The sequence below is a fragment of the Falco peregrinus genome, chromosome 11 (assembly GCF_023634155.1).
Source record: "Falco peregrinus isolate bFalPer1 chromosome 11, bFalPer1.pri, whole genome shotgun sequence".
Classification (NCBI taxonomy): Eukaryota; Metazoa; Chordata; class Aves; order Falconiformes; family Falconidae; genus Falco; species Falco peregrinus.
In genome coordinates, this window is record NC_073731.1 from 23,909,492 (window position 1) to 24,461,351 (window position 551,860).

At 40.6% G+C, this 551,860-nt stretch overlaps 2 protein-coding genes and 4 long non-coding RNA genes across 47 annotated transcripts in view; 4 read left to right on the forward strand and 2 right to left on the reverse strand.

The window, feature by feature from the left end:
* USH2A (usherin) overlaps window positions 1-2,554 on the reverse strand; it is a 390,454-nt gene extending 387,900 nt beyond the window's left edge. Inside the window, 1 exon segment of the mRNA XM_027788579.2 lies at window positions 1,885-2,554. Coding sequence (XP_027644380.2) covers window positions 1,885-2,405 — 521 coding nt within the window. The 5' untranslated portion in view covers window positions 2,406-2,554.
* Window positions 2,555-32,286: 29,732 nt separating this feature from the next.
* Window positions 32,287-438,950, reverse strand: ESRRG (estrogen related receptor gamma). Of its 33 annotated transcripts, none has more exons than XM_027788557.2 (9): window positions 437,591-437,626; window positions 385,038-385,083; window positions 267,122-267,180; window positions 160,593-161,008; window positions 148,113-148,229; window positions 85,406-85,516; window positions 80,765-80,926; window positions 46,494-46,763; window positions 32,287-35,990 (listed from the first exon to the last, which is right to left on the reverse strand). In XM_027788557.2, exons 4-9 carry the CDS (start codon window positions 160,993-160,995, stop codon window positions 35,746-35,748), a joined length of 1,308 nt encoding a protein of 435 aa, XP_027644358.1. In that variant the 5' UTR covers window positions 160,996-161,008; window positions 267,122-267,180; window positions 385,038-385,083; window positions 437,591-437,626; the 3' UTR covers window positions 32,287-35,745. The 33 variants fall into 33 exon arrangements, with proteins under 33 accessions (XP_027644358.1, XP_027644359.1, XP_055672274.1 ...); XM_027788558.2 differs by lacking the exon at window positions 267,122-267,180 and adding an exon at window positions 384,758-384,792 and having other exon boundaries at window positions 437,591-437,620; XM_055816299.1 differs by lacking the exon at window positions 437,591-437,626 and adding an exon at window positions 418,111-418,251.
* Window positions 418,375-418,916, forward strand: LOC129785314 (uncharacterized). The gene is made up of 2 exons (XR_008749220.1): window positions 418,375-418,575; window positions 418,800-418,916. It is a non-coding gene; the product is annotated as an uncharacterized LOC129785314 (long non-coding RNA).
* On the forward strand, window positions 419,209-423,572 carry LOC129785315 (uncharacterized). The gene is made up of 2 exons (XR_008749221.1): window positions 419,209-419,527; window positions 419,647-423,572. It is a non-coding gene; the product is annotated as an uncharacterized LOC129785315 (long non-coding RNA).
* Window positions 438,912-453,869, forward strand: LOC114012536 (uncharacterized). 10 transcript variants are annotated; one of them, XR_008749214.1, is made up of 5 exons: window positions 438,912-439,000; window positions 444,839-444,976; window positions 447,611-447,750; window positions 449,725-449,861; window positions 453,123-453,869. It is a non-coding gene; the product is annotated as an uncharacterized LOC114012536 (long non-coding RNA). The 10 variants fall into 10 exon arrangements; XR_008749210.1 differs by lacking the exon at window positions 438,912-439,000 and adding an exon at window positions 439,029-439,344; XR_008749213.1 differs by lacking the exon at window positions 438,912-439,000 and adding an exon at window positions 439,884-440,054.
* Window positions 453,870-457,420: 3,551 nt separating this feature from the next.
* Window positions 457,421-460,335, forward strand: LOC129785324 (uncharacterized). The gene is made up of 3 exons (XR_008749247.1): window positions 457,421-457,912; window positions 459,423-459,533; window positions 460,148-460,335. It is a non-coding gene; the product is annotated as an uncharacterized LOC129785324 (long non-coding RNA).
* The last annotated feature ends 91,525 nt before the right edge of the window (window positions 460,336-551,860 follow it).

Sequence of the window (551,860 nt, forward strand, 5' to 3'; positions counted from 1 at the left end):
TGCTTCTTTCTGTTAACAATAAAACAAAACAAAAAAAAAAACCCAACCAACCAACCAAACAAAAAACCCAAAAAAAAAGAGTCTGGACAGTGGCATATTATCCTGACCACTGGAATAACTGTTGTCCAATTTTCAGGACTGGGCTCTACCATTGTAATTCCTACATGTTGAGTAGCAACAATTTCGTAAGGCAGAAGAATGAAGTGATCTATTACTAAAACTGAATAGAAAACATTTAGATTTTAAAGTGATCTATAAAACCCACTGAACAGGAATATGTACATTGTGTAGTTATTAACAAAGTAGCAATTGGAGGCTAATGTTTTACACTAGTCCATGGATAATCAAACATCCGCAGAGTCTAGTTTCTGCACAGCACTTAATGTTTTGAAGCTAAGGGCATACATTTAATTGTTTTAGTCTCCATGCAAGCAAAAGCTTATCCCATCGACAAAGGAGTTTCACCGACCTCACTCAACACATCACTGCAACAGCTTGCTTGGAAATTAGCAGGACATTTCTGCTTCAAGTTAGGCATATGCTCTGCTGAACAAGGCTGATATGCCCACGTGTGTGGACATGAACTCATGGCATAGGGCAACCCCACGAACGGACTCACTGTATTCAAGATTCAAACGTTACCTAGAAAATGCTGTCTATAAAAGACTCTAGGCCTAAGCTCCAGAGACATTTTTACACATACCTTCAACCGAGCTGATTTAACTTAAGCTCAAACTAAAGTCACTTTTGCTTTGCAGATCTCATTGATTTCCCCTCCATAACCACAATTTCTACAGCTAGGTTGAATTTTGAAAGGTAGCTAGCCTTGCATAAAGCAGACTATAAATATTTAAATATATTATAATAATTTTAGACATTTCTATTGTTTCTGATGAGTTTCACACCTCTAAACAATTCACTATTTCACAGCAGCATGCAAAACAATTATCAAGAATGCTACAACTGAGCAGATCATTAGTATAGTTTTAAATGTAAGTGATGAGCACAAGCATAAAAACGTTTGTGACATATACTTTGAAAGAACATACTATACTTCTTGTGTGCTTCACTTTAAAAAGGATCTGCACAACGACGGTAATAAAGAGTAGGAGGCTCTGCATTTTATGTTGGATGAAGGGAACTTTCTTCGCAGGATTTGTGATGCATTTTTCAAAAAAGCCAATTTTTCATTATGGTAGGGCCCAGTCAAGCTGAAGGGTCGTTTCAGCGGCAACTTGCTACAAACATGACACGAGGGCAAGTAAGAGAGGGCACAGGCTTAGCCACATCTATTTTGTGAACGCCTAGTGAAATTTCACTAGCAGTTTGAATAGTGGAATCTTTTGTTAAAGTAGCAACACAATCTCTTGTTCAAGTCAACGCACGCCAGGTCTCCCCAAAGAACTATAAACACTCTTCTATAACTCTGAGATACTAATTTTTGAAGATCTGGAAGTTTTCCTTGTTTGCTTTTAACCAGTGAACTTGTCTTAGGGGATTCCTAAAATTTTAGATAATTTTTTTCCATCATGAAAGCAGCAATAGCATAAACCCCTGATAACATGTTTTTCTAACAACTTCCAGAAGAAGGAATATGAATTAGAAATATAAATTTAGATTTTTAAGAACAAACATACATGTTATGTATGAATAGTTCTCACCGAAAGCAATTGGACTATCATTTGAGTCAATGCCATCAAAACTGACGAATACTTGTCAGTTGTCTTGATACTTGCAAAGACCCCAAGCTAAATACGGCTTTAAAATGTCAGTTTCTCACTGTACCTTTTTAAAACTTTAAATAGCTTGCTAATAATGACTGTGACTACAATGATCAATTTTTTTAAGAGCACCAGGAAAGTAAACACCTTCAATACTACTTACATTACACCTTCTTGCTCAGGTTTCAACCATACAGTTAACGTAAATGAAGCTGCAAGCCTCAGAGAACGGGGAGTAGAGAAGCAATCCTTGTGATTATGAAAAATAAAACTGGAAGCGTTGCTGAAGGACCCTGGACGCAAGTCCCTTTTGTCCTCTGTGATACAGGTACCAAGGCCTTCTGCAAGAAGCAGTTTGTAGGAAGAAGGTGATGACCTGTATGGACATTCCTGAACACAAAACCTCTGGGTGCAGGACATAATACTTTCAACAGCTACTGAGCTATGACAGAAAGTACTTCGGTCTGGCAGCCCACAAGTGGCTTGAGTTGGCACAATTGACACATTCTTGAAAGCTCCCACATTTTCAAGCCTAGGGAAATGTCCCTGAGAGCTGACCAACACAAAGGAGTCATAATAAGTTAAGATTAACGTTTCAATAGCATGAAACAAGAAACGACACCTCAAGGAAAGAGCCCAGCAATTCATGTTTACAAAAAAGCTCCTCCTGATTAAAGCATCCATAAATAAATAATGATGTCCATGTCGGTAGCAATGTCCTCAGGTGGTACGCTTTAAGAGTTTACGTAGCGTTTCATCTTCAAAACACTCATGCAAGGACTCAGTCACAGGGGGCATCTACATCTTCTGGCCAGCGAAACGCACGTGGGTGACAGCTGGTATCTGCGAACAACAAAACAGACACAGATCACGGGAGGAACATGCCTTTTTACACCAACAGAGGCAATGCCCCCGTAGGGATTGCAAGGGTTTGAGTTCTTCCACGTTTCAGGCAGCAGGCCCACCCGCGCTGGCCACAGCCAAGGTGTGCCTCTAGGCGAGGGCCAGGGGCCCAAGGCCACCCGCGCCCGAGCCCGCTCACAGCCCAGCGGGATTTATCCCAGATCCATCGCGTGACATGAGGCCGACGCTCAGCTCCGCGCATGAAGGCAGTGGAGCCAGGGGGCAAACCGGGACACCAGCTCCAGCGTCCCAACGTCCTTCCCGAGGGTTTCAAGCCGGCGGGTTGAGCCTCAGGTCCACGGTCCCGCGGGGCTTCCCCCAGCGCCGCTGCCCGCCGTGCGGGGGACGCGGAGGGGCACCCCCTGCCACCGCGGGGCCACGCCGGCCAAGCCCCCGACACGGACCTACCCGTCCCTCAGGCGGCGGCGCGCCCGTGCCTCACCCCCGCTGCCCGGCTCACGCCGCTCCTGCCAGCGCTCGGCAAAGCCGATTAACACCCCGCTCCCCATCTGTCCCCTGGGGATGTGTCTCACGGCGGCCGCCCGCGCCGGGGCTCACCGGCAGGCTGGCTGGGCCGGGCGGCGGACCGCGCGATGGCAGCCGATAAAAAAGTTGATTTACCGTCCTGCGCTCCGCCCGGGAGCGGCGCGGCCAGCGGCGGAGAGCGGCGCGGCGCCCGGCGGCCCCCCCGCGGCAACGCCGCCCGCCGTCTCCCGGCAACGCCGCGCCCCCCCCGCCCGCACCTGCCGCGCGTTAAAGCGGCCGCAGCGCAGCGGCACGGCACGGCCCCGCGCTCCCCCGGCGCAGCCCGGGCCGGGTTTTCCACGCAGCCGGCCCTCCCGCGGGACGAGGCCGTTCCGCTGCCACGCGTGTGCGCGGGGTGGGATGTCAGCACAGCCCTGGGCAGCGGCGGGCAGGCCCCGGGCTGCGGGAACGGGCCGCCCGCCCCCGGGGTGCGGGGCCTTCCGAGGGCACCTCCGGCCCGGGCTGCTTGGGCATTTGGGGAAACGAGGAGGCACTTCGCTCAGCGTTGGGTTTTCTCAGGTTGTAGGGTCAGAGAAACAGGAATGGGTTGCTTGTACACACTGAAACGAGCGAGGGTGGGAGGTTGGAGCCAGGGGACCGGGAGAGCAGACCAGGAGAAGGGAAGCGTCGTAGTCGCCCTTCCCGCAGCCAAACAAGTGCAAACATGAAACCGTGGGGACCTTCAGATGTTTTTGACGCAGCCCTCATTTCTCTCTCTGCTAGCTACGCAGAGCTAGCACAAACACGCGGCAGAGTTGCCATCAAAGCTAGCACAAACACACTGCAAAGTTGCCATCGGTGCACTAAGCATGAGCTACAATAGGTTGTTTGTAAGTATTTCTGGATGGAGAAGCACCAATTAATATGTCCCCTGAGGATATATAAAGCATCTATAAATTTTATCTTTATTATGGAAGTTGCATGAGCTGCAACCTGGCTGGTATCTTTCCCAACAATTTTGTTGAAATAGCCTCCAGTAACTTGTCACCTTAGTGTGTTTGGACTTCTATTAGCTACATAGTTACAAAATTCTGTGGCAACATACACAAGTGTTAAGAAATCATCCTCTGTCATAACTCTCCATGCATTTTAAAAGCCCTTCATCCTGCATCAAACAAGCTCCTCAACCATTCCTGCAACATCTCCATTTTAATACAGATCTTTTTCCTAAGGTCATAAAAGATAAATAGTAATTCCAGCTAACGTTATCAGTCACTTTGCAGTGTTTTAATGTCCTGGTAGTCATTAAACATCCTAACGCTATTGTCAGAATGACGTTCCCTATTCAAATGTAAAGAACTTTGTTTACCACAGAAGGGATGGGGGGTAAACCTTGGTCTGAGGCATGGTGCAACACCCCAGCACACACAGCATGTCTAGATAAATAGTTAGACCACAGGCAACCACCATACCATCAACGGTGGGACAGTAAGAGTGTTTGCACATCAAAAGTAAGCCCGGTCTTACAGAACATGGCGGGGAGAGAACAGACAGGAAACAAGAGAGTAAAACTCCCAGGCATTGGCTACCATCTCAGGACAGCAAACAAGGTGGGAACAGGTATGAGTCACGGATCATGCACCTGACAGCAGCTGGAACTTACCAAGTGGCCAAAGATACCAGACGTGACTTATTTCTTGGCATTCCTGAAATACTAAAAAAAAAAAACCAAAAACCACCCAAACACACACACAACAGGTTTTGCTCTGTTCCACCTCTTTCTAGCAACCAGCAAGGCCTGCTCCAAGAATCATTGCAGGTTTAACAGGTATCTGAAAGAAGTTTGGAGTACATCCATCACCAAATGCACTTTCTGTTATATTCTGCAAATACTTGACAGCCCCACCACCTCCCAACTATACCACAGCATCTTTCATAGTCAGTGCTCAGACTGGGAAAATGGCCCTTACTCATGTTATACCCTCTATCCCCAAAGATAACCAGCCCAGCAGGGATCATGATTTTTTCCCTTTACATATTACATCCAAATATGCAAGACAATAGTGCAAACCTTGCCAACAGCATGATTACCCAGGTCAAGGATAACTACGTTTTTGTCAAGGACACCATTGCTCGTAAGGAGTATAATGAATAAACTACCTGCAGGAGGTTAAAAGATGAGAAAGTATCCAAAGGCCTTCACAATCAGGAACAGGCATGTGATATAAACTGTACCACAAACAAAAAATTTAAGAGTGGTTTTGCAGAAAGTGTTATGGATCCTGTTCATGGCAGTGTTTTGAAGGTTTTCGATATACATACATGAAAATAGGGAGTTCCACCAAGCAAGAAAGCATGCTAGCATTATGCAATGAATTCTCGTGAAGAATTCAGTATGCCCATTTAACAGATTTAGAATTGCAGCACAAGGAAATTCAAATGCTTGAAACTTTTAGTTACGACTGTTCATCTTATCAGGAAAGCCTTCAATAGCCACTGGGTACTCTGAGCCACACAGGTGCCATTGGAGAATCTGACCTGCATCAGAAAGTTGTCACATAAGCGGGAAGAGCCTGATCCTAATGATTCAACATCCTAATGATTCATCTATGGCAGATAGCATCATCCAAAAAAAGCTTTCCATACCAGCTGTTTTCTTAACCTATGGTTAACAGTCTCAGGACCCACTGACCGCTCTAAGAGGTTGGGGCAGGTTACTAAGAAGAAGAAACCATAAAGCCTAATTTGTTATATAGCAGGGTGGGCCTTGACTGGAAAATTTTGAAGACCACATGTCTAAAATCTGTGTGCTCTGAAGCAGAGGTTTGATATGAGAAGTCATCTTTCTAGAATCAAGTTATAAGCCCTCAAAAATACCAATTTGCACATGCTCAGTGGAGCATCTTGTTGGAGATGGTAAAACCACAGAGATTAATTAAGTTTGCATACAGGCCAAATTTACCACCACCATTTCCAGACTTCAATGTGCTCAAATTCATAGCAGTGATAATCTGGTAGAAAAAAAAAACCAAAAAAAACCCCACACCAAAGCGAAGAAAGGATGAAGTGAGACAGAGAATGCAGCAATACACTTACTCAAAACTCCAATAATACAAAACTAGTCTGCACAAACAGTGTACAATTGCATGTGTGTGTTTTATACTTAGTTCAATGCCAATTTAAAATAATTCACTAGAATCAAAATTACTGGAACTACTGAGGCAGAATTTCAGGTAATCCATTTCTTTCCCCAAAACACCATGGGTATTCTGCACCATCGCAATTGCTTTTAAATAATATTAGCAGTGAGCAAAGTCTTGGCAACTAATTTCTTCACCAATTTTGCCTTGTCTTCTGTTCATAAATTCTGAAAAACTGAAGAATTTTTCAGTGTATTGAAAGCTTCCATTTGTATCATATTCTGCAAATGTATCATTTAAACACCTTATATCAATATCAGCTTGTATTTGCACAGTGTTGACTAGTTGCATGCTACTATTTTTGCTGTTGTGTGCAATGACCTATGTAGACTAACCGATGCAGCATGACTTTCAAAGATTAGGCTCAAGCGTACAATTCAAAATTCACTTTCAGTGAATATTCATAAAGACTTTTTTTTATGAGTGCTTTTTCTTGTAAAACTACACCATTTGAATATTTGCAGGAAATTAACATAAAAGAACCATTTGCATAGCTGAGTCAATATTTATTTCAAATTTAACTGTCTAGCAAAATTATTTTTTCCAGTATTTTGCAGGTAATAATAAAACTACAATGCAAGCACGTTTTAATAGCTGGAGGGGAGTTGATCACGACAACCCAGAAATAATTAACAACTTATGTTTTAAAGGGGAGGGAATTCTGTGTAAGCCAGTGAAATAAATATTGGAGTAAAGTTTTCTGAAAGCACAGGAGGAGGTGGCAAGTATTTTATAGAGCTGTTAAGAGCCTTTTAACAGCTGTAGAAGTACAGTACATCACATTGCTTATTTTAGCACCAAAAACTTTCTTTGTTACTAGAAAGGCAGAAATGAAAGACTTAGGCAACAAGTTTTACAACAGGCGAAGGCTTCCTTCACTTGAAAACAATGAGCTAGACTGTACTTCACATGGTAAATCTAGCGAAAGGAAACCTCCTCTGCAAGGATGCCTCTACACATTTGCTTTTGCATGACAACGGTAGGCTGTAATAATGGCCTGTCCAAGCAGGAAGGGCCATCCTATACAGCTGGAGCACTTGAGCTGTCATCATTGACCTTTTCTTTCCCCACAGCATCTGTTGTTCCTCCACACCTCCCCCTACCCCAATCCATCATATGCTTTCCTGCCAGTTCCCAGCATAGGACATGTCCAAAGAGCAGCTTCATTTTTCCCCTTCTCCAAAGGAAAAAGCCCATTCCCCAAAAAACATTCTCTAGTACATCTGCTGGCCTTTGACTCTTTCAATACATTATCTGTACTTAATTAATCAATTCTGTTTCATCAGCTGATTATCAACACCTTCTCCAGGCTCTCAGTCAAATCCCTGCCCCTACTCTTCAGTTTCCTTTAGACCTTCTCCTTTAATCCCCTATTTCATGGCTGCTTAATCCATAGCTGCTTTACCAGGCAGCCCCTTCCATCCTCTTCTGCTTCCTCATCATTAAGCAACAAGCTTCCTGCTCAACCTCAAGCACTCCAGCTGATCTCACCTTCCTTGCCCCAAGCCTTCTTTCAGCAAAACATGATTCCACATCTTCTTCCAACTTTTCATTACATCCCAAAGGAGGATCTTCCAGTTCTGCAGATGCTTCCCATTTTCTGGGCTCAGCTACAGTCAAGTGCATCTTGAGCACAGACCTCAGGTAATGGCAGAGCAGGGGGGACTGCTTCCCCCCCTGCCAGAAGGGGCAGTCAGCAACCAGCCAGCAGAAATTCTGTGAAGAGACTTACACTTGAGACATTACAGAAAAAAAAAAAGACAATCCTGATTTCAAGTATCAGGCTCACTCACCAAAGACAGCATTTTTTCTAAAAATCCTTCCCTTGATTTCAAAGAAAGGTAAAAATTAATTCTGTGCTTTCTTAAAACAAATAAACAAAAAAGAAAAAAGAAAGAAAAAACAGCGAAACTTTGGGCATATACATGTTGTCCTAGAAAATTACATTAGGGTTTGTCCAAGTTTCATATAATGAGGCAATTTTCTGAAGACAGATGAACTGGGTATTCAATTGAGGACTGCACCATACAACATGAGCAAAATTGTTTCCTCCTGTAACTTATGCTTTTTCTTCCCAAAAAATTCTGATTTCACAGTTCCCAAAATACTTCACTGATCCTTGTCATCTTTCTGGCCAAAAACCTTGCATGTGTATCCTGTTACTTCTAAATTAACTTTTATTTCACAGCCCCTCTTGTCGCTTCCTGCAGATCACTAAATACAGTCAGATTTATCATTCCCAAGGACATACTCCTTCCCCAAACATCTTCCTCCTGTAAGGATCTCATTGCTTTCTATTCAGACCAACTCTTCAACTTAGCATCAGGTCCCTCAAACCTTTCTCTTCTGCCCTCAGAATCCTTATTCCCGCCAGTTTCTTCTGCTTTTCAACATATCCTTCTCCTTCACAGCACACTGTCTTCACTAATTCTCACATGTTTACTTTTCCCTCTGTCTTCCTATTAACATCCCTTCCCTCTGAAAGTTTCCACCCTGAACTCACCTCAGTTCAAAGATCTCCAAAGTTGGTGGTAAATCCTTTCTCAGGTCCTCTGTCTTCTATATGTCCCAAGGAAGAGACCTAGAGGAGAAACTCCAGAGCCATAAAACTGTTACTGCTGTGCTTTCCCTAGCTGCAGGGATAGCAGGCACAGTAACGGTGAGGTAGGACCTTCATCTCCACAGGGGAGTCACACTGCCCTTCTTTCCTGTCTAGGACACATTCAAGGTCACCCCATGCCAGGAGGAGCAATTAAACCCTTCCTGCTGCACCACCAAGATCCCTGATGGGCAGCAAGAGCAAGACATATGGGGGGAGCTGCTGCTGCCTCCCCATCTGCTCCCCTCCATGAGGAACTAAGAAGAAACCAAGTTGGGTGTAGGGCTGTTTTCTTCCCACCTCGTTACAGCTCACCTGTGCCAGCGCAGCATGGTATTGCCTTTTCAAGTAACAGTTATGTCTCCAAATAATTTCCAGCAACCGGGACAAATTCACTCAGCCCTGAAAGGATGCAGCTGCCTTGGCAGCATAGTTCAGCTGATTTCATGTCCTCTCTCCACTCAGACTGATATGGAGCAAGAACTTTACCATCAGTACTATTTTACTCCAAAGTTCCCCTGTTGTATTATGTGCCATCTTTCAAATGCATGCAGTGCCTGTAGAGGCCACATGCTTTTCTTTAAAGCAGCAATTCCTCTGCTCCTGGCACCACTTTTCTTCAAGATTCATTTAAGAAGTGTCGCATTTAAAGAGACAGCAGTCTCCCTGGAGCCACTGAGTTAAGCTCGATATACTTCCACCTGTAAGTGAAACACATTAACATTATTCATCATCCTAACTTTCAGATGCTCATTATTCCCAGTTACCTTCAACAAGTGTTCTATCTGCTGCAACTGCATACACATTTTTGCATACAGTCATTTTGTGCGTCTTATTCTATACTGTAAATTCTGAGGAGCATTAGCATGCACTGTAGGATTTTGTACTGTTCTAGAATTGTAGGATAAGTATAGGCAAATTTAAATAAAATAAATGGACACCCTTCTTGTAATAAAATTCAGATGCTAGATTAAGAGAGGCTATCTGAAGAGGAAACACTAAGAAAACCCAAATTCTCATTAGAGCCCAGAAATGAGTGACTGTGCACGTCTGTTTCTTAGTTTCCTTATCTACAAGTGGAGAAGGTTGATACTCACTTTAGCAAGGCATTATGAGATGTGCAGAAAGGAACAAAATACAAAAGAATTATCAAGTGTAGTAGAATTCCTGAGTTTAACTGTCAAATGTCAAAACCAACCCTTTTTTCTTAAAGTTCAAGAAAGTGCTTAACGTAGCAGTAAATTTAGTTTCAGCTACTAACAAAAAGATGTACTCTTAAAAGGCAAAAACTGGAAGTATATGACGCCTGAATGCTCCAACAAACTCGTCCTGTAGAATGCTAGAGGGCAGTCAAGAATTAATACCCCATGGCAAAGGAAAATTGACAGTAGGACCCTGCATCTTTATAAATCTTTTCTATATGATCAACTAAAATAGAAATAGTATCAATAACATGCAAATACAGTCTAACAGTCACAGCAAGGAATCATGGATTTGCATCTCTACTGGTGAAGACCTTCTAAAGGGGAAAAACTAGGAAGCCCTTCAAAGTGCTGGGCAACAGCACAGGGAGGCAGAGGAGCCTCCCACAGTAAGAGAAGTGGCTGCTGAGGAAACAATCCTTTTGTTTTTCTCCACATAACTCCCAGTGGAGTAGCTGTTTGAGGAAAGGTTGATTTAACTGCATTCTAGTTTAATAAATGCAAATCTAGAAAACACGATAAGCAAGCCCAGTGGGAAACAGGGACACAGCATAGGAAGTACGTCAGGCAATCAGGGGGAAAGGGTGTTGCTAGAGGATGTAGTAGAACCAATCTGACAGCTGACTGCTGCCCAGGCAGGGAGTCCCACTCTGCCCGGAGGATTTAGCAGATTGAATCCACTCACCAAGGAGCCAAGTGAGTGCCAAAACTGGGTGCAAGGCTATTGTATTAGCAAGAGCAGGATCACCTGTTCTAAACGCAGCAAACTTTTAAATGGTCTCAGTCTGCTTTGAGGAAACATATCCCAGGTTGTGTGTTTATTTGATCCTTAAAGTCTCCTTCCAAGGCCAGAAATAGTGGCAGTTTTTGAACCAGTGACGTAGACTGAGGCACGACTTTCTAGGACATTATGCCTCCCGGTGTCTTTCTCCTTCCCAGGAGCTTTAGAAGGGATCAGGCCCCAGAGAACTCAAAAACTATTAGCTAAGTCAAAAAGGGATATCTACATTAGTTATACCACTGACGGAAAAGGAGGCAAAACTCAGTCACAATATATTCTCCTTGGCTGGACTCAGCCCACCTCTAATTACACATACCTCCTTGATAAGGCACAGAACACGATGCCCAGGGTCATAACAGGTACATCAGAAAACAGAGAAGAGGGACAGGGTGCATAAGAGAATCAGGACATCACTAAATAGACAAAACCATTGGAAAATATCTTCCATTTGTTTTGTGAGAGGCAGAACTACGTTCCACCATTATCATTACATTTTCATGACCATCCTAATGAATATGCACAAATGTTGAGGCAATTTTCATCAGGAGTACACAAAAAATGCAATTTAGTACAGCCACAGTTCAACTGACTCCTTTAAAAATCTCTGAGGAAAGGTAAATCCTAATATCCCAGTTTCCCTAAGGGAAGAGAAATAAACTGTATGTACATCAATATGCCTATACTGATATAGTTAAAGACCAGGGAATGCACCGCTTTAGCTTTATGGATATTGCCCAAACAATGCAGCCTATGCATATAGACAAGGTTTAAATAGCAGCCAACGATCCCCTTGCACTTTGCATATAATTTATATTAAATATATGTGTATATTTTTAATCAAGCTTATTTGCTTAATACATATTTTATAATTCTTATAATTAAGAGATTTTTCTTGTAGAGTTGGACTCAGAGCAATGAAAAACCATTACCCTCAAGTGAGAGGTGCTAAACAGCTAGGGGTTCCTATAGCCTCAGCTATACATCCACAGTCTTAGCCAGGGACTGGACAGAGAAATCCCAGCCCATTCGGATACGCGGCAAAGGAGAGCGACAGCTGCATTCACGGGAAAAGCCTCAAGACCAATGAGGACACACGACTTGGCTTGGGCCCAGGCAACAGTGTCGAGGTTTAAATCCTCTCATTCAAGGACACCTTGACTGAAAAAAAAAAAAAAAAAAAAAAAAAATCACACAAACATCTCTGTCTGTGCCTTTCAGCACTCAGATATTTGGGACAGAGAGAAGTAATTATCATCGTTGTTCACACGCTTGATGTTCATTCATTATATAAATTTTTACCAACTATCCAACAGATCGGCATAACATGAGGATAACTGAGTATAAATGAGCAAGTAAGTGGTCTTATATTAGAGCCCAGTTTTCAGGGCTAAAATGACTGTTAATGAATCATCTTATTTGCATATTTTAAAGGTGCAATTTACTTCCTAGTCACTAAAATAAGATTCCAGAAGCCCTTTGAATACACACTGCTTTTGTTGAAACTAATTTCCAGAGGAATGCAATTATTTTTCAATTAGTCTTTACAAATCATTCAAGAAGTAGTTGTCTACCAAAAAAACTAGAAACGTTAACTTTAAACTTTTTTAAAACTTACTAAGAATTAACTCAGTCATATAAATATGTCTGATGTATACTTCATGGTTTGTATTCTAAGCATTTCACTGCACATCCAGCCTTTTGACACTTCCTATTGTCTACTCCAAAAGTTTTCAATGATTGAAATGATTTCCAGTTTTAAAATTATTTTTAATTCTGAAATTTATCCAGTTATCTCCATAGCAATCTAGTGTACCTACAGCTGGAAAAATTAACAAGTGTTCGAAAGTTTCACACATTAAGTATTGTATTTAGAAAAGCAAAACCTACCACCTCCAGTAGTCCACCCTAGAAATAAATCTGTTTTGAATGACACATGATTTGTGATATTCCTTCCTGGTTTCAGTTAATTAGAAGTAACAGAGTCTTCAAAGACCAGAATATGATGTTCTGTAAACTTTTCTGGATACATTTCAGCTTATAAGCTTGTTCACAAAGCTCCATTCCAGCTATAGCTCTGATCTGCCAGCCATCCTGTGATGAGCTGAGCTTTCGTCTTCTCTTGAGGTTTATTAACTTTTCAGGAGAGCTAGTAACGACATCAGGGTTCAGATGAAGAGATGACAGGTTGCTGTCATTTTTTTACCTTTAACAGTTCATGATTTGTGGGCAGTGTGGACCACCTATTTTGCACCATTCCTATTCTGCTGTGAATTTTTTTTCCTCTTTAAATAAAAAGGAGAAACATAACTGATTTCAAAACAGACATATGTTTCCATGATTACTCTTGCAGCCAAAACCCCTGTCTACTTCAGATAAATGCTTTAAAAGTTTCTAAGGCCATCAAAATTTGTTCCTGACTTTAATCCTTGTGAACCTGTTCAGTTCTACATAGTTTCAAGCTTGGTTTTACCTAAAATCAAAGTATAAAGCAACTTGAAGTTATTTTTTCCTGTTTTTTAGTGAATGAAAATGACAAAAATGTTTTGGGGCTACAAAAATATTGATGTTTAGTCATATTTGAGAAAGTACTTGTAGCTACTACAGTTTCTCTGAGGCCCAGCAAAACTGGAACCTCACTATCGTCAAGAGCAGAGCATTAGATTCCTCTCTATGGGACAGACTAAGGCCACCCCATTTGTAGTTATGGCAAGTACATTTTGAAATCACATTTCGCCATCATGAAATGTGTCCGTAACCTTCTGGACAGGTTGAAGAAGATATCCTGTCGATCCATTCCCTGTCAATCCATTCTAATTTAGCATATTAAAAGAAAGTTCATAGTTAGGATTCATCCTTCTTAGTTTATTTTACACAAGAAGGCACTGTTTGCCTGGATATTGAAAAAAAATTTGTATTTAACACTGAAAGTTTTGTCCTTCACAAATCAGTATTACAGAAGTGTGTCCCATCTTTCAGCCTTATATATGAAAAACTTGACTAAAATCCACAAGAAAACTTACTCAGAAGAGCTGAGGGACATAAAATTGGTATGAATATCTGTAGCAGCTCTAAAGAGATTTTAACGTGGAAGTCATGATCCAGAAAGATATGGCTGAACTCAAAGCAGTTGTACAACAGAAGGGAAATCTGGGAAGCCCTGAAGTTGAGTCAAGACCTCAAGGTGTTTGGAGGTAGCCCAGGTTATTGACTCAGGACCTCCAGTGCGACTGAAAACAAGATAGCTCCGGTTACCACCCAGCTGAAGTCTTATTTCTGTTTTGCTTTCTCATTTCAGCTGCTGAAATGAAATGTTCAGTGTCAAAGTAAAAAATTATGTGCACTGTCTGGGAGATGTATTCTTTCTCTTTTGACAGATTCTCAAATTAGTGTGACTCAGCCCCTGACAGCAGAACTGGCCAGACAACAAAGACTGCAGTCAACTGCTGACAAGAGTTTCAGCTTTTTTCCTGGTCAAAATGTAGGACTCTCTCCACCTACCCTATGATGATTTATAGGAGACATTGTTCTGCTTAGAATATTTCAAATAGGATTTTAGGAATTCTTCTCATATTCCTTGCTTCTAAAATATTTTTGTGATATTTTACCCTATGTAAAGATCATACACATTTGCAGGACAATTAAAGCAAAAAAACCCCAAAAGAACAGTCTTCCAAGGCTTTACTTCCACAAAGAAAATCAATCATGAATAAGTCCAGAAATTAACAAGAAGGGGGAGAAAACAAATCTGCAATTTGAAATGTATTCCTGCTTTGTAATGCTGAAGCAAAGCCTGCTTCTACAAAGCTGATCCATAATCTTCCCTGGATATCTGTGTAAGGAAAGGGTACCTGAAACTGAAGTGGGGTGAGGTCTTTGCTCCCCATAACCCGTGCATTGTCATACACATCCTCTTCCAGTATCAGGCTTGGCCTCTTCCCTTTGCCAGCACTTCTTCCTACTCAGAGGAGTTGAAATCTCCTGGTAGGCAAACAGAATAATAAGGGAGCTGACAAGACAGCATCTTTCTTCCCCTGCTCCAGATCCCAACTCCCAGTCTTTTTATTTTGAGCATTTTCTATAAAGGTTTTTGTGTAGAAAGTGCCTGCTAGTCTTCAGCATTCATGACCAATATGTCAGTCTCTGATAATCAAGAACTGGGATACTTCTCCCTGCCACGTACAGCTCCTGAGGGTGTCCACTGATACGTTAGGAAAGCCTGAACTAAACCACCAACAGCAAGACATCAAGAGAGCTGAAACAGCTTCAGGAGCAAGGACTTGAGGGTGTTTGTTTCACATGATGCCATGAAGCCAGATACGCTCTGGCTATAAAAAGCTTATGTGAAACACTACTAGTCTGAAAAGTAGGACACATTTTTACAATTTTAAATAAAACACTGAGCATCACTGAAAGCATCTGGAACCTGTTTGATGTGTTAGTCCACAATGACGGCTGGACAGCAGTGATAGGGAACTTCAAAGGTGCTGAAAACCTTCCTGTTGAATCCGCCAGGCTGAAAACTAGCTTTTTATTATAGAAACTTCCCACGCGCACCCCCCACCCCAGTGGAACTATTGTGGGCTTCTTTAACTGTCTTGCAGATGAATATAGAAATAAAATATTCATGGACAGGTTCCCGACATACTTTAGCCTGTATGTGACAGACTGATCTCAATAGAAGTCATTAAGTCCATGTTTTCTCAGCCTTTTACTTCTCTTTAGAGAGCCAACAAGGGGAACAAATTCTGTGATGAGTAGATCAGCTCAGTGGAAATTACTTTATTTGGATACTTACATTGTCTCCCTCTTGACCGAGTCAAATTTACCCTTGTACAAGCACCACACAGTAACATCATTGTCACCAAATCAAGCTAGATCAAGTTGAACCAGCAGACAAGGAATGAAGTATTTCCATCACCTAGTATTAAATCCCAAAAATATATACATAAGACTGAAGTAATACCCATGTATATTCCTTTTCCACCTGAGCCTTGCTCCAGGTATTATGCAACTTGATAATATTTACCAGTACCCTAATTCATGAGGGCAGAATGTTAAGAACTGTGGAATAAGCCTCAACTAAGCGATTGCAAGTGGGTTAAGGTTGTAAGAGTTTTAAATACATGGTGAGTAGGCTGATAGGCCTTTTGCACTGAGTGCAGAGAGGCTTTTCTGAGGGGTAGTTTAGTCCACTTATATTAGGTTCCTTTGGAAAATAGGAGCCAAGCCACTGCTTCTGGTCCTGTCTGACTCTCCAAGGTTTCTATCTTGATTTCCTCGTAGGAATACTCATATGTCAGAGGTATATCTACCTATCTTAGATACAAGAAATGTTCTAAGACCTTATGGCTGTATGAGACCTCCAGGTTCTCTGAATCAACTGCAAAATTCTTCAGTGCATTTCATATTGAAATGTTTACTACCGTAATAAATATTCAATAACTTTCAGCCAGCTCTCCCAGATCAAAATAGCAAGCAGCTCATTTATGTGGACTTTGGACTATGCTGAAGTGGTACTTGGCTACATTCAGCATTTTTGGTTCCGTAGTTGAGTAACTTATTTGTTTTAAAAGTTGTTAATAGTCATAATTTGAAACAGCTTATTTTGACTAGTTACAGCTTAGCTCTTCAACTAGCATGAAGACAACATACTGCTGCTGTCCTCGCCCCATCACATAAACCATATCCCTAGGCTTTGAAGACTCCTACTGACTCAAATCACAGCTGAAGATGTAGCCCACAATTTAAAATTCACTGAAAAACATTTAAGCCTTCAAACTTAATATTTGCTTGTGTTCATGCTATAAAGCTCAATGACTATAATAGTCATGGAAAATTAACGCTGAAGGGGCACAGACTAATTTAGAATGAATTTGTTTTAAACATGGATGAAGACAATTCATTTGCCTGATTGCCTAGAGAAATGAAGTTTTGGATGATGAAATTGAGGCCAGCTGTTGAGAGAAGAGGAAACTGAGAAAAACCTGGAAGGATGAGGGTGAAGACAGAAGTCAGCAATGAGAAGAAAACTGTCCAGTTTGGGGCAGGGGGGAATCAAGGAAGCAGACAATCTGAATGCAAACTAAAACATCAATTCTTATGAAGAATTGTAAATTAAGTTATATTTTTTTAGCATATAAAGGGGTGAATAAATTACTTTTAAATCCAGTTTACGCTTCTGCTTTGTAACTACTTGGGAGCCTTTCAAATAGACTACCACAACATATTTTTCTGGTTTGTTGGTTTTGTTTTTTTTTTTTTTTTTTTTTTTTTTTTCTGGCACTTTTTTAATTTGCTGCTAGAGCCAGACCTACTCTACTGCTGTGTGGTCACAACTATGTCATAAGGAGACTCAGTCTCAGCATCCTTACTAGGAGGATGTCATTTGCAGGTAGGCTGGTCCTGTCATCACTTCTCTTCTAGGAGTCTACCACACATGGAGGGGTTCAGACACTCTGTCAGGGATCTTAGAAATTGGAGTTAACTGGCTAGCTATCTGCAGCAACAGGAGTTCTTAGGAACTCAGCTCTCCTTTTGCAGTCTGCATTTACACAAACCCTGTTAAGTTGGCCGTGGGCATTATGAGCTTCTAATTAAACCTCTCTGAAGACAAAGTCATAGACAATTAGAAGGAGGGGAAAAAAGGTTAGCAAAAGAGTAACAGCTCAAACTATAGCAACTTTGCTTTTGAAAGCCCTCAAATACCACAGAGCTTTTAAAACAAAAGGAGATGCAAGATGCATTGTGCCTTGGGGTGGTCTCTTCCATCTTGGCATAGAAAATACACAGCTTAAGGTCTGTTTTTCTCAAAACAAAAAGCTTACAAGAGCCTATAGCTTTGACAGACATGTTAAGTCAATTACATTTTGGTTAATATAGCTTTGAAAGAATATCCTTCCCTTAATGCAGCCAGAATCATGAGGCAGTTGCTTTACACTGTGACATTCTCATAGGGCAAATAGTTTGGCTGCAATTAGAGAAGAAAACACTTAATACTTTGGTTTGCAAGCAACCTGAAAATACAAAGCCTGACTAATGTATGAAACGGTCCCTGAAATCCTTAACAATGACTTGAGGAATAAAATAATAGAATAAAACTACGTGGAGGTTAATGCAGATACCAGATGGAGACTTAGAGAAATATCTGCGGTTAGCAACACCAGGAAATCTGAAGGCCAATATGTGCAGACATTATGGCAGATAAGGTAGTGGAAAGTAATCCTCACAATGTGATAATATAGCTTTTTCATACAATTATGATATTTGAAAAATGTAGTAACTTCATTTGAAATACTAACATCTAGTCAGCATAAGCTATAACATTAATAGGCTGAGTAAAAAGAATAGTTTTATCCTATTTAATCATAAATTTGGTTTAATGACCTTTATCTGATTATGTGAGCAGCCCAAGCAACAATATTAAATAAATAAATAGAATATTAAAAGATGGTTAGCAGATAAGCTGCTTGACAATTTCCAAATTAAATGTATTTGGGGGAGGGAGCTCGGTCATTTAACAGTATATACATTTTCAAAATTAAGATGACTGCACAGGTGCCCCAGCTGAGCTCTGAGCCTGTTGCAGCCCCTGTCTGTTGCTGTGGAAAAACTCTCCTTGGCACCCTAGTGAGAGCCAAAGGATTTTTCAGGAATGATGCTGGCTTGACCCTTAGTCATGTAGAGTTAATCTGAAAAAGCTTCATAACTAAGAAGTATTCTCTTCCTTTTGTTTCACACAAATTATAGATATTGCAGAGTTTTCTATAGTGCTTAACCTGAATAATTAAAAAAAAAAAATCCAAGTTGTGCTTTTAAGCTTGTATTGACAGTTTCTGTTCCCAGGTGGACACCACACTACTTCACACAATTTGTTCCACTTTGCCTGAACATTTCTTGCACGAAAGAAATCAGAGTTCCTCCCTTCCACAGGTTTTCTCCCCTCTCTGAGTTTGTTTTCACCCTACATTTTCTTAGCTTTTTCTGCAGCCAAACCTTGGCCTTAATTGGAGAACAGATTCACTTAAAGCAGAATTTTTTTGCCACATTTGGGTTTCTTTTTGTTTTATTTGGTTGCAGGTTTGGGGGTTTTTTTGTTGTTTTGTTTGTTGATTTTTTTCAAAAGCAAGATCAGTTCCCTAGCCTTGTTTCCAGCATCATCACACAAAGTTCTGCTGACATACCAGAGCAGGCAAAAGATTTAAATCTGTACTTCTGCCAGAGACAGACCTTCACCATAAGTCAAGGTGCCTGCTAACTTTCTAAACAGGCTTGATTAGTAAAGCAAAAATAATATAGTATAAAGAAGTTCTCAAATGCAGGTGTTATCCCAAAATGACACTGGCTGTATGATCAGGACAGATAGTTTTATCCTGGCTTATGGATATATTTGCATCTAGAGATCAAAATGAGAATTTTATCCTATCGGCAAGTGTAGAATCCATTTTTTAATGGGAAAAGAAAGTTACAACATAGGGTCTATCTTTGTAAAAGATTTATATACATATATATCTCAGATACAGCAGAAAAATAAAGTATTGAAGGCAAATAAATGTGCCTTAAATGGGTTAAACCAACACTTTTGTGACCGACATTTTATCCTTGCAAGTTTTTCAAGTCTAAAATACTCTACAGGTGAGTCCTCTACCTTGCAATTTTCTCTAGTCCCCTGAACTTAAATTTCCACTCTTTCAAAGCTACCTACTCAGATCAAACAGGGAAAGCAACAGCTTTCCTCAGGGGCTGGTGATTCTTTAAAAGAGCACCACTAAGCACTGCTGAGAGGTACCTGCTGGCAGAGCTGGGCTGGGTATGCTCAGCAGCAGCTAATCTGTTGCCAAGGTCCATAACCCCTACACACCCAGCCCCAGCGCAGCACCCATCCTGCCCTGCACCACAAAAAGAGCTCAGCTGAGGTCTGTCTTTTTCTCAATACATTTGATTTTTGGTCTTAAATTACATATTTAAGGCTGTAGAACAGAGTACATGACAGACACGTGGTATTTTGCTAAAGAATTTTCATTTTAATTGTAGCAACAGGTTTCTCCTAGTGAAACAACTATATTGACAATTCAACGTACGTACATGCCTCAAATTATGTATGCAATAGGAACCAGAAAACATTATATATTTCATTATTTTTATCTTTAAATCATATTAAAACTTACACGTATTTGTGTTTGCATACTGTAATGAAAAAATTAGTCCTGATATTCACAGGACAATGAAATCCAGATGTCTATAGAATTGCATCCCCTACCTTCCTTTCTCATCATCATCAGTATCCCTGGTTTTCCCTTTCATATCTTCCAGGTCACCCTGACCATACCTTCAGCATCTTTCCTTGACTTTAATAAGAAGCTTCTCTAAAACTTCTCATGCCAGTCAAACAGCCAAAGTAACACTGAGCTTCAAGCTTTCTGTCAGACAAGACTTTAGTTTGAGCTTCTCCATCTTGCTGTTACCTTTCATGAAACTTGTCAGAAGAACTGAACATCCCCAAGATTTTTTACCCTCTCTTCCTCCTCCTGCCAGTTCAGGATGGAACAGGACAGTGGGTTGTAGAAGAGCGTAGATGGAAATTGCTACAGCCTAAGCCTTAGGGTTTAAGGAAGCAGAGTTTCTTCCTTACACAGCCTGCAAGAACAGATGCTGAATGCTTTCTAGCCACCTTTGCAGCCTACTGAATGTATTTGTTTGGGAAAATATAAATGACAAATTGACTTTTAGATTAATGGCTTCCATATTGGTAATGTACAAATCACTTTTAACAGCCACTATTAACTTGGTAAAGAGAAGCTTGCTAACTGCTCTTTAATTAAGTACACTTAATGACCTTAAGGGGATTAGTAGTCTTGTCTGATAATCAATAAGCATGGCAAGATTGCTGCCCCATAGACAGGGGCGAGAGAACAAAATTAATCTGTACAGATTAGTTCTACCTAGTTTGGTTTGTTTGCTAAGACTGTTTCAAAATTACTTCAGTTTAATGTATTTATTAAAAAAAAGCCAAATGGAAGATGTTTTACACAAGATTTTTCCTCATTTAGCCAGTTTTAAAATAGCATATGTGCTTGTTAAGAAAATCCTGTATTCTGAGCAGGAGCTAGTGCAGATCTGTTAAGAAGAACTTTTTTTAAAAAAAAAAGAATACCCATGTTGCAGTCTCCAGAGAAAGCTGGAGGCTGAGGGAAAGGACACCAAACACTATGCCTGGAAGACCTAGAGTGAGGCGTTGTCCCCAAAACCTGACCCCCAACAGCAGCAGGATTCCTGCCTGCCCCTGCCTGCATGGGGCTTCCCTCCCCCTCGCCACCACCACCCCAGCAGCTACAAACAGCTGTGGGAGCACCTGACCTCAGTGCCTTCATTCCCACCATGGTCCCTATTCAATAGTTTTCAGGTGAAATGATTCTGTGTTCGCTGCGCCCCCTCCACCCATCCATAAACACACAGCCCCTCCACGACCTGGCTGTCCTCAGCTCCTGGGAGACACACAGAGCCTTCTCCTCTTCCCCCCTTCACTGCGCTGCCTCCCCTCTTCTGCCCTCCACAAAATAATCACAATTCAGGCTCTAGCAACACCAGTTCTGCCCAACTTAAGCTATTAAATGCGATTAATTACTCTGTCCAGCAGCTCACCCTCCCACAGCCAGAACCCCCCTCCACAAAAAGGATGCGAAGGACTCACAGAACCAGGAACATTCCCCCCCCCCCCCCCGACACCCCTGCTCTTCTGCTTGGGGCTGCTTAGAGGCCACGTTGCCCCCACTCACATGGGTGCTGCTCCTCAGTGAGCGACTTGGGCTCCTTGGAGGGACCTGCAAGTCTTGCGCCCTTCCTTCCCATAACATGAAGTACTTTGGTGTTGCAGCACAATCAAACTAGTAGGCTGCAACAAGGCTTTACCATTGGCCAGATTCTCCTGTCCATGCCGTATCTCCTTCCTCCAGAGGCCAAACCACCCTGCTCCTCCTCCATCCAGCCACTCCCACCATCCTCAGGGCTATTTAACTATTTAGTGGAATGAGCTACAGCTGCACATCATCCATGTCGATCAACCCACTGCCTTCGAGGCAAGGTCACAGCTGCATGTTATCAGTGCTCATCAACCCACTGCCTTCACTCCTCTACACTTCGGTTGTTCTTGGTATAGGAGTTTGTCTTAAACTCTGAGTAAGGACAGAGAGGAGGTGTTAGTACTGATTTGTGTGCAGGGCATGCTACAATACAAGACAAATTTTGGTCCACTGGGTAAAGCATAGCAATTTTATTCTTTTCATATGCTTGACAATAGCAGGGAGCTTTTTGCAAAAGACAGACATGGAAGTAGATATTTTATTGTTAAGGTCTCTGTGTCCACATCAAGATACATGCCTCGCCTCAGCACAAAGGTTTATCACTTTAGTTTGAGGGCTGTTGTTCTAAAGGTTCGGAAGAGACATCAGCAAGCTCCACATGGCAGTAACACTGCGAGCGTAAAATACAGACAAAAGTCCCACCTAGTGAAAATACTCTCCCTTCCAAATGACAGTCTTTCAGACACAAATATATACTTACAATTTGATAAGAATTCATATGATAGCTTCAGAGAAATAAGCAGTTACGCTTAGGAGTAGTTTATGAACATTATCATTGGTTCTTCCCTTTCCACTGAAAATAAAACTCCTCCCTAGCTCTTTCAGTTCAAGTGTCATGCCTGCAGTAAATCAAACGGCTTAATTGTAAAAGAGAAGCCTCTGTAGGACATGTATATGGTATATTGACACTTATGCTACCAGAGCCATAGGGATATTAAAATTGATTTCCAGCAAGCTGAGGCCTTCTGCTTTCTAAACCTGTGTCCCACAAATATATATTAATCTTACTCCCTAAACAGGGGTAATTAGCTTCCAAAAATAGCTGTTCATACAGGAGGTAGGACATGAGAAGTTCAGCTTGCTTTCATATAGCTCAACTTCAGCTGCCAAAGTGCACAGAACAGTTTACATGCCGACCAGGATGGCACTTTATTGCTCTCAGCTTATAGGAAAGCACTCACACTTGATCAAGCACTGGGTACATAGTGACCTGATCAGGATCCTCTCACTGTTAGTTGTGCCCACCCACCATTTTCTTCTTAATTACATTTTACCTTCCACATAATACTTTAGCTTCTAAGGCCTTCAGGTCAGAGGCACTTTCACTGTACGTGCTGATAAAGTGCTTCATCACCCACTCAGTCCAAACAGCGATAATCCACACAGGCTTCAGTATGCCCAGGCTTTTAATCACAGTCAAAACAAACCACCAACCTGATGTATTTGAAGTAGCTCCTACTGATGCCAGCATTCCTCTTTGATACTGCCTGGCAAGGCAGGACATAGAGGAAGCCATTTCATCCCAGGCTAGGTCTTGTACCCAAGCTCTAAACCACACCTGAATCAGTCTAGCAAAAAGAGCAGCTCGTCTCATTCTGCCTTAAATACAGAGGTATTAGGACCACGTGTTCCTCAGACTTAATTGTCCCAGGTCATCAACTAAACTCATGCCAGCTGAGAGCAAATTAGGCCAGAGCACCTGGAAGCCTCGTGCTGGATGCAGGTGTGAGCAAAGACCAAAGAGCCCCACCAGCTGCAGAGGGGAGCCCAGCTCAGAGCAGGCTTTGGTCAGGGCATTGTCAAGGGGGCGGATGGGACCAGGACACCACAGCTCTCCATGCTCCCTGAGCTGTTCTGCTGCTTAAGCAAAATACAGGATAGATCTATCAAGCTATCACAAATTCGAAGAGCAATGTTAGGATTTTTCTGTTAAGATGACTCTTTATCCCAGTATCTGCCTGCTACCTCATCAGCCTTATGGGCCAAATTCGTACTCTGCACTGACTTTAATAATAATATATAATATGAATATGAATACGACTGTATTGACTCCAAGCGGGGTAGGCTGTTATGAAATGGACATAATAAAAAAGCAAGCCAGAGTTTTTATCCTCTTCTGTGATACATACTCCATTTCTACATATGTCCTTTCTCTCTTTCTGTCCCTATTCGGCTCGCTCTCCCTTCCCTAGCTGCATTTTCTTTCATATATATAGGTCTCTTTTCCTTTCTGCAGATTTTGCTTCCTTCTTCTAACCTGGACATGACCCTTTCATCTTTGGATTCTTCCAAATCCATGGGCATGCTGGATGATTGCCGTTTGCTACCACTCCTGGCCACTGTTAATCTATTTATATTAACCAACCTCTGCTCCAGACGCCCCTTGCTGTTGGCATGGTCTATAAATTTTAAATAGATTGGTTTATGCGTTTGGTACAGCCTTCCTGATACTCGTTGCTTTGCCAAAATGAAGTCTACTGAAAGAAGTGCAATTTGGCTGGACCACAGTGCCAAATGCAAATAATTTCTCTTTAAGCTGGAACATCTGTTAAGATCATTTGACTTTATGAATGGCACTTCTAAACTGCTTCAGTCCAAGGAGCGTGTTGTACTTCTCAGTTACTGAGCCACATAGCTTCTGCCAGCCGCCTATAGACACTGATGGAGTAAACAGAGGAGTAAAGCCTCAGAGCCCCACCTTGCAGGGATTTGGTTACCATTCACTGCAGTGTGACCCAGTATGATCCCAAATGTGATACATTTTCTATGAATCAAACATGCTGCAGATGTTCTCCCCATAAAAAAAAAAAACAAAACCAAACAAAAAACCACAAACAAACAAACAAAAAACAAACAAAAAAAACCCCAACAAACAAAAAAACCAAACAGAAAATAAATGGAAGTAGGGAGACAAGTTAGCTTTTCTTCTTGTTTAATATCCCCTTCCTCTGCCCAGCTGATTCTGTTGTAAGTCTATAAAGAAGTGGTACGGTCCTAAAAGGCCATCATAGACACTCTTGTTTTTCTTGGAGCTATAAACCGTGTTGCGGATAGGCTTGTGGATCCTTTTGTTGTGCTGCTCTTGTGAAAGGTTTTGTAGTGTAAAGCGACCGGCCTTAATCTTTTCACAGTGGAAGCTGAAAATTTTTTTCCCCCGAATCTTCTGGTTGTAAGACAGGGTCCATTTATATGTAACATATAAGAATAGCCTGGCTCAGCAAGTCATTTAGAAAGACATTTGGTCAATGTAAAGTAGCAAGGGAAGGAGGGGGAAGGGATCCCCCTCTCCATTGTGCACTTTTGTCATGGTCACCTTGCGAGTGGGTCACCGTGTCGAGGTGACAAAGGAGCAAGAGAATCAATGTAGGAACTGCGTAAAACCTCATATATTGCAAGTATAGTCACGTTTACATCTTACAGCATTATCAAGGCCCATCTTAACAATTTGCCTGAAATCCATCAACGTACCACAATCTCAAATATATCAAAGACAAAATTTTTTTGTTGCTGTAGTCAGAGAATAAGATATAAATGGGAGAGGACAAAGAGTCATGGAAAGAAATTGAAGGACTTGTTCCTTTTACTCCAATCTGAGATGCAAAGCAAAACCAGCATGGTGCTGTAGTTATCTGCATCCTTTGTTGCTGCCTTACAACATGCAGAATTGGCCTCAAGAAGCAACCTATTCCATGCTGCAACAGTTTGTTTTATCCATCTGTCAGGAGTGGAATACGTAGACAGTATCTGTCCTTGCCTACATACACGGACTGTTACATTATTTCCCATGGTATTAGTGGGATGTGGGAGCTTATTTCCACCGTAGCGATGGAGAAGAGCTAGTAAACAGATGTCCAGGTTCACATAAGCAAGACAGAAACTTGTTATGAATTTGTATTCCTTTGCCCCACTGCTACTCATTAGGAAACACTCCCAGGCAGGTCGCGGGCGCTGCCGTGAGCTGTGCGTGTGGCACCCTGCAGGTTTACACCCCGCAGGGCCACGCACTGTTGCACAAGGGTCTTGCCACAGCTCTTAGGGTACCTTGAGGGGAGAAAATGAACCAACCCAGGATGCTCCAGAATATGGCTGATCTCAGTTGTCTGGGTGCCGCGTCAGTCACCTGGGAATGGGGAAAGCCCAGGGGTGTCTTTAAACCACAGCAGCACAGCATGGGGAGAGGGGAGAGTGCCACCCTTTATGGGAAAGAGCCCTTGCAGAGAAAGCTGATGGCACAGAAGTCACATGAAGATGGCAGCGACAGCCAGACAGAAAGGATGAAAACATGTCTAGTGAGACCATAATACGGTGTTCTTTTTCTCTTCCTTTTCCTTCCCAGGGAGGGGGAATTTGGTAATGCAGCCTTTAGATTTTTGCATAATACGAGAAGCAGGTTGTGTCAGGCCCCCGCCTTTGTCTTTATGAACAAGCAGGGCTGCTTTCTGCATTGCTAGAGGCTGCTCTAGATTGTAACGCCTGGTCTCATGCCTCAGCTTAGAGCATCTGTAGTGTCCACTGAGCACCACGCACACGAATCCTGCCATCATGGGTCAGCTCTATTCCGTGGCATCCCCAGGGCCAGCCCCAACAAACTTTACGCTGCCACTGTAGATATTTCTTTCTGATGAAAACAACGGCGTGGGCCGGGGCTGTGCTGGGCAGCAGGGTGGGGAAAGCACACTTTCCGGAAGGAGAGTTCACCCCCACATTCACCCCCACAACCTTAAATCCAGCATTTGGGGCCAGCATTGGTACCGCAGCACTGGTCCGCCAGGGAGGAGGAGGGTGAGGATCCTGCAGGGGAAGGAGGAGTGAAGAGCCTGGCGGGGGTGGGGGGTGGGATTTTCTTATCACTTCTTTCCTGACCATGGAAACCTGCTGCATGATTACGCTGAGGTTTCACAGTGGAGTGGGAACAAACTGCCAGGAGTTAGCTGAGGCGGAAACCAAGAGCATGATGTGGGATTCAGCCCCTGCTTGAGGAGGTTATTCCATGTCTGTGACTAAGCTGTACAGCTCGGCCTCGATAGCCTATAGACATCTGAATCATTAAGAGGTTTTTGTTATGTAGGAACGGACAAAATATTCCGTGAAGGCTTAGCTGTGGGTAAGGAAAGCGATGTGTACACGGCAGCCTGCGGGGCCGTAAGCTTGCAGGCCCTAGGGGAGACTGAAGCACTTCTGTCTCAGATCACAGAGGTGCTCACTGGGATTCAGACCCAGGTAATTTTTTAAAAAATTTATATTGGAGTAGCAGTGAAGAAGGAAACTACTGAGGATGTTACAGAGTTTTCCATTCAGTATCATCAAGGAGCCCTCTAGACCCTGAGTTAACCTCTGGCAAGTAATACTGGCACTTCTGTGACTCCTTCTCAGCCTGGTATGAGAATTGTGTCCTTATTGACTTCCTCGTACTGCCAGTCCCTCACCTTGTGGACATTCCCAATGAAGCTGTGAAATTAGATAGAGCATGGTAGATTGAACTGGAGAGTGTTAGGAGTGCGATTTGTAAAGCACTTGTGATTTTAAAATATTTTTTTCTTTTAACCCCTTTCACCAGCATTTAACCTCGAACTCTTTCCCTGAAGAGCATACTAGGGGGGTACTGCAGAGGGTTCCCCAGCACCAGCCAGGCAAACGCCCCCGGTTTGCAGACCTTGCCTGCGGGAAGCCTGCGAAGGCTGCAGCCCCACCGCGGCAGCCCGTGGCTCTGGCCGCAGTCCCCGCTCTGCCGGACGGACCGTGGCTGGTGTGAGGGGCTGGCAGTGTGGGCGAGGGGCTGGGAAGTGCAGCTGGGAGGGTCACTGCAGGAGAAGCGTACCTGGCAGCCCTGTCCTCCCCTGTGAATGTTCCTCCCTCTCCAGGAGCGTGGCAGCTGCACTAAGAGATGGCAGCATCTTGATAACCCGCCCTCGCACCGGCACCTTACAGGCATCGCCATGCCTGGCTGAGCCGCCTGCCCTGCGCTGCTCGGGTGCCTCTCTGGGCAAAGCACCTTCCAGGAAAGCAGGGTACAAAACCCACCCATCCTGAGATGGAGCAGCTTTGCACTGGCATGAGCACTCGGGAGTCGGAAAAAGGCAAAGAGCAAGCGCGCAGCCAGGCCCCACGCGCGAGCAGTGCAGGGCTAGAGCCTGGTTTTAGCCGGACAGAGGCACGACGCTGCAGCACATCTCCTGCCCCGCTCCCGGCTCCCGGTGCCGGGTTGAACGTGGCAGTTGTGACCCTGCCCGGCAGCTCCTCTGTCCCCGGGACCAGCCGCTCGGCAGCGGGCAGCAGCGGTGGCACCGGCTGACGGGTGAGGAGAGGCCACGAGGCAGCACAGAAGTAGAGGATTTGTGTTAAGGCTTCAGGACTGTCTTAAATCTCCAACATCTGCCGATTTAAGTACAGCTGAATTGCTGGATAATTCTGCTGGTGGCGCTCCTGGGAACACCCAGCCCGAGCAGAACAATTTTGAAGGAAATTACATGAGCTGGGATTTAGTGTTGTCTCTTTAGCTTGTGGAAGAGATAATCTGGCCCATTTAATGTGGAGCAAAATTTGCTCTCTTTCACAGGCGTAAGGAGATAGTTTTGCCTTGAGAAAGCAGCAGTAAATGACTCTGAAGTCCTGCTGTCACCCGTTCGCCGAGCTGCTGTAATACGGAGTGGCAAGGGCTGTTTTCTTGGGCCGCTTTGTACATAGAGGTAACGCTCTTTATAAAGAACCACTTAGTCTTATGACAAAATTCCTCTAGTGTGACACAGAAGAGCATTGACATAATTTTTGAAGGCTGGAGAATTTATGGCCCAGTTAATTATTAATTTGGCTGGCATTTGTAAAGTAGAAGGGAGTTCTTGTGCTTTTAGGCCATGGTCTCAGTGAGTAAATCTCTTGTATGGCTGCCATAATAATATTCCTGCAGCTATGTTGTCACCTATTGTAATTTTTCTGCTAATAAGAAAATTTAAACTAACCAGGAATCCTAAATTTGGAGACTAGTTGTTTATCTCAAATATACTCTAGAGAAATAATAATGCAGTTCTGCTCTGAATTTAATTTAAACAGGAACAGGCAAAACAAATCTCTGCGGAGGGCATTTGACAATAATAAAATATTTCTCCCAGCGGGTGAGCTGGTAGCAATTGTATTGTTGCCATCAAAGCTCACGTTTCAGCAGGTCATTACCATCATAACAAGCCCTTGGACCAACTGGCATGGACATGCAACATTGAGCTCCTGATGGGCACATTATTTCAGACCTTTAACTTCATGGAGAACAAGACAAATACACCTGGGAATGGAGGATTATATTTTGAAATTCCTTTCTTTTCTGTTCTGCTTAATAGTAAAAGCCTGCGTGTAATCAATCTACCGCCGCTTGCTTTTTTTATATTAACAGAGGTTATAAGGAGCTAGGCTTGGGAATCTGAACGCTGAGGAAGAGCAGCCTTTCATCTTAACAAAATACTAATGATTAGCATGGCCGGGATGTGGCAACACAAACACTTTGGAACACTTGTGAATAAAAATGTTAAAAGCAAATAAATGCACCTACATTCTTTTCTATAGTTGCTTTTCTTTTTTTCTTCAATAGCAACCACAAGGAGGAAGTTTGTGAAATACATGTTAGAGACAACCTATATGCACAGAACCTGCATCTTATCAGACAGGAAAAACCCACTCCTTATGAGGCAGCTACAGCAGGCAGGCTGTATAACGAAAGATATAGTAATTAGCAAAGTGCCATGTGAAATCAGAGACCTACATTACACAAGAGAGATGAAATGCAAAGTAAAGAAAGGTGCAAGTAAAAAATGCTGTTCAGGAAAATAACAAAGGCTGTCGAAAAAAAATCAGAAAACAGATGGAAGCTGTCCCATTCTTGATTTAGTGCAGGAGCCAGGACAGGTAATGTTAAAAACAAACAGAAGAGGTGTTTTCTGCTTTTTTTTTTTTTTTTTTTTTAAGAAGAGGTGGTTTCTGCCTTTTTTTTTTTTTTTTTATCCCAGTAGGGCATTACCAGGTGATGCTGCAGGAGGACACTTAAAAGATGGACAGCATGAGGGCTTGTCCTACTAAAGACAGTACACTTCCACCTCTGTTATCATTCAGAATCTATCTTTCATTTTGGTTTTGGTAGTTCGGGTGGTCTGGGGTTTTTTTCATATTTCAGCAGTCAGTATTTCAGCAGCACTGGCACTGTGCATTAAGAACCACATGTAACCGCATGTGTGACAGAATTGCCTGGTGCATGATTTTCATGCCATTTCTTTCTCTAAGCTGCAGGGACCACGCCGGACTACTTTTCATCGGTGTTTGCCAGACCTTTTCACACTGTGAACTCACAAGGTCAAAAAAACCCGCCAACCAAACAACAAGTCCAAGTGACATCAATTTAAGACAACTACGTGGATGCAAAGCTCCAAAGACAACTCGGAGCCCATCAGAAATCCCATGCCATTCAGTAGCCAGCTCAGCAAGTGGCACGTTTTCCTTTTTCATCGATACTGGGAGCACTGGCCAGCAGAGCAGAATGCCCCACGGCCAGGCTGGTGTGCTGGCAGGGGGACAGGGCTGTCAAACCAGCACCTACGGTGGCAAAACCATGCTCTTTCGGTCTTGGGTGGCTTCTTTTATTGGGGAGGTGGGGAGTAGGGGAGGGGAAGGGCGATGTAAACCATGTCAGTCAGAAACTGATGTCACTGAGCAAAGCCATATCCACAACAGCAAGACTGCCTGTCCGCCGGCTCCGTCTTTCAGCCAAGTGCTGTTGCTGCAGCGGCTGAGAGCTGTAGCAGGATGCGTAGGTCGAGCTGTGAAGGCCAGCACCCCAAGCCCTTTTTTTATTTTCTTCAAAGATTTAGTAGCCATTTTCATAGTTTAGAGAGGTTTGTGCTCCTAGCCAACCTCCCCACAGGTACCTACTGAAACATTCCTGCCTACCGAAACGCTTCCAATGGATTTCTGTGCCTGTCCTGGCTTTACTGCAGAGGCAGCGTGAGGAAAAGATGGAATGAATGAAACCAAAACACTTCTGCAGAGTTGCACCTCTAGGAGTGGCTTTGTGTCAGTGTTCCCTGTATTTGCTTTTCTGTGATGCTAGATTTATGACTGTATGATGCTTCATGATCCTCTCCTGAACAATGGTACAGAAATATTAATTACAACTTTTTAATTGTACGTGAAAATGTTAACCAATGACTAGTAGCAATCACACGCTGACGCAGACTAGGAGTAGCACTGTTCAGATTTTTTTTTTTCCCTCCCCTTTGTGTGGGAAAATCTGTAACACTACTTTTTTTCACTTTTAAGTTACAGTGCAGTACTACGTTTTCCTTTGAAGAGGTACTACTTTGCAGGCACTGAAAACCAGAACAGTAAAAAAGGGGGTGGAAAACCACTTCTGTGCATGCATACACAGGTGTGCATGTATGTACGCCTGTGTACGCAGCCACGCCGACACCAAGCACCAATTCTGACCTCCTTCCAAGAGTCCACACAGGATTCATCTCTCTATTGTTCTGCTGCTCCTTTTACTCAACCCCCCCGGTTTCCCAGGACAGTTAAATCACAGAAGGTACTGGTAGCAGGGAAGAGGTGCCCTCCCATCTCACGGTGTGCTGCTACTGAAGCACCGCGAAGCACAGAAAGCCCCTGGCGCTGCCCCGGTACCTTGGCTGAAACAATTCCTGTCCCTGAGCATCACCGTTCTGTCCAGCAGCCTTTGTGCCATCAGCCAGAACCTCCAGAGAACGGCCAGCAGCGAAGGTGAGAAATACGTTGGCAAAGACAACGACAAAATACTTATCAAGATAGGCTAAAAAGCAAGAAAAGCACACATTAGCACTTCTGTGATGGTTCCAGAAGGGTCCACAGGAAAGAGGGGCTGACCCCGAGCCGGGGCTGCAGCGTTTGGGAGGTGCAAGGCTGAGGCCACTGCCTGCCGGTTTGCAGCTGTGCCTTCAACCCCCTGGATCCTGAGGACTTACCAGCGCTCTTCATTAACACCGATCTAGATTAGGGCTCCCAGGGCTATTTACTTCCATTCAGCAAAGCTGGATCAAATAACACAGATTTTAAATGTATTTCTTTTCACCCAGAACACACACAAGGAGGCTCCTGCAGTAGGAAATGAATGATAGACTCGGTTGTTGATGGAGAAAGCAGGTAAGTACTTCTAGATGGTATTAATGTGATCTTAAAATAGTGGGAAAGTTTTCTTTTATGACATTGACAGAGAGGCAATGATTTTGAGTAATGCAGGTTGATGTGAAGATGCTTTAAGATTAAATAAGTGCTATATAAAGGCCTGCCAGCCTGAATTCTAATGTGCTATGAGACATTTTGCATATTTAAGAGTATGCAAAATGTCTTGTACCACACCGGAATTCATTCTGACAAGGCTTTATATAGCATTTATTTACACTCATATTGTACTTTAAGGGAGAAGTGATAACGCTGGCTCTTCTTCGAATGGAAGTAACAAAAGGTAATGCTAATCGCTCTGTTTCCTCCTCCAAAAAAGAAAATAAAACCAAAAAAACCCCCACAACACAAAAAATAAAATAAAAGCAATCAAAAGTGGAAGCTTGTTTAATATTGCTCTACCATCATCCTGAAAGGCATAATAATTTGAGTTACACATCTGAACTGATTGGAGTTACAGAATCATATCTCCTTTTTGCATTTAACAATATATACAATATAAAATAAATACATTTACACAAATGGACATTGGTTGGAGCACACGGTATGATACACATCACAAAAATATACAGTTGATTGCTATACAGATGTGAAGCCCATCTACAGCTATAGACATGTTTGTTTTTATTTGTTGTTTTGTTTCGTTTTTTAACTACTGGCTATTATGCAACTCCTGGATTATTATAAGCAGTTTAATTTTTTTTTGTCCTTTTGCGATCTTTGCACGATAAGACTGCCATAAAATGTTTTCCTAGGCAGGTAAACAGAGACGCTTAAATAATTAAAATACAATCACCAACACCCATTTTCTCTTCTATAAGAAAAATAGCAGTTTTAATTTTTTATATCTTTTTATGTTATCATTTAAATGCAAAATAGTGGAATAAATACAACAATCTGATCTGATTGAAACAAATGTGTAACTTCTGGGAGTTACACAATCATATTGCTTTAAATAAGAAAAAATTAAAAAATGAAGCAAAAATAGAAATTAAATTGTTATGGCTAAAACATACACCCTTTGAAATTTTCCCAACACTTCACATTAAGTAAGTGGTCTTGAAAGAACTCTTCTCCAGCAAGGTTTAAGATGAACAACATTATAAAGCCCGTGCAGTTCTTTTAGCTATGTTTCAGGTAATGATTTTACAGTCTTGAGATACTTGTTCTTTTGCAGCTCCAAAAAATTATGGAAAATGAAAACTAAAGTTTGCACCGTGTGCCTTTCACACATCTCCATTTTCTGTGTGGTTTTTGTATACTTCTAGTCGATTGGCTTTTGACCCTGAAGCCCAAGTTCTTTAATGTGATACAGCAAAAACAATATTTATATTATATATTTATATATATATAGTGTACTTGAACAGTAGCAACTTAAACCCTGCACAAACTTTCTGGAAAATAAACTTTTTTTTTTTTTTTTGCACTCTTACATATATAAATAATCTTATAGAATCAGCACCTTTTTCCCAGGAGTTGTATTTTTTTTTTTGACATTTTTCAAAAGGGATGTGCCAATTTCTGAACTCCTATCACAGCTATAAATTTCAAGTTATTGACCATCTGAATGAATTGCTAATGATGATTTACCTAGAATCACACTACAGTCACTTCTCTACTGAGAAAACACAATCTACAATATAGTCCCATATAGCTAATGATAGATACACAGTTTTTTTTTCCTAGCACGAGGCCGATGGAGCATCAGCCCATTGTTATTTTGTTTAAAGCACACAACGTAGCAATAGTTTTGGAAACTTGTCCGCACCAAAAAAGTTTTGCAACAACACAGAGCAAGTTAATAACAACATCTGAGAGATGATTGAATAAAAGCTATATTTACAGCGTTTAAAAATTAGACTTATCTATAATCTTGAAATATTCAAAGTTTTATTTCTAAGCTATACATTGGTATTCTATAATAAACTGTTACAGAAATTATCCCTTGTTTTGAAAATATTATGATTTCAGTGTGTATCTGTTCATAACGAGTATTTGTTTGGAGTTTCGATCTCTTAATTATTACTAGGAAGAACCTTATTACCGGTAAGGAATAGAATATACTACTGTAATCTCCTGAGGAATTGTACATCCAATATTGTCTCTAATTCTACCCTGTGTCTATAAGCACACACCACAAGAATCCAAACACCACAAGAAGAACAAGACAACAGTCTTTGAATGCAACATAAAAATTTAGAAAAGCACAGCAAACATGAAACATTGAAAAGCTGAACTACATTTCTTTTGTTTGTTAGGATTACAATTTTAATTACATCTGTGTACATAGAATAAGGATGTTCACATAGTACAGGGAGCAGCTACTAACACTGGTACATTGGTATAGCATTTGATGGAGGTTATTGTTTATTGGTTATTTAGCGACTGTAGTTTTCAGGGGGCATCTAATCGGTTTATACATTAGATTACACCTCGTAACAGTCTTGAAACTGACTGACTTTCATGCTGTGACAATACTGGTTGAAAAGCACATATACTGGTTTAGCTACTTGTTAAAGATTGCCATTTACAAAATAAAATCTAAATCAATAAATAAGGTATAGAAGTGTTAAATTCTTCAATTTGGTCAGAAATCTACTACTCTGATTTCTTAATTTTGCAGACGTCGGCATTTGCCTTATTGCCTCTAAGCTACTATTGGTTCATAGGGTTTTTCTGCATGTGAGGTTATAATTTTGCAAACAGGCAGTATCTCGTTCATTTGCAACTGAAGCAGTTAGAAATCACGTAGCAACTATACCTTTGTACAGTTGCTGTCTCCTAACACCGTTACAGATTGGTATTTGACATGGAGTATTTATATGTTAGACTACTCAGATATACTGCAGGTGTAATCTAATCCTTTGAGTCAGTGAACATTTAGTTATAAACTGGAGCTCATGTTAAGAAACTGGATGTTTTGGACCAGACTGGCACACAACATAAATTGCATCCGTGATAATATGCACCTTCCCTTCAACTATTGCTTTAGTAAGATAAATTCCCACATTAATAAATGGCTGAAAACTGGTAAAGCTGGTACAAAAAAATCTCCGTTAGTAAGAAGAAACAAAACATTTAAAAAAATCTTCCTTCAGGATTCATTTGTCCTTCATTATTGTTCATCATTGTTCAAGCCAGCACAAAAATGCAGTATTTCTTTCTCTTTAGTATTGCATGAATGAATAAAGCTTAAACTATTCCCTGAAAAAGTTACATTGTAGCTAACCTAAGAAATATCTGGAAGACTTGAAAAAACAATTAAGGAATCAAATGGCTGTAACTGATCTAGATGGAAAATGCAATGATAAGAAGCAGCCGATGCATCGTCGCTTAGTCGTCTAATTAGAGACTGCTCCTATGAAATCTAATACTGCATTCAGTCAGTTCATCGTGTTGTACTGTACTGCTAGGTACGGTGGTTCTCTCTTTGATTCCTTTGTCATTGGGGACATTATGGTTCATAATAAGTTCACTGGCATCCATATTATGGATTTCCATCCTTTGGCAGGCCTGGCTTCCATCTCTCTTCAATTAGAGACCTCTTTTAAAAAGTTCAGCAGCAAAGAAAAAAGAGAAAAGGAAAAAGGAAAGGAAAGAACAGAAAAGAAAAGAGAGAAAAGGAAAAGAAAAACTGCATCAGAAAGACACAGAAGAAAAAGTTGAAAGCTGCTTCACAGTCTTGCTGCTAAATATCAGTGCAGTCATTTTTTCCTTAATTAAACACTAAGTTTCTTTGCCATTATTATCCTGTTTATTTTCCCCTTTTTTTTTTTTTTTTTTTTTTTTTTTTTAAAACGTGCATGATGGGGAAGCCCATGATGCTTTAGTCAGACCTTGGCCTCCAGCATTTCCAAAAAAAGTTTGTGCATGGGGACTTTGCCTTCCAGTTTGATGTTGTAGAAATGCTGCACAGCCTTGGTGGAGGTTTGCCTCAGAAGCGGGAGGGTCATCAACATCTTGCCTGCGCGACGTGGGTCTTCCATGTGCTGCCCGGCCTCGTAATCCTGCAGAGCCTCATGTAAGACGTCCTGAAGTTTCTGCACTGCCTCAACATCCTCTATGTGCATTGAGTCTGCAAAACAAAGGAGCAACAGGAGGTTTCAGCCCAGGGTGCCAAAAGTCAAATAACGCTACGGCTGCACAACACTTTCACTGGTTCTGTCCATCCTCTTTCACAAAGCAGGAAGATAATTACCTACTCATTTCTATAGTGACCTTCAGGAAAATATCTGGAACACTGCTGTGGAACTACAAATGTATAATTAACTTTTGTGTAAGTAATCCTTCTCCTCATCCTCCTCAAACAAGTAAAACAGTCACTCTCACTGCTCCATAAACCATCTTTTACTGTTACTGCTTTGAAGAAATGATAGCGCCAAAGGGCTGCATGAATTGAGGTCTGTGTTTTATCAGGGAAGCAAGAGTGACTGCCCTACTGTGGAAAAGCTCAGTAAAATTCTGTGTCGGGCTCCAAGGCTGCAGAGCTGGAAGCCATGGTCGTTACCCACTGCTCAGAGACGCTAATCGTGGGATCAGGACCACTGCACTGATGCAAGGGAAAAGCGGGTTTGATTTGATTTCCTGATAGGTTTAGCAAATTTTTTTCTCCCTCAGGCATATTCAGACAGCCAGGCAACACTTCTGTGAAGCTAACATCTCCTACAAGGTATAATCCCCTCTCCCACCCACTCGAGAGGGTGGTTTATCTTGTTATTGTTGGGGGTTGCATTTTTTCTAAATCACTCAAAGCAAACACCTCACCCTGTGCCTTTTCAGGTGAGATGTTTCGGAGGTGTAAGTACTGAGTGACAAGCATAGACACAACGCACAGCAGGAACTAAACGAAACTACTACACAACCTGGAAAGATTAAAGCAATGGAAGTGTGAAATGAAAAGAAAAGATCTAACTGAAGTAACTGTAAAACCCTCAACAGCATAGACACAGAAAGGGAAGATGTCCCTGAGAACACGCAGTTACCGGACCAGGCCGAGATGACTTTGGACAAGTGGCCCTAATTCTCTGACTTTCACGTCAGAGGTGACGATGTGGTCCAAAGTGAAGTGAATGCAAGTAAGGAAGAATGGTCACAGGCTAGAGAGGCCACCAAAGAGCCCCTGTCAGCTACCAAAATTTGGATGGTTGGCAGACACAGAGCCAATAAAACACCATATGAAAATACAACTGCTGCAAGGGGGTACAAGCCCTAGGGATAGGCTGTGCAAGCCTAATTCAGGGTGCAACTGGATTATTAAGATATATCCTTGAAAACTCTAGTTAGTACAACACAGCTTTGCATCTTAATTTTTGGTTTTGGAATAAAGCTCCTGTTCCCAGACAAAATAATGACTGAGGAGTTGGGTGACAAGGAATCCGCTTCTCTCACCGTTTCCAAGCCCTGTATTAAGCAGTTTGATGCCCTGGATCAGTATTTTGACAGAGCCTCATGTTTTACCCTGTTGATGATAACAACATCAAATTTTGCACGTGCTTCAAATACCTGAATTACCTTCAGAGAATTAAGATGCATCTAAGATTCATTTCCTCAAAGCTGATGTGCAACTATTTCCTCAGATAATTAGGCCAGATAGTAAATACCTCTCTCTTTTCAAACACAAACATGTAAACTAAAACACAAACCAGTAAGTAACAGGTTAACAAAAACGTTCCAGCTTCTATTGTCAAAACAAATGTGCAAATTGAAAAGAAAAAAAAATAAAAGTTACAGCTCCAGCTCTAAAACAGACACTTAATTATATACAAGTTTGGATCATTTAGCACGTTTTATTGATTCTGATGACAGTTTATCTGTTAATTACACATAATGGAGTCCTATGGGAATTTTACATGTTTAATAATTCTGAGTCTTAGCGAATACATGCTCTAAGAAGCATGCAGTTAAGACATACACTGCAGGGATATGATACTGCACATTAAGGTGCACTGCACTGAAAGCAGAAAGACACAAAAATACCTCTCCTAGGGAAAAAGAAGGCTACGACATTTTAAAAAAGATGACAAAGAAATATTACCTCTAGCAAAATTTAGTCCTAATTAATGTGAGGTTGTTCCCCAAATCCATACATTTTTCATAGTTTTCTAACACGGCAATTCTATTAAATAATTCTGTGTCAATAAGACAAAATCCCTGAATTCTGTCTGCTACACACAGATGTAATGGATACAGACAGGTTAACACACACACACGAATTTGCCTGATGTCTCAAGCATAGCATCCAGCCACCGAGTTTAAATTGGAATGCAAACGCCAAACAAATTGCCATCTTTACTCCCTGATTCTTTACCAAGTCTTTGGACATTCACCGTTGTGCTACAGCACACACAATGTGCTACTCCAAATAATTTATCCATAAACCACACTCAGTTCACCCAGAAATTCCCCATCTTTTCCTCCTCTCCTCTGACCCACAGTGCCAGGGCCACATTTGCTGGGAAACAAAGAGGAGCGTCTTATCAGCAAGAAATGTTTGGTGAGTCAAGGACTGACTGTTCTTGTGAATATTTTTTTTTTCCACACCACACTGCACCGAGAGACAGGTCTTTCCGGAGAACCTGACTATAAATGTCTGGTTCTCAATTCTGTACAAAACTGGTCTGATTCTTCCCAGAATCAGTATTTGTAACCACGACCATGTCTGAGTTTGAAAATAGATGGAGGGAGTCCAAACTAACACATTTTTTGCACAGAGGTGAAACTTCCCCAAGATCTTTAGCTCTGCAGTTTGGATAGCAATTTGGCCTGCAGCGGTACAAATATCTACACTCCGCGTATTTCTTACACAGAAACTGAGTGAGGAGGGAAAAGAGGATGAGAACACCCCCAGAAAACACAAGAATGGAAGGTGAATCAAAACCTGCCCTCTGATACAGCTATTACACTCCATGCCCTCAAACTCCTCCATTTTAAGATGTCTGGACATCTTCAAAGAAGGGATATTACCCTCTTCTGCAGGGGTGCTTGTGTCCCGTCACCCCTGTAAACAGAGCAATTGCCCGCGTGGAAAAGCAACAGGAGTAAAGCATTTAATTTTTTAAAAAAATAATATTTTTTTTAATTAAAAAAGCGTTGTTGCCATCTTTGAAATCTGTTCAGCAGCTGGGAAGAACGCTGACCAGTCTAATGCAAGCACTGCACGGCCAAGCCGTGGTCCATGGAGCAGTTCAGGAAGCTGTGCTGTGGGAAACGGGATTTCTCACAGGAGACGGGGCAAGAAAAGAGAGCAGCGAGAGGGGCGCTTCCAGATGGAGTGATGAAGGCTTCAATCTGCTCTTTTAAAATAGTGATTTAGCTTGAAAGATTTAAAAATTATTTAATCAAATTACTATGATAATTTAACTTCCCATTTACAGAAAAGATTCAAACTCATTTCAGCTTTACCCGTTCGAGGATCTGCTAATGTTTAAATGCAAACTCCCTAAACCGATGCTATTTAATTAGACCATGATTCAGCTCACAGATTGCTCAGGAAAATATTAATCTCTACAAAGATCTGTCTTCAAGTTTTAGCCTTGCAGTCTGGAACTTCCACTTTATTCCCAATATTAAACGAATGTAGATCTTAATCCCTCAGGTGTAAGTCTTTGAAAATAAGGAAAATGGTTGAAAACGCTGAACTAGCCAAGGGGAAAAGAGGAGGAAAAAGAAAAGAGAAATCTTTTCAGTAACTACAGACTGGCAGATGTAGAAGTGAATTCAGAGCAGGTTAACTTACTGCTGATCAGCCCAATCCTCGCTAGTAAGAGAGGGCAATGTCAACAAGAACCACTACAATTTAAGAAAACGCAGAGTCTGTGTGACATTTGAGAAATAAAGAAATAATTCCACAGACAACATGAAATTGAATTATAAGTTAGAGACAAAGATACTGAATGCTCTTCCTATACCAAGAAACATCCTTTTGTTTTTGTAGACAGTCTGCATAAATCACAATTACATCCTACACAGATACAATCCAAAGGTAATGCACACCCAGATGCAATACACTTAAAAATCAGTGCTTATATAAACAATGACATTCAACAGTGTAATTTGAAAGTGTTTTCATTTGAAAGCAAGCAGGATTTGATCCTAAATACCCTGCAAAAAAAGGATCCCAGGGTGGTGAAGATCTCAACAGACAAACACAAGCCTTGCTGATACAAGGCACTGCTGAGAACATGGGATTGCAGCCCAGAGGGGGAAAAGTTGTTACCGATCAGTGCTGCGATGGGAGAGAGTGAGATCAACAAATGAGGACACCGACTCATTGAGTTTTGCTCGGAGAATCTCAATCTATCCTTGCAAAAGCTTTCTTTCACCACCACAGGATGGGAAAATAGAATTGTACCTCTTCTGATCAGCCGATTGATCGTATCATTGTGCAGAAATGGGAGAAAACCAGAGTTCTCATCCAAGAAAAACACCCAAGGTCCAGACAGAAATTCAGATTACAATCTACCTTGTTTAAAATTCAAGCTTCATCTCAGATGCAGCAAACAAACATCCAGCCACCCGGGAATCATTTAGAACACGCCACAAAGGGTGACACCTAGCTAAAGACTGGAAAACACCTGAACTGAGGGCAAGGAGACCTCTCAAAACACCGCTCCGAGGAAAGTTTAAGCCTGGTATGTATGTGTTTTGTATATAACATTGCTAAGCGGTAGAAACCCAGGGGTCTCAAAGAAGTTCTTCAGGTCAGAAAATTCAGGCAGCATAAAGGAAGAAATCATTACAGTGAATGAAGCAGCGAGGAGTATGCAGCAGCAAACGCAGACATTAAGGCGCTGATCAAATGTATCAGAGTGACAAACATCAGCAAGTACTTGAAAGACAGCAATCGCTGTGACGTTTGTGGTCCCATACAGCTGAGCAGTTCACAACCCCAAACCGGATAAATCAGTTTAGAAAGTTGTAGGATCGATCCTGCAAGAAATGGACGGGATGAAGGGTAAGAAGAGCATGCAAAATGTTTTTTGCTTTATATAAAGAAAATGAAATCCTAATCTGGATTATGTCTCAAATAAGAGGAATTTATTACCTAGATTGTGTCGCCAATCCAAAAACCACCGCAGTGTTTATTGTTGGGTGAGCTGTTCTCAGAATTACAGAACCCCTTCATCTCCTGCCTGAAAAGTATTCCAGATTTACACAGGGAAACTTGCATTTTTGCACAGTGCTTTGCCCACATTGTGTTTCTGTATAATCTTTTATGAGAAACACAACACGATGACATTTTGAAAAGCATACTTCTTAAGACAGAAGCAACCCATGGAAATTGTCGGTAGCAAATCAAACTTGTATGACTGATTTTAGTGAACAAGGTCTTAGTCTGGATTGTACTGGTTTGGCCTACTTTTAAGAAAAGACATGAAAACTGAAGCCTGAAAACAGTTTTTAAAACACAGTAGGAAATGAAGATGTAGTAAGAAAAGAAATTATTTCACAGAACACACCTGTTTATTTCAAGGGCTAACTGAATTAACAGTGAACTAAACCCACAGGCGTAAGGAAAAACATAGTAAACCACCTATTTTTTATTCGTGAAATAGCTTACTTTCCACTAGGATAGGTAGTGAGGGCAATAAATAGATGAATATTTCTGCAATGCAGAACAAATGGCATACTATGAACTGGTTCAAGTACCTACTCAATAAGGCTGCTAAAACTCTGGAAAAGGGGAATTCAAATGATAGACCAGGGGGGTAAGATACCAACTAAAAGAAGGTTTTGAATGAATGCTTCAAAATCCTTTTTCTCCACTACAAGATATAAGCAATTGCCATAAGGATCATTGAGAGCCACTAGTTGAGCGCTGTGGAACAGCAGGGTGAGTAACAGTGAAGACTAGCGATCGCACTGGTGATGCAGCAGTTCGTATCCTTGCTTTCCCACCCAGGCAATCCGCCCACCGGCACAGAGCCGGCCCCGGGCTGGCCTCGCTCCTCGCCCTTCGTCAGCCTCAACTACTAGAAAAAGAAAAAAAATAAAATTAAACCATCAGTTAACTCTGCTGCCATTCGCTTAATGCTATCATTAAGCAAATGGTAGCAGACAGTTCTCTCAGACCTGTGGGTGCTGTCTATTTGATTACGTACAATGGAATCCAAGGAAGAAACTGTTCGAGTAACATGAATACTCTGCCTAGTGGCAACTTCCTTTTCTAAAAATTTGTTTCCATGCTGTACCACTCTCTATACAAAACTCCATGAACGAGTTAACAGACCTTGCTATTTATATTTGGCAAAATAAACGTTGGTAACACACCAATAACACAGAGATGTACATGCATATTTTAATATATGCCTAGTCAAGATAGATACCTTTTAATCATGAATTCTAACACTAACAAGATGATTAAATCAAACAAAATGAAAAAACTGCTATTATTAGAAACTAAATGTAGTATGTTTTGACATAAGATAAGGCACAATCTATACTGGGAATAAAGATGATGTCCTGTGGAATAAGTGATTTATAGGGTCCTACTATTTTTTATTATGATAATATTATTTAATGGTGATAGCCTCGTGCTCTGGATACACTCTTTTGGTGGCTGGAAAGCTAAGTAAGTTGTAAGAATGAACAAATTATTATTTTTTTTTACCAGGACAGATGATCGTGGAACTTCAATGGCACCAATGTTGATCTGCGCTTTGTTGTGCTAAAATGCACAAGATACTTCTTGGTCCTCTAAATTTTCAATAGTGCATAGGGTTATACTTTTAAGTGCCTAGCACCCACATTTGGGTCAGATTTTTCAAGATGCCAGCAGCCTATTAGGCAGATGCACACAGATCAGATTTTCAAACGTGCTAATGCATTTTGACACTCCAGTTCCTTATGTTAGGTCTTAGATGGAAACTGAGCTTCTCTTAAAAATCTGGTCTCGGTTGCGACTCCTAAGCTCTTCTGCAGCATTTGGCCTGAAGGCACAGTTTAGACCTTACTGATTAGGCAATTTCAAAAAACTGCTCACCTGCAACTCCCTGTTTAGTACTACCTAATCGATACATGGAAGCATTTTCTAACACAAAAGAGACGGGCAGGTCATCTTTTCTGTGTCAGCGTCCACGTGTGCGTGGGTGCACTTGTGTACACTTCCAACACTGGCTGTAAATATTTCACCTTCCCTTACACACGAGGAAGTAATTGGTACATGCATGTTTTGGAAACCATTCAAAGTTGATTTTCTGCGTGGGTAAACAAAGTGCTCATTGGTGCCAGCTTGCTTCATTTGGGCAGTATGAGGTGGAATGCGGGGCTGCTGCGTTCTGCAGCTTCAAGGTACCTGCTTGCTTTTGTTAGAGAAGGCAGGGAAAGGAGGAAGGAACTCAGGATACTGACAGGATAAGGGCAATGCTGCTGTGAGAGGGACTTCTCTGGATTTCAAGCATAAAGGCTGTATTAATTACTATGGCATCAATGCAGATGTTTAAAACTAACCTGGTAAATTCCATATGAAGCACTACATATTAAACATACCTGTTGGAAACGTGCCTCTATAAACGTTAAGGCACATAGGACTGAAATGCCTATACATTTCAGTACTGTGCCCTTATATACGAATTTAAACTCTTCAGGTGCTATATGCACTCCATTGGAAATCAGTGACAATCTGCAAGGTTGATATATCTTGCATTTCTGGAAATTTGGGGAAGCAGCGTGGCACTGGCCAACCCTACAAAGGGAACATCTGATAACAGCTGGCAGAGAATCTCCCTGACAAACGGCTCCTCCTCCCCACCCTTCAGAAACCCAACGGCAGGATTAGCTCAGACCGACTCCCGCACAAGCAGACTGTGCAGGTCTAAAGAAAAGTTAGCAGCTGGGCTGTTTTAATGCTCACAGCACCGAGATTTGTTGGCCAAAAGAAAGCTTGTGGTATTTATTCAAACAAAATACAATCAATATGAAGACAACCTACAATTTCTTTTTCCTGCTTCTATAGACCAGCCGGGAAAGTACCGTGACACTGTATCATAAATCACTAACACAGATACAGAGCTATAAAACCATCTTTGTCTACTGTTTGAAGTGGAGTCAACCTGGGAATCTTTCTAGGCAGTGCAGATAGGGCAAGAATGTCTGAAACACCTAAGATTTCTTATTATACTTCACCCATTCTCTCTACAGCTATAAAAAAGCTAATATATTTTAAACCCCAAAAATAAATACTCGAAGTTTTGTAAGAAAACAGATTTAGCAAGAAAATATATTAAAATGTGAACTGCTAACCGATTGATTTTATAATAGCACTTTTTTTTTCAGCTATAGCTGCATTTATGTCAATCAAGTTCATAGTTATGGAGAAATAAGCTATTTCTTTTTTTGTGTATGAAAAAATATTAGAACTCCAATTTTACTTTAATTTTAGCCAGCAATTGTAAATTAAAACACTAAGGGCCTGATATTGTTTGATGGGCTGTAATTCTGCAGGTGCTATTTTACACCTACTGGTCAGTGCAGCTACAGCTGGTACAAGTTTGGTATCTGCTGCATGTACAACCTGAAGCTGAAATGCTGAACCTGAACACCCAAAACATGCTGTTGAAAGGGAAGCTGAATGGCTGGGCTGCTTTTTAACTCCTCCTCGCAACAGTTTCATTTCAGAATAGCAATTTTATTGCTTTCACTTACATGTGCCCTGAATTTTAGCGTGCTGAATTGCATTTATCTCTGACATCATCCTGGTTGTAATTCAGAATGAAATTAATGAAGCTACAGATTATTTTGATACACTCTATGCACAACGTACGACTCAACTTTTTTTGGCAGCGGTATCTTTTATTATAACTTAAACACTGCATGTCTTTTTTTGGGGGGTGTGGGTTGGGTGGAAGGTGTGAGTGGTATTTAACAACACATCCCTATATTCTAGCCCCTCATTCTTTTTACCAAGTAAACTATAGAAATATTTCTAATTCAGTCTTCGAATTACAGAATCAAAATAATACAAAAAACCTTCTCAATTTAGACTCCTAATTCCAGATCCCTTTCTTGTCCTGTTCATTAAACATGACCGATTTTGAGAAAAAAAATCTTCCTGTAGTTGCAAAGCATCCTCAAGTGTCTATTTACAATGGTCAAAAATTATAAATATATCTGCAATTAAAAATGATTTTGACCTTTGAGAGGCATTTCAGCTTTTTTTTAATTTTTATTCTGGAAATAAGATAATATTCTAAAACTAAGGGGAGAGTTAGTGGGGTGGAGAATATTTTACAAATAAACTAATAAGCATTTTGGCTTTGCATGCTTTGAATTATATTTCCAATTAAAAATGCAGGGTGCTAAATCACATTACAAAGACAAATAGGAAAGTACAACTTCATTGTTGAAAACAATTTCCCTCCTATCAATCTGAGGATTCATGCATCAATATTGTAGATGAACTGTTAATTACAAAATCAATTAAAAAATTATTTCTAAAAACAGTCACGCGTCCTGGCTCTCAGGGGGGCAATTTGGGCAGAAGGTCTCATCTCACTAGGACCGCGCCAAATCACAAGTCGTCATCCACAAGTAAGCAAAAGCAATCTGGTTTTTCATTTTTCAGCGCGGCTGAGCCCAGCCTGAGATTGATCGTCACATATGGCCCCAGAAAACAAACTGTCAATACCTTGAATGCTGCAGAATTTGAACAAATAGCCGTCCGCCCATTCAAGCCACTCATTGCATCCCATTTAACAGATTTTATTGACAGTTTCCTTCTTGTAATTAAAGGGAAAACTACTGGCCAGCAACCAAGATAAAGTTCAAAGATAGGGTCAAAACAAAAGCAGATGGAGGGGCACGGTGTGACTGTCAATGGAACATAGCATCAGAGCGTGTTATTGACACACAGGTATCTAATGATCGGCACGTCATTAAAGAAGGATCTATCGTGAACTTTATGCAAATGCTAAAAGGGACTTAAGACCACAATAAAGCTTTAAGGAGACACAAAAGGAAAAACAACAAAGCACAAACGATTTTTACTTATCTGACAGTATTCACTGCTTCAGCACTTTTAAATTCAAATGCAGAAAAAAAAAAAATCTGAGATTTTTAACCCTTGCTGCAGAGGTACATAATTTTTCCAGAAGCATTCTCATAAATGCAGAGGATCCGTAAGGTAAGGTGTGGTCCTTGTGAGATTAAAGGGGAATGTCCTCCCTCCTCCCACACCCTGAATTCACCCTATCAAATAAATCACTAACTGCCTTTAAAGAGAATGTATACAGCATATTCTCACGCACCCTTTCTGTTTCCTTTAATTGCAATGATTAGACTTGTCTGGATTATGGAATGGATTTCGGAGAACACCACCTATATTCATTTGAAGGGATCTTTGCCTGTAAAATACTCTCCAAATCATACAGCACAGTATTCTCTACTCCCTTACCAACACAATTACTTAGAACCAGAAAGTTCTTAGTTTGAACTGCTCTGCTGCCTTTTAGACTAGGATCTGATTAGCAGTTTCTTATTCTACACCCGTGTTTAAAACAAGCATGCAGAAAGCTTTATGGAGAAGGAAAAAAAAAAAAGTGACATATTAAAAATGTAGCAACTGTCATGCCACTCTGCCAACCTGAATTAGCAAGTGCTATAGCTTTGAGGGTGACAAACTCTTCTTTCTCCAGCTTCATGCTCTTGTATTTCTTTACCAGCTGCAGTATGGCATTGTTAAGGTCAAGAAGGCCTGCCAATTTGGACTGGTCTTCATCCATAATATAATCTTCAGCGTATACGAGCTCATCCTCAAAAGAAAGTGACCGGTATACAACACCAAGGATCAGAATCTCCATCCAAGCACTTTGCAGAAGGCTCATCTGGTCAGCTAGAGACAAAGTGGAGAAACCTGAATAGGAAAAAAAATACAGGAAAAATATTAAGCACTTCTGGGTTTCTCAGAAATCTGCTCCTCTTTCTGATTTCATTTTAAATACATGGTGATAAAACATGTACATCATCTATTATTCTCCCTTCTGCTTTTGTGCCTCTCCTCCCCATCCTACTACAGGAAAGTGAATCAATATAAAATCAAACATTTCCTAGTCAACATACAAAGTTATTAAACAAGTTGGAATCTGCAGGCTCCTTTTGTAAGAATCCTATTAATTTGGGGAGTATTGCACTGACAGTCTGTGATTTGTATCATGTCTTCTTTGTTCTGAAATACATAAAACCTGATGCTGTGAAACAGGGATCTGAGGACTCCATTTCATCATTACCATAAACCAAGAAGGATAATTTTGGAGAGAAAAAAAAAAAACCAACCAAAAAACCACAGCTTTTTTAAAAGGGAAGATTTGCTGTTTTAATAGAATTAAGGTGATTATCACAAAGAGGAAAATTCTCTTTGAACTTTAACCTCAGGGGAAAGAGAAGTGACACCTGCCCTTCGAAGAAAAGATGCTAATTACTTCCGTGATGGCCCCCACCTCCGCTACACTTGTTGAAGTAACAGGGTGGCATATTTGAAGCGCCAACTAAAGAGCAGTCACACCATCCTTTTTCTGAGGGCAACCAAAAATTTAATAAATGCCTCTTAATGAATCTAACATTTGCTTTTTTTTTTCTCCCCTGCTGTCTTTCCTAATAGGATCACTGAGGGCAAGCATCTTTTCTGTCTTACCTTTTCAGACTCTTGTTTACAGTACCTGTTAATTTATTATATCAAACTGCTAATATTCCAATCACATTAGGAGCTACACAACAATATGGGAGAGGAAGCAATTTTCCTGGCCTGTTGGTGAAATGCAGTAATTTGCCAGTTGGCACCATCAACCACAAGTACTTAATAAAATCATCAAAGGGGATTAGTCAAGCTTTTCTTAAAGGGTCTTAAGACATGTCTGAAGCTTTCATTTAGTTGTTTGTGGAGCTGCTTACATGTCCTTTGACAGGGTTCCCACTGTAAGAACATTCTTTTTGGCGTTCAATTATGCTTAAATGCATTTTTCTGTTTTGAAAGTCGAGAGTCACAGTCAAGCAGGAATATATCATCAACTAGCAAATCTGCAAGGCATCCACTCCAAACAAGATTTTCTTTATAAGCATTAAGCAGCAAAACTAATACAATAAAAAAGAAAACCCCACATCCAAACCACCAGGCATCCATAAAAAATGAAACATAAAACTGGCTGCATGCTCTCTCTCCCCCTCTCATTTTTCTCTCCCTCCTTATTTGTTTTCATTTTCTCTTACTGTCTTTTGAGTCTTGTGATAGAACTGTAGCTCTCTGCCTTCAAAAAAACCAAAACCAACAAAAACAAACAACCCAACAAAACCTGAGCCAACAACAAGGAAACCCTTGAAGAGGTGACAATGGAAAATAACACATCTGCGATTAAAATAAAGAAGAGGGAAATGGAGAAGAAATAATCATTTGAAAGGTTATAGGGATGAATTCATGATTTCAATTAGCTTCAACATTTCTGTTCCTTCCCGTCTTTCAAGAACCAGTTTTTCTGCAGTAGCAGATGGACAGCGAATGTAGCCTGCAGCACCGTCCTGTGACAGCCCCATTCTCCCTCCCAGACACTGCTGTTAGTAAATAGATTTACACATTCTCCAATCTCCACACATCTTTCTGCCGAATAATTAAAAGCAGGATGATTAGTTTATTGAGTGGAAGGAGGAACTTTTTTATTGAGGTCCATCCACGATTTTATCAGGGCCAGCACTTTTACGGTTGTCATGAGGGTGCAGGCATCCAATTTTTCTTATCTGCCTGATTAATACAAACGCTGTTTCAGGACGCATTAATTAACAGATACAAATCTACGTTCTCATGGAAGGATCAATACAGAGAAGAAAAGAGGCATCAATGTGAATTTAGTGCTGATGATGGAGAAGGCACTCTATTGACATTTACGTGCATAGAAACTTTAAAGTTGCAGTGGAGCCCTTTTGTCCCTGTGATTTACAAATTAACAATTTTTCAGGTATAACAATGTTGCACACTCTTCTGAAGAGTTTAATTAAGCAAAAAGCAATAAAATCAGTTTTGATTTAAAAAAGTTTAACCTGCAATTTTTCTCTGTATTTTTTTTCCCCTGAAAACTCTCAACATCCTTCTTTTATTTACTTATCTATTTTAGTATAGGTTTATTGGCCTTGGTTTTGGTGTTTGGGTTTTTTTTAAGTAATGCTATGTTTCAATAACATTTATTGTGTGCCACAGTCAAAGGAAATTACATATGCCCCATGAGGGGGAAAAATGGGATGCTGGTGATAACTTACTGTACTGCACTCTTGAAAAATCTGCATTCTGGTGCAGGAAATATACTAATTGTTTTTACATGACATAAAAAAATTCAAAATACATTTTTTACGTTATAGAAAAGCTAGCCAATATAAACCCCACTGTTCTTCTCTGCAATAATAAATCAAATAAATATGATTATTTTCTTCCTGATCGAAGTAAATTTCCCTTGAAAGCCTGCTCAGTGAAAGCATGTTTTAACTTTTAAGGGCATCCCTCATGGGAATATAAAGCTGCATCAAGTTGTAATTAATCTGTTTTTGTTTTGTTTTGATTTTTCAGAAAATGTAAAAGCATCCAGCGTGGTTTTTGTATCAGACCAATGCCCTTTTAATAGCTGTTCAGCAAGTCACAGTTAAAAGAACTGATTACACAGGCATGTGTATTTACATACAGAGATTTATTTTTAATTGTTTGCAGGAGGTTATACTTACTTCGTGCCAACCTGTGCTCTGATTCTCTGAGCTTTTGTTATATGAATCCCCTAGGTCAACCACATTTTGTGACAAGTGGGCATTTTCTATTTTAAAATGTAAGTTATTTTTTAAGGACCCTCCAGACCAGACAAAATACACTTCCAGCAGCCTGGACTGGTGTTAGCCTCCCCAGTCGTAACTCCAAGCTCTTTCCAGGCTGCCCTGAGACACTGCATGATGATGTGGTTTGGAACTTTGTCATGCATGGTGTGGGTCCTTAATCCTTACGAGTCTTGCAGGTCAGCGTTTTAAATGTAGAATTGCATAAGGGCTTTGTAAAATACCATGTTGTGTACCTTCTCCTCCCTTAGCATGTACCATATTGGTGACAACTTTGATCTCTCTCCATCTCCCTCCCCAAGTCAATGCCATTTAATGTATCTCAGGCGCTTGCTGGCAGGATGACTCTGTACCTTGACCTGCAGTTAAATAGCATGTTTATCTGCGACAGAGTGCACTCCAAATAAACCAGATGACAGTTTGCAATAACGTCATTTGGAAGGATTGAAAGGCTTCTCAAGAGTCAGGTACCCCTGAGGTAAGAAGCTTGAAGGAAGCATGTTTTGTGCCAACCCTCCTGCCATCTTCTACTAGACACTCATGTGCTTGACAATGATGCCATGGGCACTTGTCAAGATTTTTTTTTTTTTCCTTTTTGCCTAGCAAACTGATGCACTTTGCAGTCAACTTACAAAAAAGGCTAAGCATTTGAAAGTGTGAAGGGCAAAAAATATCTGACGGCTAGTCTTCAAAAATACACTTTCATTTCAGAAAGCATAAATGTTTATTTCCTGAGCTGAGTGTTGACAGAAATAGGCTGCAGCGCAGGCATATGAATTTAACCCCTTGTAGGCATTCCTTTCAGTGCGGGTTTTATGTGGCTGAATGCAAGCATTGTAAATCTACAGGGTGTCTCGTAATATCAGTTAACAATAGCATTGATTTGCTGGTTACAGATTTCTTCCTTCCTGTTTTTTCCTTCTTTCTCCTCCTTTCAGGGACTGTAGTGTTTCTCCAGCTAAAAATAGATACTTTTCTACAAACAGCGCATCACACTCAAATTGTAATTATGCTGTAATGACTCACTGAGAACACCGAGTGTGGATTGAGAAAAGGTTGATTGAGCAACTGAACATATGCTTGGTTGTGGGGTTTTTTTTCCCTTTCTCATACCAGTAAACCCAAAGCTCAAAGGAAGCAGCAATAAATAGGTAAAAAGGCCTTAGCATTTTTAATATAGAACAATCAGCAGCGAGCTGGCTGCGCTCCACAGCGCCCAGCACTCGAAGCCAGCTCCAAACACAGTTCATGGTCTCTTAGCCAGAGCTGTTTAAACCACAGATCTTTTCAAATATCGGCACATGCACCGCTTGCTCTCTATTTCACATTGCACACAGCTCCATGCTAAACAGGGTAAATCTTTTATATTCCTGAAGACCCTTTCCTCTACTTCATTAAGATGGACTTCATGGACACTAACTCACTAGGGGCTAGAGTGAAGCAGCTGCAGATGGTCAAGTGCCAAGGTAAGATCTGTGCCTTGCACACAGCACTCCGAGAACTACTGGACACAAAAAAAAAAAAAAAAAAAAAAAAAAACAAAAGAAAAGACAGTGGCTGGACTTACCCCTACCGTTATTTTCAGCCTTAAACATTTGACACGATGCCTAAATCACGTTACTTGGACTCACATTGTTGGGGTATTTTGGGTTTGGTTTTTTTTTTACTTTGCAGGGAATGAACTTCCCTTCCTCTCTGTTACACGTTTAGAAATCCAAATATTTGATCAAACCAAGTATGAAATTTCTGGCAAATCTGCGAGTCGCATGTTTTTTCTGATAATCGCCTCCCATTTATTTTACCAGTTGTTTTTGTGATTGTCAGTTTTATGAGTAAAATATTCCACTTGCTGCCCTGGTTTGTACTTCAAATATCTTAATTTACATTTTTTATAATCAAAGCTGTGCTTGAAAAAGACATGTTCACTAGTGTGTTGCAGATTCAATATATTTATACAGTCGAAATACCACAGTTGGATTTTAAAATTATTTATGCTTAATTTTGATAGATTAACTTCCTTCTAAATGTTTTATGGGTACTGATGTTCCCAGTGCAATTTCCTTATTTCAAAAATGATCTACAGTCACCACTGTCAAAAGAACAAACTAATACTGTAAACACTTTTTTAAAAAACCTTTTCTTTCAGCCCAGATTACTTTATTTGGGGAGCGTGTGGCCTCACGGTCAAATGACAAACAGTGGGCCAAGGGCTCATCCCAGCAGCACGGACGTGAACGTACAGAAAAACTCCGTTTCGAGGCCAGACTTGGGCCCCGCGCACTCTCGGACACGCAGCTGTGGCTGCGGCCTCCTCTCCCCTCCCTGGCACACACTCCGCGCTCGCCCGGACCCATCCTACAACTTCAGCTGGCTTCCAGGGATGTAAACAAAGGCCAGAGACATTTCAGCAGTGAAATTTCTGCTGGGGCTATGTACTATTTTCTAGATGTGATCACGGTATTTACTGAGGGAAGCCTTTATAGCCTGACTGCCCCTTGCCATTATTCTCTCAGAAATCCCAGGAAGAAGATGGCATGATTCATTTTTCTCGGGTATATCTAGAGCTGAATGTCCCACATAGATCTGAATTAAGAGACCTTTTTCTTACTTTTTTAATTATTTTTTATTTTATATAAAAATATATATTTCTATAAAAAAACCTTACTTTTACTCTTTAAAGTAAAAAGAATCCTTTTTACTGCATTAATCCAAGAAAACCCAGATTTAACTGTATTTCAAAATACTCTGTAGTCTAAAAATACATATCAAGACCCACAAACATTTCAGCGGTTAGGAAAACCATTAACCAGAAGGAGAGCGCTCTCACTAATCACCAAACATATTTTGCAGATTATGGATGAAATTTTGTGAAAGCTGGAACAGAAACGGATACAACTCATCATGCCAGGGTGAACCCACTATTCCAGTTTTTTTCTTTTTCATACCCATTGGCTCATGGAGCCCCTGACCAGAGGGCTAGTAAGTGCATGTGATGCCATAACAAGCTGAAATTTAAGTACGACTCAGAATTTTCATGTGAAGGGTGTCAGCTCACAAAACAAAAACCACAGGTATTTGCCCAAACTTGAAAATCACAAATCAAGTTTCAAAGCACAAACTACAACTAACCAGAAATACAGCCAAAGGCTCAACTTACGCTGCTTGCTGGATTCAGCTTCCAAGCTATTTAGAACTGATGTGCTACAGTTAAAGTCATGTTTAGAAATTAGTTTCATCCAGTAACTTTTGCACAGTAAACCCACCGCCTGTTCCGAGCGATGCTTTGCTATCTAGCATCTCCTTCTGCCCCTGTAGCAGAGCGCTGCGAAAGCAGCACCAGGGCTGTGTTGTGAGTGGCGTGCTCTGCGCTACGAGTTGTGACTGCCATCTGTTAGCTGGGCGGCTGTGGGAGAGGGAAGATCAGACTGCACACACAGAGGTGCCCAAGAATTACTCTGACTCGAATACGAAAAGCAAAACGCATGTGGAGAGTGCTGGGATGTCTTCAGCCAAGCCTGTGCACTTTCTCGGGTTTTATTTAAGTGTGTTTGCATTCCTAACTCTTGCTGTTCTTATAAAATATACATTATTTTTTATATAATTTATAATACACAGAAAATGCCTATGATAAGCACTTTTTCACTAACACCTACCAGTAAGATGGGAAATGCCGCACAGAGCACTACGAAACCCCAGGCTTTTATCACAACGCTACTTTCATCTCACTGAAACAACGGCAGAGAGATGGCATGGCAATAAAAATGCATTCACACTGTATGTCCCTCTCAATCCATTATGAACAATGGATTCTCACTAAGCAAATATTCACTTGTCAGAAGTATTTGCGACACTGGATTCATTCAGCAGGACTAAGTAGTCAAGTTCACAGCAATTTAAAAGCAGCAAATTAGACATTTACAAACAGTGAAGATGCTGCTTGTCTAGCGTGACCTTTTACTCAAGCTATACAAAAAAGTGTTAATGTAATTTAAATACCAGTTAAAGAGATTTCTGGTTTGTCTTTTACCCCGAGAAACCTTACATGATAACACTGAACAGGAGCTATTCAAGCTTGTCATTTCTTCCCCGGGTAAGATGCATATAGTGAGGTGCAACTCACTATAGTTCAAATTGATTTCAGTACTTAAATCAGAGACACCCCTCTCTAACCACCCAAGTATTTCTAGGCAGCTACTTTTACATTTCTTATTTCTAGTTACAGCACAAGTTCTTGTGAGCTGCTGCTTTAGCAACGGTAATGGAAAGGAGCTGGAAAACATGACTGTTTAAGCATGTCTCCCTGACTTCACATAACCAGCTTCAGTTGCTAATACTCTGCAGTGAAACATTAAAGATGAAAAAACCTGGTGAGTCACCTCTTGCTTTAGGACAGATTTGGTAAGGCCCCCACATACGGAGTACTTTACAAAGGCATTGCTGGAAACCTGTCGTTTGAAGTAGTGTACTCTTTATTTCCATTAATTTTCATTTCACACCTTACTATTTCAGTATTTACTGAGAAAAAGGAAAATATAAGACAACAGATTTAAACAGATTAATATTTGCTTCCCTTTGGGCTGGTTTTACCACTGGAACTTCCACAATTTTAAATAGTTTTCCTGCAAATTCACACCAATCTTCTATTAAAAAGAAGCCAGGCCAAACACTTATATTTTGATTTATGATTAGATGCTCTGAGAACAGAGGAAGACCTGGTAAGTAGTAAGCTGCTTCCCCCCATATGTTAAGACATTGGCACTCCTTGGGCATTACCTTCTCTGCCGTTAGGTTCTGAATTCCAAGATATGGACAATGGGAGAAGCTTTAAAATTCAGACTAGCACTCCAGTATGGCCCAAGGTAGCTGTACGTCTCCTTAAGGTCAGCAAAATGAACTTGCAGATTCCTGAGGATGATCTTTCTATTGCACTACATACGTGATCTGATCTGTTTTATTTAAAGTTAACTCTTGCAGTTCTTTAAATAGCAACCTTCGAACATGGTTTGGTTAGACTACAGAGGATTTTTACTGAACTCTTATTGAAGACAGCAGAGGCAGATGACATGGCATGGTATGCTCCTAAAACCATCTCTGCCCCTAGGCTTGAAAAGTCTGCAGCTGGGGTACAGCATTTTATATGAAATCTGCTTTTTAAAATCTCTACAGTGTTTTGAGGTATCACCTGCATGCCCAGACTTTTGCATGGGAGAAAATGGAGTGGGATTGTATTTATGACCCTGATTGTTTTCTTTCACTGACCTTATATATATATAAAAAAAGGAAAATCATATTTTCAACATAAATCTTGATTTCACACAAATTTTCCTTCGGTCTGTTGTGACGTATTTATTTGAGTATGGGTACACTAAAGCCAGATCGTGGGTGAAAAAATAAAAACTACATTCTGTCATTAGTAAAGTGACTGTAGAAGAAAAACAAGCCTCATCCACAGAGCCGAATGTCTCTCAAAATCCCATCCAGAAAACGGTAACACAGTTCATCTTAGAACTGCCAGCACTATATGCACATACCCTATGTGCAGTATGCCTTATCGAGATCCTTCAAAGAGTCCAGCTAGCAGAAATGAAGCTGCAATCACACATAATTAAACAAAAAGTGTCAACACTTTTCTCTTTTTTTTTTATTATTTTACTTATTTATTTAACCAAACTGAACAAAACTAAAAATAAACCAAACCCACAAACTTGAGAGAGGAACCTAACTCAACTAATAACAACAGTCAGCGTTAGTCTGGGTGCTGCTCGCTTCAACCTTTGTGCTCCCAACACTGCACACAGACTGGGAATATCAAGAAATTCAGATTCCAGCTTCTTCAGCCTGGTGCACATTAGGCTTCAAACCCAAGTTTGCTGGATTATAAAATAGCAGGGTAGTTTGGGTTTGGTTGGTTTTTTCACAGAAAGGAGAAACTTTCTGTGCATTTAATACAGCTGCCTTTTATTAATACCCTCTGTGGGTCTGCTTTGAGAGCGCTTTTCCTCAGGGAAGGCCGGGTCACTGCTGTTTGCCTTTTGCTCCCCTGGGGAAGCCACCAGTCATCTCCTCACTGAGAGCGGTGGCGATCCCTGCTCCCTCCGTCTTTCCATCAGGCAAAGTCAGGTTTCCAGGAATTCCCCAATCAGGTTAATAATATGAATCCAATACTGGCATGTATTAGCATACGGAGACAACCATGCTTACGATCCAATCAACGTATCCCTGTTAACCCTGTAGGAGACAGCTAAAATCTCTTCCCACAGCCAAAGCAAAAACTTCAGGTTGCAGAATTTGGGGTAAATATATCCTTTTGCCCTCTGGCAGGAAAACGACAGCTCAGAACACTGTCTCAACACATCTTCCTTCTTCCCAGTTTTTAAAACTTTTCTGTAAGTTAGTTGGTTTTCTTAATGTGCTGCTGATGCCAAAAAATTCAAATGATGTTTAAAGTCTCCCTGGTTTGGGGGAAGAGAGTCACGCACATTCTCCTACACGAATGTGAAATTTCTAGTTTACCTAGTTGAGTGTATATGTACCATTAAGATCATCTCTGGAGGCTGTGTCTTAAGTCTACAACAGTCCACACACAGAAAAAAAAAAAAAAAGAGAGAAAAAAGAAAGAAAAAAAAAAAAGGAAGCTGCCTGATTCTAATACACCTAATTAGCCATCGGCAGACTCTTAATTGCATACATTAGGATGATTCCATAGTGGAGATTAATTCTAAATATACCCAAGCAGCTGGTTAAGATGCCATGGATTACAGTGTGGACTGTACTTTTCCACTTAATTAGATATCAAAATTAAGCAGCAACAAGCATTTTGACATAACGGGGATCAAGCCGCCGCTTGGCATCCCAGAGCTGCACTAAAGTGACCGCTAAACAGAGCCGCACAGATGGAGAGATATTAAATGCCGCACTGGAAAGTAATTTCAAATAATAAAATATCAATATTTACATTTTAATTACCCCTACTGAGAGCCGCTCTGTCATTTTCACTATTGCCGACGCAGCAAGGGGTAGTGGAATGACATTGCGGCTCTGACTGCAATGACTATTTTGTTTCCATTAAAGAATGACAAGTGTTTTAGAGGCAGTGACACCCAGTGTGTGAACAAGAATGACAGCAGATCAGAAAATTCCTATTAGGGGAATAAATGACTCAACAAGAGAATTTACTTCAAGCAGCCGGCTCCTCCTTGAAACACATAATCCTTTCTAGATTTTCTGCAGAAAGTTTATTATTAGAGGTGCCTTGGAGAAACCTTAGCTTCTCATGAAATATTTAGAACGACAGGACCTTACATGATGACCAGTCAATTTTAAACCTCCAATATTTAATGCTCATCCTACCTAAGAGTTATATCAAGAGTTTATATGAATCAGAATATTTTGAAGGGGGAAAAAAGGCATGTAGTGCAAGGGAGACTCCTTCCTCTAAGAGCTGAAAGTTTTGATGGTGCATGGAGAACAACTGGGTTATTTTTGCTGTCTTTTCATCAGTTTTACTATCATCGGCACAGTGAGCACTCCACACCCCACAAGGACCACAATTTGCTGGCTTCAGAATTATACCCAGCGATCGACCACAACAGGTAACGTGTACACATACAGGCTCCAGCCTCGTGTTTCTCCCTGCGTATTCCTTGCACATATATAAACACTTCTTCTTTCAGTATGTACAACAGAAACCTGGGAGACACCTTTGCAGAACCTTAGGAATCTAATTACTTCTGATCAGGTCTGAGGCCAATCTCATGGAAAATATTATATTACATCTGACATGCTGCATTTACGAAGGAGAAAAGTAAGGAAGAAAAGTATCAAAACAGTAAAGAAAAAAAAAAAGTCTTCCTTGGGGATGTCTGTCAAACTGCAGAGATCTTAAAGGAATTTCAATGGCCTCAGACATGAAAAAGTGCGTAAGAGAAAATCCTTGGTCAGTACACCCCAATACGCAGCTAAGTGACCCTCCTCCTAAGTCATGGCATGCATTTATTTAATAATGTGCAGAGCTCAACTTCTATAAATGTGACAAATGGGTAGAACGGAACAGGAGGGGAAAAAAGGCATGAAAATTTTTACAGAATAGAAAAGGAACAGCTTTATGGCAGTGACTATCGTAGGAGTTTTAGAACCAGCTTTGACATTAAGAATTACCAGTAAAGTACAAAAACGTTACTCCAACATTAGCTGCCTAACTGGTTGATCTTCTTTTTCTTGTCTTTTTTCTTCCCTTCCCCCCCCCCCCCCCCCCCCTTTTTTTAAGTACCCAGGAAGTACTTCTTAAGCATCCCTAATGCTTTTAGGACAAGACGGTTCCCCATTTCTCAGCCACTAGCACCTTTTAATTTCTGAAAGAGCCACGGTTGAAAATCTTAATTAATTGTTCCATACTGCTTCAGGATCATTATGCAATGTAATAAAGGCCGTGTAATTATGAAATTTTACAGCCATTACCAAGGCTGATGGCTCGTATTTCATCCTCAGCTGGACCCAATGGCTTTTAGCCACTCAGCTCCCCTTTGATGAACTACAGACAGATCTATCAGGCCCAAACAATATCCAGGCAAGGCGGCTATAATAGCTACCTACAGATGAAGCCATAGATAAAGATAAACTATAAATCTACACACAAATGCAGCCACATTGCCTCAGGATGACAGAGGGGAGAGGATGAGACACTTGGGAAAGCTGGCGGCTTCTCTCTCTGTCTCTCTTATTCAGTTTGGAATTTGTTTGGTTTCTTAAAGATGTAAAACCCTCTCACGCTTCTCAAAAAAAATGATGTGGTTTTTAAGGACTATGCATTTTCCTATGGAAGGCAAGGGGTCACTTTATCCATCTATTAAATTTGACAAAGGGGATTTATATGGACAAATCAACTCATCCTCCAAATGAAGAATCCTAGTCAACAAGTTTGCAAATCATATTCTTAAAAGTGAATCCAGGTCACTTGCTTCTGAGACTAAAAAAGCAAAACATCACTGATTTCTAAATGCATTATCCTGAGCAGATGCACAGAGGTGAAGTTAGATGATAGGCTTTCACTGGAGGCAGCATGGGAGATGCAATTTCATGCAACATTGTCCTACATTATTTTATTTTCAGTTTGAAAATGAAAATACTTCTCAAAATTCAGTGCAAGTTAAAGAAACATGGGCTTTATATATGATCTTGGTACCTGCATCATCCGAATGTACTTTATGGAGGTGACCTCCACCAGTGCCCTCTTCAATTTAAGACAGAAGGCCTTCCAAGTATGTATTGTTAGTCCCTCCAGAGTGAGACGAGGCTGACTAAATGATCTCTAGGTGAGAAAAAAGAATGGAGAACTGTAGCATTGTGACCAGCTGAAAGAGTCCAGGGAAAAGTGTGAAAACGTTAGCTTGAAAACTGCATCTATTAGTACCTCTTCCAGTAGCCCAAGGTTAGTTGTGAAGCTGGTGTCATGCTCATGGCTGAAGCTAAAAACACTTCAGAAGACAGGAAAAGTTAAAAGGAAAATATCAAGAGTACTCTCTGATTTCCAGTATTAACGACAGAATGGCTCAGCCCTTTCCAAAGAAAATACGACAGATTTAGAGACAGTTCAGAGAAAGTAAAGCAGAACAATGTACCTGGGAACACTCATGAAAACATAGACAGAAAGGAGGAGTTGTTTTCCTCAAAATAGTGATGTACGAGAGAATGCAGTAAAAGTATATATAAAATAATAGTATAAGGAAAAGGTCTAAAGCTTTTATTCTCCCTGTCTCATAACACAGACCAAGCGCCATGACACTGAAATTCAAGAAATTCAAAACTGAAGGAAGGAGGGAAACTATTCATTCACAGAGCAGCTGGACTACGGAACTCCTTACCAAAGGATGTCACTGAAGCCAAGAACTCAGAGAGTGAGCCGATGTTTACATGGAGAGCCAGAACAGCACCAGGTATAATACTCCAAATCCAAAATAAAAGGACAAGGACATTTTTCTTCTTTATTTAGTCTAACCTCTAAGCATAAGGAATTAGAAAAAGGTTTCCTGAGGCTTCTGCCTACTGTGGGGTCCATGTCTCTTCCCCCGAGGCTGATCATTGCTGAAGACAGTAGAGTATATGTTGATGACCTATAGGGTTCAGTTCCTAGTTTCCTAAAAACTGAAGCCTCAGAATTAGGGCTGCCTTTCTTTGAGGTGGTTGGAGCCTACTTCTACAATTAGAGTTCAGAACAGAAGAGCTGAGAGAGATGTGCCCCAGGCAAAGAATTTCAAAATCACAGCAACTGAGCTCTCACTCTGGAGCTGTTACTGTAGAAAGACAAAAATAATGGATACAGAACAGCCCCAATGTTATCATATACATAAAAGAAGCCAAGTGTATGTGTAACTGTGTTTGCATAAGCCTGTGTACGCACGCATTTGCACTAAAGAAACTCAGAGTATTCTACAAGCTACCTAAATGAGTAAGGATCACCTGCTCATTAACTAGTATTCTTTCCTTATTAAATGTGTATTTTTTTTAATATAAAATAGTGTCTTGCTGAAGGACAAAATAATAATGTAATCACCCAGGTCAGATCAGAGGAGTACTTCCTGAAATAGGGAACAGAGTCATAAAGGGTCAACAAAGCTGCAACTGAAGACAGGCAAGGGAATGTGTGATTTGGGTTCTTCCAGCATAATGCTGAGGGTGCCTGATATATGGTCTTTTAAGGACCAGTATCTGCTGTTAACATGCTTTATTGAAACTGCATGTACGGCTGGTATTCACTGTCCACAGTGTGAATTGATCTATCCCTTGCACTGTATGTGGAAGCACCATAAACATTCTTGATGGGGGGGTGGGGGGAAAAACCCAAACCCAAACTGAAAGGTTTAAGCATATACAGTACATTAGAACATCTAAAATACTAGACTATACAGACACCACTAGACTCTTGATTCCTGGAGAGCATTTTAAATTGCCTTCTTATGCTCTAGTAAGTTACCAGAATTCAGTGAAGACCTCAGCTAAAGCATGGACTATGAAAACTGAGAAGACTGTATTAGCCAAAAATCTGACGGATCTTTTACCTCCTCCACTTTCCATCCACTTGACTCATGTTTAGCCAAATTGGCATCAACCTCATGGATAAGGTCTGCAGCTTTACCTCTTTTTATCCTCTCAATCACTCGTATCAGTAGTGTGAAAAGCAGATATAAATATATCCAGCAGCAACATTTTTCAGAGCAAAGGCTTCAAGAAGTAAATGCAAAGATGTTATTTCTGTCAGAGGCAGTAATACCAGCTTGCTACATCAGTCTAATAAACCCAATGATAATAATGTGAGGTAACACCCTGCATTTCTTATTCTACAAAAGAACTGCATGAATTTTTACTCTCTTTGGTAAATGTCCAGTCTGTCAGAGAATGCATCAGTATTCCATAATGTACGATTACTGCAATAATTTTAATAAAGAACAGGAAAGAATTATGTGCCAGTTAGAAAGTTAGGCTGTTAATTTGTGATTTACTGCAAACTGCCTTGAAATGGAACTGGCTCAGGTATAGTGAGACAAAGTTTATTTTTGCCAGATACTGATTACTGCAATGGAAAAGGGAATCAGCATTACATATTTTGTGAAAGACTTTCACTTCCATATTGGGCTTTAAACATTTTCCTTCTTCAAGTGATCCTTCCACCCCATTTAAAAAACAGTTACAGGCAGCTTACATATCAGTATACAAGAAACCTGGTTTAGAGACCAAATAAAGGAGAGTTTTTGCTAAGTCTCTAAAAACCAAACTGCAGTAAGACCACACTCGGACATAAAGAAAAATATTAGCATGAGTACAAACCAAAAATGGAAGGGAAATGGGGATATAACTGTATGTTTTCTCCTCCAAGATTCACCAAACATGGCTGAAATCTTAGCTGTTATAATGCATGCCATGCTTTACACTGATTTTCTACACTTGGTATTCCCCAGCCAAATTGTTTCGGAAGTCTATGGTGATTTTTTTTTCCACAGCAAATCAGCAGTTTTTCAAGAGGTCTCTGTGCAACCCAGGAGTATGACATTTACTAATGTGTTGAGATTCAGGGATTCTCCTTTGTAGAAGCCAACACTAATAAGAAAGATATGGTTCAGTGTCCTGGGTATTCTTCCCAGTTTTATTAATTAGATGGAAAGCTTCTCCCTCTGGAATACTGCAAGGTATTTATTAACACTTCAGCCCACAAACTAGAGTAAATTTACAGTACTGGAGGTAATTGTTACATACACAGGCTCTTGTTATCAACATGGCAGAGATAACCAAAAAAAACCCAGAGGTTTAGATTATGATCTTATTCCTGATATTTTAATTGTGCTTCTTAATCTGCTAAATTAAAAACTATAGCACAATCTTATTCAGATCACTGTCAAAAAAGATTGTATCAATTTGCAACAAAATGTATGAATGCTCCTATCTTTTAATTATACAGAGAATTTAACAGTCATATTCAATATGGCCATAGAGCGACTAAGATACAAACTCTTCCTTTTACAGCTGTGCCACCTTATCCCTCAGCACCTTCACATTTTATTTCAAGTCACCCATCTTTTAATGCACAGATACCCTTCCCTAGGTGATCTTTAATACCTTCTTTCTCATCCTTCACGTTTGATATGATGAGCTACTCCCACTGCCACGTCTTAGCAAACTGGTGACTTATAACGACCAGGCAGGCAGGCAATCTCCGCTACTCACGTGCTTTTACAAGCATTAGGTATGCTCAGAGCTACTTTACGTGACCACGTTTCTCTCACCATTGCTTTTGGCCTTCCCTTTATCTGCATTCTTCTCCTGTCAGACCCTCTTTATTCCTTCTGGGCACCCATAGGACAATTTAAAGCATCACCAGTGATGCCCAGTTCTTAACTGGTGCACACTAATTCACCTACACGTTTTTTTCGTGATGCAGCTCTCGGCGCTCTGGAAAGCTTTACTTTGACTATGACATGAGAATTGGGCTTCGCTTTGCATTCCTTACCCTGTGTTCTACATACCAGCAACCACAACATGTTGGGCTCTACCATCTGGTATTTGGACACATTTGTCGGTAGTTTTAGAAATTACACAGAAACCGTTGTGTTTTGTTGTGGATGTGCCATTAGAGAGGTCTGAAACAAAATACTAATACCGCTGGATCTTCTTTTGTTTCTTTGGCTTTCTTCTCGTCCCACGATTTGCTTTCAAATGCCCGTTTCTTGCTCATCCTGTCTTACAGTGACCAGCCACTCACTATGGCTTGCCTTATGGACTTTATCTGCTCTGTCAGTGATCTGAGAAGGAAGAAGGTGAACATTTCCTCACATGTTCTCTCAAACCATCATGTCTGCTGGGCTCTTAGGCAATATTGGGTATCAAGACCAAATCAGCAGCCGACTCGGGGACACTTGCGCAAGAACCGCCATGAAGGATGGCTTCAAAAGCTTTTGTGATAATTCACTGCTGCTGTGATTGGTTTTGTAATAGAGCTCCAGTTCAAACATTCTCACTATGTATTTATATTTTCATTCTTTCAGTATCAAAGTAACAATTAGATTGACAATGGATCCCAGCTTCACTATCCTGACTGCACAGGGCACACATCATTTATAACTGACACTTGCCGAATACACCCTTGTCAAACAGCTGACTAACTTACTAAAAGCAGCAGTTTTCAGGAGCCTATCACAGATGCTGTTGGAGGCAGAGATGAAGTGTGAGGTAAATGTACACAGGAAGAAGAGGAGAAAGACCATTTAGCCTCCCAAATCTACCACTGGCTTTCTCTGTGATTCTGTTGGAATCATTTAATCCCCCTGTCCCACAGCCTTTCTGTGAAAGCTACAATTATATGTATTAATTCATAGGGCTGCTGTGCTGTTCTGTTTGCTTAATGCTTGAAAACCACAATTAATATTTTCATGAAAAAAACACCTAACAAAGTATATTTGGCTTTCAGAAGAAGTATATGAAATGAATGAAGGGATAACTGGCTAAAATGTTTAGAAAAGAATGGATAAGTTCTAGCCTATGGTATGTAAAAGAAATAAACCAGTGATGCATTCATTGTGCTCGCATCTTTCAATCCTAGCATGCTGTGAATCATACTTAATGTTTTAAATCTATAGCTCTCAAAGGACTGCTAAAATTAGAGGTATAAATCACAGTTTCAACATAAGGAAGTTAAATGATTTGCCCAAGGTCACACGGTAAGTCAGTGTCAGAGTCAAGGAAGAGATTTAGCCTTCAGCTCCTTGTGTTGGGCTGCCTCTATGGATTATGGCAGATCTTTATGTCTGGCTTGAACTAAAGCCCTCTGAGGCCAGTGGAAAGAGTCCTGCTCACATCAACAGGCCCTGCATCAAGCCCACATAAGGAAACCGTTCTTCGTTTTCTCATACTTTGCCCACCAGCCAATCGTCAGAAAAAGACCAGGACACCACAAAGAGGAAGTCTAAGCCGAGCAGTACGACGGTCTGAGGTGGCTGCCACTCAGGTGACTATGGGTTTTGTCATGTCTATCTTACGGATACAGGACTACGCCCACAGAATTAATGCATTTTGCATTGTATTAAGATGAACACAAACTAAAACTAGGATCTTAGCCACATAGTGTTGACTTTATAACACGGAGTAAGAGGTTCAAGTGCACTAGTGTTATAAAACTGTAAACAGACATTGATATTTTACTGTATGTATGAAAATACATTTAATTAACTCCAGGTTGTGACACAGACTGACAATTCAGAACAGAAATTTCAAAGCTATGCCTGACACCTTTCGAGTCATTTTGATCTCTCAGGAAGATACACATTTAGGCCAGATTTCTATACATTTGTATGTATTTTTTTAACATTTGAGAAATGAATACTGTTTACCCAATTGCCTGGAATGTCTATTGAGGAAATACATATTTATTTTTAAAAGCAATCCATATATTATTTACTCAGTGGATGAGAATGACTTCAAAAAAACGTTCTGGTCCATCAAATAAATACATATTTATAAATGGTTTTTAAAATGCATATTATTTACCCAATGGACTGTAATAGCTCTGCTAGTGCCATTACATGTAAATATGTAATTAGCCACATAATAAAAAATCCCTACAAAATTTCTCCGAAAAGCATTAAATTTCCATGTGTCAATGTGCAATACCTTTTCTGTTGTTATTATTTTGGTTTTAAACAGCAAAGGTGATTACCCTATGCTAATGACTTAGGCTTTGCCATATTTTAAAATCCTGCTAGCTCTGCAATTATACAGAACATAAAAGTTGAAATCTGCACTTCTTTCTTTTAAAATTAATATTTTATAATTCTCATCCTGCAGTTGGTGCACCTGGCCTGAATCTTTCTGCCAGCCCCACGGACATTAAGCAGCCCCCGCAGAAAGCACAGCTCCGTTCGCAGCGGCAGGGCTATCTGAGCGCTCGCGCCACTGGCGGAACTGAGAGCACGTGCTACAATTTTGTGTAGTTCTCACACAAGCTTCTCCACACTGCTAGCCAATGCACCTGCAACACTGCTGGACCATCTTGGTGAAGGCCTGCCAATCTTGCCCGGTGCCAAACTTTACTTATTTATCTTCACACGGGTTATTTTCCATGGAGCACTAGAGATCCTCAAAAATCTCTTTTTCTTGAGAAGAAAGTGAGGGCAGGATTTTAGACACATAACTCCAGGGACAAAATCCATTTTATTGCACAGTCCTGCAAGAGTTCATCTTTGAAAGGACATAACTTAATAGCAGCAGCCATCCCAAGTGTTTGGGAATTTACTAAGAATGAGAATTGCTAGACTTTGCCTACAAAAATAGATGCACACTTACCAGCAGGAGTGAACAGTACCATTTTTAGTAGTGCATGTATGTGCTGGAATAAGTGTCATACATTAAGATGTAAATTTTATTCTCTGAGCTGAATACCAGGTGATTAATTCTGATAGCATAGTGATCAATTGGTACAGATGCTGCACCTGAGCAACGTTTGTTTCTGTACACATTTGTAACAGAGGTGCACTGCTAACACAGGTGTCACTTGCATAGCTGCGCAACATCTCCGATTTCCTCAAAACACTGACATTGGTAGTTACGGTTTATGTAGTTCTGCCAATTTTTTCAATTAGACCCATTATTGATTTGATGAAAAAGCAAATTAAACATACCATGGTAGTATGTGCATTGGTTAGACAGAACATAAGGTTCTGGTACTGAGCCTCTTAGGCACACAGCCTCTGCGCGCAGCTTTTACTCACCAAAGTCTCTGGAGATTACAGAAACAGGGGAGACTTTTGCAAGAGACCTAGGCAGCCTTAGTCTAGGCAACTGAGGTATGCAACATCCAGGAACACGTTAATGTAAAGAAATCTTGGGGGAAAAAAGTGCCAGGAAACTCAAACTTTGTTAAAACAACAGAGCTAACGTTGCTTAGTTGCTTCATTTTAAATCTGGAATAAACCTCTTGCTTTCACAAAGCTGCTACAAATTTACACCAGTTTGAGGATCAAAGTAGGTAAAACCAGGTAATAACATCTTTTGTTTCAAAATAGCAAGAAGTAGTAGTTGTTAATTGACGGTAGGTTTTTAAGTTGCCTAAATCTCTGGCATGTGTCATTAATACTGTGTGCAGCTCACAAGTATTTCTTTGCAGTGTTCCCTCACCAAAGAACAAGATTTTTGATGCCGAGAATCAGGAACATGTAGCAACTATCCTGGAGTTTACATGTTCACGTTTGCAAAATCACTCTCCCCACCCTTTGCCCCTTAACAGCAGCTCAACGCCTGGGGGAGCCCAAAGCAAGTAGGTGTACTCACAAGCAAGCCTCTTCCCTAATTTCCATTTAATTCATTTACCAAATCAAATCAAACTACTACTGTGAAAATTATTTTCTCACGGAGGGGGCTAAAAGATCTCTCCCAAAGTCACTCCAAAGCACCTGAGGTTCAGCTTCTCCAAGCACGTTAGCTGAGACAAACACAAGTGACAGGTCCGCTCAGGGCACGCCGCTGACGGCAAGAAGCTTCTTAAGGTCAAACACAGTAAGCCCACTGTCTGGCTTTGGTGCGCTGGAAACCTACATAAGTCAGCACAAGCCTGCAAAATCCTCTTTTCTTATTTCCGCAGAGTCGCTGGCGTCATAGCAGAGGGACCGTATTTTGCACCCTTTCTCTCTCATGCCACTCCGTACTGCAAGAAGGGCCAGCAATGTAATTTCCAACAGGCACAAATTCTTCTCGAAATTAGCGGCCTGCCTGCAGGTCTGCACTTTTAGGGTCTGTATCCTGTAATATTAAACCAGTCTGAAATATCTGGGTAAAAGCTATGCTGTTTAAGACAAGATTGGGGTTTCTTTTGCCACTAGTGCTGCCAGCATATAAGCTGATGTCTTTTTCTCTCTTGAAAAGCATGTAAATTGTATACAAATAGAGCCACTAATGGAAAGGAAAACACTGCGAATCAGACGAAGAACATATCAATTAATCCCTGGGATGCACATGAGGCGATCAATTTTCCCAAATCCCAAATCAATTTAAAAAAAAAAAAAAAGATAAAGAAAAAACATTTAAATTTCCATTCCTTTAGAAAGATGGGAATGGGAGGATGAGAGGGGAGCTGGTGTGCCAATCCTTCTCACTGTCTGTCTTCACTCTGCTCCTAAACTACTAAATGTGTGCTAACTGGCAAAAATTATGAAAAATGTATTCCGTGTCAGGGCAAAACCTGAAGTTTCAGATTAAAATGTCTAAAAAAATAAAAGAAGAGAAAAAGAGAGGAAGAATGTAGAAAGGATTAGGAAACTTTTGGGTTTCAGTCTTACACATGCACGAGGTGCCTGCGCTGGGAAAAGAGGCAATGTTTCTCTTTCTGTGCCTTTTTGTGCACTGATGGAAGTGATGTCCTACAGCATTTCAAGTCATTTATTGAAGTTGGTGGTGGTAGTGGGAATGTTGTTAAGGGAAGTAAAAAAAGCAATGTCCATTCGAAGCTTGTCTGTGAACTTTGCATGAACCGCCAGGAATAATGTAGTGTGATGACAAGCCAGTTATACCTTCCACTAAATTTGCTGTCTGGAATGAACTGAAATAGTGTTTGGTTTGTGTAATTACGTCCATCTATCTTTATATTCCAGCGGCATATCGCAAATTGAAAATACTAAAAATTGACTGTTGGTTCTGATATTTAATGATTGCCAAAGACAAGACGATGATTTATTGGTTACTTACCGATGTGACACATTTGCATCTTATTAGACGGAGATTACTATTCCTTAAAATGCGGACGAGGCCTGATCATGTCTGATGGATTGATTTGATTTGCAAATGTAATCAAACTAATAAGAGGGAAAAAATGAGCAATAATGCCTTGTTTTTCAACTGGCAATCACTCCCCTGCCAACAACGCTGATATCCCTGACTAAGCAGCCTTCACACAGTCTTCCTGTCTCCTCAAATAAACAAAGGGATGCAAAGAGCTTGATAAGAGGATAACGAGCCAAGTATGGATGTAACATGGAGCCTGTACCTCAGCACTGTACAAATGTATCAATGGGAGTACCAGGACAGGACTTGCTGTGCCTTCAATCCTTGAAAAGCAGTGAGCAAAAAGCCGAAGAGCAAAACTCAATGAGAAGGAAAAGCCTTTAGTGACTGAGGGGGGAAAAAAAACTTCCTAAGAAAATAAAAGTGGTTTGCATTTAGGGAACCCCAGGAGAACACTCTTCACCAATAGAAAAGTTACAGGATAAATACCTGGAATTCCTCAACCTGACAGGAAGTTAATTGGGAAGTGTATTTTAGACAATATGATTCAAGCAATTGGAATCACTGTCTGCAGCCACAGCATCAGAGAACCTATTTCCAGAGGCATGCTCGATAGTCTTTTAAAATCCTCCCAAGCATTAAATGCAGGCTTTCTGTAGATTTTTATCTGCGCCATATTGATAACATAAACAGTTAAATAATATATTCCACGATAAACATTCTATCATTCTGCCCAGATGCTGATGTTTCCATAAGGGCTGAAATATGGTTCCAGATAAGAGCAGACTCTGATTCTGCGTACAGGAAATGACCCTAATTTTCCACAGTAGGATTCTCTTCCTTGCTAATAATAATAATAATGATAATAATAAAAGAAAACAACAGACCATTTGTGCAAGGAATTGCACTAAGTCCCCCTCCTCCATTCAAACAAAAGTGGTAAGTCAAGCAGAAGGTAAGTAATAAAGCTGTGAGGTCCACACAGGTTTCAGATTCTGACCTGTATATTTAGGGACTGATCCAAAGGCCGGTGAAATCAAGGCAAGCCTTTCTATTGGCCTAAATGGATTTTCATATAGAGCTCTACGAAAGAGGGAGGTTCAAGTGTGAGCACTGACAGCTGAGGATGCGAACCTACAAATATTTGGGAACACAGAGAACTCTGCACAATGGAAGTGTCTGTGTAAATAATCTGATTGTACCACTTAAATATTTTCCAGACTGAGTGCTAATTTGCCTCACTAAGAGATATCCGATAATGTAAAAATAAAAAACCCCAGCCAAACTTGCTTTAGGGAACAGCTATTACGAAGCGTCAGGTTAAAACCAAAGTTGAATATATAGCTCCAATTACCATGCTCAAAGACCTCAAAATATTTTCATAATTTAAAGTTTTACAGCTCATGTAATTTATACTTATTTTAACAGTGGAAAAGCATCCCGGTCAAATTCCAATTAAATAATTACATTTTGCCTACCTAAAATTCTCACTGCATTTTTAATTGGATAGGACACACTTCACTGCTTCTTCTAAATTGTTTAGTGTTGCCATTCAGTATATAAATAGCTACCACTTTCTGCCACGCAGACGGTACACTTGTCCAGAGCAACTGATGGCAAATTCTCGCTCACCTGTGTTGGCTGCAGCAGTGGAACTCGGGAGACCCACAGCAGCCTGTGTTCCGATCTCCCCCTGTCATAAGGTCTTTCTTGGCGTATTTTTTGCCACCATGCAGGTTCTCTGAAAGACTGTATGTTCATCACCGATGCTGGCTGATGATGGTTATGAGTATGCAAATACTCCCTTGTCAACACCCTCTTCGTCTCCTGAAATGCCCACCGAAGCCTCTTGTCAGACACTGCCCTCTGTGGGTCTATGATACTAATGGGATTACCCTGCACAGCGTGTGCACTACTCATCCCCAACTCCACCTGCCTTCCCTGCCTAACACCTTTCTGAAGCACCCTGTTTCCCAGTGGACTTTTGATTACACTGACCACAGTGTGCTTCACATACGAGGATTACAGTACACAGTAAGTTACTCATCATCATTGAAGTGCTTAGGTGCAACCCTGTGATCACTGTGAACTCCAAATTTGTGTTGAATATATTACACAAAGCGTTCAGCACAAGTCATTAACAGTGTCTGGGAAACGTTCCGTAACTCAAAAGACAAAAAACCTCTTCGAAATAGATGCCTACCAATTTCACTGAATGAAGATCATCTGGAACTCACAATCATATTGCATATTAAATCTGTAGCTGAAGATTCACTGACACTAAGCAATGGGCTCCTGAATCTACACAACAGTTAACATTATCTTGGGGAAACTTTAAAGTAGCAAAAAAGCGAAGAATGGATCACCGAGTAGAATGGCTTTCTACCAGAGAGTGATATGGGGAAGGACTCAAAAGTTCTTCTCAGTGCAAGTGCAGTTAATTCATGAAAGACACAAGGGTCACGGTAACTTCCATATGCTTGAATCATAGCAAGTTCGGAGTCTAATGCCTTTTCATTAAGGCAGGCACAATGCTGTAGCATGGTTACAAGAAAATCTCTGGCTAGAAATACACCCTGCACGCTGCAAATGTCATGATATATTTATGCCTGTAAGTGCAGCTTCTTCTTTGAACAAACATATGAAGAGCAGCCGTTACATTAGCTGAACTGTTCCCTCTTATCTCTCCAACAGCTAGATGCACACGTACTGCAGATTTGCCCCCACCTCTTCTCCACCCTCATCACAACTCTCTGCCATTGCGTTCTCATGCGTAACATGTCGGCACCTGTAAGTTAGCTGACTCTACTTTTCAAGTGCCATTTCCACTGAACTTGCAGCCTTCTGTGTCTGTAGTTGGATGTCATTTCAATATTTGATTTCATCTCAACTGTTAATGCAGCTGATTAAAACTGATGGTGCACAACATGGCAGATAAAAACATCTTGGGGAAAAGGTTCAGTGCTATACTGTGAAATTTCCACTTGTCTATAATATGTTCCTCAGGAGTTTGGACTGGAAAATCCCTTGGGCAGACCAACATACTGTCAGAGAACTTTATCTTTATAGAACATCTTTTCAAATGAAAGGAAGGTTCCATGTTTTTTTCTCGCAAGGAAAATTACCCAAGAATTCCTGCTTGCTATACAGTATTAAACTTGGAGACAATTAATTAAAATAACATGGAAAACCAACCTAAAAGTTACAGCCAAGTAAGTGTTCAATCTAAGTAATTAAATACAGGAGCATTCAGTATCTGCTTTCTTTTGATTCTGTCTCCCCAGTGTTTCCTGGGATTCGATCTCTACACATATGTGTGTATGTATATATATGCATGTGTGTGCACATAGATTCAGCATTGCGCAATAAAAAAGGCTTACTAGCTGTGAAAACATGAGTTTCATAAAGCTCTTGTATGACCCAGCTGATGCAGAAGGCGATTACTGCAGACTCATTTTTAAAAACTGCTGATTCTGTTAGCAGGCTGGATCGAGCCTTGCCATTACAATCCAGGTGCTCCTCTGCTATCCCTATACTATATATAACCAGGCTCAGGTCACCATGTGCCCTGCCAGAAACGTGCTGACTGGCTAAGGGGGCCTTGCAATTCAGGTAATTAATCCTATTCTAATGTAGGTTAAGCAGGTGTGAAGCCAAACTCATCCAGAGAGAAAGTAGAGGCATCCTTAGAATTATAGGATTTAACTGGTCTCAGCTGACTTTAGGAAACTAGACCATCCTGTGTCGCCGACCCAGCCATACAGGTGGAGACCTGTCTGCTCTAAATCCAGTCTGAGCAACTGGCTCTTCCCCGCACGCCCCCACCTCCCCTGGGACTCACAGTGTCAACAGATTCGACTGAAAAGCTGTTCTGGGTGGGGAAGAAAAGAGCAAAGTAAATATATTTTTGCTGGAGGCTAAGTTAGATGAGTGAGTCACCTGTTGTAGTTCAAATGGACTGAAATGGTTACCATAAGAGGGCTATGTCGTTCTCATTTCACTTCTGCACGCCCAGCATCTGCTATGGTCCTTTCACAAGCCAATTTAAATGACATGTAACATTCATGATCTTATTTCCAACAAAGCCTTCAGGAATTTTAAAACTGCCAAAAAAATCTCTTTGTTTGGATGTTCTTTACATTCTGAATCTGGTTGAAAAAAAGCCTTATTCTTCTAGAGGAGTCCTGTAAATACAGAAGTGATACGCAAATGAACATAAATGATAGGCTCAATTCTGCAGCATTTGTCTTTTCTGCAAATTCTTCACCGAAGGAATAATGTCAAGATTTGTTCCAACTTTCTTACTGCGCTTGTGAGCAAGGCACCTTCCTTGGTCCTGGCCATGCATTACCTGTAGAAGTTGGTCATCCTTCAGCTATCAGTTGTACAGTCAGGGAAAGTTTGCAAAAAGACACCCTCTCAAGGCGTATTTCGGAAGTTTACATTCTTGCATACAGTACGCTCTTAACTGGCACTCTTTTAATATGGCTGTCAGTTGAACTAAATGATACGGGGTGGCAGTGGAATGACTTTAAAGAGGACACGCCTGAAAATCTGATGCGCCCAGCTATCTCCTGCATGGCACTCCAGATGCTGTCCCGCTTGCAAAAGGCCATTATTGCTGAAGTCTCAGATTCAGCTTGCTTACAAAAAAAAAAAAAAAAAAAAAAAGAATGAACACTACAGTAAAATTAAAAAGGTTAAGATACATTTAGACTTCCCACCCTCTGGTAATAAGATTCATTCCTTGTTGGCTCAGAAGAAGGAAAACTGTTACTGAGTCATCTGCAATTTACACAGACCTAATCTAGTAAACCCGTTTGTCACACAAGAAGGGGGTACAAAGGTGAGTATTGTTGTCCTCTAAGTAGAAATGCTCGCTTAAAGCTCAATTCTGCACATTGCTGCAGAGTCCTGTGCTGGTGAGTACACGCAGGGGACAAAGAAAACCCTCAGCTCCCACTGAGATACTGACGGCTGACGGGGGTTTATCCCTCTGGGGCCAGATCCTTACACAACAGAGGCTGGCACAGCACATTTGACTTGTACACCCATGACAACTCATCCTACCAAAGGCTCTTGGTCTGTCTCTATAGATTAACAGGGTAACTACCACATATATATATTTTTTTTATGAATTCTCATTGTAATGTCTGATCACTGAATAAAACCAATCTCCTATGTTTTTATATTGTGTCTTCTTACACCCCCCCTCAAAAATCTCCTTATGTGCTAATGGAACAGATTTATTCTTTCTTTCTTTCTCCTCTCCTTTATTCTATTGAGCATCACATTCAAACGCTTTTAAATATGCAACAGTACATTTTTGGCCTCATGGTTCTCCAGTAATACCATGTTTGCAAGGAAGGAAGCAGGCTGTATCTGCCAGTCTACAAGTCGTCCAAGGTAATACAACACTCCTAATTTTGCTAGAAGAATAACAGGGAATTGCTGCTACATCTTTTTATACTCTTGCATTTAAGAATCAAATAATAGCCATTTTTGTTTACAGAAAGAAAATGAAAAGCACTGGCATTCATTACTGTTGATTTGCTCTCTTTTTATTAATCATTTCTTATTTTAAAGGGCCACAGGAGTGAACAACATAATGCAATGGTAGGAAGATATTTACCAATTTAGCACCTCATTATAAAACTACTCAGAAACCTCTTTGTCTCTCGTTTAACATAATAATTATTAGTGGCAACAAAAGTGGATCCCACACTTGCACCATGATTAGCAAGTGATGAATTTGGGTTGAATATATTGCATTTTGCTAAGTAAACCCTATTATATCCCAGATCCTTAGTCTAAAAAACATCTAATTTTAAGAAAATAATTTCCACTCCTGTTTAAATGCGTGTTTCCAAATTAACCAGCGATATTCTATAGAAAACTGCCTCTTTTATGCTTGAAGTCTCCAGCTGCCACACAATTTATATCTCTTTCCTCCCCTCTTTGTTTTTCAGCCATTTTCCCTGAATGTCAAAGTCAATTTAGTGCATTTCACTTTGCTGAATAAATCAGAGGCGAAATCCTTGCTAAAAGTGAAAATTTGATTTGCTAAAAGGAGCTTAGGGCAACTATTAATCAATATATCCAGAGTGTCAAAGCTAAGGCCATGATAGACATGCATTCATTTGGAGATTGGTTGAGGCAGATAAAGGGGGACACTAGGAAAAAAAAAAAAAAAAAAGTGCAACAGCCAGACAGTGTAGTGTGTATGTTGGGGGCATGGGCGGAGGGAGAGAACTGTTTAAAAAACAAAAAACCAAACCAAAACAGGAGATGGTCACTTGGAAGGAAGAGGCAAGTACTTGTACATGAATGACAGGTGAACTTAATAGAGACATAAACTCAATGTTTAATTCTAATCTTCAGAGAAGGGGATGTTAATGGAGGATTTATATTTTTTGAAACCAAAACATAAGAATTTAGCCAAGTTCTTTTGCTACCTGTTAATTCCATTTTTTGGTTTTGTTTTGCTTTGGGTGCTGATTAATCTTAAACAAGTTTTTTCAACAAATGGCCAGGGATTTTAAAGTCAAAACTAGCAAGATTTCCAGGTGCTTTTTTTTCAGAGTCTTACTGTACATTTATTTTATATTCAAGTATAATTAACACGTGATCAAGATGTTTACATGCCTGGGATTATATTCTGCTTTTCCCCTCAGTTAATTTAAAGCTAGTAAAAAATGCCAGAAGTTACTATCCCGGAAACTTAAGTGCTCTTTTTACCCCAGGACATCTGTGTCTACCAGTACTAGAAACCTCCTCACCTCTGAACTGGAACCAGTCTGTTCTGATTAGCAGACATCTCTAGCTGCACATAAAGTCTACATTTTTGTACTGAAATCAGCTCAAGTTTTGCCACTGACTTCAGTAACAGATCCATCAAGAACAGTCTGCCATCATATCTCACATGGATATATTAAATAATTTTAAAATAAACAGACCTTTTACCACATGGCAGGTCCCTGTTTTGTTCTGAAAATGCTGAGAGACTGTGGACGTGTTTATCCATGCATTATCTTGGAAATCCTACCTCTTCCTCCCTGCCTTGCAAAATCCAGCTAACCTTCTCTGTCATACTATTTTCAAAAAATGAGAAGTAGTACAAAATGCCACCATTCCTAGCACTTCAAATGACAGACAGATGAACTGCTGGCATTTCAGGCACACTTCTACTCACAGAAGCTGGAATCAACACTGTGATCTAAACACTGGCAGTGTCGGGTCCATCCATGCTAATGCTCAAAAATAAAACCAACAGTCAGTTGCTGATTTCCCGTATCGTACCATTTAGTGACTGAGGCCAAGGAAGTCAGTAGTTTTTGAGAAACCTTTTGGCTGGAACTTGTAAGACCCAGGGAATGGTCTGCCTCAAATCATGTATGTCCCACAAGCTGTGCGTTCAAGAACATTTCCATCATAGGAAGAGCATGTCTGATTTCCCTAATTAAGTGCGTGTTTGTAGAAGGAGTTAAAAGAAGAGCAGATAGCAGGCTTTTGATAACCAGAAGGCAAAGAGAGCTTGCGAAGTGTCCAAGATAGCACACTGATAAAAGGCAGGACGCCCTGATTCCCCAGGAGGCTCAAGTTATTATTACTACAAACCTCTTAGCACAGCGCAATGCACACCCCATGCCATGTTACTTACATGAGCAGTAAACACCACATTTACAGGTCCACCTGCCTGTGGAGTGACAGGCACCCTGTGACAGGGGGCTCTAAGATAGCTGCAGGAACCCTCATGTTGTCTGAAATGGTCCTGAATTCAGCCAGCAGCGTAAGAGACTAGAGAAGGCCTCAAGCTCAGCAGAAACAACAAATTTTACAGCAGCAAGCGGCACGGTACAGACATACAGGAAGACATCTACTCCCCTTGCAAAGGGGGATAACAATCCAGAGAAGGATTTGGTCATGAACAGGATGCTGGCTGTAGCTACAACGTATGTGATTATACACAACAGGTAGTTGCAACATATGACTTCAGTCCATCTTCAAAGACCTACTGACATGAATACTACCACGAAGAATTTTTTCTCTGTCATTTAAACACATGCTGTATGTCCACTAAGATGTAGAAAACATAGACAACTACATGCATGAGAACAGGTACATATATACCTAATTCCTATCTACATGGACATACCATATATGTACGCTCTTATGGCTTCTTGAACAGCAGCTTTCCAAAACTGATTACGGTCAACTTTTTCTCTGTACTTTTACCTATGCGGGGTGGTATTTCTGAGACAGATGATGAGAAAAGGGCGTTTTAGAAATGACAGCTCTGCAGCAAATCACGTTCTTGTACAGTATTAGAATGTTAAACTACACCCCTGAGAGCTGCTTTGGAAAGGAAAGCTTAAATATTGTCCTCCACAAAGAGTATGCAGGAACAATAATGTTTCATAAAACATTAACACTAAAATATTCAAAACATTCTTGGATTGGTGCCTTCAAATCATGCTTGTTTTTTTTTAAAAAAAAACAGTACTAGCACTAGTGGTGGTATCAATTTCTAACTATTCCCTTTCTTGAAGACAGTTGCTGCTAGCAAAACGGAGACACAGCCAAAGACAAGCAGGCTTATTTTACTAAATAATGTAACTAGTTATTTTTGATGTATTAGTCTGATTTACTGTTTCCAAACAAATTTTTCATTTTAAGTGCAAAAAGTTGATTTCTATGGTCTGGATGATGTTTTTTCATGCATGCAAATTCTTTAGAGAACATTTTGTCTTCAGCTTCCTGTTATGCACATTTTTAAGAGCTTAATGTTTGCTGCCTCCACTTAATATGAAAGAACATTGCACATTTTTGCTGAATGTCAATGAGATAGTTACATTACAGCAATTGTGCCTAAACGACTCTGATTCTGTGACTAGGTATCAGCAGAATTCCACCTCGTACTGGAAAAGAGTTTAATAAATATAATGCAACCAATACAAAATGGAATCTGCCCAAAATAAAATGCAAAGGATAGGAAACTCCATCACCAATAAACACTGATTTAAGCAGGGCTCTCTTATTTAAAAGAGAAATAAAATAGAAAACTCTTGAGGGGGCTTCACAAATTTATTTAGAACTTATTTAGGTCAGTTAATTGGGGTTTTGTCTCATCAGGCAGGAGACAAAACAGGGTTTGGCCTCTCCCTAAGCACCTTCAGTATTTTACTAACGAAGTTACAGTACATCGGAATATTTTAATCTGACACAAAGAACAACAATAGATCTGACTGCTGGGTTGATAATCTTCTTATCACACCCTGTGAAACCTAGCTCTAATATTTGACTGAGCCTCCATTACTCGGCAACACATTCTAAAAGGCCAACAATGGAGAGAGAATGAAGTGGAGTGTGGAAGTACCTCCATATCTACATAAAAGAGATTAGAGGCGACAGCGTTCCATTTTACAGCTCAATCATATTGTGTTAGCATGCGCTTATCCGAGCGCGGATGAAATTGAAAGAGAAATAAAAAAGAGTCAGGCAGATAGGAACCAGAAAAGCGAGGCATGAGCAATTTCCAAGGATATAAAAGAATGCTAATGGCGGGGCCCTGTCATTCTTAAAAAGGGCTATTAGGGCACCATCATCTGTTCTTGTGCCCTTACGCTCCTCTAACTAAAGTCAAGCATTTCCTAATGCCATTGTGATCTTTTTCTTCTTCAGATAAGACATGGTCATGTTTCATAACAACACACTTTCCATTTATTTGATTTATAAATGCAAGGAGACTAATTCTATTTACTGATAAAGGCTTTCCATATATATTTTTCTTTCAATATTTCCTTTTGTAGACGGCATAGACTTTTTGTTCAATAAAAGCAACTATTGAAATATTTCCAATAGCACAAAAATACTAATGAATTTATAAAAGCAACTGAACTTTATATAATTTGAAAACATTTTTTAATCTATGACTGCAGTGGGAAATGGTTGGCCAGGGCAGAATGCTTATTGCATTGTTACCTTTTTATAGATAATTTCATTAAAAGACTGTCAGAATAGCCAAAACATTATTTTGGTTTCTTCCACAAAGACAAATTTAACTTTGAATTGCAACACTTTACAGGCAAGATCTTTATTAGTTATTAAGCACCTAATATATAAGGGCCTTTAATTATACTGAACCTTAAGAAATCACTATAGAAAAGAAAGATTTGCTGATTGCTGCTTTGCTGTGCTAGGCACAAATTCACTACTGGTATAATTAATCGATTCCAAGAGATTTACACCGAGGATTTACTTAGTCCGCTAAGCTACACTGAACTTTTATGCAATTTGCACCCTTTTTCTAACTCATCCTTTTTCCAATTCTGTTATGTTTCTGCCTACAGTAACATTTGTTAGCTTAGAAAACAGTCGGCTAGCACCAATCCAGGCTCTTCACCAAGCTGTTTTGTGCCAGACATCAGCTGAGCGTAGGCAGTCCAAGTTCAGCAATACTCCATCATTCAAAACCAAGATAGGAAAGCTCATCTCATTTGCCCTTTAGCATGTCAAGCCCTTTTGCATTTTGTTTTTTGTGATCAAATGCCTGACAATAAGCACAGATTTTATCAATGCCCTCTGTTACCAGAAGGCTTATAAAAAGATTGTCTCTATTTCCTGGTTTGGTTAGGGGTTTTCTTCTCACTCCTAAACACAGCCAGGTGAGTAAACTTACCTTAGTGTGGCTTTACCACGGCAGGTGTGTTTTGGAGTTTACCTTGTATAAAAGACTGCCTCATGGCAGGAATGTTCCTTTACTGGTTCAGATCGCAGACTCTAAATTTTCAAGGCCAGTTTACAGCATCCAATACCTTTCCCATGCTAACCAAAGCCATCATTTTAAAGGCTGCTCAGTCTCATCGCTCTGCTCTTCCTATCCCTCCAGCCAAATCAAAGGTACACAACATGATTCACAAATCAAACTGATAAAAGTTCCTCTGCAACTACTAAGAAGCATGACTTGACTTCTTTGAGAGCTACTCTGTTTTGGTTAAAGTGATCCAGGTATCTTCCAAAGATGAAACTCAAACTCACCTACTTAACTCCTTTTGACTTAATTTGGGGTGCTTTATTAGCAACCAGTGTAAGACAAAGTAGCTACTATAATATAGAGTGATGTTTAAATTAGTTTACAATTTGCTTGGGCTCATCTAGAACTGCTCTGAACAAAGCCATTCAGAAATGTCAGCTGTGTTCCTAACCACTGTAACAAATTGTTGCCTGAACGCTGCACACCTAATGACTTCAAATTAGCTTCACTGCAATATTGCCTGACAGTTCGTTACGACTGTTAGCAACATAGCTGGCGTATCATGACCAATAAATTGGTTTCAGTGTGGGCTGGGAAAGGGACTTCCATCAATTTGATTAAAGAAATTACTGTAGCATTCAAAGCATAAAGACAAACTAGTTTAAGGAGACAGAAATAAGTTAACTGTACCAGAAAAACATTGCTTGTGATACAAAAGCTTGTTTATAGACCATTTGTGGTGCAGAGAATGACTCAATTTCAAACACCTCACATACTCACTATTTTAGTCTGTAGGTTGTTGTCTCTCATCTGAAGCAAAATAATGCTCCATAAATGTACAAATTATTTTATTATTATTATTCTTTGTTAGCGTTCATATTTATCAAAGATGATCCAGAAGCATGTCCCAGTAGAACTGAAGCCTTGTGCACAAGGGAAAAAAAACCAAGACGACTCTTTCTATTTCTTTGCAATTTTTGTTGATACTAGAAATGGAATATATTTAACTTTGATCAACAAACAACTGACTGGACTGTTCATTCTACTAAAAGATATCCCAAAATCACATCTAAAACAAAGGTGATGTATTACTCAGAGAAATTAAAGGTTATCTGTTCTTATGCTCAGTAAGGTTCCACTATCAAAATTAGAAAACAAATGAGCTGGAGCTGATGAAAACACACCAACATGCTCATTCATCTGCTGGACTAGAAAAATACCTTAAGAAAGAAGAAAAAAAGCTGACCTTTTTTGTATGACTTTACCATTTGTGAAAGGTGACAGACTGAGAACCCTGGAGACTCTCTCTAAGTTTGTCTGCTAGCTCACAGAGTGAGGACAAATACCTCAGCGCTGGGCGGAAATGTTATCTGAACAAGTCACTAATGTTCTGAGAAACCACTTTTGCTGACCCCCACTTTTTTTGCTAACAAGAGTGCGTCAGCTTTTATAATATGAACACATTTATATGGTGTAGACCGCAATCCATGTCACGCAGAACAAGGAACTACTAAGCTGTAAGAAGAGATCTTTTGGTACAATTTAGTTCTTTCTACTGAATTGCTGGTACAATTCAGTTCTCACACTGGTTCACTCAATGAAGAGAACAATTCCTCTGTGCCATGCCAAAATATAACTGAATTTTTGCACCTCCTGTGGTCAGTATAAGATAGTGCTGCATTTATGTAATAGAGGAACCAGACTTACATTCAGCTGCCGCTGAATCAGATGAGTACAGAAGGGAGGACTTACACTACCAGGCTAATGCTGTAGATAGCAAGGTATGTTCATCTTAATAATACATGAAACAAATTCATTCACTAAGCAGCATGTAAAACTTATTAACACAGTAACAGTCATAGCAACAATACCACTATTTCCAAGGTAAGATATATTATCATCTAACCTATGTCCTTTGTGAATAATCTGGAGCCATAAGAAAACTTTATGCCTTGTAGTGAGAGAACAAATTGTATTTTTTACCAGAACAGAAGAAGCCATGCAATGATTTCTGCATGTCATCTATTTGCAATAAATACTGTATGTACCTGGAATATGCTTAGCCCATCCAATGATCACCACCAGTTCTCTGTCTGCCAGGTCACAAAGAGTGGTAAGTGCTTTGATGTCACTGTCTGGAACAGTGGGGTCAGGCATAGCATAGATCTTCTCTGGTTCAGCCACGAGCAAATGGGAGACAATCTTGTTATCTGTAAAAATGGTCCAGAACAGTACAAGATCACCAGTAGCATCATTCTACTTTTCAAACACATGGCTCATATTTCAAAGTGTACAAGAATTTTTCTTAAGAATTTGTCTTAAGATAGTAGACCTAATTAAACCCTATTGCAGCTTCATTGGCTTCTACAAGTGGTTACAGCACAAACAAATCTGATCCGTTAACAATGTTTATCAAGCTAGACAACAATGTTTATCAAGCTAGACATGTATGCTTTTAAGACAGTAAATTTAATGGAATGTAGGAATACACACATGATCACCTCTCTAAAACTGGAATATAAACACTGTAGAAAAAAATTCATTCATTATGATGTATTTTGGACTGTACAAATAGAAAAGTTTTGCCTTCCTTTGCTTACCTGCAACCCCTGCCTTGTCCCCAATAGCAGGTGTATTTTTTGAGCAAGGAACTACCACAAGCAATTAGTCAGTCAATGAAATCTTTGACTTCTGCTATTGATTCCAGCTACTGTTCTTTATTTTAGATGTCACTGTTGTCACAAAAATAGTCTCAGGACTTTCTCAGTGCTCATTATCCCACATATCTTACATTATGGGTATCCTGCCTGTACTCCTTGGGGCCCATGCTGTAAAAAAAGTGGGGTGTTGTCTTGTATTTGCTTTTCAGTGAAACACACAAATTCAGAATCATGTATAAGATTAGCTTCTTTAAGTATAAAAATAATGACCTCCTCTCATTTCCAGCTAGGAATAGTATTAAAATCAATGAGAATAAAGAGTGTAATACTAAGGAAAGTGTCAATAGATGCAGACTCTATCTCAGAAAACTGTTTTTGTGCAACGAATGATACTTTATCGTATTCACACACTGGTTATTTTTATCTATATAGCTTTCTCATTCATGTGTTTAATATTAACTTTTTCATCCAGATGACTTGTGAAATCTATTTGGAATAATCAGTTAAGTTATAAGGAAAAGTGAAGAGAAAAAAAAAAGTGTAGAAAAGCCTGGAATATGTACAATACAGTGTTGCTATTTTATATTCCCTAAGTAGGATAAACATAAAATGAACATTACATCCATGTGGAGGCACAATGGAAGTATCTCATCTCTATACAGGAACATGATTTGTTACTCTGAGAAGGCAGAAGTGAAAAATGGGAAAACAACTAATTCATTAAGCCTCCTAATACAGGATACATTAATATAGTTCTCAATATATTTACATTTTACTTTTCATGGTAGGTAAACCTTGTGACCTCAAATGCACCACCAGAATTTAAAGCCCAAATGGCACCCTTTGGTGAATTTACAAAAATCTGTTCCCCTCATTAGGATAAAGAGTTATGGGGCTTGATATAAAGGGGATTCCACTGCAAGAAGGTGCAAAGTGTTTCCCAACTGCAAATAAAACTGCCAGAATTAGTACCATTTTCCCCTTCCACATATAAGTCACAGGATGGACCACACTGTCCCCCTGTGGGGGAGCTGCAATGGAAGCTGATGGGGATGTGACTTGCCCAGGAGTACCAGAAAGGCTCCCTACCAGCCCATGACAGATTTCCATAAAATACTCACTTGATTCAGATTTCTGATACTTTACTGCTCTTTTGTGGCACAGACTCCTTGATTCTGATCTACTGTCTCTACAATTTTTGCCTTATTCCAAATTTCTGTGTCAGAAATTGTGATGTATGTTAGCCCTTCATAAAATAAGTGCAAGAGCCAACTGGAAACCATCACATCAAGTATGTTTTATTACAAGGGGATATATTCATGCTTTATATGAACTGCAGGAACTATGCCAACTGAGTAATTCTTGATCTCAATATTCTACTGATTATCAAACTGATTAATGAGGAATTCTATTCTTATTTAAAGATGACAGATGGTAGTTTTAACTTACGTTCAAAAACAGCCTTTGCACATAATTTCTTTTTGAAACAATCTTTTCATATCCTGTTTAATTTCACACAGAAAACAATCTTTTTGAGTGGGAAAAGATAACATTGCTTCTTTCCAAATCCCAATATTTTTACATGTATTGAAAAGCAGGACAAATAAATCAGGACTTCAATTTTCTGGTTTTTTAACCAGTGATAAATGAATTAAAAAGCACTCACACCCTCACGTTCTGGTTTTCCCCCTGCAAACAGAAGGAATGGCCAAAAAACCTCTTTCATTTTTTTATTAGGTTCCTCACCAATGGCTTTCTGTAGATGATTCAGGAATATTGTACATTGTGATCAGGATTCACAAAATCTCAAATCCTTTTTATTTTTGCAATCAACAAGATCTACAGGCAGGCCATTGGATTCCATGGTGAAGCTGGACAACACAGCAGAGACCAGAAGCAGGTGTAGGAAATATTCTCCAAACACCTGTTCTTTCCCTATAGGGGGAAAAAGCTACATGTAATGGAGCATGCATTAGTACAGACCATAGGAAAATTTTGAATGTACTCAGAAAGCTCCATCACTCAGGAAATTGGATAGCCATGAGCGCTGTTTCTAGGTAAATCTTATTTAATGTTTCCCTAATTAGAATCAATAGAACCCAATTTTCATTCCTGTGCCTCTGTTATGCACAAACTATCAGTCAGGCTCCAGAAAATCTCCCAGGCTACTTCCACACAAAACCGATTCAACTGTTTCGAGTCTTGACACTTATCTGGCAGGATCTGAAAATTAAGTTTTATAAATGTTTGTTACAAAAATGTTTGTAATTAGACGAGCTAAGGAAAACGAAGTGAGGCACTTAGATAATGAGTAATGATTTATAAGGAGGTTAGTTTATCTCAGACAAATGGAGCTTACAGAAACTGGTGTAGTTATCATCTTAAAGGTAACATAATGCACTGCTTTGCAGTAATCTTGGGTTTACACAGAGATTCTTATGCTTCACCTCTGTGCACCAACCTCTGTTCATATTAAAGGGCTTGGGGGTTGTGGGTTGGATTTTTTTTTTTGCCTCTTTGGTCTTGCATTTTTCGGTATGCTAGGCTATCAACATTTCTACTCAATGACAATATCAAGTAAATGAAAAACAGACAATCTGTGCACCCAGGAAAACTAAACCTCTAATGAAATTAAGCATTAGAGTTTATTAAATTTTATTGTATTATCAGAAAGTTTTTATTATAATGTGCAAAATCTGCTTAGTGCAGCCCTAGATTGTATTTACAGAACAGTGGGACAGCTTATGGAGGCTGAGTAGAAGATGCCAGATTGGACAATTGAAGGAATATAATCAGCATAATGTTTTTTGGAAAGGCAAAAGGAAACTATGCCATATGTTCACTTAAGCCTTAATTTTATGTAAAACTGGCTGTTTTTTCTTTGACACAGCTAAAATGCCCTTTCACTTACAGTTCAAAGACTGTTTATTTGCTCTCCAGATCCCCATATGCTCAAACGTGTTGTACACAGCACTGTCCCCTACTGGGGAACAGGAAAGGAAACAAATTTCATTTCCCATACAGCCAGGTATTTTCAAGAACCTAAAACTGACACATGTGTTCTCAGAGGCACAGGGGCAGACGTAAAGAGGAGAAAAGGAAGAGTCTGCCCTCCTTATTTCTCTGGCTTCTTTCTCTATTTTAGGAGCAAATTAACCTTTTCGGCAGGAGCAACTGGATGCGTGTATTCTCATTTGAATTCGTATGAGTTTACAGTGCTTGATACAGCATGTACGCCTTTGCAGGGTAATACACCAGCCTCTTGCACTACAGCTATAATGCTATTAAATTTACTTCATGGAATTAGTACAGTCGCTGCTTGAGTTTATATAAGCTGCAAAGCAAAACCCCTAACTATTTTTAGTTAATCGCAAAGAGGATGGAACTTGTATTTTAGCAATGAGATGATCATCTCTCGCTCTCTCTCTCTCTCTCTCTCTTAATTTCAGTCTGGCGAGATACAATCAAGGACATTATTAAAACATAACAAAACAAAGCAAAAAAATGCATGAGGGTACTAGAGCCCAAACTACCAATTTATGCTTGTTATTAGTGTGGCATATTGCTATTTTAATCTAATGCTAGGTAGTGTATTAATCTATAGATATAAATTAATGAGGCTCTTAATATATTTTCATTGGGAGGTTGAGCAGTCAAACTCATTTAGTTAGTGAAAACTACAAAAATCACCTTCTTGTGAAATCTGAAACTAGAAGCTTCAATGAACTAATGATCACAGTATGAACATTTTATGTACCACTGAAAATAAAGATAACCTGTAAATGTAAAATTTGCACTGCATAAACCATCCTTTTATACACTTCCACCTGTGAAAATATTCTTTGTTCAACTCCACTTGAGAAAGATGAGCATATTTAAAACAAAATATGTTAACAGATAAATGGATACAGTGTTCACCGTAATATCTTCTGACCAAACCCTCGTCCCAGTCAGAAGGAGCTTAGTAACAGGGCTAGGAGTCAATACCTTGTGTTCAAAGAGAAATTTTGTGTTATCTGGTGTACTCACATGGCTTTTTTGCTGGCTGAACTAGCTGAGGGTTCAGGTATGGGCTATTCTCTGCATCTATTCTGCGCTTGTACTTCTGGCGACCACCACGTACTCTGTCTAGGCGGACACCTGTATTGGGAAAAATAAGCAAACTTGTAATTAAATACATTAGGAGTATGCCTTTCAAATAACAATCTTCTATCTCGCACCATCCAATATTTATTTAAAATGCATGTTTATTTCAAAAAGATTGATTTTAGAAAGCAAGGGAAATCAGCGCTACAAGTATTTGCAAGCCATTCCAACTTTCACAACATAATTTCCTGTTCATTTAAAACCACTTGTTCCTTTTTACATATTATTAAAAACAGCTAACAAGTTCAGCTTCCATTTGAAAGAGTCTGATCGTAAGTAGTCTCTGCCAGAAGCCAAAGTTCAAAGCTGTAATAACCATCACGGATACACAAGGCTAACGTTACGAGCGGAGAAGTACAAAGGACAAGAAGTTTAGAAACAATGACTGCTGTATGTAGTTGAGATAGTCAAAACCAGTACTTTTAATTAACATGGATTAACACGGTCAGAGGATATAAGTATCCTTAGAAAAATAAGAACATATATGGGGCTTAGAGCCCTGAAATGGCTCATGAGGTTTTGAAAGAAATTGTATGGCTGTGCATTTAAGTGTCATCAATGTTGAATTAACATTTGTGTTCTACACCCATATTTTCATTGCTCCAGTAAAGCATTCTGCTATCTGTTTTGTACAGAGATACAGGAGTTTACCTTCCTGAAACAAGCTATAGCTGCTTTCATGGACAAAATGAAAAAAGGAGGGGGGAAAACAGGTCCTATAAAACAATGAAGTATTTTTATTTCCTTCTGAGTCACCCAGGCAGATTTCCAGACAACCAGGATGAATGTCAGTATAACCAAGTAGTAACATAACACTGAAGTTGAAAAACTTGGCACATATGCAGGGCAACAGGACAAGTAATACCAAGTGTAAAATTTGTCCCTGATGACATGGATTTAACTAGACAAGAATGCAAGGACACATTACATATCAATGATTCCTGTGAGCGATGTAATAAAGCACAGCTCACTTTATCACTTTTCTTTTCATTGTCTATTTTAGCTCTTCTCCTTCTATTTATCTTTTCTATTGCCATTATTGTGCCCTACTCTACTACTTCCCATCTCCCTGGTCTCTCCCTTGCAGGAAATACCTCCAGAACTGGCTTCTGGACAGCAGAGAAGCCACCACCAAAGAAGTTACAGTTTATGTGCACAGCAAGAATATAGCACAGAGCTCACGCGCTGCCCATGGACCTGCACCAGTAGCACAGTCTAGTTACCAGGAAACATCTGTCAGTCCTCTTTCATCCTCAAAAACCAGAGAGGATTGGTTGGGTTTTGGTGAAGCAAAGCCATTTTGCCAACTAGCCAGAAATCCAAAGCCAACTCCTGTAGCGTTGGGTTTTTTTCTTCTTCTGTTATATTTATTGGTTTTTTTTCCTTTTATTTTCCTGTTCTGTTTCCTGCTCTCCAAGCTGGCACTAAGCTAACACACCAAAACACTCACTAGCTGACCCAAGGAAGACATTTAGAGCGTTTAGAGATCCAGTTCTGTGCTCCTCTACCAGCAGGGAGGGCTTTGCGTGCATGGGGTTCTCATTCGCCCAGACGGACTGTTGGTATCTATAAATGTTAGTAACACAGGAGATACTTGGCTTAAGGACACAACCAATGTCTGCAACTCTAATGCAGTAAATTGTTTACAACAGTGCCCAATAATTTTTGCTCACCAGGAAAGTGGGTAATGATCACCTCTAACAGTGAAATTTCATTTGGTTTCCTGCAGAAGGCTGTATTTCACTCCCTCAAACTCAAGAAGTATATTTATCATTGTATGTTACAGATTATATTTTTTGTGAATCACATTATATAAATAATAAACCAAATCAACCACATATCCAAAAAGGTCAGTGAATAACTAAGAATGAAATCTTATTTATGGTATTTACCTTTATCACTGCCAAACTTGTGACTGATCTGTGGTCTAAGCTATTTGATAAAATTCATGGTGATTCAATCAACAAAACATGGTTGTTTTTTGTTTTTAAAATTATACTTAGAAATGCATGAACTACAAAACCACTTAAAAAATTTATAGTCCAAAGCTTTTCAAAGCTAATGATAACTCAGTGTTCTCCACCCTTGAATCAAGAGTTTGTGCTACACCTGAAACAAATGACATCCAGGACAATACTTTGCCTTAAAAATAAATAGCAAAAGATCAACATTTGACAGTTAAACATTCAGAAATAGGGAAAGGATTAGAACAAGCCACATGCAATATTGGTGGGATTATGAAAAAGACTGCCCAACATTTGAAGAAAAATAGATAGAAAAGGATTTCTGCATAATTCAGATGCCATCCTTCTTTCTGCTTGGGAGCAGATTTCATAGTGATAAAAGATGGATAGCACCAGACAGAAGTATGTTTAATCAAAAAGTAATGGAACTGAAGCTTAAATTAAAATAATATAAATCTACCAAGATGAACAATTTTTTTTACCTCCTTTGCAATTGCTGAGGTACACATTCAAGCCATTCCCACACTCAGTGGAAGGAAATACAGACAAATGTCAAAACAGTAAAATTATATATATATACCCATGCACTCATCTATTATAAATAGCTGTACCTGTAAATATGGCTACTTAAATTTTTTTATTAGAAAAACATTATAGTTCTAAATAACTGGAAAGTAAGAGTACTGCATATTCTAGAATCACACAAAACTATAGCTAATTTAAATTCTAATGTAAAAGCATTTTACATAATACCAATTTTAATGTAAAAGCATAACATAATACCAACAGAATACAAATTAGAGGTTTATAACCCTTTCATTAAAACTGATACAGAGTTTAGGTCTGAAGCTTTCCTCACTCCAAGTACCACCCCAAAGTAGCTACTTTATAATCGATTTCTGATAATCTAACACACCCTAAGCAGTATTTTACTTTCCAGAGTATTTACAGAAGTAAACACAATGCAGGACACCGTTAAGAAAGTATACCCATCTCACATTCCATCGGAGCGTTGGACTGTGGTGGGCAGCCAGCTGAAACCCAGAGGTTCCTGTGTCTATGCATGCATTTCCCCACAACTCTGATAGCTTGTAGGAGAGAATTTATTACATAAAGATATATTCATCTGCTCTCAAGACAGTAATCACTGATGCCTTCTTCATCAGAAAAACAAAGGGAAGAAAGAAAAACAACGTTGTCCACAAAGATCTTCATTTGGGGTGGAAGGAGATTAACATCTCGATCAGAAGAAATCGCTACAATTCAACACACAGTCTATACTCCGGGCTATTAAGGGGGATACTGTGGTGTCTAGCTAGCGTACAGGGAGACGTCAGGCAGACCTCTGCTTTAGCTCTGCTGTGCCTGTGGCTTGCCAGCGTCTTCAGCAACTTGGTTCATTCACCCTATATTCCTCAACCATAAAGTGAAAAGAAAGATATCCACTCCACCTATATAAACTCATGTCACATGTACAATGAATTGCACTGTACGTATTATCATTGCAGTTATTTAGGATGAAAACATCCATTAATGTCACCGAACAAAGCTCCACTGAAGACAAGCAAGTTCATTCTCCACATTCCCCAACACTTAATTTCATTTCAAAATTTAACAAAAAAACAAAAACAAAAGACCTTGTAAGAAAAATAGGGATGACCGTAGAGTACAAATAAAAAGAATAACACTGCTACCAGTGACGGTATTAACTACTGTCAACAGCCAGGTGCAACACATTCACTTTACACCTTAGGAGAAGCACACGTTGTGAACGGATCTGGTCAGGATTGATGGGTAGTCACACATTTTTACATGAATTGCAAAGCTCAGAAGACAAGGATTAGAGTAGAACTGTAATGAACAGAGAGACAGAAACTATGTAAATCAATGCAATAACTACTTTTTTAAAAGAAAGCAATTACACATACTAATACAACATAAGAATTTCTCCAGTTGGCCTTACAGGAAAAGAAATGTCATAGTCATTATACAAGCTTCTACAAAAAAAGTTCACCTCCTAGTTCCTCACACAATCTTCATGTGATTTCTATCAAATACTTACCAACAACAAAATTATATTGGGCAATTACTCTAAAGTGAAAGCATCCACAGTCTTGAACAAAAATAACTGAAGACTAGAGATGATGTACAAAATGAGCTACTCATCAGGTACTTCAATCTAAACAAACCTAGTATCAGCAAACCTGAACTCTGTTTCCTCTGTATTTCCTCATCTGTTCCTCTCTCACAAGAGATGCAAATCATTATTCCTATTCTGTAGTCCTTTTCTCACACTACCTTGAAGCCCTCACATGGGACAGGTACCCACTGTGACTGGTGCTATATAATCAAAAGATTGCCCTTACCCCAATATATCATTCTTTTTGCAGTTCAGCTCCTCAGTACGATAATCCTGTTTAACCATGTCATCCCATTTTCCATACCGATCCAAGCCACACCCAATGTATACTATTTACTCCTTTACAACCTACTTCTTTTCCATCCCCTCCTTCTTACCTTGGCTACAAGCCCCCAGTGTTCTTCTGTCCACTTATCCCACAAACATTCTTGTCCTTTCACAGAGTTCTATACTCACAGGGAATTCTCAGGCTACACTGGAACACATCAGCCCAGTCCTTCAAATCAAGGCCTACCAACACCAGGACTGCCTTTAAGAAATCCATCACTACCTATCGTTGGGGAGAGCTTTATGTGTTGGAAAAAATAAATCTAGTTCACTTAAATATGAACTAATATCTGAATAACTCAAAATAAATATATATTTTAAAAATAAAATAAATAAATAAAAACTCTCTCTCTACCTTCCAGTACACCAGTAAAGAACCAGTTTGAGATCAGAACCACATCTGCACAATTTCCTAGGGAAATTCCAAATTATGCTCCCTTTCCACATGCCCTACTTATGAGAGACTTATGGCAAGCAGTTATGTTATGTTGTCCACAGATGCCATTTTCGCAAACTCCACCTCTAAAACGGCATTCAGTATGTACTAAATATATTCCTATCTAATTTTTTGAGACATGTGTATTACCCATTTTCTGCAGGTGTAAGATTTCCAGCATTGCCTTAAATTTTACAGTGAGACCAGGAAGAATTGATACCTACGTAACCGCATCTTGCTGAGCTTTAGAAGAACATCAGTAGCAGAGGCCAAATAAACAGATTCACAGCACAACTAGAAAAAGGGAAAAAAACAATGGCAGGTTCTGATGTGGTTCTCCTTTGGGACACGGTCTTGGTAACAGTGTTTCAGTTCACTTGAACATACCGTGATTATTTGTAAGTTTGCTGAGTAAGCTTGAGTGAATATCATGAACTCTGGGTTTTGCTTTCATTCACATACAACAGGAAAATCAGTTCATTTTTCCACCATGAACACAGACAGAATGTACTTTTAAGAATGCACGGTCATCTGGTTACTCTTTAGACAATTCAGTCATCTCTGTAGTTTGCAATTAGAGCAGTGTGAGGCCAGTGCCTTAGTCCTACAGTCTGAAAGATCTGTCGTGGAAAAAATACTTCCACTTCAAACCCCAAAAGAGTGCTCTCAATGAAGTAACGCAGCATGAAGAAAAAATATAACACAAGCTATCTTTTCTTCTGGATCTACATATTTGGTTTATGTACTGAATTATAAGGATGCCAGACAGCTTCTGAAATCAGTTTACAAAGTATTTGGATGATAACATATGCAGGAAAAAATTCAGCTAGAGATGTAAAATATGTGTCCATTAGGCAGGTAGTATTCTGAAAACAGAGCCCTAAGTCATCAAAGAAGGTAAAAGCTATGACTCACATTAAAGCTTTCCTGATCTACAGCTGAATTAACAATTAGCAGGGGAAGGCTTTAGCGTTTTGTCTTCTGATAGCTATCTGCACTATTAAACACATTACTTAGTGTAGCATAGAAAGTCTAAAAATCATCCTCCTACTTTGCATTCAGCCAGTACCAAAAAGTATTTGTTAATATGGGATAAAATTGGCTGTCCTCAAGAGATGCCTATAAAACAACTTAGTTCATGAAGCAGCCCATATAATGGACTGAAGGAAAAAACAGTGTTTATTACTATAATACCTGACTTGCTCTGTGACTGTAAGTTGCTTAATTTATCTGTTCCCCTGACAAAGATTAGCAAAAAACAGTTTATTATACAAGGGGGGGGGGGGGGGGGGAGAGAGAAAAATATTGCTTTTGTAAAACAATTGTTTTGAACCAATGTTTCACTGAAGATTTTGCTTATGTTTAATAATCAAAAATGTTTCTAGGCAACCAAATGTAAGCAACAATTTGGAAAATTCATTTATTCCTGAGAGGAGGGGATGAGAAGGCTGGATTTTGGCAAAGGAACTGAAAGAAAAAAAATTCTCTTTGGTTAAAGCCCAGAGGTTTTTTCTTTCTCCGTTTGACAAAAGAACTGATAAATGTGTTACTTACACAGCTCAGTACTCAACCTCTCTTGAAAGGAACATTAACTTTGCATGAACTAATCATCTACACGCTGAATTTTTGTGCACTGTCATTTATGCATTAAAACATAAAAGAACATGCAAAAAATCCACTTAGTTTTCCCATGCAAATGAGATTTTGTGTAAATAAATTCTATTATTTCTTAGCGCAAGTGATTTTCATTGAAGAACAGTCCATAAACAAAGATGTTCACACGAAGAAAATGTGGCATAGAATGTTTAAGAGTATTACCGTTGCTTTACAATTTTTAATGGTTCCACATGAAGCTAAGTATCCTAATCTTGTGACACTCACAAATACAAATTAGGTCACACGCAACAGGTGACAAGTTTTAATTGAATGTCTTCTGTCTGCAATTCTGACAAAAGGTGAATGGAAATAAATGAGTCTGGCAAGACAGCCCTGAGCCTTACAATACCCAATATCTCATTATTTTTAAACAGCTATCTATAAACTGATGCTGACAAGCCTTGAACCTTTTATTTCTGTTCAAGAAGAGGTGAATGTGCAGAAAGAAAAGAGGAAAAAAAAAACAAAAAACAAAACAGGACAGCTACTGTTGCATTAAGCTTGCAATACTCATTATTAGCTTTCAAATATTATAAAAGAATACCTTTTACACTTCATGTAAGAACTTATAGAAAAACCTTTTTCTTTTCTGGAAGAGATACACTCTATGCACTCAGTTCCTAGTGCCTAAATTTGAACTTTTCTGAGCGTTATACTACCAGAACTTCATCAGAATTATGCTAGACTCATGCCGATTTTAAAAAGACTGAAATTAGGCCACTAAATACAGGCTACAAAAATTCCCCTTCTTCTCCTTTACTTTTCCAAAGTGAGCCTATGTTGCAGCAAAGCGTGCGCATTTGCAAACTGTGAAGGGAAGCAATGCAGAACTAAGATTATGAATATATAAAACCCCTGACGTTTCTGAAATGAAACCCAGACCATCACATAATACTTCTCTCCTCATCACGTGGGCTACTAATACACTAATAACTAGGTTGCAGTGTGAAATACTGCAAAAGCTTTTATGAATAACACAGAAAATACTGTTGCTAATTTCACCATTAAATTTCATGCCAACATGCCTATGTATCATAAGCATACTATATGACAGTATATGTTTGGGGTTTTTTTAAATTATGCAAACATTATCCTGGGACAAAGTATAAGAATAAATAATGGCAACCGATCACTAACTAAATACCACAGTTCTTACCTTAATTTATTTAAATATAGTTACACAAGATGCTATCTTGTTTCAGAGTTCAAATTACGACCAATTTAATGAAGTGGAGCTTGCTGGGCTGTAAAGTCATTACTGCATCAATACACTTGTAACCATTACTTTAAGGTGACAAGTGCAGACTTGGGAAAGTCAGCTTGGCTGACGATCCAAGGAGAGGGCATGGAACGCGAGCAGACAGAAAGGTCAAAAAGTAAGTTTGAGCAAGGCCACTCCAATGACTGAAGGTCAAAAGCAGGCCTTTATTCTAGATCACATCACCAGAGCTTATAAAGAATTCAAGAGCTATGCTAGTGACAACTCTAATAGAAAAGAAGTCTGACTGAAGTTCTGGACCATTTGCTGGTGACTCTCAAGAGAGATGGGAAGATCAAAATGAAATGCATTGTAATAATTGGACTGTGAAGTACCAGTAGCATGAATCAAGATCTCAATACCCTTTTCAGATACAATAATGTGCAGTTTCACAGTATTTCAGTTAGTGACTTGGATGATGTGGGATTCTGGAATTAATCTGAGATCCAGAAGTCACAGGAAAGTTCTTAATAGTGTGAGTTGAAACAGTTATATAAAATCTTATCGGTCCTACTGGGACAGCTTGCTTAGAATTAGGATGTCTGTCTAAAGGAAGTGATTTCGTTTTGCTGGAACAGAACCAGAGAAAATAAAAGGATCACTCTCATCATACTAGAGCTTTAAAACAGATGTACAACTCACTGAAATATAAAGTTTTTACCCTAACAAACATGTTTCCCTAAGTTTGGGTTTTGTTCTCTCCTATTGTCCTGTACTTTTTTTCTTCTTTTTTTTTCTTTTTGTTTGGGGGGGGGGGGGGACGACACAACAAAATCTTTCTCATCTTCAACCAGTAGCCAGTCTGTGCTGAACTCTACAAGAGTAAGACAAGCAAAATTAGTTTCCAAATTGCACTCACCTGGCAAAGAAAGAAAGACTTACTCTTGCAGTTAAGGTGGCCTTATATTGCCAGTTGAATCTTAATTGGCCTTAGTGCAAAAATCTGTGTTCTCACAAAATTTTGGACTTCTCCAAGGCTTTTTCATGAAAAAAGCATTTCAACTTTGTGTTTTCTCTTAGCACACCCATAACGATGCTAAGTATCTCTGCAAACTTTCTCATATTTATGTATTGAGTAATTACGAACTGTACTTTTGCGGGTGAAGAACTATGCAATTCTTCCCTGCTTCTTTTATTCTTTAGAAGAGTAAGACAATGATCTGTGGAACCTCATCAGTTTCATACATCATCCTTCAAGCCTTCTCAAAAGGTATGGCAGAATTCTGAATTTATTCCCTCTTTCTTCCGCATGCTATTTTATGGCACTGCAAAATCTAGACCAGGTGGCACAATGGGAAAACAGCCCAAGAAGCTTGCATTATGTCTCAGCCTCTGACTAGGGATAGCACATTTTTAGGAACATTATATCTTAGAATTATTTATATTCTTAAGTATACTTCACCAATTTTAGCTCTACAAAAGACTGTATTGGAAACTAGAGTATCTAAAGTAATTTAGTGAACGCACGCCAGCCTGATGCTAAAAAGAACAGGGTATTTTTAAACACAAGCATCAACTTTATATACAATGTGGGCTTGAAAAATGTGATAGATATTCTTACATTTTGGCTTTACTTTTTGCAGCTAAAATATGAACATTTTGTCTTCTGTATTGTTATTTTTGCAAATATGCTCAGGATTAGATATAAGCTACCCAACAGGGTTTCATTTGGAGTCTCAGAGTACTCTTGCAATACAATTACAGGATAATTCTAACTTCAAGATAAAAGAAGATCTTGTATTACTAGTTTCAGGTGTCTTTGACAAATGATACAGCTTTTCTGTACTTTGCTCTTCCTGTCTATGTACCGTAACTTTCTGTTCCTTAAATTTCTACCTGGTACAAGAGTAAGGTTCAACAGTGACTTATATGAGCTCATAGTGCAGACAGGCACATTTTATGACAGTGAGGAATTCAAAATTCCTGGTCTCTAGTCCCTTTCTGACTTCTCTGAGCAGTTGCTTATTTTAAAAAAGGGAAACCTTATCTACTACTTAAGACACGAAAAATACAATGATCCAGGTTAATGTGTTCAGACTGGAAGGTACCAACATACCACATGACAGCATCTTCCTGTGCAGCGCTGCCTCTGCCAGAAAATCTCAGAGTTAATGCGGAAGAATAAATTCAAGGTTTTTTTGTTTCACTATTTGCAGTGGGTTAAAATGATAATTGTTCAACCACAAAACTAAAACTTCAAAATTAAGTGGCTAGATGGACATCAAATCAAGACACAGCATAGTAAAATAACAAAAATAATGTAAAAAGCTGATGTGGTGGAATTGCTTCCTATTACTGTTATCTTGTGGCATTACGTTGGAAGGTGGAAACAAAGGGAGAAACGTTCTCTGCATATATTATAGTTTCTGGAGGTGGCAGGTAAACACATTCCAATGTGTGCAGCTTAATGAACACTGGGAAAAAAAGCACTCCGGAAGAAAGTATTTGTCTCTTCCTCAAAAAAAGTTGGGCAGTAGTGTATCTAATGAGTATAAAGGTAGAGTCTGTAAAAGACCCTGATAATTTATTCACAAAACTGTATTAAGTAAGCAACAGAAAAATAAATTAATTAGACTAACACCTTATAAATAGTGTTCTATAATTTCTGGTCGTGACAGTAACATCTTCAGGAAGTCCTGCAAGAGCATTAGCGCAGAATATTTTTGTGTACAATGTGCTACAATGAATCTGAAACTCCCCCCTGTATTAAGGAATGTAATTGATGTGTCCTTAATATTACTTTCAAATATTTATTCAGAGGCTAAAACCAGCAAAATAATTTTTAGTTCAGAATTAAAAATCTGTCTGCAAAGTTTCTTACAGCAGAGAGAAATGAGGGTACTATAGTACTTTATCATAGCTACTCATTGTGCAAATGTATTTGTCTGCATATACATTCTTACATATGTGAGAAGTATTCAAAGTCACAGACCAAACCGGTATATAAAATCAAAATGTTGTAACATTAAATCCCCATTGTGTTTGACTAAAAATCACCTGATACTGAACTCGTGAGTGATCCACCCAAAATGGCCTAGCCAGAAAGGGATTTTATAAATGGCCTTTACTGAGGCTCACAATGCCATCCACAGAACTCTGCTCAAGAAATAAATATTTGTATTTTATACAGAATGCACAAACGTTTGTCCCAGTATTTTCCAGAGTACTGGGAATACTGCAGGTGTCAGTGGAAGACCTGACTGAAGGGATGCTGTCAACACAATTAAAGTGTTTATATTTAAATATATACTTGTGTATTTACATAACATTATTGAAAAAAAAGTTTTAAAAATGCCTTTTTCTTTTGTCTTTTACACAACCTTTTCCCCTGTTGTTTCATGAATATCAGTATTAAAGAATTGTGTATATATGAGAATCAAAGAGTGAAACTGAGGAGAAAAGCCCAAAACTAATTAATCCAGTTTTAATGCTAAAATTTAGTGACAAGCAAAACAGAAAAATTTAAATAATGTTAAAATTATTTAATTTACAAAAGAACACTCTGGTCCCTCAAATGAATTATATGGACAGATCTATATAGTATATAAAAGTATCAGATCTGGTGAAACATTGTTAAGATTAAAAAATGCACAGTATTTTTTTTTAACCTCTCATGTTCACTTCTTTTTTCCCTTAACACAAAAAAGACTGTAAAACTCCTGTACATATATATTTATAAAAATCCTAAGATAATATCTGGCTTTACCAGATAAAGCCTGAAAAGAACACCAGATTAAATTTTTACAATTCCTATAACAAGTGTATACATTCCGTGTTTCGCCTGGGTAAAGCAATGGAAAAGAAAATGAAACACAAGGAGTTAACAGGTACAGGCAAAGTTCTGTGGACATAAATTAAAAAAATGTAAGGAACTCTTCCTTTTGAATTTTAAGTATTCTCCTGAATGTATTTAACACTTCATTCATGCCCAGAATGTAGCTGATTTATACATTAGCTCATATATCCTGCCAGCCTCATGACCTGACATACTGCCTAGTGTGCTGGAGTGGCAGGTTATCCTGTTTGTGGCCTCTGCAACTCCTCTTGAGGCAATACTTGAGCAATTAATGGAAAGTTTATTAATTAAACTACTTTATTGATACTACCGCTAGAAGCTTTCCATAAAAAAGCATAATGGTTAGCCTGCATATCAACTATTCTTTCATAGTTAGCACTAGGAGAGGATCAGAGACAATGCAGAAAATCCAGACTTTTTGATTGTCCATAATGTTGTGCAAAATTAATAAAAGGTAAATTGATTTCACTTTAATAAAAGACAATTCATTTTGAAAAAATTAGACACTATACTCAGATTATAAAATGCCCCAACTCTAAAACAGCAACAATTTTCATCTAATCTCATAGGCAACGTTGGGACTTTGGGAAATGGGTTAATAAATTCTAGTTTTCTAAACCAGGCAGACTGATTTACTGCAAACTTCCCCCATTACAGTTACAGTAGGTGTCTATCAAATTGCTTATGAGAACAAATTTATGGAAAATATCCAAGAGTAATGCTTTGTTCTTATTAAAATACATGAATATGTATGTAATTTCAGCCAGACTAAATGAACGAAACAAAACAAAAAGAAAGAGAAAAAAGGTCAACAATTGTTGTCATGAAAACTATTCTTTTCCACAAGAAAAAATTCCTCCCTGTTAAAAATGCATTTATATAGAAGATGTTTGTCTGAGGAAGATATTTTTGCTTAAATTGTAATGGCAACTGCTATGCAGGAAAACCATACAAAGTGTACAAGGGTATGTTAATATAAGTAATTGAGGCTACATAATTACATAAACATTATTTAAAAGAGGAAATAAAGCATAAAATTTCCTCATCCCCAGGATTTATTTTCATGCAGAACTTTAACAGATGCAGAATTAAAAAAAAAAAAAAAAAGATTTAGTTTTAAGTCAATAATTCCTGACAAGCACAGTCTATTTAAATTGGCACACGCTTACCCTTTTGAATGCAGATCTCAATGGGAGCATTCACTGTGTGCAATGCTAAACAAACACATATTTTATTTTTCTAGGGGCCATAAAAAGAATATCCACCAAACAGGAGACTAAGATCTCACTCAATGCACTGCATATCTTGCATAATTCTACTGAAGGCTGTACATTTCTCCACAAACATCCTACTTCTAAGGGCAGGAAGAGCAAGCAATGTATTTTCATAGACTTTGTGTTTTTTCCAAATACTGTGTTCCTTTCGAAGTTTTCTGCTTTCTCTATTTCTCTCCCAAAGTTCTCCCCGCCACCCCCACCCCCCATTAGAACACATACATCAGACTCATTCTTTCTTTCTTTCTTTTTTCTTTGAAACATATAACTATACATTTTTATCTGCTTCTCATTCCTATGGGCCATGACATCCAGTTTGAAAGACATTAAGGCTAAAACAAAAGCAGAATTTACTGGGTAAAAATATGAGAGGTTATATAGCCTAATGAAACAAACCCACAAACAGAAAACTAGAGAAATAATTCAGCATATTTATAACTAGCATCCACAAAACACATGTGTATAATCCTCTCACCAAGGATAGTTTTTGAGCAACTTAACCATGAAGGGTACATACCAGTCATTCCGAAACTGTGTTTGTGACACCTGCTGCAACATCCAAGTCTCTTATTGTCATCATACTCTCAGTATGAGAAGAGACTTACCATACTATTTCACCATAAAATTCACTAACAATTGAATTATATTTCACTTTCATCAGAAACCTAAAATTTCTAGTAGAAAGAAACTTGGGACATATTATGAAGCACCTTTCCCAATGACAAATACTGTTCTTTCACCTATTACTGTGTATGTTCCTCCTGCCGTATTTTAACAGGGGATTCCTTTGGCCGTTCTTTTTTTTGTTTGTTTGGGGGTTTTTTAATTGAAATATTAATAGTTTTGAATTAGTACGGATTGCCTTCAGAAGCAATCATTTCAATAGAAGTTTTCCTAACACTGTTTTGCAATTTTAAGTTTACTTTCTGCTTTTTAAAGTATTCTCCTGTCCATATAGTCAAAGTATACAGGCTAGTTCATGTAAGATTTTACTTGAAACATTCATATACATTTGCTATGATATTAAAGACATTAAAATTCTTAGGTCAAGAGCGGACAATCACAGCTCAAAATATTCATGCAAAGTAGAAATAAACCACATGAAAAATATTTACTTGATACAATTGCCAAGAGTATGCAAAATGCTCTTAGCATAATCATCACTTAGTTTTAAGGCTTCTTTAGTTCCTTTGAAAGTCAGATTATGAAACTATAATCTATATCTAAAAAGAAGGTATGTATGATTTGTTTTTATTACTAATCCATGCTTCTTGATCTGACCAAAGAAAGCACAAAAGAAACAGATGCACATATATGTAAGTTCTAACTTCTTAACTGGATATAAAGGGCAGTCAAATCGTTCTTGAATATAAATGAGTTCCCTGGGTCCTGTGAGTTCTCCATTAAAAATGTAATTGCTGACACCTCTGTGATCGGGGAAACAGACACAGGCTTACAGAAAAAGGAGATGACATGATCCCCAATGTGCTGCAGTGGGTACGCTTCTGGTTCTCCAGCAGGAACTCTTCAGAGAAAGATCACCAACGGCTGCGTGTAGTTTGCACATTGCAGTGTAACTCAAATTACACTGCATTGCTTTATGATTAATAAAAGCTAAGAGTTGAAATTCCTTACTCATTCTTTTATCGTGCCTTACGCAGGTGATCCTTCAATACCAATACAGGAGACTGAACACAAAGAGGTAAACGTCTTGAAAGCTGGTGGCAAACAAAGTCTCCGTGTGGTTTAGTTTTCAGCGTTTAGATTCTGCCCACCCCTGCACCTCCAGATTACTCCCGTAAGAGCCAGCGTTACCGCTAGGACTGCCCCTTAAACAAAACAAGCCAGTTTTCCTCTTTTCCCTCTCTCTTTGGATCAGAACCTCTCTCTACAATGTGCTGTGTTTGTTCCAGAAGGTATTTTGATCCCGTCAGCAAATTTGGATCCATTTTTAGATGTTCAGATTTTTTTCTACTAATTTTAATCTGGACTAGATATATTCAGAAGAATGGTATAAAAACATGCAGAGTTTTCTGAACAAGACAGCAGTGCTTACCACACTACTATAATGACCTAACAGGAATGAGATCCTGCTTGTATTTTCAGAGGAAACCGATTCAAACATTTTTCTTTGAAGCTTTAACTTAAATAACCTGCAGAAAACAACTGACCACTGAAAAACATACCTCTAAGTATGCTTATAACCAGCAAAACTGTGCCCATTATAGGAGACCTCAGTATGTTTTCTGGGAACAGTCAGCCACTTCGTTTAACGAGAGAAAATCAAAATAGACGGCACTGAGGATGGATCCTATGAGGAAGGCCTTTGGAACTGACGATGGGACCTTTTTTAATCAGTGATCTCAATGGTCTTAAATCTGATAATTTCTGATACTATTTCTTAAGGTTTTACATGTTTCCCATTTGCTGACATGGGAGATTTATGTGAACATCGTACACCTTGGCAATGCTCAGGAGCATTTGTTTCTTGAATTGAGGCAGGTTTTAGAAACTGTAACACAATTCATTTTTTACTGCCTTTTCCCCATTTTACAGAGTTAAGTTATTTTCCACTTGTCATGCCATTGTGTCAGAGATGGTGTGGTGCAGTGGATTGATACCTTTTTATTATTCTCTCCAGCGTGTGCCTTTTCTTTTGGATTGCTCAGTGATCTTCTTTTCAAACTACCCACAAATAGTGGAAGTACAGCAAACTTCTCTATTTTGTGCCAGGTTTGTGTGTGGTCTGTTTTCTCTCAGTAATGGTACTTAGTTCTTGAAAGTAGGTTAACTTGGGGTTAAGCACCAGATCAATAGGCAACTTGGCCAGATATCCCAAATACATCAAGCCAGCAGAGTATCAGTGATAAACGGGACCTTTAAATTAAGATTATGAGGAAAAACCAAAAATGAGACTGTACTGCAAAATTTAAATTGAGAACCTTAACTTTGTCCAGTCCTTTTGACATTCAGAGTGAATTTTACTAAAACTGCCACAGACCAATGAGTACTCAAATTCCACATCAAAAACTTCCTAAAGTTCAAATAAATTCAGAGCCAGAGTTCTGTGATATTTATTGGTACATTCCCTACATCCAGGATGGGGTGGTTCATTTTTTTATTCAAAGCCATTTCCACCAAACCGCATTAAAATACAGGTAAAAATCTTCTACACTGACTTCTTCATTTTTACAATGATCTAATTAGAATATGGGTAAATTCTGCTCCTAGGTACATAAATATGTAGAAGAGTAATAAAGCTTTTCATATTCTTGGTTTTTCATTTATCCCATTCTATTCTATGCTTCTACCTGAGGACTGCACTTTAATCTTCGTACTAAAGAAATGCACTCTATACTTTAAATTTCTAAAGACACTGAGTACTCCATGCCACCGAAGTATACAATCCTTGTCGAAACTCCATGCAGTTGGCAACTGTCACAGTGAACTAAACAGACTGGGATTTCAAGTGCTGGATACTATATACTTAACAGCTGGAGAAGCTCTTAAATCTTGTTTTAGAAAGAGAGGGCATAATTTATCTAGGGAAAATACTCCTTTGGCAGCATATGCATAAGAAAAAAAAAAGGTTCTATGTTCTGAGCTTTAAAGGGAAACTGAAAGAAAAGTTTCTATCATAAATGTTCGTCACAACATTAAAAACCAAACAGGTTAACTATTATGTACATGAAGTCTGAAGTATCAGTAAAGAAATTTTGCCTGTGCTGGCAGAGATAGAAAAGGGTTCAACTTCAGTTATGAGGACTGCCACAACTCATAGTGAAGTGAACAGACAGTTACCTGTTCATCTCAGACTTGTTACTGAACTGGGCCATGATCAGGTATCTTCTAGGCAGCTCTCACATGTCATGCATCATAAAATTAATGGCAATTCCAAAAGTATAATGATTGATGCAACTGGTTGATGCATATTATTTGATTTTAAGATGTGTAAAACTAAGTCAGTTTAGAAATTAGAACAGAAAACCTATTACATGCAATTGCAACATGGTCCATCTGCAAACGGCAAAGATCAATGGCTAGGCTAGTCACTTCTCCGCTAAGAATAGGTAGGGGGAGACAATTCCTTTACATCCTTCCATTCATCAATACATACCACACAAAACATGGGTGAATTATTTAATGCTAGTTTCAGTTTACATTATTAGTGTAAGGAAACTGACTAAATACTGTTTTGCAAGAAAATAAGCATTGCAGAGGAACAGAACTATTGTAAAGGTGCAAAAACTTCATTTAAATTAGTTGGTCTGCTTGTGGACATGTACTCCCCCTCTCTCAGTTTTGACATACAACTAGTAACAAAAGTGTAAAAAACAAATTTGCATGTGGAATCAATGAAAATCGGTGCTTTTTTCCACCCAAATATGGAATCTTGACACAGCCCATGAAAAAACAGGCAAGTTCTCTTTCAAGATAAGGTTTTCCATTGCACTTTACCCTTTATTAAGGAGCAGTTTACCTGAGGACACACTTAAAGATCAGTGGTATGTTCCACTGCACAAAGATCTGTTATTAAAATCAGGTGATTTTATACAGTTTTCTTGATTAACAAATGCCTAAAGTCCTTACTCAGAGAAAACCGCAACTGAAAGTCCCATGCCACTAAAATCCCAACTGCAGACCTTTTCCAGCATGAATAATATTCCACATACCCTCCTAATTAATGTAAGCAGTATTACTGCCATTTATCTTTCTTTTTCACTGTTTTTTCTCAGTTACTTCTCCAGCAAAATGCACTGCGTTTTATTGTTAATTGTGATAAAAAAAATAAATGAGCCAAATCAATTACAGTCCTCTGTCAATCTGTATGGTTGAGGCACAACTTTTACTGTTTTAATTAAATGAAGAAATGGGTCTATTGTTTAAAGGCATTAAAGAAGGCAATTCAAAACTTGAAATAAGCCTTTTTGTTTTTACTGAGGGGCAGAGATGCCTATAAAAGCAATGCAGGTCTCTATTTGATTTTCACAGCAGCTGTGAAATTTATAAGAACCACAGAAACAATTACCTATCCATTTTTTCTTTTAGCTAAAGTACCACTGATTCTAATGAGCTTGGGTTGTGAAGACATTGTTACCTACAAAACGTTGCTGTGACTTCAATCCTGGGCTAGCAAGAAGAAAGAATCCTTAACAAAGAAGTAAACGTAACAAAAGAACAGGCAAAAATCTGAAAACAACAAAAAGCCATAAAGACTGTCAATGACAGGGGGAAGATTAGTGGAATTATACCTTTTATTATCAGTTAAAAGCTGATCTTTTATATGATGGCAGCAAGCTCCAGTCCTATTGCCATTAAAAGTCAGCAGAAGTTTTGCCGCTGCATTCAGCTGGAAGAGCCCTCTGCATTGACAAAGCCCATCAGACCAAATTCAGATCATTTGCTTCACATCGGTAAAATAAACACACTAAGAGGAAAGATCTCTGCACAAGTTAAAACTCCTTAAGCCCTTGAAATAGTACCAACACAACCTTTTGAAGTCATAGGAATAATTCTCAGAAGGGCAAGACCAGCCCCAGCCATAGACCCATGTTTCCAAACTGCAATCGGTAGTTGCTGAGTGAAGTGGCTTTCAGGGAATCCTGCCTCTGTTCATGGATAGATGTACATATAGCTATGAACATACACCCAAGTAACAAGCCGTTTCCCAGGCACGCAGTGGTTTTTGCAGGTATCGGTCATACCTGCCATTTCACCCTTCTCAGTCCTAGTGAACCAGAGCACAAGGTGGGCTAAATTACACTCACAGAATACAAGTCCATGCAATGCTACCGCCCGCTACGCTGAACAGGATGCTGCACACATCCTTGGCAAAGACTGGAAATGAGATTTGGGAAATTCACAGTCTTGCTCACTATACGGTAAAATGGCATCAGAGGGCGCATCTGCTGGTTGCACAATACACATCACTTGTTAACACTCCCAATCCACACAAAGAAAAGCGAATGACAAAAATTTCACTAACTTCAGTAGGCTTAAGTGATCAGTTATTTGTTGTACAAAGTTCTTTTACCTACTACAAACAGAACTTGAAACAACAATATAGATTTTTTGTGGGGACTAGTAGAGAAGTGCCACCCTTCTTTGAAAGAAGAAATAACTCACTGGAGCAAGCTGGAAAAAATCAAAAGGTTTAGTCTCATGTTAATTTCATTTTATATAGATTATATATATATTATGTACATAAAAGTATTACTTTAATATAATTATACATTTAGCATCTTTATTATATAAAAAACAATTTCCTGAAAAACCTGAATTTCAACAACAGAAGTATTTATTGTAAATGGGATTTGACATCTGCGTGAAACTGGATAAAGGGATTTTCAATCAAAGTCTGTCTCCCAGCAAGCTCTATAGCAGAAGGCTGGCACAACAGGGAATGCTGAGTAATTATGAAACTAAATAATGACTCATCGTTACTTTCCCTTTTCCTGACTCACTCTTTTTTGTGATCAGCAGAGGCTCAGACACCAAGCAAAGCTGAGACAGTATGCTGTTAACATAGACCCCTTTTTCACTCCACACATCCCTGGGCCACAGGAATCACCGAAGAAGCCAGTCTAAGAACAACATAAAACATTATTACTCTTCTGGTTTTCCCTAAATGCTCTAGGTAGCCATCACTTTATCCCATGTACACCACGTTCCATTACTGCCCAACCTAATAAAGACTTCTGTCACAGCGATAGCTTTTCATCTTCAGAGCCCTTGTCTCCTCTCCTGATAAGGCTGCCAACCCTACTCTCTGTAAATGAGCTCATGCGAACACTTTATTTTCAGCTTGTGGAAACAAAAAGGGCCACTGCTCAGCTTCAGAGCTTGAGGGGGTGGGTTTCTATCTTCAAAGCATGACCAAGGCATTTGAAAGGGATTAAAATTAAACTGGTAAGCTTAGCTTGAAATAAGAAACTTGAAACAGGACTATTGCACTCACAAACCCGTTTTTTTCTTTAAAAGCTTCAATAGTCCCTTAAAAAATGGTCCTTTAAGTCATTTTTATTTGTGTACTCTTAAACCTTTGGCAACTGCTTAGATAACACTGCTAGCCAGTAACCCATGTTACTATCAATAGCCACACATAGCTGAGCATCTCACTTACAGGACAGATGGTTATCCCATCCTTGTGCACTCAGTTCAAAAACATGTGAATCACAGCTTCAGCTTCCTTAGCCAAACAGCAAATAAATTAAAATTTTTTGCAATCAGTGGCATATGTTTGCATCTGTGTACGGAATGACTTGGGCCAAACCTGAATTGCCGTGTTTCATTCAGTGACATCCTAAGCATTGTGTAAACGCCCAATCCCTAGCAATGTTTGCTGTGCAACAAGGAGCTGTGAAAGAAAGCAAAACTCACAAAGACTTCCACTGCTGTTAAGATTTTGTATGTGGAATTTGTTTCACCAGCTAGCTACTTACCATCTAGTGGCTACAAAAAATTGTTGTATTTTTAAATGCTTACAGTAAGTGTGTCCTTAGGAACAAACCAAATTAACTATCCACCTCATAAAATACTTTGCTTCCCTATCAGCTGTAGTTAGCCAGGTAGGGAACCAAGTGAGCCGTGGCTCAGGGCACAGATATTCCTACTGTATAACATCTGGTTCATTATCCACTCAAATAAAAATTATTTGCTGGTCTCATATTACTAATCTGTCCACATCAGGAATGTACAAAAAAAGCAGAACATCTTGTTCTGCTCAAGATGAAGGTCCAACTAATATAAATGTCTGCAGTTAAAACTTACCAGAAGCATGGGTTTGAAGGAAAGATATGTGGGAGTAAGGAGTGGTCTTTTGCAAAAATCCTTGAGGAGTTTTACACATGGAGGCTTTTCTCATGCTCTCTACATGGCATCATTCTTCAGGACATCGGAAATCTGCTCTTACCACCTTTTACCACTGCTATTACTATTCCTAGATTCATCATCTTCAGAGGCCCAATATTGCTGCCCACTGCTGTTCAGCACAAGCTTTGAGCAGTTCTAGATAGCAAGTTCCTCATTGTTAAAGATGCACAATGGCATCTTGACTTTTTTAACACTGCCATAACATAACACTGAAGGTTACCCAGAAACTGCAAATGACCATTGGAGGGCAGAACCTCCAGGCTGAAATGACAGCAAATTTCTGTTAATGAATTTTTAAATAAGCAATGCAACCTTTCCTCTAAGAAACTTCTTAAAGAAAGAAAGGATTAGAAATGGCTGTGTCCAAAGACACCACAAAACACTACACTGGCCAGGACCGAACACCAAAGAAAACATGAAAAAGAAGCTGGACAGAGAAGCGCTTCCTAAACCAGAGAAAAAGAAAAGGGGGGTTGGGAGATGGTTTGATTGGGTTCAAAAGAACCAGCTTCTGAAATCATAACCAGTAGCCAAGCCATGTGTTAGAAACTGCCTGCAAAGCTCTGTTTAGTAACCATGCCATACACACTCAGCTTTACAAATGGGACCTCCTCTACACGCCCAAGTAGGCAATCCTTGCCATCTTTTTGCCCTGATCCCATCTTCATGCTCCCTGATGCCTTCCGCCACCACAAGCTAATTGATATTTGTGAGTATCAAATATAGCAAAGTCCTGGAAACAGGCTGACTAGGAAACAACATTATGTAAATATTTGAGATGTTCTCGGGAACATTACTCACTTACAAGCATAAGAGTCTGATGTAGCTCTGACCATGGAAGGGACCACGACTCTGCAAACCTTTTGTAGCTGTGAGAAAAGCAGCCATTGTTATAACCAAATCAAAAATCAAAACTGAAAGGCGTGTAGAAACAACATATGTTTTCTCAATGTGAACATTTTAAGACCTAATTTGAAATTTGAGTGATTTTGCAAAGTTCTGTAAACATACCCAACGAGAAATAGCTTCTGCATACCAAAATATACTGTATGTTGAAAACAATACCATTAAACCCAAAAGTGTGTACACAGGAAAAGTTCATGGCACAGCATTGGCCTCATCCTGCTTCTGCTACTTACAGCAGTTTTAAAAGCCTATTAACATCAAAGGCACAGGACTACGTTAATGAGATTTAGCAGACCCCCTTTGTACTCGCGCAGCATCTACATAATACTACCATAAACTTACTATTCTTAATAATAAATTATATTATTAAGAACTAGGGCTTCTGGCCTCCCTGGCTGAGCCATTAATCTGTTCCTATTAGCATGTAGGGTCTATAATGCAAGCTGGATACAAAAACCAATAATAGTAACTAATTGCAATTGACTAATTGATGACAAGTGACTGATCTTAATCATGCGCAGGGACTTCGGGACCTTCTCTTATTCCAGAAGATAGGTACTTTTGCTACTTCTAGAAGAGGTACTTGCTTCATGTAACTCAAAACCAGTTAGCATTGCCCAAGAATATTCATACCATGCAGCTGCCATTTTGGATTAACATGCTATACCCTATTCACCTGAGGCCATTACATGACTGTGATGCATTACATCGTAATCATGTAACTGAAAATGAAACTGTAAATCAACATTTGTTCTGCTCTGTCTCAAAATAACCATCTTTCAAATACTGTTTTGGACATTTAAAAGCCTGTAGTTATCATCTCTTTCGTTAACACCGTTAGCCCAGAGGATGTACAAACTCAACGTTATGTTGGCCAGGGTTCAGATTTGGCTGCTGCTGTTTGCCCCTTTTGAAAGCAAAAGGAAAACTGAACTCATGTGGGCCCTGAGGTTTAATTTTTTAAAACAGAAGTATTTCAAACTTAATCCACATTAGATTATTACTATCTCTCTTATCAGGCAAAGGTATATTACAAAAGGAAAGTGACTACGGTCCAGAATAATTTCCATTTCCATGTGACTTTCTGCTCCACCGCAGAAACTTTTCCACCCTTTCCCATTTGAGGATTCTTCTTTTTAATGTGGCACACACTCTTGTTTCCCTCTGCAGCTAAAGGCAGTTGAGAGTATTTAATATCTTGTTGGACAGGACAGTTAAAAAACACCTACAGGGAAACATCTTGTTGGGTGAGACACCTACAATTTCTACCATTCATTCACAGTAATGGACTTTGAAATGGTCCTTAATGAGCACACCGGCATTAAGGGAAACCTAAACAGAGCTGTAGTGCTCCATCAAAAATTTTGACCTAAGGCCACTAAGTGCTTAGTGTTATGATAACTGTTGAGCAAAGACTGGAACACTTGAAGGGAAAAAATTCTTTCCTATCAGAACAGGGAAGGCAGTCCTATCTTTGGGGGTGGGGGGTGTGATGGGGGGAAAGCACTGTTTTAAATAGATTAGCAGAAAGTAGATGACATTTGGAAAGAGCACAAAACAAATTTTGTAGTTAACTGAAATAAACTTGAATGGTAAATCTAGGATATTGCCGGTTTAGTCCAATCCATTCTTCTTTGGTTTATGTTTGTAAGAGATTTTGCTGGTTATCTTCATCACTTTGTATCATGCGTAAACTCCCGAGAATAAGCAAACAGAACCCTCTCAGGGCCAGTAGCTAAAAAATTGGGTCAGGCTAAAAAAATGGTGTAGCGGCCTGCACTCCCTGTCTGCTGATGCTTCCTACCTGGATGGCTGTACCTCTACTGCATTACTAAGAATAATGTTTCTCTGTCTCAAAAATCCAAGTGGGCATTGCTTGGAATAGCGAATACTGAGCTCTAGAAGAAACATATTGTTTGTAAAAATACAAGAGCATTTTTAAAAATCACTATATCCTGGCTCTGTAGTGTTTTAAATCACATATATATTTAGTAAGACTATTTACTCTATAACTCTTACTTTAATAATGATAGTTCTGAATATCCCTCCTATGCCTAGCTTCCTTTAAAAAATTACTGCACTTAACTAGAAAAAAAACCTTTCTGTTTTTTATCCCTCAACTGCTATAGTTCTCAAAGTCCTCCATATTTTCAGCTATTATCCCTTTCTTGCAGAGCCCACTTAATAACGTTCCCTCTAACAACCTCATTTATTTTCCAGAAAATTAACTCAGTTTCAACCCTGATTAATGATTTCATCTAAATGAATCAAATTAAAAATTGAAAATTATATTTCAAAAGCCAAAGAAAAAAAAATTGACCATTTCCAGTTAACAAATGATCCTTTCAAATATTAAAAGATGACCATGAAGAGTGCGTGATAGTAATGAAATCTAACCGGGGCCTACTGCTTATCTGGAGTTCATGAAGGGGGAGAAAAGGGAAAAAAAAAAACCTTTCCGCATTGTTAACACTGAAGTCTCTTGGGATGCCAAACTGACTTCCACTTAGTCTTTGCCTGTAATCAGCATACCAAAATAATATGAGAATTTCAATGTTAATTAAACTGGTAGGGTTGGAGATGCACCAATACTGAAGAGGGATTAGGAAAGCACACAGTACCAATAACCACATCTGTTAACAAATCCCCATCTATGAAAGAGCAATTTAACCTTTCCAAAACTGCTAATACCTAGTTACAGGTCGTCTTCTAGGAAAGCGAAAGATCTCAGGCTTTAAAAAAAAAAAGGAAAGTCAGCTACATTAACTGAAGAAAAACCAGTTATTCAGATGACATACACTGTCTTGTAAGAGAAGACAGGTACAACCCATCAGACCCTTCCTTTGCTTACAAAAGGAAACTCAAAAGTTTTCTTTTTCCTTCCTTCTAGTACCCCTACAATTAACTTTGGTCTAACAAAAATGCATTTTAAAAACTGTGATTACATATCTTCCAAGTTATGGTGCTTATCAACTAGTAAAAAGTAATCAACATTTGTGTTGATAAATGAATAACATTGCATTTTAATTACAATTTTACTGATGCCATATGAAATGCTCAATGAAAAACTGTAACATGTAACGTTCGCCTTGGCAATGGGCCAAAGCACAGAGACTGATACTACTGCACTTTGCCATGGCAAGGAAGCTAGAAAACTTTCTGCTTATCACTTCAGATTTACTGAAGGTTCAACACTTGCATCAAGGTTGTTTCACAGTTGTCTTTGTAACTGTATGAAGTAACCATATAGAAGCCGTAAAGCGGTACGGGGGGGGGGGGGTTGTGGATCAAGCCTCGGTGTGTATCTATGTGACACTGATCTGTCTTATTTTTCTGACCCTCGGGAAACAACTATCCCATTCCACTGCTTTAAGTCAGGGACAGCTCCAGTAGCAAGGCCAAATGCATAGATGTTTCTGAAAATTTAGGAGTTACCCTGACGAGAGAAACTGGAGGCCAGTGCAGACAGACATTTCACAAGCTTTCCAAACAATCCTGACATACATTTGTAACCAACCTGTAACACACTGGATAATGAAATCCTGGCACAGATAATGCCAGCATTTCAAGCTACGCTGATCTGGATGCTGGTTTGGTGATGTGCACAGACTCCAAATGGGCTGGGCAAGAACTGCAATATTTAATTTCTATTATGTAAACCACTGCTGAACCTAGGTTTCCACTTAAAACAACACCTAATTAACCTGGAGTGCAACTAGTCCCTCCTAATGCAAAGACCTACGTTAAATGAATACCAACAGCTGTGCTGAAAATACACCAAAACAAGCACAATCATTACAAAATTGAATATTTACACTGATGAAACTTTACTGAAGCATTTCTCCTACAAGCTCTAGAATTGTTCTGGTAGCTCTCTTTTGTAAATACCAAGAAAACTGTGATGGAAAATATATTTCAGTATTACTAATCCTTACTGAGAAGTTGGAAATGATTCTGGTTTTGTATGAAACAGTGTTCTAATCAACTTTGGCTTTTCTAGATCGGAATATTTCATGTCAGGTCACTCTCAATTCATGATGCTTTTTACCCCTCCAAATTCTAGCCATTCAGAAACTTGGCTTTCATTAATTCTCAAGAAATGAATACTCACCTTGGCTCTCCCTGGTAGTTTCATCCTTCAGTTACAGTAAATGCAACCTCTCCTTGGTCCCTGCAGATCTCACTAGTATAGAGATCTCTGCCCAACATTACCAGTGTGCACTAGAGATACACTGTATCCATGTATAGAGGTGATTTACATATTTTTTTTTTCTACAAAAGGAAGAGGTCTTTCTAAAGGCATGGTAACATCTTGAAATTGTGTCTACTGCTATCAATTTTATAGCCCAGTATGTATGCACATACTGGTTTTTGCAGTCTAATCACGACCTTTGACTTTGTTTTTATCAACTGGTAGCTCTTCCCCCTTCGCAGTTTTCCTACCTGCCATCTCCTTTAGCCATTTTCTCCTTCTTACATCTATCTTTGGCTAAATAAAGCTTCACTCTTACATTATGTGTACCTTTAACACTATGAGCAGATGCGCTAGCCTGCCATGTTAGCCATACCTTTGATGCTCACTATATCAGAAACAATAAAGCCCATCACTGTGATCTTACAAACGTGAATGAACACCAGCTTTACAAATAATCCGCAGTACAAACCAAAGAATCTTGCAATAATTGCAAGCACTTTCTTTTAAAGCAAGAGGAGAGAAAAAGCTGTAATACCACATACCTTTAATTTTTCAGTGACCAGGAAAAGGCTTTTCTACTTTTTGTTTCCTACTACAAATGAGTCCTTCGTATCCCTTCAGTCCTGCAGGATATGTATTACTGCAGCTGTCCCCCCACCGCGGATGAGTACATGCCATTCCTTCAAAGGCCCATCAGCTGACACTCCCCAATCATACAGACCAGTTCAAGAGTGCCTTTTAATTGCAGTCGGGTGAACACAAAAAGGATTCAAGCTTACGTAGAAAGTTAAGAACAGCCTTAAATTTGCTGGATTTATGCTAAATCTCAGTTACATAGAGTGCCACGACAGATTTGTTACCAGGAACTCTGCTACTTGCTGTCAAAGAGACGAGATGCTGAATGCTTAATCAGATCTGGGTTTCCCACAGCAGAAAAGAGTATTAACTTCCTTCAGAACCTGCATCTACATAATGTACCGCAATGCCTCGGTTCAAAAGAGAGAAGTGACTCTTCGCATTTTCTTTCTTTGGGTTTTGCGTTTACTAGGGATCTTGCCAAGGGTTTTGGGGTTATTTTGATCTTTGGGGCATTTCCTTTAGGAACTTTCTTTATGTAGCATCAAGTAGTAAACTGAACTTTATGCAGTTATCACTGACATGGCAGAAGAAATAAAACTTGGTTATAACTGAGGGCTCTGACAAAACAAACTCATGTAAGCTACTTCAAGAAATACAGCTGTAATTCAACATGCGTGTACAACAAAAGAAGCCTTAGGAAATAAGGATGAATGTTTGCAAAGCTACAAACTTTCCATTGCAAAGTTACCAAACAATTAATTATAGCCTCTCAAGAATGTATCAAGCCAGAACCAAACCTATAAAATCACCAATGAATTCAGAATATCAACTACATTAACTGTAGTATAAAATAGGCATATTTCTACAAGACAGAAACAATGGGAAACTATCTGCCATGACACTTCAGGATCAGAACTGCTGCATTTTAAATATATTATAGCTTATGAGTAAATAAATATAAATGTTACATAATAGATATTGATACGATCTATATAGATGCTCTCTATTATACATAGACTTGCTGTGTGCATATATCCTTGGTGTATTAATAATGAGATACTACCATATATATGCTGTAGGAAGTAAGGTATATGAGTTTATACTCACTGAACAATATATTATCGTTCAAAGTCACATTAAACTGGCCAGCAGTGTTGGCCAAAGTTGAACCTGTTTCTCTGGGGAAAGCAAGAGGCACATGCTTTGACAACCATGAGTCCCTCCATAATCCTGGCTCTTTGCACTATAGCATGAGGTTCTACAAAAAATGTTTTACTTTTTAAATTTTATTTTATCTTTTATTATTTTTTCACTAAGCCTCATTCCTGATAACAGCCAAAACTTACAGGAAAAAAAAAATTAGCTTGAGGGGGCTGATTTAGGCAGAGGAAACTTCATCCTAAACACCTAAAGTCTGCCAAAATTATACAACTAAAAAGACATTGTTAAATTGAGAAACAAAGGACTCTGAAAGATGATCACTACCAATCCCATATTTATCTGCAGTGCCTTTCTGTATGCAACATACTCTGGACATGCCACCGTAGTACTTCTATCTGTGATGATACCTGCTGATAGAACTTGCTTATTATTTTCTTTCAAGCCCAAGGGCTCTACAAAAAGATCACAAAAATGCCTCATTTTTTGTCTATTAAAACATTGCAGAAGTCTAACCCCAAAATCCATCATGGCCAAATGCACACTTCCTCTAGAGCAGCTGCATTTCTGAAGTGACATCACTGAAATTCCTTTAATTCAAAAGGAACAAAATGGTGAAAGACTAAACAAAAGCCTCTGTTTCATCCTTTAGAGATTAAAGCAGTGAGACGTTCTTAAAGCACTAGAAAGTGCTAAAGTTATTGCTATCTGTGTAATACCATGAAAGTTGATTTTGGTTTACTTGTTTTCCCTTACTGTTTCCAGATAGAGGTCTTAAGTTGGAAATAAGAGATATAAAGCACCTGAAACCAAATTCACATCAGTAGTATAAAACAAATCAGGGAGTAGTAATAAATGTCAGAGCTGTAGAAGCAAAGGCGAGTCACTGTTTTTTTCTCATACTTAAAGTGAAATACCTAGCTGTTATCTTTGTGCCTGCAGAGCCTCCCTATTGTAGATTCAATAATACAAGAGGCTTCTTATCAGCAGCCCGGGTGACTGATTGGAGCTGTGATATGTTTAGACAATGCACTGTATTTAACTGAATTTACAGATGCCCCAACTCAGACCGGAGTAGTAAACGCCAGAGACTAATAGGAAATTAAACATGTACAATGGACTAACTCCATTTGCTCTCACACACTGTAATGTGTTTAGTTAACTTACTCATAGTCACACTTTATCTTTTTCTCCATGGATTCTCTAGGATATGTTTCAAATTGGTCAAAGATTAAATCTTCCTTTCAATTTTTTTCCCCACTATTTTATTTCTGCTTTCCCTTATTATTTGCCACTCTTTCTCTTGCGCAGATAAGCTAAACAAGATGACCCCAGGTATACTCTGCCAACCCAATTATCACGTAGTCAGGGTATAAAGCAAGGGTACAGCAGACTCCATAATACTAATATTAATATAACATGAGAGGAACAAAATCAGCTATTTATCTGAAAGAAGTGGTTTATTTAGCTCATTTGAAATTTAAATGTGATTTTTAATGTTCCCGGTAAGTAACAAGCAGCAAGTGAGGCAGAGAGTGTATGGTGAACACACACAGGTACCTAGGTCACTAAAGACGTGGTTTAAACTAACAGTTATTCAGTAGTTTCATTAATGAAAACATTATCAAATGAGTATACTCTAAATAAACCATTCAGAGAAGCAGAGGCTTTACGTAACTTCTGAATCTTCTTCCTCCTAACAGAAACAAGTGAATTGTTTTTAGATACATTCCAGCACTGATCCGTGTATCTACTTTGGTGTCCTGAAGGAAAAAAAAGATTTCACAGTATGGCTGCATTGCACTTATTAAAACTAAAGAATTTTTACTAATACAGAAAAAGAAAAAAATATTGAAAACAAAGCATATTCTCACAGCCATAAACACCTTTGGCCATTGTATTTCCTATTTTAGCTCTAAAATCAAAATTCAACTCAAGTTTATATAAAAAAATCTTAGGTCTGAGCCAGAAAAACAGGACATACAAAAAGATTCCAGACACACACACAAGGAGACAGAAACAGCATTTGCAGCTTTTTTCCAAGCTACTATCTGACCTCCGTATTTTTGGGGCCAAATCCTGCAGTCATGTAGCCTGGCAGATTTAGACCACTTGCAGAAGAAAGGAGCAGAATTAATACTAGGTCGGGTAAAACAGTGGAATATGCCTTACCAGCTTGCCAGAGAATCAAAGAACATTTGGAAAAAATATCACCCACTCTCCAAATATTATCTGCATAACAAAGTTAATTACTTGAATGCTTGTCTTGAAAGAATCAGTTATTAGGTCTCCAATGGAAACAACATATGAGAATGACAGATTTTTTCAACCTGATCAAATAAGGGAAATCCCAGGTTTCTAATTTAGAAAGTGTCACTACAAAAATGTATTTCTAGGCTCTGGTGGTTTTGTGTTGGTTTTTTTTATCGGATGTTATAAAAAAAGACATAAGATATTACCATTAGGCTTTGCTTAATTTTTGCCTGTCCTATTGAGATCTTTATCTATTTCCATTCCTTAGTGTATATCCATTATCCACATGAAAATTAATTAGTAAGATGGTAGCTCTCTAACAGCTTACCCCGATACAATATTTGCTAGTGTAAAGACATGCCTTTTAAAAAATGAATTCTTACTGATTTTTTCTACCAGAAACTAGCTTCCTGAATTCTCGACTTCTTCTCAGTAAACAAAGGCTAATAAAACAATCATTATCTGGTAAAGTGGGCTTCACAGAAAATTATTTTTTTAAGTAGTGGGCAGTACTACAAATGTTACTTTTCCTAATCAGGTCTGATAGGTATTTGCAGTACAAGACATGGATAAATCTTTGACCAATCTTTAATTAGTATCACTGATGAAATATTTACTCTTTTAATATGAATCTAGAAACCCAGTGAAGCCATGTTTGCATCTTTTATCAATTTAAATAATACCTCGCTTTATTGCTTTTGTCTTAAGATCAGACAGACTGAAAAATTATTTGTACCCACAATAAATTTCTGGCTGCCATGTTCTATATAGTTATGGTAAATATTTTATACTGCCATTTAGATCATGGAGATCTCCTGAATATGTAATTCACAATATTCTGTCACAGACGTGTCCAAACGTGTGTGTCCACTTCACAAACTGTTAAGAAAAGTATTAGTAAAGTTGTTAAGGGTTTCTTTAATTCTCCAGCTATAAAACAACTGACCTTTTACACATATGACTGAACTACTTGAGTCATTGAGTCCTGTCCTCCATAAGGGTAAGCAACCATAGAAATAAATTCCTGGTTTAAGTGGGTCCACAGAGTATCTGTTCTCTGCTCCAGCTCATCCAATGGAATAAAACAGGTTTCCCGATACTATATAACACAGTTCTAAAAGATCAAAATCTACAGCTGTAAGCATGCCACAAGTAGACGGCAGGTGGGTTTGACCTGCGTATGTCTACACGTACGTACAGAATTCAGTATATAAAATGGTGCCACAATAACTCACGACATCCACTGAACTACACCCATGCTGAAGAACACTATGTTAATGGACAACAAACCATACACCTCAAACTGTAAACAAAACACAAAAACATATAAAGAAAAACGAAGACAGAAGTGCTAACTATCATCTATGCATCATCACCATATTGCCAGCAGGGTATAATGGCCATATCCTTCTATTATCGCTTCTGCTTTCTGCAACAGAGGGGATTCCTGGAGACTGCTGTCAGAAGTGACGCTGACACAGAAGAATGGAGAGTACGAATGAATGCAAGAACACACTCTGGCAAAAGTAATACAAACATCACAAATGCAACACAAATGAGTGGACTAGTGAGAGCCTATAAATAACCAGCAATGCTCTTGGATGGTTTTCTCCCTACTCATGAGTTGTTGCTGCACTTTCCACAAACCTATCGTATGTTGTATACCGTTTGTGTCTTTGCCTTCACTTTCATTACACTACTTAGTCTAAGTAGATACAAGGACGTTATCAGGAGGGAGTTATCTGTGTTTGTTGTACACGCTGGAGTTTTAAGAGAGGACTGCATTGATAGCAGCATGGTGTGGTTTATATTTGTACTTATCTGACTGCAGCGTAATGGAGTTCAGAATTCCAATAGAAAAGCTAATAAAAAAATACCCAAAATAATAAGAGGGAAAAGGACTGGATGTATGAAAAGATTCAACATAGACTGACATCAGCTTTCATAAAGCTGGAATTAAAAACTCGGGCTTGCTGGAAATATCTTTCAGGACATTATGATTCAGTACCAAGATGTTCATCCTGTAACCAGTAGCTCCATGACAGTGTTGCCAGTTACTGCAATGGGATTAGAAAACATGCCTTTTGTTAATCAGTACTCAAAAATGAAGAGCTAATTTATTAGCTCAATTATAAATTCAGTGGAGCAATGCCCCATGCACATTAAGCATCATCATGAAGACTAACATTTGGTAGAAATCTTTTATATTTAGGGAAAATAAGCTGTTCAAACTTGCAAAATAATTTTATCTCATAAAAATTTAGTATGAAAATTAATTTTTCATCTTTTGCTAGTTTAGACTGCTTTTATTTAAATACATCTAAATAAACCTTCCTGGGACTGATTAGATGATAGTTCAATATAAGGCTCTATGACATTTATTGCTGTTTGTGTTATCATTACCTGCACACGACTGAAGATAACTGTCACCATCATTTACACTACGCAGGGTGGATGCATCTACGTGCTTCCTTACACCACCTAAAACTCCTTACAGTTACATTGTTATAGCCATGCCCAGGTTTGGTCTGCAAAAGCAAGAAGTCAGAAAACATCTGACCTGATAATAGTTCATGCAACCTTAACTTCTGCTTTCTCTTATATCAGACTTTATATAGAAAATTAGGCAAATAATGCTAAACTCTGCAAATTAATACCCTTTTGCTATGTGCTATTACTAGCTTGTACACATATGATAGTCCAGATGCATTTTTGAAACTGAGAAAGATAAAATATTTTGTAATACCTGTAAGTACAGAAGTCTTCCACATGCTTTGTTAGCAACCTTTCAACACTTAAATTTTGGAACAGCACCACTGATTGCTACCGGATGATCCTGACCACCTTAGCTTGTAGCAGAAGCAAGACAACTCAGAGACAAGACAAGGGTTGGCCAGTAGGGCTAGGAATAGCCTGGCCCATTCATCTTCCCTTGGTCCCAAGCTGCATGGGTCAGTCCCAGAGGTCAACTTTGGGAATCAAGTAAGTTTTTTCTCTATTCTCTTTCTTCTTATTTCCCTGAGGAAATGCACTTGTGTGTTTTGGACCAAACCAATGCTCTCAAAGCAGACAGTGCCCAGTTGGTCCATAAGCTGAATCCGAGTTGGGAGACAGCAGCCTTGTTCTCTCTCCTGCCCTGCTCCAGGGCCACAGCAACTCCACAGCAACAATATTGTCAGCCTGACAACATTTTCATGAGGAATGCAAGCAAAAGAAGGACAAAGGCAATTTTTCACTATTTATATTCCAACATAGGTTGAATGGAATTTTACAAGAGAAAGCATAAACGTTTCTTTACCCAAGACAGAATCCTTTGCCAAATAATAAAGTCCTGCTACAAATAATGGAGATGGAAAACCTTCTCAAATGAAACGTTGCAAGATTGTTCGGTAAATAAAAAATGTTTAGTCACTCAAAAAGCGTGGATTCTTACAAGCTGTGGCTTGTGTTCTCTGCTCTCTGAGAAAGCAGGAGAACACACGGCATCTATTACTAGGAAAGGAAATTCCCAGTTTTGACATCTGACCGCAAAAAAAAATTCTCTTCCAATAGGGAAATCACAGCCGAGTCTCAGCACTAATGGAAAGGTATTCAGAGATCTCGCTGGGCAGTTCATAGCTCCAATCCCAGTCAGAAAAATAACACTACAGAGAATACATGCAACTCTTCAGGCGTGCCTGAATTTTGGGGAGGGTTTGAGAGATTTTGATTTTCATACTGGCGATTGAGAATCTGAACTGGGAGTAGAGCCCCTAGAGCTGCCATAAGAAAGGGAGAGGAGACAGGGCATTTAAAGGTTTAGGGGGTCAGTCAAAACTCCCCCAGTTGAGGGGTGAGCCTTCCACTCCTGTGTATCTTCAGATTTAGCCTGAAGCACTGGAAGACCCAGCTTGGATTGACAATGAGCTAAAGGAGATGGTTCTCATCACAAATGGATAACATCAAAATTACAAACGACATACCTCATGAGAGAGGCCAAGTGCGAAAACTAAGAAAGCACAAGCCTGGAAAAGGAAGCCATAAATGGCTGGGGGAAGGGGCTGAGAGGGGAAAGTGCAATGTAGAAAACAGGATGATTTGCTCACTAGCTACTCGGTAAGAAAACATAATAATGAGAAAGATTTTGTCCAAATGTTACCATTTTACTTTCAGTTGTATTCATACTGGTTCTTTCCATGGAAGGGCGTAAGATTTCAATTAGTACAGCCAAAAGCAGGGTTTGGCTTACCGACCATATCTGATGTACAAATAAAGTTTTGGCCTTAAACAAAACTTAAAACAATTCCAGGAAAAGGCAACATCTAAAATTTTCCACCGGAGAAGGGAGATACTTTTTTTTTTAAAGATCCTCTCTTTTCCATTTTCATGCAATAATATGACTAAATAACATGCCCAGTATACAGCTGACAGTTCACAGAATTACCCAGTGTTACCGCCATATAATTTTTCTTATCCCCCCCGCTTTGAAAACAAGGTGATTTCTTCAGTTTTAAAGATGCTTAAGTTATTTAAGGGTAGAGGTTGGCCCTTCAAACTTGAATAATTAATACATTGTGAAGCAATAACCTCCCCTATGACCATTTTTTTAAAAAAACTTAGGCTATTTCACATCACTTTATAAAAGGAGCAACTTCTCGCTTTGCTACTACAGTGAAATATCACTTACAAGCTTTTCAAGCCCATGTTGTCTATGTTGCACTAAATGTGAAAACTGTCTCCCTGATTCTGCACCATGCTTTACAAAAAAACCACACCGTTTGCAGATCAAAGGGAGACGATTTATGCTTTCATCCCAGCTGACGGACGATTAAATTAAAACAGATCAGCAGTACAGTGCATGGGCAGGTGGCTTTAGCTGCCACTGTCGGCCTCAGAGCGATTAAATTGCGGTGGAGATGGAGGGCCTTCCGCTCTCATTCCCGCACTTACAGATCAAACGGTGACAAATGAGATGTTACTGCTCTTGTAAAGCAAGGCTACAATCTGTCAAAATCCAACATAATTTGTGACCCTATGTGACATCCTCTTTCTCTTTTTTTTGACATTTGAATACAGTGATTGTACTAGAGTCAAGTCCATTTAAGTGAATATAGTCAATTCTATCTAAAGGAATATAGCCTGTTAGCTCCAACATGGTAGCTGAATATATATCTGGTTAGTACTCCAGCGACCCTTTGTGTTAAGTGCATACCATTAACAATGAATTCTGATTTTTGCAAGTTATATAATTTGATATCTTGACAGCTCAGACACTTAAAGCACCACTATTTGTTTTAAATGGCTTTATTTTATTGTTTAAATGTCAGTATCAAAATAAAGTAATGCATACAGTCTTGTCAGTTCCAGTGCAGTGGGAAGTGTTCCTGTGAGGAAAAAAAAAAAAAAAGGCCTTGGGAGAGTTTGTTCTAAAAACGGACTAAAAAGTCAATTATGTCTTATACCGCATCCTCAAATGACTTGCAAAATTTTATTTACACTGGGTCTTTTGTTTAATGGGTGAGCTTCTCAAGGTGGTGAAGAAGGAAACACAAAGGGACGGTGGCATCTTTAAAGAAACTGTCACACTAATAAATAAAACTTTCAAGTAAACATAAAGAAAAAAGTAACTGCATGTGTTTAAATTTTTAAACGTTTGTACAAACTGTCAGGTATCACTCAGAAGATCAAAGGTACAAACTCTGTCCCGAACTGCAAATTACCACAGTCAATGAGGATGTGATTTGGAGAATACTTGCAAGAACTGACTAAACTCCTGCATTCTTGTTTTTCTTTTAAGGAATAAATACAGTTTACAACACCGCAATGTTGTTAGATTTTGACCGTATCTATTTCCAGTAACTTTGGGGTTAACAAGTTGTTCTTCACCACAGCCAAGAATTTACAGCATTTATCGTTCTCTTAACATTTTAAGGTGGGCAGTTTAGCTATCTACCACAAAGCAGTCAAAGATCTGATCTAGAGGCCCTTTATATTTTCTGTTGACCATTGATCTTTGGGCTGGATAACTACACCCTCCAGGGAATTAAGTTAGAAACAGCTTTATTTATGAAGAATGAAGATGCATACAAAATCTCTCAAGTGAAAAGCTTAGGGGAAAAACCGATACAGTACACGGAAAAGTATTCATACTTCAGACATATACAGCACACTCCGGTTTTATTCTTCAGTCAAAACGTAAACCAAAACTTCTTTCATCACATTTGTGTACGCTCCGTGTTCAGCATATAGTCCTTACGCTGGAAGCGGCAGTAAATTTGCTAATAAATGCAGCCAGCAGCTAAGGTGCATGCCACAAAGCTCCTGTAGATAATCTGCCATGTGCAGAAAAACCCAGCTTGTGGCTGGCCCCATATTTGGCAAATTATATACACTAATCCTTCCTTATCGTGATGACCCTCGTAGCCCGTCTAGGCTTCAAGGCCTGTCAACACCCTATTGTTACCGATTTATAAAAAGGAAGACTCAGTCCATGTGCCACACTCTGTCCTTCTAACCTTGCCTATTAAAGGCAGGGTCTCTGCAGCTGTCTGACATGGAGAGGGGGGAGCGGTCATGTATATAGTTTACGTAGGCAGCAAAACGGCACTTCACCCTAAACAGAGCACTGCAAGGCCCCAGGGTCACCAGGTCTATTATGTCAGGAGTGCATCAGAGGCATCTGCAATAGCTTATGCCTACAGCTGTGCTGGGCAATAATGCACGCTGCCGGTAAGGAAGCGCACAATATAGCATGCCAGCAGGGATGCAATATGCAGAACAAAACCTGTAAGATGTAAGACAGTGGGCTCAGAAATAAAGCTGTAACGCAACAAAGCAAGAGCAGTTTCTGCTTACTACACCACTTTCCTTGCTATTAATTACCACGGGGAACTACTTCAAATTCGGTATTAGGGTTAAGACTGCATTACCGTGACGAACAAGGTAAATGCTGGAGGTCCTTGAGCAGAAGAGGTGCTTCCCAGGCTGCAGCGAGGGGGAAGCGCAACCAAACAGCCATCAATACCCTCAACTTCTCTGCATTAGAATCTGCACTTTCTTTCAAACTGCAAGACCACTGGGCCAGGGATTGTCACATGGTGATAAATTCAGTCCACAAGGCTTGAAAGAAAACAGCAGCACATGTTTCTCTACCGTTTGTATATGCAACTGTATTAGAAATCATCTGTTGATTTGCAGCAAGATACCCTATTGTAATGACAAACCACCACAGCACAGGATTGCCAACCGGCCCATGTTTAGAGGAGATTACTGGCTTTTTATGAGTCCTATCTGCCTCCAGTTTTTGTAAAGGCTTTTCTAGTTTTATAGGCTGTCGCAAACCACAGAGCTGATCTCATTCTACTCTTCTTCCTTCCCTCATCTCTCTGCTTCTGATGTAGATTCTGTACCAGTCACAGGGGATGTAGGATAGGCTTTCACCTTTGACTGTAAGCATGAGAGGAGGGGAGAGAAAGGTGGCAGAAACATTATTAACTTTAAAATATTTCCTGTTCCTCCAAGATGAGAATAAATTGTCCCCACATGACTATGTAGGATAAAGATAAACTGTTCTCTGCACTTTAGGAATCCTCCGCCACCCCAGGGTTTTCCTTCCACCTCCCTAAATAAAATCCTGCATTGCTTCCCATGAATAACATTTTTTAATAATTTAAAATACATTCAGTTTGTTGGGGCTGGGGTTTTTTTCCCTTCACTGCTTATTACGTTTTCCAGTGACTCCTTCAGATCTGCACCCAACCCATACCTATTGTTTCATTAATGAGGCCAGCTAAGAGTCATATATTTCTATTTAGCTTCCCAGGCAACAAAATGGAAGCACGTGCGTGGGTAATGCTAACACAACCAAAGGCCTCCTAGGAATACAGCGAGAACACAGTGCCTTTGATTTATAAATAGATATCACTATTTATAATGCATAAACAAAATGTTTCATGATTTGTAACACTAAGCCCAGGCAGTTATATTGTTTAAAAAAACCCAAATGCCTACTGTCTACAGAAATAGAAACACTTACTTACGCAGGCATCATGAGGGCACGGACTGGTATTATATGAACTCCTGCCAATTATATGAGGCACTTGCTAATTACTGTCCCGTATCTTCAAGGACCAACGGGGTAGAACAGTGCCATGTGAGGCAACATGGTATCATGTAGCAGAGCTGAACCCAATCCAGGTTAGATTTAATGTTCAGAAATGATCACATACTGTATTACTCATGTCCAGCAACAACATTTTGATTACAGGAATGCTAAGCTCCTGGTCTTAACCACAGCCAGCACTTGTTGCTACTGAAAGATTAATGTTATCTCTGTATTTAAGTAACCCTCATATATGGCCAAAATTAGACTGTGAAAAATCCAACGGTCTTGGAGCGAAATTGTTTTTAGCAACAGTCTACAAATGTACTGCTTGGGCAACTGCTTGGGTCTCAACTGAATGATGCCTTTACAGCGAAGTTTAATAATGATTGTCATAAGCAGTGGCAGAATTAGTACCTCGCACATCACCACAGAAATAATTCAGGACAAGATAAAACACTTTCTTCACTTCTGCTGGGCAAGGTGAAGCCTTATTATCAAAAGCAATGTGGGGGAATGAAAGGGGTAAATTGAATTTAAGGAGATAATGTCCAATTAGAACATAAGGGTTTGCTTTTTATGCATTTTAAATGCAAGCAATGCTATTTCTGTCAAGGTTCGTGTAACTAGTATTTTCTATTCCTACTGAAATATCAGTATTTGTCACTTATTTTATCAAGTATACTGCTAGCTTACTGCTCACTCCTTCTAGCTGTGGAATGAAGAGATACATTTCTTTCATTTCTAGTTCTCACGTTGCTGGAGCAGCCTATGCTTTCTGATGCTAAAGTCAACAAAACCAAACGAAACCAAATCAAATCAAAAAATATCACAGCTCTCTGTGAAAATGCCACTACCTATATGTCAACAAAACTGACAGAAGTTAAAATTAATCAAAAGAAAAATGTGAGAAAATTTCCCTCTCATTTACCAGGTCTAGCCACAGAAGTCTCACTATTTTAGCCAGTGTGCAATGGATTATGCATCAGGCCTAATTTATAAGTAAGTTTGCATAGTAAATCAATACTGATGGTTAATGGCCTTGATAATTCACTATTGTGATTTTAATCCTAAAATTCACATTGTTAAAATATGATGCAGAAGTTAATGTACGTATTGTACTGCACTACAAAATAATTCAAACATACAATTACTGTTGTACAAGAGACAACAGCCACCAACATTTGATGGCCAAGTCAGGGTATTAGAGTAACGATTAAAAAAAAAAAAAAAAAAAAAAAAAAAAAAAATGACCTACTACTGTTCTTTTGCCTTTTAACCCATCATATAATATGTGTAGCATAGTAAAACTGAACTTGCATTTAAAAAGGGACTAAAATTGATCATTGAAATCAAGCCTTGGGGTTTTGTTTATCAGTTTACACTGACAATAACATAGATTAAGTACTTATGCTTATGAAAAATTTAACATCTTAAGAAATACTCATGGAGTTTTACTTCTGCAAAACAGCTTTCTAAGCACAGGACTCTCAACCATGCTGCACAGGGTAGCCTATTTGCCACATATATTTGATTTTTAATTCTTCTTCCGTTGCTTGCACATAACCATGAATATGCAAATAAATATCTACCTGGAAATGTTTCTTTTGAACACTTCTCTTTTACCACTGACTGTCCCTTTGAGAGCAAGTAAGCTTTTATTTAAGACCTACTTCTTCTATGGGGTCTATTAGTTTTGCAACGTAAAACTAAATCCCGTCTTCTAACAAGATAACCCTGAGCAGGACTTCCTACCACTGCAGAGCTAATGAAGCACATGCAACCAACCACACACATAAAATCACAAAACAATACTACAGAATTCAATGTGCGATGGCATACTTCTACAAAACATCTTTCAAATTAGACAGTTTCCATTCTATTAGGACAATCCCACCAGAACATTCAGTCTTATAATCTTTGAAAGTTTTTTATTTTCTTCTATTTAACATCGTTTCTATTTGGACTTGTTGGGTTTTTTTAATACCGGTTAAAACTGTTCTTTCACAAAATTTTTAACTACTTAAAAAAATACACCTCTCCTGAGAACTGAATAGAAATGTTTAGGAAATATTTCTCTATATAATTGTACGGAAACAAGTTCACAGCCTGTACTCCTAAAAATTAAAATTGCTTCAACGTATAGCTCTGATATTTTTTTTTCTTTTTTTGTCACTGCTTGCTCATTCCTGATGCTCTATGCAAAAAGGAGAAAGAGCCACCTTCATCTTCCTATCTGGCTACTTTCAACAAAAGTTACTTCATGAGCGCTTGTACATGAAGGACACCAGACTGAACCTTTTCTGTACTCCAGTGTATACGTTGCCACTAGATTAAAACATATTCCCCAGTATCGCAGAATTATGTGCTTAAGCTCCATGTCTTCCTCCGCATACTGTAGCAAATGTGTACACTTGCAAAGAGCTGAATCCGCCTTATATCATCGGTTATGACTGAATTCACAACTTTGTTCTGGAAACTGAGGACAAGACACAAATTAATATTACTGAAATTCATTTGCTCTTTCCCAAGCCTGGGTGTGACAAAGCCATCTGCAACCTACTTTATCACACAGTAGAGAATGGGTAAAACTCCACAGTTCAGCAATAAACACTTCAAACTAATAACATAAAAGTGACTAACTGGTTATTGCCCTGTTGTTCTTTAGACAAAGAATTCTCTCATCTTCCCTGAATACAGACACAAACTTTTCTTCCTCCCCAACACAGAGGTAAGAAGAGAGATGAGAGGACTTCATGCCCTTTCCACCCTCTACCCCCTTCACAAAACCAGGGGTTTACTTGGCGCCCAAGCCTGCTGCAGCGGATGATCTTGTAATTATCTTCAGCCTGGCCCCAGTAACACCCAGAAGAACTTTCCACTGATGGATATTAGCCCTTTGTGAGCATCGAAACTGCCGAACAGGGAAAGGATAAAACTGAGATTAAAATTATTTCCTTCAGATATGCTGAGCATGGACACCTTCTGTATTTCAGTAACATGAGACCAGTCCATGGGCATTCATGGGTTCTGAAAAACAGTGTTCCAGAACAGATGTCCTTGGGAACAGAGAGAAGGGAAAAGGAATATTATGAAGGAAAGAGTTCAGGCTCACATACGCATTTTTGTAACGTGAAGGGTAAGGGAAAATGCCAGTTGAATAGAAATAAGATTACTTATAGTCTAATGTGACAACCAATGTGCACCAAGATGGCACTTGTTTTTTAAAAGTACTTGGACAACTCTCCTGCTCAGCTCCTGGCTCATTTGGAGATCCTGTCCCAACACGACCTCTGAAGGTTCTCGGGGTCTGGTCAACATAGGGAACAAGAAAGAGAGAAGCACTAACTCAAGCTTGTATTACACAGACTTTCGCGGACTGTAATCCATGAGCTCACGATGATGCATTGGTTCAAACACGCTAAAGCAGAACAGCTTTACAGATTTAAGAAAAAATTGACAATTATCAGCCATACTGACTAAAACTGACATTTCAGAGAAAACGTATTCATTCTATACATATTGTACTGATTTAAATTAAATGTGTATGTGAATGCTTGGCAGAAATAAAGAAAAAAATCATCTGTTGATGGACAAACCTAATACTTGTTTTGTAAGAGGAAAGGGAGAAGGAGAAGAGGAGAGAGAAAAGACATCTTGTAATGCAAGAAGTTCAGGCTATTCTTTTCCCAAACTGCATGCATGACTACAAATGTTAACACCTACTATTTTTGTAGCAACAGCAAATCCCAAAGTATTTCACAAATCAATCATACCTTGAAAAAAAAGAGAATAAGCATGGGGAGAAATCCAGCAGACAGCTCACAGTGATGTTGTTCAGCAGTTTAGGACAGGAAGTAACAGGAATATTTCACATCTTCAAAACTAAAATTTCATATAAGAATCCTTTCCAGAGAATGAAAACACTTCAAATTGTGCTGCCATAACACACCGAAACACTGGGGGGGCAGTTAGAGCTGAGCATGGGAAGCTTATAATTGTTATGAAAGCCTATTTAAAAAAAAGAAAGAAAAAAAAAAAAGGAAAATAGATTCTCCAAATCTCCATTTTTAATCTCTGGAAGCCTATCTGTTGTAATTTGAAGAATGCTGCTTTAGATACAGAGAAATATGGAGAAGATACTATGGAACTGGACAACTTTCAAATTAATTTATCAAAGTTCCTACAAATCTTTGTTCAAAGGCGGCAAAGCAATTGACATTAAGCAAATAAAGTTCACCTGCATCTACCTGAAGCATTTTATTAAACACAAAGCTGAGGGTAAGACACTACAACCGGTTAATGCCCAAGGCTTTCACCTCTGGAGATCGGGGTTCAAAGCCTTGCTTAGACAACAAAGCAGCACATTTACTGATGTCAGCAAACCAAATCTGAGAGCCGTTTCTCTGAAATACTGACTATAACCATCCTTGTGTTTGCAAAATACCTAACTCCAGCACCAAGAGCAATCTTTCCCATACATGTTTCCATCAAACCACCACTTCGTGTTGGCGTCATCGGCCACCCCTTTTCATAGGAGACCTAGGACAGAATAAGCAGACTTTAGGTATACTGGCAGTAGAAACTGGCTAAATCGTGCTGATAGGAGCATTTTCTGCCATCTTCATCAATCTACTTGCTGATACGATTGCCACCAACATCGTATCACCCACACATCTTTTAAGGAGATACTAATGTAAGGATCATTTATATGTAAAAGGTTGTGATTTTACACCCAAAATCTCCACGTTTGTGATAATTCAGCCTATCCAGGAAATAATGAGTAATGACTTCTGGAAAATAACCACTAGACATAGATGTTTGCTGCTGGCAAAAGCAGTTTCAAAGAGTATAAAACTTCAGGGACTCTCAGCTGACCAAACACCTAAATGAAAATCCTGATTGTCTACAAATACACATGCAGTGCTTGGACTTTTCATATACTGTACAACTTTAAAGACATTATTCCTGTAGACTTGTTTACTCAGAAGACAGACTCATCCTTCTTTTCACTTCTCCCTCTTCCTTCTAAACAAAAACACATCAAATCCTAAACCCGCAGTTTGCATCTCTTTCTTTTCAGCCTGCAACCTGCAGGTTTCAGTAAAATCTGCAATTTGACTTTGCTATAGATGGGTAGAGAGGAATAACGGAATGTGACTAATTAAAAAATACAGCAAGTTATGTTAACAATAATGCTTTGTTTTCTGTAGGGATCGTGACTTCAGAATACTGCAGAAACTTCTAAAAAAACCGAAGCACTGCTATCCACATTTCACATATTCACCAATACCAAACCATAAAAGCAGAAAACCTGATCAATTTTTTACATATTTTTATAGACCATTATCTGCATGCAATGCTGAATTTTCCATGGTTCTTTCATAAAAAGACTCATTTTGACAACCAGGCTGGAAGTGATAGCACAGCTAGAAATGCTCACCTTACTATTTTCCAATATCTAATGGGCTTTCAAATCCTATTTTAAATGTTCAAGAAATTCAAAACAAAAGACATGAACTTCAGGATGTTTGAAGAACTTCTTTTCCCTTCTTTCACTTACCAGATTCCCAACCTTATGATTCCTTTTACTGTTTGTCTTCTACTTCAATTTTTTTTCTCCATGAAAAAAATTGCTTTTGGTTTTGGAAAGGAAAAAAAAAAAATCATTCTCTTTCCAAGAAAGATCTTTGTTCCCTCAAATTTTCTCATCATCTTTTCTAGAGCAGAGATTAATCCTTAATTGCTTACAGGAAAACAGAAACCACCAAAGGAGGACTGTAACGTTAATCCATGAATGACTAAAGCTGGTTGATTTGCTAGAACTGCACACTGCAAAAATGCTACTGTTGCATTTTTCTGCTGTTTCATCTGAGTCCTGCCACTCTGATACTCAATTCTGTTTCTTAAAATACCAGACTTAACTCAGTTTTTACACTTCTATTCTGCTCCATCTAGTGGATTATTGATTTTTGCAATGAATGCTTCAACAATAGTATTCTAATATACCACGCTGGGTTAGCTAATAGGGCAAGGGACCATGTTCAAATGATTATTTTTTTGGCTTTAGATGAAACAAATTAAGCCACATTCCTGGGTACCTGGATAAGACTATAGGATTCTGGCAGCATGTTCATGCTACATAAATGGGAAAATGGTGTCATTTAATTATATCACTGAAATGAGACTAAGTAAGGGACAGGCCTTGATTATAAGGGACAGGTGGCAAAATTTCTCCTGGTGCTTGCACAATTTACTAGGTCAGTCCTGGGGAAAAAGAATATTCCATGCCTGTGCTGTTTTGCTAAAACATCGATATCCTCCAGGCTTCATAGCCTAGATTTCAGTTTTCTTCCTGCACTTGGTGATAGGCAAAATTAAGTTACACGCTTAATAAGCTGCTTTGTTTGCACAATATGAATAATTTTATTCAACCAATGTCCCTTCAGTACGTACACTTTTTTGGGTGGTTTTTCCTCTGTGCAGCGTTGTTTATAATACTCTCTTTAATGACTGCTATTCAGGACTTTCTGCTAACTTTTCAGAGGGATATTTAAGGTAATAAGAGTTTGATTGATGCAAGGAAAAATTAGGTCATTAGTCCACCTTCATGTGTAGCTCGTTTCAAATCAATGCTGCTTTTAATGGTAAGAATATTTGTTCTATTTTCAAAAGCAAATATAAAAACACTTTGCCAACAAAATGCCCCACATCAATGAATCAATAATACTTGTTCATACAAAGAATCATTGGAACCAATGATTCAAAGACAATGCTATTTACTTGTCTACTAGGCTAGGTATAGGATGTGTGTTCTGTGAAGCAATTTACAGCATAAGAAGAAAATATTAACTTACTCTCTCAAACCACATAAAGTTACTCTGTTATGCTTGGTTTCAACTATGAAACTAGCTGAGAAAGTATTTAAGAAAGGCCTATCACCATAAAAACTAAAAGTCAATTGAAATATTAAGCCCAGAGTTTTCCAAATAATTGCAGGATTTTAAAATACTTAAAAATTGTTTCTAGTTTTGTGGGGTTTTTTCCCTGTAACATGATAGGCAGCTGATAGTTAGTTATGACTGGATGAGATAAGGCTAACTCCAGATTGATTTGCTTTTCAGGATTTTATTGTAATAGTATGCAGCTATATAGCACTTTCTATCAAAGAATCTTGAAGTGTTCCATAAATATTAATTCAATAAGCCTCACAACATGCCAGTGAGATAGCTCCGTATTATTTTATCTATTATGTTTTTGCTGGAGACATACAAAGTAGAAGCAACTTGCTCTAGAATAGAAATTGGTCTTGATTCCAATCCTCTGATGTAACCACTAGAACTACCCTCTCCATGAAAACCTGCCTGCCCCCAGATCAACGGCAGCTTTGTCACTGACTTCAACGGAGCCACTATTTTATGAAAAGACAAAAAATTCTTCCTGAATATTTTGCAGCTGAATGCTGCATTTTAGGTTCAACATCCTGCATTAGTTGATGTATCTTCAATAAGTTTCTTCCTAGAAACTGATGACTGACTTCATCAGAGAAGCAGTAAACGTTTTAAAGATTTTACATATGCATACAATTGATCTGATATATTATAATAGCTCTGGCAATATGACAATATAGTCCTCTGCTCTGTAGTGCTGTAATTCATGAGAGTCACAGTTCTGACTTTCCAAATTGGACTGCAGACTTAATTTTCAGAAGTGACTTCCATTTTTACATTCACAATTTTGCAATCACCGTAGTTGTGAGAACAGTGATATGCATTAAGGTAATTGATTGTGCTTTGAAATCAAGTAATCAAATGAGTGTCAATTAAGCCTGCAAGTGTTTGAAGCCACAGAACTGCAAGTAAAATTATTTTTCCTTGCTAAGCTCTCTGCAAAATACACTAGGCAAAGCCATGTCTTCTTTCTAGATCAGCCTCACACCAAATATTTAGTGAATATATTAAAGACTGTGTGATAAATGAATTTAAGGGGGTTTACATGAGGTCGCCTTCTATTTCAATATCTTACTTTACACTTCACAGCTGAATCCAACAAAAGGGTATGTACCTCCTACATACCACAGTGCCTAGCTTCTTCCATCTGATCCACCAAGTGGAGCTGGAACCTGAACTGAGATCCAGGCTTCCTGTGCAGAGCATGGGGGAAGTTAGCCACCTCAGGGCTGAATATACATGAGCCAACATACACACATTGCTGCCACCTACATCTAGGTTATATGGCCAACTTATATGGAACTTTCAGATCTGTCCTTCTAGGCTTCCTGGAAGTGTCTTGCTCCATCCATTCAGGATTCATAGCCTCCTATTCCTGCAGGAAGGTAGGTCACTATGCCTTTTCTCCAGCAAACTTGGACTTCTTCTCTCAGAAAATGTAACATCAGTTCCTTCAGGTTTAGAGCACTTACACAGTTTTAACACCCTCTGAAGGAATGAAGAGGTATGCCAGCTCCAGGGGAAAAGCCCACTCTCTGTTACGGCAAGGCTGTTAGACAAAACAGAGGAATCCTCCTGGATGCACAAACAACATCTCTCCCTCCCCACAACGTGGGGGCCTGCCTTAAGCTGCTGAGGCATAACAGTGGGATCACCGGCATATTACAGAAGAAAGCAACTGAGGACACTGTATTTTGTACCAGTGTGAGGTATGAAGGTGTGCTCCAAGAACACCTGCCAGACTGAGCTCTCAGGGCCTCAGAAGAACATCTTTGGTTCTAGAGTTAAAGAGAAGATAACCAGTAAGCTGTTCAGACCTGTCAAAACACAGACATTTCTGTGTTTGCACAGAAGTACACCACTGTAAATGGCTACAGATATTTTAAGGTCACTACAGAAACTCCAGCAGCATGAACTCCCGCACCTGGGTACAACAGCAAATTCCACGGTTAGAAGATGAGTAGGATCTCCCAAGACTGCCACTTTGCATTAAAGCAGATAAATGCCACCTAACTCCCCACTTCACGTAACTAGAGTACCTTGACGGAATCTTAGCATCATTTCAAATTGGATTATTATTATATATATGCAAAATTTCCTGCTGATTCCCTACTTATATATGCAAAATTCCCTTAATCTCAGGTTATCATTTAACTTTCTAGATTAATATTAAAACAAAACAACAAAGATCCCAGCCACTTTTAAGTTACAAGAAAAGGAAAAAAACCTGTTCAAGATTATTTGACTACTCAACCTGAATCTGCAAATACCAACTACTGTGGATAACGTTTAATGCTTTACTAATTCCAATGAAACTACCAGGAAAATCCCACACCATAATAAGTGTTGGCAGTACTGCATCCTGAAATTGTTAACTCCTGAGGCACAAACCTGTCTATAAAACTCTTGGACATCTAAGGTGCTATAAAAATAATAATGCATTCAGCTTTATGTAATTTTCAGCTAAAAATCAGTCAATCCCTCTTTTCTCTGCCCTCCCTCCTCCACACAGTTACCACAAAAATTTTGTTCTGTTAGGGTAATATATATTTTTAAATGCAAAATTTCAACAGGAACCATTTTTTATGGTCTACTAATAAACCCTTGAAAACAGGGATTTATAATGGAAACAGTGACGGACCCTTAACTACAGTGTATGCAACTATAATAAAAAGAATTAATGTAGTCAATTTGTACTACTGTTCTCAGAACAAAAAAAACCTCTATTTCAACTGCAATCCTTTCAACAGCTGATTGGCAAGCCTGTCCATTTCTAGTCTGCAGTGTTGTCAGTTGTCTTCAACATGATAATGAGCCTGTCACCATATTCAAATAGCCCTGTGACAGCATGTTTTGTGAGCATGACGTCCACTGCAAAGGGTCTGTCAAAAAGCACCTTTCAGAAAATGAAAAGAGAATGCTTTTCTGATGATAAATCTAATTTCTTCTTAGCTAAAAGAGTGAAATTTTTCATCTGATTTTGCCAATGTTGTGTTGCATTTGTGTCTTCAGATAATCCTACGTTCAGATGCATGAAATTTTTAAGTTATCTGTAAAGACAAAGTGAGAAATAATAATCTTTCTGGAGTTCACTGGAGGCTTTGCATAAACTGCAGTACTGCTGGCTTTCCATCAAATTAAAACTGGAGGGGGGAGGGAATGGCATAGGAGGTTAGCTTGTTACCAGAAGCAAATAAGGCTCACAGTAAAGAACTCAAAAGTCTACACACTTCATTCGTTAGGCTCTTCACTCCTTCCCAAACAGCCTATTAAAAAATCTCCCTTGCCCTGTGTGGTCCTAGTTAAGTATGACCAGGTTGCATGAAATTCTCCAGCTTTCAGACCAAGGGGGGGAAAACGTAGGCACAGGCAGAGCTCTCAAGTACTGTTACGATTCAAGACTGTGGCACAGACTGAAGCACTACGTATTCCACATTCAACTGCCACCATGGTACTAATCAGCTGGGGAAATCTTCACCGAGAGAAAAATTTGAAATATTTTGGCAATACGGATTCCTTTGCATGGGTGTAAGCACCTTCCATTAATATCAACAGGAAACACGTGGGTGCATTGAAACAGCGCTTTTTTTCCGCCCCCCCCCACCCCCCCCACCCCGTTGAAAAAAGCTGGCCTTAGTTTGACTTCACCTTTTCGGATTTTTTTCGTCAGTAGCTGATTGAGGAATCCCCCTATAAAGGCAAGTGTTATAGAAAGAAATATAAAGCCCCAAACCAACAAGCAACAAAGCTTTCTCTCTTTCAGTCACTGGGTGAGAAAGGGGTGGCAACAACTGGACTTTGAACTCTCAGGCTGAATGAGACATTAACCTCAGAGCAGAAGTTCCACTTTTAGCTGTGCCTCTAACAACACGTGCCATTTTTACCAAGCAACTCTTGTTCTCTTTGTCTTAGGTTAAACACTGTAAAATGGGGATACTACCGTCTGCATCAAAGGAATGCTCTAAAACTTACAACAAATATTCGCTGAAAAAACCGTTACCGAGCTCCTGACACATTCACTACAGAAAAAATCACGTTGCACAAGCACAATATTTTTCAAGGTTATTAAACGAGTTTGTTTCCTTAAATATCTGAAAACAGTGGACCTGTAGTGCTAAGTTACCAAATGTGGATCTCCTCTACTAACTACTGACTAGTATTAAAAGTAAGTATTTCATTATTAGTACTACCTAGTGTTTTCAGGCGTGTAACATCAGTGACGGTCATATAAGACTACAGTCTAAAGGCTGTACCTGCAAGGATCTGGTGGAATTTCTTTTGAAGTTAGGGACAGATTACTACAGGTGTGAAGGTGCAACTTACCTTTATCGCTTCTGAAAGGATCTGCACTGCTTTTCTCTTACAACCTCCATTTTTTTCTTCTTTTTATACATATGAACAAATATAATACCCATATTTTTTCTGCCTACAATTCATGATTAAAATTATGAATGAATAAGAATTTGATTAATTCAGGTCTAGCAAGCTGAAACAGGACAATTTTACTGACAGGCAATTTTATTATTTTTTTTTTCTTGTTAGTAAGAGGAGAACTTTATATACAGGAGCTGTATTTTAAATTTGGGATATGCAACATGGTATTCCACACTTGATAATCCAACTGTAATCCAATATAACTGTAACAGAACAAATTGCAAAGGTAGGATTTTTAAGTGAAGCAACTAAGCATTACGCAGCTTTAGACAGCACAAATGGACAATCAACATTAAACAAGACTGATTTTTAAATTCTTCATTGCTCAGCTGGAGGGAAGTATTACAAGGCCAAAAAACAGAGCTGTGGACAGCTGGCTTTGTGCAGTACCAGTTCTCTGCCTCGATTTTCAAGCCATTCATTTCTTGGAGGGGGCGGGGAAGAAAAAAGGGGAAAAAAGCAAAAAAAAATATATCTAAACTAGGCTATACAAATGTACAAAGCAAACTGGGGTCTCTAGGACTTTCATTGTCTCAGGGAGTCGTCACCACCCTGAACCCTCATTAAAGCTGAAGAGATGCTGGAACAACATTAAAATGAATGCAAACCATTTGCCGCAATCTTCTGCTCACACCATCTCCAAATGAAGGCAGGCATTGCATAATCCAGGCAGCTAGAGCTCCTGACAGGTGGATGATTTATGCTCATAGTCGGAAGAATCGGAGAGCCTGCAGAGGACACAGCGTGAGCAAGGTGGTGGCGAGACAGATGCTCTCAGTGGGCTTGCAGAGGCTGGCAGGCTCCAGCTAGCTCAGGTGCAACTTGAACACTTTAGTACTGAACTCATATTGCCTAGATTCCAGCACAGCAAGATACCATTTACAATATTATGTACAGTAGATATACTATCAAACCTATCTGTGTGCTGTTTATCTCCCTCTATTTGAGTACACACACACCACATATATATTTTACTGTTTTTTTCTATTTGCAGTTCAACTTACTGCGTTCGTGTTCAGTTTGCACGTGCATATTCTCCATCAGAAAAGAAAGGGCAGATTAGGACAAATCCTGCATTGTTACAGCCACGCAGCGTAAGTGAAACCACCAGAGCTGAACAGATGTAAGTGGGGGAAGAATTTGGCTCTAGCTTTCAGAGAACAGGGATAGATCTGGGATACTGAAAATCATTTCAGTGTTTTAAGAGTATTTGAAAGTTAGGAAAGAAAATGAAGAAAGATGAAAACAACTGCAGGTCCAAATGCATTAGAGTATTCTAGTCACCTATGTTATATGTCTGTAAAGCACAGGAAATGTCACAATCACACTGTACTGCAGAAAATGCATAATATTAGCAAAATATAATGAAAATGACACTCATGTCATCTACTTTTTTAATCTTTCAGTGGAATAAGTTCTTCTTTATTATTCAGGGTTATCTAAAAATCTCAGCCAAAATTGCAACATCATTTCCAACCATGTATCTCAGCGTCCTACTCATAAACAGAGTATACGTAACACAAATGAGGGTTTGAACTTTCCCTCCAGTTTTGTTAAGCAAGACCGGTCTGTTTAAAAAAAAAAAAAAAAAAAAAAAAGGGAAAAAAAATTACACATGCACAAACAAGACGTTATACTTGTTTGTGTCACCCAACTGTATGTTCATTCGTTCTTTAATATAAAAGGTGAAGCCAGAACTAAATTATCCTACCTTAAGCATATCAACAAGTTAAAACAATTCACCTGCCTCGTATCAGACCTGCCACATTTTCCTATCAAATCTGTCACTAATTAAGTATGTAGTTTTCAAGCACAACCAAAGAGTTAAAGCACTCACATGTGCACACTGCAGGTTATCTGGGTTGAATCTGGGATGCTAACTCTCAACTCCTTTCCACTTTAACAGATGGGGTTAAAGGTGGAACTGCAGATGAGAATTAAAGACACATACATCCCTTTAATCAGATAACACATTCAACTACTTGCAAATTCCCAAGAAGCCACTTTACAGGCATGTGTCACGGGCTACTCCATAAAGGGAGAGGGAACCATGGAGAGGAGGGAAAGACAACTTATTTCAGCTAACCAGCATTAAAAAAAGGCAGGAAATTAGAGAAAACAAATGGGAACAAAATGGGATGGATTGCTGGCGTTCAGAATGCTTTCTGATTGCAGACATCTCCCTAGAGAGGAACTCCAGCGTTTGAAGCCTTCACACTCTGCATCCAAATGCTTTTTCTAACTTCATTAAGCAGCCGTGTTTAAGAATACTTCATAACAAGTATTTTAATTAGAGATGAGCTGAAGTATCTTGCCAGCATGGGTATCTCCAGCAATACCAGGATGCCCAGGAGGAAATACAGTCATTCAGCCTGACTAATACTCACAAAATAGTGCAGGTCAGGTAACGAGAACCTCAAGAAATTAATGATTCTCTCTCCCACCTGGCCAGAAAAAAACTGCCTGGAGGATATGTGCTTGCAGCAACTGTTTTCTCATCAGCATTCTTGGGATACAACTGTGGTGCGAAGAGGAAAAAGAATAGAAAATCATGAAAATGAGAGAAGATAAAAAGGGAAGACAGAAGAATCTTATGTCATCTTAGCTAGCCTGTGGCTTTGTTCTCTGATTACTGCATTCCTTTACATTTCACACAAGACCAAGCAACGGGGCGTGTGGCGTGCTCTGTCAGATGAAAAGCATCAGCAAAGGCAACACCTGTATACACCAGACTGAAAGGTGTTCCAACTTCTCTTTTTCTCTGGCATACAGTCAACAGATTTGTGGTTTGGGGTGATGCTCTTGAGGGCTGTTGCAAAGGAGGAGCCTATTCAGTCCCTTCATAGCAAGATCATTACATTTAAAAGTTTCCCTTCTCAGCCTGATCCTTCATCAGAGGTATAGATTAGCAGAAACTTTTCCAGTACATCTTTGAGTGAGAATTCACAAAAGAAATACATTTAAACCTGTATTTTAAAACAGCTTTCTGCTTTCTAAGGAAAACATTCATTTTCTTATTTCCATATTTAGCAGTCTAATCTGTCTTGAAAGTGGAAGCTTAAGAGCTTTCATTAAAAGTTTGACAGAGAAACCAGCGGGTGGCTTGTGAACGTAAAAATCAGTTCAGAGCAAAACCTCTTCTAACATTCAACAATCATGGGCGCATACCCTCAATCCAAATCCCAAGTATATTTATGCCATCTCTTAAGTCATCTTACCTTAACCGATTCCACAAACTATATGCAGAAATGCAGTAGCTCCGGTGACTTATATCCTTTTCTTGTATTTCAGTGGATAAACCTCGGGACTGACCACACAACGAAATCTAAGGTGCCCATTTCTTAAGCTTTCATTGAATTACAGAAAATATGAAAATGAGATAGAACTTAGGAAATGTAGACACCGGGCACCATTGTAAACCCAATCTGGCAGTTATCATGAAAAGCAACGTGTGGCTGTACAACTGTTTAACAAATGATATAAGACTGATCTGTTGTTTGATTCAGACCGGAACAAAAGACATGGCCCGTCTGGAAAGCCTTTCTTCAGTCAGCTACCCACGCTGAAAAGGAGGACTGAAAAGGAGTATTAGAAAGAGACAAAAGGTAATGGTGATGTAATAAATAATTTTGACGTGGCTGACCAAAAATGACAAGAACAGCATTGCTGTATGGACTACCTCTTGGCTAGAAAAAGGAAAGAAAAGGAGACAAAGGATGAGAATGATAGTCTTGTATTAGTTATTGATTCCTAGGGTCTGCATGTGCTCAGCATGCAGCAAGCTACCAACATTCTCTTGTTAGTCAAGCAGTTTTGCTGCAAAACATTTACAGCACACCAACAATTCTGCCACTGAGGGCACAGACTGGAGTTGTCAATTATAAAATAGTATCACATGGACTTTCTTTCAGAAAGTAAGTATTTCAATTTTTCTAAATTAACTATTTTAATAATTGTTGTAACATGGACTGCAGTAAGATCCTACGCAAGCAAGTTGTAGAGAGGGTTCATTTTTGGATCTGCTGCATTAAAACTGTAAATCAAATAGACATCTGATCTTACACCTGATGATCCTCAGAACTAAACCCAGATGCTTCAGAAGAGAAAAACAGATAAACATATTAACTTTGTTGGAACAATAAAAGACAAACAGGAAAATATTGATATTGTCTAGTAAGTGAATATATTTAACGTATCTTGTGTTTGACTTTGTCCAGAATCATTAATCTAATAGAAGACTATTGAGGCTTAAAATAAAGCTATGTTTTTAATTTATAAAGATTAATAGCTATATTAAGTCACTATTATAAGGAAAACAGACTCCACCCCCCACTTTAGTTTCCCTTTTCTGTCACATAAATACCCAAAGAAAATAAAAAGTAGAAAAAAAAAGAAAAAAGAAAAGGCTGGTTAGATGAGTCCTATTACTAGAACAGCTAGTAAGCATGGCAAAGTTTGACATAATGACAATTCACTGCTGAAGATGACATTTATTTCAGTTTTCAGACTGTTGGCTTTCAACCACAAAAGCCACATTACAAACTGCAAATGAAATAATATTCCAGCTTCACATAGTGACTCAGTGAGTAGAAGTGACAAAGACTGGTAAAAACACCGCCAGCTTAAAAAAGGACAATGACTGACCAGAAGGAAGGCTGTGATTCAGTTACATCACCATCCCAATAAATCATCCTGATTCAAACCTTTTTTTTTTTGTAGGACAGCAGAGATTTAGAAGTGTGAAATATTTGAGGGATAGTACCATATGAGGTCAGAAGTAACAACTGCTGATAGTAATTTCAGTGCTCCTCGACGTGTCCATTGCTTTGGCTGGGTAAGAGGACAAGAGAGTTCTCAAACTTCAGGCTTTTGGTGCCAATCCACCCCCAAGCACCAAAGCTGCCTGTACATCCACCACATGGGTTCTATTTAGCAGCACCTACACAATTTCAGCACTTCATGCCAAATAATCCTACCGTAATACATCCTGTTGTTTCTACTAAGGTTTTACACAGTGAAAGTCTTATTAAGGAGATATGAGTGCCACCCAAGTAAGGGCTAAGTAAAATACAAAAAGGGCTTGGCTCCAAAGCGGCATTTCAGAGCTATGCATACGCATCACTGCCAAATGCTAAACCTATTCCACTCAAATAGGGGATGTGCAAAATTCTGCACAGCAGAAACAAAGAATACAAATAATACTAATGACACTCTATAAAATAACCTCTATTTAATACAGGTCAGGACCCAAGTATAAGAATTCAAGCATTATGCAATAAATGGCAGTGCCATGTTGATGTATGTGTTTATGGGTGGCTGACACCAAGAACGAAAGGCTGCTGTTTGTCTGGGAGCCCACGGGAAAAGACGCCGTGTCATACACAGTCCTACATCCTTCAAGGTTTGTCTCTGCCTTCCCTTATCACTTACATCGCTGTCACTGTACATTCAGTGCAAATGTTCACAGGGGCCAAATCCTCTGAGTATCTTTTAAAAATGGAATTATGATTTCTGGAAAATTAAAAAAAATACTGCTTCCTTATTTTAGGATCAAAAGAAGAAATTTGACAAGTGAGGTTGTTCAGTTAACCACAGGTTGTACTAATATTTTCTCATCATATGGTGATTAATTTTTAACGGTGTTCCAATTTAAGTAGAGTTTTGAACCTGTGGAACCTACTCTTCCTAATTCTGAGGAAGTAACAGGTAAAGTATGTGCACTAAGAAAAAGACCACAGATTTTCATTTCATTCAAAATCTTTCAAACTCACTATTTTTAATAACAAAACTACAAAGTAACTATAGGCTGAATTCATTCTTCATTGATGCTTGCCTAAAACTGCAAACAACTGCAGTCACTGAGATTCTTGCCAGTGGTGACTGTGGGAGCAGAACTAAGCCTACCATCTAATCTCAAGGAAAGTGCAGATGATAACACCAGCAAAGAGCTCTGACCCTGAATCTGCAGATGCTAACGTCAAAAAAAGTACACTCGCAAATCTGTGGAAAGCCAAGAAATCTAAATAGTTCTTACATACAGACACATAAATGATCCAGCTTTCTCTACATTCACTTTGTACTGCCTTTCTTATCGAAGTGGTTTATTTGTATAAAAAGACAACTGCAAAACAAAAATATATCTAAAAAGAGAGAAAATTTGTTTGAAGACTGAGTTCAGTGAATTGCTGGGACTTTCCTGTTTCATTCCCGATGAGATTATGGGCACCAAAAATGCTCAGAAGCAGAACATAAACCAGACTGGCACAACACTGCAACACAAGCACAGCGAGAGCCTCTCAGGAGGCTGACAGCTGGTCTGAGCTGTAGGCACTTCCATGATTTCTAAACCCAGGAAGAATACCCACATCACCAATATTTGCTTTTTCTTCAGCATTTTTGTAATGGATGAATAGAAATGCTAGTTGCTTGAGCTCACTATAAACACTAACCTGCAGTCGAATAGTTTGTCCTTCCTCATCAGTTACAGAGAGTGGATAGTCATGAGCTGTGTTTTAGGGCAGACAAATTGGGCTGTCAGTTCTAATGTGGGAACTGGGCTATCAGGCCACATTTTGGTTAGGAGGAAAGAGGTCTACTTAGGAACACCAACACCACTTAGAGATTAGTTTCTATTGTTTCCAAGGAGATTTAACAGGTCCCAGTATATATTAAACCAAGCACAGGTTGAATGAAAGAAAGAAAAGGAAAGTAAGGGGGAAGAGGGAAAGAAAAGAAGGGAAGGGAGGAAGAAAACGGGAGAAGGGGAGAAGAAAAGGGGGAAAGGGATCGAACGGGAAAAGGGGGAGGGGTAGAAAAGGGGGGAAGAAAGGAGGAAAGGGGGGGAAGGAGGGAAAAGAAGGGGAAAAAGAACACTTTCAAAAAATATCTGCACTAGTAAGCAAACTCCTTCATAATACATTGAAACACAGAGAAGGGTCGATACTCAGAAGAGACTTCAACAGAAGACGCACCGTGCTATCTCTTGATGTTATGACACAGAAGCTTTGTTTAATATCCTGCATTAATGAAGGAGCTCCTTAAGTGTAATATCACAATAGAGAGCATAAGAAATATCACTGAGGTCAACGCCGCTCTATTAACTGTCATCCTGTACAGAAATATTTTCTCTGAATACCATTAATGCTTTCTCCTTCCCTTTGTTCTAATTTCTGAAGGCAGCAGAAACTAAAACTTCCTCCACAATAATTTCTGCTTTCTTCTTGGCAGACTAACGGTATTAGACTTGCAAGAGAAATTTACCTTGCCAACGTCTTATGCGCAGGTCTTTTCATAAGAGGAAACCTATTAAGCAGGTTTTTTTGGCTAGCCTAAAACACAGGTGGTTACACATCCTTAGTTAATAAAGAAGATTGCTTAGTTTTATTTATTATTTTGAGAGTGAATCCATTAATCTGCCCCTGTGCATATCACCCACCTCTTTATGTAAGAAGAAACTCAAGCTGCCTGTTCTCCTTGCTGTAGTGGATTCATTTGCATAGACTGTCAAACCCAGAAAAGATCAATAAAATAATTTAATCTGATCTGCTGCTTAACACAAGCCAAAGATGTTCATACGGTAACCTCTGCATAATAAACTCACTAATTTATACTTTAAAATACACACATCTTTAAAATACAGACATCTTTAAAAAAAAAGTATCCTTATATTTGAATGAATGAAATCTCTCAAAGCGTGAAGCAGAAATACTTTAGAAAAAAGCAATTCTAGCATTTAAAAAAAAGTTTAACTAATTTGTAATAATCTAGTTCATTGCAGTACTGTGACCATCTGAAATGTTCAAGCATCTTAAAAACTGTCAATAACTGCTTTTATTCAGATCAGGGCTCAAGAAAAACTTAAAATACAGAATTTCCTTGCACACAAGGCAGATTCTGACTACTGCCTTAACACCACCCTAGGGATGATGAAGCCACTTTGAGGGACTGCATGAATCCTTTTTCAAAAACCCAAGCAAACAAACAAATGAGAAGTGTTAAGAGCTACTCAGTGAGGAGTGCGAATACAACACGCTAACTGTGAGGGAAGAGTTACACTGAAGTCAGCATTGCCAGATGATGAGCTTGGAGAGTTGCTATTCATTTTTAGAACCTGAATGACGGCTAATATACTATCAACAGAAAAGATTCACAGACACAAAAAGGTATATTACCGATTTCCCCATAGCATAGATTGCTAAACCCGCCAAATGAACAGCAATCTAATGTAGCTCCACCAGCTTCCATTAATACTAGGTGAGGATCTGGCCTCCCATTTTTAATAGCTGGACTAATTAAGCTGGAATTCTGTCACTGTCTATTCTAACTGGGTACAAAGTGAACGATAATCATTTGTAAAGCCACATATTCCACTATTTCCACACAAAGGAAAATACAACATACATACATGAAGCAACCCAGATTTTCTGCCATTTCATTATAATTTGCTTTTCAAATAAATTTGATTCCCTATATATCACCCACTTATGAGCTACACTTTCTGAAACAACAAGCAATGCAGATCAGCCACTGCAAACAACCCATAAAAAATTCTGAAAATGTCCAGATACCAGATATGAGAGATACATAGGAGATGTTTTGGTGTCAACAGTCCTGTAAGAAGTACGAAGTCCTGTAAGAAGTTTCAGAACTGAGAGTGCCAAGAGAGGATACAGTATTTCAGATGGTCTGAAAGCTGCGTTAGTGCCACTCAACAGGTTCCCCTCTGAACCATAATTTTTAACCTTGCTACAATATAGGGACAGAAAAAATTGAGGCTATGACTTTGCCTCCATGGAGAAAACTGAAACATATGGAATAACCTCTTGAAAAAACAAACTCTGCACCTGAAACAAGAAGGAATTTTATTTTGGAATAATTACTCCAGTGGAATTATTTCACATGGACAGCTATTCTGAGCAAGATCTGTAGTATACTAGGAATAATACCTTCTATCATAGCCACATGGTACTATACTTAGTCCCACAGACAGTATTAAAAGGCACACAGTACTAATGGAGGATTAAAAGCAGAATTCAGCCAGACTGACTAGCAATAGAAAAAAATAAGAAACAGACATCTACCCATGATTTCCCGTATCAACTTTGGCAGTTTTACATCCAATTTTCCTTCTTAGAAAAGAAAAAAACAAAACAAAACCCTTTTCTCACTCTAACTAGCTTTATAAAAAGGAAAATAGCTAAAACACCCAATCTTACACGTGAATGCAGATTTAATTCTACCACCTGAAGCAAACTAATCACCAGCTTCCAAGGAGTCTGAAAGGCCAAACTTTAAAGACTGGTTATAAACAAAACCAACTAGAAAATATCTTAAACGTGTTCTTTTTCAAAAAGGGCAAATTGTTGCCTGTCCACACCCCCATACCCCCTTTTAGCACTTGCAATATTATTTAAAGAAATCACTAGGGATACATTTGAAAAGTTTTTCCGTAAACTACACTAGAATCTTTATGTTGTTTCATCTGTTCTTGTAAATCTGAAAGAATCCACCAAAACATAAGCACAGTCAAAGAAACTATATTTCAGGAGAACCAATTGTGATCCTTGAAAATCTGGTTTTTCATAACACCAAGACACAAAATTAAAAACAGAAAAATGCAACGTTTCTTCCTTGAGTAAAGTGTACGCTGCTGTACTGCTAATAACCATTATGCAGGAAAGCAAATGAAAAGACGATACCTATTTGTTGTGTGCTTAAAAGCTCATCAGTGTCTGCTGAAAGCTTCAGTATAAAGCGTAACACATACTCAAAAATACCCATATACCTAGACTTGTTTTCAAGTAACAGTCCATGGGTGGCCTTATACCAAAATGAAGTGCTCCTCTGAATCAGTCTGCAGAAACTTTCTTGTGCTACTCAACAGGAGATGCAGACAGGACCCAGCACTTCAATCCCACCCCAGCTCAGCCCAGTATGACATTGCTTCACCCTTCCTTCTCTAGCTTCTGGCCTGTGACTTGTTAAGAACCTTGATCTAGGTGTTGCTGGCTATGCCTCACTGACATGCTTGAGAATGTGTACAGAAATTCCCCGTTCAACCTGTATTGTGTGTGACCAGAAACCCAACTGACCCCAAGACACAACTCCAAAACCCTAACACTAGGTCTCTCTCAGAAACACTGGATGCTAGATGAAAAGCACCATTATCTTCCCACAATAAATGATTTAACATCTAGCTGTCGTAAGAGAAGCCACTCTATATATTTTCTGTAAGTGGGTTTCGGACCTTGCCCCAAAAGCTAAAATAAAACTCAGGATCTTCTTCCAGGCACTGTGATTTCTATCATGAATTTTATATGACAATTCACAAAATGACAATGTAATAAAGTCCTTCCAAATGGGAAGGAAAGCAAAATGCCTGATCAATGTTTCACTTAGGATTACTTTTAACAACTGTTTGTTAAGGAAAATTTCTAGAAGAAAACTCCCCACTAACAGGATAAGATTTCTGGAGAAGATGCACACTGGCAGATGTGCAGAAGTTCTTGTAAGGAATATGATGCTTCTCTCAAAGCTGCTTAAACTTGATTTTATTTCAGGTCTGCAGCTAAATTTTTTTTGTAAATAGATTTAGGCTGTCAATTTCCAGGCATGCTGTGCCATCAGCATGTAGAGACTGCTGTGACAAACGTGGAGGCTGCAGCAGCAAATTTTATTACAAACTGGTAATTGAATTGAACAGGTTTACATTTGAATAGATTTACTGCAGCATGATCTCTGACATGCTGCATGGGACTGAAACCCTTGTCTGTACATAAAGAAACATTTAAGATACAGAGGCAATTATTTCAGCTCCGTGTAAGTCCATGCTAATCAATAAATTTACATCACTTTACTACACCTGCAAGAAGTAAAGCACATCATCACTCTTCACTCAGTGCATAAAGGATGTGGTCAAAGACAAAAACTCATCTCCAGACTTTCCCATAGGTAAAAACAACACCTGCCTCCAAAACCACCTTCCAAGAACAACAAAAGAAAAAAGTATCTCTAATCCAAGTACAACCGTAAAAGTGTACTATGAATCAGTATGGTTTCAAAAATAAATGTGGCCACTAAAGTCGGAAAGAAAACAAAGCGCCCTTGTAAGTTCTTTTAGGTTGTCCTATAAGGTGGCAGATAAGCAATACCTGAAAAGAACATAAGCTAACTCTTCCTTAAATGAAAAGACTCGGTAATTAAAAATACATAGAAATCTTACTGTGTTTTGACAGAAAAACTCACACAGTAAGAGTGGAAAAACTATGGTGTGCCCAGCAGCGGGCCTAGCAAAGGAACCTTCTTTACAAAGGAGTTAGCTATTTTGTCATTGTAGAACATTCAGAAAAAGGTATGTACTTTTAGGGTAAACAATTTATGAATTCCTGATCAAAAAAAACCAACAAACTGTGGGATTGATTTGCATCCATGGATAATAATTTGTGCAAAAAATCTGATTCACAACGTGCATCTGATTTGCCCAACTAAATTATCTGTTAGCAAAACTGTACGCAGAAACATAGTAAAGCCGCACACAATTTTGGTAACAGATAATTACTCATTTGTAGAAGAGTCACTTCATTTCCTCATGCAGTCCCAGAAGCTGCACACGGACAAGATTTTTAAATACATATGTTAATGCATGTGCAATGGTGCCCTCAAAATTTAAAAGGAAGGTCTAATTAACCTGTATGTACTCTTGGTAGCACTGTTTTGTTTCCAATCAAGTTGCTCAACATAACTGTAAATTAGGTTACTAGTGATACAGGGTCTTAACTTACTAAAAAAAGATGTTAAGCAGCACAGCCCCTTTCAAAAGGTGCCATACTCACACATTTATTTCTTTCTACAGTTTATCTAAGCATCACAATTTAACCTTTAAGTTAACTGCTCCTAGTGGTCAGTTATATGAGGATTTTGGCAAATAAAGAACTGTCCCACCATCACTGGAAGGGAGGGTCAAATCCTGCCGTTCTTACTGAGGCAAAATCCCCATTGAATCTGACAGGAGTTTTGCTCAAGTAAGACTAAGGACAGCAGGATTTGGCTCACAGGATCATAGCATCTGCCAAAGCAGTTGCACAGAACTGGGTTTATTCTTAGTAAGTATAATCCAATAAGAATATGTCTGTAGGTGCGTGATAGGCCTAATTTGTCCATCATCTCTCCACTGGTCTGTATTGTTCTTGGATTTTACTGATAGCTGTATATCAAACCTGTTCTAAATTACCATCAAACGATCTGCAAAAATCGGCCATCTATTAGAGCTGACTTTTTAAGCATTGACAAAGAAAAATTGCATGGGACTATTTTAAACTGGTTGCTTAACACCAAGTACTCTCCAGTGAAGACAGTATTTAGAAAACATTATGTTGATTCCATTTTGAAAGGTTATCTAGCTCAGAAGTCCATGACATCTTCTGTTATTCTTTCTTGGTGGTAATAATGCACTACAACAATAATGTATACAATACATGCACATAAAAGTATATTTTTGCATATACATTAACAGCAACAGAAGTGCATAGCACGTGACCAAGGTTTAAGAAACTGTTCTTTCTGTAACATTGATGAATCAAGTTCCAGGCAAGATAGTACTGTTTCTTGGAAACGTTTTCTTCTATTTACAAGTTATTCAAGATCTTCAAAATGTAACTGATTAATTGAAACACTCAACATATACTTACACTGAGGGGCAGAGGTTCTCACATGCTTTTTAGAAAAAAAGGGAAAAAAGAAAAGAAAAAAAAAAAAAGAAAAAAAAAAAAAAAAGAGGGGTGGATATTACTCTTCTGTATGCCATTATTTGCTCCAGTGTTGCTACAGTAACTTCAGTAGACACACTCAATATTTATACTTGCTTAATTGAGAAGTAACCCTTTCGTTTGTCCTGATGAAATGACAACAGAGTAAAAATAGGGGAAAAGAAGGCACAGCGTGTGTTTCTGCCAGAAACAGTGGATAAGGACTGGAGGAAAGAAATCTTTGAGAATTCATGGTGTTAAAGCATTTAAGGAAAATGAGAGGATATACTCTGATGATTCTTCTATTAGTTACCTGCTGAAGGAGAACAAATGCTGGGGTACTCTTGCTATACTACATGCAGTTTGAAATATTCCAGAGAAGATGAACTCTATGTACATACACCGTGATTCCATAGCTTAGAAACAGATGGTCAGGAAGAGCAAGTATACATGAAAACTGCCTTTACAGTAACTGGTTAGAACACTCACCTATCTGTCTTCTTTACCAGTTGCCCTACAACTGTTGCACATGTTCGCAGAGAGATACATATTGACTTGACCAGTCTTACCTTCTTTCAGCATGCCAACTTTTAGACACTTCATGAAGCGGCAGGCTTGGCAGGACTTGCGTCTGCGCTTTGTGATTTCACATTCATTCGTTGCTGGGCAGCTGTATTCTATGTTACCTGTAACAGAAATTATAGGAAAAGAGAGGTATTCAGAATCGCTGACTAATCAACACAATGGATATACAAAGTACTCATACAATTGCTGTTGTGTTTAATTTTGGAATATAACAAGAGTAAACTGTGCTATAGAAAGGAAACACCTTTCAAGTAAAACCAAAAAGCCAAGTCAGAGGATGAACTTTTTTTTTTTACTTTTTTTTTTTTTTTTTTTTTTTTTTAATCTAGACAGCTGTATGGGGGAAGAAAAAACCCAACCCCAAACCTCCACAATGTGAGTCTGTGTCTGGCTCCATACATGGTCCCTAGCAAAATCCTTCACATAGGTTATTCTTGCTGGTAGGATGAGGAAATTCTGTCATTGACTACACCAAGCAAGCCACATGCTCAGGCTCCTTGCCAGAACACTCTTCATTTCTTTTTTTTCCACCAATTTAATCAGTCTTTGTCTACAATACAAAAAAAAGACTGTTGTGCTTTATTGCACAATCAACTGTAACAGGTACTATGAGAGAGCTTTGCCCTTCCCCTTCCACAACAGCAGGCACAGTGTATCAGGCAGGGCTCACCAGCATTGTTACCACCACACCTAACACATTCTACAGCTGCCAGGTCAGATCTCTCAGCCAGGACATCTCTCCTTCTCTCTACAGAGTTCTTGTACCAAGAAGCATCAGAAATAGGATCATTCCTACCAAATTGTCAGAATAACAACATGGGGGAGATGTTTGCCTCTGCCTCTCCCAGCTTTCCTTAACGCTTAGAACAAGCTAGACCCTTAAATGTGAGCCCTCCTGGGCAAAGCAGTACCTCCATTTTTTTTTGTTACTGCTTAGTTCATATTACTTACCCTAAAAAACATGGGGGGGGGGGGGGGGGAGCCTAAAAAAAAGCCTGAAACTGAATGGGTAAAATACATATGAGTAACTTCCTTTACACTTCTTAAAAATCACATCTTTGGGTATTCAAGTCCAAATGGGAGAACATCTGTTCTCTTTTGCCCTAGTACCACTGCATTTTCCATAAAACAGCTTAGCTCAGCTTATTCAGCTGCCCAGCCATGCATCCTATTGCCCATGACTACATTCAGTATGACAGACTTTGCAGCAGTCAGAAGTTTCACCAGGAAACTGACTTTTAAATAAAGTATCTTCCCCATCAGCCTGTCACATCTTGCTTTAAAGGTATTTCTTTATTTTCTAACCCTTTCCCCCTGTGATTAAGTGCATTAGTATCTTAATGAAAATGCATTCTGTTTATTGCCCTCTTGGGAAGCAAGAGGTCATCACACCAAATGCATAAATTGTCATCAGAGGCAGTCCGAGCATAATTGCAATTTTGCTGCTCCATGTTTGCTGCACTCAGGGTCCATCAAAGTCCCCTGAAACATGCACAGGTTCTAATAATTAGCATAGAGTCTGCCTGGGACCACAGCATTGATGAAATATTTCAGAGTTAATCACACTTTGTAAACACTGATTTATATTGACTACCTTTCTCCAGACTGATGTGTCCTCATTAAATATCACATTAGTGGATTGCAGGATTGCACAAAGACCAAATGCTCAGCAACTGCTAATTCAACAGGAAATTATACTTAAACCACTTATACCTATTGAAAATTGGTTAAGTATTTATGATAAAGGAGGTCTGCATGGTACAATGTATATACTAACAATATAACCAGCATACTCTGCATGCCCTTTTCAGGCCTGTGCAGGCTTTCTTCCTCCTGAACACTGCTGCATCACTGACTTAGCAATGCCAGTGGGTAAAACAGATTTTGCTGTGTCTGAACACTACTGGCTCTTGTTAACAAAACTCAAAACTTCAGTTTAGTCCTCTTCCCCTTTCTTAGCTCCTGAGAAAAAAGCTATTTAAGAAACTGAAGGATACAGCAGGCAGGAAATTCAGCGCAACAGCTCCTGCAAAACTTCTTTCCAATACACATTAGCCGAGTTAGGAGATAACACTTCTGTAAGGATACATAGGAAAGGGTGGTAAAGGCAAGCTTTAAAAAAAGATTCATATTATCCTCTCACACTCTAACAAGGCATTTTTAGTGAGGTACAACCACTACACAGGGAGACCTTCAAAGCTTTCCACAAACTGTATTTCATTAACTTCATCATATTGTAGTCATAAATATATTGCCAACCCTATTTAAAACAAAAAAACAAAAAAAAGAAGAAAAGAAAAGAAACAGGGAATCAAAAATACTTTGCAGAACAAAGACATCTTTACGCAAGGTCAGAAATGATCTTGATCAAAATCAAGATTGAGATTACAACACAGAACTTCAAGCAGCAAAGCTCTGGTCCAAGGCAAGTGAAGCACTCCCACTGCAGCCAGAGCCCTTGTGCACAGATGACAACAGTTCAGATGCCAACGCCAAAGCTAGTATTCAAAATCAGAAAAATATAAGCAAGATTGCTTATTTCCCTAAATAGAGACTTCTAATCCATACCCTGACCTTTCAAGTTTGTGCAAAATCCTGTGAAACATGGCCAGGGTCTGTGGCCTGCAACACATTATGCACCGACAACCTAACATTTTTCCTGCAAATTCTTGCCACCTGAAAAGCTCTAGAATGAGCTGTTATTCTAGTCACTTAGTTTCCAGTTCTTTATCTTAGAAGGGGAATCTTCTCCTATCTATTTAGAGTACTTTAATGAATTATACTCTACAACTGATATTAAATCTTAATTTTTGATGTTAGTAAATAAACTTGGAAGATGGCAGCAAGAGTTCCTCCAATGAACTCAGCAGAATTACAGCAACTGGATTTATTGTTGCAGCAAAGAGCCACACCTTACCAATGGCCATAGATGGTTCCCCTAAAATGTTTCAGCTTTCTAGAATATGGCTAGACTGCAGTAAGGGTTCAAGAAAACTAGTATTTTGTCACCACTCCATACATGAATGCAGTACTTTATCAAATATTCTCATGGATAGACTTCATTTCTGACAGCGAGCTTTCCTTAAAAAAAACCAAAAACAAAAAAACCAACCAAAAAATAAAAAAAAAAAACCACCACAACCTCATGAATTTTGCAATGGACACTCAAAATGCATTTTACCTAGCACTCAAAAGTATTAGTGGATATATTTTTACTAAAGATCTACATCTACTGTATACTGCAGGTCATAAGAGTTCTCACAATTTCTTATTTATTTCTAGAGTTCTCACAATTTCTTATTTATTTCTATACACTAAAAAAATAAAGAAAGAAATTATTTTAAGAAGTGTTTGGGAATCTGTACAATTTCATAGGTGCACTACATCCATTCAGGATGCTCAGATCCACATTTGATTTCAACGAGGAAGATTCAGGAGGCCTGACCTTTAGTTGTCTACTACATGATGCTAGTGGCTGAAAGTGAGCAGCTAGTAAGAGTATGTAAGTTGAGTTTGCCCAGTCCTGTCAACAGCTGGAGAGGTGGCTGTGTTACACAGTGAACAAAATCAGCATGGCAGCTCTGAGTCTTTAAACTGGACTGACAAGAGCGATCGAGCAATTCATAATATCTCCTGGCTGGTTTACAGAAAGGACTGGGCTCTGATTACTTATTTCAGAGTCTTTTGTACAATTAGTTTGCAGGCAATATAATTTTCTCACTTACTCCTTAATAGAATTGTGCAGCTAGCTGGCTGATAGAGTAACAGCGTATATGTAAAACTCCTGCCTGAAGTGCCAGGGAATAATTTGTATATTCCTTTCAGCAGTGTAATGGACTTTTACAGTTTGGCAGTTAAAGGGCTGAGTAATGTAAACTAGTATGACGTTTGAAAATAAAAATATATGTCAAATCTTCACTCCCCAAACACACTGCCAGGTGCTATAATAATACAACAGGATTTATGCCAGCCCGAGTCCCTTTTTTCTCCTCACGCACTGAGGAATGTTCATTTAAAAACATTCCTTTTTTCTACTAATTTGTTAAATTTTATGATCTCGGTCAAAAAAATGAGAAAATACTACGAACACATGGTGCCTATCAAGTGCAACTGACTCACTAAAAATATGATGGCCTTTGATCATGAGAGAGCAGGTGAACTGCTAAAACTTACACTGCGCAACCGGCTCTGGGGTTTTAGATGCTTCAGACTGTCAGATCTTTACAGCTCCAGGTTAAACGGGCCAAGATATTAATTTTTCCATCTCACAGATGAGGTTTGAAGGTTACCTGTATGAGATATGGAGTCACTGTACAATTGTAATGGTACAGGGACTTACTCGATGGCTTTACAAGCTAGGCAATCAACTGGACTCAGCCAAGATGCTTGAGACCATTTTGGCCATTTCTCGCACAGAATTGACAGTAACACTCAAGGTAACAGAAGAGCAGTGAAAACAATGACAAAGAAGAGGCCACTGAGATGACTGGACCTTACGCCTTGACATCTGATCCCAAACGAAGGCGCTGTCATCAACAGTTACAAGTTTAGAACCTCACAGATATCAAGGGGGCGAAGCTGGCTCTAGAAAGTGGCTCCAGCCTGTGGGACAGGCTGAAATAGGGATCTCTCTTCCAGAAATACAAGAATAGAAGCTGCAAATAGCAATTGTCCACAGAAGCTTTATTTCCCTTTTCCCACTGTGACGTTAGATATTCTGACACTAAGATGTAAAAGGATTGCTATGAGCTACTGGAATATGCTCAGGACATCTTTGGAGAAGTAAAAGACATGAGGAGGACTGAGACACAGGGTGAAAATGTGCTTGGGAAGAGCAGCCATGAACCACTCACAGAAGCAGAAGGAATGCTGAAGACACCAGTGTTGAAACTTCTACTGTGTGAGAATGTAGATCCAGAAGTGGGGGGAAGGTAAAAAAGGCAAAAAAATAGAGAGGAATTAATTATTCCTTCAATGTAGTAATTTTATGCTACTATCAGCTCATGGAACTGTATTTCAGTATCTCTTTATTTATATTCAATAATGCCCCATTTTTCTCCCAAACTTTCTCTTTCAGCTTCTGTAACCTAATACCTTTTTTTCAAAAGCTTGTATTTAAAAATCAAGTGTTCTCATTATTCTTAATAGAGGCCTCTGCATCACTGGATTTAAGCCTTTCTGCAGTAAGGTTGACCCCAGGCACCACCTTCATGCTCTGTCTTCCTGGGTGACAGACCCAAAGGAATACACCTGCTTCTCTGTGGACTGGCACGCATGAAAACTCTGGAAAATGAAAAGTAGCCAGGATTACAGCCATAGATCGTCTGGGAATTAATAAAACGCAAGTCTTAGAAAGAGACAGAGGAATCTAAGCCAACACAGAGAGCGAATTACAGTACATCAGGTCACACCTTGATATGTAATCCAACCAGAACAGAAACAAGCAGCTCCTGAGAAACCGAGGAGAAATAGGTGCTATCGGAAATAAAAAGCAACAACAGGCTAACTTAGGAAAAGAAGAATAAAGAAAAAGTCCCAGATGGGCTTGTATTTGATGTTTATAGAACTTAGCAAAGCTAAACTGAGAAAAGTAAAAATATTTTCTCTGAGGTTAAAAATTTCAGTTCCTGCAGACTCTGCTCCCTACTTTGCAGTCAGAACTCAACTGAATTTGAGTAAATATTTTCACAAGTAAAAGTACTCTTATCAATAAGGTTTCAGAAATGGGGTCAGGTTGGAATGAGGTTGGACTTGAACCTAGCTGAATCCAGTTTGGGCTGACAAATCCTTAGATGGATTCACCTGATACTGTAGATAGCTCTATGAATTATAGACCTATGAATTCTGCTACTTGTCATCTGGAGCTGATTAAGCCTGAAGTTGACTGTATTCACAATTTTTCACCCAGATGACTTCAGAAACAATATTGCGCACACAGAGTTACAGAATGTTTTAAAATGTGGTTCTTAAATGCCTCAAATATTTTTTTAAGATTACAGGACTCTATATGAAGGATTATGCTTACGTGTCTGTTGCTTGTGTTGCCTTTTCTGTCACAATAAGAAACTAATGAGAAACGGCTGGTTTTTAAATTACTCTACAGTGTAAGATGGTGTTTGACAGAGGGAAACAGCCAGCTTAAAAGTGGATTTTAAAGGAAACCACTATGTTGAGTCACCTAAAAGAAGCCGGTTTACTATGTTACTGAATTGTAATATGCTTATAACTTCTAAAATGCATTTCCTAATTTCTTTTTCTTTTACTCCTAGAAAACAACATGAATGCAGAATTGAAACAAAAATGTAAAGGTGATGCTGGTTGCTCTGACTGCACGACATTTTTGCACCAGCCTCTAACTTTAGGTAGATGGGTTTCCAGCATCATAAAAACCACTATAATTTTCAGTATAAGGCTGATATTAGGGGGTGTTGAATGACACCTGTTAGGGCCCAGCTACCTTTGATTCCCACTGGAGTCAACTTCTTTGTCTTCAACAGAAATGAAGGGCATTTAGGTCATCGTAACAGAGAATCAGTGCTTTGAAGACACAAATAGAACTGAACCCCTGCTGCCTGGCAGTCACCAAAGAGCTATCCAAGTCAGAAAGACCAAACCATCTACATTTTATCCTTACTGGTATTTATCTGGGTCTGGTTTGATACATCCTACCAAGGTAGCACGGAAAATTGTCATTGTTTGTTTATGGGTACACAGAACATTTCAGTCTGTAAAGCCACAAACCAAATTACTTTCACAGCAGAGAAAAAAAAAAATCATTTAAAAAGTTATAGAAAGATTAAAATAAATCACTGGCTAGCTGAGATTTCATGTGTCTCTAGTTTCAAACTACACAGAGCTTCGTAAGTGGGCTGGAAGCTTTCAGTTTATAGGAAATAGAGACCCAGACCCAATTATAATGGCATTGCTACATACGCACTGTTCCAGTACTACTTGCAAACCACATCTCTTTCTGAGTGATTCTGATGAGTTCAAAATAGCTATGCACAAATCGGGATGCTCATTCTTATTCTCTAATAATCTAAATGCAGCATATAATTAACAAGGCTGTAAGGAAAGCAGTGGTAGTAAAAAGGATAGAACCACCTGTATACCTTTAAACTTCTCTCTGGTTCTCAGATTTCAGTGTATTTATATTTTATTGCCTCATCTTGTTTGGCTGCCATAGTTACACAATGACATTATGACAGAATAAAAGACGTGTTGGAAGGAATGAAAAAATACTCAGTCACTAGTTTAATTGGCCCAAAGGTACAGAGAAATCGGGGAAAAGGGAAGATATCTATCATTGCTTGCTTAAAATATTCTTTGAAAGAAATGCTGATGCACAGACTTTCACTTATATAAGGAAGGTGAATGATTTAATCAGGTAATGATGGATTCAGGTGACATTTAGTGTTAGGTTCACTGGAGGGCTGCCATCTTTGCGCCAGAGCCAAGGTCCACAGACTACTGCACCAAGACGCAAGCCTCCACACTATCTTTCCATAAAAACGATAATCTTAGCTACCAGTAAGGATGCTGAAAAGCCATAAAATCTTACTTAATTTGCTTTCACTTCCTCCACAAAAATGATGTACCGTATTATAGGAGTCAGCTTTGAGAGATGCAAATTAACCTTTGGAAGCCACTTCTGTCATGTGCAACTTCAAATCAAACTTTATGTTGCCCATTTTAAATGTCACCTTTCTGAATTTACATAGATAGTTCTAACTTGCCTAATTTAAACGTCCTGATTTTTTTTATATATTTATTTATTTATTTATTTACTTATTTACTGTAAAGCATTTGTACATTTACAGGTCAAATTAGCTCAGTAATGGGTAACCGCTCTAGAGAGGGCTGAAGAACCTGAACACTAAAGGGATTAAAAACAACTCTGGGTAACCAAAAAAGGCGAACAAAGTACAAAGCACTGCCATCTATCTCCTAATTTAGGCAGGCTTTGAAGACCATAGGAACTACATTACTGCAGAACTGTAGAGCTGAAGGCTCTTAGATGATCAGCATAAAATGAGATAGCAGACTTGGTCTAGTTCACATAATGACCAAAAAGACAACAGAATTCCCAAGATGGAATATTTCTTGTTGTGTTAGGAGACATGGATAAGCAACAAATCTCAGGAATAAAGCTCTTAAATGAGAGCGAAAGTATGATTGCAGGGCTCCTTACTACCAATTGCTTTACTCACCCTGTGTATAAACAGAAGATTGCCTCAATACTGCTCATCCAACAGTTTTTCCTTAAAAACTAAACATATAAACAAAAAACCCAAAGCCTAGGAACTACAAGGAATATTAAATGCAAAACGTTTTAGCTTTTGTGGGGAAAATTCAAACACTGTCCAAGGAAATAATAAGTAAGGTAACACATTTGCAACAAGCCTTACCAGGAAGGCAACATATCAATACCTACACATTTCACACTGCCTTTTCATGCTACTCTAAGGAGTGCAAGGACAACAGTCCTCAAGATTTGGAGGGAGGAAGTTGTCTAGATGCAGGCCATTATTTTACAGAGATGAAGGCTAAAATAAAACAAAATAGTAAACTATCTTTGAATCTGTAAGTCCTATCATCCTCTACTGAAAGCAAGAATATAACTTCAATCCCCTTGCAGAAACATTTAAGTTACAGGCACTGAGTAATTACATGTTATTAATGAAAAATGTGTACTCACTAGTCTTTACAATAACTGAGCAAATAAAAATTATGAGAAAAGTATTTACACTAAATATTCACTACAAAATACCTGGTAAGTACGAGGTCTCTGTGCTGAACATGAGACTTTGCATGCAGCTGACAACTGCAAAGTCTATTTTTTCTCCTTTTTCTTTTAATGAAAGCTCAGAGTTTTCAAAATAATACAGTGCACAGCAAAAACTGTGGAGAGACCCTAAAATCAATGGACCTGTAACTATTTTTAGACATTGCTATTTTCTACTATCCCTGATGTTAAGCCAATTTTGGGAAGATTTGGCTGTGTGTGTTTCTGTGAGACATTCGCAATCAGCCACCACGTAAACTATCCCAGAAGCAAACTAAGAGCTGCAGCTGAATGAGTCCTAGGCTGAGCAGAGAGAACATCCAGTTCTCCCATCCCTTATATGTCACAAAAGGGGCAGAATATCATTAGATTCTATTGTGACCTAAGATTATGCTGATTTTATATATTGAACAGGGTTTTTTTGGTGGGTTTCAGTTTCTTAGAAGTAATTTCTTGTTTCTATTTTTTTTAATATTGTTGATTTTTATCATAATCTATGCATATGTTGCCACACTCCCAAATGTATTTATGTGCTATGTTAAAACTATATATTCAAAAAAGCAAAATCACTCCTCCTTGTAATTCAAAACAGGGTCCATTTCATTTCTTTACTTTTAAGAAAATTAGCAGGGATTGCAAGAGGCAGGAAGAAGAGAAGAAATCAGTCAGCCAGGAACGGACTGTTTTAGACTACATTGCTGTCATCTGAAAGGGATTGATGATCTCCATTACTCTTAAAAACAGGTGTATACATTAGAGCAACACCTGCCTCACGGAAGTGGCTACTAGGTATCCTGTGATATTCACTCCTGTCTTATACAAGATGCTGGTGTACAGATACCGTGCTGGCTTTCTGAACAGCTGCCTCTGGCTTTCACCTACTGAGATTTCAAAAGACTCCTTTGAAATGGCAAGAATGGAAAGACTCCCATTGACTTAGCCGAAAGGACACCAGGCCTGACACGAACACAAGATGTGCTTCATAATCTAACTTTATCAGCTCAGCCTTGCTCTTACTGAAGTCAGGGCAGTTTTGCCCATGATTTCAACAAGAGTAGCACTTCGGTTTTACAAGTCTGAGCTAATTTATTAACTGATGAATGACAAACACAAAAAGTTTTGAAAGTCAAATGTTCTTTTTCACTGAAACTATAAATTAAGTACCCATCACAATTAAATTACTAGCGTTTAAAATAAGCAGTTCTTTGAGCCAAGATATATTATCCTTACATATGCACAGTTACAGTATTTGACTCTTTATAAACAGTCTGGTTTACTACTCTGTATTTATAAATTTCTTGGGGGTTTCATGTTTGCAGTTATGTAGTAATCAACTTATTTTAAAAGCAAGCAGAGAAACGATGTGATATGAACCAGGAAGTGAAATGGTACAGGGAAGAATGACCTCTAGGAAACACTGGGACCAAATTCAATCATTTAGAGCAAAAAATCCTCCAAGGAATTATCCTTCATGCAAGCCTAAAGGCAGAATTTGCCCATTCAGAACATGAGCAGTACCTTTTTCTTATATATTTCTTGTCACCTACCACAATCCATGGTTCGATTCACCAAAGTACATTGTTTCCATTATTCTGGATGGTATCTGAAAACTCCTAGTAGGTGTGTCAGTTCAGTCAGCACCATCACTGAAGATGCTACCATGACATTATGATGGTAACATACTTGCTATTCTTAGTTTCTTCATTGTCGCTTTTCCATTGGATGGTTGGGTTTGCCTTACTGGCTTTTTTTTCCTTTTTTTTTTCTTTTTCTTTTTTTTTTTTTTTTTTGTCTTCACCTCTTCACTGCACTGTCACCTGCTAATGCAGCTAGCGCTCTAACCATACTGAGACATTTTGCACAGCTGCCAGTTCTAACTTGAGCTGTGTAGCCAAGCCCAGGTTGCTAATCTGGAGAATGACGTCCCTGTCTTGTGCTTCCATGCCCAGAAACTTGCTGTCAGTGGTGTGGTGTAAAATTGCAGTCTACCTATTACTGCCAGGAGTCAACACTTGAATCAGTTGTTTCTGTGGCATTTTTCAATGCTCAAAATACAACTAAAATACTCTTGCATCATTTCAGTTCTGTAGGACAGCTATTACATAGCAAGTAAATACTATTTATAAAAAGAGACTTGCCAGCTGAAGTTGGTGCTTGAACCTTAGCAATCACAAAATACAAGCTGCTTCAGTGGAAAACCTTTTTGAGCTTTTCTGAAAATGTTCTTGAAAGTGAAGTGAAATCACCTACCTCTTTTTTTTTTTTTTTTACTTTTTCCAAAACAAAGACTTGAAATGTACATACTGTTTCTGCATATGAGCTCATTTTACATAGGAACCTCCACAGGAATGTTTGTTTACTGGTTGGAAACATTGTATCAGTCAGCTCCATTAGAACAAACGAAGTACAATGTTTCTTTTTAGTGGCTACATGGCCATAATAAAATGGGAACTTCCTGCAGGGAGAAGGACCACATCATCCCCCAGTAACAGCATGCGTAAGAGCAGAATAAAACGGCCATTGCCTCAGCAATGGAGAAATTAAAACATTCATTATTTTTCTTATTAAGTTTACATTAAATATGGAAGAATGATATTTCAGAGATCTTGAAGAAATGTTTCAAATTTGGGGTTACATGAAATTACAACCTGAAACTAACTTTATATTCCTTATCATCACTCATTTTTAAAAAGAAAAGTATACCATCAGATTGCCTGGTCTTTCCTGACAATTTCAGGTGCTCAACATCTATGAAAATCAAGCAGGTTTATTGAGGAGCTTAAATTTGGACTTAGCAACCCAATTTTAGTCTCTGAAGTTTGAATTTAATTTAATGTGACACTATATTCCTGTACAGGCCAAGCTTGGCCTCATGTTCTTTAAATAAAGCACCTTCAATTTTATGTGGAAGGATGATATCTAAATCAAAGTAGAAGGTTATTTTGTCTCCACTGGTTCTGAAGCTAGAACAAGTGGTCATGCAAATTACTCCATTCATTCTAATTTATGCCAAAATATGTGGCATATTTGTAACAGGTATCAAGAGTAGATTAGTACAAAGTACTGGGCAGAGACCAAAAGCTGCCAACTTACTGTCCTTACAATGTGGTCTTACAGAGATATTTGTTGAACCTGTGTTCAGGAACAGTTAGGGCCACTGTGTATTGTATGGGTGAAACACCAGTTATTAATACACTGATATGCACAAAGCACGTCATCATTGCATTTTGTTCCAATTTTAAATGCACTGGTGCTTTAGCAAAAATAAACTGGATTTCTGCCACAATTTAAGTATGGCAGTGGTGTAACTAGGAGCAAAAACCCAAGCACAATCCCTGTGTGCCAGCCACAAAGTGTGTTCAAGAGGCATCCACGACAGCCTTCAGAAAATAGTTTTCTTCACAACAATCATTTAAGGGAACCCATGAGAAACTCATACACTGTAGACAAATCTGAACGTGCACCGGATGGCTCTAGTATTTTTCTGTTTTTCATAATCAAAATAAATGTAGCAGTGGGCTTAACAGAACAGACAGATCTCCTCAAAGAAGCCCAAAGGGGTTTTTCCATGAGTAATGTGTGTAGGACCAAACACAGCGACAAATGAAAAGGTACAGTCAAGGACCATACTATTTCACTTTGAGGAAAAGGAATAAAAGAAATTCAAAGAACAACCAACCTTGAATTGTCCTCTTGAAGAAAGCCTTGCAGGCCTCACAGGAAGCCACTCCATAGTGGTACCCCGATGCAATGTCACCGCACACCAAACACAGTCTTTTGGGCATCGAGTTCAGCATATATTCACACTTGGTCTGTGAATCTTCAGCGATGGTACTGGAGCAGTCGTCATACCGTTTCCTGACCGGCCCATTGCCCCCAAGCCCTGTGGCCGAAGGGTAGAGGGGAGGTGAGTCCAGCCCGTTCTGATGTCCATTCATGGTGGAACTGTAGCTCCCGCTGGCGTCTGAGGAGCCACCGGGGCTGTGGTGGTTGATGCTGTCCGTCAGAGAGGCAGGGCTCGACGGTTCCGTCTTGATGTACGACGAACAGCTAGAATCAATGTGTCGATCTTTGCTTGACATTCTGCAGAGAAGCCTGTAGTGGAGAGAGAGAAAGAAGAATCTGTGTATTAAAGGCAGTGCTCTTTAAGGCTGCTCTGGAAGGGTTAGGGACTGCACATCATTCATTCATTAGTCAATACCTCTTGTTCTACATGAAGGTAATCAGCATAAGGGCATGACAGAGCTTTGTCAAAGCTCCAGACAGGCAGTAAACAAAAACTTTAAAGAGACCAAATCCGTCTGTTGTCCCCTCCACCTGCCCTCTAGGCTATGTGTCAACTTCACATCAATTCTAAATTCTGAACTTGTCATCTAGCCAGTCAAAAAACTTTAAAAATCTTCTTAGATGACTTGGCTATCAAATGCCTTCCTTTTTCACTAGTACTTCCTTTCTGTAAATTCTGTCGCTATCAGGAACAAATATTTCCAAGTTTGATCACATAAATGTTCTGCTCTGTAATTAATATTTGTCAAGTCACTTGGCAGAAACATGTATCCATCCACTATTGATCTGATCCCAGAATTGAAGAGCAAGTCTCCCACAGTCTTTTCTTTTTTTTCCCTTTATTAATAATGCTTTATTATAGATACAGCTATTTAGTAACAGAGTAGCACATCAGCTGGGAACCCTAACAAATAATTAAGTCTGGAATCCGTTTTCACAAAAATCTAAGTGAATTGATCATCAGCTCTGTCTGCAATTACTTTCTAGCCATCATCCTCAGACTAACCAGTAATAACTACGCCACTATCCCATACATCTGCAGCTCTATAGGATCTGACATTTCATGCGTTCCATTCTTGGATTTAAAAATACTTATTTATTAGAGGAAATCTTAGATAGAAGTTCTGTCTTTCAGAACGTGAGATTCTGTCTTACTTCTCAGTGCTTATGTTTTGAGAATTAAGCATCTGAAATAAAACCACGTAACATCTGATCTGACAAATCAGTATTTTCTATCAGGGAAAAAATGAGTCTTCTTTGTCTATTCCATTCCCAAGTTTTTTTATGATTTTAATATGTATTTTAGGGAGAACAAGGGAAAAAATAATAATTAGAAAGCTCCAAATCAGATACTATCTTCATTTTCTACAGCTGTGATTATGAGACCACAGTAGCAAATGGCCTACCCAGCATTTTCCTGACAGTACTCTCAGAAGCTGCCAAAGCACAGATGACAGTTACGAGCGTTTCTCTAGAAACGTTATCAGCCAAAAAGCAACTATCCCAAAAGGCCACCCACCTGAAACTATAGATTCAGGCTTTCAAAGCAAACCCATGACTCCAGACAATATGACTGACTCAAATTTCTGAAGTAATTTTTTAAATCTTTCTTGTCTTCGCTTCTTCATCTTTTCATGTTAAAAAAAACCTAAATAAATAAAATCAATTTCCATCTCAAGATCTGGAATCAAATTCACCAATGGAAAACAGACATAAAGCCAGACAGTTGCCTTCCTTTCTAGTGAGAGTAACCGAGATCAGAACCTGACCCCCTTCAATAAAAATAACTTCTTAGGATGATATTTACCCTAAAATCAGTGCTCATGGATCTTATTTAAGACCTCTCAATTGTTGTGATTTTTACTGTAAAATTCTACTGCAAACAAACAATACGTGAATTTTGGAAATCAGCTAGATTGATGTGCAGAAACGTTACCCTCCACACTTAAAATCAGTACTTCTTTGGGGAGGTGGAAGGAGCAAGATATCTGGTGTCAGCAAATAAGCCAAGGAAATGGGAAGGTTAAAGCCGTGAAAATATCTTATTACATGGACCACCTGCTTGTGTTGTCCTTTCCTCAAGAACTGGAGGGGGGGAAATCCCCTTGCCAGCCTGCAGTAGTGTGTGCCTTTTCTTCTGCATCTGCTGCCTTGTAGCCGTCACTGTTAATGAGTGCTGTAATTAATAGATAGCTCTCTCTTGTCTCTCTACTTGCACTCTGGGCTAAGCACTTTTCTCAAGTCAACGTTTGAAAGAAAGCGGGTCGGCACTGACTTACAGCAGCTCTGCGAATTCCTTTTAATTTAGAGCACTTACACCACCACTCCACTTATTACCTTATAATTACTGGACCGCTCTCACATACATTACGATCTTAGACTAGAGTTAGAAGTTATTAGGGTACTAAAACATGGTGTCGCTCTGTCTCTCTCCTCTTTCTTTGACACTGAATTTTATACAGCTATGATTAAAAGTATCAAATTAACTTACACATTCTACCAACTTATTCTTTATGTTAATTTTCTATATACTAACACTAAGGTCCTTTTATTGACTAAACAGGTACTTGGGCTTCTTTTCACCTTCCTTCTGCTAAGACTCCGTAGATAAAATCTCAAAGTACAGCAACAGGAGTCACTGCCTACAGTCTGTCATAACCAGCTTGATGGCATGTTCTCGTCTAAGACTCCCACAGCTTATTTTTTTTCTTCTCTAATTTGCGCCATAATGAGCTCGAATGTCACCCCTTCCCAGAAAAAACATTTGCAATTAATTAGTCGTCCAAATGCATGTAGTTTTAGTCAGTGCAGAAGTGGCTATCTCCCACTCCAAGCAGTCAGAACCAAAACATAATCACAGTTCCACGAGCATTAAAATCTGATCACCAGCGTTGCTTAGGCTAAAGCCAGTCCGCTGATGCTTCTGAAGTAGCAGACTCAGGTACTAACCAAGACAGAGCTGCTTTCAGCTACAGCTTAAACAGTACAGACCGGATTGGTCCCCGCTGGCAAAGCAGAAATGCAGTTAAAACATTAACCATACCAAGGAAAAGCAAAAACAACAGTGCCTGACTCGGAGAACAAAACTTTCTCAATCCCCCAAAGGCAAACCAGCGACAAGGCTGGGTACCAGCTGTGGGTGGGCAACAGACACCTACTGCTTTCACTCCTTTCTTTACTGTACCGCATCTGAACGAAAGTAATTCAAGAGCCATCTTATACGGATGGCAGGTGTGACCACCATCAAATTATCATGCTGAACATTTGGAATAATGCCTAAGCTAGATCTCTGTAAAATCCCTCCCTCAGTTCCCTCCTAATTACTACTTAGCTCGTTACACTGAAGAATTCCTAGACACCACTGCATTATAGTCTAAAACTACAGTTGGAGCTTAATTCTCTCTTCCTCTCTGTGTCTGAAATTCTACAGCTCTATTATTCAAGCCTGAAATATTCACAACTATCTATAAATTCAATTGTCAGCCAGTGGGTTTTATTCTAGACCTCACTTCAATCTAAAATTAGAGGCACTAAAATTCACATTAACTCTAAGAGGAATGTAGTGAATAAGACTTTATTTCAAAAGAACACCTTTTTGTCAGAAAGAGCTATTTTCAAGATGATGGCTTTATCTGCATTCAAAGAGAATAAGCCCAATTCCACATTGTGCTGTTAATGCAAAAATTTTAGGTCACATTGGATTAATAAAAATCTAAATTTAGTTAAGGTTTATGAATAGAAATAACATGTGTCATATAAAAACGTACAGTATTTATTTTAAAGCGTTGGTGGGGTTGTGGGTTTTTTGGTGGTTTGTTGTGGGTTTTTTTACTAGATTTTAAGTCAAATAAATGGCATCTCTATTTGTGGTGGGCTGCTCTCACGTAAGTTTTCTAACAACGGGTCGCTCTCAGGTAAACTTCCCTTTCAGTAACTTTAGGGAAAGTAACTCGCTAGCTCTAGAAGCATTTCCATGCCCACATACAAGAGAAACTACATAGGGTGCTGCAAGCCTCAAATAACATGCAACATATAGCATGACTCCTCACATCTCTACTAAATTTACTTTGTAACTTCCTCATTTAAATAAGACCTGAAGTCAGTCACTGCTGGCAGGAAAGTGTAACGACAGAGCACTTCAATATGCAACTCCTGCTTTAAAATGGTCTTAAACAATAATGAATAAATTGTAATGCTATGTGCTTGTAAAAGTTGAATATATTAAGAATTTATTAATGCAATCACATTTATATTTCCATCTGCCTGCCACATTACTAATGATATTGACAGTGCTGACACTGGCTAGATCAGTATCAATATACAAGTGGAGTACAAAAATTAACTGCATCTGATTACAGTATATCGCCTTAAAAAAGAAAGCCTTGCCATTTGAGCCACTGGGAACTCTTCATATTCCATCCATACATCCAACTGGCTCAGAAGGTGACTTTTCCCTCGTTTCCTTTATTACCAATACCTAAAGGAGGTCAAAACAACACACCACTACTTCAAAATCCACGAACACACCTCATGTTCACTTTTCAAGTAGGAAAAGCTCTGCTTACAGCATCATTCGCTATTTCATAGTTGCACTGGTGGTTTCAGTGACAGTAATAATTAGTCATAATAATTAGAGTAAGCATCTTTATTATAGACTAACACTTTTATTTGCACATGAAGTTTTTCTTTTCCCGAAGAGAGAATTACACTATTTCCATAAATGTCAGAATAGGCTGTTAGCAGTTGACATTTTTAATGACAGCTACTACATAGGAGCATCAGCAAGGCAAGTGTTATTATGCACACCTAGGTATTTTTTACGCTAACAGTGCAATCCATCTGATTTTCCTCCGATACATTCCTCTAACTCACATGGATGTCAACCAAAAAGGTCGTAACTTGTTGTCCTCATATTTTAACTACGAAAACCAACGTGTCAAAGTCAGTCATGGTCTAGGTGACACACTAAGTCTATAGCTGAGCCAGGAATGGAAGCCAGCTCCTTGCTTTGACCATAAAGGCCACATTTCTTCTCAAATACCATGCTTACTTTTGGTATCATTTCACAGGTCCACAGCAAAAGCAGTAGACGGAAAACAGTGCAGCATGTTCCAGTGATTTCCCACACTCTGCTTCTCTGAATGTAAGAGGGAGAAAAACTGTTTCTGTGGAAAGAAATGAAAATGTTGCTTCTCGCACCCACGCCCACGACAACACCTCAACACTTTCACCAGGTCCTGTTAAAGAGCTGAGTAACAATTTCAGGGGAGCTGCTTTACATGGAGCATTTTTTTCTGCTTCAGCTAATTGCACTCAAGTAAAGTGGCAAAATGTGAATCACTTAGTAGGAAAATGGGCACCAGCTGCTATTGTCAGAGAATGGAGATGCCGAAGAAAAGGAAAGTGACTGAATGAAGTGTCATGTCAGAAATCAATGGTGCAACGTGTGATTTGAGAAAACATGACTGCTTTACAGAGACAGGGTGTCATTATGGCATCACAGTAATACGATGCTTTGACAACTGCTGGGTCTAACATATCATCATTGCATTAAGGTGCACTGGCTTAGTTGGGGGAAGGAAAAGAAAGGATTTCTGCTTTTAATAAGAAATATCGTAAGGCCTGCTTGGTTAACCTAGTGGATGAGAACATTAATTGCAAAGTATTCTGAATCTTGTCCCATGCACACACAAACAAAACTGTTATTAAGCATTAGGTCTTTATTAGTGAACACACGTGCACAATCATGTAAAGAATACCCTGTGCAAAACAGAATGGCTGCGGTGGGGAGGCTTGGGTTTGTTTGGGTTTTTTTCTTGGATGTGGGGAACTTAAATAAATTTTGAATGTTTCATTGGTTTTTTGTAATTTCTTCTTTCTTTTCTGTTTTCTTGACACTTTCACCATTTCACCTTGATAAGGGAAAGCAAAGCAAGCCAATGACTTCTTCTAGAACACTGTCATAGCCACCAGCAGCCAGAACAGAAGAAGCAAGGCTTGAAGCCATCATGTTGTTACCAGCAGTGGCCTGAGTTAGCTGACGATTGCTGACAGAGGATCCAGCTTCCCGAACAGTTATTGCTGCCCTGTGTGCGATCTACCCAGCTCTGCTAAAGCACTTCCTACATACAAGACAGTGGAAGCCTACACTACTGTGTGGTCATTTTTAGTGTAACAAAAAAAAACATTATCTGAGGCCCTTCACATTTGCACTTAATCTGTTAGGCTGCACTTCATCTGTTTTCCTCGCTGCCTTCAAAAAAGCAAAATTTTACCGTGGCTGACTTGCAGCTACTGCAGACCCTCCAAAATGAGGGTGAATTATTTTAACCACCCACCACCACCACCACACATAAATGAATTCATTATTGCTTCCCTTTCTATTTCAAGTTGATTCCCTGTGCTTCCTGGTTGATAAACTTTGTTAACAAGAAGGAAATGATCCTGAGATACCCCAACGTGTTGCAAATTATCACTGTTGACAGCTTCTGCATTTAAGGATTACATGTGATGCAACAATGCATACTAGTGTCATTTATCTTTAGCTCATTTCCTTGGACCTATTTCAACTGACGATGAGCATCTCTTGTTTATAGCTCTAAATACTGTAAGTGAGCAACTGGCAAATCAATAAAACTGTTAAATGCATAATAATACAGTGTAATTACTTACATGATATTTTGCATAATTAACTGTCTGAGGTGTTCCTTGATATAATGGATACTCAGAGTATGGAATAACCGATAAGCCTATAAAACACACCCTGTTTATATGAACAGAAATTATGTTTAAAACTCTCATTCTAATAATCCAAATCGGGCTTTGGCACTATATGACAGAAAGCCTTCATCTCCTGCCAAGTCTAAATCAATTCTCATAGCATTACTTCATAACTAACGTGATATTTCACTGATGATGACTATTACCCTGATTACTTGGAAGTAATGTAGCAATAGCAAAAATACACTTAAACAAACTACTGCTATTTAATCAATATTATTGAGACAAACTAAGTGTTTTAATAAGTCTGCATAGATGCACTAATGCTGGTTTAATTAAATGTATCCTTAGACATGCACAAGCTCTGTAGCATACAGATCCTATGGTTTGACAGACTATAACATTACTCTTCTGAATTTAAAAGCTGAAGCACTTACAGCCAACAGCATTTAAATCTTTTCAAACTGCAAAATAATTACTCCTTACATCGGGTCCTCTTTTGGGAACAAAAAGTAAATAGGGAAGAATACTCAAAAGACTTTGCACCTTTGAGCCAAGACACCAGACATCTGAAGAGGTGCCAGCCCTCAGTGACACAGTTGTCCAATGCATCTAATGTATGTCACCACAACATGCTTACAAAAACAAACAAACAAACAAAAAACAACTGAAAGGCAAAAAATGAAGCTGATCTAAAAATCACAAACCTGGCTTTTAGTTTTGCACGTGTGCATGCAACAAATATCCCATCAGCTGTATTATGCCATCACCACAGGAAGTTTCCAGCAGAAAAGACCTGCCTATGTCCACAGATTTCATGTATTTTAAGTAGAAATAGATACTTTTTTGGTATGTCATGATGAACAAAAAAAAAGGGGCGGGGGGGGGAGCAAATACTGAAGAGAACACAAGAAGTAGATGTCACTTTAAATAAAAATCGTTCTGGAATGCCTGAAAGTTATAGAAAGAAGGAATATATTGATTTTGTATTTTGTGTATATTTTATGGTTCTGATACAACTTAAAACTTCAGTAAATACTTCATACACCTACTTAATTTTTAGGTTTCTCTTTTTCTCCTGTGTTTCTAACATTTTTACAGTTTGAAGTTGCAATCGTCTCATTAGAATACCTTAAACTTACCTTCTCTTGTTTACTAACTTTTAGCCTAATGTTAAGTATTTTTTGTTGCTACAGTATGCAACATGCCTCGAACAAGCTCTGCAGCAAGAGAAGAGTGGAAGGCGGCACAAACTCCCACTAAGAGATTTCCCATGCCTAAACAGTTTCAGCCAAAAGGCTGTGATGTGGCTACTAGAATGATGGTGAAGCCTCGTCATATGAAAATCAGCATATTGATCAGGAAGAGTAAGATTTTGTTACTCTATTTTCGAACGGCAGACTAATACTAATTCATGTCATATGTTGGAGGAAAGCAAAAACTCTGATTAAGAAGTTAGGTGTTTTTCTGTGATGGAACATCATTTCACTTGTGGTTGTACTCTAGTGGTATCAGGTGGAGTCCACCTGGTATCTCTAGCCCCCAGAGGACACGGGGAGGTGTCAAGGAATCATCTAATTATTAATTGTGAGGGTCCTTTTTATTAAGAGAAATCAACTGAAAGAGCAGAAGAAAATGAAATGCTACATTGAGCTACTTCAAGGGAGAAAAATATAAAACTACAAAAATAAGTCAAGATTTATTCAAGAACATAACAGGCTTTCTAAAGAGGGATTATTTTGAAATGATTACAGCATCAAAAGCAGTTACTTGCACCAGTCAGAAAGCCAGTACTACAGATCAGAGAGAGGTAGCTGTCAGTCATCACTTTCCAAAAGGAAAAAGAAGACAAAAAAATGCCTTCAGTCTCAGGAAGGAGTCAAAGTTTGCATCACCAGATTTTTCACAATTTCTAGCAGCAATTTCCTTCCATCGCTGAAAGGCAGAGTGTAGGTGTGTGCACACCATGTACCTGTCTCCCCACCCAGCTCCCTCACTGATTTTCTGCAAATTTATAACCGAAGAATTATAATTTGTCAGCCAAGCTCTGTTAAATCGGAGAAGCGATTAGAAAGAACATACGAGAAACAGTATCCGAGAGCGAGCGTCTTAAAAGACTCAGGACTAAAACTTACAAAGCAAATGATCCTTCTCCCACCCCCTCACTCAGCTGGCTCCCAAGTATGTCCCATCCTCCTCCCAGCCGCACGCCACTGATTTTAAATCCCCCCTACACATACACGTGCGCATGCACAAGCAACTAAAAAGCTACTTTTGTGAGTTGGAAAATGACGTTTTCCTGCAATCAGTGTTTAAGTGAATGTTTGTCCCAGTGTGTTACACCATGCTGTCAGCTAGCAGCAGGGAGTCGTTGAGTTGTTACTACATTTGATTTGACTGCCAGTAGGAAGCTTTATTTCTACCAACTGTTAGTTGCCAGCTCAAAGGATCTTCTCTTACTTCGAGAGGTTTTTGGGTTTTTTTAGTTCTAGTCTATTATTTTTCTCTTTCACTCTGAGGACTTTTAGTGTACAGCAGAAGCATCTCCACATCTCCATGCATCACAGCACTCTCGTCATTTATACTTGCTGCCTTAAACACAAAAAAGTAATTGTATTAAGGCAACTTTAAGACAATCCAGACACGCATCAGAAAAGTGATTTTTGTATCTGGATACCTTAATGAGAGGTGCAAAGATGAATATTTGCATAAGCAAACTGAAGCAGGGGCATTCTACTCTGATCTTTTCCAAAAAATGTGGGATTAGACTGGAGGAATAGGTAGGGAAACATAACCTGGGTGGATCTTCCTTCCAAGGAGAGCATTTGCTACCCAGACCTTTATATGCTTCCCTGACAGAGGTTTTAGTAGGACTTTTTGTTTGCTTGTTTACTATTCATGTATATCCCAAAAGGTTTCTCCTCTGTCAAACAAGATCCTATAACTTTAACAGTTGTTTACAATGCTTCCTCTTCCTACACAATAATGATGATTTTGATAATTAGGATCTAATTATAATGGATCTGACAACAACTTCCAACAACGAAAAGCATCTTTAGAAAAACGAAAGCATATGCGTGAATAGTGCAGGGAGGTGGGGTGGGGGAGAGAAATACATTCCTATGAGACAGCCTGAGAACTCAGGCTGAATGGAAAAGTAATTAACACTAAAGAGCTAAAACTGTAATTAAAGAAAATTTCATTAAAGGGAGGCAGGTGATTCCACTTTCCTAAATATGACAAGGTGCTGTATAAAAATAAAACAGCAGCCGGTTTCAGTGAGTGGAGTAGGAAAGCCATGTCTTTAACCAGATCAAATTCTCGAAATTGGCTGTCAAGACGGGATTGTTGTGATTTATACCCGTCTATCAAGCGCATGAAAGAGAGAGACAGGAGAGGAAAAGAGGCAAGCTGCTGTCGCTTCCATTCGCAAAGCACCTTTAATTTCCACGGCACCATCTGTTACCAAATCTAATTCACATTCCTTCCTAATCTGGTTTAGTTCTGTAATACTAATTCTTCCACTACTCTTATGAACATCACTCTCAAGAAAAAGCTTTGGTTCTGGGTTGGTAAAAAATTGAGTATTATACAGTTTAGGTTCTGGTGACTTAAGTGAAGCATGCTGCCCATTAAAATGCACCCCTGGTAAAAGGATTTGTTTCCAGTCAGTGCAGAGATACAGAACTGCTCATATTTGAAAAAAAAAATCATGGGGGAGGAGGGTAGAGGAAAAGGGGAGAAAAAGAAGAGGAAAAAATAATAATAATAATAATAAAAAAAACCCACAACACAAAATGCAGCTGATGATAGGAAAGTAGGCACTGAACATGAAAGCAGAGGTTGTCATAAAATACAATTGTTGTCAAGTTTAGTCACTTACAGTACTGGCTATAAAATCACTTTGTCACGGTCTCATATCAAGGGCTTGAAACTGTATTTTTGCTAAGGAAACTAAAATGAGTGAAATGTAAGATTCTACAAGGGAGAATATATTTCTTTCAAATTATGAGATGCAGACGGCCGTAAGAAACCAAAAAAGGTAGGGACAAAAATTCAAAGTGGTTTACAACAGTCTCCTGAGTGCCACGGTCTTACGCTTAGCTGCGTGATGATGACAAAAATCCCAGTCACTTTTGTGGGACTTGGAAACAAAGTAAAGGACCAGCCCTTTCCCGTGGCTGACTGCTCCCAGTCCGGCAGCCCCTCATCCGCTGGCCCTAGGGGTGACTTAGCTTTCTTCCCAGTTGCCACACAGAGCTCCTTGACAGGTCCTCTTGAAGTCAACATAAAAAGGAAAAAAGGGACCTAGATAAGTATTACTAATAAGAGTATTGTGGTACTATTTATTAATAATGCTCGTCCTTCACTTAATGATTTTAACACAGATCTTCAACTGCATATCCCAGTACCACTATCTCCCTCTTACAGATGGGCAAAACCAGACACAGAAAGCTGAAGAGTTGCCCAACACTGCTCAGCTGGCCAACGACACAACATGGAACGGAATCAAGGTCCTGGGGAATCCCAATCCAGTATAGTTTGCATTATTTCTTTTTTTTTTTTTTTCCTTTTTATTTCCCCCCCCTCCCCCCCCCATGGCTTTGATGAAAAAACACCTTGGAAGTCTGAGTATTTATTTCTAAGAAGGGAACTTGCCTTGAACTTCCAAAATGGGACCTTTGTTACTTTTATAGTTTTCTTCTAAATAGGAAACTTATTGTAAGGTTAAACTAAATATCTTCTTATTCCTACATTAAAATGTTTATTTTTTGTGTTCGAGTAATCCCAATTTCTTTGGTGTAGCCTTCCTAAAAATAAAGCCTATGGCAAGAACAGCTTTAGCCAGCACACAGGGTGATGTGTGAGCAATGTGTAATTGTGAATAGTGCAAGGTTTTTATGGTTTTGGGTGGGGTTTTTTAAGAATTTGAAATGGAAGAGGCAGACAACACCAGGAAAATAAATTGCTTTGATAGAACAGTAATATATTACAAAATGCAAAAAAGTGTGCCAGTTTGCATTATATGCAAGAGTAATGCATAAACAAATTCCTGGCAAAAGAAATTACAAGTTTGTAACTGCTGTGAAACATCCATGAACAGAGATGTCAGTTCTAAAGACAAACATGAATTCTGAAGAAGTCTCCTCCCATATCACTGCTTGATTCACAAATTGCTTAAATCATCTGGGTAATTTTATGAGCAGTGTTGGGTTTGTTATTTTTATGGGAAGAGTAGGCAAAAAAAGTAAGATCAAATTTGTTCCAAACACAGCACATCTGCCATTTACCATGGGTCAAAACCTTGGGTACAGGGGAATAGATCAGCAACTCTGAAGCTTTGCAAATTTATACTAGCTAATGGTGTTATCCTCCAACCCAGCCTGTGATTTCAGAGGGTCCAAGGTCCTGATACTCCGATATGCGAGATGCAGGTGGATTACCATAACCTAGTACACCAAAAGAAAACCACACTAACATCAAAGGATATTTTTTTTTTTTTTTAAACTAAAGCATTTAAGTGATATGAGCCCTGGCTGCTAATGCACAACATTTTTATTTCTACACTGGGAAGATCCTTAATACTTTAAAATGAAAAAAAAAAAAAAGAACCTCTTCCTTTGCATTTTTACTCATTGTTTGTTTGTCTATCTTGATTCTGGAAGCACTAGAAATTAAAAATAGCCAAACCAAATAGCTGAGTATGTTATTTGGGTATGATACTGACGACCGAATTTATCATATGCCAAGATAAATCAGATAATTTACAGAAGTAAAACCTATGCAGCTTAAGTCTTTTCTAGTCTGTCTTGTATTTTAATGTGTGATTACAGATTTTTCCAAAAATAAAAATACACAAACTTCTGCCTTTTCACAGTTTCTTGTTCTTCACATATTACTATGTGTAATTCAAACCTAGTCATGCCACTGGGTTTACATGTCAGAGATTTGCCTCTGGATATAAGCAGCAAAGGTCAGGAAGTAATGACTTACACTTTTAAAATGTTTGCATGACTCCAGCAAGTTTGTAGGATGAGCTTTTCACAAATTCCTGATACGGTTTCTACTGTTTTATCTTTCGCCTTCTTTTTTGGTGGGAGTCACAAAGAGAAAAGAAGGAAATCCGGCATATTCTAGAAAAAATGTCTAAAGTAACAAAGGTGAACCAGCCCAATTGTTACATTCAGAACAAGGAAGTTACTACTTGCAATGCTAAAGCAATTGTATCAATATGCTGCAATTATTACATGCTGAACCCATGGTCACCTCTTCTTCTGTAAGAGGTCTCTGAGAGACTTACCCGTGCATAGCTTTACATGAACAGAGCAGCATCTCCATACTGCACACTGCAAATTGCAAGTGTGTTTTAATGACAGATTCGCTTCAATTATTCCAACAGTATAAAGTCTGGATCAAATATTTATTTCTTGCAGGTCTAAAAGTTCTGATTAAGTCGACTGTCCTTGGGTAAGCAACCAAAGAAAGACTGGCCTGAAGAGAGCACTGCACTGCACTCCACCGTTAAACTGAATTAACACACAAGTTTGATCCTGAGAAGTTTTGTGTCTTGCTAGTTTCAGTACAAGCGCAGGCTTCTCTGCAAACTGAGTTATCAGACCTGATCAATTAATGAGAATGCATTAACTGATAATTTTACCAGACTGGGCTTTACATTTTTTCTATCATGATAGGACTAAGGCCTAGCATAAAAATCCACCTGCATTCTGCTAAGCACCTGCCTAGAATATACATCAAAGCTGCCCCAGCTCCTTCACTGGTTCTTTACATAGTAGAGGGTCTGACAGTAACGGAGTCTTTGTATCACTGCTGCTTCATGGAATAGCCTGGAGTTCTAAAAAATAAATTATGAGCAACCAAGATAACACCAATACACTCAAAACTTGAACTGCCTACAGTTGGAAGCTTAATAAACTGAGGGTGTTTGTGGAGATCAGCATGAACATCTAAAGGAGGCCACTCTCATCTACCCCTGGATGGCTGCATCAAACATACTGTCAAATCCCAAACAGGACATCAATGAAACATCCATCATAGGACAACAAATAATGATAGCCAAATGATGATGCAGGATTGGCTGACTGTACATTATACGGGCACAGTGATCCTACGCATTGTATTAAATATGAGAGCCTAAGATTTATGTTATGGGTGATAAGGCCAAGAATGCTGTAAAAGTGAAAAAATATGGCAACTGTATGCAGTACATCACTACTAGGATAATTATTTATATAAAAACTTCCCATTCTTACACTTCCAACATGTAGGGATAAAATTCATATATTCAAAGAAGACATAATAATAACCTGTCAGCTTGTGGTGATAGATACGTTTTTAATCCAAATGACCACAGTCTCCAGTCTACCTGTCATAAAAGGACACCAAAAAATGAATTTTCCTTTCATAATTCTTTAAATTGAAAGGGAAAAACACAGAAGCATGATAAGTGGCTCATTCCAGTGGACAGATGGACAGGCAGTAGCAAAATGTATGAACAAAAGGCACTGTTCCTTCACTAATGCTGTTTTCACTTGTTACACGCCACAACTCAGAGACAGGGAAAGTGCTCCTCCTTCCTTTGACTTTTCAAGTACATCCCCATATAATCTAAGTTATATTCCACACAATAAGAGATTGCTCTAAAGACTAAGGTGTATTACACTATTTAGCTGTCATTTGAAAGCAAACCTGCAAAACCTAGCACGAAACCACTATTTCGTGTACATCTTACTGACTCGAGGCACTTGCCAACAAAGGTCCCCTATTCTTAAATTCTCTGCTACTAGGGAGGAGTATCCAACCTGTATATTTTAATTTCTAAAAATTCACTCAATCAAGGAAGCTTCAGAGAAATTTAATAAATCTGTCTCTTCAGATGCAGAAGGAAAACTACACAGTCCATTCCTGTCCTCTCCACCTACCACACATACAAATCCACACCACACTTTTGCCACGCATCTTCCCCAGCCTGCTTTTTTCCAGGGGTAAAAATCACAAAGAAATTTAACTAAGTTAATTTTAAGTGCTGAAAATGTAGGCAGACTCCTCAGTTATTTCATTTTAAAAGATCTTCCTTTTCCCATCTGTGTTATGGCAATTTTATTACACATTCGGCAAATTTACAGTAACAAGATGTTCCCCTGACAAATTAATCACTTTCCAAGCATTTTATCATATAAATAAAATATCACCTCAAGAGAGAAAATCAGCTCAATCAGTTGATTTAACCCATCTTTCAGGGAACTCGTCTGAAACAGATTGAGCGCATTTTTTCTGAAGAGGGACTGCACACACATCCTCCTGTACTCCCAGCTCATATGGTGAGGTTTTTCCAAAAGAAAATGTTTAAGACTAGCTGATAGGCTGCAGCATTCATACTGTAAGGAGTAGCTTGCTGCAATGACAGCTCTCCATCAGGAACAGAGATTTGTTTAGAAGTTGGTATGGGTTTTAACCAAGGACCTACATTTCTCCTTTGATCACTGCCAACTATTTCTGCAACATTGCTCTGGTATTTTGCAACAACCATAATGTAAAACATATATGGTTTTTAATAATCAGCTCTAATGTTTTAACAATCTCACCATGAAATAACACAGGTAAAACTCCAACCGGTTTTGCAGCTGATGAAATTTATGGCTTTTTGCTTGGCTTTTTAAAATTCCCCCAGTGCTCTCTACTCATTTTAGAAAGTAAATTCTGCTTTTATGAAACATAAGAGACTGGCAACATTAGCAATGCAATGTATGAACAGTAGAGAAGTGGGTTCAATTCAAGTTTTCCCAAACTAATCCTTAAAACAACTCAATGCCTTTCCGGAGAGAATCTGTCACTGAAGCAATTTAACATTTCTGCCATTTAACCTTTCTCCCTCTGCCCTGCTTTCTGCATTCTACTTTCCATTCAGAGGCTGCCAACAAGTATAAACAAGAACAGTAAAGGACTACCTCTGTTTATGTTATTAGAATCTAAAGTTGTTTAAGCCAAAAAAATTTAGCCAGATTTGTTATTTTTTACCTGGACTTAGTAGTATCAATAGAGGCTTTTTGCATTTATTCCAACATTTTAAAAAAATACAGTATCAAATCACCATTTTGCCAGAAGAACGACCCTGCCAGACAACACAGATACCCAATTCTTGCAACATGACTATACTCTTCAATGAGATATTTACAATATTCTCAACCACAGAGTTGTAGGTGCCAAAGAAAAGAGAATCCACACATCTGGACAGCCTTTTCACCCCCTCAGCAAAATACTAACTTTACTTCCACAAATACTAACGCACGAAAAACACACATAACAACACAATTCACTAACCTACAAGCAGGAGAACAATGTGCTTTATGGAATGCTATCAAATAGCAACATAGATGCTAGTATTTGCTCCTTAGCCCATATAATTAATAATGCTGAAAAGAGCCATATTAATACTACAAGGCATCAGTATTAAAAGCTGCAGGCTCTGCAAAAGCTTGAATGCCTTAGGTGTTATCAATAATGTTCAGATGAACAATTATGCATTCACACACAAATACAAAATTCCATATCCTATATATATCTTTTACCTGTTAAAGCATTCCTGGTTTAGGTAGTTAAAAAAATTACTCTCAGAAGTCATGAAACACACTGAAGAATTCTGACCATAGGCCAGAGCAATTCCAGTTCTTTAAATGCATGTTGAAAACTTAGAAAAAAAAAAAAAAAAAAAAAAAAAGCCAAACAAGCCAAACACAAGACAATTACTTATAGTACTTCTTAATCGTATTCTTTTCTATACTGGGAAAATATAAGTATTTGTTGCAAAAGATGCAAGTGAACCAAGCCAACTGGAAAGGTTTATTATACATTAAACACTTCTTCCAACTACTTAGCCAGGAAATTTACATGTATTAAGTGACTTATGCATACAAGCTTTGCAGGATCAAGTCTCAAAAATCAGTTTAATTCAAGGAGCAGCTTCTTTAGCTTTCGCTAGGAAAAAAGGGCATTCTAAACATGAAGTACGCACCATGGGATGTTTGCTTCTTTCCCTGAAATGTAAACAGTGAAAATAAATACTTTTTCCTGTTCTAATTAATGTATGTTTTTAAAAGACTTGAAGCAGCTGGAACCTTAAAGTCAATGGAAGATACTCTGTTCTCAACCAGTATGCACAAATCAACCATTTTTTATCTAAGCATAACCAAAAGCAGTACTCTGCTTGACCAAGAAGCATGAAGCTCAAATGCTGCAATGAGAAAAAGCAGAAGAAGATGCTTTCTCCTCACATCTTTAAAATTGAGCAAAATTCAGTGTTTAAGTGACATCAGAATACAACTTTGAATCCAGAATCCTGCCAGATACTGAAAACCCAGGTGTCAGTGCAGCCACTGTGGGACCTGACGAATCTGATCCCATGCCGTAAGCAAACAATTGCTTTCAAGATTCAGTTTACCTGGTTGAAGGATTTGGCCAGCGTTTTAGAAAAAGTTACACAATGTTCAAACCAAAGCATAAGAATACATAACCATTCACATAATGAAGAGCAAATCTTGCAGACCTCATGTAGGGTGGAAAGCTTCAGCTTGAGAAACAACCTCAGAGAACATTGGGTGTTCTCTATTTAATGCAAATTCCTACTAACATCCATTTATACTGACAATATCTAATTGAGGCAAAGTGTCTTTGTTTGGTACTCCCTTCACAGCCTGCTAGTGGACTTCAAAAATGCTGCACATGGCACTTAGATGCTTTGGCCTAAATGTCTGAGATGCATAGACCTCCTTCATTTGGCTTTTGAATTAAAAATTGAACTCCCTTTTCAAAGTCATGTCCTTGCAGTTTGAAAGTGGCCACTAATCCTTTTATACACTATAGAATATTTTCATCATTTTTTTTCGTCTGCAATTGTTTCCTAATTCACCACAGAACATATACTGCAGTCCTAAAATCATTTAACAGTGGAGTCGATCCACAGGAAGAATGAGAACTCAAAGACGTGGGAACTTAAGAACATAGAGTTTAAGTTACTTTCAAAGGTTAAATGAATCTACATTTAGTGGGGGGATTATGTAACTTTGGGGATCACATTTTAGATAGAAAATGGATATTCACAATGACTCAGATACTTTAAAATAGTCTCCAGGAACTCAACTTTTGCAAACAAGACCTCTCCCATCTGAAGAAGATACAAGACACAGAACCTTTTAATTTGAAAGATGACAAAGTGGATTATCAGTTAGTTACACGTGCCAGTAGGGTGATCCATTACCATGGACGTTCTACTGCAAGTACATGATGTCGCCTTAATAGTAGCTAGAGCCTTATTGGCTTTAAAAAAAAAAACGTGAAAAGGGTTTTGCATGTGAATTGAACTTAATAGGTTTGACATGGACTAACCTTAAAGAATCCAATCCACTCAAATCCCTTTGAAGGCTGCAGCTGAATTTCATGCAAATCTTAGAGAAGTAGCCAAGCTGCTGGGATTTCAAGATGCTCTGTCCCCTTCTTCTGCAGATCTAAACCCAGGCAAAACAATGGCACAAAACCCTCCCACAATTTCAAGGATTCCTCTTAAGGTGATCCTGGTTCTATTCTTTGGCCCAGGGAAGTCTGACATTTAAAATTTGAAAGTAAAAAGATTCTGACATCAGGAAGCATATCAAAATATGAAGCCAATCTTTTTTTTTTTTTTTTTTTAATACAGCATTGGACTAATGCTTCATGGATTTTAAAAATAAAATTTGACGTGACACCACTATTACTAAAACGCTTAGAACAGAATGATGCAAATGAGTTTCCTATGCTCAAATCTAGCACTAATGATTTTTATCTTTTTAAAAAATAATTATTTTAGCAACAAATAATCCGTCATAATCTGAACCTTCTGGTGGTCATTTTGAAATTCAAGCAAGCAACTTTGAAATAAATCTATTCATTTCTTCAAGGCCACTGTAACAATATGAAATTCTGTTTGCTCACACCCTTCAAAAATATCTAAAAAGATCTAAGTGTTCTATGTACATTTATGCAGGCAGAAAAGCCTATATATGTATTTGTCTGTGTAACAATATATACATTGACAGCTGCAAAATTATTTGTTTGATGGCTGGATTTAATCTTCACCTGATAAACAGGAGAGGAAAAGGGAAAGGAAAAGCATTTGTCAATTGCTTTTTCTCTTAGAATAAAGTACAGATGACTACAAATGTAACTAACTATAACCAAATCAAAACCACACAGTGTGTATAAAGCACCGACTATGCAAAGCAGTTATAAATTCTTGGTTAACAAAGGGCACAGAAAGCCCTTAAAGGAAATATTTTATTTCTGCTAAATTAATACCTAAAAGCATTACATTTCATCAGTTTCACTTAGGTTTAAAGTCCCCAAAGATTCTCCTCCTGAAACTGGCTATATTTTATGTGCAAACCAGGCTGAGAGCTATCTAAATCTAGATAAAACTCATTGGCTTGTAATCTTCACAATGATCTATACATCTAAATCTATATGCAAATCAAATGCTCTCATGCATTAACACATTCCAAAGCATCTAGGAGTAAGAGAGTGCTTTCTCCCTCTCACAACCCCCCTCCTTTGCTCCTCTCCCCCTCTTTATTTACACTAGCTACCTAAATAATTCACACTGCCTTCTTTTCAGCCTGCATGTTCTTCTGTTGAAGCCTGCAATGAGCTATTGCAGTAACCAGATGGACACATGAATGCAGCAGGTGGGACAGATGGCAGACCGCCCTGTCTGACGCTGGCTGCCTCAGCTTGGACTGCCTTTTCCTTCCAGGTACATTATCATCAGCGTAGCAGAAAGCAGCACACAGAGGGAAAAAACCTTTTACATACAATACTATACGAATTAGTTAAATAAATGACCAGATGCTTATTTGCTTTTTAAACCAAAATGTAATTTACTCAGAGCGTGCAAGAAGCATTTCCCCTCCTCCCTTACAGAAGAGAAGTCCACCTCTATTCTCCAGAAAGTCCCCCGAGTGGTGCACATAAAACAAAATATGCCTGAAATCTTACAAAGATCTTAAACTAGTGACTTCACAAAAATTTTGATTCAGCTTCAGCTTCCAAATACCTCTACCCTTTCACAGGTAAATGTTCTCCTTTTTTCCTATAAATCTATGTATCTTCTCATACATAGTCGTAGGTTTTAGATGAAGTCTTCACAGCTATTATACATACAGTAAAAAGCATCAGCTTCAATCTGAGTAGCATGTTCCTTGAATGAATTTCTTCTGCTTGCCTTTTCAGGAGATATATAAAACTAATAGTTTATTACAAAAGATTTGATGCTTCTAAGGAAAATTCAAACAAAACCTGAGGCAGTAAGTGTTTCTTTGACCGCAAAAATTAATGTTTTAATATATTGCTTTCCTCTCTGGAATGCTGGGCAAAACACAGTGAAGATGAGAGCAAGAAAAAACTGTAATACACGTTTTGAGCAAGATCACATGAAACTGAAAGGGGAAAAAAAAAGAAATTAGGAGAGTTTGACTAGCATCAGTATCATTGTAGGGCAGAAGTTACTCCTTTTTTATACAAAATATATTGCTGTCCAAATAAGCATAACTGATTAACTTCATACTCTTTTCAAAGCAGCAGGCAACTGATCCAGTGTATTAATTGAAATCACTGTTTCAAGGACAACTTTTAAAAAATCATATTGAAAAAAAGGTATTAAACGTAAGCAGTCGGTCAGGCGCTCTATGCAATCCTGTACTATCCAGATTTGTCTCTCTAACCTCTTCCCCCACCCCTTGTGCTATGTCAATGACAGCAGCCTGTCTGCCTGTCTCCCTCTCACAGTGCTTTTCACTCTCCCCCCTTTCCCTTACGTGCACCTTCCCTGAACTGACATCTAGAAAACCACCCACCTCTCCCTCAAATATTTCTGCTGATCTATAATAAAACAGTACGTGCTTCCCTATTAGCCTGAAGTTCATGCTTATTTTAAATTTAAAATACAAAATAAAAACAAAATACAAAAAATATTTTTTTTGCAACTATATATGCATACATGGAGTATGGTTGCACTTGCCAGATTAAAAAGTACATTGTGCCCTTTTCTACAGCTTTCATGAATTGCTTGTATTTGTAGTCATCAAAGCTCCTGAATAGGAACTACCTATATATTTATGCACAGCACAGCACAGTAGCATGACAGGGGTCTCTATGTACTACCATACCAAAAATATGAAATGATAACAGGGTAAACCATACAGAACTAACTTACAATTACATTCCACTACTGAGTCAAAATACCTTTTTTTAAAAAATCAGAATAAGCGATTACACAATGTTGAAAGGTAGAAGAAAAAGCGTAAATCAAGACACGTTCAATGTTAAGTCTGCTCCCTCTGAGTGTACTGGTGTAACTGGAAAAAGAAACTGACTGTAAATAAACCTGGATAAGTAAACGAGCACTGGCCCAAACTGGCAACTGAAGCCTGAAACAAACAGAAACTTATCTCTTCAGAGATTTAAACACACTCAGTAGGGACTCAAATAACAATAAACACAATAATATTATATCTGGTTTCATCTGGCCCAGGGAGAAGACATAGAAGTATTATCAAAAAGTTTACTCTTGTTTATTTCTGACCTGGCAGAAGCCAGGAATTACAGAGAACCTCAAGGGACAGACTGCTTTCATGGGATGCCAACTGATTTTGAGGCCAAAGCGGTTAAACACTTCAGATAAACTTTGGATAAGCAGCACAACTTCTGGACACTTATGTGTCCTAACTGAAAATCCTGAACTTTAAGGTTTTGTATCACCACCTCTCAGAAAAAACGGGGGGGGGGCGGGGAAGGGGAAAAAAAAAAAAAAAAAGGTGAAAGAATCCAGGGTTCATACAAGGAAACTGACAAAATTATGCAATAGATTTTGGTACCAGCAACTTCTAGAAATGGTGAATTATGCGCTACCAGCTTCAGAAAAGCATTTCAAGTTACAGAAACGTGTTTACAAGATCGCAGAGACACACTAAAAGCAGTGCACTTCACAGTCAGTTTACAAATGCTGTCACACAAGCCATGATTTCACTGTGATGATATAAGCTGTTTTCTCAACAACAATATATGAACAGCACTCTGAACATGCAGGAACACCCTCTTTAAAAATAAACCTCTGAGCCACTGCCAGGTTGTCACAACAGGAACACATACACTATTGGAGCAGCAAACAGAACCAAATTTGGCTTCAGAAAGTATTATATTGGTAAGCTTGCTTCACTACTGATGGAAAAGTTCAGGCAATGAAAAATTAAGATGCCCCAAGCCTTCTGTTTTCATCAGCAAAACTCATGCTTGAAACTGACCGTGTTTATTTTTAGAGTTGAAGCTGTTTGTGTATTTAACTGTATGTGGGGAAAAAACATTGGGGAAGAAAGAATGAAACAATTCCTATTGTAAGGTCACAAGACTGATACTAAGTTCCTTCTGGTTTGAACATATTTTCACATTAGGTATTATTTTAAAACAATTGCTTTTAATGGATTTATTAAATCCACTAATTAATAAGGTGATGTGACTATTTAAGGTATTTTAGAAAATACATAAATTCTTGACCTATTTTTTGTTCTCAAATCTACACAATTCTCTTTAACTTCAAATTTAAACTTCAAATGCAATCTTCCTGTTTGTGTAATGCTTGCCATTGCTTTGTGGACAACATGTGTAGAGCCAAGCCCTCACTATCTGAAGCCTGATGTATCCCCTTAAAAAAATCAGACCTGTACCTATGAAGAAGCGTATCTTGACAGCCAAAGGAGCTGAGTTGCACAGGTGTCCGCAAAGACAGAACTTGCACCCTATAAAAGCAGCTATTGCTCATACAGGCATTTCAGTAAAAAAAAAAATAAAAAAAATCACTGCTACATATGTATCTATAATCTGGTAATGTGAAAGGAGTTACTGCTGATGAGAAAACACTGAATGATAATAAAAAAAACCCACCAAAACTTCATTCTGTTCTAGACGGAAAGTAATTGCCAATCCCGATCCCATGAGAGAACATCACAGGAAAAAAGACATAATTATACTTAAACTGCACTTGATACAAATACCATGAAGTTGATTTTCAAAAGGATCAAATTTTCATTAGAGCTCTGCAACAGAAGATCTGATGAGTTTTCCAAGGGCTGAGGTTATAGGACTTCTGAAAATGTTAACCACTTCAGGAAAAATGAGTTGTGTTTTTGGGCGGTTGGGTTTGTGGGGGTAGGGTTGGATGTTTTGGGGAAAGAAAAAAAAAACAAAACACCAAAACACCAAAAAAACCCACAACAAAACAAACCCTCACATCAGTAAAACTGCATACAATATTTATGAAAAATTGTCACCTTAAACACATCTTTACCTAAAACATGACTATTTCTTTGGTCAGGTGATACACTGATAGAAGCAGAGAAATGGGAGCAGCTTATAAACAATCCTAATATACAAGTAAATTCTGCTTCCACCGCAAATATATCCCCCTTATTTTAATACAGAGCATAAGTGAGGGCAGACTTTGATGCTGAATGTAATAGATACAATAAATACATAGCTTTAAATGCTCCCAAATATGCAAATGCACAAACGCAAAGAGAAGGAAAAGCTGGCTTTTTAAAGAAAACGTGTACAGAAGAAATAAGCAGACATTAAACCCTAAATCATAAAGGTGTAATTTCAAAAAGACAATAAAATCTACTTGCTCTCCTGTGTCAACAACCAAAAAAAATTAAATGCTGAATGCTGACTTTCCATCTTCCCTTCCCTCTGCTGCAAAAACTGAAGCGCTAACTTTGAACACCTTGACATTTGCCTCTACGCCTCTGGTTTAACACTAACAGAGGTCTACTCTTAAAGGACAAAAAAGTGTCTTTAAAAATCTCAAATACATAATAATTCTTGCACTTACTTCTCTGCAGCTGAGCAGAGCCCATTTACATAGTCCACTGAACACTGTTTAGTAAACAGGACAAGAGTGCTTCTATCTTACTGCCCTTGTAAAACCAAGGCAGGGGTTGTTTTTAGTGCACACTCTGGTTCAGCATTAATCCTGTTTTATGTTGTTCACACCTGCTGCTGACTAGCAGCCTGCTGATGGGTTGTGGTTTGTGCTGCTCCGAGACAATCCTCACCAGCTTCAACAAAAAACTAATCACTAAAGTGGAAACAAAACCTCAACTGCTCTGCAAAAACCGTAAAAGGGAAGAACTGACATGCATGCCTAGTTCTCCTTACTCTGCTACTCCGGACTGTTCAGAATTTAAAATGGGGTTTGAAGTGCGCATGCTTATATTTAGCCCTCATGCCTAGCTTTCCTAGGAGTTCTTCTCCAGATAGCGAATCTTAGAGACAAATGTCACAGACACAACCTTTATAAATATATGCTGTGTAACTCACCTTTTCCTTTATGCCTAATAAAATAATAGGCTTTGCTCTAACAGAAGTACTACAAGTTGACGAAGCATCCTCTTGTGAACCTTTACAGAAACAGGCTTCTTTTGCAGATTTGCAAAGAAACTCCCTTTGACACACTTTCACATGAAATTCAAACATTACTGTCCTAGAAAACAGGTTGTTTGGTGGTTTGTTTTTTTTTAATCACAGCACTGATCTGCACATTTACAAAAAAAAAAAACAAAAAAAAAAAAAAACAAAAAAAAACCCCGCGCCATAAAGTCAGATCTTCCTCCCACTGATTCCAATAGTAAAACACACCGATGGCTTCATTTGTACAGAAGCCTGAATACTTTATCAGATACAAAGAGGTGATCTGTGATTAAAGGAATAGTTCTGGAATTACATACTGCTCATATCCAGAGAGAAGAAAATCAAGGAAAGGAAAACCAATGACAATAGAAACCCTTTGTTAGGCAAACACAGCAATGCAAATTGTGCAGTGACCAGCCATAGAAATCACATGCAACTTCACTGACTGAGAGACTCAAATGCAAGCACCATTATCAACAACAAAGTTTGCACTAGAAAAGTCTCTACAATGGAGGGCAGGACATAGTACTTCACATCTACTTTAAGGTACACTTAGTATAACTAGAACAACATAAAGGAGCATCAGAATATTTGGAGAGTGAACTCTCTATGTTTCCTTTATCCTCTTATGCCATCTTGGCCTATTTCTACAAAAAGGAAAGCAGAAAAATGCTTTTTGTCCAAGAGCCAAGTTCCTATATCTTTTAAACACTGTATGAACCTTTTCATAAATAAAATGCTGGTTGGAGGCCAATCAAGGCAATTCTTCATCTATTAAAATTTATTTTGCCTCTCATCGGGAAAGATGTGCTGAATGACCATGACCATCCTTTGTGACTTCTCAACCCTTCATAGGAACACCAATGTGCTTCTGCCCATATAGGAAGACAGTGAGCATCAAGCAAACATATGTATTCCATGTTACAGCTTTTCATCCAAAATTCATCAGCAGAAACAAACCAAGATCAATCAATCTTTACGTAAATTCAGCATTTCAACCCCTCTTGCATTCAGATGTAAAACCAAGGAAAAAAGGGGTCAGTGTCACTTTGTCTTACCATACCCATCTGAAGGATTTTCTACCTCCTCTTTAGTCAACACGAGACTGAAGATACTGGCATAATGCCAACACTGCTTTTAAGCTCACACAGAAAATATTATGGGGTAATCTTAGTATTTCCTGGTCACACTCCCTTAGGCATCTCTATACTGGTGCAAATGTCACATCCTGGCAGTGAATCCTTGGACACAGGCTCCCTTTTTCCATTGATTTCTTTTAAAATACTACCAAATCATTCATTTTTTAAATCAATTATAGAGCCTGATCCAAAATCTACTAAAATGAATGGCATTCTTTCCATTTAGTCTTGAATTGGGCCACTACCAGTAAATGCAAAAGATTTCTTAAGACGGATGCAGGAGCTTGGCAGTAGGCTGTCCTTCATACCTTGGAAAAATCTCAAATAACTCATGAAACAATGGTACAAAAAACCCTACAGTAATTGTGTTAAACAGCTGCATCTGCATTATTTCTGTTCCAGCATTACCTAATGTGTGAGTATCTAATATGTTTTTCAACTCAGAAAAAAAAAAAAAAAAGGGGGGAAAAAGGAGGGGTGGGAGGAAGCCCTGACTCCGTCATCCATCAAGTGTACATCCAGGCCACTGCTCCCAAGAAATTTAGTATATGCTAAAAAGACATAAAAAGCTTTCAGAAATAACAGTCCTTCAGAAGCTGGATTATAATTTTGCCAGGTGGAGTTTTTGCCAGATTATAAAATTGACTTAAATGCCAGGATACCACATTTCACAAGCAGCAGCAGCTTACATATTATCTAGTATGCGCGGCTGAGGTGCACTGCAAAGCTAGACTATCATCATCTGTGGAGGAGAGTAAATAAATAAATAAATACATAAAAATTGGCATTCCCTGTCAACCTCGCTACCTGCTGCCTTCAAGCGCTCTTTTCAAGTATGGCCTCCACAGAATAAAAAAAAAAAGTTAAGACTACTTTATTTTGATTATAGTGCTTTCCCCCAGGCAGGAATTTTTATTTCAGTTTGAATCTTTAAACCATTACATTTTCAGTGATGCATTTTTATATTTACAGTTGACATCTTCATAGAAGAATGAAACCTTTGAGCAACAGCTCTAAAGCATGAAGGTTGCCTGCAGTAAGTACTTAAATTATTTTACACCCAAATGGAGCCAGTTGTTTTTTGCTAAAATTTAATAAACCTTAAATCAATGACCTTTCTTTTACTGAAAGCCTGCACATGGGAAAACTAACTTTCCCAAGAAACATATTTTGATGAGTAAATGCCAAACAAAGGGCTATTTAAATCTGAACATTTTCTCAATTTATAGCTTGTGAACATTCCCTAATGTTCCTAAACTGCCTAATGTATAGAACAGTGGTGCCTTGGTTTAATCACATACCATTGATTTCAGTGTCACAGTGATCTCATTGACAGTAATCAATAATAATCCAAAATCAATCAAATCTGCTCTTGTACTATCATTCATCCAATTTGAATATCCCAAAATTAATTGTAGGCACGTGAAAAAAAAAAAAAACAAACCAACAACCCTGGAAATAAATAAAAAGAAAGCTACAAAAATAAAAAACAGTAAACTTTGAGAAGATAATAGCGCATCCAAGCATGCTTCATGCCTGCTGGGTTAAGTTAATGATGAATCATACCTTGCCTTGCCAGCAAAGACTCTGAGATATATTTTTTTTCGAACACAAAAATACACAGCAACTGAAGACAGAGGACATACTAGTAAATGATCAAGCATTATTTTATGAACAGCCGTGTTACACACTGAATATCAAATCTGTTGCCAGTATATTACAAAATGCACAAGTATGTTACACTATGAAGAACTGTACATTGTAAGATAGCCACTGCACTTGATAGAGCAAGAGAGGATAAAATGACTGAATTTCAGTACCAAAAGCATGAATAGATGTAGCCACTTATCAAAAGAGCTGTTATTGTTGCCGAGGACTCCTCTCTCAACATATTCACCTGTAATTTTGTCAAGGTAATAAATCCTTCCATTCATTACAGCACACTCAAAAGCACCCTGTTATTTAATTTAAATGGAAAAGAGGCCCAAAGCGTCTAAAACATTTACTTTTGCTAATGTAAAAAGTGCTGGCATTTTACTTCATTCCTGATAAGCTGGTGCCAATGGATGTGATTATTCTTTTCTTATTCAAAGCGTATCAGTAGTTCGAAAGCACTCTCAATCTTATCAGGTGTATGAACAGCACAGTTACTGAAAACAGTTTGTACTGCTCCTCTCTCTTTCTGCCAGGCTATCAGATAAACCCAACTAACTAACTGTATTTACACACAATCAAACATAAGCTGTGTCTTCAATATATTGTAGCCTGTTTCTGGCATGCTACACATTTGCTGCTTGACATAAGTGGTAACAAAACCAGCAGCAGTGATTTAGCTTACAACAAAAATACAGCCACTCTACAGTGCATTACAAAAAAGGGATGTGGGGAGGGGAAAAAAAAAAAAAAAAGGAGGGAAAGAAGACAAAAAAATTTGTAAGTAAGAATGCTCACTTCCGCCTCAGTGTTGCATAGGTATTTATCTGGTGCTACTTGGAAAAGAGCATGGAAGCAGCAGGATTCAAATGCATTCAAAATATACCTGACACAGGACTTTAAAAAGCAAATAGAAATTATTTATCTGCTCTAGTTTATTTTAGTTTCCTGTACTCTAGGAATAGAAGGAGGGGGGGGGAGGGAGGGAAGGATGGAGGGAAGGAAGGAAGGAGGGAGGGAAGGAAAATGGTTACAATGCCTGAAAGCACTTAAATGCCTTCACTGTTTTTGTCCAGAACAAGACTCTGACTTCTCATGATGCAACCTTCATCTGGCATTAAAAGACCCGCCACAAAAAGAAAGAACAACACTCGCTCCCCTCCCTCCATCAAGCCTCTGAGCACCCCTCCTTTCTATTCAGTGTCTCAGATACTGATTTTCAGTGCTAACTACTGAGGAATAATAAAAGATCTACTACTTCAGAAGGGCCACAGCTTTGAGGATTTTGCTTACTGCACAGCCACAGGAAATACGTGCAGAATCTCTCTCATTCTTCTCCAAATGACAGCTACGATGTAGTATTTGAAGAGTTAAACGTTAACCTGGCTGTGTGCTGGGCGCTTTCCGCTAGCTAAATGAAAAGTTCTGGAATGCCGGGAGAAATCCTGAGTTTTAGCTCTTGATTAATTACAGTCTTCTTCAGAAGCTGAAGCTTCAGTCCCAGCGTGGAGCGCTCCTTCCCACCACCCCCACCCAGTGACAGCCTCTTGCCGAGTACCTCTGATGGAGCAGCAAAGGGCAGACACGTGCCACCACCTGAGCCCATCTCGCGCTTCTGTCTGGACTCCCGGCGCAGAACGAGCCATCCTCGAGATTTGTAGGAGAACAATGAGCTGAATTAAGCCAAGTGTGCAGCGCCGGGTAATTCAGCCGGATTGTTGTTTCTCCATCTGTGACACCACGGCCCGGTGATTGATGGGACAGGTGTCATTCATACTAATGTCAGCCACCGACAGTGGCTGTCCAGCTCTTTAAATATCACCCAGCACCAACTGGGCCCAAGCAGCTCAGGCGAGAAGAACGATGGGGTACCCGTGGAGCTTTACTCGTTATTGGGAATCCGATTCTCACCCCTTTCACACTCACAGGAACAGCTGGTTAAAGACATGGCATTTCATGCCACTTCAAAACATCTAATCTGTCCCACTACAGTAACGGCTGCTACGAGAACATTGCCAGGGAATTCTTTCACTGCTGGAAAAGTGAATATAATTTAGTAGAGGAAATCTTGCATTCATGGAACATTAAAGTACCACGGGGGGGGGGGGGGGGGGGGGGGGGAATCCATTTTTTTCTGTAGGAGTTTTAGCATTCTCCAAAGACAATTTTGCTAGCAATCCATGTGCATTTGCTTTCAGAAACACACTCTAAACCTGTTTGTACTTAAGACAGCACATGAGTTTTAGGGTCTTATTTATACCATAAGTTTCTCCTTTTTTTAAAAAAAAAAAAGTGTAAAATAATTATGCTAAAGAAAACCTCACAGACTTTCTGAAATTAATTCCTCTGAAAACTGTTTTAGCATTAATACTTGTCAACTGAGCATATAACAGTCCATCTAAGCAAGAAAATACCAACTTAAACATAAAAGGACACTGACATTCATCTTCCAAAAAGACAGAGGCCAAATCCTGCAGCCAACATGAAAACAGAAAAAAAATATTAAAAAGTAAATAAAGAATACATAGAAAATTGCTTGATCCTTTCTCTCTATTGCCTTTTCAATATATGGAGAATTACACAAACTACCAGTAGCTGGCTATATTAAGAGCACAGCTAAGAGTACTTAAAGGAGTATGATTTCACCATTTTGTTGACTACTGTTCTTTATTAGATTTTCCTGTCCTTTATTTCCTTAAAAATATTCATGTGTGAGATTTAAAAAGTGTTTCTTCCAAGTATAGATCTAGAAACAAACACAGAAAATTGGGGAAAGGGGAAAAAGAAGAAGAGTAACACAGATAAAGATGGACTGAATAAAACAAGCCATCTCCTCCTCTCGCCACCCGTCCTGGCACCTTTATATGGGAGAGAATTTCATAAATGCTCAGGAACAAGTTGGCATTACATTTTAGACAGACTTTTTCATTACACTTACCAGCATCTCTACATCTGCAGGCCTTTAGACTGGCAGGGGGGAAGCTTATAATTTTTAATTATATTTTTCCCTTTTTTAATTCCCCCCCCCCCCTTTTTTTTTTTTGCTTTTGTTTCTTTGGGGTTTTTCCAAGGCCATACAAAACAAGCAACAGCAACTCCACATCATCTTCTCATTCTAACTTGCCAAACCCATCAATCTCTGATCACACCTATTAGAATCTCGTTGTAGCCAACACTACATTTTGCGACAGCTTGACCAGTTGTTTAAGGAAAGAGTGTGATGGAGCAAAGCTAAATCGACACATCTGTGATACTTCTGACACCCCTCAGCATGGCTAATATTAATTTGTTTTCTTTGGCTAGGTAAGTGCTGCCAAAACACATTACATATGGTATGTAGTTCCAATCAAAATGATGAAAAGGAGGTGTGCAGGTTTTTTCACTTACAGCAACATGAAAAGATACAGAAGAATAAGAGACATCCATGCTAATCTGCAAAATAATAACCTAAAAAACCTCAAATCACCTTATCTTAAAAGTTTGGTTCAGAACACAACCCTTTAAGAGAATCTGCCCTCCCACATAAAGACTACAATTCAAATCTGTAAAGAGGTTTGTAGCCAGGGAAAGGGAATATAATTTTCAATATATGATAGAAGGATACATTTAGATTATTCTCACATGCATAAAGTAACTAATCATATTTCAGTAGGTTATCATATAAATAAATGTGCACAGTTCTGTACAAGGTTATTATAAATGGCTTGATTAGACTGAGGACAAGGAACCTTCATTTCATACACCTCGATACACTAACTTTCTGCAGTATATGGACACCCTTCTCCAATTTCATGCTTAATGTTCTGTGTTAGTGTCATGAAAAACATGAATTTATATTTCTAATACTATTTTTTGTTTTGCCTTGTAAATTATTTTGATCTAAATCAGAATGTTCCATCTAGACTTCATATAAACTCAGAATGGTGACACACGGTAAGAAATAGGCATTCAGCAGTAAAGAAAAACAGCATATGCTTGTCTTACACTATGTAGAAGTACCTATATCACTCTAACTTTCATTAGAATGTTAACATAGATTTCTCCTAGCAAATGTACGAAGTTGAAGCAAAAAAATAATTTTTATTTCAATTTTAAAAGATTTGGAAACAATGCTCTCATTAAAAGCTATGCTCCTTAGAGGAAAGTAACTGGAAATTAGAGAAGATTCCCTTTCATGCAAACCTGCTATATGAAGGAAGAGCAAAGAGAAAAGCCTTTCTCTCTTTGAAGGAAATACAAATTAATTGAAAAACATTACAAGCATTATGTAAATAAACCCAAGAGATTTAAAGCTTCTGTAACATAGCAAATACATAAATTGTTTCACAAGACACAGATGTCAAAAGGCACTGTTCTACCATATCTATCGATGTTACTCTCCAAACTGCTACTGAAAAGGCAAAACAAAATCCTTTAGAAATAATTAAATAATAATATTTGAAATAGCAGTACATAATTCAGTTTAATATTTTTCTTCAATGTTTCAAAGTATTTTTACTTCTGAACAAGCAAACCATACCAAAAAAAAAAAAAAACTATAGGATTTTTGGTGAGGACTAAGGACCGTTAAAATGGAATGTGTATTTTATATTTTTTTCTGAGAACAATATGATCTATATTAACGGCCATATGTAGGAGGCTTCCTCCCCTAAAAACAATTATATTCTTTAGGTGTAAACATAACCATGTGTCCAAGGACACAGGTAGCTGAAAAAACAGTTCTCTGATTGGCAGACAAAACTTACAGGAATATGAATAATATTAGTCATGTAAATTACTTGGAGGACGAGATTTTTATTAAAAAATACAGCATCTTTTAAAAGCAAAACTGTAAGTATAAATACAGAAAATGCTAGGTTACGTAAAGAAGCTGATATAAAATCAGGTGCACACACTTTACATTGCTGGCCAGCTCTCTTTTCATGGATAAGAAACAACCACATAAAAGCAGCAAGATTCTTGACAAGCAACTGCATAGAAGGAAGTTAAATAGCTCTGCATAGACTTAGTGTATACATGTCTGTGTGCATACATACAACAACAGATGTACCTTGCACAAATTGCATCAGGAATACACTATACACCTGGAACACACACACAGACATGCATAGATAGGTACGTATTTGAACTTGAAACTTGCTGTGCATTGACAGGATTTCCACGTAAAATGCAAATACATAAAACAAAACCACACATACAGATATGACTGAATGCATGTATGATTACCTAACCGAAGTCTAAAAGTAAAAGAGGATACACAAAATGTAAAAGAACATGTAATAAGTGGAATGTCAAGCAGCTGCGACTGTTGGTGTCATCCCTGCGCTATCAAACATACATATGAGTATGACTGGAGACAGAGAGGCTAAATATTTCACTGTCAGAGCATGTCGAGAAATGCAATTCATTTCTCTCTCATGTGCTTTAGGACAATGACAATTTAATACAAGGCCAGTGGATGTAAAAGAGATAAAAACTGAACAAACTGGCCTGGCATAATCACAGATTTCCTCTAGAGAGCTTGGTAGCATGAGGCTCATATGCACTTGTAACAGATCAACATTTTATTGTTTCTTCCCTCCATGAATTTGCTATGAAGAAGAATTCATAGAAAAGCTTATCTTCTAGACAGAGGCTACTTTAAGCTTCAATAGAAGCAAGAGTTCCTCCCTTTTTTCTTCCCCCCCTACTTCTCCTATGCATTTCACTTAGGTTAAGTAAAAAAATAATTATTTCAGATACTTCCTTGAAAGGTTCAAGTAAGTATCTTTTTTATTCCTACTAACACTTCCACAGGGGTGCAAGCAACCTCCCTGCAGGTCAAGGGTCAGTCCTTTAAAAACATTCTGTAACATGAATAATCATGTCACTTATAAATAATTCATATTTTTATGCCATAATCTTTCTATCATAATTTTGCTCTGTAACATCCAGAACTAGCAGCATAGCATATGGACTGACATATCTGTGAGAATAGACATATCATACTTTCTAGCTACTCTAGCAAAGTAGGCTTCAAGTATTGTTAAATATTATCATAGACAAGTTACCTTCTGTATTTGATGAATAGCACCATGTATTTGAAATTAATTGCAAAAGTAGGGTTGGCTAATGAGGCGGCCCTTATCTTTTCTCAGCAGTGCAAGCACAAGTATTTTTCTGCTGGCTCAATATTTTTTAAATGCCCAAAGTGCTATTAACTAAGTTGAAATCTGATTAAAATACGAACGCTAAAATATTCACAACAGCTAATGCAGCTACACACACACACAAAAAAAAAAGGGAAAAGATGAAGCAAATTCTTATCTCTTTTCTTATCATTAAGCATGTGTTTTGAAAAATAATAATTAAATAAATTGTTCCCTACAGATTCTCCCAGTTGTTTTGCTTCCCATTAGCATCTTTGAAAACAGTTTGTTAAGACAATAGTTATTCTTTGTTATGGAACTATGGGGATGGTGCCCTTCTCTCTGCCTCTGTTTAAAAACAAATTTGTGGGAAATGTTAAAGCTTAAAGAATGTTAGAAAAAGGACAGCGTGCCTTCAGAAAAAAAAAAAGGGGGGGGGGGGGGAAGTACAGGAAAAATGATCAGCCATTCAAAAGAATTAATGGATATCCACAAGGGCTTTGCTAATAACACGGGTTAATTACCGCTGCAACGCACCAGGCTCAGTAAATAAAAGAACACAACCATAAACACATTAAAATGAGCAACCATCGCTAGAAGAGGGGCAAACCCCAGTAAATGAAAAGCTGTCAGACGGACATTTCAGCACAAAACCTTTATACTTTCTGCAGGATTTCAAAACTTGCCAGCAGTCTATCAAAACCCAAAAAAGCAAAGAACTACAACCAGAAAAGGAGAAGGAAGAACGGCCCAAGGCCTGCCTGCTGCCCAAGGGGAGCACACAGGCAGGGTCGGTTCGCTCACCCACACTTGGGGGCTGGCTTCACGACACAGAGCTGAGTGCCACGTTACACGCCGGGGACGCGTACACAGGCCTGGAGACTTTTGACTTTAATATTATCTTTGGGTTTTACTTCTTAATAACAACTGTAAATAGCTATCTAATAAGATGAATGCATGAGGTTAAAGATCTCCACAGCCTGAAGAGACCGTGGAGTGGAATCAAGTGCTGCTTCCCACTTCACAAAGAAGCGTTCTGCAGTCCACCCCTTTCCTCCCTTTACAAATGAAAGACGCTTCTGAAAAAATCTTCAGGCATTATAAGCTATGCCAAAACGTTTTAAAGAAGAGTGAAACTGACGAACTCTTTCACATGCTTAGCCTATAATCACCGTGCGCACACACACAAATACATATATTTACATGCTGCTGCATGCGAGCATACACACACACACACTCATATTCATCCTTACACAAACAACCCAGACAGACTCACTGGGTAACTCCGCAGCCCCTTCCCACATTGCAACATGAGAACGGTTAGGAAAATACAAGTATGTATACTGACCATCATCATCGCACCGAACTATCCACATGATGTGACGCTTATGTCCACTTTTTAAATGTTACAGCCATTCTACACAATCTTTTTTTCTGGTCATCTGCGTATTTTATCAGTTGCACTGTAAGATGAAAATCTGTGTGCACTCTAACAGCTGAATTTGTTTCACATTTAAACGCTGTTGCATGTTTTTAAATGTTCAAAGTAGGGAAACTGCTGAGGGTTCAAATTAATGAAACACACTGAGCCACAAAGGGCAAATGCACATAGTGCACAGAAGCTTTCTGGAGTTACAAATCTCCTCAGTTTTCTATGTTTGGCATTCAGAGATCATGTTTAAATTTACTAAACTAGTCTGGTTCTCCCCACCCCACCCCCCCCGCAGCCTTTTTTGGAGTGTTTCAATTGCCTTTCCTTCTTCCAACAGCTGTGACAACTGTTAAAACAGTCAGTAAAATTAAGTCCGCTCTATAATCCTTTAGTCAACGTTACATTTTAATCAGAGGTTGAAGGAGATTTCACGTTATGAACACACTGATTCATTTAGAATGATTAAACTGACACATATGTCAAAATGAGCAGCTATATTTATTGCATCTGTTAGCTTATTAACTATTAGTAATTATTAGTGTTATTGTTAGTGCTGAAAAAGCAAAAAGCCAAGGTTGCAGCTGGCTTTTAAGTTATTGCATTCTTTAACATGCTCTGCCTTAAAATCAAAGCATACCTAGTGGTGCACTCCCAAAATGTTCGGACAATTTTTAGCTTGAATCCTCTCTGCCCTCATCCATAACGTAAGAACTGTAGAAATTACTACATTTATTTTGCATATCCTTATGTGCACATGCATGTTACAAAATATAGTCAAAACACAATTACTATGAATATTAATTACATGTAAAACTCCGGGGTTTATTAATTGAGACAGAGAAGCAGATATGTTTCTGAACGTTACTTGTGTCCACTCAATCACACACGCCTCAAACCCCACGCTCAGACAATATATTGGGAGTGTTTTAAGATCACTTTTAATTGAGCCAAAGCGGAAGAAAAAAATTAGTTTGAATCTTGCACCAGAGCCAAAAAGACATGTGCCCCGATTTCATTTAAATGCATCTACTCTAAGAGGCTTATCTAAACTAATCATTCAAATTAGCTGTAAGAAGGTAAATTCAAGAAAGCTCCTTTGGGGGAGGGGGAGCAGGGGGGGAGCATACACACACACAAAAAGAAAAAGGAAAATCTCTTATCTTTGTATGTATTTTATAAAAAACACACCACTTAGTAGAAGCTGTGGAAACTGCGTTCTTACGTTTATGAAGCTATCTTACACTGTACAGCAGCTCACAGTGCACTGACCTATAAAGCACATCTGAGAGGACATCCTTACCTCTGTTTATTTTCTTTTTATTTCTCTCCAAACGTTACAGCGGGTTTCCCCTGCCTCCCCTTCCCCAAACTGTATTTCTGGGAGCCAGGCGATTTGTTACCGCCCGTATTATTTCACCAATACGCAATCACTGCAATTCACTTCGTCTCTGGCTTAATTACAAATAGCAGTGCAATATGCAGACAGTAAGGACAGCTAGTGGGCATCCACCTATAATACACTGTCACCTCTCAATACAGCCGTTCCACAGGCTGCGTCTAGGGCGATGCTGGCTGTGAGCTGGGTTTTTTTCGTCGGTGGTACCGTCTCGGCGTAATACGAAGGCACGGCTACGTAACGGCTCGACATAAAGAAAAACGAAGCGGTGACAGCTCCCGAGATATACTAATATTTAATCCCGGCTGCGGGCTGAAAGCAAGTTCGGGAGCCCCCCGCCAGCCCCAGAGCGCCGGGGCGCCGCGCTGGGCGCCGGGGCCGCTCCGCCAGGTAGCGGGGAAGTGCCAACCAAGAACTGCGGCTCCTTAAAAAGTATTTTGCTGCCTTTTGTGAGGAAAAGCCGGCGCCGAGGGCCACGCCGGGCGCCTGCAAAGTACAAAACGCCCCCTCCCCGGGTGGCTCAGGCTGCCCGTCCGGAGCGGCGCCCCCCGGCCGGGCGGCCGCCACCTCAGGGAGCGCGGCGGGCGGCCGCTGCCGGCCGTCGCCCCAGCGCCCCGCGGGGTCCCCCCCCGGCGCCGCCGGAGGGCCGGGGAGCCCGGCGCACCTGTCAGACTGCGAGCGCCGGGGCAGGCGGCGGGGCCGGGTGCTCCCCCGCCGACGGCACCGCTCCTCCGCCCCGCGGCCGGCCACCTCCCGCCCGCCCCCCCCCGGCGCGCAGCCGCCGCGCAGTGCCCCGCGCCGGGCCGGGCCCGCCGCGCCCGCACCGGCTGCCGCCCGCGGCCCCGGCACAGCGTTACCTGCAGCGGCGTCTAGGCGCCTGTCATGGTTTGGGGCAGGCGGCGGCGGTGGGGTGGGGGCGGGGAGCGGTACCTACTCTTCCTCGTAGTGCAGGGAGAGCGGCTCCGGCAGGCAAAGTTCTACCGAATCCATGTGCGCCCGGCGACCATTCTTCGTGCGCCCCCGCGGTAAATCAAAGTTTCCGTGGCCGAGCGCCGCGCACTTGGCACAGTGCTCTCCGGGCGCGGCGGCGGCGGCAGGCGCGGCCAGTTGGGACCAAAAGCTCGCCCCGCGCGCCTAATCAAGGACTTAAAGCCCCGCTCGGCGCTCATGAATATGAAGTAGGGCTTTACATATGCAGTCCCCCCGGCCCGGGGGCACGGCGGATTGGTGGGGCGGCGGCCAATCAGGCGCCGGGGGCGCCGGGGCGGCCCGGCGCGCGGGCCGCGCGGCAGGTAGAGGGGTGGGGACGGGGGAGCGGCCTGAGGCGGCGGCGGCGGCTGGGGCAGAGCCCGCGGACATGTCCGCGCTGCCGGCGGGCGGCCCGCTGGGGGCTGCCCGGCCCGGCCCGGCCCGAACTTCAGGGGCAGGCGCCCGGTGAAGGTGCCGAAGGACTGCGCCTAAGGGTCGAGGATGAAGTTCGCGCCGCCGTTGCCGGTTGCGGCGTTTTCGCCGGGCTCCCGGCGCGCGCGCCTGCCCGCCGCTTCCCTAACCCTTGGAACTGCTCGGCGCCGGGGGAAAAATAAATAATAATAACGCCAAGTGCAGCCTGCCGAAGCTTCTGGGTAACTCAACTTTTCATTGTCATCCGAGTTGCTGGGGGGGGGGGGTGGGGTGGAGGGGGTGAAGCTGGGATTTCATTACGTCTAATCTATAGCAATATATATGGATTACATAAATATATAAAATCTATATAAATACTTAGTTATCTATTTAACCATGAAAAGCCTTATTTCATATTTACTGAAAAAGGGCATGCGTTAGCGAACGAGCACTCAGCCCCATTCGGTAACCGCGTTGGGTGCAGCGGGGAGCGTGCGCAGGTATAGGGGTCACATACAGCTTAGCCACATCTACATATGGCCGTAGGTAAGGGGGGTGCCCCTGTCCCAGTGTTTAGATGTGTATATGTAGATACAGTAAAGAGAAACAAAAGCTCCAGAACTGATCACTTCCATCTGTAACTGTGGAGGGACTGTAGTGGGCTGGCTCACCCTGCCTCATTCGAGCAGGATAAGGGCTGCATCGGGAAATCGGGGAGCGTGCACAGACCTGCACAGTGTTGGGAGGGTTGGGTTTTTGTAAAGTAAATCTTACCGAACTAAAAGGGGGATAAACACATAGCCCGTATGTATGCTGCATAGGAAACGTCACCAAGCCCAATTCTAGCAAACCGCTGCTTAGAGCCAGCTCAGTTGCTCGTCACTGTCATATGAAAGGTCCCTGATTAAACTTGTTCCAAGAAAATGACCATACTCAAATTTAGAGAGACAGTTTGCACTGAAACACACACAAACACCCCATCGTGAAAGAATCAGTAATGCGTTAGTGAGCATTTTTTTCTCTCAAAAGCTACTATTTTTCCTTAATACCATAACTAATACGCCGTACTCTTTTTCCAGGTTCAAAGTGTTCCTACCCCTACCAGTGAATTCAAGCGTAGGCAATATTTCTGGCAAGAAAACAAAAAACCCCCAACAAACAAAACTGGAAAGCCCATAATTTTTTATAATTCAGCTCAGCTCTTACAAAATCTTTTGTGACTAGAGCCCTAACATGATGCAAATAGCAATCTTTTAGGATCAAAAAAAAAAAAAGTGCACACCCTCAGAATGCATTAATACCATTCAAAAAAATGAGAACGCAAATGCCCTCTCCAGATCTGTTTCACAGCATTTTAGCAAATAAATACAGCAACAGAACCTAGTTCCACAGTATCTACGTGCAATAGACATGTTTGTACATGTTTACAGCAGAGAGATTGTGGTGTTATGTATGTAACCTTATATGAAGACTGGGCCTCCTTCCTACAAACCCAGTATAAATACATGCAAGTTTAGGAATCAAAACTCACACAGCAAAACTATAGCTCAGACTACTGTATGAAAGCAGGTAGTAAAAGCTTAATTACCAATAAGCATTGTGCTGTCTGTATTGTTAGATGTGAACTCTGTAATTAAGATGTAAATTCACTTGTAAGCGGTGAATTAAAAAGCTCTGAAATGGAGAGTAAAATCCAAGTACTCTGCAGAAACATCAGAGACACACAAAAAAAAATAATTCAGTTTTTATCAAATTTTAAAATGAGAGGCATTTAATCACGTTACTGTATTAGAACGTCCTCTTTAAGTAGCCATTTGATAAATGTGGATTTTGGAATCAAATCAGAACTTGAATATGATGTCTTTATGTATAGGTATCTGTATTACTGTATAAACCCAAAATAGAGTTCCAACAAACTGATTTACATGTGCACATTGGCAAAACATGAAAATACAAATATATTGTTTGTACTGGATGTCTGAGTGTCTGTTTATAAACTTATACCCCAAATTGCTATTTTTCAATATTTTTATGGTAAAATGCCTTCAAATCTTTTCATGTGTATGTGTTTTCTTATTTGAAAATCGCCCATAATGAATCCCTATACACGAGTAATTCGATAAGGTCACTTTTCTGTATTAAGCACCCTGGAATACACCCTCCTTAAAATATGACAGCTAATCCATTTTGCAACTTGCCACAGCACAGGTTAGGCTTGATTTCTACTTTCATTCATTATCTCCTAAGATTATATAATTATATTCAGGGGCTGAAGCATGATAGTCTCTTTCCTTCTGTCATGGTCTGTCTTCCTGTAAGCCCTCCTTTTCACTTTCACATAGTTTCCGCTGCCTTGTTGGTTTGTCGTCCCCCACCCTCCTCTACACCCCCAAACACCACATTTTTCCTCTCCTTCTATGAACCATCACTCCCTTTCTATCAACCATCTTTCATCCAAGCAAGCGGCTCTCTTCCCTGCCGGTGCTGCTTCTCAGAGAACCAGAAATACACCGTGCTGTACTTTGCATGTTGATAAACAAAGCAGTTGGCTTCTTCCCCTGGGACTGAAAGTGTCACCTCCACCAGACTGGGGCCTGGAATTCCAACTACATTCTTGAACTTGGGTTTCACAGTTACTGATCAGTTTGGGGAAGGGGAAAAAAAGATAAGGAAGAGATTACAGCAGTAAATAACCTGGGGCTAAGCATATCTTCATTTTCTCAAGCTTTTCTGTAGAAACAAATACAAATAGCAGTAGTGGAAAGAAAAAAAAAAAGCAAAACAGGTATCAGTTTACTGAATTTTATCAGAGGGTATAGAATAAGAACATGCATGCAAGCACACATCTGTGCTAACTTATCAAAACGTACAGTGCAAAATCTTACCACAAGGAGTCTATACAAAACAGTGGCAATGGAATCCAAGGGGAAGGAAAAAGTCATCATGAGTGCCTGTACCAGTCAAGGGGCATTACTGAGCAGCACCTCCATTTCCACCATCTCTCTGTGCATGTAATTTTTCCTGTGTGCCGAACAGCGAGTACATCTTTAAGCATCTTCACATTTAAATCCTATAGACATTTCAAGGCATCCAAACAGCCAGATTCTTAAAACACAACTACCTCAGGGCAACTGAAGAAGTAAGATTCAGTGGCACTTCACAGAAGCTGCACAGTGCATTGTGTCAAATGTGTATTTACCAAAAGCAGCAACAGGATCAAGCCATCTGGGAAAGAGCAAGCATATGAAAGAGTCTGTTAGCCGCTGAGAATTTATTTGAAAATAAGTATACGGCTACTTTAGACAGAAATTTGCCATACACCATGGCACCTTGTTCATAGTCTAGCCAAAAAGTATATTGTTACAAGTTTGAAATAAATATCAAAGTCTCATCAAATACGTGATTTTCTCTTTATTCACAGTTGCTCTTTAAAGAAACACAAGAAACAGATGTGTTTATGCTACAGTGAGATCAACATTAGAACAATATTGTCGCTGTCTACTGGTCTTTTGCCTTTTGTGCTTTTCACCAGAAGGCACGTGGTGCATCCCTGGATATACCGCTAATGAGTTACAAAACCGAACGGTACGAAACTTCCAAATTCTGCTCACCTGTTTGTACATAGTTGGACAAACTGTAGCAGGTTATTACTTTAAAGCCATCTGCTATTTCAATTTGTATTTAGCATTAATTACTCCTCGCTTTGATCGTAGGAAAAAAAGCTCACATAACACAATCTCCGAATCCTCCTTAGAACTTTTCCACAGTGCATTTACAAATACACAGGGCAGGGCTTTTCGCTTTTGCTGCTACACTCTGTTCCAGCATATAAAAAATGTCCCCGTGAAATAACAGCAATTGCCTTACCATGTTACTGAACTACATTCAATTCATCTGGTCTCAAATAAATACTCCATATTTTCTCCTCGTTTTATTTTCAAGGGCATGGGCATGGGTATTTAAATGACTGCCTCCACTGATACAGAATAGAAACTGTTCACGTTGCTATAAATGAAAATTACTCTCTTGACGAAACACCTTTTCCAAAGCCGCTGACAAAAAGAGAAGAAAAAAAAAGAAAGGGAGCTGCACGCACATTGCCTGTCACCCACCAAAAAAGGTCTACTCCCTGAAGATAATTCAGGCACACGCTTCAATCTGGATATCTCGCTATTACCCCAAGCTCTTTTTTTAGTGTAAGTTTCTTCAGAGAAGCTGAAGTGCATTACTGTCTCAGACAGCCAAGGATAAGATGACTGAGGGAATTCAGTTGCTCTGTTTAATTAATACAGGATTATTTCACTTTCATTTTGTGAAGCTAATAATATGACTGGTGGAATGTCAGTAAAAATTAAATCATAAACTAGTGCAGTACCAAAGGGAAAACTTACTTTAGTTATGGAGTATTCCCAGCAGAAATCTTGAAAATCTTATACATATTTACACTGATAAAATACCACATGTACTTCGTGGGATACTGCAAGCTTTCTAGAATCCTTGTGGCATGTATTTACAGAGCAAGAGTTAACATTTTGAGATTATACATTAATAAATGAGTTGCAGTTATATTGTTTCTTGAATGTTAAGCACCACATACTAAACGCAGGAACACATTCAAGGTCAATGTCCTATTTTAGACCTTTTCAGCAGCTGTGATATTATGATAATCGTCCTTAAAATATTCCTATAGAAAGAGTAAATTAGCCATTTTCACTAGAAGGATTACGATAAACAACAAACCTGAAAAAGAACAAATTCAGATTCCCTGCCCCACCCCACACCCCACACCCCCAATACACATTGTTGTCCATTACTGTGATGGCTTACCCATCCAGGAATTTAAAGGCGGGGGGGAGGGGGGGCAATATCCACATTCTGCATTTACATTACTCTTTTTTTTTGAGGCCTCACCTATACAAAAGCACTTTCCTTAAAGAGCGCTTGTGCTTTCTGTTAGAACCATAACATCCCAGTTGACATCCCATTCTATCACCTATACTGCAGTGAAATGTAATATCCCACTAAATGAGAAGGGAAAGAAGAAAACTTCGCATCAGCAGCTATTCCTAAGCAAGGTTAGGGGTTTAGCTCCATCTAATTGAGGGATGAAACGTGTCCCTCAGTGGGTCTTTTCCCACTCTCCCACCAGCCAGTCTACCTGACTGCAAGCTCAAAATGCTAAAAACAGAAGAAGATGGAGCATCAATATTTCCCCAGTGAAAACACCAATAATCTTTACTGTGAGCTGACATGAACTGCTTGTTACACTGCCCTAGGATATCATGGCTCGAAGCGAGAGCGCGCACACACGCACAGAGCCACCAGCCATCCTCAAAGCTTTTGTGAAGTGTATTTGTGCATGTGCATGTCGCAGAGGCTCCTACGACATCTGACGTGGAGCTGGTACACCTGCTGTACAAGGCGCATCCTCCCTAGCCTGCCTTCCCCCCCTGCCCCGACTGTCCCAGCCTGTCTTCCATCACTCTTCTTCCTTTTGCTCCCCCTGCACTCCCTTCGCTCTGGCATTTTTATTATTAATGTTATTGCTATTATTACTGTCCAAGCATAAGCTGATCCACAGGGGAGCCTGTGTAATTTAACCCCTCAAGCACTAAATTCCTTCACATGTGCCAAAGACACAGGTTTGTTGTTGCCTCCAGCAATATCCCAGGAAGACGAGTGATGGCGGTGTCATATCATCACACAGCGACTTAATCTATTGCGACACCCAGGGAACGGGTAACTGAAGAGATTTACAGAACATGCTCTCTGACTGAATACAAAATGTTATCCCCTTTACCAACAAACTCAAGTCACACGAAACAATATGAAACAAATTTTGCCCTCTTACAGCTCATTGTTTCCATGACTGCTTTATCCATTCCTACGACTGCATCACTTGTCCCACTGTACGTCTTCCAGCTATACAACACTTTTTTCAACATTTTTGTTCTCCCTCCTTTGTTCTTCGTGTGTTCTCTGATTAACAAACAGTCAGATCATGTTGAACTGCCAAGTAACATAGCCTCAGAAATCTTTTATCCATACGCTAGATGATGAACCATCACTCACATCAGGGTTATCTCTACATGCTGTCTTTATGTTGTCTGACATCGAATGCATGCTTTCTAAACCAATAGATTAAAGGAGGTGCACTTTGTAAAGGTGCAAGTAACACTGAATTAAACACAGTTTACCTACAACAAATACCAACAAGCAGGGAAACATCTATTTTAAGTACTGAAAACCAAAAAAACCAACCTGCTTGTCAAGCAGGGACTTTCCACTAGGGTGTCCTACTTTTGTTATCCATAACTTTTAAGGAAGAATTCAATGTAATATAGAAATATCTAACTGTTCTCTCCAAAATCGAGGTGAGATTCTCCATTGCCTAACATTTCACTGACCTGGGAAGCAAGAATGTGGTGCAGAATTAATACTGGAGACAAACGAGACTACTGAAATGTCCTCAGTTCAAAATAACCTGACTATGCTGGTGAATCAGAGCTTTCACCACTGAAACAGTAAGAAGAAACTGGTAACAAAGGTTGAAGAGAGTTCACCTGTTCAAGAGTAAACAAATGCTCCCTCCCCATAAGGTACTAGCTACCCGAAGCTCATCTCTAGACATCCCAGATTGAAAGCAGGTCGAGATACCATAATGAAGGCCACAGAAATCTGCCCCTGTAGTATCAGAACTCTCATTTTTCTTTCTGTATACATGCCTTCTTTTAAATCCGTATGTCAGCTGACTAACTGCGCCCTTAGTATAGTAAGCTTTGTACAGAGGCATATTTAGACTCCAGGTCAAATCATTTCTTGGACGCATAAGTATGCATGTAAACCAAGCACAGGAATATGTTAAGCTCACCTTGTACTTTTCCCCAATCATCAATATGAAGAGACATAAAATAAAGGTTTTCATGGATATATAGCTCCCAGATGTACAACTGTACAGCTCCAGAAGTTTCAAAGAAACATGGAATTCACCAGCAAATGCTCTCTTCCCAGTTCCTACAGCTCCATCCACCTGAAAGTTAAAGATCTGGCGCCCTTAAAGCAAGCCTTTACAGAACGTACCAGGGTGCACCGAGATGCTGTTCACCACTCCCATACTCATTCCCCACTTAGCGGTAGGTGGACGGTCTAGACTACCAGTCAAAAGTATGTCAGTATACACCAATACAAGTGCAATGATCCTGCTATCTCTAGTAGACTCATACGCTAACATCTAACAGGATCATATTAATCTATTTCATACAATTCATAAGAATCACACATTAACAAAAATGCTCAGGTTACATTATTACAATGAATTATTTTTTTTTCTGGCTGTATTAGTACATATGATTAAATGAGACAATATAATTGTAACGACATCCTTCTGCAGCTGAAGCCTTCTATTGTCACCTATGTTTCTGTCCTACAACAGCTTCACTCCTATTGACCAGACAGTTAGCCCTATGCATTTATTCAATCTCAAATCAATAGAATTTAGCTCCGTGTATAACGGTTAAGATGTAAACATTATGCATACACTTTCTCGGTTTAATTCGCATACTTGCAAATTTGGATTTATATTCTAATTTACTTTTTAAGAAATGTGCAAATCTGTGTTCATATTATTATTTTTTCTCCCATAATTTCAAGTGTTGCATTTCCAGAAACTGAGCTTCACTTGCCTATGACAGAATTTTTCTGTCTTTCACAGATAAAAAAGGAAAAGCAAGAATTGTAATTATTTGATTCAAGTATGCTGAATAAAGCAATAAAACAGCAGTATGACTTTTAAGCAGATCCAGTCAGTATTTTCCTGCTAAAGTACTCACTCAAGGTGTGAATTGATCCAGAAAGTACAGCCTTTAGATTTTTTGACACTTGTATCACAAACAATTTGGTTCAATTACTATAGATGCATGTGTGTGCGCACCTATACTTAACAAACACACATACACACGTATTATATTATAGGCGGTTGGTTATCTACATATATCGACACACAAAAATTTGCAGTAAAAAAGTAAGCTGAATCAACACATGTATGCAGAAGTTAATGGCTCAGTCTTTCATGATAGTTGAAAGCGACTTCATGAATTTTGTCCCTCCAAAGTCCCCGCTTCTCTGCTTAAGGAGCTTCAGGTGAGCTGATTGGAAAGCACTTTAAAGTGCAGCGTTACATGCCTTACTACTTCTCACCTGCACCACACCAGATTTCATGTTCCTTTCTCAGACAAACACATTGAGTTGCACACACACACCCTTAAAGCATTGTAGAACAGATTCCTCATTACCCGCTTCCTGAAAGCACATCCACTTTTGTGCATCTAGAAAACAGATCTAATACTAGCACCATAATACGGTATCTTTACCGACCAGATAACCCAGAAAAATACAGTCACAACTTATCTGAGCACAAGTTCAAACAATACTACCCAACGAAATACTGATTTCCTAGGGAACACCCTCAACGTTACCTGCCTTGAACCCATCCAGGACTATGTCCAAAGCAGATGAAGTTTATAAGCATGAGGATGATGGCAGGGAGCTGTTACAGTGAGAAAATCTAAAGCAGTTTCTGCATGCAACCACGGCAATGTGACTGTTAAGAGACAGGCAAGAATTTCTCTAATATTGTCAGGGAAACAATAGGCTTAAAAAAAAATCGGAAAGGCTTTTAGAAATAAAATATCAAAAGGGAAAGTTGCAACTCTGTCTTCCTACTGACCTGTTTACTCTAACTTCAGATTATCTGCTCCTAAGGCATTAACATAAACTGCTCTATTCTTATTAAAGGCCGTATCTGTATTCTTTAGCACTGTTTGCATTTGGTACACATCTTTGCAGAATGCTAACTGTCTTTATTCAATAATGAATCTGGCAGAAAAACAAGAATCAGTTCTCTTTTAATGTTATTCTTCTAAATAAATTCTTTAAACCTGATTGAGTTAGATCCTCGAATCATGCTTTGGAAGATGCAACTCAGAGTTTCTGAATAAAGTGGAACACTTAAGCAAATCACACTTTTATTCTTCATCCACTGAGAAGCCTGAGATTTAAGATGAAAGAGCTGGGCTGCCTTTCTCTTTCCTTACCCTGCAAGGTCCCTTCATTTTCCCTGTTTTCCCAGTAGATTTACTTGTAAATCTGGTGACAGCCACATTTGAAGTCCTGAGGTCTGACTCCTGACCTCAGTTATGTTAGCCCTTCCCTGCTGAAGAACTACCCCTTGGATCACTGACTTGCTATTATTCTATGGTTAATAGACCTGAGCTGTGCAATATTTTTTTATCTGGCTACAGTCCTATCTCTAAATTCTCTATTTTGAATGAATACCGATTTTGTGACATGAAGTCTGCTATATAATGAAATGCAAACAATGAAAAGGCTAAATCAGTTTACAAAAAATCTATTTGTCAAACAGTGTGGAGATGCTCCCAATTTAGTCTGGGCAGTGCATGCAGCTCTTGATAAGGGAGTTAAAACCAAGCCGTTCCACTGCATAAAAATAAAAGCATCTGCAGGAGAGATGCATTTTCTTTCGGAGAATCTTCCCTATAACCTGTAGCTAATTATATTTAAAAAAATAAAAAATAAATAACCCCTCCTTGGATTCTGCAGGAATTTTCCAACAGCCAGGAGCACTGTTAGAGTAGGTAACAGCAAAAGCTTCCCCAGCGCAGTCCCCTTATGTCACATTTGCATTTCTATTCAGCTACATTGCCTGACAATGAAGCAAATGGGTCTGCCTTATCTGTACAATTCTGGACAACAGAGATTTCTAAGCCATACAAAGGAACGAGCTTAACATTCAGCACTCAACACCTCGCCATGCCCCCCCCCCCCCCCCCCCCCCCCAGCCCTGTGGGGAATGCAGGCACACAAACACCTGTCCACACCAAAACCTGAGACCCTCACATGCCACCTGAAAAGGAACCGGTTACACAAACACAAATAAAATAAAATAAAAAGCTATCGAGACTTTTAAGGAGCGTGCCAGCCTCGAGGAAGAAAATAGTCCCGACTCTGAAGATTTCCAGGCTTTGTTTGGACTATAACAGGGAAGTAAAGGAGTGTCCCTGGAATGTAAAAGTAGATAGTATCTACCCAACCAGCTGTGAGTCCTGCTGTCCCTTTTAGGCTGGTATTTAATACAGCAGATGAAATCTAGAGATCCCTTTATCAGGCAACTTTCATATCACCCTAGTTTTCATTAGAAAACCTTTAGCAGCTAGGCTGGCTAACTCGTGCCATTTCATCACAGTATGAGGAAATTTCCTGCTAATTCCTTCAAAATTAATATTGTCTCATTTAAAAGTTAGAAATGACACAAAAAACCCTGCACGAGCTGAAACCTCCAGATCAAACTTGTGTTATGACAGGACTTAAGCCAGTTATAATACAGGCTAGGGCTTTAAAAGCAAGAAAAAAAATTACAGTGACACAGTTCTATAGACACTTTGGCTTTAGTCTGGCTTTCCGGGAGAGAGATAGATATAGATGTATGTACACCTATCTGTCATCTTGGCCTTCTCCCTTGCTCTCAGATGCTCGGGGTAACAAAACAGGCTTTGTGCTCACAACCTGGAGTTCAAGAAACTTCACTGCAGAGGGATTTATCCACGTGGGGTTTGTACATACAGCAGTAATCCGGGGTAGCAAGCATGGAGAGGGGCGTGGGAGGCTGTCCGTCTTCTGTCCTGCTTCGTATATCCTAAAGCACAATCCACGTTTTACATAGCGCACTGCATTTTACATTGCTAGCTTCTACTTTAATTGTCCTGAACTTCCAGGTAAGGTTATTCTTTGCTGCTGAACAAATGCTGAATTTCTCCCTAGAGGTGGTTGCAATGAGTAGTGATTCTCTATCTTTTTCTCACTCACACAGTTTTGAAGATTTACAGGCATGAATATCATCACGTTAACATAAAATGATATTATTATTGCCAAAAAACAAGGCAGTTAAGCACAGAGACAGTGAGGAATGCAAAACGCTTACTTGGATTCAAAGGAAAAACAAAGCTTCTTAAAGCGGCCCATTGTTTTTAATTTTACGAATACCTATGCTTCAAAAGCTGCTGTTGTTGTTGCCTTTGTGTGAGTTGGAGCAAGAGGTTAGAGTACATTCTGCCTCACCAAGTGCTAGTAAGAGAACATTTTATTATTCTTAGCACTGAAAATGGCCTTATTGCCGAGAAGGCATGAAACTACCAATTGCCCTGGTATAGTACCTCCTAAAGCACTGCAGATCCCTCAAATGCTGTCAAGGTGACAGACTACCTTTACCCTAAACCATGCAGGCAAATGAGCAAACTTCATACAAGGAACATGCATGTGGTGCAGTACAGGGCAAAATTTAGTCCTTAAACTTGCTGCGATAAAAATAAAAAACACAGACGAAATTAAATAATTGCTACTAATGTGTCAATATTTTAAAGAAAAAATTCTAGACTGTAGTGAGTGTTAGAGATATTACGAGATATCACACACTACTACACTGTTGGAACTACTTCTGTCTGTTGATTTTATTAAAAAGAACCCCAACTAGTACAGATGGAAGAGAGATATGGTAGGTGGATAGTTAAGAAGAAAAGTAACCAAGGAAAACATTTTCCACAGATTGGTCCAAGGTCTGCTTTAATCTCAAGTCAGGTCATCTAATAGGCTTACGTAGCTATCCAAATGAAAATAACCCCTTACCTCTGCCCTCGCGTTTACACGCGAGGACAGAAGTTGTAGAGTACACCTTGCTGACTGCACACCTGCTTTGTGCCCGTGTACTGCATGTTGAAAATACCCATCATGACAATTTTTACAAGCCTGTCCCTTCTGGAGTAGCGTAAGCAACACAGCTGACCCAGAAGGATTAGAGGAGAAATTCAGCTAATTAATGAGCCCTTGCAAGCAAAACATCCTTTCTTCTGCTCTTTGGGGTATTTACAAGGTCAGCTGTTTTGGGGTTCCCCCCCCCGCCCCCAGCATCAGGTCAGACTCACTCACCTGTGAACATACACAGGATTTGCACGACAATAGTGGCCACACAAATTTCAGTTGTCCCCACTCTCACGACAAACAACACGGGATATTTTTGTCTGATTCCCGAAGTAAAGGAAGAACTAGTCAGGCCAATTCAGCTTTCTCAAAACACACTTCTCTAATGTTACTCTGCTCTTGCATGGGTATCAGTTTAGAATTACAAACACTATTATTTCCCATTTAAGAAAATATTCTGGAACACAACTTCAACTATTCTGGAAGGCAGCACCGTTCCCCATCCTGCCCTGCTGTCTTTCTGATGATCGCTTTTCTGAGCGTCACATGGCACAGTTTTCTTCCATCTGCCAGGGAAGTTTCTCAAAAAGTATACCAACTTCAGGAAATGAGGAATCTGAATAGGAGGCATGTTCAGATAGAATTCAGAAAAACGATCCGCTCACCTCATCTGTTTCTCTAGCAGTATGTGCACTGTTACTATCCAATGGCCTCTTTGGTAATAAACTTGTCCCACCTCCCATCTGCTCTTCTTGCTGGCCTCCTGCCACTTCAGCCTCAGTCCTTTCCTGTCTTCAAGATGTCATTCAACTTCGCTTGCTCCCCTACCCATTTGTTTCTCTTTCCAAGTGAGATCAAGCATACATCTTTCTATGTCTCCCGCTCCAGCCTTTAACTTCTGCTCCATCTTTTTAGTAAGTGTCTATGTTTCTGCTCCATTTATCATAGTTGGCAGTATGCACTATGCAGGTGTCAAGGAAACCAAGAGAGAGTTCACTATTCATGATATTGCCTTTTCAGCCTTCTTGTGGCTTGCCATTGAGTGTCAGCTCCTTAACACTAAGCTATATGTTGAGAAGAATGTGTATCAGTTAAAAGACAAATTACTTTAAGCCAATACAAGGGCATATAAAGAAACAAGGCTGCTTTAAAGTTAGATTTTTTCAGCCTCACTCTGATCCTCTTGCTAGATTGTTTTTCTTTTTATTTGCTCATTACCTGAGTTTATATGTCACCTCTGCAGCATTTTTCCTTCCTGGCTAAAAATAAGCATACAAGACATTGCATCATGTTGGACGTAACATGCACGCAGACCTCTGCAAACACGAATGCCTGATGCTTGACCTCAGTAAGTGCTTCCTTTTCACATCGATACAGACTTGTGTTTCACCAAATATAATCCAGCTCACAAAAAGAGACGTCTTTGGCTCAGCAGGCCAGAAGTCACGACTAAACCAGACATACCTAGCTGCCTTCCTGCAAGGACTGAGCAAAAGCCCACCCATCCCCTCTGCTGCCTTGAGCGGGGAGGAGGCACAGCCTCCCCTGAGGCTGGGTGCCACAGACCTGCGTGCCTGCTACCCGGCAAGGCCTATTGTTTTTAAGGACAACACTAAACTCCACAAACATACAATAAACGGCAAGCCACATTCATATCCTGGAAAACTGGTTTAATTGACCGTTGACACCTGAAACTTCCCCATACCTATAATACTTCAATGCAACGCAGGCAATTAAAAGCAACTGCAGCATTAAATGCTCAAGTCCACTTGCAGCTACTGCTTCAAAATTTGAGACAGAGGGGGGTGGGAGCGTGTTTTGTTTTGTTTTCTTTGAAAATACCTTTTATTCCAGCATTTCAAGTACAATGAAATGTCACTTCATAAACAGCAGAGTAGGAATAACTTCACTATTAGATGAATCCAGTTTAGCAGAGACAGAGAGCTGACTTCATTAGAATTCACAAAATGCACATATGACAAGGGGTTTCAGGACAGACAGTTCTTTAGACACGCACAGTTTAGAGATATGATGAAAGAAGGGAAAGAACTGACCACTGAGGCAACTAGGAGTTGTAGTTGTTTCTGCATTACTTAGTGGTTTTTATTGTTCTAGCGCTTTTTGAAATATATGATGTAGCTTCAATTATTTTGCAAAAAGCCAAGTACAAAAGTTTCCATACAAAGATTTTTTTACTCATGATACACAGTCAAGCTTGACTGTATTGGATTTATATTGTAATATACAGTCCAGTTTAAGTTCAAACTTGACAAATTACTTCTACGGTAGAAGTGCACACATCCAACATGAACACAATTTACTACTTTTTATTTTATGTGGCAAAGAGAAGAGGATAGACACCCCTTATTATCCTTCATTTCTGAACACTTCTGTCCAGGCCACCTTCCTGTTTTTACCCATCATTAGTGTGACAACAGAGGTAGAATTTTGCTTACAGTAAAACAGACGGTCTCCAGTTTCTGGCCCAGAGAAGCATCATCTAATGCATAGTTCAAAAATTTCTTTTTTCATTATCAGTGCCATGCATTCTTTAAAACAAGCCTGCAAAATGGTTCTGTGACTGGCAGAGCCCCATCTCACAACTTCTCACATCTTTCACGTTAATTGCTGCGGAAGCACAAAGGACTATTCACGTAAATACAAATATAAAACTAAAATTAAGGGCCTAACAAAAAAATTAGTTTATCGCCTGCAAACTTTCTCAGGGCAGTAAAGTTTCATACTTCTGCAACACAGTAAATATTATGTTGCAATTTGAAATTCAAATCTGAACATTTAGACAAACCATTTGCTGGCATTTCCCTCTTTTGCTAGAAGGCAATAAAACATATTCTAGTCCTGTGATCAACTGTATCCTTTCATGTTATTCAGAGACCACTACACAAAGTCCTCATGTAAAGAAAACAGTAGAATATAAAATTGCTTTAAAACCCGTAACCTATTTTCTGTTATTGTTATACCACCTGAAAAAAAAAATCCACGCCTACAGAAGGTCAACAGCATGCAGTGGGTCAAGGTTATGGCTGGAAAGGCAGAAGAACTGCAGGATAACTACACACTGGGAATGGGTAACACAACTTAGTGGGCCACACACATGGTGTATTACAAGCAACCGCAGATTACAATGATATAATGAAGGGATGCCTCTCGTACCCTGAAAGACAAGGACAGCACAAGACAATGACCCATCCAATTATCTCTACTCTTATTTTATTCCTCATCCTTCAGTCAACTATCTCAAGCATGGGAAGCACCCTCTTAAATCAATCCTACGCTCATTCCATTTATCCCTTCATAGGTATGCTGATTTCATTCCGGTCCACTCGGTGTCTGGCATGACAGAGAAGAACAAATTAATGTGAGCATAAAAGTCTAGTAGGCTCCATCTGTAAGGAGCTACCATGTATTTTCCTTGTTGCATCCCCTCCCCTTCACCAAAGTGCCGTTAACAAGCCTCTGTGGCAAAAAAAAAAAACCAACACAAAACCACCAACCAAACACAAAAAGCCCAAGCCTATTTAGTGCCACCACCCGCAATGGGGCAATCCACACCCTGTTGACCACCACTCCATCCTTGTTTGCCTTGTCTCTCTGGTTCGACAAGTCTGTGCTGATGGCACCTGTTAAAGCTGCTTCAACTAAGCTGTTCTGCATTTGTCTGGCTGGATTTGGACTTCCCGGATCCCTGACTGAATACAAAGTGATTTGAAAAAAACAGTGTTTGGCAACAAGCACAGTGGGGAGTACACTGTGTGTTGGTATACAAGAGCACAATGTGTTCTTCATAACATCACTGAGGGAGCATGCTGCTCGAATCTCTCTGCTGTCGAGATCAAAATGGTCTCCTTTGTTGTCAGCTGTTTAATAGCAGCTGTTTAATGTAATTCCAAATGATCTGCTTGAATGAAGTTGTCATTCTTGCAGTTCACTTTAATGTAGTAAAAAAACCCCAACACCAAACGCACGGCTTGGCCATGTTATTCTTCTATTGTTCTTCTGAAAAGTTGCACCCTCTTACATTTCTGCTAGCCTATCAAAATAATAAAAGTCTCGTTTCTCAAAATAAAATACGAATTTGAGAAAAATAAGGCGAAGGATCAAATACATATTTCAAAACACTTTCAGACACTTGAGAACAGTTTGATTAAAAATGTCTTTGCTACTAAAAAATTACACACAGAAAGAAGTGAACTTGTCCACAAACACGTGAGCAAAAAGAATATCTATTTCTATAGGTAATTTCAAGACATTTTCCCCTAGTGAGGGTTACAATTTATTTTATTGCATTTCATAAAGCAAAAAAAGTTGTAGCAGAACGTTGACATAATGAAAAAAACATATGTACTCTTCTGCTGAAGCAGTTTAGCTTATAGGAATAGGCGTTTATAACGTGCGTGGGTTTTGTTAAAAATCTGTTTGATACCGAGAGTGATAATAAGGACCATAATCTGTAAAAATATTTGCAGTTCTCTGATGAACAATAGAGGGCACTAATGCTTCTAATCTGGCAAACGCATCACGCGCCAGACAGACAAAATAGCCGTGGTACTCGTAGCACACAAACACATCATCTATGCTAAATACGTAGATAGTAGAGAGAGGATTTCTGTCTCTCAGAAAAGTTCTTTTTGTCCTTTAAACTTCCTTTTTTTTTTTTTTTTTGCCTGCAGAAAGTAGGATGTGATAATAACACGCTAATACTCGCAGCCTTTCAAAGTGTTATTTTCTTTTGTTCATTGAACAAAGCAGACGCAACTTTTCCTCATACAAATCCCTCTTCTGTGTACTTTCTCACCACATTCTTCTCTGTTTACCTATAGCTCTGCACAGTAGTTCAAGGTAAAGCAATTCCACCGATAAATGCAGAAGCCAAAGGATGCTTAACATGTGCATTACCTATGTTCCCAGCAAGCTAACGTAGAAATACTGGCTATAAGCATCAGCAATTGAGCGATACGGGGTACCACCTGAAAGCTCCGAGTCAGAAGGGCTTACCGGGGCATCTCATCCCACTAGAGCATTTCAAGCAGTTTCACCTCGCTCTGAAAAGATGCAGTTACTGAAGGTGGTACTTTCAATACACCTCAAGAAGATAAAAACTTTGTTAGAACTGCTAGCAGCTGAACACTACCTTATTTAAATGCTCACCAGTGTCCCTCATTGCTATTCAAAGAAACGTTTATTTCTCAGCCTCCGAGATTGAAACTTTGGCAAGAGCGACTTAAATACCAAACACCAACCAACAGATTGTTGCTAACGTTGTGAAAAATTGGTAAATGCTCTTTGATTAATTCAGAGTAAGTGTTATCTGGAGAAACATAACCAATACTAATATTCTGGTGCACCAATTTCAGCACATATTTTAAATGAAAAATGAAATATGTCCCTGTATGCACTGCAGACAGCAAAGTCTTTGGTGAATTGTATGGCTTAATTTCTGACTCCTCAATTTCAGAAGTGATGAAACACTTCAGAAGTGATGAAAAACATCAGCTTTTCAAAGATATCAAACTCTAGCAGCTCTTATGATATTAGCATCTTGTCTGAGTCAAGTGATACTGCTTTAAGGCCAGGTTAGTAGTAGCTAGGCTCAAACCTGAAGGCTGGACTCAAGTTACTTCCACCACAAAGGCAAGATACACACAATTAGAGAAAATAAAGTCCTGTCCTGATCAGTACAAAATACAGTGAAATATGAAATACCCTCCAATCTGGAACTTTTAAAGACTTCTTGGCCGCAGATCCAAGATAGTCAATGCAAGTACTAGACATTCTTTATTTGACTATACTGAAAAGGTCAAAAGCCCAGACACTATTAATCCAACCCTCATTGGAGTTTTCTGACATCAGATTATTCCCTAACTTCAAAGTGGTTTGTGCTGTTTGGTTCGTTTCTTTTTTGTTTTCTAAATATGAACCCAAGACAAGCATTCTGCCTTTTGTATCTTTATTTTTTGTGCCATGAACAGACTGGCCTTTGCATGTTTCTCCATTTCTTTCAAGCAGCCACAACAGCCATTGCAAACTAACAGGTAAAATACAAACCCTGCTATGAGAGATTATCATTCCAATTCAGCATATTATATGAAGTGCTATCACACTGATGACACTCAATTGTGTCCTGTTGACTATCTTGAGAGGCAGGTAACAGCCAGACACAAACAGTGTCTGTGATCCTGCCCAACACAAAAGGAAACATTCTGGCCGTGGAGACAGACATATACTTGCTTATTCTTATGCTAAAAGTGTAAACAGGAGACAGAGCCATGGATACTAAGACATTTTGTATACAACAAAACTGCAGTAGGCCAACAGGCACAGAAATACAGACAGATAACACTTATGTGGAGCACGTGAAAAAGAAGAAACATTTTAAAATAGAATGAAGACAGGAGCCTTTGATGGGCTATATTTTAAAGAATTATTTTGAGCAACTCATTGCTGTTTTATCATAGAAGCTCTATATGAACATTAAACCTATAGACAAAAAAAAAAAGAGAAAAATTATTGCATACAAATTCAAGTTTCTACCACCTGTCCATAGATGATAAATTTTCCTTGCCTAGCCTTCAGCAGCTCAGCAATGACCACTACCTCTGCTCTCACCCTTACGTCAGACTCTGCTGTCTTGCAGTCATTGCTTGGAGCCCTTACCTAGGTCAAAAGCTCTGCTGGCTTTTGCGTTCCTCTTTCCCCCTAAGTCATAACTATTCTTCAAAAGTAAGTTTATCACAGAACTGCTGGATATGTAAAACTGTAGACTCCCAAGATTTTGAAGGACACATGGTATGACTTGTCCCTGCTACCTGACCCCACCTCTGAATTTTTCCCAAGGTGCTGGCCACCATATTAAAATACTGATTGCCCTGCCTGGCTGCCATCTCAGTGACTGTCTCAACATGATTTTCCTGTCATTGTCCACGTTAGACAATACTGTATGCAAAGTGATCCACATCGCATCTCAACACAGGTATTAGAATTTATTCGTTCCCAAACCACAGTTTTTATTTGAGGGATACTTATAATGACAGTGGGCCAGATTTTGTTACTAGTTACATCACTAAATCTGGACTCGAAAGGGTTTACTGCAATAGAGTTAGAATGGACTCATACCAGCACAAAACTAATCTAGAGACTAATGAAATAAGAAAGGATCTTTATCATACAATGATTCCAGCAAGGTCATTTTTATTCTTTTCCTTTTATTATTGACCTGCCTGGAACAATAACCAACATAGCTTGGAAATGCATTAGGCAGTATTTGAACTATGGTTATGCACAACTGCTTAGACACTAGCAACTTCCAGGAAACATCTACAGTCCTAGAAAATGTACATATATCACCCACAAAATGATTTTTACAGAACTTTTAGACCATCTTTATTACTGCAGGAAATACTATAGATGCTGTTTCTTGCACTTTCTTCACACTCATCCTTCAAATTTTTCTGCAACTAATTATTTGATCTCTGTCCTGGGTCTTTAATGAAAGGGACTACGTTAATAGCCCACTAGAGATTTGGAAAAACAAAAATTTGAAGATGATGGAAACAGAAGTAAACCCAACAAAACTTCTCTAGCCTTAAAATTAGGTGAACACTGGACTCCTCAGAGAATGAGGGGTAGTTAGTAAACCCGAGATTACTAATCCTCACCAAGGATTTTTCCTTCAAAAGGGAAAAGGAGCAGCAAAGCAGGTACATGTTTCCATCCCAAAGGTGCGCCATTACCGACACTTGGTGGTTGCTCTCTGTACCAGTGAGACTCGAAGTCCACATTTCAGGAATCCCTAAAGCAATAGTTTTCAAAACAAGAGGCAAGTTAATCAGCAAATTGCAGTGCATAGTGTCAGAGCCAAAAGTATTCTCCTACTCACTCTCCCAGCCCTTCATGTCAATAATGCAGAATTACTGTTTTAAAAATAATTACGTACTCCTGATGCCTAAGCACAAACACAGAAAGGCCGCTTCAGCTTCAAAAAATTATGAATATCCTTCCTTTTAAGCAGGAACCTATTTCCTAATGGGAGGGCATGACTTTGAAGTGGTTTTTCTTTTTTCTTTTCCATAAGCAATATACAGAAGTTCAATTATTCATAAGGGGGACTAGTCATGTAAATAAGGTCTGGAAGACTGAGTACCATGTTGCCAAAACACATCTTAAAACACAAAAGACAATTTTAGCCTAGTCCTTGCTAGGAGGGTGCGATCTCAGGAACCCTGGCTGGAGAAGGCAGGGCTTGTAAATCAGAATTTACACCGTGTGTGGGGGAGACCACTCGCAGCAAGTTAGAACATACAGTGCCAAGTTTTACAACAGGAGATTTACAACAGCCAGAGTCAATAATGCAAAAACAAAACCACTGAGCACCTGTCTATTAAATGACAGCCTGAAAAACAAAGCATAACTCCCAAAAACCTACTCTATGTGAAACTGATGCCTTGGTTCCTCCAGAAAGGCTAAGGTTTGATGTGCAAGTGTATTCAGGGGCTTCGCTAATTCTTTCGGTATGTCTTCATAAGGAGCATCCCCTGCTCTTTAAAGCAGCAATTCTGCCTGCTTCAATCAGAAACAGGGAATGATTTAGTATTTTTTTGGCTGGTTATTTATAAGAGATCTACTCTAGATTAGTCCTGCTTGAGTGGCATCATAAATGGCTCCATTCCCCAGCAGTAGTCTACTTCAGATGGGAACCTGACAACCTCTACTTAGTGTGTCTTTCACAGTACACAATGAAGTGTAAAAACTGCTGTGAAAAAGCCTGTGTTTCAAAACAAACCATCTCAGTAATAAGCACTTAAAAACACTTTTTATTAATATATTTCTTTGTGTACAAAACAACAGCTTAATGCTACAACAGGCCTTTGACAATGTTTTTGTTTGTTCCGTTGGGTTTTTCTTTCTCTAAATCAAGTACTACAGCAGCTTTTCGAAGGTCCAAAATAAATGATCTGAAATAGTGTGTTAAAGTGAGGCTTATGAAAGGGTTGGTTTTTCCCTCATCACAGCTTAATAACATGGGGGTTTCAACCAAAAAGCTTAATCAAAATCCAAAGTGGAAATCCTAAATTAGTAAATATTGAATTTAACCACTTTTATATCTCAGGTATTAGCAAATACCTTTGGTCTACAGAGATACAGCCCCTTCTAATCCTTATCTGAATTTGCAATTAAGACTTCAGAGCTACAGATATCTGTACACAGCTCTGTACACAGCTCTGCTCTCTTATTTTTAAATGACTGGACCCAAATCAAATCAGTCTTCAAATACATTGAAAAGTAAATGTCTGATGTCTAATTGAACTAATAGATAACACTTTTTTTAATACTGTTAATGCTTAGTGTGGGCTTCACACAGACAGGAGCAAGGGGAGGGAGAGAGTTAGAAAAAAAAAAATCTGCACAGAAAACCTTGTCATTATATTATTACCGTGCAGCTCCTTGGTATAAAGATAGAATAAAGCTAATATTTACAAATTATTTGCCAAAAAAAAAAAATTCTAAATGTGTTAGGTGTTAGATGATTCTTCTCTTTCACTAATTGTCACCTCCAATAGGACATTGTAAGAGCCTGAAAATGAAGCACTTATGAGTTTTCTTTTCCAATCTCTTGTGGGCTTCTCTCAGTTTATCGCAAATGAACAATCGTGTTGGAAGGGGCACCGTCTGTTTAATGTCATTAGTGATTGTTTCATAAAACAAACAGCCGCTCCGCCATTCTGCTGCAGTTAATCTTAAATCTAAACGCGGCGGCACTTGGGGAGAGTCTCAAACATGGTTTGTTCTAACCAATGCAGGGCTCTTAATCTATTGCAAGTCAAGGCGCTTATCTCTCTGCTCAGCTCAGAGCAGTGATTTCTTTGTCCAAATATCAAACCAAACCCAGTTAATATCATGCTTCCAGCCTTCTTCCAAAGATTTTTCCTCCTTAAATTGTGGCCAAAGCCTAAGGCATATTTATTTATTGCTTATACCATTTCATGCTTATTTTTCAATATTAGCAAAGTCAAACTATTTTCAAGTTAGTGCACAAGGGTATTTCAATGAGCTTAATCAGCCAGGTGAACTGATAACTTGGAGATTTACCTAATTGTGCTGGAAAATCAGTCATTCTGGATTAAGCCTATAATGGCACATGTGCTTATAACAATTGAGGATTTTTATACAAAGTCCCAATCTGAAGGGGTATTAATCACCTTAAACTTTCATTAATGTTCATGGAAGCAAAGGTTGCCCATCACTTCATGGGATCAAGTTCACAGCAGCAGCAGCCATTAAGAAAAAAAAAAAAAAACAACAACAACAACAAAAAAACCCAAAAAACCACAAAAAACTATCAACAACCAAACCCAGTGCTGAAGAAAATTTTATAATAGCTTTTCGCAAGTGCCTCATACTATATTCCTCCTAAAGAAAAACAAGAACAAGTTCATCCCATATGCTTTTCAGTGCTACCACAACCTTAGCTGGTACACAAGGGTAGGCATATTTTGGCAGCTTACATATATAGGAAAATTACAACATGCATTTAACAAGGGTATTTGTGAAAATGCAGAGATAATATCTATGATGTAAGTGTATACAGTAGATTTTAACTCTCTTCTCACTTCTTTTAAATCTGCTCCAGTCTAGCATGAATTTCCAAGTCCTGAATTTGGAACACATGCATATGCATGCTCTTGCAAAGTCAGAAGCAAAAAAAATTTCTTTTGAACTGATGGTAATCCAAATGAGCGGGTCTGAGTAACAGGACAGATATGTCTAATGGCAAGTGCTCACGTGGTGGGAGGATGGAAAAAAGTTTTGCTGCTCTAGGAAACCCTAAAGCAGTTTTTGGCCTTACTGTTACCAAGGTATCATCCCCTAGGCCCTGAGAAGAAAAAGCCTTGACAGCAGAATTATCCTGAGCATCTGTTCATCAAGAAGAAAGAATAAAAAAAGTAGGATTAGCATTCACCTTTTTGAAAATCCTTAGAAGTGAGCAAAAGTTGTGGCAGGCAAATGCTGGTGGGCAGGTATACCAAAACCATCTCACAGAATGCCACAATACTAACGCTTATAACGTCTATGTATACATATTCGCTGGTTAAATTTAGCAAGCTGAGCTACAGATACATGTCAATACGGTGAAAGTATGCACATTTTTTTCTCCTCTCTATTTAGAAAACACAAAAGAAAACTAAACCAGTGATAGACGTGAGCCCCCACTATTGTGGTCTATCCCTCAGCACTTATATTAAACCCCCCTAATAAACATGAACAATTGTCTTTTTCTCCTCTCTTTAAATAAATAAAAAAAGGGGGTGGGTTGGGGGAGAGGGAGGGAAAAATCAATTCAACTCAGGTTTTTCCACATCTTCATATCACTTCCCATCTCAACTGGCTGGAGTAGAATTTCAATTAACTGGTAGGAGTCCAAGAGAAGCCCGGCTGCCTCTGTTCCTCCCAGTCATGCCCCATAATTGTAGAGGGACCTGCATTTTTCAGCCAATGACACGGCTTACAAAAATAGATACAGTGAGTTATTTGATAAAGGAACCAAAGCCTGTCACTCCTGTTCAAGTGCCAAACAACATGAGAGTGAGTGAGATTGTGTTCAGATCCCAAACTGGCCAGGCTTATTATTTTACAGAACCATCTCGTGTTGGGGGGAGAAAAGAAAAAAAAGGAAAAAGAAAAAAAAAAAAAAAAGGGGGGGGGGGGCGGGGGGAGCGCAACACTACATGCAAGCCAGTCAGTTCCAAAACCTCCTTTTTTGGAGGAAAATTAACTGCCGTGCTTCCAGCCTGTCACCCCTCCAGAAAGCTCTCCTGTGCAAGGCAGAAGTGGTATCTTTATGCATCTCCCACACATCTTTTTCAGAGCAGAAATGTTGGCAGGTATACGTCCCCTCTTGTGTTCAAAAATAATCCTGATTCCCGAGTAAAATTCTTCTGAAAAATCAATTGTCAAAGCACTGCTAAGAAGAGAAAATAACTGCTAACAGCTCTCTGTACCAAAATTTTTGGTTAGAGGCATATAACAGGGTATAGTTACAAAACCCAATCTCTACTACATTTTACTGGACAATTAATTGAGCTTTTAAGAAAAAGTACTTTCATCAAAGAGAAGGAAGCATGTCCATAATGAAGTGGCTGATAGAACATATTTGGCTTATAAGAAACAGTTAAATAAATGTTTGTACTCCTATTTACTCTTAGTACCAGCCACCAACATTGATCCCAGCATTTTTCTTCTTTTCTTCATCAGATTTATTTCTGAGCATCAGGGGTATTCAAGTCTATAGCAATTCAAACACAAATACCAAGCGCTCCATAATGTTCAATATTTCCTGATTATATGAGTCATATAATATTACAAACCATATTTTCACAGAAATGTATTGTGGTGCCTGTCTATATAGTCCCATAAGTGAACCACACGAGTGCAGTGAATGCTGTTGTAGCGGCCTTTTATGCTTACCATGCTACAGGTGTGCCTCATACTTTACAGATTAAAAAATAAAAATAGGTCACTGTTTGAAGGTGCCTCTCCTAATGCACCAGTCTATTAGGTCAGTATTTTCTGCTTTATAACCGAGAACACATACCCAGTTTTAAAGCTCAATTATCGAAAGACCCAGTAAAAATAAAGCCATAATTATCAAGTGCAGAATTTCCACTTTCAATGGCCAATGGAGGTCAGATAAAATATATTCTGGTAAGAATAAACTCAACCAATAACTCTCTGCAGATCTTGCAGACCTACTCCCAAACTCAGAGCTTATTTAGAGTCTGATCAGAAACAAGGTCTATTCCCTTCTTTTTTGAGATGTCACACACTGTCATCCAGACTAACCCCACACACCTGTCAGCTGCCTTTCCCACCACAGGCTCTGATTCATCTTTTGCAGCAGGTATAAATGCAGGGCAGCAGCCCTGCTACTCAAGCTGGTAACAAAACTTGAGCTGACTACAGCAGGGTGATGCTGTTATTCCCCTCTCTCAGCAACGTAAAGACATCCAGGAAGACCTCATTCATTTGGGAACTACAACAAGGAACAGAAGGACAATCCCCAGCAGAAGCAACACAAAAAATTCCTTGGTCACCACAAACTTCAGATTTATTTGTATTTGGATAACAAATCAAATCCTTGCATCCATCCTGGAAAACTTAAGCCGTGCTCTTCCTTCTCAATAAAAATGCCACTACACTGCCAGACAAGTAACAACTTAAGAGCACTGGGATTAGTAACTTTGCAAATAAAATAATCTCTGCAAATATCCACCTCCTAGTTTCTCACATCTTCCTTTTCTCAGTTCTCGCTCTTCCTCCTCTTAGTTTCTTTTCTTATTATCTTACTGACATATTAATTTCCCCTACTTCACTCTACTCTCCCTTTTTGTCCTTTTTTTCTCTCTACCTTTATGACTTCCTCTCTACCCGACCAATAATTTTAATTCAAGATGAATTACAGAGGTGTAACTTAAAAAACCTTCACCAAATACTCTATTCAGCAACTATTTCCCTTTAAAAAGGAACACAACCCCAAACCAAAATGCCACACACAGGCATGAACACATGATCCCACGCATACACACACACAGGCGCTTGTACCGGTTGGAAGTTCAAAGACCTGTGTGCTTTGTTTATTAATAATACAGGTACAAAGCAAAAAGAAAGACTCGGGACTACAGCCTAAAAGGCCATCCTGATAGGATAATCTGAAGGCAATCACCAGCACTATTATATTGTTACTTATCAAAAGGCTATTTAAACAATGAGATACAAGCCCTTTAAACAACGTAGACACTTGGACTTTGTAACAGAGGTTGCCATACAGATCAGGCTGGCTTTGATTTCTGAGTACTGTAAATATGGAAAATTTAAGTAAAGTCTACCCTTTCAATTGTCACTCTGGGCAGTTTACTTAATCAGTTGAACACCTTCAATGAATGAAATTCCCATAGGAAAGAAGGTTTCGTAACCTGTTCACTGGAGTCCCAATTATTATTATTACAAGAAATATTGTTATAAGTATTTTAAGAAATGTTCCCCCTTCCTGACTACTACCTTGTCACTATACACCACCACCACCCACAAAAAAACCCAAAACCAACCACCAACAAACAAAACAAAACCCAAACCTGTCTCTGCTTAGTCTCAGTATGTTTTAAACTGTCCACTTTTCGGACTCTGAATTTAATGGGGTTCTGTCCAAAGACTGGAAGACTCACCCCATAAACCACAATGCTCTATCTCTTAATGGCTATTTAAAAAAAATATATATATGTAGGTTGAATCAGAATGAGACTTAACATCTTTTCTTATTTTTACACTGCTCTACTTACACCTGCTACAGAGCATCTTTGTGGCATGTTCTGCCCATTAGTGTGCAATTATCCTCCTGTGTCAAATTTTACATTAAAGATGCTTTTCAGGTAGAAATACAGACTGATAACTGAGAAAAGAAAAAAACTACCTAATTTTGCCCGAGTTTGCCAAACGCCACAGCATGCTCCAAGGCATCTCTACCTGACCACCTCAAAAGCCTCAACAGAGTATTAGTAGCAGCAGAAAACCAGAACTTTTTTTATCCCAGTAATGCAAAGGGTCAAGAGGAACTTTAATTTGTGGTTTATTAAAAAAGATAGAGTTTTATTTAGAATGCTCATGGATCCACAGAAAAACCTGGTGGGAGAGAGTGGGGACTCTCTGAGAAATGAACACAAACTAGCGTGGCTTGAATAGCAGCAGTGCAATAAACTGAGTACTTCAGAGGAACAAATTTAATTACCTTGAATTTTCAGCAGCCCATAAATGCAACAGTCTGGCAGAACAGTCGCCCCGCATTGTGAACAGAGCAGGCAGGTAAATCCATTGCACAGCCGTTATTGCAAACTCAAAACCAGTTGGCTGAGCAATAGTTGCAGGCCAGGAGAAACCTTCTGTGGCACCCAAACTTTTAATAATAATTATCACTGTTGTTATTATTAACAACATCAATGCAAGCAAGTAGCACTGGGAGGCAATATCCACGATTCCATTGCATTACCGTACACAGTTTTCTCAAGGGCACATTTGTTGTCAGCTGCTACCACAGCTCCAGATAAGATCATGGTGGAGGTTTTTCAAATTCATAAATATGAATATAGAAGTCTAAACCTGACTTTTATGCTGATTTTACTTTCATGAGATTCTGCTTTCAAACTGTATAGCTGTAGAGCAGTTTCACAGCAAGCATGCAGACAGCAACAATATGGATTTGTCTGCACACAGTAGTTTCATCTCCAACTTCCTAGTGCAATCTACTAGGGAGTAGCACTGTAACAAAAAAATCTGCCAGTACTTAGAACCTGTAATACTATTATATTTTTAATAATAGTCTGATGACAAACCACAGTTTCTCTGCAATGTTAAATATCTATGGAAAGCTCCACATATTCCTTATCAAAGGAGGAAAAAAGAAAAAAAATCCTTTGGCTGTGTTGTGCATCCATTTCTGGAACACTGCAGAAACCTCTTATACTGTTTGCAGAAAACAACAAAAAAAGAGGTTTATGTCAGAAAGACGGAAAGTTTGATGGCTTCTTATAGGTTGTGTTAACAACCCAAGTTTGATGGCTTCTTATAGGTTGTGTTAACAACCCCATTTGATTCTCTCTTGTATATGTGTAGGAATCAAAAACAGTGCAGCAAACTTGCTTGTCAATGCAGATAACTACCTGGACAAAGGAGGGGGGCTTGATGGTCAGTATCTCATTAGTTTGCCAGAAGGATTGAATAGGCTGAACAAACGTTCTCCGATTTTTATCCTCCTTTTTTCTTGGAAGAGTTAAGAGGAAAGAATACAAAAAAAAAATAGTTCAGACAATAAATGTTATGTATAATACCACAAGTAACTTCTTATATCATAGAGTACTTTCATCTGAGTTCAAAGCACCGAATGCAATAACCAACTTGCAATAGGCCTAATGTATTTTGCATCCCAAACGTGCTCCTGAACCTGGCTAGCTGGCTTTTTAGTTTTAAACACAAATTTAATTTCCACTAGAGATGCAGTGAATTACACTGATCTAATTAAAGCAACAGTGAACTTTATTAACCTCATAGGATTGCCGAAATTTTCAGTGCTGTATTTCAGGACTGCACACTGGTGCACCAAGCTCCCTTGAAGAAGTTTCAACAGCAGGAGGTGGTCATCTCCTTTGAAAATTTTTCAGATGTATATAGATGTTTGTCTATATATATATATATGTGTGTGTGTGTGTGTGTGTGCATATACACACAGACTTGTACGTACATAAAGCTGTGTGTGCATGCCTGGAGTCTACAGGCAGCTTTTCTGTAATTGAGCAATCACTAGAAGAACAGTGAAGGGACAAATATTGTAAGGACTATATTCGCCTCTCTAGGGCACGCTGTAGTAGTATGGTTAACCACTACACACGCATCGTGGGAAGAATATAGCCCCAAGAGTCTCTGAAGGCCAAAGGTAGTTCATTTTCCTTGACTAACTCACATACCGAGCCGAGATTATAAAGCGGGTCTTGTGATGCTTTCGCAATATGAAGTCCTGCCAGCTGGGGATTAGGCAAAAATAACAAAACATTATTTTAGTGAGGACCTCAAGGTGGAGTTGGACATTGGTTTCCAAGGGGAAACGTTTTCCTCACTAGTATCTTCTCTCCTGCTATAAACTCTTTCCTGCATAGAGAGAAGTAAGCGAAACAATCGCAATAATAAACAATTCCCATATATGATGCTTAACTGCTACTACCAGTAGTAATTTATTTTTGTAGCTGGAGATGTTTTCTAGATGTTCACATGCACAATTACTATTTGTTGTTTGTATTACCACTGTGCCTATAACTGTGCTCATAGACCATGACCCACTGTCTTGTAAATGCTGAAGAAGTTCCAAACAAAAGGACAGTTCATGCTACAAGTAGCTTGCACAATGTAATATGGCTGTAAATTTGGGCTGGCACCAACAGCCATTGAAATAGCCTGACAATGAAACCACCAGGAACACAGAAATTGCCACATGGGCTCAAATCTAGTTTCATCTAGAACTATAAAGCTGAACCTGATGCGTCAGCGGAAAATGCAAAAAAAACCCCTGCACTACAGAGATCTGGGATAACCCAGCCCTCAAGAAAGCGTCCTTGCAATGTCTCCTAGCAATTAGAGTGCAAACCTAAAGCATATCATTTCAGATCCCTTTTAGTAGTCTTTTTTTAATAGATAATAGCAACACAGAGTATTCTCATTCATCTAAATCGCCAGAACTTTCCCTAAAGCAAATTCAATTCCTTAGCATCTTCCCAGAGTAAAGTCCATTACCTAATTGCACATCAGGTGAAAAATTATTATTTATCAGCTGCCTTTCTATAACGTTCCCTTGTTCTTATATCATGAGATCGAAAGAAAAGCTCTTCCAAAACTGCCTTCTATATGCAAAATAATGAATGTTAGAATCTTATCATGTTCTTTTATTCATCTCCTCTCAAAGGTAGCAATCCTAGTCTTTTCAATCTCCCCTCATATGAGAGTTTCCCCATGCACCAGATCATTCTTCTTGCCTCACTCTGAACTCCTGGTAAATCTGTAATACACTTTTTTGAGATGGTGTCACCTGCTTGATGAACTGGCATTATTTGCATAATGGAATTACTGTATTTTCCATATTATTCTTTATTCTTTCCTCATGCACCTAAACCTCTCTATTGACAAAAGCTGCGCACTGAGGAGATGTCTTCAAGGAACTGCCGGTATTGATGGCTGGGTTTCTTTCCTGCACCGACACAGCTATTTTATAGTCCAGTTAGACAAATAGTAAAATTTTTAGGCAGCCAATTAGTAACATTTTTCCATCCCAGTGGTCATTACTTTGCATTTATCTATCATCAATGAATTTCATGTATCATTATGCAGCCAGTTAAGTCCTTTAGAAGTTCCCTACACTTTCTCACCTAGATTTGACTAATTAATTTTACATCTGCCACTTTTCCTAGAGCTCATTCTTACAGATAAAAAACAAAACAAAACCCCACACATGCAACAGCTTCCTTACATTATCAACATGGCTTAACACCTGTATAGAAATAAAGTCTTACAGAGGTGAGAAGGTACAGGGGCTTTTGCCAGTTTCTCTTAAGAAACTACCAACTAGGTGGGAAAAGTTTATTCCATAGGAAAGGACTATATGTATACACAACTGAGCCCTTCACATAAGCATCCATCTAAGGCTCCATCAGATGGAAGTCATATTCGGTTACTAAAAACTGGAGCTGAATTAAAACTGATTAGAGGTAAATGCTGCCATATTGTGCGAGAGACTACACTCTACCAAAATCAGCATGCTGAAATTCTTAAAAATAAAAGTACTCTGAATCTCTTCTAGTGGAGGAACATCTCTGATCACAAACCACAGCACCACGTGTTCTCCAGCTTATTCTAGTTTCAGTCAAAAAGCTATGCTCTCAACCGATACATTACAGAACAAGAATAAACCATAGCCAGCAATCCAGGGATCAAGTAGATAGAATGACTTAATCCAAGTCGCACCATCAGCGTATGCCGCCAAAAAGCATCAGACTAAGTTACATCAGCGTCTGAGCTATGAAGTAGTCATGAAAGAGCAATACTGAATATTAGTTACATTGTATTCACGTAACTCCTTATGACTAAAACCCTGAATCAAATAATTTTTGCCATTTTTTTCAATGCTCTTCTTCTCAGATAGCTCTTCTTTTTGATACATATGATCCCCAAAAATTACTTCCTTGAAACAGGCTCACTTAATTTATTTAAAAGCATGAAAGAATGATTTTTTTTAAAAAAAGGGGGGGGGGGGGGGGGGAAGAAAAGTTTCCTACTTCTTAGGATGACTAGTTATGCTGCATTACTCAGTCACTAGCTCCATAGGCCTTTGCACTATGGAACTGTTAAATCAGCCTGAAAGAACTAGCCTAGTCTACAACCAAATTCCTAACATTTTTCATTTAAAAGATCCCCAAAACCTTCATTCATAATTGTCAGAATAGACTAACAAGTTGCTTTGACCTGGTGCCCCAAAAGCTTCTTCCAAGAAATCAGATGAAGTTTAGGGCACACATTCTCCAAGCACCAGAGGAGAGTGCATACATACTCCACGGCACAATTGCATTTGAATATAAATTACCAAGGGCTTGCCAGATTGGGAGGAGCTCAGATCTTTATTTATAATTATTTTTTTAGAATCTTCACTGGGCCTAGAACTTTGGATAGATTATTCTGAAACAGGGCATTTTAGGTATAAAAATAATTGGAATTATTCTTACTGCTACCAGCTCTGCAGACCTCTCAGCATTCACGTATCAGTGCTTTGGATGGAGCCTTTGCCACCTCAGCACTTCCATATCTAAATACACTATCAGCATACCTACTATAGCTGAAATATTTCCTTTTTGGGGGACAAATCCTGTACATCTTACTCATACAAACCCCCCACAGAAATTAAAAAATTAATGATATATGAATGTGCAGCAGTTACGTTATGGATAGGAAAGTCCTCTGGACCCAATATCATAGATATCTAGGTTAGGGGAGATTCAGATCCGCTACAGACAGGAGTCAGAGATCCAAACATAGTCAATGGATGATGGGGAGCTCCTCCAGAAGGATATTCACGCACTCTAACTGGACATCTAAAGCTGCATGCAAAAATCCCCCTTTGCAGCATGCCTTTACAAACATACAAAAGCACAAGTGTTCCTGAAGTTCAGGTGAGCTACTACAGCAAGGCGCTGTAAGGAATCATAATTCACCAGCATCCTGCCTACAGAAAAAGGAAACCAGAACAATGCTGGTAGATTATGCGTTAATCTTACCGGGCCTACTGAGAAATAATTTGTACTTCTCTCGAGTTACGTCTAAAATATCCCCCTGCACCCAGAAAGCTTATTTTAGACATCTTTGCTACTTAAAGCTGAGGTGAAGGCACAGAAAATAGGGTTGCCTTTAAAAGAGGCATATTTAGATACCAAAATGCACTGACATTTTGCTCTGATTTACAGTGAAAGCATTCACGTACCCTTAGCAATAGCTTTCAATCCTCAACAACACCTGTGCAAGTGATTAAAAGTAAATTTATTTAATATTCTAAAACCAAGAACATTTGCACTTGCTACAAGATGACTTATTTAGTAACTCAGAGCTATGCCACTTAAAAGTAATGGCACGGTTGCCTCACTCTTTGACCATTAAGTCTCTTTGTGTGTCTGTGGCTCCCTGAACTTATTAACACATGAGCTCCACCACCATCAAATTGCAGGCAAAAAAACCCTAGTATTGGTCTGAAAAGAAGATGATGGTTTTAAATAGCTATGGAAAAAATTAACTTTCCGATCAAGATTTCAACTTGTTGACTTACATGAATCAATGCGTATCATTTCCAATCTTTACGTTACTGTGTGTTAGAAAAGTTAGTGCTGAGCTGCAGAATTAGGTCACTTGCATTAGATCTTCTAATTAACCAGTTCTTCCTTTAAAAGAGCACTTGCTCAGCTTTCAAGACTCTCCAGCATTTTGTCAATAGAGTTCAGAACAGGGCTAATGATTACCATTAAAGAAAGCCTGGAGTGATTTTAAGAACTTATCTTTCTGTATTTTGTTCTTTTTATCCAGCTGTGGGATCCTGGAGCGAAGTCACTTCAGACAACTGTTCAAGTTTATAAAATAAAATAAAATAAAATAAAGAGGTCAGGGAGGGAGTGAGAGGAAAGTTTTTCGTTTAGTGGAAAAGACGAGCTACTTCAACACAAAATACTCCCCTCCAATAGAAAAACAACACATCCTTCAACACGCTATTATTTTTTTTATTTTTTTTTTTGTAATGGACTAGTAGTCTTTGCAGGTGAAGTGTCAGGAGAACATCAATACATAGACAGTAATATTTTTCCTTATACTGTTCTCTTGCTCCTATTCCTGACTGCTGTAGTTTATTCCACTGTAAAGGAACTCCTGCCTAAATTCTTTGAATGCCTGACCTGTGCTGTAAGATGTGCTTCCCTGTGCCTGTGCACATCTGGAGCTCCCAGGGCCTTCAGTGGCTGCCTCACCTGCTCCTTACAGAAGTATCTTTAGCTAAACCAATGCCTCCTTCGCCGACCTACATTGATACTTATCTTAAACTCTTGTGCAGACTTTCTAGCCAAATTTCATCTTTCCAGTCAAGAAACTGCTGAAATTGAAATTTAAGAAAATGCTCCTGACAGGTGTTCAAACACAATCCTGACTGATTTCAGAGAAACTGGATGTGGCTGTATGCTCTGTACACACTGGTGTTTTGCATGAGATGCTATTCTTACTTGCAGCATCCCTTTTTCATTACTGCTATACTTTTTTTTTTTTTTTTTTTTTTTAATACCTAGGTGAGAAAAATACTAGCCCAAGCCACTTCTAAAGAAACCTGCATTGCTTAGCCATGCACACAACCACAGGAGCAGCAGAGGCTCTAATATAGTTATATACTACTTTTCCTCCACAAGACTCATCAGGAGCTACACCTGGCAGCCACCAAGCAAGGACTCCTGCATGTGCTCGGGTTCTACCCTGTCAGAGCCCCGAGGACCACAGGGCAGCTACGAGCTGCAAGGGCAAGGTCTGGGCAGCAGGATCCCCAGCACTGTGCATTTCCCTGCTGGGAAGCCCAGCTTTGGTGTATATTCCAAGCCCACCTCTCTACTGAAGGATCAGAGATCCTTCGTCCTATCACCAGTGTATGGTGGTAAAGGTTTCCATTCTGCCAGTGTTTTTCACACCCGTTCACAGTATGAACGAGGCCTTCGAGTCAAACACAGGACCAGCATGTCCAAAAATACATTGCTTCAGCTTACTGCTCCACTCAGTGTGCTCTGTTTGTTCCAGCAGTTGAATTCTCCCGTTCACCACTTTGCTTTTTTAATAAATCTTTTTGAATTCTGTTATCTCTTCCTAGTGCTATCTCCATTACTGCGAGTTTTCCCTTTACATTTATATAAGGCTACTCCTCCTCCCTGCTGCCTTCCTCTTTGATCTCCTCTCAGGAGTTAGAAAATTACTGACCGCACATGCTGTGTTGATTTTCCTGCTTGCCATCTGAAGGAGTTATCACTGTTACGCAATTCCTCTAGAAACAGTGAAGTTAGAGGGTGAAGTTTGTCTGGAAGGCTAAAGAGCCCAGTGGCCCGTTTTCACGGCTAGGCACCCATTAATCAAATTTTGCACGCGATGGAAAGGCAAATTCCACAAAACTCCAAGGCTGATGATCTAGAATACAATAAGACATTGGGAAAAAGCTTACCTGAGCTCAACTCCTGCTGGTTTTAACCCTAACCCTTTTCTGCACTCGGTGAGGAATTCCTATATGACTTGGCATTCAAGTTATGTTAGAAAAAGAAGTATTGCTTGATGTACTATAAATTAGTAATGGGGGAAAAGTAGCCAGCTGGGCAACTTCCATTGATTTCAATGAGTAGGATTCCTCTAAGTATCTGTTTCCATGTAAGCCCTTTGCTTTTCATAAGACTGAGAACAAAATTTAAAGGAAATTATGTTATCAATATTTTAGTAGATATACTGCATTTTAATGAGATTTGTAAAATACAATTTTGGCCCTAGATTAAAAATAAAACATGTCAGTTTGTTATTCCCATTGCTTTTTTGGCTAGTGTTATTTTAATAATAATAAAAAAAAAATCACAGTAAAGTATATCTTGGACAATTAATTAATCTGATTTTACATCATGTTGGCTTTTTTCTTTTCATTTTTTTTTTTCTTCCATACGGACATGGCTGTTTCTGTCAACAAACAGCAATCCTCAACTACTTTCCCCTTGGATTCCTGTGGATAAGTAGATTATAATTTTCAAAACGTGGTTACTGGGACAGTGTTCTGAGAGGATTTACAAACAAGGATGACCAAACTTTGCAAAAGAGGAACCCAGAGAAAGACCTCAGCCAGAATTTAATAGTTACATGTTTTAAAATGATGAGGTTCCTTAAGCATATATTTTTAACCCAGTTTTACGTCAACAATTTGACAGCAGCAGAGTACAAGAGCAGCAGCACAGCTTATAGCATGGACATTGTCACGCTGTATTCAATCTGAAGGCAAGGAGCCGTGCTACCCTTTAAGATACAATTAAAACAGAAAATACAATTTGATTTATTAAAAGCTACTAATAAGCAAAGCTAGCCAGCTGGGCTCAATCGACAAGGGAGAGAATGATGAATGAATGGATAGATTCATAGTTCACCTGACAACTAATCCGCACAGCAGCCATGGTGGCACTTCTGTGGGAAGTGGCACGATTGGGCACAAATCATCATCATCATCGTCATAGTCATTTGTATGTCTACAGCAGCTCTCAGTCCTGTATCTCACAGATCTTTGCAGACACTTAATTAAGCCTTGTGATATCCCCTCAAGGGAAGTCAATATTAGTTTACCTATAGGTAAACTGAGATACAGCAATGCGCAACTTGCTCAAGGTCATGGAGTGGGCCAGTGGCAAAGCCATGAATAAAACCCTCTAAATTTGACCCCAGCAGCCTGATTTAATTACAAAATGATGCTCCCCTTCTGTTTCCAGTTCCACGCTGGAAATAGCAGTGGCAGATGCTTTTGGGAAGGAAGCAAAACATGTCAAAAGCAAGAGGTAACAAAGTAGTTAAAAAAACCCCCAACAATAAAGAACCCATGCTCAAAAATTTCCATTTGAAAAACTCTTTCTAAATGTGGAAACAGGTCTACTGGGCATCTTTTGTTGAATAAATAAAATAGTTTCCTTTACTGAGGGGGGAATTTCATCATTTTACTTGCTCCCTAAACTACCACTCTCAACAACTAATTAATGTTAGTGGCTAGATAAGTAAACTAAACCATTGTGGTAGCATTTCTCAGATGTTTTGCATGTATGCAGACAGTGAAAAAAAACAGATGGAGAATACTATAATGAATTGAAATGTTCTATTTAAAAACTGTTTGTCAGCTGTAGTTAAGTTGACACTGTCATCATGGCAACAAATCACAACACTTCACATGTGCCTCTGTGCTCAAGTTTGCTCCTCAGAGCTGAGCTGTTGGAAATTGGAAGTTCTTGAGCAGCCCAGTGCGTGGAACAACAAACAAGCAATGGCTTCCTCAGGTTTCTACTGCACTCGGACTGGAAGGAGAAAGGTCAACGGAGCACTTGGGTTTATAACAAACTGATGGCTAACTCTACTACGCTGCACCAGATTAAAAAAATAAACAAACCAATCTACATAAGCAAAAACACTCAAAACCATATAAAGTGACTTGGTGGTTCAGGGCGCCGATAACGGGCTAATGTTTTTCAGCTCAAGGTCACTGGCTGAAGTTTGCTCTTGATGTAACTCAAAGTCTTTACAAAGTGCTGCTCAAGTCCCAGCCTATGCAAAAGGCACTTCTGGTCTCTCTGCAGTCCCCAGTGGGCCGGAGCCCACAGGTATTTAAAAAGCAAAAAATGTCATTTCAGCTGGCGCTGCTTAGCACCTTTGTTGATATTCTCAGTGGAGGAGCAAGTGGGCACCAACAGGGCGCTCCTCAGCACCGCTGGGACAGCTTGCCCAGTCTGGGAGATGCCCTGGCTGGGCTCTGCTTCTGGACACGGTGCACTCCTACGGCAAGGGCACCAGCCCCCAGAGCTGCCACTTTGGTACTCCTCACCGCTTTGCTTTGAAATTTGTTTTTTTCCTTTCTATACATGAAAAGGAAAAAAAAAAAATACACATTTTCCTACTTATAATTTGTTGCCCAAATCCAAAGCCAGTGAACCTGTAGTAAAGAGCAAAGCATCTTAAAGGTGACAAAGAATCAGACCCTTGATTCTTTTGCCTGATCAAACTCCAACCCCAGCTGAAGCTCAAATGGGGGTCTTAGCATCATCCATCCACAATTATGATTACACCACTATACATTGTAGACTGTAATAACATTTGCCAGGACTGACATTTCTGTCATCTTCTCACAGGGCTTTTGAAACTAAGTCATGCTGCTAAAGTAGCCTGCAATTCTGAGCTACTCCAGATTAATTTAAATGGATTTGCATTTGCATTTCCTTTACTTGTATTAGTTATGGCTACGCACAGTCAGAAGAAGTAATTAATAAAGAGTAAAAATGCAAAAGCCTGTTTTTTCTTTACATCACCAGTAACTGGTTTGAATCTAACAGAACTGATACTTGTGTAAAAGAGTATAAAACAATAAGCAAAGAAGTCTCAAACACTCTACTTGGTAGTAATTATTCCACTTTTTTAGGAGAGGTGAGAAAAATGTCTGCAGACCTGCCTACTCAGTAGAGCATGAATAATGAAAATATCTCTACGCAGCTTGCAACCTTCCATAATGATGGTTGCAGAAGAAGAGTACATTATTAAACACTGTGGCAAATGTGTAGGACATTTATATCTCAGTTCTTTATTTTGCTAGATTTATGTGTTTAGTTAGTTGGGGTCAAAATTATTTGCCATACTTGCGGGTGCAGAATTGCTCTTGCTATTGTCTCAGTTTTTACACACGGGAAGATAGAGATTGTCACGAGGGAAAATCAGACACAGGTTTTAGCAGCAAGGACTTGATTTATTATTGCTTCAAACAAGTTTCATGCATTAAAGATCCCTGTACAGAACATGACATGTTCTTTCTTTAAAAACAGCTACACACTTTAGGACAAGTGACATGATCCAAATGGTCTCGACTGACGTTGATGGCTATTCTAATGCAGCACAGGAATGTCTCCCTGACTCAACATGTTTAACATTTTTTCAAACAGAAAGGAAAAGAATAAAGGGAAAAAACACTTTGGTAAAATGAAATCTCCATTCTGCAAAAATTCAGTTTTCATCTCACTTTCTGTATTGACTGCTATCCCTTTGGCTAAAGAAAGCATTTCTACATACCTACACACACAGACCCCTCCCTGCTCAGATGTGAATTTCAGCATTTGATAATCATCTGTGGAGGGTCACATCTGAAATCCACTGATCTGGAGGGAATATTTTCCCTCATCTTCACTTGCCTTTAGATCAGGTACATACAGATGTGTTAATTACAGGAAACAAATTGCTAAGTAACACCACTGAAGCAAACCCAGACATTTTTACTGGGAGGAAAACTGACAGAGCTGAAGGGACACAATGATATCTATCACCCAGGGTACTGGTAACAGTGTTTTAAATTGCTATAACAGAATTCATCTGGAGAAAATCCTAAAGCACTTCGTACAGAACAGGTAAGCGCATTTTTAGATGTTAATATAGCTGAAATATTTTTACAGTTAAGTACCCCAAAAAGGCAATTAATTATGTAAAGTTGAAAAGCTAGTTATAAAGCTAGTTTATTATTTTATTCCCTTGCAAACACACGGAACACATGATGGAACACATGAACCTGTCATTTTCACCAAGGTTTTCTTGTTGTTTCTTGTTTGGGGTTTTTTTTTCCTCCTCTATATGGAAGACTCTTGTTCTTTATAAGACATGTTATTGTCCCATTATTACAAGAAAGATTTGGTGAAGTTTCTTTTGGATCCCACCAAAACAACATGAAAGGTGACTACAAAAACAGATGAAGAGCGATCTGAAGTGTTCCTTTTTCAAAGGACAAAACATCAGCCACAATGTCACCAATTCTGCTCACACATCAGAATGACATGAGGACAGCAGCAATTATGTAATTCTGAATTTATATCTACGCAAATGGACAGAACACTCTCCATCCCTGAGGTTCCGAGGAGCTACAGACAGCTTAAATACTCTTTCTTCCTTCATCATTTGCCAGCCTAACTTCTCTTCTGCTTTCCTCTTACAGTCCCAGTCTTGTTATGACCCTCTCGTGGCTCTGATTTCCTCTTTCCCACCCACACATCAAACCCTTCCACGGACATGACAAGCTCCCCTGGTCTGCTTCCACACATGCACTTCAGCTACAACAACTGCTCCTTTAAGTCAACCGTCTCCGCTTCTTCAGATCCAGGAAAAGCAAACTATTTCAAAAAAACAGGAGGCCAGACTGTCACCGGTCACGTAAGAACTGCAACCAGCCAAGCTACGCTGACCTGTGCACACCAAACCAAGGAGGTGGCCTGTTGACCAAAGCAGGTGTTTTCAGTGCTACCCTCAGCTCTTTGGTGCCCAGGTGACCACCACGGCAGGAGAGCACCACCAGCCTCCACACAGCTACCTGGCCAGCAAGGGCTGAAGGGAACAACAGGCTCTGAAACGTACCTGCTACCTGGTGAAGAAAGCCCAGTGCTGTAAGCCGTGGTGCCACCAGTCCCCTCACCGTATTCATCACCAAGTCACAACACACCAGACCATTTTAAACCACAGGAGATTTTTACCTTGCTTTTATTCTATCCCTGTACACATAACCTTTGCTAAGGAACTTATCCTAAAAAAGGGCTAACGCATGAAGTGAAAGCACCTGAGCAGCACCTTCAGTATTATCCCAGGGTGTTTCTTTTTTGTTTTTAAGTGGGAAAAAGAAAACGCAGACTGCTATTTCCCATTTTAAGTCATCAAATGTGTTTCACAAGACACTATGATAAAGCTCAACTGAAGAGCTGCTACATACTGACTGCCGCTTAGCATGCTTTCAGTGTCATTCTTAATCTCCATATAGCAATTGCACGTGATTTCCTAAATCTTCCATTTTGCATTATGGCCCACACCTATTTCTCCTTTGGTTCATCTCTATCTTAAGCTAGGAATGGAAAGAATACTCGTACAAGGGAAGAGATACCAGAACAACTTTTTTCTTTAGCATTCCTCCAAATGGATTCTTAAAGTTTTCCCAGAACATTTTGGTGTGCACAAGCAAGTTGACAGGTTCACAGCATTTACCTGCTGTTTTAGGAAGAGGAATGAAGACGTCGTAGGTACAGAAGAGCAGTACCTTTGGGAGTAAGCTTAAACACTCTGTATACAACTCCAGCAGATTTTCTTAATGTATTTTCACACAATGAGACCACAGGTAGAGGTGTAAGAGCCACTGAGAGCGTAACGAAAACGTACTGCCGATCTGCAAGAACCTCAGCTTTTCCCACATACAGTCAGTGATTGTCTTCCCATGTAAAAATATGGGTGTCCAAATCCCCTCTGAGGTCACAACAGGTGGGATTCTTCTGAGCATGATGTCACCGAAGTTGCTCATCTAGCATCTCCTTAAAGCTGACAGAGAGAGCCAGGTACTTACAGTGTTGCATGTCTCTCTTCTCAAGTAGCCATCTGAAACAAAGATGATGAATTGTGCCCTAGAAAGCCCCGTTCCTCTCCACCAACTAGAAAAATTCAGGGATGGAGAGCTCAGATACAGAAGTTTACACCAGAGTTCTCTAAAGTTAGGCGAAATGAATCCCATCGTAGGAGTTTTTCCAAGGACTTGAAAGAGGAGAGGATTTCATCAAAGCGCTATTTCAAGATAACTGTCATAGTTAAAAAAAGAAATAATTCACTTAGCCATGGCTGGCTTTAAGTTGGGCTCGCTTCTCCTTAGGAAAATTGGTTTAAACCTCACATTCAGAATTATTTCACTCTATCTGTTTGCAACAACACAGTAAGTGGGTCAGAACAGAAGATGAATATGAGGATTTTTCCTCTTTGTTCTTGATTTTACAAGTGAGTGACTCTAGGGTCCCATCCACAGCCCCTTAATCTGTCTGTCTCCAGTGGTCTCTCTGTAAAAGCAAAGGGACTCCACTGGGACTTCACCAATCACACATTTTAAAATTATTTAGATTCCTTGATACAAGGACTATGAATATCATATATTAATTTTTCTTCTCACTTAATTTTTCCTTCTGCAGCTCCCTGACATACTTCTAACAAGGTTCTAGCTGGACAAACCACCTTTTTGCTTTTCCTGTTTTTGCAAAGGAAGGCAAAGGCAAAGGCAACTCCCCAATTTATATTTGTCGTTGAGCCTCATTAAGGTTTAAGAAAACCTTTTTGTTAACCATAACATGTCCCCTTGTTTGGTGAACCTCACTGTGAACAATAAGTAGAAGGTCTCACACAAAACTCTCCAGGTGCTATTGGTAATTGCATAAACCACAGAGACTGAGGACCTTCAAAAAAAAAAAAAAAAAGGCACAGAGCAAGGCAAAGTGCTTCAATAAAAACGCAAAGGGTGGGGTTTTTCTTGTAAGAAATGGATTAGACATAGCTGAACATATTCATACAGGTGTGGTTAGACTCTAACTGCACTGGATTACACCGACATTTATTCACACAATTTAAAACCTTCAGTTAATAAGCTTGAACTCTCCTGGCTTTACTCAGAGTGTATAAGAGATTGACGTACCAACAAAATAAATACTCTCAACATTTCCTTTCTTGATGCTTCTCTTTGACCACTGTCAGGCTACCATTTGCATCTTGAGAGAACAAAATTAAAATCTCTCATACACAGAGGAGGATCCTCCACTTACTTCTCTCTTTTTATTCTCTTACTGTTATCCTCCCCCCGTCATTGTAACGTGATGGCCAAAGAGGCCAGGCAGGCGCATCCCTCTCTGCAGCCGAAATGCCTCTTCATGCGGCTAACAAGTTATTCCCATGATGATGGTCCATACAGTCTAAGCTAGAAGACAGAGACCAGACAGACAAACCGAGCAACATGCTCTCTCACACCTTCTCATCTATCGTTATCCTCTTCCACCCCACTTCTCATCTCTCTCTGGCAGGTAAATATTAACACACCTAACAACGTATGTATTTATGAAGGAAGAAGAACTAGTTATCTGGCATACATGTAAGAAAACAGAAATTAAACCAGACCTGAGAACAGAATGGCAGAAGAGAGGCATTAAAAGAAATGTAAGAAATAGCCAAGACAAGGAAAGAGCTTATGTGTTAAAAGCAGTTCGAATTCATTTTGCCAAAGTTACAGGCACACTTCAATAGCTTAGCGTTGTTCTGACAATGTAAGACAAACGTACACAGGCACATAACCAGTCAAAATAGGTATAGGTTCTTCTGTATCAGAATGACGCAGAGTAACTGGAGAAACCAGAAAATCTGCCACATCAATTTGATGCAGGGAAAGAAAAAAGTTAATATACAGTAATACCGTCTGAAAAAAATGGTCCAAAGCGTAATTCAAGGATCACTCCTTGCCTGAGTAGCTGTTTTGTTTCCTGTATACAGCAGGCCATTTTTAATGACACCCTTTATTAAAGTCCTAGTTTGAGAAATCAGCAGAGGTCCAGATTTCACTTGTCTTTGCAAAAATGCAAACCAGCTCACTAACATAAAAAATAATTTTAAAAAGCCTGCAATTTTAACTGAGAGCCAAGTCCAGTCCTCTGTTCCAAACATGAGTGAAATGGGATTGAAAAATCAACAACAGTGAATTATATTCAGCATTTATATCAGCATCCAACAGGATTTAAAAGTATTCCACTTCTTTGGCAGCAACAAACCTGGTTTAGATGCATCAGTAGGCTGGGCTACTTCACCTAATGTCCAGTACTATAGGTGTGAATACTCATGGAAAAGAACATCTGCTTATTCGCAATATAAAAATTATATAATCACGCCACTGACCTTGGTGGATTCACCTCCCTTCAGGTTTCCAGTGAACTCAGATAAGTTGTTCTGTGGCCAAGAATATTGCATCAGCCTTAGCATAAAGTTTTTTCTGATAACTTAGAAACTGTGAAGTCATGGCAGAACAACATCTAGGTGATTTTTTTTTTTTAAAAGCAATTTTAAAAAAAGTGTAATTGAATCTCTGCATCTCGCTTGCAGACTGCTTACTTGTGAAAATTACAACCACTGACAGAGATAAAAACTAATACCATAACACAGCTAAGTTTTAAGATAGCCAAACCTCTTTAGGAAAATAAGTTGGAGCACTCCTTGGTCCTTAGGAGTGAATTTCCTACTCCATGTCTTTATGATATCTTTGAAGTATTCGATGCTTGGGGGCAAGAAAGAAAAAAAAAAAAAAGAAAAAAAACCCCACACAGAAAACCCCCGATTAAAAATATTGAAGCATTCTGTGAAGATATCACCCTTTCATTCCTTTTGGCCAGCTACAAATTGTCAGGCTGTTCAAACCCCTGACACTATACCAATCCCCAATGCCTGAATGACATTCATCAAATAATTTCCTAATGAAATGTATTAGAAACCACTTAGAAAAAAACATATCTGTCTAATTTCCCAGAACAGACTAGAGGCTTAATTTTATTCTAGAATTACTCCAGTGTAGCTGAGAACAACTTAATTAATGACACTGAATTACTGAAATTCTCATAGCAGCATATCTGGAAGGTGAATTTGGTTGTGGGGACAATGGATTATGAAGACTCAAGGTGCAAGATTCAAGCTCCAAATATCCAGCTGATGTAGAGCTGCTGTCTTTCTTCCTTAGCACAGGGCTGGGGTTTGGGCAGAGGCCATTAAAACAGGTTCTTTCCTGTCATTTGATGGTTCTGTATCACATACAGATACCAAGTTACAAACACAAAGTAACCCTGAAGTTGCTCCAAAGGACAGCACTGTTGGGATGGAGGACAAGTCAGTCCAAAGAGTCTCAAAAGCCTCCTTGGCAGCTGCTCTCCCAGCGGCACGAGCAGGGCACAGCTTGCAGTCCAGCCCACGTGTTAAAAATCATCATTATCATTAGCCAGGGGTAGACGGAAGGCTTCTAAGCAGACAAGCTTTATCATACACTGCTGAATTATAAGACCAATCACCAATGAAATAACATTTGCAAAAAAAAAAAAAAAAAAAAAAAAATCAAACCCACAGGGACAGAAAATTCCAAGAAAAATTATCTCTCTTTTTCCTTGTCCAGAGGAAAAAAAGCCTCCATACATCATCACCAGATCAGCAGTGGTCATATACACATTGGGTTTTTTTAAGGTATCAGGATATTTTCCTTTTAGGAAAAATGGTTATAGATCAGTTAAAACAAAATCATGGAAGATGTCTTATCAACTGGAAAGGCTAAACACATACAGTATTGTTGCTGCTAATCTGCCTGGAAAAGGGAGTGAAAACTAATAGATAGGTTTAAATTTATATAGGCTTATACACAATCATTTTTTTGTAGCATGATATAGTCTTTGTCTTTGGAGCATAATGGAAAATATTGTAAGTCTCATGTTAAAGGCAGCTTCTACAATAGGGAACTGACTTTGAATCCAGCCTGTCCTACATTTCCTGTGCACATTTGGGTCATAAAAATCTCATTTATATATCCTGTTCCTCTATTCTTGGCCATGCCTTTCTTATAACATGACTGTATAAGCTAATATACAAAAACTATCTGTAAGGCCTACACCAGGATGCACTCTATGGGTCTCGAGAGACCCTTTACTGTTCGTGTCTCGTCCTATAGATTTGGAAGTTAAGGTCTTTGTTGTATTCATATAGGTTTTCAGTTTCAGAAGGTTTGTTAATGAAACACATTTCTAAAATGTATTCTACTTCTATTTTTAGTGAACCCCAAACCTGCCATACCTTGTTTTTTCCCCACCTAGAAGTCCATCAGCTAGATCTTTAACTTTGGAAATCCGCAGAGGGCAAAACGATGTCCAAGAGTAAACTAGGAAGCATAAAAAAAGTCTGATAATTTTCCATCCAAAGAGCCGATGACAGCCATGTTATGGCAACTGCTCCTTAGAACAAGGGACAGCATACAGTGTAACAGTCACAGACCATATTTACTTGCGGTAGTGCTAAAACGGCCACAAACTGCAACAAAAATTGTCCACATGTGGACTGGAATAAAACGCTAAATTATTGCGTAGACATAAGACAAGAAACCAATATTATCGCCCAGAACACATCAGGTCACCGATAAATAACTTGTATTAGAGGAAACACCAGCAAAACAAGCAAGAAAAGTTAGTCTTTTTCTTCTTTTTCAGGAGCAGAAGATATTCATCGCTGCAGCTAGCACAGGGGTTTAGACACGATATCCTGAGGGGAGTTAAGGTCTCCTTCCTCATGCAGATTACAGTCTAGTACAGAGATCACCTTGTGGATGCTTTGCCTCTCTTTTAAAGCCGCAGACACCGTTTCTCTTCACTTTCACAATCATAAGGCTGGAGCAGCAACAAGAGTTCATTTGGAAGCACTTTATTAGAAAACCACGTCGGGTACTGTTATCTACCGTTCCGTGTAGCCTAACAGTTGGAAATGAGATTTTTCCAGCAGCATGATACCTACCAGCTACCCACAGCCCACCTCACAGAACTTCTCAGATCATAAGATGAAAATCCCTGGACAGATCAGTGGTCCAACTTGTTTCTTTATGTCCTAGATTTCTGGCGTCTCAGACTCCCGTACGAGCAGAGCTCTCATTTGAAAATCCCATTTTCTCTCTGTATTAAGAGTAATGGTTTCTCTTGCACATGAGAAGAATAGCTTCCTTTGTACATGCAGATTATATGTTCACAAAAAAACCCCACAAACAAAAGTCCATCAGGGGGTTGCAATAAAGGTATACGTGCAAGCTAATAGAAGCAGTCAGAGCTGGAAAAATAAGGGACACAATGAAACACTTTCTGACACAGGTGCTTGCCCAGCCAGGAACCCATTAGCACCTTGTCAAAAAAGCCCCTAAGCACACAAAAATATGAATTTGGAAGTCATAAAATCCAATGGACATACACAATTAAGTGACCAATGAAAACCTGTCATCATCTCTCCCTGTTTGGAACATAGCCAGAAATGACTGGTGGGAAGGAAAAGATAATTTGGAAATATCTCAACCTCAACTCCTAGTGTGTACTGGCAAGGAAAAAAAAAAAAAAAAGAAAAAAAAAAGATGTCACACAGCAAAGGGTAAGAGAGAGGAAAAAAAGAGTGGTTTGTGGCAATATCTCCATTAATTTTACGAGACTTATGAAACCTGAAGCTGGGCAGTGACTGTTGATTTAGCAGGATCTAGGGGCAAACTTATTGAGTATCTCCCACAGTTTCCATACGGAGCAAGATACAAAGCATCTGCCAAAGACCCAACATCCCTACCTTCACAGTCTCCCACATCAGTTGTCCCCAGTTCCCCTAGGTCACTTCGTCTGCTGCGGCTACAGCTACTGTTGTCTATGTTTTCTGTACCTCGGTTTTCCTAGTCCTCCAGTGTCAGTCACTCCTCGACAAATCCAGTCTCACACCTTCCAATCCAAAGCTTCACCACAGCATGAAAACTACTTACATCTTGGCTGTCAAACTTGACACATAGCGAGCTTAAAGCTTTAGTCTAACTAAAAACATGTTTTGCTGGGCTTCTGGAGTCAAACCTCTCTGGTCACAGCTCATCATCTTTGTCTTCTTCCATTCAAAAGTCTGTTTAAAACTTGTTTATCCTTTCTAGGATTCTACCAGGAATCCACCCATGTGTAACTTCATAACATAAGCCTTTAATTATGGAAAAAGAAAAGAGCCCGCATGAGAAATCAACACACCCACTCTTAGCAGCACACCTCTCCCCACCCTGTTCGTCTTGATTATACATACTTAGGTGGGAAACTGTTTATTATCACCAATTATGGAGCAACTCTATCCTCGCTGCAGAACCCTGTCATATTGCAGATTGCACAAGTACTGTAAAATAAGACAGTCCTTGATGTAAAGAGCTTTTGGCAAGGCTGCCACGGAGAGGACTCCTGGTATTCACTGCCCAGGACACCTCTCTGGAACCCCTTTGCTGTTCACCATACAAGAAAAAGAGGGGGGAAAACTTCAAGAGAAAACATGCTTCTAAAAGTAAGTATCAGACATAGTTAGAAACACTGCTGGATGTAGATTTTAAAGTAAAAGTTGGAACATCTCAGTGATTTTCACAGGATCAATACCTTCCTTCCCTATGTTGTTCATTACATAGTCACTGCAAAGCACAAAGAGACTCGGAAAACTGATCTGACAGGCACTTGGAAATACCCCTGTTTTCAAGGCTTAAGAGAATTAAGGGCCTAACTCTTCCACCAGCACGATTCAGAAATAAATGCAAAGAGTCACCTGCCATTATGCTGCTGTAAAACACGGATGCAGCCGAGATGTTGTGCTTGCTCCAGTGAAATAACTTCAGTAACACGTGCAGATTGACATGCAAATAAACCTCTTGAAATTGCACCAAGAGAGGTGGAGAAAGACAATCTTGATTAAAATTTTTTGAAGGACACTACTATGAGGTGCTTAGTTATGATCAGCTCAACATAAATTATCATATAACCCATTTCCAATGAGAATGCAATATGAGCTAAATTTTACATTGATTTATAGCTTATGAAGGCTTCACTGAAAACCCTGGTTGTTTCAAAAGTCCAGGTCAGTGCAGAATTAAGGTTTGTTTTCTTTCATTAAACAGCTACAATTGTGCATTAGGGGTGGAAGGTCATAGAAATAACAAGAAAAGGACTTAAAAAATTATCATCCCATGTAAGGAAAAAATTATTCCCCTGTGCAAAGTCCTAAACCTGTGTTCAGTTTGGCCTGAATTGACTGCAATGATTGATAAAATGTAAAAGATGATGTCATTGATTTTTGAAAAGAAATACAGTAATACAAGTTATATCTGAAGTCTTTCTCTTTTATTCACAGATTCTAGATGCCTTTTTTCAGACAAAAAGCCTCCACCTGCATCAAGTCCCCATTTAGTCTGGAAGTCTGCAAAGAGCAAGCAGTGGCCTACCTTAAACAGCAATGAAAAATGCGTTTCCCTCTTCTGCTTCAGAGACGCTGTGAAATCTGCTAAAAACCACACAGACTCTAGCAGAGTCTGTGTTCTGGTCACAGCTGTGACATATAGCCAGAGAAAAGGCAGAAATTTGGATTTATTTGCATGGTGTAAATGGATCAGAGTCAAAGCTCAGGGCTGAGACTGTGTGACAAGACGAGCAACTTGCAAAACTGATTATTAAAAGGCTGTCCCACACGAAACAACAGTCACACGTGGGGATTTGGATTTTTCAAGGTACTTGGGTTTTGTCTGTAGGTTTTTTTTTTTTTTAAAAAAATTATTATTACATGTCATTAATCTGTTCAGGCATTATCTCCCTTTAATTCTGCTCATTGCTTTTAATAGTGTATTTCAAGATATCGGCAAAGTATCTCGCTTTTTTCGTATTAGCTCCACTCATGCAACCCTTAGAGCTCAAAGACTTGTGTGATTAATAGCTCTGCCAGCAATTCCTATTTAAAAACTACGCCTATTTTACCTCTTTCTACCCTGCCTCTGATTTTCCTCTACTCCGTGTGCAGAATCCCCATTGCCAGTGTCTTCATGCAACCCAAAACTTTGCAACTTCATTTCTCGGTATTCTTTTTCCACTTGAAGGTGGCCCTGTCGATTTTGTTTGACTGGATAATAATCAAACCACTTAAAAGCACAATCCTACAAGTAGCTGAGTGCCCGCTACAGATGTACGCTGAAAGCAGTAATTCAGTGCCTTTGAAAAAGCTCAGCACCTTGCAGGATGGTATCAGTATGTTTCAGCTTGCTAAGCTATGATTTGCCTGCACCCCTTTTTCTTGCCAAGAAGTCGGCATTACCTCTACTCTTGGATTTCAAGAAAATAAGGTATTTAAACAAGATCACACAGGATCTGCCACCAAGCAGGCAATGCAGGCACCTCATTGCAAGCCTCCTAAGAGGGAACTAGAAGTGTGAGTTAGGTATTATTCTGTCACTCCCTGACAATTTTTTTTTTAATTTTTATGTATGCGTATGTATATATATGGTGCTTCTTGACTCTTTTTAGGTAGCCACGTCTCCTCAATATCTCATTCAGGTGTAGCACGGAAAAGTCTAACAACCCTGGGCTGGCAGCCAAGCTTGCCAGTGACTGACGCTCGTTTAACTGAGCAAAGATTTGCTCTGCTCCAAGCAGGAACCTGACTGCACAAGGACCGGCAGTGACAGCGAGGGTGCAGGCTTGCATCCTAACAACACCGCTTCCAGCTTGTGTTCAGGCAAGTGGAACCAGCACTTAAGCTGAATGCTAAAAGGCTTCAATCTTCTGCTTCTTTCCAATTCACCTCCTGTATAAACCCAGGACTTTCTAGTGAGAGTGCCACATTAGGGTAGTTACATCGCTAATCCGGGCATAATTTTAAGCTCAATGAAAGGTGATTTAAATGTTGAAGGAGGAGAAAAGCAAAGGGAGGCACAGAAGAGAGGAGGTAGAGAGGAATGAATTGCTTAGAATACATTTTAAAAAATGTATTCTTGCCAGTAAATGATAGAAATAAATCAGCAGCATGAAGTCACTGGTAGCTGGATTTAAAACAGAGTTTATGACCATTTGCTAAGGGGCCAACATAAAGCATAAGCAAAACTAATAAAAATACAGCTTCCACGAGCAATGATAATGTTAAGCTTTTGGAACAAATTCTTTGATTTAAATGAAATTACACTTCTCCAAACACAGACTACAGGAAAATTCAACAAAATCTCCGCCCCAAAGGTTTTACTGTCTAACTAGTCAATGACCTGGAAGGGGGGGGGGGGTGTGCGTGCACAGCGGGGTGGGTGCAGTAACAGAAATAAAACCATGTAGAGTGAAGTCTCTGCCCAGGAGGAATATATGGATACCTAAATCTCCTTGCCTCACTTGGTGACAAAAAAACCCCCCACAAAACCAAACAAAAAAGAACACAACACACACCTCATTTTCCATGGAGAACAACTGAAGAATTACAGCATTTGCGTAAGCAATTTCATGGTTATTAAACAATTGGCCCCCCAATCTCTCTCTGTCTCTTTTTTTTTTTTTTTTTTAAGAGAGGATACTTTTTCTTTAAGAGAAGTAATTAAAAGAGGCAAAATGCTCTGGTCGTACTTCGTTTTGAACCCAGGTGGACTAGTAAGCTGCAGAAGAGTTGTTCTTGTGCACCTGATTTCATCAACATTCCCACAGTTTTGGAATCTAGTCTCTGGTGCTTTTCAGTCTTGGAGAAGTTGCTAACTATGACCCCATTTATCAAACAGACTAGCAATGTACTGGTCAAAGAATGCATCCTTTACATATCCAGTGGCCTGACGTTGGGTTTGATGTGCAAGAAACACTGTACCAAGCTGCGAACAGTAATGACGTTAGCCTATCCTGTGGACTGAGATAACCTCTTAAACTTTTCATCTCTTAAAACTTCGGTTTACATTTCAATTAGGTCACAAGCAAAATCCATTTGGTCATGTCAGTCTACAGATAATATAGCTTGATCATAAAAATCATCACAGAGCTAAGTACAATTGGTAATCTCTTAGCAGGCAAAGATGCTCTAAATTAGAAACGTGTGGGTGGGTTATGCATCTCTACTATCTGTCTGCAGTAATCCATCCGCTAAGTACCTTTTTTCGTATGTTATTCTTAAAGTGAATATAAAAGTGAAAATAAAAATGAAAATAGAAATAGCCCAACTAAAGTATACTAAGAAATAAACATCAGTGGGAATGGGCAGGAAAAGCAAGAGTGGAAGCGAAGCCTTCTCAAAGAAAGCCCTTACAGTCCACACACACCCGAGAGATCCTGTGGCCAGATTTCTGCCTCATCTTTCACAAGACAGAAAACCAAAGATCACCAAAAACCTTGGCACCTTTAATACTGAAATGGCTTCTGCCTCCTCCTTTCTCTCTCCGGGATTTTTTGAAGCTGGATCTTATAATTGAAAGCCAGTGGATTAAGCATAACACATCAAACCACTGTTAACACCCAGTCTCCCGCAAGGCTGAATCCTAACAACTCTGTTTTCTGCCTACAGTATGTGCAAGCAAGTGGAACCACCACATGCACTGCATGCTAAAGGCCACAGCCTTTGTCTTCTCCAAGTTCTGTCTATTTCAGAGGCTAACATGCTGCAATTAGTCTAATTAATGTGAAACAATGAGCTGTGTTACCACTTATCAAATTGATTGTTCCCCTATCAAAACAAAACAGGCTGGCTTTTTGATGTAATTTCAAGAGATGATTTGAAATGTCATGTTGCTGCAAGCCAATTACCTTATGACTGGAGTCACGGTCAACAGAATACATAATTAGCACGAGTTTGGGAAGGCTGCTTACTGCTAGTATGCTAATTAACTGTCTTTTGTCATAAAACAAAAAGGTTGTAGCTAGGGTTGTGAAATAGGTCTTTTTTATTTACATTTCTTTGTGCTTATCAATGTGAGGCATGACAATGCAAAAGAATGGAAAATTTTAATTCCACTACTTCAAATTAAAACTGAGCCGCAAGGTCAGGTACAGCGTTGGGCTACAAGCAACGCTCAGCTCTCCCTTGCGTGACACGCAAGCTGCACCCTCTGCCCAAAGCGCAGCAAAATTAAGCACCGAGTGAATCTCACACCAAAGAGCCACCACGTAGCACCTACGAAAGGAGGAACGGGCACTCCATGGGTACCAGATGCTCCTTTCCAGGAAGGAGGAGGGTGCCTGCGAGAGCACAAGCGCCACCCTGCCAGCCCCAGGCTGCTCACCGCACCTTTACAAAAGCACCCTCCAGAAAGCTGAAAAAACTACACTACACACAAATGACGCTATTATTTCTGCTTGAGCGTGGTGCTCAAAGAGTGCTTAACGAGGGCGCGTGGGATAGCAAATGAACCCTGCCTGTAAGTAAAAAGCTTCATAACTCAGCTGCTGGCACCTCCTCTCTGTCGCCTCATTTGTGTGATAAATGTTGTATTCCTCAGGCATTCGTTACAGGGCTCATCCTGCACGGTGCTGGGTGCCCTCTACAGCTCTAGGTTTCAGGGAAAGCAGAGGAGCTCATTACTTTGCAGGACAGAAATCTACCAGAAAGAATCCAAACTTAAACGCCGGCGATCAGCAGCTCCCGACCTGCCTTCTCCCATCCCGCTCATCACTGCTCCACACACAGCCACGCTGTCACGCCAGGGAGACGGAGGGCAGGAATTAGCTTAGTGAATCATTGTTAATTCCTACCAAATTAAACGCTGGTTTTCTTTCTCCTGCCTATAATTCAGCACTTTATCTAAGGTTTTGCTTGGCCTGAGCAACTCCCGAGAGCAAGGTCTGGAATCACTGGAAGTTTTAATGATGTTGTTTTTCTAACAGCTGCTGACTTACGAATCCTCCTATTTGTCGTAAAAACGATTTTGTTTCTCCGTGCATGCTTGGTTTGAACCACTACAGAGATAACTCTCTTGCTTCTTGATAGCCCTTAAAAGCGAGAGAGATGTGTAAATCACTCTCTTACAGAGAAGAGAAATTAAGTGTTAAAAAACTTGATCAAGAAGTTGTCAAGCTTGCCTTTTCTGAAGACTTTGTTTAGATTCAAACCCAGTCTACTCCAGGTTCGTATGAAAAATTGCAAAGTTTCAAGTACAGGAATGGCATAGAGTGGATCATCTTTAAAATTACAATATGGAATCAGTAGGCATTGCTAAGTTATTTTCCTAATTTCTCTCTTCTAATCCGAACTGAACTCAAATTGTAATAAAATTAGGTATGCGTGCAGGAAGGATAAATTTTTATCTTAAATGATGAAACCTATAACGAATAGGAAAACACTCATTTCTTCTGGTGCTGTCATTTACTAGAATCAACATCATCCTTCCTGTCTTTATTCAGCAGAGAAAACAAAGCTAATCCCAATTTCTAAAGAGCTGGCTAATAAAGGAGTCAAGGGATCATTAGTCTAATTAACTCATTCCTGTTTTCAGTTTACATTTCATTATGCTATTACACTCTTTGAAATGTCAATTTTTAAATACCATAGAAAACTGTTTAACACATTATGTCCAACATTTAAGATATTATGTTCAACAAATCTAAGGACATATAGAACAGTTACTCAATATTAGTAAATTAATAGTATCCAGGTACACAACTAAACATCTCCCAGCTAGACATTTCCGTAAACTTTATTGATAGAAAAATCAGGGAAATATTTCAGTGACACTTGGCCCCTTGCTTTAAAGTGGTGCTTTTGCTACCCGAGTATTTCATAATAGTCAGGTAGATGTCCTTTCATCCACTTCTGGTAATCAGACAATTTTATTCTGAACAAAAAAAAAAAAATAAAAATCAATTGGGACACCAAGCTACAATTTCCTGACGGTTGTTTCTTCTTCTTTTTACTGGGTGTCTTTCTATAGCCTAATATAATGAGTCACTTAATGTCTTTTAAGTCAATTTTTAAATTGATTGAATGAGTCATTGAGTCATTGACTGTCTTTTAAGTCAATTTTTAAATAAATGCAACTTCTGTTAAATTGATGGTAACTTCTATAACCAGCTGTTTGCAAACAATCAACCTGAGTTAACAGTGCAGGCTTGTACTGCTACACTTGTCCGGAGAAGTGCAAGTTTCATTAAAAGAAATAATAGAATAGTTCAAGAAATTAATAATACGTGTGTGCACACAAAAGAAAATAGGAAGAGAGAAACTCACACGCTCCCATTTGCCCGTGGGCGCCTCTGAACATCTCACGTGTACTGGCTACCTACTTGCTGGGGAGAAAAGAGCTTTTGCTTGGCATTTAATCCAGTAAGTCACTAAACGCGTGTAACACTACACATGACTTGTCCCCGAGCATCTCTTGGATTATTCACATGTTTAAAGTAGACATACATTGCAAACTGCTGGACCGCAGCCTGAAGTACAGAGATGTTTTGCCCATGTGCTGCTTCGTAGTGAAACGTCTCCAGGAGGCTGGGATACCTGAGCAATTCAGATGGGCATGACTGGCACTACCTCCTTGGTATCCTCCTTTCCAAATGCCCCGTGATGAGATGCCCCCACCACCTGCCCGAGACTCCTCCAAAGAACTCCTTCCTCCTATGAATTTGCACAGTACCTACACCAACCATCATCTCAGTAGCTGACAGAATCAGGCTATACGTGCCAGGGTACACCCATAATGTTCTCCCAGTGAAAATGTCAGACATCGTGATTCCTTTGTATGTATTTTAAGGGATGCTAATGACTGCTTGCACCGACTCCAACTCATAGGCAAAATGAAGACAGACACATTGAAATGGGAATGAAGCATGACAGCAACTCTTACATAAATACAATCCAGGCATCAATTATATCTGCTACAGCATGGGCCCAGTTATTAGTCATGCTGGATAATAGGTAAAGAGATCTGATCCTTACATATGTGTGAATCCTCTGTTGAGCATCCAAGATTCACCAAGACGCTATTTTAAAACTTTCTGATGTTATCTGGCCCTTACCTACAGCAAAAAGCTTACTAGTTAATTCCCGGGTTATTTTAATTTCTGAGAACTGGAATTTAGTCTTCTGAACAGCCTGGACCCTCATGAGACCAGTACAGCATCTCTACGACATCCTCTAATTGTGACAGTGCACTAACACAGGTTTAGCTCTTCTATGCTACAGATGCTACAGAAATCAAGTTTGTTTTAGTATCCACCTGTTCAGCCTATTGCAGGAAAAGAAATCCTTGCTGATCCTTAGCAAACAGAATGCGTGGCTAGATATTTCACTGTTTGAAGGAAACCACGCTGCTGCTCGTGATCAGTGTTTTTGTGTAGCTGTCCTTGCATTCTTGGAGGGAGGAGCATTCAGCTTTAGGCACCCAAGTTTGAAAAGTTTGAGAACGCAAGCTTACCTTAGAAACCTCTTACCTGGCAAGACACAAAACTCCACCTCAGGATGAGAAGCCAATTAAGATATATTTATTCAAAATTTGAAATTGAGGGGCAATTTGAACAGCGGCAACCATTCACAATGAACCCTATGTTATGGAATCCATGCAATGCATTTCTGGGATAATAGTACAGGAACCCCATATCTGCAGGAAGCAGAGAGGATGCTACCATTCTGCTTTCTGTCACCAGGAATAACACTAGAGGAAAAGAAGTGCCTTTAAAAAGATGTAAAGGAGGACTGCAAGTGCAGTGCACGGATTATTTTTAATGGCTTAACAAGATTAAACCACATCCATTAATTAATGTATTTTGAGAAGGCTAATGAAAAACAACATATCTATCTTTTAAAAACATAATACACATATCTTAAGTATCAGCTTTGCTTCAGGAGGACTGAATCCAGATAGGAACTGTGGCTAACAAGGTACCTGATAATGCTGCCGCAGTAGGCTGGGAGCATTAGCTCTCATTAATTCATGTTCTTAGTGTTATTCAGCATCACCGCCTGACCCGAATGTGATATAACAGGATGTGGCATGCCAGAATGCATCACAACATGTTCAGAATCGGAAAAAGCAAACAAACCCTCAACAACTAAACTTCCCTGCAGCCCCAGTATGGAGTTCAGCATTCCCAACTGGACACAGTCTTAGCTTTATTATCCATGTCTTATACCTCCCGTTGGCTGTTCAATTACTATTTTCTCTCACCTGTTTTCTAAAGCAGCCAAAGCAGGTCAATGCATTTTCACTTAAGAACAAAAGCACAGGATGCCGCTTAAAAGCTTTGACTGTCTGGGGTCTTTTAATTTCTTTCCCTCCGTGTGTGTCTAACCTGGTGCCACCCAAATCTAGCACTGTCAAGTGAAGACCAAGGTGATTAGGAGATACACACTGTTATTTTAGTAAATGCCTTAAAAAAATATTAAAAAAATATTTGGACCTGAAACAAGCCTGAAACATTAGAGCAAAGGCAAGTACAAAAGCAGGAGCTACAGCACCGTACGCCCCGTCTAACAAGGTGTTGAGCACCAAAGCCCAGGGGACTCTTGGTGCTCTCGCTGTGAAGATTAGACAAGAGCACTCGCGCAGGACACAGCAGGAATATGAAGGGACATGAAGTGAGCAATCCCAGCAGACAGCCTGTTGAAATGTCAGTCAGGCACTCTGCCTCCACCACCTTTCACAGAGCTAAACATCTCTTTATGTCAGAACAAATTGGGCAATCCTCAAATCTTTTTTTCCTCTCCCCTGACTTCAATGCAACAACGAGCGCCAGGAAGGAGAGCGGGAGGGAGCGCTCACAGACAGTTCAGTTCACTTCACATGAAAGCGCCCTGACACGCTACAAGACTGAATACTGATATTGGCAACTCTTACAATCTTATCAGAGAGGCAGGAGCAGCAGCAGGCAGCGTGCTACAGACCTTCCCCTTTCCAATTACACTGGATGGCTGTTCCTTTCCCAGGCATCCCACAATGTCCTTTGAAAATAAACTCCTGGGCTTGATCAAAGGCCACAAAAGCAAACATGTCATTTCCTTATTTACGAGCATATTTACTTTTGTCATCTTTTTCTTGTTTCCACTCCTACCTTCCCTCGTTAGTCCGTTAAGGAGGTCTAATTTAAGTGGCGTCTAGCACAGTGCTCAAATGGAGACTGGTGAGCGACCGCAATCTTATTTTAAACTATTTGCTTTCACTTGCAAAATTCTGTACAGGGTGTTTGGTTGGGGTTTTTTGACCACAAAAACATACGCAGAAGTTATTTTTGCAGTATAGCAGTAAAGAAATGTTCCAACTGACTTCTGTGAATGTTAGAGAGGTCTTAGTTTGACTGTATAGAGGTACAAGAATTACTGTGATTTATTTTTTAATTTGATTCAACGCATAAAACATTGCCTTAAAAATCATCAATTTTCATTCTTAAAAAATAAAAAGAAGGAAAAAAAATAGCAGCACCAAAGGAAAACAGAAAACTTAACCCAGCCAAGATGAAGGACTCTGAAATCACTGGAGCATCAGCCTCCAAGAACAGCAAGACTAAGCTGCTAGTTCACCTTTAGGTTATAAAGGTGTCACATAATAAAATCTATTATAAAATACATATCTATCTAAAAAAAACCCCCAATGCCATAAAACACACCACCAAAAAAAAAAAATATCTGTGGTTTTAAAAAAAAATGCAAAGTGAGTATCGATAATAAAATATAATTAATTGGTCACTGTCATGCCTAGCCACCTATTCTTTAGATCACAGGCTTATTGCAAGCATGATCATTTGTACAGAATGATCAATTCCTAGGACGTTAATCTGGATAATAATTTCTAAAAGTTGCCTAAAAGTTCTAATGTTAATTGATCACAGTTAAAGATCAGATGCATTACATCACAATTTCAAGTTCCTATTTATGACATTCTGGTAAGCAAATGTCTTGTGTATGGTACAGACATCACCAGACCATTTACTGCCCATTACTGCCAAGAAATGAAGCCCATGCTAGAGTAAACTGTGCAGTTTTCTGGCATTCATTAAAGGAAGAAAGCTTTGTAAGAAAAAAGAAATACCACTGATTTTTACAGGTGTTTAATAAAGATAAGCTGAAAAAAGGGTTCCTATTTTAAGCTTGGTGATAGCTAAAAATGCATTCAAATATGTTCAAAAGCAATCTGAAGTCTCCTAAAAATGGGTGTTTAAAAGTATTCAAGAAAACAGTAAAAATGCAAATAATATTTGTCACATTATTGTAGGATATGGGACAAAAATGCTCATAAATTCAAAGAACCCTGCTGAGCCAAACTGCATTTCATTTAAATATGACATTATTTGGGAGTCATTAAAACAGGAGTAACGTTTATCAGTTGCATTGTAAAGGTTAGTATGAGAAAACAGCAAAAGTTTGCCCATAGCAGAAGGAGTGGTGCAAAGGACTATGAGCATAACACCCTTAATTTTAGTTGTTGTAGCTGTGCCACGGCAATAAAAAGACTTAATGTAATTGATAATTCACTACTGTAAAAATACAGCAGTAAAAATAATGAGGAAGAACCAGTATTTTCAAGAATCTCTGTTCAATGTTCTAATATCCTTCATATACATTATAATGAGACAGATTTAAAAAAAAAAATAATGAAAAAAGAAAAGAGTGCCAATAGCAACTGCTGACTTTCCATTCAGGAATGTGTTCAATCCTGAAAAAGAAGAAAGCATACAGTGCCTTGTGATTGCTACAAAATATATACAACTGCTCTCGCTCTTCCATTCCAACATGTTTCCCCGATTATTACTTTTTTTAATATGGAAATATAAACCCACTTAATGGGACCCTTAGGCTACACAGAAGTGGGCTAATACGTTGGTTTTAATATAAAGAGCCTAACTCTCACAATTAAAAGTGTCTAACCTTGCTGAAGAGACATGCTTTCTAGCTACAGCCACGAAGAACCTTGCGCAATTGGAGACGAAACGCTTCTGTTTATATAGACTTGCAGAAGTCTGCCTGTACTCACTTCTGAAAACACACTGAAATGATGCTAAGACCCCCCAAAACTCCGGAGCTGCCATTTTGAGCCTCAAACTGTTCCCTGCAGTCAATCAGCAGCATTAATTGCTGCTTATTTGTACCTGGAAATCAAGATGTAGATGCACACAGAGGCCTTGATTACGCAGACATTTAGTCAGTGGCTTGACTATTGCGAGTAGTTTTTGGAGAAGCAATCAAATTAAGCATCCCATTAAACATCTGATGTAGGTAAATCAGTTCCCAGGTCTTAAAATTTGATCCATCTTGCTTTCCTCCATCTATTAGATTCATTTGTATTTGTAAAAATCAATCACACGCTTGCCTTAGTCTTGCCTTAATTCTGTCAATGAATTTAAACACATCACATACAGCACTTTAATGTAGTTTAGATTCAGCTATGAAGACGCATAACGGTTCTGAGTTAAGATAATTCTGTGGTAAATGGTGGCTCCCCTGGAAGTGATGCCAGTCACCTGGACTGTCCGTGAACCGGTCTCTGGTCTCTCAGCTCACTTTGTGTCTGTTCCCTTCCAATGCGTAGTGAGTCATGGGGTCCGAGGGGACGGGGAAAGGAGCTGGGGTGTTAGACTGCCTTAGTAACGGGGCAGAAGTCCCTCAGGCACGCACATGTTGCCCCCGAGCCAGCGCTGCTGGCACCAACTTTGTCACAGCGATGGCCGGGCAGCGTTTTGGGGAGGACCCAGCTGAACGCTCACCAGCCAGGCACAGTTCTCACCTGGCGCCTGCGGGCAGAGCTCAACACCACCACTACTCACAATATTTTTCTACTAAATGTCTTTTCCCCCCACCCCACCTGGTGGTAGTACAGTCTGTACCACTCCATTTTCCTACCTCAGGCAAAACGTGCAGCCTTTCCTGAAGCTGTTCCGAACAGAAACTGGAGTAACGCCAGGAGGCTTTTGCTCAAGACCTCCACAACCAGCCTGATCTGCATTACACCACATGGTATGCTTTCTCCCAAAATCTCCATGTGACCTGTGCCAATTTGTATTCGCGTTATTTTCTTTGAGCTTGAAATTGATTTGCAATGTTCTCTCTGAAGGCTCACCATTTACATAATTTGCCATTATTCCTGCATCACACACTACTCCACGTCACAGGCGAAGTTCTTCACCACAGAAGCGGTCAGGCGTGGGCTTAACTTTAAGCACAAGAGGTCCCCGGAGACATCTCTGCTACTGCTCGCATGCTACACTTCACCATACGCCTATTTACTTTGTCGTGCCACAGACCATACGTATCGTAGCTTCTTGGAGCTATTAAAAGTGGACACACGGCAATCGCAAGCAGAATTGGGCTTATTGTCTCCACAGACTCGTGCTAATATACCAGCGTCTCAAGACATCACTTCATTTTCATAACAAGGAGGAGATTTAATTTCAGCGGATTTGTGCAAAAAGCAATTTGGAAACTTTGCAACAATGATATTGCTTCCCATAAATGCCAAATTGGTAAAAACATCATAAGAGGCAAACACAGCACATTCACAATATCATTTCTTCTATCTTAAGTACCAGCATTATTCAAAGACATTATACTGCTAAGTATCCAAATAATTCATTCATTTTAAGGATCGAAAGCATAATATTATTTTGTTAAATTAAGCTCTCTCTTTTCCAAATCCCTCTTTTGCACTTAAACTGAGGGAATAAAGGCATCTGAAAAATGCATCTGCATGCAAGGCTTTTATTTTCAGTTTTCAGGGTCTGCTCTGCTCCAGTTGGGGTGTGCCCTTGCATTCTCACTGAGTACCAAAACACAAACCTAAGTGCAGTAATAACTGTAAACCCCTGCTTTGGATCACAAAGCGAGCCACAGGTAGCATCTCATCCCTGTCTTCCACCGCTAGCAGGAAGGAGGCAGCTGGCAAGGGAAAACATCGCTCACCTTTACCTTACTGGCACCGCCATAACACAAAATCTCCGCTTAAAAAGAAATCATAATAACGGAAAATGACTGTTTAAAATGATAGCAAAGACCAAAAGTTCTGACTACGGCAGGTTGAGGGAGGCAGACAGCCCGGTTTTAAGCATACCCTATTAACTGATGAACATCAGGACTTTGTGGTCATTTAACACTCCCTATAAATGAAGACTTGATAACAGTTATTGATCTCAGTTTTCCTGGAAGAGGATCCCTGGGCTCAGCAGTGAGCAGTTTTGCTTCTCTCAGTTCATAAATACAAGAATAGAGCTATTGCTCAAATGCCACCCTCGCTGCTGAAAATGAAATAAAAGTAAAATTTCAGTGCAGCACGGAAGCAATACAGGTGTATTTCCACAGGGTTTTTTTGGTAGATAGCCCAAGGTTAATATAATCTCAAATTTCCTTATGGGAAATAGAGAATCGCCACAGCTGAGCCCTGCTATCATTCAAAAATATTTCCTTAGTGAATGTCTACTCAAACCATAGAAGTATACAAGTTACTGTTCTTATTTAATTATTGATCTTCCTTGTGTTACCATGGTATCTGAATACCTCCGAACATCAAAGAATCCAGCCTAACTACACAGAAGACAGGACTATGAGCATCTCTGCTGCCCAGGCAAGAAGCTGAAGCAGGGAATGGGAAGTGTTGGGTTGGTGCATCCCCAGCACAACTACATCACAAGACACAGCTGGCAACAGCTATTGTCTCTCCTATCTTATTCTTTTGTCATTCAAAACTTTTCCCCATTTTCCTTCTTTCTAGCTTTTTCTCCCTAGAACTCTGCTATTGACTGGTCAAATCAAAAGCTGCTTTCTAAAACTTTCTGTGATGCCACCGAAAGCGCCTACATCACTGATAATATATTCTCACACGACTTAAACAGAGAAAATTAATCTCCTCTCTTTCCATCTCCCCTTCCCCAAAAACCTGAAAAACAATCTCTGCACCTCCTGACCCCCAGTTCAGATTAAACCTGGATATCGAAGAAGAGACCTAGAAAGAGGTGCACGTCCCTTCCAATGTGGATTTAAGGAGAAGCTACACAAGTAGATGAACTGTTGAACTCGGTCCTCTGTCTTAAAAATACATTTCGGTGGGATTGTTAATGCACGATATAAGTACCCGAAAGATGTAACAGACTTCTGAAAAATGAATTAAGGACGTATTGCCATCTCCAGCAAAATAATAAAAGTAGAGAGATTAAGAGGCAAGCATATCTTTTTGAATTGTAAAATAGGTTTATAGGTCTTCTAATAACAACTTTTACTCAAACCTTACATAAATAGGCTTATATGATACAAATATTATGTGGGCTATGTGGAAACTACAAGGTCCCTAATCATGTTTAGGGATTACTTGACAGAACAGAGACATTTCATTCCTACTGGACCTAGGGATTACAGCAAAGAAACATCTAATATTCCATTTTTTAATTTCATGCATTTTTTATTTACCTTTAATGATGCTGTATATATTCATCATCCTGAAATATTAAAACAGTATGAAAAAAGTAATAAATTGGTGGAAAATTTAGGGAATGGGAATGCAACAGCACGCAAATCATACACTATCAAGTGCTTGATACACATTTAAAATTACTGTCTAGTACAGCAAAGCCAAATTCCTGGCAGATTTCTGAAGCGCAAAGTCACAATAAGAAGATCAGCAGAACAGACTGAAATAATAGAATATTCATCCCCCTAATCCATATGCAATTCTTTAGGGCTTTTTTTTAACAATGCATATGAGGTCTGACTGTATTCAGGATTTAAATAAGTTGTCTCTCTCTCTCTCTCACACACACACACTCACTCTGTATTTTTGTTTTTTAAAAAAAGTATATACAGTTATCATTTCTGCTCTACTGCACCCACATTGACAAGGTTAGCACATCTCCTCACACCCCAGATGAAACAATAGCATTTTAAACAACAAAAGTGTTAAAAGAAATACATTTATTCATACCATTGAAACCTCCTGCAACAGCTTTGTTGGAACGAGGGGGTCCAGTTTGCCTGGGAAAGGGATTTATTTTTAAAAAAAATTTTTAACTCTTTCCTACTTCATTCTAAATAATTACTGGTTAATTTAAAGCAATTTCACATTTAGTTATTGGCAATAAAATTTTGAGACCAGTATTAAATCTTGGAGAGCATGCCTTTCTCTCTAGACAGATGTAATTTGAGATCTGGTATTGTATAAATGGACAGAGACCTAGAGAGAAATAAATCATCTCTCAAAAGACAGATGCTGATGATAATAATGATACATGTAGAAAATGTGCGTGAGGATGGGTGACTGGGAGGTGCAGTATAAAACTTCCATTGCCATGCATGAGATTACTGAATTAATTTCAAGTAGCGCAACGCCACAACTGAGTTGTAAGATGTTCCTCCAAACAGGAGCATAAAAACATTCATCCCTTATTGTACAGACATACAAAGCCTGGTCTTGAGATCAGGCAGGTTTTACACAGGTTTAACTCTCTGATCAGGCTGCAGAACATCAACACCACAGATGGGTGATATTAACTGAACACAACCAAATATAAGACATTTGCAACGGTAATATGGACATGGACTTGCTAAATAAAGGTGCCTACATGTGATAATTATGGTGGCCACATGCAGAAAGCAGCTTTTGCAACGAACATGACAGTGCTTGTCACAACTCTTAGTGAGGTGAAGGAGCACTAGGACAGGTGATGGTACATGGAAAGCCATCTGGTAAGTGGAAAAGAGCCACCACGTCCTACCAAAACCTGACTACCCAAACACAGCTATTTGTAGTAGCAGGTCTCATGAGAAATGGCCTGGGGTGCAGAGTCCTGCCCAGCATTTACCAGGACTTCGGGGTTCTACCTGGTGAGGGACATGCTGACCCAGCCCCCTTTAAATCATGCTTGTGTGTTATCAGCCAAACTGGGATATCAGTTGACATTGCTATTCAAATTGCACAGTTACAGTTTTAATTTGATACAGACTAAACAAGCAATGTAAAACACACTTAATGGAAGATTCTTTTTTTGGCATGGAACCTGCTTTTCTTTGGCAAGAACCTGCTGTGATTTATGCAGCTGTGATGCCACTACCTGCCCATACCACGATGCTCGTCTGCTGACAGCGTTCAAACTTATTGGTGCTTATTGCTTACAGGTATCTAATTAATCTTGATAGATTGGGGAAACAAAATCACAACCACACTGAAATCAGCAGGAACAGTCCAGCAACAACAGGGCAAGAACACATCCATCCCACTTGCATATTTTGCAGGCACATAAGCGAAAGAAGCAGCATTCTTAGAAAGGATTTGATCTGTACTAGCGAGAAAGGTGTTAAGTTGTATAAGGAAATAAAAGAAAAACAAATATCAAAATTATGCTAGAAAATATGATGAATAAAGAGGGTCTATTAATGCACAGTGAACTTTGGGGGGAAAACCTGACAGATGCCCTGCAGAGCTACATTGGAGCTAATCTGAACCTGAAAGGCACCAGTGGCAGCAGCTTTGCTGCAAACATGCCATGGTTTTAAAAGACAGGGCAGTTAAGCAGAAGCACAAAGTACCATTTCAATTTTTTTTGGTGAATTTTCTCAGTGCAAATTAGAGTATGCCTGAAATAGATTAGTGCTACTCTTCCTTCTGCTATCCTGCGTTTTACAGGACATAACACATACCTATATGAGCTTATTTTAGGGAAGACCACAACTGTTTGTGACAGAGGAGGCTAGAAAAGAAGAGGAAAGCTTTTGCCCAAATTTCAAAACTTTGTTCCAAACCACAGAGCTACTAAAGCTTTTTTACAAGTGCTTGTAAATACTTTTTATGTGCATAAAGAATATTTTGTTTCCTCATACTCATTCAGAGAAGTGGTTCAACCACCTAACCACCTTCTTTAGAAAGTTTCTAAGCAAGCAACGCAAGGCATATATTTGGAATATGAAAGTTTAATCCTGCTCATTAAAACATGACAAACTTATAATTAATTGAGAATGGAGTCAATAATGAGAACATCCTTCAATGTAATGATGTTGGTACTATCAACTTGCAATATGGGAATATGTTACAGAAAGTGAAGTATAATATGAAAAATTGTAAGTCAATTTAAAAAAGAACAGTTCAACGTTTTCCCTTGGGTCCAATCTTTAAAATGCAAATTTTAAATCCTCAAAAGTTATATTTTCCTAGTCATCACATAAGATAATACATTACGTTGTTTTCCTGCAATGAGGAATAATTCAAGGTCTTATATTGCCGGATTAATCTCACAGCCAATATTTAGGAAAGGTTTCTTTTGGAGCTAATCAAACAACAAAAGCAATCTTCAAACTGTGCCATATTCATTGATTTGTAAGGTATCTTAAACTTCTGTTTTATTAAATGCAGCTTAAATTAGCAACAGCTTTAAATCCACCTGCTCATGACACCCCTTGAATTTCACAGACATTATGGGAGATAGGTAAAAAGAAAATGCATTCAGATCAAAATTATTAGGACAAACTTTTTTTTTTTTTTTTTTTGAATGAAAGATGACATTTCAGTTTTAAGATAGCACCAAGCTACATCCCTATTCCCTACCTGATGTCGCATATCTGGAGGTTGTTGCCGATGGTATTCAGTTTACTTTTTCTTATGGAGCTAACCGCCTTGACCTTACTGGATAAGGTATGTCCACTGATTCCTCCAAATAATGCTTATTTCTTTGCACATATGAGAAGGATAAGTGTCAATGTACAAATTTATGACATTCTTAGGCTTTCAGTATCACAACAGTATCATTAGGTTAAAGGACATTACTCCACAGAGGAGTAATGTTGTGATGGTACATCTGTTACCATAGGGACAAGCGGTAGGGAACACTGTGTGGAAGCATGTAATACCATCCCAATCTTCACCTTCACTACTAGTTAGCGTTGGTAGTTTCTTTTCTTTCTGTGAGCGGTCATACACGTGTGAACAGGATTTTGCCATGGTTTGAGAACATGTTTCAATGTAAAAATTGAAATGCCTGACTGTCGGCACTAAGAGATTCCTGAGTTAGCATGGCCGAGCTTTGAGCTCTGGATAAAGAAGTTTTAGAGCCGACTCACCTCCCTCCGTGTCCTCAATGACTGTGTGCAACAGAGAAACCATGTTTCAACACAGGTGATGCCTACGATCAAATAATATAATATAACACAATACTCCATTAACTCACATGTGTTAGAAGCTGCCAGCGCAAATCTTTTTCAGACCCAAGGAAGGATATCCAAATATTGGGTAATGCACTCTGACTGGGAAGACTATCAGTGAGTTTCTCTGTTTGTTTATATAAATGGGCCAATACTTTTTAAAGCACTTCAGAGCACTTAACTAAATCAAACAAGCACTTGAACTTTAAATATCTAGCAAGAGAAGCTATTGACAAGTATGACTTTACTTAGTAAATCCTAATATCTTTGCGACCTTTCATTCATGCAGTCTCTTCACGAAGAGAAGCACCAGGCTCTCACCTCCACTCTGCTCTGCTGTAAGACAGAGGGAAGAGCAACTGCCTAGCCCCCTTTTCGCTAAAGCAAACCGCTTTATTTATTTCCTATATGGGGATCCTGGGCCCACAGTAACCTTTAGAAAGCAGTTTCTAATTTCGAAATCCTATTCTCTCTCTTACTTGGCCTTTAAAGTAGGATTTCTCCATCTTATGAACCTCCTTTTCAACTCTTTGCTATCCACAGGTTGCTAAACCTTGATTTGGGAATATAATGTTTACCAATCATCCTTTTAATTCCCATCAGGTCAAAAATGCTGTGGGAACAGCTTGCTATGCTCAGGAGAAGGGTGCTTTTGGTAAGTAGTCTTAAAATGGCATTAGTGTCACATGCACCTTTTTAGGTCTTCATACCTGTAATACACTCCCTAGCTGCTGCGTTATATACAATTACACTGGTCATTTCCTCATCTAGATTGGTGTGACCTAACTAACATGTGATGAATCAGCATCCAAATGAATAATCTGAAAGATTATTCTATAGCTCTGGACAGTATGTTTTTTTGGAAACATTATGATTTCATATGGGTCAAGTAACATACAACTCCATAGCTGGACTCTGTCAAATCAAGTTTGCTGTATGCTCTGAAAAACAGGATGGGTTTATGCATTTTGAGGAAAGACAGTTTTCAGAAGGAGAAAGCCACTGATGAAGGCCAGTCCAGCCTCAAGCATTAAGCTGGCCCTGAGAACCAAGAAGGAAGGAACGTTTCCATTCCGGAGCTGGTACATCACATTCCCTAAAAATCCCACACCACATTTTGATTTTTATTTCTCTCTCAATGTGTTTTGCCCACAGTCTGCATAATGTGGCAGAAGGGAGGTGATAAAATAAGCCTTTACTTTAACCTGGTCATTTGGTTTTTAGAGAAAGTAAGTGTTTTTAAGCTATATTCTGGAGCTCATTAACCACATCGGGATTTCAGTTTGCCAGTTTTAGGAGACATGTCATATGTCCTGAAAGCGGTACTGGCTGTTTGGGATTTGTACTCACCAGTTGGCTAACGAACATTCTCAACACCCTATTTTGTTAGAAAAAAACCCAACAGATGCAGTGGAAAATATGAACTACCCTGTGCTAAAGCTTCAGTCTACGTACAGTTCCTAAAAGAAACAGCTTTGAAAATTCTTCGAAATACCCTGTAAGTTATAATTGGGTTTTAATGTATAAAACGGCTGAGTAATTTAAATGTTTGGAAAAGAAAACAGTCTTTCCTAGAGTTTATGAAGTGATAAGTCTATCTCTTAGAATGATTAACCATGAATCCTGATTTCAAACACAAGCGTTTACTAGCATATGCTCTCCACAGCTGACATGGTAAGATCATACAGTTTTATCAAATTAATATTCCAGGGCCCAACTCTGATATTAAATCCCCATTCCCCACCTCCCCCTTGAGTAAGTGCCTTGGTTTCTATGCAAGTAATTTTACTTCCTACACTTAAACAACAAGCGAAATCAGGATTAAGCTCTGCTCATGATGCATTTTGGTCTACTGAATGACACAAGGTAGATTTGTATGTACAGGATGCATACCATGACATTCCCACTGGAAACTGAAAAAAACCCCAAAGCATCCAAACGCAAAGCCCAAAAACTAGTGATATTCAAGGATAATACAATAATCATTCACTTAAAGAAAAATTTTTAGTATTGAATGCATATTGGAGAGACAAATGAAGTACAGCCAGAACAGCAGAAAGCATGCTTTTGGGTAAGAATGCCCCAAATAACATCCCATTTTAGAACAGTGCTAAGACAAGACTGACAAAAGAAAGTGCAATTCAGCTTTGAACAAACTGCAAACAAGTAACAAGAACTAATTATTTAGAAAGCCCTTCAAGATCTCATGGCTTTGATAAAAATGAATTAAAGGGTGAAATTAAAAAAATACAATTAAAACTTAGACAAGATGAGCTGAAAGAGAAAGAGAGACAAAAGCAGTGAAAAGAAACAGATCCAGCAAAAGTACTGGTCTACTTTATTCTAATAATAGAGTCATCAACAGAGTATCTGTATGCACTAACACCTAATTTGAGCATCCTGAATTCTGATCCTGATTTCTAGAGATGGCAACTACATATTAAAAAAAAAATAACACTTAAATTGCTCATTACTAGAAATAGATTGATTTGCATGAGAAAGGTTCAGAGTTACATTCCCATTTCATTTACAAATATTAAGATCATGAAATGAAGTCTCAAAGTCCTAACTCCCGGGCTAACACTTCCCCCCCGTAGGTAACAGCATCATTGCCCCGGGACCTGGGAAATAACACATCCAGTGGCCACAGGGAAGAGGCAGTGTGAGTGAGCCTGGCAAAAACTGGAAAAGATCTTTGGAGATGAGCATGAGAACTTGCAGTTCTGTTTGGTATTCTAAGACAAACAAATAGAGAAACATCCAAATGGCAAACACCATCAGCAGCGAAGGCCTGACTTTATTTACGTCCATCTGAGTACCTGACCACACATGTCAGGGGCAAATCGCTCAACCAAGTCAAAACCATGGGACTGTTCAGTAGAAGCAGAAAGATCTGCTCATGCAGAGCAACCTCCAAAGCCGTGGTCGTGCTCAACCTTTCTATTTCTCATTAGTTTTCCTCCCTTCAGCAAAACTTGCTGGTATACGAGGTCAGCTACTTTATTCTTAAGTTTGTGAATGTAAAATGACCAAAGAAACATGAGTTTACTGCGCCACAGAAGATAATTGCCAGAGCAATGCAACACGGTGTATGTCGGGCACAAGAGAAGATGGCTGATACTCTATGGTCAGCACAGTTTGAACCGCTTGCTGAATTTGTTTACCAAATACCAGTTTAAGCCGTGGTTTGGGTTTTTTTGGGGGGTGGGGATGAGTGGGTGATGTTAAAGTTAATATGAGCAAATCACCAAGGTATTAGAAAAACAGCAGCTGATGAACCTGCTGCTTTAGACAATAGCTCAGGGATCTAGATTACTGTTTTGCCATACTTCCAGCTCTATGCTAAACATCAGGTTGTCAGAATTGTCTTCGCCCCCTGAATGCTACATGTGAAAACTCTTATTTTTGTGTTCTAACACTTATACCTAAGTATATAGTTAAGTATACAGTTAAGAGCCACCTTAGCGTTCTTCAAAACCATCCCGAAGTATCAGATCTCCCTTTGTTTTGAAGGTAAGAGTTTGTTTTACCCAAGGGAGCAGCTTGTCAACTTCTAGGACCTTCAGCCACTAATCTCTCTCTCACCTTTAAGTGTCTAACATGCGTTTCCTCATTTTACCTTACTGAACATTCACCGCTGCCAAAATGCATGTATTGAACGTAACGAGAGCGCTGTCTCTGATCACCCTGGACTCTCAGAAAGTTCAGGAGCAGGGCCAAAACTGCAAGGTTGGCTTCAAGATTACGCGTGAGCCACTGCCACGACTGAAGCTGTACGCATCAGGGGGCACACACACACACCCACCCCACCGCGCTGCTGGCTGCAGTCTCCCACCCCCCCGGCAGCTCCTGCGTGCTTGTTCCACCAGACAAACGGCAGAGGAGAGGGAGCGAACCCCCTTCGTGGACTCACCATCCTTTTCTAGTCACATTCACTACGCATTGCATTAGAAAATCGTAACGGTGTTAAAATATTTTGGCAGGATTTGTTATGGCCAGATCACTCACTTCCTTTGGGACACACAAAGCCTCCTCTGGCAATGAAACAGCCCAAATGTCAGCAAATCCTATAGAACAGAAAACGGTCTGTCAATGTAAAGCCTAAATGAATCTCCAATTAAACAAACAAAAATATAACATAAAAAATGCACATACAGAGAAGAGAAACAACCTAGAGATGCTCACTTTCTATTAAGGGTTGGTTGTGGGGTTTTTTTCTCCCGTCCCCCCAACCCCGCCACCCTCCAGAAACTTCTAAACAGCATCCCAGTGTATTCATCACAAGGTGCTATTAGAGCACAAGCTCACTCCAAGTGTTACCAATTCACGGACAGATTAGAGGGCACATTAATAACGTAGTTAATATGAAGTGTTTAGAGCCTTTACTTCGGTGACAAATACGACTCAGCCAAATTTCCTGACCATTGAGGCCACGGAGGAACAATTTGGTAGATTTCATCAACAGTTCTAATTATGTTCCTGTCAAGTCGAGAACAAAGTAATCCATAACTGGGGGGCTGCTCGGAGACAGTGCCACGTGAGAGTAATTTATGCCCAGGGCCCTCGCTGTAGTTAGTGTGCACAACGCTTGACTAACAAGTGGGTTCAAAACCTGGAATTTATTAGGGAAAACGCAGCCCTCCAGCTCCGAGCAGCTCGTCGGGTGCAGGCTTAGGAGGAGTTACGAGGCAAAGTCTCCTTGTTTATACAAGCATCCGAAGCCCACGCTGGCCTCAGCGGGTTTTAAAAGGCAAGATTTCAGCCCAAAGCGTGGCACGGGCTTCTGCCAGAGCTGGGGAGCCCACTGTGGAGAGCAGGGCGGACCCAGCACTCTGAAAAAACGTTCCAGTCCTTGGGACACCGGCACCACCACCTCGCAGGCTGAGCAGCACCGATGCCCTTTCGTGATCCTATAAATAACACGCTAATGAAAGATGCAAAGGGATTATTAGTAACAGTAAACTAAAATGCCACAATACACGACGCATTTCTTACCGCAGCCCAACTGGGAAACAGGCTGAGAAAGGGAAGGAGGAGGGGGGGGGTAAACGGGGGAGAAGCTGTCATGTAATTTTGAGTCATTTTCCACTGTGATCTATATTGGGATGTGGCTTCTATCCTTTCAAACGGGATCATTTTATGTATGACACTCTTGATGCATTTCACAAAAAGGTAGGAACGTCTCCCGATCACTAGGAGAGGTGCAAAGCCTGGCAGCGGTCACTCAGGACCAGCTACTTGCGTTAAGTAGTAAGATGTTAGGGAAAGCAAAATGATGCATTTCAAATGTAATTAAGAATAGTATCTGTAAACACAGGGCAAAATAGCATTAGCAAAAATTAGATTAATGTGATAAATACAAAATGCCTAATGGGTTTTAAAGCTTAGTTTTCTGAAGGTAGCTGTGGGCATAGGCTGCTGTCAGCAGTTTTAGATTTTTATTTAACAGGACAAAAATCATAGGACTTGACAAAAAAAGTCATTTCACAGCGAAGACACAAGCTTACAAAAGCGTCACCAGCTAACCACAGCAGCAGCCTGCTTTAGTGGACAAAACATCAGCTCCGATAAGGGGAATGCGCCCACCCAGGACCCCTCCTGGAGACTGACATGGCGTGTGGTCCCGGGATGGTCACCTTCTTCACCCATGTTCCCCACCGGTAAGATGGGTGCAGGCATGTGAAGACAAGGTCGTTGTCCCCACATCGCGTATCTTACCAGTGGATTTTTGGCTGTACAAAAACTTTACGAGCTTTGCTAAACTGCTGGTTTTACTTCACCTATTAAATAGTAGTTGAACACCGGCACAGAGCGAACGCAGAGCACAGTTGTGGGGCACTACAGCAAAACCCTGAGCTTCTGCTGTCACACTCTGCTGGGGTTACTTATTCAAATGTGCTTGAACCTGTAAGTTATTTGACGTCAAATGCAGGGAATTTCCCAGCCCTACTGAGTGGGACAGTATCAGTCTTGTGCAACTGAAGCTTCGCAGAATTGTGATTACTTGCACCCTTTGCATCCAAGGATTAAAAAAAAAAAAAAAAGAACCAAAAAGAAACCCCACAAAACCCCCAACCAAACCACTTACAAGGACTGGTGGCTTAAGCTTCACAAGAAGGCGAAGTGAAAATGGAAGGACACAGTCCCATTCTGCAGATGTGAAAAGAGAAACCACTCTGGTAAATCAGACGGACGGTGATTTGGAAGCCGAGTGATGCCTGGACATTATAATTCCCAGACTCGTGATTCAGTCACAAGACACGCTTCCTTTCCTGGTGAAATGTCATGCTGCCTCATGCTTCTGTTACAGAACACATCTTAACCAAGTGTAGCAAAAGCATGATGATCCCATTAAGTATCTAACATCTAATACCTTGTGAAAACTAATTTAGTGCTTTATCAAATCTCTAGTTTGTATGTAGAGCATAAACTGGCTACATTTGCTAATAGGGCAGATTGACCCATCCCATATATTATCAAACCACATCAAAGTCTGCTGGAGGACATAGCCTTAGCTACTTATTATCCCTTGCATTAACTCTCTCACTAGCTACTCGACCAATACATTTTCCTGTAATACATCTGTCATGATTTTGCAGAGAAATCAGCAATTCTGAACAGTGCAGCAGTTAGGGACAGATAACAGGACTAAACCCATCATGGTCGCCTGGCTTTCCAATCTACTGTTAATTGGCGCAGACGAAAGCCCCGAGAGCTGGGCTCGCACAACAGCACACCGCTGCTGCGCCCCAGAGAGCCGGCCTCTTAGATTTGTATTTTTAGAGCTTTAGCCATTCACATGATTTCTTCACAATTTATTAAATACAAGAGAGAAATAAAGAAATCGTTGGATGCCAACACCTACAAATTTACAAGATTTATGTATTAAAAAAAAATTTGTATTAAAAAAAAGGGTTTTTTTTCTTTAGCAGAAAAAGGGCATCTTATGCAAGAGAAATAATGACTTAGTAATAAGGGAAAAATGCTAAAATATTACTCCTAATAATGTTAGCAATAGTGGATGAAATAAGAACGTCTTTCTTGGCTTGGATGCTATACAATTGTATTCCCACATATTATATTTAAGGTCTCATTTGTGACACTGTATAATGACTTGTATATCTGAAGCCATGCTTCCAACTGTCTGGCAACTTGCATGTATGGCTTACAGAGGGTTTGGGTTTAGCTGGTTGGTTGGTTTGCGTTTAAGCCACAGTTGCTACTATTTTCTGTTAGACAGTGTTTGTCTTTGGACTTGGAAATCCTGAACCATTGTACATGGGGGTCTTACTGACCTTTTCTGACCATTTGACTACCTATCATCACCGTAACCCAGAAGCTAGTGCTAGTATATATTAAAAAAGAAAAAAGGCAAGGCAAAACACAAAACATACTCTCTCTCTCTCCAAAAAGAAACCAAACTCAGTCAGTGGAAATAAAAATTGCCTCTCTCACTTTGCATATGTGATTGTATATAGTTCTGAACTCATCTCCCTTGTACAACCCTAGTCATTCACATTTAATTCTATGGCTTCATTTGTTTTCTCTTTGTACAGTTTCTCAAGCACTATCATAATCTTTTCCATTATAAATTCTGGCCCTTCATATCTTCAAACAGTAATATAAACAAGTAAAAGGCATTTTTGGGGGGCATGTGTGCATATCAGTAGAAGTGTAGTTTCTTGGTGATCCCAGATCCCATTAGTGATGGGTCATATTTAATCCAGAAAATATTAAACACTGCTTACAGCCCAGCTGTGGTTTAGCATCACCAATTCAGCCAGGCCAATACAGAGAGTCTTCTACTGGGTAAACCTTCCAAAAAGTTACTTTTAGCTAGGGGGGAATAAATTAGATTAAAAAGAAAAAAACACCACACCAAGAAACCCAAAACAAAAAAAAGTGGCTGGTGAGTTAAAACATCACGATTCCACGTTACTGAATTGAACTGCAAGTCTCTGGAGCCTTATTCCCCCCCTTCCTTCCCCTCTGTATTTTTCTTCTTCTGTTTTTATGTTGAAATCACAGGAACTACGCAGCCTAGCAAGGCTGTAATCACTCAGCAGGAGCCTGGCACAAGCACAATGCAACCACCAGCCAGGCAGCAGGAAAATGAAGGAAATCTCTCTCTCCCTCCCCCCTAGGTTTCTTAAAAGGGGCTCTCGTGAATGAATCTTCCCGGTAGCCACCAACAATTTCTTATTCCTTCCGAGCAATCATCAATTTCAGCATCAAGTGGTTTAGTGGCTCTACAACTGGTAGTGGCAGCAGAGTAAGCCCAGCATGCAAACGTTTTGGCTAATTTAAAACCCTTGTGCTGCCGAATCAAACATGACAAGACAACAGTAAAAAGAGAGGCTATTATCCCAAATGAGAGTCGGCGGATGGCTGAAATTGGCTTGAGTGGCAGAGACAAAAGAGGTGGAAGGAGCAGGGACAACCAGGCATGATAATACCAGATGCAGCCTACTCTTTCTCCCCCACTCCCCAGCCCAGTCACACATACCGCTACCTGGAGGAGAAAAAGCAGCATTTCTGAGTTTCATGGCCAGGCAGAGAAAAATACACTTTAAGAAGATTCAAGATAAATTAGTACTTGGTAAAGCATCTGCCCCATGGGCATAGAGAAACTTAACTTCCAAGAGACATCGCCCTTTCAATAGAAACCCTAACACTCCGAAGACTAAAAACTGTCATTTCCTACCTGAATTCATGTCCTGCTGCCCAGAGTTCACGGCCATGAGTGAGGATTGGAAGCACTGATTTAGGATAGAGTAACCTTAAAATAAGAATAATCTGTGGCGTGGCTACTGGTGAATAGCTGCTACCCACACACTGCTCACCAAGCGCCCAGAATTCAAAGAGCTGCTGGGGAGGAAAAGTGGAGGGCAGAGGAATTAATTTTGCAAGGCGTTTGGGAGACCACAAGCAGACTGATGATGTTCAGAGCCATGAACCCTGGTGATGGCTTGCAGCTCACAGAATGATGACCTGTGGGATCACTGGAGAGCAAGCAAGTTGTCTTTTGCAAGATTAACAATTTAAAAGTGCTGAAATTAATTTTGTTTAATAGCTGTGGGTGCAGACTCCTTACAAAGTAGGTTGCAAGGTCAGCAAGCTTCCTAAAGCCTTTTAAAATGCAGCTTTTTATAGGGACAGTAGATTTAGGGTGGCTTAGGGCTTAAAGATCTAAAAAGCAAAAGAAGTGTAAGAGGTCATTTCCTACCACTTCCAAATCTTGGGTGAAGACACGTGCCCTGTCTCACTTCTCCCTCTGTAACATACACTTACTGGTACCTCCAAAGCTACCTGACGCAGTGTGGGTTTTTGGGGGTAGGCAAGGTGAAAAAAGGCATTTAAATCAAACACAAGAACCAGATTAACCACTACGTAGCAGGTTTAGAGACCCATTGGAACATGCCTACCTGTGTGGTAGGAGAAAAGAAAAAAAAATTAATAAAAGATATATAGGAAAATGAGAGACTGGGAGGGGAAAGGCAAAGGCAGGGAGAGTACTCACACCATTGTCGTCGTTCCAAAGTAGCTCACCTGTGATTCACATCTGCTTCCTTATACAAGACCATACCCTGCAATTACTGTACCGTACAGAGTGTTTCAAGGAACAGCTTGGCACACCACTGAAATCCAGATCAACCATTTAAAACACTTGCTCAGCTTCACACCCTAGTACGTGTGAGCTATCACTCCCATCCTACCAGCACATGCTGGCTAGCACTCCCTAACAGGACGCTTTTGTTCTACATTTTTAGCAACAGCATCCAACTAATTGGACAGGTAAAATACTTGTACTCATAGCCAGCGCAAGTTTGGGGAATAGAAACAGGGCATTTGTTTTACACCACTGCGTATGATGGTCTGAATTTGCTGAATTAATCCGCAGGGCTTTGAAAAGTATTCACAATTTGTGCAGTTGGGCCTGTATGAACAGTGGACTCATGATTTCAGGCAGGATTCTAACCCCCAAAAAGGCTGCAACCCAATGCAAAAAAAATTCAGTGTTTATACACATCCACCACATCTTGCAAGCACATCTTCCCAGGGAACAGAGAAGCCCAGGTGAGGATATGATCACAATAGTTACAGCGCGTGCTTCATCCCGCCCACTTCTTTTAAACTTTCCCCCTCTTCCACCAAGTGAAGGAAACACAGGGTTTACTTTCCAGACAAAACCCAAACCCAGTAAGATGCCAAGCGTGGACACACAAGCGTCGCCACACAGCCTGACCCTAGGACAAGCGAGCGTCACCGAGCAGGGAGACCTGCACTGGCCACGGAAACGCTCCAGCCTTTGTGGGCAGCCCAGAGGAGAGAAGCATGTTGTCCCGTGTAACAAAACTTAGCTGCTACTGTCCTGCAGGTGGAGGGTGCCGTTCCCCTGGCAATGAGGTAATTGACAGTCATTAGAGAGGGCAGAATTAATTCTGCTGTGAGCCCACCACTGACAGCAGCCAAAGCAAACGCACCAGCCATTTTTCTCTGCCCCTTTCACAGGGAGTTAGAACAAAGAAAGGGGCCCCTGGGAAATACTAAGACACCACAAGAAAATAATTTTAGATGCATATTAATATTGCCACCGAATAGCGTATGCTTTCAGGCTGACACATGCTGCTGCTGTGGTGGTTGTTCCCTTTTCCCCCACCCCCCCTCAAAGTTGAATTCATATCCTCATGCAGCACTCCATGAAAAGCCCAGTTCACAGTTCAGCAAGGCACTGCTTGAAAGGCAAGCCGGATACAGGTCCTTAGGGCATCTCATCCATCCTGCACTTGGATGGCATTCTCCACCAAGGGACCCCATTAGGAAGGAAGGGCAAGCTGAAATCCTAACCCAAAGCAGGCTGAAACAGCAACGGCATACTGGTATAGCAGCGATGGATGAGACTCCATTTGTCTTCAAAGCATGGGAAGCCAATATATCTGCTTCACTGCAAACTCAACTTTACTTTCCAACCTTGTAGTGTACTTAAAGCTAAAACGTGGATCAGCTTTCTATCCGGGGATAAGGCAGCAGAGAAGTGTCACCCAAGACTCCAATTAAACAGATGAGGAGTGACGCACTTCCAATGCAACTCCATACAGCAAAACACCCCGAGATACACTCTCTGTGCTTAAAATCAATCGCCCAGGAAGGTATTGCCACAAGCTACAGAAGGTTTCCTTTCCCTTCCCTACAGTGGGATAACTCAGAAGCATCTTACGCTAGTACAAAGCTTGCTGGAAAATGCAGTGGCTGTAGGAATGCTATCAATACCAGAGGTACCGCAGATGCTGCTCTCCCTACAGGCCCTTCCAAGCAGGAAGAAACAATACGCTCCTTCTGCAGCCCAAGTAATTATAGACTTGCCAATATTGCTTTATATTTCCCTCTTCATAAAAGAGCTTTGTATCAGTGTTGAACAAGTTGAGCTGTGAGACTAGTGCTTATCTGGAAGTCTCTGAGCTAAACTTGGGCCTGGCAGAAGTAGGTGAAGCTTCACTCACATCAGGAAAGGCGATTCTGTTTATACCAGGCCTGAACACGGCCAAACCAGCTTCCTTCAACACTGCTTGTGAAAATATTTAAGCTTAAGTAGGTGTAATTCCCTCATGGATAATATATAAGTATACATCTCCGGACTTCTCGATCTCTTTACATGTTCGTATAGCCAGTATGTAACGTTACAGCACAAACTCACATTCTTCATCCGTGGGGCCAATTTCAAGGAGAACATAGACATTCAAGTACTGTAAGGTAAAAAAAAAAATAAAAAAAATTACACTTTTGAAAGCTAGTCACCTGCTTATAGGAAGCTCTAGCCAGGGCTCTTATTTACAGTTCAGTGGTATCTACTGTTGCAGGTGAGAACCTCCTGCGCCAGGAGCCATACAAGTGCAAAGAGAGAAGACTGCCATGACCGATACATCATGCAATTCAAAGAGACCAGCAAGAGAACTGCTGGGAATTGAATGCACGTGTCCTGTGCTCCAGCCAGGAGCCTAAACCTAAAGGTTATCCTGTCCTAGCGTAGCACCATATCACCTCTAGCGCCAATTAGGCTGACCAGAACTGTATATATCTACCTGTCTATTCAATTCATATCGAGAAGGAAGGAGAAAGGGGGGCGGGGGGAAGAGAGAGAGAAGAAAAAAAAAAAGGCAAGGTCAAGCACTTAAGTATGAGCCACGCACCTTGTATCAGTAAGAAACACCTCACACAGCCCCAAACCCCCAGCCCAACACCAGAAACTGCTGCCTCCTGCTAAGTTGTAAGTCAGCTCACTCCAATCGCCAGACCAGTTCTCTTCTTATCTGTGTTCAAGACCACAAAAACGTCTCCCACCACAAGCCTTTTTATGCATCTCTGTTTATTGTTCTCTGTAAATCCAATGAGAAGGCTAACGTAGGTGTTCTGCTAATCTACAAAACCTGATTAGCGTGCACCAAAGACAAGGACAACTATGTGCTCCGACATGCTGAGAAACCTCACAGAGTGGCATCCTAAGCGACTGCAAGAGCCGTACAGATGAGATGTCTAACAAGGCTGTCCCAAAACTCTGATTTACACTCCCTGCCTCAAAGTTTTGACTTTTTCCCTACACAGCAGACTTTGAATTGGTCCTGGCCAGCAGGAGAGAGGGACAAATGCAAGAACTACCCTCTTCAGTCCAATTCTCCGTGGGATTGAACATTTCTCATGAAACAAAGATGCTGCCTCAAAAGCCTGTTTTTCCTCAACCTGTAAAGTTCTGAAGACCTCTCCAGAAGTCTCCATAGCCTAGAAGACGGCAGTGAGCCATGAAGCCCATCCACACCTCACCAATGCTGTGCCTCAGCAGATCTCCCTGCCCACAGTACAGCACCGGTTTTGAATGACTCACAAAAGAGGAGAGTTGGAAAAATAAATCCAGGATCCCGGCAGAAAACAAGAGAAAGGAAACCCAAGTCAGCCAGCCTGAGCTCCAAAATTATTTGTATAAACATCTGCCTTCATGTGACACAGGTGAAAAGAGCTTGGTCTTTCTCTGAAAGACCAAAAAAGTTAGATTCTGCCAGTGATTTCTGATGTAAATGTATGTAGATAGCAGGTACTAACTTTACTGAAGTCATTGCCATACCCAGGATTATTAAGCGCTGGATGTGGCTTTGAGCAACCTGGTCTAGTGGAAGGTGTCCCTGCCCATGGCAGGGCATTGGAACTAGGTGGTCTTCAAGGTCCCTTCCAACCCAAACCATTCTGTGATTCTATGATCAGTTCCAGGAGAAACAATACCAAGCCTTGGTCATGAAACCTAATGTGATTCTATTCACCTCACCATCCTTATCCTTACAACCATGAGGCCAAGAGATACCATACCATATAATGGTTCTCCCAAGCCCAGAAAATTGGAAAGCTTACTATTTTCGTTTAAAAATAAATAAATAAATCTTGCAGTCACTTTTGAACTCCTGTCTGTACCACTGGGACAAATGCATTCAGCATCAGGAAGAGAAGCACTAGGAGGGCTTTTATGATTCAGTACAACAAAAAGAAAAAAAAAAAAAAAAGAAAAAAAAAAGAGATAAAGGTGTTGCAAAATGTCCTGTTCCTATTCTGGTAATAATCTCAAAAAAAAAAAAAATAATTAAGACTCATATCAGAAAGCATGTCCCCTATTTTTATCAGGATTTTAGGTTTAATCCATGTAGAGGATTTCCAAACTAGCTTTTATTATAGCACCAAAACATGCTAAGAATACTGAGTGAATTAATCAAAGCACCTTGATTCACAACCAAAAAAAAAAAAACAAACACCAATATCAAGAAAACCTGAAGCCCCAAAAGAAAACGGGGTAGTAAACACTGAATTAATTTTTTTGTCTCTTTTCCCTCAGGCATGTGGAGCAGTCCCATTACCAATACAAGATGGTCAGGGGGCTGTTTGGTGGGGTTTTGTGGGTTGGTTGGGTTTTTTTGTGGTTTGTTGTTGGGGGGTTTTTTGGTTTTGTTTTTTTTTTTTTTACTATCTTACTTTTTCATACAGAGACAAAGTATAAAGAGACTTTTGGGAACTGACCGTGGTATGGAGTGGGAACAAGATGCCTTCAGCCCTTCTCCATAAACCATTCCATCAGCAGAAGTCTCCGGCAGGTCGGAGACGGACTAACTTCTCCAAGGTATTAAATTAAAAGATGTTGAATTAAGTTAAATGCCCCACATTGAATTGACATTTCCCTTTTTTAATGCAAGCTAAGATTGATGAAAAATACCACTTATCTACATTAAGGGTCAAAATATCCAGCAAAAGAAGCCTCTGGTTCAGCGCGTCAGAGCAAAGTCAGTCTTACATAATCCGGGGACCAGAACGCGGATCACATTCTGATGATCCAATTAATGGTGGGATACTTTGCAATCAGCCAGGAAGCAAGGCCCCTAACAGATTGTGGGGCTGTAACATCAATTTCTTAAGTGCATTTAAAGGATTACAAATGTTAGTCCTGGCTTGAGATTGAAACACCTATTGAGGTGCTCTGAACCACATTACAGTAATTGGGTACCTGAATTAATGCCATTTCTTCTGATGGGCGAGTTGAACACACTGGAATTACGGATTTCTTTTGCTGTTTCACTTTCAGCGGGTTTTTTTTTTTTTCTTCCCCTCCTCAGAACATAAATCTAAGGCAGAATATCTCTTTTTATCTAGATAGCTTTAATTACAGCCCTGAGGCACCCAAGTACTGTCCTAATTTTACCTCCTACATTGTTTGGGTGCATTTCTTTTTTTTTTTTTTCTTTTTTTTTTTTCTTATTATTTTACCATGCAGTGACATTAAGAAGGGAATAAAATAATTTTCTTGAAGCTTCAGGGGGAAGGGGGGAATAGGCTGCTGAGAGATGGAGAAAGAAGATTCTTTCTTTTCCTTCTCATATCCCTCTTCCACTATGTAAACCTTTTTATGCATGCACCAGATACCATTTGCAGTGTTTTACACCTCTAGAGAGCTAGAACTAGGGCTGCCTCAATTAGTCTTCTATTCCTTCTGAGGTCAGTTCAAGTAAAGGTCTCAATCATATCAAATTGGCAGGAATGCTAACTACTTGGGTATTTCAAACCATACAGGGTTTAGCCAAAGAGCTTAAAAAACATGTAGCTGATTTCAAGAGCATCTAGAGAGCATACAGCGTAAAGCCGTACATGTGTGCCAGAGACTAAACTCACTCACCTGGTGCATGAAATGTTTAAAAATATGAAATAGGTTAGGGCATAGGTTTGTTTGTAGGGCCTTTCAGCCAGGCAGTGTCTCTGTTAGACTGCGGTACGCAGCATATAGGACACACGCATTTTCCTCTTGTATCTTATGAGTTTTGATAATTAGAGTTATAACAGGGAATTCCATCCATTTTTGTCCTCTGCGTATGTGGCGCTGACATTTCAGCGACCTCAGCAGTGATTTCTCACTTGCAGCTAACTGGAATGTACACAACCATGATATAATGCTCACACTGTGAAAAAAGAGGTGGGAAACAGAGCGTGGTATTCTAAATATTCCAGTCCACTCTGTACATTTCTTTTATCTGGTTACAGCACATCAAGCTTAGATATTCTTTTAATTACTAATAGACCTCAAAAAAAAAAAAGTAATTGAAGTTATAAAGCATGCATGCAAGTATATACACACACACACACTTTATAATTCATGTATTATACATTCTTTCAGAGGTATTACCAACTTTTTGTTCTATATGCAGGATTCTGTAAGAAACTGCGATGCCACAGTGATTCTGCTATAATTTTGGTTTTGCTTAAGATACCTGTAAACAGCAGACAGAGGAGCTATTTATCTTCTTTGCTGGTTAAGAGGAAACCTTAGCGTATACCTTAGGGGAGCTAAGGAAGCACAATGATTTAATAGGCATATGAAGGGAAGAGACAGCTTCTAGTTCCGTAATAGAACTTTCTGATGCTCAGGAAAAAGTGGTTTGCATGGTTTGGTCGGATAGCCTTTTACAGTTAACTATTTTTATTTTATTAATTTATTTCCTACCACATAAGAAACATCAGATTTAGGAGGGGTCACTGGGGACCATTCAGCTGTGCTTCTTGTTTCTCTTGAATGGTTTTGAATGTTCCTTTATTTTCCATTCCCACTAAGGCAGGGTATTCCTAGAGTTTAGAAATAACCCTTCTGAAACACAATGAAACCTACAAACTATCTCCACATAAGAGGTAATTAATCAGAGGATAGACGTAGCTTCATTGTAAGGTCCAAATGATGAAGCAGGGCATAAGGATTTTCAAGAAGTGCCTCAAATTTCAGAGCAGTTTTTGACTCATTAGATCATGCTAGCTGAAATGATTTACATACAGATAATGAAAACGCAAACCCCAAGGACTAGTTAGCTGTTTAGCAGTGTATACATTTTATATAAGCATTTCCATACATCTAGTTTTAAATTCATTAAAAAATTAATTGCTACCCAGCGCTCTACATTGCACAGCACGCAGCTCCAATGCACTTTCTAAATGACTGACTTCTATCACTCCTCCAGTGAGCCTGCAGACAAGTCAGACTTTGCTGTCTTGAAAGCCTTGACTACCAATTTGCAGCAAAGCTCACGTTTATTATAGTTAGTAAGAATCAAGAACTGAACTTCAGGAAACATTTGGTTTTGTTTTTTTTTTTAGTATTTCGGTAATGTTTTGGAATAACAGAAAAACTTTCTCCCTCTCCCCCTTTGGCAAAGGCAGCGTGATGCCCTTAGGAGTCCACCACAGAGACACCAGCAATAACAGCTCCAACATGCTCAGAAAGCACTGACCTCACTAACTCTCATTTTGGACCCGATCCAAAGTTTATTGAAGTCATATGGAGACTTTGCATTAGCTTCAGTATTTTGCAGTTCAGGCCTTCCAGTCCCATTCCCCCCTCAAAACCCTAATGGAGCTTTGCTGTGCGAGCGTTAACTATGTTGTTATTGCCGTGGCACATTCAGCATGAAGTGCCCAGTGATAACGTCGTCCCAATGTCTGTCTGCTTTTTTATGGCTTGGGTAAGAAGAAAAAAAAAAGTTATTTTCCATAAGTAATTAACAAAAATTAGTCTTGGATTTTTACAGATGGGTAATGATTTGGGACCCAAGGGGGCCTAAGGTTCACTTTTTAGTAATAACATTTAATGGATAAAAATTTAAAAAAGTCTTTCCACACTCCTTCCATCATATTTCCCAAATATTTACAGTGTACACCTCGGGTTTGAAATAAACCAGGGAGAACTAATGCATTGTTTACACTTGGAATCCGAGGTGGCCCCGTCCCAGCAGGGCAGTACAATGCGCTGTATCTTTCCCTTCTCAGTACTTATCTTAATCTTAATAACTAGCCAGACAACTGACTCCAGAGTCCTGCGCTTATCGACTGGAATTCGTCACATGCACACAAGAGAAGACAAGAAATGCATTATATAACAATGCCATACAAATCATTATCTTTTAATATTTAAAAGTATGTATTCAAAGTCTGATATGAAACCATTTTGGTTGAACTCAATTCCACTGGTTGTTATTAAATTTGATAGCAAGTGAACAAAAATACACTTGTAACGTATTTATCTGCAGAAACGTTTATTTGCAACAGATCAAAAGGCTGCTTCTTACTGCATTTTAGTTACTGCTATCAAATGCAATCTGCTTTTTAAACATGCTTTGATATAGGAAGACTATTTTCAAAACAGGTTAATAGGAAATACATAATGTTGGTGGGTTGTTTTTTTTTTCCAGGTATCCTAAGCAGCAAGAAATACCCAGAGAGCGAACAGAAAGTCTATTGCGCCCTCACTGCAGGCCTATGACATGATTTCTTTGGAACAAGTTTCTGTAAGCTACAGCAAAACCTGCATCCACCAGGCACTTAGACTGTGCTTTCAAAACTGTCACATGGATCTGAATTTTGGTTCTGGTGTCTCTAAATGGCTGCCTTTTTTTTTTTTTTTGTTGCCAGGAAGCAGACACATGTGCGAACCACAGCAGCAGGGGCGCTTTTAGTTGCAAGGTTTTTGCTGCGAGGCTTTTCACGTCTTTCTCTGTACCTCCATGGTAAGAGCTGCTCGAGTATATATGCACCATGATGGGGCAGGGGGGGGCAGGTAGGGGCACACAGAGAATAAGGATTAGGAGCCCACTCCTGCAGAACGAGGGAAGGGACAATGGTTTTGAACACAGATCCTGTCAATAGCCCCTCTCCCTTTGCCTGCAGAAGGATAATGGAGAAGATGGATACCTCACACACTGACATTATTTTACCATGCACTTCAACTGGGCTTATACAAAATAAAGATGAGTTAAGAAAGATGCTGTAAATTTACTTCTCTGCTTACTTTGCTCTAACCCAGCCTATAAAGCGTTGCTCATGGCAAGTATTCACACCCTCACGTTCAAACATACAAGCACTGCTAGTGCCAGCTTTTCCCAAATTTCTCTTCCACATCAAAAATTTTTGAAGCACACCCTAGGCCAATCCTAGTGTTAAATCACAAACCACAGTAAATCAATTAGTTAATCAATCCCATCAGGCAATCAATTAACATGAACTAAGAAATCCCTGAGCAGACATATTCTCATGCGAACAAAGGTCACCCACTGGGGCCTTTATATGTCTGTTCATATTAGTTTAAGCCCAGGTTTAGAAGGAGAAATTTTCCTGTGATAACAGTTCTTTGTATTGATGTGTCAGCACAGACACCTAGTCTCCGTGTGTGTCTGGCAGAGATCGTCTGTATTTTTACTCATGTAATAACCAGAGGCCACTTTCAGAAGAGGGAATCTGAGATCTGTGCTCTGATGCAGCGAGAGACGAGACCTCTTTCAGTGCCACCGAAATGACTTTGCGCCAGGCTTTGTAACCGTACCCGAACAAAAGAATGGACTGGCCTTTTTCAAGCACACACGTCAAAAATGGCAAGTGCAAGTGGACTCGCCATCACCCCCAAACACTTCATCCACATTGCAAAGGTGATTATTGCATCCATTTACTGCGGTCAGGTTCAGTCTTTGTAAGAGCTAGGGAAAAAACATTTTGAACACCTAAATAAACACCTCCTCTGTGACACCTGAGATTCCCCTTTCTACTCAGAACTATTAAATAATTACATTAATTACCAGAATTTTATAGTCACGTGGTAGTTGCCACAAGGATAATCCACAGTTCAGTGATGAATCCATTCAGTCAGATTTACAACAGACTTGCAACCTAAGGAGATGAGGTTACCTCCACGTATCAGCTGGAAGAAACTGAATTTTTGGGGTGGGAGGAAGAAAAATCCATGCACACAAGGGTCCACATAAAGTTCATAGCAAAGCAGAAGTTCCAGCAGGGCCAAATGTGGATGGTAACTTTAATTGCGTGATATGAAATGTTATGGGTCAGGCCTGCTGACTTCTGCTTGATCACCATCACTACTTGTTATTTGGGTATGGTTGTGCTATGAGGTGGCTCATCAGCATAACTCTTATAGCAGATAATCAAGCTGTGTAGCACCTGGTCTTCATTTACCTCCAAAATCCATCGCAAGTGCAGTGTCCGTTCTGCATCACTCCTTTTCCACTAAATAAATTGTACATTTAGCAGCAAACATGGTATCAAATAAAGTCTGGAATGGCTCTTCTAATCCCAGCCAAAGTCAGGGAAAGAAAGATGCCTAGAACAGTGCAGAATTGGCCTAACTTCGGACAGGGGGGAAAAAAATGCAAAGGTATGAAAATGTATTCAGCAATGCTCTCGGTGCTCAGATCCAGCGGTGACAGGACTATAAGCAGATGCATTAGGTTGGAAATATATCAAGGTTAGATTAAGCTGCAGAGTTTCCATTTTATTAATGGTCTTCAATCTGACTCCTTAATAAAATGGAAACCATTTGTAAAATTTTGATCAGAATCCACACTTAGCTTTCAAATGCTTGCAACCTTTGGGTATATTCGGGAACAGATTTCAGAGAGCCCATGCCTAAAAATGAAGGAGAGAAGGAGAAAATGACTCGAGGTGAGTCAGACCTTGAAGTGAATTATTATGTAAACTGTGAGTTAGGCTAAATGAAGAAACCGTTGGGACAGCATGGTGGGTTTTTTTGCATGGATCGCAGAGATGCTGCACTGGACCACTGCAGCATCTGCCACAGCAGTGTAACTAGAAGAGTAAATATCTGAGATGTCTATATTTAAATGTTATCCTCAATGGCATAGCAGAGCCACTGGAGTGCTGCTTGAAACTGGAAAGCCCAGGTGGCCGGCAGGCTGAAGAAGGAGCGGGAGCTGCAATTAATGCAATGCTCTATCATTATCAATTCATTCAAGTTTACTCTCTCCTGTTGGCAGGGAACAGAAGAGAGAACTGTTTTACCTAACAGTTACTGGAGAAAGAAGTGTTGTTGAATAAAATAAACGTGACGGGAAAAGAAAGTTCCTAGAAAAATCACCCCTCAGCTGCCTCTCTCATGCAGAAGGTAGCCTGCATAGAAAGAAACTAAAGTTTAGGTTTCTAATGTAAAAAGAAGCTGAAACCCATGTTCAGAGCTACGCAAAAATTTCATTTAGTAGTAAGCCTGCCAGAAGGGGAAGGAAAAAAAGAAAAAAAACCTAAAAAAAAATCTCACAAGTATGTACACTGTGCTGCTGCACTGCTGGTATCTGAAACCTGAAGAAGAAGAAATCTTAGAGGCATTATTATTCATATGTGGCAGTCTGTGGATTAATTGACTATAGGCTTACACAGATTGCTGAAATGACTTTAACTGGGCTTTTTGTCTGGTAAGTGGTTGGATCCAAAGCAAAAGGAACACATGGAAAACAGAGGACTGAAGTTCTCCTTCAGAGAAGGAGAATCACATCATATGATCTCCAAGCAGGATCAGAGTGTTAAAAAAAAAATACAAGGAGAACAGTAGAGCATCATCCACACTGACTTACAACCTTCAGTAAGAACAGTTGAATTATCCAAGGCCATGGCCTTTGTTAGCAAGCAGAGGCTTTTCCTAACACTTGAACCCGATGACGTCTATACTAATAAAGCTTACATCCATAATGAAGCATGAGCACTTCCTCTGGGAAAGGCCTGGAGCTATCAGGAAGGACAACATGGTACTGTAACAAATTAAAAGTCTGCTCTCTCCCTTTGACTTTGATATCTACTTGGATGACATTTGCAGCACTGATAGGGACAATGCTACAGAAGGAAGAACGTTGATTAGTCTAGCCACTAGAAAGTCATCTATTATCCTAGGAGACAAACCTGGAAATTTTTAATAAAACTCAACACTGTCACTTCACCTTACACCTATGGCCAAGACATCCTCCATACACCACATCACTCACCAGTCCTTCCCTGTTGGTAGACTACTTGAAGTTATGTTGAGTAGTGGCACAGCAAAGATTATAAACTCAGGTGAAGTTCACCACAAAAAACAACAAGATGACGACAGTACCCATCTCCAAACTAAACTAGCAAAGTGAGTCAATGTCTTGCAGCTTTTTGGGGGACTCCAGCAAGACTTAAACAAAATGCTTTGTAGTGTCCATCTCATAATGAAAGAGAAGGTACTCAGCAAGGTGCTAATCCAATGCAACACACAAACTAGCAGTTTATTTAAAACAAAACTTGATCCTTATTGGGAGCCGAGATATTTGAAGCACACACAAGTAAAACTAATTTAACCTTTGAAAAGTTATCTCCGGAGGGAAGAACAGAAATCCCTTTATAAGATTTTTAAGCACTGCAATTATTGACGAGGACTATATTACTTCAGTTTTCTCTGATCAGAAAAAAAAGCAAAGCCACAGGAGACATCAGCAGCTGTCAGGCTGTTTTCCAACTGCAATGAGGTAGTTTACAGTGGGCTTGTGCCAGTCTCTTAAGACCCAGTTAAGAAGCCTTTTTAAAATGCCTTAAAAAGCCAACTCATACATTAATCAAGTTGAGCCCTCATCCATACTTACTGCAATACATCAATTACCATGTCTTTTTTTTTATATTTTAATAAATTCCAGTTGACAGCAGACACCTTATTAAGGCTCACTAAAATGATACAATAAGTAAAAGGCTATTAATATTGCTTTTTTTCCCTGCTGCTATTGTCTTGCCGCACTGGTCTGCAAACAAATTCAGGCTGCATTACAATTAATGCCAATGGAACTCCTTCTAACGACTTCCAGCTTGCTAATTTTTTACGCTAATAATAAAAAAAAGGCATTGCTATGCAAGAACGGCCCCCTTTTATCATGCTCGCATGGCACACTAGAGAGCTCCTGCCATTGTTCACATGAAAGACAATTAAACCCAGGAACATCAAACCCAAAAATGACAATCTGCTAACCAGCACTGGGTATTGCTGAATTCTTTTCTCTATTTTCTGAACTGATAGAAAACAATTCTCCAAAGACATTTCCCTCCCCCATGCCCACCCTTTGGAAAAAAAAAAAGTTTGAAAAATACCCTCGCTGATTTATGCATCTCTGCCTAGAATTTATTAACTGTCTAGGGCCAATTTCTCTCTCACATGTCTATTGCCTCCAGGTTTGAATTCTGGACACATTTCAAGAAATGCAACAATAATATTGTCCATGTAGTTTCATATTTAAAAATAAACAATTTTTTTTCCATGGTTCGTGTTTTCTGAAACACAACATAAAATGCTAAAGGCAGGAGCATGAAGTTGGTGTGCTGACAAGTTTATTTCTCCAGTCTTCTGGGGAGAAGCATGGAGAGCAAAAGGGGTCATATGGTTTGTTGAAAATTAAACACTTTCACAATGTTAATTTAGCGTAAAAGTAACTTCTATTAAAGGTTTTTTCATCTATGCCCTTTGTTATGGAGCTTAAGACCCAGTTTTATAGCAGTATTTTCAAATTTGCACCTGGAATATATAGGTATTTTTATTTTTTACTTTTTTTTTAAATGAACTGTAGTTTTGAACTACATGCATTTACAGAGGCACAATATTATAAACATGGCCAATTATACTACTTTGTACCTCTGTAAATGACTTTTCACCAAGAGTTTCAAGGCACTTCAGTATTTGTTAATTCTTATAAGATCTTTGAGAAGTAGATGTTTTTATATCTGTTTCACAGGTATATAAACTAGGTGACAGAAAGGTTAAGTGATGTTTTTAAGACCACGATGCAATCCTGGTAGTAATACAAGTACAACCCCAAAAACCCAACCGTCACCATGAAGATGCCTCAGAAATTTTGACAGCTCTTCAGCTCAACATAACACTGAAGCACATACTTAAGATGCATTCTTACCCAGGACCTCACTTGCCTAACTTCAAGGACACCCCAAAGTCCTGCTTGGCTCTCACCCAACTCCAGCTGCCTTGATCACGAGGTACTTCCTGAGCCAAAGCCCACGCACCTCCCAGCAGCTTGCGCCCCAGCCCCGTCACTTTATCTTACCCCTAGTAAATGCATATTTATCACAAGAAATTCAGGAAGTTAGAACCACAGCAAATAACTGGTTGATATTCTGAAATATTCATGTTACTAGTAAGTCAGCGAGTGTATGGATGTCCACGTTAAATACATGACATTAAGATGTAATTGATAACTTGCTGATTGCTACACACTTGACACGAGTAACAAGAGGCAAAGCTTTGGCTGAAGGATACAAGTCTTACGAAAAGAGTCCAAATTATATTAAGTATCAAATCGTAGAACTATGTGTAAGCATCAGACCTTATAAACATGCAGCGGTAGAAGAAATTTATGTTTTTAGTGAGAAACTGGGAAATTCCCATGTACCTTTTGCCATATATAAATGACTTCCTACCCGCTTTAGGCTGAAGGACATCAGGCCTTAAACCCATCACCTGAGAAGCGCTGAGTATTTCCAGGCCTCTGCTTCAGACCAAAGTAGTTGCGGTAAAATCTACATTTGGGAGAAACGAACATTTTTGTGTTGTTGTTTAACAGCCACCAAGAGCTGTGGAGTGTTAAGAACATACCCCAGGAAAGATGGATTAGTAGGAAGTGGCCAAAAGAGGCCATAAAATGTGCATTATAAATGCAATTCATCACATAACTGTGCAATTTGTCAAATGGATATTGTACCTTGCATAGTGTCTTTTGGGACAGAAGCAGAAGAAAAAGGCCTGGGAGATAACAGTTCTATTCCTGGCTCTGCTACTGGTTCTCTTTTTGACCTTGGAGAAGGCTTTTTAGCCAAAATACATAGACTGTTTTCTACTCCTGTTATTGCACATCCAACTTCATTTTGATCAGGTCACAGTTGCACTTCTAAAACTGTGGTGTCCTGAATCCAGAGAACTAGGAGACACCTAACAAATCTGATTTTTCAGGTGTCCGTTAGCCTATGGGCCGAGACTACAGAATTTTATGCATAAACCAGGAAAGATAAAGCTAACATCTTAAAGATATTTCACAAGAATTAACTTGATATACTCGCAGATGTGGTTAAATAGGTATGGAAGTATTTCATTGTTAGACTAAGATGCCGCTAAAATAATTGCAACTGAATAGCACAAAGCAGAACCTTATATAAGTGGTGCAACACTGGAGTCATTGAAATCTGTAACTGCCAGCCATCACCCAGCCTGCTAAAACACAGCCTTGCACTCTCCATCAGCTGACCAGTCAATGGGCTGGGTATTTGCTGGATATGAAAAATCTCTTTAGCCATTAACCAGTGAGTCGGACTACGTGAGCATGGAGCATGTGATCCTTACCTGTTACTCCTGGGAAAGGAAACTTTCTGTTGGGGAAACAAAAGGAATTAGGCCTGCGGTGCTTCCCAAACTGGATGAGCCTGGGTAGTTGTGGGAAGAAGGACAGAGAAACCTGCTGGGAGCAGCTCTGCTGCTTTATGGTGGTGTTGCCCTCCACTGTTGACCAGCAGTCTCTCAAGGCAGCCTCACCAGCTGCTCACAAAAGCACTCCAGTCTGCTCCAGTACAGCCTTCAGCAGCTTCACTCACTGTACCCACTCCCAGAGTAGGAAAACTCACGTTCTCTCTCTCTCTCTGAGCACTAACCTCTCTCACTGAACCAGTTAGAACCACAATGGCTTGTTTGGTTACATTCCATCCAAACATGCACTACTTTGGCCCCAGTAAACAGTTAGTCTTCATCCATCTCCAACATACACTACTTTTCTGAGGTACCAGCTGGGATGTCCCTTCAGCTCGGCATATGTGATAAGGATAAACACACTTGCACTGAGTACACCAAAAGTTCTTTTGGCATCTCAGTAAGACCCATGGAGCAGCTGTGTGCATCAGCAGCGGTGAAGCAGCCAAGAATCACTGGCAGCATCCTCACCTATGAAAATCACTGATTTTTGTAGATAAGGAGGCTGCGGTGCTGATCTGGCCCACTGTGCGCATAGTGGACAGCTTGATCCAGGAGGCAGCTACCTGCACCTACCCTGTCTGCCACCTGTGTAGTCCAAGGCCTGCCTTCTTTTCTCTGTAATGGAGACTTCAGCTCTACAGCAGAGTGCAGGCTTTCACTCCACATGAGCCAGCTGCTTTACAAGTGGCAATTGCATGCAGGGGCTGCACATAAACCACTGCCATTCCTCAGCACAACTCACTGGGATTTAAAAAAAAAAAAGAGAGAGAGAAAGAAAAAAAAAAAATCTCAATTTTGCTGATTTGGGGGGACAGGGTTGTGGGTTTGGTTTGGGTTTGTTTTTTTTTTCCCCCCTCCTGAAAAGACAAAACAAATTAAAAGTACTAAAAAAATCCACTTCTGTTTTCAACAGTCACACATGCACTGGGTTTGGCTCATTTAGACACTGTATTGGAAACAATTACACAACTCCCCATGTCTACAATAAAAATCAAAGGCAAACTTTTCCCCCCCACCACAACATACCATTTTTGCAGCTCATTTTAGCCCTATAGAAAGTATGAAAAAACCCACCCCCAAATTCATACTGTTGAAATCAGAAGCCAAGTTTCAATTCATGGGATCACAAAAGAAAAATAAAGAAAGAAAATTAACAGGTCTGACATCACAGCCAAATTTTAGCATCGCTTATATCTGTGTCAATCAATAATAAACCCATGCAGTTACTCTGAATTAATGCAGATGGAAAATGAAAGTAGACAAAACCCATACTGACTGTAATGAAATTGCTTATTGATAGTGCTTCACTTACTGTCCAAATAAAAGCAAAGTATATGACCAAATTGTTTTATACACATTCCCTTCCTTTTAATTACAGTGTAAGAGCAGCAATCGTTATCTCTTCTATCAACTTACTTAGATTTATAATATGGCCTGCTCCCCACACTTAAGACAATATAACCTTACACCACGGCAATATTATAGTGCCACATCCTGTATCCTAGCAACGGTTTAGGGCTTGCATTTGATGTCAAAATAATGGGTCCTGCTTAATCTCTTGGTTTCTTGAAGTAGGGGGTCAAACACTGAAATCTAGGAGTTGAGGGAAAAAGAATTACTGAAGAGCATTCTAAAAGCACACCTATGGGGTACATGTTTATTATATACACATGTGCACACATTGATGCCTACAGGTAAACAGATAACCACACATGCACACAAAAAAAGATAGTCCTGTCTAAACAATTTAAAGACAAAAACCAGACCGAAAGCTGAGAAATGGAATGATGTACGTAATTTTCAAGATATCAGAGGCTTTTAACAAATACAATCTTCCTCCTGCTTTTATAAGTTCACTGTCTTCTGTAAGTTCGATAAAACATCTGACTTATGGTCCCAGTTCTTCCTCATCTACATTTGGTCCTGTCACCACATCAAAAGAGGAAAAAAAAAAAAATATTCCTGCCCCTAATTTATTGTGCCGTGCCTTTTCTTTTCAAAGATTTGGTTAAAACATACTGATTAAGTGATCTGCTTCCTCGTGACATTCACCAAGCTATGACATAGCTAAGACTTATCAGCATTTAACTAAAAAAGTAATTGTGATGGAAAAATCTGAATGGCTTGGTTTGTATCAGCACCAGGATTGCTGGTGGTACCCAGCAATAGTGACCAAGTCACAGGATATTATTGGGTATCTCTGATTCAGTTCAGAGACTGGAAAGCCCTTGGAAAGAGCAGGAATCACGTCTGGGTGGCTGTCAGAAATACACGTATGTATGTACGTCTGTAAAGGCGTATGTGTATACTGCCTTCGCAGGAGAAAAGACACAAGGCTGAATCTACAATTTTAAGAGCTGAGGAAAAGTGAAGAACTGACAGCCACGCTATTGGAATCTTCCCAGGTAATCCAATCCCCATCATTTCTGTATGTACAGGTTTGTAACTCTTACTTTTAATGCCCCTGGGAACACTGCAGACCAGGTAGGGGAACGGAGCATCAGCTGTCCCGTGAGCAACAAGTAAACAGGGCTTTGTTGAAACAGCGGGTTTCTAAACAGGGCTGGTACTCAAACACACCGGGTAGGCTTGTGGCTATTTGCTCTTCTTTGCCCCCGAGGCCTCGACAGAACAGAAGAAACAAAGATTGTTTCAAATTGTGTTTAATTTTCTCTGCACATCAGTTAAAAATACACAAGGAAAAAAAAAACGTTCCCCTTGAAAACTTGCAGTGAGCGTTCAAACCAGCAGAAGGTTTTGTGTGGCAGTCACTGTTCATCCAACAGCTACATTAACAAACCTTCAAACGCCCGCAGTACCACAGCTTTGCCTTCCCTCGCTGCACCCCACCAATGCAGCCCCTTGGGAAGAGCCAGATAAAACAGGCAGCCCCTGGAGCATGCCCCCAACGTCAACTAACCCCGGCTCCGTGGGACCCGCGGAGACCGGAGAAATCAGAGGAGCCACACTTGGGTGCCTGGTACAAAGAGAGATCCCCAGCACAAGAAGAAAAACACTGCTCTTAGGCGAGCGATTTCTTTGTTATCCACAATATTTTACTTCTAGCTGCAAACCCAGAGCTTGAAAGGATCCTTGCTAGCTCTGTTTATTTATTTAAACCAATTCCTGGAGCCCTTCTTCTTTCTAAACAATACTGAGGTGAAGAGTTTACAGGAGCACGTTGCCCAGAGTTCAACCGTTCAGCAAGCGCTTTGCTGCAGCCCTAAGGAGAGGCAGCACCCAGCCCGGGAGCCTGCCCCATCCTTCTCTCCGTAAGGAAACTGTTCACTGCGTGGGCACACGCACACGGCAATTCACCCCTCTCTGCAATTGTCATGGCAGTCATTCCCTGACGGATATTATTATCCCCTGAAGACGGTGCGTGGACAACCCTACCCCCTGCTAGGCTGTCCCAGTTTTATATAAATGGCAAATCTGGTCAGCTTACTCTATGGGAGGGAAATAAATAAAGCAAGCTCCTTAAAAAGGGCAGCTGCTGCCACACTGCTGCATTAATGCAGCCCCCGCAGAGGGAAGGCACCCTCCCTTTTTCACTGCAGGTCCTTCCTTCCCCCCTGCAACGACACCACCACCAGTGAGGCACTGGGAGCCCTGCCATTGGCTTTACTGGGCAATCAAGTCTTCCACAATCTCCGGCAGCAAACAGGGTGTAGGCTGGCAAAGAGGGTCAGGTCCCTCCATGCCCCACTTTCCCTCCCAGCCAGCGCTGTTGCAAGAAAATGCTTTGAATTTAGGCAATGCTTCAACTTGTGCTGAGTAGCGTTAGAGATGAGCACAGCTTTGTGCACCCACCTGAACCCAGGTCAGCCTAAGCACAAACCTAAGTACCCTCTTGAACTCAAAGTCAAAACAAGAGAAGAGACAAAAATGCAAAGCAAAGTTTCAATTAAAGTATTTTTTCTTCTCCAGAGTTCTGTAATCCAACACAGGTTGGCAGTAAATAAAAACCAAAAAAAGAGGCACTTATAATACATCTTTCAGAGGAGACTGTTGCAACAGAAACTGCGACCAAATCACAATTGTTGTATGAACTTGGTCTCTCATAAAAAAGCATTTGTGTGCTTGTTTGTTCAGAAGAATAAAGAAAAAAAACCAACGACACACACAGAAAACCCACTAAAAAATGAAGCCACACATCTTGCATAGCACTCATTTTTGACACCAGAAAATTCCCTTTACATTCCTGGCACTGGAAGCCAAAGCCTTGATCCACGTGCAAGGGAAGACTTGCAGACTGGGGAATTCCGCAGCTTTTCCACCCTGGTGTTACAGAAGCTCATTTTACATTTCCATTGGACAGGTAAAATTAAAGTCAGAGGCAGGTAAGGAGAAAACAACCATTATAAACTAGTCTAACGCATAGGTAGAAGGTTTGCCAGCCAGCTTCTAAACAGATAGTTTGTATAATACCCCAACACACACCTGCCTCAAGTAATTTTCCCCTTTTTGGGTTTTTGGTGGGTTTTTTTCTTCTTTATTTTTTTTTCTTCTTTAGTTTTAGCTGGTTTTATTTTTAATCACGTAAAATAAATTTTATTGACCCTGAAACAAACCTATTCCAAGTTTTGTTGGTTAATTGCCATTAGCCACACAAAACACACCGAGGGGTTTCTCTTCCTTGGGCAGATGAATAAAACTCTGCAGACACGGTAAGGGTATTCTAGAGGCAGTGAAAACTGAAACCTTTAAAAGAAGAAACAACAGAGCAGCAAACTACAGGAACTTCAGAAAACCTTTCAGAAAACCAGTCTCAGCTGAGTCACTGCATGGTAGAAACTGTCATTTTGATACATGCCTGCTTTTTGCTTAGAACAAAGGGACAGAAGTCTCTAGTTGCTACCACACTACAAACAATAACACTTCAACATCCTTTTAAAAAAATTAAAAAAAAAAATATCTCAGGCTGCTGTCAGATGGTCAGTTCAATAGACATTTTGTTTTTTCCAGTTTTAACATTTACAGTCACAGAAAAAAAAAAAAATGTATGTTGTGCTCATAGCCAGATCCCACATCATCCTCCTTGATTTGCTTCTTTCCCAAGAATTCTGTTCTGGTTTTTTAAAACAGCGTCCCACCACATAAATCATACACCAACACCGCAGGCATACGGCCAGCACAGGACTTCTGCAGCAGCTCATCAGGTAAAATTCAAGCTCACGTTTACAGCTTAAGTGATTACAAAAGAGATGAGTAATAGAAGTTTGGGGTTTAAGTCTCTGGTTGTAGTTTATGCTACACCAGGAAACTGAGTTTTCAGGATGTAAATTTCCTCACTCATTATCATCTGAAAATAGCAGAGAGCAGCCCCAGTGGCACCCTCATCTACAGCCTTCCACTGACTTGGAATTTAAACGTCAATACCAGAACACTGGCACCAAGTAACTTTCTAAAATGAAGTTAAATATCATGTTTAAAAAATATAGTGTCCAAGACAAATTTCAGCACATCGGCTAAATCAAAAAGTTTAGAGTTTTGGTCAGTTCATATCATTATTCAGATCATCACCAGCTGCCTCTCTAAAAGTGACTCTGATCCAACTGGGACTAAAAAGCCAAATGCAAATCTTACTAGCCTAGTCTTTCCTCTAAGGCTTTAGGCTCTTCTGGTTTTAGTCATAGATATAAAACCCATGAGAAGTCCCTTTCCCATTACGTTGCTGGTAAGATGCTAGCAGTGAAGAGATATCTGAGAATACTACAGAATGTTAAAAAGAAAGTGTGGTTTTATTTCTTATCTAGGAACATAGGTACTCATAAACGAGTGGTAGATTGCTTAACTGTGTTACACAGACACTTTTTATGTTTTGTTTGCAATTATTTGAAACGGATTATTGAAACCAACAGTCACGCTGACATTACGCCTTGCTACCACACTCTTACTTTAGCTACTCATTATAAGCAAAAAGAGGAAAAAACCCTGTGATAGTGATTTGTGACCTTAGGGGAGACCAGGTGCAGAAAAGACTTTGTGAAAAAACACGAATAAAGTTTTTGCCAGTCTTTTCAAGGGAACACATCTGTGTTATATCAGGTACAGGTACCACCAGCCTATGAAACGTCAGGTAACAGTGAGCAATGCAAACATTTGTGATCATCTACTGGAATTCTTTCCATGGACTGCAAACTCCAGAATGCTAATTTCAGTTGATGTGTGGACATATAACTTATCTGGTAGCATTCACTTTAGTACTTACATATAACCATCACATTTTGTAAATGATTAACAATGCAAATACTCAGCATGTGCCTTTCCAAGTGTTCTCTGCCAGTAAAACGTTTGAAAATGTTTTGATCTCAACATGCTGAACTGCTGAGCATAGTAGTTTTGCACTTATGCCAGTGTAAATTAGCAGCAAGTCAATGGAGTTAAACTGGAACCAAAGAAAAAAAAGGTGCGAAAGCGAAATCAGATTCTGATAGTCACATTTTAATTATCACAGAAAGAAGACTTGAAATGCACTGCAGTGAAGTCAAGAAAAATGCTGTTGCTTGGTAAAAGTAATATTTATAAAATAAACTGAATGTAGTGAACATTAATAATGTTGACTTTGCTTTTTTAAATTGTGCCAAGAGTTGCTTGACCATTCATAGCAGCTTTTTCTTTTACTCTTTACATGTGCTTGACACAGTGTAGTACTGAACTAGATGGACATACTTCTAGGTGTTTTCAAAAGGGTTTCCAAAATCATGAGAAGTAAGTAAATAGTTGCATGTAATGGTGAATTTTAGTTATTGAGTTTAAACAAAGACACTGGAAAATATTTCACAGAGAACAACTCATCCTTAAAGCACATCACTCAGCTTGGTTAACCCTAACACACATGCTTCGATTTGCCAGGTTCAAATATGAAGTATCAGCTGCTAAATAAGAGGCAAGCTCCTCTCCTAGGACAGATAAATAACCCCTGAGGTGAACCTTTAGTCAAGCAATGGACCAGCTGGAGGGAGTTCACCTTCTCTTGGAGCTGGGTTACCATTCATTAGACATGTCTTGCTGCTTATCTGCGAACTCGCTGTAAGACAAGACTTCATTTAACATGTAGGCAGAACAACTAATTAGCAGCTTTTTTCCTCTGACTAATACAATTCCCTTCTAGTTGCTCCATAAAGAAGATTCAGTGGAACACCTCTGTGAAAGCAGTGGAATTCCAGGTAGTTATGGTGACGAATTTCATTGTGAATGAGGATCAATGTCCCATACTACTTTGAATAGTAATTTCTTAATTCTTATTCAAATCCGGCCAGCAAGATAATATAACTTGAACTGAATTGGCCATGTGATCCTGAAGGCATCCCATTAATGGGCTGTTCACTTAATTTATGTAATTTTAAAAAATTAAATACTCATATTTTAAATCCCTACTGCAGTCCTTCAGATTGAAAGTACATGTTTAAAAGTTATAGTATCTTTATAAATCAGTATGTCTGCACTTTCTTAGTTTGTTGACTGAACTTTCCCAAAGTTTTAATTCATTTTCCCTCATCTCTCTCTCTTCTGCCTGTGGGAAGACTGAATTCCCAGCATCGAGCCTTTTCACACCCATTTACTAGCCATGTTACATGTCACAGAAAAAAACCTGCATTCATAAACTCTTATTTCAGTTGGCAAACAAACCAAGGTTTTCTATTTGTACAGAGAAAGCATAAAAATCCAGTTATAGGGACACTTTTACTGGTGGTCTGAAGCCAAATAAATCCTGTCTGTAAGCAAAACGAACACGAAGGCAGTTATTAATAACAAAAGCTTACGGGCCTAATTCTGCAAGATGCTGAGCTTCCTCCTCCAAGCCAACAGGGACACAAGGTGATCAGCACCTTCTGTGAAGTATTCAGTAACCGTGCCCCAAAAGGCTCATTGCAGATGCTCCAGCACGTCCCGAAGGCACAGCTGCCCCAGGCAGGAGCCCACCCGGAGGGGGCGCGCCACTGAGCGAAGAGGTGCCCCATCTATCTAGGGCTATTTATAAAGCTCACACTCAACATTCAGAGCCAAGCCCTAACTTGGCTACATGTCAAAGACCACACTGAAAAAACCCAACACCCTTATACCATCATTAAGAAAAACGCATGAAGCACCGATTTCTATTTTTGGCCACAGTTGTAAGCATCGCCAGGGTTACAGCTGCTTTATTGTGGTTTCTCAAGAATTTCCTTGATAAAAAAGGACAACAGAATTAGCTGAGCCTTTTGGAAATAGTCGCGCAGTCCAGCTGTAAAACAATGTCAAGTAGCTGGCAACAAAACAAAACAAAACCCCATAATACAACAGTAGCTGCACGTCTACCAGCAGCAGCACAGCTACCCTCTGAAGTTCTTTATTTGGAACTGGGAGAGGGTGGGAAAAGGGAGGCTTCACATCTTATAAAGCCACTACAGAAACCGGTAAAAGAAACCTTTTTGGTGGTGGACACACCACGATAAACTGCTGGAGAAGACACACTCTTCCAGCGAGACCTACGGGTGCTGTGTGCATAGACACACTACGTGCACGTACGGAGAAGGGATGTAGGTGGAAAGTGTTCAACACTTTCAGAGGGAAAGGCGATAGTAAACAGTGTACTAGGAGCAAGGACTGAAAAACAAAGTAATAGAATCTTCAAAGTAGTTAGTCTTTCTTGTTTCATGCCAAAGAATTACAATCTGTGCCATTTGCTGGGAGAAGGCAGCTAAGTACAGAGCACAGTCAAGAGGACTGGATTTATCAAAGCCTTGGGCAAGCAGCTCTAGGCTTTTCCTAAAGATGCCTGCCTGCTCCCCCGACTTCTGTAGGAATCTGTGATCAACGGTTTGTACCTGCTGGGAGACAAAGAGGCAGAAGCTTTCACCTATGTGTATGTACATGTACGTCATGGTTTAACCCCAGCCAGCAGCCAAGCAGTGCACAGCTGCTCGCTCACCCCCCCAGGTGGGGTGGGGAACAGAACTGGAACAGTAGAAGTGAGAAAACCCATAGGCTGAGATAAAAACAGTTTAATAGGTAAAGGAAAAGCCACGTGAACAAGCAAAGCAAAACAAGGCGTTCATTCACCGCTTCCCGTCGGCAGGCTCCAGGGAAGCAGGGCTCCATCACATCTAACGGTTACTTGGGGATGATAAACGGCATCGCTCTGAACATCTCCCTCTTCCTTCTCCTTCCCCCAGCTTTACATGCTGAGCATGACGCCATATGGAATGGGACATCCCCTTGGTCACTGGGGGCAGCTGTCCCAGCGGTGCCCCCCCCAGCTCCTTGTGCACCCCCAGCCCCCTCGCTGCGGGGGCGGTGTGAGAGGCAGAAAAGCCCTTGGCTCTGGGTAGGCACTGCTCAGCAGTAACGGGAACATCCCTGGGTTACCAGCGCTGTTTTCAGCACAGATCCGAAACACAGCCCCATACCAGCTACTGGGAAGAAAATCAACTCTATCCCAGCCCAAAACAGCACTGTGTACAAGTCCATTTCATGTCTGTAAGCAGGGAAGGATCATTCATGGACTATTACATCCCTGGAGTTTTAGAACATTAAATTATTACTGTAAAGGCAATGAAATGTCCAGACAAGGACATTATATCACATTACATATTAATTTCAGCATTCATATTTTTTATACTATTCTTCCTGCATTTTTTGATTAGGAAAGAGAAGTTTCCTGCCCCTCCCTCAGTTTAAATTCAGAAATGCTGACAAACACGCTGAACAGTTAGAGGAGCTGGCTACATGGGAGAGTTACAAAGAACGGTTATTTCTTACTACCTGTCTTTGCAGGCAAGGCTTACAAGAGGAAGGAATCTTCTGTGGCTAAAGGAGAAAGCAAAGTAAGGCAGCTCACCACTGACCGCGTACTCATCCTGCGCAACGGGAGCCAGTATCTGTTTAACTTCAGAGTAAGTTTCCACGCAAAAATTTAATACTCCTTCACAAGTCAAATTCTTTCATACATCAGTACTTTTCATGGATATACTAAGAAAGACCATAATTGTGTATGATCACAGCAATCAACCCCATAATTATTCCACCTGGGACCCTTCCCATCCCTGCCTGACTCACCTATAGCGTCAAGGTGTTAGACCGCACACCGTGAGTGGTGGGAAGTGACTTCAGCTATAAAGTGAGTGACACAATCAAGACCAAACCAGGTTAGCTACTACGCCCCTGGCAGTATAAGTGTTGAATAATAAAAGTCTTCACTTGGACCAAACAGTAACCTAATATCTGTATTTTAAAAAAAAAAATCCCAAAACCACAGAAAGAGAGGATTCATTTGTCAAGTACAAGTACAGAAAACAGGGCACTCATCTGGAACCCTGAAGACATGAATTACAGGTAATATTTTCAAAATTGTCTACGGTCTAGATAATTTAATTAACTCAGGCATAGCTCACTCAGCATCATAGTGCCTGGATTTCTTTTAAACATGAGTTCAAGGTCAATGTTGAGCAACACCCAAAAATCCTAAAAATCCCATATTTTAAGAACCAAAATCCCATTTGGGGATGGTGGTGAACATCTCTGAACACCAACAAGGCCAAAGTTAAGCATGTAGGTGTATTTGCTCTGTGGCCCATGCTATCAGTGATGAAAGAGGAGAACTGTCTGAGGACCACTGAAGCACACATTGGGCTTGCCTCCTGGAGAGGCCTGTTTCAATACATAACCCGTGTGGAGAGGCTGGAACACTTATCACACAAATCCCTGCTTTTCTCCATAACTACACTTCTGAGAGAGCCCAGAGTCAGGCCTTTAGGAACCAAGTTCTGCAGCAGCAATGCTCTTCGGGGAAAGAAGTAGTTTTTCATTAATGTGCTTTCACTGATTTTTTACGTTTGTCAAACCACATCACTCTTCACATCCACTGCCCCCTTGCCCATTGGTCTCATCTTCTCTTTTTAGATTGTAAATCCCCCTAGCCTGGACACCACATGTAAACTGTTTACCTCCTCCCTTGCAGAAGACAGCATGTGCTTGCCTGGTTCAACTCAACATTAGCACGCTTGGTGCATCAGCATCAGCTTGGGGTAAGAATGCTCAGGTCTATCATTGTCACAGTGCTGGCTGGGAGGTTTTCATTTTGCTCAGTTAAGTAGTGTAGTATTTGTACAAACACAAGAATATATAAGAGATCACGTCTATCTTTGGATTCTGCAGAAACGTTCTTCACCGAGTTCCTAGTAGCCAAGTTAACTCTTTCCCCAGAAAGAATATGCAGCATCCCAAACATCAAGTGAGTGAATGGAAAGCCAGAAATAGAGCCCTGTAGATCAATAGATTTGACTGAGAAAGCGTTTGCATTCTCAGGGGTAGAGATCATTGTGTTTCTAAGTGGATCAGAGATATGATCCTTGGCTGCTGTGAATGGAATGGAAACTGGATGCCATCAGCGGGAGATACAAGTGCTGATGCGGTGAGGTAATGTGGTAAGGAATAGCGGAGTGGAAGGAATGCAGTGCCACTGCCCTGAGGAATCTTAAAATTAGCTCAATCTGGTATTCAAACACTGGGGGGGTGGGGGGGGAAGGAAAAGAAGAAGAAGAAAAAAAACCCACAGCATTTTTACAGGAGAATAATTTCTGAAAGGAGAAAAGGTGTCTCTCAAAATTTCTCTGGACAATCAGCTTGAGTAAAATTCAGTATTTAGTCTATCCTCCCTGTACGAATATAACAAGTAGGTTACAGCCAACCTCTTGCCAACTTGGGGGTCAAAATACCAGCTCCTCACACTGAGGCATCTCCAGTGGGGATGGCATATGTGGGCAAGGCAGTTGGGGAGGTCAAACTGGGATGTCTGACCACTGTGCCCAGGAACCGCGGCATGCAGACGGCCACCACGTGTCGGGCACACCACCACGCGTGGGGTGAGCCTTGCGAGCCGCCTCTTCTGCATAGTGGCTCACTGCGCTATCAATCAAGACCCATGAGGTAGATCACAACTGGAAACTTGATGCAAACCTGCTGCTGACCTTGCCAGAGCCACAACCCTGGGAAGGAGAGGTAGAACTGAAAAATGATGGATTATTTCCACTGAAATGCAAACTAAATTCAGCCTCAAACAGACTATACTTTCACAACTAAATCTTAGAAGAAAGGTTAAGTTTCTCTATAGCTTCTATACAGATAATATCAGGAGTTATGTCTGCTTTGAATGATATCAGTGGTAAGTTTTGCTCTTGTCTCCGATGAGAGTGGGGTTAGCCTGAAAATTAATATAATGAGTCTATCAGAGATGTAGCTGCTTTCATAGGGTTCTTACAGCATTGATTGTCTCCTCTCTAAAGTCAAGATGCTACTGCTTTCTTTATTCAGAGAAGCTAGTTGCCTTTTCTTTCTTCCACGTGAAAGATAATACAGCTCCGATGCACAATGGTTATTAACCTTTCACAATAATTTCTATTATTGTCAGGAATGCAGAGGATAAAGCATAACTGCAAGCCTACCTCAGGGTTACATTTCATGGGCTGGAGGGAGGAACTGTGAATCAAATATTAATGTTGCTGCCTTTATTTTGAAACTGTGTACCATAATGCTTGTAATTACGACTACCCTAATTTTCTCCTATTCAAAATTACAGGGTATTTCTTACCCCTTCTGCAAGTTAAAAATGCCATAGCCATAAGGCAGTCAGAACCCGCTGGTAGGCAATCGGGCTCCCAAGAGAAGCCAACGCACACACCACAGCTGCTTTTTTGCCACACGCTGTCCCAGCGAAGAAGTTAAGGACTGGATGCCCAAGTGAAGATGGGAACTGACCAGAGAGCCAACGTGCAGATTTTACTATTGGTGGTTAGTTGGTACCTAGTTGAAGGTCTAACTATGGACATTGAATTGCGTCTTACACCTTTACAAGCATTATATTAACATTTCCATCAAAAGGGAAAAGAGAAGATAAAACGAAAAATAAAACCTTATTAGGCACCATTCTTAGTGAGTGATATCTGCTTGGCATAGAGCAGACTGGGTCATGTCAAGGAGACGGTGATGCACCATCCTTATGCCAACCCCAAATTCTCTGTATCAGCACTTCTAAATTCTGCTGCTATTCTACCAACTGCGGGCCCTCAGCAAGCAGAAAAAGGAAAGGTAAAATAAAGCCCTGTCATGTCATCTCCCTGCACCACACACCCCTCACAGCAGAAGCAGAGGTGCAGATCGAGAATTAAATAAAACAGAAAGGAGGAAAATTCTCATTGTTGCTCCCAAAGGAGCTTCTCTTTTATAGGGGAAAGCCTTGCCAGGACTTTGCAATCAGATGATAGCACCCCCCGCACCGTTTGAGCGCTGTCAAGGGGCATTATACTCAGAAGATAATCTAGCCCTTGAACTCCCCAGGTACTGGTTTTAAATACCTCTGATGAGATCCAACTGCATCCTATCTGGGTATGCCTCAAACATCTAGCATCACATTTGGTTATGTCTACAAAAACACCAGCTAGGAAGAAAGAGATAATGAAGAATGATTTTAGTCTTTTATTTGAGCAAAAGCTAAACATATGGATCCTGGCACCAAAAGTATGGAATCTGTGATAAAACATATGGATATCCATATGGAAAAAAAAAAAAAAAAAGAAAAAAGCAAGCTTCTTGGCCAGAAATTCTGCTCTTGCATTTTCATCCTGTGTGCATGGTGCACCCCCTTCCCTCTGCAGCACTACGCTGCCTGCCGATGGATTAGGATGTTATAAATTCACATGCAAATTTCACAAAATGCTCTACTGTTATCAACTTTATTAGATTTACGAATACAGTCCCGCTTATATTTTTTTATTCTCTTAATCCCTTTCATCACTTAATAGCTCAGAAAGTAATGGATTTCGGTAAAAAGGAGAGGCTTATTACAATCAATCCTGTTGCTCTATCTCTGCTCGACGCTCGACTAATGAAACTTATTTTTCTTCAGGACCTCTACAGGAAATCCTTTCCCAAGGAAAAAAAAAAATGTTTAATATGCTGCAGACTTGTAATACTGCAACTGTATTATTCCTCTCCTTTGGGTGTCCATCCAGAGGTTTGTAAGAGCTATTAATCGTACTTTATTCTCCAAATTCTAGCCTGTAGTGAAACAAGAAGCTACTGAAGCTTATTTAATATGATATGCCAACTTACAGACCAAACGACTGGAGGCCTTGACAGTAACTTTAAACTCCGAGAACTCAAAGATTCATTTTATTTTTGAATAGTGAGGATAACAAGGCCAGAAAGGGCACTTTTATCATAAGGTTTATATCTTAAATACTCCCACTGCTGAGGATCACAAAGCTTTGGTCACCCAGGTCAGCTTCCTCTAAGATCTCATTTAAAGCATGCCACCTTCATAAGGATTTTTAAAACTGCGTTAGCTCCTTCCTTTGACATTCTTTAAATGAAGAGGCAAAATGGAAAACACCCAACTTTTAACTTCATTATTAAATGCTTTGGTAGCAGGTAAGGAACCATCTACAGGCTTATTGCCCAGCTAAATCTGCAATATTCCAGGCACCCACCACCTCCTGCCCATAGTGCCTGGCTCATTTGCTTGCTCTTCTCTCCATCACCATTAGAGTCCCCTCCAACGCTGTGACGGGGGCTCCAGAGCCTGTCCCTGTGCCCTGGGGGCTGCCCACTGGTGTTACCCCGCATCCCACAGCCAGTGAAGCTGCCCAGAAAGCTCACCTCAACACGGGACAGCCAGCAAGTGGCTTGGACACTACTGTGCAAAAGAACTACGCTTGCTCCTAATACATACGTGCAAAAGGACATGGATATGCTTATTTCACTAGAAAAGCCAGAGGAAAGAAAGAACTTTGGGGTTATTTTTATGCCAGCAAAGAATCAGCATTTTACAGTTTCCTGACACCCCTCCACAGGAGAGCAAAATATGAAATAATCTTAATGCAAGCAAGGGAGTGTAACTACTGACCTACCAAAAGCAAGACACAGGACTCCTTAGAGTTTAAAAGCATCCAAGGAAATATTTTTTCTTGGTTTGTTTTATTATTAATGTAAAAATATTTGTTTGCTGTTTTGTATCTAACCAGGACTGGAAATGGAAGTATCATAAGGCAAGTTAAAAATATCATAGGCATCTGTTTTAGAAAGAGGAGATGCTGGATGTATCCTTGGAACAAGAAGTAAAATTCCATTTCCAACCGATCATATTGTGCTGAAGACTTTGTTTTTAGCCTTGTCTAAAGTCAGGTGTCAACAACATGGGATTTTCTACCTGCTCTGAGGCCAAATCCAAAACCATCCATGAAGGCTACACGATGTAACCAATCATGCAGTACTTAATTAGGAGGTAGCCCTTCCCAATCCAATGAGGTTAAGTTCTTAAGCATAGGAATGACTTCTCCATCTTTATCATAATTAGTATAGTTACTAAAATTAATTTAGGTTTTTGTTGGGGTTTTTTTGATCATGCGAGTAGAAGATGCTTTTACTTAATACAGATCAAGGAAGGGGAATTTGGAAAGCAATGGCTTTATGTGTGGATACAAGCAAAGCCTGATCCTACAAATATCTCACATGGTTAATTTTACTCACATGAGCAGCCTGCTTGCATGAATAAAGTTGCTCACGTGCAGAAGTGTTTGCAAGACTGAGCCCTAAATCCATTAAATTAATGGTGGAAATATATAAAATATATAATTGATGAACAAGTGAATTAGGATTCTGCTCAAAAGTAGGTAGAAAAGGATTATCGCTCAGGCAAGCTTGCTCTCCAGTGACTGTTCCTGATTGATAGATTTGTATAAGGCTGAGTTTCTGATTAGTTTTGAGATATGAATGCTTCAAAATGTAGGAATACAAAAAAAACCCCAACTTTCTGAAAATGAAATGTAATACCCAATTCAATTAAAAGAAAATGCTATGATCTGGAATTGAACCAAGACTTCGGGATAATGTTATTTATTCTGTGCCAAGTTTAGTAGATGTTTTCCAAAATGCCAGTTTACTTGGGTTTTATGGAAAAATTGACCTTTTCACCCAGAACAGAGGCTGCTAATTTCATTAAAGTTGTTAGATATTTTCTCAGAGTGCATCCATGCCAATTCTAGTATTTCATTCCCCTATTTTCATCTATATTCCGCTTGCATGGAAGTGGCCTGACAAAGCTATAACCATGGCATTGTTTCCTGCTCCTGCTGTACCCGCTGCCAACATCCTTCATTATTTGGACTCCGAGAACATTGCAGAGACTTGGAAAAGTGCTGCCCATCCAGCGCAGCCCCCTCCCTGATGGCCAGCAGCCGTAAGCCCCTGGGTCAGGCAATCTGCACCGTGAGCATCCCAGAAGAGCCTGAATCAACTCAGCTGACAGGAGATGAGCCAAGCCTGTCAATTCATACAGCAGCTTGAGCTCATCATCTGTATTTACATAGTTCCTCAATCAAACTCCTGCGCTCTGTAAACTATGTTTATTACCCTTCGTACAGGCCGATACGGTTTTACAGTTTGCTCTCCTTACAGTAGAAGCAGCCAGAGATCTACGCTTGATAGCTATTTTCTCCCTTAATTCTCTCTTTTAAGAGGGAGGGAGCAGTTATTACTTGCCAAACCAGCACATGTTCACAGAAAAGAGTGCGGTCAAGTGGTCAGGAGCAGAGCTGATGTTAATTAGCAATGAAATGAGGAATGAACCAGCATTAGCCCTGAGACTAATCAATGGGAAAATCACTCCAAGCAGGCAGCTTAATGAAGTACTGTACAGCTGTTTATTTTTAGTCTGCTTTAGCCCGACAACAAAATCCCGATTAATTAAAAAAAATAATAAATCTTTCTAAAACGTATTTCCTTGTACAGCCTTGCTATAGCTCTGTTTAGTTTGGCTTTTTTTTTTTTTTTTTTTAAATTGTATTTGTCCCTATCTTTCCCTGGCAATTAAAAGCCCAGCTAGAAAAATTAAGGCAGGTCACAAAAACATGTACCCATCAGCGGCACGTTTGTCATCAGCCATAACCTGCCATCCCACAGGCAGCCTGTTCAGGGCCTTGCACAGAATTTAACTCCCTGCCCCTCGGCGGCGGCTGCCAGAGGGCACAGCACCCTGGTCCTGAGCATGCGCCTGCCTCCCCTGCACCGGGGGTGGGCTGTTGGAGGGAAGGACGAGACCCGCGGCACAATCTGGGCAAGGCAGCTTTGGTCCCCTGGCCACCACAGAGCTCCGCCGGGACCCTGGGTGAGGACACCAGTGCGCAGTGCCTAAGCATGTTTGAAAACCTGGGCTTTGCTCTCGGTATGACGTGATTCCTCGCACGCAATAGCACTTCCCAAACATTTGCATTGGATGGTCATGGGTGAATCGCATATTACCTGCCAAACAACACCCGACAAAGGCATCTGAGGACAACGAGCAAGAAGCTACCCCTTCGCCTTCTCTTCTGGGCATCACTGCACTGCACGCAGCACGGGATGCTCTCAAGGGATCCCACCAGCCTTCTCCCACCCTCAACCCCCCGTGCCACAAGCGCGGCCCAACCCTGCCGCTTCACCGCCACACCAAGCGCTGCTCAGCACGCCTGGGGCGGCGGGCTGGGAGGGTGCGGAGGGCCCTGAGGCGGGCAGCCTCCCCCACCACGGACCCTGGGGCAGGAGACCTGCCCGCGCCCTGTGGCGCTCCCCCAGAACCTTCCTTTTATTTCGACCCTGCACCAGGCCCTTCCTACAGTGAGGGCTGCTGGTGGAAGAGGCTAGGCCAGAAGCCTGGGGACTAAAGCCTTGCCCCTCGTAACACTGGATCAGAAGGCAGCACCATAATATAAGCTGATTTAACTAGCTGAAAGTCATTCCAGTTTGAAATACTGAAAAGCAAGAAGAATTGAGGTTTTCCTTAGTTTCTTTCTCTTGAAGACCAAATTCACTTTGTGGTGCTTTCCTGCACAACAGGACACAGAATGGCATTTACATGGCAGTAAAATTTATTACGGCTTAGACTTGACATTAAAAGCAGGAGTTTTAATACCAACAGTAACATGAGTTAGAGACACAGGAGCACGGCAACCCTCCTCAGGCAGTTCCCACCCCCAAAGTAGAAACAGGCACAGGTAAAAGGTTGATTGAGACCTGCTTTTATAGGAATTTTTTTTTTTGTACTATGTGTATTAGACAATTCATTGTTTGTTTGATCAAAGTCCTCTCACATGCTAACAGAAGGGTGATTTGGGGAGAGGAGTTTCTTAATCTTTCCAAATATAATCAATAAACCACCTCTGAAACCGTGTTCAAGAAAAAAGGGGAAGCAAAAAAAGAAAGGGCAGTCTCATGCAGGTTCATTCTCAGAGCTAAACGTGCATCTGCATCTTTAGGGATTTTTTTTTTTTGTCTGTATGTTGCAATAAGCATCATTCTGTGATCCTTCAGATGAAACCTGCTACCCCGTACCCAGCAAAAGCAGCACAAACCACGCGAATCACTCTTCCCCAGGAAGAGAAGAAATCTTTAAACTGATATTATCAGCCCCTCTGTCAGAGACAATTTCTAAGTCAAATTCACCTCCTGAAAGACGGAGACATTACAGTAAATGTATTCATTAGATCTCGAGTGACAAGCCTTAATTAAAATGTACTGTGTTTGCAAAACGAGAACCAGAATTGAAGACACTCAAGTACAGTAAATATATCTTCTGCACTAAGCAGAGCAAGACAGACACTAGCTTCCATTGAACACTCGACATAATACTAAAAATATGAATACTATAGATATATTTCAATAACATAGTTAGAAAACTTTTGACACAGCATGATACGGGGAGCATACATACCACAATATAAATTCAGACAGACATGTCTGCATTCTTAAACATGAATTAAGTGTCTTAAAGACTCTATTGTATAGGTAAAAAGCATGTTTTACCAGTTTCTCTTTAGGCATTAATTCCACAACCTACCGAAATAAATATTGCTAATGCTTTTCACTTCAATAACTCCATTCATGCAAAGATCACAACATTTTGCAAACTTTAGTTAAACAAACTGCCTGGTGGGAGAGGCAATGGATATAAAAGAATTGACTGACTACTAGGAGGCTGAGGTGGAAGATCATACCTGTTTAATAGTACACCGTCGTATTATAAATTTCTCAAGATTAGCACACACCAACACAGTAGACAAAAAAGGCCTTTTTTTTTTTTTAAATAAAACCCACAGGAAAATTTAAGTCTTGCTACAAAAACATGACCCCATTGAGAAGAACCACTACTCCTGCAGTTGTTTTCAACTTGTTTATGACTACTTGCAAAGGAAGCGAGGGGGGTTATCAAAGCCATCCAAAGGTACCTACTTGCAAGACTTTATTCCGTTCAACTGTAAAGTCTGATTTTCAGAGCCTTTTTTGGGTTGGTTTTGGGGGGGTTTTTTAGGGGTTTTTTTTTCCCCTCTCTTTTTTTGTTTTTGGCAGGGGGTGGGAAGAGCCACTGTGAAACAATAATTTGTTAAAAAGTGCAGACCTGAAAAACAACATCACCAGCCAGGTAATCCCCTTTATAGGCCGATTTGATAGCTCAGGGAAAGCTAAACAAAGGCACAATGCTCTGCAACCACAACAGCTGGGTTGGAAATTGCTACAGATTGTTAGGAGGAGCTGCAAACTAGAGATAGGCAATGAAAAGGTTAGAAATGATAGTTTAAAAAAAAAATAAAAAAAAGACAAATTACTCCAAAGACCATATTCTTTAAATTGTTGAAGCAAAACATGTTTATTTGATTTGTTTGTATGCCTATTACAAAAATGCTACTTTGGGATTCTAGGAACCCAGTCTGTCAATTTTTCAGCTTCTGCGCTTTCATGGTTGCTTAGAGCTGTTTAATGCAAATACACTTCCAATAAGAGATTTCATGCCCCTAAATTACACCCAGTTAAGGGCGAATGAAAATGTAAGGTAAATAACTATAATCAGCCATATTATCTTTCTCTTGGCACCTCTCACTTTACAGGCATATTTAAAGGCATCTCTGGGGTCCTATCCTTTTTAACAAGCAGCAGCGTATTTCCTGGAATATTACTTACGATGCTATGCTGTGAACATTACACAGGTTAAAATGTTACCCAGAGACCTAGAAAGAATTGCATCTGTTGCAGAGCCACACGCTTGTTGCCATGTTTAGGAACATCTGAAAAGACTAAAGAAAATTTTTAGCAATGGGATGAAAATGAGACTAAGACCACTTAAGTCAAGTCTGCATGTCCAAAGATGTGGATCAGCGCTGTTGGGGTGTAGCAATTTAAGGCAAGAAAAATGAGAGTACACACTCCTGGTACTTACCAAGGATGCTTTGGAAAGTACTCAGGGTTCCAGGTTGTTTTTGTTTTTGTTTTTTTTTTTTTAAAAAAAAAAAGTACAGGAACTTAAAACTGTTTCACTCCCACTTAGTTTTAAGATAATAAAACCACGTTTGAGAAAGAAAGGTGATGTGAACATAGCTATTACCAGCCTCACAGTCCCTTGCTGTCTCCACGAAAAAGTATAAAGTGATAAGCAATAATCAAGGAGTAACTAATTACTCACTTGGCAAAGAAAATACAGAAGAATGGGAATCTTCAGAAGCAAATATATCCCCAAAGTCCTTCAAAACAAATTTGGATTATTCTGAGCAAGCTTGAACCAGCAGTTGGGCAGGCTTTTTTGTTTTGTTTTACAGGAAGATGACTTTAGGCTTCTACAAATAAATATTCTTCAACTGAAAGTGACCTAGCACTGACCGAGTTAAACCAGAGGAACTCTGTGAAGGAATAAATTCCTCCAAACTCAGATCAACGTAGCTTGCCTCTCACATACATCCCAGTTGCTACCAGACCTTTATTTACCAGCTTTTTATTATCAAAGCTATTTTTACGTCATTAGTTTGCAGATCTACTTATGCTGAGGTTCTGCTTTCTCCTTGGAAGCAGTTTCTCCATAAATCAAATTCCATGTGGCCATTTGTCTTTTTGTGAAGCGGTCCACAAAGTTCTCAACCAATCCACCCCTCTGTGCAGCACCAGCAACAGGTCTCACTCGACAATTTAAGTGAACCTTGCTTATGCAAAGTTGTGCTAGACCCTGTGTAGAGATTAATTTCTTCCCACGTGGGCAAAGAAAGTGTGGAGAAAAAGTAGCAGCTCAGGAAACAGCCATACAGCTCCTTGTTTGTGCTACGGGCATGTGAGGTAACCTTTGGAAAGTCACAGTTTATCTTAGCCTCAGTTCTCTATCCATAAACAGTTAGCGTAACAGCTTCACAGGGTAAAGTCCACTTTTTGTAATCCTCAGATGAAAAATGCTGAAGAGGAACAAACTTGGATAAATAAAGGACTGCCCCGGTTAGGGTGCATCGGGCTGCTAAATACATCAGTCCCAAGGACGGGTCTTCCAATGTTATTATGGTGTTCCTACTATGACAGCACAGCAATGCGATAGTTTCCTTGATCTTTCATCAGCTCAGGGGGACCAGAAACACCTGTTCAGCTCCTGTAAAACCCAAACAGGCACTTCTGGTCAGGCTGAAAGACAAAAACATTTGATTTCTGCATTCTGTTGCACAGCCAAGATAAAAACCATTAATTTATATTAATAAATAGCTACATTTTGAGCACAGTAAGAATTTGGAACAAAATATTGAAAAACCCCCACATATTTCTCTGAAAATCAATGTGGGTTTGGGGGCAGCCAGACACATCACAGACCTATTTTTCCTGTTCTCTTAATACCTGCCATCTGCCAAGCACCTTCTCTCATCTGTGCAACGCTGCCCACTCCACTGCTGGAGAGCCATCTCCCCCCAATGCCAGGGATGAACGTACAGCAAGCTCCTGACACAGCAGCGTTTCACAAAAATGATGAAGGTTCACAGGGAAGAAGATACAGGTGACTGCTCTCCCAAGGTATACTACTCTCCGTGTCACTCTAAAACATCATTAAACCCACCAAGTAAATGCAAAACCACCCCCCAAAAAAAACCCTTCCTCTTCAGTGAGTTTTATCTGTGACTGTATTAAATGCATCTGGAAGTGTGACTTTCAAATATCCAGGGTTGTTATTAGCACTCACCTAACCCCCATCTCGGCACCTGACAGAAGGAAGCTGTACACAAGACTTTGATTTGTCTTTTTGAATTAGAAGACATTAAGCACCCAAACTCTCTCATAAAAGATCTGAAGCGTAAGCTACATAACGTCCGTGCAAGTAATGTTTTTTCCCACTTAATCCAGACCTTAATGATCAAGAGATATCAGAAAAGTGTCAGAGGAGATAAACCAAGTTATCCCTAATAATGCATCTACGTCTCCTCACCAGCAGCAGCTGATCTGGGAGCTTCGTTCCTGCACCAGGGATATACAAAGACCTCAAACCTTAGATGTCAATACAATACGCTTGTTGATTCACTGGGAAAAATTCAGTCATTGTGCTTCTGAATTCCCGTTACAGTTAGCGATGCTTTGAGGCTCCCAGGATAGACTCCGTAAATAAAAGGTACTGCAGGACAAGACACAATTCTTTTCTCTTTGTCTGTTCCAAGGCACGTTTCCTTCGCTTTCTGAAGGGTGTAACAGCATATATTCCATGGAAATGGGGATCAAGAAGTGGTAGGAAGTATCACCACATTGTCCCCAGTACCAGCACATGGTGGAACTGTTACCATCTCTCAGATATTACTTCTTCTCTCATCTTCTCCACAAAGGAAACAACTCTCACAGCATTTTGTTTGTGTTGTAAACAGAGACCCTGTGGCTGTGACAGGGAAGGCAAGAATGAGGACAAACACGCACTCAGTGCACAAGACCAGACACGTGACTGGGAAGTTGTGGGGAAGCCCACATAACCATTTCAGACCATCCCACAAGAAAATCCTGCCTGGAGCACAGACTAACTCTGCACTTGTGCAGAACACTGGATTTTGAACGTCAATAAGCCTGAAATGACCAAGATGAACAGACTACTGCGTTAAACTCCCTGCATAGCTCTCCATGACTCCACTAGATTATTTTTTTTCAGGGCAGGGGGGGGGAACAAACTTAACACCATTATTGCAGAGCACTCCACTGTGCCAGAGGCACAAAGCCACTCGTCACAATTTTCGTCACAGGACTTTAATAAAAATACCCAAGCAAGGCCCAGCCACAAAGAAACTGAAAGATAGAGACCCAGGATTCCAAATGGGATTTAAAGCTCCCTGGAAGCCAGCGCTAGGATGGCTCGCACTGCTGAGGCCACACGCTCCTACATGCTGTGCAGAACAGACTAGTCCAAGTGCTACCGCCTTCAGGTCCAGGGACACCAAAAGGCTGTGGGCTGCAAGACAAAGGAAGCCATCTCTTGCCAGAAGGGAATATAGTCTTCCGTCCCCTAGAGATAACGCAGATCATGTTTTGTGGACATCACAATGTGAGAGATTTCAAGCAGGCTCCTGAACTGCAGGCACATATTTTTAGATAAACTGTGGTTACCAACTGTTAGCACTGGTCTCTCCTCTTCATAATCATCAGCTCCATTTTAGAGGAGTTCAACCATCAGCGGTTCCTCAAACATCCCTCGACTGGGCAAAGGCAATCAGCCATCTTTCTGGCCGGCACCACGGTCCTCGACAGGAAAGGCCAAGGAGAAAAGTCATCTGCACATTGCAGCAACTTGGCACTTGCATCAATACTGCATTTTCAGTTTATTTAATGTCTATGAGTAACTGGAGAGAAAATATCATCAACTTTTAGGACTTTCCAAGTGAGATGCCTAGGAACAGAGGTGCTGCTTCCCTGCTTGGCAGGTGTATCCTTTCTGAAAGAAGCTCACAAGCCATTCCAGAGCACACAAACCCTGCCTTTTCCTTTAGTCCTTAAAACACAGCAGGGACTGGGAACTTTATCCCAGCACAAGTAGAAGTTTTCCCACTGAATTCAATAGGCTGTAGATCAGCCAAAGAACGAGCCGTCTCATTTTAAGGGACAGGTAATTCCTAAGGTTTCAAAAAAGGCTTTAAGCCTGTATTCATAGATATTAACAGCATTTCAACTAACCAAAAGTGTAGAAGTCATCACCATACCCAAGTATGATGTCTGCTCTTCCCACTTCCAAACAGTTTAATAGATGGCTCTTTCTTTTTCTGACCGACACTGTACAGCCCACAGCCAGTGTCAGGTCAGACGTGTGGAGTTTTTCCTTCTACGAGGCACTTCAGCATCTTACAGCCTCAGCCCCAATTCTGCAAGCGGTTCTGCAACCTGCTAAAAGCAGGATTTAAGGTGTCCCAACATGAAGTGCTAAAGAAACTTTACTTGTCTTACTTTCAGTTTTCTTTCTCCCCAAGTCTCATTGTTTGGCCTTTAGAAGCAGACTGCTCACTTTTCATTAATTTTCAATTCCAGGTCACCCATGAGGAAATTTGGCTGATCAATAATGGGAAAGATTTTTACAGCAAATTATTTTTTAATTTTTAAGATTAATTGAAAAATAATTGGTTATAAAAACATAAAAGCTTTTGGTTTTGTCAAAACAAAGTTTTAAATAAAGCGTTTAATACACAGCTACCACCATTCCTTTGAAGACCAAGCAAGCAGCAGAGGTGAAAGCTTGGCATGGCCAGGAGTAAAGCCATCCTCCCCAGCTCCCTTTCACAGCACAGAGGCCTCAGCTCCTTGCTAATCATTATTTGTCACTCCATGCATAATTGCAAAGCACATGCTGGAAGAGGGAGAAGATTCCTCCCTTCTGTTCCCAGGGCTCAGACCCTGAGGCTGGTAAGAGTGAGCTGCGGGCTGGATGCGCTCTCAGGCATCAGCATGCCAACTAGCATCCAAGACTTGGACTTCTTGTCTCTTTGGGCTTTGTTTTGTTTTCTAGATTGGTTTTGGGTTTTTTTTGAAGGGGAAGGGTGGTGGGAAGGGTGGTGTGATGTGGTGGTGTGCGTGTTAATTCCCACCTTGAATAGCATCACCACAAAACTTGACAGAGGCTCTCTACAGGCTTTATGCTTCTTCACAGTGTACCTTGCAGAGAAGCGTGGAAGTCTCCACTACGCTTTTCATTCTGCTTTCTTAAAAATGTACCTTTAAGTAGGTTTTTTTCTGTTTGTTCTACATTTGAGGGGCTTTCCCTGTACTTGCTTAGAAACGCCCTGACCCTCAGGGGAGGGACCTCACGACCCCCTCAGGGCTGACACTCTTCACTCAACTCTGCACTCACCTACCACCAGATGGGTACAGCTCTACCAGAAATATGTTTTTTTCACACAAGGTCTGACACCGAAGTCCCTTAGGTCTTTGTCTGGTGGCTACCTAAATGGTAGTAAAACATTTCACAGCAGTAAACAACACATCCCAGCTTTCCCGGCCCCATTAAATTCCCTTCACAGAGCAGATTTTAAGGATCCGAGAGTGTTACTGTGGAGCATGTAACAAGGCGCTCCTTTTGCCAGCGCAGTCCCTGCACAATCAGCATCTAACTCATTGCTTTTCAATGTGTTTTGAAGTCCCCTGAGTAAGGAAAACTCTACATCCCACAGACATCTATGTGAGAAATATGAAAGACAACACAGTGGTGTGGTCTTGGACATGAGCCTTTTGCTAGGATTTGAATCCTGGCTAGTTATGTGGTATTGGCATATTTCATCTTTGTTTTAAAATAAAGCTACTACACTTGTAAGAAAGGAAATTCAGAGAGCAATTGGGATGTTAAGTAGAGTCACGAGTCTAATACACAGGCTTCAGTTTTCTATTTTATAACTAGGAAACATTTTTTTTAAAGGTAGTTCAAGAAATACCTGCTTTCAGAAGATTATGCTGTTACTTTTGTGCAGACTCAACCTGAAGCCACAAATGCTGACGACAAATTATTTGTAGGAACTGATTGCAAGTTCACATTATGTTTGCTTTAAAAATATACATAATTACTATGATTAAGGGTGTCTGTCCATCCCATAACAGCTATAAAAATAATAGAAAGAAAGATGGGAACAACACTTCTGAAATCCCTGGACTCTTAATTCGTGTCCATTGATGCAGCTACAAAACTTTGACACCTTACTTGTTTAAACTTGCCTGGGTATTTTTGTTCAGCAGTCAAATGCTAAGGAGGAGAGCTCTTAAGTTGGACAAACAGCTGAAATCCAGAGACGCACTCTCTAACTTTTTTTTTTTTTTCAGTAAATTCTTTCCCACCAAGGTAGGAGGAGGCAGGCAGCTTTAAAATCTGAAATATTTTGCTTATCTAAAAGTAATAAGCAGTAGATATTTAACAAGTGTTGTTCACAGGTACTTTTCTGAAGCCATAGGCCAAAGCTAGCACAGCCCTGTGCTCACGTGGAGCAATTTATATGAGATGGGCACGACTGCAGCCTCCGTGCCACCAGACCGGCTAGCCGGCCATGGGTTGCAGTGCTGGGAGTGTGCCTCAGCAGTGATGCCAGCTTGCTACTTTGAAGTGAAATTTTTCCAATAAACCTAAGTGATTTTGGATCCCAACTGCAATAACAGTTGGGATCCCCATTAGACGCTTCTCCATCCCAAAGCCAAAAAACTGCGATATTAAAAAAGAAGCCATTCCCCACACCTGCAAATGGTTATGAGGGCTCAGACTTCTTTCATACAATTGGTTTGCAGATACATGATGAATACATGGCTAGTACACACTTACAGATCCTGAGACTGCATCAGCAGATCAGCTAATTGTGTTAATTAGCTATTTGCATGCGCAATTACCTGATTTGTACAAGCAGCCAAGGTGATCGTACATGTAAATTAGGCATGGATTTGCACAATTTACTCCTCTGAAAGTCTGCTATTCTACTTATTTTTAAGCACCAGAGATCAACAGCTACAGAAGAGTCTGGTGAGTTACTGCCCTTATGGTTCCTACACTGAAGGAAGTTTTACACTCCTTTTGCATGACTTCTACACCACCACAGGCAAGCCCACCTGCACGCACCCTCACACAACCATGCATAAAGAAACGGGCACATCACCATCAAAGTCATGCAGAAAGGAGTGACCTGCATTCCCACACAGTCCTCTCATCAAGACAGTGTTCTTGTCTCCTAAAGGTCTTATTTTCCCCCTTTTATCTCTTCAGTGCTGGGAACTGCTGAGCTTAAAGTAAACTTGATTTTACTTATCACAACAAGCTCAGGAAGCTCTACAAGGAGCAGAAACCCAAACAGCTCTGATGCAAACACTCAGTCTGAAGCCCCGAAGACTACTTAATGTTTAAAACCCCACTGCTGCTGTGCTGACTCACTGGTTAGGGGGTTTCAAACACAAACAGGTCACCTACATTTAATGGCAAGTTATACCATAGCCTGCCAAACAAATGGATGCATATGCCACCATGGGGCTGTTCAGGGATTCCAGACCGAAGCACATTGCTATTATAAAAAGCAAATTCTCCGAGAACTACACACCTCTCCTCCCCTCCCAAGGTAACATCTTTAGCTGAAGAGGGATTCAGGATAGGACAACATGGGGAGTAAAAGCTCAGCGATGAAGTAGTGCGATGCAATCTCAAATACAAGTACGTTTCTGCCTGCTTTGAAGTGGCAAGGCAATGAAAAATTTTCAGTTCACCAGGGACAAGAAAACCACTAGTTCAGCCAAGAAGAAACAAATGCCATAAGCTGAAGAAGGCCAATACCCACATGTTCACGTCAGAGAAGTGTGTGCTTGATACAACATAGTCAAGTTGAAGGTTAAAAACAGGTCTCCAGTCTCAAGTGCCATGCACCTCAGTGTCTCAATAGCTGTGGTCATCTACACGACTTCCTCAGGGAGAAAAGGCACTTGTGTTAGAGATGAAATAATTCAAATGACTAGACTTTATAAATAGAAAGAGGTCAAAACCCTACTTCTGTCCCTCAATGCGTATTAGTGGAGCAACTGTTGTGCTGTTGTCTACAACTTTTTCCCTTCTTAGCTAGAAGATGCTCCCCTGGCCTCAGGCAAACCGTCTGCTTTAGATGCATACAATGTAGCTCCTTCCATCCCATCATCCTTCCTCTCCTCACCAGTAGTCACTAAAACAAAAGACTCTTCCAGCCAATGGTCCTGACCCAGAGGCAGAGCTGTTACGGCTTCACGTACAAGATTCATGTAGCAACACCACTGTAAATTTTAAAGACAAATTACTCCTCAGGGTTTTTTTTCAGAGCACTGAGGGGTACAAGTGTATGTAATCCAGTAGGGACCTCTGGAAGAACATCAGGGCTTCACTGAACAATTTCTGATGTAGCTGTTGATAGTTAAGAGCAGTTAACGGGGCAGGACAAGTGTTGCAACACTGCAGCTGAGCACCCTGACTGATCCACCACTGGAAGGAGTCTGACTCATTCTCCCATGGCTGAATATTTATGCAGTCCTTTGGCTTTAAGGCTGGTACCACTGAAGACTGAGCTAGAAGAACCTCCTGTAACTTTCCAATAAAGGAGCACATTCTTCCTTTGTTTATATTAAACAAAGGAGGCAAGCTGAATGTTCACTTACCGAAAAATTCTGGGTACTATAAATACATTCAAAATAGGAGTCAAGTTGCGATTCCACATCCAAATGCAAGTCAACCCCTGTGAGACCTGGGGAATACAGAAGAGCCAGCTGCAGCTCAGCCCAGCACTCCTCCCTGGCACCCTTCCCCAAGCGCCTGTGTTCAAATGTGTTTATCTGGTCAGGCCCAGGTCAGTCCTGTGCTGCCGGAGCACCTCCCGCAGCTGGAACATCCAGAGCAGGTAGCGCTCCATGTTGTAAACTGCTCATGCAGCAGGACTGAGAAAAAGGCATCTCCTGGTCACCGGCTGTTACCGACTACAGGAAAATGAAAATACAGCACCTCCGCACCTGTTCACCTGATGGTGAAGGAAGGAAAAGCCATTACCGAGTGACAGGAGACGAAAAACCAAAATCCACTTCAGCAACTCATCCCAGCACTGGTGATTAATCTCACACTCCCACAGCCTGATGCACATTAACCAGATAATTAATAATTTCTTTAGGGACTCCAGCTCGGCAACTGTTTTATCAACCTGCACAGCATTAGGAGAGAGATGCTGCATTTGTGATCAAACTGCTGGAAATACGGAAATGTTCTGCAGGAACAGTAAAAGCTTCAGAGCAATCTGTGAGCCCAGTTTTACAAGTAACTGTAACATATGTGCAGAAATCAAGGCTGCTCCTTTGTCAGTGCAATCACCAGACTCAAAACCTGAGCGAGATCAGCATAATAAGAATAATTAACAGCGATGCCCAACTCCCATCCAACCCCATCTTTCCCCAACAGAAGTGCTTTTCAGTAGCATTTTTTTTTTTAAGATACATTTGCCTGATGCAGTAACATAATACACCCGATCATGCACTTTCACTATACTTGGCATGGATAATAATTCAGATCCATTTACCTTAACATCAAAAAGGTTAAATATAAAAAAAAAAATATCCGAGTGTCACAAGATGTCCAAATTCTATCAGCCAAAGGCTTTCAAGCAATTCAGTGAGAAGCACGGCAGCATTTAGCATAGCTCTTGCTATGAACTTTTTGCCATCCTCTGTGCACTCACGCTCCACGTTCAAGGACAGAGTCATAGAGGATCAGAAACACAATACCTAAGTGCTGGCACCACATTATCTCCCCCCAGCACTTAAAAATGGACTGCTGAGAAAAATCATGGTAAGTATTCTTTCAGATATTAAACTCTCCAGCGTGTTAGATATATGTCAGTATCAGGTGATTAAGAATGACTGATAATTAATAAATCACATCCACCAAGTGATTGGGTATTATTTCTTTCAGCCTCTGAAAAGAAGAGCTAGATTCACAGTTCTGCCTAAATAATTCTATCTTTCCAATCGAACAATCTTGCATAACTGCTGCTAGCAAGGAGATGCTCCTTTTTCTCAACAGGCTTCAAAACAGTAAGTTATTTTGCTGCTTTTCTACTGATAGTTTGTTGTCGTTCCTGTACAGGTAAGGAAACAAAGGCACATCATGTGTGAGTATCTTTAAGCCTCCCCACCACAGAGTGGGTTCTTGAAGTCTCTACCGGTCCTTTCATCACGTAACTATGCTTCCACCTGAGAGAAAGTTGCAGGTTTTGGCTACAGCTCAGCAGAGTATCTGCCTTCTAAAAGATATTCTGCTCTTAGGACTCCAGTCCTGGAAACGTGCCCATGCAGAGCTCCAGCAATAGGCATGCACATCTGCCCACACCAGCGCAACTGCAGGAGTGGGCACGCATCTCTGCGTGCATAGTCCAAAATGTTATGTTTTCTCCAAGGTCTGTTCCAAGACTAGGTTAGTAAGAAAGAATGCATTTTCTTTTAGTACATAACATGGCTTAATTTGTATTTTCCTTTCATATGATGTTAGCTGAATGACGTAATATAGCAATTTTTTAATCATCTACTTTAGTATTTATATGACTGCTCACCACATTATTTGAGCCCCTTCATTTTCATAGTGTCAGTTACCATTATTCCATTAAATTAAATCCTTTTACAAGCATCTTTCTATAAACATGCACTAGAGATAACATAGCCACATGGTGAGGATTCACAGACTACAGTAAGCAGATTACACCTGTCTTGATTTTTGATGTAGCTGTTGGCAGAGTATATTCTCCCATCAAACTGCACGCAGATCTCCTCATTAAAGCTACAGGGGAGAATAATTACAGAACAGTACATTGCAGTTTACCAATTGGTCTTGCATACATAATGGCCTATGAAAGAAAAATGGCATCCTCCAACAGCTGGGAAAATCTTTAAATTGTTATTAGTATTATTATAAAGTAGCCAACATTTTAAACTATCCAATAAGTTGCCTCCTGTATGCAAAGCAGACAGATTTAGTGATTGGGTCCAAAAAGGTCTTAGACTCCCAGTCTATAAATATAATTATTTTTCCCTTTGCAAACACTCCATTCCCCAACCTTCTGTTCTACCGTAAAATTCACTCCTCATGAGAAATTACGCTGATTGCAGAGTAAGCCTTGAAAGCAAATAGGTGGTTTTCTGGATCTCCTAAGCCCTGCTGTTGAGCGTTAAGCATCACACCCTCACTCCTTGGTGGGGAAGTGGCGAGTTCGTCAGGTCCCCACCATCCTCCTCCCACCAGCCAGCCAAGGGAGAGGGGAGTCACGATGGCAGCCTGTTACCTCCAGCCACATCCAAGACTTTCTTCCAGCCCTCAGCACCACCAGCAGGCCTCTTTGCTTGGCAGCTCCAGCGCCCCCTACCCCAGATAAATGGCGCTGGGGAGCCAGCAAACATCTCCAGATGGTGCAGAAGGAAGCAACCCCCTGGGGTTTCTGTCCCTGGCCATTTACACTCCAGGGCTGAAGCATCCAGAATATATTGAACTGATAGTCCTGTGGAGCGTCGGGAAGACTGCTTTTTCACCCACGCTGATAGTTATGCCATCTGACCTGCTTTGGTGTTAACAGATAAAAGGCAAATCCATTTTGATTTGGATGCCATTTACATTGTCAGATCCCAATAGTCAGGCCCTTCAGCAACCAAACCCATCAGTTTTCAGGCACCACTATTCAATACCAGCTCTTATTCCTCACACAACACTCGACATAAGGGAAAAAGCACAGATACAGGAAAAGCCAAATTCTTTAGATGAAACAAAGACAAGTTAGCAAAGCTAACTTTTCTTGCCAGCCAAGAAGCAAAACACCCGAAGCACATATTTGGGCCCCAGCAGGATGCCCTGATGTGCTCTCCTACTCTGCTAAACCAGGAGATGAGGAAGTTCAGTGACAAAAGAACATGCTGGTGGACCGGCCCCACATATTCTGGTTCTCCCAGAAGATTTTCACATGATGAAGGACTCCCAAAGACATCCTTCTGCACAAGCATCCAACAACCACCTTCTTCCAGCTCTGAAGAACACATGAGCCACCTCAGCGTGCAGAGGGACACTTACCACGTAAAAGCATCTAATTGCTAGCAGTGTTAAAATCACTGAAGAACAAAATTGCTCTGTGTAACAGCTTTCAGTACCAGCACTGCAAATGACTTGTTGCTGCACTTTACCCAGCTGCACCTCCCAGACGAGCTGGCACGCTTCAGGCTTTCTTCCAGTCTCTATCAGCTCGTTACTTGTAACGGAGATGTGCTGGCGACAGAAGCTGAGCAGAAAACCAAACAGAGCAGAGCCTGCTCAGGCAGGCAGGCAGCCCACTACCAGCCTGGTCACTCCTATGGACCGGGAAATCTTTGGGTTTCTCTTAGACAGCTCCCCATCTGCAAGGCTGCAGGGCAAGGCAACACTGAATACTCAGAGGTTAATTGGCTGCAGGCTAAAAGAGATCACCCAGTCCGACCTCCTGTGCAAACACTGGCCATTAACTTTCACCCATTTTAAAACTGCTTTGCCTCAATAACTCCAGCATTTTTTTTTATTTTTTTTTTTTTAATTAGTGAGATTGGGTAGAGACAATTCCTGGCCACCTCAATCACTGCTTACCTTCCTCAGAAAAAGTAGGAAGAGAGAAAAAAAATTAAAATATGAAAATCGGTATAAACTTTGTCTTTTCTGCAAGCCTCACAAATTTTGCAAACTAGTTCCTCCAGCTGTGGGGTCTCAGCAGGGGCAGAAACCACCCTGGGGCGACCACCAGCAAGGGCATCCCCCACCAGGAGCCCGGCAGCAAAGCCCAGCAGTGACAGCAGATGGACCCAAGAATATTTTGTTCTGGCCTTTACTCTGCAAAGAGGAGCCCAGCGAGACCTCCTGGGGCTTAGTTCCTATTTCAACTCTCCCTCACAGCACAGCTTCACAGTAGAGAAGTCAAAGACAGTTTTGCCATCAATTGCCACAGGAGCAGTTTAGTCCTTTGGGAAAGTTTTCCTTGACTTCACAAGTTCTGGACCAAAATACTAATCAACTAAAGCACCTTAACTAATATAGCTCATATTAAAAATATAAACACCTCACAGAAACTGTGCTTTTTAAATATTAAGTATTAGAGGTATGTAGAAGTAAATTAGGAATCTTGGTTTTCCTGGATGGAGAGGGAAGGGTGAACCATACCCACCACAGACAAAGGTACTGAAGGCAAAGGAAAAAAAATATCAATTGAGTGGAGAAACCTGTCACAGATATTTCAGTAGATCAGGACTCTGACTATGTATCAGAGAGAAGAAGCCCTGATCAAGTCACATGCCCTTTACTACAGAAGATAAGATCAAAAGGTTTCAAAGGAAACCGATGGTGACAGTTTCTTCATTTGTATGCAATGTGACATACCAGATCCAAACTGTTGGCTACTTTTTGAACTATTTGTCAGGGGAGAGAAGTGATTATTTTCTTTTATATCTTACTTTTAAGAACTTTTAGTCATTTGGGGGTTCTCCCCCCTGCTCTGTGTCCCACCGCCCTCCGTTTTATTTTTCAGCCAGGATTCAAACGTTCACCTTTGATGTAATATTTTTGCTGCACATCAGAATAGTTATGCCAAGCTTCAGAAAGGCAATTGAATACAGAGAATGAAAAGGATGACATCACTTCAAACATGAACTTTTAATAAAATTATCCTTAAGAAATGTCCCTGCTGAATTTTTTTTTTTTTTCGCCCTGCATCTTTTTACTCTTCTCATGTGTTTGTAATAATTCAAATTATTGCCAGGCTAGTGGCTGTGGTTGACTCTCAGCCATCAACTACACACAAGCAGAAATATTTCGCCCCGTTTCTCACTGCTTCTGTCAAGAAAAGTGTTAAATGGAACATAAAAAATGACTGCGTAAGATCACAAGTTGCTTGTGTAGTCAATAGGCTATATAACAGTTACATTTGCGTGGCAAATAAAGCAAATGGGGGGCTTCTGACTAGCTCAGCTTCTCCATGGCCAAAACTGGTCAGGTTTCAGCCCCGTGTTCCCTGTTGGTGTGCAAAATATGCCATTGCTCTTGTTACATTTGTTAGTAAACTTCCTCCAAATCACACCCTTCCTCCCACAAAGTGCCAAAAGCCTTGTCAAAGTTCATCTGTGCTAAAGAAAGGCACTCAGTATTCATGAGCCAGCGATACGTTTAAGGTAATAATATTCTCCCAGAAGTGTTGTGAAACAATCAGAAACTGCAGTAGTTGCAGGCACATAAGTATCTGAGACCAAGACAGCCAGACACGAAAAAATATGTTGCAGTCTCCTGGGTGAAAGAACAGGTACTCAAACCACAGGAAAGCGAAACAACATTCACGTCTAGCTCTGGTATAGCCCAATAGATCAAATTTTAGAGTTCTATCATTTGTGTTTAAACATGAAAAATATATTTTTAAAATGTTTCAAGCTCTTATATAAATCATTGCAAGTCCTGGAATCATGCTAATACAGGATGCTGAATTTAAGGGCTCAAGCCTAAGCCCTTTTCAATACAGAGGGGAAAAAAAAATAGCTCCGCCAATAATACTTTTCTCAGTCAGCCCGAGTATTTTTGCAGCAAATTGTTTAGAAATATATAGCTTATGTGTATGAATCTATTGAGAGTTTACACAGATATTTATAAAGAAATTACTGCAGTATACAGGTTTAGAGTCACTTAGTCTTAAAAAGCATATGACAATACCTTCAGTGCATAAAGCTGCTGTCAGAAACTCCTGTCAATGAAGTTTTGGTTTTTTTCTTTCCAGTGCCATCACCTGCTGTCTATCCACACAGCCCAGACCTTCTCCAGGGCTGTCGCAACGTCCCTTGCATGGCAGCGAGAGGAAGAGCTGCACCTTCCCACCAGGTTCACTGTGGCTCCTCAGCCACCCCCACAGGGCTCCTGCTCCAGCTCGGCTTTCTCAGAGCTGCAGCTGCAGTCCATCTGCATCTCCTGCTCTGACACAGAGCACAGTGCAACAGAAAGCAAACAGGCCCACAGTTTCCCTTGCTACCATACTGAAGCCTTGCATTTCATTTTCCTGTGCTCCTGAAGCAATGCAAAACCCCAAATCCACATGAGGCGCAGCAGCCCTGGTGCGACCCAGCGCTTGCCTCTCCCACCTGTGCTGGCATGAAGTCCATTGCACAAGCAAACACCTTAGTAAGTGATTTCCCCCTCCCTAGTGAATTCTGACTCTCAATTTCAAAAGCTACCATTACCAGACAAAAAACTGGGACAAATCCCTCTCCTGCGCACACACACACACAGTTTCACATGACTTGCAAGTGGCCTCAAGAGTTTGCCTGCACCCGGCCCCCAGGTCACTAGCTGGTTGCGCAAACGAGACTTGCTCGATACACACAACCCCACAGCAAGCACCCATGGTTGCAAAACACCTGTATAATTTGTATTTTACCCCATGTTATCACACACGTCCCCACCAGCACATCAAGTGCCCGCTGAGGGTAACCCTGATACGCACCAAACCAGTACAACAGTAAAACTCTGGGAGAAATACAAATTGAAAATGCAAAACAAACTAGGCATCACGGAGTGTTAGGATTTGAAATTACCAATGTATTCATAGGGGGATACAAAAGCTACAAAACAAGGTGGGGAAATCCTACAGACATAGCATCACACAACAGTGTTCTCATCATCCAACTTCTGACACCAAACTCAAATGGAAAAGTTATTCTTCCCAGGCTCTCTCAACAGAGAGGAGCAGCATGGCAAGAAACCAGCTTTTCTAAGGGTGCTCAAGAGTTAAAGCCTGGGGAAGGTGGCCCCCTGAAGTGGCTACTGACCTGCATTAGCAGCCTGACAGGTATAGGTAGCTCTTCTCACACGCTCAGCAGGCAGCCCAGGCTCCAACAGACTGAAGTAGACGCTGGTTCACTTGAATGCGCAGTGCTGTAAGTAACAACAATTCAGCTGCTTGCTGCAACCGTTCCTGCTACATGAACAACAGCTTCCAGAGAGGCAGGCAGGCTTACAGGTATCACCTGAGTCAGCCATTCAGGGTCAACTTGCTACCAAGTATGAACCAGCACCATCAGGCTTTTAAATCAGGAGTTAAAGCAAAGGTCTAAGCAAATCAGCTGTTCACGCCTCCCCAGGGTGCAGCACCTGTGGTGCTGGGTGGGCTTGTGGCTCCTGCTGAAGAAGAGCTGAGTGGAGAGAGTGATGATTGAAACTGGGAAGGCCTGGATATCTGTCCTGCCACGGGAACATGGTAGGGGTGGATAGCTCGTTTTGTACCCTTCAGTAGGGCCAGTGGGTTTTCTCCCCTGTCTAGGTGTTGTGTGTTTGTTTAATGACCAGGAGATGGAACAATTAAGAAGTGCTCAATACCCTTCTCCCACCAACGCAGTGTAACACCTTAGTCATCAAATTGCCCTATTGTGCTGCTCAATACTTTCTATAACAGTAGGAATATGAGACTATGTCCAAAGATAGCAATGAACACACAAGGTAATTATTTTTAAGCTTGCTAATCACAATCAATAGTTTCTTAGCAAAACTGATGAGCTGGAGTTGGCTCCTATTTTTAACCAATAAGATATGCAGTCAAGATTTGAATTACACCATCGGGCAAGACTCCAAACTCCTAATGACTGCCAGCCAAGAGAAGGATGGGTCCTTGGTGGGTCTTACTCCCTTCCTGAGCAGGGTATCAAAATATTTTTTCCATAGACTGTAAAGCTAGAAGTGCATTGTAACTGCTGCACAACTTCACCAAAAACACCAAAAAAGAATCTAATTCCATACATCAAAAAGGAGTTATACAATTCTAAAAAAGCCTGAGGATGTTTTCTTGATTAATTTGAAGTTTTTTAGCTGTCATGTAAAAGATAAACTCCTTGCAGAACAGTGCCATGTGCCTTCCAGGGTTATACAATTAGGGACAGATGAATACAAGTTGAAGATTTATTAGGAAGCTCAGACCCTCTCCCTATTTTTCCTTAAAGTAATATTTCTCCTGTTTTGCTATGCCTTCATTTTTTTAATTTCAAAAGCCCTGACTTTTCATGGAGGGAAACTCCTCCATTCCCTGCCACTCTCAGTAAGGTGTTTCTCCCCCTAAGACAGAGCCTAAAATCGATCCCAACATTCAGTACTGCAGCAGTAACTCCCTCGCAGAAGAGAGAACATGCTTTCGTTTGTTTTGTTTCTTCTATCCACTGATTAAAAGCAACAGTGAGTCCAAAGGAGTAGTACAATACCATCAACTATAATTGTTGCCTTTCACAACAAACGTGAAGGGGATCAGGAAACACACCCACCCTTGATTACTGGGAAAACATCAGGGATAAAAGATGTCAGCAGGGGCAAGTAATTCTTTTTATCAGTTTACAAAGACTAAGATAAGAGAGACAAGCGCTGGCCTTCCATTCATTAACTGGATGGAGTAACGGTGGCTCGGAGGTTGCATAATTACATAAGCAATTAACGCTCCCTTCATTTTCCTGTTTTGGACATTTTCAACTTTGTTCTGATGTCTGCGGCTGGATGAAAACTGCTGAGTGACGAAGGTTTTCACGAGGTGTCTGGGTGGGTCGGCAGCCCCCTCACGCAAGGAAAGCAGCTTGGTGATGCCATCATTTCCAGACATCCGACATGACCACTACTCTCTGCGCCACGAAGAGTGACACTGCTGTACACGACGCAGGTTTCTGAAGTCTCCCCCCAACATTATATGCAGTGTCACTGTTTATTAAAGATAACTAATGCCCTGTCTTTATTTACTTCTGTTTATTGCTATTTTAGCAACAGTCACCAGAGAGCAGCTATGCTTCTGGTCCACCAGGGTTCTTTAATCACTGTTAGTAGGTAAAATCATGTGTGACAACTAATCCAAAAAGCAGATTATATTTATTTTGGCTACAGTGGCTTGCAATTCGTTAAAATCAACAAAGCCTTTTCATTAGCCCCCTGCTGATGTCCTAAAAACAGACATTTCAAGGGTCTCAAAGCACAGAGCTACACATGTGCAGCAAAGCTGGGACTGACAGACTTACCGTTGCCATACTTACCATAAAATCTTATTAAACAGCAGCAAACTTCTTACTTTCTTTCATAAGAGGGCTTAGTTTATGATCTCAAATTCCAAAATCACAATCTTAGAGGCAAGACTTCTTAAATTTCAAAAAGTATAGGTGAATCAACAGTACAATTACCAGTGAAATACCTGCTCATGGTTTTTTGTTGTAAAAAAAGCTGTTACAAATCTGTAAGGAGTGAGATTAGAGATTCAGCAAGTCTAAATATTAGCCTACATGCTTGCTGAGCCCCCTGCATTCTGAAACCACATTTGAATAATTGAATTTCTATTTAACAGTGTGCAACTCTTATTCTCAGTGATTTCATGATCTCTGGCCGTAAACTCCTGACGATGCTGTCTCAGACCTGCAATCACGAAAACATACGCTAGGAATCTCAGCGTGTCAGAGAAGATCCGGACAAAGTTATGTGGCATTCCACCTCCTCACCAGCCTCTCTGCTCTTCAGACACTGCCAGGAAGTTCACAAACCCAGAAGCAGCTTTACCATAAGCACCAAGGGCCACCATTCATCCAAAATAGGAAATGAATGCATTAGAAGTCCACAGAACTGATTATTTACAAACATATATATATATATATATATATATATAAAACCAACCACCACTAATTTGCATCAACAATTTTTTTTCTCTCTTGGTATGAATTCCCTGAGTGATATAAATATTTTTGGTCACTGCCCTCACATGCCCCATCTTGGAAAAGTGACTTAAATACCATCCTTGCCACTGCAAAGAAAGCCATTCCTGACCTGCATCCTACCAGGCAGACATATTTCCCATGTCACAGCTGGATGTGGATCTGCTTTGCAAATGTTCATGTCTACTACTGAAGAGGAGCTCCTTGTTTGTCCCCCAAGCACAATCTTGAAGACTGTCAAGGCTGATTATTAGACATCACTTCACACCAGCCTTTTCCAAATATGCAGATCTCCAGCGGTTTAAAGGGAAGCCACGAGCGGTCCTTTAGTGAGAGAACTGTTCTTAAACACACAAACCACCACGGTGCCAGGCTGCCCCGAGACAGGAGGGTCACTTCACCTCCTGCCGGGTCACCGTCCAGCAGCCCTCCAGCCGGCCACAGCCCCTCCAAGTTCGCCCCGTGAGCACAGCAGCTGTCTGTTAATGCACAGAATAAAATCCAGCCTGGGAGGAAAACCAAGACACAAAGCTTTTCTCCAATGGCTAATCAGAGTTTTGTCCACAGGGAAAACTGAGCCCCATCTGATATACAAGTTACCGTTTTGGCTCTCCATAATTAAAACTATTGTTGCCATGGCAATACAAAGGCTGGTGAAAATATACGCAAGACTAATGTCATGCCTCCTTGGTGATACAATTTGTTGTCCCAGTCTAGTTTGTGCCAGGACAGAACAAAACATGACTTGGGGAAAGAGTTGACTTGACCAGGTTTGTTTTGTAGGAATCAGATGCTGTGTGTGCCATAAGACCACTTTCTCAGGCTCCCTAACATGACCACTAATCCTGTTAAAGTCAATAGCACTTTTAAAGATAGTTTCAAAGAGAACGGTTCTGATCCTACACTACTAAATTTCTCAAACCATCGTAAAGAAAGAAAGAAACAAAAAATATATATAGAATGATAAAGAAGAATAACAACCAATCAGGAAGATTAACATATGTATTCTTAAAAGTAGATACAAAATTAAAATGCAAAAACCTGATTATAGGCTCAGTACCACAAACACCCACAGTTTGGTTGGCAGTTATTTATTCATTTGAATTTGGAGCATGTTATAATCAAGCAGGAATTGCAGGTCACCCAGTGGCAGTGACCTCCAAATAGCAACAAGTAATCCGCTATTTAGGAGATATCATGAAGCGTATCTCTTTATGCATACACACCTATATATGCAAAACTCACACAGACACACCACGAGGTGTTTTTTATAGGACAGGACAACAATGTTAGGAGTTTTGTGCCTTGCAATCCAGTCTTTTCTTCCTCTCTAATAGGATTCCTTGGGTGCACAAGAGTCTACTCACATGGAAAACTCTACAGGTGGAACTGCTGCTTTTTAATAGTTGTACAGGAATATCTGCTACAACAAAAAGGTGAGTTGCAGAGACTTAATTTAAGTAAAAATCCCATCAATGCCAATGTTCATTGACATCAGCCAGAGTTTTGCTTCCTTCTGCAACAGAAAGCTTTGTGTATGGGCCAAACACAAACCAAGGAAGATGGCTGTGGTCTGAAAGGCGGGCAAGTGCCAGAGAGGGGTGAGATCCAGGAGATCCACCAAGGCAAGGAGGCAGGCACTTCTTATTTCACATGGATTTCCACGACTCTTGCACTGCTGCGAAGCAAAATACTTCCTATTATACAAATTCCAGCATGAAGTTTCTGTGCAAGTGCTTCAGCTGCCGTGTGGCCCCTGAAGGATAAATTACAGGTAAGCGGACTGATGATGGAAGATCTCTGGGACCATGAGAGTTAAACAGCAAGACAGATAGAGGGTGTGGAACAAGAAAGTTCAGCAATGACATCCACAGAGAGGGACCTGTTCCAGAGAAGTGATACCACATGGACAGTCTTTTCCCAGAGACCACTGAAAGAAATTTGGGCAAATCTCCCTGAGGAACAGATCCAGCACCAAAGTCCAAACAGGGTAGGCCAGGGGATGCTTTATAGGCAGAGGGTGAGCAGGGTTGTGACGATGCAGGTGTACATATCACAGCAATATAAAAAAACTCAAAACCTAATGCTTTACCCTGCACTGTGCTCCCCACAAGAAGAGGAAAGAAAAAGGCATAATAGCAGTTGGACATACCACTACAGACACTCCTGAAAGGAGCTCAGACACTCTGGTCATTAGCACATGACAAAACTATAAAAAACACATGAGGCTATGAAAAAAGAATGGGAAGCAAAACTAATGGGCCAGAAGAAGAACAATAAACTGGCAGATGGGAGGTCCTAGCTCAAGAAGAATTTGAAGGAATGGCGAGATGTATTCTTGGAAGAGGAAGGGTACATCAGGTAGCTGACATATTGAGTTTCCAGGAAAGAGGGTAGGGTATTAATGACAGTGCAGCTGACGGTTTCAGCAGCTACCAACGAAATGATTTGCCCTTCTTTTTCAGCCGAAGAGGTGACAGTGTGGATATGGCAGCTGATTTACATACATCATCATAACTTCCATAGGAATATCAGATTTCTTTATAAAGACTTGTAGTACCAGCTTTGCAGGTCAGTGTCAATGTCTAACAGCCGCTAGAGACAAAGGGGAAGATTCAGAGAGGCACCGAGGTGCCTAAAACAGGGCTTAACCTGAATTTAATTGCCTAATTTAAAAAGAGATTCCAAAGTCCCCTGCTTCAGAAACTGTAAAAACATCAGGGCTAACATTTACAACCATAAAGACCACCAGAAATCAATTCCTTCTACCCTGGCAGCCACGTGCCTGTCACCTCTCTAAACTCCACCGTGATCCGGATCCAGGTCTCTAACCACTGCCTGTGTCCCAAAGGTGAGCTTGGGCTACTCCTAACAGGCACTAAGGCTGCCCTCTTTTCTCACCCCTGCTTTTTGCCAGTGACCCTCTAAGACAAAATAACGGAAGTTCTGCCATAACAGTGCGCTGGCTTCCGTGCAAGGCATCTGTCTCTGGCTATCGTGGACTGGCCAGCTCTCTGCTTTGACTCAGCTCACATCAAAAAAGTATTTTTTTAGGGATTACAGCACATAAACCTGGAAGTAATTAAGGTGCCCAAAGGGACAACTGAATATTGTCACAAAGTTTAATTTCAGTTTGGGTGACATTAGCATACCAAATACAAAACTGTTTACAGGATCAGGCCCTAAGTCTACACAAACCCCTGTCTGGTATTAGGAACAAAGAACAGGCACCAAGAAAGCTGCAGAACTGCCATTTCCAACCACATGCCAGGTTTAGAAATATATCAAGGCTCTAGAACATACAAAACAATTGAGGGACCAGGATGCTGTTTGATATTATTTCCAGTCTGACTTTAGTATGTTCTCACCATTTGCAGATGTCCCATCTATTTCTGACATCCTTTACGGCATGTAGATTTTGCTACAACAAAAATTCAGGTTGTGGATTTTTGCCAGTAACAAGCTGATGTTGCTCAGAGCAGCATTAAAATGCTATCATGCTGTTAGATTAAGTAACCTATTTTCTCTACTAGCACAGACTGTACTTTAGTTTTGCCCTTACACCTACCAAATTGCTGTTTCTTGCAACATTTCCTTTTGAAAGTAGTTTGCCGATCTCCAAACCAATGCTATTTTCACCAAATGAAAGAGGGGTTTGTAAAGGAGTGCAATAAAAGCAGTAGCTGGCCCTCTTTGCAAGAGTCTTTATATTTCATAAAGAATATAAAAAAGCCAAACACAAACAACCAAAAAAGCAGTAAGGCAAAATAGGGAGTTGTATTTTCTCTACTTTTAAGCAGGACTACCACCTCCCATGAAGTGACTGATGAGATATCGGTACGTGTGTTAATATGAAACAGATTTGGCAGAGTAAGTAGCTATGGTATGTACCCCATAGATGTACACGGTCCTAAACCTGCTGACATAACAACTAATGCATTAACACTTTTTTTTTCCCTTTGTCCCTTTCCATTTTTTTAAGCTTCTTTTGAAAAATCTCTCTCCCCTCACCTCTTCTCTGCCAGCTATCCAATTTGGGGCATTTTCATCTGTAGTTCTTTGAAGTGATTAGTCTGTGATGAAGACAAGACCAGGGACAAGCAGCTACAGTCAAATGTGAACGCAGGCACTCCAGCTAGGACACTTCTAGGACATTAAATATAAACACTAAACAGGCTGGAGAAATTAAAAAAAAACCCTGCAGAAAGAGACCAAACTACAAGAAACCAGTTGCATCGATTAGCTGATTAGTTTGCCAGTGAGTGATTAGTCAGAAAGACTGGAATTAGTCAGTGCAGCCCTGCCTCCCATGAATAAAATGTGGGGAGGACACCCTTTCCCACCCTCGGTGACAGATGATATCTGTTTTCTCCTGCGAGTTTGAATTTAAGAGCCACTGAAGCTCAGCAAGAGTATATTCTGGCTCAAATGAGCTGAAAATTGCATTCAATTTGAATTTCAAAACCAGAGGAGAAGGAGGAATGGGGGGGGAGAGGGAGGGAGCTCAGCAGGACCCATCAAGCCAGGTCCCTCTTGCAGCAGGTTCAGCTGCACCCAGGCAGGCTGCGGAGCTGAAACCCAGGGCATGATGCAAAGGAAAGAGCATTGCTGGACAACAGCCCAGGCCGAGTTTAAAAATAAACGTTTCACTGTCAGGATCAAAGCAAACTCTGCTTTTATGTATATTACAAGCTAGATGTTCAAAAGAAAAAGATTCTTCTGGTTACTTGAGGAGAGAGAGAGGCACTCGGAAGGTAGGGCTGGCCAGAGGGAGGAGGGTGCCAAGCTCTTCCACTGGAAAATCCTCAATAAAACAGACTAATCTGAAAGTACTTCCCGTTCCCTTGAACAGAGCATATGTACTGACTGTATGCACTGAACTTCCCTGAATCTAAGTTTCATTTAGGGTTACATTTTTTAGTATGGGGTAACATCTAATTTATGTCTTTGTGGGTGAAGGGATTATTTCCCCTTCCCTTTGTGCATTAAATTTACAGTAATATCTGATGCCACTGAAAGAAATGGAGTTACGCCTGCAACCCAAATATATCCTGTAATTTGATGGTGTGATACCAGTTGGTCTCTTAAGCGCAACTGATAACGTCCCATATTCAATATAATAATGATAACGTACCAAATGAAGAGATTCTTCAGCAAATTTCTTACCGACTTCAGTGTGCAATTTGACCCAAGGGTTTGGAGTAGTAATAAAATAATTACAATTAATCATGAGCAATAATTAATAACTTAAGGATTAAAATATGTCCATTTATACATTCAAGATCAGCATTTTCTATATACCCTCGAGAGGCTTTTAGCTTCTCTTCCTAAACAGAATGCTTGCAATAGCATTTCACAACCAAAGAGTCCAACCATCAGAGAAACTGGTTTTATTTTGTCTCATGATATTTGTTATATGGCATTATGTTCATGGATAGAAGGGTCCCTATTACACCTAATAACACAGTCATATCCTCTGATGCAGCTTGTATTTCAAAGCTGTGATGTTATTGCAAGGTTTTCCCCTTTTTCCCAACTAAGCATTTTTTCATTGATAAATCAGTAAATTGTCAGCTTTATACATGTATGTGATGCGAGTTAGGATCAAACCCCAAAAGAAAAAACCACAAAATGTGAGGTCAATTTTCCTGGCCATTGCATTTAATAAAAGCTCCCAGGCAACAGAGTTAAGCACACGCTAATAGATATACCTTAGAATGCTATGCCTTCAGCAAGTTTTTGATTTCCCTCTACGGCAAAAGACTATTAACACACAAAGTGTGGTAGTGTGCTGGTTTTAAGCTCTTCTCATCACAAAATTAATTTTTTACCTCTTCTTTTGGCAGATAAAGAGACAACTTGAATAATCTCTAAATTCTGCTTCCAAACTTTGCACCACACAGAAGAAAAGCTTCCGTATACTGCAGTCACTTGTATCACAATGTGTATGCATTCACAATCACTTGAAAAACCTCTTACACATTGTTGTGCACCAATGTGCACCACACTGGTCAGAGGAACTACTCAGAGTACAGGACACTGTAGAAACCCAAATATGCCATTTTATTCCTCGCTTTGGCAGGCGTGTTTTAATACTACTGTTTCAAGCTTCATTCTTGCATCGTCCTCTTGCTGCCTGGATTGTAATGCCTCAGAAACAATGAACTCACGTCTCTACGTTGCCCCCCCTAAATGCTATAGTTTCCTTAATACAGATCCCAGAGGTCCATTTCTGGAAGGGAAGAAGCGAAATATACAGAACTGGCTCCATCACTCCATTTCTGAAAGAAAGCTTTCTTTGTAAATCAGATTATCTGCCATGACAATGCTTACTTCACTGGAGACAATACTCACTTTATGGGAGGGAAAAGAGGGCAAAAATTACATGGCATACTCCCGGCAGATCAGTCTTCATATTGGAGCTTCTAGATCTAACACTACCAATAATACACAATAAGAGTATAAGCCTGATGACAGCATCACATTAAATAGCTCTATGGCTTCCAGACCAGAGCCAAACCACGTTCAGTCCGCTCCAGTCCATCTGCACCTACTCATGTGGACATGCCCCTGATGGTGCTCTGCTCTCCCAGCTGGAAAGGCCCTGCCTGATCCTGCTATGGCTGTGGGCACTCAAACTGCTCCGTGGCCTGAGCGCCGTTAGCAGGCAGCAAGGAACACCGAGCGAGCGTGGGTGACACAAGCATGGCATCAGAGGAAATACTTGACAATTTCTCCAAGGTATTGGACACTAGAGTAGTTCAGCTGAATGGCATGCATGCCCACGTAACACTGCAAGGTCAAGAAGACCTTATGTTATTTACTAGGTGAGCGCTGGTTTCATGCATGAAAATAATTTATTGAGATGAACTGCAGGACTTGCCTGTTCAGAAAAAAAAAACAACCAAACTTCCCCATTTTTTTCCTGCAGACATCAGCCCCTTTTATAGATGAGCATCACTTATGCAACATTGCATAAGTAACATTCTAAAACGTCAGTATACCTTACAAAGAAAACCTAAAAGGGATAACAATTTCATGCAGAAGCCACCTTCCACAAACTTTTCTTCAGCCCTTTAACTCACTGCTAGGAAAACTGGGGAGGCATGAAGCCAGGTGGACTGCAAATCAGGGTACGAATGCAAAACTCACTAGATGTGAACTCCTCCACTCTCTTCTCCTATGCAGTATTTTACACCAACAATGTTCTTACTGTGGCAATATTTGCTGTAAAGACAGCAGAAAAAGACCATACTGCCCATCCAAAACTAGCTAAAAAAGGAGAAAAGTGCTCAAAAAATATTGCTGGGCTTTGTTGTTGAGACCACTCTGGTTTTGAATAACTTGAAGGGGAAATCATAAAGGGTGGGTCTTTAAAAATGACATCACAGAGCTTTGGCAAATCCGTGCTATCCCATAAAATGACTTACTCCATGGAAACAACGCTGCTGTCAGAGGTGGCATGACAAAGCCTGCAAACAACCAACGCGATGGAGACCATTGAGCCATGGGTACCCTGAGCATACCACGTTCCCCAGTGAAGAGGAGAGTACATATACGCCAGTCTCCCCAGTGCCTTTCTTGGTACCCGTTCCAACCACAGCCTCTTAAAAGTCCATCCCTGGCTGTTACGACGCAAGGCTGCTGATGATTTATTAAGAGCTCTTAGCTCCATCAGACAGTTTACAATTAACAGCTTCTCCTTTTCTTAAATATAAATAAATACATAAATGAAATCAGAGCTGTTAAGTGCTGGGTGTACCCAAAGCTGCCATGACATCATCGGCAACTGCCAGTCACCTAGGCTGCAAAAATAAATAAGGGATGGCGGGTGGGAGCAGGGAGGGGAGGCAGGGTATTTACTCAATCAGTACCTATTTTTGAATTTCCTTCAAGCTGGCTTGGACCAAGAGCCATCAATTATTTAAAAGAAGTAACATGATGCTTCCTTTGTTGAGGCAAATGTGCAAGCAGACCCCAAGAGAGAATAAAAAATGAATTAGGCAGAATTTATTAGTGCGCTTGAAGAAAACAGATTCAGCTATCAGAGCTGACTGTGGTTTTAAAAATAGTGTATTTCCGCCCGTGAACAATAGTTTCTCTCTTTCTCCCTTGCCCCACTAGATCCTCAATAATCCCACCTCTTCCCTCTCCTTATGCCTATTTTTTTCTTTCTTTTTGAAGAGGGCATAATGCTGAAAGAGGCATCAATCATTCCTTAAACTTCTTCCTTCTTTTCTGACTTGACTTGATGTATTGTCTTCATTTAAATTACAAATATACTAATCTAAAACACTGTTTACCAAGCAGCATATTAAATGAAAGATGCAAGAAATTGCATCACTCACATTTTAAAAATGACTTTAGACTCAGGGACACATAAAAACAGTGAGACAGGATGATCTGCCTTGGTTGCTATATTTCAATCCTAGCAAATGAGATTCAGTTCCTGTGGTTTTCTGCTTGGGACACTGCTAACCCCCAGTCAAACGAATGCTGCCAAAACCAGTATAAAACCTCTTCCTTAGTGGATTGTCGGTTGGGGTTTCTGTGACACTCTAGGGATGCATAGAGCCGATGGAGACCAAGGTCTCAGTCCCTGGGTCTGCACCTGGTAAGATGGAGTGTTCACACCTAAGACGGTCACTCTAGGGCTGTCAACAAGGGTCCCGGCTGCCCCAGAGGGTGCTGCTTGAGGCCAATCTCAACCCCGCTGACAGTACTGGTCTGCAGGAACTATAAAAGCAAAGGGAACAGTGGCAGGACAAAAAAAAAAAAAAAAAAAAAAAAAGCACCGCCTTCATTCAAAGGTTCCCTACCGCATCCTTCACACCAGGCAAAAGGTGCATTTAGATCATTTCAGGTGACCTTCTGTGGCATCCAACAGCAGGAAAGGGCAAATGCCGCTGTAGGAAAACACAGAGCTCGCTTGCACGTGAGCGCGGAGGGACAGGCATGGCCCTCGGCCCGCCAGACAGGCACGGCCCACAGGACAGGCATGGCCCTCAGCCCGACGCCGGCTCCTTCTGCCCTTCCCGGGGGCAGCCACCTGCTGCTGGGAGCTGGTCCCGGCCTCCCTCGCCCCGCGGCCGCGCCTTGGCCTGCCTCCTCTCCCCCTCTTCCAGCCCCAGAACGAAGCAAAGCTCATCACTTACTAGTTCCCGTGCTGGTGGGCCTTGATTAAAAGCGTACTTAGTCCAAAAGCCAAACAGTGTGTGATAAGTAAGAAGTGCGAGCATGGCCTCAAGGAGTATTTTCTCATGTTAAAGAAATCACTGGGACATGACTTAACAGCACAAGCCTGACAGAAACTATAACCCTTTGGAAAGAGAGGCTGTTACGGGCCAGATAGGTTTGTGTTTCCTCGGATTAGCTGGGAAAAGAGATGTTTTCACAGGTATGGCCCAGCGTCAGGCACAGCAACGTGGATGCTGAAGGAAACAACATGGAAGTTGAAGGAAAAGCTGAGCGCCTGCACACGGGCCTGCTGGCTGTCACATTACCCCTTTACAATCAGTAATTGTAAAAAATAATAATAGAGGGAATGAAAACCATGAGAATTGTTTAAACAATTCTACAGAGGATTCATTTTTATAAGGAAAAGATCTGGATTTGGTTGTGGGTGGTGCAGAGCAGAGCACTAACCCCGTTGGACGGAGCCGGCAGCTAGTCGCAGCACCACGGCAGTCCCCGCTTCTCCCCACCCTTCACGCCATGTCCCACGGTGCAGGCACGCTGTGACAGCTCGCCGCAGTGGCCTGGCCCCACTGGCATCCAGCGGTTCGCACAGAAGCAGCTCCTGGCTTCTCAGAGGTGCACTGCGCCTGCCCTGCATGGGCTCAGCCGGCATCCCCGCAGGGCTCTGAACGGATGCCCCAGCCTTCCCAAGGAACTGAGGTGCCACCGGAGCTGCTCGTCTCCAGAAGGCTGCTCTCTAAAAATCGTAACAATCTTCCACTCCAACCACTTGAGTTCACAAAAATCCCGCTGGCTTCTGATCTCTCAGATTTATTCAGTACCTCTGCGGGCCTTTTGCTAACCCAAACATGATTATGCATCATACATCTAAACACATTCATGAATTTGCCTTTGAATAAATATTTTAAAGGTAGCATCAAGTTTCACAGTATTCTACTTTCATACATAGCTGTTTCCCTTTTTAACTTCCACACCAGCTGCCTCTCTCAGGCAGAAGAAGAAAGAATTGAAAAGACCTAACTCAAGTGAATGTGAAAGGCAAGCTGACACCGGGAGGTGCCAAGGCAACATCATTCCACTTCTCTTGCTCACCTCTTCCTCTCTGGATAGTAATTGCAAGATCCTGAATGCCAAACTTTGGAAAATATCCTTGCAGAGGTAGCATCTGCTCCCTTGGCATACTTCTTGAGCAGTTGTATTGGCAGCTTTAGGTTTGTCCAAGTCTATCATATGACAAGAGTGCAGATGGGTTGCCTTGGATGCTTTGTCTTCCCGGATGCCATTTTCCTTTTATTAACATTTTATTCTAAGGAAACACATGTACAAATCTGTATGTGGAAGGTTATATGTACACACGATTTCACACCAGTGAGGGGCTTTGTCTAGTCTCTCTCTAGACTTTTTACTATCATTTAGCTTGGATTCCTGCAAGGGCCCTGACTTTTATTGAAGCCGGTATGTGGCATCAAGCAGATTAGGCCCTTACTGTGTGGATCTGCATTTCAACCAGCTATTCTTCCACAAGCTATAACTTTTCCCATCTGTGTTGATCTTTCTTCACAAATTAACACCTGAGTCCTCAGAATATTAGACATGTAGGAAAGCTGCTCATTTCAAGTTAACTTCTGCTCCCACTGAAATCAATGGGAGTTTTGCCATTTGTCCATTATTCAAACAAATAACAGAGCTATGGCACAGTTGCCATACATACTGGGACCGGTTGTTTTCTCTTGCTTTCTTAGTTTTATGTTCCCGCCTTACCTCACATACACTAATCCCACAGTCACAAATCTGAGTATACATGGGGGTTTTTTTAACTGTAAAGAAAACTAGAGTTCAAATCAGCCAGTAAATCACAAATTGCTACAGAAAGAAAGTAAAGGATCCTGAGGGAAAAGGAGGAGGAGGCATCTAATTAAACTGGGGAATACAGAACAAAGAAGAAGAAGAAGAAAAAAAAAAGAAAATAAAAAATTAATAATAAATAAACCCAAGATAATCAGAAAAGCATATTCCTAACCTTTCTGAAAGATCTTGGTCTTGTTGCGAGAGTATTTGCTAGAATGTTTAATGAATACAGTATAAAATGATTTAAAATGTATTTTAAACTAAAGGTAAAGCAGAAGTGCAATACTCTAAAACCAGTGTGCATTTTCAGACCATGTTTTAATACACTAATCTGTTCTTTCCTGGACAGATAAAGGCACAGACCTACAAAACTACAAGCAATCTTTCTGTTTATTGTAGCAGTGTTCCAATAAAGCATAAAGTATACTGACTGGTGTCCAAAGTAGACAAAAATCTACCAACCTATCGTGACCTTCTAGGGGAAAAGCGTGAGAAGGCCACAACTTACATCAGGTAAGAGACACCAAACATGGGCTCTGGTGGACCAAAGTGAGAAGTTAATTTCAGAATACAAAGCACTGAATTGGAAACCCAGATATCAACAGCTAGAATCTATGAAAAATCATGAAGCCGACATCTCTACTATCCTTTTCACCCAGACTGCAGAAAGGGAATGTTTGTGCTAACCTCTCTTTACAATGGCAGCTGCCAATCTCCTGATAGATCTATTGGGAGGAATCAGGCTTGATAAAACTGAAGAATTAGTTACTATTCCTTTAAAACATCTTTAAAAGAAAAAAAGCAAAACGTTTTAAAACTTCTGGCAAAAGAAAGAGGAACAAGATAGTAAACTGGTCAGGATTCAGTGAGACTTTTGGGATCTGGGCACAACCACAGCATTGAAAAAAGCACCAACGCACATGTGCTCCTAGCCCTGATGTCACAGCTCTTTCCTGATCTTTGTGCTGGGTGGCTTGTGTTGACCTTTGCTATCCTGCTCACATACAGCATCCCCTGTGAATCATCCCCATTCTTCCCCAGCTAAAAACATGCTCTGACAGGAGCAGAAGAGCTTAAAAGTCAAGTGCAAGGACTTAAGGAGGTCTACAGACAGTGGATCTTCCCACCTTTCTTAATCTCAGAGGGGCCTATGCCTCTCAGAATTGAAAGATCTGAATGTCCAGTATTGACCTAACTCATCTCCAGTGAACAGATATGCTAAGGACCAAAACTTGTTTGAGAAAATCATAGTCAGTTTGACAGGAGTATTAAATAGTCCATGAGGGTGTAATTTGACTCGCATAAGTGAATAGCTTCAACTTCAGTTAAAGAAGACAGCATACTCTCTTAAAAGAGAATATTATGGCATGATAGTAATTATCCAAGTAAGGGCATTTCATTTGGTACTCTTCACCTTAAGATTCATGCATCATAAACCTAGATAAGCCTATAATATGTATATGCTTCTAACAGAAAACACACACATATACACACATCCACATCATACACCCATAATAAACATATCCACCTTAGATAAAATAGTTTATACTTTTGAGCACTTCTCATGAGGCCCACAGTAATGCAAAATATACAATGCTTATGTAAGGAATCACTAAAGGAAGCAATCATATTTAATTTAGAAATGAGAAAAACAAGGCAGAAATAAACCCATCCATACTTGAGCAGTGCTTCTCTAGGAGTGCTGAGAATAAAACCTGGAACTCTAAACCACAAAACATCGTCCTTGCCATACTCGGCATGTGTAATATAGCCAAAAATTACATAAAACCTTTTATGCTACAAGCTGCAAGTAAAAAACGTCAGCGTGAAAGGCTGCGAGAGTAACTCGTTTTGCAGTTCAGCAAATAATTTTTTTAGAAGTCGCATGTTTGACAGATTGTTATATGCAACCCTCAGGAATTTTCAGACACACGGTGCATAGGGCCTTCTCTTGAGAATGGAGCTCAAGACCCCTGAGAAAGAAAAACTAACTGGATTTGTGTTTCTGATGTCCCAAGTGAGTGCTTTGAGCTACTGCCTAACAGGAAGTGACAGTCAATCACAAACTTCTTAAAAGACGTAACCTGTCAGATGTTCTAAAATAAAAGTATAGAAATTTTTGGATTAAGTTTGTTAATACTTTCAGAATAGTCAAAATCAGGTTTTGGTGAACTGATGATTCCCCTTGCCCCTTCTTTCTTTAAACAATATAGAGAAAGGTATGCATACAACAGCTTGCCATGTGTATTGCAGGAGGGAAGATGAGCTGTTAAGTGGCCCCCTATCACAGACCTTTCAGTTAAAGGAGGGTTTGGGGAAGTCAACAGTGCCAGTTGTAACTCCCAGATGTTTCAGAGATGTAGAAAGACCTCTAGTGAAAATTCAGAAGACTCCAAAAAAACAGGCAAGGAAGAAAGTCAAAACCCATTGTGAATAATCAGTCCCCAACAACAGATAACAGGCATTATGCCTGTTCTTTAATAGTTTTATGCATGAGGTTACCCTTATTATAAATAATAATAACATGTGTCTAATAATATGTGCAAACGTTGGTTTTTAATTTGGAATATTTGGCAACACCACTAAATATTTAAATACTCTTTAGGACAAGGGAACCTCAAAAATGAGAACTATGAAGTATTATTTGTACTCCCTAGTATGTATAAATACACCGTCAGTTCTGTGCATTTTCATTTAGCAACAGAAACAGCTTTCCAGGGAGTTAGATGCTGCTCTAAGTGTCAATATCAATGTTACTATTTATAGCGCTATAAACTACATTTTGAGTTATACTGGTAAAGTTAAGCTTAGGTAGCACTTCTAGCATTAATACCTTAATACAGAAATATTGCTATAAATGTAGTTTACAATTTGGAACATAAACACAAATTCAGTGTTACTAATAAATCACCTTCTAGATTGCTGGAAACACACTGCCAAGGTGTATTTTATGCAATACACAACAGAGCAAAATGCAACGGTATAGATGTATTTAAATTTCCCATTTTTACACTGTCACTCAAAAACTTTTCTTCTTCCTTTTTTTTTTCCTAGCTTATCGATCTCACTAGCTTGTGATAGCATTTCAGTTGCTTCGCTGAGCCATTTTTAGCTTTTGCTTCTTTTTTTAAAAGCTAAATCAGCGCTCAAATGCTTCAATCAATTTAGCTTTTTCAATTAGAAAAGAAAGTTAAAAGAAAACCCTAGGACATGATAAACTACCAAATTTTAGCCTCTAGGTTTTTGGGTTTTTTTGGGTTTTTTTCTTCTTAATATCAATAGCATCCTTTCACATAACAATATCCCTGATGTCTATGGTTAGAATTTTATCCATAGCAAGATGACTCCATTAATTTTTACCAAGACACACAGTGTGAATTTACCAAAGGCCGTTCCTCAGGAAGCAACACGCATGGATAGGCAGTAATTCTTGGCATCCTCACAGCTGTGAACTTTGGCAACACCCTGCAGCAGCTCTGTGATTGCAGTGGAGAAAGGTACGAAATGCACGACCTTTTGCACCACTGCATGATACAGAAGGTGTCTGAGACCTTTGTGAGATCCAAAAAAGTCCAATTACAAAAGAGTCCATCACAGTCCCAGAGTAAGACTGATGTCCGCTACTTGAACACATTAAGCCTTTTAAACCAGTACTTCAAAAAAGCCAGAGGCTGCCTCCAATGCAAATCAGTATCAACAGGAATGAACGAGGCGCTATTGAGGAGATTCAGGTCACTTGAATCCTACCTAGGTATATGGACTACTCTCAGAGAAAATTCAGAACTTTTAGTTTCCACCACCAGATCTTCCCTCAGGTGATCTGCTTAGTCAATGGTTTGGTTGCACTTGAGTGATGCCTATCAAATTGGTTTTAAAGAGACAAGCAGGGCCAGGCTGCTACCCAAATTTTGCTGCAAGCGCGCTCATGGGTTACAGAAGAGCTTGAGTGAAGTGAAGTCCAAATCCTCACATCCTGCTCTGGCACTTGCTTTAGGCAGGTCACTTGGCTTTTCCTCAGGTACTTCTGGTACTCCAGGGGAAAAGCAAGCTGCCTTTCCTTGGGCTAGGTAACCTGGGACAGCTAACCAGAGAAAACTGAGAATTGAGACTAGCAGCAGCTTGTACTTTACTTCAGGGTTCTCTTCAGGTTTAACTCCAGTTGTTACTTTGACCAGTCATCACCCAGATCACAGGATCATATTTAACCTGACCTAGCTACGTGTTTTGTTTGGAGTGTAGAAATACATTGCACTTGAATGTAGCCATCTGTAAAATAGGTATAAAAAGAATACAGAAGTTCAAGGGAAGCACTTGTGCCATGATTAATTTACTCATGCAAGAAGAGTATTTGAAGAATTTGATGAAAAATATTAAGACATGGTTAAACCCCATTCTCTTAAATGTGATTTTTTAATCACCTTATTCTTTGTCTTCTTCAAATTTAAGGCTATATACACATACATATTTTTTTGGTCCATAACAGGCAGTCACTGCTAAAACAACTGGTAAGAGATAATCAGTAGACTTGAATAGTTGGGGTGATTGTCTGATTACTTAATCAAAACTGGTTTTAGGCACTTCATTAGGGTTTTAATGGCAAATGGCATCGAGCAATTAATTAGAAAAACCTGCAGACACTGGAAATCTTGTCCTGAAACACTTGTACCCTACACACACGCAATCCTTCTGATCACACGCCAGGAGGAAACACAGGCTGTTGTGCTCTATTTGTGGCTACGATGAAGCTCAACCTGCATCATTTAGGAACCGGTGGATCCTATAACTAATTGCCAGTATTGCAAAGGATTGCACAGAGAATAAGCAGCAGTCACACCCAGCCATGATTTAATGCAAATAAATACTCAGGTGATGAACAAGCAGTGTGGTCATGGACCGTGGTGTGGTTCTGAACCTTACCATCATATTCTCCTTTCTGTGGAGGGGCCGGTGGGGGGCGGAGCAATCTTTTCCATACTACAGAGATTTATTCTTAGTGCTAGCAATAAGATTTTTGTTAACTTCATTACTGCTACTTCTGTTATTGTAGTAGTAACCAGTAATGGAGACAAAGGTAGGCAAAGGGAAGTAAGGCAGCATGCCAGCCCTTTTTTAACTGCTAAAAAAGGGAAAAAGATGGTAATTCATTTCTGAACAGAAGCCAAAACTAATCTGGGGTACCTCATACGTGCTTATGTTATTTACTAGAAACTCATTTTGCTCCTTAATAAAGATAAAGCAAGGTCCTTAGAAACCGGATAAGGCACTTAGGGTTTGTGCCCTCTCAGTCCCAGAAATAACTAGGTCTCACAGATATTCCTCACAACACTGAGGTTTTGCATTGCCCATTCTTAGTGCAGGTTATGAGCGTTTATTATTATAAACATATATTTTTAAGAACAATAAGGAAGTGATGAATTGGCCACTTGCAGTTTTCTTGACAGCAAGGTGAAAAGGTAGCTGCGGTGACCAGGGGATGTCCTGGTTCCTCCTTGCAGAAAGGTATTCAGTGCACGTAATAATTATTCATCCATCTCGTTCACACTAAAGGCATCGGCAATGCAATTTTAGCCTGATAATCAAGACCATATGACAAAAACCAAGGCCATTAGGGACCAATTTCAAGTATTCTCTGCAAGACAATGATTTTCCAACTGCACTTACATATGCTGAATAGTTACTTCTGCACGACCGCACCTGCTCTCATTTATGTAACCCTCCATCCTCTCCCCTTTTTTCTACTCCTTCTTTTCTTGTAATGCAAAGAAGGAAAGTTTCAAAGGATTGCTGGATTCTTCCTAGAAACAGATTTGATTTATTTATATTTCTGGCCGGCCACATGCTGTGTGCAAATAAGAAACTGGCAAATGTAAAAGTTAGTTTGTGCTAATGTCAGATCAAATTCTACCCTCAACAGACTTCGCGGGGCTGCATTAATGTAAATGAGAGCAGGATTTGGCCCAACACTTTCATTCACTTCCTATACATATTTAAATTAAATGAATATTTTGGACAGTCTCTTCCTCCCTCTACATATACATGCATAATTCTGCCTCAGATTCTAATCTCAGTTACAATGGTGACTTCATGTGAGCTTTTTTCTAGGTTTGTGCTAGTGCTGCACATCTGAATGAGATGCAACAGGACTATTTGTTCAAGTAAAACAATCAGGATGTGGCCCTTGGTCTCTAAGTCAAGTCTGCTGTACTGTAATAATTTTGTCCCTTAATTAGTTTCTGCTTATTTCTGACTGTACCATTTCAGTACTGATGACATAATAATGTTGCCTTTGAAAAGACTGTGGTGTCATCATAAATCAGGGTCCCATAAGGTTAAAGGCTTCAGTTGCCAGAGGGGAAAAAAATGCCAAAATTATTTTAAAATGATACAGAGTACAACTCAAAGAGTCTAGCATCTTTTAATTTTAATGCTCTCCTAAGGAAATGAATACACTTCCAGCTTTTTCAGATATAATTCAAATATTAAAAGCAATAATAAGCTCCATTACTAATGATGTAACAATCTCTTCTGGCAGAAGAGTAGAACCTATAAAATTAGTGGGTAAGAAGTAAAAAAAGCCAAGACTGTATCAGGAAATGACCCTGTAATAACACATCCTAGATCCTCATCCCGTAAACCTTTATTTGCATGAGTGATCCTGTCTCACATAAGAAGTGCTATGGACTTCAATGGGCAATTCATACAAGTGAAAATTATTCATGAATTTGAATAAGAGAGTATACGATCAGCTTCCAGCCTTCTCTTCTCAGTCAGTGATCAATCTTCTTGCTGCACTCCCCCCTCCCCTTCAGATTTGAAATTAAAAAAAGTAAGAGCCTTATGAAAACTGAAATACAGTTGGATTTCTCAAAGCAAAGATTTGGTCTGCTAACTCGTTATCAGAATGAGAAGAAATACTCCTGGATCATGTCCTTGCTCATATGTATTCTAGACCTGTTTTTCAGTTGTATCCTATAATAATTTAGGGCAATGACATCAGAAAGATCAATGCAGCTGCATCCTAGTATTGAATTAATCTCACAGTTCTATTGGTGTCTTCTGGAAACTACAGTACTGAATCCAAAGAAGGAGAATCCTGGCTTGCTTAGAAATACTCCTAACTTTTGATGGATTATAATCATGGTGTCCAGTAAAAATGTCTACTTGATTTTTTACATACTTTGCTACTGGCATGTCCTTCTTCTGTGCTGATCATGCATAATATCACCCAGGTCCAGGATCTTGCTAATACTCGGGAATAACATGGGAGCTGAGAAGCAAAAGAAAATTCAAGAGAAGGAATGCTATTGCTATTTTTCATGCCCTGTATGAGTCCCCATAGACACACAAAATACAGCCATGGCTCAAAGCATCAAACCCCAGAACATCCTGAGGATGGTTAAGGATGAGATTAGGTTTTCCAGATTTCAAGGACCTTACTGAAATGCCTAAACCCCCTCTACTACCCAATTTTTAGCCACGGCTTCAAAACAAAAATGTATATAGGTGGCATTTTTGCAGTGTTTCACAGGCACAATTTTCTACCTCCCAGCAGATACCAATATTGCTTAAACTTCATTTAAATGTCTTAATTCAATTGAACGCAGAGGTCATTGACACCTCAGTAATTTCTATTTAAAAGCATTCAGCCAAAAATAAACAAACAAAAACAAAACCGGAGCAGAATCTTCTCTGGAGATTATCCTCATTTTAAAAGAAATTATCCTGCCTGACTTTTTATAAGATAATTATTGCAATTGTTTTGCCTAATGAATATTGTTTGAGTATTATAATGCCATGCTACGCATCTTGAATGAGGAACAATTAACAGAGCTTTGTTCTCTTGACATCCCAGGACACAGCTGAAAGGAAAGCCTGGCCCTAAAGATTTGTTTTTTTCTGGCTAAACAATGACTCAAACATAGCAGAGGTAGGATTCAAAGACACTCCTCAGAACAATTCAAACCAGGGATGCCCTGCTCATCGAGATCTCAAAGCTGGAACTGATGGTTTCATTCCCTAACCACACCTACCAGTCTGAAAGACGCCGGCAAATGAAAGCTTTGGCTTCCAAAGACTTTGGGGCTTGATCAGAGAACAGGAATTTTACATATGTCATTCCCCAGCCTTCAGTGGGATTACTCGGGGTTTATATCAGCGTAAGCAAGAGGAGATCAATTTGTGATATTTCGGTTTTCAGTGAGGTAACAAAACTGATATTTATCAGCTTCCATACAGACTGCTGGAGCAGGGTTCTAATTTCAATTACACCGACATACGCGGGAAGCAATGCCCTTCTCTCATACTTGTACATGTACAAATGGGAACATCTTACCTTATTCTTTCTATATCTCCATCCTTCAGAACCCTCCCTCCTGCTTATGGTTGGAGACAGCCATCTGACTGAGTTAGTAAAAAGGGTATTTGAAGAACTGAGAGCAATTATGCCAGAGACACCTACGTACTGCTCTTGGTGAGTCTGGATCTTGAGGAGGATTTGAGCATTGAGAGGGAAATAACCCACAGTACAAGGAGAACAGGAATTAAACGTCTTCCTAAATCATGGAAGAGGTAGTGACTTCCCTAAGTCACACACTATAACCCATCTCTGGAAGAGATATACTGTGTTGGAGTAACAGACCAAAACCACCCAGGGACTATTCCTACCATACCCCTGCCTTGCTGCACTGATGGATGGCAGGACTGATCACCAGCAGAATCGAGGAGATCAGACCATCTCTATGATAATCAAAATAACATCTTTCCACTGTAATCACCATTCTCTGAAGTTCGTTACAGCTAAGGATGAGAGCATCCCTCAGCTATACCTCTACAGCTAAAGCTCGTTGCCAGGACACTGGCATACAGCTGGGGACACCATGCCACTTTCCAACAGGAACGTTTATCTTCAGGTGTCCTACCCTGGAAGGTGGAAGTTCTCAGCCAGCAGCAGAGACAGCGGGCTCTGAAACATCTCCTCACAAATTTCTCTGCTGGCTGTCCATTATTACTTTAAATCAAGCATAACGCGATCTTTGGTGAACACGTGGCCACGGACAGATGTCTGACCTTCGTAAAACTTATGACCACAGCACCTTTCAGATTTACTCTTTCTAGCCTAGAAAAATAACAGAAAGCTAAGCTTGTCAGTTCGTCACCATTTTCGAGCTCTGCATTTGTAAAAGAAATAACATTGGCAGGGAAATAATATAAAAATGTATCACACACACAGGCTGCAGGAAGATATAATGTTCTTTTACATATTTGATATAGAGCCTAAATTAAGCTGCAGAAAAGGGGCCATGAATCTTCACAGCCTCATTATCAAGCCTCCCTAAACCTCAAATACAGGAAAATACATTTCATAAACATAGACCCAATAGGATTTTAATAGTACAATAAATTTCACTGACGTTCACCACTAATCACATTTCAAAATATATTTTTAAAAACAAAGTTCATTCAACACAAAACTAGATTTAGAAGAGTAACATAAGCATGTGTTATAACTATTACACTTACTTTAGCCCATTCTTGACTGAAGTAACTTTTCACACGATTGACTAATTCCATAGCAGTAAACATAAACACTCTCCCTTGCCCCCTTTTACTTTCTGGGGACATGGGTTCAGACCATGGCCCTATTCACAGATACAAATTTTCTATTTTTACAGCAAGCTGAAACAGAAAAGGGGATCAAATCCTCTCTCCCCTCACTACACAACAAAACTATCGCCATGATCTTCCTTCGTGTTATCCCTCTTCTCACCAGCAGCCAGATGCTGCCTTTCGCTTCTGATCACAATTCACTCATTATCCACAGCTGAGAAGACCAGAGTTCCTTTACTCTTTCATACATTTTCTAACAGAGAAAGTTTTTAAGTAGTTTCAGAGATAGCTGAAGTATTTTAAATGTTGCGGTTTGGTTGGTTTTTTTCATGTTCTGAACAATCTTAGGGATGGCGAACTTGTACAGTATTTCTAAGGTCTGGAGGGACAGGTTTTTTTGTTGGGATTTCTATTTTTTTTCTTTCTGTTTTTTCTACTTTTATGAAGCTGAAACTTTGTGCAGGTGAAAGGCTGCCAGCCAGTCATGAAGGATGGGGTGCTTTGGAAAGAAACTAAAAATGTGGGTGAGACTCAAGTTTTGCTATATGCATGGTAACCCCAAACCAACCGAGTTAGCTCAGATCAAAGACTAGGAGTGTCGTTAGGTCTTTACACAAAGCCTCAGCTGTGCCTCACTAAAGGTACCTTTTCACTGCAATTCTTCCATCTGCTTGAATTGTTACACTGGCATCTGACACCAGAGCATCTCAGTGCTGCTGAAAGCAGACTAAGCTCACCAGCTCACCTGACCAAACCTATCGAGGGCCTTCAGACGGTAATACCATTATTGACCTGGGCTGAATTCAAATGCATTTGGAGTGCTTGATATTTATCCAAATTATGCCTATTGAAAAATCCCTGGCAGAATACAGATAACATCAGATTAAAATGTATCATTATAATTACTTCAAAGAGATGTCTGGTATAGAAATAATTGGGTTAGTAAATATTTTTAATTAAATTATGGTTTTTAAATCGTGTTAAAACTACAACTTGCATCATGGACATCACAACAAAACTACAAATCCAAAGAATCCAGGGTCTGAATATGAATATTTGCATTAAGCTAATACAGTTATTATACCATTAACTTCAGTGATGTAATTCCAAATTTACACAAGCGTAATTAGAGCCAGATCCAAGATTCAGTAGATCAATACAAATCTTTCCACACGCTGCAGTAGGCATGATAAGGCCCGAGAAAAGTACTGGAGTGCTAGTACCATCCCACCTCATAAGACTTCTCCCAGCTTGACCTTTCTAACCCTAAAATAATGTTTCTGCTAAGAACTGTCATTCACCTAATAGCAAATATGAACACACAGGTATGGAACCAAGTAGACCTGAGAATATAAAGTTAACAGTAGGCGAAAATTCTAATGCCTTTGGTCAGAAATATTCAAAGTATTTGAGAGAATCTCCTGAAGTTTTGTACCACTTCTGCCTTTTACTGCCACTTCATAATAAATTACCTGTGTAATACAGAGAGAGAGAAAAAGCAAAAGTAAATAAAGAAATTATGCCAGTAGTACTGGCTCGGATTTTTAAAATGACACATTCCTTGCTGATCAATTGAATAGATTCTTTCTGCTAATGTATGAAAAATAAGAATGTGCTTTAAATACTATACTGCTTAATACTGTAATTTACATTTATAATCCTCTTTTCTTTAAACAGTTTGACACCTTGAACATAAAACTATGTTTTACAGATGCTCTCCTCTTTTAATTGAAATCACATCTCAGGTCAAGATCACCACTTTCCTTCTGCTTCTCTAACCTCTTCTTGCCCGAAGGCCTGTAACTTGTGAATTATTTAACAATCATATTTGCTGCTGAAAATTGATTTCTGAGAGAATCCATATTGATTGAAATATGTGAGACTAATGAGTTTGAGGTTAAGGTGTTTAGGTATCATTATCTCTGATAGTCCTGAACCAGAATCTTCATATTTTTGTGTCTCTTGTCAATACTTAGTTTTATTTCATATCTGTGCTTCAAGCTGTGCTTACGTATTAAATAAAGAGCTAGGATGAATAAACATTTACGCAGTGTCTGAAGCATCTATAGTAGTCTCCTGGATGTGTCTCTCCATGAAATGCCACTGCATGAAGGGGACGCAAGTAAAGCTTTGCCAAACTTTCATTTTAGCTGGCAGCAAAAATAAGTAGCTGGCATGAACTGATGGCCCCCAGTTCAGCAAAAACTGTGTATAGAATTTGAAGATCTATCTCAATGGGTGAGACTTCTACGAATGCCACAGCAGCAGTTACACCACAGCAGATAACTTTAAACCAGTTAGTTCAGACCTCAAGCTCTTGTAGGGCTTTCATGGAACGGAGCAAAGCTCTGCAGAGCTGCAGCAAGTGCACGCGGTGCCTTGCTCGGAGCTGCACACCAGCATGTGCAGCATGCACACCCATGGGGAATCCTCTCCTACAGCCCCCTTTTCTTCTCCACTTACATTCAAGGGGTGGCTGGCAAACCCCTCTTGCAAGTCTGCCACTGAGCATGCCGCTCATCCTTCTGCTCCTCAGCCTTTTTTTAGGAAATCCCGCACGTGCCTGCACAGTGCCCTAGGAGCCTTCCTGCCAGCCTCCAGCCAACTTGCTGCCCTTGCACAGAGAAAATCACCTCCTTGGTGCCATGTCTACCCACGGGGAAAAGGTACTTTTTAACTGGCTTATCCCCACAGCTAAATAGAAAATAAAAGAATCTGACCTCAACTGCAGTATCTCCAAAAAGCAAATTTCATACAGCTTGAAGATCTCTAAATTAATGGCTAAGCATCTTAACTTTTCCCTCAAAATTAGGTAAAAATTAACTTGTCATACTGTTGATCTGTGTCTTCATGATGACACTATGCTGGGTGTCCAGAGTGTTCCCATTCAGTTCCCAAAAGCCTTTAGGTTTCTTATGTGAAGGACTAATAATCAGCTTTGGTACGTTAATGCATATGTGGCCCACACATCTGGATTTCTGTGCCAAGATCAAAACCCATGAGCCAGTGCAGAGAAGACCTCAAATAAGCTGCAGTAGGATTCTATTGGGTTTGGAAGTGACATGACTGGGATGCACAGGCCCTGGTGCTGGTCACAGCTTGATGAACATAGGCTTGCATACCTGACTCAAAGACTCCATTGCAGACTTTTTGCAAATCACTTTTCTTCATCCCTGTAACGACCCTTGCTCTCAAAAAAATCCAAAATGAGCAAACAACAACAAAACCCTCTTGAGTATTTGACCTTAGAGTTAGGCAACTTTTTGGGGTAGTTTTGGAATCAGCTGTATGCATGACTGAAAAAAATAGACAGTTCTTTAAATGACCCAGCTGGAAAAGGATATTTTTGGTCAATGATCTATTTTTATTTCTGCTCTGCTGTTTCTCATGAAGCCTGGTGACAAAGACCTGTCCTTCAAAGCTAGTCTATGGCTTCCGAATTACCATTTTCAATTATTTTCTTTAGGTGCAGTCCACTACAGTTTTGTTATCAGGCTTATTTTTGTGGGTAGGAGCTCTGTTTAGAGGAAGTGAAATACTTTCTAGCTTAGTTTTGCTTGTCTTTTTAGAAGGAGAGAAATGCAATACACATTTTCAAAGGTTCTTTTTTAAAAAGTACCTAAAAGTTAAAATAAGAACTATGAACTGCATTACAGTATTTAAGACACGTGTTTAAACTGTTGACTACATCCATTTTAGTTAAGAAATTTATTTTATGTCACTCTTAATCAGTAGAGGTATATTTTTGTTACTATTATTGATTTTGCAGCCATGCCAGTTAATGCTATTATCTTGGATAGTACATTCTGAACAGTTACCCTTACAGACATTTTAAATAAAAACAAACATCAATTGGGAACTCAAAATGAAATCAGATCACTTTATGAACCTGAAAGAACAACCTTCACACTATACCACACGGTCTTCTTTGAATGACCTATCTTTTTACCAAACTTTGGTGATACATAGAATAAGCTTGCCAAACTAAGGGGGAAGAGGGTATATACTTTTTTTTAATCAGATAAAACTGGCATCCTCAATTCTCTAATTATTCCTTTTTGAGTGAGGAACTGGAAGTTCTTATGATAAAGACTCTCAGATATCACGATGGGAAACATGATCTAAGCTTGAAGATGGGTACACAAGTTTCGTCTATATTAAGATAAATTAGCTATGCCTGGCCTAAACTCAATCACTTTTTCCTCATCAAGATGCAACAATAGATAGATCCTCTGACTGAAATTTTATTCACTGGAGAGATGCTGAACTGACGTCATAATGTTAGACTTGTGGAAACTCGGGACTATGCAGGATCACGTTTTTCTGGAGGGTGGGTATTGCCACAGTTACCTACCTGCACTTTGATGCCGTGCCATAAATCCCTATTTTTCCAGGCCCTCCAACCTGCTTCATTCTGAACGCAGACTGCCTCTCACAAGAAGGTGGCCTGCAGTCTCCTGGTGGTAAAAAACACTTCGGCAGTAGGAAAGTCCATTAGTTCCAGCCTAATCCCCACAATCTGGGAGATGGTTTGCAATAAAACCAAAGCCACTAACAACAGAAATTTTGATACTAGGTTAGACAGTCATCACCTGACTAGAAAATACCCAAACAACATTTGTTACTCTTGCCACTCGGCTCCCAAGCATGAGTGATACCCTTTGAAAACCTCTACTTTCACAGGTGAGCACCCTCAAGATATTAACATTTTAAGGTACTTGGGACTGTAGATGTTATAAGTCTGTTAATTATGAGTTCAGTTAAGCTCACACACATGCCTTATCAGAAAAAGAACTTATCTCATCTGAATAAGGACTGGAGGAGCAATGGTAATTTTGTAGGTGACTGTTAGCTACCCAGACTCATTTTTAACTCAAGGAATTTTGGATGTTTTTCATACAGAGTAGGCAGAGTTCAATTTAGTGTTTCTTTGTTCCAATATTTTTTCTCCTTTTTGACCAGAGAAAGGAAGAAAACAAAAAAAAATTCTCAGTGCTCTATTTCTGCCTTCAGTGCATGAGATTTTTTTTTTTAATTAGCTTCTGGTCTCCTAGTCTCTTTCTTTCCCTAATATTAGTTTAATCGTAGAGGAACACCCTAGAGCAGATCACAGTTCAGTATTCTAGATTTACTAATTTTGTGTGAATATGTACATGTGTGTGTGTGTGCGTGTGCGCGCGCGTGCGTGTGTGTGTGTTCAGGACATTAAATTCTTTCTTATACAGAAACAATGCGAATCTGTAAATTAATGCAGAAGCCTTACAAGATAGCCATGCTCTCATAAAGAGCATAGAGTCTTCCTTTCTCCTCAGGTCAGAATGAAGGTAATGTCCATATTATAACACAAGGAACAAAGAATGGCTATTTTCTTAGTGCTCACTTCACAGTAGTATGGGACTAATTAATAGATGGGAAAGTGAAAGTAGGCAGTGTTATTTGTGGAGCTAATTAAGATATCTGGCAGAAAAAACATGTGGACAGGCAATTTCTTGATTTTAGAGGTTCGTATAGCTAGACAGTTTTATTAGTCAACACTACGCCTTTTTTTTTTTTTTTTTAAGTCATTGGCTACATTTCTGTGAGATATGGAGTCCTCAATTAATCTTTCAAAGACTGATTTTGATTTATCTCAAAGGGAGGTTGGGGGAAAAAAGCAGATGTGCATTTTTGAAAAAAACAACAGCCTGTTCCCTTAGTTTCTGGTTACAAAATAAGTGCATTGATTTGATCTTTTAAACATGTTTCTATATCTTTTCCATTTCATCTGTTACTGAAAGAGGTGGGAAAGCAAATCTAAGTGTCCGTTCCATTTAATTCCCCACAGATTTAAAATGCAAGGAAATTCTCACAAAAAAAAAGTGTTGGTCTAAAAGACTTGTTCATCAGCACATAGGAAGTCTGTGGCAGGAGCCAAGAATAGAGCCCAGCTCTTCCAAGCTCCCATCCACTGCATTAATCAATGAATACAACTGCAACAAAGCTTACCTACCTTGAAAGACTAGGCTCTGAGGAGACTTCCCTAATGTTATGATAGCAAGTTCCCACAGACCATTATTTTCCCAGCCCAGCATCACTCAGTTCAGCTCCTTTCCTTTTGGTCCAATAGAAATGGTCAGTTTTCCAAGAAAAAGCCTAGGAGATTTTAGTTTGTTAGGGTCTGTTGGTTGGGTGGGTAGGTGGTGGTTTTTCTAAAGAGAGGGAGCACATCTCACATAAAAGCAATGTCGACAATTTTATTAATTTTGAAGCTAGTAAGTACTATAATATTTGTTTAAAGAGTGACAAATTCGGTGAGACAAGCTGTTCAAAAACTAGAAGAAATGCTATTTGAATCCCTTATTTACAAAAATTAATTCATGACCCAAACACCCTAGGAGCCTCTTAGATATTTCAGTGTGTACACCTATAAGGTGACAAGTATTTTAAGACCCATCGAGCGTAAAAACTGATGGGTATTAAATACAGGATTCTTATTATCTACAATATACCTAGCTGCTAACCTAGTATGACAATACTTGTGTGGAATACTTGTGGAAGGACAGGAAGCTCTACTAAAGGGGTCGATAATGCATTACACAACAATGTCTGAAGCAGAGGACAAACATCCAGCAATTTACTTCACTTCTGATCTACCACCTTGCTCGTTTCCATGCTCACGCTACCTGTGCTAGAACTAGTAAGCACCCCCACCCTCCTCCTCCCGGTGCACAAATACACCCGAACTAACCAGCTCATTCCACCAACACCACAACAGCGCTGTCTCTCCCGACCAGCACACACCCAATTGCCACTGCAGGCCAGGTCAGCCTGTCACCACCTCGGTCACACCCTACCAAAACCATTCCCTTATCAGCCGCCCAGGTCTGCTGCACAGCAGGAGCCTGACTGTGCTGCCGGGGGAACTCTTCCCCTGCAGAGACAGATGGATTTCGGCACTGGGATGCAAGGCAAAGGAGGGGGATGATCTTGACTGCAGATGTTAAATAAACAATTTTTTCTTACAACAAACCCTGGCACCTGTTCTCACCATGTCATGGCCCGTGATGACTTACTGTCTACCAAGCATGACCAAGCGATTAGTGGAGCCATGTCGCTGTATCTCAACAGTAATGGGGGCTCTCTTTCCATTTGCCTTCTATTGAAATCTAAGCGCTCCATTGGCCTGTGCATTTTCAGCTTGATGAATTCATTATTATTACCCACTTTCCCCCCCACCCCCACCCCTTCTTTCACAGGCCAGAGCTTTCCCAAAAAGCCAAGTGACTGTTTCTGGCTTTTTCCCCTCTCTATGAGGTGAGGGTTTTTTCCTCTCTTTCTGGGTAGATGTCAGAAAATGTCGCACTGACTCATCTGTTTCAAACAGCATTTCAGTATATGTTTGGATCTATGTATATTAGACAGCAAACAATCATGACACTTGGCTTATTTATTTATTTATGTGGAAGAGAAAACATGCAGTTGTCTAACATCCTTCAACTAATGATATCGGGGAAAATACATTTTCAAATTCAGAGGCAAGGAAAGCATTCAATTCATATTTCCCAGCAAACAAATGACACCACATAAATAAAATACAAAACTCTTCAACTATCATTAAAAATGTGACAGTCATCCAAAGTAGGAAATTCAACAATGTGGCTGTTGCATTTTGTCTTTAAATATTTACATGGTATGGAGACAGGATTAGGCTACCCTAAGTTTGAGTTTTCTTGGAGATGTTCTCTCCCTCCTCAAAGTCGTGTCTAGTCAAACAGAAGGGACTTTGGCCATTTGTCTGGCACTTTTAGATGTCCAGAGGCTTTTTTGGAGCCCAATAGGTCAAATACACTCAGGATAGTTATTGTTATAAATCTAATAGAGAAATAAAAGCACATGATATATGAATCAAAGCACAAATTGTTTTTAACAGACACAAGTTTAGGAATGCCTCTGTGGTGTAGTCCAGTAGTAAGAGTAGCAAAACAACACCTGAGCCTGGAGTCTAGTTCTACTTCTGTGACAGGTTTTACCTTTCTGCCTCCATTTCCTCTATAAAACACGGATAACCTTTTTCCATCTTAAAATAAAGCTACCATTATCTGTTTGAACTGTAGAAGAGCCTACAAAAGTCTCTTGGATGAGGTCCCTGTTACACTAGATGCTGTACAAACACAGAACCACATGCTATTATGATGTGGGAGTGGCGTGCTATTAATAATACATTAGGACATTTTGAAACTATTAAGCAGAAGAGTTATTTTAAAATTCTTATTCATTTCCTCCATTAAAAAAAGAATGAAATTTGAACGAATAGGTAAGGAAGCTATTTGCAGAATGCCAAAACATCCTTCTGGCTCTGTGAATACACAAATGCTGTGCTGGCTGCTCTGCAGGATAAAGGAAACCTAACCAGCAATGCCACAGTTCTTTTACTGACTCTGCCACTCACTTTACCTCCAACCCTTTTCAAACCAGTTCATTTCACTGGGATTCAGCTTATTTATCACTCAAGTGGATGCAGTATATCACGGGGACATAATATGGTTCAATTGAAGAAGACCCAGCCTAGAGAGATTTTAACTGGGTTTGAGGGTAGAAGTGATTATTGCACTTGATAGACTTGGGAAGTGGGGCGAAATTACAATTTATTACTTACGTGCAAATTTGACATTATTGTTAACATATATTCCCCCAGAGCCTTGGATGGACATATTTTGGAAAAATCAAATCAATAAGTGATTTAATATCTGTCAAGTGCTTTGGGATCCTTATTTGAAACGAGTGTTAGAAGAGCAATATCTTACTCTCAACTCCTTAATGTGCAAGCATGCCTTCTATTAATACTAGAACCCTTTGGAACCATTAGAGTTTATCAGCTAAATACATATTTTGGCACATTAACTAATTTTTGATTACCCAATTAGACTTTAACAGCTCCATCTATCATGTAAATTTTTCTTAATGTGCAGATTATGGACCCAATAGAACTTAATGGAGCTCCTTACAGTGTTCTGAGTCAATGCAGCTGGCACATGGACACTAACGAAAGTATTTTCTTCCAAAGTGAGAACTACACACTTATCTTCCCATGTTGCTAATGGGCATTACGTCCTGTTGTCCCTGGGCACTGAGACAACACAAGAGACCCCAATGTGATCCAGTTTATACCGGTTTATATGCTGGCTCTCACATACCTCCACCTCTGCCACTCCACATCAAAAATACATCAACAGCCAGTGGAGTCACAACTACACAAATGGAAAACCAGAGTCATTCGATCTATACCTACCCCACTGGTAAACCCCGACAGTCACTAACTGGTTACCTAGTGGATGGCCATAGCTGTGAGAAGCTGCTAGCACAGTCTGCTTCCCTGCGGCTACATGCGGCATGCAGACATGCGCCGGAGAGAGTGCCTCCACGCCATGTGCTGCTGGGCACGTTCTCGCCCACCCCACTGTCTCTCAGAAGACAACACGTGGGCTGAAACTCAGCACCGGGTCAGGACTTTTCCTCTCCTTCTTGCACAAGTACTACGCAACTGCCTTGTTGAGCCTTCCCCAATATTCTGTCCCAGCTCACATCTCCCTCCCAGCGTTCTTTGCCACTACCTGCCTGTGGGACGGAACGAACTGGCGTTTCCTGATGAAAACACGCGTTTCCTGATGAAAACAGGGATGCTTAAGACCACTGGAAGGAAGATTATTCAGATCACTGGGATAACAGCTGCAGAGTAGACAGCCAGAACAAAGCAGCTGGGAGAGAGACAAAACATCTAAGTAGCAAATCTGCATCCCTTAGCCCAGAGGCTTAATGCATGGTATGGGTTTAACGCTAACCGTGTTTGGCACAAAACTGAATACAGAACCTTTGCTCAGAACCAGCAAATAATTAACTGTTAGAAATGAAACGCAGAGCTATAGTGTACATTCTGCTCCACTGGCTTTACACTTAGATCCGCCAAAATCTTCAACTACATGTGTAAAAAAACCAGGGTCTTGGTGGGCTGTCTCCTCTTGCTGAAAACAGATCAAAGCGCTGCCATGAGAAGTAAGGCAGGTTAAAACTGAAGAAAAAATAAAGGTTGCATTCACACCTACAAGAACAAGTATTTTCCATGTTACAGTAAACACTTGTAAAGTTACCTAATGCACTGTTAATTAATTTTTTTTTTAATCTCTTATTTCTCTTAGCCTACACAGTGAAGCTATTTGGGCCATTCCTGGTTAGTTTCACTTTCTTTCTCTCCTCCTCACAGGCTGCGAGCGCAACACTGAAATGTTTTTATATCATGAAAGTACTTCAGTTAGGATTCCTTTCCTGTGAGAAATTCATTTTCCATTGCTTCTGCAAGAAGTCATTTTAAAAAGTCTTATTTGTTTCCTTACAATGCTCCTTTAATAAAGCATGATCGCACCTCTTAAGGAAATAAGCTTTCCCTTTTCCGCATGTGGTCTCACCCTGTCAGTGCTTTCATTATTTTCCTGCGTAAAGTCCTTCCCTGATGTCTTACTCGGAGCAGCGCTCATTGTTCGCAGGCAGCGCGCATTCAGCCCGTCCTCCTGTCGCTGGCTTCTTTCAGATGATCCCTCTTCTCTGTCTGGAAGGGATTTTGGAAGCGATCTACCTTGAAGATAGTTTAATGTCACTTAAAAAAAACCAAACAGACATACATTGTAAGGGCTGCCTGGGAAAATATTAATATTGCTGCTAAATGCAGGGATAGGGTTAATTTGTTTCTATATTCTGCATCCTGCCAGACAGCCTCCTGACTATCCCTCAGCGAAGCATACTTCTTTTCAGAAGGGACCATATGCAATGTTTTGCTTAAGGGAAAGGGAGAGTTACCCCACACCGCAGTTCTCAAATGAGGTCCTGTTTCCTTGAGTACCAAATCTCATTTCCCGTGACAGAGCTCAGACACGAAGGCGGCCGGTGCCAAAATCCTGGCATCAAGAGCTGCCGACCAACACGAGAAGCTCAGAGCGCCCTGCCTGCTCGGCCTCTCCGAGGAACGGGCCTTGAGCGGGCGTATTTGCATCATCAGCTACGTCAGCAGTGGGAGAATAACGTGATTTTTGTGTAAACAATGGCTGTAAAAAAGTCATAACAGAAACCACACAGCAGCTACTGCTGAGAGAAGAAAATGAAACCTTTTTTTAATCTGTCTACGTATTTAGGTGGTGTCCTCTGCTGTGATAACAACTTACTGCTCGGTGGATCCTGTGCTGCAACAAAACCTGTCTGTTCAGATCTGACTCTTGGCTTTTTGTTATAAAGTTCACTGTTTTTCTCAGTCATCACTCTTACCCAATTTATTTTGCCATTTCATTTCTGGGAGCTGACCTTCCTGGAAGAAACTCCGAGTGCCTGAGCAGGTGTATTTCTTTTACTATGTTTTGGCTGCATGAGGAAAAACAAATGAAGGTATACATTTTTAATCACACATAGGGATATCTCAGTTATGCCAACCCATGTTCCTTTTTTTGTTTGTTTGTTTTTGGGGTTTTTTTTTGCTATTTATTTGCACACATTGCAGGTTGTGCTTAGACACTCTCCTGTTCTTCCAGCTACAGTTTGCACCCATAAAATGTGTGTGTATTAACTTAGCAGCCACAAACTGGACACAGGTCACAGTATCTGTGTGGCCAGTTCCTGCTCTGCACAGCCATCCATGCAGCTCCAAGGACAAGACCAAGACTGGCCTTGCAGTTGTGCCAAAGTACGGGCACCGGTTGTTACGCATCAGTTGTCCCACAAAAGGGAGGCTCCTCCTGGAAATCCCATGCATTGGAAATCCATCCCACTGTTACTGCAGCTCTAAGAGCAGCTGAGATATGCTTGGCATGCAGAGAGTGGCAGGAACCATTTTAAAAGTTTGCCTGATGCTTTAGGATTTGATATTTGGCATAAATTTTCACCCACTTCTCAGTCAACAGGTTAAATGTAGTTTATATGTATATATATATATAAAAATAAATAACTGAAGTTATTACCTTCTGTGGTAATTATGCCTAGTTTAGGCTATTCCTACTGAACTAACCAGATCAAAAAGAAAAAATAAAGCCTCACAACTATCATTTCAGTGTTTAAAAGTGAGACTTTTGAGTTGCAAGCATTACAGCACCCAAGTTTTCAACACTATTATTAATGAACTCAGAGCACTGTACACCAAGAGCTAGTACCATTATTTCTGTTTTACAGGTGGGGAAATGAAACAGAGGAGATGAAATAACTCTCAACATGGGTATGATCTCCCATATAGTTACAAAAATCCTAAACTCAAATGTGAATAGACAGCAAGAATTTCTACTGAAAAAAACTTTATGACAAGAATTCAGGAATGGAAATGTAATTCCCATAGTAACAAATATTCTGCTTTTCCAGTGATTCTGCTAGAAACATTTCTAAAATTGCTTTTCCAACCTTTCTGGGAAATCCTTTGGTGTGTTTATTTACTTAACATCAGGGAAAATACTAAATGCAGAAGTAGCAGGTAACTGCTTCATCTAGTGAAGTGCCCAGTAGATTGGAAGGGCATTTTCTCAGCAGAGGATCTCAGTGTCTCACATGACACAGGCTCAATTCAAAGGCAATGGCAAACCATAAAAATGGCAAACTTAGACAAAGTAATCCATTGCATACATTAGCAGCCAAATCATACATTCAGAAATTCTGTTGCCCAGGCTCTGCCTTGTAGTGCTAAACCACATTGTGCCTACTGACACCTCGGAGTCCCATTCAGGGCTGTAATCACCAAAAAGCTGGCAGTTCTCTTTTGAGCTTCCTCCAAAGATAAACATGGGACACCACTCTCCACAAAGCACGGCCAAGTGGTTTAACACCCTCTCCAGCTCCCTGCCTTAGCTGCCCTACAGAGGGGGACGCACACACCCGTGAGCTCTGCTGGGCCGCTCTGGCTTGGCTGACTCGCCTGCCTCTGGCCTGAGGGAGTCTGGCTCTCCCTTTGGAGGCTTCTGATGCTGCCCTGGGCTTTGCCAGTCTCCTTGGTCTTTGCCTTTTATCAGTTCGGTTAACGTGCATGGACACACCACCCAGTTCATTCCTGTTTGTTGTAAAATGTTGACTGTTACTTGCATCGGACTTCGCAGCTTTTCATAAAGAGCTTTTCACTCTCCTCCTCCTCCTTTTATACATACCTTTGGTCACACAGATCATTCGTAAGTTTGACAATTAAAGGCTTATCACCCAAGCAGACAACTCAACGTTGCCCATTTACATGAAGTGGGACAGTAACACCTTTCCAAAGGCGCATGTTAGACTGGTGAATCTCACTGCACTGTGTGGCCTAAAATATCCAAAGCCTTGGTGATCTGAACCTCTTCATCATCTTGGGTCTCCTGTTACACCATTTAAGTGAAGCTCTAAATTATTGTGAAGGAGAACTTACTGAGGAAAAAGTGCTACTGTACCATTCCATGTAGAGAAAATATAAGGTCTGTCTGTTGCATGAATATACAACATCTTTACTGTTAAAAACAGCCGGCTCCACAAAATTGTCTGTTCAAGAGCCTGTGCTTGGTTTGCAATACAATACCGATGATAGCTTTGTTCACACTCAAAAACACCTGTACTTGAAATAGCCATTCCACAAAATTCCACAAAATTGGCTGGAGTCAAAGGAAGCATCTATATACCTAAAAGCTGGAGAAGAATTTATTTATCTGTTATAAACAGTAATCTTGAGAATCTGGATGCTCCCCAACCCTGCAACTGTCTAATCTTGATATGTTTTTTAATTTCTGACTTGAAGATACACAAAACTTTAGGGCTGCATCTCTACTCACAGCCTAGGTTCTCTCTCCACAAAGGACTGGACCACGTAACGTGCACCAAAACCTATCTAGGAGCCATAAACTACCTCGGCCTGAGTCCCTAATCAGCAATATCCCTGTTGTCAGGCTAAAGCCAGCACTCATCAGCAAGGTCAGTATTTACTCCCATGTAGAAAACAATTCAGTACTGCTAGTGTCCAAAGGCATCCTCTTGTTCCTCCTATGAGAACATGTTTCATGGTAAAATAAAACTCAGAAGCAGTATCTTTTATCCGTCACTCTCCCTTCTCCCCAAGGCAGGAGGGCACTCCGAGTCAGCACAGTCTGTTCCTCGATACCCGAGCACTCCTCTGTGAAATGCCAAAGTAGCACTAGCGATAAATGCTAAGCACCATCACTGGACTGACCTGTAAGGTCTTTACTACCTCTGGAGTCAGGGATTTGGTCTAGTATTTCTGGGTGGCCCATAACCATTTTTTAAGTTATTCTCTTTATTGTGGCATCTGTTGTACAAATAAGTTTATGGGTAAAGCACATAGAACATAATTCTGAGTTAGACATTTTTCTATCTCACTTACGTATCTTCCATCCTACCACCTATCAGATATCACCTTTTATTTCTTGGATCATACAAACTTCTCACCATTTCCTTCACTGTTTTATCACAGTATGCCATGTAGTCTTCAGGACACGAGGTGCTAACTACCACACCGTGCACAATCGCAGTCTCAGTGTGGAATGTCTTGCTTTAATAGAGAAATAAAATGATATAAGGTCGTAAGCTAAGACTATCATAAAGTGGATTGCAGGTACCCTACACTTAAATACTCCCATGCTGCCTCTTAACTCCAAGTGAGGCAATTTGCCTAATGCCCATAGAAGTGACACAATTAATTCCCCTCCCTTAAATAATCCTACCATCTCCCCTCTAATGTGCCTCTGTAAAAAGAATGTTTCCTAAAATAAAACAATTTTTTAGAAAACCATATCCTTAAAATCCTTAGCATTAGAAACACCAGGAGTCTAAAAAGAAATTTAGAAAGTCCTTCTTTCATTGTGTTCAGATAACCACTGGGACCCCTTTCTGTCTGAAATGGAGACCAAACCCCACAGCAGTATAATGAGCACTGTAAATACACTCAGCGGACTGCATGAAAGTGGCCTCAGCCATAAACAGCAACCTCAGCATCTTTCGGCTCATCTTTCCTGCTAAATACTTGCAAAGGAACCAACAATCTCCAAATTAGTCCTTAAGATTTGAACCTTTCTGTCCCGATAGTGCAGCGCTTCCGTGTGACTCATCAGTCTGACAGTCTGCACATCATTTGATAACAGACTAGGCAGAAAAGGGGCCACGAGCATCACCTGTACCTAAGAGGGAGTTATGTTTTCAAAAAAACTCAGTTCGAAGCATTTCCCAGAGGGAAAGCATCTGCAGGTTTAGGACTATCACTTAATGCAACATCCTTTCCCTGTGCCCAAGAGCAGGTCCTCTCGTAGTGCAGTTAGAAAGTTGTAAATACAGCAGTTATTCATCAGTCACATGTTCAAAAACCAAGGGAAACAAAAACTACCTCTCTGTACTGATTTGAACAAAGCCAGCCTAAAAATCCAGTACCGTCATCTTGTGCAGGAAGAGTTTTTGGTGTATTAAGCAAATTGTTCTCCAGCTGGATCAGTGCCTTTTATTGTTTACTACAAATGTCAGCTACTATACAAACAAAACCAAAATTTCTTCTAGAAAAAAATAGGAAGTGTTATAAAAGTTATACTGGTATCTCAATGAGAGTTGTTCCCACAAGAAAGAAAGAAAAAAATCTGAGTTATTTCACCTGAAAATTAAACAAAGAGTCCCCTAATCAACAAGTATTGGACAGCAAATATATTACCTGACATTTTACTCAGTCAAAAGGAAGAGAAAAGGAAATTAGAGCATGTTAAGTGTACATTCACACTTGCTACTAGACTTTAGATCCTGAAACTGCATGGTAGTTACAACAATAAAGTTAAGAGTAGGGTCACTACTTTTGGAAATCAATTATTCTCACTGTATAATTTATGATTAAACAGCATAAACGATGCCTGGCATGTGCAATCACTAGTTCAAAATGATGAGAAAAACACAGGGATTTTACGGAATAAATTGGCATTGGTTCCACTACTGCCAGGGAAGTTTTGCCACCAGCTTCAGCCAGGGTAGCATCTGCCTTCAAATCTTGATAGAAACAAAGTTTCGGTAATGTACCAAACCCCTTTGGATGCTGATTCTTTCCAAGGCCTTTTACTGGACAGAATGTTTATTCCAGATGAGCAATCCATCTGTTTTTCTTTTGACCCACTGGTAAGCAAACTGGGAACATGCCACCTTCTCACAGCCATGATTCTTAAACAGATTGTCATCAAGTCACAGAAAATGGGGCTAGGAGTGTTATGATGTCTTGATGCCTTTTGTCCTCCTCTGTGTCTCCAGGCAGGACCATCTATGCCTGTTTCTGAAAAATTTCCAACAAAAGAAATGCCACAACATCCCGAGTTGCCTTTTTCTGGTGTTTTGTTTTGTCCACCTTAGAAGGCCATTCCTAATATCTAATTTGAATTTTCTGTGTTTCTGTTAAACAAAATACTTCCCATACTCTCCCATTTCTTGCCACGGAGATGAAGAATAAATTACCGTCGTTTCCACCAGTCTTTTGTATTCTTACAGCCCATGGCCATGCTTCCCTCAGACATCTCTTTTTCAGGCCAAGCACTCCCAGTATCATCAGTACTTCCTGACAGGTCACATTCCCTTGCACTCTTATCACCCTCACTGCCTTTCCTTTGGACTTTCCCCAAGCTCTCTGTAGCTTATTTGGGGTGTGCTGCCTACATCTGCGCTTAGAGGTATAGCTGAGCTCCTACCAAAGCCGTGAGGAGCAGAAATCACTCCATACTGCTCACGGGCTGTATTTTTGTATTAAAGCTTCAGCACTTGTTATCAAGAAAATCTTGTCATTTCAACACGAACATTTCTTCTGCAAGCTTCACAACTATTCTTAATTAACTGGAACCTTTAACATCGTAAACAGCATTAAACTAGAAGTCGTCATACATAATAGGTTATTTTCACTTAGGCTACACCCCAAAATGACTGAACATTTCAGGGTTAGTACCGGAAATATGTAAACACAGACATGCACACACAGCCCAAGTACAATTAACAGTGACTTAATCTAATCTGTATTCAGATGCAGATGTACAGAGATAAATAATCTACAGATATAATATAAACACCCACACACTGAGTAGGTCTGTAACTGAGAGGTTTATCTAAGTCATTAAGAATACCACAACTTTCCCAGTGCCGAAAAGAGATGGGGGGAAAAAAATAAATTGGATAGCTAAATATAACTGCAACTAAAATCCGATTCTCTTCTTTTATAGTCCTGAGTCCAGACAAATGTACATGTGGAAGAGATCATACCTACTTTATTACGTCACACTGCCTGGTCCTCCTCCTGTAAACAGGTTCAACTCCTCTGAAGTCAGTCAAAACACATATATAATGTAAATATGTGTGTGTGTGTGTGCGCGTGTGTGTGTGCATGTCTGTGTAAACCCTGGGTAAGTGGGTGTAGAATAAGGCCCCTTGTTCACTCAGGTCTTGCAGGTAGTAGTGATAACAGAAAACCAAGAAAATTAATATATTGTAGTTACCCACTATGCAATAATTATGTAATTATACTGTAATTACAGTAACTGATTATTGATGTACTGTAAAATAAACTGTTATCAAGTTTTTTACTGTTAACTTCTATTTACAGTCATCTCCGATAAAGACTAAGCCTCCCCAAAAATGCATGATAAAGCTTCTTATCACAGGTTTTAATGCCTCTAATAACTACTGTAATTCTGTGTGATTTAGTGCTTTGAATAATCCACCAGGATTTTTCTCTAGATCTTTAAAAGGATTGTAATGTGTACAGAGGTGTCGTAGTGATTAAATTTACAGGACACTTACCAAAACAGTGATAAGAAAGGATGTTTAATTAACACATGTACACGTTGTTCAACTGTACTATCATGCAAAAATGGAAAGACCTGAATGAGACCCCTATTTTCCTTACAAAATGTTAAAAAAAATTAAACAAAGGATTATCCTCACTATACAATACAGGAGCAGACATTCTGAGGGCACCAGCAAATCCAGGCAGCACCTGAGAGCGGTACCAGCAGGAGCCACGGTCCTGGTACCAGTCGGACATTCCAAAGAGAAAGGAAAAAGTCAGTCACATATGACAGTACATGGGAATTCACCAGCTGAGTTTGGAGATGCCGTTCCTTTGGCTAGTGGGTAGTTCAAGAACACTGCAGTTCTCTTCAGCTACAATGCCTGACAGTATCAATGCTTTTAGGGCTCACTGATAAACGTCATTGCAGAAAACCAGCTGAAGGTTACCTTATCAGATAGTTTTGAACTCCATGTCTCAGAAAGGCACACAGGCACTCTAGAAAATCCCTTTTCCCTCCATCAGTAGATTTACTTAATGGCCAAGACGATCCCTTATTTATATAACAGATAAGTAAATTTAAGTTAAGCAACGAAGCGTCCCAGCAGACAAACCCCCAGCAGAAAAGAGCAGCAGAGTCAACCACATAGCAGGCAGTGGAAGAGAACCTTTATCTCCCTAAGGACGCTTTCCACTTTAACTTCTACTGACATTTTGTCCACTGTGATGCTGACAAAAAAAAAGTGATAGAGAGATCTAAAGGTGTTACCATATACGATCAAAAGATGAAAAAGAAAAGTCAAGAAGCTCATGCAACCCATATTCCCAGTGGGGAAACAGCCGCCTTATTATTAGAATTGTTTGTACTTTGAAATGGAAATCCCAACATCTGCAAGTGCACGCAGCTGAAGGAGTTTGCTCCTGGATGGGCAAGTGCCATGTAGTAATATGGCACAAGAACAGGCTTTGGCTCCACGCACGGAAACAGAAACCTCTCCTTTGTAAAAATGATTCTTAATCATCTCAAAGGCCTCCCAGTTTTGTATGGAAGATGAGTGCCACTGTTTTCGTTAGAATGAATCCCACGTATTCTGTATCATAGTCCTGGCACAGGGCTGCAGATGAAATCATTCCTTGACCATCGCTGTGGGCATGCCTGCTCTGATCTGCAGGGCTATGCAGGGGCACACAAATACTGGAAATGGTGTAACTGCATTAGTACCGTGCTCCGCACAGGCTTTTATACCCTGGTTCTCAGCAAGACTAATTATTGTAAAAGAAGTCTCACACCACTGCAATTATCCTGCTCCCAAAACCTGAGCTACATCATATAGGACACTGTGCTTTGCTATTCAGGCAGATCCGTGCCGCTTTATTTTTTGAGACAAAGATTTTTACTAGCAGGAGGAAAGTTAACAGGAACAGGCTCAGAAATTATGAATAAAGCAGACTATATATATATATTTATATATGTAACAGGAATAGGGAGCAGGCACTGAGGGTATCAAAAATCACGTGTTCCTGTGACTATTTATTTACCTGGCACACAGGACTGCTTACCTGCGTACTCCTTTCTCTGCAGCAGGTGAAGGTGAAGGTGTGGGAACTTCCTTCCTTTGCTGGCAGTGTTAACTGAGCCGCATGAGGAGGGAGGCTATGGGAGGAATTTATTTCTCATACCTGTCATTAATAAATTACAGGACTCAGGGGGTGTTTGAAGCATACACCCCTTTCTCTGGATGGGCTAACATACATGCTGCCCTCCTGCATAAAGCTGCAGTCTTTCTATAGGGGAAGAGCTGGCTTTTAAAGTAAAATAACTAAGTTTCTTCTGTAACACAGCCTCCTATTCTGAGCTCCGAAGAAAGGTAGCACACCATTTTACAGTCCAGAAGGAAAACCGGGCATAAGATTCCAAGGCTACCTTTCAAGAACAGGATCCTACACATATTACTAGTATAGAGCTTGTAGAGAGAGGCCCAAACTCCCAAAGAAATTAACTAGACGCCTTCTCTACAGTTTGTGCTAAACACCCGAAGTAAATCAGTAACGCATACAAAACTTGCCTGACAGTGGGACTGGCAACAGATCTGAAAATCAGTGCAAGTTCATCAAACACTTGGTACATCATGCAGCCCAACTTGCAGGTGAAACTGCAATGGATTTAAATCCAACTTTTTCCTTCCTGGGAAAGGTTTTACAGTAGCAAACAGTATTTAATATCCCTATTAAGAGAGAAGTTGACAAATAAGAAAAAATAGCATCTACTCAGTGACTCAGAAATTAGCAGAGCAGTCTTAGTCACCTTAGTCATTTTCACTGCCTGTCATGAGTTAATCAGACATTTTTCCAACATTTCCATACATGCCTGTTCTTTCCTCCTGTGCCCAGTAAAACTACGAGCTACTTCTGAATGTGACAGTTAACTACATTTTTGTTACGTTTCAGCATTAGATGGAGAGCAATTAGATTTACAGCAGGGAAAGAAAGAAAGAAAGGGAGAAAGAAAGAAAGAAAGGGGAAAGAAAGAAAGAAAGGGAAAGAAAGAAAGAAAGGGAAAGAAAGAAAGAAAGGGAAAGAAAGAAAGAAAGGGAAAGAAAGAAAGAAAGGGAAAGAAAGAAAGAAAGGGAAAGAAAGAAAGAAAGGGGAAAGAAAGAAAGAAAGGGAAAGAAAGAAAGAAAGGGAAAGAAAGAAAGAAAGGGAAAAGAAAGAAAGAAAGGGAAAGAAAGAAAGAAAGGGAAGAAAGAAGAGGGAAAGAAAGAAAGAAAGGGGGAAAGAAAGAAAGAAAGGGAAAGAAAGAAAGGGAAGACGGGGCGGGGGGGGGTGGCAGGGGGAGAAGCTATCACCTCTTCAGCCAAATGACTCAGAGAAGGTACATCATCATCTTCAGACCCCAAAACCAAAACTATTTCTGAAATCTTCAGAAACGTCAGTGATGTAACTAACTGCGTAGAGTGTGTTTTTAATCTCAGGCAAAACAATCAGGTTTAACTATCCCTGAGTACTAAACCATTCACCATCTTGAAGTTTAAAATTTCAAAAAATCCTAATACTTATGTAAGCACATCCAGCTTGTTTTTCCTTAAAGAAACTTGCCTTACCTTTCTAACCCTCTCTTTGGTCTTTGCCTTGGTACAGAGACAGATGTCACAGAAGGCAACCGAACATATTTCACTGGGATATGTAGGCCATATCCTTTGTTATTACAGAAACAAAAATACGCTTGTTTTGATCTAACTACGTGTATTTAAAGAATTACCAGCAGAACAGAAAGCGAAGCAGAGAGGTCTATTTAAGGTCTGGGTGTTCCAGCTATTTTTACCAAAGCTGCTATGGATTTCAATGGGAGCGTTGCACGCTGAAAGGTGAAAGGAAACCAGACCCAGACCAGAGCGAACCCAGGGTTGTGTACAAAGGAAAAGATGCTCACCCTATGGAAGGCACATGCAAGCTGAATTGCGTATGTTAAATTAAAGACATCTGCACTTTGGCAGAATTTGGACAATGACTCACTTATATTTAATTATGTAAAAATTTCAAACAGGGCGAACTCCACTGTAGTGACTCACATTAGTGCTACCACATGATATTCTGATAACTACATCAGTACATAACTCATGTCTCTGCTGCAGAATTTCTACAGAGAGAATGACATATTACCTGACTAGCATTAAAAGGACTCCATGTTCCCAGCAATGACTGGTACATTAAGTAATGCTTCAAAAAGTAGCATATAGTACACCGAAGGTTTTTTTTTTCCCTTGACACAAAACTACAGATCCTCTAATGACAATATTTCACTGTCATTCAAAAATCAATTTTCTGTTTGTGTTTTATTTCTTAAAATTTATAGAGTTGTGGGGAAAGATTCCAGAAGTAGAAACTTACATCATTTCCTTTTCCTAACAAGAATTACAGTGCTGCAGAACTCCTCGGGCTTCCAATCCAAGACGCTCCCATCCTATCCTTACATGAGAGGCAAACACCCCCTCAATACCTTCAAGCACAAAACCTTCCGCCTAGCTCTGGCAGTGAGGGTACCGGGTAGTTCCCACGTTTTGCTTCACAGGCGTTCTTGGACTTACCTCCTGCGCTTTTCAGCATAGGTTTGGCTTGCTTGGTTTCGGTCTGGACTATCAGAATTAATTGATTATGAGTCTTATGTCAGGCTAACAGGGCTGATGACCTTGAAACGTCCACTGTGAAGAAAACCTATCTTGCATTATTTACCTTTGATTTTAAAAAGCAGCAAAACACTGTATTACTTACTTCAACGTTGTTAAGCAAATGGGGCGGGGGTGGGGGGGTGGAGAGGCACTTTGGTGATCTGTATCAGGTCCCTTTTCTGAGCTCTGAGAGCTGCTGCTTTTGTATCCTGGAGTACCACTGCATTACACTCCCATTAAACATTTGAAAAAGGGATGTCCACTACAAGGCTTTCTAAAAACCATTTTTAGGCTTACTGAACATGCTGACAGGACCCTTCAGTAACAAAGGGATATACAAAAGGCGTTTTCACTAGAAAAGGAATGTATTAATGCGACAAATACAGCCTTTGTTAATGCCAGATGCTGACTATAGGTGTGAATAAGTAATATGATGAATGGGATGATGAGGAGAAAGCAATCTTAATTTTGCAATTAGTTATGTTTGTGCAATGTTTTGCACAACCATTGTAAGTCACTGGTAGACTACTGATTCAAAACGACAGCCTTCCAAAGGAGTTCAAACAGCTTTGAAAGCCACTATACCTTTTGAGCAACTACTTTAGAAGGCTAATGAAAAATGTAAATGATCTCAAGTGCTGGTTGTATGGTGAAAGTGTGATGTTGGGCTTGGATGTGCAAGTGCAGTGTGCTTTCTGCAGCTGAGTATGGTAAGAAGTAGGAGGAGTAGAGGATGCCCCAAGGGAATGTCCTGAGACAGTGCAGTGTTAAAAGGTATGGTAGTAAAGTCTGGCCTCGGAGTGACAGAACTGGTAGGAAATTATTGGAGGTGTTGGGACCAGCATGTGTAATGGGCTGGATCAAAAAACAATTAGCAAGAGGAGAGGATCCACAGTATGTTATTCTTCCTTCCTAGCACCTACCAAAGAGAAAAAGAGCACCCTGATTATTCTACATCCTCTCATTCCACCTTTCACTTATTTCTTTTTCAAAGCACAATTTATCTTTTTTTTCTAAGGGTTCACATAAAAGTTAGATTTAAAATTGGAATCTAGATTAAAGCGCATTGCTACAACTGTTCCTAAGGGTAGAGGTAAACTGTCCAGAATGTGATAAGAACATGGGTGTTGAGTGATGATCGGCTCATAACCAACACATCCGAGCACACAAGAGTTCATTTCATCCTCAGTATCACCCCAGGGATCCACACCAGTCACAGCTGGTGCAGAGAGGTGTAAGACATACTGCCCCGTTGGCTCCATGATTATTCAATTCATGGGTTAGCACCACTGGGGAGCAGGACAGATGCCCTCACATGCCAATCAAAGGTGTTAAATTGGCACGCATCACAGATGTCCTGGTCCTCCTCCCAGAGGAGAACTTGGTCCTTTGGAACATGCTATCCACCAAGACAAAACTTCCCACTGACATTTGAATAGCAGGCTAATGAACATGAAGAGAAGAAAAAAGAAAAAAAAGGAAAAAAAGAGTGAAGAGACAAGGTAAGACCTGTGCTTAAACCTTTATTACACAGGATACCTTTAGGTCAGACTCTCCACCACCTTTCAAACATGACACTAGAACACCCTGGGAATTCTGTTTTTAAATAGTCTGCTCATCCCTTACTCCAATAAGTAGTATGCATACTGTGCTGTTGTCAAGCTGTTTAGCAAAGACATTTACTTCTGCACAGAAACTCAGCCCCTGTGGTGCAGAAGAGCACAGCAGTGTGCTGTGACCCAGCTCTCAGCCAAGAGGATGAAGAAGATACCAGAACCAAAGAACAGGTCAGAGACCATTTTTGCTGTACCCCAGCAAAAGCGTACACCCGGTTCAATGGCTTTAATGTTTTGACTGGAAGTAGGAATCATTTTTTAAAGGCTATTTTATCCAGTGAGAGAAGAAAAAGGGTATCACATGACTCTGCACCCTGGATGCTGTTTGTAGAGAGGCCTTAAAGTCACAGCTGGACTCCTGCAAATTATTTACTATGGTAAACTGATATTGAATATAAAACTTGAGACAGAATCACAGAGCAGGATTGTATGTACACAGAACTAAGCTTCAGTTCGGTCACACCTCTTCCAACTGACTGCAAGCATCTCTACAGTAAATATCCGAGGCTCAAACACCCCTTGGAAATTCATTAGCAAGCACAGCAAACAGCGGTCCCGAAAATAGCATCTTTCCATTCACAGCAATGACACATACCCCACTATATTATATGTTCAAAGAGGGAAGGGCAATCCTCTTCTAAACCTAGCTTCTCATGAACCTGAATCCAATCACACATTCCCTTTATAACAGCCATCTCTCTTGGTGCTACTCTACAAAATCTACATCGCATCACCACCACCTTAAAGGTCAGCTGTGATATTTCGATAAACAGTGAAACTGTGGTTTCCTTAAACCACTTGTATTCCTCTTGCTGCAGTCATTTTGGCTCTCCTCTATTGGTCTTGCTTAGCTCACTTTCATATGAATGTCAGATTTTGCATTTGCTGTGTTCTGTCATCTAGACTCCCGCTGTAAAACAGTTTGTTTTTTTCCCCAGTTGGTGCACCAGATTAGCATCCCCCCTCTCCCCCTCCAGAACAGAATGTAATTAAAGATCATGGGAAAATAACACACACACACACACTAGTCATAAAGTTAGAGAATTTCAAGTTTGGTTCTGCTTTCCAATTTTACATGCTCCACTTCACTTCTGTATATAAAGAGAAATACAAATGGCTTTGGTCACTGGATATCTATTAACTCCTTGTGCATCAGATCCTGTGAGGCAGAGATGACAGCAAGATCCACAGCAGCTTATAAGAAAGGGCTCGTGCCTCTCAGAATCATAGCCAATACACCAAAATTTAAGCCTTTTGCCCAAACAGTTCTCCCTCTGCTTACTGTGCAACAGTTATGAAACATAAGCCAGAACTGTTTCTATGTTCATAGCGTACAGGAAAATGTTTCACGATCTAGGTAAAATTTTTCATCTGAGAGGCCTGCCAGGATGATCATTTTGATAGCCTCGAAGCAGAAGAACCACTTAGGTCTGCAAAGGCCAGTGTGGGAGATGCAGTGGCATGGCTGATTTAAAGCAGAGGCTGTTTTGTACGTCCCCACCCCAGCAGTGGCCCCTCCACCACAGGTTTTCTGGTGGTAGGACGGAAAAAACAAAGACCTTACTGTCTTTGGCTGTGGGGCTGAATGTCACCAGATGAGAAATAAACCGCATATCAATTAAAAAAAATAAAAGAAAAAAAATAAAAGAACTGCTTAAACTGCTTCTACAGCAGGGATAAAAATATCATCAAATTGCTATTTCTCATCACAAGAGTAAGCAAGAGGCAACTGTTGATCTTCAGTGTTTCCTGACAGGTTCTGAAAAGTAAAAAAACCTGCCAGGTGATCTTTCACTGTGAAGGCAGGTGGCAGTGGGGAGGCAACTCAGGATCCACATCTCAAGGTCTACCGTGGTTAAATCATATTCCGGTTTGTCTCCTTTTTTAGAAGGAGAGAGACAGTAACAGAGGTCACTGAGAAAGAAAACGTTCATGGCACATCACTTGACACACAGTATCACACCGACAGAATTTATGACTTGCCAAACCTGTACAACATTGTCTGTGGCAGATTTCGAAGAAATAAACCCAGATATTGTGATGCTTACTTAACTACAAAATTCCTCCCTCTCCCTGAGATAGGGAAGAAAGTAGATGTTCACCTTTACTGATGGTCTACAGTAATTATTTTTTATGGCAATTCTCCTCCATTAGTTAGAGGATCATAATGGAATAAATAGAAAAATGAGCTCAAGCCTGAGTATTCTACATTGTAATCTAAATTAAACTAGTATTACAAATTTGTTTACATATCTCAGTTGAGCTAGGCAGTTTCAAAAGTTACTTGCTGAACATAAACATGTCTCCTGATGCTACATTACCCACTATATGCAGTAAAATATATTCTAATGTAATACAATAAAACTGAAAAACCAATAAATGTTCCTATTTATTGAGAAATTGGACAAAAAATAGCTTATTGTCAGTTTTTAAAGACCGAAAATCAATAGATGATGAAAGGTTGTATTTTTTGTTACCATTAGACTGTTGACTCTAGCAATAAGTGGGATATGGATTACAACTGGGGGAGTAAAGAACTTGTGAGATATACAATTTGGAGCTTCTTGGGTTTTTTAGAAACTTAATTCCCAGTATTTGTGCAGCAGCGGCCATCTTGGCAGCACTGCTAATGAGCCCCAAGAGCACAGCTCCTCCATCTTGTTGACAAAGCCAGCCTTAAGTATCTTCCTGTCTTTCAGAGCATTTCTAAATTACAGCGGCTCTTAATCAGACTTGTAACTGCTAAGCATCAAGAGTAAAGGAGATCCAGCTTTCACATATATTCACATCCTGCCAATCGATAAAAAACAATAATCCTGAAACAACATAACGAAGCACCAGCGAGTGCAGTCCCACCTCTCCCATGGCCGGACTGGGCCCACCCAGCTGAGCCACAGGGTGGGCTCCCCAGGCCCAGCCCCAGCGCCCCACACAGTCACAACGAGCACAGCCCAACGCCAGGTGGAAATCAGGTTAAACTGGATGTTCGGTTTGCGAAGCCCTTCAGCTCCCGTGCATTTCCAAGCCTGCTGTCCTTCCTCACGCGTCTGAGGTTTTCAGCATCTGGGCCCTGACTGCAAAGGTCCCACTCGAGTCTGCTATCTGCCTGTGGCCAAGTCCTGCCCTGAAGATACGGGAGGAGAGGGGTCTGGAAAATACAGATTGTAAGCACCTGTCTTCCCAGTAGAATTTATGCATGGGAGTCCGTTTAAAACCTGAATTTCTATATTCATTAAACAAAAAGCGCACAACCGTGCAGAGGCTGGGAAGGCATTCTTGTCTCACAGTGCAAACACATTAAAATGGAATACTAAAAAAATATGCAGTGATAAAAAACACTGAGCTAAACATAAACACTGCATCCAGAGTCCTTAAATAGTGATCTATGCCAATGCTTTTTCCAAGTGAACCAGTAGGTATGACCATTACATATAAACCCAAATATAGATGTTCTACCCTGACTATATTTCTAAACTCTGGAACAGAGTTTGAAAGGATGCCAATTATAAGAGGGAGTTAGGGCTGCTTTTAGGATTTATATTCTCTTTGTACATTTCATAATCATACAGCAGCGCAAGTCTTGCTAGATGGGAGGGTAACGCAGTAAAAGCCTCTCAGAGATGCAAAAAACTGCCTTCAGATACGCAAATGTACTTCAAGTGGCCAGTGACCGCTGGGCCTGGAAGTCACAGGGAACTAGTAATGCCAGCTGACCTGCTCATGCAGTACCTGATTTTACAAGAGCACAGAGGCATGCAGTTATAAGTCTACAGGAAAAAAATACTTGCCAAGACCTTGAATGAGCTGAGGCTGTCCTGAAATGGCCATGCTACTGCTGGCCCTAGTCCCACACCTCCATAACAGAAAACTTTTGCTTGAAACTGAGGACAGCACAGATATCACTGATTTTCTTATCATGGTTCCCTTCCGTTTTCCCAGGTAGAAAGCTAGCTATTTCTGAAAAGGGGGCTGTAACCACATATGCATAATTACGTACCAAAAAAAGATTCGTGTTGTTCCTGTAAGCTTTTGCTTAAGTATACCATGGAAAATAACTTTGATGAAATAATTTGCCTAGAGCGCTGCTTGTCTGGAAGATTTCTATAATTTAACTGCAGTTCTGTAAATAATTTGGTGATAGACAGGCCATCAGCATAATTTGGTGCTAGGCCCATGCAACATTAAGGAAATGGCCAGCAGGCCAAAAATTAAATCTCAGCTGGGCCCTAGTATGTACAATGAACATTAAAAACCAGTCCATATCGATTCTTTTCTGGACTATGCTTACTCAAATAAAGATGTTGAATTTTCCCTTGGGAATTAACACAAAGAAATGTCATACTTCCTCTCAGTGAGGAAAAGATCACCCACATATGGTTAATCCTGCAGATCTCCATAAATATGTACAGTATTTTTGCACGATAATATACCAAACTACTGCCACAGCACAATTATATGGCATAGCATTTTGTACTGCTGCTGAACTAGTGGTTACTAGTCACTGCCAGTAACTCACCAAAGCCTCTCAGTTCTCCCGTGTTGTTAGCCTGTAAAATAGCAAAAATTATTACCCTGATTTTAGTCAAGCCTTAACTGAGACCGCAAGATAAGAGGTACAGAATAGTATGCAATGGTACATTGCACCTTTAATCATCTACCTACCTGAGATACTCAAGCAAGTAGTTAGACATCTAAATGTTCCAACTACAGACTTCAAATCCATGAGTTTTGTGGTACATGACTGTGCCCACATGATTTGAAAACTGGCATTCACATCCCCCCTCAATCTCAGCATCGCTTCAGCCCCAGGCAGATCAGAAACTCAAAGTCAATAGCAGAGCCAAGACCACACCTAAGATCTGGTATTTCAGCTGAAACAACGGGAGAAGCAATGACTGCAGGATGCTTCCCATTCATGTTCTATGTCTGGATGAACATTTTTCTATTAGAAATGTCCACAATCAGCACTGCCTTCCTGCATCACTAGATTGTAAATTAAGGTATGTTCTTGAAGCCTTTCTATGATCTTTACCAAATGAGAAGGAAATGGCAGGGAAAGTAATATACAAAATAAGGCAATAAAGCCATCCCTCTCAGCTTCAGTGAAAAACAGCCTTAAGCAGCAGACACACTTATACTTCTTTTTCAACTGAAAAACAGAGAAGGAGGTGAAGTACATGGGTTAAAAGCCAGCAAAAAGTAGTATAAAAAAAGCCCACCAGGTATTGTTGCAAGAACCTCTAGATAAGCATCTTAAATCAGGGTAAATTACACACCTCATGCTGGTGACTCGGTCATGGGAAATTATGAAGCTACGTGATGTCTCATTTGTTGTGCTGAAAACAAATGTAAATAAATTACTGAGAGAATCTCATTTACATTTAGAAATTCATCCCGATGCATGACATGACTGCTGATGGTTTTTTAAATGACACTTTGAGAAGAAGTGCCACTATTAAAAACAGATCATAGCCACCTTAGCAAGGGTCTGTGCATGTGTGCGTGCATGTGTGTGTGTGTGCATGCGCTTGAGTGTGTAACGGCAGATGTTCTAGAGAGATCTTTCAGATCATTGGGGAAAAGGCTTTCTTTTACCGTTTCAGAACCAAAATGGTGGTGTCAGAAGACAAAACCATCAATCTGTATTCTTCTGTGTATTTTTCCCCCTCCGGAGTGGGAAACAGAAAGACAACGTTATGGATTGGCTGCTGCCAGCACAACAGAAAGTGCAAATACTGAAATTGTAGGAACAGAAAATAGTGTGGCACGTCTCTCCATCATCAAGTGTAATAAAACTTCCCCTTAAATACACACACAAAAAGCCTTTCGCTAAGCTTTTATCTCCCCCCTCCAAGTCTCACATTTTAAGCTGTCACCGAAACAATTGAGAAGGATATCCAGGAAGCCATAAGATGGAGAGCAAGTTGAACCGTGGTTAGCTAAGCAGCATACATTCAGGCAAATATCCAAATGCTTTAGGAGCTGTCATTCTCCATCCCGCGTGGGAAGGCTGTGCAGAGACGGACTTGTTCATATCATGATTGCTCTTATTATTACAGCAGTGAAAACACTGCATACTAATGGATGTGTTTTCAGAAAGAAGGCTGTTAGATGGCTTTTTAGACTCTGTGCCTGGCTGTCTGGGCTTCAGTATCCGTTATCCCCTACCTCTTTCTTTGCTTCCCAAAGTTTGTAACATGAGGGTGAAATAAAACATATTTCCAAATGGGGACACAACAGTGTTCTACAACCCCACATACGGCAGCATATTTACATAAGCCTGCATAGGTCAGAGAGTTTATTTGTTAAGGGACAAATAAGCAGGCCATGAAATAATTATTTTTCATTGTGCCCTGCCAAACCTATCCAGCCAAAGGCTAAATTGAGCTGCTATTGTGATTATTTGAACTGTGGAGCCAAAAGTCTTCACTGAAAGCATCCCAGCTGTCCTAAATTTTATTCTGATGGCTAGTTTTCACACTAGCTCGAAACTTGCCAAAAATGCTCCACAAAACAGGCAGGCGGAAGGCTTCCTTTATCCAGACCTACATCAATTACTGATTTAGAGCTGTTCTGAGAACTTGATTATTAACAAATCACTTCCCAAAATTGTTATGACAAGATTCACATATGCAAATGGCAAGCTGCTCATATGTACACAGCTAGCAAAAGAAATTACTACAAAGGTTCCCAGATTTATTTATGGTTATTTCCTATTGTGCTTTACTGCAAATTAGCCACTAAAATATTAAAAGAAAGGGGAGAGATCCTGCTGCAGCACCACAGCTTTGACATACGGCGACATGGGAACACCCAAGCTGTAACAGCTCAACACGCTTCTGCCTTCCCCACCCCTCTGCAAAGAAGGATCTACCCGTGCCTTCTGGCATCAGAAGAAGCAAAAGCACCACGGTAGCTCCCAAGCTGCAAATTTGGTCAGCACACCAAGGAGCAGGTAGGATTACCCCAAGAACAGCTCGAATCACAGGCTTGGGAGGATATTTCGTACTTTAAACAGGGTTCACAGTGGAGGAGGGGGGGACAACAAATATATTTTTTTAAAACTTCATGCTTCAAAGCTTAAATTAATCCCTAATAATGAAAGATTAGGATGAGAACATGTAGAGAGAAGATTATCCCATGTCTGCCCATCGTGAGGCTCTTATAACTTTCCTTGAGGCGCCTGGGGTTGGTCATTGCTAGAGACAGAACAGGAGGCTAGAAGGATTTGCTGACAATAGCAAGTTTGCTGACGACACCAAGCTGTATGGTGCAGTTGACACACTGGAGGGAAGGGATGCCATCCAGGGGAACCCTGACGGGCTTGAAAGATGGGCCTGTGTGAACCTCATGAAGTTCAACAAGGCCAAGCGCAAGGTCCTGCACCTGGGTCAGGCCAATCCCAAGCATAAACACAGACTGTGCAGAGAATGGATTGAGAGCAGCCCTGAGGAGTAGGATTTGGGGGTGCTGGTGGACGAGAAGCTCAACATGACCCAGCAATGTCTGCTTGCAGCCCAGAAAGCCAACTGAATCCTGGGCTGCATCAAAATAAGCGCAGCCCGCAGGTCAAGGGAGGTGATTCTCCCCATCTGCCCAGCTCTCATGAATCCCCACCTGGAGTGCTGCGTTCAGCTCTGGGGCTCCCAGCATAAGAAGGACATGGACCTGTTGGAGTGAGTCCAGAGGAGGGGCAGGAAGATGCTCAGAGGGCTGAAGCACCTCTCCTGTGAAGACAGGCTGAGAGAGTTGGGGTTGTTCAGCCTGGAGAAGAGAAGGCTCTGAGGAGACCTTACAGCGGCCTGCCAGTACCTAAAGGAGGTACGAGAAAGCTGGAGAGGGACTTTTTACAAGGGCATGTCGTGATAGGACAAGAGGGAATGGCTTGAAGCTGAAAGAGGGTAGGTTTAGATTAGATCTAAGGAAGAAATTCTTTGTGATGAGGGTGGTGAGGCACTGGCACAGGCTGCCCAGAGCAGCTGTGGGTGCCCCATCCCTGGCAGTGCTCAAGGCCAGGCTGGATGGGGCTCTGAGCAACCTGGTCTAGTGGAAGGTGTCCCTGCCCATGGCAGCAGGGTTGAACTAGATGGTCTCTAAGATCCCTTCCAACCCAAACTGTTCTGTGATTCTATGAAGGATCTCAGAAGCAACGATTTTGTACTTTGTACATTTCTGTTTAAATAACTAAGACACAAATGAAAGACAATGAGGTTAATTGTTTTGAAGAAATGAAATGCCCATCCTTTGGTATCAGGCTTTATGTACCACAACCCCAAGGAGACAAGCGCACCTCTCTGCAGCTGCCCTCCTTCTCCTCCACACCTCCTACTATTTTTCATCCTGTTTGTAATTTCACTGTAATATCCTCAGGGCAGCAACCACTCCACATTTACACATGAATTAGAACAACACCTCGCACAACGGCATACCAGTCCTGATTGGACCTGGACTGCTCCTGGGAATGCTACTATAAAAAGATCTCATAAATGTATAGAGCACAGCAAAGTAACACACACACACATACCTTTTATCACAGTTAACATCACCGGAGCGTTAACTCTTTGTTTTCCCAATGCAGATGGTTTGACTTATTCCTAAACTCCAGGATGGCTGCAGGATGTGTAGCTAAGATCCAGCACACCTTCACCAGCATGCTCTGTGAAGTTAGGCGTTTCCTGTGGATGTCTGTATTTACTGTTTAATCAAATGACAGAAATGTTAGGGAGTCTCAATATAGATGTTGAGGTATAAGGTTGAACCTTGCTTAGGATTTCTATGGAAGCTGATCCAATGACAAGCTGGGGACATTCAGGATGAGGAACCAAAGGAAGCCACATCAGTGTCAGCCCCATCATCCCTGTGCACCTGTTACAGACCTACTGGGTCTTAACCTGATTAGCCCGAATTCCCTTCTAATTTTCTTCCTTCCTTGGAAGAGGCTTTTGACCTTTGAGCTAATATTTTAATATATTCTGGAATTTGAAATTTTGCATGTAATAAACTAGCTATTTTCTGGTACTTCAGATACAAACAGCTGCCATACAAATTTTTAACTTACTCTGGTATTCAGCCATTTTATTTTTAACTGAAAATATAATAAATAGAAAGATTTGAAAATCTTTATCAACGTATTTCTGTTTTTCCTAACAATTCTGACATACCAATTATTTTGCAAACTTTTTTTTTCTGAAGGACTATGAATGGCCAATGTGGTTCACAAAGAGCAAAAGGAAAAGGAAGGGAGCAGGTGTAGGTAAGGTAGCAGCAGATAGATAAATTACTTGAGTAGATGCATAAATTCAGTCACCCGAGCCCCCTTTAAGGTCAGTTTCCATGTTGGAGTCACTGATTCCAATATTTAATATTTAGAAAATATGGAAGAAATAGCAAAAATGTAAAAGATATTAAAAAAATCTTAATTGGAACAGAATGGCCACTTTGCCAGGCCTGTGTTCTGTGTCTGTAGGGCACCAGAAGTCCACCTTAAAAATCAACCACACAGACTACATCTGTTAGCAATCACATTAATTAGCTCTCAAAATAAAATAAAAAATGTACAAATGACTTTTTGTCAACTACCAGCTGATGGACCTCTTATTTATTAGACTAAAAACTCCACACAATCAAATTCTGTGGAAAAACCAAGATCATAATTTCTTTTTCTCTGGGTCCTGATGGGTTGGTAGCATTACAGGGCCTTCACGTGCTTTTCCACATAACCTTACACTCAATGCAAGTTTTGTCTGTGCCATAAATATGGAGAGTTTCTGTCTCACAGAAATGTGCTGGACATCCCTCCTTGTGGAACTTTCGCAGCCTGAGCACGTCAATTCTCTATGAACTTCCCGCAACTCATGACTTAACTCATGTTTCTTTTGCCCAGTGGACCCACGGTTCCAACCAAAGCAAACTCTACCCAGTGTCGTGCTTCCACTCAGAGGAACGATCATTCAGGAATGATCTTTTTACTTCTACAAAGACAGTAAGAGACCGTGGCCTACATGGAATAGGCTATTGACAACCCTACACTTACGCAGTCATAGTCAGATATGTGACAAAGTCCAATGAAATCCTATGAGGGAAAAATACAAATGACAGAGCTTAAAGAATACCGTTAGCTCCTAATTCAACAGCCCACAAATCTGTTCAGAACTTACAGAATTTATCACCAGAACAGGAACCTCACAACCTTCCACAGAGTCTCTTTTTAACAGACTTGTTGTCCACTGAACCAACAACTCTGTTGCTCACAGACAAGATATTTCACCAACTTAAGTACTATTAAAAGATGATTATGCACTGAGATTTCCTGAAATTGTATAACATTTGCATGGTATAACACATACTCTTACTTGTTCACTGCAGTCTGATTCAAAGTGCTATAAATATGTTTGCCCTTTCTGCTAAGCCCGCCTAAGGGATTAGCAACCCCCCAAAAGTTCAGTTGAATATTAACTGCATTAACTTTGCAGACTGTAACATACTGTTACACTCAAACAGCCTACGGTGCAGTATGGATGACTTGCTTAATAAAAAATGTTTTCATGCAAAGCCCTATTGCTAGAGAAAAAGAATTTGCTCTGTCAAAGGGGGTGACCTCTTCCATTTAACTTCATAAAGCAAACAAGTAAAAGGGAGATCTTTACAGGGATGTCCAGAGAAATGCTTATCATTTTGTCTATCAAACCAGATGGACTTCCCTCTGCAACACAGCACCAGTCCCACTCTATGTTAGAAATTAAGTCAGTTCACCATGAAAAAAACCCGTGAAATACAGTAGCAAAGTGCCATCCACTGTAGTAGTGCGAAGTTAAAAACTAGAAAAGAAGTATGACTGTTTGCTTACTTATTTTGTTAAGTAGTACTTTGTGTGCCAGCTCCCATAAAGAAAAAAAACGTGTGCCAAATGACTTTCCAGCAGAAAGTTACACAGCACTGAAGACAAATAAAAGCAAACGGAAATATTTAAAAGCTGGTAGAGGGAGAGTTGACAGGAGTGTAAAAGGGAGCTGACTTGATAGCTAATGCCAAAAGTTAAGGAAGAGCAGGTTCTTAAACTTCCTAAGTGAAAAGCTCCCAGGCAGAAGGTAACTGGCAGTATCTGATCAAAAGATGAAGGAAAGGAAGAAGAAAGAGGAAAATGAGAAGAGCTGGAACACATTTCTGAACGTTACAGGGTATAAAGTGGGACCAGTAGAGTTGCTTGAAGTATCCAAAAGATTGTTAAAATACTCTCAAAGATTAAAAAATACTCCTTCATTACAATCACAGTAATACCAAAATGTAGAACTTTTCTATTATCTGCTGAAAACAAAAATTGCATACACATTTTCTTTGCTTTTATAAAAATAAGTAGATGAAACAAACCTGCTCTATGTTGTTGTGGGAACACACAACAACTCTCAAAAAGCCCTTGATACCAAGCGCCACAATGAAACCTTTCTCATGCAGTCTTCAAGGATCACATCTGTATCTATTTGTAAAAACACACTTTCCCATACAAAGAGTCTTGAGTGTAATCAGAAATTAAATCAAAACTTTAAGATTTAGAAACCATCTTTCTCCATAATGTGATATGCTTACTTGCTTATGCCATTCACCATCACCATTATGTTGTCTAGAAATGAAGACCAACAATAGATGCTGGTAATTACACAAGAACTTAAACTGCAGAGAGCCTCAGCCCACAGCATTAAACTGGAATTAAAGCTCTACAGGAAAACTGAAACATTTCACTCCCTGCAATCACCTCCCTCCCTTGCACACACACACACACACTGGACACCTGCTACCCACCAGCCAGATGGGACGGAATTCTCCTGAATCAGATCTTGGATTTTTAAGCTCAGCTTGAGTTCAACTGGATTTCAAGACATCAAAATATATTACCGTTTCACATTTTAAAAATTACAGCAATGTTCGGGGACCCCTAGTTTCAGCATTGTTTGCACAATTAGATATGTATTAAAGTGGGATTATTGCCCCAAATGTACTAATACAAATAAATAAAATGCAGCTTGACAACATTTAATTTAATTACATATGCTCACTTAATACATGAAAAACAAGCTGATTTTATATCAGCACATTAAGTGAGATTGGGAATTTAGCTAATCCGTAGTGGCCAGCAGTGTTTTTTCAAAAGTCCATAAAGGCAATTTAGCAGTCCAAACTCACTTAAACATTGTAGGAACTGGCCCTTAATGGACAGGTATCATAAAATATTAACACATGTAAGAAAAAACTGGGAAGCATTACATTCCTAGAGAATTTGCTAAGCTTGCATAATGTAACATTTACCATCAATAAAGTTTCTTCAGTTAAGAGACCTCTAGCCTGTTCTTCAGGAGGAGGTCTCTTTCTCTTTCTACCCCAGCAGCCCACCTCCACTGAGCCCCCGTTCCCTGCACTTTGGTGGGCTGCTCGCAGCTAGCAAAGTCGCATTTTTAATTGGGACTGGTCTTTCTCCACCTTCTCGGTCGGTCCTGAAACCAGTTTGAGCCTTGCAGGGGGGTTAACAAGCCATCGGCCAGCAGCAAGATGTTCTCTGCAGGAACCACCAGCATCTGGAAGCTGGTGCCAGTGGTGTTTCGCCAGAGCCGTGCCTGGCAAGTGCCAAGGCACAGAAATGCGATTCTTGCTTGCTTGGCCAGCCTTGGACTGACCTTTTGTCATAACGGGGAACAGGAGTTTTGCTAGTGAACACAGAGTTCTGGTCTACACGTTTTATAAATTGATTATTTTATTGATGTAAAGTGCCCAGGTGCCCTCGTGACAGTCACTAATATAGATTTTGAAAATAAAATTAATTAAGGGCCAGTCTGGACCACCTTTACTGTCACCATGTAGTACCCTTTTCTACAAGTAACAATGCTATCAACCAGCGAGCACAAGTATAGTGTTTGTAGAGTATTTCATTACATCTCAAAACACTCAACTATGGAGGTCAAGATCACCGTCACCTACCTACGCGCACACACGCACACACACACACACACACACAACTCACTCTTGTCTCCTACCTTCCGAAAGGGGAACCGAAGCACAGAAAACTTAACCGACAAAAGTCCGTGCCGAAGCACCAGCTCTGCTGCACCGGGCTCTGTCCCTCCAGACCACGGCAAGAGCATGGCACGGTGCGAGCCCGAGCAGGAGCAGAGCAGCCTGGCACGCAGGCTAATCTGAATTACACTCATCCAGCCCTTGAAATGGTTCCTCATTAGCTGCGGGTTAATGGAGTCCCAATGAGTAGTGTTATTTTCATCCCCTGCCTACTGAACATGAAATTCATTTGCAAATATCCTGTAAAATACTGCAAAGCAAGCCAAAGAGATATGACAACATAAGAGGCATACTATTTATGGAATGCACTTACCGTCATTTAGAAAAGGAAGCTGACATGAGCAACAGCCTAAATTTAGCAACACATTTAGTTTTTATTCACTAGTCACAATGACAACATTTCAGAAGGCTACCGCACACCTTGTGCGCCGAAAGGTTCCACTGAAATCAAGACAGACTTTGATCTGAAAGGAATTTAGGATGAGCTCCTTAATGAATACAACACTGAGTTAAATTAAGGCAATCACCATCTTGACTTTCTATTCCAAGTAGATATAAAATTACATTGATTGCAGGAAATGGTGGCATTCAAACAATATTGCAATGGCCAAAGCCTGAAAGCTAAATTCATTGTTGAGCTAAACTAGGCTTTCAGAGGGCATCGTTTGATTTGAGGGAAAAAAGCATCTACAAACCACATAATTTCAATTAATAGTTTAAAAAGCACACAGTAAGAAAGGAAAAACGCTGGTCAATATGCCACATGCCACTCAAATAAGCAGAGTCTCTGCATGTAGATGTGTGTGTATATATATACGCACACATATATACACACACACATACACGGGTGAGAGCACACATGTGGTTTTGAGTGGTTTGTTGTTTTTTTTTTTTTGAGGCAGGCCAAATTTGAGATCCAGAAAGACGCAATGTATTTCAGAACAGTCTGAGAATGCTCTTTTACCCATGCTATCTTTAATTCAAGAGTAATTTCAAATCAACAGCCCACAAAGTTAAACCTAGTTCTCTTCAAAACTCAGAAAAAGAATTCATTCGAACCCTTACCTTTGGCACCTTAAAGACTTTTGGCCATGACTTACCTGTATAAATAGAAAGAACTAATTTACTACAGAAATGCCCATGGGCAAACATGTTCTGGCTAATGAAGTGTTCAGCTTTTGCATGATTAACCAGCTGGTGGGGGTGGTGTAAAAATCACAGGGCATAAAATAGTAAGAAAAATTGATTAGCAACTCTCTTTTAAAGCACTCTATGAAAAATTTCCTTATTTTTGCTCAGCAGTTTGGAAAGTGACTGTACAGAAAGATAGACTCGAATGACTTACCAAGGAGCCAGGCAGAGACTGCACCAGGCACTCACTCCTCCAAGACCTGCATCGCAGAGAGGTTCAAGTGAAAAGCGAGATACCAACCAGCACATGGCTGGATTACTTATACAACAGGTCCTGCCACTAGTCATAAAGGTAATTTTCTACTCTGTTGTGAAAGACATTATATAAAATTAAAAACTATGACAATGCTTTGAGTCAGTTCAGTTTCTTCCCCAGTGCTCTGTACTTGAGCACCTTAGCTGGCTACAGATACTCCCATGAGCCAATTTAAGAAGTGCCTCCACGTCAGCCAAGGGATTCATACGCTGCTTAGAAATAATGCACACATTTAGGTGATGCTGTGTAAAGAAGGGGTTTGCACTCACTAGGGACAAAAATCCCCTTGCCCTTCCCACGCTGTACAAGGGGTTTCTTACAAGCTCACATGCTCTGCCCTCAAAATAGGACCTAATTAGTATACAAATACTTGGCAGACAGGTCATGAAAATAAATTTATCATTAACTGTCCCCTAAACCAATGCAGGTTATCCTGAAGCAGTTCCACCTCATAGACATTTGCTCTAGGTCCCTTCAGCTGGGGTACAACTGGCATGTAACAGTTTCTTTAAGAAGGAAAATCACATATTTTTACAGCACCGGATTACTTCAGAAATATCAAACAGCTGCTCGTATAAAGCACATGCACCAGTACTAAGAAACTGCAAAACTTTAAGCTACAGATAATTTGCAATACGCCATAGTAATAGTCACAGTCCTCTTTACTTTCATTACTTCTATGGGAAATGCATGTTTTACACCTATTTATGGACTTTTAAAAACCAGTTTATAGCTATATACCATGGGAGAAGCAGGCAAAGGATTCACACCTCAGGGATCTGCAGTCCCCTGGGATGCAGCCATAACGTCGATGCTGGGCCTTCATGGCTTGGGAACCTACATTAAATCCCTTTGGCAATATACAAGCAGTCACCTTATATCCATAGCTGATTTCTAACCACAACCAGATATGCCTCCCAGAGCTTCCCCTCTCATGGTATGTGATGACATACAACATACCTTCATATGCCCAGCTACCTGGATATGAATTCAATTCTTAAATCATGCTGGTATATCTTCCACGCTGTGGCTCAAACTATTCAATCATACCAAGGGATTCTTTGCAAGAAGCAACAATTTTACCTTAAGTGAGAGTTACTGGGAGAAGAACCAAAGCAGAACTCTGAAGCCCTTTTCCCTTCTTTCCACAACTCCTCCATTTATCTTAATTATCACTTTCTGAGGAAGGCAGTATCTTTTTAAATGCACCAAAAGAGATTTTTCCATGCCATTTCACTGTAGGAGCCAGGCAGAATATCCTGAGAACAGATTGTTTCACACATACACCGTACGCTCCACCCAAAGATTCACACCAAAGAACTGTTCAGGCTTATGCAGGTTAGATAACTACAAAGATCCCATAGAGGTTTTCCTTTCTGATCACGTACATCTGAGAATGCTCATCACTAACTTCATGGTCAGTCGAGACTTCTAACATCAAAGTCGTTTTTGCATGTTTTCAAGGTGTTGCTGGATAGGTGGATCTTACTGCACCTGCACAGTTCTCACTTCTGAGCCCCCCCCCCCCCCCCCCCAACCTTTGGAAACATTCCTACATATTAACACTTAGGAAAGTGGGCACAGAGCTCACACGAGCAAACAGAAATAGAGGAAAACTGAAAACCCTGGCACAAAACGACATTTCCCTCAGTACGTCACTTGGGAAAGTGCTATCTCCAGATCAAACAGAAGTTTCTAGTTAAGCAAGAAATTCCTCTTGAGTCTAACTTCTATGGTCATATTTGAATTGTGAGCAATTTCTAAAATGTTGGGTGTTTTCAGCTCTGATCAACTGGGACCCTGGCAACACTAGAGCTTGTGAACTGTGTTTGAAGATGTTTTCAAAGATGGTAACAGCCCAATGCAGTCACAACACAATTTATTAATTGCAGCCATACTCGCTAAGAAATTATGCTGTGGACTATGTAAGTAGCATCATAATTTTTGGCTAGTCTACTTGTTGAAAAAGTAAAATTTTAAAAAATGCCTGTTTTCCACAGAAAGTGAACGCTTGTTAAAATCATATTACCTTAAAGGAATCCAGAAATACAGCTACAAGGCACAGCTGTTTTACAGTTGGAAAAAAACTATTCCTCAGACCTGTACCTTGTACTCCAAACGCTTTATTTAATTATCTGTTTGTTTACTTATAAGCAATTGCTTTGGAAGAGCCCCCCAGCTCGTATATGCTGTGTGCTCTCCAGAGGGGTCAAGCATAAGACACAGGCTGCGGACTGCAGGTTTAACTTCAAAGAACATGCATACACAAAGGTATTTAGGTGCCTAATCCCACTTATATCAACTCTCAGTGAAATTGATAGACGGTAAGCACCTCAGAGGACATGATCCTTTGACATTAACAGGGATTCCTCAGCTGGATCTGGGTCCGTGCTTTTTTGGACAACAAACCAGCAGAAAATAAAATACATTTTGCTTCATGGCCTCCTTATCCTCTCCAATATCAGAGTTTCTCTAAAGCTGACCATGGTTCCCAGCAGAGGACACAACAGCCAAACAGGCTGGTCTAATTAACTGGAGTTTTTCATACTAATTAGTAACAACAAGAGCATAAAGCAATCAATAGGACACCTTATGCCACTACTGCTTAAGTCTGCTCTGACTACCTCTGGTTCAGCCATACCCTTGAAGCATATTTGGAGGGTTCTTCCTGCTACCCTCCCATGCAGCATCAATTTTTAGTGAGGATAATCTTCCTCATTATACTAGAAATTGATAAGTAACATTGTTAACCTATGTGATGCAGCTAAAAATCAGGTGTAAAGAGCATAGCGAGGAGTCAAAGGATTTTATTTTTTTTTATGAAGTATTTTGACTACCTCTAACGTGATTATATACTTGACCAATGGGTAACACAGTATGATATTCACCCTACTGCAAACAAGCGGCGTACAGACTTGCATAACACACACGTCCCACTCCAGCTCGAGGGGAACCACGCTCTGTTGCTTCACTGTATGTTCAGCTATCTCTAACTTCATACGACAAAGCAACGATTTATTCAAAAGTCATTTTAAACTCTTTCCGAATAACTTCTGAAGGACAGCTGGCAAGAAAGTAGTATGTTTGAAGACAAGATAAATACAGAAAACCTGTAAACCATCTTCTCCAATTGAGAGACCAAACTGCTAAAATTAGTTCCTGGAATTTCTCCTTTGGGTGCCAGTTTGAGTCTTGTTCCAAATGACCACTAACTAATAATCCTCCTGACTTTGACATAACCTACAGCTAGTCAATAAGACCTATTTGCTGACCAGGTGCATGTAACCCCCCTCACAAAACATCACATATTTGTAACCTTATTTTAAAAAAATTTCATTCCAGTATCCCAAAACTAACTGTACAAACACAAAGAACTCAGATGCCCTCTCAACCCCCATTGGAAGTGACAAGTGAGTCCTTCTAAAATTGCAGACACACGCTGTCAAGTGCAGGTGTTTGTAAACAAGTTTGGAAATGTTTCTAATAATAAACCATAAGAGTTAAAATTAGAAGTCCAATCCGCTAGCTTTAAAAAAAGAACTTCCAAAAGGGTTCATCTAAATGAAAGCAACCAGTGATGTTTAATTTAGTCACAAGAGCCGAATTTCTGTGCAGAGTGGCATAGTGCTCTTCATCAAACTTTCCACTATGAGTTACAGTACGTTTCCTTGGAAAAAGAAAAAAAATGATAAGAATGTTAATTTGCTGTCATATTATGGTATTCTATATTTGTATGTGCGATCTAAAAATACCCTATTCACAGGTCTCTTGCATTTCATGTAATTACAAAGAAGGAAAAAAAAAATGTGTTTCCAAAACTTCCGAATGCATCTTGGCTGCCAACATCATAGTTCAGTTTTATGGAGAACTTCCCACACTGACCTCCTGAGAACTGAACCCAAACTCTGCTTGAAGGAGCCTTCCTCTGCGGGATTAAGTTCTCCCTGACAACGTCACCTACTGGAAAGCCTGGCTTACCCTGCCCTGGCACAAACTGCTGGGGGATGAAACTGGGGAGGGCAAAAGTCACCCTAGAGCTCTAGCTGATGCAGACCTCAGGATGCTGCCACTGAACTGGTGATGTCTTGGTCTTGCATTCACACTCTGGTGGGAAGGTCAGAAACGTAGCTCTGAGGAGCCACCTACTTTGACTGACACCTCAGATGAAGGCTGGATGGAGGCTAATCCTGTGGTCCCTGTACACCCCAAATTGCATTTATAATGCACTACGATGAGATTGTGCAGGCAAAAAGATGGACTTTACCTCTGCAGAAGCTCTGGGAGAAAGCAGAGCTTTTACCAGACTCAAGGGGAGGTGGCACTCTTTTCAGGGGAAAAAAAAAAGTTAATACTGGAATTTCTTGATTTTCACATTGTTTCTCAAGGGAAATACAACAGCACCTTTGAGCACGTCAGAATAGCTTCAGCTGATTACAACTGAGCAAACATCACATAATTTCAGAGACGCTTGACTATGGTCTTGCTTCAAGCCAGGGGTAGCCTCTTACAGCACCGTCCTGAAAAAGCTGGAATGGGAAATGGATTAAACAGCAAGGACCTAGTCCAGCAATAAGGTGGGCCTGGCCCTGCCCAGCAGACATCCCTCTGCTCCCCACCTACAGCACAGGCAGGAGCTGCGATGGACAGGGGGACAACCGCTCCCCTTGGCCCCTGCGCAGCCAGCCGCCGCCTCCTCCTCTGCTGGGATGTGATACCACAGAGATAAAACCCAAACCCATCCTCCTCAAAAATCAGGACAGAAAGTAAGTTGCCCTTATCCCATCACACCGAGGGAGACATTTCACATAACAACCACTAGCCAACCTTTCCTTTTTCTTCCCTCCCTTTTCTTTTTCTTTGTAGTATTTGCTGTGTAATAGTAATAGCAATTTCCACATTTTTTTCCTGGACAGCATTTTGGAACTCCCTGCCTCCAACAAACACGCCTGTACCGGTTTAGTGCCTATCTCGTAGCTAGCAAGCACAGCGCTGCATCAGGACCAGAATACAAATGTGCCTTCAAACTGGGAGCCTTGCAGGTGGCAACATCCTTTGCTGCAAGCCATGGATATAACCTAGAGTTGCTTAGCACTTGAGCGTTTGCGTTTGTTGGTTATTTTGTGCGTGTGCGCTACTGCCATCAGTAAGGGATGAAGAAGCCCAGTTCTCCGCTTTGGTGAAGGGAGCCCAGTAAGCGGGAGCAGAGCCCACCTCACCTGCAGCTGGTGGTCGCTCCCCCTCTTTTTCCTTGGCTTGGGAACCTGGTCCTCCCCTTCGCCGGCTGGTGCAGTGAGAGCTCCCCCTCCTGTCCCAGCCTCACCGGTGTCAGACCTGTCCTGCGGGGTGCCCGGCCCCAGCAAGGGCAGCGGCTTCAACGGCAGGCCGGGGGAGCCAGCTTTCCTGCTAGAAACTGGCACCAAAATTAATTCCCGGGGGGGGGATAGTATAACCTTCCAACTAAAACCTATCTCGACGTATTTCTTTATTAAACGCATATATGTGCACATGCACTGGTCTGTATACATACTCTGACATGTATATACTCTATATAGTATATATACACATATATGTGTTCACGCACACACATACAGCACTGCAAACCTTCAATGCTACTCATCTCATTGCTATTTTCATTCAAACTAAGTATAAAAACTGTTAGTTTCTACAAGCCCACCTAACTTCTGAAGCTTCTAACCTTCTGCATGTACCTGTACTGTGTTCAGCTAGAAAAGCATTTTTTCCTAAATGTATACATATTGGAGCTGTGTTTGCAAATTTTTTAAAAAAACAGGCTTTTCACTGAGTATATAAATATTTTAATTAACAATAAGTATGTATTTAGGAGATACTGCATCAAAGTCTAGATCAGATAGGGCAATTAACCCATTACAGTTTTTCCAAGATATCAGATGAAAGAAAATACATGTAGGAAATGCTTAATAGGACTTAAATTAAGCATTTGAGCGCCAAAATAATCTCCGATAGAGATTTATTTCTAATGTTTTCTACATGCTCAAAATGAAAGCATGAAGAGCAGCCCAATTGCATATATCTTCTACCAAAAATAGCCGAAAAATACTATAGAAGAGTGCCTGCTGGGTTGGTTATAAAAGTAAAGCATAATCCATTAACTGCTAATTAGAAGCATCAGAAGCAGGCTTTGCTGCAATAAGAGCTGGCCCCTAAGTAGATGTTTCTGTAACCATTTAAAGGCACAGGGGTTCTCCAGTTGCTGAGAACGGAGCTTGGATGGTTTCAGCATAAAGGCCATGTGAAAAGAGACCATGGCACTTGGCCATGTTACCCAGCTGTTTTCTAAATATGATGACAGGTGCCATTTTTTCCATTTGATCGTGGAACGTAATACATCTTCAAACAAATTTTCCCCAACTAGTCTGGTGCAGTTACATTTCAGAGTTTCAAATATAAGAATGTTGGGTTTTTTTCCCCTCTGACAGACGCATTTTACAGTCTTCGGCAGATATTTCATTATCTGCCTTTTTCTCAAAGCTGAGTTTTGTTATATGTATTATTTTGCTTTTTACTGCTATTGTAGGAGGGAAAGAATAAGCACTTGGGCAAAGGATTTAATTCTGGAGGAATTAAAAAAAAAAAAAGAGAAAAGAAAAAAGGGAGGAAAAGCTACTATTTATAATTAGACTTAAAAATTTGACTTGCAGTAAGGAAGGATTCTTTTCCTCTCTGTCCACTACTTCCTAAAGGACGACAAGTATTCCCATAATTTTTCCTATTCTTTATCTGAACAACTACCTGGTCAAACCAAGCTCACTTCCAGCTACTGAAGGCCAAAAAAGGCCTTTTGATCCAGTTGCCTATCAAAAGGCCTCAGGGGGTCAGGGCAAACAAAAGGTGAAGCCAAAAGAAATGCCAGTACCACCACTCGCTGCAGAACCAGCCATGACACAGAAAGCAGCAATTACGGACGTGAGCAACAAAGAGACGGTGCCTTGAAATGGATGACAGGCTCCCAACCCCAGCCATGCTGGATGCGCAGCCAAAGGGAGCTTGGCTTCCTCCAGGGCTTTGAGTGGCCTCGAGCAGTAGATGATAACAGGATACAGGTCAGACTGCGTAACTTGAAGAATCAGGAAAAAACGAAGCAGATAACAAACTTCCCCTGTTAAGAAAAGGGACATAGCTAACACGAGGGGAAACAGTTCAGGTCAGAGTTTTGGGCTTTTCATCTACATGGATCAACCAACTAGTAAACAAAGGAAGAAAGTTTGTGCGGGGCAGGAAATGAGGCCATTTAGGGTTTTTCTCTCTGCCCTATTTTCATCTACAAACACAGAAGAAACTTGTTTCTTTCTTTTAAAATGGTGAAACAGAGTCATCCGTTAAGAAAAACTAAGATGTTAAAGAACCATTTTCTGAAATCAAATGCCTAAGAAACAATAAAACTACAACTACAGGAGAAATAATGAAATTAATTTTAGCTTAAACTGGTATCTTAAATATTTGTTAACCCTGGCAGCAGCTTTTACAAGGTAGATGAGTCTTATCTGTTTTTATTCTGTATGTAAGAAACAACCATAAAATGCCCCAAAGCCATGGAGGGAGTCAGTGTCAAAGACATGATTAGTAGTTCAGAAGTTATCTGATTCGGGTCACATGGTGTTCCAAAAAACATACCTAAATATAGCATGCAAGAGATCTGCACAAAGAGCAATCCCATCATGGGAGCACACTAAACTCTCCACAAAATTAATTAGGGTTATTTTGAGGCAACCAAATGAAAGCAAGGAGGAAAAAATCAGCCCTTGCCCTGCCCAGTTCTGCAGGAGCAGATGTCGGCAGCGTGAAGAAGCACCAGTCCAGCAGCCCAGGCACATAGGGAGATGCTCCGGTTCCTGGGGAAAACCCCGCACGACACCAGTGTGGAAGGTGGGTGGAGGGCACAGTGTGGCTGCAGTGAGGAACACAGCTCACTGGGGGAGAGGATAATCCTGCCGGTTCAGGGACCGGCAGGTAACGTAGGCGTAAATATCCAGGCAGGAAACCAATACTTGGGCTTCTTCTGTAGCTATCAACGGCATCCTTCTAACAGAGAAAACAAACACCTTTCTGGAATGGGAACATCCATGAAAATTATACTCCCAGCACAGACAAAGACTCTGGGAAAACCCAATGCTTCCCAAGGCAGAATGTAAAGAAATTTCCCTGCTGTAAGTTGCTACCTCTGAAATTCTCCATTAGGATTACCCCTAGCCAGGGAGGAGGATTTTCTCTGAAACGCAGCCTTATAGCGCTAATTGTAACAGCCTTCCCTACATTTAGGGGACAGGAGCAGCCTCATGGAAAAGCGTACAAAAGATCCTCAACAGGCAGCAGAAGGAGAAAGTGAGGCGCATTCCTCGCATCTCTTGGACTTTTTTTGGTCCTTCTCTGTAGAGTGGCAGCGCTGTTCCTTACATTTCCTGAACATCATTCAATGTGAATGCGATTTGGCTTCAGACCACCACTGATCTACAAGCTGGTTTCAGCAAGCTGCCCCGGTTCAAAACTTCCCTATAAAACTTTGTTTAAAGAATTCAAAAAGTCTGCTCATCAATGCCACGGTACTTTGTTTAAAGAATTCAAAAAGTCTGCTCATCAATGCCATGGTGAAGGTTTTAGGATGACCACAGTGACAGATTTCCCTCTGCACCATCCTTGTTCCTATGTACCAGGGGAAAAACCATTCTTCACTCAAGCATTAGAACAAGCAGGACAACATCGACATTACCTTGAAGACCCGGGCAGAGCTGAAGCAGGAGTTATGGAGAACAAGGGAGAGTGTAGGACAAAGCTGAGGAGAGCCGGTGCTGTGAGCAGCGCTGCTGTCAGCGGGTAGAGAGCAGGCTCTCAAGCCCAAACCGTGTAGCAGGTGCTCCAGAAGGCAGGTAACGAACAGTCTGAGTGCGTGTGGGACACAAACTGCAAATTTCGGCTTGAACGCTTCAGGCCATTAGCAGGTGCTTCAGGCAGTCATCCAAATCAAAGTAAGAAAGTGGAAAGAGCCAAATGCTGGTTAAAGAGGTTTGCAAACGCGAAAATCACAGCGCGGGTAGTTGTGGTTGTGGGAGCAGGCTAGTAAGAAAAAAACCAAACACACAACAAGCATACACAATTTTTGTAAAAAAGCCTGTGTTGGGGATTTTACTGTCCTGTACTCAAGCCCTGAGATGCAAATGTTGGCTGGGATGCTGAGATCAGCAGTTATATGTCCTCAGGTGGTTAGAGACAAGACAGAAAAGAGCTAGCATTTGGGGAAAATAGAGGGCCCATTTGATAACGCTTCACTTGAGCGTAAGAGGGTTTCCCCTGTGGGTATTGTCCCAAAGAAAGCTCCAGGCAAGTTTAGACTGGTTCATTACTTGTCACATCCAGAAGGTGAGTCAGTTAATGATTACACTGACTCCCTTTTGACTTCAGTTTCACGTGTTTTCAACCCGAGAACTGCACTCTCATCAAGTCAAATCCCACTCACAACAAACATTAATACAGAGGGTGCCTGCTTTTTAGTCACTCACAGCACATCTACAGCTATTTTATTTGTCAGGGTTTCACCATATCTTTGTATGCAAACTGCACCTTTGGTAGCTACTACACAGCTCTTAAAACCCACGAGGTGAGGGGTGTCACTTTTCTATGTAACAGTATAGGTCAGAGACCTGGCACTTGCTTTTTTAGGATTAGTCTCCAAAGGGCCCAATATTGGAGCCCTGAAGGTTTCCTTAGAAAAGCTGAATATCTGCTTCCTCAAGGGTTAACTCCCTGAGGTCTCCTCAACCTGGAACAACACCACTTGGTTTAAGTTACCCTATACAAACATAACAAATGGGACTGGCTACCCCAACAGTTGTCGATGCAGGCTAACTATATCGGCCAATGCTGGTATATTTAAATCAGATGGTCACTTGAACATTATTGGTAAAGTTCTCCTCGCTGAGGGTTGCATCCTTTGCCAGAGGCTAGCAGGCTTGACAGAAGGAGAGAAACAAATTCCTTTCATCAGAGTAACATGAGTCAATATGTGGAAAGATACTTCCATCTGCTCTGTGTTTCTGGTGACATGACATTACCGTATAATTTGGTATACATTTCTAAGAGAATAGATAAAACAAGACGGCTCGCAAGTATCGTTTATGGCTCACACCTATGGGAAGTTCTCTCAAACCATTTTCAACGTACGGCACTGTAAGAGCAGCTAAGACTCGCAACAGAAATGCTGGGGGGGAAAACATTACTGTTTATTTCAGAGAGTTATGGCACAGACAGACATCTATGGTGCACTTCTGAAAAGAAACATGTTCTATTTCTCAACGTGCGCTTCGAAAAGGCACATTTGGTCAGCTACAGAAATCACCAAAGGAACCTGCTGTGTCCATCAAGGCACAGGCACACACCAGGCACTAGATGTAACCCATCAGCAGAGTGGCCTGTGCTGTTTCCGCATTAATTTTGTGTCCCTGTATGTTACCAGAGCCCTGGGACTTTCATGGTCTGTGGGCAGCAAATCAGCTGAGCCAAAAGGGAAGGTTCCACCTGACTAGGCCAGTAGGAGCTATATTAAGCTTGTCTCAGCTGGAGGTCATTCTGCATATTATGAAGGCTGCTTTCTTGGTCGTTGGTCAAGCAATCAGTGTTCAGAAATTAAGAACCTAATTCTTGTAACACCCATAATATGCAGAACAAAGTCCAGACCCTACGTATGTAAAGGTTTTCATTTCTAAAATGTTTGACCAAAGCCATTTCTTTCAGAGCCAAGCAGGCTCTTGGGTTTGATAAGCAGTTCCCTCGTGTCTCATTTCTAGTAGGCTGCTGGTAGCCCTGCAGCCAAGAATTTATTTTCACAATTCCAAAACATTTTTTGATACTTCCTGACCAAATGGCTTTGCAGTAGAAATCGGTTTCTGCCACCATCTGTTGTTACATAGTTCGGAAGTGCTAGCATTTTCCTTCAAGAGGCAAGAAGTTGGGGAGGATGCATGGCCAATCCCAATGGAATAGATATTCTTTTCCTTACTGTCACTTTATAGGGAAGGCTTGGCCTATTTCTCAGCAGCTGTGAAATTGTCATCAGCAGGATTCTTTACAAAGCTTGGTGGCATATGGAATATATTGCTCACTTCTTCATACTGTAAAAACAACCTTGCTGCATTACTGAGCTAGGCAAAGAAAGCAGGTGCTTGGTTAAAAAAAACACCATCATGAACCAAGCCTCCATAGACTTTGTAGAAACTCTATGGACAAGGATATTTTGGTGACAATTATATTTTCAAATTAACTAAATAATATTTCAGAGAGTTCCCAGGCTTCAGAGGTGGGACAGTCCCTTAAAAACGAGCAGGTGAAATCATATTCTGCCGTTCACAAAGGTGACATCGACATTCCACACCGAAGGGAAATGCCATCCCCCCTCTGTGAGACGTTAAAACTGCAAGGGTCCAGTCCCCATTTCTGGTGCAACAGAAGAATATTTATTTAACATCAGGTTTAGGCCATCTCTTTTTGTCACTGCCTGGCCTTAGTCTTACAGCTGTGGACTAGCTGAGAAGTAAATTAAACAAAATAATAACAACCACCACCACCCATGGCATGCTGGTGACCGTGCACACTGCATTACAAACGCAAGGCTAGAACTGCAGCAGTTCAAGTTCTCAGTACGGAAGACATTAAAAGAGCAACAAGAGAGAAATAAGCTTGTTGGATTTGCTTGACTCTCAAGCACGAAGTACTCGACAGCATTTTCATACACTGCCAGAAAAAAACTAAAAGAAACTGTCTGAGACGGGATTATGAAGAGATGTAGTTAATGTCCCCACTGCTATATATTCCACAGTGACTGTCCCCTAGCTATCCAGATGCATACATACACACATACATGTTCACGGTCATCTGTGTTCTGCCCTATCCAGGACGGCCACAGCCAGTGAAACCAAAGCGCCACTTACGCTCACAGGCTTGTTTGGGACAGCAGCAAATGGCAGATGCTTCGCGAGGGTCATGGGGCAGGCATACAGTGACAATTCCCCAAGCTACTCTTCTCAGTATCCATCTATTTGCAGCTCAGCGACTTCCTTTACACAATACATACAATTTTTCCAGATTAGCGATCCGCTTTTAGGAATCTTCACTTGCAGTTACAGACTTTTTTTTTAGAGCAAGGGTCTCCAGCTACGTTGCACGTTCCTGGTACTAAGTGAGCTATTACATACGGATATGAAGAAATCCGGCCTGCTGCCCTCATCCCAGAGAAAAGGGCAAAACAAGTATTTGGACAACACGTGCTGCCTGAACTGCTACACAGTCTTCTGCACACAATCCAGCAGAGAAGAGGGCTCTGCTGCAGCCATTACATTGCACGGCAGGGGAGACCCTCCTGTGAGGGTGACAGTTTGGAAGTTCTACCCTAGAGGTTATGTTTTTAAGTAGCAGGTATACTAATACAGTTGTAAATACACATCTGTGGGGCTCTGAAGCTACCCGTTAGTCTCCTGTCCCTGTTTAGAGAGGACACTCAGCAGAATGGGACAGAGAGCACCTCCCAGGACGCTGAAGAAGTACCAGCTACATGGACAGTCACAAGACAGCATGTACCTGTCACCTCCCCACAGCAACGCACCAAGAGGGTCAGTGCTCGTCTACAGGCGTCCAAAACACTAGCTGGTGTTCACGGTTCAATGCATTCGCTATTTATGCACCTCCTTATTGCACCAGTAGCTGCTGTATGCTTTACCACCCGATAACATGTGATTAAGCTTGAAAAAAAAGAGGCTGAAGGAAAGAGCCAGCGTGCAAGAACAAAAGGCTCTCCTGGCAGTTTCACACTCTATTCATGTAACACACAAACCAGAAAATAATACAGACTAAAGCCTACTGTCTGACTAAGCAGCCTAAATAACACCTAGCTCTTTTATAATGCTTTTCATCCAGAAATCTCAAGGTATTTCACAAAGGTGTGCAGACTGGTGAAAAGCCAGAACGCAGCCAACCCACTCCCTGACTCCCAGGCATTTGCTCTTTCCATTAGACGAAATCAGGGCCTCCAGGTATGAGCACACTTCTGTTATAGTTGACATGGAAAGATGCATACATGCAGCAAAGGAATAGTTTTTCCTTAATTTTCTATACACTGATTGCTTTTAAAACCTTGTTTCAAACACCCTGTGTTTGAAAATAATAGCTCAAAGTGCACCTATGCTACTCTAGCTACTACTACATGTATAATACTTCGTGTAAGATGTAAACCTTTCACAGTAGGAAAGCAGACAATAATCAAACTATAAATGCCTCTTCTCGAAACTTTTATTCTTTTCCATGTATAAAGGAAAAAGTAGGTTTTAGCAATCGTCAAGACAAAACAAAAATGATTATGAAGAAACAAAGAGAAAACCATGAAGAGTTTGCTAGAAATAGGAAGAAGTCAATACTTTCCTCCAAAAGAGACAAGCTTGCAGAAATTACCACAGAAGTAGGGTTTCACAACAAAATTCAAATGGCCAACACGGAGCAAATAAAGATTTGGAAAGCTTAAAGTGTTACTTTCAGTATAACCTGTCAAAACCAGTATGGAGAGCAACATGAGTCAGTCAATGAAACACACCAACATTCACCTGCAGTCTCCAATCAGAAAACTGCTCTGCCAACAAGCAAGTTTTGATTCTCGCTAACAAAAGTGGGAATCCACCAGTAACACCTCAAAAGACAGTAGATAAATTCCAGTTTCTACACCTATAAAACCACATTTCTGATGCTATTTAGCATACATCAATGCCCATGGGCTTCTGAACAAAGGAGGGAGGCCAATATAAATTGTGTATGAAAAAGAACAGGTCAATATTTCTTGCATTGGTTTTCTTTTATAAGGTTTTCAATGAAAATAGTATTGTTCAGAACAAAAAGTAAAAAAATCTACCCACATTTTATCTCCATTCTCTCCAGTTACAACTGCTGGCGAACGACTGAGTTTGCGCAAACTCAGTTCAAAGGAGACATAAATAGCATCTTTTTAAGCTGACGATTTTCACCACAGGCCATCTAAAACAGGTGTTAAGAGTGGCCCTAAAACAGATCCCCTCTGCGTTCACCTAAGTTCGTTCATTTTTGGTTTACTCCATTTTAATGTATGTATACAACCTGTGTTTTCAGCTTGTCTTTTCAGCCCACTCCTGTCCTCCGCACTCCCAATCTGTCAGCCAGGCTCCAGGGACAGGAATTAAAAATGACCACGTTTAAAAACTCCACCTCCCTGTGTAACAGACTTTATAGAAGCAGAAAGACTAAAAAGCTGAAAAGTTCCCCACGGTCTTTGCCTATTAAAGCCCACAGCTTGCCAACAGCAGGCCACGTTTTAATGTCAGAGAACAGCGCACTGGCTTGCATTTCCATGCGATGGGAAGTGCTGGGGTAATCCTGCCTCCTTACATTCCAGATCACACCGTTTGTGGAGAAAGTCAGCAACACTGGGATGCTCAAAACCACCCTGTAGTATTACATGGAAGACGCAAGACGCTTGCTGAGAAATAGTGCTGACACCAGAATACGGTTGATTCAGCACAAGTGATAAAAGCTTATTTTTGGTTGGCTCAGGCAGTATTTGATTAAAATAGGATTAAATATTAAAATGCTTAAAAATCATATTATACCCATCCCACTGGGCTGCATCGTTCCCCATCTTACAATATTTTCCACCACTAAAAAGAAAGGGCCAAGTTTCTGTTCATCAAAAGAGCAAAGAGGCAGGGAAATGCAAGGAAGTTGAAGGAAGGATTCCCTCAACTGGCAAACAAACAGAAGCCTTCTGCTATTTCCCACTGAGAAGTAACAGTATCTGGGCTATAGATATGTTTGTCAAACATATCTATAGCAGGGATAATTAAGTTAGTGCAGCAAACTAGGTGCATGCTTTGAAGTGTTCATGCAGTTGCTATACTAACCTTTCTTTCACCTGGTAGGTTAAGCTCACCATCTCCTCACACATATTTGCAGGCTTGTGACCTATCCTCTGTCCTCATTATCACATCGTTTCTGATAGCTGAACGTGTTGGAAATGATATTCAAAGGTTTTGTTATAAATAAGGGAGACTAACAGAAGCCTAAATACAGACTTCTGTCAGGGAGGAATAACCACCTGTTATTTCTTATGGCTCCTTTCTGTCAAGGAATTCGCGTACTTTACAAACAAATATTCTTACAAGGTAGGTATTGCTGGTGTTCCTTTTTTGAGGCTTCCTATGATTAGCACCCAAAATCTTGATCCTCAGGTTCCTAAAACCGGGGAAAAAACCATCCTTGCCCTACTTTGCAAAAAGCCCCACAGACATTTCAGTTTCTGTGCCGGCATCACTCAAAATAACAGGGTCAAAATATAAAATAGAAAGCTTTAAAACACCTGTCTTTGGCATTATTTTTTTATTCCGTAATATTACTAGCAGTGATACCCTTCCTGTAAAGATCAAACCTAACGCAATGGCAAGGATTCTGTTGAATTCTGCACTGGGGTTTCTGTCCTCGGTGAGAAGAGCACCGCAGGAGAGCACAGCATCTATGACAATATGGAGACTTGATTCCCACTGATCTCAGTGAAGCCAAGGCTTTATCCCCTATGCTTTTCCATACACCTGGAAAATGAGTTCATATGCAAAGATCCTCACTTAACTACATCTTCCTATAAATCAGGGTGCTCTGCTGCCTGTTCTTCACCCAACTCAGTAGGGGCCTATCGCCAGTCTCACCTTTTCTACACTAGGTTTCTATGGCAAAAAAATATTATTGCTTTTACTTAAATCAGTGTATTTCTAACTGGGGTAGTACTCTGCACACCCGAGACCACGATGGGTAGTCCAGTGGACTGGATTGACATATACACTCCTGAATTTCACCCCACACAGGAGTAATTGGCATTTACGTCTGAGCAAGGGACACAATTATGATAAAGACAGCAGATGCCCTTGTGCCACCTCTATTACACAATTTCTACGCATCCCATCAGAGAGACCTGCGCTTTGGGTATTTATGGATCTGAGAAATCCTAGTGCAGACATGAGCACCCTTGACAGGGCCAGACACTGCTCTAGCTGTCCTTGTAGTGTCCGTCCTGTGGCAACATACAGGCTTTTTTTTTTCTTTTCCAGCAACATCAGCCAGACACATACATTTTAACCTGTGCACTTGGCAAAATAGAAAAAACACCCTCTTGCTGCATTCCGTTATTGTTGTACCTTTGCCTGTATTTCCAAGTTAAGCCTTAGTTACGGTTATTGTTCCCAGTACTTCATTTTGCAGGATGCTATCTGGCTGGCTGAAGTCATGTCTCCATTTTATTATGAGGGCAAAACCATCTCACCTGTAGTCCTTTACCCATACCCATAAAACCAACCCATTAAAATGCCATAAGAGAGTCAAGCAGCAGGCTTACCTCCTGTACCTCTACTGCTTTCAGAGAGACAAAGCAAATAAGCAGGACGAGGCGCAGATGCTTGCCCTGAAAATAAGAGCTCCCATTTTACGCAGGCTCCCAGCCCACCTTGACAGCGGCACGTCACCAGCACAGGCGTGGAGCCTGCAGCCGACAGGCAGCCGGGGACCCCCGCGCATGGAGCTGCTGCCAGGATCAGGAAGCGATGGCGAGCAAGGGAGACCAAACTTCCTCCTATGTGCAAACTCAAGATTCAATTTTCTGCAAGGTTACCCCCAATAATTAAAAGGTTCTGTAATTTACCCTTAGAAGCTAGTCATGATGGGATCCATCAGAATCGATCTGTTATCTTCTACCTCCACATGTACCGTGCGTGTGCATATCGTATGTAATATGGTTTACCAGATGAATGCTGGCAATATTTTCCACTAATTGCAGGAGCTACTAAACTGAACCTTAACTAAAATTAAGTTGACTATTAAAAGCTCAATGAGTAACCCAGCAAACGGAAGCACTGTATACAGGATTTAGCAAGCACGCAAGTGATCTGGCAGCCACCAAGGCACAGTATTTGCTGAACTTCCTATACCTAAAATTGGTTCCATACAGTAGTTGTACATTCATTACGTATGATGACTTAACACTCTCAATACCAGCTCCCTCCTGCAACTGGCCAGCAATGGGTTTCTTTGTATCCCCTCACTGTGCTAAACCTAATTTGTTCTGGGTTTTATCGCTCTGTATAACATGTTAGTGTCTTCATGGAAGTCCAGGAGCAGATCTTCTGCAGTAAAAGAGGTAAAGCAGCAAGACAGGAACGCTTACAAGACTGCCCCTAACAAATTTTATGGAACTGTTTGTCCTTGAAATGCCGCAGTGAGATTATGTGACAAATAATTCAGAAGTACAAATGAAATTATGAAAGATGTGCTTAGGAGCCAATGTTTGTATGTATTAACATACCAAAATAAATGTATAATAACTCAAGCATGCTATTCTGAATACACAAAGTTAGCGGATTGAAAGTTACAGGTTAATCTATAACATATACTCTCCATTAAAATAACAGGTCTCCATGTATCAGTTTTAAAAATAGATGAATAATATTCTCAGCTATTACGATGTTATTATCATAGACAGTCCTACAAATTTTAGCCACCTCAATATAAACACAACCAGGTTTGGTAAGGAACACACATAGTACTTGTTATCACACGTTCAGTTTATTCTCTATATATAGGCTTTTTATGACTGCAGTTTCTAAATTGTCAAAGAGTATATTTTTTTGTGTGTTTGTATAGTTTCTAGGCTATACCTCTACACAAATATGTTTTATGTCCTGCATTGTTGTTTTCAGGATTGTAGGCATATACATAAATCAAAAGCAGCAATAAATAACATTACGGTTGCATGCAGTCTAGCTGTCTCTGACAAATTAGAAAACCAGGAATTCCCTGAGAAAAAGTTGGGGGGGGGGGGGGGGGCAGGGTGGGGGTGGGGGGAAGAAAAATCATGTTATCTATTAATGTGGAGAAAAGGTGCAGGCAAATGCCTGTACAACTTTTGCATAAAAAGAGGAAATGATTCAGGAGAAAAATCTAACAGATTTCCTAAATACTGCCCCCATTAAAAAAAATTCCAATATTTTAAAAAATAGAAGGTCAAAGTGAACGTATGCAAGTTATGTGAAAGAGTTAAAGTTATTGATGAAAGACTATTTGCTGATAAGGATGCATCTATTTGAAATAGGATAGCATTTGGGACTACTCGAACAAAAGTCTACAGAAAACTGATAAATCAAGGAACTGAGCGGGATTTAAACAAACAACAGACATGGCTGAGAACACACAAAATGTCACGAGTACAGCTGAGAAATAAGTGATGGCACAGGACCACTTACTCAGCTACTAACAAGACATTATTTGCTTTCGCCTCTGCAGAGCGAGACAGCTATCAATCCAGCCGCAGGTCCAGAAATTCTTGAGTCTGAAGCCCTAAAAAAGTTATTATTATTCCTGGGTGCGCACACAGAACACCCCAGTAAGTCTGACTTTCAAAAAACCATCCACCATATATCAGAGTCACGTAAAACCCTAAGTGACTTCTTGCAGAAAAGAGTTCTTCCCCTGCAAAAGTGCTTCCCCCCAAAACTTACAGGTTACAAAACACAAGGGCCTGCATTTTCCAAGAAAACTAGAAGAGTTTTCCAGAAGCAATACTAATTTCACATCCCAGCACTGAATTTGCAGGTGCTCTGCCCATGCGATGGAGCCCTCAGTGTCAGTGCCCCCTTGTGCAGTGTCAGCAAACCCATGAGTGGCCATTGCCAAGCAGGGACCAGTCCAACACTGCCAGGAGGAGATGACAGAGGGCACACATATCTGAAGTTCCACTTCTTCCCTAGGACTTACGTGTTTAAGCAGTGATACTCAAATTTCTCAGTTTTGCTATCTTTTTTCAAGGTTCCCAGGCTGCTTCTGAAAGCAACCTACTGGAGGGTCCTTTCCTTCAAGGACACAGCTGGAGAAAGTGTGATACACCACACACAGAAATCCCCCGTTTTGCAAGAGCAGCTCGCGCTTTCTGATGTCTGTCGGGACACGGGGGGAAAGATGGGAGCAAAGAGGCTCAACCTTGTCAGGATGGAAGTGCTTGCGAACATCCAAAGCAGATCTGTGGCCACCCGGGAAAGCTGGATATTGAAAATGTAGGCACTCACACAGGTTAGGCAACTTCTAAGGTTAGGTGGCAGTTCAGTGGGGATATTGAGGATCTCAGTTTGGGCTTTCAATGCCTAAATCCCACTTAAGTCCCACTTAAGGCATCTAATCCTTTTGTGGATCTGGGCCTAAAGCCTTGCCAGAAAGAAGAGAGTCTATGCATGCAAAAGCTGATGGTCAGTGACAGTCTGGTTCTGTTAAAACTCAAATACACAGAGAACGACCTTATTTTGTACAAAGGAATAATGCAGAATAATCAAAGACGTGTTCTAGTCACGGAAAGTTAATGGAAAGTTAATGCAGCTGATACAGATCACAGTCCTGTCTTTAGACCCCATGACCGTTTTGCTGACCTGGAGAACATTATAATGCATAAATCACAGGTCTTCAATAGCCCAGGGGAAGAAGTACATTTGGAAATGTTCAAAAGACAAAACAACTATAGGAGTCCTCAAAAAAATTTCACTTACCCACACCAGCTAAGTGGTAAAACTAGAAAAGAGCAGAAATTTACAAAATGCTGTAATGCTTACATAAAGTTAATAATTCAAAGAACAATATTCTGTCATTCAGTGACCAACTAGTTTGCCATGCTCCATGAAATTAAGTCGTTTCAGTCCAGCTCCCGACAGCCAGGAGTTTACCTGACAACAGCTACTGGTTGGTTTCTCACTTACCTGCAGTGCTGTTGGCTGCCTCAACCATGAAGTGTGAGTAGACCAGTGGATACCAGTTTACCCTGCATTCCCTACACCTGGTACCTCCATATCAGGACTGCTTTTTTTTTTTTTTTTTTTTAAAGATGCCTGTACTTACACCATTAGTTGTACTAGTTGTAGTAGACAAAAGTAGTCTTTGCATAAAAGTAGTAGATTAGAACTACAATAATAAAACACAACTTTTTGTTATTATCCTATATTACTGTCTTTACAAGGGAGACATCATTAATTATTACTAATTATTTTAATGTCAAATATTTCTGCCGGTCCCTAAGTATGCACTGCAACATTTATTTGCCTAGCTGCACACACTGAGATTTCTCGATGGGTAAAACACTAAGGTCTCCGTTTTGGGGATCCCAATACATCTTCACAGAGCTCAGCTTCAAATGTGAATACTAGCCTAAGCCTCCTGCAGCTGCCCGTTAACCAGCACCTGAACTTTATAAACTGGGAGAGAAAAAAGGGGACTTGACTTGCCTCCCAGTTCTTCCTGTCTGCAGATGGGCCAAGAGTTCTGACAGCCCATCCACTAACTCCTGCAAGTTCTGCGTTATAAAACCAGTATTTGATGTAAAATACAGGAGAGCAGACAAGCACATATGTCACAGACTGTAAAGATGCTGAAGATACTTTGAGCAAAGGAAAATTGCCGGTTGTCCCACACCAGTGAAGTCCATGGGACCACACTGCGCTTCTTCCTTCCCAAACACTGCATTCTCTCTCCAACTTGAAAAGTGGTTTCTTCTGCCAGCAACGATTCAAACGCCCCCCACCTGGTTTTCAAGGGTTGTAGGAATTACTAACACTTCGTAAGGAGCCTCATGGTAAGGAGTCCAGCGCAGTTTCCCCAATTTACTTAGGTATTGGTCTGAAGTCTCCCTGTGCTTCCACCTGCATTTTGTTTTCAGTTCTGGATTCGTCCCAGGATATGTACGCAAAGTCAAGGCAGTACCTTTTCTGTCCAGTCACCTCCTCCCTTCTGGCAAAATGTAAATATTCTCATAGGTCTGATTTACAGGAGTAACCCAATACACTCTTTAACACTGACACAGAGAAGCAACAGAAAATATTCTGCAATTTAGCATATTTTTTCCAAATATTCCTGTTTAAGTGCTTTCCTTTTACTTCTCAAAAATGTTTATTTTCAGCAGAAGTGAGTCTATTTTTGCCTGCTGTTAATCTATGTATAAGCCAAATCTTACCTTCCCGACTCACGCAAGCAGTCGCCCCCTCCGTCTGGCAAGGCAGCTCAGGAGAATGGGGAAAGCAGGATTTGCCCTGTATCTACCTATGCATTTCAGTTGCAACCTGCGCTTGACAGAGACTGGTCAGCTGTAACAGACTGATGAGAAATTGTTTGAAATACTTCTGGTTGAAAACCATATAAATCATAATTACTGATACATACAGATGTATGTGACGTGTGAAATACAGAAATAACCAAAGGTCCAGTCTAGGATGCTTATAATCTAAGTTTTCCAGATAATATAAATGTTATGTCAAGTAAATACACAAAACAGTAAGTCAGTATACTGCAAGGTGACAGTGCTGTCTACAGAACAGTAAGGGTTAAATTTTTTTGGAGAGGTGTAGGGGGCCATGAAAGTTGTGAATTTAGATTCATGCTGATCTGAATCGTTATATTACATAACGCAAAGTTATTTTTGTTTGCATTTCTTACTGACTACTATTCCCACTCCAGGTTCCTCCTTGCAAAGCACAGGCACAGCAGGGAAGTAGCACCCAGGAAGAAATGAAGGGAGAAAGAAACATCAGTGGAATGCAGCAGGCTTAGGGGAGAGACCCATTTACGCAGAGAAAGTGCTTAAGCAGGGACATTTGTGCCTGCATCTACGTGTACGTAGAAAGGTTTGGTGAGCGCATGCCCAGGGAGGAGGATTTGGTTATGGTTAGAATTTGTGAGTGACAGCCATGTGACAGCTGGGAGTCAGCAAAGATTTTGTAGGGATGGAAATTCCTGAGATAGGACACACGACTGCTCATGCGATCTGCATGTGCCTATCATCATGGTATATTATAATAGCTGACACTATGGTTTACCAGTTTTCCAAAAGAGAGGCTATAAATTAGGAAGAGGATTTGAGGAACGGTGGATGAGAAATGAAAGTCATAACATTTAAAAACGAAGGGATAACTGTGACTTGTTTTCATGTTATCAAAACAAGCAAAAAAAAATCACCAACCAAACCACACGCCACTAGTAAAACTTGCATTTCCATTATTTATCTTTAGTGACAGGTTATTATTTCCTTAGAATATATTTTTTTTTTTTCCTCACTAACTTGTCTCGAAAGGCCTCAATCCTACACTTACACTTAATTTTAAGTATGTGAATAATCCCACTGATTAGAGCTATTCCTACATTTTCAGGACCAGGGCCCAAGTCACAACGTGCAGTTAAGCAGAGGCATTGCCAAAGAACTGCTTCATTTTCCCTTCTGGGGGTCTTACACAAACACGAAGCCAGTGGAGATGTGCAATTTAAATCAAACCTGAAAAACCAAACTACTTTCCCTTTAACACTGAATTCAAGCTGATACAGTATCACATGACCTTTACCGTAATTTCTATTAAAATCATTTCATGTCTGGTTGCTTCTGCTATCCTGGCTCATTTGTATTGTTTACAACAAGTCATTGCTCTCGACAGTTAGTGGTGGCTGAATCCATGGTTACCAGTTTTTACATTCACTGGTTAAATGGAATGCAGCTCTTTGGTGGGGTTTCATGGAGAAAGCTCTTAAGAAACCACAATCCAGCTATCAATCAGGCTAACCTGGGAGAAATTAATCTGATAAACAGAAGTATCGCTGTGTATGAAAAATTTATTGAAAGGGAGCTCAAGGCTGTTATTAGTTGCCGTCGCAAAAGTGGACATGTTCGGATCAGACTTAGTGCACGGAAGACTTAGGTTATGTGGTCTATGTCTGACATTCATCCATGTTGTGCCTTCTCTGGCACTCACTGCTAATAAAACTATACTGTTTAAGGCTTTAAGGAAAAAAAAATAAATCTCAAACACTTATTTTACCAGAAATGTGCTCGGAATATAAATAGTGCTTAAATACAGGTTTAACCAGACTGCAGTCCCGGCAAAGTAACTTAAACAGACACAGACAAGATAGTAAAACACAAAATAGACAGCCTTGAGTAGAATTCAATTAAGACAAAAAACACCCCAAACAGTGCAACATTGTTAACGACTAAATTAAGCCTGCAAACAAATATATTTTATTGCTACCTAAGAACAATACACACTAATTCCATTTGCCCTGTTATTTATAGTTTGGCATAGGGTGGGGTTGCCAAATCAAAAAGCAAAGCAAAAACTTATTTGCAAGATGGACCCCCGAATCCTTTAAAATGCCTAAAAACATAAGAAAAGTTCTCTACAGTTTGATGGCTACAATAATTGTCCCACAAGCTACACGAGAGCAACAAATAGTTAAATCAAACATATTACTACTAGCTCATCTACTGCAAAGTCACTGTATCAGAAGCCCGAATTGATTTGTTTCCTTAGAACAAATTGAAAATGAATGTAACATAACATCTGAAAAGAAAAAAAATCCCTCCTGCCCTGCTAATCGGATATCGTATAATGGTTGATTGCAGCTTTGCACCGTGCTATTGTTGCCTATATCATACATACTTACAGGTTCTGGGTTCTTCCAAGAGTTTGGTGCAGTTTCAAGGACAAATGTCTTAAGGAAGTCTTTCTACTGTGCAGCAGTGATCCTAGCTCTGATCTCATTACATGAGCAAAGTGCTACAGCTGACAATATAAAGGAAACTTCCTGCGTGACGAAGAAATCTTGGAAAGTCTCAGGGTTAAAAAGGCTGCTTAAATGTGCTGCTTGATTTGCTCCCTAGTTGTGTATACACAGTAGCAGCTGATCTCTGTTTGCAGCCCTGCAGAAAGAAACCTTTGCTGAAAACCAATGGCATCACATTTCAGTGGAGCTACTGCCAGGCTCTGGAGAGCAAAGCAACCTTTGACAACTTCACCCAGTCCGAATCGCCGGCATTTGCTGCATGTCCTGCAGGACTTCTGAAACTGCGTCTTTGCTGTATAATTTTTATTGACGCTGCTCTGAAACCCTGCATGCAGGCGGTCGTGAGACAAGCAGAAGTCTCCCTGGCTGTAATGGGAGGGTTTGACTGTGTCAGGACTGTGAGCTGCAGAATTCACCACAACGTATTTTGCTTTGTCTTGATTGTGGCATTTGCAGATAAGAAGCTGTTAGATAGGCTCAGAAGCGTTTTCTGCCTTAGAATTGTTAAATTAAGTGCAACAGGCATCCTGTTTATCCTAAATTCATCCCGAGCCTGCCTTGCATCAGTCACACACTTCTCAGCACCTTTTTTTTTGTTGGGTTTTTTTTTCCCCCCTGATACAGAGTACAGGCCAAAAGACTTTGGGATGGGAAGGGGGCCAGTTCTTTTGTTTCATATCTTACGTAGAGCCTTTTAGCATGGTCCCTGATGGACTACAACTCTGGAGCACAACATCCCTGCTTTGGTAAAGTTTGGTATTCTGACCAAAGTCCCAGTGTAACTCCAAATATCTGTTGGTGCCCCCTTGGCTCCTGCCTCAGCCCTCCACAACCAGCCAGAGGTGGGCAGAACCTGCACCACCTTCTGCGGTTCTTACCACCATCCAAGTAAACTAATAAGACCAGAAAAGCAACATTTAAAAACAATGCCTCTGCTAGCTCTATTTCAGCTCTTAAACTGGGAAGCAATACTCCAAACGCATCCTCACATTTGAAGTTAAAAGATTATCAATAATTAATTCGGAGTTAGTTGTTTCACGATTTAGCCCAGGGTGATTCTCCAAAGAGTAACTGGGACTGTACATTCCCTCGGCACACGATCAGAGCGTGACCGTAGAGCTTGCACACTGCTTCCCAAACAGGCCCTACTTCTCTCTCCAGGATATTGAGCAAACCTCAGAAACAAAATTCAGAAGAGTCCCTTTTAAAAGTGCACCATTGCAAAGTTTGGTTAGGAGGAGTTGAGGGTTTTTTTCCTGGCCATCGTAAGACTGATTATTCACCACCCTCGTTTCCCCCTCAGGCGCTATGACTATTCTAGCTACTAGTATACTGAGTGTTATTTCTTTAATATTTTGAACTTTATTCCGAAGGGCAGAAACCAAAACTGACAGTACATCACAACAGCATGCTCTATGATTCAAACAGCAAAATAATTGAGATCCTGTGCATACACAACACCCAAGTGTGCATACACGTTGCACACGTGCATGCACACTCGCTCACAAGCGCAGACAAGTATGAGGGTTTGTGGCCCAATTTCCAGCTAAAAAAAAAGTAAAAACAAGCAAAATCTGATTAGGAAAACATGAAAATTATTTTTGATGAAAGGTCAGCCCCATTTATAGCAGGGTAACCACACTGACTCAACACGCACTTCCACCCAAATTTGCCTCCCTCCTTTGGCAGAAGGTGCCTGTCCACCCCTGAGCTGTGTCACACCAGGGAAATGGGAGCCTGTGGTGGCACCGGCAGGATTCCTCTGGCTTCTCCCTGGAGAGACAGCACAAGGGTTGGGCTCACTGCCTGGCTGCGTCACCTCTGACACCTCACCTCAACTTCCCATGCCTAAACTGGCACCATCCCATGTCATGCATGTTGCAAAAGCGCAGCACAGCGTCTGTGCCTCCGTTGCTCAAGCTGCAAGGCAGGATGGCGCGTCAGGGAAAGGTAAAGGACTAAAACCTGAGGCTGTGCATCCAGCTGTGCCATAAGAAGGGCCGTGACCTTGGCCCGCCTGCTCCCGGTGCCCAGCCTGCTGCCCGGGCTCCACACACCTCGCTCACACCCCTTGACCACTCTTTTGACTATAATATGGCAGGAAAGGTTGTGGGTTTTTTTCTGTTAGAAATTCAGCACAGAGTAAAACAAGCTCTTTTTGCCAGGTGGAACTCAAGGAGCTAATTCAACACAAGTAAAAAAAAAAAAAAAATCCCTGTGGAAACAGGGATTTCAGTGAACAAAGTTTGCTCCGCAGGAGCCTCTAAACACCCCAGAGCCTGCACAGAAAGGCCGAGGCTTCCGAAGGCAGCAAGAGAGCAGCAATCTGACCGCATTCAGCAGTGCTGGTCCTACCCCACGGAGCACAGCCAGCACATGTCAAGGCTGGAGGACATCCACTCTTGAGTTAGACCCCACTTCTCCTACCTCTCCTCTATAACCCCATCCCATCCGTCACAGCTGGGTCAATACAGCTCTAAGGACACAGCCCCTTCAGCTGCCCTCTTTTTTAAAAGTATACACAGGTCCAATTGTGGGACATGCAGGAATTGCCAAATCTTTCTCCTCACAGTCTTCCCAGCTATACCTCAACCTGCGACACTCTGTCTGCCTTGGGCTCTCCCTTCAGATTTCCTCATCGCATTTTGTTTTCACAGCACTGTGTCCAGCAGGGAGCATTAGTGACAATTCAAAGCCCATTTTCCAACCTCCAGAGGACAAGGTGAAGCAGCCTGGCTACGCAGGAGAGACTGCAAAAACTGTTTGGAGAGGACAAGGGAGCAATAGCTAGGCGAGAAGTGAAGAAGGGGAAGCCGACCCTGAGCTTACGTGATATCAGAGCTGCATGTCTCCATCCCACCTCTCCCCATCCCCAGCGGAAAGGATGGCTCTTGGGAACGAACCTCACTGCCTGCTCTTCCAAAGCCTAAACTAGCACTGGTGCCAAGATCAGCCATGCCTTGCCTTCCTGACATCCATCAGTTGTAACAATTTAGAAAGCTTCTTGTGGGTCTTACAATTCAAAGACATCACCAAGAGGCAGTCATTTAAGGCTAATACTACAAACAAGTAGAACTGAGCAAATTCTCAGTTTTAGCATCAATCTCAGGATATTTGTTTTATATTTTTTAACCCTGTTTCCAGAAGCCATGTAATAAGAGACCAGCTTTCTCTTTTAAAAAGAGATTTCTAGCTCTTGTGATAAAGGAGTGATTGAAGGTAACTGCAATAAAACCGAAGTCCAGCAGAAGCACAGTGACACTTCCAGAAGTCGCACCTTTTAGCTAGTCTCAACATTTTCAATAAGCAGTATCGGTTTTAATTAGCAGTCTCTGAAGCCAACAGGAGTACCCAGAGTAATGAGGAGCTACACCTGAAAGCACCTGGAAGGCCAGACCCCAAGAAATACATCCTACCTGTTTTATTCAGACACTGAGGGTTTTGCTTACATACTAAGACCAAAACACTAGACCTGTGTGATCTCAGGACAGATCCTGAACATGTCCTATCCCCTGTCTATTCATGTACATATTAACTGTGACTTCTGGATCTTCTTTGCAGCATTTTAATGCATTTGGATCCTCATCAACATATGGAATACCTTTCTCATCCTCACACACTGGGTGGCTACGCTCTCCTCATTTAAATTCCTCCATAAAAGTCACTTCTCCCTTTTTATCTGTTAAGACTTTAAACCAAAACTAACACAATCCTCAAGAAACTCATATGCCTAAGCTAGTTGTTGCTCCCATTAGCAGCTCTGCACTACCTGATCATTCACGACTCTCCTTCCTGCATTTCCTATGCTCACGCTTTGTGCTATGTGTACAACCAAAACTGTTTGTTTTTTTCATACTGTTCTTGTCTTTTATCTGCTCTCTACAGTATCCAGCATATTTTGAAACCAATATAGGTGATAATATAGATGTAAATATCGCCATGGAGGCATCACAATAAATTTGACGTTTGGAATAATTCATTCAAGGTGTCTAGATCCAATTTAAATTCCTTCCAAATTTTAAACCGAGGCTTCATAACCAGATGAACTTAAACGAAGGTGTACGACTTCATGCTACACTGGTAATCCACCCTAACTAGGAAATAAATTTTCAGTGATTAAGTTGAATTGTTCATACAAAACGCCAGCTTCAGCTTTTCACCCATACAAAATAGCTTGGAAAATATATACTGCATGTGTTTATTATAGCTACAGTTGCTATGAACATCTATAACTCTCCAACAATTTCTTTGATTTATGTTCAAAAACATACAGGGCATGAAATGATGCCTGCAACCTTACATTTCCCTCAAGAACATTGTGGGGAGAAGATATATTCCAAAACATCATGTTAGATTCCTTGTTATGTCTCCTTTTTAAAATAAATGTATGATAATCAATTACACATGCTTCAAAGCAACTGCCACTAGATTCCCCAACAGAAAAGCTGTTTGAGAAAAGTTCCATTTTCTTTCCCCTAATGGTTGAGTTATAATAAGAGATCTTGCTCAGATATTAAAGGAAAAAAATTGTATTATAAAGGATAGGCCCTGCTCAACTTGTATATGCACGCGCAGGTTTGTGCTTGCCTAGACTTGACTTAGAACAAGGTTTTCAGAGAAGTAACATCTCCACTGATCAACATGCTAACAAAAGCGAGTGTGTGTGAAGATCTTGCACCTAATCTCCTTGTCATATATGCTTGTAGTAATCCAACTGATGTCAAGAGAACGACACAGATGATAAGTTAATGTATCAGGCTCGACTCTCCTTTCAACCTCAATATGCAAAACATTCATTTAAGAAGTCCACCCAGCTGTAGCTTCCACTAGAAACAGAAACCTGCAGATGTTTATAGGAATATCAATTAAGCTGAATGGGAGCTCTGCCATTAACGCTGGCGCACACAAGATTGGACTTTGCAGAACTGCCTGAACTCCGCACAGAGGCCAAAGTGCACATTCTCTCCAAGGTACTGGGGCTGACGGGTTATACGCCGTTAACAGGTGAGCATAATACGGGTGATAGCTCCAGGACCGCAAGGCTCTGGCACAGGGTCAAGGGCAGCATCCCTGGGCAGCACCCCTGCCCACAGTGGGGAGACCTGAGTGGCTGGGAACGCGTGCAGTGCCCGGCACAGAAAAGGTTGGGATCTTTTGCCTCCCCTGCAGCCAGGTCATTTGTGCTGCCTGCACCCCAGGCAGGGGGCTCCTGTTCCCTTGGGTTACACTGCAAACCAGAGAGCTGGCAAACAGTGTAAAAAACTGGACTGGATGGGACGAGCCCCTCTAAGGAAGGGGGTTTACCTACCGGCAATGAGTTTCAAGCAGATATGGAGTAAGCTGGATCTGAGAGCAGTTTCAGATAAAACATAGCCCTGTTCATCCCTGCAAGCATGCAAAATTTGGGTGCCAAATCTGGAACCAGAAATGAATTCACTTCTTCCACCTGCATTTTTTCCCCGTCTTCCTCTGAATCAAACCCTGAGAGAACGAATATTCACAGGAGAGGAACTACTGGCTTGCACCCTCTTTGGATGCCAGCACTATTTTTTCTGTTACTAATGAAGCCTTGGAGGAGGAGGGGAGATTGCTGGACGCGCGTGCCTATTGCCCGCGCAGACCCAGCAAGATAGCATCAACAGTTGTTCTCCTATTTTCACAGTGGGAAATAAGCAGGTACTAGCTGTGTAGGAATAATCAGGAGGAATCTAGGTCAAAATCAAAGCAAGACTGCTCTGTCCGTTTCACGAAACACACATGCAAACACAATACCCATGTAAAAACAATAAATAAAAAAAAGCAATCTTAAGATTGCTAAACAAACCTGCAAACACTGGCCTACCTTGAGCAAAAGACACTACTCCTTTCCTGTGACTTTTGACAAGGCATTCAAAATCAATATAAAATTGCAATATTAGGAAATTTTATAATCGTTATTTCAAAAAGGCAGACTTGAAAGGGTCTCTTGTTCATGGGTAAATCTTCAGTTAGTTTTTCTAGTACCGGTGGTTCAATCGAAAGATTCGCCAACTGCCCCCTGGAGAAAACTGAAGATCTGCATTTAAATGGAGATATAGTATTTCCAAATGCACGGTACCTGCAAGGCAGATACTGTCAAGGTTTCTCAGTGAGTGGATCTAAAATTGTATTAGGTACATTTCAGTGCTGGAACTATCCCCGTTTTGTAGGACTGGGGCTATTTCCATATAATTTTTCTGTATCCATGCTTTGTAATATTTGTCCTGATAAGTCAAAATTAAACCCCCACCCACAACAATGCCCTCTCTCACATACCAACAACAAGGAATTACAACCTCAGGTATAATTTTCTGATATGGACGATGAAGACCATATTAGATAGCTTGACTAGAAATCTTAAATAATTGAAAACTCTGATGACTTAATAGAGTAGTAAGCTTGGTTTACAATGCAGCCAATTTAGAGCCATAAAAACACTGTGTAAAATTTTTATCTTGTGGTTGACCATTACGTATCCTATTTATTATTCCAAAGTATTTCAACAGCATTTTTCTTCATCAATGTGGCTGCTGGCATTTAGCACCCACTCACTAAATGCACATGATTTTCCTGGAACAGCTTTAGGAAAAGAAAACAAAAAATTAGCAGATCACTACAAAACTGTTCCTTGTTACAATATGCATCTTTTCACATTTTGATTTGAACCGGCTTCATGTGCTGCAAAATACGCTCGAAACCGCCAAGCCTTAAATATAATAAATCAAACCATACACATGAAATTAACAAGACTGGTGTAACTACTGATCCTGACACATCAGAGAACCAAAAAAAAATCAAACCTCATGAATACTTTGTTGCTAATGTACACGAGTTCAAAGAGCAACGTTCCTCTTAGGAAAACATCTTCATTTTCATATCAGAAAATCACCCTAACCTTCCAGAAAAGTTTTTGTGAGTATGCAAGAAAAGCAGGGAGAAGGTCTAGAGCGCAAAAGACACTCGTGACAGGTTTCAGACACGCAGGCATTAGACCAGGCAGCCTCTCACTGAAATTCAGGTTGCAATTGAAATGTCCCTGTAAACAAGGTTACTGCGAACGGCCCAAGATATCCTCAGCAACACCTTCACCAGGAGCCCTTCAGCTGTCTACTTAGTTTGTTATACCTTATCTCACAGCCCTGACATCCTAATGCTGATTCAAATTCAGGATTCAAAATGAAAGATGAAATATCTCTAAGATCACTTAATATTGAAATACCGTTGCAGTAATAAGTGGTGCCAGGCTCGAGATAGGGATATAGTACTCTAGTGGCAACCTTCTAATTTCTGACAAAATACTGTGGAATAACTGTGATACTGCACACGCAGTTAACGCAATCGATTTGTTTTCCTTATTTTGATAATGAGCACGCTGAAAGTCGCCTTTACCTTCTCCTGCCCCCAGCACATTTTAAACCGTAAAGTCCTCTAGAAAGAGACCTGCCACATTCCCGCACAGACATGGAACCCCTCACACTACAGACCCCCCCTCCCCAGCAGGCAGAACCACGGCTACCCTGATGCTCTCAAGGCAAGGAAGACCATAACCATGCAAGCCACTTTGTCATTCGAAGTCTTTGGCTATTTTCAGTGGAAATGCAACATACACACCATGTATAGTCGAACGTAGGTTATATCGTAAACTACTCCTGTCCTGTGAGCGATGGTAGGTATGCTCTGCTGGGACATTTGGTTCTCTGAAATAAACCAGGGGTGTAACGCCAAAATACATCAGGCAAGTTTTACACTTGGTGTTTGAGAGACGGTGGCTAATAAATGCTTAAAAACTTCGGTGGTTTTATACAAAGGGCATTCAGGTCTCCCTCCCGGCCACAAATGATGATAGGCTGAAGTGTGTGGGGGTGAGTGGGGGTGTCATCTGTTTTTTGGTTGGGTTATGTTTGCTGTTTGTCTCCTTAATAGTAATGAAAAGATCGGGGGGTGGGGGGGGGGGAATTACAGGAGAGCAACCCAGGCTGCTCAGTGCCTGCCTTCCCACACTACCATTCACCTTCATTTTCCTCTCCTTCCTATTCTACTCATTTTTACATGCCTCCCCCATTATTTAGTCATCTCCGACATGCATCCCTTTCTCCTTCGCTATCACGAGAACCGTATTAACCAGACCAAGCGCTCCGAGCGCTTCCCCTGCAGCACTTCAAAAGCCTACCTGCAGACCCCCGCTCCCTCGCAGCATTAATGCGCGGGGACAAATACCAAATGAAAAGGAGAGCAACCTCCCGGCGGCCGGGTCCCACGCAGCCACCGCCCCCCCCCCCCCGCCCCAGCACTTCGCCAAAGCCCCTCACGGCCGGAGCCGGGCGGGAGAAGCACCCGGGGGAACCCGCAGCAGCGTGGACTTTCCACGCTTCCCCTCGCCCCTCCTGACCCGGGGGGCGACCGGCCCCGCGCCCTTTGTGTGTGCGACTGCGTGTGCGTGTCCCCCGCGGGCCCCGGGCCCGGGCGCGGGCGGAGCGAGGCGCGTCCCGGCCACGCCGCCGCTCCCGCCGGCCGGGGACAGCGGCACGGCAGCCCCGGCGCCCCGCTGCCCCCCGCCCGGCGCGCAGGGCTCCCGCCGGGCCTGCTCGGCTCCCACCCACCGCTCGCAGGAGCGTTTCAAGAAGGAGAGAGCGGCGGGGGAGGGACGGCCCCCGCACCCCCCCCGGCCTCTCCTCGCCGCCGGGGCGGGCGGGCCCCGCCGCTGCCCGGGCCGCGCCGCAGCCGGGACACTTCGGGGCTCCCCGGGGGGGGCTCCCCGGGGGCGGCGGGGCAGCTGCCGCGGCGGGCACACGCGGCCCGGCACCGGCTTCCAGAGTCCGGTCCCCCTTCCCCGCTCGCAGCCACCCCGGGACCCCGGCCCCAAACTCTTGTTGGCTAAAGCCTCCTCACTTCCCCGCCGCTCCCGGCCCCGGCACGGGGGGAAACGGGGGCAAAACCTGCTGGGGCAGGATCTGTCAGCAGGAAAAAAAAATAATAAAATCATTCTCCCTTCCCCCCTCCTCCTACCCCGGCCAGTAATTTGAAATAATTGAAACCAAGGGACAAGAACCACTAGACCCCGGGTGGCCGGTGCTGTTGTGCGGCTTTTTACGAAGCTCTTTTTTTTTTTTTTTTTTTTTTTTTTTTGGGGGGGTGGGTAATGACTCTGAGCAAGTGCAATTGGCAAGGTCTAAAGGGGGGGGGGGGGGGGGGGGAGCGCTTCTGGCAGCGGCTCGTCTCCACGCAAAAACATGCCCCGCTGCAATGTCAGCCGGCAGCGGTGCGGGGGGGGGAGGGGGGGGGCCCGCTTTACCTGGTCAGCTCAGAACCGCAGGCAGGTTAATCAGGTGAGTCGTCGGGGATTTTAAAGAAGCCGAAGCCGGTTTCTTTGCTAGGAAAGTCTACAACACCATGCAGGGACATTGCAAAATCTTTACACACGCCTCCTTTAACTGGGCTCCCGCGACCTCCGCCGGCGAGGGGGGAGCCGCCGGCGGGCGGCAGGCCGCGCGGCGCCGCGGCGGCGGGGCGGGGGGCGCGAGGGGCGGCGGCGGCGGCGGGCGCGGCCCGGCGGGCGGCGAGCGGCGGCGGGCGGGCGGCGGCGGCCCCGGGCCCCGCGGCCCCGGGCCCGGCGGCGTTCCCGGGCCTCCCTGCCGCCTTGGTAGCGCCGGTCCGCACTCGGCCTGACCCGGGACGTCACGCCGCCTGTCTGTTTTCTCAATGATAACTTGGCAGGAGAAGGGGGAAGCGGCCGGGTTTTTCCTGGGCTCGTTACCGGGTACGTGCACGTTTCTTTTTGCATGCGGGTTTTTAGGGTTTTTTTTTTTTGGTTTTTTTTTTTAAAGCGAAATAATAAAAAGCCGGGACAGGAAATCCGGGGCGCGGCGGGGGCTGCCGCCCGCGATGGTGGCGGCCGCTCGCCGGCGGGCGCGGGGGAGCGGCGCGGCGCGGCCGAGGGGCGCAGGCATGCGTTCATCTTTGTGTCTTTCATTTTACCTTCAGGGTGACATTCAGTGCCGGGCGAGCCTCGCCGGTCACCGCCAAGTCCCACCTGGAAAAAAAAACCAACACCAAACCAAAAAAAAAAAAAAAAAAAAAAAAGACACCCCCCCCCCCACCCTTCAAAAGAAAAAGCCACCCCACCCCAAGTACCGAAAAACGGGGGGCGGGAGGGGGTGCCACCCCCTGGATGCGGGCGGCCGAGTCCTCCGGCGGCGGACGGGACACCTCGCCCAGGGGACGCGGGGACACACACAGGCACGCACACGCCGCCAGCCGCCAGCAGGCCATTTGCCGAGCCACGGCGAGGGGGGGGGGAGGGAGGCGGGGGGGGGGGGGGGGGGGGGGGGGCGCCACCACCAAAAAAAAGGAAAAAAAAAAAAAGGAAGTTGTTTTTTTTTTTTCTTTTTAGAATAATAAAAAGCACCCGAAATGCAAGAGGGAGGTAGGCCAGGAGGCGCGCTGCCGCCGTGCAGGCCCGGCGCCGCGCCCCCCCAGCCTCCTCCGACCCGGGGCCGGGGGGCCGGAGCCAGCCCCCCGCAGGGCGCTGTGGCGGCGGCCGGGGCCCGGGCCGGGCCGCGGCACGGGGAGGCGGCACAATGGCGTCGCTGCTAAGGAGAGCGACGGAGTGGCGCAGAGCCGGGCTGGATCCAGCCGGGGTGCTGAGGCCATCCCCCCGCTCCCCCCCGCCGCTGGGCCCGCGGCGCTCTCGGCGGGCCGGACGCCTCACGGTAAGCGCGAGCTCGGGCCTGCAGGCAGCGCCGGGCCCGGGCCCAGCGTGCACCCTGCGGCGGGCGGCACAGGGCGCGGGCCAGCCACCGGCCTTCCCCTGGTTCTTGTGCTTTTACAGGCAAATCCTGTGAAGTCCACGTGAACGGCCCCGCTCAGCTCAGGGGACCTTTCGCAGGCTGGGCTTGACTGGCGTGCTGAGGCGTTCCCAGAGCTAGGCCTCGCCTGGCGAGCAGCCGCCCACCGCAGCTCTGGGTGCGCTGGCCGAAGGTGGGCTGCTGGGTGGCCAACTGCGGGGACACCGCAGCATCCCTAGCTGCAGGGACACTGCAGCACCCCGAACTGCGGGGGACACCGCAGCATCCCCAGCTGCAGGGACACTGCAGCACCCCGAACTGCGGGGACGCAGCAGCATCCCCAGCTGTGGGGACATCGCAACGCCCACACCATGGCCACGGGGCGTCCCAGCAGTGCCCAGAGCCAGGTTTACCCCTTGTGCGTCGTGCTTCGCACCGCCTGGTTTCATAGCGAGTGGCAGCGTTGCCCACCCGCGCGTGCAGCAGGGCGTGGGACATGTTTTGCAGGGCTCACGTGGAGCGATCTGCTGCCGCTGCCTCTCCAGCCCAAACGTTAGCATTACCACTTTCATTTTCCTCATCTACATACAATAAAAGGGAAAATGGCTTGGTATCCTTACAGATCAGGTTTTGCTGTTGTAGTTTTTAGAGGGAGGTGATGGCGGGTTGAAGTTGGCGTGCACCTTTTCCGTTGCTCTGGACGCTGTGCTCTCAACAGTACCTTATTTTGAATGGTGAGATTGTCTGTTGCAATGGGAAAAAAAGAGTTTGGGGGAAAAAATAAATCCTTCTTTGACTATAGTGCAGTCTAAGCATCGTTTTAAGGAACCCAAAATTGAAACCACTTTTTTTTTTTTTCTTTCTTTTAAACCCAAGCTACCCAAGATGCTTTCTGGCTTGGCTAGAAAGACAAGTTCGTTTCTGTTTCGGAATTGTTTTGAACTGGTTTTTTAGGCTAAATTCTTATCTGTCTTAACTATACTGTCTCAGCAGAGTACGTTACTGATACATTATTTTGGTAGACTGGAAAAGCACTGCGTACAACTTGATCATTGTCTATATTTCACCATTCATTTTTAAGTGAGGCTTTTTAAGTGAGGCTCTTTTGATTGATGTGGGGAACTTGTTTGAAAGGATGAAGAGTATGCCATAGCTACCTGAGATGCTACTCGCAATTATTTCGTACCTCAGCTAACAGGAAGATTTTTAGTTGTGATTGTTACACTTTTAAAGGTGAATTAGTTAATCAAATTGCTATTTTTGGAATGCACTTAAAGGAACATTAAAATGCATTAATTTCATTAAAATAAATGAGCAGATAGGCAACAAAACACGTATTAGTCAAATAAGTAAGACCTCACCTGTGGAGCTAAATTCAGCCCTAGTGAAATCAACTGAGTTGTGCTTGTCTAAAGCATATTTAATTTGGCCTCCGCAGTCACACAGCTGACACTTTATTTGGTTGTCAAAGGTGTGTATATTAAAAATGTGTGAGCCATGCTTCTTCTCCAATGTGATTAACCTCTGAAGTTAAATTCAGCTGTTTTCCATTTAGCTCAGCTATGCAGTCCTATCGCATATGCAATTTTTGGTGCGCATACACCCCAGAGATGCAGAGAGGCATTCCCAACGCCAGTATTAGTCTAAGGGACGTGAGTTGTGTCTGAAGCGAGGGTGTGATGAGGCTGATTTCAGCGGAGGCTGTTCACAACCAACTGCATGCATGCTCCACTTAACAGGCTGTGCTGAAGTCTCTGCTACCATCTTTCATTACTGTGGTTACCCATGCCAGTGAGAGTAAAGGAGAGGTTGGTATGTCTGTAATCACACGTTCATTTGTTATGTAGATATATCCTAAGAGCCTCTCAGCCCAGGAATATTATGCTGGAATAAGGTTCAATGCGAATATAAAGCAGAACTGCTTCAGATAGCTTATTCATTCTGGAAGACGGAGTTGTTTCCTGGTTTCGCTTAATCCACTTTCAAAGTGGATTAAGATAATTCAAGAAGATGAATTCTTACGCTGGCCTAAGGTTTGTCTACACACGGGTTTAGTCGAAAGTAATTACTGCAGTGTACCTAATAAGAGTTTTGGAATAATTTGGTGTGGAGACAAGTCCAAAGTCCCGCATGTGAAACAGACAGAATCTACTCTTTCTGTATAACATGAGGTTAATTTAGCCCAGCGTTTGACCTACTTCTTTCCTGGTGAAGCATATTTAATTCATTACAGGTTTTTCTTTCCCAGCAAAAACCCCACAACAGCTACATGTTTATTATCAGTTCCAGGATAGCGATGCCATGTGCCCTCCACTAAAAATAAACAATGTAACCAGCATGTATGAGTCCCTTCTCAACTGCCTTAAAGTGGGCCGTAGGTTCTTTGCTGGAGAAAGTTACCAGCTTCTCAAAGGTAAATATTTAGTGCAGGTTGTTACAAACAATGAAAACAAACCCCAGAGCTGTCCTCTGCCCTCTTAAAACACCTGTGACCCATTTGTACCTCCACTGCATACCATTCCAAGCAATAGCACCCATTCTGATTCAGCAGTATTAGTTCCTAAATGAGGAACCTCTTGGACTTGCACAGAAGGGTTTGCAGGACAGCAGGGCCTTCAGAAGGCACCTGAAAAACAGATTTCTATATATTTCTATATAAAAATAAACTTACTAGTTTGCTTGCAGAGATCTGAATCGGGAGGAGCCTACCTGAAACTCTGGCAGCTGCTCTGCTCTGAGTCAGGTGTATTGTGTCCCCACTAGCGTACAGGAAGGTTACCAAAATTATAATGAGAACGTACAAATATTTTTTTTCTTTTTTTTTTTTTTTGCAACTTTGTGCCAAGCAGAAAGTTTGTCACGTGTCATTTGGTCTCATTCTGTGCCACAGACCTCCCTAGGAAGAGAGGTGACTCTCTGACATGAATTAAGAGTCCTAAACTTAATAAACTTAAGGTTGATTGTTGGAGTTTTTATTAGGAAGAAAAAAAAAAACACAACAAAACAAACCTACATGAGAAAGAAATGATGTAAGCCTAAGTAGTAAAACAGCCATTTTTTTTGGAGAAAAAATAAATACAAAAGCTAGATGGTACAAATTGCAGGCCCTTTAAACATTGACATGGGAAAAGCCAATAAAAGTTATGAAGATAAAACCCCCTGCTCCTACTTTGTTTGAAAGGCTGTGATGTGGGAAGGCAGAGGGTACCCAGGGGGCTTCCCTTTACGCAGATGCAGCAGCCCTGCTACTCCATGTAACAGGCAGTGGTGCCACACGTAGGATTCGTGTCCCTAAGCTCAATTTGTGATTACAGGCATAGCGCTTCTAACCTGTGCTGGTCTTGGTTGGGGAGATAGGGAATGGATTTCACATACGCTTCCCTCACACCAAACCTGCTTATTTAAGCCAGAAGCTTTCTGGTAAGAAAGCAAGCAGTGACTAAAGAAGGTAAAACACAAATAAACGTAAAACAAGAAACCAAGTTGGTCTTGAATTCTGTCATGCTGGGTGACTTTGACTGTGGGTCTAGTCTTGATATTAAGGCTCCAACTAGACGAAGATGGAAGGCAGTGAGAGTTTTGGACCATATAGGAGCATGCCTGATCTGAAATCCCACTTATTTAAACAATTAATTAGAACATCTTACACTCTGCTTCTGCTAAGAGGTCCCTGAGTGCTCAAGCTACCTGCAGTGGTGGGGTGTCCTGGCTCTTCCCCCCCCGCTGCTGTCATTACAGGGGAGCTACTCATCCAGTGGGGAAGGTGTCTTTAAATCCCTGAGACGACAGCACAACAGGCGCAAGAGGAAATCTCAGCGCACAGCCAATACAATGAAATGAAGGATCCTCTATGGGAATTGGTTAGTAGCACCAATGTTTAATATTTGTCGTAACAACCACCGACTGTTTTGTTTTTTGTTCTAACAATGTGAATTATGCATTAAACATTAATACAAGCGAGTGTACTTTTCTTTTGATCTTCAAGCGTAATCATTTCTAATGAGAGTTTATACATGAGCACTGAAACAAATCCCTGAGTCATGTGAATTTACATTGGTTTTACTCTGTGGGAAAGATATCCCACATGAGTTACTCACGTCTGTAAAACATAACATACTTATAAAATGGGGAAAAAAAAATAAATAAAAGCTTGCATTTGGCTGTTGGAACATAAATACCTGCATAGACATTTGGCTTGAATGCTAGCGGTAATGCAATGTTAAAAAGTTAATTTATCAGAGATCAGGATTCGGGGTGGGACCCTCACCTAGATCCAGGTCTGCTCAGAATGAGCAAGCTCACCTTTTAGCTCCTGCAGGCTGGCTTCTGACAGGAATCAGGCCTGGCAGGAATCAGGCCTGGTGTCAGAGGGATTTGGACCAACTCTTAAGTCACGGATCAGAATTTGGCTTGCTCGATACAGGCGAAAGTTGCTGAAGTGCCAGTAGCAGACAAAGTGGAGAGTGCTAAGCAGCACCTTTTCCCATGCCCTGGCAGCCAGCTGCGGTGCAAGGCTGACCTGCTCCGGACCCACTCTGGAACACGCTCAGCCATGCCTGATACCTGCTCTTCTCCGTTTAAATCAGTCACACACATGGCATTCTGTAAACACTATGGATGGTGTGACTGCCAATGCAGTTATTTAAAAAACAAACAGAATCTAAACCCTTTTCCCATTCGCACGCTACACAAATATTAAAATAACCAGCAGCTAACAGTCCACACTTAAGCAACCATGCTGTACGTGCGATGTACGTACAGCATCCTGGGGAAGTATGGGTACAAAACCGTACATGATGGGCCTGATTCCTGGGGATACAGGTACTGACTACAAGATTTCCAAAATTCCTCATGCCTTTCCAAAACAGATCTCAAAGCCAAAGGTTTCAGGAGAGGAATGGCTGCCAAGAAGGTGTTGCGTTTAATGGCAGATAGGCTCTATCTGTGATTCAGGTCATATCTCAGGAATTCTCAGAAGCGCATGAATGTATTTTAATGTATAAGTGCTAAAGAAGTCCTGGAAGCCAGAGATCCAGGATTACCCCACATAATTCAGTGTTCTCACAGGAGGCTACAGCCATGCTCCCTGCTGCTGCTTTTCTCTAGCCTGAATAACCTTAAAAGCTGATGGTAGAGCTTCAAAAGGAAGAGCGGAAGAAGCCTATGCATAGAATAGTCTATAGAGTAGAAGAAGAGGAAACATGAAACCCTTCATCCCTGAACTTGAATTCTCTAACTGCTATGTTTTATAAAAAGACAGAGGAACTGATACCATTGCAGTTGAGAAGAAAGCACCTGTGACACTCCATTAGGGAACCCCAACACTCCTTGTATGAATTAAGTCTTCCCTGAGGTTGCAGAACTTCACCTGGCATGTTAAGTCAAAAGATGAATAGGTCAATATCGGATCTTAAACAATTTTGAACTGAAGGACCTCAACTACCTCAACTCCTTCTAGGCCCTGCTTGAAGCACATTGACATTATCCAGCTTTAAAAGTTCAGCGAGTCTTTGACTTTTCAAAATGCGTAAGTACATCCCCAGGCACACACAAAAAGCTGTACTTGCAAAGATGTAATAGATATAGGTAGAAAATGGCGCGCGGAAGCACGTAAGGAGGACTGTCTTAGCATCAGTCAGGGTGACAAAGCCTGTCGGACCACGGGTTCCCAGGCTGTGTACACAGCCCTGGAATGCCTGCTGGAAACACTCCCTTGTAATTTAGCTCATTTGGTGTGCGTGAAAGGTGCTAGTTTCTAGAGTCCTTAGTGAAATGTGCTGATACTGAACCCATCCTTCCTCTTATACGTGCAGACCTATAGCAGGTGGCCAAGAGGCCAATGGGAAGGAGAGGGGGCCAGTTCCAATCCAGTTGTTCATGGTGGAAAACGAGAAAAAAAGTGAAAAGATCTTATTCCACAGACCAATACATTTACTTACGTTTAACTGCTTAACCCCAGTCAGAGCCCTGAATTCCATGACTATATATGAACGTCATGGTGTGGTGAAGTCTTATTCAGTAATTAGCTGGTCAGAGCCACAAACCAGAAACCAGATACACAGCCAGTGAGAGCTGACAGCTCTTGTGAAATCTGCGGGGTCACACCAATTTATGCTAGCCGGGGATCAGGTCTTCAATTTCTAACAAAAAAAACGGAGAAACTGCATTTTTTCCATGACATTTTGGTCATATTACATAGCAATAGCAATAAAACAAAAAGTTATAAATATTTATGTAGCCAAGACAGAAGCAGTACCAATGCAAAATCTTTAGCAATTAAATCCTACAACCACGTTATTACACATGTCAGCGTTGGAGCCATGTGGATTACTGCTTAACTTTGGGGCAGCAAGGTAAGCTCATTTTCTTGCCTCTGTCTTTTCAGTCACCATTAGGGCTGCAACCTTCCCATCCTCCTCATGAGCCAATCTCCCCGTGCCACCCCCAGGGAGAGGGGGAGAAGTTACACCATAGGTGTTTTTTCCACGGGTGGATGCCTGAATGCGAAGGGAAACAATTGGAATTTTAATGACAATTTTGAGACTCTTAAACTAATTTCTGGGCAGTGCAGAAATTAGTGAGGCTTGCTGCTGCCAGGAGCTGCATGCTCTCCTCTCCAGCTGATGTTAGCAGGATTACATGTGCTCAACTTTTTGCAGAAATAAGTCCCAGGTCCTCGTCTCGTGCCACAAAAGGCAGGGCAAGAGACCTGCTGCTGTCAGGCTCAACCGAGCTGCCCCAGTGTCAATGCAGAGCAATTTCTACAAAAATTAGGGTAACTGCTCTGGATTTACGCTACCAGAGATGTGTTCTCCTTAGGTATTTATAGCATAGTAGCATTGTTCAGGGTAAGATGGTAAGTTTGTTAAGTGCTGTACAAAACATTGCATCAGATAAAGTTCCTGCATCCAAAAACCCTACAAAAAAGATTGTGCAGGGAGCGTGTCAAACAACGGGATTTCCTGAGAAGAAAGTACAGCAGTAATTGCAGCAAAGGCAGCCAGCTTTTCCTACATGCAGGGTAATGATAATTCTGCCAAGGAGGCAAGTTGTTTATTTCCTTTTTAGCTACAGTATTTCCATTGCGTTATGGAATCACAGTTTGTTAATAGCTTACAAACATCAAGTTTATAAAGCTTTAGAAATCTGGTCATATCTAAGAAATATGTACCAATTGATATTAATCTCTATAAAAACATGTAATAGCGTTGGGGTTTGTTTGGTTTTGAGTTTTTTTAAATAAGTTTAGTAAAGGAGGGATAATTTTTGGTCTTGTTTTTGTCACCTTAGAAGATTCAAGAAGGAATATAAAGGATAGTCCCCAAATGCGTGTATATCTACTTGTAGATAATGAAATGGAAAATAGAAGATGCTTCAAAGTAGTGCAAGTTGTTTAATCTGCTCTGTAATTGGATGGCAGAGTTTCAACCATTTTCACCAAAACAAGGAGACCCACTGCAGAGCACTGTCTTTTCAATTTTGGGCTAGACAATCATAGGCCCGAATAGGTCACGAAAGGGTTCAGCCTTCCCCGAGTTACCCTCTGGTCAGATGGCAGCACCGACTGAAAAAAGACAAGAAAAGAGGACAGACGCAGCCACCTGGCATCGCCGCCTGGCACAGGGAGCAGCAGGCAGGGCAGGAGGGAGCTGGTGCCCAGCCAGGTGTGGCAGGGCTTAGAAGCCAGGCTGCTGAGCCCGTGCACCCCGCAAACGGGCTGCTGCGGGGGAAGGCACGGAGAAGCTAACGTCGGGAGACTGCTTCCTTGTGAACAGCTCTGCATCCCCATCGGCCTGCTCCCGTGAGATGGCTAAGCGTGCCTCTGAAGTGGCTGAACATTTTCAGCCTGGTGTTGAGTACGTTAGTGCCTGCGTCCGCCAGCATGCTGCAAGGCATATGCAAAACATCAGTGCTGGACATATTCTTCAGGTTCCCTTCCACTGAAGCCAGTTCTCACTTTAGGTACAGGAGAATTAAAAGAAACGTCAGGGAGACTTATACCAAACCAGATTTTCCTAGCTGACTAATACTACTCTTCATATGCACTACCCAGAGTCTAGTTGTGTCAATATTTTCTCTATTCACTCATTTCAACCAAGGTAATTTTACTGAGGGCAATTTTCTTCACTGTGCTGTTGGATACTGTGGTACCGTTCATTGCAGTAGAGTAATTTTACTAGTTAGGACACCTCACTATAATGTTTTGCTACTAGATTTCTGCTGAGAAGTAGAGACACTAACTCACAAACACCCCATCCAAGTCCTTCTGAAGCCATCCTGAGAACTTCAGTGATCCCCGTGCTAGGTCCCTATGTTTGTCAGGCTTGCAGGCAACCTGAACAGCCATCTCAGCCCCTGCTCTGAGCCCTTGGGACAGGGGTGTTCAGTTAAGACTACAGCAAAAGAAAGCATGGCCACAGTAATTATTTTAATAGCTGTTAATGTAAAACCATATTCCTAAACCTTACTTGTGACAGCCAGATGCATGGTAGGATACAGGATTTTGCCTGACAATTTTTTTTCCCCCTCCTCTTTCATATGATTAATGACTTTTAAGAGACTGGTGTATTAATTTCCAGTTGTTAGGAGGCTGTTGCTCTACAATTCCTACGTGTATGCATAGGATACCCCATTGCTGTCTAAGTTACCAGGGCTTCCCAGAGCTAACATCCAGAAACTATTTTTTCTTTTCCAGCAGTATATGCTGCTTCTTGGAACAATTCTTTAGGTACAAGTCCAGCAAAAAAGACCCTTCACTAGTTTCCACTACACCTCGTTTTTTCTCTCTCAGCTTTGTGCTGCTGCAGAGGATGCACAGGGTGCTAGTTTTCCTCCCCGTGGCCTCAGTGCAACAAATTGCTATGCAAGAGCAATTGCAGCCCATTTCAGGTAATTCCACTGTTATACACACCAATACAGGAGTTAACATTCAAGAAGTTATGTGGGTACTGGAAAGACAAAGTCTTCCAGTCCTCATATGGGTGACCATAAGGTATAAGCTTTATAGACATTTGATGAATGAAGCGTTGCAGTTGCCACTAAATGAAAGTGTGTCACAAAGCTCTCGAGGAAACAGTTGGAACAAGGTTTTAGTAGTATGTGAAGGCATCGTAAAATGCATGGGCTTTATGAGGCTACAACGTGTATGCAGCAGGTGCATGCAGCCTGCTCTGTATTCCTAAATCCATCACCAACATAACATTGGGAACCTGGGCTTAGGAGAGTCACTTCTCTCTCCGTGCCTCAGTTGCCATATGAAACAGGCTTATGAAAGTATGAAAAGTAAGGCTTTAGGTATGAAAGTAGGGCTTATGTATTTGATACCCCTTGGATGAAAAGATCAAATTCACTCATTAAGCATCAAGTATTATAATCAATCACAGGCTTACCATGCCTGGGTTACCCAAACATTTTGAACTATAATGTCAAAATGAGCCACTCTTAAAAGTTAGGTGTGGTTACAGAAGCTCCAGGCTGTGGAACATGAATCTCAGTGATTTTAGTGGATGCGATGCCAAACTTACAGATCAGGTGAACTTCAATGTGATTCTAAAGATATTAACACCCCGTGACAAGTCTGCATCTTCTACCAGTTCAAGAAAGATCTGTGCCAGTCCCATCATAGTCCCTAAGTTATTTTCCCCCCAGCTTTGAGTATTTTTCTACAAATGCTGCTTGCTATGAAACAAAAAAAATCTATCAAAAATGCCCCAACCCCCCAGCATTTAAAGGTTGAATCTATTTGCCTGTTTTTCCTCCTAAGGAATATTTATTTTGACATATTGATGAAAATTTATTTGCTAGGCAATGGGTAAAGAAACTGAGAAATAATTCAGTTACTATGGTCACTCTCACTTAACATGGGTCTACTGCTGGTGATCCTTCCTTACATAAACGGAGTTATGCTTAAGGAAGGGGGGATACTACAGTTTCAGTAATTTCTTCATTCTACCAATACAGCCCGCTTCTGACCCAGAAAGTTCCTCTTTTATGTGGCATAAAGCAAGTTTGTCTACTTGAGTAAATTTTTCCCTGGCTGTGATGTGATATATATATACACACACAAACACATAGATCTATATGTGTGTCATAGATAGATAGATATCTCACTTATTCCGTTGGAAAGATGTTATAACACATAAGAAAAGGAAAACCATAAAAGTACAAATTTATCTACTGAGTGTACAAGAGAAGCTGGTATCACCCAATTTAGAAGTATAAGCTCCGTTTATTTCTGTTTCTTCCCTGAATACACCACTACCACCTACCCCAGAAGTACCTGATGTCAATAGCAGTATATGTATGTGTACAGCTGTAAAATCTTTTGATTTCCATGTATCAGTGGAAACCCTCACTGGATTACTGTATTTTTCGCCATACGTAAAAGATTCAATCTGCATAAAAATATTTAATGCTTTCTACTGATGCAAAGATATCATATGAAGAGCTCCAAGCATCCTTTGAACATGGAGGAGTCACTATGCTGTATCCCACTAAAATACATACTACTTCCAACATTTTTCAAGCAGACAAGACAAGAGAGGGAGAAGGGAAGACAATTATTCAGAGAAAATCCTAGCTAGAAACAGAAAGATTTTTCTAACTTATAATTCAGAAGTCTGCACTATTTTCATTCCTTGTTTAAAGTTCTACGTTTTTAAATTTCAAGCATATTTTAGATGCCTCGCTTTTGTGAATATAAAAATATGAATAAGAAAAAAAAAAAAAAAAAGATGTTAAATACCGATCTAATTTGTTCAGTAAGCATTGACTGATAAACATACACACAGAATTACCTAGTTCAGTTCTGTGTGAACATTTTCCTAACTGGAAGAAAATGTGCAAGTTCCTCACTCATTTTAACAGTCGTCATTAATGGACGTTAAACTTAGCAACAGTTCTTTGGCAGCTTCCCAAGACTGACACCAGAGTAAGGATTTGTATTTGATACAAGTGAAACAAAAAAAAAAAAAACCCAAATCATTGTTATCCTGTATTTGGATGAGGGTTTGAAAAAGTTAAACACAAAATATCAAATACGCTACTTATGGATTTGGTTAACTGATTCCAGGGGGGAGGGAGGGTGTGGCGTAGAACCTACTAATATGTGATAAGAAATACAAAACTATTATACAAAAAAAATTTGGGCCTGTAACTGTAGCCTTCAACAAAGACGACTATATTACTCGTATGTGTTTCTGCACAACAAAACCAAAACGCTGGCTGGGATTTCTGAGCATTTCCACAACCCAAACAGTAAGAGGAAGCTATTCAAAGTCACGGGAGTCTTGGCATTAACTGCAACAGAAACAGAACGGAGCCTTTATCTTAATCAGTTCCTTAAAATGAACTTTTATTGATTTATCACCTTTTCTCCCTCTGTGCTTAGAGCCAAAGTCACACATTACCGATTTATGTTCGAAAAAATAGGCAATAACATATTATTCTTGCAAGTATTTTGAGGGAGGGACATTGCATGTATTATGCCAGTGCTGTACCTTGGGGTCATGAGTCACTAAGAAAACAGAGATAAATACTTATTCTTGTGCTTCGAATAAGAAGCCTTTTGTGACAGAATATAAATATGGGGAAGTAATTTCTAAGTTTATTACTACTGTACTATTCACTAGCTATGACAAATTTCAAAACAGATGGAATACTTGGGAACACATCATTATCATCAGTTTTTGTTGCAAATGTATTGACTACATTCTGTCAAGACCCTAAGTGTACTCCTAAACCTGCATGATGAAATGGGCTCTGGGTCTCTCTATACAAGACATAACAGTAAAAAATGCCCCAAAAGCCACCAATCTAAATAATTGCTATTTATTCAGCAACTGTATCTTAGCCAACATGTACCACTACTTATTACTGTTAGTGGTAATTTTACACACGTAGTAAGCACGTAAAGGCCCTTGCAAACAACGTTCAAAAGCCCGAGATTTGCATTATTCTGAAGGCTTTTTTAGTTTTATTAAGTATATACCTATAGAATAAAACATGGGCATTTATAAGAAAAAATCTTTTAGATTTATTAAGACTGAGGTAAACTAATAAAATAAATACAGTATTAAAGCTGTTAACCATCCATTCTCAACATAACTGCTATGGTTATATGCTCTCCTTTCTGGCAAGATCTAATTTTCTGCAGGGATGTCGAGGGGACTGCTACTCTCCATTTTCCTAAAGTTAGCACACCAGCAACTGCTAAATGCACCACGACACACTGTTTATCTTTGTTGTAAACTTAAGGCTTTTCCATTTAAGAACTGTATAAACGAATCAGTATTTATTCACACCTGTGCCTAAAGGTATCTATTATAAAGCACAGAGTGCTCATTTTTAATTTCCTCCTTGCTCTGATTTTATACCATATTCCTCTGCACCGATGTCGTTCAGAACTGCTTAGATATAACAACAAGTGCGAGGAAAGTAAAAATTAAAGCAATGTTAGGGTTGTTTTCCTCTCATTTGCTCCAAGCGTTTATCAACAGACAAAGGTGATAAAAAAATCAGAGGTAAAGGGTCTTGCCTGACATCTCATTTAAACTCGGTAGCTTAGCGAACTACTACAGTTCAGTACTTTTGTCCCCTGCTCCAAAAGCCAAGACAACAAAATCCCAAGCCATTTTTGTATATTTAGATTTGTCCTCTGAAATTCAGTGCAATACTTAGTAACTTGTATTCAACGTCAGAGCCTCCAAGGGAAGTAGCAGGGGGTTGTCTGTTTTTTAAAAGATATATATAAGTTTCTCATCTATTGAAAGGAAATCTATGTATGCCAGTAAAAAGCACGAGCAAAAGGGGAAGATTAATTGACATGTGGATAAATGCAACCACCTTTTCTTCAGTGGATGCTTTTCAGTCAGAAATTAATTTTTCTCATGCTGCAGAAACCCTCTGTTTGAACAAGTACCCACTAACATGGCTTGGCCCTCTAATTGTCACCATTACCGAGACAGAAGCAACCGTTATTGATGGCACACAGCATTGTGTAAGATCCATTTTTCCAATTAAATTTATATTTTTCCTCTTCGATAGCTGCTTTTATTTAGTTCTGAACACAATTACAGCTGTACCTTTGTTAACTCCTGTGGCGGCAAGTCATTTGTTGAAACTGTTGCTCTCGGTAACATTAGCTATTACTGATTATAGTATTGCTTAAGGCAGATTCCTTGTTGTAAATGGCATTGAACATTTTTAGCTGGATATTGCAGCAACACATTATGAGCACTGAGATATAAACAGAATAGTAAGTAACACAGCCGACCTCTGGATTTAAGCAATAAGCTAGTAGACTTGTGTGCAGAGACATACTCAGCTAGAAAATCGAACTATCACCAAAGCATCCAACACGACACCCATATCTTTCTCTACTTTGCTAGTGACCTATCATTACATTCAACTGTGAACGACACTCCTAAATAATAAAGGTCAAAGTTTTCAAGGACAGATTCTGTGTTTCAGTTTCCAGCTTGAAATACCTAAAGCTGGTATTTTCCAGTTGCAAGGTTCCCAGACTTCTCACTGGGATTGTATCCCCTCAGCATCGGGAAAAAACAAAGCCAGAAGAACAGACCCCACATCACCTCAAATCAAAACCTGTTTCATTTGAAAAATCGATCCTGGGGTTTAACATCTGCCAGAAGAATGGTATGATCCCTATTAGCATATGCACATTGACAAACCCCCGATCTAAAACTGATTTAGTCAACTCCTAGCTCATGTCACCTTATTTCTCAACTTTGTTTTGTTTCATATCAGAAAAGTGTATAGAAATTCTGGAAATTTGTCTCACCATAATAAACAGTTTTAGCCTTTTTAATGTAATACAAAGTACTGTGAATATAATCGTTTCTAAAAAATAATTTTATATGATCCCTACATAAATATTTACTGTTTTTATATATGGGCATTGTCTTGATTACAAGAAATATGAGAATTACATTCAAGCAGCTTTTTAACACATGCCGAAGTGCTACATTCATCCATTATATCCTCAGTTACAAAGGTGGGAGCGTAGCAGTGCTGTCAGGGAAGTCTGCTGGAGTTTGGGACTCAAACCTGGCTCTGTCTGTAACCTGTTGTGGCCTGCTCCCATGCACCAGACTAAAACTTCCTTTTACATCACCTTTCCTAATACCTAACTCACCCAAATGTTTTCCTACTTTAATATATCGGGGGAGAGGGAAGAATTCTGTGCTAACTGGTACTTGCAAAGTTCAGTGATTTCTTAGTGAAAGGTAAAACAAGCTTTAGTTCTTTAGCATTTAATTACGATTAATAAAGACAGGATAAGGATGTACATATTGAACCGACCGAAGAGGTTTTCCTTTTCGAAGGAAGCTGTGTTCCATTTGTCAATACCAAACCATGCTGCAATCTCCCATTAGCCATGCTAAAGCTGCCTTTTAAGCTGCGCCATTGCTCTGTGAGGATATTCCATCTGCTTTGAAAGTAAACACCAACTTGTTTAACTCCTGACACTTCACCAGAGCCCTGCCACGCCAGCAGGAAAACCACCTAAAATAAAGCCATGAAGCCAAATCCATGCTGGGTTTGTGCAACTCAAACCAATACAAGTGCCCTAAAATCGAACATTCAGAAATCCTCTCCGTGACCTACAGCCTCGTCTCATTACAGTATGTTCAGCGATTATTACGGGTTTTTTTTCCCCTTTCCCACCAGAAAGGCCGGTAGGGACAGCTGCCCACCGGGATGCTTTCCCCTGGAGGAGGGGGTGCATGGTCCCCAGGGGTGCGCGGTGGCCACGGGAGCCCCCTGTCCCCTGTGCCCCAGCAGCAGCACGGCCCGCTGCAGCGCGGCTCGCCGGCCCCCGGCGAGGGCAGACAAAGCCACGGGATTTGGGGAACGGCTCGTAGCCCGAGAAGGGCCCCCCGCCTCTTGTCCCTGCTCCGGCATCCACTTACTGTAATTCCTCAGCTTTCAGCAACTTTCCTCCGCACCTCCAACCCCCCGGGAAACTTAGGGCAAACGCCGAGGAAAGGGGAGAACAAAGGGGCAAAGAACAAAGAGCCGGGGAGGGGAAGGGGGGGGAGGGGAGAGCTCCCCCCGTTCGGGTCAGCCCAGGGACCCTCCCCGCCCGCCGTGCCCCAGGGGCAGCCCTGCCCGCCCCGCAACGGCTCCTGCGGCTGCCGCAGCGGGGGACCCCCGCGGGGCGTCCCGGCCCCCGGGTGGCCGTGGGTCCCCTGCCCGGGCCATGAGCCCCCCTTCCACACACAGACAACCCCGCACACACCCTGCGAGGGCTTGCTCAGGTCTGGTTTGTGCCCGGCCGCGAAGCGCTCGCTCCTGCCGTGCCCTCAAAAGCAACGATGAAATAAGTCGGTGGGAGAGGGGGGGGCTGTCCCGCTCCCCCCCGCCACGCAGCCGTACCCTCCCCCTGCCCCAGCCCCGCACCGGGCGCCCGGAGCATCCTCGGCGGGTCCCCGCAGAGGCAGGGGTCGTCCCGCTCCCCCGGAGCGCAACACGTGCCCGGCCCCGTCGCGCGTCCCAGGGCCGGGGCCGCTCCAGGGGGCGGCTGTCGGGGGCTCCTGGGGACCACGAGAAACCAGCGAGCAAGACGCCGAGGCAAGGCAGCCTTCCCGTTTAGCTACAGAGGTCCTGTCGCCCTCACAGCAACGTTAAACTTTTGTTAAAGTGCCACTAAGGACCATTTTTTAGATGCTCCTCTCCTCTCACACCCCCTCTTACCGAATGCGACCCTTCCGCAAACCTCCTGCTCCCTCTGTCAGCAGTTAAATGCCCTTGAAAAACTGCAGGTGCCCGCGTTACCTGTTGCTACGCGGCCCCTGCCCTCTTATCGGGGGGCAAGTAACTCTTTTCCCACGGTGACCGTGCTGTGCTGGCTGTGAGAGCCCAGCCAAGGTGTTAAGCCCCGGGTGGCTGCGGGCAGGGGGCGGGGGGCTCTGGCAGGGCAGGGGGCGCCGGGGGCACCCCCAGAAGGCGGGAGCGGCGCCCGGCGCGGCTGCCTGGCCCCGGGGCGAAGCCAAGGGGGTGGGAGAGCCGAGGGCGGCGGGGGGGCGGGCAGGGGAGCCACCGTGTCAGCGGGTTACCAGGGCCACACGCGCTAAATGCCATGCGGCAGCCACCTTTCAGAGAAGGACGGGGAATTACCATTATTCTTCTCGGGCAGGCGTTTCCAAATTGGAGTTAATTGACCGCGGTTCTTCATTTGAGCAATAAGAGAAGAAAATTCGAGCTTTACCCAACAAACTTTTAGGAGGGTTTTGGGTTTTTTCTTTCTTCCTCTCTTTTTTTTTTTTTAATTTAAACTAGAAGCGAGCTAATAGAACCTCACTTTCATGAAGGCGAAATTAATCTAGCCCTTAACCGGGAGCGGAGTGGGGCAGCGGGCGCGGTGCGGAGGCGGGGTGCGGTGCAGAAGCGGTGCCGAGCATAAACCGGGCCGGGCGCCCTCTGCACCACCCCCCCGCGGGACAGAGCCCCCTCGTCCCGCAAGCCCCTGCCACGGGCAGCCCTCCTTAGCGAAATCAGAGACAAGTGGGGAAGGAGATAACCAGTTTGCAAGCCTGAGGCTTGCAGGTGAGGAGCGTGAGGTACAGCTGTAACACGCGTTTGCGTGAAACGCTGCCCGCGAACGGGAGCACAGCCTGAGCCCAGCCGGTGCCCGTAGTGAGCTAAAGCCAACTGCTTGCCTTCCACGTAAAAGGTTTCGCAGAAGGGGATGAGTCTGTTTTTGTTATGATTTAATCAAATAAATTAAAGGAGAAGGGTAAGGATACGCCCCATTTGGGACTTAAAAAAAAACAAAACACAAACAAAAAACCCAACAAACCAAAAAAAGGCTTTAGTTTTGAGGGACGCTTTCTGTCCAAACCCTTTTCTGCTGTACAGAGCAAAGAGAGGCTCTCGGCGTCCACTCATCTCATTACTGCTGGTTGTTTGGGGTTTCTCTTTTCCTTCTAATGGAGTAACCTTTCACAAGCGATTGCAATTTCGGGGGGGGGGGGGGGGGGGGGGGAAAGGGTGAGTAGGTGCCAAAACAAGCTGGGGGTGGGGCAGAATTTTGCGTTTCAAGCAATTTAGCAGGCAGCAATTCTGCTTACAGCAGAAAGGTAGGTGGATACTTGAAAACATCTTCCACCGTGGTGTCCTACTTTAGCAATTCTAATTAAAACAAGGTTTAAAAGATGCAAAGAAAGAGCAAGCTCCTTGCTTTATTTCCAATGGGCGTGGGGGCTCCCGTCAGGCACAAAGTGCTTCCAGCTTGTTCTAACGTGCACCTTTGTTTAAAAGAAAAAAAAAAAATCAAGCTCGTCCTCTGATTTCAACTAATGTATTTTTAACTGGATTTCTTTCCTCTGCTTTGTGTGATCTGATACCTACCGTGTAGCCCTGGCCCACTTTCAGCCCTGCGGGTGCCCTGTATTGTGTGTGTGTGTCTGAAAGAAAAGGGGAAAGTCTTCCACCTCACACTCCTGTGCCCTATACCTGTGCTGGGGAACTGACTCGTGTCCAAGCCAGTGGTCAGCAAAACGCGGAGCCTATTCCTGCTCTCGCCGCCTAACCCGAGAGGAGCCGTGACTTTGTAGGTCCAGCCTGGCTAGCAGGGCTCTGACCGGCCGGCACCTTGAATCAATACAGCAGCCGGTTTTCTGACGCTTCTTTTCCACGGCTGCTTATTGAAAAGGAGGCTTTACTGCCACCTATAAATAGCGCTGCGTCCAAGTCACTTTTCTTTTATTCCTTTTTTTTTTCTTCCTCCCCCCCCCCCCCCTCCCCGTAAAGCAGCAAAGTTATAACCAAGATACCGCGAGTTCTCCTGGCTCTTTTGCGGGGGCTCGGCTCCGGGGGGCCGTGGTGGAGGTCCCGGCACCAGGCGCGGCTGCGCTGCAGCCCCTGGGGGGAGGAGTGGGCTCCGGCGGACCCGGGCACGCACCGGTTGCCTTTGAACTTTGTTCACAGGCATGTGAGGGAGAGGAACAAATACCGATAACTCACCGTGCTCTTTGGCTTTCCAGGTGTAACTCCGTCTCTCCCTCTTCTTTGTGTATAAATGAGCAGAGGTTACATCCCGGGCACACAGTATAATGCCCTGGATAACCCCGACCCTGTTAATTTAATGCTACGCTAACCTGAGAGTGTGTGATTGGAGCTCAAGTGCTGCTTTGGAAAAGCGCCTCTCCATGCTGGAAGCAAATTCGCCTTCTCTGCCCACACCCCTCCTTTCCACGCGAAGAGTCTCCCAGCCCTGCATTCCTCCACAAACCAGGACACCTACCTTTTCCAGAGCCACGTTGCCTATTACAGATTTCATTTTCCCCCGCTCCGGAACCAACTGTGCAATTTCTTAGACCCACGTGCGGAGCCGTGCCCTGCCCGCTGCGTGGGGCTCGGCTCCACGCACCGCGCCGCGGGCCGGGGCTGCCTGAGGGGCGCAGGGCGCAGGCGGGGGGCAGGGGCGCAGCCCGGGGGGGGGGGGGGGGGGGGGGCAGGGGGCGCAGCAGCAGTGTGCGGGGGCCGCGCTGCCGTCCGCGCCGGGGAAGGGGCGCTCCCCCGTCCCCAAAATCGCACGCACAGCCCGAGGGACCGGGCTGCTCTCCCGGCTCTTTCTACCTGCCTGCACAGCCGGCTGGCGGCTGGCGGCCAGTACTGCTGTACGCGGAGCGATCAAACCCCCTTATCCCCGCTCTCCTTTTTTTTATTATTATTATTTTTTAAAATATTTCCTTTTCAATTCCCCTAAGTGGGGTTTGATGAATACAGCTTGTTACCCGCGCTGATCCCAGAGTAATAATCGTCAGGGGGTCTGAGCGCTCCAGGAAAAGCAGAGCGGAGGAAGAGGGAGGGATACAATCTCCGTTATCTCGCTGTTACTAATTCCCAGCCGGCTCGGACTCGGGGGACAAGGCGATCGCTTAACAAACCCTCCTCCTCTCCCTCCACCACTCCTTCCTTCCTTCCTCTTCGCCGGCACATTTTCTCCCCCGCGCTCGCCCACGTTTCATTCCTCCTCTTCGGGAGGAATAAGCCGTGCAAACTCAAACTAAAAAGAAGGAAAAAAAAAAAAAAAAGGTGGGTGGGAGAGAGGGAGACAGGAGGGGAATAAAAAAAATAAGAAAGGGGAGGGAGGAAGAAAAGGACAGAAAGTGTCTGTGCCTGATCGCTGACCATCTGTGCAAAAGGTGATCATTGTTAGGTACTCACATGGCTGGTGGCAGAGCAGCTCTTAGCAATTAATAAGTCTCTCAGCTTGAGCTCTTCTTTCCCCTTTTTGATGGTAGCGCTCTCTGTGTGTCTCTCTCTCGCTCGCTCACGCACACACACACACACACACACAAACCCGATCAGATGCTTCAGGACCGGCCACTTTGCGAGGGGAACAGCACGGGAGGGTTTGTATTACTCCAGGTTCGTGTGTGTAGCCTATAAATAGCGAACTTTTTGATGGAATCAGCTAACAAATGAGAGGAGAAGGCGTAATTTTGCGCAGGGAGCCCCCCTTTCTCTTTGCAAGATTAAACCCCCCCAGGCAGCAGACAGAGCTAAAGTTGTGGGTGTGTAGAAAGGATTTTCACTTTATTGTGATCGTGCGCGAGATTTTTGTTTGTTTGCTTATTTTGGGGGTTGTTTTTGTTCCTTCCCCCCCCCCATCCCCCCCGAGCTATACGTTACATCCTCCCTCCCTGCCTTCCCAGCCAGGGGCAGGAACTGACCCGGATTAGCACCGACTTTAACTCCAAGTTGGAAACACGGTGCGTTTGCGGGGGGTGGGTGAGGGTGGTTGTGTTTTTTTTGCTGGTGGTGGTTTGGTTGGTTTTTTTTTGGTGGGGTGGGGGGTGGAGGATCCACGCGGTGCCGGGTGGAAGTGAAGGAGGCGGGCAGGCAGCTTCCCTGAGCGTGCCCGCACTTTGAAGACAAGCGGGGGAAGAGAAAGAAAGCAGGTCCGAGTTACCAGGGTGAAGTGCTTGCCTGGGGCTCTGGGGCAGCCACGGGCCCACTCGAGAGCAAAGCCCCGTGAACACGCGGCTGCGCGGCCCCCGCTCCCCGCCCGGCGCCCACCGCACGCCCCGCGGCCCCTGGGCGCGCAGCAGCCGCCGCCGCGGGAGGGGAGCGGCAGCGGGGCCGGTCGGACGGCTCGGCCGGGAGTGCCGCCCACAGCCGGGCCGCCGGGGGCAGCCCCCCGCCCCAGCGCCCAGCCTGGCCGCCCTCGGGCAGCACCTGGGAAAGCGCCCTCGGGGCCGGCTCCCCCCCCCCCTCCCCCCCCCTCTCCCCCCCCCCTCCCGCTTTTTGTTAAGGGGCTGAGCGGCGCCGGCAGCTTTGGCCTTCCCTGGGAGCGACAGTTCCCTGTCTCCGGGGGACATTGATGTGCGGGAGGCTTAAGGCTGGGTCCCTGTCAGCGGAGGAGCTGCCACTGATAAGGACCCTACCGCGGCAACTATGAAGAGGTTTTCTCCCCTGACAGGTACCTGACAGGGCTGGCCGGGGAAGATCTGCTGACCTGTCTAAAGAAATATATCTGTGTCTCCCAGAATGGCAGGACAGATGGTGCCAGTTCGCGCCGCGGCGACTTTGCTCGATGGCATACACTGAGCGGAGTTGATGAGTGTTTTGTTTTTGCGGCAGGGAGGTGGCGGTGCCCTCAGACACCCCGTGGCACGGACGTTCTGTGACACGTCCGCTCCTGTAAAGGCGCCAGTGCCGCCCAGACGTGCGCCGGGGGGGGCGGGGGGGGCAGCGGCCCCGCTCCCGCCTGCCTCTGCCCCGTCCACGCATACGTGACCTGCCGCAAAAACGCCCAGGACAGCGGCTTGTAGCACCTTTGCGAAGCCGCTTGCCGCGCCCCGCAACCCCCCCCTTGTCCCCGAACCAGCCCTAAAAGTCGCCCCGCGCTCGGCCCATTCCACTCCGCGGAGGCGGCCGTCGCTGAGCCCCCCCCCCCCCCCCCCCCCGCCGCCTTTGTGCAGCCCGCGGGCCCCCCACGCGCTGCCTGGCCGCGGCGCGGGGACGCGCACGGAGCCCCCACAGGCAGCGCGCGCGCTTTGCGCACCGCAGGCAACCCCCCCCCCCCAGCCCCCCCCAGTCGAATCGCCCTCCTTCCTATAGTCCTGCCCGGGGGGGCAGCGCGCAGCCCGTGCGCGGCGGGGAAGGCCCGCACCGCATCCCCGGCGGCTCCCGGGAGCGGCGACCGCGGCCCCGCGCAGCCCCGCGCTCCCTGCGCGCCGCAGCCGCTCCGCCGCCCGGCTCCCGAGTGATGCTCAGCCCGGCGCGCCGCTCTGCCCATACACGTTTCCAATCTCATGGCTCATAAACTATCCGCAAAGGGATTTCATTATTCACCTTCGGTATCCGACAGAGGAGAGAGAAAGGGAAAAAAAAAAAAAAAAAAGCCATGGACGCCCCTAGGAACAGCGAGGCCCGGGCCGGGCTGAAGCGGCGGTGCTGCCCGCCCCCGCGGTGTGCGGTGCGGTGCGGAGGTCGGGCTGGCGGCTGCGAGCTTTCCGCGCCGCTCCGCGGGCTGCCTCCGCCCGGTGCTGGGCTCCGGCCGCTGCCTATTGTCCCGGAGTGACTGAGGTCAGCCTGGCACGGGGGCAAAGCAGAACCGTGAACTGTGTTTTACTGGGAGCGGAAAAAAAAAATCCGGAGGAAAGAGTAAAATCTCGGCGGCCTGGTGCGGTCTGGTCTTGTTTGTTATGTTCTTTTTTTTTTTTTTTTTTTTTTTTTTTTCCCTGCGATAAATACCATTAGGAGTTATTTAGTTCTCCGCTGAAATCTGGCACATCACACCCCGGGTGCGAAGCCGAAGCCACCCGGTGCGGCGCGGCGCGGTGCGGGCAACGCGCTCCCGCGAAGGCAGGGCCAGCGCCCAGGGCCGGTACGGGGCGGGGGGGCGGTACGGGGAGTGGGGTGGGTGGGTACGGGCGGTGGGCAGCGGCAGCGGCCTGCGCAGAGCCGGGCCGGGCTGCAGCGGGGCGGGCAGCCGGGGCAACCGCACGCCTCAGCAGGGCGACCGCAGCAACGCAGCACGCGATCCAGGCAAAGTTCCTGAAAGCCTGGCTTGAGACAAACAGAAATGTTCATACGGTGACAGCGAAGTTTGTTTCCTTCTTTTTTTTCCTCGCCCTCCCCCCCCCCCCCCCCCTTTTTTTTTTTCCTTTAAGAAATGGGTTGCGAAAAAGTTTAGACCACGAGGTAATTATAAAAACCAATATAGTGAATTTTAGACAGAGACCCACTTCGCAATTTTACACCGAGGAGCGAAACATTCTAGCGAAGTCTGGGGTCATCACCGACGGTAGAGCAATGTTCCCTCCCTGTTTAATATACATGGTGTGGGAGATGAAGGGAAAACATAGCTAGCACCTGTAGTGCCAAAGGAAAAAAAAAATCAAATTACTACATCATTTTTTGGGGCTATTTTGCAGGACACTCTTCAAAAATAGACCCATATTTAATTATCTCTCTAATGATTTTCTCTGCGCGACTGCTAGTTAATAGTAAGGAGGCAATGGGGTTTCTACTGAGTTTTATACATTCTGCTATCTTAAAAAAAGAATAATTTCCTTATGTGTTAATCGCGCACCTGGGACTGCAAGCGACCAATCTGGACCAACTTTTAATTAACACGTTGACCTGCCGAGGAAGCAAACTCCCTCAAAAAAATAACATATGCGTTATACCTATGCATACCCCGCCGGATCGGCGTGACCCTGGCAGCCGCGGGGCTCTGCTCCCCCTTGTAGGGAGGAGGTGCTCTGCGCAGGGGCCGGGAGATGCGCGGGCAGCGCCGGGGTTCAGCACCGCCCGCCGCGGGCCGGGGCCACCCGCGCAGCCGCCCCGGGGGCGGCGGGGGGCGAGCGGAGGCCGTGGGGGCAGGCGGGAGGTTCGCGCTCCACGGGAGGTGCCTTACCAGCACCAGCGGGGGGGGGAGCACAGGATCACGCGTGGGTGCTGCAGCTCCGCAGCCTGCCCGCGGCTCCCCGGCGCCGAGCGAGGTCAGGGCCTGGAAGATGAACTCCTCTCCTCTCTGCTTCTGCCTTGGCCATGCTTTGCGTTTCTCTCTCTTTGCCCTTCCCTTTTAAATTCATTCTATGTTTTACATTAGTTTTTTGGGGTTTTTTTGTTGTTTTTTTTTTTAGTTTTCACGCAGACTTCAGGCAGGTTAGATGCCTGACTTCCCCCCCCCCCCCCCCCCAGGGACTGGAGTATGTTACTACTGAGTTACACTTTAACTTCTCTGCAGGTAATAATTAAAGAACTTCTTTCTAAATCTCTTCCCCCCCCAGAAACACCGAGGCTTTCTTTCGCAATAGGTTATATTGATCACCCACGCAGGCACGCTCCTGGAGCTGCTGCCGATCGCACACGGCAGGTAGAGCTGCCTGAGAGCTGCTCCTGACTCGGCATGCTCTGCACACAGTCTCCTGGACCTTCCCCAGTTTTTTCCGTGAGCTGAAAGGTTTCTTTAGGGATGCATTTCCATAAACACTTCCAAATCCCCCCCAGGAGGAAGCTCCACATGCAGAAGGGGACTGACAGTGGCTCAGATGCATGCAGCCAGGCTTTGGCCATGCCGCTGAATTTTGTGCCATAGCCACATTATGGGTGAGCTTAAAAATAAAGAGATCTAGAGGGAACAAAGTCACTGACATCAGTAGGGGAGTGTCTCTGTCGATCGGGAAGACCTCCAACTTTTTTTCTAGCAGCGATACTTTCCAAAGAAAACCTTCAGCCGCATCTTAACAGCCGTACTGAAAGTTTTAGGTGCTCTGAGTTACTTGAGATCATAAATTAATCTGCCAGAGAAGTGCAGCACACACCTGATATCAAGGGAGGGTCAAGAGCTGGCCAGTTCCAGCTGGTCCTGCATTTGATTTACTTGACTGTTAAGATGTATGCTGTGGTGTTTTGATAAGAAAAAAGGAGTCAGCAGTTTGATTTGGCAATTCTTTCTTTTTTTTTTTTTTTTTTTTTTTTTTCCTTTTCCCCTGAAGAGGGCTGCAGTTTAAGCTAAGAAATTTGTTATCGCTGCTGGGGTGGCTTTTAGCAGAGGTTCTTGGTCTGCATGGGGCTATCTCATCACTTACTGTTAACTGTGTTTCTTACTCTCCTAAGTGAGCCAGACAGTGGCATGAACTTCTATGCAGCTTGCCTACCTCAGGCCTCTGGTGTCTCTGGCTTGTGCCTTCACTGGGGTTCACCCCAGCCAGGGTACTTGGAGCAAGAGCAAAGGCAGTGGCTATCAAGCAACCCATCACACCAGCCAACTGCTCTGCTGCCGTGTAGCCCTCCTGCAGCTCTCCCCCTTGCACCTCTCTTTTCCATAGGGCCTTGCCCCTGAGTTGCATCAGACACCTCAGAAATATGTGAAATTTTTTTTTCATACTGTGCCAGCGTACTCATACAATCTGAATGTGGGAGGCTGCTTTTTCTTAGCTGAATTATTTACAGGTATCTCCTGCACCTGCTCTGCCCTCTCTTACAGCCCTCCCAAGCTTTCAATTACAGAGAGTTAAATCACAGAAATTACGCAAGGGATGTTCTCTCTGACATGTGTCAGTGTAAAGAATACCTGCAGTACTCCAGACCGGAGGGCCATGGCACAAATAACACCCCTCAGAAGCGGCAGCAATGGGGCATAAATGGGGGGCTAAGAATCAGATCAGGATTTTTGGATTCTATCCCTGATTTTTTCTCCTTTCCTCCTATTTTAGTTTCTCTGCCTCTAAACAAGGGAAGTAACAGACACTGACCCTATTGCCTTTCCACGAGGCAATTGATGTTTAAAAAAAATTGGAAATCCTCAGAGGACGTAGTCTGTGACAATATTCTAAGGTGGATGTGCTGCCGTTGCCTGTACTGGGCTTGGCAAACATTTCTCAGCAGAGCCCATATTTTCTGCTGCATGTAGCTTTAGAAAAAACATCATCACTTAGGCTGAAAACTGATATGCTGACCGTCTGTACCGGCCAGATTATTTTGAAAATACCTGCCAAAACAATTTGTCCATTTCCAAGAACAAGGTTATGGAAAAATAAACAGTTTTGCTCATACTAAAAAAATGGAAACTTTTTCCTTTGAAATGCTCTGCTGCCCTCAGGCTTTGAAGCACAGACTCAAAATGTGACCTTTTTTATTTAAAATATGCCTTTCCCTCTCTGTCTGAAAATGTATCCAAATGTGACTAACTTGTAAATATTAGAAATTTTGTCATGAACACACTCTCAGTAATGATTTATTTTATTCCAGCAGGAAAAAGGAATTGCTAAAGATTGGCCCTCTCTGCAAACAGAAGCTTAAGGATACAGCGGCGAGGCTAGATTTCCCCTTTAATCCCCACCTCCAAATTTTCCCCATGAGTCTGAGCTTTGGCGCAGAATCTGAGAGGTAGGAATCCTATCTTTTCTAAGCTCCAAACGATTTGAAGGTTGTGTCAAGAAGAAAGGTCTCTGCATGAATACGATGGGGAGGAAAAAAAAAATTCCAGCCTGTGACAGAGAGGCGATAGAAGCAGCCAAGCAGTCCAGAGAGAAAAACTGGGACTGGTGTTCGGAGGTAGGAGCCTGGGACTGATTAGGTAAGGAGACACAGAGGTTGTGCAGAGAAAGCAGAGAGAAACCGTTTGGTTTAAGAGCCTGGAGGGGCGATAGAAGGGCAAGGATAGCAAAACCAACTAACATTGTCAGCCAAGAGCAAGGATGCGTAATTGCAGGATGTCCGGAGTGGCTGGGCTGAATTTCATTTGAAACATGGTAGACATTCTGAAAGTCAAAATGTTTTATTTCACTATTTTTAACTGATGCAGTTCAGCTGCATCATTATTGCTTTTTATTTGTAATAGAGTCTTCTTTCGGATGCTAAAAAAGAATTAAATGACCTTCAAGAGAAGTGTTTCCAAGCTGATTCAAAACATTTTTTTAATTATTTTTTTTTCTGTGTTGCCACTGAACTAAGGAAACATGTTATATATTCAACACTAGACACAACATCAGGCACTGGGATGTTAAGGAAATGACTAATCTGAGGGTTTCGGAGCACCTTGATTCAGTCTCCATACATTACGATACATGAGCACACAGATTTTATTCCACAAATTTCCTGAAGCAGAAACGAAACCCTGCAAGGTACCCTTCCTCTGGGGAGAGATCAGAACTTTGTAGTTTTTATTCACTGTTTTTGTTCAATAGATTCCTGTATAATTTGTCACAGAGTTGGGTATGGTTCACGTATGAGATAGAGAATTACAAGAAGAGAAAGCAGGGCTTTGTGGCAAGGTGATAGCTGAATTTTGCCTGCTGAGTTTGCTTTCGTTCCCCTTTTACCTCAGAGCTTCTACAATGTGAGGGAAGTTGCCTCAAGAGGTAATGATTAACTGAGATTTTTCATATTATGAGGGCCCATCTTGAAATTTTGGGGTCTGGTAGGCTGAAGTCTCAATACCTCAGACAAAGTCCACGGGACCGTGCATTTTCTACACCAAGTGATGCAGAATGCCAAATGGCTTGAAAAATTAAGTAGACAAAGTCTCTAATTGGATACCCAAAATTAGTAGGCATTTTTTACTTTAATATAATTTGTTTGGCATACAGTTCTATTAAAAAAGATAGGATGATCTCATCCCTTCAATTTCAATCCCTTCTTCCAGGCTATAAAATATGCTTGCTAAGTACCCAGATACTACAGTGTGGTGGTGGGAGAAACAGGAAAAGGACAACAGTGTTGGGTTCAGGTTAGGATTTGTGTGCCCCAAATAAAACCTACAGTCCCATATAGGTAAGCTTAACAGTGGAAACTAACTCCTGAAGCTTTGCCCACGTACTGCTCTGAATGCCGAAGGAGGGCTCGTGAAGATCAAGCAGAACAGTCCCCCTGCCCTGTCAAACTGCATTCATATACCATTGCACAAGAGTGGATGAAACAAAGGCTTTGTAAAGTTATTCATGAAATAGAGGAAGGAGAGGGAGCAAAAAGGAGAGGAACAAGCCCAGGTTATCAGAGAACATGGAAATAAGGTGCTGACCCAGAGGACACCAAAGTGCACGTCTCTACTGGTGAAAGCACTTGTATCTGGGACACTTCCATTTCAGGTGCACGCAACAGCAACTTGCCTTCGGTTACTGCAGTCTTTGATTTTAATGTCCTTACAATTGCTTCAGAGCTAACATTTTTGTATTACATAGTCTGAATTTGGAGGAAGACAGTTTTTCCTGAAAAATTCTTGAGCATCTCCAAGTACGTGATGGTGTGATTAGAAGCTGTGTGGTAAAGCATCTGCAGGAGGGATTGGTACTGAGCAGTGTGATTAGCTTGCTTTCTCTCACTTCCTACTGGCTTTAAAAGTTCATAGAGCCTGTAATGCTCTTTCCATTTGTGTGTGCATGTGTCTATGTGTAAAATATGATATGGCTACACAAGGTTTATCCCCTGCCTAATTTCTTGCTCTTCTTTTTAATTTCCATTAAAACACAGGCTTTTGCATCGCTTCTTTGATTTTTCATTCCTTACCAATTTTCACTCCTTCATTTTTCATTTCATTCATCCCCACTGCAAGTTTAGGGGTATTAGTGATACCTCACTTATTTTAACAAATGGGTTTTTTAAATTATTATTTTTAAGGAGTTGAGTGCTTATGAAAGGTAGCAGGTTGATAGCTTTTAGGCAGCATTTTGGCTTATCTGCTGATCAGGTACAACACAGGTAACACCTCTGTTCTACCAAAGTTAGGCATAATAGAAAAGGGGTGACTGAACTGGAAAGTCCAAGTACCCTCTGACCTTTTTTCTCAATTAGCACATATTCAATTGCTTATTTAGTTGGTAATACTGGCACCTATTTATTGGGAACTGGACTAAAATCTTCAAATGGTTTTAGGGGGATGGTTTTACCATTAGGAACCCAGATTGCCCTGCGTGGGTCTGGATTTGAACAAACAGGAAAAAAACCACTCTTGAACTTTTGAAGTTCTGTTGCCTGTGTTACGATACAGAGGACCTGCAGCATCGCTCTCGCTTTTACTCATAGAGATAGGAAGTGCCATCACCAGGCATGTGATCCTGACCTCAGTCGGAGCATCCTTGGCCTGCAGTCAAGCAGTCGCTGCACTCACTGAAACAGCCTGTCTGCTTAGCCATGGATTAAAATTCGTCCACTGATCCAAGACAGTAAGTGAGACAATAATTTTCTATTCCTACTTTGCTTCACAACAGATCCTCATTCAGAATAAACCTGCAGTTCATCATCACTTTTTATGCCCAGAAATAACCACGGTGGCATTGGAAAATTGTACCTGTAATAGCTTGAACAAATGGGATAAATAAATGCAAATGTAAAAAGAGAAAATGGATCCAGTTTTTAGGAACACTGAGACTGTATGAGAGCGCAGTATAAAGATAGCTTCAGGAGTCCTGATGCAATCAGCAGTCACCATTATTTTGAGTAGTAACTTGTAACAAATAAGTGCCATTTCCTCTAAGCAAGGACCTCTTCAGCATCGCTTTTACCACCAGAGCCTAACTTTCTGCTTCTCTTAACAAACTACAGGCTTAATCAAAAAAATTGCTTAATTCTTTCTAGAGACCTCAAATATGTGAAGTACCCAGTGAATAAAAGAGGCAGCTTATTTCAAAATCAAGCATAACAGAGCAGACCTGCTAGGGAACAGACCCTCTGTCTTTTTCCCATTGGTATTAGGTACTGTGCCTGGATTTAGTAACAAAGCAACGTATACTTCCAAGTCCATCATTTTTATACCAATATATAAGACAGAACAACTAATATAATCTCAATTATGTAATGTGAGAGTGGCCATCTGGCTGCTTAGGAACTGATTTTGACCCAGATAACAGCAAACGTTTTTGTATCAGAGACAAAAGTTTTAGATGTGACATCCGCATCTCCATTGAGCAACATTAATAAAGCTAAAGCAATTTCATGATGTAGTGTGAAAGTCATGTTGATGGAAAACAGTATATTCACTGCTGTATTTATATACCCTACATTATCAGCCTTTTTGCAGAGCCTGATTCCTCTCACCATGGCCAATAATAATAGAATAAGGAAAAAAAAAAAAAGAAGCTTTTCTCAGCGTATCTGACCAAGTCAAAGATCTAGTATTCATGTCAATAAAGCTTTACTATTGCTTGTGATGATAATCCTATATCATCCCACCCCTGAGGTGACTATATCTCAATCATGAATGAATAGATTACTATATAAAAGTATGCACCTACTTTGATGTACAGTAATCTGAGTGTATCTCTGTATCTCGGAAGGCTCCAAAACAACAATAGGCGCCACAATAAATCATTTGAGTAAAAGATTAAGACTCATTGCAATAGCACTGCAATATTTCATAGGTAGCTGTTCAAAGGCAAAGGTTTTATTCATAAATACACTGATGATATAACTGACTTGGACACTCCTAGCACAAATACATAGAGAGAAGTAAGAGAAGTTTATTCTAATTTTCTGGATATGAGGATGCCTATTCTTACTAGCAGTGGCTGGTCCATCTTTGTCACAGTCGTCATTCAAAAACTCCCCGCTCAATCACCCATATCACCAACAAATAGAAGGTGAAAAGCAGAGTTGTCTGGGGAAATAAATTTAAAATGATGAAGATATTCTGGACCTGCTGTGTGGCCCTAGTAGTTTGCTCCAGTGAAGGTTTGCAAAGGCACAAACAGAAATTAGGCAAGAGTCAGCCTCCCTAAAGGCAGATCAGTGCCAGTCTCTCACCAAGTTCAACTTGCCAAGGAGATCTACACTGTTAAACTACTGTCATGGGGTGGTTTTGGTCCCATCCTGTGCCCCCCCAGTTTTTTTTTTTTGTCATGGTTACTCCACTTTGATGTGAATGAGGAGCATACAGAGGCCTAGTTGTGACACCAGAGAAGTGGTAAGTGCTTGAGACCTGGCAGATATAATTTGTGACCCTTGCTAAGTTTGCAGATTAGTTTAGCTCTCCCTTCAAAAGACAGAGTAGTTTTTAAACTAAGTATTCATGACAAAATGCTTTGACAATAATTAAAATGAAAATTCCGTATATTTGAACTCTCACTATCGAACGGGAACTAGTGTAAAAGCAGATGCGTGCTTTCGTTGCAACAGGCATACTGATGTTCTGTCCCATACAGGATATGAGAGTCTGGACAGCAGTCTGTAGAAAGCTCAGTATGCCTCCATCTTCTGCATGGACAAAATGAGCGATGATGATGATGAAGGTATAGAATCGCACGGAGGGGCTGATGCTGAAGATCAAACACACGGATAAGTAAGAGTGCTAAGATAAATAAAAATAGAAATTACTTCCCAGCCATCATACAAATCCTCAACAGTATCCTATTTTAATGATTTTATTGCTGTTATCTACACCTGAAAAATATGGTTTTTTTGAGTAACTACACATTTATTTCAATTCACCTTCCTAATAAATCAACACACCTTGGGCATTTGCATCATCAAAATGCAGGTCAGCTTTTCCTAAATACTGAGAATTGTACAGTTAATGCTAGGGTTTTAATTTAAAAAGCTGAAGAAGTGCATTACAAAGAAATGAAATCCAAAATGGATTAAACTCCCATTTTATTTAGCGGAAGAATAAAGATCCCTAGTATACATATTTAATTAGAGTCATAAATGTACCAACATTCTTAAATGTACTAATATTTTTAAACATGCGACTAAATCAAGTAACAGACTGGAACAAAGGGTATTATCAGCAATGCTGCGTTCAGAGTCTGTTTGAAGATAAGCAGATGGGTAAGTTTAAACTCAGAAAAATAGATTTTTAGCCTAATAAATTTACCTCCCAGAGTCTCTTTTTTACTGTTTGGCAGTATGCTATTGTGGTGGGAGACACCTATTAATCTGAAAGTGCAGTGGATCCTCTCTTCAGGAATAATTTTTCTTGCCTGCATATTTATATCTTCCCCACCCTTGATTTAGAAACTCTCATTTATCTTGAAAGAGATGGATATCAAACCCAACTCTTTCTCCAGATTAGAATGTATTGGGAATTGCTGAGATGTATCAGTGCCATAGATTAAAAGAGATTCAGATCTTTCCTATGGTACTTGGCTCCTTCTGCGGAGATGTTATGACCTGTGAGCTCTGCAGGTGGTCAGGCTGCTAGGGCTGACTTCCCTAAGCTCCACGCTGTAGCTACAGAATTGCGTTCTCCTAAAGGCAACTTGGGGCAAGACTCTTATCTTAGATGACCTGATTTGTCTTTTGGGGCACATCCTCACACATACTTCTGAGGCACTGACTCTACCATCTATTTAAAGAGGAAATATTTCAGCTGGGAACCACTCAACTGCTGGACAAGCATTCTCTGTGTTTGAGACATCACCATCCAAAATAAACCAAAGCTGACCCTGTGAGTGTTCTTTCACAAGACATCAGAACGTTTTCCCCTGCCCAAAAGAAAACTTTTCTTGTTGACCAGGAGGTACATGCTGGATTGTACCAATGGTTCACCTACACCAGTGTGCCACCTCCTGCACTAGCCAGAATCAGACATATCTAGGAAAAATAGTGGAACTACACTGTAATCAAGTGGAAATTACCTCCTGGAGGACTTAGTCTGGTTTCTGAGAGTTAAACAATGACTCTTGCTTCAGTCAGGGGAAAAGCGATCGACTTTTACTTACTGTTGGATCGGAACTGATATATTAATATGAAGGTACTCAGAAAAGAGTGTTTATTGTCAGCATTGATTTCCAAAAAACCAGAACTTTCGAGGCTGTGTGAGCACAACCGGAGGTTTCTCTTTCAGTTCATTTGCTTTTCCTTATTAAACAACTTTCTCTATAGCAGCAATCAACAACAAGGTGAATTTTACATTCACCTAAAAAAATGCATTTGAGAAGAATAGATGATGGAACTGTGTTAGCTTTAATGCAAAAGATTTTCTTCCCAAAGTGTTCATCATTCTATTCCACAAAGGACTTAAGAGCATGACATGATTAGCAGGTAGGAAAAATATCTGTGGAAATGATAACAGTACAAGCACTTGATGAACATGATAGTTAAAGAAAAGATAAGGAACTTTCTGATCTGGCACTTAAAGATTTACAACTTGCAAACACTTTGGGCAGTACCATTGATTTAACTGACTTTTGAATGTTGACACAACAAGCCAGTGCTAAAACCGCTAAAAGTTCTGCTTGTGGATAGCCCAGACATTTGATGCTGCTTGCTTTGGGCCCACAGTTAATTTTTAACATTGTGGGGACAAGCCAGTGACCCTGTGTTCTCACTCAGGAATGTCTGACCATTCACCAGCTCCCAGTTTCTACTGAACACCCACTACACTGGAATATTTTGATGTTTAAAGATGCACCCAGTTCAAACTTTACTGTGTTGCTATCATCTTTTCATCAGACATTGAGCTCTGTGGAATACTGCTTTGGAGTGAAGGTGCACTGAGATGTGAAAAAAGTTTGTAAAAGCTAATGATCACTCAAGGAGGAATTAAATGGCTTTTTATTATAACTTCTTATTAGGTTTAAGAAACTTCTTTAATGAAATCAGAATTGAGTACTTTAAATGCAGTAAAATTATGACTTTAGCTTAAAATGACAACAGAAATCTGTAAGAATAAGTAAATTAGAATATTATAGAAATATGATTAAGACCTGTTTAACTAGTAATACAACTGAAAAGAGAGACATAGTTATTCTGAGCTTGATTTATTTGTGGCTAGCAAGTTACAAATAAAATAAAACCTATTCGCTGCTTATTTACAACTTTATCATACAAGGACCATAAAGTGGAATTATACTGGGTGATTTAGTTTGCAGCTGTTTCTTTCTGCTTCTGTGTACACATCTAAGTCATGAAGAGAAAATGAGAGCACTAGCAAAATCAAAATACTTTATTTAAAACAAAACGTGTAATTGTTCAGAAATAGACTATTGACTTTCACTGGGTTAAACAGCTCATGTACTGATTAGGCTTGAAGCTATAATTGTTCTTGTCACCCAAACTCTGCTCAGTCGATATCTTTTTATCATATATATTTTTAATCACATATTAATAAACAAGAAGGTGTGCTTTATTGATGACTGGATTAGTTTATTGACCAACTCAACAACTCTATATATGGTTTCTGAACACAGAAACAAGGTCAATGTGTAAAGATGAGGAATAGTATATTCACCATCTTCAATATACTTAATTCTAGTACTCTACTCCCTTTCTTAGAAGTGCTGTAATCCATATAATTTGTCTAGTTCTTTTAGAAAGTATTTTGTATTTGAAACAATCTCACTGTTCAAGCACATTTTGGATTGAGTTTCAGGAAATTTAGACTTGTATGATCTCCCCTAATTTAACATAATTTTTGCAGCCTGATACCAAGCTGTGTTATTCTTCAAACCTTTGGGAATTCAAGTTTTCAGATACTTGTAGATTCTTACCAGCTCTTCTTTAGTTACTTAGATTTTGTAAAATATTTAGACTTTTCAGATTCTCGTAACTGCTAACTTTCTTCATCCTTCTAATCAGTTCTTTTCACTTTTCTTTCTAGGAGATGTTATCGTGAGTGTTCCCCTCAAGTAATTTGGGTTTGGAATGATGGCTTCTAAAACAACTGTATAAAACTAACAATTAAGGCAGTCCTAGAACATGGCAGTACCTGTGTGTATTCTTTTCTGTCAGACAAAACCTGTGCAGAGGAACTTCCATTTCCCCCCTCCTTTTTATTTTTTTTTAATTATTCTTTTTATTTTTCGATGGGATGAAAAGTGGAATAGAAATAGATCTTTTCATCAGCATCTCCATTTTTACAAACCACTGTTTTGCAATATAAAAGTAATAAATTGAAAATGTGTTGATGACTTTGCCTGTCAGGCACTCATATGATCACCTAAAACCAAAACTCATGTGGAAAAACAGCTGACTGCCAGCATGTACAGCTGTGCACATCAGCCAGAAACAGACAAAGTATGTTCCCAGCCTCAAGTCTGTAGTCTCTAAACCCCTTCAAATGCTTTTTTCCTCAAGGTATGAGTTTAAAATAGATTAAAATAATCATTCACTGCAGTATCACGTATCTCTGTGAATCACAAAATCTCTGATTTTACCAGTGCCTCATGCCTGAACTGTTTAGGTGATGAGATGTAAGGAAAAAAAAAATCTGGCTCAAGTCTCTCAAAAATAATATGCAGAGGCACCATTACTTTGGTTTCTCACTGTGCGTTTCTTCAGATGCCTCTCATATAAGCTCCATTGCCCCCTATGGATTATTGCTCACAATAAAGAGAAGTTATTTGAAGAGGTCTCTGTGTTTCTTTTTCCCCATCCAAGAACTGTGTTTTGTCTTTGTCTCCCAAAGTACAGTATTATCAGCTTTGTTTCCCAAACATTAATTCATTTGTTATCTGACTACATTCCTACTTTTTCTAGGTCCTTTTATTGTACTGGTTGGATTTATATTGTTTTTTAGGAAGAGGGGGAAAGTATCTTAGTACAATGCAGTGGTATTTTTCTGTGCCTTTGACTCTGGAGTTTTTTCTTTTTTTTTGTAAATGCTATTCTATGATCCTCAGACTGCTGGTCGAGGGAAACACTTAAGAGACGTTTATACTGAAGTATAAAAATCTAGTCTAATGATGAAGAAAAGGCTGCTGGTGTAGAGTGCTATTAAACACCAATCAATAGCCTCCAGGCACTTCAGTTTTAAGTGGGGGAGTTTGAGAAAGCAAGTGTAGAAGAGCAGGTCCTTCACCCCACTAATAACTCAGAATACTGTGAAAGGGGAATTGAGGCGATAGCAGAGGGTCAGGCTGCAAGTTCTTCTCAGGAAGCAAAACGTGATACAGAAACGCATCCAAACCAAATGCAGACTAAAATCCTGCAGATGACTAACATACTGGCAAAACCATTCACATGAGTATTATCCCTGTAAAAGTGCCAAGTACACCAAGATATTGTGTAGAAGTTCTGGTCATGTAAGGTAAAGCTTCCCAGAGGCACCCTTTAATTGGTCTAATTTTCCCTGCCAAACATCATCAAAGTTTTAGATGTTCAGGCCAGGTCTTGTCACTTTACTATTTCATCACTTTTTGGATTACCTGCTTGCAGCATAAATGTTCTCAAATGTATTTGCTGCCAGTATGTTTTTCTCCCTTTCACATATACACTGCCTTTCCCAAGAGTCTTATTGAATCCTGAAAAAGTAGAGAAAGGAAAATTATGAAGCATGAACTACTATTAAACCCCACAAGGTAAATGGCTGTCCAGATAGTTTTTAATATCCAGGGCAGGCACAGAAAATCTTTCCAGCACTTTAGGAACACAGTCCCCTCTACCTCTACTTAATTTCTAGCATTTTTGAGGAAAAAAAAAAACCCAAAACACAAGAAAAAGCAGCAACTATGCAAACCATAGATTCCATATGCTACTCCCTATGTAGATTTGTAGGAAGTATATGGAGTTAGGTAAACAAAAGCATTTCTGGGAAAGTTGTTATTAAAGGGAAGGTAACTACTGGAGCTAGTTTATGAAATGATTGAAATGAGTACTATGCATGATGAATAGGCTGATTTCCATAGTAGGAACACACCAAACCATGCCAGCGTGGGCTGACTCACCACAAATAGGTGGGTTTGACTCTTGCCTCTGACAGTGACTTATTGCATGGCCTTGGGCAAATCCCTAAACGTTTGTTTTTACTTCTCCATTTATATGATCTGGATAATACTTACATACCTGAAGGGGATATTTTAAGATACAATATGTGTAAGATACTACAAAGATTTTAAATGCTGTAACATAGCTAAGCCTCATTAATACCGTCAGGCTAAAATAAACACCCGGATGATTTAGGTAATGTGGTACATGTTCCTGGAACTGGGGAACTTCACTAAACAAAGAGTAAAATCTTCAAAGAGCCAGAGGAAAGGGAAGGTACAACCCATTGTAAAGCCAAAGTACTCTGCAAGGGTGGGTGAATTTGTTGGGGAGGAAGAACAAGTTTGTTAAATAGGCAAGAGTTCAGTCTTCATTAATTAAGTGGTTGGGCAGAGCTGAAAAGCAACACGTGCTCAGCAGTGGGTGAAGGCAACAAAACCTGCAGGCCTCAGGTACCCATCTGTGTTGTGGCTAGGGAGGACTTTGCCAAGGTGGGACCGGAGGGTTTGTTCCTATTTCCTTTCATCCAGACCTTCTCCTGCCAGGAAGGGGAGATGGCCTTCTCTGAAACAGCATGAGGTGCTCTGGGGGCTCGCCAGGGCTGGATCCCACCGAAAGGACAATGCTTATCCAACTGAACCTTCCAGAGGGGGAGAAGTTCCAGCATGGTAAGAGATGGATTGGAATCCCCTCTGACAGAGAAGGGCCCTACTGCCGTCGCTGGGTAGAGTGCCCAGCATAGCTGGCCGCAGCGAACCCACCTGCAGCGAGGACAGTAGTGACAGGCCCCCGGCCCCTGCTGGGGTCTCTGGGCCTGACACCAACGTCCTGAAATCCTTAAACCCTGCTTACACCAAGAGGAATGCACTTCTGGGCTCACCCAGAGAGAGGCAAAGCCAACACACAGACTATCAGATAAGATAATATAGCAGCATTAGCACTTCTGAGGTTTTTTCCTTCCCGCCCCCCCCCCCCCCCCCCCCCGAAGTATTTTTCCACAATTAGGGCCTCAGTGCAAAAACACACTCTTAAAAGAAGGGTGAGGGAAAGCTCGGCAGCACAGAGTGGTATAGTAGGATGTGATATCAGGTGAAGTGCTCCAGAAGTAGGAGGCAGAGGCTGGAAGTGAATGAGGAAGAGGAGGAGAAGCCGGAGTAGATGTTCTCGTAGTGAGGGAGATGCAGCCCGAGGGTGGGAGAAGAGGGGCTTCTCCTGAGCAGAGGTCGGTGGTGGGGAGCAGGTGATACAGCAGTCAGGTTCCAACTATCAAGAAATGATGACTGGGACAATTAGTACCGAAATCTATTTTTTCCATTAGATATATTTCTTTTGGCATCCTAGTAAATCTGAGAAAACAAGCTGAGTGGCCTAGCTTTGAGTGGGTTGTGATCCAGACAGGACCTCCAACTTTTGGGGTTAAACCTCAGTCCTTTTTATGGTTTGACAGGAAAGGAGAGACAGCCTGCCCTGTCTTCAGAGCAGCTTTACCGTCGTCCTGCTCTGAATGCCCGTTCTTGGTTAGAAAATGCTGCCCTGTCCTGCAGCTTGTATCGCCCAGGTTAGTCCTGAGGAAACGAGTCCTGACCGTCATCGCTGAGACTGCCCAGCAATAAGAACCAGAGAATGGTGGGCAGAGAAATCTGGGAGATTTGCCTCCAAAAAGCACTTCTCCTCCTAAACAAAGCAGTCACAGGCAGGCACACTCAAACAGTATAGTATGTATGAATAAAGTAGGCTGGACTTGTCACACATCCCACAGAGATGTCAAGGTTATATTTAAGTTGCTAGAACAGACTGCTCCACAGCTCCTTGGTAGATGTTACCGAGCGGGACAATTTGTGTACTTCATATACTACACCTATTTATCTGTCTTATTTACTACTTATGATGACTCTAAAGGTGGGCACAGAATCTTGAGCGTGGTTTGAGACACTAACACAGTGCTGGCTATAAAACTCTTTCCCATACCAGAAAATAAAACTGTTTACAAGCTGAAAATACTTCTGTTAAGTCCTTCATTGATACACATCATCTGAGAGACACAAAACCAAACTCATATTAAACTAACAAAGCTGATACATTTTTACTACATCTACAGACCACAGAACACTTTGCTTTCAAGAAAAATTGAATAAATCAGAGCTTTCTTAAGGATACTTCTCCCCTTGTCTTCAGAAAGTCCTTAACGTGACATCTGTCCCTGCACTGTCACCTCTTTTAAAACTAACAAATGCATGACATATAATACAAGATTTATAAATTAAAGAAACCCACCCCTTTTAAGTAATATTCTTTAAATCTCAGTTTCTGACAGTCCTCCTATTTGCTCAGTAACTGTAATAGGCGTATTTTTCAGAAAATAGTGAATAAAAACTGACAAGCTATCGGGGGAATCTGAATGCATAATTGATAGGGGCATAAATTAATATGATTAGGCCTTTATTGGGTGCCACTGCTGCCAAACCTACAAAAGGGGCATGGAATAAAACATGGCTATGTTCTCAGGGCTGACAGACATCAATATGTAATGCATATTATCTCAAACCTTCTCATGTAGTCTGCGTATGACAGCACTCAACCTAATTGAAATTTTTATCTTTCTGTTGCATACAGACAGTTTTGACTAGCTGCTTCCAGGGAAAAGAGAGAAATCCAAATGACCCAAATGAAGGTTTCTCTGTAGAGGTATATACCGTTCTTGCAAATCACTTTAAAATGGCTTTTTGCTCTCTGGTTTTATAAAGCCATCTTCAGAAACCTGCATGAAAGACAGCCCAGGATGTGGTTTGCCTCTCTCCCTTTTAACTAAGCTTAACAGTTAAGCTAAAAGAAAGAAGGCAGTCAAAAGATTTCTTTGTAAAAATCAATATATTGTTTGCTCACTTCAACTGAGGCCTCATTTTGCTACTGTTCTTCATGCTGCATATATACAGTTTAGGAAAACATAATTTTCCTGTCTATTATGAAATTTGTAACAGTATCTCCCTCCAGACCTGTGAGGAAAAAGTTAAAAAATCGAGTGGTTTCTTGAACTGACACCCCTAGTCCCTCAAAAAATGTTGCTCAGGTGATACAGCTTCATTTAGATAATTCTAAATTATTTTTCAAGTTTTTATTTTTCAGTTCTCTTTATGAATTCACACACTGAAATGAAAAGCCGTGGCAAAACCATGATAGCTATCAGTTCTAAAATGTTTCAAAGATTTTGGTTAAATGGGAACGTAATCTATATTCACTTTTCATGAAGGGTTTTTGCTTTGATAAGTCAAAGTTGATTAAAAAGTTTCACATTTAATATTTTGCTCTTTATTGAAAAGTTCTGTACTGTATGAGTGTTCCCGAGAACGCATGCTACCATTACTAAATATTTTTATTACAGTAGTGTTGGATGTTGTACAAATAAGATAAGGAGTCAGCTTCTGCTCTGCTGTTTACAGTCTAGAATGGGATTATCCCTCGAGTAAGACACATTTAACCTGTAAAAATCAAAATAAAGCAGACAGGGACAGAAATGGGTCCAAGAACTCATTTTGACTTTACTGAAACTCACTTCCTAAGATATAAGGAAGAAATCTATTTTTTCTTTCTGAAATATATTTTAAATCCCATGTATTTACTTTGATAAATGATAATCATGTTCTCGGTTATTTTCATGCTGTGATATAAAGACAAAGGCAGTATAGCTAAAAAATCACTTTCTTCTGTTAATCGACAATATTGTACTCTTCTAACTCATCACTCCATTATCACAAATGGTAGGAAATCCAGTAAATATAAAGAGGCCACATGTTTTGTAGCTTGGAGAATGACACATTGCGTTCTGAAAGATCCACGTTGCTGCACCTGTTATTTCAAGTAATTTATTTATTTCAGAGGCTATAAAGCACTCCCATTTTCATTTTATACCTGCCCTTGGTAGTTGCAAGTTCAAGATGTGAAACAAACCTGCTATGATTTCCGTTCCATTTATGTATCACAAAGAGAGAGGTCAGGGCACTTGATAGACAACAAGAGCTCATGAACTTTCCCTTGAGCACTGTGGAGAAACTCCAAGCCTTATTTCACCCTAATGTGAATTTGTTATACGAATTAAATTCTCATGAAACATATTGAGAACCTAATGCTGCATGGTTTTGGTATTGTTTGTTCCTACTTCAGTGCTCTATTGAAAATATATCTTTCTTCTGTTTTCCAGAAACAAGACTGATAACCATGTGACTAGAAAAAACCCTGTGTGTGCTCTGCAGTGTTGTGTGCATTGTCAGGTGGATGAGGTGACTTGAGGCTGTAGAGATTTAAAGGCTGGGTATTTAAATTGTTTTACTATTTTGATTCTGTGTAACTTTTTTTTGTACTACTTGGGAATGTCAGTATTTACAATTTAGTGGCTATAAATAGAAAAAATAGAATAACAAGAAATCCCCAACCCCATCAAACACATTGGCTAGAAGATGGCTTCAAGGGATGGCTCCTGATCTTGTTTCTTACTTAGAGTGATATTTAAAGTCTGGAAGGGCTTCTCTTATTAGAACATGGCTTGGACTTGTAACTACTTCAGGAGTTTCTTAAGAAAGGGTCTTATTATAGCTCAGAAGACTCTTCTAGTGACATGTGACACAGTTTGAGCCTCTTACAAGGCCAATAGCAGAACAATTTCACAATAATACTAAACATCGCAGGACAGTAGTCCAAGGTGAATTTCAGGGGTTTGTGTCTTAAAAATAATTTCTCTTATTAATCTCTGTTTTTTGGGTGATCTGGTCTTTCTCAGGGGCATGAATACAGAACAGTTCATCTAGCAGTAAAGCCTGCAGGTCAAGACAGTATTTGAGGCACTAGGCTTCCTTCTTCTCCACCTGATAAGTTACTGAGTCCTTTTGTCCCACACCAAAATGCTTTCTTTCATCCACTTTGTTTCAGGCACACAGAGATAGACACTCATTCAGTCCACGTGTTCAGCAGCTCTGCTTGTTGTTCAGAGAGGGGGATATTACACACTGGAGGAGGAGCCTGAATTGACACCCATGCCCGGCTTTCTCCTTTTTTAGCTGTCAGATACTGCTAGCATGACCACAGCGGATGGCTGAGACAGGTATGGCAAGACTGGAGTGCAGAGTGGGGCTGGCTCGCACCACAGCGCACAGATCTCTTGTAGCAGTTGTTTGGCATCTCCCATTTAACTTTATAACCCCATTGCTGTCATCTATAGTCCAGAAGAACAACATGTTGCTGGTGGCCTACTTTGCCCACTAGATGAAAAAAGGAACAGTTAACGTTCACAGTATAACGTACTCCTCTGTATGTGCACACATACTTGTAATTTTGGAGGAATGGACATGCAACAGCTTGAGTAAACAAGATGAACTCATGATCTTAGTCACTCTGGTCCAGGTTCAACTATGCTGGGTAGTATCTTATACCACAACTAAGTCCACAGAAGTCAATATGAGTAATGTATTCCAAATATAGCTTAAAGTTAAAAATCACTATTTCTAATCCAACCATAAGGTACATTTTTATATCCGTTTCCACAATGCAACTTCAAAACTGGAATCATAAGTGCTTACTTGAGTCCACGAATAAAACTAGCATGTGAAACAAATAAGAAGGCTTGCCAGTAGCCTGGGGAGTACCGAGGTAGGATCCTGCAAACTGGCTTGGGTGCTGCCCTGGGTTTGAATATAGTTTTGGTCATAGAGGTCCAGATTTTGCCAACCTGAGCACCAATATCAGATTGACCTCTCTCAGACAAATGTAAGCTAGCTAGGACTTCCACAGAAAAGTGATGGTGGTGAGGTGGTTGCTTGCTTTGTGTAGAACAATGCAAACCTTTTGAAATTTTCACAGTGTTTTGGTAAGCTGTGAAGAACGGTGGAGGTTTTTTCAATAGAACAACTTCACGTGCTTACACATGAGAAAAGCAAAACCTGTCATGGCACTCTCTGTGGGCGAGACTTTCTTGCTGTCCTACATACTTCAGGATATATCAGACTCTCTACTTGGCCAAAATAGAATTGAACTGTGTGTGATGCAAGAGTCAGTAGATGAACCTAGCTTGTGAAGATGGAAATTATGTGGAGATAGCTCCTGTGCAGCACACCTTTTAAACTCTCCAGTAGGGACTGAACGCTGCAAGACTATGAAGATGCTTCGTGTTGCAAATCAAGGTTATTACAATGGCCTTGAAACCAGTCAATGAACATAGGCCCAAGAATGATGTTAAATATGGGGCAGGAAAAGAGAGAAACTAGCACTATTTCATAGATATGAAAGCACAGGACTGCACAGAAATGAAAAGCAATACCTACAGTGCGACTATAATAAATCACAGGTATTAACTAGCTCACAGTACCCTTGTATGGTAGGGATGGGCTGCTATTCCTGCGTGCAGAGGGAAGAACTGAGACCCAGGAAACAAGAGGTACATTTCCAGAGAGGCGAATGGCACCCGAGGTCTCCAAATCTGTTTGTAGTGTTGAGCTTTGTTCCTCCCCAACAAAGTATTTTGCCTGAGGTCAAAAAGGGTTTTTAAACAGAAGTTGCAGAAGTTCCAGTCCTAAACCCCCACCAAACCACCTTGCACGATATTGGCAAAATTCTACTGGGCTTACCGTAAACCACTGAAACCCCAAATCTGCAAAATAACTGTGGCTCTTCAAGAGGCTAGAACTTGCCTGAAATTAGCAAAGTGAAATCCATACGAGGTGTTAATATTCTTTCCCCTCACCGCAAAGCCATTTGAGGAATTTCAGCATTGTGACATTTTCAAATTACCAAGTTGAAGCACTTTACATGTTAGCAAAATGCATTGCGCCAACCATGTTTTAAGAAAGATCATTTATCACCTCTGGAAAGTTGCTGAGTAAATCCTTTTGACTTTGGGCTATCCCATTCATCCTTGTTTCAAATAATGTAATTCTAACATTTTATCGATGTTCTTTAGATTTCCCCCCCTTCTTTTCCATTTAAAAACTGGTTTCTAAATACATTTGATGCAACTAAGTTTTATATTTGTCTCCTTATGGAAGTATGCAGAAGATGTGTTCAGCTATATTGATCTCTGAGGAAATGTGGATGAGGTAGATAATGTGAAACCTTTTTGTCATTACTAACAGTTATATGGGTTCTGGAAACTTTCTGTGTTTGGCTGACTAGATAAGTGGATGCATTCACATTTATTTGATTGGAAAAGTATGGGGAGTAAACTATGTCTCCCCAGTTTCTGTACAGAATTGATCTTTTGTGTATCTATGCTTTTCTATTACAGCAAAGGAGTTGGCGATTATGAGAGCAGACGCACCCCTTTCTTTCTGCTGGAGTCTTTGGAGACCAGCCTCAAAGAAAAGGGAAGGGACGTAAACAAATTAAGAGAGGGGAACAAAAGGGCACAAGGCAAAGTGCTGAACATTTCTACCTCTAACCTTCAGAAACTGAAGGAGAAAGAAATTACTGCTCTTGACTTTATTAGCTCCTTGCATCTCTCTCACATCTGTGACAGACTACCCTTACTCTGCCTGCTCTGGGGTGGCCGCAGGTGACAGGTACTTGTTTGGTTATGGCTCAGCTGCAGGAGCCACAGCTGGTGCTTGGCCTTACTCTGCTAGCTGGGATACCAGGTAGAAGGTTGTTAGTGTTTACGTGCAAGTCCCATGACTTGTTGTATAGGAGTTTGTCTAAAAGATGAATGAATAAAAACTGAATGAGGTCCTTTCTACTACGAAACTATCACTTAAATGATTTTTCCCACCCCTCCATTCTAATTCCTCTCCAATCGTTCAACAAGCCTCAACGTACCATCTTTTCTCTGAATTTCCAGACTAGGTTCTATATCTGCTCAGCTGTGGGCACCAAGACATATGCAAACCTCTGCAAGCAAGTCCAGACCATGAAATCTTAATTCTGGATCCAGGCTATACTTTGGTGATAAAGAGGTCTTTCAGTCCCCTTGCATCACTTACTCTCAACCCGTATAGGTTACTACTTTCTTGCCAGAACTGATTCAACCCCCCGATTTGTGGAAACAACGAATAATCCAGTGAAAAGATTTTATTTTAAAAAGCGTATCTTTTGCTCGATCTGGTTTGCAGTATGACCACAAAAAAAAAAAAAAAAGTTGGACAGACTTAAGTGAGGCAAAAAAGTACTTTTTTGTACTTTTGGCAAGGGGGAAAAGCAGCTGGGAACAGGAGTCATTTAAACAGCTGTTGCTGTTTTGATGCAGAGGATTCATGAGGCAGGGTTAGGTGCTGGTACCCAGAGTGCATAGGTGAGGAGAAGAAAGACTTTTGTGCTGCTTTCTTAAGCTGATGGCTTTCAGGATCAGGAATACCCAGGATCAGACGGTCTGAAACAGCCTCCCTGTAGACAGCAAGCAAAATGCAAGTTGCCCGCATGCTGCCTCCTGTCCTAGACAGGCAGGTTTTACAGCTGAGACCCACTGTTATGGGGCACAGCCCCTGTGCAACCCTTGTGCATATACTGATATGAGTTCAACATGCTGGCTCTTGGCTTGATGTCTTTTCAGCTAGAATCTTCCTTCTTCCTCCCCTGCGCCCCAACGCACGTTTTTTTATGACTCCTCTTTTTTCCTGAGCCCTATGAGCTGTCATGGGATACTTTATCATGAGGTCTCTTTGCACTTTTTTTTTTTTTTTTTAAGTTAGGCTTTACATCAGTCTGCCCTGTTTATGAAAACACAAATCCATTAGTTTAACATCCATATGGTCAATCTCCTTTCTAAAGTTGGCTCCTGACCTGCAATACAACTCCTGATGATGATTGGCATAAAGCTTGTCTAATCACAATAAAACCTGTGCAGACTAAGGTCTCTGTCCTTCCCTTGGTGACCTCTTAGGCATTTCAGCTTTTCATATAGGTGTTAACTAGTACTTTTTTAATCCACTCTTATTCAAAATTAAGCAAATCTCTGCCATGATTGTTAAAACTGGCAGATAGAAACACACAAGATCTCAAAATTAAAAGCACAGAACTCATGCAAACAGGCAAGGTGATGCACGGTGGACAAGAGACACAGCTCAGAAAACCTGGAATGGAGCCATTGGCTTTAATTAGCTGTACCAATTTATGTTTTCCAAGAATCTGGCCTGTTTCTTAAAAAAAAATGTTTTGGATGTGTTAGAAAAATTGGGTGTATAAATTACAGCTGCCCCTATGACACTTTAACTTGAACGACCAGTACTTATTCAGTCAACTACAATAGGTCTCGCTGTCCTTGGCAGGATTACAGGGGTAATATTTTTTAACATGGATGAGCAGCTCTTGAACAATTTCTCCAATGTATTAAGCATGAACGGGCTTTTCTTCAACATCAGGTGTGCATGTCTTCTCGCATTTTTCTCCACCACACATATTTATTGTGGCCATTACAGGGGGAAAACTTCCCTTCCTATAAATGTTTGTCTTCTCCTCCACCCTTTTTATGGTAACACCACAAACTGATGGAGTGATCTTGTTTCACATGACTATATAAATAAATAAACCAAGACAGGCAAAGATGACACTCACTATTGTTGGAGTATATTGCTACAGTTTCTTCATTGCTTGCAAAGGAACTTGTGGACAAAGATAAAAGACAGGCTATGATAGATATTCTGTTAAAGACTACTTCTTGTAGCTTCCTATTGGCAAGAAATCTCATTTGTTTAAAGGGAGTTTATAATACACACAAAATTGCAAGCTTATTTAAAAAATAGTAGTAAAATACTGTTAACTTAAGCTGCCTTTATAAAAAGTTTTGAAGGCCTTGAAATATCCTCTACTGACAGCTGGACATGGACGACTTCAAATTGATGAAATAAAAATATAAATATCTTTTACATAAGAATGGTTGATACAACAACATGACTGGTACACAGCACATGTTATCTCAAACTCTGTATCTTAGGGTCTTCATCTTCAGAAAGACAATTGCTACTGGTTAGGGAGAAAAAAAAAAAATAGTATTCAAAAGCTTTAGTAGCAGCTGTTTCATCCTTTCATTGATTATCAATCCATTGCCAAAGCAGACGGTGCCTTTGTTTTTGTCCCCTGCCCCACCCTTAACCTGCATTTTTTTAATTGTTTAATAATTTATTGGAATATATTCTCCTGTATTTATATAAATTCCTTAGGCAACGTAGCAGTTGCTTCTAGAGAAAAGCTATATTAAGAATTTTAGGTATTGGTAATTGGCAATCTAACTTTGAAGATGTAAATGAGAAGTTCCCTGTATAGCATCCAAGTCTACCAAAGATTTACAGAAAAGAGAACAAGTACATGCAGGCTGAAGTGGAAATAAAAATCTTTACATCACACACATTCTGAATAAAATTGCATGTTTTTAATTGTATTTTTATTGCCTCTTTCATAGAAAAAGGTACTCTGAGCCTAATCCTGCTGTTTTTCTAAAGTTCAGAAATAGGGTCCAGTAATACAAGACACATGGGAAGACTTTTGCAAGTCTATGTGAAGCAGTATATTGAAAGAAAATGCCTTCATTTGCCTGACCAAATTCTCATTTTAATTATTTGAGACTCCAAACTTCCTTTTCCTTTAAGTGATATTCCTTTAAGTATGTTTTCTTAGCTCAAGTGTCAGATCAATTAATTTTTTCTCTTTGCTCTAGAGAAGACTTCTTTTATTACAAGAAAAGGAAAAAAAAAGTACATATGTGATAGTAACTTTAATTATTGAAGGTTTTTGACACCACTGATGAAAATGCTTCCCACAAAGTCAGCTTTGAGCGTAGCCAGTGACAGCGCTGTGAAGGTCAGTGTTCAGATTAACATGCTCACTGTAAAAACATATGGCAGATTTTTGTACTTATAGTAGTAGTAATGTACGAACTGATTGAAAGATTGAAAAACTTATATCCAGAGTAATTAGAAGCCTCTGATACTAAGCAAACTAAACAAGCTTCCTTGTGAAACAGAAACTTAAAATTTATGTCCTTGCCTGTTTCATCTAATCTGAGATGACTTTGATTCCAAGAAAAATCAGATCTTTTTAATGACAAGTAAGGCCTCACACACCAGCCAAGCAGATGGGGAATTGTGCAGAACTTTGCACCAAAGAAAACTTGTGCTTTGATAGTATCACCATCATGTACACATTCAAGGCTGATGAGAAGTATGAGTAAAGATAAGCATGAGACTTTCCTAAGACAGCTGACAACACACTGAAAGTTTTGGAGAAGAAAGTAAATATTCTGAAAGAATAAAATTATTCCCCCCCTCTAGAACCCCGCAAAACAACATATGTATGTGAAAGGACTGAAAAAGGAGTCGTAGCTGATAAAAGAGAGAAGTCAGCTGATGTTCTTTGAAACAGAGGATTTGGAAACCATTTACTGAAATACAGAGAAAGCCTTTTAGCAGAATCCTTCTTCTTCCCCCTTTTGTCCTCTGCCTTTCAATAAAGTCTTTTGAAAGATCATTATCCCGCAGAAGACAGTCACACAAATGTTTCCCTTCAACATGAAAATGCAGACTTTAAGTTACACTAAATAAACAAAACTCATCTGTTACTCATCTGAAACCAGAACAAAAGGAAACAACAGGAATCTAGATATTATTTTAAACAAACAATTCAACAGAAAACCCCAGATCTTGGTGGCTAGTCATACATCTAGTTGATAGATAACATGTAACAAGTGCTATCGAGTGAAGCTTGATGTGTTTTGCACATCTAGGTTACTCAGAGCAGTTTAGTCCTACGTGGCCAAAAAGCATAGCATGAGGAACACACAGCATTGAAGGAGGGAAAAAAAAAATCTGTCCTTAAGCAGTAATAATTAGATTTGGGGCTCTCTCCAGCACAAATTAGCATTTATGGCATCTGGCCCATGGACCAGATGCTGTAGGACATTGGAGGTGTTTGGAAATGTCCAGTTAATGGCAGCAAATGGCTGTTAAGGGAAGAATGGGAGACAGAGACCTGTGAGAAAGGCATCACTTTCACCAAGCTCCACCTCAAAGCGTGATGTGTTGGTGGGACCTACACCATTGCTCAAAGCAAATGGAGATAGCACGTCTCTGGGGGACTCAGGGGAAAAAAAATAAGCAACTTTAAAAAATATTTTCATTTATGTAAAAGCAAAGCAATTTGGCACTCTCCATGTGTGCACCTAATGTAGTCAAATCAACCCTTCCAAGAAGTGGAAGGACATACTACCTCCTACCTTGAATTAGCTCCTTTAGACAGGCCATCCACCATTCAAAGCACCCTGCCATTTCAAGAAATTCTGATTTTTCCTTCAGCTATATGTCAGCTTGGCAGACTAATTCTGGTATGTGGCAAGCCAGGAGAGTCCAAAAATGCCACTGAACATTTTGTTCCATGAGAAAAATTAAGGAAGACGGGAGGCAGGAAGGGAGATTACAATCCAGTTCATTCTTTCCAGCTCATAATTCTCTTAAAACCTTTGGTGATTTCTGTGTCTGTAGGAGATCTCAGGCTTGGTGAACTAGTGCTTTGTAATACTGCACGACTGTACACTAACTTTTGAAACCCATATCAAAGATGCATACAAGCAGTAGTGTTATTAGAATCTTTGTTCATATTCTTTAAAATGTAGAAGTCAACATTTACAGCAGATTAACAGAGATCCTACAGCAGATCAAATGCCTAGAATTAAGTAAGAATCGTCAGAGGACAGACAATTGATGTAAAGGAGCAGAGAAACACAGAACGCATAAATCATAACCAAGAAAGTTAAACCAATGAGATTTAGCAATTATCAGCTTCTTAGTGACAGTTTTTATTTTGTCTGCTAGGTAGAGGACATGCTTGAAGTCTCGTTTCAGTTCTATCTTTCCTTTACTTTTGGATTTGCAGATTCATTTGACCAGCCTGCCATTGCGACACTAAGTAGCACTATTCTGGAAATTTTCCAGCAAAATGATTTTTGTTTTGAACTGGAAAGTGAGATGCTACCACTGCCAGAAGTGTTTGTGTTGATCTATAAACATTATGGCTAACATTTTATCTGGAAAAGTTTTAAAGTTCCCAAACAGCTGAGGAGGGTTCAAACATGCCTCTTTCCCTTTCAGCTCCTTTGGCTGTAGCTTTGCTACTTGAGAAGCACCCACAGTTTACATATAGAGTATTTTATGGAACATGCAAAACATGCAAGACCTAGCTGAGTTCTCTTAGCCAAACTGATTGAAAGCCATAGCCATCAAACTATTAGCCCAGCTAATCTCTTGTGTATACACAACTCTTCATTATAACAAATATTCCAACAGACAAATAGTTAAGATGTAGGAGACATCTTCAACAGTCTGTTCCAAGAAACATTTATACACACACACACACACGTATATATGTACATAACAGCTCCAAAGACTGAATGGAGAGAAACTCCAGCACAGCCAGCAGTAGCTGTAGCACCACCAGAGATACAAGAGCAGGGACATCCATGTGATTTTTCCTCATCTTAATCCATGAAAAGAGCAATGCAAGAGAATGATGAAGCACAGCATCAGTAAGAAACAAAGACAGCAGATGAAGAAATAACCCTGTTGGAGTCTGATGGAACCTGAAGCCAATGGGCAGCCAGTCTCCCTGCTGGGGTAGAAGGAAGAGTGGGATAAAGGGAAGGAGGGAATCTCCTTCAGCTTGGAAACTGTGCCTCTGTCTCTATGGGAATGGGGTGTTTAGCACTTTGTCAGCAGTAACAGCCCAACTGCTTTTTCTTCTGGCCTATGCATTAACAAGGGGGAGTTGAGGATTTTGAAAATTGCCTAAATAATTTAGACAAAATTAAATGGCATTAAAAGCCACCACTTGGCCTTTAAAATCATTAGGCAATTAAAAGTCATCACTCAGGCATTTTCAAAGTTCCTTTCTTAAAAAAAAAAAAGTCTTCAGAGCAAGTTTTAGAATCTTATTTTAATTTTTCTTAAATAAATCTTGCCCAAAATAGAGCTTTCAGAGATAGATGACTTTACCATTATGATTTAATCAACAGCCATTTGAAATGAATATTTCAAGCCCTCACATTCTACATGCAATGTGAATATCTCCGGAGGGAAAAAAAAAAGGCATGGAATGCTTTGAAATTATGAAAGCTTGAATACACAGTCTATATTTTAAGATGCCATCTCATAATGCCCTTTGCACCAACCTGTTTGTTATGGTACCATTGGCCAAGAATTGCTTTCCAGGCTCCACTTAACACAGGGTCTGTGACGGGAGGTGGGAGAGGGAAGAAAAGCAGTGTGTAACCACAGGAATATCATCTCTAGTTGGAGTCGATGGAGCCCAAAGCTGGATGTGCTGAGGCACGCTGTGCAAAGCAACGGCAGAGGTAACCTGTCACAGCAGAGCCAATGGAATCAGGTGCAAAAAAATCAGAGAAAGAGTTTTATAAGAAGTTGAGGTTACTGTGAACACATCATAAGATAAAGCTGGATTTTTTTTTACAGCCTTTTATTAATCAGCTGCCTGCAGGACTGATGAAACAGATGCTCACCGGTACCTACGAACCCTACTCAAAAAGGAACTTCAGTTGTTATTGCCCTTCTCTCCTGCATGAAACACAAGGCAGTGTAATATATATCCAGATAAAAGTGAGGGAAATAAGCATTATTTTCTTACATCCTCTGTTAATTACTGAATTATTGAAGGACATGCCTGGTAATTTTGACCAGGAATATTTGCAAATATTTTATCCACACTTTTGCCCTATGACTAGTCAAAGAAAGTAGGGGGATCCTCTATGTATTTGAATGAATACGTTTCCCTGTTTGGCATGAAATGCTGCTTTCTTACCTTTATAAAGATAAGATGGAATTATCTTTCCTTGTCTTATTGCACATTGCTGACACAAACTGTTCCTAACCAGTGACAAGACCAAAATGTACAAACTTGTTTTATTTTTTAAAAAAGCTCTTCCTATCTACATAGGAACTTGGAAAGGAAAGGGGTAAAAAAATCCCATCCTGGTGAAAATCTGATGACATGCGTAATAAATTCAAATTCATTTAATTAGATTTCTTAATTGAAATTAACCTTGAGAAACTGAAGGCAAATTTATCAGCATACTTTTTTACTAGTTAGTGTGATATTCAAATGGTTTGCGAGTGACACTTATACCATGAGAACTGACTCAGTCACACAGTCCACATCCAAGACAGGCTCTAGGGTTCCCTAAGCAGTACCAGTTGTACACTTTCCTAAGCTTTTGTTTCTTCTTAAGAACATGCTTCAATAAACATACTAAAAAGAGAGATATTAAGTGTTGGTAACTACTATTGTGTGTATTTTTCTTCTTGCCGAGAGATTCACAAGGTGGTTGCAGCTGGAAAGAATCGGGTCAATAGGACATTGCAAAATTTTAAGAAAAATGTAGCACCTTCCCCCTCCTGTCTGTATTTCCCCCCTCTTCCCGCTCCCCAAATAGCATGCCACTAATAGCACTTTCTACTCACCTGATTTTACTTTAAGGCTTTTCAAGAGGATTGTCATTTATAGCCTGCAATTCAAGCCTGTTATTCCCTTTGCAAAAGAATCAGCCATATTGAACTGGAAATCTCACCCTCTAACTATTTATTAATATAGTTTTAAAGGAATTCTCAGATTTTTGTTGCTAACTGCTCACTTGGGTTGAAATGTGATGCACTTGTTGGCAGTGTTTCCCCAGAGGGACTGCAGTGAGACAGACTTACTCAAGCTTCACTTGAACACAGAAATGAAAATCAATAAACAATTTGAACTTCTCAGAAGAGAATTTTTCTCCTCTAATGAATATACAAGCTTGGTTACAGCTTAATTTAAAGATTGAATTTAGTGTGTGTTTTTTCCCTGCACCAGGAGCATGACAAACACAAGCTTCAAGTGACATGTCCCAAAGGGAGACTTATTGTTAAAAAAAAAAAAAAAAAAAAAAAAAAAAAAAAAGGGAAAAAAAGAGAAAAGAAAAGAATAGAAAAGAAAAGGCAAGCAAATAAGCAAACAGAAATTCCTGGTCCCATGACATAAAGATACCTTAAAAGTAAGGAAACTAACATGCAGCTGCAGAACAGATCTGCTTTGTAGGTGATGCGCAGACACCTAAACTTTGAGTTTCCGGTGGGACAAATTTTTTAATGCATGTATTTTTATTTGCTTTTATAAGAGACTGCAGATAGGGTCAGACTACAGTGTAGAGATGTGGCTGTAAATTCTCCAGTAGTTTAAGGATGTTTGAATGCAGGATAGACGTGTGGGTTTTTTGGGTTAGTTTCTCACACACAAAATCATATTTATTTATAACATTTGCTTTCAGTATTTGAGCAGATTAATAACAAAATTTCTGCAAAAATTAATCACATTGATTCTACAGTCTTTTTCTTTATTTAATTAATGTTTCTAAAAATAAGACACACTTGAACTCAATATTAACTGCCAGAAGGGCTAGTGCTGGGATAAGCTACTGTGTTTTTGTTTTTCAGAATTTCTGCAGTTATCAAGCTAAACTGCTTTTGCCATCTGATAGTTTGTCTGAGCAAAGTGATTAGTTGAAAGCCACAAAAATGATTGTGTGCAGCATTTTATTCTCCAGCTCATCAAGAAATAGATATGAATTGGAAACTTTGATCTCATCTGTGCAAACTGGAAACCAGATAAATCAGATCTTATATAATTGCGTATCAACTAAGTGACATAATAAAATAAGAAAGACCTATTTCAAAACCAGTCCTAAAAATATAGTGTTAGTCTGGAAATAAAAAAAAAAAAAAAAAAGAAAAAAAAAAAAGAGAGAGCGGGAACATAGATGTACTGAAATACCTGAAAGTGTAGATTTCAAACAGTTGGTCGCAGTTTCTATACAGGTAAGCCCCTAGAGAATATATTTAAGGCATTCATATAGATAATAGGTAGCTTGACTTTCCAAACCAAAACAGTTAGAGTCACATTTTTGTTGCAATAAAAAAAAAAAAAAAAAATCCTAAATTTCTTTAGCCCCTGAACTCTTTTTCACGTTTGTAATATTAACACCCCACTCAAAGGGATCTCGCAAGCTTTTCATTTGAACTACAATTATTCTTTTGTCTACTGGGAACCCAGTGCAAAGATGATGTCCTGTGTGCAAGAAGCAAGCAAGCTGAATATTAATTAATGAGCGCTACTTAATATGCGGAAGAAGAGGAGCAACAATCAGTCGTGAGCCCTTACATATTAACTTGTAGATCATTGTTATTCTGGGAGGCATCATAAGGCCAAATGCAGGTTACAACTAGTTTAGAAAAATCTCTTTAATTAAGAAACATGAAAGTTTAAGTCTCTCATTATAAATATCTTATTGTGACCATAAAAGACATCATTAAATGGTGTGAGGGTGTAGCACTTTTAATGCAGTCCGAGGTGATGAATTGGACTTCAGCTGTTAATCTTTTGGCAGTGGGATTCAATAAACAAGCAAAACACTGAGTTTTCACTATTTTTCCTAAGATGGAAAGAAACGAGTTTTCCTTTTGTTAAGGATCTAGGAAGGCCACGACTAACAGATCTCCATAAAACACCTCTCTCCAAATAAGTGGGTCAGGAGTTCCACAGAAACAGGAGAGTCACAGAACTACTCTCCTGTTTGTCACTTGCCATGACTATTGGCAGCCTTGCAGAATAGAAAAAAAAAAAAAAGTGAATTATGTTCTCCAATACTTTTTGCTTTGCTAAGTTAACTGAAGGAAAAAGATGTAACATTCCCATTGGCATGTCTCTGGGCACATTGCTAAAGGAGACTGGCCTCCTTGTTCCTATTTATCAGATGGGAAAGCAGGTCTGTGAAAAGACGAGGTGTGACCTAAGGCTACTTATGAGGGCAACATCAGAAGAAAACAGGTATGGCTTTCCAGACACAGTCTCTATCTTTATCAATATTGCTTTCCCTTTTAAGGAATTAACCCCCCCAATAGTAGTAAAATATATGAATATTAAATCACAATAAGAATACATCTTTATAAGATTCCTACTTCAAATCTGGCATGTCCAATGACAGGAGTGTCAGGGGATCTACAGGTTTTATTACTGCATGGAGCCATGCAACAAATAAAACCCAAACCATCCAGTGCATAGTAATGAAAAGAACGCAATTCATTTGCAGATCGGCCTCTTCCCAGTGTGCTTGGCTGAGAGAAAAAGTGTAGCTACAGGAAGAATCAAATTCAGTTCTCAACTATATGCAAGGTTAACAACTGATGACAACACTTTTTTAGGAAAGGATGCAGCAGCACACATTGATTCAGCTCTTTATGCCATACAATGACTAAGATGAGACTTCCCTGCATTTGCTGTATGCAAAGTATTTTCCCAATGCGTTACACAAAAATACCTTTCTGCTTGCTGATGGTAAAAGGCTTCTCTGCCAAATATACTGTATCTCTCTGAAACAGTTTTTAAATAGCTTTTACAGGTGCAGTTTGGACAGGCAGTAAGATGTAGCAACATCTTAACAAGGACTTAATGATAAGCCCTTTATTTTACATTAAACTACGTGAACATGTTTTTATGCACTATATATGGCAAAAATCTTTGCTGTTTTACATAGTCTGGACAGTTTCAGCAACTTGAATTGTGAAATATGACCACTGATTTGGAAGAAGCATACATCTGCATTTTGCTAATATCCCTTCACTAGTTGAAAACTGCAGTAATGCAAATGTGAAATACTCACAGGTTTACCTCTCTCAAGGTATGTAGAGCAGAGCAATGCCATGAAATCTGACACAATTAAGGATTTTACAGTTACTGCTTCTTATCAGTACCTAGCATTGTTTACAAAGTATTCTCCATTCCTGGAGATCTTCAAAGCATGATCTGGAAGGAATCTCATTCTCAGGATTAGAGGTGTTGTCAAAGCAGCATATGAAAAAGAACAGGAAAGGAACAGAAATGTGAAAATGGGTCAATCACGATTCATTGTAACTCACATTTGATTCCTCCCCCCTCCTCCACTTTGCAAACTAGCAGCATTCAGAGAAACTTCCAATTTTTGAAGCTACTTGGGAAGTTCTGCTGCACTTGTTCACTTACAAAAATAGAAACAAGGTGTAAAAAAAAAAAAAAAAAAAAAAAAGAAGGAGAAACCCAAACCTTCCTTACAACATTTTAAATCTGTTTTTTCAAGCTATACTACTCTTGTATGGGTGGATAATGATCTTAAAGAATTATTTAAAATCCCGCTCTTTCCATTTACAGTAATTCTTCTACAGGAAAAAATATTCCTGTCAATCATGGTCATACGGTTAGAAAATTAGTTAACAAAGAGAAGTCCTAAGTAAAAAAATTAAATGTCCTTTTCTTAAATTAATTTGATAACAATCTTCTGATTTTCTTACTGTCCTGTTCAAAGACAGTTTTTCATGTTGCCTTCCATCCAGTTTGTTCTTGTTGTTCTGTTTTTGTAAGATCTTTTCTAAAGATTTAACTTTTGTAAGATGCTTTTCTAAAGATCTGGCACCCCAAAACATACCCCATTTGGTCTCATAATTTTCTTTCTCTTAAACCGAGTATCCTACTTATATTCTGTACACTCAGATGTTTGTGGGCTGCGCAGATTGTCAGGATGCAGCATATGTTTAACCTAAAATAGCGTCTCTGAACTTAAAGGCAACACAAGCCATGGGCCATACCAATCACATTAGATTGCCTCTTCCTAATGGGAAAACCTCTCCCTTTCCAGCTTTCCAACTTAATTACTGTCTGAAAGGTCTAAATGATGTCAGTAGCAGAAGAACGAAGGTAGCTTGTTTACTCTGAGACACCATCTCAAATCCAGCATGAGGTAAGGCTATGCACTGCAAAGAAAATGTCACCTTGCTCACCCAGAATGAGATGGCTGTGATTGAACAGGTTTCACCATTAACTAATCTCTCATGGTTAGAAAAAGGCTCCCAAGCCCAAAGAAGAACATACCAAAGAGTCACTGCAGGCCTGCATTCTGAGAAGATATAATGCCTTGCATTATAATTACCTGAAAAATCACAATATGGAACTTATTGCTCCTGAAAGACAAATGAGTGATTTCTTTTTAAGTACTAATTTATAGTACTGAAGAGTAATTTTAAAATAAGTCTGGAACTTCCTTACTATATATAGCCTTGGATCCATCATCTCCAGTAACAGTTAATGTTTACATTTCCCTTTTCCCGCTTTAGGTGCTTGAACTGCACGGTGGGTATCAGCACTTGATTAAAAGAGCATTGCCAAGAATTGCAATTTAGGCACTTCGTGAAAGAAGCATAATGTAGCCAAATAACCTAGGTGTTACAGGCAGCAGAGTAGCCTGAGGTTCATTCTTCTAATAGAAAGAGTTATATTCTATTTACCAGACAGCCTTAATTTGCTGTCTGAACTGAATTAATTCATTAGTTAAATCAGTGCTTAGCACCATTTGTTACCTTTAAGTAACATCACTGAAATTTAAATGAGAAGAACGTGTAAACAGTTAATAAGATAAGAAAATAAGAGTTCCATGAAAGAAGGGATATATATACTTTGCTACGCGATAAAGGGGAGGAAAAATCCTTGAGCCCTTTCTCAGAAGCTAGTATCTCCGTCCATATTATGTTTTTTTCCCCCGTTACATTTGTGAGATCTGCCTTTACCTTAACTCTAGCCCTCTTCACCTTTCAAAACATGCTTGAGGACCAGAATCTCAGCTACAAATAATAAAGCAAGAATCAAAATAACAAAGGAAATAAAGGGAAGGGCAGTGTATTTAATGTATATACACCTAAACTGAGTGTGTAAAACAGTAAATTAAAACATCTGTGAAGGAATCATTTATTTCAAGAAAATTCTTTTCATATTAATGTAAAATAAAATCTCACATGCTTTTATCCCATATTTACTTAGCAAGTAATCACTGAAGTCCCTACATATTCATGCCAGTTATTGCAGAAATTAGACAGAATGCATACAGAAAATTTCTGAGATACATTTAGGTTTTTCTTTTTCAATAAAATGCACCTCAAAGGGAATAAAGAAATCCTTTACCTAAATTAATGGTGAATTATTTTGTCATGAGAATAGAAGTTTATATTCATTTAAATGAAAGCACATAAATTGTTCTTGACAAGAAAAACAAAGCTAGCCTTAGGCAGTATTTTCATTATAGAAAAAGGCACATGTCCATGAATATCTAGTATAATATTAACAAAAACTGTTCAATTAGCTATGCATGTGCCATTGTTATGAATATTTATTTGCATCGCAGCTAAGTAACATTGATACCTTTTTTTTCCAGCCTATTTAGAGATACAAAATAGAGTGAACATTACTGCTCTGCAGAGAGCAGTAAAACTTCTCCAGAGAGCTGGTCAGGCATAACACTTCTTATGTTAAGAGAACCTTCTTCACTATTAGCCTTTTCATTCTTTTTCATGTTGGAAATCTACTTGAAGAATTATAATCCATTTTAAAGGAATTTTGAGCCAATTGACAGCTTAATGTCATCTTCCCTGTAAAGTTATTTATGTAAAGACAACCTAATATGTGAATTAATTCTATCTGAAGTCAATTCACTTGAATTGTGTTCTAATTGTGTAGAGCTCCCTTTTCCATAAATATTTTTTAAAAATATTTTTCTGATAGAAAGCATTGCAAAACAGCAACCTTTAAGTTGTAAAGGAAGCTTTACCAGTGTATACATACAGAAGTTATTACACTTAGCCTTGGTAGTCTTAAGGATCAGTTAGAACGTTTACATCAGTAGCAATATTTATGGTTACCAATTAAATATTAACTATCATGTGACTTACGTCTCCCATTACAAAGAAGTTTTGGGTATTAAGCATTTGTAATGAACTGCCTGTGAAAAACTGCAGACCAAAGGCCTACTTTGGCAAAAATACGTTCATGGGATTAAAAATGTTGTTCTGTATATGAATAAAAGTATTATCTGGAAAACTTGCTCTAGGAGTAATTTCAAACAATGAATCATTGGACTATTACTCACTATTGGAAACCAAAAAGGCAAAATTAATTGAGTAGATTTGTCCCACTCAGGATTGCCAAATAAGAAAACTTTAACAAAATGGTTAAGAAATGATTACACATGGTCATTTGAAATTTTATTGATCATGGATCTTATTCGAGTTTCCATTCTGCCACTCCAAGAACTTTTTCCAAAAAATCCATTAAGGTCAGCAGGAATCATTTTATGTTGTGGATAAGCACTAATCACAGAAATATTCCAAGTCACTGATTCTACACTAAAATATTTCTGAATGATTAGGGTAAGAATTGTAGAATTTGCCTCTTTTCTTCTCTAGACTTTATATAGGAATTAATAATATTTTCTTCTCAGCAGCACAATCCCATGCACTACAAGAACATATGTATAAAGCAGGTAATCCTTACTGTTTGTTTTGAAAAGGAGAGATATGGTGAAAAGTAAAATGTGGCATAAACATATGGTGCAACTCTAGTCCTGTTAACAAAGACAGAAGAATATCAATTACACTTTAAGGTGGCTTAAAGGAAAACAAACAGGCAAATGTAAAATAAGAACAGAAATAGGTAAGAGTATGGAAGATTATTTGTGCTCAAACAAATACTGTTGATTTCTAGACGGGTTCACTTGATTCCCTTCCAGAGCAAGGCTTAAACTGAGAATAAGATACGTTTTCTGAAGTTGATGTTGCCAGCATATACAACCTACCCTCCTCAATAAAAATATGACACTTTGCATAGTGACACACTGAGAAAGAAAGGATAAGAAAATTGTAATGAAGCATTCCTCTAAGGAAGACTTTGATTTTAACGTGTCCAGAATGAAGATATTGAAAAAAGAACATCTTGCAGCTGATGAGTTGGGTAGAAAAAAAAAGGAAATTAAGTGACACGATCTGGATAGCCCTCAAAATTAAAACCTCAACAGAACAGAGTTTTGGAGACCACTGCCAAGAAGGATGCATGTTCAAACTTTTGTTATCTATTAGAACACTAGCTGCTTGCCTCTTCCCCTGCACTCCCTTTGCATCTGTCACACCAGATGTGTAGCACTGCCATCACAAAAGCGATAGGAGTTGTTATTGTAAAATAGTATATGTTGGGTGTTGGTGATGAAATAGGAAGAGACAAGCACCAGAGTAATTTCACTGATAATTTCTTTTGATGAGATACTTACAAGTATGAAAGCAAGAAAAAGACAAGATAATAAATGATAGGGTTCTGGGAGAGTTTAAAGAAAGAGACTTCTGGTTAAACTAGACTTTTTTTCTGCTTAATTCCAAATGCTATGTTGACCCAGCCAAATGATGGCATGGTGGCAAAGCAGTAACAGTAGCTGTGAAGCAGCACAGACCTGAGCATGAACCAACCGTACAAGCCCTCTGGGGCCCTGGCACAGTGCTGCAGTTGCTAGCCCACAAAGGACCTGTGCCCACTGCATTCCTGCTGTTACCTGTACTTGCTAAATTAAAGATAGCGTGTATACACCCCATCGTATTGTAACCACGCAATCATTTGGCTGTGTAGGCACAGCAGTCGGTTACGTGCTTAGCACTTGGGTGATGCACATCACCTAAGACCAGTAGATATAACCAAGTGACCAAAACTAGATCCAGGATATGAAGTTCAAACCAGATTAGACCTGAAGCTCCAACGTAGGCTGAGCCAGGGAGCAGGGTCAGAGGGGCAGGGCAAGCACCAGCATGTGGCACTGTTCTTTGGAGGCCTGTGGCCCGTGGGGACAGAAGGACTGGTAGCAACGGAGCATTTTGTCTGAATCAGCAACAAGGGTTTTTAATATAAGGTTAAAAAACTTGCCATTTGTGAAGAAAAAGCCTATAAAAGGGTGTTTATTTAGTGTGGGAAAGGTTTAAGACCCAATAAAAATAAATAAATAATTAAAAAAGGAGCTGAGCAGGCAAACCTCAAGCTTAACCTCAACCCTCTGCAGCTTGGAGCTCAGGGGATCTCTCAAGTCACTTTAGTTTTATCTCATCTTGTCACTGCAGAACAGCAACTGTGTTACCCCACGAAGGGAAGAGGGGAAAAGGAAGGTTGAAGGAGGTTGTTTTTTATCTTTTAATTTCTCAAACTACAAAATACCATTGTAAGGTCATTTTTACAACCACTTAGATGGAAAGGCAAACTCCTGATTTGTTTGTAGGCTGCTTACAGACCCATTCCCTGAGTTAAGCAGCTGCAAGATCCAGACCCTGCCCCTTACTTTTCCCCAGCTGTCTATCAGAACTTCAAGCACTTGCCTGGGAATTTGTGTCAAGAGGAAACTATTTCTCAACACACTAAAATATTGTAGGAAAAGATGATCCCACAGGAACTGAATTCTGTGGTACAGAAGTTTGCAGAGCCCACAGGTTTTCTATCCAGAACGGGTTATTTAGATGTTTTGTAGCTAAAGGCTAAGAAAGCACCATCTTGTTTGAAGATGATGACAAATTAGCTTTCTTAGTTTCTTACCATTGGTGGCTGAAATTTCTTGTCTTATTGAACACCCTGAACTTGGACATTAACTAGATATAACATGGTGTCAAAAGCAGCCTGTGGATTCTTAAGCTGAGTGTAAGCAGCATGGCAGCACCCAGGTTAAAGGGCTCCAACTACAGCTTTCTGGAAGCACTGAGTATTCAGCATCTTCAAACACAGTGCTCAACGGAGACAAAGTACAGTGGTAATGATTTGAGCAGTCAGCGGCAAAAAACAGCTATAGAGCAAGCTGGGTAGAAAAATTAAGAGACATTTATTATGCATGTTAAAACCAAACAGGACACAAGAGAAATCTAACACACCAATCTGGTTTTTGGTATTCAGCTCTCACACAGGGAACCTTTAATCTGATTGAACCTGTGTGGTAACTGTTTGTTTTTCCTGACTAGGAGTGTACATGTGTATATGATAGTATGATGGCAGCAGTCCAGGCTATTAAATGGAGCAACTACATTCAGTAAGAAGCAAACAATGGCATTAAGCCTTCTATCATTTTTGCTATTAGGCTGAATCTAAAGTTTTCAAAAGAACCTAAGTTAGGTGCTTAAACATTAAAAGCCAATATAACTTTAACTTCTAAATACCGAAGTCCTTTTCTTTGGTAGCTGGTGAGCCTAAGCCACTTCAGGATTTCAGAAACAACTCCTCTGTGGGATTTTTCCCTTTTCCTTTCTGCCTTTCATTAGAGTCTGATAAGTTGAGACATTAGGGCTGGTTTGAACCGCAATTTCCCTAGAAGTTAGAACACTGAAATATTTTCAGCATTTGATGCAAAAAGAGGGAATGCACCAGTAGCAAACCAAACCAGCAAATCATGAACAGCCCATTTTATCACAGGCCAGCAGCATCCATATCAGCTGCTGGTGTTACATTTTCTAGCAGACTTCTGAATGGCCTCAATTGTGATCATTCCCCTTGGAAAACAAGAGACTTCTCAAACTCTACGGCAGCACCAAATTCTGGCATATATTTAGATACTGTACTCCAGTATAGGAAACAACAGATTATAGAATATGTAAGATTGTTAGGAGCTGTGTAACCTTCACTTTAGGCTTAAACAGCAAGTAATCTGTCCCACCTTTTTTCCAAAGAAAAAGGAGAACAAACAAATATTTGGACTGCCACAATAGCATTAATAAACATGAGAATACAACAGCTAGTGTTATTCCACAGAAATGAATGAATAAATAAATAGACTATAAGCACTTTATTCTTCTCACATAATTTCTTCTCAGTGACATTATTGAACAGACTGTTGAAAACAAACATCGTTAAATGAGAAAAGAAGAGCAGGAGCCTGTCTAATTCCCCACTGCAACATTTTCCAATGACGAATGCTCCCTAAATGGATTTAGCTTTTTGAAAAGAAGTCAGAGAGAAATTTGATGTGGCCCCCTGACCCCTGGTAAGCACATGTATCTTCACCTGTCACATAACACACTGGCACTTGCTTACTTTTCAGCAAAGACTATTGATTTTGCTTATTGGCTGCAGGCTAGTCCATAAAGAACAAATTACAAAGTCAGAGGTCTACAGTTAGCAATTGCTTGCATGATAACAGGGAACTCAGCACTATTCCCACAACACAGTATTAATATTCTCACAAACGTGTGCAAACCTAAAACATACACTTCTACTGTGAAGTCCTCTGTATTTTCAATGATATACAGCAAGTGAAACATGCAGTACATCCCATACCCTCGCCAATGATCAAAACCTACAGGGATTCCCCCCCCCCCCCCCCCCCCCCCGTACCTACTCTACATTTGCGGTTTAAACAATTTCCTTATAAAGAACAGAGAGAGGCTTAAGCAATGGTTACATTCTGCTATTAAAGGAAAAATGTTTGGCACAACCTACTAAGAATGTCTTCACAGATAAATTTTACACAAGAAAAGCCAATACTGTGACTTCTAAGAAATGTATCATCATGCTTCTTCTTGGGAGTCATAATGAAGTTTATCTTTGCCCCTCCCTTAATAAATGACCTTGGGGAAAAATAATTTGATTTTCTGCACCTTGCTTTCATCTTCTGCGAAGTGGGATACAATAGTGTCCTCTGCTGCTGAAGTGCTCTTGAAACCCACTGCCAAGAAGTCCATGCAAAGGACAGTATAGCCGGGCTTTCATCACCAAAATGGGCTAGGTATAAGAGAAGAACTTCTGGTGAGCATCAAAACTGGAGAGTCTGAACCAGTTTCTGAAACCCCATTTTAATTTTTTGGATCTTAAATAATACTTGCACAATATCATAATTGCAGTTGTCTTTTGATACACAACCATACCAAATGAAAACATATACAGCTCATCTGGCATATATTTTTTAGTAAAAGTCATGAGAACAACACAGAAGAGGATGATTTTAACATCATTTCCAGCTCAAGAAATTTATGATAATTTCAAATGGGAAATTATTAATGACAAACAACAGAAGTGAGTTATTGTTCTTACTTCCCTAGAAAGGGTAGTTTTCTTAAACTTTTAAAGATGTTTTCCATGATAAAGTGTATCGATTCAACAGGACTGACACACCGGCATTCAGGAAAATTTTCCTTTTCTAAAATATTTGATTGAGAGAAAGAGACTGGCAATTTCAAAGGTGCCTTACAGCTGAGCCTATTTGAAAATTCTAAATCTGTTCCTAGCTGGAATCAAAGAGCTCCAGAAGAAAGCAACAAAAAGCACTTCTGGAAACTCACTGTTAAGTATTGACTTGGTGTGTTTCTATAATAGACTGTTTTGCTTTGAGTTAACTGATCACCAATTAACTAGAACTAGTGAGTGTATTTATTAATGCTAGTGCTGACACTCCCTAAATGTTTCTGTTTTATCTTAAGGCTTAACACAGAAAGAGCCTAGAAAAATAAGCTACACAAAAAGCCTGACAGGACAAAGTAATCTTGTGGTGTAATTTGTAAGGCAAACTAAGATCAATGATTTCTCAAGACATGGGCCCTCCATTGGGAATGCACAGTCACCTGTGAGAGCCAAATGACACTCCAACAGCAGCAGTGCCTCACCAGGCAGCAACAGTCACAACAAAGGCAGGCTCAGGACAATCCTTGGGAGATGTGGTCCAAGGCTGGTTGGACTTCAGAGGTGGTGGCAAATAATTTGTGATTGCTACAAGACAGTTTGTGCTGTCTGGGGTAGGCAGTGTTTTAAATACCTCCAGGGATGGTGACCCAACTGCTTTCCTGGGCAGCCTGTTCCAAAGCTTGATAACCCTTTCAGCAAAGATATTCTTCCTAATATCCAATGTAAATTTTACATGGTTTATAGGGGAAATTCAACTGCACATTGTATGGGACTCTCAGGTTCCCTTCTTTTGGTTTAATAGTGACGTTGCCCTAAGAGTTAGTTCTTGCTTTGCCTAGTCCGTAACGCTAATGGTGACCTTGTTTCTTTAGAAATACAGAAATCTCAGGTGAAAGAAATGTCAGGTTTTAATGTCTTTAAAAGGTCTACAGCAAAAACAATTCAACATTGTTGTGAACCCAAGATGGTAAAAGTGACTTAGGCTACAGACAACTATCCCGAACACCTAGAGATAGAGAAATCTTCTATAAGCATCATAAATCTATAAATCTATGTATTGGGAAGTCTACAGACTTCTCTTTCATTTACTTCTCAGCTTACTCACTTTCCCTTTTATTACCACAATCCAGACTCAAACTTCAGTCAAATAGCAGGAAACTGGTATGGTACTGGAGATTACATCTCTGTCTCTATTCTACAATTAAAAAATCTTGAACATGAAGGAGCTGGTAATAGAGAAAGCAAGTCCCCCTACCGAAAAGTAATGCAGAAACTAAGTAGAGAAGAGGCATGCGGCTTTGTATGTGAGATTGTTACAGTATTGCCAAAGAGCAAAGCAGTCCAACAAGTTGCCCAAAACTTTTGATTTAAAAAGCTCTTGAGTTTTTCTACTGCACAGGGATTTTATGGCTTATGTCTTCAAGGGTTTGTAAAATTTTTTTTAAAAAAAAACAAACAACCAACAACAAAACAACAGGAAGGAAGAGGGCTTACATTACAAATATTGAAGTTGAGATTATTGTTTTTCTCAAATACAGATTCTAGGACTGTAAAATGACCTACACTATCAGCAGGCACACAATGAAACAACATGATGGCCTTCGATCCAGCCAAAGAAGGGGGAATGGCTGAAATGAGAGGAGACTACTTGCTGTCCAAACCCACTGACATCCCTGGCAAGGCTTCATAAGGACCTCTAGCTGCAGAGAGGAGCTCATAGTGCTCAGCAAGGGATGCTTGCAATTTGATTAAAGAGGGGAATTACCATCATGCAGTATGTGTTATTCCTCATTATTACCCCCTTTTTAACAGAGCTCAGAATGACTTATCCAGTTAAGACCAGAAGAGGTATAAAGTTACAGGCATTTAGTAAATGATTTCTGTTATTTAAAGTTAAACAAAACCAAAAGGTATAAAGTGAATAAATGTTAACATTTCAATGAAAAAAATCTTGCTAATAGCCCTAAAGAAAGAAGAACGCTGCAACCACAAAGGATAAGTAATAAAAGGTGAAACATCCGGAAATTAGACCTTCCTTCTAATCTTGTCCAAGGGAGCAAGGCAAAAAAAAATCCTACTTTATTACAGTTTTCAGGCTTTTGCAAATGGACATACAGGGAAAAGCTGAAGGATCTCCACAGCTGACAGTTTACAAACCTACTGGTCACATGAGACAACCCTAAGATCTTGGGCTGGAATCTGGGCTAAGAAGCAGATGATATTCATTCAGCTTGATGTCAACAAGCAAGTAATTCCTTTTTCCATGAGTCTTTATCAGATTAAGGTTTTCAAAGACAGAGGTGGGTTTCTCAACTCCTCCTAGTTTGTGTAATTGGTGCCAGAGAGACAATTCCAAATTTGAATTTTTAAAATTATTACTATCTAGGTAGAAGGCAGAGGATCCTTGACTGTAAGGAAAAGCTGATGCTACTATTCCAAACAAGGCATCTTCACATCACAAGTGAAATTCAACTATTTTACTGTCAAATGGCCAAATTCTGATGCCTGTACTCCCGTTATTTTTCATTTCTTACACACACTGTCTTCAAACTGAACTAAACTTGCCTTTTGCACTTGGTTAGCTCCAGTGTGGCAGAAAAAAGAAAAGATAAAGGAAATCAACTCTCTGAACCAAGAGATGACTCATACATACATTCACTTGCACATTCACTGGGTTAGGCCAAAACAGAGCACAAGTCATACCTTCTACGCTAGCTGTCTTCTACAGATTTTCAGTTCTGGCCACCTCCAGTTATTGAGAACCTGCATCTAATAAGACCATGATTTGAAGAACAAAATACCGAAATACTTAATACTTCTAATATGGGGCTCCCATTCCTGTTTCATGCTAGTTTCCATAGATCAAAGAAGCAGAACTGATACAAGCAGTAGCAAGACACGTGTCTTTTAATGGCCAGTTATAAATATAGCAAATAATCTAAAATACATAATTATCTACAACATATGCTAAAGCTATCACTAGCACACTGGAAAATCCTGGGATTTATTTCCTGAATACTGTTCTTTTGACAACACAAACCTTTTCATAAGCCACTTCTCTAAATTAACACTGTTCTGAGTTGAAGGCATGGAGGGCAACTAACAGACGCTTTTTGACAAGACAGTGTTGCACTAAAAATCAGCTGTTGTGTTTAGCTGTATCCCCTGAAAGAAACTTTGAAGAATACCTGTGGTTACTATAAAATAAGTAACATCCCCTCCCCTAGCTATGTAATTTTAAGTAGGATTGTTATGTGTAAGCTAACTTCATCCTTAAAGCTGTACTTTTAATGGCATTACTAGGAGTCATGAACAGTTACTGAGCTGGGTTTCGTTTCAAGTAAAAGAAAGCATTGAAAATTTACTTCAAACAGTACAAGTCAGTGCTACTGTTTTAAAATTCATCAAAGAGCGCTTCAGAAAGACTGCTTATCCATTCAAACCACAGATTTTAAGTGAACTCTTACTAAATTCTCTATGTACGGATCAGGGATACATGTACTCTGAATAAAGAGAACTTCATCTGACAAATTAAGGAAAAGGAGAGGGAGCAGGGAAGTACAGGGTGTGCAGGCGAGCCCAAACGCGGAGATCTACGGCGCCTTGTAAAGCCTGACAGCGCAGTATGTCAGGCAGGGAAAGCCTCGGGTACCAGGGCCAAGTTTTGCTTGTTCCCATGATGTGATTTAGTGCCTCAGAACCACACAGCTTTGCAGTGCGTGGACATCTTACAGTGTCGAGTGAAGGGAACAGATTTGTCATTGCTGGCTGCCAGGAGCGGTCCTGAACAGGGACATTTTCAGTCTTCGACAGTGATTGCTGTTACTAATTCTACTGTGAAACACGCAGAGCATCTGCATGGGACTTCAGTAAAGTGCTGCCAAAACAGCACTGGCTTTGTGCTGTTGCTCCTGGTGTCTGGTTGAGGCGGTGATGAGACAGATCATATGACTTAAGTCATTGCAAGACCTCATCACTTTTCATGGGAGAACGGAAAAGTGCTGATCCTGAGGCTTTTATGCTGAGGGAAAGCAGATAAAAATCTGCAGGTGTAACTTAAAAAACTTGGTATGAGAAGCATAAAATAGTGTAAATAAGGCTGAATTTCTAAGGAAAACAAATAAAGATCAAGCATGTGATGGCAATTAGATGAAAATAAGAATCTAGTGATATAAGCATAGAAGTGAGCATTGTTAATCAAAGTGGATAGCATTTTGATTTCCAGAGTATCTGTTAGTTTTAAACTAAAACCAATATTGATAGAAAGAAGCACAAAAATGTATGGATGTAGCAATTTTTTTTTTTGCTTCTTTTTCCAATGGAAAGGAATAGTGATAATTGACTGTAACTCTGCCTGGCTCCATCTCTAGAGAGACATAATAATTCTGGATATATGAAAATAGATTGCTCACTCTAATCTACTATTGTTTTGCACTCTTTGGGGCCCACTTCTCAGCTGGTGCTAATCAATGGTATTAGTCACTGAAATACAGGGAGCTGATTTACTCTATCAAGGGTTCAAGCCTTGAGCAATGCTCATACTACCCATTAAATATTAGCAATTTTAATTTGTAACTTATTTTTTATATTACAATACAATACTATATATTATACTGTTATAATTTATTAATTAGCAGCAGCAAACTTCACGATGCTTGAACAAGGAGCTGTCTTCTCTTGCCTGTGCGCCAGGGAAAGCTCAGAAATGCTATCCGTACACTGCTAAATCATACCAAGAGCAGCCACTGGAAGCAATGCAGTTGAGGTTATGGTCCCAGGTCCCTAGAACACTTGAGTTCACTTCGCGAGCTCTTCAAAAGTCCTGTGGAGCCGCTGAGAAACTGCTATTTTAGAGCCAAGGTAAGAACAGGTTGGTTTTGTGTGTATCCTTAACCATTACCAAGATGTTCAGGTTTTTTCATGCTTGGATTTCCTTGGCTTGAATTATTATGCCTGCCATTAGGAGTCTCATAAAACTACATGAAGATTACCTGGGCTTTTCTAATTTGGAAAGTGAAACAACTCAAATTCAGAGAGAATAGTTCTTTTCCTCTGCCAGTGTTAACTGGTCCCACCTTACTTGAATTATCTGTTTGAAAAAAAACCAGGAATCGGCTGCATTTAAGTGTTAAATAGCATTTTCAATCCAATTCCAAGTGTCTAAAGGGAGCATGAATTAGGTATGAATTCCATTATTCAGTCACAATATTATTAGTGGGGGAGGAGCAAGGTTGATCACTGTTGTCAGCATGATTATACAGCTTTCTCATTTGCCTTACCTCAGAGAACATACACAGCATGGTCTTGATCAGGTTTGTCATCTTCTCAGTGCCTTGGCCATGATGACAGTCAAAATGAATGAACAGATCGGCACTTTGAAGTGCTCATTGATATCTTGAGGTCAGATGTTTCTTGCATGTATCTGGACCATTTCCAGACACATGGGAAGCAGCAAGAGCCACAGTAGCACAAGTGTCTCTGCCAGTCCTCCTCAGCTCTACCCTGCTCCTTCTGCGAATGGCCTGTCTGGTTAACACGTACCAGAAGTCAAGGTGTAAGATTGCTAGCTTTTTTTTCAGGTAATGAAGAGCTATTACATCAAAACAGTTTGGGGGCATTGCTTAAAATGTCTTGCTGAATCTGAACTAGCTATCAAGTTATTCCTCCCACACAGAGCAGAACAGCTTGGCCCTGCTGTTTAGAGGTCCTTGCCAGCTGCAGAGACAAAAAAGAATTTTTTTCTTTTTACTTTTCCTTCTTCTATTTTCTCCTGATCTTTAACTGTGCAAGTCTGATAATGTTTGCAGCTTAGAGAAACATTAATTCAAGAGAACACCCAAACAAAAGGAATAAAGATTAAAGAAAAAAAGAAGAAAAAAAAAATCAATACCGATTAGCAAGGCATGCAGATATGCAGGGCTCTTGTCAATATGAATATTCAAGAACAAATTCTGAAATCCTTGATCTGTTTCAATATTTATTTTTTCTAATTCCTGTTTTTATTCAAGCAAGTAAATCCTGAAACTGAAGAATAACATGCAGAGGAGCTGCAATTGCAAAGATGTCACAGTTCTTGTTTGGAGTAACTCACATTGTTAAGAAGAGAAGTCAATGAAAAAATGCCCAAGGAAAAACCTATGGAATGTGCTGTGCTGAGATTAAAATAGTTTATAAAATAACAACAGCTTGGGACATATGAGTTCAACTGAGGGTTTTGGCACTCCCGCCCCTCCCACCCCGCCCCCCCCCCCACCCCCCAAAAAAAAAAAAAAAAAGACACTTGAGCTAACATTTTTCAGCTTTAGAGCTGGCAGTTATTTCCTGGTATGTGGGGTTGGGTCCCCCCCCGCCCCTTCTCCTTGCCATTGCAGGCTCCACAGACCAGTACATAAGACTGTCTTAAACAACCAGCGAAACCAATGGCTGCCACATTTTAGAACAGTCCCTGGGAACCCGCGTGGCTGCAGCAATAAGCCAAAAGGCAGTATCATGCCTCAAGAGAGGAAAGGTGTGCCACCAGTAAACAAACACATCCGAAGAACATTACTAATCAGCAAAGATTTTGTGCTGTTCCCATAATGAAACTCCACTGCTGTGAATTCCTCCTCAAAGCCTAGGGCTAGAATAGGTAAATTATAAATAAATTCCTGGAGAAGCATTGCCTCACGCACACCGTGTGGGTCGTTCTTCCCATTGGTTCTTTTCAGAGACCTCCAGTGCCGGGATGGAGGAGTCACCTTCTGCGAGGTGGATAAGCCTTTCAGCTTTTAGCCAACAGTAAACTGGCTCAATTTGGCAACTTGGGTAGCTGAAAAAAACATATCTGTGAACAACCATCACGTATAATGCTACTTGGCTTCCTGGCATATTCTAACACCTCCTGCTGTCAGTGGTCTACTCAAATTGTCCACGAAAAAAAGGTTATGTTTAAAGTTTCCCATTAAAAATTTGAGGTGACGCTGCAAAGGCAGATTTCAAAACATGATGAGCCACTGTACTGCTACCTACTATATGATTACTCCTGTTTACTTGATTTGTTCATTTACTTTATGAATTGCACGTAATAGTTTTAAATGTGTTTACAATGAAATGCAAAACCCTGACCAAAGCAGCTGTCTGAATTACTCCAACATGAAGACAGCCTTCAGATCAATCAGAGAAAAAGAAAACATAGCTCTTCTGTACATGTTTTTTGCTTTGCAGACCCCCCTGTATCCAGAAGGTCAATATAAACTCAGCAAAGGTATTACACAGCCAAAAGTAACCTACCATCAGTGCCTTGTCCTATGGTGTAGGGCTTAAGGCACCTTAACTCAAAAATTTCTAGGTAATTTGAACTGTTGAAGCAAAACACAAAAGACAGGTAATTTCAGAGATATACAGGATCCAATCCAAAAAGAGCTTTGTACATCAAAACCAGCACTTTGAAATGAACCCGTAAATAAAACGCAAGTCTGAAGCAGGTCAAGATACCATTAAGAAAGCAGGAAGTCACTAACCCATTCCAGGGGGGTCAGGGATACTTCCAAATGAACTGCAGTAACAGTTTCAAAGCGTGGCAGGGGTGGGTTGCAATTTTCACATCCAGTAATTGCATTACAAGAATGAAAGAAATTACATCTCCCTGCCCCTTCCATAATGATAGGTGACTTACAGGTATCAGGACAGAAATGTGACCGTAAAGATACATAACGCCAAACTAATATTTTGTACATTATGTATTGCATATTGAATTACCAACAATACTCATCTTCATGCGGCCTAAGAGCATCTTACTCTGTGCCTGACCCTGTCATATCCGTGTTTCAACCCCTTTCCTAACCCCAGTTCCTGGAGCAGGACAAGTCAGGATCTTCCTGAAAGACCACCTTCTCTATCCCCTTGTCCCAAAGCAGAAGCGACTATTGCTGACAGCTGCTTGTCTAAAATCTCGGTAATGGCATTTAATGAAGGAGATACCACTGCCTGTCTGTCCTGCTGCAGGGCACGGTGGGAGCAGAGCTATTCATAGGAGATGAGAAGATTTCTGCCCCCAGAGCGAAGGAGGAGCAGAGAGGAAAATGGAGGTCTGAGGTATAATCTAACTTCTTATCTGCTCACATGCGCTGGCCATCACAGGGGCATGCCTAGGAGTGGTCTGTTGGGTTGCAAATTCATCCTACGTAGCCAAAGAATAAAGAAACATCTTTAATAGCCATCTAAAGAGGCTAATAACCAGAGTTATCTACCTTAGCACTGAAGTATGGCACTTTTATTATACATCTGGAGAGTCAGGGGGACGTTGCAAGATCGGCTTTGTTTTGTTTGCATGCCTGTGGTTTGGAAGATACGCGAATTCTGGGCAGCTGGAAACGTGGAGTATTTCCATGGAGGAATAACAAATCAAACGACCCCCCCTTTGAAATCCCAGTTCAGTCCGGAAGATATCACAACCTTTGCATAAAATGTAGGGGTGCATATTCTGTCTAATCTACAGATGAATCAGTGGCTCAGCAGGTTGCTGCTGTTTACTTATTTTACCTGTATGTGGGTTTCTAGACAGGTTAGATTGTCACAGCTGCTAGTTTGATGGACCCTTGACTGCTTAGTCTCAACAGGAGACTTCTCTGCACATACAGTCACTCCCCCACACTTTTGTCTTTTAAAGAAGTGACATTTCAGCACCTACTTTTCCAAAGTTTGTCTGGATCTTTTTCCATTGAAAGTAAAATCTTCTCAACTATAGGAAGAACTTGTACCAGAGGAAAGTTTCTGATCTTTCATAAAAAGATATTTTTTCCTGCGACTTTATTTTTTTCCACTAAGTTGTAAAGTTCTTCTGTTAAAAACATTTCTAGCATATACAGAAGTTAAAAACAATGCAGTTGCCTTTTCTTGATATAATCATGTGCTTGTATGCATGTCTCTTCCCCATAACATAAAGTTTTTCTGCTCTCTCAGACTCTTTACTTTTCACAGTTTTTCAACTTCTATTATTTCTGTTTTAGGCTGTTCCCATTCAAGCATCCAAATACCAAGCAGAACAAAATAGAATGATTATTCACAAACAAGTAGTAAAATATTCCAGGATCTGATTCCCAATTTGTGTGGAATTAGATGCAGTTGCTGAAGAGACTGCTGGGCTCAGAAAGCTCTTCAGCCACCACTTTTAAGCCTGACAGAGATCGTGAATCAGAGCCCTCAGCTGCAGCAGTTCACAGCCAGGGATATTCACGTAAACTGAAATCAATAATGATTTAAACCGAGGTACCAGGCCCAGTTGGCTGCCACGACAGAGCAGGGATGAATCACTGGGACAGGAACATCTGACCCCCCCCGACCACCTCTCCATGAATCATCAGACCTCTTGAGCCTGCACCCTTGGACATCTGCCTCTTCCTGAGCTTCTCCAATGTAAACATTGTAAAATTAAACCTGAAAGGACCTGCAGCATAGCTAAATCATCGCTCTGCATCTTTTTAAAAAAAGAAAACAAATTTTGACGTGTGAAATAGTACTTTGATTCTGAAGAGACTGCTGCTGCGTACATGACATTTCCATTAGTTTGTGACTGTTCCCAGAAAATTAGGATTAGAAAGTATGACTCAAAGTTCTGAAAACATTACTCTGGAAGTACATTATATTAAAAATTCATGTGTTCAAACAATTTTGATGTTTGAGAAATTACTTTAAACAGTTTTAAATAGGCTAAGTTCTAATAAAATGCCTTTTAATACTTTAATTACTACAAATACAATGTTTAGTAACAAAACAAGGATTGTTAGCAGGGTGGAAAACTTGGTGCATTTATACTTGAAGTGCATTACTATTCTTCTTGTTGGAGGAATACTTTAGACACAAATAATGCGTAGTCTACTGCAGCCTGATGAACTTGTAATTTTTAGCAATTACCTTTCTCATTTTGTAGTTGTGAAGACAGTTGAAAGAGCACGCGATTGTTTTAGGAACTTTTTTCTCAAAGCTGTTGACCCTCATCCCAGTATGAATGTCACGAAACATATGATTTGGTGAAAGCAACCATGTGAAACAGCCCCTGACCTAAAAAAAAATCTGGAGTTTGGGATAAGGGGGAAGGTTTTTCTTCTTTCTATGGCTTTGGAAGATAAAATTCAAAATCTACAAAAGGTCAAATTAATCTTTTACTCATGTGCCTGTCAAAAACATAATTCAGTATCTGCAAAGTCAGATTCAACTTTTCTATGAAGTCTTATTTCATGTATGTGGAAGTTACTTTCAACGCAAGTATTTCTGCACAATATAAAGCACACTGTAACTACTGCAGACCTGATTCTGAGGTCACACAGAGGCAATTCATCATTTATTCCATTGGACTATTTAGAATTACCGTGAGACAAATGGGTTTATCAGAATTACAGCCCCTTAGCTGCAATAAATAAAAGATGTATTCAAATCTGTGAGCACTTCCCTATTACTTAATCTTTCATTTTCATTTCCCCCAAAACTTTACCCAAATAGAAATTAAAGCACTGTGGCTGAAACCGAGAGGTTCATGAGTCCATAAAAGGCACAAGACTAATGATCTCTATGCGATGGCAAATTACACTTCTTTGTGCACATTACAATACTTTTACAAGAGTTGCTATGTAAAAAGAAAATACTGATGATCATTTAACACAGTAAGAATTCACTTAAATGAACTGCCAGAAGAACAGAACTCTTAAAATAATTGATTTTTCCCCACATCAGATGAAAAATGCATAACACTGTACAATGAAGTCCGTTTGAGCAAAAGTCATTTTCTGTCCATTAAAAGAAACATAAAATACATTGGGGTACTTAATTAGAAGTCTTAGAAGAACTGATTTGCACACCATAAATTTACAAAACACACACAAATTTAAGTAAAATACCTTAATTAATGCTTTTGCCAAATCTATAGGGCCACCCAAATATTTTATAAATGTAGAAAATTTACATCCACTACGCTTCAAATACCACCGTCTCTGAAAAATAAATTCGTAACAGTTGCTGCCTCAGTGTTTCTGCCAGCATGCTGATGCTTTACATTTGCTGAATGTATGGAGTGATTTGAAAATGACAGCTATCTCATGACAGGCAATACCAGCAGACAGCCTCTGAAAAAAAAATCTATACTGACCTCACCTCCAACCAACACCTATTGACAGTTGTCACTCAAACTGTGATATCACATAAACACTTTCCGATCTGCAGCTTAAGTTTCCATAGTAGGGCAAAATCCTGTTAACTTCTGACCCACCTCTCAGACATCCTTTCTGTTGTATTCATGTTTGCAAACCGCTGACAGGTTTTTTGAGGCAGAGCATGTACGGCTTGTGCAACACCCACACTTCCTGCCCTCCAAGTTTCTCTTCTTAAATGCTAGTCAGAAACTTGTTGCTAATCGAAGGTAAAAAAATTGGCATCTGGAAAAGACACAGGGCAATCTAGAGAAAAAAAGCCTAGAATATTGTTTGAACGTATTCTATGAAAGATCCACAGCATTTTTTCCTACCTGGTCTCTTCTACCTTCTGTTACAGATAAATCAGTTTTTCCCTGTTACCTGTGTCATTTTATTTCAATACTATGGATCGTTCCAAAATACTGTGGTGAAATACTGATGAACCACAAAACCACATCATGGATGTCACCCAGATTATAAAAAGAGATGAGGAAGCATAACATCATCTATGATTAGGGAACAGGACCTCCATATGGAGGCAGCAGGGAATGAAGCATTCTCAACATTATCAAAAGAATGATTTATAACTGCAGCGAAGAAAAAAGTGTCCCGGTGTCAGAGCTGTTGACATAATATTGCAACGAGAGGTTTTAGAAACATGGAGCGTGGGCGTGTGTTTATAACTGCATCTATCTGCCCCTGCACAAAACTTTTGGCCGTTTATAACAAACTAAGGACAGGCATACTTCAATCTCTGTCAAACATTTAAAGGAAATGGTATCTTTCTCTCTCTCCAGCACTTCAGTAACAACTGCTTGAAGCTCAATATTTCAACAAAACTACTGATGACACAGACAGGGTTATACTCAGAGACTATAATGCCTTAATCTAGCCTTTCTTATATACCTTCTCCACCCTAGAAGAGTGCATCTTGTGCTAAAAGACATGTCTCTCTTGGGCTACGTACGAAGTATACCTCTGGATGAGTAATTTCTTTGCCTTTTGCCCCTTGACCCAAATGTGGATATATTTCCTGGTTACATTTTGCATTCTGAGTCTAAATACAAAATACAGAAGAACAACAAGGAACTTCAGTCAGGTTTCTGAAGTAAATAGAAAGTTTTGTAACTGAACTTTGGTAATGCTTGTAATTCACAGGAACTGAGAAATAAGATCTGGTCTTTGTGAAACTGCAGTAGATATGGATCTAGAATGAAAGGCTGTCCTATAAAATTAGAGTTTGGAGATATGGATTTATTCTTAAGGATATATTCCTTCCTGGATGTCAGGTGCCATTTGTCACACCCTGGATTTTGCTGTCCATCAGGATATAGGTGAAAAAAAATTTTTAAACTGCTTCATAGCTCAAGGAATTTAGTCAAGAGACATTTTTATACGATAGAGAAAGAAGTCACTATCCATTAACAAAGACTAAAAGAGCCAGGCAAATCTATATTAGTGTGCATATGTACAGTGGCAGGATGCACAACACCACTTCCCTTGAAGAAGCACTGTTGCAGGGTATGCTGCATCACCGCTAAAAATATCACACACTTCTGGCCTGCCTAGTTTGATGCAAGGATGCAGAAATGCTTTCCGATTGGAAGCCAGCTAGAGAAAGGCATAATAGCAACTTCTGGATTTTGTGTACATTTAGTTCATTAATTCATTTACTCTGCTTTACTTCCAGGTTTGAAATTGCATTAAAGATGCAATACAATCCCTTTCCAGGCTCTGGTCCTGAAATTGATCCCGCATGGCCAGACTGCTGTGTCCACACTGAGCCCCATGCACTTCACCGTGGCTCCAGGCACAGCGTCATCAGTTTGCTTACACACTGCCGACCACAAGGTCAGAGCTAAAGTTCACTGACATTATGGGAGGTGCCATTAATTAAGACGCACACAAGATTTTTCCCCCCTTTTCTCCTGGAATAGCTTAGAAAGGAGGAGAACAGCTGCATGATGAAGCTGTCACAACATCCACTGACCTATTACTGAGGATCACACCTGACCTTGGGCCACCACCCACTGCTGGCCCCAGGCAGACACATCTCTTTCTTCTCCTTCCACCCCGTGGGCCTCCTGCAGCTAGAATTGAGAAACTGGTGCCAGTGCGCTGCTGTTTTATTGCATGTATTCATGTGCGCTGGGGGACCAAAATCATCCGAACTCATTTCATCTGTGAACTTTCACATCCATTGTGTCAAGAGGGTTTTCACTCTCCTAAATTCAGACGGTCACAGATGCAAGTACTCGTGTGTCTGGAAATGCCAGCCCATGGAAGTGCAAAGGCCCTTAAAGTTTAGCAAGAAAAATAAACTTGGCATTTATCTGTTTTAAGGATACCCTGGAGGTCTGTGCTGGTTGATTAATACAGCCTCTCTGAGATGTTGATGTTGAGTCTTAAAAAAACCAAAACAGAATGTGTGGCTATAAGGACAAACCTGCTTCATGTGCTCGCTGTTGGCCCACCAGTATCACCCCTGGATTCTCTGAAGCAATGTTAATACCACACAGCATCTCCCAAAAATGTGCGGAGAAAGCGATAGAACTGAGGTTGCCTACCACCAGCTGGTATATAAAGGAGGGTCTCTTACCAGTGCGTACATACTGTCTCTCTGACACAGAATTATATTTTTCTTATTCATTTATTAAGTCATGAACTACAGGCAGTAGTACACCAATGTTGAAAAGATAATTCCTAATTTGCTTTATATATATATACACACTTTTTTTAATAGGGGCATAGATAAGAAAAACACACGCGTCTATAAATATATATTAAAACTATATAAAATACGGGACTTTTTCCAGGAGAGTCATCACATTCCGAGTGATTAATTACAAGAAAGTAGAAGCCAACTGAAGAGAGACACAGAACATATCCCATACTTATTTTCCCTTCCCACCCAGTCTGGTGCTGTTAAATTAACTTTCTTAATTTAGTGCTGATTACAGATGCAAATCTGACAGTGTATAAAAATCAAAATTAGGAAGCAAATAGTAATGGTTGGGTTGGTACCAACATCAAACGGTGCCTTTAGCATCACATCTGCTTTGTGATACAAGAGGACTACCTCTGCTGGGAGAGGCATTCACGGTTGTCTTTGAAAGTAGGATGAAGATTCTCACTATCAAGGAATTTATCTACTATAAGTAAATTAAGAGCTAAAGTAGCTCCTTCCTTAGTATTGCAGGAGCCAGACATGAAATTAGGGAGATGTTAGGCCAGGTGCTGCATGACTCCACAAACCTCTTACTCAATTTTATATAGTAGGGACATGCTTTGTGAGAATTAAAGGTCTTGGTATGTCTGGCAGAAAGAAAGCGAGGGTGTAAATGAGTGATGTTTCCTAACACATCACTGTTAGTAGACACCAGGGAGACAAAAGAGTTACTTAAGCTGGAGGACAGTGTTCATATATTATGAAAGGGGTTTTGGGCCAAAAATAAATTTAGTCTGGGAACTGGAACTAAGTTTCTGAGAGTCAGAGATCTAGGAGTCCTGAGCTGTCTTCCAGTAACAGGGCAAGCAACCTGATTTTCTTTCCACCTCAGAGTGGGGTTTTATTATATTTTTAAACAGAACAATATGAAATAAGTGCCTGCAATAGTACAGGCATTGCTTTAAAACCCAGGAGCTTTCTTCTAGCCCTATATCCCTGTAAAGGGAGAAGAAGGAGGAGTATAAAATAGCACACGGGTACGACTTACCACAAGGAAACATGACTCTTGTTAACTGGCTTGACAAGAATATTGTAGTTTGGGAGACGGAAGGGCAGCAAGGGGAAGGGTTGTTGGGGGTCACATTGCTTTGCAGTCCAGGGCACGTGGTGGCCTCAAACTTTATGAACGCTTACTACCATGAGGTCTATTACCTGCCAGGCACCACTGAGGCCTGAATTATTGTATTTCAATAAAAACTGCAGCATTGGTACTTAACCCAATAACTAGATTGTTGCATTCCCTTCCCCCATTGAATTGGCATCAGCAAAGAAATGGAAAGCAAGACAGCTACCCCCATCCTTCCCCATTGGTAGACACATATATATGGCAGGTCTCTGCTCAGACAGGCCAGGGACAGAATAAGTTCAATTGGCAATGAACACTGCCTAAGAATGCACAGCCACAAACCACAGAATTCTCCATGCCAGATGCAAAGGACAAAATTCAGCCTGATAGTAGTTATAGTGGAGACATAACACTGGGGGGATGGGGAGAGGAGTTAACGAACCCCCAGAAATTAAAAGAAAAAAAAAACAACTCCTCAATAAACTAACAACGTGCTGTAGAATACCTAGAAAAAAGAAAAAAAACCACAACCCAAACCATGCCGCTTACAAATGCCTCTATGAAAGTGAACTCATTACTCATTTATATATGAAGTGAAAAATATTAAGATAAATGATGCTATTTACTGGCATGATGCACCTAACATCAAAACAGATGTGTATTTTCAATGTTGGGTGCGTTAAACACATTATCCAACTTTCAAAATACAATAAGTGATTTATGTTAGAGCTTGAACATGCCAAAACAGCAACTAAAAACACAATAGAAAAAAAACAAAACAGAGCAGATCAGCATAGCTAAGACAAAGCCAATAAGGAAGCTTAGAATTAACCAGAAACCGGAAACCAAAGCTTAAATAAATCCTTGCTTTTAGATATTTTATGCAAAATCGATTTTTGTTTGTAGTCATTGGCAATGTTTTCTAGGATTTGATCTGTGGTGCTGCTACTCAGAGACACAAACATCTTTACCAACCAAAGAAAAAAAACCAAAATGTTTACAGTTTTTGTACTTTACCAGAGGGTCCAGCACAAGAGTATATTTTCTGAACAATACATCAGCCAAGATTTCTGGATCTGAGCAGAGGGTTTTCCAACCTTAGATTTTCCATATTAAAGCAAAAGAACCATTCCCTCACAACATGTCCCAAAGGGGATACACATTTCTCCCATGGCTAGGAGCAGCAAAGACGACAACCAGGTTTCTAAAAAGGCTTCCTTAAATTTGACTAAAAGATAAATAAGAAAAAATCCCCAGCCAGTCTGCTTACCTTAATAACCTTGTCAAAAAAAGAGGCTTGTCACAGCTCAGTTAAGACATCCGAGTGCACAAGGGATTATCTGTGGTGTGATGGCTCACTCCGAAGAGACTGGAAGAGAGCCTTGATTAGAAACTTAGCTGCTTGCAGTGGGGTGGCTCCACCCTGGATGTCTCAATTCGATCGGAAGGGCTTTCCTTCCTTGTTAAACAGCATGAACTTCCCTTTAACAGGCAGCACCTGACCAGGATGAAGAAACACATGTTGAAGGTTTTATACATTTATCTCCCAATCAGTGCTGAAGGATCTCAAGTGATTTCACTGGCACAACAGCCACCTGACAGTGAGACCAATTAGGTGCTACACACACCATATGCTAGAAATATAGATGGTGGGGGCCTGCATGTAACGTATGGGCGGAGAGTAACCTCAAGGGTGAGCTCCGTCCCACCATGAGGAGTGGGCTGGGAGCAGAGCCCGGGGCTGCGCGTGCCGTTACAGATAATGGCTGCAGGGTGGGAGGTCTCCGTGCCTGCCTTCTGAGGGCTGGGCAGGGAAAGGAATTTGCTTGGAAAGGGCTTAACCACTGTTTGTATGCTCCATTAAGGCACTGAGGTAAAAAGAAGGGGGTTTAAAACAAGCTAGGGACCACTGGAATACTGTGGGGATCTGGAGAGAGCTCATCATGGCATATAGTAATAGCACCATCACCTTCAATGTGCAAGAGTTGTCCTGAGTTTACAAACTCCACACTCAGTGATATTAATAATCTGAGTTTGTTTTTAAGACGTGAAGCTAGAAGACTGCCAATATTCAGGAAACAGTTCCAAGAAAAATTTGCTTCATTAGCCATGGATTTGAGGCCCCCTCTGAGAACATATCATCACCTCAGGGCTTCGGAGAGGCAGACTGGGTGAGAGCGGAGGAATGTTCACCAGCTGGACCACCAAAACACGCAGCAGGTGGTCAGGAAGTAGCTTGCTGAAGGTGCAGCTGCTTGGCTCTGCCAAAGGCGAAGCGGCGTCCTGGGATGGCGAGCAGGGAAGGAGCCGCTGCGGGAGGGCAGAGCCTGCAGGCGCCAGCCCGGCCTTCACCATCAGGGCATGTCCTTGGGCTCTTCCCTGAGGGGCTGTGCAGTCGCCCTGCAGGGCACTGCCACCGGGCACGTGTTCTCTGGGAAATGCTGCCTCCTCTTGCTTCAGGTGGGGAGTAAATAAATTACTTCAGCCCCGTGTGATGAGCTGTACTGTCTAATAAGCCTTCCACCACTTGCAGCTGTGTGGAGGCTGGGTACGAGCCAGCGGCCCTCACGGCCTCTCGCATTGCCTTGCCCGCAGGAGAGGGCCTTGAGCGGAGTGGCGGTTTGCGCAGCACGACCCACCGCTCGGGCACCGTTTCCCTCATAAGGCTGAAGCAGCTCTTAAAAACTTGGGGTCCCTTTGTGGTGCATTACATTCCTGCACTCTCTGCTGAGACTTTGGAAAATGTCAAGATGCCAGTGACCTCGCTCAGGGCTGATACTCACAGGTGTTTGTTTTCTACTGCTCCTTTGCAGCAGGAATTCTTCTCCCCACGGTATGCCTAACACCCAAGGCATGACAGCGAGCACGAGTCAGCAAGAAACCTCTGCTGTCCCACAGAATAAGAAACAGATTCAGGCTTATTCGTTCTTCTGGGAATCATGGAAGTGGCTGTGGAATGGGAAGACCTGCTGCTCCCATGCCTGCTCTTACCTGAAAGAAACCAATGTCTCTGTCGCTGCTTTCATAAACACACAGACCAGGGTAGGGTCTGGAAATAGAGCTGGACCAGTGAAAGACTACTGGTCAATAAGGTTGAGCACAACTTTTGTACAATTTAGAAAATAAAGATTTTGATCACTTCCTCATGAACGCGTTTATGCGTGCTCTCAACTGCCTCACATAAAAACATGAGGGGAAAAACCAAACCCAAATTATTCTAGCTACTCCTTCAGATTTTAAAAGGTGATATTACGAGTGTCCTCATAAATTTACAATTGTAAAGGCAATCAGATGTGGGAGTGTTGGAGACCACATGAAATCTTTGGTGTTTAGACAGGAACAAGGAAGTTTGAGATAAACTTACAGGAGACAAGACTGGCTAGAGACAAGACTAGTTAGCGTTATTTGTCAACGTTGCTGCTCAGTGTCAGCTGAACAGAACCATAGAATTATTTAGGTTGGAAAAGACCTTAAGAGCATTGTGTTCAACTGTAAACCTAGCACTGCCAAGTCCACCACAAAACCATGTCCGTAAGTGCCACATCTACACATCTGTTAAATACCTCCAGGGATGGTGATTCAACCACTTCTCCTGGCAGCCTGTTCCAGTGCTTGACAACCCTTTCAGTGAAGAAATTTTTCCTGTAGGTGTAGAAGAACATATTCCATCTCTATGGCCAGCTTTTAATTGCTGCCATTCACCCTCCAGGGTTCAGCAGAGAGAATGTGTTGTTAAAATGTGTAAAAAGTCAGCTTAATATTTTCTATCCAAATATATATATAAAAAACATTTTTCTTGTAATGTTTTAAACTCATTCTTTCGTCTTAAAGATCAGGCTGGGAGTTATATTGCCTTGGGGCCAGCAATATACCTTGGGGTCAGCAGAGGCATTTTTAGCAGGATATTTTGAAATTCTGTCTGGGGCAGGGTGGGGGAGAGGGGTAAGAAAACCCTAACAAACCCTTAAAATTAGTTGACAGCATTCAGAAAACATTGTAAAATGCACCTCTTCAAGCAGACCTTTGAAAACCTGTCTATTATTCATGAATATTTGAGCCAGGCTTTGCAGAGCAGGTGGAGCCCTGAAAGAATTCTCTTTTAATGCAGAAAGATTTGTCAGACTTCTCAGTCAAATCCTTTATGTTGCCAAGCATAGTGAGCCAGGTCATGCAGAAATCTGTAACAGATGAGCTAGATGTAACATATGTATTACAGAATTTTGTGTACAACTGGCTTTTGATTTGTTCTGTGTTAACAAGTTTCATTCTCCTGCAATTTTACAACTAACATGAAGAAAATTTTTAAACTGATTCATTCTTCCATCCTTCCCCATCACGTTCATAAACATGTTTTCCTCATTTCAGATTTCACCTTATTTCACCCTCAGTCCCACAAACAAGTCCATAGACACTAGGCTTTCAGGATGCATGATATATGCCAGTGAGGAGAATGAGTCTATATCCATATCCATATAAATGTTGTAAGGATCACAAAATATTCACTAAAACCATAAAATGCAATGGACAAATCAGTGCTAATGAATTCTTTGAGTGTCCTACTACATTTGAAATATTGACTGTTGTAAACTTGTGTTACTCTTATTCAGAATATTTATTTCTATTAAAGTCTTTCTGTATGTGTTATGGAATAAAATCCACCCTTATCCTTAGTAACATTTACACCTCCTTAGCTGTGTGTGCAAGTTCACACCTCGGTGAGGAATAGGGTGAAACATGGAAAATTTCCATCTCTGCAGCTGCTACTAGCTGACATGGCAGTAAGGCAGATTGCTGAGAGGACAGTGGTACATCTGCTTTCCTGTTTATGGCAATGAACCAGACTCTCTCCATAGTTTAAACTTCCTTGTGCTGCTTGTCTAGTGCAAAGGGATGCGAATAAGGCCACAGATAACTTATAAAGAACTAATATTTTGGAGGGAAGAAAGAAATAAACACTCACCTAAGCGTGCCAGACTTGAGTTCCTTTCATGTGGTGCCTTCCCTTATTTATATCATGCGATGAAGGGTAAATTTTGGGAATAGTGGTGCACTGCTATGACCATCCACTAACGGCCTATTCCAAAATCACAGTTTAGCACAACTTGGTAATTACTGTTATCCACAGAAGGGAGTGAAATGCCTTTAAAATGGCTCCTAAGACGATATTGAAGGGAGCCCTTGCGCAGGAAGGAATTTAATCCCAAAGCTTTGAAAAGGAAAAAGACAAAACCTTTGATCTTGATCATTTGCTACGGCCTGAGCTCACAGCTCAGGGCAGAAACATTGGCCTCTGTTATCTTCAGAGCCTGGGATGGCTGCATGCCAAGCAAGACCTCGGCAGTCCAAGCATAAGGACGGCTCTAAATAACACTGGCTACCAACAGCCCAGAGGGCAGGAGTGCAAGAGCTGGGAATGAAGTGGGGCAAGTGGTACTATTGCCATGCATCCTATTTTGGCAGCAAAACGAGGTGTTGATTTTGAGAATGCCATCTCTGTCTCTTGAAATAATATAATCCTCTTGTTTCCTGCTGCACCAGTTTTAAGGTCGCTTTGGTCTTCTGGGGCAGTATAAAGCTGCTGTACATCCACAGGGGAAAATCTTTGCTTCTCCTCTTAGAGCAAAGCTTGACTGTCTTAGATGTTGTAGAAAGGAACACGAATCTCAGTAACCCTCTGAAAACGCGGTATACACAAATAATCTTTGTGCCTGCAATTCTCTCCTGGCCTGGATGCCAAGGCAATTTTTAATCAGGATTTGGCTCTGAGTGCGTGTTTCCATGAAACGCTTACAATCTTCTTTTCCAGCCCCCACAACAATACCTACGTGCACACAAATAATAAAGTCCCGTGTACAAATATGCAGAGCCACATGCCAGTTCTTCAGCTTTCCAGCCCTTCGAAGGGCTCCAGCAGAGCGGCATTAGAGAAGGGGCAGGAGGGGAGCTAAGGCACTGACATCCAGAGCAAGCAGCATGGAAGAGCATGTCGCACCGCTTTGTCAGGTCAGGTCTTTACTCTGGCACTGAAGAGAGAGCTATAGACTGACAGAAAGTGTTTATTACCCGGACAGCAAGAAGAACACGGTGAAAGGATCAAGGCCTGTTAAAGCAGGATATAGCTGTCCCCAGAGAACTTGATCCTGGCCAACGGGCTTTGGCAAAGAACAGTTCACATGCAATAGCTGTGTTTTGCTGTGGACGATTGCCTAAATCCCAGCTTAAAGTAGTGAAGGGCTCCGCGCCCCCTCACATGATGGTATCTCAGTCTGATAAGCCTAGGAAAGAGGGATGCAAAAATAATTAAACATTAGGTTTTATCTGTTTTTTGAAACTTCTATTTTCATTACAAAAAGAAATACATAAGGCAATGGATGGACATCACCTCTTTGCTTCTTTAAGGTTGGAACAAAATTTTGGGAGATGGTGGGGGGAGAAAAAGGCATGCAGGAATGAGGAAGAGAAAGCTGCAAAATGTAGATCTTTCATCTTAAAATTAAGATGACTAATGATAAGGACTACCAAGAGATCGTGCAATATTTTAATAAATAAATACCATTCACTGATTTTGCAAAAACTGGCATTATACTTTAAAAGAAATGAGTAATAAGAAATAATTCAGGTAATATTACAGGGTTTTTCTCTACAAGAAAAATAAAATGATAGAATGTTTCCATGCAGGAAAATACAACCTTGAAAAATGAGTGTTTGTCTCTTGGGGGGGGGGGGATGCAAAACATGAATTAAGAGGATCAGGAAGTGGAAGCATCCACATGAACAGAACCGACCATCACAGGGATAAAGCTACCTGGGAGGCTCCAAAAGGTAACTGACTCTGTGCAGCTCAGTCACTTACTGGTGCAAAGTCTTTGTGACCAGAAAGCCCTTTGACATTAACAATTCTACTGGGCAGTGACAGTGACATCAAGTGGATACATTAGTGAATTAAACAACTGAGTTACTCTGATACAGGAGATACTGTATTTTAATAATGGTTCATCTGAAAAGTGCTTATACCATAAGACAGATTGAAAAGTGACCTGCCCTTTGAGAGACTTTTTGTGTTCATCTATACAGCATCCCCTCCCTGCCTCTTCATATGGAGAGTAACTCCCACTTTATTTATTTGAACGGAGGAAGGGGGAAATTCTCCAGGGAGGCTGAGAAAAAAGTAAAAAAAATCAGAAGCTTCATCCTTCCAGATACAAATAGCAACAGTTCATGAATGCAGAATTAGTTCAGGAAAACTCACATGCATAAAACAGGGTTGCCCCAGGCTGTTTTAACTTCTCCACAACAATGCTGTAGTAGCTATTTAGTTATCCAGTAATGCCAAGCAACTGCTGATGACTTCATTATCCACAAAGTATGCATGCATGCACCCCAAATGAGTCCACTGCAAATGTACTCGCATCATTAAATTTAGAGTAAGGCACCAAAGCATTTTTAAAACACATTGGAACTCTTTAGTGAAAAGACTTTTTCTTCCCTATGTGGGTAAAAATATTCAAATGGAAAACCTTTGGCATAGTTTTATTCTAAGAAAAAACCATGCCATTTTCACCATGAAATTGTTGGCAGGGTCCCTTCTATCTTCGTCTGCCAACACCCCTGTTTCAACTGTGTACTCCCATGTGACCAATACTCCCATTTCAGCATAAGTGCCTGCCACTCACTGGGACCTTTTTTTATTAGGACATTTTATTAGAGGATTTGTACTGCTTACTCAGCACCGCTGGAGTAGCGCCTTGCAAATGAAATCAACAAGGATGGTCAAGTATGTGGAATACCCACCCTCTCCTTTGGGAGTTAAAAACAGGTTTGCATTTTGTCTTGCTTATTTCTCAGTCAGCTCTCACTGCAAGGGATAACTAGGTGTTTTTAATCCAGGTTAGCTAGTGACACCACCTTTGATAACATGGCCCAGTAAAAGGTAGTCCAGATGTCAGTAAAACTTCTTTTGTATCGTCTCCATAGTCTACGGCTAACCACCAAGTAGACAATGTGTGAAAATCACTTTGAAGTAAGTGGATAGAAGTCTACAGGAATGCAAAATCTTGCATTAGAGTAAGGTTTCCTCATGTTGCCCCCATGGCAGGTGTGGCAGCAACGAGCTGCGCTGCTGGGCACCGGCATTCTCCAGGTATAAAACACCGCCAGGGACTCTTGCCCTGCCCAGGTTTTACAGGGGAGCCAGGGTGATGTCCACTAGCTCCGTCTAACACCTGCTAGAGCTGTCACTAGGACAAGGTTATTTCTTTGGCACAAGCTGAGAGGATTTAGGACTTTCCCCTAACAGTGAATCTTTTCTCTTCAGTCTTCTCTGAGGTACAAAACAAACTCCTCTTGGAGAGTCACTGGAGAAGAGGTTTTCCCCACTTTTTCAAGTTGCGCTATGCAACTAGGGTGATTCCCAGTTTTGCTCCCTTTTTGGATGAGAACACAAAAACCCCAGGAGATGAGAGGATCAAAGGTGGCAGGCTCTTACCTCTTGCTTTGTTCAGGGCCATGATGGCTCTTTCCCTCACCTTTCATCCTTAGAAATAGCATTCCCTCAGACTGTACACCTGCTGTAAAAGAAAAAAATGTCTTTCTTTTCTTTCTATATGAGCACCTGCATGGACATCCCCTGTCTCCTCAGAGAGGCCTGGGTTGCTCATCGCAGAGGTGCCCAGCCTTTGCTGAAGCAAAGTGGCTGTGCTGAAGATCAACAGGATAGCTAAGCATAGTAACACCCTCTCTCTGCTTCAGCTTCCAAGACCAATCATCTTCTGTTCCCCAATAAATGCCGAGATGAAATTAGGAATATATTTAATAAAAACACTTTTATAACTTACTGCGAATGTAGCTTTGGTGTAGATGCATAAGTGAAAGTGGGAGTTTCCTTCATTTCCTTCATCACTTCAGAAAAAACTTTAGAGAAGCTTACAGTAGCTCTTATCTTACTGTTGACCAGTACCTTGTAAAGGAATTATTTTTGAAAGGGCATGGAGAAAAATAGAAGGCAAATACTGCTGTTAAGTAATCTAAGATTTCTTGCTTTCTGAACACTTTGGGTTTCGGGGGCGGGGGGGGGGGGGGGGGGGAAGGAAAAAAAACCACCCAACCCCAAACCCCAGATTAAACAGCCCCAGGACAAACTCTCTATTTTCTCTTGTAGAACTGTAAACCATTTGCTTGAATGCTTTAAAGACCACGGCTAACTTTCTCCTATTCAAATCTAGATGAACAAACTTTCTTCCCTGCAAAACCATTGTAATGTGCTCAGGCAAGGAAAATGTTGAAAAGCCAGGACATTTGAATAGCTTCCATATAACTGAAGAATAATTAGCATGTAGGTAAATACTAATTCTAAAGAGTGTGCTAATGCAATGTAAACTTGCCTGAGATCTGCATTTTGTAGTACAGATTTCATGTCAATGTCAAAAAAAGAATAATGCCTAACAATTAGAGTTTGTGATGCTGTCACTAGGAGGAAAGGATTTCATTGCATGTCTACAGGGATTGTCTTATGAGGCCATTTGGATGCAAGATTGTGATGGCAAAACTATTCCACTGTATGTCTAGACCCTATGACTATTGCATTACAATGCTGTTAGGGTGCTGGGGCATAAAGATTTTACTACAATCATTCTGAAGCTATGTCCAAATAGGATGATCTCAGTGTAGCTTGTTTTCCCAATACATTTCTTAAAAACAGACAAAAAGAACCAAAAATCTAAAATCAGTATTGAAGGTTGTTAAGGTTTGGGAAGAGCACTCCACTTTAGTAAGGCACATAAGCTCAGACTCTTCCATATTATTATAGCACCAGTTGGTTCATGAGACCATGGGATGCGATGCATATAGTTGGAATGGAGAACCCTAATTTACAAGATATTCTAAATTTTCTATTTTTGAGATACTTCGACATTTGAACTTACATAGCTCTGCTATTTCTAGAGCTCCTGGAGGGAATACCATACATATTCTCAAAATCTTTCTCAGATGTCAAATGTTTAATAATTTCTATTAGCTGCTTTAATGCTCTATTCATACAGGGTTAAAGCTGACTGATGGGGTCGCGTACACTTTTAGAATATCCAACACATATGTATTTACATTTTTAAAGATAAAAAATGTGAAGTTATAGTACATATCATCCCTGCTTTAAAGCCTTAACTCTGCCCCCAGACTTAAGAGCAGTAGGGCTAATGGGAAGTGTATGTATGCTGCAGCCATGGCACGTGTCTGACATACCATCCCCTTGGCAACCCTTTGTCTCATTTATCTTCTTGAATGCTCAGCTAACCTTCTCTATGTTATAGGCAGCTGCTCTGATTGGCACAGATGTTAATTAAACTAGGTAGTAACAGTACACACACTGAAAAGGCGGCCCTCGGCACTAAAAGAGATCCAAGTCCCCCCACCCACCCCACTGCCATGCTCAGTTATGTGCTTTGTGCAAAGAGTGAAGCAAAATAATCTTATCCATTTCCCTGATCTTTGTAACAGTCTATAACATACCTGATGATGGCAGAACCAGGGACAGGTCAAGCATCAACTGATGGCAACAGGTAGCAAATGGAAGGTACCAGAGAGTGGGAGACATGGATGAAACATTGTTAATCACTAATCTTAACCTAAACTCAATTTTGGTTTTCTCTGCCCATGGTTAGCAATTTTTTCTCCATTTGAGCACTGCATCCTGCAATGTTGCATGTTGTCAAGTTGGTTGAGTACTTTTCAGCGTGAAATATGGCATGAGATAAAGTCAGAATTAAAACTGCAAGAAATAGGCTAAAACATACTTTGGCTCTATTTGCTTTTCTTAAATTTTGCAACTGATATTCTGGAAGGTTTTAAAGTATCCCTCTCCTAGAAATTTTCACAGTGACTTTCCTTGCTATTAAAGAAAGTCACAGCTATATGACAGTCATAACATTGGGAAAGCCAAATCAAGGTTTTCTCTGAAAATCCCATTGCCAAGACTGTTAACACCCCTTCACAGAACGCTGCAAAGGGCAGGATGGACTCCCAGGACAGTGCTGATACTTGAATCCAGTTGGACAGAGTACTTTTTAAAGCCATATGCTTACCGCAACTTCAGTAAGTCCCTGTCCAATGTTCTGATCTGTACTAGAACACTGGTCTTCCTGCAAACTACTTAAATGGCTCTCTCTGCTGGGCACCTTCCATCCAGCTGTGTTGCAGATACAACGTGAACCTTGAATTTTGAAAATTCTGACTGCCCCAGAAAGTCAATGAAGATTAGGTACCAGATAAGTGATTGAAAACAGGTATATCAGTTTAGGATTGGATCTGTTGTTGAACTTCAAATGTTCATGGCAAAGAGAAAAGAAAAAAAAATGATTCTTGGGTTCACCTATCACTTTGAGGATGCCATGAGGATTCCTTTCTCAGATGGATCACTGAGATCCATTTTTACTTCAGATCTGAGTAAGCATAAAGATTTTTCAGAACTGAGAAAATCTGTGGATTGTGTGCTTCAATAAAAATGGTTTGATATGAGAGAGGGAATGTATTTGACACCATTTTTACCAACTGATTTAGATTCACTGGGTTCCAGATAAGGTTCAAAGTAAGATCAGAAATTCAGAAATTGGCCTATTGATGTTTAAAAAGATACTCCAAGTTTGAAAATGTCTGGTCCAGAGCCGCCTACAACCAAAACTGTATACTGCTTTGTGAGCAATGAACAAAGATTCTCTGTACTCATAGGTAAGAAATTACCTGCCGACAGCTCTGCAGGCACTGGTCAGCCTTCCTTCTCTTCAGTCCTCTCACTCAGTTCTGTAGGGCACTGTAGCTCCAAAAGTGCTCTCTTTCCCATGATATGCAACCTGAATATTTAAGGCTCTTAAAAGGTCTCAGAGGATATTACCTGGCTCAAGTCATTACTCCTCTCCCCAGCCAACATGCTGCTTAAGAACTTTATGCTCTGTTTGCCTTAATACTCCTTGCTGGTTCAGTTAGACATGGTGTGCTTCCCCTTTCCTTCTCCCACCAGTTGTAATTTCAAATGCATCAGAATATGACCCAGTTTTATTGTAACAGTGTACTGTTTGCTGCACACGGAGTAGGTAGGAAGCTCCTCTAAGCTCCGTGTCTTTTTGAGTCATGGGAATCATATGGTTAGTCTCACACATCCTGTGCCAAGCTTGTACAAACTGAACTTCTGTCAAAGTAGAGAAACACTCCTGTCATTATAGTATTTAAAGGAAAACCTTTGGCTTTGCGTGCCTTTGGAGAGCCTGCTCTTGAAGTGCAAACATTATATAGGTAGAACTGAATATCAGATCTTTCTATTTCCAAAAATTATTAATAATAAAAATATCCTTCTATCTTCCTGAAACACTGCTTTGCCAAGACTTTCCTGATCAATAACCATGCTCCTATACTATTATTCCATTTAGTGCTATCACCATACACTTTCTATAGCTGGTGAAACTGTTCAGTTCAATTTCATGGTTTCACATTCTGCAAACAGAACACAGAAGAAAAAAGGAAGACACTATCTAGGAGGTGAAGCAAAAACTGAAGCCCAGTCAGTACATATCAGATCTTCATAATCAATATGTTTCGGCTCCACTGGTAAAGAGCTTAAATCACTTCTCCCTATTTAGTTGCCAGAAAAATCTCAATGTTCTTGTACTAAATATAATATATATACATATATATTATTTTATTTTATTGAATGGGTTCCAAAACCAGACCATCAGCTCTAAGAAGTGCTTGTTAATATCTCCATCATATGACAGCATTTGGATGAAAAATTTGGATGCCATGTAGTTTGGACTACCTTTTTTTGTCCCAGGCAACAGCTAAGAATTTTACTGCAGTATTAAGAAATTTTAATCATTGTTAAAAGGTTCCTTAATGACTATAATAAAGGACAATATTTTATTGATGTCAGCAACTAGCAGTTAACTTATGCAGTACTACTTTTTAATCTTCTGGTTTGCTGTGTTCTTCTTATATATCTTTGCGTCAATTCTTAGAGCAAAACCTTCTGGTGCATCTTGGCTGTGACAACAGATTTACTAACAGTGCTAAGGAAGTTAGTGTTGAATTCAGTTAATGAAGTAAGTGCTGTCTCTCCAGTGTATGTTAATTTTGCATGCTCTTTCCATGCTCATCTTCATTTACATTGGGAAGGCTGTCTATGAAGCTGTCCAACAGCTCGCCTAGGCTGGAAATGCAGTCTCATTGTTCATGCCACAGTCATTTTTCCAAGTCATCAGCAGAAGGTCCAAAATCTGATTCACAGGTAAAGAAGACATTCCAGGCTTAGACACCCAGTCCATTTGATTGTCATCTATTTTGGTAACAGAAATTCAAGCAGCCGTTTGTTACTATCTGATGCTCTTTCCTTAATATCTGTAGAAGTGCCTATGATGATCTGTCAGGACATCCTGAAAGACTACAAGGAGAAAGGCAGAAAGTCTTTGAAAAACTGTAAAAAGATAGAATTAAGTAAGCAATATTTTTCCTGAATACACCCACACTGTACAGAAATGAGATGTGGCTGGGGTTCTAATATATTTACATTTCTGATTTACTGTACGACCTTGGGCAAGTCACTCATTCTTTTTGCGCCTCTGTTTTTGTATCTGCATTACAGAAATAGTAATTACATTTTCTGCTTCACACGGTTCTTCTGAGGCTTATTTAGTGTTATCAATACACTGTGCTTCTACAAAACAGTGGAATTATAACAAATATTGCAATCTAGAATGACCACTGACAATAACAAATTCAGAACCAGTTCTTAAAGCAGTTCTTATTTCTGCCCCCAAGATTCCAGCCATCTATCTGATAGAAAAATCTCTTAAAGGATTGTATTATCAATGAAAGGCAGTAGTATCAAAGCCCCAGGGTTGCTCTGGCCTCTAAATGCTATTGTAAGAACATAAAGGTGAAAGAGATGCATGGCTGGAGCAATCCTCATTAACTGCACAAGAAGGAATTAACAGTTAGGGAGAAAGTCTAATGCATTCACTGGCTCCCCTGACTGGGCTGGCTGTTGCACAGCAGAGAACAGCCCGTTGAAAATCACACTGCCATCTCACACTGCTCCTTGCAGAATGCTGGAATCCCGTTTGATTACTTCATTGCTTCCCCTGGTCGAACGTGGAGCCACGTCTTGCACACGGAAGGTGAAAGATAGAGAGGACAGAGGCATGAAGGCTTCCTACACAGAAGTCCAGCAGTTTCTTGCAGCTTATTACCAGACCTCCCAGGTCTTTACAGAGACTAGGAGACCGCGAATTAACAGGAGCAATTAATTAGTCACACGTAAGCTGCTGGACTCAGTCTGGGGGAGTGGAGAGGACGACAGTCCACGAGGTCAGAATCGAGCCTTAATGAGCCTTTCTGGCCTCAAACCCTGTGACTATTCAATTAGGCGTGAGACCTTGTTGTGCGCCAAAAGGCCTTTCGCCACAGCCTCCGGTGCCGTAGCTCAGCCTTGCTCTGCACAGCACTTTGTGCCAAGCCACAGACCTTGCCCTGGAAGTCTGGGCCTTCGTTAAACGCCGGGCAGTTGGGCTGCTCTGGATCTCAGCCCTGAAACGAGGGCAAGCAAGTGACAGCCCAGCATAACTGCAGCCGCTCTTCACTTCGGTCTTGCCTTTAAGGGCATTTTGTTTTGTCGTCTTAAATTACAATAAAATTGCAGTCAGCTGGGTAAACCCAAAGGACCGCGTTGTACTTCGCTGGCTTCTGCCATTCACCGAGTTTTCTCTCATTGAATCTCCTACACACCTATGGTTATTCAAAAACGCTTAAACACTATAATGTTCAACTGAAGGGGGGAATTTTGTGTTTTAAGAAAAATAACCAATTTCTTTTTCATATCCATTTGCTCTTTAAACCTGCCTTACAAATCTCCTTTAAAATGATCCCATTTTAAGTGATTAATTTTCCATGAGAAGATGCTAACACCAGTACAGTGCAAAAATAAATATCAGAAAAGAGCAAGCAAAAGGGAATGTTGTCACATACTGACTACAGGGAAACAGTGCAAAACATCTAATCACAGCAGTGCCAGGAAACTTGAACCTGTCCAAAAGGATCCAGTGCTCTCAATGTTTAATTGCTGTTGATGGCTGCTGGTCAGTCATGCATGACAATGTGTGTGTCACGCTGCTTCCTGCCTATGTTCATTCCTGTCAGCCTTCACTCCAGGTGATGAGTACTGCTTCTCTGACCAGGGGAGAGAGAGAAAGGGAAAAAAAAAAGGAGCCCTCACAGACACAAAGCAACATGTACCCAAATAACCCGAGCCACAGGAACAGAGCACCAAAAAGGCACAGCGAACCCCAGCTTTATTCAACCCCTCTACCCTTCCTCATTTAGACTAAAAAAAAACCACCCCAAAATGTAGCATCTGTGACCAACAGTATTCCAACTGGCAAGGCTCAAGTCTCCTGTTTGCCTGATTATACATTTGAACACATGCTTGGGGCTGCATGGAGCAATTTGAATTACAATCGAGTAGCAATGAACATTATCATTTTTGGTGAACTGGGGCTTTAAAAACCTCCTCCTTGAGCTAATAAGAAAGAGATAGTGGGAAATGTAGGAGATATGACTTAAAAGGTCTAGAAATTGTATAACAGCTTTCCACCATTTTCTTAAAGTGACTGTTTAATGGTTTATGTATCTGGGCCCAGATTCAGCAAAGCACTTAAGCATGCATTTAACTTTAAGTATGTGAATGATCTCATCCTTATTCAGCAAAACCCTTAAATAAATGCTTAATTTTAAGCCTATGCTTAGCTGCTTTGCTGTAGCAGGGCCTTGTCATACACTTCTGCATCCTGTTATGTCTGTAATATAATTAGAAGGAGTGCTCCTCTTTTACCTCCCCCATCACTGTCTTTTCAAAACAAAGATCATTATTCCACTGTTGTTTAACTTCATTCTACTTTGGGCAAAACCAATGCCTCAGCATCATTACATTTCTTAAACATCCAGGACATATCTGCTCATTCACGTTTCACTTCAGATCCACCTGTGGGCAAGGGGAGTCCTGCCACTGTCCTCAAGCGGGAGCCAGGTGGGGCTTTCGGTCAGTACCACGCTCGGAATCTGTTGCAGTAATACATGAACTGAGTTGTGTAAGAATGGGAAAGCCAGTGCAACAGGGAGACCTGTCTGCAACAAAAGCATGGTAACAAGGCTGCAGCTGTTTCAAAACCAATTCTACTTTAGCTGCAGTCAGGATACTTTGAGGAAGGAACAAACCCATCATTTCTGGACCGCCACATTTTAAGCAATTAGGACACAGAATATGACATTAGTTTCGATGATGTAATTGTTTTATGGTCATTTAGTTATTCTGGCTGTGTACCGTCTTCATTCATCTCTCCAATAAGTTGGAATTGAAGGTAGAATACAAAGCAGGGAAACGAGGTTGTTTCACATGATTTTCTGGCTCATTTGAAGATGTCCCTATTACAACTGCCACCCTTTTCCCTCTCCATCCTATTGCAATTGCCCCCCTTTCCCCTTTCCATATCCCCACCCACCAGTGAGAGTCAGGAAGGTAGCTCAGTTTCACTGATGGGACTCATCATTCAAGGATGATGATGAGAATCATGTTTAAGCAGCAATACACAGATACACACCGAGAAATGTTGTCTGGGGGACCAGTCCACTTTGTCTTTCCTGAATGGGCTTTTGCTGGCTTTAATATTTGGAACCACTTGACTTCCTCTTACATCACTGAAGAGAGTCTATGGGTTTTAAAATTATTATTATTACTACTACTACAAAAGAGATGATATGGACTAAGAGAGTAATAGGTGTACAAGGAAGAATAACTCTACTCGATTTATGTTATTTAACATATGTGCTCATTCCTTTTTACCACAGATTGAAAAGCAGTAGCAAAATAACTCTATAAAGAAGTCCTGCGGTACATTCAAGTGTCACATTATCTACATTTGGAAGTGCCATGGAAGGAAAATAAAAACATAAATAAGTAGTTTTGCAAGAACAGAACTAATGAAGCCCTGCTTCCTACTGTTTTGTGCCCCATAATTAATTGTGAGCTACAGTTGAAGCTTTTCCCATGGGTGGGGCACATATGGTGCACCTCTCACACTCTCTGCGAAATATATATATACACACACACACACACACACAGTGTGGATTCTTTACAGTTAATAATGCATGAACTCACTCTGCAGTCTTGTCGTTAGGCAGGGTCCTTATTGGGTGTCTTTTCTTCACCATCCTCCTCCATCCATCCTTCCTTCTGCAAAAAGTAGATGATTTTTTTTTTTTTTAAATCTTAAAAATATTTCTGTCAAATCTGGCTGAAAACATTAAATAGATTAAAACCTGATTAGGTTAAAATACACACATGCATATACACAAACGTGCAAACTGTGTGATTGAATAAGCCTTACATCTTTATGAAAGGTGGCTCCAAACTGTATACAATACCAGCAGGCAAGTCTTTTCATAACATTTAAAAGCAAAGGGAAAATACTATTGTTTAATGCCTTGTCCTTTTTAGACATCTAATGTTATAAAAAAGAAGTCACCAAAACTCATGAGAACTGTGATATAGATAAGCCACACGTGCTCACAGAGGGCTGACAAGCTCGCTGCCAGGGTGGGAACATATCATGGACGTTTAGTCTATGAAGTTCAGGTTCTGAATGCATTATGAATTCTGAAGAAAAGCTCAGACCAGTGGTGTACATGCTGGCAATGAAGAACTTTGTTGTACATGTGTCCTTTTCTTTCTCTTCCTCAGGGAAGATTAATGATTTAAAGCATTATAAGGCATTGTTCCCAGTTATGGTGATTTTTAGAAAACGGGGACTGTGAAAACAGGATTATCGAACCCTTGGAAACTTCAAACCAGTTTTGAAGTTCAGGCTGTGTGATGACTGTGTAGAGAGAAGATGCAGCAAATCGCTTGGAACTTGGCCCCCAATAAGATAGCCAAAAAACCTCATGCAAAATTAATAAGCAGGCTTTCTTTTAATTTTAAATGCAACCAAAGCCCAAATGCTGGAATAAATACATTCTGTATACAGACAGAATTTTCATAAATCAGCCATGCTTATCCATATCCTTTGTACTTTGTAACCATTAGCCATACACTCTATTGAACATAATGTTTTCTAAGATCCCCAGTGGCTTTGGTATTAATCTGAATTCTGTGATTCTACTGTCAAGTTTAAATTACAGATCTGACCGCAAACTCATTAGAAAATATACTGCTCTATTCTGTGCTTTGCCTTCCTTGAGATTTCATATTTTTACAAAAAAATTCCTGTTTGCTCTTGCAAAAAACCTGATCTCTATGATGTGGCAATGTACCAACTTTATTTTAGGAAGTGTTGAAAATAAAAGAAAAAGAAATACTTCCATTTAATCGATAACTCTGAACGTACATTGGATGTTTGATGTTATATATTTATAACAATTCACCCTGCATTTATTTATTTATCTGTATTTTATGTAAAGAATGAAAGCTTAATTCTCTTAAATACCAGGGGGCAAGTATAATCTGTCCAGAGGAAAGCATAGTATGGCCAGGCGAAATGATAGCGCTCTCACACTGCTCTGTCATTGCAACTAAGCCCTGACACGAAAGCCTTGGGGGTGTGGTAAAAAGGACTGCCCTCCAGTGTGCTGAGAGGAAACTTCAGCATCCTTGCTCATTCGTTTTTTGTATAAAAACTGACAGATGTGTCAAAGGTGTGATAGTTTCGTGAATAAGTAATAAGTCCTGACAAGTTGGACCTTATCATTCCCTTCAGCCTAAGGTGAGGAAGGAGCCTGGGGTAATAACGAGGGCAACTGAAAAGCCCTGGATGGGACTTGTGGGATGGTTCGCCTTGTTCGTCTGTGCTCCTGCTGGTACAAAATGGATTTGATGACAAATCTGATCAAATTCATCCTCGGTGTAATTTCAGAGAGGTCAGTGGTGTTACACCAGGGAAAGCATTGGTCCCTGGTGTTTATTTAGGGAAGACGACAGAAGCTTTGGAATAAGAGCCGCGCACTGAGCCATAAGCTTTCTTACCCTCAGCAGAGCAGTAAGGATACTTTACAAGAAGGGCAGCGGTTATCAGAATAAGGTACAAGCACTTTGTTAAAAATCTGCGTCTCAGCATGGTTCAGAGGCAGGAAGGTGCAATTAGTGCAAAACTGTGACCCTTAGATGCCTTGCCCAACACTGCCGGATCCACCTGAAATCTCTTTCCAAACAAAACCAGACCAAGATTCTTCTCTTTGCAGAGGGATATCTGGGTTATATTACAGGAGATTTACATTCAAGTGGAAGAAAAAAGGATTGTAATATATATTTGTGAAGCAAAAGGCTTGCCTTTCTGCAGGGATAGCAAAACTTATATTCAAAATACATACACCTGCAAAGATCACAGTGCACTGAGAAACATGTGTGAGAGATTTTGGAAAGCAGGAATCCCACATGGAAGGCAGCATATTCAAATGGGCACACAGAAATATTTTTACATTTTTACCAGTAAACGCTCATGCCCTCAGTATATGATTTTCATAAAAAGCTTTCATCAGAAGGAAATAAACCAATATGGAAATGACAACAGCTGAGATACTTAGGAATGTGATTAGCTCTCTAACTTGGAAAAAAAAGTGTATGGGAAATGATAATGCTACTTAGTAGATTCACTTATCTATATATTTTCCCACTCAAATATGCAATAAAATAGGAAAACTTAATATAACATTCCAGATAGAGGGAAAAAGGAAAAAAGATCGGGTTAGTATATTGTTATTATACATGCAACCTATGTAGGCCAAATAGACAAAGGATGAGAGAGAGGGATATGGCGTTAGCTACGTGCTGTGCAATAGCAGGCAAATGCCACTGACTTTGCAAGTGATGGATCGAAGACACACAACCTCAGGGACAGAGGAAAACTGGGATATGGGATATGTGGAAAGCAAAAATGGCAGAAGTGTGAGGGGGGACCTGCAGGAATGCAGTGAAGGACATCTTTGGAAGAAGTCAGGAGAAGGTCAGAGGCAAGAGCCAGACGTCATAGGGAAAAAACCAGAGATCCCATTTTCCTGAACGAAGGGTAGCTGGAAATGAGGTCTGGCAAGGGTGTTGGGGGGCAGAATAGATGCAGTGGGGCACAGATCTGAAATACCCCTCAGTGAGGCCAGACGAGTGCTGGCACACGGGTTTGGGCTGGGGGTAAGAGTCTGTTCCACATTTCCCAGACCTAACTACTGCCTGCCCCTCCCTCCTTATTTTTTAAATTGCCTCAGTACTGTCTTCCCTCATTTTTTCTCCCAAGGCCTGAAATGCAATGCCTGCTATGAACACTGTTTTCTTTTGACATTTTCACTCCCTGATAATGCTGCAAGCTAGCCTTGAATTTTAAAGAGTGGCATGCATGCACACACTCAAGCACTCCCACTCTGAGGCTGTCATTCTCATCAAACATCTGGAAGTCTGTTTGCCAGAGTGCCGCTGCCAAATGCTACTGCCTCATCCAGGCAGAATTGTGCTTCCCTGCTTCCCCTACAGGGTAAGCAAGAAGAGCTTGAGAGCAGATTTACAGCTGTTGATGTGGCAGCACTGAAGTCTCGTGCTGCAGCTCAGAGCTCCTTATTTATGATTTTAGCCCTCAGAGGAGTTTGGTTAGGGAACGGATTGGATGTGGACATCCAAAGCCTTCTTGCAGCCTGAAGAATCCTTCCTTTTCCTTTTATTTCTAAATTCTTTACTATACAGCCCTTCATAACTCTGGCCAAATGCAGATGGCTGTAATTCCCTCAGACTCTGAAGACTGCATCAGCCTTGGTACAGAGACCTTGCTATGTGAAGTGCCACAGGATTTCACCATTTCGGCCCAGGGGAAGAAGGGATGGGGGATCAGACTCCAAGGCATCCAAGTAATTAAATCCCATTCCCTTTCTAAAGAAGTCCCTAACCTGAAGCAAATTCTCTCTACTTCAGGCAGGACACATGAAACTGGTAATAAATATTGTCTTGTCTTAGCTCACGTCATAGGAATAAAGTCCTGTTCCTTTGCCCTTTTCCATCCCCCACCCCTCAAAAAAAAAAAAAAATCACTAGGGAAATGAGGGGTGGGGGCGGTGAGGAGAAGGCATTAAGGCTTTGAGGTAAAAGAATGAGGAAAGATATGGGTGAAGAACAGAGAGAAATGGACTTTATTCAGCCCCAAAAGGTGTTTCTTTTCAGTACCGGATAGTGAGTGGCAAAGCAGAGGAAGAGCAATGGGAAGTGAACAGCACCAAGGCAAGATAACGACAAGCCACCTGCAGAGGCAGAGAACAGCAAATGGAAAGAAAAAAGCCATTCATGAACCTCCCACAACATCAGGGTCAACATCCAGGAAACCCAATGCAAACCCCAGACACAGCTGTTACCTTCCTAACCTAAACAACTTAATAGAAAATTTACGTCCTGGCTAAGACATTCAGCATGCTGGTGTGCAGCTCAAAACTACCTGATTTCTAAAGGATTTTCCCCCAAAGGAGCAAAGCTTGCACACCAGGACACAGGGAGGCATTTGATAGCACAGCACGGAAGAGGGAATGACTATTCCGTCCCTATTAGGACAGCTGGAAGTTACAGTAAATGGGCTATTGAGAACAATGGGTTGGAGCCAATGGAAAGGCAACTTCCAAATATTTCAATTTAAAGGTCTCTCAGCTATGGAAATTTATTGCCATGGCGCTCTGTTTCAGGTCAGGGCACTAGGGATAGTGCATTTAGAAAGCACGACAGCCCATTTAGCAAGCATTCTTCAGCCATAGGCAGAGATTCCTTCAACAAATGCTCAGTTGTGTGTGTGTGGAGTCTTCATCCCACTTGTAGGAAGAACACTACTAAAAGATGAGCACTTTTCAGTTGTGTTTGAATGGAAAAGCTCCACACAGGCAGCTTCTCATAGGAAAAGGAGTTCAGCATAAGGAGAAGCTATTAGTAACTGCTGTGCTATTTTATGGCCAGACTTTCTGACACACTATGAGAGCTATAGTGCATTCAGTTTTGATGATGGAAAAAATGAAACACAGTACATTAACAGCATTATCTTGACTGCTGAACAGCTAGAATAAAATCAAGGCATTTAGACATTTTTTTCTCCAAGTGTTTATAAACTACTTTAGTACTCCAGTTATGCTTTTCTGTTTAAGAAAAAGTGTGAAGAAAACCAGCCACTCAAATAACCCTGAAGAAGTTTAAAAAGCGCAAAACACATCAAAAGCTTGTTTGAATTTGGACAGTCCCATCATCTGCCTTAGTAATCAACATCTAAACAAAAGGAGGCTTAAAGCTATAATTTTTGTAAGTCCTGAGACAAAATGCAGCCCTGATTACTGTTCACTATGGTTCACTTGAACGGAGGCATCATTTCAAGGAAGGCTGAATAATTGCAGGCAGAGAGAAAGGGTAGCCCCGTACTTGGGACGTACTGTTTTTGAAAGGGTCTGAAGTAAAATTCAAGAAAAACAGGTAAAGGGAAATGTCACTACATTTTGCTTTTTGAACCTTATTTATCACTGCCTGTTTGTGCTCTTACAAAAAGGAGGAGGAGTGAGGTCAAAAACCAGTGAGCTAAGAGTTAATTGGCAGATTTAACACTCGTTAAGTTTAATTTTTGTTGTCCTGCATCATCATGCATTTTATGTCTTGCTTTCTAATATCACACACATCCTGTCACATATGTCCTGCATCAAGTTTCACACTTGTGTCTTTGTATCTGGAGATTCAGGGTAGCGGCCCAGGTGTCAAAATGCCATCTCCTTTTAAGCTCTGAAATGAATCACTTTGGATGCTTGATTACCCAAGAGCAGAGAGACTTATATGGGAATTAGTTGCCGTCAGCAGATGATCAGCTTATTCTACAAGTCTTATAATTTTATCTTGCTTGGGAAGAATAGGATTTAGGGGGAGCCTGAGTCATTCTAATAGAACAGATAATCGTGCCTGTTTTCTAATTGTGAGAGTAGGCTTGCTATATTCATTAGCTATCTCAGTTGGCAGGAGCACTGTTTATAAAGAAGTTTGAAGACTACCTGAGGCAGCTTAGGCTTTTGAACACAAAGGAACAGCAGTTTTGAGGTACTAAAGTATTAATGGTTTATTTCCCAGGCTTCTTCCCATGTATCAGATGTCTCCTATCGTAGAATGTGAATGCAGCATGTATGAAGTATAGCACTCCTGGGAAGAGAGGCAATGAAGACTTACCAGCACACTGGTTCAGAGGTACAGCAGCCAGGGATGTGGAAGAAAGTTTGGTCAAGCGTAATAAATCAAATCTGCAAATATATGAAAGAGTCAACAGAGGTTTTGAGAAAAAAAGCATCATTTATGTCCCCAAATCAGTGTTTGCAGAGTAAAAAAAAGGGTGATGAATAGCTTCAGTCCCAAAATGAAACGGATATGCATTAACCTACCTTTTAGAAACCCTTACAGGCAGAGATCTAGTGGGTACAAAGATGTGTGTAGTAGATTATAAAGATCTTTGTTTGGATTTTTCAGTGGTTCTGTTACAAACTATTCAGTTGTTTCTTGGTTACATGGAAAACATAAAAGTCTCATTCATTCTTTATGAAAAAGACTTCACACAATCTACAGATTATGGGGATTTGGGTCTATTGCGTCTTGCATGGATGGCTATCTGTCTGCTACCTTTTGTTTAGGGATCCTCCCATGTAACCATAAAATGATTCATGTGCCAAAACTTAATCTTCATCAGGGTCAGGGTGCAGATTCAGCACTTGCAGGTTAGAATCTTCTGTCCCTCTTCTATTTTACATTTTTTCCCCTAGAATGACATTTTAAGAGGAATCCCCCATTTGTTAGCTCTGCTTTTTTCCATTCTAGCCAGCCTTATTATTGTTATGTGCTTATGTGCGAAGGTGGTGACAGCTGATCTGATTTTTACTATATTTGCTTTTCTTCTGTTGCACACTCTTCCATACTTTGACAGAAGTAAGATATCAAGGAAAAAAATCAGAATAGTAACAAAAAATAAGAAAAGATTGACTGCAACAAAATTTTACTTTTAATCAGCTTTGTTCTAATTTCAGCTTGCCCAACAGTTTTTGATATGCAAAAGAAGTGTCCTTCATACTGATTTAATGAAAATGGTCATTTTGCTGAGGGTGTGTGTATGTATCATCCAGTCGAGATTTGAATATGCCCAAATGAGCTTTTTTGAGTTCAATATGACCTCTGGTTTGTTTCCCACTGATTTTAAAATTATAACAACTAAATCTGTTACTTGTGCTGATTCAAACATTATTATTTTTTTTTCATAGCCAAGTCACCTGTCACCACTTTAAGTTACTTCTCTTAAGGCATTTCTCTGGAGGTATTTCTTTTTCTCTCTCTTCAGCCTGTACCCACACCAATTCATCCAATATATCATACAAACTGGTTTGCTTTGAACCTCTCCTTTGGTCAGCCACAATACTGTGAGAGGCAGTGATTTGTAGGCTTGGAGCAGCACAGACAATACATGTCTGGGTCACTAGTAATTAAGGAATGTCAGTGGTTGAGAAGGAGAAAATTCAGTTCAAGCCAAACTGAAGCATTTAGATATTTTACTGCTGCATCTTTTAGGCCTCTCTCAGCTTATAAATATTAATTTAAAGACTACCAACAAGGACAGTAAACGGATTTAGGCATAAAACTTCCTGTCAGCAGTGATTTGTGCCCAATAAAAAGAGAGCTGGATAGAGAAAGCCTGCTTCACTAAGTTTATGATAGACAGTGAAAGACTGCCATCAAAATAAAAAGGCTTTCACTATGTAGTCTTTTGTATTGTGATCTTCTATCCCAACGAGTATCATACGTGTGCTGTGTTATTTTCTTCCATAAGCACATTTGACTCAGTAAGGGAAAGGTCTGGGGCAGGACCAGTGCTGGCAGTGGGCTCTGCACAGTCAGCATCATGAGAGGAGAACTTTTACATCAGCAGTGCCTTGTAGTGAACTCTGTCTTGGAAAAAGTTGACAAAAGTTCATTCCTCTTCCTCCTAATGCCCAACATAGAAGTACAAGTCAGTAGGCCTTGTATAGTCTACGAGAGCATGCCTTTGAAATGTGACTACATTAATTACCTTCTCCTGGTCTCCTCTCTGTAACAGCACAGGAATGATTCACTCTAAACAATGACTTGTTCCATCCCTTGAGAGAAAACAGCATCAGTTTTGGGTCTTTTCTTCATTTCTCTGAAAGATTAGTTTCTTTTTCTTTTCCTGGTAAGCGATGCTATTGTTGGGTGGCATGATGATGAAAAGCTGAATACCTGCTAAATATTAACCAAACATGAAATTTTAAATTAATTCAACTTAGCACTTTCTCCGTACTTAAATAATTGAACCTGGATACAGCAGTTCATGCTTGCCACAAGTTTAGCCTTGGTCTCCGCAATACACACTTGGCTCATGCTCTGTCTCTGTCGCTAGATCCACGAGCAAACAGGCACCTCATATCTGACAGCTGTGTATATTTGGCCAATTTATTTACCCACACACTCCATTTACTGCTAGAACAGCATCGGATGCTGTTACATGGTGCCATATCCTTCTAGTTTGCCTTGTTCATCTCAGGCTTGCAGCTGTAATATTTTAGGAAGGCCAATTAAAAGAAATAAACTCCTCCATGGATTTGTAAATCACTTGTGGTCTCAGTAAGTCATGACGGTTATTTCCTTGCCTGGAGACTGTGGGCAGAAGTCATGCACAAAATGGCTGGCCAAAAGTCCTTTCTTCTACAGAAGCCGATACCTACTCTTCGGTTCATCGTCGAGGCTTCACCCATGGGGGATTGCTGGGGAGAAAGCACTGCAACCTTCCGAGCGGAGGGCAGTGGGAGGAGGAAAAGGGAACATCTATGTGGGGAAATACCCTTATGAAAAAATGCTGAAAGACAGAGCTGCGCTTTGTCAGTGGAATTAACATGAAGCAGGGGCCCTTAGAGAGGATCATTCTGAAAAGAAATGAAAAATACATAAAACTTTGTTTAATTTATGGAATTTATAGGCTGCTGACCAGTAAGTATAAAGTTCTGTTCCCCTGGTCCTCACTATCACTCATGTATTACTTGTCAGTAAATGTGGTGCACTCAGAACATAACAGCTACGGTAATATTTCTGTTCCCACTGCAGCTTTACTACACCCATGAAACTCTGTAATCTTTAAATTCCCTCACTGTTAACATCTGCTGAAACATTATTGGTCCCAGCATAGCCAAGCTGCTCTGAAATTACATTTAGCAGAGTAGTTAATGCTAACAGTATAATTCTAGAAGCAACCATGTTTTAAAAAAGCTTTATAACTGGTGCAGTGGCTGTGCTTCCCCTCTGCTTTCACTCCTTCCCCACTTCTCTGCTTTTTTTGTCATTGTCTCACCTGCACGCCAGAATTCACATTTAAGCAGCATTTTGTTTTCTGTTTTGAATAAAACATTGTAATTTTGCTTCTTGGCCTAGACTGCCAAAACAAACTTCTGAAAGCACCCTTTTTTGTCCTAGATGCAACATTAAATTTTAAGAGTCCAAGAGACTGAAGTTGGAAATTGATACAGCTAAAAGTAATATCTTCTATTGCCCATATAGGAATTTTTAATGACCTAACATATAAACAAAATAAACTGGTTGCCATTATTAATGATGATACTTCAATATATTCCTTTGCAGCTCATAAATGGCTCATCAGTTTGGAGCTTTGCTTTTAAAGTAAATGTTGGACAAAGGGCATATAACTTAATCACTGAATGTTGTAAACATGTAAGTATTACTCAAAAAATTAAAATGCAAATGCAGTAGAGTATCTGCAATTGTGCTATTTTTTTAAATGCTACATAACGTATTTTAAAATATGTATGTATGGCTACATAATGCCATATATAAAGCTTTATTTACAGATATTTGACAAAATAACCATGTCTTAAAAGAAAATAATTCACATCTGTTTTTCTAAAAAACTAAGCTGAAAACAACCACTTTTATTCCAGTCAATGAAAAAAACCCCCATCATTCAGTACTTACCCCTTCAGCTAGCAATGCTGATAGCTCTTTGTCAAAAAGCAGCCTCGAAACACACATTCTAGAGCTGAAAGATGACTATTGTGAAATGTTTATGTTGCCGTTAGATTCTGTAAGTAGTGTATTTAGAATATTACCCTAAATCTAAAAACTATGCTAATTAAAAAAAAAATAATCAAGACTTTCTGTTCAGAAAATAATGAGCCATATAGCTTGCAACTTTGAAGAATAATTATTGTATTACCTACCATCGCACAAGGATAGATAGACTGCTAAATCTGTTAAATTTAACTGGTTTCTGATTCATGAACAGCAGTAAATGACATCTGTGCCAGATGGTAGTCAGCATTTGTGCATCGATACTCTGATTTTCTCTTCTCGCATCCCATCTAGTCTCTGTTAGTATTTGCTGCTTAAGTGGCAGTGTCCATCATGAGATCATTTAATGTAGGTTAAACCACGCCAGTGAAGGAATTTCCCAGTAACACCTTGAAGGTTTTCTTAATGCTATTGCAGTAACAACAATGCTATAGTCAAGACAATTTAATATGTATTCTCCAGTCTAGTTTAATACTTCCTCCCCCACATCTTTTCTAGAGACATATTTTTAAAGAGAATTTTTGTTATTGTCTTGTTTAAAATGTGACAGCATGTCTTTTCAGCAAATTAGTAAACTAATGATTTCTTCACAACTATTAAAGCAAGTGTATTGCAGTATGATGCTCTTTGAAGCAATGTGAAATAATATATTTTGAAACTTTGCATCAAAGTGATGTTCAGTGTAATGTGGTTTGAGGTGTGGATCCCTTCCTTTCCATCTGTCATGCCCACGTCTGAAGTAAGTCCTACTACTTGCCAGGAGAGACTCCAAGTAGTTTTCCCAGCCAGAGGGAATTGCAGAGTCTTTGAAAGTAAAAGCTAGGAGCTGTTTTATGCATCATTATCATTACACATCAATCTCAGAGCACCTCATGTGACAGTATTTTAGAAACTTTTTAATGTGGCTTTTTGGAACCAGAATTTGAATGCATTTTTTCCCTGTCTTCCCCTGTCGTGACAGAAGCTGACACAAAACTGGGTAGAAAAAGCTGTTTCAATGCAATGATTTGGAAATTTCCACCTCTCTCATCTGGAAATCTGTAAAAGCTGCAGAATTTTTGAAAAGGACCAATGTTGGCTAATTAACTTCTAACATTCTTGCTTTAATTAAAACAGAACCTGGGACCAAGCCATTCTGGCTGGAAAGTTGCCGTTGGAAAACTAAAATTCAGATGACAATTGTTTGTGTTTGCTCAATGCCAGCTGTGGGTAGGAATCTCAATTCTGCTATTTCTGAATTGCACTCACATAACAAAGCATAATTTTGAATAACGCAATATTTTAAATCTTACTACTTTAGTCAAATACACATCACCGGAATACTTGTCTCAGTCTTAAAACTGAGGTGCAGCTAGTCTAAGACCTTTTTAAAGGATGCCATACAGGCTGTAGGTCAAATACCAACTGAATTGGTAGCATGGTACCCATAGGGGTGGTGATATCTTCTGTACTGTGCTATACAATAGGCCTCTCTTGCCTGATGTGCATAAAAAGCCCTACAAAAGTAATTTTGAAACAGCTCTAGAGATAATTGGCACTTGCTGAGGGTTGTCATACCTGCATCATTTATCATAATACTAAACCCAGTACTTCGCTATACAAAGCACTTCCATGCTTCTTGCTTTTTTTCAGTGCTGTACAAATATTTGTTAATTCCATTACTTGCTGATTATAATAATTATGACCTGACTTTAATGATCAATAGATGCACAATATTCTTCTCATTTATTTTATGTGTAACTCCAAGTATCTTAAGAGCCAACATGCCCACGAGCTGCCTTTCACAAAGGGAACAGCAATTTTCTTAGGTCCTAAAAGTCACTCAGCCTTTGGCCACCTTCCCCACCAGTCAGACCACTTGGGATGTGTTGTCCCTCTCGTTGCATTGCTCCATCACAACATGGCCTGGCCGGGGGACAGACAGCTCCCCAGTTCATACACTATCATCAAGACTGCATCGTGCCTGAGCTAAATCTAACTAGCTTATATGTTGGAAGCAGCATAACAGTGGTAGTTATGGTAAAACCATGTTATATCTACTTTCAGGCTGTAAGGACCAAATTAAGGCTGTATAAGCTATAAATCACAGATGGATCCTGGAGTCCTGACTATAAATAGTAATAGCACTCTTTTAAGTAATGCATGAGACTAAAATAATAATAGAATATAAAATTATACAGTAAATATACAACCCAATATATAATAAATATATCATATATAATATATAAAATGTGTAAAAATATAGAAGGTAAAAATCCATGCCCTTGTGGGCAGAGGAGGAGAGCATGCAGCAATGGAGGAGGAAAGCATGCAGCAATGGAGCTGTACTTCTGTACGTTTGGCCCAAACTTGACTGTCTTAGCCTCTTCCCCTACAGACTGTCCTTTTCCCTATCCTGCTCTTCTCTGCTTTTGATTCCTTCTCTCAGTCCCATTCTCCACACATAATCAGGTCCAGCATTACATCCTGGTCCTCCCTTCACACCCCTGAAGAGCCCTGGAGCAAATGTGTCATAAATTCAGAGTTAGGTCTTTTCTCACTGATTAGATCTACTGGATTTCCCACTCCATGCTCTCACTTTTTGGATAACAGTTTTGGAGCATACAGCCCTTTACTGTAGAGGAAGATGAAGTGTTTAATGCTGAATTAGATTAAATTCTGGCAGCCACAGGCTTAAATGTTAAACGTGGCACTGCCTAACTAGTTCCTGCTCCAAACCATATATTTTCCTCTAATTGGATTAAATTATTTTAAGTCATTTGGAGATTATACATATATAAAATTTCAACCTCAAAGAAAATATGTGGCATGGTTCATTTCAGCACACGTGTAATTTTGAGGGATTTCTTTACAACTGGAAAATCTAATTACAGGGAAGGCTACAAGCTCATTGTGGAATCAACAGGTCAACACGACCATGTCTACTGAACAATGCTACAAGACAGCACTGACACTATTGGACTTGGTAAGACCTAGATCATCATTAGCGGGTTTTGAATTTACAGGTTATGTTCATGAGTAGGGATGCTAATAATAGCTTCCTGTCTTTGCATTTGCAGACATAGGAACGTAGCCCATCCAGTCAAATCCCTCTACCCCCCCTACCCAAAACCAAGTGCCCCCTCATCCCTTCTTCCTCCTTTCAGAAAACCTTCTTAAAAAAACTCCCCACAGTTGAAATCAGCATGGTCAAGGAAGAACAGAATAAAAGCTCTCAAATCCAACCATTTGTTATAATGCTTTAGATTATCATACTACTCCCACCAGTCAGATCTTCTCGCTCCGAGGCTGACAAGCACCATAGCTCTCATATGAAGACGGCAGGAAAAGAAGAGTCCTAGATCCACACCACGTCCCACCAGCAGTTCAGCCACACACCCTTCCAGACCTGCCCATGCGCTGATCGGCAGCGAGGATTTACGGCTGAGGAGCTGATGCTCTGAGGTGGAGATGCTGCAGTTAAACCTGGCACTATTCTGATGCTCCTCCTGCAGCACTGCGAATGAAAAGTGCAGCTGAAGCAGCGCTGCTGTTTACAGATTACAGCTCACCGTACTCACACACTTCAGAGGAGTAATATGTAATAACAGTGTAATGCTATTATTATGATAATGATGATTAATGCACAGCCCTAAGCGATGCTAGTCTAAATGTTGAGCTCCACTGTAACTTTTTCTGTCAGAAAACTAATTCAGAAAGAGGTGAAGAATTTCCTTAAATAGTTTTTAGAAAGACACACAGAAAAACAATGCTTTGATACTTAATGACAACCTTTTTGGAACAATGTGTTGCAACAACTGCTGGCTTCAGCTACTTGTAATGGCATGCAGTAATAAATCGATAAATAAAGACAAAATCAAAATGCAATTTTTACATTGGCCTAGGACAATATTTTATTCTGGGGCACATGGTAAATTTTTTGAAGGGTGGCCTATGGCCTTCTTTCAAAGCACTATCATTAAAGAAGTTCTTCTCTAGCCAGGCTCAGGTACTTCCAAGATCCTTATGCTGCTCCTGATTTTTAAACAAGAGGGTGACATGGGAGGATAAGGATTTGTTCCACAGGCTGCAGTATGTGCTCACATAGGATGTAATATGAAATCATGGATGATTGTTTGCTGCACTAGCATAATAAAAATAACAATTTCTGTATTATTGGTATACAACAGTAATAAAATACCAGTACTGAATGGTAACATTATTTCGCAGAATTAATTAAATCGAGATTTAGCTGTGAAACTGATGTGGTCAGTGACAACATTTTACTGAGTTTATGAATTGCTTGACCACCTGTGATAGACCCAGTTTCTCCTTCCCCAGTTTTAGCTCTCTATCACAAATATTATTTGGCAAACTTCTTGGATTTCTAGTTTTGCTTCTTCAACAGAAGTCCAAAGCTGCTTAAAAGTCTTACTCACCTAGAAACCTAGAAATGTCTACTGAAATTAGCAACCAAGCTAAGTAGTCTGGGGGGGTGATTTACATTTATGGCACTTTAAGAATCCTTTACCTTTACAGTTCCTGAGCAGTGGAAAGGTAGGTCAGCAAAAATGAGAATCAGGCCTTAGGACTATGCTATTTATAAAACAATCAAAAGAGAATGTATGAAAATGATAGAAAAAACAGTATTTATATCCATGTCCTGCTGTTGTCTTATTCTTATGTCATAAAAACCCTTTCTTTTCTGATTAGGAGAGATTTCACAGTACAGTAAAAATTGTATTTTTGAAAAGAATTGTTTTATACAAAAGTTGAATTAAAATTTGCAGAGCCATACTGTAATAGCATTAAGACACTCCTGGGCATGTTTTAATGGTCCATTAATACACGCCTCTGGTGGCTGAATGCATGAGGCTGCACATCTACAGCATGTATTAATGGACCTCTGAAACATGTCCTGTCATGTGTTAATATTATTTTACAGTGGTACACTACCTGGGAAGCCTCAGAAGTAACTTCAAAAAAACCACAAGAACATTTTTGATCTTTGGAAAATATTATGATTAATCATCTGTCTGCCTGTGTCTATTGTATTGTTCAGATATTCAATAAATACCAAAACTGTATTAAAGCAAATAAACTCTGTAACACCTATAGAAAATGACCTGGCTTTAAATATTAAAATGCACGCTGAACTACATTAAGCCTCTCGTATACATGCAGAATGATGAATCCTTGCCTTAAAGAGCTGATAGGTAAATATGGTATAGCTCAAGGAAGGTTATATATGAAGAAGTTTGGTAAGAGATGCCTGGTCTATTTCAGTATTTTTGCTCTACTATTTTCCTTCTCTATTTTTATCTTCCACTCTAACCTGTCCTTATTTTATCTAATGTAACCCTTTTTTATTCTTTCATAAGAAGGATTTTGAAATATGAGATGTTATGAGCCTTGATTAGCTAGAGCAGAATACTATAGATCCTCATTAGAAAGAACTTCAGGTATTTTTAACTCAGAAGGGCCTTTCAAGAAGTCTTGTGCATGGATAAGCCTCTTGAGAAAAATACTTGAGCATATACTAAAATGTACTCCCACTCAGCACAGCACTGAAGTTTCTCTATGAGCCTAAATTCCATTGAGCTCCAGTAGAAGTTTCCTAAAGATAAGCACACGTGTACTTCTTGCTGGAAGAAGATGCACTGATGATGCAGGGCCAGAGCGGTCTGTAAAGCTGCCTTTTCCATGACACCACATAATGCTACACATTAAAGTCCTGGGAAAAACAAAAATTTGGCCACAAGGAAGGAAGGAAGATGTTTTAAAAATATAGTTTCTTTGCCTTAATGGGAGGAAAAAGATACGAGTATTTTATATGCTTAAAAGTTGTTGCTTCATTTAGCATCTCCTGTTGTTTTGACAATTAAAAATATAATTGAGGAGAAAATGAGCAATTACCCTACAGATTTATGTTCCTCCTCTCCTGCCTTTTGTGACTATGGTATTTTATATCACTGAGAGGCCTCTTCAATGAGATGTATTAAACAGCTGGATTGAAATAATTGCTTATTTAAAAATAAATAGAATACGCCTTGGAAGAGATAGGAGTAACTACTTACTAGGCAGACTTCTTTTTCAGTCCTTTACTGGCAGATTGTACAATTCCAGCATCACAGCGAATTCTCACCGAGTGGAGGTCTTTACACATTTTCTGGAGTTGTCCTAATGTGTGTGGCTGAGAAGTACCTGAAAGGTTTAAATATTGAAGGAAACGAGACAAATCAAGATTAGGTAACTTTTCGTAAGTTGTGCTTTACTCAAATTGAGCTCATCACAAGAGACACTGGGGAAATGTAAAGTTGCGTGATATACAGAAGGTCTAATACAGCCTCCTGGCAATGAATCGACTTCCTGATTAGTAAGCAATATTTTTTTCTTCCAATTCAGCAAAGGCATGAGCTGTGGTGCTTTGCTTGTAACTGCTCACGCTAGTTGATAGATGTCTGCCTGCTGCCTCTTCCAGGGTCTGAATAGCCCAACAAATGACGAGGAGACCAGACTGCCTTCAGATACTCAGCAGGCTGGGCCCTGAAATATTCTGTGTCAAACCCACCCAGTAAACACATGTCTCAGCGCTACTTGGAAGATCACTATGTCTGTTGGGGTTTCAGATGCTCGGCGAGACAGGATTGTCCAAGCACAATTAATAGCCTGCAAAACAGGCATTTCACCTAGACTCGAAATTTTAAGGAAAACTAGATCAAAACTCTAGGACCAGTGTCCTGGCATTTATCACACAGTTAATTAGACATACTGAAATCAAGACAGAGTTTTAGTTTTTCAAGCACTCTTACATGTCACACTTTGGACCGCATTTCACCCTTCGCCACGCCGGGGAGATGCAGGGCTATATTGACAAGGACCACAGCAGAAAGCTTCTGCCTCTCCTGCCAGTGGTTTCAAGGAAAGGCTCCGGCTCTGGAGCAAATTCCTCAGCCCCGTGAAAGGGCCCTCAGCTCCTTGTTGTGATCCCATTTTGTAAGCGGGTGAACACCTGCACATCCATCAGCTGCAGAGCAGGAGTGCTGGTAGCCCAGCAGCTCTCAGCTGCAGGGGGATGCCCGTGAGGTGTGATAGAACTCCCTCAGAACAGGTCTGCGTAGTTGTGCTGCTGATTCGGGCAAACTTCCATTTCTCCTCAACTATAACATGCTCTCAGTTTTCAGGTAAATTGCTCATTTCTGTATCAGAGGCCTTCCCACATCTGTTTTCTTCTGAAAAACCTCTCCCCTTTGTTTTTTAGACCTCTTACTTGTTGGAGTTTTGCTCTCTGTCATGTTTTCTCTGTCTACTTATGATTTTTCTCTTGGAAGCACTTTCCCATTTCTGAAACCAGTGCTGGCCCCTTACCAAACATAGCAGATGTCAGGGCCTTGTGATTCGGTTACCTGTTAAAATAAACAGCGATATTGTGTCTGGCAACATGATAAGCTCTCTTGCTGTAAATAGGATGCAAACACTAAGGAAACTTTACCTACACATTAAACTGTAAGCCAGACATAAAAAGGAACATGTACTTTAAATTTTTGCTGCAGAGTTATGAAATGGGGATACAGAATCATGTAGTGATACCTCCAAAACAGCACCAATAAGAAAATTCAAACACAGGATATCCCAAGACCAATAGGAAGACATCGAGGTAGTGAAAATTAAAGTTCCCAAGAAAAACTTCCCGACTTTGAAATGCACTAAGCTTTCAGCTTATCCCTCAGGGGAACAGAAAGGCCCATCACTTGAAATGTTTAACACTAGACGGGGGGCATCACTAGAAAAATATACTACAGGGAACAACTTGTTATTGGCAGAAAGATGGACTGAATGCTGTAAAAGGGATTTTCTATCTCTAATGTTTACTTTTTATGATAGTCATTTATGTTTTTCCTTCATTACAGGTAGAGAAAAATCTATAAAAGTTATTGGCTCTGGCACAGCATATTTAATTTCTATACAGCAATGTATTTGGTGTGCTCTAGCAAGCTGTAACTCTACCTCTTGCTTTTCCTCATGCGTTTTTTCACATACATTGTGAGGTTCTTCTTAGTAAAAATGGTAAAATCTTCACAGCACTGAATGAATATTCCCTCCTTTTCTCTGAAGCCTTCTTAGCATGTACGCAGACCCCAAGGAAACACCCACCTAAGCACCCAGGTTTGGATTTAGTTTAGGGGAGAGAGAAAATGATGTCAGAGGTTTAAAGGGAAAAGTAAACCAGCGGAAGCATAAATGGAACATTCAGAGCATGAGAAAGGGAAGGAGGACGACATATGGATTTGGGAAAGTGGGAACTGCATGCATCCACAATGGGAGATGGCTTGTGGGTCTTAGAAATCACCTAGAGCCAAGTGGGCTGGGAGGCACTGCAGAGCCGCACTGTGTAACATGAACCTCTGCTTTGGCAATTCTGACTTTTAAAGGAGATAATTTCCCACATTTCTAAGTGATGAGCTGCATCCGGGATGCGAATATCATTGTTATGAATACAGGAAAAAAACCAAAGAGGGAAAAAGTAAGGGTAAAACTATACCCCATTGCCCTAGTGTGGTGTAGCTTATTTGGGTTAAAAAGATGGGTGCTAACAAATGAAAGCAAACAAATAAAAACCCTTCTCTTTTTGTGCGTAAAAAACATATGCATTCACTACACCCAAACTCTTTTTCTTCCAGCAGCAAAGTCAAAATACCGACTTCAGATTTCAAATAATGTAACAGCACTGAATATGCTAAAGGTTATTTCTCCCCATCAGCCCCTGCCCCTTCACCCTGCTCATTGCAGACCACCGGGAACCCTGGGCTGGCTTTGCCGCAGCAGTGCTACCAGAGGGATGGGTGGAGGACAGAGGTGGTGCGGGGTGACCCCTCCGGGGACACTGCCATGACCCAGCCAAAAGGCATCTATTTTACCATGGAGAGAAGCGGGATGAGGAACCATTTCCAAAGACACAGGCCTCTCATTTTTGCCAAGCAGCTTGAGTCTCCCTGCCTAGCTGCTGAGCAAAGGGTATGATTAATGAAAAGATGTCAGAATGATAATCCTTACTATCAGGAAATAGTGGACAGGATTTTTTTTTTTTTTTCTTCCTTGGCAAATTGGGATGGTGGTGAGAAGAGCGAGAAGAGAATAAAAAAGCAACCATGAAAAGGGAGAGGTTTTGTAAAGAGAAACCGGTAATTTTATATATATATGTACCTATATATCTATATCTATATGTAAAAATACAACCTCCCCTCTTGCCCACCCTCTTTAATGTTTCTCTGGTGGAGTAATAAGATACCTTCAGCGTTATAAATAGCAGCACAGATGTTGACAGAAAAATGCTCCCTTAATTACCATACAAACTGCTTTACTTGAGTGAACCGTTTAAAGTGGCCTCCAAAGGAAGTTCACTCAAGCAATTCCACAGATTACAGCTAATGAACGATATTTCCTCGCTCCTATTTAGTGCTCATTAAAATGTAAAAGCCTTTCATTTTCAACAGGCACACAATAAATAATTCCTCTCTCTCTCTCTCCACTGCCTGGGAGCAGCCAGGATGGGAGCAGGGAGGGGAAGAGACCGGCAGAGGGAAGGGGGGCTGCAGGAGGCAAATAAGTGGGCTGGAGAACAGCGGCCAATTCATTAAAATCCCTGGAAGGGGCAGTGGTGGCTGCTGCTGCTTGTTGTGAAAGGCGAGGCGTGTGTTTGGCGCTGGGCAGGCAGGATTGGAGTTGAGCAGGCAGCTCGCACCCACCTCGGCCGCGCTGCAGGCAGCCCCAGCAGCCCCGCTCCAGGGACAGCGGGGGCACGAACACCACCTATGCACCCATAAAAGCCACACAGGTAACGGGGAGAGGACAAAAGATGAAAATGCTGTGATGAAAACCCTCGTGCTGAGGTGTGGTTGGCCCCTTTTTAAAATTTCTCTCGCCAGCTTCAAGCCTGCGACTAGCCAGCCATTGCACAGCAAGCCTTTTGTGCTCGTTTGCAGCCCTACCAGGTTGAACAGGATATTTGCAGTGCTGGAGGTTTGCTCCATTCTTTAGCTACGAGATGGAGCACCGTGCAGGGCCAGCCACACAAACGGTGCCTTGCTGAGCAAGTGAGGTACCGGGGGGCGGAAGGATAGAGGGGTCTGCAGACACTCAGGTGCCATGGGATGAAAGACCCCATGATTACCTATTCCCCATCCTCAACCTACTAGGATTTTAGCTTAATTTATAAAGTAAATGTTTTACAAGTCAGTCGAATTATGAACCAAAGCCTTAGCAAGGCAAAAAAAAAAAAAAAGAAAAATCAAAGTCCAAAAATCTGAAATCATTATTTTAAGTAGAATTCCAGTGAAGTGGATGATTGGGAAATGCAGAGGTACCAGCTGGATTCAAGTTAGTCGCTGCACCTGTCTGCTCACAGGTAAATGGCACATAGAAACAATCTCCTTTGATTTACATAGGAATTGTCGAAGAAGCAAAAGATCATTAAAAAAAAAGTTAGCAAGCCACTGAGATGGCATGCAGATAGATACCCGTTTGAAAGCTGCAGGAAATTGAGCCTATTTCACCCTCTGCTTAAGACGAATGGGTAAACCAGCACGTTAATGAAACACAACACTGATGGTAAGCTGGGGTATACGGCAGAACATAGCTGAAAGGATACAGAAACAGACTTTAACAGGCTGCAATTATAGATGGAAAGATGACTCTTGTTTCCCTCATCTGCCAAAAAACCCACAGTATCCCTTCCCACTGTTTCGCTTCACTGCTGTGGTATTTTTCAATTTACTTTTTTTCTTCCCCCCCCCTCCCCGTTCCTCCACACTTCTAAGTGGCAGAGGGGCTTCACAATCCCTTCCCGCAGCCTGTCTTCCTCCCACCCCCGCTGCTGGAGCCCCTGTCCCCTCTGCCCCTGCGAGCCAAGCCACCCCCTCCCCAGCTCTGCACAGCAAAGTGAATTAGCAGGAGAGGCAGTTGTTCTATCAAAGGCAATGTATTCCTGGGGGGGTTGTGTATCTCAACCTTGGCAGGAACTGCCCGAACAAAATCCCTGATATTAGCCTCCCTGAACAGAGGGAACAATCTGAGTAGGATAAAAACCATCAGAGCTTTCTCCTGTCTTTAATTTCAAGGCTTAAAAAATTGACAAGTGTGTTTCCTGCGGTGATACTGGAATACCCTATATCTGAGCCATAAATAAGACTGTAGTGGTATTCAATCATCAGAAAAGAAAAAAGAAAGTGGAGAACTAAGATCTTATATTGACCTAAGCCTCAGACTTAGATAAACTTGTCAGGAATACCACTTTGTGGTGACTTTATCTTTGTTAAACTTGTACGTGGGGAAGAGGCATTCTCACAGCTTGCAGGGGCTGCTGTGACCAGAGGAAACCCACTTGCTGCACTGCCACAATGCCACCCTCTTGCAGTAAAATAAAACCTTGGCTCAAGCATGCAATGAAATTTCTACGTCAGGTTAATAGCTACAATAATATGTTTCCTTTGAGAAAAATATTTGCAATTAAATAATTGCAAAAGGAGCCCAGAGGATTATAGTTCCAGATCCCAGTCCTGCCCGTGTCCCATGTGCTTTCAGAAGAGGTGATGCCCTGCTCTTACTGTGGTCTCACTGACCAAAACCTGTTAGGGTTTGTGCAGTCATGAATGGTGCTACTCAATATCTTGCCCTCACATGCTTCCCGTGAGCTGGCAGCTCTAGCAAAGAACTAAGTTTACTAGCAGTGCAATATTATTGATGCTTTCAGCACTCTGTACTTGGCTTTTAACTAAGGTCATTTGAAAACAGTCTTCAACACCCATCTCATTTCCTTTTTTATACTTGCCAATTTAGTGTTGTATTCACAGTGATTAATTAGTTTGTGGTGAAGGTTTATTAGGTAATCTTTCTGTCAATCAAAAACTCCCAGAGACTCCTGAGCAAAGAACACCCAGAGATTTTATAGATATGGAACTGATATTGTTGCCTTTGTGTTCAAAAAGCAGGAGCTTAGTCTCAACATGTGACCATGTACAAAAGACTTTAAAGCATTTATCCACAATAGCCACAAAAGCAGTTTTATTCCCTCAGATTTTAATATTTTTAACAAGAATCTGGAAATACCTTTACCTTCTATGTCTACAGCCCATGTTTACTGTCTGATGAACTTGCAGGGCTATTCTAAAAGACCAAGCAGACTCCAACAGAAAAAACTGCTGTAGCTCAACACCTTGGAAATCTGCTATGTAGTTCACTCAGCTTAATATGACCCAAACCAAGATAATACTTCATGAATTTAAAAGCATCTTCATCTCAAAATTCTTTGAAATGTTCACATTTGGGAACACAACTTGTATAAAAAAAGAGAACAATTTTAAGAGATTTCTGGTTTTCCCCCTTTATGTGTGGAATGGTAACAGATTCCTTTTAGGGAGGGGTGAAAGATTATATCAAATTTACTGTTTCTAAAAATCAAGACTCACCAGCATGCTGTGTAAGAAATACAGACAGATTATCATCTGCCTGCCTTCTTTATGCATGTTTTCACTGACCTTCTATATTTTCCCAGCATTGTGTGAAAATTCACTGCAATCCATACTGCATTATTTTCTGTTTATGAGCTTTCTTGTTGATGGACATACCTAAAAAGCTCCACAAAAAACAATTCCCAAAAGAAAACAGAATGAAAATTCAGAAAATTGCAAGACACTTGTTTTCATTTTAAGTAGGTTACTTAAATAATCTACATGAACTCAGTGTTTTCCAGAAGATCTTGAACCTTACTGTGAAAAATATAGTGAAGGTAAATGGCTTTCTGACCAGAAAAGTTATGATATTGAAGAGGCTGGGAAACGGGCTTGAAGATATTAGCTGATTAAATTACACACTACGTAAACGTATGTCACATTATGATTTTTACAGTATTAAGGTAACATGTAAAAAGATACAGATTAATACTAAGAATCTGTCCAGTTTACCACTTCCCAGAGCCATTACTGTTTTAAATTACATCGGTGTTGGTCTAAGAATGTAAAATGGTATACACCACTGTGAGAATAAGTAGTAAGTTAACTGGACTCCTTCCTCCGTCACCTCCTTGAGAAAGCTGTGGGTTATTTCTGTCACTCAGAGGTGATGAACAGGCAACAGCAAAATCAGATGACAAATTCAGATGAAATTATACAGATGTACCATTTTTCCCCCCCCTAGCTAAATTCAGGAGTTCTTTTTGTGGGCTTTGGGATTACAATTCTGGAGCTGGAACAGGAGAAGATAAAGGGCACGCGGGGCCACAAATTGGATAACTTTGACATAAGGGCAGATAATATAAAACTATAATCTGTTGAATGTATAATCTGAGTATTTAAAAGCAGCTTTTCCAAATAAAAAAAGAAATAGGCAAGTATATGTCTGTGATAAAATAATTACAGCACCTGTTCTAGAGCTTTGATAAACACCCCCTCCCCACACCCACTCATATACAAACCCACTAGAGATTGACTACAACTGATTAATGTGAATATAGACAGACAGGTTTCAGCTGAGAGTTCACCCACAGACTGAGCTTGACTATGTGAATGAAAGTGTCTTGGAGTGTACTATTTCAGTGTTACAAACCTAGCAGCTGTATGAAAATACGTTCAAAATCATTCTGGAAGCCAGAATAATGTAATTTCAATATATCTTGATTAATCACCATTTTTGATTTTATTGTTTCTGTTTTAGTTAGACTGCATTTTATTGAATTGGCTTTTGAAAAGGCTTTCATGGCTTTATTAAAAATGGTAAGGCTCCATTCAGAGGTTTCCTTTCATGCCCAAGCCATGAAATTGTAGTAACCAACAATTTGCACGAATAATTCCAGCATACAAAATGAAGGAACAAAGAGCGAGGCAAAAATTGAATCTGCTGCCTTCCCAGTCTTATTGCAAGAGAGCACTGCAAGGAAAAATAAAAAAAAAGGGAAGAAAATAAAAGAAAAAAAGGCAAATTAGCTGTTTTCTTGAGGTTCCCCCAGAAAGCTGTATCACCAGCATTTCGTCTATGGGTATGCAGGAGACGCCAGTATGCCTCACATGCCCGTGGTAGATGGATGATACTGATGGCAATCTAACTGGAACATCCTGCCTGAATATGAACAACAGATTTGTCAGTGTGTGACAGGCTGACAGCCCAGCTCCCAGCTGCTTGTCCACTGTTGTTAAATCAGTACCTTGTCTAAGTGTTCAGCAAAGAGGCAATCTGCTTCCTCCATTCGTACAGGCAGGTTGCCAGTTAAAAAACAAGTATTGGCTTTAGGCTGCAGTGCCATAATGCATTGAAAAGATGCAATCTAAACCTTTGTATACTCCTTAGGCAACAAAGAGCAGGACTTGGAAGTACAGGCTCAGACTTGAGACTATCCTTTTCAAAACAACAAGGATAACTCCACAGGGGAATCATGAAAGAAATGCATGAGGATTTGAAAGCTGTGGATGACTTAATAGAACTTATTTAAGGAGGAAAATACGGTTTATTTTGGTAGCAGGGAAGCAGGCTCATGCTACTGTACTCAAGAATGTGCCAGAATTTCCTTTATAACTCTATTTTTAAGCAGTTTATAATTCACCAACAGTAACAATTAGCTCTAGGCTGAAATTTCATATGCAAAGATGCAATCCAGAAGCACTTGGCGGTGGGGGGCAGAGAAAAACAAGAAAGGAAAATCCCCGCTAAAAAACCCCTGCTAATGTACACAGCAACACTAAGTTACAGAACATAAAGAAACAGCTTCCTGCTTTCAGGAGCTTTTTTTTTTTTTTTTTTTTCCTTTTTCTTTTTTTCCCCTGGTTTTGGTTCTTTAATTTGTTTGTTATTGGTTAACCAAATAAAAGAGACGTTTAAAAATTGTGGTGATAATGAAACAAACTAAGGAAATCACAAACCCCACCATTAATGCCAATGTTTTCAGCTTTTGGGTGTGGGGTGCACATGAGGCAGCCTCTGGGGTGATGCTTAGTGACCCGAGAACTGAGAAGGATTTACACCACCAACTGCAACGTCTTTTTTGAAACAGTTTTGGTCTGTCAAGTGATTCACAAGGTATATTCAAGAGCCTCTAAATACATATCTATACATCAGACCTCTACAGGCTCAGAAAGAGCCATTGGATCAATAATCATCATAGTCTCATCCACGTCCCCCACGTGAGCCAGGCTTCCAGGTGGTGTCACCAGGCACCCTTGCCCCCAGGTCAGCGTACAGTCGAGGTGGTCTTATCAAGCCTCACATTTTCTCCCATTCTTGGCTAGGAGCCTTGCCCCAGCTTTCCAACCCTTCCAAGCGCTGCTCCTCCCCTGGGCAGAAATTTCATCTGTTGCTTCCTGCACCACGGTGAGCCTGCTGCACCTCCCTGCCACCGTTTAGATGATGCTCACCTTGGGCCAATAAATTATACTCAAGTCCAAAGTATGCAGCCGCATAAACATAAAAGGTTCTTCATGTGCCTGTATCTTCTTCAGCATCTTTTCCACCCGGTCCTAGTTCAGGTAAGTACTCCTGTTCAGAACAATGTTTATAAGCATACATTTCACCTGAAGTCACTGAGATTTAAACATGCACTTGTTACCGTCTTCCCCAATGACAGCCCATCTCCATTTAAAAGTATCTCTGAAAACAAGGGTAAGAAGAATAATATGCATGTACACATTTACATATATTTTTGAAAATTACCCATTCCAAAGTAATCACAGAGGCTTCTAAAATATATTAGTTATCAATTTATCTTCTTCAAAACCCATGATATAGCCTTTAGAAAATAAGGCAAACTGGAGGATGAAAAGACATGTAAAAGAAGCCACTGCAACAGAATAATTTGCTTGCAGAATATTTTGCAACCTGTGTGGCCTACATGGAATACATAATGGTTCAGAAAAAAAGATAGAGTTGGCAGGTTTAAGTGTGAATTCTCCTCTTAGTAAGAAAACCATGTCTAATGAATGCCGAAAGAAACTTTAGGTCACATCACACCATCAAGCATGCTGATAGCTAATAAAACAACTACATCTTATGAATATAATGAGAAAAAATTAAGATAATATTCGATTATCCTGTGTTTCTCCAATTCTCTTACAATTACCAAGTATCAAATCAGTTTGTATTATGATGATTCCCCTTTTTCTAGCAGTTGTGTAAGATTTAGCAGAAAGGTAGGGTACTTGAACTACAAGCTTTAAAGCGAGAGCATGATCTGTGGTTTCCAAGTAAACTGTAGCTGGAGTCATTTTTACTGTTTGCTGTAATTTAAAGGGAAAGGGGGCAAAATATTTATGTAAGAAATGCCCGCTCTGCATCTCATGTCACTGTTGTTAGGATGTGTCACCAAATTCAAACATAATTCTGTGACAATTAGCTTCCTAATAACACATTCAGAAATACAATACTGCATCCTATGCCAGAAACTATTTTCTGCTTCAGTGTTTTACTATGGCTGCACATTTTGAAGGGGCCAACTATTTTAAAGCAAAGCTGCTTTATTTCCCTGCCCCCTCTCCGGAAAAGAAGGCCATTAATGTACTCTGTTGCTACCCACTAGGACTTCCCCATTTGTGGAAGAAGAGTTGTATTACAAAAAAGAATCACCAAATCACTGCTAAAAAGTTCAGTCTCTTCATACACTTCATGTTAGGACATTTATAAAATAATATACTTGTTTTACCAGCCTGCTTGAAGATTATCTTTAATTAAATCTGTAATTTAATTATCTTTTTACTCATTTTGTCCACCTTTGTAACCTGGCTAGTGGCAGTGAACATCTAAATTGCACCTTTATTTACAGATACTTTCATGTTTGTTTCTCAAGGATAATGAAATGAAATGCCTTCAGCAGCTCTGCTTGCACAAGAATTTTTAAAGCAGCTGTGTATAAATGATAATTACTATGATAATTAATGTGGAGGCATTATCTTACTTCTTTATCATGACGTTGATGCTAATGAAAAAGTTACTGAGATGTTACTTGCTTGGCCAAAAAATAGTAACGATCAAAATTTCTCTTGAATCCAATGGGCTTTGGCTATATTTTTTGGTAGCTTATAGCTAAGAATACAAAAAAACCCTTGCATTATTTCATGGAATTTTTTTTTCCAATTCCTAATCACATACTAAAGTATTAACTTCAACAGCCTGAGACCTGGGGAAAGCAAGAGGATGTCAACGGGTGACATCTGTATCTCCAGTAAACCTGCGGCTCTGACCCTGGAGTTTCCTCTCTCTTCACTACATACATAATCAGGAATAGCAATGTACACCCAGAGAAAACATTCTCCTCTTCCCTCTTTTTTTTTTAAATTCAGAGGGAAGAGGGCTTTGTATGTGGATGACTACTTTTGCCTTCATATTCCCCATTTCAAGATGATTTTCAGTCAGCATAATATTATGAATCCTATTTAACTATGCTTAAGATCTCTCATTTAGAGTTAAGTGGAAGAAGAAAAGGCAAAATTGTCTCTGCAGATGTTAAGAAGAAATTCATTGCAAGCAATCATCATTTAATATCCAGTGCTGACTTTTGGAACAAGTGCTTTCTCTAAATAATAAATCAAATGAGTTGGCACTAACAATAATACCTTCGAATATGAATGAGGAAAACAAGAATATTAAAACAATAGAAACATTAACATACAAACCCCTGCTATTTATGGGAGGGAATGGCAGAGGACAGTGTGAAAAATAGCTGTTGCTTTTATTCAGTTTTGTTGTGAACTGTCACCAGCAGCGATGACTGCTGTCAGGGACAGAGACCTGGGTCCTTCCAGCTGCCAGGTACTGTGTCCCCTAAATCTGAACCTGCAGTGTTTATTCTTTAAACAGTAAGTGACGATGCTGAACAATGCACCAGAGCGGGCTGTTTTCCCCATCCCGTCTCCACCAGTGAGTGCTCACTCACACGGCTGGGTGGGCTGGCAGGACACCCCCAGCAGGAGCCCCCTCTTTCCTTTTGCCGCAGGAGTCTCACCCCGAGCTCTGCTGGTGCTTCCCGGGAGGATGCCCTCCAGAATCACAGCAGTGGAGATAAATATCTGCAACCTGCAACAGATCCATGAGTGCATATGGACCCCAGGAGTGCTGTATGTTACTTTGTCACCAACACGCACCGATGAGATCACCTGGCAAGTACTGGGACCTCGGTGGGTTTATTTTATCTTTGCCTTCTGTCGCTGAAGGGTATTAGATCTCATACTATACAGTAGGTTCCCCTATTAACCAAAAGGTGCCACATAAGAAACAGGAGTAGCATGCAGGTTAAGCAAACTAATTCGAGTTATGGATGCGAAGTCCACACCTGGGGAGAAAAAATACCTGTCTCTATGCAAAGCTAATGATGGTGCTTTTCACATGTCTGTATGTGGGTGCAAGGAATGTGGGACTTGGGAACTAGGCAGCACTTTGATCTAGGTGTACGTTAGCATCACTGCTCTTTCTTTGGTCCATTTTGTATTTTACATGTATATTTTATATATTATGTTCTGGATTAACCACATTACTTGTGAAAATGGCTTTGCCTTAAAATCTTTGCTATATTGACTAGCTGTATAGATAAAATATCAGAGGAAATGAAAAGTGAATTGGCAGGTTGAAGAGACAAGTTCCAAACAAAATGAGCAGCAACTTCAAGATTAGTCATTAAGCACTTAACTGGTTGAACTGTTACGATCAGGGTAGGCAATTACTTTCAGCCACCACGCTCCCGTATGCCTCGACTTTCACAAAGATACCTGGTACATCTTCTAAGCATCCTGATGCCAACAAATATAAAGGAAAATATTAAGGGGAGAATGGTAACCAGGATTGACCTAAATCCATTGACTGTTCTTGTGTTTGGGCTGGATTAACGTTACACCTTGAAGCTGTCACGGAAAATGAGACGGAAAGGAATGTGCAGAAATCTAACGCACAGGAATAATCTGGGTTTTCTCTGGGAGAATGGCATCACAGAGAGACTAAATGCCTTCAGCAAGGTCGCAGGGCAAGCCTAGTGTCACCTCTAACCAAATCTCCAAACCAGTCCCTTAAACACAACGCTACCCAAGCAAAATTGCAGTGACATTGAGAATAGGAATGCAACCCCTTATATGCTGTGAACATCGCTGCTTCTTGGGCGTTAAGAACTGAGAAACTCTCCTGCAGACAAGTGCCATGTAAATGTACACACCTGCACATCCCTGATCTGCTCAAGCCTGCTGCCACAGGAGCAGGGCTGGGGGGCATACTGGCAGCCCCGGTCCTGCTGCAGAGGTGAAGGGGTAGCAGCATCAGTGCTTCCCAGCTTTGGGGACTGTGCCAGCCTTGTGTTTCCGATTGCCCCAGACCTCTCTCTGCTGGAGCTGGCACAGGTGGGGAAGCTGACTATTACCTACTTTATTACCAACATAAAAATGGCATAATATTAATTCCTGTTGTTCAGCTCTGTTTTAGTGACCTTATACCAGTTCCCAGTACAAGAGCATTATTTTTTTTAAATCAACAAGTGATTTTAAGGACCCTTGAGATAACTGCACTTCATCTTAATTATATATGAAGTACACCCACATCCTTGCTATGCTTTCTGGAATTCACTGTGGCTTTCTCTTTGCCTTCTTGGGGTATTGTCTACACAATCTCACCTACTATGGATATGTCTAAAATATAAAAAAATAGGGATTTGGAATAAACTGCAACATCCTACAGTTGTTCAGACAGTAAGGGAAGATGCTTTAGCAGCACATTCCTACAGGCTGATGTCCTAGACCCTACAATCAGATGTGATGCTGTATTTGGAAGCAATTGTACCAGATGGCTGCATATTATGGAAAGTTCGGCGCCACTAAGAAATTCAGGATGATAATAATCATAATTAAAGGAGGACGGCTTCATAATTTTGCTCGTGGCAAAACTATGGTCTTTTTAAAGGTGATGACCAAATATTCAGTTTTTAACACCCACTTCGGATGCTTGTTTCAAGTCAGGCTACAGCAGCATGTAGCTACAGCTAACACTCTGCTTAGTGTGTGCAAAGCAGCAGGGAATCTTCAGTGTGAATGGGAGGGGGGAAAAAACAAGGCAGTGATTCACCAAAGCTGAAATCTTCGCTTTGCTGTATACTGCTATTCTTCTGAGTGTGCATATATCATCATACTGAGTAACTGCTGAGGGCTGAAATGAAAATTTCTCCTAGATGGCATTCAAGTTAAAATGCCGCTTGTTCAGTATGCACACATGCACGCACACCCAGAGAAAATATAGCAAGTCCATTTTTGGAACATCCTCCACATCATTTCATGACAACTGGGACAACAATGGTTTTGTTGGTGAGTCACATTAGAAAGTCTGCTAAGGAGGGACACAGCAGCCTGCCACAATGAACAGCAAGAGGAGGGGTCACTTCCCACAGGGCAGATGTTGCCATAGTCACAGATGTGAACACAAGCGAGTGTGCGGAGTAGAGGCTGATGATGGAGGGATATGTCATCATGTAGGCTGTGGGCACGCTCTTCACTCCGGGAAACAGCAGGCACCCAGCACTGGGATTTCCAAATCCTACTACGTACCTATAAGGATGAACACATTTTGTCAAAGACTTAGAATACTCGCACCGGGGATGGATTTCAGGCTGCTGGGTAGTTCCTTCAGTGGCAGAGGAATGAGTGTTACTAGTCTCTGCTGTTCACAAGCACTGTGTCACAGGATTCAGAAGGTAAATTAATAAAAAATAGCACATACTCAATGCTCTGAGATTGAACTGAGCACCTAAAACTGTAGCAAATGCACTTATTGTATCTGAACACCTTCAGCTAACTGCAGCTATTTGTCCTAGAGATACATCTCTCAAGATATGTTTCTTGTAGCCATTTTGCGTATTTGCCACTACTTTACCCAGAAGCAAATAAAAAAACCTTGTAAAAAAGTTAGCCAATGCTAAAGTGGTAACAAAACTGAGTTAGGAGCAGAGAACTATGAAAGTTACTTCATGAAAATAACATGGAAAAGGTATTTTAGACTTTTTTTTCTGAAATATCTGCTGTAAAACCACAGAAGAATGTAGTTCGGATCATGTAATGCAGTTCCCTCTGAAATCTTGACAAACAGGTCTTCCACCCATCACCCCACTTTAAGTCATCACACAACCCACTGGCCAGCTCTGTACAGGGATCCCTAACAAACTGGAAGTTCACCTTCAAAGATCCAAAGTAAGAGAGCATCTGTTGCTGCTTCCCAGAGACTAGCCTTCTTATATATTCCCTCTCCCACTACCAGAAAGTCCGACCCACAATGAAGCTGCCTTTTGAAATCTTTCGTTGGTACTTGTCAAAAGCTATATATAGATTCAGGACTTGCCAAGAAGAAGGAGGAGAAAAGTTAAATTATCACAAATTCAGTGTAAGATTAAGCAAGAGAACAATACCAGTCATTTAAGTAATATTTACCTGGGATAATGCTAGGCTTGTTGTAGCCATAAACTGAACTGTAACAACTGATCCCAAACTGTAAACTTTTAAATGATTACATGGTGGACAAGTGCAGACATACAGTTTAATATATTGAGATCAGATCCAACTGAGGTCTGGTTGCTCAGGTTGCTACTTACAATTATGATGTATTTTGAATAAAGCAGCTGAAAACAGTCAGGCAAGGCTTTGCCACAGGTAAACGTTTAGTATGGGCCTAATTATAGTCCTCTGAGAGAGAGTTTTGATTAACCATCTTCATTAACTCTCTGCTCCAGAACAGAATGTCTAACACGATGGCTGGCCTAGCACTGTGTGGCACCATACTTAGACATATCCAAAGCTGAAGCTTTCAAATCTTTCTTCTCTTGGAACCACGTGCAATCTGTAGGTGGCCATTTCTGCAACCACGCTCATTTAACGTGGTTCGGGCAGCCCGTGCCATGTCTGGCAGGGCTCCAGGAGTCTGGCTGCTCTTCAGGGATAGAGATGTCTGCTCACGAGGACAGGGGCCAGAGGGGACTCGATGAAGACTTCCCAGGTGCTCCTTCTCTGCCATCCCTACTCTTCTTGAAGCAATGGCAAAGCCTCCTGAAGTCAAGACGACATCATCTCATGAAGATAATTTGGATACCAAGGGTTTATGAAGCAGACAGTTTTACAAAATAGTTTCTTTTCACCTCTTTGATGATCAGATGTCAACTGCACAGCTTCCTGGCCAATATATCCCTGTATTTTTACACCATCCTTTCCTAATTCCTTCCCATTGAGGAAAATGAGCTTCCCGTATTTCAGACAATGATTCACGCTTGAAAGCTACTGCCAAAATTGTAGCTTCCTGGTGTTTTGTCAGAACTTGCTTCTTAAATTCATCATTTGCCCTGAAACTTTCTTTAAAATTGTTAGGAAGGTGTAACGGTTGCAGTTTACAGTATACGTGCAATGCTGACCACCTTTTGCTTTGTTGTACTAAATCTCCAATAAGCAAAGTTTCTGTTTGTCATAAATGTATAGCTTGCAATAGGGTACAGCTGTGAAATCTCTTTCTCAGCAATATGGATGGGTTGATGTCTTTTTACAAACGAGTACTTCAGAAAAGGCTTAGCTGAATAGTCCTAAATGATTATATTTAAAATGTAGAAATTATCAAACTATTTATTTCATATATTTTTATGGAAAACCTGCTTATTTAAATACCCTGCACACACTGAATTTCCTGGTTATGAAAAAAGTGAAGAAAAATACTATTTGCTTTTAGGTAATCAGATTCTGTGGGATCTAATCCTATATCCTATTTATGGCTGTGCTAGCTATTCAAAATTAAAATGAACCTTTCATCCGTGTGTATCATAAATGGGCATTTATCAGGATTATATGATTTTGCAATCCATCTGAATATGTAACCAGAATTTGTTTTCTTTCCGTTTCACTATGTAATTACCATGCAACAATAACAAAAGTGACATGTTTGAAGAACAGATAAAATGCTGTAAATTGGCCAGTAATGGTGATATTTCCTCATCTTCTGAAAAACCCATTTATTCTCTCTCTCAACAAATCAAGGCATTGTCAGCCCATACTCATCTTGTGGCCAGAGGGGCCCTACCAATTTCTAGATGTAAGTGAATACTGGAATGCAGATGAGGGCTACTAACTAAGGCTTTCAACCCAGGCAGCTGGTCTTAGCTTGCCTCAATTTCTAAATCATCCATAATGGGGCCAGGACCTCCGAAGCACTAAAAAGAGCGAGCTGACATGCTGGACAAACTGTTAATTTTTTCCTGAAGAAGCTGCTATATTGCACATCTGTCACTGCTGTGCAGACAATTACTCACGGAGTGGAAAAAAAATCTGCTGCTTGTTTCTAGTGTAGTTGTTAACAGGCGTAATGGAGAAACACAAGAGTGTGAGAGCCATGGCAGGAAGGCTCCTCAGCCTTCTCCCTCCTTTTGTAAAGTTGGATTTAGAAATTAAAATACATCCACGCTCCACGGCTTGCAGAGTCTGAACTGCTACAATTAAACTCATACCTTAAGTCGTTTGATATTCTATAGCTATATTAGAGGTGCAAGTTGCAAAAATGTTTCTCCAACTACTAACCACCCTGAAAACCTGTCTCTCTAAATTGTTGCCTTGCTCTGTAGCACACACAGGTCAGATTTTCAGATGCCACCATTGCACGATGATAAACGTAACATGCTGAAAGTGTAATTTTTCATACCAAATTTCTTAGATATCTAGTAAAATTAACATGAAAAAATGCCTAATTGTAAAACGTCCACAAATTTTAGCCCAAGAGGTGCTCAAACTATCAATAATTGTTCTGAGCCAAGTGGGGAAAATGATTGCCAGGGGTCCAAAGCAGGGGCAGCTAGCCAGCCTGCGCTGGGTCCTGGAGAGTGTGGGCAGCAAGAGCTTGGGACCACCCAACGGGCATGAAAACTGCCAGGTTGGACCTCACTGCAATATTCATCAGAGCTGGCAAATACATAAAAATAACAACTTTCAACCATGATAGCCACACCAGTTATTAAACATTTAGTATAAAATACTGACCTAAGACAGGCTGATCTATGGAATAGTTTTAATAATTATTAAATCAGCATAGCGAATGATGAAAATATCAGCATTTGGTGTTCAAACCTTCCTGATGGCAGGAAAACCTTGGCACGGTAACCTGCTGCTCGTCTACAAGCTTTTCCCCCCTGGTTTAAGAGGTTACATGACTCACATGTTGACTGAAGCACACACCTTGTTCCAGACCTAATTCCGCCAACCCCAGATTTTCAGAAGTCTTGGCTCAGAACTAGTCTTCCATCAATTTATTAATTTGAATTGAAATAATTAAATTAATTAAGAAAATAAAATATTACCTTCACGGTTCTTTTTCCTTTCCTCTGGCACAGGAACATCGGACACAGACGGGCAATGTTTTCCAGGTAAAACTTTGCAAGATAACACACAAAGAGAAGCGGTGGTCTTCAGCAAAACATACGGTATTATAGGAAATTTCCAGAATATTACACAGGACACGATCACAAGGCCTCACCTGAGGTCAAAACCAACAAAAAAAATTCAAATCCATTTCTAAGGAAAAGGGGTTGATGCTAGTTTGCAGATCAAAAATTCAAATCCATTTCCAAGGAAGAGGGGTTAATACTAGTTGGCAGTTCACCACACCAACAGTAAAAAAGCAGAGGTGGACAGTCCTGGAGGAAAGGTCTGTAGTGGGGGCGGATGGGCAGCTGAGAGCGGGGTGACAATACCCCCCCACGTTCTGCAGGGACATTTAAGAACCACCAAGGAACGCTCTTCTGTGGCACAGCAGGTGGTGTCTGCCCACCAGAGGATGGTTTATGGTCTTTGGCAACTCAAGGGCAGAAGACAACTCCAACGCACAGACAAAACCAAAAGTGGCAGGAGTAGATCGTACCCTTGGCAGCTTGTGGCACTGGCTTGCTGGAGAGAAACTGGGATCTACTCAAAACGCCAGGTGTGGAACGTAAAGCATCTGCGCTTACCAGGACACCAGCATGAGCCTCTGCCAATCATTTGATAGTTGATTACATCTTATCATAAACCTCCTAAATAAAATTGTATTTATTAACAGTTGACTCAAAAACCCCCACCAAACCACAAAACCAGAATGCTTTTAAGAAATCTTTCGATAGAAAAGATTTTTGTCACATTAAACTGAAATTTAAAAATACAGTAAAGATTACGAAGATGGATTAAAAATCAAACCAGACTAAGAGCATATTTCCCTTATCAGAATTAATAGCAACGAGAAAGTGGCAGGTTGCATCACTGCAGAACAGATTTTAATATTTACTTGGGCTGGTTGTGAAAAAATGGGTGAAAGATGCCTCAGAATGGAACAAAACTTCCACTTGTGCCTGCAGCGACTCCTGCCTGATCGGCAGGTGATGCCCATGGCATCAGGCTGGCCACTTCGAAGGACACTGCTGATTTAATGCTTCCTCTGAAAATTCCTGCTTCAAGTAACATCCAAAGTATGAAATCTGGAAAGAAAATGCAGCATCTTGATTTCTGGGGAACCGTGACCTCCCGTGCCTCACACTGCCACACAAGGTCAGACTTTCAGTTTTCCTTTTTGTTTCTGGGTGGTTTAATTGCATTCCTTCACCACAGATACGACCTACAAGTACGTTTTGTGAATTCTGTCTTCCCTTGTTGTTAGTATCTTCTCTCACGAAGGATCCAAATGACCTCGGCCCACCGGGGCTGCACGTACAATACCTGCAGCAGCCAAAGAGAAGAACGGCTGGCTTTGGGCAGCCAGGAAATTCTGGCCAAGATCCCACATAATTTCCCCTTCCACCTGCCTTTGCAACCCTCACTTTTTCCTTCTCTTTATCAGTATTTACTGTGAGAAATAGCTGCTGAGTGTGGCCCCACGTGAACAAAAGGAGAGGTCTCACTCATCATGCACTTCAGAAACTGCCTTTTACCCAGGGAAATTTCTTCAGAGTATTTCTCTCTAAAGGTATTTTTCAGAAACAATTAGGATCACAAAGGTACTATATAAAGTGTCACAGAATTTTTCTATGGCTTGAAAAATAATTATCAGCTTATTTGCATTGTTAAACGTTAATTAGCTATGAATGGTAATTTTTTTTTTTTAACACTGCAATACTTCAATTTCTCATTACAAAATAATTTCAGCTCTATTAATTAGTTCTAACAGTAACTCATAGTAATGGATGACACCTTAAGTGAGCTATTAAATGCACTTTACCACTGATTAGGAAGAAGACAACTAAAAAACCCAGCTAGGTTTACATAAAGACAGAATATGAAACAATACATTGTAGATTTACTGACTTTCGTAGAAGCTGCTCACCCCTTTTAAGGAACGCAGACTCAGCTTAATCAGAACTTTTGTCACTTCTTAGAGGTATGTGGGGTAACCAGTAACAAATGGTTTAGTCATTTCACTATTTTTTTCGTAATTTTATGTAATACACCGATCTCTTTAGAGGTGTACATCTATATGCATGCATCTGTGTGTGTTTGTATAGACACATACAGGCAAACAACTTCATTTTCTCAACTACACAGTAAAACTGATTATTTTTTTTCTATTTAGTTTTGCCTTTTCATTCACCAGGTCCAAAGACAGCGCAGGGATGTGGTTCTAGCCCAAATTATTCAAACAGCCACTATCCTGGATGGTGACAAAAAGCACTACAGAATACTTCCCTCGCCACAACATTGCAACCTTTTTGTCACAGTCTGGTATAATTAGTCTCGTAGCAGGTTTGGGAGGGTCTCTGGCTCAAGCCACTGCCCAGAAATCTGCACCTGTGACCGATCCTGCAGGCCAAACATACGGACCCCACAGACAAACCAGCTCCTCTGTTCCACGGCAAAGGGGAGCCCATGCCAGGAGCAAAGACCCACGGCAGCGGCCATCAAACCCCAGGAACAGCATATTTGACCCTACTGGCCATGCCGCAGCCCAAACCTCCCACGGCACGGGCAGCCAATGCTCCTCACTTGCAGTAACAGGTAACACCATTGTGAGTGGGTGCAGCAGAAGTTGCCTCAGATGCTGTCCTCCACAGGACATTTCAGCAACTCCAGAAGTTGTGGAGCAAGAACGTTTTTCAAAACCTACTTTGTTGAGCTGGTGCTCCAAGACCTCCCCTCATACCTCACACCTGGGGTCTCTAGACCCGCCCAGGTTGCAGCTCCTTGGTGGGAAGCTTGGGCATTCCTGCCTCCCCGGCTTCCCAACACATGTCCTCCTGACCTGGAAGCATGGAGGCTGCTGCCAGGGCAGCCTCCGACCACTGAGCTGCACCAAAACCACAAAAGCCACAAGGTGATTTCAGGTTTTCCCGTTCTTTGCTCTGTGATGGGGAACATGCAAGTCTGGAGAGATTTTGTGGGATCTCCTTGCTGTGGGACCTGGAGCCAGAAGGTTTCAGGGGCTGTGAATGGCCAAGGCTTCCAAGCTCTTTACTTCCAACGAGGGAGCTCGTCTCCGAGTCCTTGGCCTGTGGAGGGGGCCTGGCGATGCCAGAGGTGAAGGCTGTGGTAATCTGGTCTCTGAACGACCCATGGAATACACAGTATCTTGGCCACAGCTTATTAGAAAAAGCAAAATC

Excerpts from the sequence above, each read along its gene's own strand:
- ESRRG (XM_055816292.1), bottom strand. Across the intron at positions 161,009-267,121 it reads CTTTGTGTGTCCCAAAGGAA|GCTTCTCTGCAGAATGTCAA; the intron begins GTGAGTGATCTG and ends TCTCCACTACAG. Across the intron at positions 85,517-148,112 it reads AGTTGGCATGCTGAAAGAAG|GTGTCCGCCTAGACAGAGTA; the intron begins GTAAGACTGGTC and ends TTCCCAATACAG.